Here is a 493,977-nt window from a genome sequence, read left to right on the forward strand (position 1 = left end):
AATATCAAAGGATGATAGGGTCCTGCCTACCACAGACCCAGAAAATGCCATTTATTATACTTACAGTGACATTTTTAAAACATTTTAGTACATACTAAGGCATTTATATTTATTTTTTTAAATGTTACAAAGTTCTTTTACCAATCCTGTTTTTCACCCAATATGTTTCTAAACTAAAATTCTCATACCTTTTAAGGAAAAAATAATAATTGATGAAATGATTTTCTACATGACATATGTGTACATTATATCCTGTATATACTCAGAATATTAATAAGATTAAAGCTTCATATTCATGTATTTGTTTGGAGGAAATTATTCTTTTTTTAGCTTAGGAATTTTAGAGAAAGGCGGAGTTAACCTAGAATTACAAAAAGAACAAGACAGCAAAATCTGACATCAAAATCCAAGCCAAGGGAATTTCTGTTTGAAGTTCTACCCACTGCACCATAAAATAACTGCTATTTGCTTGTCAGAAATCATGTTGTAAGCCCAGTATTAGAATTCAGATTCAGATGTCGTTCATGTTGGTAATTTCTCTCAGGAGACGGTAATTCAAGTTGTCACAAATGTTGCTGTTTTCCTTCCACCCCCACGGGAAGCTTTAATTTCCCACCACTTGGATTAGGTTCTAATATTACATTCTTCCTTTGTATGGGAACCTAAGAAATTGACATAGACCCAGGCCTCAGTGGACACAAACTATTTACAAGACTACTGTCCTGGCCCTTAATCAAGGAGTCTAACAATTGATCACTTGGGACAATCAATGGCATTGCTGGGGATTATGTTGCGGCTACAGTTTGACATCCTGATTGATTCACAGCCCACAGCCTCATGGAAGTTACAGAGAGAGAAAGGGGGGAGGTTAGGAAAGAGAGGGGTAAGGAAGGAAGAAAGGGGGAAGAAGGAAGGGAGAGAGGAAAGGATAGAGGGAGCTGTGTGCTGTTATTTTGTGGTGTATTTATTCTGAGTTGTTTTCCCCCCACAGGTCAGTACAATTTATGCTTCATTGCTTGGTAGTCCTACGATTTCTGCTACAATGGACAGAACCCTGAGGCAGGAGCAGGAGCTGGTGCTGTCATTCTCTGATTCTGTTGAACTAGAGCCAAACAGAATTCAGGATCTCTGTTATAAAAAACACGACTTCTTCTCACTGCTTTGGTATTGCTACTTTTATTGCTTTTTAATAGCTTAGAAACCACTGATATTAACTATAATAGCAATGCAGAAATGAAATTGAGAAGAGATATAATATTAATCCACCATCTGATGACACTTAGTATGTGCCTACTGCCATGTCTAATGTCCTGCACATTTTGTGTAATCCTTGGAGCAACTCTCAGGATCATTACCTTAGTTTCAGAGATGGGAAGCTGGAGGTAGAAGAGATAGAGGGGGTCAGATGCCCTTCCTAAGGTCATAGTACTGAGTTCCTTAGCCAAAAAGCTCAGAGCAGAGCCCATGTCACACACTGTGCTCCTTGGGGTCTTGGTCACCTGTCACCATTCCAATAGTGTTAGATTATAGGGGAATGTAAGTAGGGTCAGGTTCATAGAGGACACATGGTTCTCACACTCTTTGGAGCACATTGATACTAGAAGTGAGCCACCCCTTATGCTTTGAAATTGTGTTCTCCTTAGAATCTCTGCTTCCTTTGTCAGTAGACTCCTGGGGGCTTGAAAAGTCACAGGAGATGCGCGTGGCTCATCATCTGAAAAATCTAGAAAATGCTTTGCATTTCAGCCTTCCAAAGGACTCTTAATAGTTTGGAATTACCGGCAAAATCACATCTGTATTTTCCCCATTCAGGATGAAGAAAATTTAAAATGAACAAATTAAACATAGATAGATGATAGACAGGTTTCTATTTCTTAGATTACAAAAAACAAAGAAAGAACTCATTACAATTGTGACTGCCATCCAGCTTCTCAGGAGAGGGTCAGAGGAGATTGACGCCCAGCTTCTCTGCTCTTCTGGTGATCTGCCTTTACCTTGCCAGAATTCTGAAAGGTGCAGGTAATAGAGTGAAGGAGGCAGAGATTGCAGCTGCTACCCAAGGAGCTCCAAGGAGCCACAGCAAATCACCAGCAACTGAAAGGGGCAAAGCAGATTTTCCCTATAAGTTTCAAGGGAAGCATGACCTGCAGCATCTTAAGTAGAACTTCTAGCCTCCAGAATGGTGGGGAGGTAACACCCGCTTTGTTTGAGCCACTCCATTTCCTCTGACAACGATAGGAATCTAATACAAGGAACTAAGCAGATAGTAGGAAAATGCGGTAGAGAATGGAGAGCCACAAAGAAGCAGGGGAGAAAGGTTTACCAAGTCAGTGGTTAGCTTGTTTCCATACCATGGCTACTGTAAACAATGTTACCATGGACATGAGGATGTAGATCTGTAGATAAATGAACTCTGGTACATGTATAAAATGGGCTGCTATTCAGCCTCAATAAGGAAAGATATCCTGCCGTTTGCTGCAACGTGGATGGAGTCAGAGTCATGCTAAATGGAATAAGCTAGACAGAGAAAGGAAAACACTTGAATTGAAGCTATACACGGAATCTAAAACAGCGTTGATAGGGGTGGGCAGAGCCCCAGAGGAAATAGGAAGGTGTTCGTTTAAAAGATGTGGACAGCAGATGTGTAGAATGAACAGATACAGAGTTGGAAAATACAACTGCAAGGCTGGAGTTCATAAAACTATACTGAACTGAATTTTTGTTAAATAAATAAAATGTAGCTGGTTTCAACACATTCACACAAAAGTAATTGAGACGATAAAAGATGATCTACTTTGCCATGATAACCATTACAGTATTTTACTACCTTACAATAGCATCTCATTGTCAGCCTGAGATACACACAATAAAAAATTATTTTTAAAACACGAAGAAAATAGGAGCCATGAAGATGGCTCAGTCAGTGAAGTGCTTGCTGAGCAAACAGAACTTGAATTTGGATTCCTATCTATCTACATAAAAGCCTGGCAAGGGAGCTAGCTGGTCTAACCAGTGCTGGGGATGAAATGGACAGATCCCAGGAGCCACTGGCCAGCCAGTCTAGCCAAATATGCGACCTCAGTTTAGTGAGAGATCCTGCCTCAAACAAAACATGTTAGAGAATGTTAGAGGCACTTCTACATGAACACAGGAGTGGGCATATGTGTGCACACACACAACACACTATAAATAAATAAATGAATTGAAAATAATCTTAATTCTGAAACCATTTGTGTTCTGTTTTACCATTGGCTCCCCACAGTGTGGGCTTCTGTCTTTGGTTAACAGGAAGCTTGGCATCTGAGCAAGTGCCCCTCCCTCTTGCTTGCCCTAGTTCTTGGAAGCTGCTGGGTGGAAAGAAACCTAGAAGCATGTCTCAGTCTTACCCTAACCCGGACTGGAGGTGTTGCTGCTCCTGCTCCAAGGAATTAAACATGGTTTGCGGCTAGAAGACCTGAGAAGAGACTTCTATTTACTTGGCAAAGGCTCCAAAGGGTACCCCCAATAACTGAACACGACTCCTGTAATTCTCACATCATCCCTGATACTCCCTTCTACTAACTTTCTTGTTGCTTCTCAGATGGCGAAAAACAACATGCTGCTAGGGACAAGACCAGGTGAAGGAACTGTACCTTATCTAGAAAGTAGCTGCTCCCGTAGCAGGAATGGGGGGGGTGTACATACAAGAAAAGGGCACAGGCATGGCACAGATCAGCTGTGGGGAGGAGGATATTCCCCAGTGCCAGTTCGCACACAGTCTTGCTGGAAACAGCTGTTATCCTTGGTCTATGGGAAGAATACTTCAGAGTACTGATATCAGACATTTTCAGAGGCCTGGTTCTCTGTGTCAGTCAGCTTTCCATCGCTGTGACAAAATACTTGACGTAAATACTTCAGACAACAGAAATATTTTGGCTCGTGGTTTCAGAAATTACAATCTACTTGATTGGTTAGACCAGTTGCAACACAGTACATCAAGGTAAAAGCACACAGTGGAGGAAGACTTCACCTTATGGAAGCAAAGAGAGAAGGGAGGGGGGATTGAGGCACCTTGAAGGTGCCACAATTTCTGTATCCATTCTTCTCTAAAGGGATATCTGGGTTGTTTCCAGATTCTGGCTATTACGAATAAAGCTGCTATGAGCAAATGTCCTTGTTTTATGGTTGAGCATCTTTTGGATATACGTCCAGGAGTGGTATAGCTAGGTCTTGAGGTAATGCTATTCCCAGTTTTCTGAGAAAGTGCCAGATTGATTTCCAATGTGGTTGTACAAGTTTACATTCCCACCAGCAATGGAGGAGGGTCTCCATTTCTCCACATCCTCTCCAGCATGTATTGTCACTTGAGTTTTTTATCTTAGCCATTCTGATGGATGGAAGATGGAATCTCAGGGTCATTTTGATTTGTATTTTCCTGATGACTAAGGATGTTGAGCATTCCTTTAAGTGTTTCTCCTCCATGTGATATTCCTATGTTGTGAATTCTCTGTTTAGCTCTGTACCCCATTTTCTAATTGGATTATTTTGTTTGTTGTATTTAATTTCTTGAGATTGTGGTACATTTACACAATGGAAGACTACTCAGCTATTAAAAACAAGGAAATCATGAAATTTTCAGGGAAATGGATAGAACTAAAAAAGACTATCCTGGCAAGATAACCCAGAAGCAGAAAGACACACATGGTATATACTCACTTATAAAAATCTGCACAGCTAAAGAAGCTATACAACAAGGAGGACCCTAGGGAAGGTGCTTAGTTCTCATTAAGACAGGCAAACAGAATAGACACTGGTATCAGTAGAAGAGAGGGAACAGGATGGGAGTCTACCACAGATGTCTGCTAAAAGACTCCACCCAACAAGGGATTGAAGCAGATGCAAAGGGAGTCTTATGTAAGGGGAAGACAGAAAGAACCGGAGGGGACAGGAGCTCCACAAGGAGACCAACAAAGCCAAAAAAAGCTGAGCCCAGGGGATGGCCTGCAGAGACTGATGGATGATCCAAGGACCATGCATGGAGAGGACCTAGACCCCCTGCTCAGATGTAGCTCATAGGTAGCTCAGTCTCTAGGTGAGTTCCTTAGTAAGGGGAAAAGAGACAGTGAAAAGAGACAGTCTCTGACAGTTGCCTGCTCTTTGATGACGTTGTCTTGGAGGGGCAACCTAGCCAGCCAACAGAGGAAGAGGCAGTCCTGATGAGTCCTGATAGGCTAGGATCAGGAGGACTTCCCCTGTCAGTGGGCTAGGGGAGAGGGATAGGATAGAAAGAGAGAGAAAGAGAGAGGATGGGTAGGACCAGGAAGAGAAGAGGGGTACAACCAAGACACAAAGTGAATAAATTGTAAAAAAAAAAAAAAAAAAAAGAAGAAGAAGAAGAAGAAGAAGATTCCCCTCAAGAGCAGCCCTCAAACACCTACAGTTCTTACACTGATGGCATCATGGGTAATCACTCTTCAGTATATGAGCTTTTGGCAGACATTTAAAATCCAAAGCACAATAGTTCCTGGTAGACTCTGCCTGGACCCGTGACTGTTGCTGTAGGAAGTGACTCTGAACAGAGCCTCTTGACACCTGTTCATATGGCTCTCCAGGGCCTCTTCACTGGTCCAGCTGCCTCCAGCAAAGCAGGTGTGGAAGGCACTGTGAGGGCAGCCTCAGACGGCCTCTCAGTCCACTCATCCACGGGCTCCAATCATTCTGTTTCCATGCACAGAATGGGCTTCTACGGTTTCTAGACAATTTGCCCCAGCCCTACAACCTGTATTTCCTCACAGAACAGGAGCTTACCACAGATGGCCTCTGAAAGACTCTGCCCTGCAGGGTATCAAAGAAGATGCTGAGACTTAAAGCCAAACTTTGAGCAGAGTGCAAGGAATCTTATGATAGAAGGGGGAGATAGGAAGATATGGAGGGAACAGGAGCTACACAAGGAGAGCAATAGATCCAAAAAATCTGGGCACAGGGGTCTTTTCTGAGACTGATTCTCAAACCAGGGACCATTCATGGAGATAACTGAGAGCCCCTGCACAGGTGTAGCCCACGGCATTTCAGTGTCTAAGTGGGTTCCATAGTAATGGGAAATGGAACTGTCTCTGACATGAACTGATTGGCCTGCTCTTTGATCACCTTCCCCTGGGGTGGGGTGGGAGGGGGAGAGCAGCCTTACCAGGCCACAGAGGAAGACAATGCAGCTACTCCTGATGAGACCTAATAGGGTAGGATAAGAAGGAAGGGGAGGAGGACCTCCCCTATAAGTGGACTAGGGGAGGATCATGAATGGAGAACAGGGAAGAAGGGAGGGGTGGGGAAGGGAGGAGGGAGGGAGCTACAGGGGGGGATACAAAGTGAATAAACTGTAATTAATAAAAAAATTAAGTTAAAAAATTAAAATTAAAAAAATAAGATGACCGTGCACATTGCCTTTCCTCTCCACAATCCAAAGACAGTGATAACTAGAGCTGCATGAAAGCCACAAAATCCCACCCGCCTTCCTCGGTTCTCAGTTCTTCTCAGCTTGGCCTTCTTCCTAGGCTCTAACCATTTAGCAGCACCCATCCTGCTGTCCTTATTTGGAAACATTATTGAGGGAAAAGAATTCCTCCTTCTATCCAAAGGACCCAGGTTCAATTCCCAGAACCCACATGGCAGCTCACAACTGTCTATATTGCCAATTCCAAGGGATCTGACACCTTCACACTAATGCATGTTAAAATAAAATTAAATAAATTATAAAAAAAAAAAAGAATTCCTCCTTGCCCCTCATCCTCCACAAACCTCCATGGCTGTCACGGCACACCTCAGTCAGCATTTAAATGGACAACAGCAGCAATGTTCATAAACTCAGAGAGCGGGACATGCTTTCTAAACAGCGTGATGTATTCATACTTCTTAGGTTACATCTTAAATATTAATAACTAAATCTAACAATTGCCCTAATAAGAGCCAAAAGGGGAGAAACCAGCCCCAGAGGCACAGGGAGTTTGGCACCTATAAGACATGAGGTGCCTAAAGCCACCAGGAGCTCGCAGAGGCAAAAGCAGTGACTAGCACCCAGAGGGACTAAGAACCTGGTGCTTCCTGTGTGCGGGACAGCTCAACTTCAGAACTGAGAAAACAAGATTATGCTGTTTTAAACCTCAAAGCCTGTGATGTGTTAGGACAGTTCCAGGGAACCTGTTGACTGAAAGAAATGTCACTGCCCCTTGGATATAATCTAATATGGATGTGGTGGGAAAGGAGAGTTATCATAGAAGACAATACAAGAGTGAGCCCTGGAGTCAAATAAAATGCTCTGGATGTGGAGAGAGAAAGAGAATCAAGCAGCTTTCCTCCTGAGTATATACTTAGAGGAGTTTCCCATTGCCCTTTGTATAGTTTGCTGTGCAGATACAAATATACGCACACTTTGCTAGGTCTCTTAACAAACAGAATCTCACTATCCTGTTTCACGATGTGCTGCTTTCTTGTCATGGACACATTACACATCAGCCACATACAGATTTACCCATCTTTTATTTTTGGTTGTGAACTTAGCCTTCAGTGGCTGAGCTATTTCTCCAGCCCACTTTTGCTCATCTTTTGATGCCATAGTTTTACCATAGTATACAGACCACTATTTCTCCAATTCATCCCTAGGGAAGAACATTTAGATTATTTCTGGCGTTGTTATTCTGAAAAATGGAATAATAACCACATATAAATACATCTTTGTGTAGTTGGCAGGCATATCTGTGGAATGTACCTCTTGTAAACAGATCAAAAGGCAGGTGATACCTAATAACTCTTTAAAACACAGCAATGGGAGCTGGAGAGATAGCTCAGTGGTTAAGAGCACTGCTTGTTCTTCCATACGACTTGAGTTCAAGTATCAACACCTATATTGCAGCTCATAGGAGTTTGAGAAGAATGATTTGCCCACATCTGGCTTCACCAGACATCACTGATGATTTTAAAAGGTACTGGCCCACATTTTTCATCTTCATCTAATGGTATTGAGTGGGGATGGGGCAGGAAACTCAGATCCCTGGAATTACAGCTCCTACTCAAAATACAATTTCTGACCAACATTACATTCATCCTCTAAGTGACCGTGCTATCATTTTGTTCCCTTAGCCCTAATATGTATCATGGTATTAATTCCAGCATTCAGGGAATACTTACCAAGACCCGAGAAATATTTTGACTTTTCAAGTTCTGTTTGACACCAAATGAATCCATGCTGCTCCATCAGGTAGCGCTGGATAGAGTTGTCAGTAGCACACTGTACCTTACTGTACCTTCGGTCTCTGTTCCAGTTCACTAAGATTTTATTTAGTGATCATCTGACAGTGATTGACAGTATTCCACGAATTAAGGTACAGACTTGGTGCCTTCAACTAGTAGAGGGCTGTGCCTGAAAAGAATGCTGCATTCCTTTGGGGTAAATCACTGGTATGCAAACACCCCATTGTCTCTGTCTTCCTAGTTACAGGGGACAGGCAGGCCATGGATTATTCTTTTATTCTCTTTATTTTGTTTTGATGTTGAAACCTTTGGCTCAGACCTCATTTTCCGGGAAAAACCACAGATGTCAGGGGGATATCTCAGAGACACCCATCCTGCCTCCCACGTCTCCCAGTTTATTTGCAGTCTGCTTGCAGCTCTCAGTGACGCTCAAGGCAGCAGACTCGCTGTCTTGCAAATGGCGTTCTCATAGCACTCTTGGCAAGCTTGCCAGCAGGGCTCAGCCTGCGCTCCCACCAGGCTCCGCGCTCTGCCGCTGCTTTTCTTTCTGCATGGCTGCTCCAAGCACCACGACCAGCTGGCTGCCTGTCAGCAGTGGGAGATGGAAACGGCCTTGTGTTTCCAGCCTTCCTTCACCACTTCTTGACATGTTCTGAAATCTGAAACGGGAGGCAGAAGACACTCTGTTTCCCACCTGTATTAGCCATGCTAGGGGTAGGGAAAGGGGGAACCCAGTTGCTACTTAGAATGTATTTAAAATTCTTTCTAAGAGTAAGGTAAGAATTTTAGTTGAATGTATCTTACCATACCAAAAAAATGAACAAAAATTAAACCCTGTTGACTACCTCAATCGTTTTCCTTCCACAAAGATGATTTATCTAATTATTTATTTTATGTATGAGTGCTTTGCCTGCATGTATGTGTATGCACCACACTTGTTTCTGGTATCCAAGAAAGCCAGAAAGAAGCATCAGATTCCCTGGGACTGGAATTACAGGAGGTCATCATCCACCATGCAGTGCTGGGAATTGAACCTGGGTCCTCTGGAAGAGCAATAGATGCTCTTAAACACTGAGCCATCTCTCCCGCCCCAAAGTGGCCTTTATTTATGTGCATTTTGATCCTCAAATCCTATCATATTTAACTGCAATTTGTATCTTAGCAGCAAAACACAAAGGCAATTGTGCCATTACAGTAATGGCTTCCAAGTGCGGAAAAGCCATTCAGCCCTGTGTGCTACAATGACAGGACATTAAGCATATTGATCTGTAGGCTTCTTTGGGGCAATACACCACTGAATCATGAATATGGACATTCTAGAACTTTTGTCCTCAGGCTGGTTACTGTGCAGCTCTGGACATTTTCATCTCTGGAGAGGGCATCCCGCATGAAAGTGCATTGCCGGGACCTTCTCTTTTTTATTCTAATCTTTGCTTTACTTTGCTTTGTTTCTCAATGTACCTATGACTCCTTGGGGCTGTGAGAAAGGCTGTGAGCATCTCAATGTGCCCCTTCCCAGAAACTGTGCCCTCACTAGGGCACCGTGTTGCTAGGACTGGGAGCAGCAGTAGTTAGATCTGTCCTTTTCAGGCTCAGCCAGGGTGTAGATGGGACCTGGAGAAAGATGGCAAGTGGAAGAGATGAAGCAGAGTGCCAGAAAGTGGATGTGAGTCACAGTAGGAAGCCAAAAGAATCACAGGGGGGAGTTGCATGCCAGGGATGTCTTTCACCCCGACTCCACCCACTGTATTACAGAGGCATTAGCAGCCGGACTGCCATTCAGCCAAGTCTGCCAGTGTCTGGGAATCATTTTAAATACCATTTAGTAGCATTTAGATTATTTTTATGATAACGCAATACCCATTGAAAGGATTATTAAGCTCATATTTGCAGAGGCCTAGGAAAAAATAAAATGTATCTCTTGGAAAGATGATTCCCAGAATTGCCCCTTCAGCAATTATTCATTTCAGAGTCTCTCTGTGTACATTAGAACCTGAGATAAATTGGCCTATGCTAATGCAGAGCTCTGCTGTGGGCTTCTCCTTTAGGAATGCAGACTCTTATTACCTGTGGGTGCTCAGGCCTCTACATCCCATTTCCTTCAGTTTGGTGTCATCATTATGTTGTTTGCTCTGAGCCAAAGTCATCCCTTTCCCTTTTCATATACCCATTGCTCCTCTGTTAGTGATTTTCCAGGACAATATATTATTGAAAACAATAAACAGGGGTCAGAATTCACTTGCTTTCCTCCAAAAATAATGCTTTGGTAGGCACTGGATCTTGGCGTTTGTGGGATAGAGAGGTTTTATAAACACTTTCATTTCTCATGGCTCACAGAAGCATCCAACTCACTCCATGAAGATGGCGTTTTACTTAAACCCCAAGATTTTCTCAGCAGGTATCTGGACACTGAAAGTTGACAAACTAATCATTTAACTACATAAAAATATTGTGGGTAGGTGTAGATATAGATGATATTGATACTGATAGATAGTCCAGTAGCATGTCCCAAGTTCATTGTAGGCTAGGATTGACTGATCCTGATGTTAATGCTCCAGTGGCTCTATCTCTTCTCATTTCAAGTTCAGTGTCCTGTCAGCTTGGTAGCCTGAATTGAGAAATGTTGCAAATCAGAATTTATTTTCTTCCATCTTTCCTGCCTTCATTTCTTCCTCCCTCCTTTCCTTTCTTCCTTTCTTCTCCCCTCTGTCACCCCAGAAAGCTTAGTATTTGGCATGTATCTTACCATCTTAGTATTTGGCACGTATCATTCCTTACCATCCTCCTCAGACTTTGAAGAGCAAAGAATTTCCCCAGACACAGCTGAGAAACATCTATGGTTGGAGGCTGACCACACACAAGGTCTTGCTGACTTTAGGCCAGTTATTCCCATGCAACTCATTTCCCAGCTCTGAACACTGGAACATCTCTTGATCTTGTGTTCCTAGATCATACCACGAAACTTCTAGAGTGCAAAGACCAGGAGCCTTGTTATATTCAACTGAGAAAGATGAAAAAAAAAATATATATATATATAGCCTTTAAGAAGTTGATGTGTAGTTGAGCAGTGGAGTTGGGGACAGGATTGCTTTTGATTCCCTTAGCCTAGGACTTTCATTATTAATGAGCAAATTATCATTATTTAAATAAATAAGTATTTATAATCAAGCATAAAGGAAGATGGTCTGTTGTTTTCTGTTTGGGTGCTGGGATCAAACTCTACAAACACTGAACACTCACTCTGCTGCTGACGTACACTCAGCAACTATCAAAAGATTTGGGTGTGCAGGGCAAGAAGATAGAGAAGAAAGGTGGTTCATGAGAATGGAGCTCTAGAAACAGAAGTTTTTCTCTCTTCGCTGTTATCTGTGGGCTACGATGATATTGTTTAATTCTTGATTATGTGGTGAATACAAAATGAACCGTAAATTCCCTCCCCACCTAGTCAGTCTCCTATCCCACCTAGTTTCCTAGCTCACTGTTAATCAATGGCAAGGTCATATTTGTATCTTTCTACTTTAAAATAGTCTGAGGCTGGAGAGATAGCTCAGCAGTTAAGAGCAAACACTGCTCTTGAAGAGGACCCAGGTGGGGAATCCCAGCACCATGTTTGTCTGCTTACAACTGCCTGTAACTCCATGGGTTTGGGTGCCCTCTTTGGGACTCCCTGAACATCTACGCTAAGATGTGCACATAGCCACCAACATAGAGACATACACAGATAATTAAATTTTTCCTCGATGAAAAACAATTCTATTGTTACCTGTGGGAAATTCAAACGCTAAAGATAGCAAGGGTGTAATGGCCAACCCAACAGCCTCCTCAAGCAAGATAAACACAGATATCACAGTTGACCACTTAAAATCCTATAATCTCAACGTCTGTTCATGGGTTATGTCCATCCCTTAGCCCAGGAAAGGGACATTTGTCCATCTATGGAGGTCTTTATGTGAGGCGGTACACCAAAAAGTTACAATCCATGAGGGAGAAGGGAGGAAAGGGAGGGAAAAACAAGCCCTCAGACCCCATTCCATTTTGCTCCTTCTGGACATCTTTTTATTTCAGCCCTTTCCATGTGTCTGTGGTCCCTCATAGCCAGAATATTCTGGCACAAAACTCCCTATGATTTTCAAATCTCTGCTGGCCAGTGGGTAGGTCTCGACTGCTATCCTGAGACTGAGGACTTTCTGCATGTGACCACTGGACACAAGTGGGATGTTATAGAGGCCCAACAATGCAGAGAATGAAATGGCCCCGATTTACAGTGAAACTCCAGCTTTTCAATCTTCATCCTCATTTCCTTTCTCTACCCTCCTTGGACCTTGATGACCTTAAAGCTGGCGTGCAGGCTGAAGGGTCACAGAGGGCACCAGAGGGGAAACGTCCACGTTTTGACCAGTTTTACTACTATCATTCCAGGGAGAAACCCCTCATTCACCCATCTTGCCAGAAGCCACATTTAAAAGTTGAGAATTATCTTTCTGACTGTGGAAGTCACTTGTCCCCATAAGACCCTGGTTCTCCATGTCAACTTTCCCCTTTTAAACTGGAACCCACTGCACAGCCTTCTTTCCCACACACTCAAACAGGGTTTGAATGTGCAAGCTCTGTCCTTCTCCCTTCCCCCCCCCACGAGTCACCTGAGTCTTGGCTTTCATTTCTCAGAGCTCAGCAGTGACCCCTCCTTGTCTATTGCCAAGAGGAACATAGTATGGCTTCCCTGTTATAGACACAGTATCCACAAACTCAAAATTGAGACATCTCTTGCAGTTTTCAGTGTGTCCATGATATAAGAGCAAAGTGGGGCAAAGTGGGAATTCTTTTAATCTTAAAAATAGTATGTTTGAGTGCCTAATGATTTTGATTATGAAATATCTATTATAGAATCACACAACAGTTTTCAGAATTTTTCCAAAATATGCTTTACTCAGCTATACTGACATTAAACAATGCTCACTGATATTTTTTAACCTGACTAACTTACTGTATTAATTTTTAAAACTTGTGGGTTTTGCTGCTTTCCCATTGAAAGCACTCTAGCAGTATAACCCAAATACCTACAAGAAGTAAAACCAGAATTGATTTCAATCCTACCAGTGGCTTTTCCTCAGAAAGATGGGTGATGGCAGAGTATCACAGCCTGCTAGCCGCCCAGATGAATCACAGCACACAGGACTATTTGTTTATGTGGTTACTTTGGAGGTAAGGTCTTGTTACATAGTCCAGGCCGGCCTTGAACTCACATTCTTCCTGCCCCTACCCTCAAAGAGCTTCAATTACGGGTTCAGAACACCACACACAGTTCACTGGCCCCTAACATCAAATGTCATTCTTCTGTCTCAGACTAGGCGTCTCTATGTTACAGTCATATTCCTTAGAAATCTCATGAAGTGTTCATAATGGCAGCCCTCTGACAGTGCAAGGACAGTGACCTAGAGCTTCCCAGATGCAGCCTGTACCAGCTTCCCCTTCTCCTTCTCCTTCTCCTGCTTCCCACTGTCAGGCATTTATTGGGCTGTCTGGTCCATCTTGCCAAAATATCTGCTTCTCACTCCTGCGTCCCTGAGCTCTAAAGCTTGACACTAAACAGCTAGACACAAATCATATCCGGCTGTACCGGAGGGGCATTCCGGATATAGTTTCCCATTTTGCATGTCTCCAGCTAATAATGAAAGAGGAAACTGTATGTATGCCTCCTATATTGTCTAAGTACTAGTGGTAGTGGAAGCAATTCTTGGTCCTCTCCAGCTTCCCTAAAGTACATGAGGCAGCAGAATGGGAAGCTTACACAAGAACACATAACAAGGGGACATAAAACAGAGCAAGCTCAAGGTCTCTAAATTACTTGGTTTTCAAGATACACTTGATCTCTAGGTTTCTATGCCAGCCCTATCTGAAATTCCAACATCAATATTAGGTTCACCATTCTGGAAACTATTTATTTACATAAATCAACAAACCTCAAGTCTTAAGGAGAAATGTTTCCTTTCTGAGTTGTTGAAAATTGTCTTGGTCCACACCAAGCAAAGACAATATAAAGTTAATGTGTTATTTAGGTGTCTTAGAGCCTGCCTGTCTTCCTCCAAATTTGATCCAAGAATTATAAAAAAAAAAAAAAAGCTGAATTAGCTGCCCATTTCTATTCTGCCTCACAACTTCTTTTTATATACTAGTTTTATTTTAATACATGATATATTTTGTATACTGTTTGCTTTGGACAATACTGCTTTCTTTTTAACTATAAATATTTATGGAACATTTCAATTTTACTATTCTGTTAATAAATAAATATTTCAGACACATGATAAAGTAATTTTATATCCATATGCATTGTGTGCTGCTTACCACATTAAATTAATTAATGCATCCATCAAGAGTACAGTTATCGTGGAAGATGAAGAGGGAGGAGAACACTTAAAATCTGCTCCTATCGCATTTCATATGAGCAGCACAGTATTATTAAGCTTCGATCACTAAGTTGCACATTAAGTCCCAGACATGAATTCATCTTCTAACTGAAAGTTGAACTCGCAAGATAAAGGTATTTTTCGGGGCAGGTTGGTGGAGAAAATGAAGTATTGTTGGTTTAAATAGTCCCTTTTTCACAAGATGACATCAACAGCCCATGTAAGTCACTGGTTCGGGTTTGCTTAATGACTTCTCAAACAATGTAAATCTGATGGCATTTTAATTTTTATATTTGCAACTTATGCATAGTTTTCTTCTTTCTTGTCAGCTTTAAGGTGTCTGTCTCTTTAAAGTTGTATAAAAATGTATTTGATTTTTTTTTTCATTTCCCATAAAACATTTTTCTTAAGCACAGAACTAAACCTGCCAAGAATAAGAACAACTCCTTGGGCCAAAAACTTTGTCTCTGTGTCTGTAGCTCCATTTAGTTCTACATTCAGTGTTTCAGGGGTAAGCAGAGTTTTTAAGTTATTATATGCCATGTGTTGTCCTCCCGGGTTCTACCAGAGCACTGCACTCCCAGCGGCGTCAACAGACCTCTAGGAGTCCGTGGGAGCAGATTAGGCCGTTTCCTCCTGTGGTGTCGACAGCGGCACTCTAACGCTGAAGTGCCTTAGCGATGATCAAGAGAGTCCAGCTAAATCCCCTGCTCCTTAGTCACTGCCTACCGTGTTTAACAGCACTGGGAGCACGGACTACCGTAGTGCTACAAGATCCTGACAGGTTGATGAAGGAGGCGCTACCGCAGCATACCTAAAGACACAAGCTTGAGACCATTCACCTGGGCAGTTGTTCAAGCGGAAGCTCAACTAACCACATTTTCCTGAAATGATCTTTTTTTTTATCTGAAAGTACAACCAACCAACGAGCTATGGTAAATCGGATGAGTATTCCTTAAATAAGTTAAGTGAGTTTGTCACTTTAAGGAAAACGAAACAAACACCCGAAATGACCCTCTCCTGGCTGAGAAGACCCCTGCCAGGAACCAATCAGAAGACACCTAGAGCCCCCCTCACTAGGGGGCGCACTAGGATGATCAAGTATGTGGTGGAGAGATGGGAGGGAAAGGGAAGAGAGTGGGGTGTGCGCAATGAAGAGAGGCAGAAGGCCCGCACACTAGTTACAGCACCTCACGTAGTCAGCACAGTAGAGCTGGCCCTGGTGGTGTGTCCATGGGAGAACTGCCCGGGGGCATGAAAGAGGGAGAGCTGTCCGTTCCTCTCACCTGGGCAGTGCTGAGGAGCTGGCCCAGGTGACATTGGTGCGGAAGAGTTGCCAGGCTGACCCACTCAGTTACCACCCAGGGCCAGATCCAGGGCTTTGAGTTGGTCCGCACCTGTATCTACCCCATCTATGATCTGCTGGAACATGCGGAAGGGCTGGTCCTATAGAGCCAAAGCTGCAGGATCTCCCCGACATAGGGCAACAATGGGCTATCCAAGCGGGGTCCCAGCCAGGACCCGCTGTGGATTGTGTAGCAGAAGCTAGACGCTTTGAACCGGACCAACAATTTACTGCAATGAACATCCGCAAGGAAAGCTGTTTGCACAAAGAGGTGTGCTCTGTGGTACCCAGTGACGCACTGCGTGCTTCCACGACAAGATCCTCGTTGGTTTGTTTTCTTTCAGGGGTAAGTTGCAAGTGTGGAAGGTCTATGTGGAGTACAGGGAGATCTGTGGGATTGGGGTCCATGCAGTGAAATTAACAAAGAGTCAATTAAAAAACAAAAAAGTTAAAACAACAACAAAGCAAACAAACAAAGGCAACTGCCATCAAGTTTTGGCCAAAGATAAAATACAGCTTTGCAAATGACTGTGAGAGTTTTCGGAAACTTTTAATCCCACCATGAAATTTAAACTTTTCCGATGTGACTGATGGTGATGCTAATTAAGGTGTGTTCTTAAAATGTCATGAGAAGATATGTCGGTATTGTAAGAATTGCAGAACTTGGGAGAATATTTTTTTTTTAATTCCATAGTGTATATAATGAACTGTGGTCATTTTCATCCTCATTCTTCCGTCATCCACCTCCCTCTCCTACTGTTTCATAATCTTGGAAAGTCTCTCCTCTAATGCAGTTTCATGTTATAATTAACCTTGAAAAACCATCAACTTGCAAATTATTGATTTTATTGTTAATAATAATTTTACTGTTACTTATTAATCATTTATTTATAGTATTTTTATAATGTTCCTAGTTAGCTGTGAAGGCCATTAAAATATTTTCTCATCAAGTATGTGTATGATGTGTGACTTTTTAAAAAAATACTTAAGCTACCATAACACTTTAAAACAAATTAGTTAAGAGAGATATGACTTATTCTAGCCTTCTACTGGTCCAGGTCATGAAAAGCTCAAAACTATAAAACAATTCCAATTTTTCTATTTTAAAATATAGTTCTTGTAAAAACTTACTTTTATATTAGTATTCAATGAGCTTCTTTTTTTTTTTCCAAGACAGAGAATCTCTGTGTAGCCCTCACTGTTCTCAAATGCTCTCTCTGTAGAACAGGTGTCTTAGTTTGGGTTTTGGTACTGTAAAAAGACACTATGACCAAGGCAACTCTCCTAATGGAAAACATCTAAGTCTGGCTTGGTTTCAGAGGTCTGCTCCATTATTGTCATGCCTGGAAGCATGGCAGCATGCGGGCAGACACAACGCTGGAGAAGGAGCTGAGAGTTGTACATCTTGATCCACACTGGGCATAGATTGAGGACAGAAGACCTTGAATCCTGCCTCCACAGTGACACATCCCCTGCAAACAGGCCACGCCTCCTAACAGTACCACCCCCCAGGGCCAAGCATTCACACTATTCAAACCACCACACCAGGCTGGCCTCAAACGCAGAGATCTGTCTGTCTCAGCCTCCCGAGTGCTGGGATTACAGTCACGTGGTAATGGGTTATTTTTAACAAACAAATATTTTCCCTAAATTTTTAATTTAAAGGATTATTTCTATTTTTAACTTTTTGTACCTGTGTGCGAGTCTGTGTGGATGGGCGTGCAGGTATCGACGGAGGCTGGAAGAGTGCTCAGGAGGAGCCTGACGTGGGTCCTGGGAACTGAACTCAGGTCCTCTGAAGGAGCAGTGTATACTCCTAAATGCTAGGCATCTCTTCAGTCCTTCAATTTTAATTTCAATATGACAATGATTGTTAGGCCAAAAAATGTTGGCAATTATTACTGTATGCGTATTAAGCATACCTGTATCAAAAGTATTGTCAAGGTGAGCCTCCTTCCATTGACTCTGGAAATCCATCTTCAACAACAGATCATTCTTTTTCTTGGGTATTACCTATACTGTCCTTTAGGAAACACCAATTACCTCGCACCTCATTCTCCCATTTCTGTGCTCCACGTCGGTCATCATGCTTGTCATCAATGTTGTTTCTCTTTACTGTAGTACATGGCTTCAGTTTGCACTTCAGGCATCATGTTTCTCTCTGTTATAGCATTTATCTGCTCATTCCTTTCTACTTCCGTGTCTTAGAGGCAATGAATTTCTCTTCTTTGTTCCTTCCACATGGTTTCTTCTGAATTAAATAAGAAAACACTATTTTTTTAAAATAATCTGGTCTTTCAAATTCTTCAGTTTCCTTGGCTCAGGCTGGATTCTCTTTCCTCTTTAAATGTTTTCTTTCATTAATGTCTTCATTTGGGACAGTCTTCTAAATTTTTCTCTCTCCTGATTTGTTTTTAGAAAATGCTCTTGGTGAAGACTTTGTCCTTCATACCTGTCTCTACAGGGACGATTCTTCCTTTTCCCAAATTCATCTAGAATAATTGTTCTCAGCCTCCTTTGGGGCTTTTAATACATGTTGCAATGATCCCCAGCCATAACTTTTTCATTGCTATTTTATAACTGCAATTTTCCTACTGCTATGAATCATAGTGTAAATATCTGATAATGCAGAATATCTGATAGGCGACCCCTGTGAAAGGGTCATTCAACCTCCAGATTGAGAACCGTGTGTGTGTGTGTGTGTGTGTGTGTGTGTGTGTGTGTGCACCCTCGAGTGTGCATGCTTTATGTCCTAATCCAGCCCCTGCTCTGTGTGGGCTTTCATGTAGCTCAAATATGCTTAACCAAAATAATACTGTCTCTTCCTTCCACAACTTGATTTCAAACACTGAAAACCAATATAATTCAAGGGAAAATATGATCCTTGGAAGCCTAACTACAACACTAACCTAGAAAGTTATCCTATGAGAATTAGGTAAACCTTCAGCACAATTCACCACCTGCCTTCTTGCTCAGTTCTTTCCTTATTATCATTAATATAATCTGATAATTGAGAGTAAGGCTGTCCACGAAAATCATTCACATTGCTCCACAATGCGAAGTACCTTGACATGAATTCTGAGCAATTTGTCTCCACTGTCCTTAGACCTACATTGTATTAATAATCAACAAAGACTCGTCACAGCACTAGTTGTCTAATAGATTTGTTTTTCATTATTGATAATGTTTTCCTCTTTTTCTCTGCTCCTTTGTAAAGATTGCAGTTGGATATGGGTGTGGAATAATGCCATAGAGGCTAGGTAACAAATGCCACTTTGAGATTCTTGGTGATGTGAAATCAATGCCCAAGTTATTATAGCTCTGTAAACCCCATGAGGTAGCTCCACACACAGGACTATGGGTCAAATCTCTCATAGAATGAACAGACTATCAAACTCCTTTTTAAGGAGAGGGGGCTGTATGCAGGCTGTATGCCTAGTCTCAAACCAAGGAAATACAGAACTTTCAGGAATCTAGAATAAGGTGAATGGGGAGGTCGCTGATGTAGGAGAAGCAGGATCCAGGTAAATGCCGAGATGTTTCAGTGGAATTTTGTGCAATCCACCAGTCCATCTCTATTTGCTCACTGAACTATACTAACTGGATCCAGGGCAAACAAAAAAGGAAAGTTACTTTTGTTCTAAGTTAAAAAAAAGAAAAAAAAATCAGTGTATTTATTACACACAGTGAGGCAGGGCTTATCGCCCTGCTGGATCAAGGAGTTTTGCTGATCTCTGTAGGGAAGATTTACAGTCCTGTAAGGAAGCAGTCTTCAAGCCATAAGCAATAGGGTGTGGAGGCAACTATGGTGGCCATGTGCTGCGCACACTATCCTCATTCTGCCATGGACCAGGAAGGAAGTCTTTGTCATATTCCTGAGTCTACCCTGAGGAAGGCTTGGCCATTATCCTATGGGTCTCAGTCAGGAGTCCTTGATGTGGCCTTTCCCAGGTCAAACAATATACATTCACTCAGGACTTCATTTATTCGGGGCTTTCTCTGCTCCCCACAAATTAGGTTCTTTCTAAGATCGCCCTCAGGGGTGCTGACACGCTTGGCATGTCCCTTGAACAAGCATGCCCAGTCATAAGACTGTCTGCCAGTGATTTTTAGATGGTCCACACTCCATGCCTTTCTAGGGAAGGGAAGACCACATCATATCCCAGTGAAAACACTTCAGGGGAAAGCTCTCCTAGCCTGTTACTCACACACCCTGGCTCTGCCTGAAGTTCCCAGAAGCGCTCCTTACTCACTCTCTTTGTTCCTGCGCTGCCAACTCTGGACACTGCTCTTCTTTTTGACCATTGATCTTGGACATGCACAGCTTAAAGAAAAGAAAGCCAAAAGAGGGATAAAGCTTCAAAGAACACCAGCATGAAAATGATAATGCATCTGCTACTGCCACTGCCAAGAAAACAAAATGATTAAGGTCTGTGCAGCAGCAAGCAAATTTAGGTTAAGCGCCAGAAAAGATACCAGACATTACCCATCCTGTGACGACAATGGTGGGGCACAGTCTTCCGGAAGAAGATTGTGTAGTTTCCTCGGGAGGTATTTGGGATAAAGGGTGACAGTGCTATGTCTTGAAACACATGACTAGAGTTTTATCAGAGAATAGGAAAAGGTAATGGGCTAGATCATGTTTCCTGCCTGTCCTTTGCTAGTCAATAAGTCATATGACTGCAATCATTTATCCACCTGGAAAAGGACACTTGTCTTTATTTGTGTGTCCCTTAAGCAACAAGGTCATTACCCTTTCTGAGATAAAAATCTGCTCGCACATTTTTTTTGCACTGATTTTTCTGTTCATTTACCAGGCTGATCAAAGGATGTCTACCCTATAAAGCCTTTTCGATGTAATAAAAATTCCAGAACTCTTCCTTTACACAAATGGGAAAGGGGATGGTTTTCAATATAATGAAATAAAGATAGACTGCGATGTGCTTGAGTTAAAGGCCAGGCCCCTGTGGCTTTCCTGAGATTCTTTTCAGGCTTTCTCCAGGGACTGACCAAATTGCAGACCTACATAAAACAATCAGAAGTTGGAGCTAGATTGTTTTGGCCTCCAGGGTGGACTGATCAGACTCAACTCAGCTTTCTATGTGTCAGTTCTAGGGGTTGATCCATTTTCATTTATAAGATACAATATGGCAACTTGCTAACATCAACTTTCCCCTGCTGTCATCTTCCACCAACACACACACACACACACTTCCCCAAGTATACTGGGGCCTGGATCTAGTTTTCTTCATGCCAGGCAAACACTGCTGCCAAGCTCTGTCTCCTGCCCCGTGTCATCTCTCATGATGAATTTCGCTTCCCTTTCTTCTTCTACTCACCTTTCAGCCCTCATTTTAAACCTCTCTTTCTTGGATAATTTGTAGACTAGGTAGGCCTCTTACACACTGCTGTATTCACCTGCATTTCTTTGGCACAGCTTCATTCATAAGGGAAGTTTATTTAAAATTCCTTCTCCTTTGATCACTTTCTGTTTTCACGGATGACTTCTGTTTTGTTTCCATTTCATTTCTTCCTACCACTTGTACTTCTTAGAAAAGAGACATTTTGTTTACAGATGAGCTCTTCCTGGATCCACTGTCATCTCTCTGGAAGCTAACATTCCAACAGCACAGCACAGTGGTGCTTCCTACAGGTTAGGCAAGGCTAGCTTTCCTGGAAACTGTGGCTTCATTTCTGGAATTTTGGAGAAGTCTTATTTTCCTTCATGACCTCTCAGGATGTTGGGAATTTCATTTGCAGGTGAGATAATGCATTTTTTTTTCAATCAGAAATGCGACTTTAAGTGAAAATCCTTGCCAGAGACAAGTACTTTGATCCAAATCTCATTTACTCTACAGAGATTAAAGGGGAGGAGGTCCTCCCCTATAGGTGGACTTGGAAAGGGGCAGGGAGGAGATGAAAGAGGGAGGGGTTGGGAGGGAAAGAGGGAGCGGGATACAAAGTTAATAAACTATAATTAATATTTAAAAAAATTAAAAAAAGAAAAAAGAAAGAAATCTCATTTACTGTCTCAATGAGTTCTCACCCGATTTTCTGTGCATACATCTGAAGGATGGTGATGGCACCCTGTGGCAGGTGGAGCCACAGGAAATTACTAGAGGAACAGAAGTGTCCCCGATCATTTAGGAAGGTTGGGCTGACATCCAACTGTGATACCCCCACCCCTCCCCCGCCACCCCAGACCTGTTTGGCTTATTTTGACAATACATTAGCATGAGAGAAGCCACCGTAGGTGAGGTGCTTGTGCTGGCTCTGTGGTCTATATTTGTTGGCAGTGTTCACCATGGAGCAGAGATTGCTTATCTGAGGTTAGCTTTTTAGTCAGGAAGTTATGAGTAAGTGGACAAGTGCTGCCTTGGAACAATGGTAGACAGACCTTTCTTGGTTTTCTAAATGCTTTCCTATGCAGCACCTCTTAAGAGACCTCTGGGGTGAGTTTACAAGTAAGACAAGGTGTTTCCTGCAAGGAAAGGAATGAATATCTGACTATCTCCAGTCTGCAGATTTGTACAATGCACTGAACTACTGATGACTGGAAATTACATCAACTTGCCATGCATATAAAGTATGTTGATAACATTCACCACCCACTCTTCCCCCTAATTCCTCTCGGAGCCACTCCCAACTCCATCTTAACTTCATGCCCTTCTTTTTTGTTATTGGTATAACCCACCAAACCCAATTTGTACTGCCTATATACTTGTAAGTGTGAGGCCATCACTGAGACATGCTAACGGACCAGGGGGGCACACTCTTAAAGAAAACTGGCTTCCCCTCCCCCAGCAGCCACCAATGTCCATAGCTCCTTAGCTAGGCATTTACTAACGAAAGGCACCAATAACTACCATAAAAGAACTCACCAAAGGGGCAGGAGAATAGATTATTGCAGTAGAAACCATTGTATCATCATTGAAAGTCTGCATGCACATCTATAAACCTGGAGAGCCTATGCTATAGGCTTCATACACTTCAAGCATAAAGTCAATGTGTTCAATACTTTACATTATGATACCAAGGCAAGAAAATAGTAAAATATATATCTTATAGCAGGAGCTTTCGGTTTTTCATTGATGCGAACATCTTATATTAGGAATTTGAAAACATTTTAAAGCTTCGATATGACCATATTAGAAAAAGAAACAGGTAAAGGAATCCAGTGGCCAGGAGTCTATCTTTGTCTTTGGTATACTGACATGAATTTTGTTAGGTTGACACATGGGAAGAACTAGGTCAAGGAAAATAGGGAAACATGGCTGAACAGTCTCAGTCAAGGTGTAGTTCTATCCATCCTCGACTTAGCTGGATCTGCAAGGTGGTCCTAAGTCCTCCTGGCCTTGTCACTGCTATCACTTGAGGGAATCAGTCTGTTTCCTCTAAGGCGGCCACTTCTATTGTAGGTACAGCAAATTCATGAGAAATTTGCATAATTACTTTCATGTTGGAAGCAGCGTTTGTTCTGTAAATTTTGTTTTGGAATCCAAAGTGACTACAGGGTTAGGACAATGACTTATCTTTGAGCCTTCGGTCTTGGAGATGTTTTCCACTAAAGAGTGATGAATTTGTCAGCTTGCAGAGCTAAGCAGGTGACTTGAAGAAGAGACACCAGGCTTTCGTCACCCTGTGGGCCTAAGAGGAGCCAACAATTTCAGCAAGTACCTGCTATGTGCCTGTTTCAATTTCACACTATGTATTCCTTGGCTTTGGACAATATTTGTTTGTTTGGGGGAGTCTAACTCTGTAGCCCAGGCTGTCTTGGCTGACTTCAAACTCGTGTTTTTTCTTTGTTCAGCCTCCCGAAAGGTAGCATTACAGATGTAAGCCACCACATCCAAGTGGTTTTAGACAAGATTTAATGAAGAAAGAAAAACTACTGTCATAGTTCACCAATTCTAAGACAGTCATATTTTTCATGTGTTAACATCCTCTGAGTCATAGTCCATTAGTAACCAACACCATGTTGTTTAACCAGAAATGTTTTCCCCCTTGGCGGTACTTTACTTAGAAACTGTAAGCTGGGCGAAGTGGTACATGTCTGTAATCCCAGCACTCAGGGAGGCGGAGGCAGGCAGACCTCTGTGAGTTTGAGGCCAGAGAAACTACACAAAGAAACCCTGTCTGTCTTGGAGAAAGAAAGAAAAAGGAAGGAAGGAAGGAAGGAAGGAAGGAAGGAAGGAAGGAAGGAAGGAAGGAAGGAAGATTTTGAATAATTGTAAGATGAACACTGTGGTGGGAATGCTTAAAGAATCTGTGACTTTAAGTAAAACGTCATGGATATCTTCCTGTACCACTTCCTCTTTCCTTGAGGGTCTAGCTTACACAGAAGCCATCGAGAAGGCTTTCTAGCCTTGTTGCTTTTGGCTTGGTTTAGACACTAGCAGGGAAGACAGAGGGTGGGGAGGGGCTGGGACGGGATGTTTGCCCTTGATCATGCTTCTCTCCTGCAGGATCAAGGTTGGCTAGAGTACCCACTGAATAGCAACGTTGCTGTAGATCAACCAGATTATGAACCTTACCCCAGGAGATGTAGGGTTAACGCTGCCTCTGCACCAGCAATGGTTGCTCACCCTAGTGTTGCCCACACCTTTGTAAGCAACTCCATTACTAATTCCTCCTCAAAGTCCCAATTTGAGTCTGCATCCGCGACTGCCAAAAACCTGCTAGACCCAAAGTTCTTTAACCCTTATTTCTCATGGACCAGCAGTTGAGAGCTCAGCTGACTGCTGGATCCCTCCCTGACAAATCCCAATCAGCTTCTTAAGAGGATCTGCAGAGGACTGACATGCTGTACATTAAAGTTTGAAAAGCACTGGCTAAACACGGGAGTGGATACAATCAAATCTAGCCCCAGTAGGTTAATGGCTTATTAAGAGACTATTATCTAGTCCTCACTATCCACTGGGAAATTCTTCTTCATCTTATTATTTGTACTGAAGAGATAATGCAAATATTTTAAATAGAAATATCCTTATTTGGAAAGCTTACAGAATCTTACATAAAAGTTTGTTTGTTCTCAACTTTAAAATTATTTCATTTTAAAATCAGTAGCATCTTTGGAAGAAAACACTGCTTACAGATATAGTCATGAATAACAACAACTAGGTCCTGCTAGGCCAAACATCACTTTTTTAAAAAGGAAAGGAAAGGAAAAAAGTGAAGCTAACTGTCTGAGAGTCTGCCATATTGGATGTAAGTATAATTGGAGCTTCACTTGTCAGCATTAAGCTATTCATATTGATTTTTCTACCTCTGCAAACTGGAAGTTTGGAATTTGGAATGAAGAACTAATTGTAAACAAGATAGCTAAGGATGATATAAAGACCATTTAGTCAATTTTAAAACACAATCCTCTATAATTTTTGGCACTTATCTGGTACAAAAAGCAAGGGAGACTCCAAGGGAGGCTTTGGAGCTCTGTGGATTTGCTGGTACATTTAAAACATTTCACATTCTTCAGAGGGAAAATGAAACATTCAGTACATACAGACAGCCCTAAGAGCCCCCTTCCAGGATAAAGATGTTTATGGGAAGGAAGCTTCGGTTATTCACCTCCTGACTGCACAACGTTAACTTTTTTGCACCAAGTCTTTCTGAAAAACAGTCTAAAAGTTCCCCCATCTTAAAGGAGAAATGCTTGGTTTGTAGTTTAAGGCTGTAATGAAGCATTCCATTTTCAACAATAACTAGGTAGCCCTGGGTTGTATGGGATGCACGGAAGCCCTGACTAGATGGACATCTGCCACCCACCAGTCCTTTTGTCCCCTGCTTGTATTTGCTGTGAGGGTGCAGCCCCTGAGTCTCTGGGAGAGGGCAGGGCAAAAGGTAAGACACCTCATCTTTAGCCAGTCAGTCTTTTCACGGTCGGTCCCCATCCTGAGCCCGGCACCTCACTGCATCCTTCTTCTACATAGTCTGTAGACTACAAAAAAGCAAATAGAAGTCTTCAAGCCCCGGATTTAGAAGAATGAGTCAAGCGGTGTCTGGTTATAGTTAGTACACCCTGGTGAAAGGGGTAGCTCGCACAGTCACGTCTGTATTGTTGATTTTTCCTGTCCTACTTTTTTCCTCTATTCCTCTCCCCATCTTATTTTTCTCCACCCTCTTTCCATTTCATATCTCATGTGCCTTTACCTCCCCTCTTCCTCAGTCTCCCCCACTTTCTGCTATCCTGTCTAGTTTTAATCTTTTTTTTAAAAAAATCTTCATAGTGACTTCCATAATTGTTGTAGTAGTTTATACTCCCATCAGCAATGGAGAGGGTTCCTTTTCCCATCTTCATGCCAGCATCTGCGGTCATTTGCTTTCTTGATCATAGCTAATCCGACCAGGGCGAGATGTAATCTCAAATTATTTTAATTTATTTTTTCATAATAGCTAAGGTTTTTGCAAGCAATATACATTATTTTATTACAATTTTTTTTTAAAAAACAAAGCAAAAAATAATTAACATCCCCCCAAAAATTTACTGGTAATACAAATTCCTATGAAGTTTTGTTTTTGCTACCATAAGAAATTAAAGAAACCATTAAATACCTAGGAACATTCAACTTTGCAGCCCCTGAAAAAGCTACAAACTCCTTCTATTTTTTTTTTTTTTTAAAAAAGTGTTTTTCTACAAAGAATCTCATCAGCTATACAAAAATCTGCAGTTTTTACACTGAAGCTAATGTTGAGCTGCACTTGAATTTCACATTCTTAGCAAAATAGTTGCCTGAGTACATAAACACTCCACACATTTTAGGACAGCCATTTATTCTTCCTCCTCATCTTCATCGTTTTCTCCCTCCTCCCCCTCCTCCCCCTCCTCCTCCTGCTCATCTTCTGGTTCATTCTTCTTCTTTGAGCCTTCTGGCCTCCCAGGCCCCTCCTTTCCTGCTTCACTTTTACCCTTAGCGAGGTATGCAGCAATATCCTCTCCACACTTCTCCTTTAGTTTAGCCGCCTTCTGTTCAGACGGTTGGTTGGTTGTCTTTAGCAGGTTGCTCAGACCACAGCTCACTCAGCTTCTTTGCAGTATCTCCAATAGACAGGCCCGGGTGTTCACTTTTGATCTTTGGGCGATGTTCAAAGCAAAACAGGAAGACTGCAGACAGTGGTCTATGGGGAGCACTGGGATCTTTTTTTTCCTTCCCTTTCTTATTTGGGAGGAAGGTAATCATCTCCGTGTCATAGCGAGCTTTGTCGCTCTTGGCCAAATCTTCAAACTTCTACTTTCCCTCTGCAGACATGGTCTTCCATCTCTCGGAGCACGTCTTTAAGAAGCCGGGATGCTTCTCTTGTGCTCCCAGCGAAGTCTGCATGAAGAGGGCGTAAGAGGACATCTTGCTCCGCAGCTGGCTGGGTTCTCCTTTCCCTACGCTGACAGCGCGCTGTGTCTACCTGGCACAAGCTCTTCCCTCAAGGCCTGAAAGAGAGACTTCCTTCCCCAAGCTCCAGCTAGAATTGGCTTGTCGCTGGCGCAGTCCTCAGCCTCTTGTTTTGCAGATTCCTCTGCGCCATGGCAACTTGACCAGACCAATCAGTACTGAACACTTTTTTAAAAAATACTTATTAGCAAATTGTGGTTCTTCTCTTAAGAATTGCCTGTCTGTTTCTTTATCTTATTTATTGAATGTAGTTTGGGCATTTAATCTCTGCAGTTTTTCAGATATTCTGGATATTAACCACTGTCTAAACTATAGTTGGCAAATATTTTTTTTTCTCATTCTATAGGCTGCCTGTTTGTTCTATTAAAAGTTGATTTTGTCGAACAGAACAGTTATAATTTTAGGTCTTAGGGCCATTTTCTGGGCAACTGGAGTCCCATTCAGAAAATTCCAACCTATACTATATCTTGAAGTGTATTCTCTGAGTTTTTGCTGTTTTGGTTTTAAATTAAAGTCTTTGATTCACCTTGACTTGATTTCCGTTCAGGATGAGAGATGTGAATCTAACTTCATTCTACTGTGTTAGGTAAGAACACACAAAGTAGACTACTGGGTCAGACTGGATGACCCCAGAAATAAACCCAGAGAACTGCATGCATTTTGAGAAAAGTGTCAAAAACACACACTGGAAAAAAGACAGCCTATCCAACAATGGTACTGGCATGGTGATGAGAAGCAATGCACCATGGTGACAAAGGACAGACTCTGGCCACACACTACCCAGAGTTGACCCCAGCTTTCTGATTACTGGTTACACAAACTGTCAGGCTCTTTGCGCCCCGAGACATAATTACTATCATTAATTGAGTTGTTTTAAGCTTTAAATGATTAATATACTAAAGCACTTAGAACATTGTCTGGCAGATAAAAGGAATGCATTTATATTTCTTGCAGTGAACATCCTGCTCAGCTAAGATGTTCGCCCAGCAAATATTTTAACATCAAGAGTTAGCACCTCACATTCTTTACTGAAATTCCCACTTTTTAGAGTTTGTTTAATGCTTTGCTAGATTATTATTATATATTGGTTGCAAAAACTTATGCCATCTACAGCTATTAACGTTTTACTGTATCGTTTCTGTTTCTTTCCCCAAATACACTTGTGAAATGTGACTATATGTGTATCTACTACAGACAATTATTTTCTTTCTCGTGTACAAATATTAAAATGCATAGCCATGTACTTATGTAAACATTTATGTTTAATTTATTAGAAATAAATATTTGTATATCCCGTGTTTGCGGTGGTTTGGATGAGAGATATCCCCCATAGGCTCAGGTATATGGACACTTGGTTCCCAGGGGGCAGCACTGTCTGGGGAGGTTTAGGAGGTCTGGCCCACTGGAGGTGAGTTTTGAGACTTTAAAACCTCATGTTACTGTCAGTTTGTCTTTCTGCTTCATGCTTGCCATTGAGGTGTGTGCTCTCAGCTTCCTTCTCCTGCCCCCATGCTTGACACCTGTTGTCTTGCTCCTTCACCATAATGTGCTCTTATACCTCTGAAACAGTGAGCAAAACAAACTCTTCCATTATTCATTTTTTGATTATAGTGTTTTATTATAGCAAAGGAAAATAACTAAGGAAATATTGTTATATATTAAAATAAGACATGTTATACATATGTAAGATTTATCATATAAATGTACAATGTTTATATGATTATTTTCATATTGAAGTTAATATGTACTCATACATGTAAATTACATCTTTAGTGTGTTTTTATTATAATGTATATTTTTCTCAAAGACGTTTAGTACAGATCAGGGAGCAGCAGTTCCCTGGCCTGTGTCATGCCTGGAGACCCTGATCTGCAGCCCCCACAAGAAGATATATAACAAGGGAGTCGAAGGGAGAGTGCCGGAAAGTCACTCAGAAGGGGAAAAAGAATAGACAGCAGAAGTGGATGAAGAGAGGGAACTGGGCAGGAGATGGAATGGGGAGGGAAACTATGATGGGGATCGGATGTGGGGAGAGCTGAGGTGGGAGGTAAGAAGTCTGGGAACAAGAAGGGAATCTGAGGGGTGGGGCATCTCTCTGTCAAGCTGGAGGCCTGAGACAGGGTAGGCTCCTGGAAGGACATGGGTGTGACTCTAGCTGAGACTCGTATGGGGGTTGGAGGGACATGAAGACTGAAGTGAGCAACTCCTAGCTAGGTAGGACTAGTGGAAGGAAAGGAACAACAACCCACCCACAAAACCTGCGATCCAAAATTTGCCCTGCCTACAAGGAGTGCAGGGATAATGATGGAACAATGATTGAGGAAAGTCCAACCAATAATTGGCCCAACCTGAGACCCAGCCCATGGTAGAGAGCCAGGCCCTGACACTAATAATGATACTTTACTGGCTCCACCCAGCAACAAACCTCATAAGAAGACCAGCAGAGACAACTAACCCAATCCCAGGGGGCCTTTCAGAGACTGAGACATCAAGTAAGGAGCACGCATGGTCTGGACCTAGGCCCCCTGCACACATGTAGCCGCTGGACTGCTTGGTCTTCATATGGGCTGCCTGGTGCATGGAAGGGGGCAGGGCTGTTTCTAACATGGAATCTATTGCCTACTTCTGGATCACTTCCCCCTGGCAGGGCTGCCTTGCCCGGCCGCAGGGGATGAAGATATGTTCAGTCCTGATGTGACTTGCTGGAGAAGGTTGATACAGGGGGGAGAGGGCTCTCCTTTTCTGGGAGAAAAGGAAAGGGGAAGCAGAGACTTAAAAGAGGAGGGTGGGGAGCACCCTTGGGGTGTAAAGTAAATAAAAAAAATCAGTGCCTTGCAAAGGGAACATTGCATGGCAGTAAGGGAATAAGCAATGTGCACATTTTTAAAATTAAAAGAAAAACATCTAATTTATTTTCACTATACCCTTTTAATTAAATATAACCACATCCTCATGCCAGCAATTATCCTTTGAAAACATGAGGTTTTCTATATAAGTTAAGACACTTAAAATGTGACTTTTTGTGTCTTGAGAATCCTGGCATCTACTCTAGCATTGGGTTTGTAGAACTTTCTTGTTCTTAACTAGCTTCCCCCAAACCCCACCATGCTCATGCTTACATCTATATTAAAACCTTGTCTTAATAAACGTCAACATTGCCTCAAGAGAAGAAACAAAACATGGTTCTTAATGTCTGTTAAGCATCAGATTACATGGGTGCCGCCATTTATTACCCCAACTCCTGTTTTCTCTTTCTTTCTTTTTTCGTCTTGCTTTTCTGCCTATTTCCCATTACTCTTCATAAACAATAATGCTTTGATGAATGGTCTTTTACATACATTCCTATGCAGCGACTTCCTTTTTCAGTCAGGATGGAGTAACCATGACCAGATTTATTTTCCACATCAAACGACTAAAGCAATCTGAAAGAATACAAAACAGTAAATTCAGACATTGGACAGCAGACAGCCTGAGACAGTGGTCTCCAAAAGGACAGAAACAAATGAGATGAGGCAATGATTGTTCTATTTGCCTGGAAGAGATCCAGAGCATATCCCAAGAAGAGAGAACACAGGTAGAAGCCAGTGGTTTCTTTGTGTTGGGGATGTCTTCAGTCAGATATAAGTGGCTTGAGCGTTCAGGGAGAGCCAGAGAGGAGGAAGCTGAGCAGAAGGAAACGTGCACAGAGGCCTCACCCTGCCTAGGAACACCAGGTGAGAATGAGGAAACACTGGGAGACAAAGGAAAGAGCCATACCAAGGAGAAAATAAAATCATGCACACTCACCCAGCCAGGAAGAATCTATCCCTCCCACCATAAGGGGAAAGCTCATAACACCTGGGGTATGACAAAAGCGCTCAGAAGGCAATTATTTTAATTGTGGAGTAAAATTAGCTCTAAACTAAAGTCTTTCTTGCCCCAGAGAACAAAGTTTAAAAGCAAGACTGGGAAGGAAAAATCATCACGCGGGATCTTAACTGCTGCCATCTGCCAGAATGTGTGAAACGGCTCATGCAGCAGTGTTTAGGAGAAAAGCTCGCCTGTCAAGAAAGAGAGGATACTTTAGCCCAGTAGTGTCCGCCCATTAATTCATCCAAACCCAGAATGAACATTTACCCAGAGACTTTATGTATTTTTAAATCACCTAGTAAAGTCACTTTCTTCCCTAAAGTTTGCTTACAGAGCTGCTGAAGCCACAATTTGGAAACCAGGTATGGCACAATTCCATAGTGCCCTCTAAACAGCGTTTCTGGAACACACCATGATAAAGATGAAACACAACACGTCTGGGGAGCATGTCTAACCTGGTTACCAGGCACAATCAGCTTGTCCTTCCTGTGTAGGCTTGATTTGATTGGTGCTAAACCATGGCATTCTTTGTCTAAGGTAGGACACTTAGAAGGTTCTGCTTCTTCCTATTTTTGAATCACATACACTGTGAATGGACTGTCTGCAGTGTGTTAAGACCCTCCTACTTTTTCACTCAAACAGTCACTATTAGACGGCTTCAATTTGAGACAAATTTCAAGCAATGATTCTATCGAACTAGAATCTAATTGAGAGAAAGTAATCTCAGCTAAAAATCAAAATCCCAAGCCAGAAGATTTCTCTATCGGAGAAAATTACATCCTGAGGCTGCCAACTCAGAATGGAAACTTATTCAATACAACTCTGCCATTGTTCGTTCCTATGCTCTGTGTTTGGTAAGGAGTCACATGGGATGGGGTAGAAGTTGTTCAGGTTTATTCTGAAGCTGTTTCAAGACAGAAAAAAAGAAAAAGACATTTTGAGGAAAACTGGAGATAATATGTAGTTCATTTTCCCCTTCATGAACCCAGCCAGCATTTACTCCACCTTTGTTGCGACTGCTCCCACCCTGAAATGCCAGTCTCAATCCTCTAAGTCTATTCAAGCCTTCTTCAGACTCACGTATCCAGAAGCTTTTACTGTGTGGTTCAGCCTGCATGAGTTTCCCCCTTCTAACGCTGGCAATCTTAAAACTCTTAAGCATTTAATGAACCATGGTTCCAAAGAGAGTACTCCTTGTGGGCTGAGTGTTGTTGTAGAGAGAGCTCTGAGAGAATGGCCGGGTCTTGCCACATCTATCAAAGCAAGTTCTGTTGATGGGCCGCTTCCTTCTAGGTTCATCCTTCAGATGGGTTCTGTGTGTTTCAAGCTTTCTGGGCACATACCTCAGTCCACTGTGGCCATGACAGTGCTGTCCACTCTCCATCATAAATAAGAGTCCCTTGAACACTGAGATCATTTCTAGCACAGACTACTATTCCCAGAATGCCAAGCCTCGTTAATTAGCAAACACAACATTGGCTTTATTGGCATATCAGCCTCTATAATTTGAACAATTCAACACAGTCCTTTGTTTCTACTCTGATTTCCCTGGAAACGCACTTCTCCATCACTTGAAAAGGATACCTATAGGGAATAGACTGGAAATGTGGTTTGTCCATGACTTGTGGCCCTACCTAAAACTCTACCACTGTGCCCTGCCAAAAGGACATCACTGTCCCTTGCAGCACCTAGATGCTGGACAATTGAGTGCTGGTGGAAAGAAAGACTCCGGAGAAATGTCTTAAAGCTGCGCACTATTTCTTTCTTTTCTTTTCTGTCCCAGGAAACGTGGGAAATACATAGTGTGGAGAGACACAGCATGTATATGTATCTATATACATGTGTGGGAATACAGAGCACGGAGAAAGAGCGTGCAAGGAATCTGCATGCCCGACAAGCTACACACTGGTACTTCCCGTGAAAGAAGGTCTGACCAGGTTACTAGTTAAGGGTTTCTTATACAGCCCAGCTTTTTTTCTTTACTGATGACTATTCTGTAGGTAACAAGAAGTCATCCCTGCCTTCATACTCTATAAGAAAGTACCGAGGAAGGAGAATTCACCTCAGTGAGGTATTGACTAAGCAGCAGGTACTGTGCTAGGCGACGATGCTAGAATGTACCTTTCCATCATCCTTAGAGGTCAGCACACTGAAGTTCAAAGAAGGTAACTAGCTGGTGCCAGGTCTGCTCAACTGCAAAGTCCAAACTCTTTTTCTCTTTGCAACAATAGTGAAAGCAACTGCTAGCATTTATGAAGCTCTTCGGTGTCAAAAAACCATGCTATTGTGCTTAAATCACCTATATTTAATTATCCCGGCACCTCTTTGAAATCAGTAACACCATTGTACTCACTTCAGGAGTGAAGAAAGGGAGTTAGTAACAGGTAATGGCGTAATTTAACACTTTCTGATTGGCTCTAGAGCACCTTGTCCTACTCCTCTCTGCTTAACTGTGAGCGATTTTTAAATTGTTAAGCACTCACAAAAGGAATGTTCAGTTCCCTGTCTGTGCCTGAAGCTGGAATTAAGTCAGTCTTCTGACTCTATGTGTTTGGTGGCTTATAAATGGCCTGTCTACCCCAGTATGTGGCCGGTTAGAGTTAAAAGAAGAATCCTTTTCATAAATAAATAAATAAATAAACAAATAACACACAAGAACTATGTCAGTAAGACCCAATTGCCTGTGTGAGCCAAGACCTTGCAGTATCCAGCTGCCAGCTCACCAATCCAAATCAGTCATTGCACAGAAGTGAAAACTCATTACTAAGGCTGTGAGCTGTTCAGGTTTAACTCTCCTGAAATTCTGTCAACCAACAGGTATATTCTGAAGAACAACCAACAAAAGAGAAAGCTTCCAGAGGCCTTTGAAATGTAGCAATGCTTTTTGGTAGCCACTATAGCTTCATTTCATAAATTAAAAAAAAAAAAAGATTGATTCTGCTCATTGTTTTATTTTAATGTTAAATTATAGTCCTATTAGCAAATGTTCTTACCAATAGTTCAGGATGGTATTGCCTCTGAAAACCAATGTAAAGAAAGAAGATGGAAAGTGCTTTCAAAGACCTGCGTAATTTCAACTATAGAATCTGATGAAGACATTCAGACACAAGCATGACTGGCTAATGCACAGACATGCATCTCTAGAGAGTGTGCTTGGAACATAAGGCCTTAGGCTTACTATTGCTGTCTGTGATGAAACACCATGACCAAAGAAACTCGAGAAGAGAAAGGTTTACTCTGTAGCGCTGCCACTGTTGAGGAAGTTAGGACAGGAACTCAGACACAGCAGGATCCTGTGTTCTGAGTTATTTGTTCTGGCTTATAGGTTCAGAAGGAGAGTCCACAGTGGCAGGGGCAGTGTGGCAGATGTGCAGAGCAAGACACTGAAAGATTTCCATCCATAAGTAGGAAGCAGAGAAAGCTTATATGACTTTCAAAGCCCACCTCCAGTGATAAATTTTCCACAGTGAGGCTTTACCTCCCGAAAGTTTTGTAACATCCCCCAAACAGCACTACCTACGAGGGTCCAAATTCCCATCATCAGAGCCTATGAAAGAACGAACACTGTTCATCAAATCTCCACAAACACCAACATCATTATAACCCTCTGACCACTCTTCATACACATTTTTTTTTTTACAGTCTTTGGCCTATCTTATTTTTTTTCTTTTGAAGGGCAATTTAAAAAATATTAATTTCTCATGGTTTTCTGTCATAGTTAGAATTCTCTTACGTTCTTTTTTTTCTTTTTTCCAACATAATATTTTTGTTGATTCTTTGGGAATTTTGCATCATGTGCCCATCACACTCATGTCCTAGCCCTTCTATGTCCACCTGACACTCTTTTAGCCTCCCCACAAAAAAAAAAAAGAAGCAAAGAATAAGATAACAAATCCAGTTTGTGTTGTCTACATACTCATACTCATTGGAGTATTGTCAAATTCTCAGTACCCTGCCCCTATATGGAAGAATATTGAAGCTACAGGCCAACTTGTAGATAACTGGCACATTGTCATCATGAAGTCTTTAAATATGTAAATACTGGGTGGCTTTAGTGATTTTGACCTTCTCAGAAGGTATAAATATTTCTCAGAAATATAGTTTTTGGGGGCTAGGGAAACAGCTCAGTGGTTAGAATAACTTCCTGCTCTTCTAGAGGATCCAAATTCTGTTTCTAACACCTATGTCCTGTGGCTCATAAGGACCTCTAATCCAACTCCAGAGGTCAAAGAGTCCTCTGGCCTTTGCAGGCATCTTCACATAGACACACCCAAACACCCAAACAAAAATAAGTCAAATCTTTTAAAAATAGCATATCTAATGTGATTTCTTAGAAAATTTATTAGTAAAAGATCTTGTTAGATCTATTTGGTAAACTCTAAATGAGATTTTTAAAATGTGGAAAAGAGTAAGACCTGGAGAGGACAGGAACTCCACAAGGAGAGCAACAGTACCAAAAAATCTGAGCACAGGGGTCTTTCCTGAGACTGATACTCCAACCGAGGGCCATGCATGGAGATAACCTAGAACCCCTGCACAGACATAGCCCATGACATGTCAGTGTCCAAGTGGGTTCCATAGCAATGGGAACAGGGACTGTCTCCGACATGAACTGATTGGTCTGCTCTTTGATCACCTCCCCGCTGAGGGGGGAGCAGGCCACAGAGGAAGACAATGCAGCCAGTCCTGATGAGACCTCATAGACTAGGATCAGAAGGAAGGAGAGGAAGACCTCCCTTATCAGCAGACTTGGGGAGGGGCATGCATAGAGAAGTAGGAGGGAGGGTGAGATTGGGAGGGGAGGAGGAAGGTGTTCACGGGGGGGGGGGGGGAGGGGGAGGGTACAAAGTGATTAAAGTATAATTAATAAAAATTATTTTTAAAAAATCCACTTTACAATTGTCCCATGTTTTGCAAACTTTTTTAAACAAGCTAAGTTTTGGTAGTAGGGGGCCTTCAAGAAAGAAAGTAAAGTTGTACTTGATCTCCTATTTAAAAACAAAACAAAACAACAAAACAAAAAAAAAACACCAGCAAAGCTCTAGCTATCAAAGGAATACAGAGTTGATCACACATACCTGTTGAGGGGATTTTTGAATACACTATGTAACCCTTGCCAGGAGTATCCACTTCCTCCAGCAGCTTTATAATTCAGTGTTTCTCAACCTCATTTGCACATTAGAAAGACCTGGGTGTTTTCAGAAAACACAGAATCCTGGATCCTACCTAAAGTTACACATAAGCAGAAATTTGAAATTCCCCTCTAAGGAAATCACCCCAGAGTATTTGTGTTCGACGTATGGATTTTGGCCATGGTGCTGTTATTTTTTCTACTTAAGAAAAATATCAAGGTTCTTTTTACTACATTACTTTCATTTCTGCGTACTTAGAGATTCATTTGCAGCATATATTATGTATAATTTTGGTGTTAACTGAAATAAAAGGAAAGGAGAAATCTGATAACACAGCATTCCAAGGGCCTCCTGGGATTCTCTTCTTTAGAATGAGAGCCTTTCTGTGAAGCTGGGGTGCAAATGTCCCAAATAAGAGTGGTTAGATAATTTAGTAGATTAAATACAAAACCAAAATGTGAATTCTTTAGTCCAAAAGGATTGACAACTTTGAGGCAACGATAACATGAAGCTTTTTTTAGATCAGGCTCTGTGCACAGGGAAAGACGGCTTGTTGATGAAGCCATGTCCCCTTTGGAGGACCCGTGTTCTTTGTATGTTCAGCTGTTCATGCACTCTGGCTGTAAAGCAGGCAGATGAAAGAAAGTACTTGATTACATCTTTATCCCAGTGGAGATGGTTCATTTTGTTTTGTTTTAAAGTCTGTTTCATCATCTTTCACTTATCCCTCCTTTGACTTCAACACAAATCATTTCCTCTTGCTCTAGTTTAGACGCACATATGTTGCACATTGGGAGTTTTCTTTTCTTTATTGACCATCCTCCCGAGTCTTGTACAATAGGGAGTGCTGATGGCAATGGCTCATCCTGATTATTAGCTGGATTATATTGAAACACACAAAGAGTGCATCCCCTGAGCACACCTGCGAGAGTGCTCTCAAGAAGAGACCCTAAGGGAAGGATCCCACCTCCTGTAACCTGGAGTTCAAGGTCAAATAAACAGGAGCACTCTCTCCCACTCGCTCTCTCTCCCTCTCCCTCTCCCTCTCTTCCACCCTCCTTACCTCTCTCTCTCTCCTTGCCCTTTCCCTCTCTTCCTTCCTTCCCCCATGTTCTTTCTCCAGGCCATGAGTTGCTCTACTCCACTTTGCCCTCCCTGATAAAACTTCTGAAATCATGAAGCAAAATAAACTTTACATTGCTTAAACTGTAGGCCAGGTATTTGGGCACAGTAATTAAAGCTAACTACCAGAAAGACTTCAAGTTCAGATCCCTCACTAAGACCTAGTCAGTGAATGTCCTTTCTGATGCTTTCAGCTTTTGTCTTAAAGATAAGTACTATCAACTGAGTATCTACTCTGTGCTTTGTATTGCTGGTGTCCATGAAAGTTGCTATAACAAAATATCTTAGACTGGGTGACCTATAAATAACATGAGGTTATATGTTAAAGGATTATTAATATTTAATATTGATTGATTTTATTAGTAATGTAACGGGTACTCTTTAACCAACTATTTACCCAAATAACTACATAGAGAGACTAGGATTTATTTAATTAGCCTAGAGCACAATACTGAGCAATAATTTCTCCATCCTAAACCTCCAAGCTAGTCTAGATTCCTCCTCTTCAGATTCCCAACATTATACTTGCTTTTTAATTATATCGTAGGTCCAGTCCATTTCTCTTGATGTTTCCTGGTCCCTTCCTTGTGGCTCCAACTCCTACTTTCTCTCTCTCCTCTCCTCACTGGACCTGGATGTCCCACCCTAGTCTCTGTATTGCTCAGCCTTGGCTGGTTGGCATTTTATTGGCACAACGGAGAACATTTGGTGGGCATGTTTATACAGACTTGAGACAAAAGATACTTAAACATCACATGCATGTGATTGAAACCACATAGTGGGTAGAGCAATCAGCATTTGAATGGACTGCACACACTCCACAAAAATATTATGCCAACAGTTATATCACATAATTTTTGCAGTTGGGAAGTCCAAAATCAAGGCAGATTTGGTAGTTAATGAGGCCACTTTATGGCTAAAATGGTATCTTCTTGTGTGCTCACATCATGAAAGACAGGCTACTTCTCTAAGGGTCTAATTTATAAGTATGCAAATCTAGTTATAAGAGTTTTATCCTCAAGGTCTAATCACTTCCCAGGAATCCATCTCCTACCATCATCACCATTATCATCTTCATCATCATCACCTTGAGAGTTAAGATTTCATCATGTTAATTTTGAGGGTCACAAACATTCTGACCGTTGTATGTTTATTTTCCTCCTTACAACAAAATTATTTGGGAATGAATTATTTTTCATTTTTTCAATTTTGTAATGGTGTTGGTGTTTTGTCTGTATGTATGTCTGTATAAGGGTGTTGGATTCCCTGGAACTGGAGTTACAAACAGTTGTGAGCTGTCAAGTGGGTACTGGAAATTAAACCTGGGTTCTCTGGAAGAGCAGCCAATGCTCTTAACTGCTCCAGCACCTATTTTTCATTTTTTCAAATGACCAAGTTAAGTGTTCTATAGAGGTAAATAATTAGTGTGAAAAAGGACACAGAGATGTCTTCAAGCCAGATTTAAAAAAGAAAGACATATCTTGGTTCTCATCTCTCATAATTAAGATTATCTGCATGGGACATTGGAAAAATATTTTCTCCAACTACATAAGGGGAAAAATTACTAATACTTTTGCTCTGTAAAAGTTACATAGTACATGGGACAAGGTAAATACTCAATAACACTGGTTCCTACTGTTACAATGTTTCTCCTGGTACTAGTCCTGGGTATGAATTATCCTGATTTATCTTGTGTTTGGCAAATGCCATGTATGCAGCACACAGTAAGATAGGGTGATTGGTTGGGAGGAGAGGGAAATGGGACCAAGATCAGAATTTTTTTTTCAAGTTTTCCACAAGCTCAAAAAAGAAAAACTCCTACCCAGAGGCTATTTAAGCTGTGGGCTGGCTTTCCCCGGGGTCCGAGGATTGTTCAATGTTCCTGAATAAACTGCATTGAAAAAAAAAAAAAAAAAGAAAAACTCACCTGTGGCTTGACGTTGCAAACCTGTAGAAAGAAAGAGAGAGTTCATAAGGTATTTTTTTCCATCACAAAAAGAACTAATCACTACAGAAGAAAAGTTTTTAAAGTGATGAGTTTCTACCCTCAAAGCCAACCGTGTTTTGACACCTTTTCCTGGTTACTGCAAAGTTTCTAAGCCTTCTCTACAGCTGCTCCTCCACAGCCAGTAACTTCACTCTGCAAGACCTTAGTACTTCCAGAAGAAAAATTAGAAGGTAAGAATTTGAGGGAGCCCGAGGAAAGAACCATTTATTAAAAGTAAGACCCTCAAATACGTCAAACAAACATGCTAACACCGCTGGAGATGACATCATGGTATGATGAAGGGCACAGACAAGCAGGCCCACCCTCTCACCAGCAGCCAACTGCCTTCAGCCCTGAGCAACACTGAAGCAGTAAATCCAATAATTCCGCAAGTTTGCCACAAGGCTAAACAAATGTAAAAATGAGAGTTCACTTTCCAGAAGAAGTGAAAAGTGTGGTTGGATATTTTTTAAAATGTGTTTTTTTTTTCTTTGTGGAGTTTAACAAGAGAATAAATGAGTCAAAGTTATAGAAATGTAAATGTAACCATAACGCTCAATTTAAAAATTCTGATTGAAAGTTGGGTTCATGTACCTATTGTAGAGGTGAAGAAACTGACATTTGGAGAAGGGAAATGATTTGGCCACAGTCATGCAAGTAAGAAACAGCAGAGCCAGACTGGGACACTTGGCCCTCTGATTCAAAACTGTGTATAAAACTACCTCTGGACATCAGTAACGTTATTTTACTTAGGCAACATCATTGACTTCATTTTGAAATTTTGCCTAAACTTTAGATCGTAGCCTACCACAGGTAAAGGCAAAGATTTAGGCAATTGAAGCTACATGCAAAGTGCCAGGGACCCATTGTGACTTACATACACTCACTCCAAGGACAGGATTACACAGTTTTCTCACACACTCAGAGTTTCGAAGACAAAATCCCATATTGATCATGCCAATGTCTTCATTTTTTTGTTTGTCTGGGTTTTTTGAGACAGGGTTTCTCTGTCTTACAAGCCCTGGCTGTCCTGGACTCACTTTGTAGACCAGGCTGCCCTGAAACCCTCAGAGATCTACCTGCCTCTGCCTCCTGAGTGCTGGGAATAAAGGCGTGCACCACCATGCCTGGCTGCCAATATCCTAACTTTATTGCATTGTACTTTATCAACATTAGAAGTAGTAATTTATTCAATTTAATGTTTTAAACATTCTGCTGGTAAGATGGGTCAGTGGGTAAAGGCACTTGCCACATGAGCTTGACAACTCAAGTTCAATTGCTGGAACCTATGAAAAGGTAGAAAGAACAACTGACTCCACAAAGTTGTCCTTGGACCTCCACAGATAGACTATAAGGTATATGACCCCTCCCTACAACAACAACAACAACATAATAATAATAATAATAATAGTAATAATGCAATTAAAGGATTTTAAACATAAAACAAACTCATTATCTCATTATCTCAGTATTTTATACTGGGAGGCTCAAATAATGAAAAAAGCTATGCCTTCCTGCCAATGGTTCAGTTTTCACCACAGTCTCTGAAAAAAGAGAATCACCCCACTCACAGGTAAAACACTCATCTTTTTCTGTGAGTAACATAGCCTAGGTTCATCTCATGTACCCTATGAGTGCCAAGAATTCCTACTAGAGTAAAGTTGGCACCACGACCAGATTACCAAGCAAGGGCTCATGACCTGAGGCCATAGGTCAATCCCTCAGGTCCTCTACACCCCTATGACCCTAGGAGACTAGAGGCATATGGGTCTCAGACTTCTAAACAGATGTGCCCTCAAATGCCACTCTGAAAACACACTAAACTCCAATCTGACTGACTCACTTTAACCACCACATAGTTCATGTCATATTTATTTATATTTTTCTCTGGTGAAAATATTATGAAATATTTTATGCAAACAGAAGAGAGTATAAAATGTAGCAAAAGATAACTGTCAAAAAAGGCAAACACCTAGCACTCATTTGAACAATAACTCACAATAACACTCCTGAGAAATGTGCCCTCTGTCCTGTGTTTACCCTTACTAACCGTTGAGAGATAGACACCAGCTTGGCACAGCTGTTAATTGGTACCATATTATCCTTTATAATGTCATCTGGCTACAATATTTTCACCTTCCCTCGATCATTTATTTTGAACTTTATCTGTTTATGAACGTGATGTAGAAAGAATCTCATTGGGTATCTTGCGGGATGCTTCGCTCATCGAGTGTAGAGCACATACCCATTCTTTATTGTTGGGCTCTGTGATAGTTTGCATTTAAAATAACTCCCAGAAGTCCATGGGTTGAATATATGGTCCCCAGCCTGGTGATGCTGGGAGGAAGTGGGAACTCTAGAATATAGCACCTAATTTTGGGGTGTGTTTTTTTTTATAGAGGATTGTAGGATGCTAATGTCTCTCTTTTATGCTACTATGGTGTGCTTGCTGCTTTACCACAGGCCCTAAAGAAACCAAACCACTTGACCATGGACTAAACCTTCAAAGCTGTGAGCTAAAATGAACTTTTCTTCTATTAAAAGACTTTTGATTTGACACTATTTTGGGGGCACATGCTACAACATTCATGTTGAGGTCAGAATATAATTTTGTCGAGTAGGCTGTCTCCTTCCACCTTTACATAGGTTCTAAGGATTGAACTCAGGGTTTCAGGCTTGTACAGCAAGCACATTTACCCATCCTGCAGGCCCTGAGCCCTTCCTCTTTTTTAGTTGATTTATCTCAGGTATTTGTTATAATAGCATAAAGTTCACAAACACAGATACAACGATTTTCCTTCTTTTTCATATTACAAATAGGGTCCCTATGATCATATTTCCTGATATATGCAACACAGTGTGGTACTTCTACAGTTCGATATCCCCATCAGCTTTTCGATATTGGATATATTTTTAATTAATGACAAGCTGGTGAGTGTGCACATGCCTTTGAGTGGTTCCAGTTTGTAGTATCTCGATTGTGTTGGGCGTCCCCTCATGTGTTTGTGACAACATTTACATCTCTTCTTCTGTGCAAGCCCCATCACACCAGACTGTTCATGTTTTTATTGTACTACAGAAATAATTTTAGCTTCTGTCAGTCAATTGCCGCAAGCGCTCGCTTCCATTCATTTGCCCATGGAAGTCAACCAACGTGGGGGTTTTTGTTCTGTGAAAACATGCACAAAGCCCACCTAGCTAATCATCTCTAAATATTTTCGGAACTTTAAAAATATGTTAGAGTACATCTGAGCATGCGTTGTCTTTAACTGTCACCCCAATGTGCTGGAAATGGGTGTGCCTTTAAGGATCAAAAGTTTGGGAGCGTTAGCAGGCCTTCTGGTGTTGGTCTCCTTGGTTTGCCTGTGGTATATATGCAAGATTAGAGTCTCACAACAGTGTAATGCAGCCATGATCATTCAGGCCTTTACAGCCATTGAAGCAGGACATTCTCCCCAAGCATGGTTGGCTACCATAAAAAGTTAAAATGTTATGCTCAGGATGCGAGGCTAAGTACTGCACTCAGGGTCAGCCGCTTTGGACCCAGAGAAGAGCATGTCTGATTGCATGCGGGTTGATGCCCCAGGTCCCGCCTCTGAGAAAAAGGTATCGGACGGGTCTGATGCTCTTTGGGTGGATGACACCTAAATGAATATCAGTACAAAGTCCCAATTTATTTCTAAGAGATCAGACCTCTACTCTTGCCTGATGCATCTAAAACAAAGAGGGGGAACTGTAGAGAGCTGCATAATGCCGTGCCTTAAAGATGGAGCTGGTTTCCGCCTTCCACCTTCCCGATGGTGAGTGCTCTCTGTCACAAACAACTCCATATTTGGCTAAGGCTGAGGATCTGGCTTGCTTCCATGTATGTGGACCTACCTGCATTGCCCACGAGGCACGCTGGGGTTGGCTACCCAGAGGCTATTTTAAGCTAGGGGCTGGCTTTCCCCAGGGTCAGAAGATTGTTCAAGGTTCCTGAATAAACTGCATTGAGAAGAACAACAACAAAAAGATCAGAAAGAAGGAGAGGAGGACCTCCCCTATCAGTGGACTTGGGGAGAGGCATGCATGCAGAAAGGGAGGGAGGGTGGGACCGGGAGGGGAGGAGGGAGGGGCTTATGGGGGGATACAAAAGGAATAAAGTGTAATTAATAAAAGTTAAATAAAAAATTTAAAAAAAAAGTTTTCAACCAGATCTTTAAAAAGAAATTTGGGGAGCTGGAGAGATGGCTCAGTGGAGAGATGGCTCAGACCTCTGGTCCTGAGTTCAATTCCCAGCAACCACATGGTGGCTCACAACCATCTCTACCTCCTATTGCTGTCTTCTGGCATGCAGGTGTGCACACAGACAGAACATTCAAAATAAATAAATAAATAAAATTTTTAAAAAGAAGTTTTGTTACTCTACTACTTGTCTTTTTTTTTTTTTGACAGCACAATTAAACGCTTAAACACACATATTTTATGTTCATGAACATCTTTAACCCTTCTAATTATCCCAGTCTGGAACTATAAACTGGAAAAGAGGCATTGTGGGGGAGGAATGGGAGCCACGTGAGCCAGAGGCAGGGACTTGATTGGCTTTGCCTCTGTCTTTATGAAGAGGAGAAAAGTGCACTCTAAACTGGTTTGGGTTACTTACATAATAAAGGGATCTCCATGCCTAGAATGCCTTTCAAGGATTTGACAATAGCTATAAATTAAAGCCAGATGAACCTTGATTACATCTCTTTGGTCTATAGATTTTCCTTGCCAGCTTTTCTCTCTCTCTCCCTCTCTCTCTCCCTCTCTCTCTCTCTCTTTCTCCCTCACCTTAACTCTTCTTATTATCTTAAGGATTTTCTTTTTATGGTTTGTTTGCTCACATTTTCTATTTTCTCAGGAAACATTTTCTCATTTCTTTGGTTTCCTTTCTGCCCTAGGCAGTGTTTCCTTCCCTTCATCCTTTCATTCTAATCCTTTCAGTTACCTAAGTCTCTGCACAGGATCTCCAGTCAACACTCTGAGAGGGAGCGAGTGGTTTTAATTTTTCCTTTTCTTTATACCAGGAAACTTCCATTTAGATTAAATGTTTTATTTTAGGAACACATCTTTTTTGTGTTAAAGCATTATTTACATTTTTGGAGTCATTTTAACAACTAAGAGGATTCCTTAAGGTCATAAAAACTACTAAGTACAAATGCTTTTGCATCTTTAGAAAGACAATGATGGAAAAAATAAAGAACATTCTCCTCAATAAGAATTGGGACTCAAACCCCAGTTTCATCTCTGCCCAGGGCAGAGCCTCCCACGGAGCTTCTGTTTCCTTTTCTCTAACCCCTTTAGCATATGGCAGAGTTCTGGAGGTTTTCTTTTCTTTTTTCTAGATTTAAATTTATTTTTAATTTATATATTTACTTTACATCCCAATCATAGCCCCCTCCCTCCTTTCCTCCTGGTACCTCCTTTTCACCCTCTTTACTCTATTGCTCCCTCCCCTTGTCCTTAGAAAAGGCCACACACACACACACACACACACACACACACACCCCAACCCACCCCAGCACATCAAGCCAAATCAAGACTAAGCTCCTCTGCTTCCACCACGGCCAGGCAAGGCAACCCAGCTAGGGCAATAACAGAGAGAAGGGTCTTTGCTGGAGCTGGTGACTTAGCATAAGGATATTCCTTAATAGCGAAGAGGGCCTGACTAGAAGGGCCAGGGATCCCCATAATAGCTGTTCCTCTCTGGAGGAAGTGGTTAAGAGCTGCTTCAGTGAACACGCCTGGGGAAAAAGAAACCAACCCGGATCAGCTTTGACCCCACTGCAGTTCCTTAAACAAACGAGATGGTTGCCACACAAATGTCTGACTTTCCCCCCTCAAGCTGCTCATTCCTCAACAATACCTGAGATTCTTAAAGTGTAGCCTCATGGCACCAAATTGACTGGTGGCCAACATGCAGAAGCCCAGGACCATTCCATTCTTGAATTTTTTGCCAAAATGTCACCACTAAGATAGTACTCAACACATATCCACTCAGTGTGAGATCTAACAGACACACCCCAAATGACCTGGTTCCTTGTCCATCAAATCTGTTTATATATATATATATATATATTATTCTTTGTGTGTTTTACATCATGCACCCCGGTCCTGCTCATCTCCCTGTCCCCTCATATCTGCCCTTTGCCCTTACAACCTCCTCCCAAAATAAAATAATAATTATAAAAACACACATATAAACAAAGCATAGAAACATCTCATCATGGAAGCCGTAGTGTGTCACAGTGTGCCCGGTAAAGTATAACCCTCTGTTCACACATGTTCGCTTACAAATGTTCATCGCAATGGGTCATTGGGCTTGTTCGAGATCTCCAGCTTCTGTGACCCCATCAATATTGAATCCTCATTGGGACTCCTCCTGGCTCTTCTGTTGTTGCCCTGTGTCATGGAGATCCCACAGCAATGGATCAGCGGGACTGGCCCTTTCACAATGCCCAACCGTTCACAGATAAAGAATTTGGGGTGGGCCAACCAAGAGGTCTTGATCTGGGCCTGGGTAGTAGCTGAGCTGGTTAGCCTGCTGGCTTTCCCTTATCCACACCACCAGGATGAGCTCTCCAGCACTGCTCTGACTAGGCCACTCAATGCTGCCACCAGCAGTAGGTAGGGTCAGCTCTCCACTCATGCCCTCAGGGGCTGGCTCACCCACAGAGCCAGCTCCCCTGCGCTGCCCAGTCAAGGCTCAGGGCCCACTCTCCCCAGTGCCACAGCCTGTGGGGGAGGGGGGCACTCTCCTGCTCTCACACCCTTGGGAATGGCTCACCTGTGCCTTCGCCATCGGGACCAGCTCCACTGTGCTGTCCAGGTGAGGATCTCCCAAGTGCTACAGCCAGTGAAGGGGCAGAGCTACCTTTCCTACTCTCATGACTTCAGGGACAGCTCTCCCAACTTACACAGGCGGCAAGTGGCGGGGAGGACATCACCCCCTCACCCATGCCACCTCACAGCAGAGGGGTGGCAGGGTCATCTTTCCCTTGATCACACCCTCGGGACTGGCTTAACCACATCCTCTCAAACAGGGCCAGCCCTACTCCTACTGCACTGCCCAGGTGAGGTGCCAGCCTAAGAGGGCTCTCTCCCAAGTGCTGTCACTGGTGAAAGGTGGGGCCAGCTCTCCAGAGATCTGCCACAACCAGTGAGGGGCAGGACCAGTTCTTCCCAGCCCTTGGACATCCGTGTTGTCCCTGGCTGCTGCCACAAGCAGCCCTATGTTTGCTGGTGGCAATATGAACTTCTGACATCAACACCGACTCCTGCCACTGTAACTGCATAGTCACAGACCCACACATGGCCCTCGGAGGCAGCTGGGGCTGGGACTAGTCCCAGGTAGCGGGGCTGGTCACTTACAACAGGCTACTCCTCTCCACCCTAGAGTCTCCAGTGCCATCTCTCTTCATAATGCTCAAGCTGCTCTACTTGTCTTTCTCTCCCATCTGTTTACCATATACTCACACATTGTGGTGGCTCCTGCTACAGGCTGGCCCCACTGTAGGCTGGCCCGGTGGCTGGCAGGCCCCTGGGTGACATCCACCTTCTTCACTGTGAGATGTGGCTGCAAGCTGAAAGGCAGGTTCTGTGGGTGAGGTGGTTGTCTGCAGGTCTTTGTCTTTTTCCTCCCCGGGAGTAGGCAGGGCTCTGTGTGTCTACGGTCAGCCCATGCCATAGGGCACAGGGCATGTCTGTAGGCATCTTTCGATGCCCACACAGCATGGCAATCTCTGTCTGTTTTCCTCCTCTAGTGCTGTGCTGCCTGGATTTGATTGAATTCGATTTCATTTTTATGTGTCCTAGGCATAAAACAACTTTGGCCACCAAGCCAGGCATCAAGGTAGGACTGCCATCTGCTCTGCCCCTGACTGATATAAAAACAAAACCACCAATGAGGTGTCTTTTTGCCCATTGCCAGGGGTATCAAATCTTACCATTCTTAATGGTGCAATAAAATCACCTTCTTCTTGGAACTTTTTTATTGTTATGAGCTAAGCGATAGACAACACAAAGTCATACCATGCAACAGTTCTCACGTGGGATGTTTATTGGGGAGAGGGCATGCAGAGTGTCTGCCTCTGGATGAGGGTAGAGGGAAAGAGAGAGTGGACAGCAGGGATTGGCTTTCTATAGGGGATATAGCGCATATGTGACTCCTGGCGACAGTGGGAACGTGCTGCATCTTGGCAGCTAGTGAAGACATATCCTGCCGTCGCTGGGTCCTGGAGTGCAGGCTGGGGGAGATGGCTGGTTGCTGACACTTAAGCTATCCCAGGTTAAAGGAACACACGAGCCCACTCTTATAATGCCAATCACAGACGTGCTATTATAATCTCAGCTCTGCCTGGGGGTTTTAATATGTGATGCATGCAAATCCTTTTGATTTTTATTCTGTTTTAAAAATATGAATTTGATATCAAATCGATGCAAATAGAAACTAGTTGTGAGATATGTTTTAAAGTTCATTCTAGGGGTGGAAAGTGGAATGTAAAGTAGAGAAACCAAATTCTATCTCTCCCTGCTTTACCAGTCAGAGGTATGGCCTTGAGCAACTCTTACCCAGGGAGCAAAAATTGCCAAACAACCCAGCGATCCTGCTCTTCTTCATAAACTAGCAATGAAATGATAGACATAGAGTATGTGACACAGGCTAGGGCCATAGTAACAGGAGCCAGTTTTAACACAAAATACTTAATGAATAAATGTTCCAAGCGAACATGCCGTTTTTACTAGGCGTTACAGACCAAATCACTCTTTTAGTCAACAAACATTTGTTGAGCTCAAAAGTTCTTCTGGGCAATGAGAATGTAACAGTAGAGTGGCAGAGGGGTCATAGGAGTGATGAGGGTGGAAGAGCGACACGCTAGTAGGATTCCTGCCTTAGTCAGCTTCCATTGCTGTGAAAAGACACCAGGACCAAGGTAGCTCTTATAAAGAAAGTAATTTAATTGGGGCTTGCTTACAGTTTCAGAAGTTTAGTCCATTATCTCAGCGGTGCAGGAAGCGTGGTGGCACACAGGTGAACATGGTGCTAGAGAGGTAGCTGACAGTTCTACATCCAGATCTGTAGGCAGCAAGAAGAGAGAGAGAGAACCACTGGGCATGGCTTGAGATTCTAGCACCTCAAAGCCCACTCCCAGTGACACACTTCCTCCAACAAGGTCGTGCCACTCCTTGGTGGCCAAGCACTCAAATCTATGAGCTATGGGTCCATTCTTATTTAAACCAACACATTCTACTCCCTGAATCCCATAGGCCTATAGTTATACCATAATGAGAAAATGCATTTAGTCCATTTTCAAAAGTTCTCATAGTCCATAACAGTCTCACCACTGTTTAAAAGCCCAAAGTTCAAAGTCTTTCTGAGACTTTTTCATGGTAATCTCTTAACTATTACCTCCTGCAAAACCAAAATCAAAAAGCATATTACATACCTCCAACGTACAATGAATGGCACAGGATATATACATTACCATTCCAAAAGAGAAGAAAGGGAGGATAATCAGGAAATACTGGACCAAAGCAAGAACAAAACCCAGCAGGGCAAACTACAAATTTTTCATCTCAGTGGGTGAAATCAAAGTGCTCTTCAGATCCCTAACTCCTTTCAGGTTTGTTGACTGCAACACATTTTTCTCTCTTCGGTTGGTTCCACACTCACTTAGCAGCTCTCTTTGGCAGGTAGCCCTTGACTCTGGCAACTCCCCAACATCTCTAGAGGCATCCAATAAAATTCAGGCTTCACTTTCACAGCTTCCCACAATGGCCTCTCTAGGCCTCCGTGCAGGGACACTGTGGACACACACCTGGCTCTATCACCTTTCCTTGGCCATGGAAGGAGGAGATTCCACCACCTATTTCTTTTATACTTGCCCCTAAGGCCAGAATCACGTGGTTGATGCTGCCAAGCTTTTATGCTAACTGGGGCTAAAATATGGCCCTCTCTTTCAAATACATTTTCTTTAAATACGTTTTTACCAGGTTTTGGTTTTCAGTGGTTTCCTTCACTGCCTAAGCTTGGCCATCCTGAAAATTGTTCTGTAGACCAGAGTGACCTTGAACTCAGAGATCTGCTGCCTCTGCCTCCTAAGGGTTGGGATTAAAGGTGTGCACCACCACACCTGGTCCTAAACTTTAATTTCTTTTAATTCCAGATAAATTGGAAGCATATCTGGGTGTCGCCCTACCCTGAGATGACCACACCATTCCATTTGGGATCAAGCCTTTCTTTAAGTTTTTTAATCTTCTTGAGAACTGGGCTTAGTTCCATTAAACTTCCTTGTGTGCCTTTTCTCCTCAGACTGTATATTTTGTATGTTTCCTTGTTTAGCTTGTTCCTTTTCATTATAGAATTGTATAAGAGTGGGCTGCTCATGGTAGCTCAGTATCCAAGTGGGTTCCCTAAAAAGGGGAACAGGGACTATCTTTGACATGAACTCAATGGCTGGCTCTTTGATCACCTCCCCCTGAGGCAGGGTGGGGTGGGGGTGGACAGCCTTACCAGGCCACAGAGGAAGACAATGCAGCCAGTCCTGATGAGACCTGATAGACTCGGGTCAGATGGAAGGGAGAAGGTCTTCCGATATCAGTGGACTGGGGGAGGGGGAGGGAAGGAAAAGAGGAAGGGAGGGAGGGCAGGATTGGGAGGGGAAAAGAGAAGAGACAAGTTGGGATACAAAGTGAATAAATTAAAAAAAAATTTAATGCTGGGGGGAAAGAGTGGGCTGCTAATAAGCAAGCAACATGGTCAATACTAGGCTGTTTTGAAATCTCATCTGCCAATGCTGTTAATCCAAACTCTTCAATTTAGCCTCAGACAGATTTTTCTGGACATGTGCAGAAAGTGGCTACATTGTTCACCAAAAAGATCACAAGACAGTCTCTAGGACACTTACTATTCTTCTTCTTCTCTGAAACCTCTTGAACTGGGGTTTCACAGTGACACAATGTCACAAATGTCATAATCTACATTTCTCTCAGCAACACTGTCTTATATGCTCCTACTAGTATAACCCATTAAGCCCTGCTTAAAATGTTTATCTGCTTTCCTAATCCAAAGTCTACATTTTGCCATTGAGGAGCATGGCCAGGCTTGCCACAGCAATCCCCTACTCCCTGCTACCAACTTGTCTTAGTTAGCGTTCTCTATTGCTGCAATAAAACAGCATGAACAAAAAGCAAGTTGAGGAGGAAATGGTTTATTTGGCTTACACTTCTATATCACTGTTTATCATCAAAGGAAAATAGGACAGGAACTCAAATAAGGCAAGAACCTGGAAGTAGGAGTTCATGCAGAAGCCATGGAGGGGTGCTGCTTGCTGGTTTGCTCCTCATGGCTTGCTTAGCTTTCCTTCTTATAGAATACAGGACTACCAGCACCATGCACAATGAGCTGGGCTCTTCCATATCGATCATTAATTAAATGCCTTACAGGCCTGCCTACAACTTAATCTTATTGAGGCATTTTCTTAATCAAGGTTCCATCTTCTCAGATGACTTTAGCTTGTATTAAGTTAACATAAAACTATCCATCACAATTACCAATCTTTCCCACACTCTACAGGAATTTTGCATACAATTTTGTTAGGGTCTTTGTTACACAGTGGCAAGCTCTATGCCTAGATGCCTGTATCTCTCATCAGTTCCTGAATATTTCAGGAGTAGAGATTTTTTCCTTAGAGTCTTTAAGTCCAGAATTGTCACAGGGTCTGAAACTCTGAAGAACATCTTCCACAAAGGTAGAAGGATAAACTGCATATTGTGGACTGGTGTGACTTCAGGTTGCCTCCGCTGGGGCCCGTATCCCAAAGTCCAGTTCAGATATTTATCTCTTCATGATAAAATAGAAGGGTAGGAAAAGCCAATGGCTTGTGTGTTCTAAAAATCAAGTACTGTATTTCACAGTTTTTCTTCTCATTTTTGTCTATAATTAAATGATAGAATTGTAGAGAATCTGCTTGTGTTAGTCACTGTTCTATGGCTATGAAAAGACACCATGAGCATGGCAATTATTATAGAAGAAAGGATTTAACTGAAGGTTACAGTTTCAGAAGTTTAGTCCATTATCATCTGTTGGGGTTGATCTTTGAGCTACAATGCATTCAAGCATTGGTTTCTTGCCCTCCCCCTCCCCAATACTTGTTGTGCTGTGGGCAGCTTCTCAAATGTTCAGGATGACCTTGTGTGAACCTCACCTCCTAAATTGTCCCTGATTGGATAATTAAAGTTGCTGACAGCCTGTAGTTGGGCAGAGAGAGAAGTGGAAGGCAGGACTTTGGGAAAAGAACTCTGGGAAGAAGAAAAACAAAAGGTCCTTTTGACAGGAGACATGAGAGGAGATGGCCATGGCTATAGGCCTGGATGGTATAGTAGCCATGTGGCTGGTTGGGGCTAGGTGGTCAAGTTAACATAGATGAGCTAGTTGAGGAATCTACCCAGCTAAGGCCCATGCTTCAAAATATTAAAAGGGCTTGATGTCTTTATTTCTATGGATGAAGGTTCACTAGGATCATATAACAGTCATCATAGTGGGGAGCATAGGGCCATGCAGACAGACATGGTGCTGTAGCAGTAGCTGAGAGTCCTACATCCTGATATGCAGGCAACAGGAAGGGTGTCTGGGCTTGGCATGGATTTTTGAAACCTGAAAGTCCACCCCCAGTGACATACTTCCTCCAAAAAGGCCACACCTCCAGTCCTTTTAATCCTTTCTAATAGTGCTACTCTCTGGGGACTAAGCATCCAAATATATGAGCCAATGGGGACCATTATTATTCAACCAACACACTGGTTCTGAAAGAGGTATGCCATTTCCAATATTACCAGAGAAAGAAACTCAGTCCATGAAACATTAAACTAGTGTTTGCCATTGGATCATGTGTTTTAGAATGCTAATATCCATGTAAGTAGGGAATTGCCTAGATTTCCTGTTATTATTATTATAAAATAATAATGCAAGTATCAGTTCAGCAGAAGACTTGCTCTCTAAAGTAGAGTAGTTATAACTGACCTGGCTCTTGGGCTATGTTAGAGTGATGGGTAGAAGTTGATTAATCACAACCTTAACTTAGAACTGTTTACCAATATCTCAAAATAGTATAAAGCAAAATTTACTATGTAAATGAGCCTTGAAACAAATGAATATGTCTATGGCCAGATGATTTTCAACATGGCTTCTAAGACTGCTCAATGAAGAAAGAATAAGTTCTTCAGTTAATGGACTTGAAAAATTAAGGCATGTACCTGCTGAGAATAGAAGTTTAATGTTTACCTTATAACACCTGGAGATCTGGGACCCACTTATGACCTCCCTGGACTCCAGACATACATGTGGTGGGTAGAGACATATATGCAGGTGAAACACCCAAACATATAAAATTAAAGAAATATTTTTAATAATCAAAAGTTGAAGCTAGATCTTGTGGCATGTGCTGGTAATACAAGTACTTGTGAAACTGAAGCAGGAGCTGCTAGAGTGTGAGGCCAATCACACTCTCTCTTTCTCTCTCTCTCTCTCACACACACATACTCATACATCATACAGTCTTCAATATGCAACACAGCTTACAAAACAAATCATTTTTTTGTCTTTCTAAATGAAAAGCTGCAAATCTAACAATAATTAAACATTATGAACTACAGTTGCAAAGCTAGCATTCAGTTTGTCTAAATTATCCATTTGTCTTAATATTTTAAATGCTTAGAATAACAAGCAGGGTTATGACTTATCTTAATTTCTTCCTCAAAACACAAGAATTCAGTTATGTTTCCTTTAAGCTCTTATTTCTCTGCATATAGTTGAGTGCATTGCCAGTGTTATGTCATTTCCCTACATAAAAGTCAACTTGACTCTGAGTCAGGTGGATTTCTAGCTCACACAAAGGGACCAGATGGCAGAATAACATCTCAACCCACAAACCCCAGCTTAAGAGCTGGCAGCTCACATATGGGTCAGAGGGTCTGTTTAAAAGCCAACCCTTGTGAGGAGTATCTGAATGTACATTTTAGTCTAATGTTCTAAGGTAAACTCTCCTTTGAATATCTCCTGTTTTGAGGGACACTGTCCAGATAAGCTGTAGGTATCTGAGGTGAAATAAAGATAAGTGTCAGTAAATGGAATCAAAAGACTATGGAGACCAAAGTCCATAGAAGCAGAGGGGACAGCACAGTGCCAAGAAAGGAATGGTGCCCAGGAAAGCTGAAAACTCTGAGGACACTGTCAAAATAGCCACAGGGGTCATGAGCTTCTAGCAGAAAGGCTGAAGGTTGTTGAAACCTCAGAAGGACTCTACTCTAAGCTGAGGAGGAAACCTTGGCACTAATGAGTGACTTAGAAATACTGTAACTCAACTTTAAAGCATATTCAGTGATGTTCAGGATTGTCCTGGTTGCTTTAGTAATACGTTTTCAGGAAAATTGCCATTTAAAAGGAAAAAAGACAGAAAAAGATATTTTCTGCCAAGGGTGAGGAAGAGAGGACTAGTGTGATGGAGACCAGAGAACCACAGGGCAGAGTCCCTGCAGCAAAGAGAGCCCCAGGGATTCCAAGATCAGACACCAGAAGAACTCTTGAGTTAAAGAGACCAGTAGAATTTTACAGAAGTTTTGAGAATGTAGACTTAGAGATTAATAGAGATGATAATAAAATAATAGAGATGATAAAACCAGAGGAGACTTATCAAAAGTGTGACTAGACTCCTTTCCATTCCCTTTGAATTTTTCCAGTAAGGCCCAGAACTACACGTTAATTAATTTTGCTTGTTGGACTCAGTCTTGAGTGCACCAGCCTGCAAAGACTGTGGTTATTCAGATGTCAGATTTTCCAAAGAGAGTCAAAAGAAGATTTTCTATTGCTTACACAAGTGCAGACATTAACTGCTTTTCCAACAGTCTGTCTACTTTCCAAGAACTCATCATCTCCTTATATTCCAGGATAAGAAACCATCTGCCTTTTGTAAGTTTGCAAGCATCACACAATGTGGGTTTCAAAGAAAAGCTAAAATGCCAGTGACTGTATCCATTTATCTGATAATCCATTCATCAGGCATCTGTTCAGAAGCCCCCATATGCCCAGCCCTGGAGGCCAAGGTCAGGAAGATAAAACTCAGATGCTTCCAAGAAACTACAGGCAGATAGGAAAAACTACCTACGCAGTATTCATCTTTGCGGAAATTAATTTAGCAAGGGCTATTAATTATGAACTCTAATAAATTCAAATTTATTTATAAATTCTAAGAAATGTGACCCAATGAAATACTTAAAATTTGAATTTCCAATTACTCAGCCAAATGTCAGTTCAAATGTTTCTGCCACTTGATAAACTATCACTTTGCTTATCTTGGACTATGTTATCTGCAATACAAAGACAGCAGTTCTAGCATGAAGATGAAGTCATTTATGTGTTAACTAAAGTAACACACACAGAACTTGCCACTGTGTCTGGTACATGGAAGAAGCTTCATAAACAATTACGTATCCTCTTAAGTGAGAACCACAGAGGGTCTGTAACTGTCCCCAAAGGTGTAAGTTTGTGAAGGAGGCTAAAAATGATGTGCTCCAACTAACTGGGTTTGGTAAGGGGTATGAGCATTGGAAGGCTTTTGTATTCTTAAAACGTTTTAACTTACTAAAATGTTTCTTTGTGTTTCTTTGTGCTTCAAATTCTAAAATGTATTTGTAGAGTTCTGTGCACTGGGAATGTGTTTGTTTTCTTTCCAGAAGCACGGCATGTTTTGAAATATCATAAGGAACGAATACTTCTTGTTCTTGTTCTTGTTCTTTTTTTTTTTGGTGGTGAATATGTATAACATGGATTTATTTATATTTGACACATCTGTATAAAGTATGATTTACTCTGCTGGATTTTTTTTTGTTTTGTTTTCCTTTTCTTTAATAATTAAACTTTCAACATACTGGAAGCTCGAAGATGACTCAGCAGATAAGAACACCTGCTGATTTTCCAGAGGAGCTGGGTTCAACTCCTAACAGCCACATGGTAGCTATGACCATCAGAAACTACAGTCCCAGAAATCCAATGCCCTTGTTCTTGTTCTTGTTCTTCTTGTTCTTGTTCTTGTTGTTGTTGTTGTTGTTGTTGTTCTTCTTCTTCTTCTTCTCTTTATTCTTGTTCTTCTTCTTGATCTTGTTGTTGTTCTTCTTCTTCTTCTTCCTCACCATTGATATTTGGGGTGGGCATTCAGAAACACTATTTCCTACTCAGCAAGACACTGGATTGAGGATTAGGTATACAGAGAGGAGTAGTATATATGATTTTGGTATCCAAGAAGTTTTAGTTTTGTTTTTTTTTATAGACAAATTCATATTGCAAGAAAAAAAATCCAAATTGTTTTATGTTTCATGTTGCTCCAAAAGCCTGAAACAGAGGCATCTAAGTTAGGCCAGTTAAAGAAAGTTTCTGGAGGACACAGTTATCAAATGGTGGCATCCAGGAAGAGAGGGGAGGAGCGGCCAGGCACAAAATAGGTGAGCAACAAGAAAAAAAGTCTGTATAGTGGTTTAAATGAGAAGATCCTTCCAGCGGCTCACACATTTGAACACTGTCCCGAGTTTGATGGGGCTGACTGGGGAGGTTACAGGGTGGTACAGCCCTGCTGGAGAAAGTGTTCCACTAGAGGCATTCTTTATGGTTTCACCCCACTTCCAATTTGCTTTCTCTGCTCCCTGTTTGCAGCTGGTGATGTCATGGCTCCATCTCCCACTCCCACTTCTTGCCTACATACCTTCCTCACCATTGTGGACTCTCCATCTGGAATCATAAGTCAAAATAAACTCCCCTTTTTACTTATAAGTGGCCATGGCATTTTATCCCAGCAACCAGAGAAATGACTAATTCAGTCTACAAAAGCAGGGAAATGGCCAGAATGGCACAGGGAGTCAAACAACTGTTCCACACTTAACATTTTCATTCCTCTCTCTAGAACTGACCTTCAGATTCATTTAGGCCACTTTTCTTATGTATTTGCATTTGTTCATTTGCTTCCCAATGTCCTGGGCTTCTATATTTAAGAACAAAATGATGAGTGAAGGGTTCATGATCAGTGCTATCACTTACCTTCATCTTCCCCCCAACCCCCTCAAGTACTTCCTGTATCCCTCCCTCCTCAGTAGAGGAAGAACTTCAGTCCCTAAAATGTCAGTGTTCCAGGCTCCACATTCTCTTCACCCACTTCCCACTCCCTATCCATACTAGAGTTGCACCTCAGTTTGAATACATATGAGAGAGCCCAGAGCAGACACAGGAAGAGAGGAAAAGGCTTCACCTTCTAGAAAGGGGACTGATGAATAGAGCATGGGAAGTGGGGGTTCTCGTAGCCAGGAACAGCAAAATGCAGTTCTGGAAAAAAAAAAAAAAAAAAAGAATACACACACACACACACACCACCACCACCACCACCACCACCACCACCACCAGCAAAGGAGACACTGAAGTATCATACTCCCTGCCTGGGGAACAATCAATGCTTGATTGTTTGTCCTTCTGAGGTCAGTTACAGAACCATACTAGGACAACACCCCTCTCCAGCTGAAGCTCCTCTGGAACAGTGCTAATGTGTGGAAGGGTGGCCTGTGGCTTATTGGAAGGACGGCTCATGCAGGGACTGCTGAGTCACTCTCCAGACCACTTTTCGTAATTATCAGTTTTCATCCAAGAAAACGGAAAATCTTAACCCTGAAATTACCACAAAACAGCCACCACTTTGCTCTCAGGTCCCAGCCTCTCTCCAAAGGATCCAGAATGATTGCAGTGATTCAGAAATGTAGGGAATCAGGGCCCTGACAAAGGCATGCATTTCCTTGGCCATCGCACTGAAACAAAAAAGGTGGAGCTCCCTGGAGTTTAAGGTATCTAGGTCAATGGCAGGACCTGAACTCAGCTCCTCTAACTCCAGCCCTAGTGCTTTCCCTGCCTATCCTGCATTTTCACCTTCTAACAAACCTTTTCACTGCATTATGGGTAGGCAAGGGAGAGGGACAGATTGGGTATAACTGATAAAGGGGTATGCTTATGCTAAGAGAGATGCTCTGGTTTGAATGGAGAAATGTTCCCCATAGACCCAGATATTCAGATGCTTGGCCTCCCAGTTTGTGGTGATGTTTGGGGAGGATGATGAACCTTTAGGAGGTACAGCTTTTCTGGGGAAAGTACTTCACTGGACATGGGCTTTGGGAGTTTATTGCCTTCTCCCAACTCCTGCTCACTCTCTCCTTGCGTGCTGACAAAATGTGTCCAGGCAGCTGTCAGCTCCTGTTCACATGCCATGCCTTTCCTGTCATGTTGGGCTAGCCTTCTGAAACCATAGCACAAACTTTTTCTTCCTTAAATTGCTTCTGGTCATGGCATTTTACCACAGCAACAAAAAGGTAATTAATATACGGGATGTCTCTCTGAGCAACAATTGTGAGCATTAATGGAGTCACACATCATACAGGGTGGAGGCCTGATTTGAGGGTGGGGAGAACCTCACAACGAGTGTGTCAAAAGTACCCCACAGACCACCCATGGAGATTAACGTACGTGTTTTGTGTTCACAACCCCATTCTGTGTCTATAAACGAATAATGCACAGAGTAGTAAAACCTATAACAAAAGGAACACACATGAAGTAAAGTGCAGGCATAGTCATGACGGTAGATTTCAAAAGCTAACCAAATGGTGCCCCTGGGATACTCCTTTGGGAGATCTTGTGCGATCAAGAGAATGCATTAGAGTTGGAGTTAGAAGACCTGGGTTCAGGTCCTGCCTCTTGATGTTTAAGAAGGCCTAAACGTTTATAAATCTCAAGCGATATCTTTGACATCCAGCACTTCATAGACTCTGTCAAGAATTCCAAAAGAGTCTTGAAATATTTTCCTGTCTGTTTGGGATTTGATGTTCTCTAGCAGAGGTAAGCATCAAAGAGCCTCACGCAGCATCCTTCCACCTTTTTTTTTTTAATATATATTTAACAATAACTATTAGTAAAGGATCTCTGAGTTCAAGGCCAGTCTGGTTTCCAGAGTAAGTTCCAAGACAGCCAGAGCTTCACAGAGAAATCCTGTCTCAAAAGAAAAGAAAAGAAAAGAGAAGAGAAGAGAAGAGAAGAGAAGAGAAGAGAAGAAAAGAAAAGAAAGAAGCTTTTTTTTATTTCCCTTGCGTAGCACCACTTACTATCGTTCAACAAGTCTAATATTTTCAGAGCTGCCTATATTTCAACAGGACCCTTCTCCACAGTCCTACAACCTAAATGACAGACTGCCCTGAGAATCACAGCGTGTACATTGAACTGACCACGGGTTTTTTTTGTTTGTTTGTTTGTTTTTGTTTTTTTTTTAGAAAATATGATTCATTCAGTGTGGTGGTTTGAATGATAATGGCCCCATAGGTTCCTCTGTTTGTTTGTTTGGTTCCTAGTTGGTGAACTGTTTGGGAAGGGTTAGAGGTGTGGTCTTGTTGCAGCAACAGTGTCGCTGGAGATTGCTTTGAGGTTGCAAAAGGCCTTACCAGGCCCAGCCTCACTCTCTTTCTGTCATGTGCTTATGGATAATGCATAAACCCTCAGCGTGCACTTCATGTGCTGAGGTACTGCTTCAGCACTATGCCTGTCTGCAGCCACAGTCCCCACTATGGGGACCAAGGCCAACCCTCTGCAACTATAAGCAAGCCCCTAATTAAATGCTCCCTTTCATAAGTTGCCTTGGTCATGGTGTCTCTTCACAGCCATAGAACAGTGACTAAGACGTTCAGCATTGACAATTCCTGAATTCAAAACTAAGGAACAGTGTACAGAGCTAAGAGTTTTGGCCCTTTTTTCAAAACTCATATTAAAATGAAGCAAGAAGGACAGAGATAAAGGACCAAAGGACTGAGGGTCATCCTCCACGAGGCTGCAAGAGGCTTGTATGTAGTCATTATTTGTCCCCATTCATCTCAGAAGCCCCCTGGATGTAGAAAAATCAGACATCTATTTCTCATCCTAGCTTCAATATATATTAAGAGAACCCATCTTTACACACACACATGTGTGTATATATATAGCTAAATTTGAGTTTCCAAAGATGGTTGGTAAACTCAGTCCCACTTGGGACTTTAAGGCATCTGGGGATTGTTTTTCAAATAACAGGCTCAGTAAAACTGTCAAATGTGCTTTGCCATTTGAATTTTTTCAAATATGAGTAATTCAATCCATATGGTACTCATTCATGGAAATCCGTACACTACAGCTTCAGGTTTTAACAGCCACTTGTCTTCCCAGGAGGCTCTAGTCTTACTTAATACTTTCATAGGAATGATCTTTTTAAACTTTTTTAATATTAATTACAGTTTATTCACTTTGTATCCCAGCTGTAGCCCCCTCCCTCATCTCCTCCCAATCTCACCCTCCCTCCCTTGTCTCCTCCCATGCCCCTCTCCAAGTCCACTCATAGGGGAGGTCCTCTTCCCCTTCCATCTGACCCTAGCTTATCAGGTCTCATTAGGGTTGGCTGCATTGTCCTCCTCTGTGGCCTAGTAAGGCTGCTCCCCCCTCAGGGGGAGGTGATCAAAGAACAGGCCAATCAGTTCATGTCAGAGACAGTCCCTGTTCCCATTACTAGGGAACCCACTTGGAGACTGAGCTGCCATGGGCTAAGTCAAATTCTAAAACTGGCAACTGTCTTTTCTTTGTGAACTATGAATCCTGAAATGTTAGTTGAGTGTGAAAACAGAATCCAAAATGTTTCTCTCTTATTTTACTTGTAGACTCTCTGATGTGGGGATCAGCGTTTGTGGTGCTATATAAGGAACTGAAAGTCACTTTTGGGGGACGGTATTCTACTGGAGAATACAAATAAGAATAGATGGATCCCAGTGCACAGGGTTTTAGGAGCCAGGCATCCTGGTCTATGATGAGGACTCCTTTGCCCTATGGGAGACATATTACCCAGGACACAAATTTCTTCTTCAGGGTTTTCATTAGTCTATTGGTCTGCACACTTTCCTCACTCCTTGAAGATGGTAGGCTGCAGGTCTATGTCCACAATAAGAATTCCTCGAATGGCTGAGACTCGAGGTCCCACCTCAAAGCCGGTTTCAGTTCAGGTTGAAGAAGGCTTTACCCAAGGTGCCTATCTTTTTCTCCTTTCCACTCTCACTTCAAAAACTGTAAGAATCTGTTTCAAGAACAGCGCGGGAACGGGTCCTCACCCCGTGATTTCCTGCCTCACAGCCACCCTCCACTGTCTCTGCTCTGAAACCAACTGTGTGAATGAATTTCCTTCTACAATTTTAATTGCCACGGAAGCGGAGAACTCAGAGGCTGCAAAAACCATCTTTGTGGGTCATGTCTTTTTGCAAGTACAGTTAGTCTTTTAACAGACTTGTGGAGTGGATGGTGAGGGGCACTAAGGCTCAATGAAAGCAGCCTGGGACAATTCCCAACAATAGGGGCCTCAGGAACCGGGCGGCCTGCCCGACAACCATTGTACTACCTGTGTGACCAGAGTCTCTCTGTGCCCTCGTTTGCCTTTTACTTATCTGTAAAATGGGAGTGACGCCGCCTCCCTTTAAAAGATCATTGTGAGCAGTGCATAAAGTAATAAGAGTTAGAGCATGGGTTGACATCTGGAAAGCAGTGGGGAAAGTCGCTTTACCACAGTCTCTCCTCTCTGGCCAGCACCCTCCTGGACTATCAGGGGTTCCTCAGGTGACTCACAAACACTTGCTTCTTCGAGACACATGTGTATCTCTACTCGACTCTTTATTGCATAAATATCTGTGGAGCTCACTGAGTGCCAGGTGCCGGACTAAGAATTATTTTCTTCCCCTAGGACTGGCTTTTGTCAGTTAGCAACAAAGGAAACGGCCGCGCAGGAAGCCGAAAGCCTCTGGCCGTGCACAGCTCCTGTCTGAAGCAGCGAGCTGAGGCTGGAGCCAAATTTTCCCCAAACAGGTCTTGCACACACACCAGAGAACCGTTAAATTAAAAGGCAGTGGTGCTTCTGGGAGAAACAGACCGGAGGCTCTTAGCGCTTGGCACAACAACTCTTCCTGCCAGGTCCAGCTCCTGACCCGTCTAAGAAACCCATTCAGCACAGAAAGCCCATGATGCTGCGTAAAACCACGTGGTGCCTTCCTCGTGGGTGCCCTGGGACCGACTCACAGTGCTCATTAGTGGTAAATGGTTGCTGCGTGTGGAAATCCCAGCACATTGCAACCAGAATGCGACCCTAAGGAACTGTAAATCACCTGCATTGATTCAGAACTACTGAGATGCGGCTAGAGAGTTGTTTGTTCAGAATTTAATTTGATTCACAAGCCATTGAACAGGTCTTTTATTCGGCGTTAAACTGCTACATTTCTTAGCTATGGAAGCTGACTCAGGTGTTCCTGGACACTTTCATCTTTCTCACTCTCTCTCTCTAGATTTGTAGGCAAAGAGAATGAATGCTTTTCACTCAAACCCTGCTTCTTGCGACGAAGGCATTCAAACAAAGAGTGGGACGCGCTGACTCCGTAACGTGGTAGAGGGTGGTGCAGCTGTAATGGACAAAGGCACAGCTGGACATAGCTGGATAAGGGTTAGATTTTATACCGTCTAGTGGCGACCTTTCTATTCCCTTATAAAGACCAAGGCACGATGACAAATACAGGCTAGTGTGCTTACAGTTACCGAGTGCAGCTTCTTCCAATGCGCCTACAGTAATAATAATATTATTATATAATTAATATACAGCTATTTTTAGATAATGTATAGTATATCATTTTGTTATTATTATTAATCTATCAATTTGTCAGCCACCTGAACGTCTGGGCCTCCTGACCTACCCATGACTCCTTTCGTGTTAGCTACTCTCTGAACCAGTGTTAGCTGCGCCTGGGATGTTCCACCTCTCTCTACCCTCAGCCCTGCCCTCAAACACTTCCCAGCTTCCCCTGAGATCATCCTTGCTTTGTTTCTCCATCTTCTGCCTCTGCAGTCCAAGGCAAACTTCTGGAGGCTTTTTGGCCTCCTGGCACAGCTTGAGCTCTGAGGTGAGCCTCATCCAAGCAGCTTCCTTAACTCTCTATGCTCATTCACTCCATTTCCAAGTTCGTTTCTGAGCAACCCTGGGGTTTGGGTAGCTCAATGACCGAGCATTTGTATGTGCAAGGCTAGGTGCCACCCCAGCATTTCAAGCAAGTAAACAAGACTCCTGTTCTCTTCTGAGTCTGTTCCGCAAGGCTTGGAGAGAAGCCCTGGCTTAAATATTGCCAATAATAAGCATGCCCATCTAGTCACCCTCAGGCTTCTCTCCAAAACCACATTCTTAATGTTCTTCCTGGTTATCTCAGCCTGCTATGACTTATTTCACCTATAGACTCCTATAGCTACTTCCTCTTTTTCATGGGCCAAGTAGTATTAGCTACCTGCAAGATAGGTCTCTCAACGCAACGGTCCTGTTTATCTCAGGCTAACTCCGCTGCACTTTTGCCTCCCCATTTGTGATTTTGTTGAATTCATTTGGACTGAGAAATCAAATTTTCATTTGGTAATCCTGCTGAGTTGTAGCCCTCATGCATTAGGCATTCATAAACCAATAATTATATACATTATACTGATAAGAAGTTATTCTAAAATGCTCTCTGATCTTATGGCTAAATCATGCAGCTTGAATAAATGAAGAAGAGATTAAACTTGAGAAATACTCTAACAAGTAAAGGAACAGTCGTCCATCAGCAAAATTGAGGGGAAGTCAAAGAGAATAGAGAAAAGGAAAATCAAAGAAGTGAGAATTCATGTGTCCCCAGGATGCAGTCAGTTTGGGGGCAAATCAATAACAAGTTAGGAAATGTAGGTAAATTGAAAGGACAGAAGAGGAAAAAACCCTTAATTTCTAGGGCTGTACCAGAATCTCCAATCTTCATCAAATGACATATGACTCTAAGGTGATCACCTAGCCAGGCTGTAGCAGCACTGGCCACAAGTTTCTAGGGAGAAGGAGAGAGCTTGAGGTGATAAGCAAGCTTTCCTGTTCTCCATGTAGTTATAGAAGGGACCTATACATTCCCTTATGTTTCAGGAGGTGGCTAAGCAGAGAGTCAGACATGCAGGCCAGGAGCCCCAGTGCAAAGGGTGAAGCGAACTAAAGAAAAGCCTCTGTGTTCGGATCCAGAGACAGGTGAAATGAAATATGAGCAAAGACCTAGAGGGGAGAAGGGACTGAGTGATAGACAGCCAGGCTCCAACCAAGCAAAGAACAGCCACAGTTCCAGTATAGATACATAAGAGGCACCCCAAGCTCTCCATGCTTCTCTCTCGAGGAAATTATCCCTTCTCATTCTTCTGAAGGCACTCGGATGTCACTATTCAAAAAGTTTGTGTGGTTGTCATCATCACCACCTTCCCTCCACAGCCACAGAAGATGTATCCCATCAGTTGATAATTATTTCCCTGGTTTCCCATCTGTTTCATTTCTATCTTTTCTCTCAAAATGTCCTATACTTATATAACATTATACTTATAATACACATGTTTCTCATTTCCTTGCAACAAGACTCTACTATTTCTTTACCCATTGAAGGCTTGGCCATTCCAAAACCAAAAATGCCAAACCTTTCCCTCTACTCTAACCTGTTTCTTCACACCCTGCCCTCCATGACACAGGTCTCCTAGAGGCCATCCACACACCCCCACCCCCTGTTCTCTACTTCCTGAATTGGGAGGTATCGAGAACAAAGCGAGCCAAACACTGTTATAGACATATTATATTGGCTGGCACATCAAAAGCAGCAGTCAAAAATGAACAAGGCCATCCTCGGCTGCCTTCTGATTCTGAGTGTGTTCATGAGCTCAGAACAGTACTGGCTAACTCACTCATAACTAACTGTAGCTCTCCAGGGGACAAGATACAGCTCCAGGCTTAGGTGTGTCAACTTAGCAGGTTTGGAATTCATCCAGAGTGCAGTGTTGAAGGCAAATGTTCACCAACACCTTGCAGGGCTCTCTTGCCCTTGCCCCTGGATTGGTCTCCACTGTTTGATTCTTACTCATGGCCTGTGGTGAGCAGCTATGAGGCATAATTTAGCCAATAAATTATGGAAATTGAGTAACACATTCTTCAAGTCAAGCACTTTAAATTTCTACCTCGTGGGTTCAGATCTGGTCCCCACCCTGGGTCTGCAGCTTCCACTAAAGCTGTCTTCCTGAATCACCTGCCAGAGCCAGGAGTCATGATGCTCCATGTGCTCATATGCCAACCTCAAGTTTAACCCATCAAGTTAGGTCTGCTGCTGCTTCCAAAACTCTTGCTCTATTCAAACACACCAAAAAGGAAATTTTTACTAACAATGCAGTAAATGAAAAAGACATGCCAATGAAGGTGATGAAAGAGAAGGAACTCAAGAAAAGATGACCAGCCAATGGCCTGAATATGAACCCTTTGCCAAAATCATTCTGAGTAGCAGTGACTATTGCTACCAACTGCCATGCTCAAATCTGAGGCCCCAGAGGAAAAAAAAAAAAAGATACCAAAGAGAAGGAAGGCTGAACAAAGGAAGAGTTGGTAATATGCTCAAATTGCCTGGCTGCTACAAAAACATTTCCCTGGGGAAAGAAAAGATCCCTGTTTGTTTCCCTTTTACTTGTCTTGACTTGGTATTGATCACCAATATCTTGAGAGTTAACTGTGTCAACCAACTTGTTTTCCACAGGACCTAAAAAAGGAAGAAACTGGAAGCATGTGTTACAGCTATGGACTGTGTGTCTTACTTTTTCCCCATTTATAGTTCTCACACATCAACAACTACATATGTGAATATTTACTGAATGTCATTAAAAAGAATGAGTTTGTAAGTGTTTAAATGCCTCCATCAGTAACTACTATCTCTTAAACAACAGAAGTAGCATTTGAATAAGTGAAATGATTTCAAAGTCGGTGTTCTGAAAATAGTATATCAACATGGCTCGTGAGTGGCTTATGCAGTGGTCATCAAAATGTCAATATTTCTCCATGTGAAATTTGTATTGCGTATGAATTAACATATGACTCATGTATGCATTATCATTACATCTAGCATTCACTCAGCACCTGTGCATCCCTGACCCTTCTACAGAAATCAGAGTGTATCTGGTCAGTCTATGTTGACTGAGCTCTACAGATGAAAATACCACCGGCAGCCTCTCCATGACACAGGTAGCATCCCTTCTCTGCCACCTAAGAAGAGAAAACAGCAATGGAAGAAAATGGCACTTCACTAAATGTTAAAGCAAGATGACTAGTTTTTTAAAATGAGGTCCTTTATTCTTGCTGCTTTTCACAAATGATTCTCAGAACTTCTATGACAACACAATTCTCCAAGGCCTTTGCTTCAAAGCTTCTGGCAGATAGAAACTTTTCAGATAACCTGTGTCAAAGCTTCTGCCAGAAATGTAAACTGTACAATAATTCTTTTATGTCTTTAGACACCTTCAACAGAAACCTTAAACACCCGAGTGTCAAAATAAGACAGATAACCCAATAAATTTACTAGGGCAGGGACAGGGAAAACAAACACCACCTTCTGTTACACGGATGTCTGTTAACTCACTCTGACCACTAGCCTGAAACCCTAGCCTGCCACACGTCTTTCCTGCCTGCCTGTTTATTTAGACTCCTGTAAAACCTCCTGGCACCCATTTTTAATTTTCAGCTTGCTTCTTGTCAGCTTTCCGAAAAGCATAGCAAGACCCACTTTTTAACAAAACACCCACAAATCAGGGCAGTAGGAGATGGATAGTGGAGGGATCTCCCAGCAAACTGTGCATGGGCCACATTCTTCATCCCATTTGTTTGTAACAGAGTGCAAGGGTTGCCAATGGGGTCACTCCATCTTTCATGCTTGGGCTTAACTATATGTTTGCCCTCGTAGGCAAGACTTGCCTCCTTCAATGTTATTGCCCACAACCACTCATAAAATTTTGTGTAAATACTCTTTGGAAACACAAGGAAGGAAAGGGGGTTGGAGGGAAGAGGGGAGGGAAGAAAGAATCTTTAGCTGAGGCTCATTTTATTCTGGTAGCTTCCTGCTCTTGATTCAGTGATCTGAAAAAAGGCCTCAAGCAATCAGTCTTGTCACTGCAAAGATGAAGGATGACAACGGTCAGATAGTATTACTTTGTTTAAACCAGCCCTCATAATCCATCAGACGAGTTGTTTGTCCATCATCATTACATGCAAAGTGCTGAGCCTAGACCAGTAGCTATAGTGAATGTAATTCTGTGAATCAGTAGCTGGAGTTAGGGGACTTCTGTGAAACCACTGGGAAGCTTTTGACTCATGATGCCACTGGGGCAGAAGCACTTGCCTAACAATTGAAGTTTAATCCTTAGGACCCATTCCTTTATAGCAGAGTACAAACAAGCTCCAAAAGTTGTTTTCTGGCTTCCACAGAGAAAGACAAATAAATTTTAATTAATTAGTTAGTTAATTCATTAATTAATTCAGCCTTTTCTCTGGCATTAACTACTGTTCAATTTTTTAATTATTATTTTTCTTGATAATTTTTGTATTTTATATGAGTATATATATATAATATGTATATATCTGAATCTAAATATATATGTACATGAAATAATCCATTTATGTTTAATATATAACTAAATACATGCATTTTTATAAATGCATATTTGTTGCTCCACAGCTTGTTTTTTTCTTGTGTATATCTTGTCAAATCAATACATATTCTTTCATGCATTTTGTTTCTAATGGCAAGAAATGCTATTAAATAACTATAACACATTTTATTTAGCTAATGGCCCAACTGATCAAAATATAGTTCTTTGCAAATGTATTACCAGCAACACTGCAATGAATATCATTGCATGAGGCTTTTTTTTAAAAAATTTACTGGTGTCATTATTTTGTAGAAAGATTTGTAGGTGTTATTATTTTTCATAAAAACAGTGATGCTGAGAGCTGGGGCTTGCCTGGAGATGTTAATTTATGGAAAGAAAGAAACTGAGGTTGAAGAAAAATGGAGCATTGTGACAAAAGCAGAAATAACCTGGAAAACAAATATCCGGAAGGCCCATCTGAAAAGTGCTGAGAGAAGGATCTGAGCTTTGCCATGGGGTGGCTACATCATAGTCTTGGCAAGGCATGTCTTCTAAGGGTTGGAGGGCCTCCAGAGCTTAGCTGGTAACTCCAATATCACCTGATTTGTATAACTCTCTCATCTACTGTGCTCACTAGACAGTGCTCTAAATTCAATTTAGTTTTCTCGATATCTAAATTGAGATAAAGAAAACTGAATAAAAGAAAAAAAAGGCAGATAGTAAACCAAGCTGTTTGAGTCACCGAAGTCCTTCCCAGGACATGAATTTTCCCAGTATTCTGATAAAGTCCAACCTTGTATCTCTAGAATTGCCGCTGTGTGGGGGCTGTGGAAAGATACCCTGTCTTCATATCAGAACCTGGCCCCTCTGCAGACCTTAAGTTCCCAAAATACAGAGCCACCATTGGTTTTGAGTATGTCTTTCCCATGGCCAGAAGACAAGAGCAGAACAGGTAACTTTTGTGAAGAAAACTTCTCAATGTCCTTCCCACTTTTCTCTTCCACTCCCACTCAGACTCTTAGTTTCACTCTCATCCACAGCATTTGTATTGTGTGCAGTTGATTCTCTGTCTCCAGTCTTGTTCTTCTTCAAAATCAGTGTGTTCTTCATAGAACAAAGTAAGCTCTCCTAGGCATTTAAGACTTAAGCTTTGGATCCATCAGAATGTCAACGTCCACTAAATCTCTTCATGTCCCCACCAGGTATTTGTTAATATTATTCTTACCTTGGGAAGGACCTTTGAATTCTCTGTCTGGATAAATTTAAAATATATTTGTGAGGCAGAAAGCATGCATGTTTCACCAAGGAGCAGAGGCTTCTGCAGTGAAGCAAGGGTTGATGATCTAGGCATCAATGAAGGACAGCTGTGAACTCACCTGCCAAGAAGCCAGTCTGGCCCCTACCCTTCCTTATCCTTAGCTCCTGTCCTGAGTCATGAGGTGTCCACCAAAACACAAACTTAAAGAAAGTATCTCCGCGAATGATCACTGTGTGGACTCATTAATTCTCTCAAGAGTTTGGAGAAGTGGGTAGATTTTAGAAAGACTAGCTGGCATTATCTCTCAGTCTTCCCAAGGTGGCCAAAATGAAAGAAAGAAAGAAAGAAAGAAAGAAAGAAAGAAAGAAAGAAAGAAAGAAAGAAAGAAAGAAAGAAAGAAAGAAAGAAAGAAAGAAGAGACAGGGGCTCTAATACTCAGAAATTCAATCCGCATTCAATGAAGAGACATTTTACTGTCTCTTGGGGCTGAGCAAAAAGAGGAGGACTCACGCATGGGGAGAGCACGCTTCCTAAAACAGACCAATGTGGTACTTCCTGTTCTGAACTTGCTTCATAAACATTATCTTCAAACAACCACTGACTATGTTGTTTTAGAAAAATCTCCAGTCAGTTTTTCCATGTGAACACTAATGACAAAATTTGTATTTTTCTTTGGCTTGGGGGAAAAAAAAGGTATAGAAATGAACAGTTTTGATTCTTAAGTGTTATTCTAGCACGGGGTAACCTTAGATCTGGACATCTTTCCCTAAGAGGTTCTTATTCGACTTTCTTACAGCACGCGGAACATGCAATACTTGCCAGGTCCCAGCGGTCCTGTCTGTCTGAAGCTTTTCTGGATCGGTCTTTGCCGTGCTGCTGAAGAATAAAGAGCCCACACCAGAAATCAGTCACTTCTCACCCAAGGACATTAATAAAAAGGTGCAGAGCCATTTCTCCATTCAATCCAATCCCAAGATTCTGTGATTTCCCTCTCCCCAAAGTTAGAACCCTGAATCTGCTAAATACATCAAAAAGATTAAAATTCCATGGAGGACTGAAAGCCACATGGTAATATGAAGTATTATGTTATGTTATAATGTTTTAAGACAATGTGGCTTTTTAGGTCCTGACATCTAGAAAATTATTTTATCTGACTTTAAGAGGAATAAAATTTGAACCCAAAGTAGAGAAAAGTACTGTTCCCAGTTTGGCTAATGCTCAAAATATATGTTCACACACCCGTTACCAAACAGACTCTAACTTACAAAAGTTAGCCTGTAACTTGAGTTCTACCTTCAGAAGTTTACCACAGAAAAGAAGACCACAATGAGAATTTCTCTTTAAAATGAAAACCTACCTACAAATTCCCAAGGGTGAGACACAGCTGAGTCCTCTTCTGCCCAGTATTAGGGAGATGACACCACAGAAGAACACAATTAGGCAGAGTGTCAAGAACTAGACCTAGGCTCTATACAGGTCTGGTCTCCATGGGCAGATCGCACAGGCTTCAGGAAAATGTGGATAGTATTGCTTGCCTTCTCCAACCGAGAAGGAGAACAGAGGAAGTTAAGTAAAGTAATCTATGTGAAAGTCCGTTACAACTATGAATCATTATATCATGTAAATATATAAAATGCAGCTCATTGAGTCCCTGTAGCATTGCTCACTCTTAGGGCTGGCCACTTGGCATTGGATATCTAATTAGAGGGCTTGTTCCATTGGAGGGCTGATTCTCCTTCTCCTTGGAGTCATTAATTGCCTGTAGTTTTTGATCTAGATGTGGGGGCTGGTGATGTTTCCCCAATCCATGTAAGAATATCAACTTGTGGTGTCCCTGGCCAGATCTTGTTTGGACAACCATTTTGTTGAGATATCATCATTACAACTTCCCTGTTATACATAGAAGACACTGTCTCACAGCAGATGTCCTGCTCCTCTGGCTCTTACAATCCTTCCGGTCCCTCTTCTGTGGTATTCCATGAGCTGAGTGTGTAGGGGGTATGATGTAGAGGAAGCAACTGGAACTGGTCATCCCATGGCCAGCTGTTCTCTGCATTTTGTCTAGCTGTGGCTTCATGTAATGGTCTCTGTCTCCTGAAAAAGAAGCTTCTTTGATGAGGAATCAGTGCTACTCTTATCTGTGGGTGTAGGGTAAATGTTTAGAATACAGTCAGATTCAGTAATATGTTCTCCTCTAGATTCCAAGGTCTTACCAGCCACAGGCAGTTAGCTGGCTTTATGGAACAATTTCAGCAAAATGGTGGGATGCAAAATCAACCAATGACAACCTTTCTATACACCAACACTGAAAAAGAGCTCATGGAAACTTCCCATTCACAACAGCCACAAAGGTAAATATCTAAGAATAACCCTAACTAAGAGACTGAAGGACCTCTGTACCGAAAACTTTTAGTTGCTGAAGAAAGAGATTGAGAAAGATGGTAGGAAATGGAATGATCTCCCATGCTCACAGATTCTTAGAATTAGCATTCTAAGAATGCTAATACATGTTATACATGTATGTGTATATCATCATTCTACCAAAAGCTATTTACAGATTCAATGTAATCTCAATAACACACACACACACACACACACACACACACACACACACACACCATTCTTCACAGAAATAGAGAAACAAAATTCTAAAGTCATATGGAACCACAAAAGACCCCAAATAGCCAGAGCAATCCTGAACAAAAAGACCAACACTGGAGGAATTACCATTTCGGATTTCAAGATATATTACAGAAGTATAGTAATAAAAACCAAACGGTACTGACAGATGCAGACATGTTGAGCAATGAAAGAAAATACAAGAGCCAAACACATATAATTTTAATCCTACACACAAACAATATCTCTATCATAAGAATTTTCTTCTCAATGAATAGAATGCTCAAATATTCAAAAATACTTTATTAAAAATAAAACTAACCAAGTATAAATAGAAAAAAAAAACCTGGAACTGTCTCAGGTAAGGAAAAGAGTCAGGATGTCTGTTTCCAAATAGGGGAAAACCCACAACCCACTTTTTGAAATTACAGGCTTTGGTGCCTCTGGCTATACAAGGTCAGGAAAGGTATCCTCCAATGACAGCTGATGTGACTTAGGACCGGCTAGAAGAGAATGCCTCCTACAGGAAGCTGGATTAGAAGAGCTGCTTTAAGAGTATAAATAAATGGCATCTGTACCCAGGGGTTTTAGAGAATGCCATTTTGGGGTGTTTAAGGAGAGTAGATTTTTACCGTGGTTGGAATATATATGTGATGTATCTCTTTTTCCAGCCCTAGCCTTCCTCACTATGCAGAATTATTTGAACACGCATCGTGTCGCTGGGTCAACATGTTACTTCAGGAGTCCTCATTTTAGCACAACTAATATGTTTACAATGATTGGACCCATGTTTCTTAAGCATCACACAGATGACAGCTGGTAATTCTCCATGAGAAACTTAAAACATTTTTCCAGGTCAGAGTTGAAAGAGAAATACTTCCAGCAGCAATGAGCTCAGAAAACAGATTACAAAGTCTATTTTTCTTTCCCCTGGTTGAAGAATTAATCTTTCCTTCTTCTTTGTTATACATGTATGTGTATATACACGTGTATATGTATGTATGTATGCATGTATGCATTTTATCAGAAGTCACTAAAGGCTTGTGTTTATATCCATGTAAATTCTAAAACATTGAGCAGATTTACAGGACCTATCTTCAAGGAGCGTAAAGGTCTAGAAGACGCTCATCTAGACCAGCATGCAACTAAAGCCTCTATTCCAAGCAACCCACCTCCCCGTAATTCCAGTGCCTTTTTTTTTTTCCCCATCTGCTCCAAGTCCAGGCTAGCTCTTGGGACTCCATTCTCACCATTCTTCTATTCATGTCTCTGTACAGCCATGTAACTATGCCCAGCAACCATAGGCTTAAAAAAAAAAAAAACAACTGAATATGAAACATCTAGGGAAAAATCACTTTCCAGAGAGTGATGGAGAGGGCAGCCATGTCTAAGGTCAGGCTTTAGGCTCACAGGCCACAATGTCTCCGTCACGGATTCTCCACTTTTCCACTGTGGCTTGGAACCAGACATAAGTAATAGATAACACATAGCCAAGTGCATATGGCTGTATTCCAATATGACTATTTATGAAGACACATTTGAATTTCATCATTCTCATGCCTTACCCAGTGATAATTTTCTTTTTATTCAGGTTAGTTTAAAATGTAAAAAATAAAAAATAAATTGTTTTTGCAGACCATGCAAAAACAAGCAGGCAGCCAAAAGACAAAGTTTGCTGACTCTTATCTTAGAAGCCCAGCAGAGAAGAAAGTACCAAGAGATGCTCCCAGCGTCACTGCAGAGAAGTTACTGTGAGTGTAGCCCTTCCCCCAGAGTTAAAGGCAGACAGAGTGTGGCATTATTAGCCCTGTCTATTGGATGTCGCTATCACATTCTCCTTTCTAACTCCCTTATACCCCTCATCCGCAGTGTGGCCACGCATGCCACTTAGTAGGGCCAAAGAGGTGTGCACAAAATTACATGTCTCCCTTCTAGATCTAAAAGAACAACAACAAAAAGAATACTTCTATCTTCCCCTCAAAGGATTATGATGGACAACAAATCTAAAACTGACTGGCAGCCCCTAGAGCCTGAGAACTAGAATTCCATTTTATTAAGCCACTGAGATTTAGGATGGTTTGTTCATGGTTTAGCACAGCCTGTACTAAAAGCAATTGGCCAACCCCATACTGTAATCAGAGGGTGCCAACAGTTACATAAAATGAAATATTTATACCCACTTCAGCAGGAGACAGCCATTTTGCCAACTGAAAATAGTTTGCCAAATATATCACAAATTTATTGCCCTTGAGACTCTGACACACAATAAAAGCTGTATAGATTTTTTTTTAATGCTGCTGTTCGGTTTTGATAAAAAAAACAATTACAAAGCTGACTATTAAGAAAGTTAAGCACTGCAATCTTTGAGAAGGACTGTTTTTACACACACAGTGAGATTTTTTTTATCTTAACTTTTTTTCATACATTTTTATTATCTAGCTTAAAAAAAACTAATTAAGAATCCAGGTAAATAATTATTAAGGATACCTATTCTCATTAAAGCGACAATAGCAGTAAAATACCCAGAAAAGACCTGTAACTAACTTTATAAGGAAAGCTAAAACTTTATTTGTACTCACATGTCGAAAAGGTTAGGGGGACTCATGAGTGGGATTGACATAGATATGTTGTATTCATGTATGAAATCCCCACATGCAAAAAAGTTATGCTATTTCTTAAAATTCAAGTCTATAGAGTAACCAGTTGTAATGATTCCTGGTTGTTACCCCAGCAATTGAGGGGCTGAAGCAAGAAAGCTCAAGAACACTGTGCATTTCAGGTCAGGCTGTTCTGCATGATGAAGTGAGTCCCTATCTTAACAAAATGAAACAAAACAAAACATAACAGAAAATTGTTCCAGAAAACATATTATATCCACATTCATACCTGTTCTGTACTGCGTAGTTAAGATGACTTTATGCAGTAAGTTCATTCTCTTTGTGGACCATTACATACAGAGAGACAAGAATGACTACTTCGAAACCCATCACAGGATTATAAATAATTATTGTTTTATTCCTGGCTTTTTTTTTTTTCAATGCAGTTTATTCAGGAACATTGAACAATCCTCGGACCCCGGGGAAAGCCAGCCCACAGCTTAAATAGCCTCTGGGTAGCCAACCCAGGCGTGCCACAGGGGCAATGCAGATAGGTCCACATACATGGAAGCAAGCCAGATCCTCGGCCTTAGCCAAATGTGGAGTTGTTCGTGACAGAGATTATTCCTGGCTTTTTAATTTTCCATTCTTAACCAAAAGAAACATGTTTTGTCTGTATATATACTCAGGAAAGTAAGTAAGAAGTGTGAAGCCCCCATCCATCCTAACCAGAGTGCTAACCTTCCTGCCTCAAAGTGACAGCCTGAATACTAGAACTATTAAACAATGAGCTGAAATCCAAACACATAGTCTGGAAATGAAATCTCCTTGAGAAAGGACAGCTGCGTCCAGTTTTGACAACAATTCAGGGTTAAGAAAGTATACACATCTAACGTGCTGGCCAGGGCTATCTGTCAGCTTCAGGTTCTAGAATCTTCTCATTTTGCTCACAAAATGGATAGGATTCAAATAGTAGTTCTGTCTTTAGGGATGACCTCTCAAACAGGGGGAAATAAAATAAAAACTCTGTATTTGTCAGGAGTACCTCAACACTGCTAGGGTCTTTGTGATTGCTGGTTCTCACAGTTTGGAGTGATTGTCTGCTGCCCATAACAAGGCAGAAAGATGGCCAACAAAGTCTCTAGACATTTATGCAAAGAAATCTTGTACTTCAGCAGTTTTTGGAGAGGGCCAAAGGGAGAGGTCTTGTCTCCAATGCATTCTTCTTGATAGTCTACACATTTACAAACAAAACGGATTCCAACCCAACACCAAATCCCTGTCTATTACGTTGATTAGCAGTTTGCTGAAAATGTGAGCGAAAGAGAAACACCTGCTTGTGGATCTCGTCAGCTGTGGACTCCAGTCATCAGGACCTTCCCATCTGTGCCACCTCAGGCAAATTGTCTCACTTGTCTGAAGTAGGTGCCCGTGTTCAAAATATCAGTAGTGGTATTGCTTCATAATTACATTATTTTGAGAATCTGAGGACGTCATTGAGAGCACAATAAACAGCGAAAATTGTAGTGGTTGTTCTGTGATTTGTAGAAATTCAAAAGTTTCCTGAGAGCTTTTCTCAGCATGATCCTCCTTTTGTTTCTACTGTGTCCGTTCTGGCTACCAACAGGGCGGACCAACATTCTCACCAAAGCCTCCGCAGCAGAAAAGTACCAAGCAGAACACAGAGCCTTGACAACATTGTTTTGGAATACAAAGTCTTGGGATATTTTCGTTTGATTCTCTCTCTTGTCAATTTCCAAATTTCCTACATGAACATATTAATTTTAAGTGTCTTCAATATTTTTGACCAAGAGAAATAATGACTGTTCCACAAGTAACGTGTGATCAGCTGGGAGTACTTATTAAGCAGCTCTTTGTAGCTCGCTGTGCATAAATCATGCAGCCACATACCCCGGATTCCACCGGAGAGCCGTAATAAGTCCACCTACTTCATTTGTTTAAGTCAGTCTGCTGTATGCAGTTATAGTGTGTTATTATATCAGTTGTTTAACCGAGTCTGATATATACAGTTACTTCATGAGTTTAAGTGTATCCAATTTCTGAAAACACACATGATCTGAGAACTTGGGCCATAAAAATGTCCTGGGTATATTTTCAGAATAATAAAACTAAACCAAGTGGTGTCTGAACAGAGAGAAAGCTCATATTGTAAGGTGGTCAGCAGGGAAGTCATACTGGGCATTGCAGCGCCCTGTTTAGACTGAGAACTCTTCCAGACCCAGTAGAGGACTTCCTATTGAGTGATATGAAAGATGACAGACAGGGAACCTGAAAAAGAGAATAGAGATGGCTATGAGATTTTTCCCTAGAGACGGAAGACATGCAGGGAGTGGGGAGGGACGGAGTCTGAAGAGAAAGAGTTCTGGAATTACAGCTGTCAGAACATCCTGGGAAAGAAACCATGGGACTAAGATACTTGACCAACAAATTATCCATGGTGGGCTGTAACCACACTAGGTTAGCTTGTATTTTTTTTTAACTGGGTACCTGACTTAAACAGCCTGGCTACATAAGAGAAAATATGTAACTGTGTTAGCTTTTTATCACTATGACCAAATTACTGACAAAAACAACTTAAGGGAAGAAAAAAAAATCATTTCCCTGGGTTTCAGGTAAGTCCTGGCTTCTGCTGATCCCATGATGATGTTATTAAACTTTGGAGTGACAGTCTGCATTCCAAGCCACGTTGGCTACTCACCCTAAATAAGCCAATTAAAAAGGGCTAAATTGATAGCAAAAAAACAAATAAAGGAAGGAAAGACATTGGGAAAGGGGGCAAAGTTATTAGGGACTCCAATGTGTTCTGTTCAGGGTCCTGAAAAGAGATGAAAGCTTAAACAGAGGGCCAAAGGTGTGCACATTTAAGCCATCCTGGCCAAGGTGTGATCCCACACAGCATCGTCCAGCATCATCCAGCCTTCAGTCTTATTCTGTAAGGTGTTTCCGACAAGTCGTTATAACTATGTGAAGTCTCTTTCCTTATCCCAGCATGAGATTCCTGGGGATTCTAACTTCTTCAGGGCCATTGTTTTAATAGTCTGAAGTGTCTTTTTAGAATGTCCTCATTTAGTGCTCCCTTCGGGAGCACATACTGTAACTGGAATGATACAGAATATCCTCATGCATGTAGACCTTCAAGGTGGCAGGAGCATGCGACAGGTTACTTCACTCATGGTGAACAGGAAGCAAAGAAAGGAAACAAGGACGAGCCCAAGTCAAGCCAGAGCTCCCACAGACCCGCCCATGGCCTGCTTCCTCCAATTACGAACCTACTGCTCACTTCCAATAATTGCCTCGAGTGGTTAATCGATTAAGGGATGGATTCACTGATATGTCAGAGCCCCCAAGATCCCGTCACTTGTCAATTCTTCAAAGTTATCAATGGGTTGCTCATCGCTGTCAATCAAGCTCTCAGTACCTAAGGCTGTGAAGGACAAGTCATATTTGAACATCTCAGAAACTGAAAGCGATTTGGGCAATAAATCAGGACTCAGGGTGGACTTCCCAGGTGAGTTTCTCCTACCACTCTCTGAGTGCCTTGGCTTCCCGCCCAGGTGTAGGAATATCAGATTCTCATATTGGAATGACGGGACAAGAGAAGCCAGAGCGGTCTGGGTTTCCTCTGTCATCATCTGTGGCGGTTGAGCTCAGCTGTCAGGTTGATAATAACTAGAAATGCCAGGGAAACAAGGGCATGTCTGTAGGGATTATCCTGTGAGGTGAGATTACCTGCCCGCTGTGGGTGATGGGACTTTGGACTGCATGAAATGGAAGAAATGAGCCAAGCTCTAGAAAGCACTCACTGCTCTCCCCGGCAGAGAGGGGAAGTAAACTGGGCAGCTGCTTTAGGCTCCCGCCGCCTTGACTTCTCTGCCGTGGCTGTCCTTGGAACTGTAAGCTGAAATAAAGCCTTCCTCCCTTAAGCTGCTTTGGTCAGAATATCTTATCACCAGAACAGGAAAAGAAACAAAACACTGTCTCTGTGGTGGAAAATAGTTTCCACACAGTCCTCCCAACAAATTCCCCCATACATATCAACAGTCAAAACTGAGCCAAACAGAGCATCCCACCAAGATCAGTGGGGAAGCGAGGATCTGCATTTTCCATTTCTAATTTAAGTGTGGTTTCTACCCACCTAAGAAAAAAGCAGACAGCAGTTCTCTGCTGTGTCGAATCAACAAGTAAAATGCCTTCTTCCTGGAAATTCACCCCCAAGCTTCTTATCCTTGTAGAATAAAGTGAGGTCACAAAGTGGTTCTATTCAGTTGGTTATTTTAGCAAGCATTGCTAAAAACAAAAGAAACTGCACTGTACTTAGCACACCCCACCACACCACGGCCTCGCCCGACGAATACACGGCTCCTAAGGCTTCCTTCTGCTCTCACTCCTTTCTATTTACTCTTTCCACATTTGTTTAAGGTCACATTTACAGAACACTGTGGTCTGGAAACACAAAAGAGAAAATGTTTGCATTTTAACTTTTTTTAATGAGTCATGAGGTTTTTGCCTGAACATTTGTCTAGATACTACACACACGCTTGGTGCCCGAGGAGGCCAGAAGAAGGCATCAGGACACCAGAAACTGGAGTTACAAATAGTTACCAGCCATAAGTGTATACTGGGAATCGAACCCAGGTCCTCTGAAAGAACGGCTAGTGTTTTTAGGCAAAGAAACATCCCTCCAGCCCCCAAACTGTTGCATTTTCAATTTCTGTAAGCTTTCCTTTTAATTTCAGGAAAAACAAAATAAAATAACAAAATAAAATAAAATACAAAATAAATAAAATAAAAGCCACAAACACATGGTTTCTGTAAGGCTTACATTTTTCTGAAAAGTTTCAAAGAAACATTTAATGAACATCTTTAAAGTTATAGCAGAATGAGCATTGTATGTTCAGAGAGGGCTTTGCCTAAAAACAGAAGTAAAACAGAAGCTGCACAAAACACACGGCCTAATCAAAGCGGCTTCTATTAGTTTATCCAGAAGTCACCAACATATTTTAAGACTCAAAGGTGAATATGCATTTATTATTATTTAATTTTTAAACAAATAAAAGCTGCTTATAAATGGTATTTTAAAACTTCTGGCCAACCAAGATGACTAAGGAATAATTAAAATGTTAGACTAAAAGTAGATAAATTCTTATATGTTTTGTTTTGCTTTCCAATAAAAACTAAATATCACACAAAATAAAGAAGGGAATTAAAATTGTCATGCATTATAATAATTGCTTTGTAATTAGACTACTGCATGCTTTATATTAGCTTATTACTTGTGCGCTACATCCATCTGCATGAATTTCCCTGAATCCCCTCAGGTAATTAGTTTGCAAAATATTGCTGGATGGCATATTCTCCCTCCCCAGTTCTCTGGAGATTTCATAAAATACAAGTGCTCTCACCACAATGCTATGTTGAGAAATCTAATTAACAGAAAATATTGTATGATGTTCATGTCAAACTTTACTTGGGCAAATTCATACAAACCCCACGTATTCCTAGGTGACCTAATTAGGCAAAACAAATTTATCTCACAAATCTTAATGCCACGATTTCTTCAGAGCTAGCATCCAAAGCCTTGGGAAACATTTGATTCTCTGCTGGAACCTCACTGCCTCCCAATATCCCATAGCACATAGTGAACCTATAACACATCTCAGGATATTTTCTGTCAGCTCTGCTGGATGGAGGCCTCATCTCCCTGGACCTCTGGGACCAGCTCCACCTCCCCTCTGGCTCATCTTGCAGTATTTTTATCTCTTGCTTTCTTGGAAGTCACAAGACCACCCCAGATCTTTTATTCATCAACTCCTCGTTTCAGGCACATATTTTACTAAACTTTCTCCATAATTCAGAGAGAGAGAAATTTCCTTTCCCTATCCTGACCATTCTGAATCCTGTCCAAGGGAAATTTCTGGTTTGAGGTTTTGTTTTTTCTTTCTTTCTTTTCCTTATTGAATGTTCTATCAATGTCTAGATTATATTTGTATATCCTGTTCTCTTAGCATTAAGTATATTAAAGTTACTTTGCTTTAACAGTAACTATTAGTACAGTATTGAAATATATCAATAAACATTTTGCTAAGTCAAAACCATCTAAATATTTGTAGCTAAGGTAAAGGAAGAAAATGCTACTACTAACTAGGTTCAAAGTTGCAATGTTCTTGGCTGTCTGTAGGGTGGAAGGCTGGGCCAGGTACGGTGGCATATCCCTGTAATCTTAACATGTGGAAGGCTGAAGCCAAAGGATTGCCACGAACTTGAGGCTAACCTGAGCTACATAGACTTTTTATGGAACAAAACAAAATATCTCGATCCCTTTCTTTATGGACTATCTTTCCTCAGTTCTTAGCTAATATTAAGCCTTGATTTTCCATCTTTGTCTTTCTAGGCCACAATAGATGGTATTAATAACAGAAGGGAGCTGGTTTGCAGGGGCCTTGGGCCGTGCAAGAGCAAACCCTATAGCTAAAGTTGAAGCCCACCAGCAAAGCTTGGAGGTCTTAGACACAGAGGAGTCTGCGGTGAGAGCAGAGCATGTGCTGGCTCCAGTCAGTGTGGAGACCAGCCTAGTGTGGTGGACCTAGTGTAAACATGGGAAAGCCTTGGGGAAGGAACATTCCGTCATCAAGAACACTATCAGACAGAGAATGCCTTTTGGACAGTGAGTATCCAGCCTGCTGTACATTTGGCAGGATCCATGAATGCTGGACTGGTGCTTCCATATGGCTCATGTTTAAATGAGACCTTTGCTTGTCAGAAGAAGAAATAAAGACAAATGACTTTCCTACCTCTCTGAGCCTTTTGCGAGAACCACCATGGAATGTTAACGATTATTTGAAATATTAACTTTGTATTCCTATCCTGTCCCTGAGGAATCACATTGCCAAAGAACCTTAGGTGTCCAGGCCAAACTCCCCTAGGTGTTGGAGAGATACTGAAAGTGAAAACTTTCCTAGTAAATTACTCCTCTCTGTTCCCAGAGCCATCAGAACCAACAGTTAGGTGTGCTGGGAGTGGCGGTGAATTCATTTAACAGGATCACTGTATGTTTGAGGTCAGTCTGAGCTACATAGCGACACCCTATCTCAAAAGAGGTTGAAAAAAAAAAGGCTGGAGGCACTGGCTGTATCATACTACTAAATGCATACTATCTTCTTCATTCTCCCTAGTTTCCAGTATATCTTAGTTACTTTTCTATTGCTGTGGCAAAACACTATGACCAAGGCAATGTATGAAAGAAAGCATTTAATTGGGCTTCTGGTTTCAGAGGATTCGAAATCATGACAGCAAAGCAAAGGCACCACAACAAGAACATCTGAGAGTTCACATCTTGATCCCCAAGGAGAATGCACAAAGGACGAAGTGGGAATGGCACGAGTTATTTGAAATGACAGGCCTCTTTCAACAAAACTATACTCCCTAATCCTTCCCAAACAGTTCCACCAACTGGGGATCAAGTATTCAAACGTATGAACCTGTGAGAAACATTCTCATTCAAACCACCACACAGTGGTATAAATGAACAAAATAAAATTTGTGTGCACATTATTTGAAAATCATGTAAGCCACTTTTTTAAAATTTTTTTATACTTTATTCACTTTGTATCCCCCCATAAGCCCCTCCCTCCTCCCCTCCCTATCCCACCCTCCCTCCCCCTTCTTCATGCATCCCCCTCCCCAAGTCCACTGATAGGGGAGATCCTCCTCTCCTTCCATCTGATCTTAGTCTATCAGATCACATCCGGAGTGGCTGCATTGTCATCTTCTGTGGCCTGGTGAGACTGCTCTCCCCTCAGGGGGAGGTGATCAAAGAGCAGGCCAATCAGATTATGTCAGAGGCAGTCCCTCTTCCCATTACTATGGAACCCACTTGGACACTGAACTGCCATGGATTACATCTATTCAGGGGTTCTAGGTTATCCCCATGCCTGGTACGTGGTTGGAGTATGAGTCTCTGGGAAGACCCATGTGTTCAAATATTCTGGTTCTGTTGCTCTCCTTGTGGGGTTCCTGTCCTCTCCATAACCTACTATTTCCCACTTCTTACATAAGATTCCATGCACTCTGCCCAACAGTTGGCCATAAAGTCACAGCGTCTGCTTTGATAGTCTGCTGGGCAAAGCCTTTCAGAGGCCCTCTGTGGCAGGTTCCTAGGTTGTTTCCTGCTTTCTTCTTCTTCTGATGTCCATCCTCTTTGCCTTTCGGGATGGGGATTGAGCGTTTTAGTCAGGGTCCTCTCTCTTGCTTAGTTTCTTTAGATGGACAGATTTTAGGTTTATCCTATAAGTCTATATGAGTGAGTATATACTGTGTGTCTTTCTGCTTCTGGGTCAGCTCACTCAGGATGATCCTTTCCAGGTCCCACCATTTACCTGCAAATTGCATGATTTCCTTATTTTTCATTGCAGAGTAATACTCCATTGTATAGATGTACCACAATTTCTGCATCCACTCTTCAGTTGAGGGGCATCTGGGCTGTTTCCAGCTTCTGGCTATTACAAATAAGGCTGATACAAACATGGTTGAGCAAATGTCCTTATTGTGTACTTGAGCCTCTTTTGGATATATGCCTAGGAGTGGTATGGCTGGATCTTGAGGAAGCGCTATTCCTAGTTGTCTGAAAAAGCACCAAATTGATTTCCAGAGTGCTTGTACAAGTTTACATTCCCACCAGCAGTGGAGGAGGGTTCCCCTTTCTCCACAACCTCTCCAGCATGTGTTGTCACTTGAGTTTTTCATCTTGGCCATTCTCATGGGTGTAAGGTGAAATCTCAGGGTTGATTTGATTTGCATTTCCCTAATGGCTAATGAGGTTGAGCATTTCTTTAAATGCTTCTCTGCCATTCGATATTCTTCTACAGAGAGTTCTCTGTTTAGCTCTGTTCCCCATTTTTTAAGTGGATTACTTGGTTTGCTGCTCTTCAGCTTCTTTAGTTCTTTATATATACTGGATATGAGTCCTCTGTCAGATAAAGGGTTGGTGAAGATTCTTTCCCAATCTGTAGGCAGTCGCTTTGTTTTGATGACAGTATCCTTTGCTTTACAGAAGCTTTTCAGTTTCAGGAGGTCCCATTTATTGATTGTTGCTCTCAGAGCCTGTGCTGTTGGTGTTCTGTTCAGGAAGTTCTCTCCTGTACCAATGAGTTCTAGGGTATTCCCCACTTTTTTTTTCTAGCCGATTTAATGTGTCTGGTTTTATGTTGAGGTCTTTGATCCACTTGGCCTTCAGTTTTGTGCAGGGTGATAAGTATGGATCTATTTTCATTTTTCTACATGTAGACATCCAGTTGGACCAGCACCATTTGTTGAAGATGCTATCTTTTTTCCACTGTATCGTTTTGGCATCTTTGTCAAAAATCAGGTGTCCATAAGTGTGTGGGTTTATTTCTGGATCTTCTGTTCGGTTCCATTGATCCACCATTCTGTTTCTATGCCAGTACCATGCAGTTTTTAAAATTGTTGCTCTATAATACAGCTTAAGATCAGGGATGGAGATACCTCCCAAAGATCTTTTATTGTAGAGGATTGTTTTAGCAATTCTGGGTTTCTTATTATTCCATACAAAATTAAGAATTTTTCTTTCCAGGTATGTAAGCCACTTTTTGAATGTACTATTTTTAACCAACAAATTATTTTTACAGTAATGAAAAGAGAATAGATATTTATAAAAGACAATTAGTTGAGTTAAATCAAATACATATACAAACTATATAATCAATAAAAGGAAAGAAACAATACTTGATATATACATTTAGGGTTACCTGAAAATACCATGAATTTCAAGTTTCCAATGAGAACACCAATTTTCAAATTCCTGAGGAGCTTTCTTGCTCCTGCCTGTCTGGGAATTCAGCAAGTAGAATGAGGTGGCTTACATGGTTCCATGAGAATGAAAAGAGAGCACAACAGAAGCATTCTCCAAAAGATAAAGACAAATCCAGCATGACTTGGCAAAATGCTCAATAAAAACCTGGGACTTTATATTTTATGAGTCCATCTATGGGAAGGAGATTGAAAATGAAATATATTGAAAGCTTAGTTTTTTGTTTTTTTTTTTTTTCTGGAGAAAAATGAGACAAATACAGAAAAGTTGGTGAGCTTTGGATATATGGTATTAAATGAAAGAGATAAATAAAGGAAACAAAATATAATCCTATTTTTAAAGAAGATGCTGCTCTCCCATCCCTGGCACCGTTAGCAAATCTGCACAGCCTAGTGCTATGGAAGGGGCTTTTGGAACAAGGATCCTCATCCACCAAATGCTTAGGAACAAAATCCAACAAAGCAACATGGCTCAACACAATATTCTATGAGAAGAATAACTGAACAAAAATGAATCTTTTGAATGTTTTCTTCCATTTAAAAAAAAGAATGAAAAAAAGAAAAAGGAAGGAAGAAAATCATAACTAACTTCCAAATTGAATTCAATTTCTTTATGTAGCCATTTGGGGAGATTTCCTTTAACACATGATTAGGAACTTAAGAACTAAAACTGAAAATTTTTTTAAAAAATTGCAAGAAACTCAACATTGTTGAAGTTAGGAAATTATTAAAGAAAAAAGAGAAGGCTATCTTAGTAATGAGGAAAAAATTATAAGCTTCCCATGGGGTAGGTTAAGATGAAATTTCATGACATGTTGCTACACTATCACTTCTGTGTATGCACATCTGACATGTAGAAACTTGAGTGTTAGTGGTGGTAATAAAATGGGACGTTTGGAAGACCGAGAGGGCTCTATGCTTAGAATGGGGTCAATGCCTTTATAAGGCAGCATGAGGGCATCCATTTGTCTTATGCCCCTGTGCCGTTCAAAGGTACACAGACTTTTGACTATTAATAACAGGGCCCTCACCAGCCAAAAACAAACCAGCCCATTGACCTATCTTTAAAATACTGCGAGAGATGTGTCTCTAGTTATAAATTACCCAGTTATTATTTTTTTAAGATGTATCTGGGTGTTTTACCTGTAAGTTTGTGTGTCATGTGTGCGCAGTGCCAGTTGAGGCCAGGAGAGAGCATTAGACTCCCTGGACCTGTAGTAACGTTTGCTGAGAACTGATCACTGCTCTCCTTGGACAGCTAGTGTTTTTACCTGCTAAGCCTACTGTTCAGACCCTAACTACTCTCCAGAGCAGTCTGAAGACACTAAAAATACTGAAATACTGAAAATAACTGAGAAAATAAAAATCAGAGAAGAAGAAAGAAGAAGCCAGAGAGAAAAGAGGATCGATCGTCCAAACAATTGGCATCCTTAAAGAAGGCAAATAGCTATAGAGCAGAAGTGAGCATTCAGACTATAACCACGAAAAGCTCCTCCAGAATAGATGGCACATTTAAATCTATACACCAAAAGGCCCTCCATGTACACTGGTATAAGTAAAACCACAGCTCAAGAAGAGACAAAACACACAACAGTGGCAGAGGAATTTTAATGTCCCTTCACACTGACCCCTTAGACAGTGTGGGGAAAAGGAATATAAGGAATGTGATCATATGGTGACTTCTGACCTGTTTCATGATGATTACATCAAAGTCTATGCTCTTAAAATAGAAAATATAACTTCTTAAGGACATATTCAACGACTCACGAAAATTGCTCATTTTAATTCACAAAAAAATGTTTAATAACACCTTACGTTTATAAATACCTTAAACAAATTCTCTCTAGAATTTTGAGGTAATAGATCCTTAATAAAACAAAGAGTCCATTTCTCTGAAAATTACAAAAGTTATGGGTGAAAGAGAAAATCAAACAAAAAGTGAAGTATTTCTAGCTCAGTGTGTTGGCTCATGTGAGCAATCCCAGTGCTCAGAGGATGGGATGGGAATGTTGAAATCTTTTTTCTTTATTTTTCTTATTTTTCTTATTAGTTACATTTTGTTAACTCTGTATCCCAGCTGTATCCGGCTCCCTCATTCCCTCCCAAACCCTCCCTCCCTTCCTCATCTCCTCCCTGCCCCTTTCCAAGTCCACTGATTGGGAAGGACCTCCTCCCCTTTCATCTGACCCTGTTTTATCAGGTATCTTCAGGACTGGCTGCAAAGTCCTCCTTAGCCTAGCAGGACTGCTCCTCCCTTGGGGGGTGGGGAGGTCAACGAGCCAGCCATTGAGTTCCTGTCAGAAATAGTCCCTGTTCCCCTTACTAGGGAAAAAAAACCCATTTGGTTACTGAGCTACCATGGGCTACATCTGAGCAGAGGTTCTAGGTTATATCCATACATGGTCCTTGGTGGAGTATCAGTCTCAGAAAAGACCCCTGTGCCCAGATATATTTGGTCCTTGTGGAGCTCCTATCCTTTCCACGTCATACTAACTCCCCCTTCTTTCATATGATTCCCTGCACTTTGCCAAAGGTTTGGTTATGAGTCTTAGTATCTGCTTTGATACACTGAAAAGTAGAGTCTTTCAGAAATCTTTCAAAAGTCTCCACAAAAATCTTAAAGAGGACATTGGATTCCCTGGGACTGGAGTTACAGAAGGCTGTGAGCTGTTATATGGGTGCTGGGAACAAACGCAGATCCTCTGGAAGAATACTTGGTATTCTTAACCACTAAACCATCTCTCCAGCCTGGGAATCAACTCTTGATACAAAGGAAGTTTTACAAGTCATAAAGGGTTACTTTAATATACTTGTGATAAAAATGAGAGATAATATTTTTAGATCACATATATAAATTACACATATATATATTCTAGACCATATATAATAAATTGCTATCCAAAATATATAAAGAACTCCTGTAATTCAGCAGACTCCCAAAAAATCCAATGCAATAATAAATAAATAAAGGTATGTTACCAAAATACATAGATAGTTAAGTATAAAAAATAATCAGCATCATTATTCACTGGGGATACAAAAATGAGATACTGCTTAACACTTCCTGAGATGACTACGATTTTCAAAAAATAATATGTGCATTCAAGAATGTGGGGAAGTTGGAACCTTCTAGGCGTCATTAGCGGACATGCAAAGCGGCGCAGTCACTACAGAAAACAATTTGGCAGATCTTTAGCAAACTATAGGATCCAGCAGGAGCTGAATTTAAGAAGATTGAAGCTGACATCTCGGACTGATGTTGGGTCATGATGTTAGTGTCTCCCTGCAAATGAATGGACAAATTAAATGGGCTCTAATAGAATGGAATATTATTTAATTATAAGAAAGGGATGCAACAAGGAGGACCTCAGGGAGGATGCTTAAATCTCATTCAGAATGGCAAACAGGATAGACACAGGAAGTGGTAGAAGAGAGGGAACAGGACCGGAGTCTACTATAGATGTCCTCTGAAAGGCTCCACCAAGAGAGGATCAAAGCAGATGCAGAGACTCACAGCCAAACTCTGAGCAGAGTGCAGGGAATGTTATGGAAGAAAGGGGGATAGAAGGGCAAGGAGGAGACAGTAGCTCCAAAAGGAGGCCAACAAAGCTAAAAATTCTGAGCCCAGGGGCACCTGCAGAGACTGATGCACCAACCAAGGACCATTCATGGAGAGGACCTAGACCCCCTGCTCGGATGTAGCCCATTGGAATATCAGTCTTCATGTGGATTCCTAAGTAATGGGAGCAGGGGCTGCCTCAGTCATGAACTTGATTGCCTGCTCACTTCCCCATGGCCACAGAGGAAGAGGATCCAGGTAGTCCTGATGAGACTTGATAAGCTAGGGTCAGATGGCAGGAGAGGAGAACTCCCTGTTTCAGTGGACTGGGGAAAGAGAATAGGGGGAAAGAGGGAGGGTGGAACCAGGAGGAGATGAGAGAGGGGGCTACAATTGTGATATAAAATGAATAAAGTATAAAAAATAAATAAATAAAATAAGAAGGAAGGAAAGAAAGAAACAAAGAAACAAAGGAAGAAAGAAAAGGATGTGTGCCAGGTGAGGTGGCCCATGCCTATATACCAGCACTCAGGAAGGCAGAGGCAGGCAGATCACTGTGAGTTTGAGGCCAGCCTAGTCTACAAAGTGAGTCCAGGACAGCCAAGTATACAAAGAGAAACCCTGTCCCAAAAAAACAAACAAGAAAGAAAGAAAGAGAGAGAGAGAGAGAAAGAAAGAAAGAAAGAAAGAAAGAAAGAAAGAAAGAAAGAAAGAAAGGGATGTGGTCCTGATGAATAATACAATACTCTAAGTGAAATGATCCAGACAGAAGAGCAAAGATTGTAAGATTACAAATTATACAAGGTACCTAGAATGAGCAAATTTATAGAAATAGAAAGTAGGAAAAGATTACCAGGGGCTGAGGGGATGGGTACCAGGAAGTTAATGTTTAATGGAAACAGTGTTTACACTGAGATAATAAAAAACTTTGGGCATAGGACACAGTAATTGTTACCCAATATTACAAATGTATTTAATGCTACTGAAGTATAGCCTTACAAATAATAAGTTATTCTGTGTATATTTTTTCCACAATTTTAAAAGTCAAGAAAGAAAAATATTCCATGACTTAAATGCAATGGAAAATACGTGAGAACCCTCAAAGTGCTCGCTGTAACTTGAATCCAAAGAATCCAGCACAAGCTTTCTTGAAAACAAGTGAACAGGCAGGCTGCCAGTAGGGGAAAAAAAAAAGGACTAACTTCCTTAGCAAGCTGCACATCTTGAGAACCATAATGATTACTCACCCAGCAAGAGGTATACATTGGCACACTGGTAGCACCAATGTCTTGGGGTAACCCATAGCTGCCTCCCTAGTGTTAAAACTCACTCATTCAGCAGACGAGCCTGGCCGAAAACCTATGGTTGTGAAGCGGTCGCAGACCTCAGGAGGGAACGTTCTGCTATCACTTTGTTAAACTGAGAGATTATCTAACTGCCTTCTAACTACGTATCCTTATAGCTATAATAAAGTAGGCCAGCTGTTGCCCTCCGTCAGAACAACTTCTTTGTACAGTGGACAAAGATTGACACGGAGAACCACGGATGATCAAAATGCAAAGAATAAGTTGCCATGGACTGCTCATTCCTAAGTAGGATATCCGTATCACACTCTCTTCCCCCAAGATTCGAGGAATTTTGCAGAAGGTGCAGAGTGTCAGAGCCTGTAGGCAGGGAGGACAGCTGAGAAACGGTCTCTTTTGGAGAAGACAGGCAGGTGAACTCAAGAATTCTCAACAGCTGTGGGTGCATACACAAGACCCACACAACACCAGTCTGGTTAGATAGTGGAGCGAGGATCCTCGGAATGTCCTGCTGTTAGTCGAGAAGCTTCAGGTAGTCAATGGTTGCTTCGGGAGAGAAAGTCAGCTTTCCTCAGGAGTGGAGCCCTTGTCAGACTGTCCACTGTATAGCAGAGAAACTAGCATTAACATGCACATGAACAAAACTTCAGTCTCAGTGGGGTTACACATATGTATAGATAGGAGGTGAAGTTGGGAGGAAGGTGTGTTGAAAGGATATAGGTAGGATTAGAGCCAGGAGACAGAGGGAACGTGATAAAAAATAAAATGTATTCCTGTATGAAAGAATGAAATAAAATTAAAAGTTTAAAATAAAGCATAAAATAAGCAAGCAGTCAAAGAAACCTATTTTAGAAAAGGGATTTTTTTTTTTTTTAATGCAGGTTCTCACTATATAACCTAGGCAGGTCTTGAACTCAAGAGCCTCTTGCCTCTACCTCCTGACGCATTACCATTACTTGTGGTAATCTAATTAAACTGTAATGACTTTTGGTTTGCAAATCATTTTGTTTACCTTTATAATCCAAGAGTGTTACTCTACAAATAACTGAATGGTAGAGGCATGAATGAATCGGACTAGGAATCCCAGCAGCTTTTCATGGTTAAGGAGAAGCAAGAGTGGGGCTGAAGATGCTCAGCAGTGAAGCATGCTTACGGCTCTTCCAGAGGACCCAAGCCTTGGCGCCGGGGCTGAGCAGCGCACCACCACCTGTAACTCCAGCTCCAGGACTGTGACGCCCTCTCCTGGCCTCTGTGGGCAGTGGCTCGCACGTGGAATTCGTACACTGAACTTAAATGAACCTTTTAATGGGTTGGGGGGAGGTTTGGTTAAGTCAGAAAAGGTCAAAGAGGAGTTTAGGAGAGTAGCGTAAGCTGAACTGAGGTCATGGAGGTATAGGGTAGAAGGGTGAACCAAAAACGCCCTTCTGAGAGGAGAGGGAGGTCGAGAAGTCCCATGTTTTTCTAGCTACCAGGAACTTTCCCTTCTGCCCTTAGACGCTCCGCGGTGAAAGCGAATGTTTTCAGGCTTTTTGTTGTATTTCTGTAGTGAAGCTTTATTGAATTTCCCATCTTTCAGGTGATCAGACGGGAGCTTAAAATTGAATATTGTATCTGTTTCGCCATTCTGCTCCAAGTAAACCATTTCTCTGGGCACAAGACTATTTTCTGATTTAGCTGATTTCATTGGAAAGTGTTAACTTGTTTAAATCTATAAAATCATAGCTGGGCTTTTAGTTAAGGGAAATCAGGTAGTTAACCAACAAACTGGAGCTCAATCAGAAGATAATTGAACTAAAATTTCAAGTATTAAATAAGAGGTCAAGACAGGTTTTGGAGAGCGATCAGAAACGTCTGTTAAGACTGCAGTCATTAAAATAACTTTTGTAACCTCGTGTGTGTGTGTGTGTGTGTGTGTGTGTGTGTGTGTGCGCTGCAGGGGGAGGGGTCTGCTGGAAAGGAACTGCTCAGAACATGAGTCCTAGCTTAGAGACGAGAAGAACGCGTATAAATTTTACTTCCAGGAATTCAGTCAGGCAAACAAGTGAAGACGGTAGAGAAGATGTCTGAGACAACAATGCCCCCCCCAAGCCCCTTCCTGCCAACTCACCTGAAAGTCCCTCCTACAGTGGTAAACTGTACCCCATACCCTGTGCTCCATTCCCGGCCTTCTAACTCTGCATGCTTTCCCTGAGGCCTGCCAGACCCAGGGACATCAGAAAGGTGCCTAGCATAGCTGTCATTGGAGAGGCTCCACCCAGTAACGAAGAGACCCACAGCCAAACATTAGGTAGAGCTTGGGTAAGTCTATGGAAGAGGGAGACCAAGGATTGAAGGAGCCACAGAGGTCAAGGATGCAAGAAAACATACAGAAGCAACTAACTTGGGCCCATATGGCGCCACAGAGACATACTTGGGACAGCTGTCAGTCCTCAACACACACCTAACAGTGGAGCAGCTCGGTCTTCATGTGGGACTCCTAAGAGCAGGAACAGGAGCTGCATCTCACTCTGTTGCCTGCCTTGGGATCCCTTTCTCCTAACTGGGCTGTCTTGGCTAGCCACAGTAGGAGAAGATGGACCTAGCCCTACTGCAACTTCATATGCCAAGGTGGGTTGGGATCCATGGGAGGCCTCCCTTTTTCTGAGGAGAAAGTGCAGGGAGCTGAGGTAAGAGGGAGGGACTAGGAGGACGGGGTGGGGGGACTGCGATCGGGATGTAAAATTAATTAATGTTGAAAAGATAGCAAGCCAAAAAAAAAAAAAAATCTGAGGCAATGGACGTCAAACTTTCAACATTTATTTCAAGTGCATAGGAAGGATGGAGAGGCAGATTGGTAACCTTGCTCCCATTCCTTACATGTTTCAGTGGTGGCTTTTTTATTTATTCAGCAATACTGAGGATGAGAGCTGAGGCAGTCGAGAACTGAGTGCCAATGACAGTGGTGTGACACTCACATAAGGTGCTAAACCCTCTTCTGAGTGTGCCCTAGACCAAACGATTCTTCATCTAAACCTTGTGAAGTAAGTAATTGTGGGGTTTTTTTGTTTTTTCATTTTTTAGGTTTTCAAGACAGGGTTACTCTATGAAGCCTTGGCTGTCTGAACTTGCTTTGTAGACCAGGCTAGCCTCAAACTCACAGAAACCCACTTGGCTCCGCCTCCTCGAGTGCTGGGATCACACGTGAACACCACCACGGCGCCTGGCTGAAGTAAGTAATCTTATTGTCCTCATTTTACAAGCAAGAAAACTAAACAGGAAGATGCTAAACACTTTGCCCAACACCTTCAGTAGCTAACTTTTTGAAGCAGGGGTGGTTTCTCCAAGGTGTTAGGTAATGCCCTGGCTGGAAGACTTTTTGAGGACAAAATCAGGGATAACTGGAGGGAGAGAAGCTATCTTATAAAGTGAATGACACTGGAAAAATACTATTTTCAGTATAAAGAAAAAAAATACTATTTTCAGTATAAAGAAAAAAAATGCCTAGGCAGAGGAAGATACTGCCTGGAAAAGCCTGGGGTAGTAGGGTAGTGATTTTTTTTTTTTTTTTTACAAAGAAGCCAAAACTACACAATAGAAAAAATGTAGCATCTTCAATAAATGGATGTCTACATGTAGAAAAATGAAAATAGATCCATACTTATCACCCTGCACAAAGCTAAAATCCAAGTGGATCAAAGACCTCAACATAAAACCAGACACACTAAACCTGTTAGAAGAAAAAGTGGGGAATACCCTAGAACTCATTGGCACAGGAGACAACTTCCTGAACAGAACAGCAACAGCACAGGCTCTAAGATCAATAATCAATAAATGGGACCTCATGAAACTGAAAAGCTTCTGTAAAGCAAAGGACACTGTTGTCAGAACAAAACGGCAGCCTACAGACTGGGAAAGGATCTTCACCAACCCTATATCTGACAGAGGGCTGATATCCAGAATATATAAAGAACTCAAGAAGTTTTCCCCATTGGCAACCTAAAAGAGCTCTCCCTAGCCAAATTCACTAGTGATGTTTTCCTTAAAGACTTACTGTGAGGATAGGAGGCCCACAGAAGCCAAGCATATGATCAGCGCTAACCACTGAAGAGGCTAAATACTGTTCTTCAAGTATACGAAAATTTTATTTTAATTCCATTATTTTACTTTAAAAAAAAAAAGTATGAAGTGTGTTTGCTTACCTGTGTGCACATACACACAAGTACATGCCACAGCCTATGTGGAGAGATAAGAGGACAATCCATGGGACTTCGTTCTTTCTCTTCTGAGGACTGAACTCCCATTGTTAGCCTGATGGCAGGCACCTTCACCCACTCCCTGGCTATCTCACTGGCTCCAAATCTCATTATTTTAGAAGATGGAAGATTAGAGAATGCCTTTGTACTAAACACATGCTGACTTTTAGAGATCACCGTTTCACTTTCCAAGTGGTAATGACACCTTCAACTTCAAAATCCATCCCCGAATTTTGGCTGAGGACATTTTCAGAAGTCCTTTATTTTTCCTGCCTTTTCTCTGAGGTTCTAGACCTCTGAACAATCAGAATCTACAGTCTGGGGCCTAATTAGCACCCCCTGTCTTAGTCACTGCTCTATTGATGTGAAAAGACAACATGGCCAAGATAACTCTTACACAAGAAAGCATTTAATTACAGGCTTGCTTACAGTTTCAGAGGATTAATTATTAATTAATTATTAATTATCCATAATTATCGCTGGTAACAGACTGGCATGGGATTGGAGCAGTGGCTGAGAGTTTTACAACCTGATCTACAGAAAGCAGACACAGAGAGAGAGAGAGAGGGAGATGGAGAGGAGAGGGAGAGAGAAAGAGAGAGGAACTGGCAATGATATTCCTCCTCCAACAAGGCCACACGTCCTAAACGTTTCCAAACAGTTTCACCAACTGAGAAGCAAGCATTTACATATAAGAGCCTGCAGAAACCATTCTCATTTAAACCGTCACATTCCCAGCGCAGTCTTCATTCTGCAAGCAAGATGTCCCTCCAGCTTCTTGGGGAGCACGTGGCCCTCTCAGCCTCTGAGGTACTCTTCCCTAGTGTGCATTTTTTTAATTCAGAAGAAATGACAGGTGAGAAGCTAAGAACTCTGCTATCGCTTGTTGCTTTAGGCTGTGCCACCAAGCCCTAGCTCTTTACTTCCCATATCTCCTTCATGCCCTGTGGTAACTTCAGCCCAGGCTTTCCCAGCACAGATGCTGCTCTTGGGAGTACTGTTATTTCTTGGCAGCTGTGTTTCAGTCATGACCTTCCCTTGCCACCTGTGGGATACATACATGTCAAGCAGACAGAAAGGCTTCTGGCACTCTGGAGAGAGCCTTTGCCACCTAACTGTGGGAAACTGAGATCAGGTAAAAAGACAAAAAACAAAACAACAACAACAACAACAAAAACCCACTGCACTGCCCCTGGTTGGAAAAAGAAAAGTGCAATCAGAAATGCGAAAGATACCATAAGTCCACATTGTTGGGCACATAAAGAAGTCTTGGAGAAAAGAAGAGAATTTACATTAATCCACAAGTTTAAAGTTAGAAAATGATGGTAATAACCCAAACCTAACCAACTTTGGGCCACAGTCTTCATGTGTGACTATTTTAAGATTCTTTAAGAGGGCAGTTAGAATCATTTCTTTTTTTATTTTTATTTTTTAAGTTTCATAGTTCTTTCTATGTAACAATAAGAAATGTTAAATCTTCCTGCTTCCATTAAAGAAGAATAATGTAGAAAAAAAAACACTCCTGGAAAGAAGACAAAATTGAGTTGAGCCTAAAATCTACACACACACACACACACACACACACACACACACAATGGCTCTTCGTTGGATAGTGACAGAGGAACTGTCCTTCAGCAGAGCTTTAGTGAGATGCTGGGATGGGATCAGCCTCAATACGGGGGTAGGGGTGGGGGTGGCACCAGAGTTTGAGTGTTTACTATCTGACTTCAGACCCCAGAAGGACTTCAGCAGCTGGAAAGAGAAAGTTAGACATTGCATTAATAAGTGTCCCATTTTGTGTTATGGAGCATAAATATAAAAAAGAAGCCAGAAAGGTTGGGGTGAGCATGCAGTGAAGAAATACATTCCACATTGTCTTCTTCAGAAACACCAGGACTCCTCCTTTGTCCTCTATTGACGGTTCTGAGAAGGCAGTAGCAAAGGCACTTTTTACACTTTGAATAATTACCATTTCCCAGTGTCTTTGAGAACAAAAGCTCTCATAGAATGGGCCTATACTTTGGAGCTAATGCTAACAGAAACTGATTTATGAATGGAGTGCACTTGCTTGAAGAATGGAAGACTTCAGGAGACTCGAAGGACGGATGGAGGACACTTCAGAAGATGAAGAGACTCCACTGCACTGAAAGCACAGACTTGAGATGTGTATAAGGTCAAAAACTGGTCCTGAGATTCAGAGGCAGGCCTGGGAAGAAGGAGTGTTGAGTGGCTTCAGTGTAAAATCAAAAGTGAGCAGAACAGGGATTTAAAGAATGCGAGCTTGGGCTCACCTACATCTACGTTGGTGGGTGCTTGTTCAGAAGTACTCAAGCCTTGTTTAACTAAAAAGCTTCTGCAAAGCAACAGAAATGGTCAACAGAGTGGTTGAGAGGCATGTAGATATGGAATGGGAGAAAATATTTATAAATCACGCGTTTGGTAAAGAGTTTAAATATCAAAGGTTTAAAATCAGTCAGATCAAAACCAAGAAAACAACTGCATTAGAATACGGACAAGGAGCTGAATTTTTTTTTTTTTTTTTCAAAATAAAGCATACCAACGGATAGCAATACATGAAACACGCATGACATCAGTGATGATCAGAGAGATAAATTGCAACCACAATTAGACATCACTATGCATCTGTTCAAATAGATATCGAAAGTGATGAGAGATGTGTTGAAAAGAATGTGGCCTTAGGGTTTTACTGCTGTGAAAAGACACTATGACCAAGACAACGTTTATAAAGAAAAGCATTTAATAGGGTCTGGCTTACAGTTTCAGAGGTTTAGTCTATTATCATTATAGAGGGAAGTATGGCAGCACGCATATAGACATGGTGCTGGAGAGGGAGCGCAAAGTTCTACATCTTGATCTGCAGGCAGCAGAAGGAGACTGTTTCACGCTGGGTGGAGCTTGGTGAGCATAGGAGATTTCCAAGCCCGCCCCCACAGTGACACACTTCCTCCACCAAAGCCACACCCACTCCACCAAGGCCACACCTCCTATAGTGTCACTCCCCATGGGCCAAACATTCAAACACATGAATGTATGGGGGCCATACCCATTCAAGCCACCACTGAGGTAGAGATGGAAAGATGTGCACTGTTGATGGAGATAGGAAGTTTTACAATCATTATAGAAAACAGTGTGAAGATTCCTCAAAAAAATATGCTAGAACTACCAGATGATCCAGCAGCCTCACTATTGAGGATACATCCCAAGGAAACAAAATGAACGGGTGAAAAAAATTGCTTTCCCTGCCCTCCTGCTACATTATTCACAGGTCATGATATAGAATTAATCTAAATGCCTATTGACTAATGCGCGTGCGCACACACAAACACACACAAACACACACACACACACACACACACACATTCTTCAGCCTTTAAAAATAAGTTATGCCATTTGTGACCACAAGGACTAACCACATTATGTAAAACAAATCAAAGAAAGACAAACGCTGCATGATTTCTCTTACACATTGAAACTTACACAGTTGAACTCACAGAAGCAGAGACAAGAACAGAAGTTCACAAGGTCAGGGGTAGAAATATTGGTCAAAGGATATGAAATTTCAGAATAAATAAGTTCAGAGATCTATTGCAAAACATGCTGACTATAGCTAATGCCAATGTGTTTTGGGTCTTTGTTTGTTTGTTTTTTGAGACACGGTTTCTCTGTGTAGCCTCAGCTGTCCTGGACTCACTTTGTAGGCCAGGCTGGCCTTGCATGAACAGTGATCCACCTGCCTCTGCCTCCTTGAGTGCTGGGATTAAAGGCACTCACACTCTATGACCAGCTGTGTTAAATTCTTAAAACTAGCTAAGAGATACACTTTAATGATCTTAACACAAAAAATAGGAGAAATGAAGCATATGTATATTAATTCTGTTTAACTATTCCATGAGACAAATTTCAACAAACGTCATGCTATGTATGATAAAGATATACAAGTTTTATCAAGTAAAAGTTTGAAACAGAAGTCACTCAGTACCAATCAGAATAAGTGTCTGAAGGTTTTTCCTTTTAAAATAGCTCACCGGGGTGATCCCCCCACGCACGCGCTAATCAGGCTGACTCTTTAGTTTCTCAGTTTGTGTGAGATAGGGTGCAATCAGGACAGGAGAACTATTGCTACTAAAATCATTCTCAAGGGCTCCAGAGTCTGTACAGACTGAAATTCAGAAAGTGAAAGACACTAGAGGTGAGAGGAAAATAAAGTTTAAGAAGGCGAGCCCGTGCCTGATACACAGCTGCACCCGTTTGTCTGATGTCTAGATCTACCTAGGGTCTAAGTTTGCTGGGCCCCAGCGCTGACAACAGGAGGTGATTTATCTTCTTAATTAAGACAGTTGTTAGCTGTCTCTGATCACCTGACCAGTTTTAGCAATATGGCTCCTACTTTATTTTTGAGACATGTATCTCCATCTACTGCCCTGTGGAGGTAAAGTTTCTAATGCAGTCTGATGTCCTTTCTACCTACTACTTGTTTTCTGGTCTCCTATCTGTAATGGTTTTGTATTTTGTCCACTCTAGCCAGCGTGTTCTAGCTGTCCAGTTGGCCTTCCTAATACAGAATGCTCATCACGTACCTTCAGGGAGTCTTTGACAACTACCTAGCCGAACTAGAACCTATTTTTGTTGTTGTTTCAGGAGGTTCTGTAGAATCAGCTTTAGGGTCAAACAGTCGTGAGTTCAAGTCTTAGATGTCACAGTTCCTAGCTACACCACCTTCTGAACCTCAGCTTTCTCATCAGTAAATGTTTAAAAGGGGAAACGAACACCTGCCTTATCAGATAATACAGGCTGAAGTGCTTTCTGGTGCCAAGTCTGGCATTTATCAACTATCCAATCAATGCTGTGCATTTGTATTCATCTTAGACACCTCCCTGTTGTCCCAGGACTGTAATTTTCTTTTGTCCCCTAAACCCGGGTCTGTTTCTACAGCTTCTGTTCTGATATTGGAGCAGTAGAGGAAATGGGAGTGGAGAATGGGCATGCAAAGAGGCAGTTCTCCAACAATTGCTAAGGTCTTGTGCTGAGCAGATACTGTTTAGACTAAGGTAAGAGGCATGAAGGGAGGCAGGCTGAGTGCAGATGCTGAGACACTGATCCCTCCTTCACAGGCATTACAGCAGATCCAGCCCCGCCATCCCCACCCTACCCATAGATCAGTATTTCCCCAGGAGTCAGGACTTTGCTTATGTCCTGTCATCGCTGTGAAAGAGGAGAGTTCAGCTGATTTCATATATGTGTTGCCTTGGCCCTAAACACTACTTTCACGTCTATGCCTAGACATTTTTTTAAAGGCAGAATATTCCTTTGTAGCACAAGCTGTCTGAACTCATGGCAATCCTCCTGTTTCAGCCACCAAATGCCAGCCATCACACGTGGCAAAGCCTTTGTTTTAAAAGCTCATCGCCTGCCATTCCTTTAAGTGCCCTGCCATTTACAAATAAAAACTACATCATTTGCCAGAATGGGTAGCAAAAGAAGTCACTCTTTTCCTCCATTTTCTCCTTCCCTTATTCCACCAACTCCAAATTTCTAAGCTCGGAGTAGAACATCCTATGTGATCTGATGCGTGTTACCTGGCCCAAATGGCCTCCGCTCACACCACCCTCACAACCTTAAGCTCTGCCACCATCATGCTTCTATTCTTGCCCTTTGGGAGATCTTGGAGTCTTTGTAGTCTCCATCCCTTAGGTGATCTGTCTCCCTTCCTCCCCTCTCCCCAGCTCTTTGCCTAGCAAACTGCTGGTCAGGCTTAAAGGCTCTGCTCATTTCCCCTGGGATTCATCCTTTGTCTTTCCAAAGTACATTCTCCTACTCTCTCATTTGTGGCAAAGCACTTAAGCCATATTATAAACAAACTACTTGTGGACGCTCTGCCCCTTCTAGATCCTTGCTACTTGAGGCATTACATTCGCAGAATCCCCAGCCTACCTCACACCTATTGAATTCAAGCTCCCAGGTGATTCATCTGCTCACGGGAGTGTGAAGAACTTGCTTAACTGGGTAGACTGTGAGGGAGCTAGCTGTAAGAGTTGTGGCTGCCTTTCGCCTCTGAACCTCCAGCAATGACATGGCGCCTGGCATAACCCACTGACTAAACTTAAGCACTGTGCCATCACCTGATCACCATGTGGCCTGGTGCATTGGTTTCTCCTCCATGGGAAGGGTCAGAACCTGTTCTCAAGGGAGGCCTTGTAGAAGTCCTGCACACATGGCAAAACATAGCCCCAAGTTAGACAGAAGCACAGGCTCAACTGTCCCAAGCCTAGTACTCCTGGTTCATTGCGCTCTTGGTTCTGTCCTTTTTGAAGAATGAGCTCCCTTCACTTGATCTATTGTGAACAAGTATGGAATGGCACCCCAGGCAACATTTCTGGAGCAGCTACAGGACTGAAAGGGGAGCCAATGGCAGAAAAGTAGCACGGGGGCTACAAACCCTAGCTTTGCTGACTCCTAACCCTAAAATCCGTACGTTAACACCTTATGAACATGGATCTCTCTCCCTACCTAAGTCTCCCTCTCCCACTCCCTCCTTTGCCACGTGTGTGTGTGTGAGTGTGGGTGGTGTGTGTGTGTGTGAGTGTGGGTGGTGTGTGTGTTCTCTTTTGAGATACTGTCATACTATGTAGTCCAGGCTGTCCAGAATGAAGAGGAAAGAGGGAGAGTCAGACTATAAAAAGCAGACGCCATGACTGCAGACACAGATGTCAGAACAGTCTGAGAAGAGGCCGTGAGGCCAGGAATGAGGGCAGCCACTAGAAGCTACAGAAACTGAAGAAACATTTTCCATTGGAGCCTTCTTGAAAGAACCAGGATCCCAGCCCCTGAGAGTGAACACCTGCCCTCCTGAACCGTAAGAGAACAAATTGAAGTTATTTTAAGCGGCCAAACTTGTAGTAATTTGGTACAGCAATTTTGGAAAACTTATGGGTTTTTCACATTAATGCAAAATTCCTTTCCACAAGCCTAAAGATGTGATAACATCTGGCCTGCCTATGTTGAACTCCCACAGCCCCACACAACCTGAAAGGTTCTTATTTCCATCTGATTTTTTTTTCTTTAGAAAGTTCCAGAAGGGAATATATTTCCTTATGGGTAAGGGAGAGCAAGAAGTGGGTTCTATCTTGATTTTCAAAAGATTCAGCTTTTTTTTTTTTTTTTTTTTTAGCAGATTTCCTACTCCACACGAGAGTACTTTCCCAAAGATACCTCAGAGCCTGGCATTCTGAGAGCTTCAGAGAAGCCAGAGTTTCCCAAGAACAACAATGAAGTTGTCATCCCATGTTGATAAATCGATGGCCCAGAGCTCTGGAGTCTTGGTGGGAGAGCCAGGCATGAGCCAGGCATCGAAACAGAGCAGTGAAAGTCCCTGGGGCCATCAATGCAGAAGACCAGTAGCTCCTATTAATAAATCAATATCTTCCCAGAAGAACTTCAAGTTATTTTTATTACTGTTGGTGAGAGAGCGGGAGCGAGAGCGTGTGTGTGTCAGATCTGTCCAGAGCATGAAATCCACCTGACATTATGATTCTGACGGACCATTTGAGCTGACCCCTTTGAAAGATCTCATTAAAAGTGGCGCCCACAGCAGCTTTGAATTTAGCATGTCATGAGCCTCCCTCTGGAGAGCTAACAATGGTCTAGATGCCAGAGGATCCCCAACACCCAACAGTCTCCTTGGTGTGCACAGCTAAAGCTACTTTCTCAGGGCCTCTGCAAATCGCATTACTTTAGCTACGGGTAGCTGCTAGCTGCAGCCCAAACCCCTGGAAGACGTTTCTACTGAGTTTCCAGCCCTGGAAACAAGTGGCAGGGGCTGCACAGTTCTGTCTCAGAAAGGGAATGCCCATCTTACCTGCTCGGTAAGTCTTGCTCAATCTAAGGGTAGCCCCAAAGGGACGGGTACAGGCTGTTCATTCAGAGGCTGATCCAGCCAAAGCAGGGCTGATCTAAGCAGCCAAGAGGGATGACAGCTTAATTCCTGCCCCCCAGCTAAGAAGCCTTGGCAGGGGTTAATTAATTTCCTCTCCAGCAGTTTCCTGGGAGAGTTTACACTGGGTTCTGTGCTCTGCGAACCCACAACACTCCTGGCATGAGGCCTGAGAAATAGGGCGAAGCGAGGTACCTTCTGATTGCTCCAGTCATATCTTACTTCCTCCATCTCCAGAGATCAGTCAGGTCATTCACAGACAGCTTAGAGAGAACAGCAGCTTCAGTGCCTTCTTTGGGGGTACCCAAAATAGATCAGGTTTGCCTTTGGCTTGTCAGAGCAATCCTTTCAGTTCCTTCCCCGTAAGTATATGCTCCCGCCCCATCCCCACCCAGCCTTTTTTTTTTTTTTTCCATACTGGCCTTACTGTTAAATGAAGTGAAACTCCAGGTAGTAACTGGAAACCTTTAATCCCATATTACATCTATTCAATAGATATATGACTAGCTAGCCTGTGCCCGTAGTAGAAATAGGAGCTGGATAAGGAAAGGGGTATTTACTAAGCCTAACACATCACATAGTATGCCCATTTTCACTTTATAAAAAGTAGATTCCTGGCATGGTCAATAATTTACCCATTGAAGGAGACAGTTGGTAAAGATACAGACAAAGCAAGAAGTTTGACTGCGTCCATAGAATCCTAAACCTAGGCTTCTTTCTGTTCTAGTTAGGACCCAAATATCCAGTACCTGAAACATGCCAATTAGCCAATAGACTCAAGTACTAGCTTTGCTGTTCCTTAATGGCATGATGTGAGGTGTAGCTGTTCAAATCCTCTAAGCCTTTCTAGGAAGCTTGGTAAGGTCTGGACGGGGTATGTGCACTGTGGGGCACAGTACTTTCTGTGCCAGAAGAGCTCGGGATAACGACATCGTTATTTCTCCCTGCTGTTTTTGAGGCCCTCACTCTCCAGTGGCAAGTCCTGAGCGGCACCCCCTCTTCTCCAGTGTCTTCTGGACTGACTTTAGAATGGTGTTCTGCAACAGCAAAAGTCTCCAAATCAGGGGCCAGAGAGATAGCTCAGTGGCTTTTTTTGTTTGTTTTTGTTTGTTGTGCTTTCTGCCCTGCCTAGTCTCATCCCTGGAACCCATATGGTGGAAGGAGAGTATGACTCCCACAAGTCATACAAGACCGAAAGGGAGGTCTGACTACGCAGTCAGCCAGGGAACACTCTGACAGGATATGACAAAACAAAAGCAGCTTGTCTCCTTATATATATCAAGAAAGATATTCCATGTTTTGGGTATGTATTTCAGATGGGACATCATATAAATCCATCAGTGGCTATGTAAGAGAATATTCAGTGTGGTCTCCTGTGACAGCTGAGAGTTATAGGCAGATTGGGCATCCATGAAAAGAGAAACTGATAAATAAGATGTGCCCGTAAGTGGCCCCTAAGGAATACTGTGTGACAGACAGAAGCAATGAGGTTGATTTAATTTCATCTGTGTGTGCAGATCATAAACAAAGTGGGTGAAAGAAGAAAGAGCAGGCGGGGTGAAACACAGAAGCCTTTGCAAAAATTAAATGTGTTGACATACAAGACACCGTGACTTATTTTTTATCTTTTTTTTTTTTTTTTTATTTTATGTGTCTGGGTGCTTTGCCTTCATGTATGTCTCTGCACCATGTGCAAGTTTGGTTCCCTAAGAGGCTAGACGATGGTGTTGGATTCCCCTGAAACTGGAGTTATAGCCAGTTCTAAGTTGCCATGTGCATGCTGGGGATAAAAGCCAGGTCTTCTGAAAGATTAACAAGTGCTTGAACAATCCAGCTGTACCTCTCCAGCCCCAAACGCGATTTGCTTTAAGAGAGGGCCTATATTAGTTTCTTTCTTGTTACTGTGACCAAATTCATGATAGAAACAACTTAAAGAAAGGAAAGGTTCACGCTTGCTCAAAATCTCTTAAGCATGTCATCCTATAGGCTGGAGGGAGAACAGAGAGGCTCCCCTAAGGCAGCAGCAGCATGAAGCAGAGGGTTGGGCTGTTCATGCCATGGCTGACCTACAAGCAGAGGTGCAGGCTGAAACCAGAGGCAGATAAAGCCTTCAAAGGCCCACCCTTAGTGACCTGCCAAGCCCCACTTTCTAAAAGCTCCACAACTTTTAAAATAGCATCAGGCCCTCAGAGCATGAGCCAGTGGGGGTGTGTAAAGATTCAAACTGTAACGGTACACATATATTCATCTAAGCATGTTAGAGGATCCTGGTATCAGTCAATGGCAAGACTGTGTGCCATTTATAGAGAAATATGCTCAGTCCAGCTGTCCACACCTCAGAATCAATCAAACCAAACAAAATAAGAGTAAGATGCGAGCGAGTAGAATGAGTCACACAGAGGAAAGTGTGAATGGTACTAATGTGATAGGACCAGGTTGGACGTCCTCTCATTCTAGCTGCCTGAAGGGGTAGGACATGGGTGGGTGAAGGAAGTAAGGGCCTTTGAAGGCAGAGGTAATTACTTAAGCAAACACTCTGAGAGAGAGCACAAGTCAATTCTGGACAGGCTGTGCTGGACACACAGGAAGAGGTTGGAATGGGATATCTGAGAAAGTCAAGAAGATAGCTAACAGCTGGAGCAGAAGGGGTCCTGAAAGCCTCTCTGAAGGGTATTTGCTACACACTGAGCAGCCAGAGAAGGTTACGAACTGAGAAAAGATATGTATTCAAGAAATGTTCTACAAGAACTGAGTCAATAACATATGGTGGGATGGTATGGGGCCATATGTGGTCAGAAAGCCACATCTTTGTGTAGAACAAATGGTGTGGATGTGTGTTAGGAGTGCAGATCCCTGGCCTTAACTCTAGTCCATGCGCCAAGAGGCACAGAGCTAGAGCTCCAGAGTCTACAGTCTTAGATTAGTCTCCTAGATAACATTTAGCTCACTGAGAACTGAGAACGATTTCCTCTTCAACCACAAGTGCATATTAAAACCACATGATAAGAGTTAAGAATTCTCTGATACCTGGAATGATGAGCATGCCGGTCACCCTGAAGTCTATGGGGTGGGGTCCTGGCCATCTGTCCTGGTAAAAGCTGCTTGTGTAATACCAGTGCACAGCCAAGGATGGAAATGCTTGTTCTCCAGCAAGCCCCTTTCAGAAAACTTGAAAGCCAGGAAGACTTCCCTTCATTCCATCTTCATTTTATCTTCAGCTAATTTGATTCCCGACTTAATTGTATCAACGCCTCAGGCTCTAAATCACTTGTATTAAAAAATATATATAAATTACCCAATCTTTTACTTCAAAACCCCCTAGGCACACTCTCCAGGACTTTTCCATCCCTGGCCTTGGGTAATTGACATTTGATTATGATAAAAAGGATAAAGTTAGAATTAAATAAAAGTTGCAGGATCTCTGATGTAGTTTAGTCTGACAAAAAGCACCAGGGGCAGATGGCAGCGCATGCTGCAAGCCTTGTTTATTGAATACACCTTGCACACCTTGCAAAGACAAACATACAGAAACAGACAAGTCAATGCCACATGCAGAGAGGAACTTAAGGCTCCACCAAAAGGCTTGAAGTGAAGAAAGCAACACTGGCTCTGAAACCCTAGCTAACACCAAGACACAAATTATACCTTGAAATTTGATGACATATCAGTCAGTTAAATACATCTGCTATAAATGGGGCCTGGATACACTGTTCTGGGGAACCTCCTTTTTCTACCCACTAAAGCATCTACACAGAGACAAAAGAACAGCAGACTTGAGAACCCACACCAGCCCGAAAAAGCCTCCATCAACTCAGTGACAGAATCTGGACTCTACACAGAAATTTAAAACTACTAAGGCATAAATTTAAAATATTTATACAGGAGGCTAGCAGGAGAGCTCAGTGGGTAAGGCTCCTTGCTGCCAGGGCTGACAATCTGACTGTAATCCCCAGGTCCCACATGGTGGAAAGAGAACCAACCCCTGAGAGCTGTCCTTTGACCTCCCGCCCCCACATCATGACACATGTGTACCATGGCACATGTTCATGCGCACACATAAAATACAAAATGTTATTGTTTGTAAAAGATTTCTGCAGGAAATAGAGAAGAATGAAAAGAAATTCCTGCCATAAACCAGTAACTTAAACATCAGATACAATGGCATGCTTTAGAGGTAAGTGTAAAAGGAGCAACAGGGACTTGCTCATAGTGTCTGATCTTATTAAAAGCATTTCTACCTTTAAAATAATTTATTGAAGGTTTAGAAGGAGATGAAATATGTTAAATCACTCTGTCGTAAAACCTCCTCTGAAAACTCCAACACATTGTCTGTACAGCTCACAATGTTTTGTTATTTGCTTTTGGTTTTGTTTTCTCCAAATTCTTCTCCTGGTCAACTGTCTAGCCTCTTCTCTCACACATTTTCTTTACTTCAGTTCTCTGACTTTATTAAAAAACACCTAGAACGAGACTGAGATAAATGATGCTTTAGGACAGACTTTTCCCATCATAACCACTCTTCTCCCTGCTAAAAAAATAAAATAAAATAAACAACTTTCCAAGATAGTCAGCCTTTGCTTCCTTACAGCTTTATTACCTGTGTGGGCATCCCTAAATCACACAATTTGGTTTCTCTATTAAATTTTATTTGTGGGATAATTGATATGTTCCTTGTATCTGTTTTCTTTCCCAAAACATATTGATAAGCTTTAACCATTTGACAGAATATGTTCATCTGCAGAATATGTTCACCTGTATGATTTCTGATTTCAGTCCTAGAGACTGAGCCTGGTGTGTTATGTAGACAGAGAGTGCTTGGCCACTGATCTCACCCTAAACCCTTTGAGATACGGTTCCACTAAGTTGCCCAAACTAGTCTTGAACTAACTTTAGCCCAGGCAGGCCTTGAATTTGTGATCTTCCTGTTTAGCTTGCCAACTATCTAAGGCTACAGGTATTTACACACACACACACACACACACACACAACCTATAGCTGTGATAAAACAGCATGATCAAAAGTAACTCGGGGAGGAAAGGGTGTGTTTTGTTTTACAATGCCCAGGTCACACTGTTACTCAGGGAAGTCAGGGCGAGAAAGAGGAGGCAGGGACTGAAGCAGAAGCCATGCAGCATTGCCGACTGTCTTTTTCCTCATGGCTTGTCCAGACTCCTTTCTTACACGACTCAGGACCACCCGTCCAGGGGTGACATACAGTGACCCGGGCCCTTCCACATCACTCATTAATCAAGAAGTTATATAGACTTACCCCTATATACTAATCCCTCTTCCCAAGCGACTCTAGCCTGTGTCAAGTTCACATAAAGCTAACCAACGCACACACAGCAAGTACAAATTTTCTAGAAATATGAATCTATGTTATCTATAGACTAATCTCCCTGATGCAAAAGATATGTATGTTTACAATAGCTACTTTTGCAAAAATGCTCTTAGGTTTCACGAACAGTTTATGAGAATTGCTGATATTGCACATCCTCAAAAACAGTTAGCACCAGTCAGGCACTATGGCATGTGCCTATGATCCCAGCACTCGCTGAAGCAGTGGGATCGTGACTTTAAGATCAGCCTAGGCAAACAGTAAGTTCCAGGCTACCCTAATCTCCATGCTAAAACTACAACCTCAAAAAAAAAAAAAAAAAAAGACAACAGTAAGCAAGTGAAAATCTGGCATGCTAAATACCTGTAGGTGGGTTTTATTGATATTTTAATATATGTTTAGTCAATATCTAAGTTTAAGGAAACTTTCACATATTTAACAGTCATTTGGACTTCTTTTTGTCAGCTGTTTGTCAACTCTTGATTCATTTTTTACTGATTGTCCTTTTCTCTCAATGTATAATAGTTCTTTATATACAATCAATAAGAATCCTTCATCAATCATATGTGCTCTAAGAAGATCGTGCACCATTCCCTCATGTTACCATGTTCCTAAATTACGATTGTCCATCATCCACTGAGCGTGGCTCTTACCCTACTTTACTGTTTTCTTACAAACTGCATGAGAACTAGGTGAATCCTCAAGCACATTCCTAAGCGGTTCGATTGATCTGGCTATTATCCATGCCACATGCCTGACAGTGTTAGCTGTCTGTGAAGTCCTTGTTCAGCCATAAAAACATAGGCAGCACTGATTCAAAGAGACTAAATACTATTTCTATGGTCATGTCTATAATTGCACATGAATGTAAAGATGAAAAGTGAAAAGGTACCCAGAGCGCTAACCCTGGCCTCACTGTCCTCTCCCTGCGAGGAACCAAGGCAGCTACTCAGAAACGTTGCAAACACTGCCCCTTGGCTTCATAATGTGACTGAAAGCCTGTCCTGGTCATTACCCAGGTACCAAAGCCAGATGCAATTCTCCGGGATCAAGGAGGGGTGTCTGGAGCACACAGCTGCAGATGATGAGGTCACCTGCACAATTCGGGGGCTGGATGAGTTCACCAGGGTTAGCGGGGAGAAGAGCATGTCACTTTTCTTTTTTCTTGTTTGAACTCTCTAAGCTTGGGGGTTCGGGAGGGAATTGTTGCTCTCGCTCTATTCCCCGGGAGGAGGGTGGCTGCCCGCCAGAGGCAGCTGCAAGCGGGTCATTTGCATTTTGCAGGCAGTCCCTGGTCTGAGAGGGACACTCTTCCTTTCCTTAGATCCGTTGATTCTTTAGAGTCAGGGCCACTGCCTCACACGGATTGTTATTCGCCCTTTAATCTTTTCCCTAGCCCTCCCTCTTCCTGACTTACTCAGGACAGTTTAACAAGCTTCCCAGACAGGTCCAGCAGGCTCATCCCAATGGCTTTGAAAGCCAGCTGGCAGACAAAAGAGGAATTATTTCCTACTCTCTTGGCTGGGCGGGTGTGAGTGGGGAAGGCAATTTGTGGTGTATGTGGGTTCCCCTCTCTTTCTTTCTTCCTGCCATCCATGACCCATGGGTGTTCATACTTAGTAGCCTGCATGGCAATATATCTGATGTCTTGGATCACAGTTAAGATCCCTGAACTATAGCTGGCCTGGCAAACCTGCTGGGGCCCTGAGGGCGCAGCCTCCCAGAAGAGAGGTCTCTTTTGTGTATGGGCACATTCTTGAAGTTTCACCAAGGTGATGCTGGGATGAAAGGCATGAAGACAGGGCTGTCCAATGTGGGGAAATCGCCTTTCAGTTAAATGAGGCACCTTTTATCTTTTAAAGGGTGCGGGGGGGGTGATATGTGTGTTTGAGATGGAGAAAGACAGAGACAGAGACAGACAGACAGAGAGAAGGGAGATAAAGAGGGAGAGAGGAAGAGGGAGATGGAAGGTGGGCTGGGAAGGGGAGAGAGATACATGGCCTCTTTTATAGAGAAAGGCTTGTTTCCAGCAAGTCTATTGCTTATTAACTGACAGAAATGCTCAAGGTGTCATTAAAAAAAAATCTCCCCAGTTATAGATGATTTCAGCCATTACTGCAGAAATGATACCAAATGGAGAATAAGTGGGTCTATTTCAACTTCATCTTTAAACTCAGACTGGATAGAGGCCATGTATGAAGAGCCAATAAAAGGAGCAATGAGAGAAGGGTATTAGTCATTGTTGAGCACCTACGTCCCCAGACAGGCACCATATATTATTAAACTCAAAGCCACTCACCTCCCTATTTTCAGAGAACCATGCAATCAATGAAGCAGAGAGCTGCTTAACAGTATCAGATGGACTTTGACTCTGACAGTGACATTTGGGGGAGACAGCCCTGATTCTTACTATAAATGTCACTGTAAGGCATCTTGAAAATGTTTAAATTAAAAAAAAAAAAACAAAAAAACAAAACCGAGTCTCACTCTATAGTCCAAGTGGCCCAGAACATGTTGCAATCCTCCTGCCTCCACCTCCCAAATGCTGGGATTGCAGGTAAGCCACCGAACCTTGCTAGGTGTTTGAGGCGTTCTGGTCATTTAGAATGGGAGAAATTCTAGCATATGCCATCCAAATACCAGGATCTTCAGCATTTTCCCCTCAACCTTGACAGTAAGGAGGTCATTTTAAAAGAATGTTTCCAGAGTTACCAAGGCTTTTAATATCAGCTTTTCATAGTAATGTCTCAGATTCTTCAGTCAAAAGGAAAAATAACTCTCCTGCCACCTATTTATCCCAAGCACCGGTTAGTACTGGCACATACCTTATTTTATATAATCTTTATAACTAATGGTGTGGTTGTTACGCTCATTCTACAAACAGGCCTCAGGCTCCACACATTTTAAACCTCGGCTGTTCTCCATTTCCCTCCTGTTCCCCATGGACATAAGCACCATGGAGTTGTTTCATAGGCCGATTTCTTGTTACATAGCCAGGTAAGTGAACACGTGGCGCTATGGACCTGGACCTAGAAGCCATTTCTATAGCAAGATAGCCAAGTATAAAGCAACCATACGGAGAAGTGACACTTTGATTCTCATAAATCCATCCCACTAAATCAAAATTAAACCTACCTCTAATTTACTTTAGATCTCTTCAACCCCATACAATAGAAGAAATTTAGCAGAAGGCAAGCTGAACCAGAGACAGCAATGAACTCACTGCATCTTAAATAACCCACTTTTGTACATTTTGCTACAGAAATGCAACCGTGAACACATTGCCGGGATCTCTCTCAAAGGGCCTCAAAAGAGGCCTAACGGCTTTAGCAGCTTCATGGTGAATTGGCCTCTGCCCAGGGGTGCTACTATTGTCAAGGCAATTGGCATTTCTCTAGAGCTTACTTCATGCCTCTCTGAATAGCCTCACTAGCAGCCTGAAGACTTGGCTGGGTTTTGGAAACAACCAAAACCCTTTGGACTCCAGTGTTGTGGTTTAGGTAATTGGTCAAGCTGTGGGGTCCTATTTGGAGGTCAAAAGTGTGGTGGTTTTCTTCTGCAGCTCATTAACTAAACCCAAGAAGGTTCTCCAAATGGGAGCATTTCATTTACATTGCAAGCCACAAAATGCAGCCAGAATTATTTCAAGGGCATTTAACAAAGAAGTGACAGGTTCTCCTTTTCATCTCTGGTACCTAAGATGGAGCCTGTAACGCAGCCAATTGGCTGCCTTCTTCTACTACAGAATGGGTCCAGGGCAGGGATGTTCCTTGCTGTTTCTCCAGACACTGGGTATTTGCTTATGCCTTGCAGCTAATGGCTGCCTCATCTAAGCTCTATCTTTGGAGAAAGTTTTGTTTTGCCCTAAACTTCATCCCATGGCTTTAATCCCAATGCGTTTGTAATCTTCAGCCTCACTGGGTACAGAGAAAGAGAGGCATTGGCCAGCTTTCCAGGGAGGTAAATAGGTTTAAACTTCACCACAGATGGCCTCCTCTCCCAGTGCCAGATTTCCATTGCCAACTGGTGTGGCTCAGAAGACGGCAAAGAACTGTGGCTAAGCCTAAGCCTGTGCTCCTCTGCCGTAATTGAAACCAGGAGGGGACAGAGCTTAGGTAAGGGATAGAAAAGGTCTGAATATTTGGGGCAAAGGGGAAAAAAGGAAAGTGAGAACCTGAGTGAGAAAAGCGCCTACTGTAAAGGGGAAGCAAGAATGGAAACTTAGCTGACTAGACTTCATCTGCTCTGCTTCCTTCTTGTGCCTCACAGGACTCTGCCTCCTTTTATTCTGAATCAGGGCTCTATCAGGCTGGGAACAGCTTCTCCTTTTCTTTTTTGAGTTAAAGAAGAGGAAAAGGTAAAATTTTAGACATGTTTATAATTTTTTAAATGTGTTCTTTCTCCCTCCTCCTCCTCCTCCTCATCATCATCACTCTGTTTCTTTTCCTCAAATACATGGCAATTAGGACACATGCGCATTTAGCACTAGTGACAGTTCAGCAGTGGACTAGAATGGCGAGGGGGGAGACAGAACAAAAGAGAGGAGACAGACAGACAGACAGAAGAAATTCATGACTCATCCTGTAATTTCTGAGAAGTTACCAGAATCCTCTTTTAGTCAACCAATTCCATGGTGTGTGTGTGTGTGTGTGTGTGTGTGTGTGTGTGTGTGTGTGTGTGTATGTGTGTGTGTATGTGTGTGTGTGTGTGTGTGTGTGTGTGTGTGTGTGTGTGTGTATGCTTGCAGGTGCACACACGTGCCATCCACAGCACTTCTCTAAGCTTGGGTGAGCAAAGAACATCAGAGCTTCACAAATTGCTGGGAATGTATGAGGCAGAAGCAGTGTGACAAGCTGCGGTCATGGTCCAAACGATTATCACAGAACTGCTGTCCTGGTCAGGTTTTGTGCTAAACACGAGAAAAAGAAAGCAAAGGCTGACGGCTGCTTGGCTGCTTTTTCAGCATTTCTTTGTAGTCAGAGGCCTTTTCTTCCCCTGAGGTGGTTGTTGTTAACTGAAGTGCTGTGAAGCCCCTTCTGTGCAGAATCTGGAGGTTCTGCTTTGAAGCCAGTGAGTCTTTGTTCTTTACCTAACTTGGTGCCATTTTCACCAGGAACATTTGTATAGAAGCCTGGTCAATGCCCGCCACCCAGAATTCAGTGAGGCTGTTTGCCAGGTGGGAAGGAGCAGGAACGGTGGGGAGAGAGGGGGCAGGAGAAATGAGCAGAAAGCGGGTGGAGGGTGGGAGCTGGTTGCGTATGTATACATTCTAAACATGTATAAAATAAGACACCATAAATGCCAGCTTGATGGTTGGTGTTTGCAGTTCTGCTGTGGGATTTGAATGCTTCAAAGAAGAGTGCTCTGGGACGGGGGGGGGGGGGGGGGAGAAAGACAAGTCATATATCTAGCTCCACTGCACAAAAAGAGAAGAGAAGGGTAGCTGTTTACATAGAGCAGCTATGACTAAGCCCTTTAATTCGCCTCACAGCCAGGATGGGCTTAGGAAGAAAAGGAAGGCAGCAGTATTCTGCCAAAGTGCATCCAACTTCAGGTTTGGAAAAACCGCATTCAAAATTTTATTTACGAAACTCTCAGATGTATTAAATGCTGAAGTTTTGGTAAAGTGGAGTAGATTTCCATTGTAGTCCAAGAATAGGCTTAAGGTTGATGATATTATTTTTTTTAATTCTCTTGAATATGTCCAAATAGCTCATTAACTATATACATCCCCAAATAATACAACCATTTCATTTTTTTCCAACTCTAAGAGCCACATTTGGGACCTCAGATACGCTCTAGAAGTGTTTAACCATTGAACTACACTTCAGCCTTCCCAGAATAACAGTGTCTATCCACACTAAAGATAAGAGAATTGTTGGCCAAAAGGAGAAATATGAAAAAGAAGAAAGGTAGCAGAAAAAAAAAAGGAGGAGGAGGAGGGATGAGGGAAAGAGGAAGAGAAGAGGGACGCATAGAAGGAAGGAAAAAAGGGAAGTGAGAGAGAGGGAAAGGTTAAGGGGTTAGCAAACCATTTTTCCTTTAGATGAAAAGCTGAAGTCTCTAGAGCAGTTTTAGAGTGTTGGTGATAGGGTACAGCCCTCCCATTTAGCTTATCTTTCCTATTACCTGTCTCCGAGTTGTGATCCTTTTGATGCGGTAGAATTAAACTAGGCCCTATAGTTCTTATGGCAGGGAAGTTGTCATCCAGAAAGTAAGCATGCAAATATGCCCCTAACTCCATTCTACTGTATATCAAATCATTATAGGGTGTTGATTCAGCTCTCCTGTTAATTAGTTAGTGAATTCAGGCTTGTAACAGAAGCCCACAGCACCTCCACTGTAGAACACCTAGCCTATAAATCTTTCTTGCCCTAATAGTCCATGCCACTTCAATTAAAACCTCCTCTGCAGGTAGATAACACCATACTGAGCTTTAGCTGTCTCTACCTTAGGCCAGTGATAGGGTCACTCAAGGACGGATTTGCCTTTCTTCTGGAGCTAACAGCTACTGCTTCCGCTCTAGATGAGGGCTGAGTGAGTGCCAGGGGAAAATGTGAATTTTGTCATTATGTGGAAAAAAAGAATTCAGCCCAGTCTGTGGTAATTTTGTATTGCTGTGACCAATCTGACAGACATGAATTAAAGAAGTGATGATTGATTTGGGCTCCTGGTTTTAGACGATCTCATCTAAGTCTCTCATGGTAGGAAGGCATTGTGGTTATAGGTCAATTCATGGTACCGGAGCCTGTGACAGAGGCTGGGGTCACTGGGCTGGCCATGAAACAGAGAGCTAGATGTGGGGAAAGGATTCAAAGGCCGGTTCCCAGAAGCACATTTCTGCTATATTAGTGAGGTCTCACTCCCAATGTTTCCAAGGTCTCTTTTTTTTTCTATTTACTTCTTTTTTTTTCTTTATTAATTACACTTTATTCACTTTGTATCCCCCCCTGTGGTTCCCTACCTCCTCCAGTCCCAATCCCTCCCTTCCTCCACCCTCTGTATGCATGCCCCTCCCCAAGTCCACTGACAGGAGAGGTCTTCTTTTCCTTCCTTCTGATCCTAGTCAATTAGGTCTCATTGTCTTCTTCTGTGGCCTGGTAATGCTGCTTCTCCCTCAGGGGGAGGTAATTAAAGGGCAGGCCAATCAGTTCATGTCAGAGACAGTCCCTGTTCCTATTACAGTGGAACCCACTTGGATACTGAACTGCCATGGGCTACATCTGTGCAGGGGTCTTAGGTTATCTCCATGCATAGTCCTTGGCTGGAGTATCAGTCTCAGGAAAGACCCCTGTGCTCAGATTTTTTGGTTCTGTTGCTCTCCTTGTAGAGTTCCTGTCCTCTCCAGATCTTACTGTTTCCCACTTCTTTCATAAGATTCCTTGCACTCTGACCAAAGGTTGCCCATAAGTCTCAGCATCTGCATTGATAGTCTGCAGGGTAGAGCCTTTCAGAGGTCCTCTGTGTCAGGCTTCTGACTTGGTCCCTCTTTTCTCCTTCTCATGCCTTTCTGGATAGGAATTGAGCATTTTAGCAAGAGTCCTCCCTCTTGATTAGTTTCACCTTACACCCATCAGAATGGCTAAGATAAAAAACTCAAGAGACAACACATGCTGGAGAGGTTGTGGAGAAAAGGGAACCCTCCTCCACTGCTGGTGGGAATGTAAACTCTGGAAATCAATCTGGTGCTTTCTCAGACAACTAGGAATAGTGCTTCCTCAAGATCCAGCTATACCACTCTTAGGCATATATCCAAAAGAGTCTCAAGTACACAATAAGGACATTTGCTCAACACTGTTTGTGGCAGCCTTATTTGTAATAGCCAGAAGCTGGAAACAGCCCAGATGCCCCTCAGTGGAGGAATGGATGCAGAAATTGTGATACATCTACACAATGGAATATTACTCAGCAATGAAAAACAAGGAAATCATGAAATTTGCAGGTAAATGGTGGGATCTGGAAAAGATCATCCCGAATGAGCTATCCCAGAAGCAGAAAGATGCACACGGTATATACTCACTCATATAGACATATAATATAGGATAAACCTACAAGGTCTCTTAAAAGAACACTACCAGCTGAGGACCAGGGGTCCAAAGCATAATAAGTCCATCAGGGAGACATTTCAGATTCAAGCCACAATACAGCCCAAAATGGGGCAACCATACCTTCACTGCCTGTTAAGGTAGTTTATGGCAGTATACACATTGGCGATTTTGTAAGGTCAAACTAATATTTGTTGAATATTTATGCAACATGTATTTAGTGAAAATGGGCAGAACCCCTTGCTGGTAACCAAAACTGTATTCATAAACAAATTGGCGTTACTAATTTACCCTCCTTGGCTGAATTAAATTCATCAAAATATATGGAAACAGATTCTGAATTCAAAGATAAAGGAGTGAAATATTTAAAATATAAGTGTAATAAGCTCCTAAAAGTTAAACATTGCTTATATCTTTCAATGTAATAACCTATAGGATTACTTACATCTTTCAAACTAGAAATGAAGAAACCCCACAAGCAGCTTACAAGGGCAGCTATCAACTTGCGTTAGCTAGACAAACCTGTGGAAGAGCAGAGACAATAAAGCTTTCTGCAGTTGAATTGCTGAATGCCCTGCTCCACGCAAAAAGAATCAGTAGAATTGCTGTTATCCAGCAACTTAGTACCTTGCTGGATTAAAGACTTGGACAGGAACATAAAAGCTGAGTTACCATGTCTCCCTCAAAACCATTTGTATCATACATGGGCGAGCCTACATATATGACCATTTTGCTTATGTTTGCCCAGCTAACCGTTACTGAGGATGGCCTTTCATGTGAATGCTTGGTGCACAAGCTGTGGCAAGACACTCAAAGTGTGGAATCATTGTTTCACTGTCTCAACACTGGTGCTGATGCTGCAGACGGAGCAGTGAGTCAAGCCGGTGGCAAGTCGGCCTGACCTGTGGTAGCAGAACCAACCATGCCAGAAACTATTGTATTCTTCAGAAACATGCAATAAAAGTTAAAAACAGGAAAAGAAGAAATGTGTGTCAGTCACACTTGGTGACATTATGACTCGTATCTTTGGCAAACTTTGACCCTGCAGAACATGTTTTTGAACCGGCTGACAGAATGGGAAGTACACATAGAACACGTGAGCCACATGGAATACCTTAAAGAAAAGCTCAGGTGCAGCTGGCCTGCAAGTTGTATCACTCTTTTTGTTGCTAGAATGCCATTTTTGTACTTAAAAGAAATTACTTACATAAAATCTGTGGCTGTTCAGATATGAGTTTTGACATTTTCTGGAAAATAAGCAAAGCAAGCTGTTACTCTAAAGAAACAATTGCTGGTGTTTGGTGGTGGTAGAAGTTATATTTTTCAAGCAAAATTTCAAATTTTTGAAAACTCACTAGCATCAGCCTGGCTACAGCCTGGCTCTCCAAGGCTCTTCCTGTGAGTCTGGGCATGATATTAATGGCTTTCCTGACGGTTTATGGTTTTTATTTTATATCATTGTGTTTTTGTGAGTTGGTTTTTATGATAAATTTGCTCTGTAAGCTAGTATTTTTCACATGACTAATGGCTGATGTTGAAAAGAGTGACTGGTTAAAATATTCACCCAAATTACAAGAATTTGAATGTCACACACACACACAAAACCTTGATTGGTTTCACACTTCACATTACAGATAACTTTTAAAAAACTACCACTTGGCAATTTGGAAAACAGTGTAACAATAATCTGAAAACCTCATTCTCCCCCTTCCACACCCCATTTCAGCTTCAAAACTGGGAACTGGAATCATTCCATCTATTTCAACCAAAACAGCATATTGCAACTGACTGAACACAGAAGCAGATATCCTGAGAATTCAGTGTCTATGGAGCCAAAGAGTCTCACAGGCACATGAAACATAAAACAATGATGCTCACCTCATTAAACTTTATTGGAAATATTAAATATATAGCATTTTATGTTAACATTAATTAGGTTATGATTTTCTGCTAGTAAATCTTCCTCACTTTCCTTTTATGCTGCATAACATAATAAATACTGATATATATTGGCCTCATGAAAATATTTTGAGATATTCAACAATATTCAGGAAAATAAAGGAGCCCTAAAGCCAATATATTTGAGAATTTCTGACTTAAACTGTGGCACTTGTCCTTATGTTTTTTCCTATGCTCATTTGTTTGCCCCTCACTATACTAATCTCATAGAGAGTAATCACCAGATCCTGGGTGAATTTAATTGCACTCAGTTCCTAGTAATTAGTAGATACTAAATAGACACTCATTGAAGGGAAGAATGAAATGTCCAACTTTAGAACCTGAAATGTTCCTGCCTTCTACAATAGAAGTCTCAGTCTCGCTGGCCAAGAAAAACTCCAGCAGTAGATCAGTATATATATTCTATAAATAAGTAAATGAATAAATACATAAATCCTCCAGTAATAACAATGACCAGAGACCACAGATAAAAATCATAAAACCCACAATCTCAGATGCTCTCTGAGACCAGTTATGATTGTCCTTTCAGCCCCTCACTGTTGATAGTTTCTGCCTCCCACTTTCTAATTCGGCAGCATCCAACTTCAGCTGAGTCACACTCTGTCATTGTCCTCAGTCCCCAGAACTCACTCCGAGGCCCAGCAAATCTTTTAATGTTCTGGTTCTAAAGTTTCCAGATGCAGACATGGCTGGGGATTGAAATTTCTACTGTGCATGCTACATCTCTACTCTTTATGTGCCTTTCCCCCTGAATTCACAACACTGTAATTACTGTTTTGGGTGTCCTTCTTGTGAGAACATCAGCTCACAAAATTTTATATCCTCAGAACTGTCTACAATCAAAGTAAAGATAAACCCATACATTTAAAAGTGATAACAATAGCAGCAGCAACAACAAGCTTGCTTTCAGAGTCTCTGTTGCAACTAGCTTTTAGGCATTAATGGGTGTTTTAAATGTCAACTAGACTGAACTAAAATGTTTTCTTCCATAATGTTAAAGATCAGGTATAAATCACACATGGTCCATTTAAATTTTATTTGCTTTTAAACACACATGATAGGAAGTATTGGGGATTTCAAGTCTTTCTATCTGTGAGGTTATAGCCCAAAGAAAGAGGAACAGAGAGAACATGAGAGAGCAGTGAATGGCAAAATAGACACATGCAAGTTCCTACAAAGTCCAGGGTGGAAACGCTCCTCTAGAAAATGTTGAAAATGCATTCCACAGAACAAGACACTTGTCACATCACTCATGGACACACGCACCCTTAAAGACGTGGAAGTAGACACTGGACAAATAAGTTTCCAGTTACAAACGGTGAGCAGTCAGGAAGGGGAACCAATGATAAGATACTATTATCATGGGTACTTCAGATTGGGGATGGAGAAAAGCTTGGCAAAGGTGTTGCTGAGGCAGCAGTTTCAGCTCCTAGAGTGTGGGGACAGGGCTGTAGCCCACAGGCATGCTGCACTCCTAGCTGCAACAGGGCTGTGGCCAGGCAGAGGTAGAAAGGCCAAGGTGAAAGCAGCATTTTCCAGGCTTGGGAAGTGAGGTGGAGAGCTGGGGGTGGGGAGGGAGAATGGGTAGGAGCAGGGCTCGGACGACACGGCACAGACGCTTGAAGAAACCCAGAGCTAAGCTCAGTCCTCATTTTCTCCCTCTGCTATGCAGACCCACAATTCCGGGTGGTCTGTATTCATCTCACATAAGCCCCAGAAAGATAAATGGAGCCTGTTTCCTCAAGTAACTACTGCTAAGAGAAAAGTTTTCTTCAAATGTATTTCTCCATCAGCACTTTCCCCACAGGGCACCTAAAACTTGATTTATCATAACTTCTCACCCAGTATCCACATAGGGTAATACAAGTGTGGCATATTTAAATGCACTCCTCAGAAAAAAATTGTCGGCAGTGATCACAAACCATAAATAAAGGAAAAAATAGCCCAACTGTTTGCAAAATGAGTAGATAGAGGGTCCCAGTAGGGCTACCACCTAGAAGCTAAAACATAACTCCAGGGAGTCACAGCCATGTCACAGGAACAGCAGGCTGCAGCTGGGAGCAACTCACACTCCCAGGGAATAGCAAGCTCCCCAGGCTTCCTCGGCGGCTTCAGAATGGATGGAGGAAATAGGGGCTGGCCAGCCACAGCATAGGTCCTGTTAGGTAGGTAGTTCTACTGCAGATTCAAGCAGCAGCTCAGCTTTCATTAGCTGTGGGGGTTTGATTAAATCATTTAGCCCATCATTGTACAACAGAGACATAAGTAACATTGCATCATAAGGTGCCAAAAGTGATACATGAGCTGACGCAAGTCACAGTTAGCAAAGTAAACATCAACTGTTACTATTGATTGTCCACAAGGGAATTAAGCAGCCAGGAGTATTTGAAAGTCTTAGGGACTGAGCCCCAGGAGCAGATAACCTGGCCATTTTGCCAGCATCTATAAACACTTGCTTGCCATCTTATCGATAGTTTTAATAACAAAACACCGTGATTTCAGTCTTCATGCAGATAACACTCATTTTTATAAAAGCCTAGCTAAGTAAGCAGGGCCAAAACAAACAAACAAATGAACAAAACAAAACAAAACAAAAAACCAAAACGACAAAGTTTTCCCCTTTTTCTTACTGTACTCAATAGTGTCTATCTCCTAAGACTATATTCTCAGAAGGTCTTCTCTATTATACTCTAACCAGATCCCAAACCTCTCTTCACCATATCTACCAGCTGTTTCCTTCACTCCTGGGAACAGTTTCTGCAATTTTGAGGAGTGCAGTGCTCACATCATTCATTCACACCCTCAGGCGGGAGGCTCCTGAATTCCAGTGTTCATGGCCCTCATTACATCCCACCACACCTCGAAGCCAAATGTCTGCCATGCTCATCCTGGGACTGGACAGAACATGAAGTGATAACAGACTGGTAATTTCCTAATCATAAACCTTTCAAAGCCAAAAGCTACCCTGAGAACAAACCAACTCTTTCCTACCTAACCCACCCTGGAACCAGGATCCAAACAAACACAGTTCTGGACAAAACACATCAGGACTGCCTTTGAGAAGAAACGAGAAAGGCTGTCAGTGTATACATTCCATTAAAGCATGGACTATGGAGTTGCTACAGTGATGCTTCCCCTGACTTTCTCATGGGGCCTCTCCCAGACTATCTCGAGCCTGAGAGAAACTGCTCAGAGCCTTGCAACGCTTTAAAATCTGCAGAGGGCCAAGCTTGTGAACAGTTCCTTGTCAGGGTTCCCAGTGGGCACCATTTCTTCCTGAATTCAAAAACCTCCATTCTCTGAAATTCAAATTCATACAGAATGAATGAACCCACCACAGAATTAAAAGGCAGAGAACCACCTGTGGTTTGCTTTGGGTGGCATTTTGGCTTGTTATTGTCATTGCTGTTGTTTGCTTCGGGTTTTTTTGTTTTGTTTTGTTTTTGTTGTTTTTTTGTTTGTTTTGAAACAGGGTCTCTCTATGTAGCCCTGGCTGTTTTGGAACTTGCTCTGTAGATCAGGCTAGATTCAAATTCACAGAAATATGCCTGCCTCTGCCTCCCTACCTTTGCCTCCCAAATTCTGAGATTACAGGCATGTGCCACCTCACCTTGCTTGGGGGTGCAGTTTTAATACCTGCCTGCATCTGGCAGAGTGGCAGAGAGACCCGTGGCCTACCACAGAGAGAACTGATGTGTCACTTACAGAATATAAAGTAAGAGCTGGCAGCCAGAAAGAAATTTATGGCAGTAACCAAATGGCTCAAACAAACAAACAAACAAACAAAAATGTACCAGGGAAGGAGGAACAGAAGAGAAACATTTGACTAGCATTCAAGGAAGAGAAAAAAAAAAATGGAAAAATTCATCATGCCAGAAGTCTCTGCACATGGAAGACAGGATGGCTTATAGGCAATAGGAAGGGACAGGAAGCCAGTCTACTTTGTAGTTCTGGAGACTTCTGTTCCAATAAGAGAATTAAACACTAGTCCATCAGGTCAAGACTGCCCTGGCCCTCACAGAAATTTAATTTTTATACAAGACGCCTACCTTGACATTAAAAAAAAAAACATGCATTTTTCCATTAAACAGACATCAAATTCTAAGATATCCTTCAAAAATAGCCAACAAGATATGCAAAGTTTTATTATTACAGTGGGCGGGGGGAGTCATGTGTGCCATGGTACATGTGTGGAGGTCAGAGGTGAACTTTTGAGATCCACTTTTTTCCTTCTGCCACATGGATCGTGGGGATCAAACTCATGTAACTAGGCTTGGTGGCAGGGGTCTCCACTCAGTGAGCCACTATGCAGTCCAGATATATGCAGTTTTAACAGGCATTCGCTATTTTCATTGACATTGGCACCGGTGTGGTTGAGGTATGTGAGGTTTTCTGCCTTTCATGTTAAAAAAAAAATGTGTTATTTTTTGATTACTAAAAAATAATAATAATAATAATAACCTCGCTCCATATGTCACACGTAAAATCAGGGAGTATTTGTGTTTGTGACTGACTGGGTTCACCTAGTATAATGCTTTAAATTTTATCTCTATTGTCACAAATAGAAAAATTGTCTTCTTCAAGGCTGAATATGATGACGTAAATGTGTTTCCCACGGATCTGGATGCTAAGACCGAGGTTAAGAGGTTGGCAGTTTTCACGTCTGATGAGGGCCTATTTTATAGTTCATGGATGGATACTTCCTGGTGTGTCTCACATGGTAGATGAAGCCCCAGAGCCCTCTAGGAGCCCTAAGGAATGTACTCTTAGTCATGAGGGCTATGTCCTCTTGACTGCATTGCCTTCTGAAGGCTTCCCCTCCAAATATCATCTCCTTAGAGGTTAGGATTTTAATGTAGACATTCTGTCAGGGGCATAAGCGTTCAGACCACATCGGCAATAACGTGCCCATTATTGATAACTGTGTTAGTTTTGTCAACTAGAATCACCTGGGAAGAGAGTCTGAGCCTGGGATTCTGAGCCTGTGGGCACGCCTGTGCAGGACTGTCTTTATTACGATAATTGGAGTGGGAAGGCCTGGCCTACTGTGGGAAGAACTGATGCCTGGATTTGGGTTCTGAAGTATACACAAGTAGAGAAAGCGAGTCGAGCAGTGGGGTGAGATGGGACCAGCCGGCCCGCCATCTTGACTTCCCTGCTATAACCTCCGGTTATAAGCCAAGTCGCTTCTCGTCAGGGAGCTTCACCACAGCCACATATATAAAAGAAGACATGCTAGAAAAGTAGACAGCCCCAGCAGCAAAAGCTTCTTCCTTTCTTAAGGAAGCCAGGGGGTTTCTGTAGCAAAGTCGAGTAGCCCTAGTGAGCAGATCTACCTCTTGATGTGTTATGTGTGTAAGCTAAGTCTCTCTTATAACTTCTGGAACTGTCACTCAGCCAGGACTTCTTAAACACCCTTCCCAAAGTTACCTTATCAGGCCATGTTTCCTTGGTGTGTGTGTGTGTGTGTGTGTGTGTGTGTGTTTTCTGCTCCATCAGTGATCTGATGGCTTCAGCCGTCACCCTTGTAGCATGAGGCTATTGCTTTTGTCTGCCAGCACCTACTTGCACCGTTTTCTGGTAACAGACCCCCCCCAGGTAGAGAAAGGAAGCACGAGCTAAGTGAGCCCCCCCCATTACATCCTCCTCCTCCCACCCCAGCCTCAGTAATTAGTTGTGAGCGCTAGTCTAAACCCGTGGGTCTGTCCCTTAGACAGAAAGCATGCGGGTTTTTCACACTAGTTCCCGGGCCCTAAATCGTTTTATTTGCCTGTTAATTCAAGTTTGTGATAACCCAATACATCCTTTTGTTGCCGTTTTTCAGTTTAGGCTGAGTTCCTTCCCATTGTGAAGAGTAGGATGACAAAAGCCTTAATTTATGGATCTAATTTTTTATGATAAATCACAAAGCCATTTGAACAAAGCAAGAAAGTTTTGTTGTTTTTTTTTTTCTTCATTTTCCATTGCAATGTTAGTTCACCACATCAATAGTGCCCTGGGCCGTCAGACTAGTGCAAAATGTTTTCTCTAAATAATGCATCATGTTGAATCTGATTTGCCTCAGGAAAACATGTGCTGTAAAGAGAAATGCTGGTACTGGAAGAGCAGGATGACCTGTCAAGAGTTGAACTTGATTTTGGTTTCTCTTTGTGTCTCTTCTCCTAAATAGGAGCTGGAGGGTACACTTGGTCTTCCTTGGAAAATAAATTTTGTCTAAGGCAAAAAAAAAAAAAAAAAATGGTTGAGAGGAATCCAAAAATAGAAATATAATGTTGGTGTGTTACATGCATCCAGGCCTCAAACAGGTAATAAAACTCTGTCATCTCTAGTGGAGAGGGAAGAATGATCAGATGCTTCTGTTAGAAATGTCAAGAAGGAATTTGTCAGTGTTTTGGGGAGTTTGTAAAAGACAACTGTGGCAGCTCTGATCTTCTTTGTTCTCTCTCCTTGGACAGCAATGGCATCCAGGCCACCTCCATGGCATGTGAAGGAGACAGTCCTTCAGTTCTTCAGGACCGCTGAACAGAAAGCTAGCGCACATTTTAAACAAAGGTTTCTCAAAGGATCCTTGGAAGCATTTCGTTTACCTTCTTAATGCTTCTTAGCTGAGGATACTAGTTAATAATTGCAAATGGTTATTTTGAACCTCTCCCCAAGTTTAAATGTGTCTCAAGCTTATGTGCCTTTGGGTATATAAAAAGGGGATTAAGAGAGAATTATCTGAAGTCTGTTTAAAACTATCTAAGGCTAAAGGAAATTATCCTGGCATGGTGGGGCAGACCTTTAAATCCCAACACTCAGGAGGCTGAGGCAGGGAGAATGCTGTAAGTTTTAGGGCAGCCTAGTGTACATAGCACGAATCTGTCTCCAAGAAAGGAGGAAAAAGAGAGTCAGGAGGAGAATATGTACACATCTTGACCAGTAGTAAAGACAGTATTGGTGACATCCCTAAGAGGAAACAACCTAAAGGACATTGCTAACACAATGCGTAAATCAAATGTGGTACAATGTCACACAGGTATACAGCAGTGTGGATAAAAACCCTGTAACCTACATGCCACATACGCTAAACTTACACACTTAAGGTTGAGTCAAATAAACCAGGCAAAGATATTGCCAGGAATTATTCTATTTATATAAAGTTCATGATGAGACCCCTGGTATATGCTGTTAGGATTCAGCAGAGTGGCTACCCTTGAAAGAATGAGTGATGACTTTCTGGAGAGAGATAACAAAGAAAGGGTGCCATTTCTGCAATCCCATGACATTCAGTGCCATAAGTGGGTGAGGATTCCACAACTGTGCCCACTTTGTTGACTTATTGATTTAGAACCTTATTACTTTATTATTCTCTGCATATTGACAACATCATATATGTAATTATTTCAACTAATCAGTATTTAGAGATAAAGCAAAGCTGGTTTTAGAGACTTTTAGGTATAATCTGGTCATAGTGGTTGAGTAGTCTAACTGTTGATACAGCCCTAAACTGGCCTAACGTCTATAACTGTCAGTCTCAAGGCCCATGGGCCCTGAGAGCTGAATCCTCCATTTTTGTCCCCATCTAGGGGGATCTTCAGACACAGCAGAAGGGACTGAAAGTGGCCAGTTTCAGATCTGTGAGCTCACAGACGTACAGTGGACTCAGCCCAGCTATGGCTTCCAAACCCTTCCCAGCCAGTTTTGGCTGCTGCACAAACCTTCAAAAGCCCATTTCTCATAGCAGCACTGCCCAGGTCCTCCACCACATTACTGTTTTCCAGATTGCTCTCACTTGGAGAGTATCTGGTTCCCATTATTGTTCCCCAGATGTTTTGGCTTGGCGTTCTCTAATCTGAAGCACATCTGGCTGTTTCCTGCCTGTGTCCCTGATCTCTGTTTGCTCTTGTATTGCTTTTCTATCTTCACTGGAACTTTCAACACCTTCCACTTCTGTATTCCCCAAGCACTCTGTTAAATCAATTATATCCTTTTTCCAAGGATCTCAAAGAAAACAGCCATCTAAACTTAAGAAACCCCAGATTTATTCCTATGCTGCTTTAGACAACCTATTTGCCTTCTTTTGCCTGGGTATGATCTGTAGAATGCAGGGAAGGCAGATACATAATGTTGAGCCTTGATCTCAGAAGACATGACAAGCCCCCAGCATTAGAACCCAGAACTCCAGGCACAGTGACGTATGCCTGCAATCACAGCTGTTCAGATGGGGGCAAGAGGATCAAGAAGGGCATCTAGGCTCAGCTGGCATAGCAAATGACTGTCTCTGGAGGAAAAAACAAACAAACAAGCAAACAACAAAACACCCAGACATGCAAATCTACCCATTCACCGGCTCCCTGGTTCTATCTAAATAACCTTGGGTTCTGTCTTCCATATTTGTTCACTAGCAAAAGTGTCTTAGCTTTGACCCCTGATCTTCAAAAACAGAACGCTTCTGTGTCACTGGCCTATAATTAGACTTCATTACTCTAATGAACTCTCCCCAAAACCTCTAATGACCCCCACTATTATGGTGGCTATCATTAAATACATCTTAACACTACCACAAACAACCCACCTTCACGTGTACTTACGGTGAAGACACTGAAAACTGCCCCCAAAGTGGGGCCTTTCCTCAAAGTGGGGGTTTCTGTATGTGGGCTTCACAAGTGAGTAGAAATCGTACTTATAACAGGGGTGGTTATCATAGGATTGTCTCCTGGAATTTGCAGGCCTTGGCGCAGAATGTTCTAAAGTAACTTATGCAAGGAGCAGTCCATAAGAATGGTCCTGTCCTGATTTGCTTTTTGTGGCTGTGACAGAACATTCTGAACCAAAAGCTCCTTGGGAAGGAAAGCGTGTATTTGGCTTACACACCCAACATCAAGAGAAGCTAAGGCAGGAGCTCTAGACTTGAACTCAAGCAGAGGCCATGGAGGAACATTGCCTAATGCTGTACTCACATGGGCCTTCCAGCTTATTTTCTTACACAGCCCTGAGCAGGTCCATCCGCTGAGCCCACCACGGCCTGAGTCCTCCCGTACCAACCATTAGTCAGGAAATTTCCCCATAGTCTTGTCCACAAGAGGAAGCGCTGCTTCAGTTGAGGTTCCCTCTTTCCGGGTAAGTCTAGCTGTGTCAAAGTAATAGAAAGCTCACCAGCACAAATCCTGTGTCTCTCCATGCAGCTGTAGTAGCTTTCTATGTCATATAGCCAAACTTAGCATCTCGCTCAACACACATCTTTCTCTCTTACCATTTCTGTAGGTCAAGAGCCTAGGCACAGCTTGGCTGGATTCTCCACCTCATAGATTGGTGGCGATAAGTTTCATAGATTTATGGGGTTGTGAGCCAGAGCTTCAGGCTCAGCAGAGACTCACAATCATTTGGATCTCAAAGAAAACAGCTAGAATGAGGAGCAGGACGTCCCAGTGCTGACATGCTAATGGCTTGATGCACTGTAAGAAAATGAGAAAGTTAGGGAGTCAAGGAAAGACAAATGTAGTGAAAGGTGTTCCTCTGTCACTGTATGGAGGCATGGGGGAGACACAGAGAAGGAAATTCAAACCCTTATTTTTTCAATCACTCCTTAAAGTTGGGCGGTCCTCCGTTGCATTTCTGTAAACAAATGGTTTCAGAGAAACACATTGCTAACACATGTGTCAGAAGGCTCTAAAGGGCTGAATAGACCACGAGTAAATAAAGTAAGGGCAAGGCTCCTATAATGGCAGGTGGATGGCGTGGATTTTCCCTGCGGTATGAAGCACAGTGGAAACCTCAACAAAAAAGATAATATGCCAGGGTTGGAGGTGGGCACTAGCTTTAAAAGGAAACGAAGGGAATCCTTTTGAGTGAACACCTAGGGCTGTGAGAAGCACTGCTTTGCTCTTCCTACTCCTTGGCATAACTTCCTTGAAGCTAGGCCAATCTTGGAGATTTTAATAAAATTTCCTAAGTTAAATGGACTTGGGCATTCCAGCCAGTATGTCAGACGTGCTCTCGTAACTGGCAGGTTGTGCTGACATTAAGCAATTCTTAATGGTTCTTTCATTGGTAGATTACTGAACTTTAGGTAAATCAACAGTAACTCTTCATCAAGATCAATGGCCCTTGGCACAGGATAGTTGCCAAGAACACTTGTATTTCCTGTTCCTGCATCAGTGTGGTCCTTGGACACTGGCACATTTGGCAACATGTATGATGAAATATTGAGTGCACAAGACTTAAAATTAAGAGCTGTGCTCCCGGCTCCAGCTGTGCCAAGGCCAGCTGATATTTGACTGCATAATTTCTCTCCATCTCAACTGCTAATTATGATTCATATAATAAAGAATGATTAGGGAGTGTTTTGTGAATCTGGCACTGTACTACACTCTGGTGGAGGGGGACCAAGGAACGGTTATAAAAAACTGCTCAGGTCCTGTTTGCAGACTCTCTAACCTACTTGTTCCCCAGGGGCTTATACCCTTTGAAAAGATGTATAATATAAAAGCATAATATTATGCTATATAAATGCAAGTTATTCTTCTTTGTCGGAGGCAGCATGCTAGCTCCTATAGTTAAAAATAATTTTTTTTTCTCACAACATGATGCTTGCATGTATTTTCTTACCAAATTCCCATTCCAAGCCGACACATGGCCAATGACAGCATCCAACAACATCATCACTTAGAGGAAACGGAAGCCATTCCTTCCATCCTTGTCTTTTTGCTTCCAAGGCTGCCTTCTCTTGGAGCTTGGTTTCACCACCACCTTTGATGCACCCCCATGCTGACTGCAAACAGATCTCATTCACTATACTGAGGTTCCCTCTCCCTCTCACATATTCAGTCAGCGCTCCATCTGGATAGGCAGATCACAGATGGCCTGACCATTTCCTGGAGCATGGAGCTTCTCAGTATATAAAATAGGAATCTCTTTGATGATCCACGTATTTGTCAGGATTTGTTACACAGCACATGTCCTAGGAGCGTCTCCTGTGATTCCCAGCACCTCCAGTGTAAGCTGGGAAAGACAGTCGGCTGTTTGTTTGTTTAGCTTCCGACTGGGCGGCTGGTTGTTCCTTCCGACTTCCTTTTCTCCTGTGTAGCTCACCTTCTCCTCGTTTAGAATGCAGACACCTGGCCCTGATTTTTAATATCACATATATAGTGAAGATCCAGGAGCTTCTGAGAAAAATTAAAAAAAAATCTTGGCACCTTTTTTTTTTAATGTGTCAGATATCTTTTTCATTGTGTAGTTCTCAATTCTTATCCACTTCAATGGAGACTATCTAATCAGAACAGTTTTCAACTCAAAAGGAGATGCTCTGGACTCCAGTCTACAAGTTCATTCTTCCTTCAAATGTAAGCATTCGTCTGCAGTCTAGGTGCTGAGCACACACAGTTAAGAAAATCAACACAAATCTTGACTCTTCTAAAACTGTCTTATCACACACTGAGAAGAAAAGAATGAACAGAATCACAATCAGAAGAAAAAAGTTTTACGGATGATGTGATGCTAGTTGTGGTGAGTGCCATGGATTAAAATGGGAAAGACAAAGATGGCAGCGAGCTGTGAACTGGAGTACAGTATCAAAACTCAAATGCTAATAACTGACTCCCAGGGAGCTGAGAGGAACAGAAAGAGAATCTTGGTGTGCAACAGAGGAGGGGCAGTGAGGCTGAGAGAAGGCGCCATTTTCTAAGTTTATTTTCATTAGAATGACGGGATTACTGATGCATTGAATTTGACAGGAAAAATTTAAAAGAATGTTACTACAGCAGGGGCTAATGTGGAGTAGAAAATAATAATGAAGTAAAGAGAGAGGAGGTTTTAAACATTTGAGGAAAGATAAAAATACATGAAATAGTAAAGATTGGGAATGAACAGAAGGAAGGAAGGAAAAAGGAAAGATTTGAAACCAACTTAATGCTCTCTCATAGTGAAAAGAAGTATCTAAAAACCTTAGAGTGAGAGCCTGCCCTCAATTCTTGAGAATGACACCAAAGTCTAACGCCACATCCAGGCACATCACAGTAAACCTGCAGAAAATAGAAGGAAAGGATGACAAGGCCTTCAGAAAACAGACCTTTCTCTAGTGCTAACCAAAGGCAAAAAAAAAAAAAAAAAAAAAAAAAAGCACAAAGATATCGTCAGCATTAGCAGAGAAGAGTCATCAGACCACGATTTTATGCCCCATGACTATAAGCTAAGATATCACAGATGAGGTTAAAGTAAAACAAAGACTGCAGTATACGTTTGTACATTGGAACCTAGCTCAGCAAGACACAGCCTGGCTCCAAGGAAGGAAGGGGGGAAGGAAGGAAGGAAGGAAGAAAAGAAGGAAGGAAGAAAAGAAGAAAGAAGGAAGGAAGAAAAGAAGAAAGGAAGAAAAGAAGGAAGAGGCCCTAAGTTCTCATCAAGTCCAGTGGTTGGAACCGTCCAGGTCAAAAGACAACAGCAGTCATTCCATTTATTTCTTGTCTCACAAAGTAGTATTAGATTTCATAAAATTGTTTCCTCTCCTTCCTGCCAGTAAACATCTAAGGCCAGGGATTTCTGTGTTTGCGCTCTCTCTCTCTCTCTCTCTCTCTCTCTCTCTCTCTCTCTCTCTCTCTCCATCTCTCTGACTGACTCTATTTTATCAGCTCTGACCACACAACATACAAAAACAGACCTCATAAGGAACTGTTAAATAATTTACCTTATTCAAAGAAACATGAACCCAAGTTAGAGAAAAGCTTTAATAATCACATCACATAAGCAGAAGGCATAAAGAAATAAAAGAAGATATTAGAAGACTTTGATTTTGATTTTGTTAAAACTCCTGTGTGTCAAAAGACACCACAAAGTAAAAAGTCATACCTGGAAAAAATATTTAATCAAAACAAGCAAACCAAACCTAAATAAACCAAGTCTAAATATACTCTTTAGACTATATAAAGAGCTTCTAGAAATAAAAATAAAGCTTGAAGGTGGATTAATCTGTCCAGTTATGAAAGGCAAGCTTCACTGAGTCCTAAACACAATTATTCAGTGTGAGTAATATTTAGAGGAGTGTTACTTTTAACAGCAAGTATATATCGTTTCCAGTGTTAAGTTTGGCATGGAGTAGGTCTGAAAACACTGACAGGTGTTGAGAGGACGTGGCAGGAGAAGGACATGCACTGTTGTGGGAGGACAGTAAGTTAGGAGGTTGGAGAAGTAGCATCTGCTCATGTGGAAGATACCCACACTCCAGCAATTCCCCTTCTGGGTGCATCCCAGAACAAATACAGGTCTTCAAATTCAGGTTAAGATACAATTAGAGGATAAAATCCACTTAGTGGAGGAGAGGGGGAGAGGCGAGTGCAGGGGGGAAAGATCGTAATGTAATTATGCAGGGTAGGCTGAAGGGGATCGCTACCAGAAATCTCTTCATGAGGCTAGCACAGGACTCCAATCTCTGCAGCAGCTGCTGACCATTCACAGCTATCTGTTCCAAAGACTAGAGGAAGCCATTTCAACCAGAAATGCCTGGAAGTTCCCCCTCCTTCCCCCAGGCCTCACCAACTGTCCTGCTGCCAATAACTTACAAGTAAGGAGTCTGACAGCCAGACCTTCTGGCTTCGGATGAGACGAACTTGCTATGTTTATAGTCCAGCATCCCCCAAGGCATCAGACTGAGGCTAGCCTAGGGAAACCACAGCTTTGCTTCACCCGTCCCCTGCTCCGCCTTGCGCTGCTTCCATCTCTGCTCCACAGATTGTCTCACTAAGAATGTCTGTCTCTCTTACTTTGATGCTAACCTAAGAAAAGAGGTTATGTACCTTTTGTGTCTGTGCATGCACACTGTGCTGTGATGTCAGATGTATTTTTAGGAGTTAAACACTCCTTCTCAGGGAGGATATTTGTCATGCAGAAGACAGTTTTACAATACAAAAATGCCTCCGTCAAGTTACCTGTAGGCAAGTCTGTGGGGCATTTTCTTCATTAACGATTGATGTGGGGATGCACAGCTTACCATGAGTAGTGTCACTCTGGGGCAGGTACTCATGGGTGAAAGAGCAACCAGAGGCAACAAGCTAGTAGCCAGTGAGCAGTGTTCCTGCAAGGTTCCTGCTTCAGTTCCTGCCTCCAAGTTTCTGCCTTCAGTTCCTGCCTCGACTTCCCTCAGTGATAGACTGTGACGCGGAAGTGTGAGAGGAAATAAACCCTTTCTTCTTCAAGTTGCTTTTGTTCATGGTGTTTTATCACAGTAATAGAAACCAAACTAAACTAAGACAGGAGACAGGAAAGCTATGTTTTCACTAATGTCTGCTATACCACCTCTATTATATCTTGAAGAAATATGGAACCATTTTATAAAGTTTTGTAAAGTCAAGAGGAAAATGGATTTACTTAACTACACATTTGAAATATTTCAACATACACACACACATACAATTCTGGGGGCCCACATCCCCAGTCACACTTATTGTCCAGATACACACCAATGGAATCAGGAACGTCCAGGAAGTCATCTATTTTCTTCACTTTTATAATAAAGTAAAACAGGTCTATTTCCTGTCTTTGATCTTTAGGGAGATTTGTTACCTCAAAGCTCAATAATAACAAACTAGACTGATCCCATGGTCAGTTTGTGTTCTCCCCTTTTCCTTTCCTTTACAGTCCAAATCCTTTCTGAATTGAGAAAAATAGGTAAATATGTAGAACCAAGGACAGAGGGAAGAGATAACAAGAGAGTAGGGATGACGAAAAACAGTAGAGTTTGTCAGTGGAAATCCTTCAGTTGTGGAGGTGGCCATTTTTCTTCTGCTCCGAAAAATGAGTCAGAAACAGCCATGTTTGACAGCCTTCCATGCAAGTCACGTACTTTTTGAGTGTGAAAGGAGGCAACGAGAAAGTTTCACTTCCTCTGCAGCTACCCCAGCCTCACAGAGCAGTGCTCCGGGAGAGCGGAGGCTTCACTCTGAAGCCGTCAGTGCTGAGGGCCCTCACCCAGCTCATTTTGGACTAAAGGGGCCCAAATAGAGAGTTTTCAGGTCAAGTGCCTCAGCCTGGCTCCAATCTGGAATGATTTGTGGCCATGTACGCATCAAGAGAACACGGTTGTCCACTAACCACATACACATGGCATCTGGGAGGGGAAACTCACGGCCTTTGTCTTCCAAACCACATGCTGCCCAGAGAGGTAAATCCGTGGTCCACAACATGTGGAGGGTGACCCGGAGTAGTCGGCCAACATTTGGCAAGTGGGTGGTTAGAGATGAATTGTGTGCCTACTGCAATTTCCTTTGTTTGGGTCCCCCTGGGGTTTGTGTGTACACACGTACTGTAGGATTTAATACATACCTGACATGAAGCTGGAGTAATACCTGATGGGGACTCGGAAAAACATATTCAGATTTCTGTATTGTCATCTACAGGCACATTCTTCCATCTGTCTTTATTTAAATACATCACAGATATATGTTACTATATATCTGTGCAACTTTTGTAATCTCTATCCGCTGAGGGTGTCTTACAGCCCCTCTGAGGAAACCCAACCATTTGCAAATAGGTATACCCAGCCAGCAAGGTAAGCTCTGGCTGTCATCAGGAAAATAACTTCCCACTAGAGCATTTGCCATGATTTGAGCTAAGGGGGAGGAGCCTACCGGTAAGGCTCTATTTAAAGCAGCTGTATTTCTCACCCTCAAATAAAAGTAAAATACCCAAACTATTCCTAGGATCTTAATTGCATCGATCATTCTAGAACTCTAAGTTTCAGCTCAGAGTAATTATTAAGCCCCTTTTAGGCTACTTATACATTTCATTGGTTCAGAATGCCCTTGAAACATTGCCTTTTACAAATAGTCCATTTGCTATGCATTGCCTACATATTGCCAACAGTCTTGAAATATAAATATGATTTGTTGACTCTGCCGCTGTGTTCACTTAAGTAGTCTAACCGTGCTTTGCCAACGAAAACCTTTGCTTTGTCTATGATATCCGTGGTATGTAATGGGTGTACAGTCTCACTTTTCTTCAGGGCTGTTATGTTCTACTGTCCTGACAAGTGACCCAGGTTAGTGGTCTGAGCCTATTTGTATCATCTTCCTGAGTTTCGATACCCAATCAGACTCAAGAATGTTTCCTGATTGCTCAGCGCGTGAGTTAAATTCAGAGTGAGAACAGAGAGCATATTCTGATGCCAGGAAGCCATCTCTAAAGGAGAGCTAGGTAGAATGAATGGAAGACAACAGTTGCTGGGAAGCTACTATGTACATGCTGCATCAAACACAGTGCCCTGGTCATGTAGGATAGAGCATGCCTGTAATTCCACATTTGGAGTTTGAGACAGGAAGATAGTGAGTTCAAAGTCAGCTTGGGGATTCTCATTCTCTCTGTGTCTATCTCCCTGTCTCTCTGTTTCTCTCTGTGTGTCTCTGTGTCTGTCTCTCTTCTCTCCTCTCTCTCTCTCTCTCTCTCTCTCTCTCTCTCTCTCTCTCTCACACACACACACACACACAAACACGCACACATTCTGCCTTGCCATTCTCTAATGTCAGCACCTCCCTGGGGCTGACTATGTGAAACTACACTCAATGAACCCCTGAGCTCTGCCCCAACTTACACACACACAACTAACAACTAATGTTAATATTCTCATATGGTGTGGTAGAAAAGCTACATTCCCCCCCGCCCCCAAATAAAAGGTAGTCTTGGAAGTTCAATTCTATCCACAATGAAAACGAGATGTTTTAGTTTAACTTCTTAGAGCCAAATTTGGACCCTTTCCCTTCTAAATTAGGGTCTTTTCTTTTCTTTGTGAAACTAAAGCTCTGTTGAGGATGACTGGCTCTAAAAACAGTCGAATCATCTCCCACACCTTTACCTCTAATGATGCTAAAGAACACTAGGAGTTTTGAATTTACTCACCCCTTTTACTTGAATATTCTCAATTTCCTACTTTTCAATTGTTATTTTTAAACAACTCTTTGAAGGGTTTGAGAGTAAGTGATATTTAGAATTGCTTTAATTACTTTTTATTTACCTACAAGATATTTCAGACTGTGTTTCTGAGGATCTGACCTCGGGGCTCAAAGTCAAGGTTGTTGGTTTTTATTTGTGCCCCAAGACATAGCTCTTCTCCGGTTTTGGCTTCCTGGCACAGTCAGGCATAGAGTGATATAGGGCAAGGGTGTCATAAAACTTTTAGTCAGGCTACAGAAAACCCAGCTGAACTTACCTCTACAATAAAAGAAGGGAAATTGATGATAGAACGTGCAGTCCCAAGTAAGGGAGCTGGCACTCACAATTTAGATAAATAAATAAAAACAAAAGTCAGAGTGGGAGTAGGAGAAGCCAAGAGCTCAGTGTAATTCTAAGCCATGATCTGGTTAGCTGGAAGACAGACATTGCCATAGAAATTTCCTCAGAAGTTCTGTGCTATTATTTCCCCAAGATGAAAGAAAGATGGAGCACTCCCTTGTCCCTAATCCAGGAAGGGATGGAGGCCTAAAAGAAATGCAAAATCGGACAGAAAATCCTGTTTGGCATACAGGTCTCAACCTGATAACCTGTCACGTCCTCCTACTGTGTGTGTGTCTCAATGAATGCCAAAGGATGAAGAGAGAAAGGAAGGGATAGCTAGGCTCCCCAGGAAGGAGAGATGGTGCCAACAGTGCTCACTGGAGAGGAGGAGCACCAACCGCGCTAAATGGAAGGTGGAACCACAGTGCTAATAGCATGTAGATTCTCCCCAAGCCCCAAAGGCTGGGGGCCAGAGCCAGTCACCCTAGCAAGAGGGACTACTGCAGAATCACTGGGGAAGAAAGAGATGTAATGATGCATCAGGTCCCGGGTGCCTGTGACGGGATGAGCCGAGACTCAGTGGCAATATTACTTTCATCCTCTTGTAACCAGTGCCGGTCGCTGGGAGAACAAATGCTATCCATTTTCTGTCTTCACTTGTTTTTGCCACTAGCCACAGCTCAGCACGTTGTTACCGGGATCTCTCTCAGACCTCCCCTCAACTTCCCAGTCTCTTCCTTGTGATCTCTACCAAATAATTTAGACAAGACACAGAGCATAGTGCAAAAGACAGGCAGGGCGTATTACTAATATCATGAGGGCCAGACTGGGGAATAACCAGAGGGACTATCGGGCTGATTTACATTTAGAAAGGAAAACAAGATTTATGCTGTTTCTTCAAGTCTCTGGAATGCATCAAGTTTTGATGAAAAAGACATATTGTTGGCTATGAGCACTGTGAAACCTCTCTGGTCAGATTGCCCTTAGTGAGGGGCATGGGACCAAAGTGCAGGGTCAACAAAGATTGTGAGGTTGCTCAGAGGGTCTCAAAGGTTGAGTGAGGCAAACATACAGAGCTGTGGGGAACCAGAGGAAGAGAGCATGTAAGCTATGGCCAGGGGTATTCAGATTGCAGTCTACTTCTGTCCCTGCCTTCCTCCACCTAGCATTATCCTCATTATCAGAGCCCCAGCTGAGCACCCTCAGCATGGGATCCACTCCTGGCTGACTCCACATAGCCAGTTCCACTTCCAAGATGGCTACTTTTCAAGAGCGGTACTGGCCAGGTGCCTGCCTGGGAAGCACAGCTCAGAAGCTGCAGTCCGCCATCTTCTTTACCTCTTGGCTGTACAACAATGGTGTATCTCTGATCTTAACCAGGAAGCTCCCACTTGATAGTAATCTCTTGGGTACTTAAGAACATCACGGGTCCAACCAGGGCCACAAATACAACTATTAGACCCCTATGATTTTGACAAGTCATCAGTCTTGCCATTTCGGTTCCTGGTTTGAAAGCTGATGGTTATGAGGGAAGAGTGAATCCTCAATGACCTTCAGGCCACTAATGTCTGACTAGAACATCCTTATAGGGCAACAAAGAGCTTGCTGCCTCAAAAAAGCAGCACATCACAGTAGCTAATGAATGCAGCTCTAAAGTCTAACGGCATAGGTTCAAGTCCAGATTCTGCCACACAAAATCTGCGTGACTTTGATCAAAGCATTAATTCCTGTCCTGTTTTCTTTTTCTTTTTCTTTATTTTATTTGTTTGTTTGTTTTCAACTTGACACAAGTTAGTGTTCTGAGAAGAGGGAACTTCAATAAACGAAATACCTCTATTGAGGCATTTCTACAGATTGGCCTGTAGACAAGCCTGTGTGCATTTTCTTAATTAGTGATTAATAATGAAGGTCCTGGGTCACTGTGAGGGGTGCCACTCCTAGGGAGGGAACACGGGGTGTATAAGAAAGCAGACTGAGCAAACCACTACGTTATTCCTTCTTGGCCTCTGCATCAGTTCTTGCTTCCAAGTTCCTTGAGCTCTTGCCCTGACTTCGTGGATAAAGCTATGAGATGAAATAAGTTCCCTTCTCCCCGAGTTGCTTCTGGCCATGGTGTTTCATCATGCCAATGGAAACGCTAAGCAAACTGATCCCTTTGTCCCTTGGTTTTACTTATGTATGTAATGAAGGCAGCACATAGTGCCAGCACCTACCCCTCAGGTTTTTGAGGAGGGGCTAATCCACCTACAGAACACATCCCAGTGTCCATTCCACAGTAGGTGCTCAGTAGATAGGACATGAGAACTTCACCTTGTCAAAGTTAGAGCCTCTTGAATAAAAAGGCTTCACTAAAGAAACTTCACTCACATAACAGAGACAACATGGAGATGCTTTGCGAGAGCCTGGGATCACTAAATCTAACAGCGTCATCGATCCAGCCCCTGCCTTTCAGCCATTCCCCAGCGGTTGTCCATGGTCTTAGGTGTCTTGTCATACGTTCCAGCTTTACTCTTATTGTTAGGGCATGTTGATTTGTATTTCTCGAATCTGACTTGAGATGGTAGATAGAGCCCGCCCTCTCTAGCCTGGTATAGCCTCATCGCCAAACTCAGCATCGCATATGAAATGTTTAGTCAATATTTGCTCAATGAATTCATGATCCAAAAGAAATGCCAAAGCAATTCTTTCTATAAGCTTTCATCAGAATTCATCAAAGAGAATACAAATGGTGAATGCTGTCAAACAAATTCTCATCACCAGAAGGAAAACACAGCACACTGACAGCCTAGTCTCGGGTCTAAAAACTCAAGAGGGACATAGTGTGAGAATCTACCTAAAATAAATGTCTTCCGTTATACATAAATTGCTGCTTATTGGTTTCCAGATATCTTTTTAACAGTGTTGTTTTGGAAGGGAAGGAGGCATCGTGAAAATATGCAAGTCTTGTGTATTTCTAGGAGTTCCAAAACAAACATTTGCAAAGATATTTTTTCCTCTGTATTGAGTCTCTGCCAAAGGGCCATCCATTTCTCCTGTCTATATTCACTGTCACGTCTGAGAGGCGCACTGAGCAGACTGGCACTCAATAAACCGATCAAGCCCGAGTTGTAGGACGAACAAATGCAGAACTTACAAGCATGTACTTAGAACCCCTGAAAAACTGAACTAAAAAGACTCTAACATCCTCAATAATGGAAAGGCTCCTACCAAAGAAAATAAGCCTCCCCTCCCCTGAAATGGAGACTTGTTTCTGCCTGTGGTTAAGTGTAACTGTGTGAGGGAGGAACCCAGCAGCAAGCTTGTTGGGACATTAGTTACCGGACACCCAGGGGATTATGCCAACAGTAAGGTATGTGCCTGTGGTTTCTTCATTATTGCAGCTCGCATGTTTGGTCCTGCAAGGCAATCAGGGATGGTTACAGCTAAATGTGACTCCAATCAATGAAGGATGCTTGTGGAGACAGACAAGCATGGTGAGCAAGCAGAAGCCAGGCATGTCTCACTGTCAGGCCACTGGATACTTCAACTACAACTATCAGAGGGTCAAGGGAGCCCTGCCAATGGGGGCTTGTGAAATAGGGAACCTGCCAGATGACTCCTTAGGATGTCTTCAGGGTTTGAGAAATATAAAACTTACAAGAGGAACCTACCCAAGAATTCCACTTATTGTCACTTTCTCAAGCATGTGACATTTGTGCTTTATTAAATACGAAGCACAATCTTATAGATAGTATCACTCTCAGTGATGAGCAATAAAAATAACTTAGTAAGGACTTTTAGGGGTCAGACACTGTGATAAGTGTCTTTAGCAAGAGAAACTGAGGTCCTCAAATGTTAATTGGTTTACCCTTGATGGCATAGCCAGAAGATGGCATAGCTGGAAGATGGCAGAGGCAGTGCAGGACTTGGGTCTGTTCGGTGCTGTTGACTTACCACATAATCCCTTCCTCCTGTAGTGGTTCCTAGAAATTGCTAGCAGATGACTAGAAGTGGCTTTTCTGTGAGTAAGGAGGGGAGGGACATGGAAGGATGTTGTAGACACAGGCTTGATGTGATGAGAGATGACCTGAACACACAGTGGTACCAACTGGAACGTGGAAATTACCCACAATTCTCTTTCAATACTTAGATATTTGTGCACAAAAGAGAGCGCTTGCCTGAGCCTAAGCAGACTTCTTCAGATTGAAAAAAGGTCTTGGTTAGACTTGCTCTCTGCCTGTTCATAGAGAGCAAGGGGAGCCTCCGCTGATCTCTAGTGGGTGCTTTAGCATCATCTTGTGGTCAGGGTCCTCATGTCCCAGAACAGAAGTAATCCAGTGGCTCTTTTGCTGTAGAATAAGCCTAAATTGGCAGATCTGTAGCCAAATAAGTTTTGTAGATCGGATTCCTAGATTCGTTATGAAAAATGTCCTAGAAAGCTTGTATAGAGATATCCCACTCCATGACTCAGGGGCTTGTAGTTCGGTGCCTCTGTCCTAGGGCCAGATTCCTGTTTTTCCAAAAGACTACAGGACCCTTGGGCTGGACATGCATATGCATTCAGGTGCCCAGATGAGCCTGAATGGGAAAAGGCTGGAGTCTATTTCTGTCCATCCATGCTGAGCTACACTAATGAAGCCCAACACCTTGCAGGCACCTGTTAATCTCACTTCCCCCTCACATCCCCTCCAGGAGGCTGGAGAAGTTTTCAAATATTAAGATTGAAAACAGGAATACTCAGAGAGGTAGTATCCTGAGTATGAAGTAAAGCCGGAAAAACTGATGCTCCCATCCAACAATCTGTTTATTTCATAGACTGAAACTCTGAACTAAGTCACCCGAATCAACGCTTAAGCTTCCCTTAGGGATTCCAAGTAGCCTATTCTCACACCTATAACCTCACCCAGATTAATGTGGAGGTAAGGAGAACAATGGGGCCCATGATCTCGGAACTGAGATAGCCGTAGATATTGCAAATAAATTTTGGTTCCGAAAGCAAGGCAATCTGTGGGTCCCTGTAGAGCTGTCCAGCGGGTACCCTTGTCTCGCCAACCCAGTGTTCCTACTGAATGGTTGCATGCCCCTCAAATTCTTAGGTTGCTTCTAAAGTGGGCCCTAGGAAGGTGTGCTGGCTAGTTTTATATCAACTTGACACAGGTTAGAGCCGTTTTAGAAAATGAAGCCTCAGGCCTGTGCACAAGTCTGTGGTGCCTTCTCTTGACTGATAAGGATATGAGAAGGTTGAGGGTACTTTAAGAAATCAGGCTGAGTAAGCCATAAGGAACAAGCTGGTGAGCAGAGGCACAGAGCTTATCTGGCCTCTGTTTCGGTCCTGCCTCCAGGTTCCTATCTTGAGTTCCTTCCCTGACTTTCCTCGGTGATGGAATATGAAATAAATCTTTCCTTCCCCAAGTTGCTTTGGGCCATGGTATTTAATCACAGATAAAAACCCTAGCTACGATAGCAGGCGTTACCCTTGGTTCAATTAATTGGTCTTCTCTGTTGATTTGCTGCTACCGACTGACAACCCAGACAACTCCAGTCCGTACTTCAGCCTTTGAGATTCTGGGTATCGCAAATCCACAAGTCATCTCCAAAATGAGAAGGTCCGTTCCCTATGCATGAGAGACTTACCTTTCTGCAGTAAGTCAACAGCTTTTGAGCAGTCTAAGGTCAATTTAAATGTCAGCACAAGCAACTTAGGTCAGATTTTTAGTCTATGAAATGAATAAATTGTTGGGTGTGAGGCTTAATTTTTCTGACTTTATTAATACTCAGGACACTACCTCTCTGATAAATAAGTTTCTACTTTCAAATTATTTTTCTTACAGAAGACCTCTTTGGTGTGTTTCTCCTACTTCTCTTGCTAGGCGTGCAGCTACATTCTCTTTGCTTTCTCTCCATCCCATTGTTAAAATAGTGTTAATTACCACCTTCATTCCCTTCTACTTGATATCAACCACATTTTCAAGAGCATTAAAATACCCTTTCCATGAGACTCATAATTAGGAAAGCACATACATACAATGCTAACATACTGACTCCTTCATTTCTAGTCTTGTTATTATAGTCATGAAATAGTTGATCCTTGTGATGAGATATTCTTTATAAAATTTATAGCATAATAGACAATGTGTAATACTGTTTATGGATACACAGAATGGTGACAATATTAAAACATACTTGGAAAAATAAATACCATATTAAAAATACAAGAGATCTAAACTCTAGCCTGCTGTTAACATACTTTTTCTCTCTCTCCCTTTCTCTATCTTTCTCTCTGTCTCTTGTCTTTCTCTCTCTTTGTCTCACACACACACACTTACTTGCATGTTCTTTCTCAATTTCGTCCTTTTTTTTTTTTACAAATGAAGAATCCTAGAATTTTAACATCAGCCTAGAATAATACCTTAGGAAACACATTTTCCCCCCTGCAGACAAAAATGAGAGAGCAGAGCAAATGAGAGTTTGTGGGTATCAAGAGATTGGTGGCCTTGCTTTGGGAGAGCAGAAGGGATAAACTCAGGTTAAAACGTGTGCCTTTGAACAGCTATGGGCAGACACTAACATGAGTGTTTATAAGCTTCAAGAAGACAATCAACGGGAATAAGAAGAGTGAAAGCTTGGATGGCCATTTCAGCTCAGGAAACAGAAGGAAGGGGAGTCTTGAAGCCAGCTGTGAGGGATAAAGGAGTCCAGATGGTACTCACCCCCAGGCCAGGCAGAGGATCCACCCATCCCTGCCCCTGCCCTCATTGAACACACACAGTCACCCTGCCAGACTCAGAAACCCTGCCTGCAACATCCCGAGATGGCCACCTGTTCTGGACACTGGTATTCTTCATGAGCTTCGTGTGACAAATCGTTCTGCCTCCAAAGCTAAACAGAAGTTTGATACAAGCAAACATTGCCCCTTGAGTGCAAAAGAGAAATTAATACCCTACCATCTCTTTGTACGTTGGAATTTTTCTCTTTTCAAGTGAAAGGAGAAATTCTGACGTGGAGGCTTCCTATAGAAACCAAAGATGTTTCAGAATAACAGTATCGAGTCTTTTGGATCCAACCTGATTTTTCTTACAACAGAGCAGTGCTGTGCTTTTAAGTCCACCCACGATGGGGCAAGTTTAATCTCTTATTTGAAAAACTGTGGTTTTGAGAGCCACCATTATTTATTCCTGCTGTGTTCGAGAGAGTTATGTGTGTTAATGTTTACGTCACAAATGTTTGAAATGCTGTATGTAAACTTTGAGGGGAGTTAGCACACCAGATGCCAGGGTCACGTGGAACTTCACATCCTAAATCAAGCATCCCCGTTGGAAGAGCTTTAGTTCTGTGATTTATGGGTTAATTGTAAAATGTCCCTCATAGATTCATGTGCTTGAACACCTGGACCCAGAAGGTGAATTGTTTCGGGAGGTTGTTGAGTTTTCCAGAGGTGGAAACTAGCTGAAGGAAATCAGTCTCTAGGGGCAGGCTTCAGGCTCCTGGCCCGGCCTCTCTGCCTCCTGATCTATGGAGATGTGACCAGGCATCTGCCAGAGCTCTTGCTACCGTGGAGACATCTGCCAACACGAAGGCTAGAAGCCCCCAAAACTGTGAGTCAAAACAAATGCTTTATCCCTTAAGTTGCTTCTCTCAGATTTTTGGTCACAGAAATGAGAAATGAAACTAATAATTGTGAGAACACTTTGATTTTCTAAAATACATACATATGTGTTTGTGTGTGTATAGTGTGTGCTCACGTGCATGTACATATGTGTGTATGTTTGTGTGTGAGAAGGATGGAAGATAACTTTGGGTGAATCCTTGCTCTCCAACTTTTTTTGTTGCTGTGCTTCATGTCCCAGACCTTCCGGCCCCTTGGTCTTCTGATGAATTCTTCTGCCTCTACTTCCCATCTCATCACAGGAGTGCTGGAATTACAGGCACGCACTGCCATCTCCAGCTTTCACATGAGTTCTGGGGATCTGAACTGGGGTCATCAGGCTTGTGCAGCAAGAACTTCGACCTGCCGAGCCACCCCTCTGCCTCCTAATTTAATTTTGTAATAAGAAAAATTAATTTACCAAGCTGTGATTATATACTAGGCCTTAGTAATACGATTTTGAGGTTGTTGCAGGCCTTTAGAGCAGAGATGTCTAACCAACACCTGAGAAAATAATTCTGCTGCTCAAAGATGGACTCAGTCATTCAGCAGATACTAACTCAAGAACTAGTGTACCTGATGCTGTGTCAGAGACGAACCCACGCATGACATCACCAACTATTTACTGAGCTCCTACGATGTGAAATGTGTGTGTGCACGCATGTGTGTGTGTGTGCACATGCATGCATGTATGTGTGTGTAAATGAATGTGTATGTGCGTGTGTGTAATTTTAGTAAGGCAAACAGTTTCTGTTCCATAACTTAACGCGTATGCTTTAACTGTAAGATAACTCTTCCTGAAAACAATTCAATACTTGAGCACCTGTTTTTGCAGTTCAGGAATTATTCATATTGGCTTCTCTAAAAAGGAAGTATACTATGAATGTATAAGCAGTCAGGAAGAAAGTTTGCTTTAATTTTATGAACCACTCAGCACTTATGATGAGCTCAGGAAACAATAAAATGAATACATTTCTGTGAGTTGGATTGATGTAATGTAACAGGAAGCCTACAGTAGTAAAGGGTCACCCACAGAGAAACGCAGGCCAATACTTATCAGTCTGAAATATTTTAAAGTAGATGAACACTGAAATCAGAAAAGGGCAAGCTGCTGGCTCTGTGGTAGCTGAAGTGCAGCTCAGAGGTAGGGTGCAAGTCTGGGCTCAGTCTCCAACATCATTCACCAATAATAACCATACAGCGTGCATTTATGTACCTGACTCGGACCCTGTGTGCTAAGACACCCACCAGCGATTCCCCAACTCAACTGTACCATCCACCTGTGTTTCTAAGCATGGAATTTACAAACACACCTTAGATTCTGTGTCCTAGCTGGTGAGCCTATCTTAGTTAACTATTCTTGTTGCTGTGACAAATTATCTGATAAAAGCAGCTTCAGGAAGTTGGGTTTTATTGTGGCTCATGATATGAGGGTATTGTCTACCTCAGCGGGGAAGACAGAGCAGCAGAAGTGAGAAGCGGGAGACCGCTTTGCAGTTCAAGTGTGAAATGGCTGGTCCCTTTGTATCCCTGTTCAGAGAGTGGAAAGAGAAGAAAGGTAGTCCTCAGTTGGTTCCTCCTTTTCCGCTTTGTGACTCTGTCCTGTGGATAGTACCAACCCATATTCAGGCCGAGTCTTCCCCCTCTCACTCTCACTCAGACACAGTCAGAGGTGTGTCTCCCAGGTCATTCCAAATCCAGGCAAGCTGATGAAGAAGATGAACCATCAAGCTTCCTGTATTTGTGCCAGTCCCAGCCAAGCCTGCCACACACACACTGTACCCCAAACGTAGCTGTTGAGGGAGGCCAGCTACAGCGTGACCCTATAAAGTGAACAGATACACCAGAAGCTCTCCATAATTTCCAGACAGCACAATTGTCCTGTATTGTATCCTGTGCTAGCTGACCATTATAATATGCCTCATTGTTGCAAAATGAGATCCCTTCCACAAAAACAACAACAAACAACAAAAGGCATTTGAGACAATTCATGCCTTAAACTTAAAAGGGACCTAAACTGACATTCAGATATTAAATCACTAAATGTGCATATATTCTGCATTTAAAATAGTGTTCAGCAGTGGTGTAAAAACCAAGGCATTTCTACAAGCGTTCACCCTGGCTAGGAGCATTTATGATGTCTCTATCCACTGGCAGATGCTTTTCTTTTCAACAAACCCCACCTCATCGGGAATTGTGAGCACATACATTCCAGTACTGCTTCTCCTGCTGCTGGAGTCTGGCTGGCTGTCTGCCAAGTAAAGTTCGTCACCAACTCAAAACGCTTCAACTTAAGATGGTTCCATTTGTGATTTTCCCACTTTATGATGCTAAGATTTATATACATTCAATAAAAACCATGGTCTAAATTTCAAATTGGGATATTTTCCCACGCCAGCCTCATACCCTGTGGTACTCTCTCATAAGGCTGGACAGAAGCTGTCAGCCTCAACTCCAGTCAGTCCCATGATTGCAAGGATAAATAGTCCATCCTCAAGCACACTGCATTGCTAAACTGCTCATGAGGTAGATTCAGTGCATTAAATATTTATGGTATTTTCATGACATCAACCCATCATAATTTGAGGAGCAACAATAAACAAACACATGTTAAAATTGCCACATCCCAAATAACAGTGTTGGAAGAGAGGTCCTTTGGAGGTAGGGTAATTGGTCATAGGTGCAAAACCTCCAAGAATAAAATTGGTGTCCCTAGAGAAAAGACTAGGAAGGGACCACTCAGCCGACACCAAATCTGCCACACTTGATCTTGAACTGCCCAGCCTGCGGAACTAGAAGAAAAAAGCAAGTCTGTGTTGATCATAAACCACCACGTCTTAGTGTCTTTTTATAGGAATTCTCTGCATTCGTCAACTGCTGTTTAGTCACTGCCCTTTTGGAAAACCATTGCAGAGAATCAAGGGGCCTTAGCACTGCTAAGAACATGGGTTTGATTTGTCGTGCAAATCTGAGAATGTCTAACTTTGGTGAGCCTCAGTAATTAGATGCTGCAGTATGCCTATAAGCATTCAGCTACTACACATGAAGTGTTATGTTGAGACCTGCTGAATAGTTAGTAAACAGTTCTTGATTCATTCTACCTGTCTGTCCACATGAAACTAACACAAAGAACAAGAAAATAGACAGGATACCGACATTCTGGTTCCAGCTCTCCCACCGATTACCTGTGGAATATTGGTGAGCAGCCTATTTAAAACTGAGTCTGATTCCTGAATTGAGATGCAGTATTACAAGCAGCTCCTGTTGGGCTGAGACTGTAGCTACCACCAATGCCAAGTATCAGAAACCATTGGGAGATCTTCCACCCAACCCATAATGTCATATCCATAGTTATTGATCAAGAATGCTTCTGTTTCACTTCATGGCCTTAGCAGAAATCCCTAACATGAGAGGGCATGTTGTGGTGAGCATGGGCTGCTGTAACAGGTATACAAGGTAGAAACCTTAAAGGGTAGGGATCTATTTCTCATAGGTCTAGGAAGCAAAAAGATCTTGTTCCAACATAACAAGCATGTGGTGAGCATGCTCTTCTTGATTTTAAGATGGCCATATTTTTGCTGTGTCTTCACGTGAGAGCAAAGAAAGAAGAAGCAGGCTCTCATTTCTCTCCTAAGGACACTAGTCCTAGCCATGTGTCTCTAGCCTCCTGGCCTAATTACTTCTCAAAGGCCTCATCCCCAAATGCTGTAACACTCAGGAATTCGAACACACGTATGAATTTGAGGAAGTATATAAAACCCATGCAGAGAAAAGCATTTATCTGGCTCTCTCAAACAGAACTCTGAGAATTCATCTCCTGCCAACTGTATGTAACTAGGTTGCTGGTGTCTGTTTCTCTGAAGCATGCATATGGCAGAGCCACCATAAAGCCTTATAGATAGCAAGCCCCTCTAATCTGTCATTTCCTCCAGAATTACGCTCATGATTTTCTCCGCATCTGGTGTCTTCCTCCTACAAGTCTACAAGGACAGACAGAACTACAGCCTGTCGCAGAACAGAGTGGATAGATGTGATGGCTATTCTTGGTTGCCCACTTGACTACATCTGGAATTAACTAAAACCCAAAGGCAGAGGAGCATAACTGTGAGAGACTTTTTGCCTAATCTGAGTTGAGGAGATCCACTTCTAATCTGGATCTCTGAGGTGGGAAGACACACCTCTTCTCTTGCCTCACTAGCAAATCCACTCCTTCACTGGTGTTAGAGCACACTTCTTTGGGGATCTGACACATGATGAAGAACAACTAAGACATCCATCCTCATGATCTGAAAATTACTTGATGCTTGCCTATGCCTTCCGTATGTAGGCAGCCATTGTTGGATTAGCTGGACCACAGCCTGTAAAGCATTCTAACAAATCACCTTTATATGTGTTTATGTATGCAAATATACATATACACATACACAGGTATATGTATATATGGAAAAATATATATATGGGCATTCTATAAATTCTGTTTCTCTAGATACCCCTGACTAGTACAATGGGGCACAGACTAAGGTCTGGCAATCCTGCACTCAAGGAAAAGACAAGGGAGTGCATTGGACCCTGGGGTCAGTCTGTCTGCCTGTGAGTCACATTAGTTATGTGACCTTAAGTGAACCAATTAACTTCTTTGAGCGTTTTTCATGAAATAGTAAAGTGAATAATTAAGCATATACTTAACACACTTGAACTTAAGATTAAATGAGGCAGTGAAAGCCAATGCTTACAGCAGTGCCAGATACAGATAGCATTCAGTAAGCATTAGCTGTGAACCATGCTCAAGTTACTTAACTCTGAGTCTCCATTTTCACATCTGTAACCTGAGGACACTAACATCTTGTGAAATGAGAGCATCCATGTGAAGTGTGTTATTGAAAGCACTGAAAAATCGACAGCAACTGTTATCTATTACTGTGATGATGGTGGGGATGATTATACCCAATAGGAAATGAGGAAGGGCTGGGGAACCAGCTGAGCTGACTACCAAGACTAAGTTCATGAAACCAGGAAATAAGCCTAGCAGAGTCACCTACAGAGATCCTCTTACTGGTTCCATATTCAAGTAAACAAACATGTGGAAATCTTCCTAAAAACTCAACAACAAAAACAAAACAAAACCAAAAAACCAAAAACAACTTACATCAGTACATTGTCTTGGATATGGGAAATTTCTAAAATTCGTAAATAATGAATATGACACCCCCCCCCAAAAAAATGATTAAATGAAATCAGTACAAGAGGACCAAAGCACCACCTGCTATGCTATCCCTGATCTTGGCAGTTCCAGAAGCAGAAAGGGAGCCTAGACCAAAGGGGGAGGGGCTAGTCTCTAACCCCCATGGCCCACCCAGAGTGAAATACCTCCTCCATTAGGCCCCACAACCTGTCAAATCAACATCACTAGTGAGAAACGCAGTGTACAAATACTTGAACCTGTGGGGGCATTCAATATTTGAACCAAACCAGAATCAGAACTCAGTTGACCTAGCTTTCTGTTTCTCTGATACAATTCCTGAAAGTCCTGAGGTCTCTTGGAAACATTTACTGGTTAACCTCAAAAGGAAAAGAGGCCTATCTGGTGAGCAGATATTGCCAATCAATGATGTGCCTTTCCTAATGAACTTTTTTCCGGAACAATTGCCAGTCTATCTAATTTGTCAAATGAGATGAAATCTCTTCATCATCTCAGTACTAATCCCTAAAAAATAGAACTCTGACCTCTACAGCAAAATCCATAGAAATAATTACAAATGGTAAGAATATTGGTATGTACGCACACACCTCACTGGCATGTGCTCAACAACAAGTGCATGCTCATGGATGGAGGGGTAGACAATTGACCTCACCTAATGACTTCCTGTGCTGAAGTACAAGTTCAACATTGTTGAATCCACATGTCAAATGGAAAGGTAGACAGACAGACAGACAGAGAGACAGACAGACAGACAGACAGAGAGAGAGAGAGACAGACAGACAGACAGACAGACAGACAGACAGACAGACAGACAGACAGATAGATAGATAGATAGATAGATAGATAGATAGATATCTGAATCTGAAAATGTACCCAGGTTTTCAATAATCTTTGACCTAAGCAAATTGATTGTGTGGGTCACATACAGCTCAGAGCTTCTCTGTAGCAATCATGGCCATAAATGAAGCATTATAATCTTTGTCTGAAATATAAGCTCTGTACAAGCTTCATGGCCTAATTCCTGGAAACACAGCTCTCACCTCCATTAATTAGATGCCTTTAATGAGCTGCTCAAAATATGAAGGCGCCAGCTGGCTGCAGTGTATGCTTCCGCCAGACAGAGAGGTCAGGCCTTATCTCTGCTGGGTTTAGCCCATGAGGGAAGACAGAGGGAAAGGAAAGACATACCTTTATTTGCCCAGCACTGAAAGCTAGCAAAAAAAGCTACCACCAGCTGCTGGGAAAACCTTAAGGGCTTCTCATACTCGTATGAGAAGCTCTCCTTCTCCCACACCTCTTGGACACTTTGATTTTCTCCTGGCAAGAGTCGCTGGTTTGTTCCATCCTTTATCCTCCCCACCCCTCCCCTGTACTCCTTCTAGAAGAATTATAATCAATGAGGCAATCAAATCCCACTGACATGTTCTTTCCCCTCTCTGCAAAGACACCAAGTAAAAGCAAACAGGCTAAAAGAACGCATCAAGGAGAGTTGGCTAAGAAAAAAGGGTATGGGAAATTTGCATTTTCTTCATTAAATGTTTTCATATTTGCCAAATCTATAACCCCATCTTCTTAACAGGGAGGATGGGAGGTTTGGTTTTTTTCACAAAGAAAATGTCAAAAAGAAAAAGTAACTGTCAAAAATAACATAACTGATTGGTCAAATTGCAATGAAAGTTAGTTAAAACACCTTTGCAGCAGCAATTTTTGAAACTTCAATTTTTAAGTGAATGAAAAGTGGGATTCAATGATAATTGATTCAATTGCTCAATAACTCGCAAGGACCTTGAGCTCTTTCTGTCTTCCCTCCTGCCAGCCATAGTACATCTTGATGCTGCAGAGCAGTTTTCCTCATGAGTTCAAGATGCTGTGTGAGTGACCAGATGTAGAATAGGATCATTCTGCCTCTGGTCCCTTGACAGGCTTACCATACTCTTCATTGCCCAGGTTTGGGTCAAGCGCCTCTACCAGTCACCAGCAAAGAGAACAAGGTTTTCATGAATAACCTTGACAAGATATTTTAAGTGGGACAGATGTTGGAAAGACAGCTTTCTGGGCTATAAGGCAATGTGATGTAAATACAGACTGTTGCAAGCCTAGTCGGTCTGGTGGCCATCTTACAGGCTCAGATGTTTAGTCAAAAAGGTGACTCCAGCAAATAGTAGTGCTCTATATCCCCCGTGAGTTTTGCCATGGATATTTTCCACCTCCCAGGAGAGTGTTGTGACCATTGCCCCACGTCACAGAAAAGGCAGTGGCAGAGCAATTTGTCTGTGGCTAACAAGAGACAGAAATGAGACAGGATACCAAGCCTTTCATCCTCCGTCCACCAGCCTTTCAAACACACCATGCTGTTCTTTCCACGAAGATGTTATGAGGGCAAACACCTTGACTTACACACACACACACACACACACACACACAAGCCACCCCTCAACTAGAGTCCCCATATGGCATGTCCAGAAAGGAGAGGTACTCTAATTTTTACAGGCAGGGATACTGAGGCTTCAGCAGACTGATGGTAAAAAACTCTGGGCTAGTGAACTGAACTGCCCTTGTCTTACTTTTTTCTACTGGTCAGTAGCTATTTCTTTCGCATACACCCCAGCTGCTTCCCACCACTGGTGCTTACATCTGAAAGCCACGCTCGCGCGACCCCCTCTGTACTCTGTCACACTCGAGGCCCCTTCTGGCTCAGCGCAGCACTGTCAACTGTGCCTGACTGCACAGCAGGTGTTTCCTTACCAGTTCTGGCCTTGGCCCCTTTCAGTGTTGCCTTAGGCTCTTTGACCTCCCAGAGATCATTAGCTAATCTCATCAACTAATTTGCTAAAGAAAGCCTGTAGGCGCTTCCCTTCTAGGGAACAAGAACAATGGTGTGAGAGACCAGCCAGCACTTTCGCTTTCTCTCTCCAGGCAATTACCCCGTTGTGTGAATGTCAGGGCAGGATAGAGAAGTCTTGACTCCCAGACCTTAGCAAGAGCACTGTCCTCAGAAGTACATGGACTCAAGTAGCCTACCACCTAAGCTTTTATTTATAAAAGAAAACTATTCGCTATCACCCAGCTCAGTCCCTAGAGTTTTTCTAAGACTATCAGATCATTCACGACTACATTTTGAGCTAAGCAGATCTGTAGTTGTTTTGATTAAATACTTGCATGTGGGTGAATGCATCTTTCAACTGCTATTGCTTTTTTTTTTTTTTACAACTACTTAGAGTGTATAATTTCTAAGTGTAATGGAGAGGCAAGAGGAAAAAGTATAGGTTTTATCACTATTTATCCAAGAGTAAGAACCTCCAGCGGGTTCTCAATCTTGGCTCCCTTTTAGAACTATCAAGAGAATATTTCAGGCAATGATGTCCAGACCCTACTTCGTTCAATTAGTTCACAATCTAATCTCAGAGGGAGGAGATCAGGCTTCATTACTATTTAGATAGTTCCCCAGTGGTTCTCTGTGCTGCCGGGGCCTAAGCTATGGCACTAGGGTGATCCGGTAGAAGAGAGATTAATTGGATTATTTTTCTTTTAATCATGTGACCACCCTTGGGGGACAAAGTGGCCCGGTCAGTTCACAGAAGGTCAGAGCATCCTCGGTTCTCTTTCTTGCACGGGATCAGATGGCGGTGTGCCATGACCTCCTCTTAGAACTGCTATTACGACTCAGACCCATTGAATGTTTTCTAAGAATAGCTTCAAACTGTGTGGCTTGGGGCTGGAAGAGAGAGACCACTGAGGGAGAATGGTGTGGGAGAGGAAGAAGGTCGTGCTGAAAAAGAAAAGATAAAGACAAAAAGAGAGACAAAGACAGGCATGGGGTGGGGCACGGAGTGCAGAGAAGCACAACAGAAAATAAAACTGCTGATAGTGGCTTTAAGAATTCAGATTTGCTTTCAAGCCATATGGCAGTGATATGAGCGTGCCTGTAATTACTACAACATTCTCAACTGCAGAATGACTTGCATTAAACCCCATGGATGGAGGCATTTAAAAGTTGTGAATAATTCTTGCTTTGAACTCTGGCTCTTTCATGCTTCTGTTTAGAGTTGATATTTTTTTCCATTAAAAATATTTTTGAGAATTTCATACAGGGAGAGGGAAGACTTCACTTGTTCATCAAGCCACTGTTTCGGAAATAATGCCATCAAAACCAATTCAGCATTTGTTTATCAGCCACTGTGTGCCAGGTTCTGTGTTCAGAACTTGACAGTGAGAATAGGTTTAGGATCACTAAACCCTGTTCTGTGATCACATCTAGTCAACAAGTATGTTCAACAACACTATACGCCAGGGAGTGTATGCTCATGCGGGAAAGCCCAAACAGACTGATAGGAATACAGTGCATTGCTGGAAATAGGATCACTCGGACATGACCGTCCATCTATCCATTAGCCCACTTCAGGTGTAAAGGCAGGAGAACGGTAACTCATCTCTGACTTCAGGGAACCTACAAGAAGTCAAGGATGACCACCACTTAAGGAACCACCAAAGAGAAGGAGGTAGCAATTTCTGATTTCACGCTTCAGATGGCAAGCGGGCTTCTCCATGGAGTTTGTCACCCATGCTAATCGGCTGTCTATTTCTATAAGCAATTCTAAAGGAAATCAACTTGCAGAGAGAAAAGTTTATTTTGACCGTCAGTTTTGGCAGTTTTGAACCACGATCCCTTAGTGGCCCCGCATTGGATAAGGTCAAAAACCATCTGCTTCACCATCAGGAAGTGAGGGAGAAAAGAAAGAGAAAAGATTTCATAGACAACGTCAAGAGCATACTCCGCCCAAATGACCTAAAACCCTCCCACTAAGCTCCACCGAAAATTCCACCACCTCCAATAATACCACACTGAGAACTAAGCCTCCACTGGCAGTCACTGGGAGAAACTCAGGTCTTACCTTAGCTCCCTGGAGTGCAGTGCGACCAAAAGAACTCTCAAGTTCAAAGTTCAGAGTGTCTACTCTCTAAACCACCCTCCTCAACGACTCACGCTGAGCCCGGAGATGCAAATGGTTTCATTTTACAAGCCATCTCTTATCTACTAACAATAACCGCCTTGGGGATTTCAAGCTCCCCAAGCTTGAAATAAAGAAAAACAACTCTGGAAACAATTCATGTCCACCGTGGGTAGCACTAAAATGTTCAGTTTCCGTTCCCACCAGCCCAAGCTCTACTCTTCTGGTTTCCTTTATTCCTGCACAGCAGAGTCCTTCCCATGTAGTGACCTACACACACGGTCTCCTGTTTCCCTGGCAAACCTTCCAGCTCGGTGGGGCTCAGGGGGAACCATTCATGTCTGATAGACACGGCATCTTCTGAGGAGACTCCGTGGTGCTGGCGTCCAAGCTGTCTCGTTCACCTTGGCTAGGCGTCAGTTCAGCGTGGCCACCGACCAGACCTCCGTATCTCACCAGACGTGCCTCTTTCGGAGACAGTCTGGGCCTCCTCATAGTGTGATGGCTGGATCCCAAGAGCTGGCAGCGGAAGCCTGCTCCAGTCTGAAGAACTGGCCCTAGAAACGGGCCTTGCTTCACTTCAGCCGAATCCACGAGGCAAGAACAACCAAAGAACTCACTACAGCGCCAAAACGTAGCAAAGGACTTGTGACCGTTTTATGAGGCAGTCGGTGCTCGAGCTTCATTTGCCGCTGAGTTCACAATGAAAAAGCCTTGAGTAGAAATCTCAGGACTTCTGGCTGGGAAAACGTAGTTCGGAAGGTGAGGTTCGGCCGCGCTTGGGCCTGGCATGGCTTTGCAGCCCAGTCCCTGCTCTCCTTGGCATGCTCAGCGGTGCTGAGTGGCGCACACTTGAGGCACAGTCCTGCCTGGCTTCCGTCATTCATCTCAGGTCCAGGGGCGTCTGGACCTGCGCGTCATAATTTTGTGGTATTTCCTTCCGTTCCCAACTGGGCTCTCTTCTACTTTGTACAGCCCGTGTCCTGCCTTTGTCTCCTGGGTGAGTCTCCTTCCCACCCCTGTGGACTGAGTCATGATGCCCAGGATGCTGAGCTTTCCAGCCCTACCTGCGTGTTCATGGGTGCAGAGGAGAGACAGGGCTCTGTACATTCAGTGAGGGCATTCTAATAACCGTGGAGAGGGTGAATCTGCCTTAGCCAAGGAACCTGGGCTAACCTCCCAAGCTTGCTTGTGGCGCTCTATTTTTACTCGCTCCTGTCATGTGCGCTGAGTGTGAGATGGTGCCCAGGGGAAGAAAGAAAGGAAACAGAAACAACAACAAAAAATGCAATAAACCTCAGCACACGTGTGCACACACATGCAAACACACACATTTCTTTGTGGCAAGCAAGCGCACACAGTATCAGCGTTCTCTTTGCACTGCAGACTCTTCTGTTAGCCCTCCACTAGCAAGGTGTGCACACATGAGACCCGGAGGATTCAGCACTTTGGGCTCGTGCAAATTAGCAGCCTGTCAATCTGATTCCAACCTAGCTGTGGGAGCTTTGAGTGTACTGAGCTTCTGCACAGGGACTAGAAATCCCCCCTCCAGCCATTGGTCAGCAGTACACCCACCAAGCCAGATCAGTAGCAAACGCAGTGTAAGTTTTTTTTTTTTTTTAATGTTTTTCAAGGTACAGATATAATTGACTTCAAAAATCACGAAAAAAAAAAACTGTCCACATAGCCTCAGAAACCATAAGCTCCCCAGATAAAGTCTATTTTTAGGTATCAAATTGAAGTGGACTCCAATTTGGTATGCTTCCTTTGTCATGCTGTAGCCTTATTCTGCACCAGTAATCTGACCCCTTCTCATCATGCCATTAGTACAGCACAGAGGAGAAAGCACTGCGGATAAAGTTAAGTTTCTGCTTGAACTTGTGGGGTGGCCTTGAGCCTTTAAGAAACACTATATAAGCAAGTACGAGAAGAAGCTGATGCTAAATCCGATTAAGTGGAATTTGAATCCCAGCTCTTCCCACTTTCTGACTTTCTGAAACCTGGTTAGTTTAGTTAACATCTCCAGCTTCCTTCTTCTCATCTGTAAAATGAGGACAAAGGTACTCAATTCATCAGTTCACTGAGACCCTGCAGGAAAACCATCTACAGGAAGGACACCCCACAGAGTAATTCCCTACTGAGTGCTGGGTCCCTTCCCTCATTGATGATTATCTTCGTGAACAGCCTGTGTTCCCGATGACCCTAGCATGGGCCTAAGCTCTTGGAACTAGTGCATGAAATGTTAAGAGAGAGATCCCAAAATGTCTTTAGACCCTCACTAGAGAGAGCAAGCCAAATGTTAAGAGTAAGCTAAATATCTGTACTTTGAAACCTTCTCATGTTATGATTTCCCTCTCCATGAACTGTTCTCTTAACCCCTACCACTCCCCACACCCAGTGTAACAGAGAGAATCAGGATTCCCCCAAAGTACTCCGGTCCCTAGAATCTGAAATGCCACCATATGCAGAAGAGCGGACACTGTGAATGGTTTTAAAACCCTGTTATGATTTTTATTCCCTGAGATGGGATAAACCGTGGGTTGTCTGGGTGATCCCAACATGATGATGGGGGTCCTTTGAAAGTGGATCAGGGGGACCAAGATAGAAAGTCAGAGGGAGGTGTGGCTGTGGGGGAACAGAGAGAGAGATGCTCTATAGCTTTTACTGAAAGTGAGGGAAACAACACCAACGAAAGAATTCAGGTAGCCTGGGAAATTAAAAAGACAAGAAAGCAGAGTCTTTCTTCAAACTCCAAAAAGAATCATGGCCTTGCTAGGACTTGATTTGGGCTTGAAAGTGCCATATTAGATTTCTAAAGTCCAGAATTATAAAATAATAAGTCTGTTTTAAGCCCCTAAATTTAGTTATTTGTTCTAGCACCAAGGGAAAAAAAACAAAAACAAAAAAACAAAACTAAGACACATGGATACTTGTAACTATTTTGGCAAGATTCTATCACCCCAGCCTCAGAGAAAAATCTTTTGCATACCACCAAATGTGGGATGATTCTGTCTTATTAACCAGGGTCTTAGTTTGCTGTCTGTTGCTGTGATAAACACCATTACCAAAACCAATTTAGGGAGGAAAGGGGCTTATTTGGCTTAAACTTCCAGCCCATCCCTGAGGAACTGCATTGCAGGAACTAGAAGCAAAAACCACTGCTCACTAACTTGCTTCTTCTGCCTTGGGCTCATCCAACTTTTTATTATACCCCAGGACCACCTGCCCTGAGGTAATACTGTTCATACTAGGCTGGGCCCTCCTACATCAATTAGCAATCAGGAAATTACCCCCCTACGCATGCTCAGAGACCATTCTGACTAAGGCAATCCCCCAGTTGAGACTCCCTCAGATAGCTCTGGGATGTGCCAAGTTGACAGATGAAGCTCTCTAGAAGAACCAAATATACTTTGAAAACAATAGGGAGATTTTAACGAGTTCTTAATGCCCCACCCTTTTTCCTAGCCAAGATAAAAAGTGAATGAGTTTTGATGAAAAGCCCTTGGAGACTGCTCAGAAGATGAATGGATCACATTTCTACTGTTTGGAATGTAGTCAGGCACCTTCACCAGAACGTAAGCATCTCCAGTAACTGAATGAATCCCCAAAGCTCCCAGTTCCGAAAAACAACACAAAACAAAATAACCTGCTGAAACAACTTTCTCTTTAAAAAGAAATTAAAGGGAGCCAAGTGTGGCATCCCATGCCTGCAAACTCAGCTCATGAAAAATTAAGCTAAGAAGATCGTGAGTTTGAGGCCAGCCTGAGGTACACTGTGAGTTCAGTGTCAACCTGAAGTATATGAGGAGACACTGTCTTATATCAATGTAGAAGCTGGGGTGCGGCTCTGTAACAGAGCTTATCTTGAATGCACAAAGCCCTGAATTCGATCCCCAACACCCCTTTCTTTGTAGTAAAGGTTAAAAAAAAATAACTTTTGAGGTGGTAGTAGGATGTACCTATTGGTCTCCTAGATGCCTTGGCTTCTGGGTAGCTAAATACAGACACATACTGATTTTCATGGCCATCTTTAGAATCCCTTTAAATACAAATCAGATTCCATTACTGTCATAATCATGTATTTTTGTTTGTTTTGTTTTGTTTTTCCAGTAAAGCCTATTTTACAAATGATGGAAAACAACATCGCATTATTTTCTTTCCTTTTTTTAAGATTCACTTCATTTTCATTTATGTGCACGAGTCTATGTGTGTGCCCATGGAGGTCTGAAGAGAGTGTTAGATCCCTTGGAGCTAGAGGTATAGGTGGCTGGGAACTGCATTATGCGAATGCTAGGCTCAAACTCTGCAAGAGCAGCAAGTCAGCATTCTCTTTAACCCCTACATCATCAGAGGCAGGACTGTTTGTTAGGTCAAAGAAGCCAGAGACAAGCGGCTAACTGAGGTGGCTCTTGAATCAAAGTGGACTCTTGCCTTCAGCCTCTCAGCATCACAAGTGCCTGTTACAGAGTTCTGGCTCCTCTCAGTACTGCTCACTCCTACCCTCTACCCCAAACTGCTCTGGCCTCTGAGCTTTGCCTTTTTTCTCCAGCTTCTCCTTCCTGTAGAACCCAGCCATTTTGGTTATGGGCTCTCTTGGTTCTCTTAGTTCTGCTTTTGGCTCCACTCCTGGACCTGTCTTTGTCCCTTTGTCCTCTCTTCTCTTCCCTCTCTCTTATTTTCCTCTCCTCCTTTCTCTCTCCTCTCATGGCCCCAGTCTATTCTGCCAGCCGTGTTGAGCCTGGACAATTCCAGACCCGTCTGGCTGCACTCTCCTTCATATCTACAATAAAAACCTTCTTCTCAACAGTACCTAGGGACAGTCATGTTCTCATTTTCATACATTCTTCAAATTCCATTTCCTGTGAACAGATAAGAAGGAAGGCCTCAAGGAACAATAGTCCTCTAGGGTCATAGTCACAGACCCAGCTTGCTTCTAGCTTCTTGGAATACGATTTATAAATAAGAACGATCTGCCTACCAAGGGACACGGTTACCACTAGGGCCAAACATGTCTGAATCTTCATTTGGTACTTTCCTATCAGACACCTCTGAAAGCCAGGTTTCCTTGCTTGTAAAAATAAGAATAATGACAGCTAAATAGTTGTAGCTAATAATGACAGCTAATTCAGGCATCCAATCAGGGTCAGCAGCAACTTGTGCAAATGCATGATGTCCAAGAATGGGAAGTTGTCACAGTTGGTTCTAAAGTGATGTTTATAGGCAATACTTACTGGAAGATAAGAGATCCCAGCTAAAAGCTTTACCTCAGAGCTGCCTGGAAACCTGTAGCTGGGAGAAATGGGCCTTTCCCTAAGGTCAGTATAGAACACTTGAAAAATGTTCATGCTTTGCACCAAACCCTATTACCATAGTTTATTTCTTATTTAATATTGGATATCACCCTCTAGCTAGATTCATTCATGTTGGGCCATCTGCATATGACACCCTGACCAGCCTTAATGAGCCTCCCCCTGATGAAGTGTTCCCTTTTCTTGGTCATGCCCTCATTGGTGTCTGCCCTCATTGGAGTTTGCACACTTTCTCACCAACTTGTGGCTTTCTATGCTATTAAGATGGTTTTCATTTTTCCTTCATCTTGAGAACAGGATTTGTTATGCCCAGTTCGTGAGATACCCCCCCCCCGAAAGACCACCAGGAATTGACTCTGCTGCAAATACATGAGGGTTTATTTAATACAAGCTTGAGCCTGGGTCACAGCAACCTCCTTGGTGAAGAGAAGGAGTGCAGCGGGGCTATCTAAGAGAACAAGGTTTTTAAAGTAAAAAACCACAAGCAGCAGATTACATGCCTTGGCATTACATGATTGGGTAAGAAAAATTTACTTTTGAAATGGTTGGTTTATTTTAGCCACATGGCCATCTGGGTCAGCTTCCTAGCAACTGTATCTCTAGTGGGCAGGAAAAGAATGCAGTAAAGCTAGTCCATCTCCCCATGTGGCTAGCTATGTCTCCAGCTGGCTTGCCTTTGTTCAGGCTTGTGCTTTACACTTTAAATCAATACCCCCTCAAAAAAACAAAAACAAAAACAAATAAAAAACAAATAAACAAAAACTTAATTTTTAATTCTTTGGTCTCTCAGATTTTTGTCCTCATCCCCAAAACTTGGCAAGCAGTCCTCGGTTAATGTCAGTAATATTCACTGAGAGAATATGTTATATAAACCAGAGTTGAATAAGTGGGTGGATAACTAAAATGGGAAGATTCATAAATTTCCCTCAGTCCTTTGGGGTCTACACCCGTGCTGTCACTAGGTTTTCTCCCATAGGCTAAGAATCAACCCATTCCCTAACTCATAAGCAATTCCAAAATTCACAGGTACTTCCTCTATTACAGTTTGCTCTGATGTTAGCTAGGAAAGACATTCAGCAATAAGGTTAATCAAGAGCCAGGGCAGGAGTCTAAGAGAGAAGGATATCTCATTATTCCACTCATGCTTTCTACTGAAAAGAACAAGTTTATCAAATTCCTGGGCTAGCCTCCCTTTAACAGAAGTTTTATAATGTTCCCTGGTCCTATTGTGAAAAAGTCTACCCTAAACATTCCATTGTTATATGGAATAAACCTTTATATCTTTTCCTTTGTCCCTCTCGGTGTCCCCCTTCCAGGATATAACACAAAGGAGACTGAGTAAACTTCACATCTGGCTGAGAGATACAGATCTCTTCTCTCTGGCCTCAGGGCGCTAGATGGCCTCCATTCTGATTTTACACATCTGATCTGGTCCAGGTGTCAAGACTGACTAACTCTTGACAGTAGCCCTGAAGCTGCTTCCTCCTGCCTATCTGACTTTTATCACACTCATCCCGAAGGGCCTCATCTCCAGCAACACAAGGCAAACTGTCAGGGCTCAATAAATAATGCAAGAGACCAGAAGCTGGGATTTAGCTCAGGCCTTGAGACCAGAAGCTATCACCTCGCAGACCTAAGATTTGATAGGACCACTCAGCCTTAATTTCTACACTGAAAGAAAGCAAACAAACAAACAAAACATTTTTACATTATAGAGCTATTGAAGGGATTCAGTGAATCCTGGCTTGTAAAGGAGTTTGAACAAAATGAGCCCCTCCACTTCCCCTTTTTTTTAGATAACTCAGTGGAGCAAAAAGCTTGATCAAGAGTATAGAAAGAATATCATTGACATCCAAGCCTGTTTCTATCACCCACTAACTCAGTAAGTGTAGAAGTACTAGCAAGAGGCCATCTTGGCTTTGAGTTTCCCAACCAGTCTTGCCACATTGCAATGTCCTAGTAAAGATTAGATGAGATCATACAAAAGCAGAACTTCTTGTTTTATAGACAACTAGGACCCAAGAGGCTGTAAAAGTAACCTAAATCCTATAAGCCAAAGTGTCTGTAAAATACAGAATGTGGTATTATGGTTTCTAAGGGCCTATCACTTTTGAAGTGTGTCCATCTCTGAGTGCAAGATGACAGTAGAGTCGGTATTATAAGCGCCTACTCTTAATGAATGAGGACCCCCTTTCAGCCACTCCAGCAGTGAGCACAGAAACCCAATGAGGCTCAGCCCATGATCCCAACTGTTGGTCCATTAACTTGGGGCTCTCCAAGGGAGACAACCAGGCCACTCTGCCCACCATGTGGAGACATGTCTCTGCCCTTGCTGTGGGCTCACTTTCAATATTGTGGAGGCCTTCCTTAGACTCTGGAGGGATAGAGAAGGGCAGATATGGCTTCTGAGAAAATTGCTGGCGGTGGGGTAAGCAGGCACTGCCGTCTACTTTGCAGATTCGTGGCTGCAGCCTCGGGAGGTCATCCCGCAGTTTTATGGTGAAGGAGAACTGAGGGGAAAAAAGCTGGCCCAGCCTTGGATAACTGCTGTTCTAGGCTCTATGAAGATGCAGATAGGCTTGCGTTATACATCTGCTAAATTGTCAGTATACGTTTTTTACCTAGGGCACTTTGAAAGGGATACACTGTGAACAATGATATTCTCAGACTTACTAAAATGTGGGAGATTTAACCTACATTCTTCTAAACATCAGAGTCTAGCCAAATACAAAAGCTCTTCCACAAGAGGATCGGCAAACCTTTGCATCCACAAAACTTGAGCACTACTGCAGTTCAAAGGAGGCAAGTTAGGCTTTGTTTAACTGACAAATAAAAATTAACCACGAAAGCTTTTTTTAAACATCTGTAATAATACAAGTGACCATCAGACTTGATTTAAAAAATACTAACCTAGATTTTTCTTTCTTTCTTTTTTTCTTTTTTTATTGATTGATTGGTTGACTTCAGTAGTGGAGATTGAGTCTTATGCATTTTTGGCAACTGCTCTGCTACTGAGTTGTATCTCAACCTTTTAAAGCCTTTTTGAGACAGTGTTTCTTTAAATTGCCCAGATTCCAACTGGCCTTAAACTCACTCTGTAGCCCAGGCCACAGTTGAAATTATGATCCTTCTGCCTCACCCTCCTAAGTAAGTTTGAGTCATGGACTTGAACCATTGTAGCGTTTTACATTGGAGCTTATTTTTCAGTGTTGATTCTCAACAGTGACTAAGGGATAGAAGCATACATGGCAAGCACTCTACCACCTAGGTGCATCCCTAGCCATATGGGGATTTAAACTGAAAGATGCTAAGTCCAACATCTAATTTCACAAGACCTTGTAGCCCTTTGCCCCCTAAGCCTATGGAAGAAGTCTCTTGTTAAAGTTGAGAAAATGGCAAGCACATGCCGGAATCCCACTGGGAACCCCAAAGCATGTCAGTGTGCCCGAGGGGTGCTTCTTCCAACTCACTCCCCCCAGGTCCTCTCCGTGCTCCCCATTTAGCTATACTTCTTTGTGGGGTACAGTGGTGGTAAAGGAAAAAAAACGTCTGACAGATATCTAACTCTCCCCTTGCTGGTGACAGCAGAGGAAGACTGCAAGCAAGGCCCCCATCCTCTGGTGGCTCAATAATACTCTTTGAACCATCGTTCTCCCAGCATGCTGTCTATCTATCATACAAGAAATTAATGAATTGCACCACGTGGCTTGTATTGTAGAATCTGTGCCTCAAGGGAAGTACTCTCCCCACCCCACCCCATGCTGTGCTTCCTCTAGGAGAAGCTTGGTTCCTGGAGTGAGTGACTGAGGAACTCAGGCTAGAGACAGAGAGAGAGAAGGCTCAGGCGCAGGTGAATGCCTCTGAGCTTCCTCATGGAAGCTTCCTCAGGGCATCCAGACTCCTCCAGATTTCCTAGCTCCAGGTGGGTGCTACAGGGTGTCCCTGGCCTCTGGCCTCTCCTGTCAACCAGATTCCCTGCTGCATAGATGCTTTGCCCAGGAGGAGGAAATGGGAAGTGACTAGTCTGAGGTGCAAGCCAACTGCCTCAGCAGCCTCTGCTTGGGGAGATTAGCACCTACTAGGAAGCAGAGTTGGGGATTAGCTCTTCTCACACTCAGGTGAGAATTGCCAGATGCCATCCAGGCAGAGCTGAGAAGAGGGAGCTGCCTTGGAGGGGACACCAGCAGGCTGCCTCCCTCCTCTAGAGGCTCCGGGTCCTCCTCCCACACCAGAGGGGGGCGGTGCCCACCCAAAAGAGATGGGATGTGGAGGGAGGAATGAAAAAAAAGCTTCTCAGGGGAGGAGCATTCTGGGATACCAATGCCAATAATTAGGTGACAAGAGGGGAACCCACCATGGAGGCTTTGTAACTGGAGATTTTTACTATCGTTACTCAGGAAAAAATGGGAAGGGGGGCTTTAGCACATAGATCCACATTTGCTGACTTGACTATTTGCAAGTAACCCTAGAAAACCGCTGAGGAGAGAGAAGTCACGTGATTTGGGAAGGAGACACGAATTTCAGTGTCCATACATCTAGCTAGGCAGGGGTCCTGGAGCTGGTCTGAACCAGGAACAAATCAGACCTTTGTAGCTCTCCCTTAGTAAAGCACCATGAGCTTCTCAACCCCACTGGAGGACAGGTAGATGAGGCAGGGAGGTGCATGCAAGTTCTAGACTGGGCACATGACTCTCTGAGTAATGGCTCCTCTACACCATAGTCCTGTATTCAGATCCCAGGCTCACGGTTCACCTTTTTCCTTCTTTTTAACTACTGACTCCTAATTTGTTCTCAGTGATTCTAGCTCCTTTTAGAAAATAAATGTATAGATGCGTGTACACACACACACACACACACACACACACACACACACGAGTTAACAAATCCCTAAAATAAGTGTCTTCCTCTGAGTAAGGATGTCATCTTCTGGAAAGGCAGCTAAAGGTCGTGCATGTTCATTCACTCACTTATTCATTTACCAAACGTCTCCTGAGTGTAGCTCTGAGTGTAGCTCCTGAGTGTAGCTCTGGGGATGTAAGTTTGAACAACAGGACAGAAATCCTTGCCCACCTGAAGCTCACATTCTGATGGAACTTCATAAACTTCATTTGGAAAATGAAAATATTTCGACACAATGAAAGTTACAAAGCTGAAATCTGGCAAAAATATTTTTCAAATTTCTTTTTATCACATTTCTCTCTCTCGATCTCTCTCCGTGTGTGTGTGTGTGTGTGTGTGTGTGTGTGTGTGTGTGTGTGTGTGCAGGTTGGAGAATCACTTGCAGGATTTGGTTCTACTCTCACTATGTGGGTCCCAGGGATCAAACTCAGGTTTTCAGCCTTGGTGATAAGAACATTTACTATGGAGCCATCTTAACAGCCCATCAGGATGCTTCAAGCAAACATTTAGAGTCCACCATAATAGCTTGTTAAACTCTTGCCTTAAGTAACTGGGAGACAGAAAGTTAGCACACTTCTGTTCTTTGAAATCCAGTTTCCTTTTAAATTTTCTCTTTGTAAAAGGACCATTTCCCCCTCTGTTCCCTAGGCTGGTCTCCCTCCCCTGTCTCCTGCTTAATCCTCCCTAACGTATACAAAGCATCTTTTCCCCTTCACTCCATCCCACCAAGCCATTCAGGTTATTTCCTTTCTAGAGAGCCCCTTTCTTCATCACCCATTTCTCCACTCTCCTCCCACCCAAATTAATTCCCTTGCCCTATTTCCAAGATGTTATCTGAGCTGGCTAGATGCACTGCTTTGCAGATCATTAAACTGCCCCCTGTATAATTTACAGATCCCTCCAACGATGCATGGCTGACTGTAGATGTCACCAACAGATGTCTGGGGAGTTACATCCTAGCCAGAAAATGCTCTCCCGCAGCTCCAGAGAGTTACATTCTGTCTTTATTCTTCCTCTCCTCCTGGGCTCACAGTCTCCACCAGAGAGATACTGCTGCTTCTTTCTTTGATAAGATTCCCTCTTTTACTTCCTCTGCTCATACCCAGCAGATGAAGAGTCACCTCACAGCTGCCGGAGCTTATCAGCAAGCAGACAGCTCTCACAGCGCTACTCCTAGGTGCGGGAGACAAAGGACATCAGAGCAGATGTGTTTCTACAACTGCTTTTATTCTCAAGGTGTCTTAGGAAGGAGGAGCTCAAGAAAAGGGCTTGTCACAGGCAAAGGAAACCCGTGTACAATCACCATGCACTACCCAAATAATCTTGTTTATTTGGACTCCATTCAGTTAAAACAAAATAAATTTAAATCTTGAAACAGGTTGCAAGTTGCATATAATATGTGAAGAGGAACCAAAGATGGACAAAAGAAATAAAAGAATGTAAGAGAGGAGTTCAACTATCTCACAGAGATGGTATGAAATGTGACTGTTGTGAGATCTATTGTAGTTCTTCCTTTGTATTTATTTCCATTTTTATTTTTACCTAGGGCCTTGTTCCTGCTTAACCTATGTTTATAGACTGCATCCCAGTATAAGTTCTTGAAGGCATTTAATCAGCTTTATCCCTGAGCTTCCTAATAGCCAAAGCAAAAGGGGATCCGGTCATCTTCAGGTGCTACCTGAAGTGGAGAGTAGAAAAAGTGAATTATTCCGACTCATCTACACTGGGGATGTTTCTTACATTTTTGTGAGTGGAGATCACGAATGATAAATATCTCCTGGCGAGTAAGACAGTCTGGCACAGAACAATTTGTTGAACGTGTCAATTATACAGCTTTGAGCATGACGGATTTGAATGATTAATAGACTCCAAAAATTTTTAATCTCAAAAACTCAGGAAAAACACCGCCATGAGACTAAACCTAAAGCCCTTTCTGAAACATCCTAAAAGGGCCAAGACCTCTAGCCCATGTAAGAAAGGGGTCCTGGGGGTCCTGGGACTCTTGCTAGAATCATCCCATGACAATGAGATACTTGATGTAGAGGATGCTCGTGATTTGCTCTTTCATTTCATGTTGAAGTCAAGCCTAACCAGTGTGTCTACCACGGGCTTCCAGAACAGATTCCAATCTGATAAGTATTCTTGGACCGCTCGGTAGTAGTCTAAGCCCTGCTCTCCAATTGCCTGAGACTATAAAGCAGAATGAGACTGATTTACCTCTGAAAGAGCTAAGCTAATATGGCCACAGTCCTTGTTGATCTAATAGGGTCACCAAGAATATGATGAATTCAAACCTGATTCTGTAGCAGATTATCTCCTGTAAGTCTGGAAATCAGTGTCTGAAATAAGCTGACTCCCAACAACGAGAAGAAGGAAAAGCATGGCTGCCTCTTCCGTGGAACTCAAAATGCCCCTTTTTCTAGTGCAAGTTCTCAGTGACAAGCTCCAGCAAACTGTCCTGGCTGTGTTCAGCAAAGGGGTGTAGAGAAGTTCACCGAAGTCCCCAGAATGCTGACACTTGTAAGAACAGCAACAGGAGACTCGACATGGGACTTTACCATGATGCTCGGTTGCTGTACATGGGGACTGGGGACCTTAAATTCACTGGACCCCAGTCCCAAGGTGGGATCTGGTGAGCCAGGTCTGGCTGCAGGCTGAGAGGAATATGATTTTTCCTTGCTGACTTTTACAACGGGAGAAGGACTATGATGACCTACTTCTCAGCCAATGTGACAGGATTTGGAATCACCTCCGAGATGCCTGTGGGCATCTGTAAGGACGTTTCTGGGGAAGTTTCGATGAGGAGGGGAGACAGGCTAGAGAAGTCTTTTGGGGAAGGGTCTGCTGCTGGGTTCTGAAGAGGACAGAGAGGGAACAAAGGGCAAAGTGAGCTCTGTAAACACACCTCCTCCACCATGGTTACTGAAAGCCAAACAAACCTTTCCTTCTGGAGCCACCTGGTGCCCCCAAATACAGTGCACTGGAAGCAGAGAAGCCAGCAGGAGTTGAGAGGTCTTCTTTGACCGTGCCTCCATGTTTGTGTGTGAGGAAATCCTCTGCCTTCTTCTTACGTAATTCATGAGATCCTTACGTGAAAGGTGTCCTGTTTCATTTAGAGGAAAGGAGTGAGAAACCTAGGACAAGAAGATTTTTGAGCAGTTATGTTGAGCACCCCAGCTTGTTTGTGGAAGGTTGTCCCCTTGCTTGACCCATTCTTCACTAATACAGTTTTTTTTTCCTTTGCTTGGGTTTTCCTCTCTTAAATTGCCTATGTCAGATAAAGCGTATTACCTATTGCCATGTGTTTTTTTCTTCCTAGTCTGTCTTTTGTTGTCAGCCATGAGCCTTATGTTGAGTGATTAAAAAATTATTTTTTCTTGTCTGTATCTCCCAACACCTACTGACTCATGTTTCTGACATTTGGTCAACAACCATGTGCCAGGCACTGTTGTGGGCACTAAGACTATGTACGCTCACCCAAGACTCCTGTTCTTCCAGGAGATGGACAACAAGGAAGGGTGGATAGCAGTAGCTGTGCCTTCAGCAACTACAACAGAAAAACCAGGAAAGAAAAGAGCTAGAAGTACAGAGGGAAGCCCTTTCCATGGAGCATGGTTTAAAGGGATGAGATGTGGGTCTTTGAGGAGAAGGATCCAGTTACAAAATTTGTTCTACAGTACACACAGGACTTTGGTTTTAATTATAAGTCAGATAGAACAGCCTTTACAGGTTTTGAGTGAAGGAGTGGGTTAACCCTGGCTGCTGATTAGAGAATCAACATTTGAGGTCTAGCAGGGAAGAACAGAGACTACTGCCACACCCCATTTCTCTCTCCTGACTACTACAGATGAGGAGAGAATGAAGGCGAAGGCGTAAGAGTCTGCAGGAAGGATGGAACCAACCGCTATGTCACGGTGTGAATCTTAAATGTCTCCCATTGGCTCAGACGGTTGAACACTTGCTCTCTAGCTGATGGTCTTGTTTGGGGGTATGAAACTTTTAGGAAGCAGAAGTCAGCTGGTAGAGGTGGGTTACTGAGGGAGGTTCGCTGAGGGTTGAAGCCCTGTCCTACAGCCTCACCTGTTGCCATGTCAGGAGCAGTGGCTGAAAGACCCCTCCAGCTGCCATGCTTTCCCTGCCATGATGACCTGTACTTTCTGAAACTGGAAGCCAAAATGAGCCTCCCCTCAAGTTGCCCCACGAAGTTGCTATGTTACAGAAAGAAAAGTAACTAATATTAACTGTGAGCAGGCTTGGAAGTGGCAAGGATCCGGTACATTCTACTTGCAGGATGAGGTGTGAGCCTGGGTGGGGTTTCCCTGAGCTGCGATGAGAATGAAGGAGGCATCATCCCTCTTAGCAACCTAGGATATGAGATCATGACTTCTTCATCCTCCCAGATTTTCAAGAAATGAACAAACTGCCCCTCCCTGACACTGTGGGACCAGCAACTCACCATAGAGAGAAGTTTGCGTGCTGGTAACACACAGGCCGTCACTGTTCCTGCCCCTGTCACATCCCTGTGAGAGAGGCAACCCTTAAGCAGCTGTCTTTTGTAACAAGTCACTTTCTCTTTCAAACTCCCCCCCCATCAGATCGTAAATGATAAGATTGGGGGTAATGGGCTCCTGATCCAAGTCATTGAGTAGAAAAGCTGGCTATAAAAGTACAGCCAGACACACAGAGATAATTAGAGCCAGTAGGATTCCCTTCCTGGGAACAAAGCTAAGAAATAACACCAGCAAGAACTGTTTTAAGGCTTGCGGCAAACTAGGGATAAAGCAGAAGTATGGAAAGGAGAAAAGTCAGAGAGCACTGAACACAATGAGAGATTCCGGAAGGAGTTGTGTCACTGGCAGAGGCTAGAACGAAGGATCACAAGCCCCTCTTACTCAGATGCCCAGCAATGCATCCCTCTTAGGGTTGGAGACATCTGCTCTGAGGAACAGGCCTTCTTGGCAATTAGCCCTGCTCCTTGTGTCTGGACTCAAGTCAGAGATAAGTTCACAGTCAATACAGCACCATACACTCTTCTTGGGATGCCCCCTCACTCCTTCCTTCTGATATGAACCCTCAAAGCCTTTCTTAATATCTCTTTAAGCATGCCAAGTATACAGAAAGTCTTGTGTAGAATGTCTGTGCCAATAAATACCTTTCAATTCTGTCTGCTTAAAAAGGAAGGAAAGAAAGAAAGAAAGAAAGAAAGAAAGAAAGAAAGAAAGAAAGAAAGAAAGAAAGAAAGAAATGAAAAGGGCTGTCTTTAAAGGAGCTGATGTTGATGATTTTGTCCTCCATTAGTAATTCGGTTATTGATTCTCTTCTAACCAAAATGTCTAGTCAACACTCCAAGCAGACTAATGACTCACTTGGCTTATAGAATTAAGTGTGAAGGACTTCTAAATTCCCAGTTCCTTGTATGAAGTGTAATTAGGACGCCAAGATCACATTTTAGGGAAATGAATCACATTTCTTTGGATGAATGAGCTGATCATTTCTTCTCCATCACTAAAACAAGTACTCTTTCCTGTCACATGCCTGGATGACCTTGGGTCCAGGAATCAAAGACTTAGCTTGTTGATGTCAGTTAGTCATGTTGATCTCCCTAGCTGGATATTTAAAAACAAAACAAAACAAAAACCTGTCAGTAAAACAATGAGGGTCAGGACATGAGTATTAAACTTCCTGAATGGTCCTGTCATTGAGATCCTTCCATTTACATAGCTGCAGGCAAATGAAGGGCTCTATACAGCAAGGCCTGGAAGGAAGGACAGGCTGTTGCCAACAGAAGCATCATCTTAGTCTCCCAAAAAGCAGACACTGAGCCGTGGATTCTTGAAGAAGTAATAAGTTGGGAAAGAAGGATCAAGATAAAAGAAACAAGTAATCACAATAGAGGTGTAAAGAAACTTAAGGACGCTGCTTGGGTGGCATTGGCAGGGTCTTAGGTGGAGCTTTGTTTATTCACTGTGCTATAGTGTTGGTCTTAACTTGGTGTCATCTTTCAGTGGTGCCTCTCATCAAATGCTGGCTCTGAGGAGAGGTGAGAGAACATGGGGTTGTGCCACAGGCTTCAGTCTGGCCAGAGGCAGTTGTTTGAAGGAGAGGGTCGTGTGAGCTGTTAAAGCCAATGCAACAGAGGTTGACAGGTGAGACCAGCAGGGTGAAGGGGATGTGGGCATCACAGCATCAACTCTTACGGGAAACAACACACATGGGTAGCACATTCCTGAGTCATTTTCCTTCGTCACTCTTCCCTGGTGTATTCAAGAGTTCTGGGGGCATCTCAAAAGTCTCCCTGGATGATTACATAAGAACCAGTGTTAAGTGCTTGCTGAAAGGAAGAAACTTATATGATTGGAGTGGCATCAGATTTGTGGTTTTCAGTTGTCTTCTTTTCCTGTTCCCTGTTGTGATTGGAATTGTGTCTTCCACAAAAAAAAAAAAAAAAAAAAAAAATATGAATACCATTACTTAAAATGCAACTTTCATTTTATTAGGACTATTGCTATCCTAAATGTCAGAAACTCTGGGAGTAACCTTATTTGGAAAAAGGTCTTTGCAGATATGGCTGAGGATCGAAGATATATTCATCTTACATTCTATTTGAGCCCTGAATCTAACAAGTGTCCTTATAACAGCCTGGAAAGGGAAGAGATAGAGACAAGAGGAGCTGAAGATAGAGCAGAGTGCATAGGGGCTACCAGAAACAGGATAAGGCAAAGAGAAAGCTTTTCTCTAAAATAGTTTGATGAAGTGCGGGCTCACTGACATCTTGATAATGGGCATATGGCCTGTAGAACTGTGAGAGAGAAACTTTCTGTTATTTAAGCTAATCCATTAGCAGCAATTTGTTACATCAACCATGGAAAATTAATGCTCTTCTCTCTCATCTTGACCTGGTCAATGAACTACTCAGGAGTGTCAGTTTTCTAGTATGTAGAAATAACTCTATAGCTTTGCTGTGTGGATTGGTGAGGATGTAGGAAAAAACAAAAACAAAACAGGAAAGTTGGGAACTGACCTGTAATGTTTGTTCATTGCATATCACTTTCCCTCCTCTCCCAACTGCTCTGGCAGTAATGAAAACTTTCTGCAGTAGAGTTTTACTGTACCTTTCCACTGTCAACCTCAGCACTGAACCTACAGCCCCTGTCATCTCCTCCTTAGGCATGAGGTGCTTTGCCATTGAAGGCAGTGAGGCCGTTGTAATTACAGTGACCAACAAATGAGGCTTTGTCTTACTTTCATCTTTTTCTTCTAAGTAAAATAAGTTTTAGATATTTCTACTGAAATATCAGCTATGTTTACAAATAGAGATACGGTGAGGCCTTGATGAGTCACAAAAACGGAACCCAGCCCTATACCCAGCATACAGATCAAGAGCAGCTCAGAACCAGCACCTGAGACTCAGTCCGTTCTCCTTCCCACTCACTAAGTCTCAGCAAGACTGACTGTTGAATACACACTTATTTTGCCTGATTTTGAACTTTAAGCGAATAAAATTATGGTCTATTCATTCCTTTAAATGTGTCTTTGTTTAGTCTTACAATGTTGATGAGCCTTACCCGTCTCATTGCATGCAGTCATGGGTTACTAACAGCCATTGGTGTGTAGCATTTCATATTGGAAAAAAAAAATAGTTCATTTATCTTTGTAAGATGGTAATCTGAGTTGTTGTCAATTTGAGGCTTTAATAAGCAGTGCTAGTGCAGACATTATAGAATACTTGAAAGTTACTCATACATTTACATACAGGTTAATCTAAGAGAAAACAGATGTCTGTACAGTATTAAATATTCTGAAGTATGGACACCATGCATCCCTTAATTTACTTAGATGTTTTTTAATTTTTTTTCTTAATGTTTGGTAGTTTTCTTTGTTATGGTCAGGTATATCTTTTATTAGATTTATTCCTAGGTTTCAAATATTTTTATCTCACAATTAGAAGTGGATTATGTCTCCAGGGTTTTAAGGAGATGAAAAATGTTAATGGCTGAGTTTTTGTTCCCCCTGAAGACAGTACGATAGGATTTCCTTTTATTAAAACTGAAGGCAGAAAAGAATATGAGTCTTGAAACATCCCAAGCTGTTGAAATGGACAAAGCAGAAAGAAATAAGAAAGAGGCTACACTTAGCCAATTAGAACTCCAGCGAAGAGTGTTTGCTTCTAGAAGTGTTTCATATGCCACCGGGAGCTTTTCTAGAAAAGGATCCAACAACAGTTCACAATCTCATGGTACAGGTAATAAATCCCCTTTCATTGATCCTTTGCTACAAAGTTTAGTACACTTTACAATTCCAAATATTTAAGAGGAATAGAGAGACAATATCCAACATTTATAGGCTCTTCCTATACATCAAGTGCGTTTACATAAATCTCTCTTTTAGCTCTCGTGACAACCCATATGCTGCAAACATTTACTCTTTTACAGCTGAGGGATCTGAAATGGGGAGATTAATGCCCTGCATCCCAATCCGTCATTGAGAGAAATGCGTGACAGGTGACAAAGGAAATCCCCTCAGGTACCATTAATCACTGTCCCTAACTATCAAAATTAAAGACACGCTCATTACAAAGATTTTGAAAAATATAGAAAGGTGCTGAAGAAATGGACTGTCCAGATACATATTTATTTTTTGGTTAATATCACTTTACGATAATTTGCTCATGTCTTTACATATCCTTCTACAGCATTTTAATGTTTGTATAACATCTCATTGGCTAAGTCGGCCATCCTTTTTAAGCAAACATCTCTTGCGCTGGACGTTTAAATCATCTCTATTTGTCTTATAATAAGTAACGATATGTTGAACTATGTGTCTGTATCATTACAACTTTTCACACACCTGCTATCTTTCATGAAAAATTCCTTCAAGTGCCTTCTAGAGTTAAAGGGGTTGAAGTATTAAAATTCTTAAGATCCATAGTCAGGTACTCCCCTCCTCCCACTGCTCACCTCCCCTGTAAGGCCTCTTCCCTTCCTGCTCCACTAAGCAGGAAGTGACCACCTGCTGTATCTTCAGCTGTGCAGAAGAGCGGCACTGAGGAAAATATTTGCCAACTGAATAGTTTTTAAATATCTTGGCATTTTCACTTACATTTCTTTAGACTCCAGTCGTTCTGAGCACACATTTACTGGCCACATGCACCCCTCCATTTGGATGTCAGTGTCTCTCTGAGAATAATCTCTTGATCACCTGTGTCAGAATGCCTAGCTGCACCCTAAATATTCAGACCTTTGAGTTCCAAAACAAGACTATTGAGTCATAGCCCAGGTAGAGGCCTGCAAGTAGGGAGGCCTGATTTTGTGCTGGGGAAATGCAAATCACTCTGAAGCTAATCCTAGCCTGCCTCCCAATATGCCTTTGCACGAACAAGCAAAACCTAACTACATTGCTAGTTTTCAATGTTTTATATATAAGGACGACCCAAGTGCACCTGTGGTTTAATGCTATAGTATACAGACCTACTACCAGATGGTCCCAATGACCTAACGAAAGAACAGAACTGGTAGGGTGGGTGAAAGATGGTAATGTGATGTGTAGGAACTCTCCCCCCACCCCTTCACACCCTCTCAGCTTTTCGAGACAGGGTTTCTCTGTTTTAGCTTTGGCTGTCCTGGAACTCACTCTGTAGATCAGGCTGGCCTCGAACTCACAGAGCTTGCCTCTGCCTCCTGAGTGCTGGGATTAATGGTGTGAGCTACTGCCCAGCATGCGAGCTTTCTCTTCAGGAAACAGGTACGAACATTTGTCTTTAAGACTAGACTATGTCATGCTTAAACTCCGATGCGGAAGTCCTAACCTTCCCTGTGACTATTACAGAAACTATTATGGAATAACTCAGGGAAACAGAGCTGAGAACGTGCATGCGTGAATGTGCTTTCAGACACATTGTTTTGGTATATAAGAGATTTATTATAAAGGATTGGCTCACATGGTCATGGAGGCTGCAGAGATACACAAGATAAGTCCGTAAGCTAGGAACAAGGGAAAGCAGACCGTCTTGCTCCAGCAAAAATCTTGAGTGAGTCACTGTTTTAGTCCAAGCCTGCAGATAAGAAAATAGTTGCTCTCTCAACTCAACAGCCACCAGGCAGAAAGAATGGCCTCCTGCTTTAAGAAGGGTCAACTGTTTTGTTCTAGTTCCAGCCTTCAGTTCGTTGGATGAACACAATTCCACATCAGGGAGAAAAAAAAAAAAATGTCTTTTTCATTCTGTGGGCTTAAATATCAAAACAGCCTCACAGAGGTACTTAGAATAATGTTTGATCAAGTGTCTTAGCACCCTGTGACCTAGTCAAGTTGACATAAAATTACTATTATTTATAAGATTTTAAAGGATTAATGCTGATTTAAGAATGAAAATCAGAAAGGTGAGTCCCAAATACAACATGGTTGGGTTTTTTTGCTTTTAAATATATATATATCCAAAAGATGCTCAAGTATACAACAAGGACATTTGCTTAGCCATGTTCATAGCAGCTTTATTCGCAATAGCCAGAATCTGGAAACAACCCAGATGTTCCTTAACTGAGGAATGGATACAGAAATTGTGGAAACAATGGAATACTACTCAGCTATTAAAAAAGAGGAAATCATGAAATTTGCAGGCAAATGGTGGGAACTAGAAAAGATCATCCTGAGTGAGCTATCTCAGAAGCAGAAAGACACATATGGTATATACTCACTTATAAGTGGATACTAGACATATTATAGGATAATCATACTAAAATCTGCACACCTAAAGAAGCTAAACAAGAAGGATGACCTTGGGTAAGATGCTCAATCTTCATTCAGAAAGGCAAATGGGATAGATATTAGAAGAAGGTGAAAATAAGGAACAAGACAGAAGCCTACCATAGAGGGTCTCTGAAAGGGTCTACCCAGCAGAAGACTATGAAAGGTGGTCTTTATGAGAACTGATAGGCTAGAAGCAGATGGAAGGGGAGGAGGTCCTCCACTATCAGTGGACTGGGGAAGGGGCATGGGAGGAGATGAGGGAGGGAGGAAGGGAGGGATTGGGAAGGAATGAGGGTGGGACTACAGCTGGGATACAAAGTGAATAAATTGTAATAAATAAAAATTATATTAAAAAATGAGTCTCTCTGTATGTGAATGTTCATTTGGAAGCCACAGGACCACCTCAGCTACCATCTTTAGGAATACCATCTCCCTTCTTTGAGATAAGAAGTCTCATTGGCCTGAAGCATCAAAGGTTTTTCTGTCTGGCTCCCAGCACTAGGAGTATAAAGGTGTATCACCCACCTGGCTTTCTGCGTATGTCCTGGGGATCAAACGCAAGTCCCCATGCTTGTCAGGCAAACACATTATCAGCTGAGCTGTGTCTCCAGCCCATAACTGATGTCCTCCCACAACAAAAAGATTTGGATACGTACAGAGACACCAAGCACGCACACACAGAGAGCACACACTAAGGAAGACAGGGAGAAGACAGGTAAGGTGTACAAACCAACATGAGGCTTTCAAAAATAACCAAGCTTGCCCACTCTTTGATCTTGAGAATCTAGATTCCAGAGCAATGATAACACAGGCTTGAGTTATTTCAGCCACCCACTCTGTGGAATTTTGTTACAGCACTCAGAGCCACCAAGACAGTCTCCTTCCTAGGAGAGTAGAGGAAACAGCTCAATCTCAACCCTCACATAGGAAGAACTTTACGTTCACACTGTACAATGTCTTTTTCATTCACTCCCTGATTTGTCTTTGTCGCCCTATCTGGAGGTGGGTGTGCATGATTCTCCATCAGTTTGAATAGGTTTGGCTGCACATAGCAGAAAATCTAATTCATCGTGGCTTGTTCAAGGGTGATATTTTTCATGAGCAGTAAATGCAGAGGAGGAAGGCAATCAAGACAGCAAGGCAGTGGGGCCAGACAAGGCAGCAGCCATCCGATCCTGGCCCTGTCAAGCTCCTGTTTAGTTGTCCTCATGTTCTTTGGTTTATGCTAGCAAGAAGAAGATGCCTCCATCTCTAGGATTCAGGTAGCTGGAAGAGAAAGGATGAAGGACAAACATCACAGTAAGGCAGAACTGCCACTGCAGGTTCAGTAGATATTCCATGGTGTACAAGAAAAGGGAAGCTAGGATCTGTCATCTTAGCCGAACTGGGGGAGAAGAGAGCGACTGTGAGTAGGTTAACCAGCACCGCTTACTGTGGCTCCTCTGCGTACACCCACTATTTAAATGGCACTGCTATCGATAATAAAAGCATGAGAGAAGTCACAGGTTAAGGCTGTCCTGAATGAAACATCAGGACACCCTATAGGCGAAGCTCAGGCAGTGAAATTACCTTATCTAGGGTTGCGAGGCAAAGTCAGTCTGACTCCGGCACTCCACCCCTTGACAGCTACACCTGGGTGTGATAATCATCCAGGTATAAGTGGGAAGCTACTGGCTTCAGAAATTCTCAGGGCTCACAGTCTCCTCAATATCACCCCTGAAATGTGGATCTGCTTGATCTGGAGTAGAGGCACAGAAGCCAGTTTCCTGAGTAAATATGCCAGGGCAGGTCCCACATGGACTCCTGAGCTACATTTGAGGAAATGGTGCTCTGGTTTCAAGACAATCAACACAAACAAAACTGCTCCTCTGGGATTCAGCTTCAGCTGCAGGAAGGTCAAAGAACACATAGGCGCTGGTCCCCCTTCAGAGCCAGGCCACCCATGACCTGGGGAAGCTGGGAGCAAAATCTACATTTAGCGAGCAAAGGTGAGCCAACGAACATGGCAGCAGCGGATACCCAGAGCTGGACCTGCCTCCTGACTGCCCAGGTGCTACTGTACCCTGGGCTATATCCCTTGTTCCCCAGGGGAAGCTAGAGTGGAGAGTGGGGAAAAAAATTCTCTAAAACAGGAAAAATTAGTACACCCTGGCAGAAATTAGCCAACAGGAGCAAGCACCTTCAGGAGATGATTTTTTTAAAATCTCCTCTATAGAAATAATGTAATGCCAGTACTTCCCAGCACTAAGCTGAATGAAAAGGAAATTTCCTATTCTTTTTGTTTTTCTCCTGAGTAGAGGTATGGCTATGTTACTCATGCTGACCTCAATCTGTGGGTTCAAATGGTCGCCTTGTCTCAGCCCTCACATAGCTGGGACATAGGCAGTGCACCATGACACCCAGTAGGGAGACAATCCACACAGTCACACGGGGGAACACATGCACCCTGCTCCTGCTGATATGAAGGAAGCTTCCTGGATGCCAAGGCTGCCGTCGCCACCTCTTCTGGTTCATCCCTTCCATGTCAGTTCCTTCTTGGTCAAATTACCTGGTGATGATGGATTCATATCATGAGGCTCAGAACTACCTGTAAATTCGCCTTCTGGGGGATCTGATGCCCTTTTCTGGCCTCCTGAGGGACATGTGCACACTTGCACACACAGACTCATAAACACCACATGGGGCTACATGTACAAGGAGACACATAATCATTAAAAAAAATCTTTAAAATAAAATGTATGCGCATTTTAGAAGTGTTCAAAAGCTTCCTCAGAAAATGCTGAGAAGAGTTTAGGATCATGAAGGTGCAGGGCTTGGCAACGATTTTCATCTGCCCATCCCTGTGAGAGCAGGGAGGCCAAATGCCCAGCTACTATCTGCACTAGGCCTGGGAAGGTGTATAGAGCAGGGGTTTGCATGTCAGTTTGTATTTTCCAGAGCCCTGATTTTTGCTCTTCTCATAAGGTGATTTAAACATCCCTCTTGCTGAGAAGCAGGGACTGGAATCTGGACTGGAGTGGGGAAAACTGCTCCAACCTACGTACGGCCAGTGACGAGGGTCCATCAAAGGCAGGACCACACCTCTGCTGCCGCCCAGCACATCCCCCTCCCAGGGAATCTCGCCCCGTTCGCTTTCTCTCTCCTTCTCTCTTGCTCTAGACTCTTCCCCCTTGGCTAGCTCAGACACCTAGAGAGGCCACACGACAGTCACGGAAAATGTCTCAGCAGACAGCCAGGATCAGCCACAAGACAAGAACGCCTTTGGATAATTTTCAGCCACCAGCCTCTTCATCACCCCAGATGACACCAAGTGGGGGAGACAGTGTATCCCTAAACATCCCTGTCTGGTTTGTAGATTTATGAGTAGCATACATTACCATTGTTTCAAGTCACTGACTTTGGGGGGTAATTTGTTACACAGCCACGGTAACTGAATCGGCCTGTCTCTCCATGATACCACAGAAAGCCAATAACTCTGTTCTGCTCGGCTTCAGTGTTTCCCAGGGGTTTCTTTCATCACTCTCTAATCTCACAAAGAGATAACTGTATCGCTTCCACTTTATAGGCGAGGAAACTACATCACTGACAGAGCAGTCTGTTCATAATTGCTGCTCTCCTCCCTCTTCCTGGAGGGTTTCACAGCAAGTTTGCAATGTGGCTCCTTCTCCCTTTAGGTTCCCCTACCCCCTGGAAAGGCCGATGACCTCTGCTCTCAAATATACGGAGTGCGAATTAAAATCCTACAGCTGGATAGTACAGAGTCATCATAGGACGACACGCCTATGTGTGGCACCCAGCACAGAGCGGCACAGAACGGCACATCTCCAGATGCTAGCTTGTCCGTTACTCCAAAGCACCATGCCTTTGACAGAAATGGCGCTCTGGGACCATCCTGAATGAATGACGCAATGACCAGCTCCCTCCTGTCCGCTCTCTGCCTCACTCCTAAGTGGAGCTAGATGGACTTTGCCTGACAAATACTCAATAGATTATGCTTGACTCAGAATGAAAAAGGTGGGGTGCATCTCCTTGGATCTCTGCTTGATAGAAGCACTTAAAAATGCAGATTTGAAAAGAAGAACCACACACACAGACTCACTGGTGCCATTCTACCGATCCCACACCAGGGCTAAGGTGCCCACGCCGGAAATGTGCCCTTGTGGTCTAGCCTTGGAAGGATTGCTGCCAGTTCCTGCTTTATGCTGCACCAACCCAAGAATGAACCTGTTGCTTCCCCTGTCTGGTAGAGCAGACTAGGTGCTTTCCACAGAAAATGGGTTCAACCATTTCCTTTCTAGCCATGCTGGGTGCACCAGGGGACAGCCGAACCCTGCCAGGCAAACAATGTCTATAACACAAATTAATACAGAGATGGACCCAATTCCCTGACAGGCGTGTTAAATGTGATTAAGGCTACACAGCATTCCCCGCATACCCATCTGCTGCACGGAGGAGCCCACAGCTGTTCTGATTTCCGAAGTACAGTTTCTTGTCAGTTTCAAATGCATCTCGTCTGGTTCATAATCAGGACCCTCCCACCCCCTCCCCTCTTGGGCCAGCTGGCTTCTCTAAGCAGTCAGTGATGGCCACATGCCTCTGGCTACAGGTCAGCAGAGGCATGTGTGAGCTCTATCTGTTCACAGGGAACACTTCACACTTTAGTGGGGGAAAAGGATTTCCTGGACCCTGAGCTCAGGCGATGTGTTACCTGAAACTACTGTAGGCTTTTGCAGTGGGGTGAGCACGAAGAACTGATGTGACTCACACATGTCCCACCGACACTGGTAGGGCTACCCTGGAAATCCAGAAATAGGCCTCCAAAGCTCTGGAAGGCCAGGCCAGGCCAGAGACTGCGGTGATGGGGGCACAGACAGAGACAGGGATCTGTGAACAAGAACGAGACCGCAGAGTTGTTAGGTGTTCTTCTCTATCCATGATCTTTAATCTCTCTCTCTCTAAAGCTTTATTTATTATTTATACAACATTCTGTCTGCATACCAAATCTTACTATAGATGGTTGTGAGCCACCATGTGGATGCTGGGAATTGAACTCAGGACCTCTAGCAAGAACAGTGAGTGTTCTTAACCTCTGAGTCATCTCTCCAGCCTGGTCTTTAATCTCTTGAGAATGAGTCTCTCACCAAACTAGTGACTGGACATATTTTAGGCTAGAGCGGCTGGCTAACCACACCCAGGATTCTCCTCTCCGTATGCTCCATTGCTGGGTCACAGGTGTGCACTTACATATCTGGCTTTTTACAGGGTGCTGGGGATCTAAACTCAGGTGTGTGTGCACAGCACCGTCTCCCCAGAACCCATAATCCCTTCTGAAGATGCACCAAATAACTGTGCAATGTTTACACCCCATACACCCTCTAAAGGCTCCACACCAGTTCAATATCACCGCACTGGGGCCAAGCTTCCAATACATGGAACACACAACCACTACGCAAACCACAGCATCTTCTGTGTTAGTATGCTAAGACAACTGGAGCAAAGAAGCACACATGGGATGACATTTGAGTGACATTAGTTTATTCTATCAGTCGGGGCCACAGGGCCTCTCTCTCTCTCTCTCTCTCTTTCTCTGAAAACCTGAGAATTCTTCACTGTGTCTTCTAAGCTTCTAGTGGTTTGCTGGCAACTGGTGACCTTCACTGGGTAGCAGGTGCCTTAGTCATCCTAAGTCACGGAAAATGGCTTCTGGGTATCTCATAACTCGTATAAGGACACTAATCATGTTGGATTAAGTACCCATTCTAGTCTAGTATGGCCTCTTCCTAACTAACACATCTAGAACAAACTTGTTTCCAAACCAGATCATATTCTGAAGCATTGGATGGGTGGCATTCAGGAATTCATTTTTTTTTAAATTTTAATTATACTTTATTTACTTTGTATCCCCCCTCTAGTTCCCTCCCTCCTCCCCTCCCAACCCCTCCCTTCCTCCTCCTTCTTCACACACTCCCCTTCCCAAGTCCACTGGTAGGGGAGGGTTTCTTTTTCTTCCTTCTGATCTTAGTCTGTTAGTTCTCATCAGGAGTGGCTAGGAATTCATTTTTTATGAGACAAAATTCAGTCCTTATGGCTCCACTGTTCCCTGTCCCACTTCAGGGAAGGCAAACTTGGACAAGAAGGCATATAAGACTCCTTCCCTGCCCTGGTGGCTTCCCTTCTGCCCTAGGAATTTCTCAGGGACACAGAAGGGATATGGTATCAATATAGAGAACCGCCAATGACTCACACCCCAGACCACACTGTAACTACAAGATTTCTTCCCAACTCAGAGTGGGAGGTCAGCTGACCTCCACAGCCTGAGCATTCTTCCTGGATAGTCACTTGCCTTTCCTCACAAGGCAATGTCATAATCACCTCCTCTCTGGTTGGAGGGGATGGAGGAATCTCCTCAGCCCTCGGGCTTACATGTGAATATATTCTTCTCTAGGTGGAATCCCACGCATTGTAGTTATGACCCTTGCTCATCTCCGATGGCCCCTGATACATGCTAAGAACTCACGGAGAGCATAAAGAATGCACCTCCCTACCCTCTCCTGCCCTCCCCCGCCTAACTTACATGAATACGAACCTTCTCAAGCACATGAACACACACACACACTCCTCCTTTTTTTAGCATATTTGTTTTTTGGCAAGTACTCTCCTAAAGATACTTAAAGCTACTTAGATGACCTTCGTACAAACTCCAATCCCTTTTCTCAGTGGGTTAGAGTCCTTGCACCAGCTAGTATGTCCACTGAGCTCTCAGACTCTGTGAAAGAGGAATTATAAGCAGACAGCCATGACCCATGAATTAGGTCCTGGTTTTCTTCCAAATTGCTCTCACCTCAGCATGCCCCCACCGGCCAACCCATCCTTACACTGAGGCTGAATCCCACTTGTATGTTTTGCTCAGCACAATATCCGTTGTTAACTCTTCTCTCAGGTCCTTGTCTTCATGTTTTGTGCCCTGGATTTTGGGGTGTCCATCTCTCTTGGAATGAAATGACAACAGCATGCTATTTTGCAAAGCACATACCTCTTAACTGCTCCCAGGAAACATGACCTGTTTCCTCCCAGTCTCCCTTTCCCAGACTCAAAGAAGTCAGAAAAAAAGAGCCAGTCATAAACTGGTCACATTTCCCCACCTCACTGCTCATCCCTGTTATTGCTGATAAATTGGAATACCACATACCCTCTGCAGGGATGCTTTTTATATATCTCCATGGAAGAAGCATTTTAACTTGCTCAATCCAGCTGGGCACCCCAGGGAGAGCTGCTGCTGCATTCTCAGAAAACCTGGCCATCTACTCATCTCCAAAGCAACTAAAACGCTCCCTCAAAGCACCAGTCCTTTAGCTCAGGTCACTCAATGGTTCTTAAGATGTGTGTCACAAATCTAGAAACAACCTAGATGTCTCTCAGCTGAAGAATGGATACAGAAATTGTGATACATTTATGCAATAGACTACTACTCAGCTATTAAAAACAAGAAAATCATGAAATTTGAAGGCAAATGAGTGACCCTAGAAAAGACTATCCTGAGTGAGGTAACCCAAAACCAGAAAGACACACATGGTATATATTCACTTACAAGTGGATATTATCCATATAATGTAGGATAACCATCCTAAAATCTACAGACCTAAAGAAGCTAAACAACTAGGAGGACCCTAAGCGAGGATGTTTAATTCTCATTCAGAAGGCAAACAGGATAGGTGCCAGGAGTGGCAGAAGAGAGGGAACAGGACAGCACCTACCATAGATGTCTTCTGAAAGACTCCACCCAGCAAGAGATGGAAGCAGATGCAGAGACTCACAACCAAACTTTGGGCAGAGCACGGGAAATCTTATGGAAGAATGGGGGAGGGGCTGTGGATAGAAAGACCTGGAGGAGACAGGAGTTCCATAAGGAGACCAACAAAGCCAAAAGTTCAGGGTCCAGGGCAGCCTGCAGAGACTGATGCATCAACCAAGGACCATTCCTGGAGAGGATGTAGCCCCCTGCTCAGATGTAGCCCATAGGCAGCTCAGTCTCCATGTGGGTTTACCAGAAGGAGGAGCACTGGCTGTCTCTGACATGAACTCTTGGTTGCCTGCTCTTTGATCATTCCCCCTGGCAGGGCAATATTGCCAGCCCACCGAAGAAGAGAGTCCAGGCAATCCTGATGAGATTTAATAGACTAGGGTCAGATAGTAGGGGAGGAGGTCTCCCTCTTTCAGTGGACTAAGGGAGAGGGAGAGGAGTGAAGAGGAAGGAAGAGTGGGACCAGGAGAGGATGAGGGAGGGGGCTACAATCAGGATATAAAGTGAATAAATTGTAATATATATATATATATATATATATATACATATATATATATATATATATATATATATATAAAAGATGTGTGTTGCAAAAAAAATCTGTATACAGAGAAAAGTCTGTGCAGAGCTCCTTGAGTTCTGTTGAAGACACAAGAAATCACGTATTGATTTTCTTTAGGGAAAAACATGTTCTCATTGAACGAGAAGTTGGCCACTTTACAAGAGCTATTGTTTCTTTCTATAAACATCTGCTGGACAAATAAATATTAGGTTTCAGGCACAAAGGTTACAAGGAACTAGGGCTCCACCCTCAGCCTCCTGGGCACACATTGGTGACCAGAGCACAGCAGCCAGGATGCGGGTTGCATTTCTTCTCATAGGCCCTCTTCTTCTCCCTAAACCTCAGATGACATTTACACCACCTCAAAAGATACCTGACAAGTTCCAACTGAAACACACCAATTTTAGACCAGCTATAAATAAATGAAAATGAAATGAATGAAATGTGAGAACTCAATGCACCCCCACACTTTTGCACCTTAATCCTGATCAAAAAAGACAATCGAGACACAGAGAGCAAAGACAATGGAGTTAAGGGGTTGGAATCAGGCTGCAGGCTGGATCTCGGATACCCATTTGGAAGCCCATAGGCTGTCTGCCAACCAAGAGGTGTGGGGCATATGCTGGTCCTACAGAAGCTTGGTGCATGATTGCGAACAAGGAACCAGGGCTCGGCTGTGATCAGTTGTGGACTAATAGGATGAACTCGCTTGTCGAAGGCTAAATACAGCCTGGGACGGATCCAGGAGACTAGATGAATTCTTTTTCTGGCAGTCATGTATTTAGTATGTTCCTGGCACATTTCCCTCTACAGTAGTAGAGCCACCCATCCAGGAAGAAGTGGCAGCAGTGCCCGCTGAGACAGCCGCCCCAAACCCTTGCAGAGAGTCCATACTACGGACTCCAGCCCATGACAGCTCCGAGACACAACCAGGTAGCTTCCTACCTCCTTCCTTGAGAAGGCTGCAAACGGTCCACACGACTGACTTGATCAGAGGTTGATGGCCTCCAACCAAATCTCTTTAGGTTATGAAAGGCATGCTGTCATGTGTTTATAGTCTCCAGAACAGAACATCCTTTGCTCCCAAACCCATGTCTCACCCCTACGCACCATCTCTCCCACTTGGGTGAATGCCTACACTCCTAGCAATGTGGGCAGACATGTGAGTCACTGTCAATTCAGGTAGACAGTATTCCTGCTTTAACCCTCATCTGCTATCCTTATGTGCCTCCTCCCGCAGGAGTTAGTGAAGGTAACGTCCGCAGGGAGCAACAGCTGCCATTGCTCTGGAACAAATAGCAACAGAAGGTCAGACAGCCACAAAACTAGGAAAGTTATATTCAGGATGACATGAACTCTTGGTTGCCTGCTCTTTGATCATTCCCCCTGGCAGGGCAATATTGTCAGCCCACTGAAGAAGAGAGTCCAGGCAATCCTGATGAGATTTAATAGACTAGGGTCAGATAGTAGGGGAGGAGGTCTCCCTCCTGAAACACAGTGACAGAACTTCTGTAACCTCACAGCCCTGGGCACAGTGACGATCAAATCGCTATAAAGATGAAACTTGGAGTTTGCAGACATTAATCTGACTGAACACTAAAGAGAGCAAGAGCTGAGATCCAAAGCTAGAGACAATGTATCTAACCTTCAGTGATTTGTGGCAAAGCAGCACCCAGTTTCCAGTTATCTTCAGTGGTAGTCATGATAATAATGACAGCAGCTTGTTAGACATCACATTAAACACTTAGTGTGCCAAGTCATTTACTTCTTCAAAAGACTGTCTTCAGGATAAAATTATTGTCTGCATTTTATAGGTGAGGATCTAAGCCACAAAGAGGTGAAGAAGTGAGCGATCCTCCGCCTTCCTCATTTCCTTCGCCCCTTCCTTCCTCCGTCTTGGCTGGTTAGGGCAGACACAAGCCTGCCTTCTCTAAAGCTGATCCACAGGTGAATGGTGAAGCATGAGTTCATGCCATGAGCATAGCTCTGAGAGATGCTCTGGACATCATCTGTGAGAAGTGCTCTGCATGCAAAGTGAAGACATGTAGGTTTTGTGCTAAATAGGCCACAGTGATGTGATGAAAAAGAAGAGAGAAAGGAGGAAGGGGCAGCCCACTAAAAAGAAGACAGCCTGTGGGCTATGAGCCCTTCCATGTGGGCAGCCCTTGGTCTCAGGGAACGTAAGATCTTGACAGGCATGAATTAACAGTTCCAGGGGAATTTGAAGGTCCCATATGTGGGGCAGAATAACATGCGGTCAAGGAGCTTGGGAATATAGGAAAAGTAGTGTCCTTGAACTGCTTACAAGAAAGGCTATAAAGGGGGCTGGAGAGATGGCTGAGCAGTTAAGAGCACTGACTGCTTTTCCTAGAGGTCCTGAGTTCAATTCCCAACAACCACATGGTGGCTCATGACCATCTGTAATGGAATTTGCTTCCCTGTTCTGGTGTGTGTGAAAAACAGAGCATTCACATACATAAATATATTTTTTAAAAAAAAAGGCTATAAAAAGTGGAATCTAGGTTGATCTACTCCCTAGTGAATTGAGTGAATTCATGAAGAAGTCACAGAAGCGCCAGTCCTCTCCTGTCACACTCCTTATGCACTGGAGCATGACTACTGTCCTAGGGACTCCAATATCTCACATGGGAATGTGTCTGCTTCACGTGGTTATTTGGTTGTTATTAGATAGGAAGCTGCTGGGGGATTTTATGCAAAACATTACCTGAAAGTTCTCGTGTTGAAGGTATGATTCTCAACACACTTGTCAGATGGATTGCTTTGGGAAAGGGATTGGATCATGAGGATGCTGACCTGATGGATGCATTAACTAACTGGTATATTCAAATTGAACGGACTACTGGGAAGTGGTAGAAGCGATAGAAGATGGGACCTACTGGAATGAAATCCCTGGAGGTATGCCTCTGAAGGGTATATATCTTGTCACTGTCATCACCCTCCCTATTTGCTTCCTGGACATAAGCATAGTTAGTGTAGTGCCCTTCCTCTATGAAGTTTCACCTTTTCCCAGGCCCACAGTAATTGAACCAGCTTACTTTTATACTGTCATGACAAAACACCACAACAGAAAGAAAGCATTTAATTTGGAGGCTCATAGTTCTGGGGGTGGGGGTGGGGTCTGTGACTTCTATGGCAGGCAACATGGCAGCAGGCAGGCATGGTGCTGGAGCAGTAGCTGAAAGCTAACATCTGGTCCACAAGCACCAGGCAAGAAAGAGAGGTGGAGTGATGGAGTGGGGAGTAGGGAGTGGGGGAGGAGGGAGATGGAGAGAGAGGGGAGTGGGAGAGAGGAGGGGGAGAACTAACTGTGAATGGTATGGGCTTTTGAAAACTCAGAGCTCACCCCAGTGACACAACTCCTTGAACAAGACCTTCTAATCCTTCCCAAACAATTCCACCAACTACTGACCAAGCATTCTGATCTACATGCCTGTGGGAGCCACCTCATTCAAACTGCCACAAGCCTAGACAAAAAGCTCTACATGTGTAGCCCCAAAGTAACATTCCTCCTTCAAGCTGTTTTCCTTGGCTATTTTGTCAGAGTGATACAAGATGACTGACACAAAGAAAAATGTCCTTATGACCCCATTGAACCACTGTTTGCAGACCTAACATGGTTCACAGACTGAAGGGCTGTCCTCTCCCTCCTCTCACCCCACCAGAAGGACCCACTTCAGCTTTCATTCAGCTTTCCCTGCTCAGACAATGAAAGGGGCACAATTCTAATGTTGAAGACTAGAAAGCCTCCTGGAGTGAGGGCTTGCTCAGAGAGCTTGGTAACTGGCTGAGAGAAGGGCTTTATTTATTTATTTATTTATGAACCAAACATAGATTTTTTTTTTTCAGGTCTCCTCACCATGTTGCTTTCTAGAGAAGTCAGTGAACTGTGCGCTGCTAGAATAAGGTGTGCCCCAGAACTAATCATTTTGATTTTTTTTTTAAATGTTCAACTGGACCAGAATCTGTTCTTTAAATTTATCTTTGTTTCATGTATTTTCTAAAAAAAAAAAAAAAAAAAAAAAAAAGACATAGACGGGTGATGATGGATGGATGGGTGGATGGATGGGTAGATAGATTTGAATTTAGGTCTTAACTCCTCTGTCAAAATGTGCAACCTTAGTTAATCGCTTCATTTTTTTTCTCCCTGTAAAATGGTCTTGTAAAGTTACTTTCACACAATCATTGTGAAAAACTTACCTTGAGCAGTACATAGCTGATTCATAGACTCTGAATATTCTCTTCTTTGTGTCAAAACCAGCCTTTGGAGTCATCCGAATTCTACAGCAAGGATCTAATTCAAGCATTGCTGAAAACTTTCAGAATGTCTGTTTTTTACATCAAATTAGCCCAGAGCTTTGACAGCCCGGTACCCACAGAGTCCCACCCAAGAATATTGCCTTCCAAACAGGCTCCTATTACACAGCCCTGGTTTTAAATGTACTCCCTTCTCTCATAAAAGTGCCTCAGCCAGCTAAAGCCACTCTGTTTAAAATATTTAATTAATACCTTCAGAGACGTCTGGTCCTTATTAAAGACTCTTGGGGACCATGTCTTAGGGGCAATGCTTTGTTCTAAGCACTTTATGCGTGACAGATAAAGTGATGGAATGTGCTTTCTGTTAAAAGCAGGGAAGCTCGCCGGCTGTTGCAAACCCCTTTGTCATCATGGTAACACTTTAAGGCATAATCCAAGCTCAACACACAAACACAAACAGTGTAAATCCACTCCTTAGTCAAAAGGGCCCCAGTAAAACCACTAGAAAGGTCTGGTAATTAGCTGAGGGGATTAAAAACCCGAACAGCACTTCCTTTACACACACACCCCTGGAGAGGCCACAAAGCCAGCCAGTTTGCTCTTCAAACTAGCAAAAGTAAAAGTGCAAGGGTCCTTGTTCTTCTGTACTCTGAGCATTGCTTGGGCCCCTTGGTCTTGGGCAGGTAAAAGGAACCATTGTTAATGAACTGGAAGCAAGCAAATATACCCTTGGTCCAATTTTGTCTTATGGGCTGAACACAGGCAAATGCTTATCAGCTCTTCTTTGGGTTTTTTTTTTTGTTTGTTTGTTTGTTGTTGTTGTTGTTGTTGTTTGTAACAGATAAATTTGAAAACTTAGGCAAAGATAAAAAGGAAGGAAATTAAGCACAGCCCTCCTCATGAGCGGCACCTTAGATGTATTCCCCCACCTCTCCGTGTGATTTCACAAAACTGTCATTACCACTGATTTCTCTTATTTCCTGGGTCTTGTCTTTGATATGGAGAGCATTTCCTCCTACATTGGTTTTATTTTAATAAGACTCTTGAGAGGTTCAACCCAGCAACTGATGGAAAAAGCTGCAGAGACCCACAGCCAGGCATTAAGTGGAGCTCGAGAAATCCTGTGGAAGAGGGGGAGAAAGTATGGAAGGGCCCAGAGGGGTCAAGGACACCACAAGAAAATCTACAGAAGTCAGCTAATCTGGGCCTGTAGGGGCTCACGGAGACTGAACTGCCAACCAGAAAGCATGCATGGGACAGACTTTCGTCCTCTGCACATACGTAACAGTTCCGCACCTGGGTCTTCATGTTGTCCTCCGAACGTAGGAGCGGGTGCTGCCTCTGACTACACTGCCTGCCTTTGGATTCCTTTCCCCTAACTGGGTTCCCTGACCAGCCTTGATAGGAGAAGATGGCCTAGTCTTCCTGCCCCTGGACCTGCCAAGGCTGGGAGGCCACCCCTTTCCGAGGAGAAGAGGAGGAGAGCTGGATGATGGCGGAGGGACTGAGAGGAGAGGAGGGACAGGAAGCTTCAGTTGGGATGTGAAGTAAATAAATAATTTAACTAATTTAAAAAATTGCAAGGAGAAGAGTGAGTTGGGGCATAGACAGAGAAGCGGGAGAGCCTGAGACTCGTGAGAAGGAGGGTTCTAAGCAGGGGTCACATTTAGTTGGTATGTACTGGTTTTGTCAACATATGTAGTATTAAAATATTGAAGTTCTAATTGTTAGATAAAAAAAGAAAATTAAATTCGCAGCAAAACCAAAAGCACAAAAAATATTTCTAAAGTCTTTGCACTCTTACGGGCACAGTTTCCCTCCTTCGCGCTGTCCCCCTCCCCCACCGGGGTGGAGCACTGGGACTACTGATGAAACGTTAACTCAAGCTCCCATCAGAGGTCAGTCTCGGTGCTGTGCCAATAAGCAAGCGTTTCAACAACGGTGCGGTAGTGCGGGTCTGCCACTGCGGCGCCGTGCAGTCGGTTTATATCGAGTCACGCCACTGCACTGAAAGTTCTCCAACCTAGTCTTCTTCCTTCTCTGCACCACGAACCCCTGGAAACCACTGAGCAGCTTGCTCTTCTAGGGTGTCAGCTGGTTACCTGGAATCATAGAGTTTGGAGCCTTTACAGACTAGCTTCTTCTCCTGGGTAAATGAGCAGCTCCCCCGTGTCTGTCTGTGGCTCGACAGCTCAGTTCGTTTCAGCATGAGATACCCTGGTCATTTCTAAGTTTTGGCATTTACCAGTGAATCCACTGTTAGAATCGGTATGTGGGTTTTTGTGTAGATGGAACAGATACAACTTTTCTGCTGCTTTGGGCGCACGCTGGTGAGCTCAGTTGCTGGATCACGTAATGAGAGTATAATTTAGTAAATGATAGTGACTGTGACCCCATGATGCCTGAAGCCACGTAGCAGCTTCATGACAGATTTCTGAAGAGACTGAGAAACTGCCAAACTATCTTCCAAAGTGGTTACATGGCATTCCCACCAGCACGGAACACAAGAGGCCTGGGTTCTAGTCCGCACTGTCATTTAGTTGTGGTGCTCTGGACTTTGACTAATAGGTTATTGCGGTATCTCTTGTTTTCGTTAGCATTTCCCTCACGACAGGGACTCCGTGCCTCTTTCCCTGTGCTTAGTTATCATCTGTATATCTTATCAGGTGAAGTGTCTGTTAAGCTGTTTGGCCCATTTTTTTTTTTAATGTACGTTGTTTCCCATTAGTGAGACAATGAGAGTCTTCTCCTATTTTAGATAACAATACACGATTGAACAGTCACCAGCATTTTCTTCCATGGTGTTGCTTGTCTTCTTCTCCTGCCCTTGCTGTTCACAGAACAGAATCCCCGTCATTTAGTGCAGTCTGCTTTAGCAATCATCTGTTTCATGGGCTGGGTCTTTGGAGGAGCTGTAATTTAACTTAATTGGAAAGGAGGATATCATAGAGGAGCTGGACCAACATTAATGCAATCAATTATTTTCCACATGGTAAGCGCTGAGGTGAATTTTTTTTCACTATTACAATGTGCCGACAGCATCTTGCCACGGTCTTTGTTCAGTTGCTTAGGATTATTTCCTTTCCATACATTCCCAAAACTGGAGATGATTGAATCAAAGGCAATTCATATTTTTTAAGTATTTGGTATATTTTGCTAAACTTATGTCTCTCAAAAGGCTATACCACTTTGTCTCTTTTCTGTCTGAGAGAATTGTTCTTTCCACATTACTTTTAACATTTTTCACTAACACACACATACACACACACACACATCACTAGAACTCCATGACCATCCCTGTCATTCACATTAAAAAGAATGAGACAGGTCCCCAGAGATTCCTTCACTGAAGGGTGTGCCTCTTCTTCTCCCAAGAGAACGGGTAGGGCACTGAGGGTCTCAGGCGACATCTGACAGGGTAGAGAACAATGATTTCAACGTTGGCCTCTGTACTCCAGCCAAGATTGTGTCAGGGTTTGTTTTTCTCTATTTTTCCTTTTGATGTTCAGTAAACTTAATACATTCATTTAAAATCTCATACTTGTGCTCCTTTTCCCAGCAGCAAGACAAAGTTGTCTTGTTCTGACCACATGGCTTGGGGGCCACAACAGATAGGTTGAAATAACTATAGTTTGGCTAAAAGGGTCAAGTAAAGACATTTATTCCAAAGCCTTGAAGATCTTCCAACACTTACATGCTCAAGTAGTGCTTCCTTCAAGACACTGAGTTTCCTGTCTAGCTCTCTAGAGCCATGTGCTAAAATTAAATTTCACCAAGCTTTGATACCCTAAACTCCCTCCTTGCCTTGTTGGGTTTTGTGCCGGAAAGAACCCAGGAGCAGAAGCTCCTCCTGGTCCCTTACAGCCTACTGAAGTGTGGAGACAGCAGATTGGGCTACAAGCTCAGTGTATACTGGACATCTTCTGTTTTGGGAGTGGTGACTGGGACAACACGGAGAAAGAGCTTTTGTAGGAGCCTTATGCTTCCTAACAGACAGTGACCAACTGCAGTGTCTCAGCGAGGGCTTCTATTGTTGTGATAAACACTTGGGGAGGGAAGGGTTTATTTCACTTACACTTCCAGGTCACAGTCCATTGTAGAAAGAATTCAGGGCAGGAACTGAAGGTAGGAACTGGGAAGCAGGGACTAAAGCAGAGGCCATGAAGGAGTGCTGTTTACCGGCTTGGTCCCCATTGCTTGCTCATTCTAACTTTCTTCCACCACCCAGGATCACCTCTGCCCAGAGGTGCCATCACCCACAGTGGGCTAGGACCTCCCACATCAATCATTAATTAAGAAACGCCATAGGCTTGCCGGCAGGGGCATTATCCCAATCAAGCCTCCCTCCTCTCTTATAACTCTAGCTTCTGTCAAGTCTACAAAAAATGAGCCAGAACATAAGGGGATCCCAAGGTCACTGAGACTCTTCACTACATTAACAACGTGGCTATAAAACAGTTCTAAATAGGAGCGGGTTAGTTTTAGGTTTATGCTGAGCGACTGGCGTGTCTGATGAAAGAGAACAGCTTCAGATTCTGCCCCGCAAGCCTGGCTTGGGTTTATTGCCTCCCCACGTGGGAGTGCCTGGAGCGAGCAGGCTAGACACTAGCTGTATCCCTCCCTGTGTACCCATCCTACCTTGCTTTCCCAACTCCACCCTGAGGCCCTGGAAGTGGATTCCGAGTGGCGCTTTCTGAAGAGACAGCTTATGGGACATCTGCTTGCTTCTGAAGAGAAAGGAAACTGTTTAGATAGATTTGTTTGTAATGAACATATCTTAAAGTTTCTTTAAGGCATTTTAAATACGAAGATACAGAGGAGCAAAATGGAGGGGACAGGAGCTCTTCAGGAAGACCAACAGAGCCAAAAAACCTGGGTCCAGGCAGGCTTTCAGAGACTGAAGCACCAAGCAAGGGCCATGCATGGGCTAGGCCTAGGCCCTCCTAAACCGATGTACCTGGTGGGAAGCTTGATCTTCATAGTCCTCTATTAAGGGGAACAGGGGCTGTTTCTGACATGGGCTCTGTCCTCTGCCTTTTGATTACTTGCCCCTGGCAGGGCTGCCTGGCCAGGCCACAGGGGAAGAGGATATGCTCAGTCTTATGTAATTTGATGTGCTGGGGTGAGTTGAGAGGGCTCCCCTTTTTTGAGGGGGAGGGGAGGGGAGGTAGTAGGTAGAGAGAGGGAGGGTGGGACTGGGAGGAGAGGAGGGAGGGGACTATGATTGGGATGTAAAGTAAATAAATAAATAATTTAAAAAATAAAATTTGTTAAAAAAAGCCACTTTCAAAAGACAAACAACCCTTAGTATTTTAAATGAAATGTTTTGGAAAGTTTAAATTCCAAAAGCTGATATTTAAAGAAGGAAGTTTTTTTTTAATGGAAAGTTTAAATCATTCAGAGAAGTACAAAATTAAAGATGTGAAATTAATCAGAGTCCACTCTACACATTAGAATAAGCACGGAGCTTATAGGTAAATTATTAATGATTTAATTATATTTATTTAACTATATTTATTTTAATTATATTTGTTAATTATATTTAATTATGTTAACTTATATTGTTAATTATACATAAATCATGTTTATTTTATCATGTCATATCTATTATTATTTTATTTATTTAATTATACTTATTTTTAAAGTTGCTAGGATTTTATAACTAAAATCATCATATAAAATGAAACATCTCCGTGTTACTTTCATCTTCCTAGTTTACAGAGAAGAAACTCAAGTCAGAAGGCCAAGCATCTGGACTGAAGTCTCTGAGAGAATGAGGAACAGAGTGTGGGAGTGGCTTCAAGTGTAATCCCAGATGCCCTGGGTCACTGCACTCACTGACCAGCATCTCTACTGCCAGTCCCAGCACCCCCGCACCCCCACCCAAGCCACAGAGTCCCAGGGCTTGTAGCAGCCCTATTCAAATAGTTACTTGACTTTTCACTTCATGCATCCTCACTACAGAGACCTAGTACGGAAAGCAGCATTTCAGCACACAGTTTGAAAGCATACACCTTTGAGAGAAAATGGACTCTATTGAGCAGGGTGATCCATTCTTAGAATCCCAAAAGGCAGCACAGGTGACTGACTACACCTCTTTGCTAAGAACTGTAGGACTTTAACAACTAATAGGACTCATTGTAAGAGGTAGTAATGATAGCTGTCTTGCTTAAGCACCTTTACATGACAGTGACGTAGATAAGTTGAAAAGCTGCCTAAAGTGTTTCTCCTGTACCAGCATTATACACACTATGGAAACAGACCCCATAATCCCAACACACACATGAGAAAACAGAAGCCTAACAAGCCTAACACCCATGACCTCTCCACAGCATGTGCCTAGAGAATTTTGCCCCCACAACAAAGAACCAACTAACTAGATGGGTTAGCATTAGATCCTCACTGGAGGCCAGAAGTCTGAGATCAGGCTTAGCAGGCCCGAGGACAGAATACAATTTAGCCCATGTTAATGGCTGAACCAGGATTCTGACCCAAATCTATGATACTAGAAGCTGGCATAGTTTCTACTCTTCCAAGCTGCTTTAAAATTCAGGAAGTCCGAAAGTCCTTCAGTGGGTTCGAGGGACTCACAGGATAACCACGAAACTATTTTTAGTCACTGTAGCTATTTTAACCACAATGACCAAAGCCACTCAAGGCTCAAAGCCCGGCAGTTGATGTGTTTCTGAGACATGTGAATATAAACTGAAGAGCCTTCATCCAGCAACCCTGTTGATTTTCTCCCAGTTATCCACAGACAGAGAAAAGACCACAAAAGGTCTCTGGGATTGAGGTGCACATTTTTATAGAGGGTTAATGGCCACTCCCATCTCCAACCTGAGGACCCTCTAGTGGAGGACCCGCCAGGAATCCACGTGGACTGACTAGGCAGGGCGTGGCCAGGTGGCTATGTGAGGTGCCATTGTTTCTTCTCGTGAGCAATGTCTAGGTCAGACTCACTCAGTTCTTTAAACTGCTCTTGTAAGATTCCTGGCATAGCCACATTCAACAGATAATTTTATTGGCTATTAAAAAAGCCCCTACCTTATCTCAGAGATTTTATCTTAGAGGGAAGACTTAATTAACTTAAATGGGAAAAGCTTCTCACTCGACATAGGTAGTATGCACAAAAACGAATAGGAAAATAAGTTAGCATGATTGAGTTCTAGTTATACCCAGTTACTTGCTACTTAAACAAACAAACAAACAATTATGAGTGGTAAAGACTGCAAGGTCTAGAAGTGCTCACTCGAGACTTTCTTCCGATCTACTGGAAGGTAAGGAGGAAATTTCTTGATCCCTGTCCTAACACTGGGACTACAGAACACTCATCCTACTCCGGAGGGGAGCTGCTGCTCCTAAGCTTTCAAAGCGGTAATAAACAATGCTGTTCCATCAGCCCAGCTGATTATCCTTGCTTTTCAAACAGAGAAAACCCTCACAAGCTGTAGCCGTTCTTAGAAGCCTTGGAACCCGAACAGGCCTCTCATGTAGTGTTTAGACTTGACAAAACATACTTGGGGTCCAGGAACGGAATCCAGTCCAGGGAGCGGGAGGAGGGCCGGGGAGCACTTAGGATAGCGAGATGGCTTTCTGCAGCTGGCTCAGCCCCATTGTTGGTCTCGAGCCAAATGCTACACAACTGGAAACCACATCTTGGTTTGGAGACGCACGCTAGACCCTCGTTTCCGGACTCGCTCCCTGACCCGGCTGCGGAGAGTGCTGGGGTAACATCCGCTCCTCCCCAGGAAGGAGGACCAGCGCTGGCTTTCTTTGTTCAGCTGTGATAGCTGATGTCACCACAAGACAGGTCTCTCCTGTCCTGCATTGGTTTTGTAATTTCTGACCCAGTTCTCAAATTAGAGGACCCTGTTCAAACTCTGAAAGTTTGGCCCCAGTAGCACTGGAGCCTGTGAGATTCGTAGACCCTTGGCATCCATCCCTCAGGCTCACATCAAGTTAAAGGTCTTGCAAAGACTTGTGGTCACAAGCTCACTCGGGACTTCAAGTCGTGGCTGTGTGTGGTCCTCATGCGCCGAGCTGGACGCTGCCCCTCGGAATGATGCAACTTCTTGGAGCAGCAGATCCAATCCCAGGCTTCCCAGTTATCAGCTGGAGTGTCTTGAGCAACTCCGCATCTCTGGGCCTCCCTTGGAGCATCTATAAAACCACAAGAGCAAAATGTTCCTCCTGATGTTGTCTGGCATTGCTCATGATCGTGTGCCCCCCTCCCCCCTCCCAGGAAAGCACGATGAGTGCTCAGCCCACACATATGCACGGAGCACATACAGTGTCTCGGCTCGCATCCAGGCTGTGGGGGCCATAGCACGGAGCGAGACAGATAAGATCAGAAGGAAAGAGAATGTCTCTGCAACGTTAAGACAACAAAGCCCGTAAGCGAATAGTGAGAGTAGGAGTGGACACTGAGAAATCGACACTCAAGAACCAAATCTGTGACGGAGGCACATGGAGATGTATAGGCAGCATGTCGGACAGGGAGGATCCTTGGAATGGGTGCAAAAAGGCCTTGATCTGGAACAAGCTTAGCGCAGAGGAGGAAAAGGAAAGTTAGGCTGGCCCGGAGTGTGGGCATCACTAGAGAAGGCTGCAGAGTCGTCGGCTTTGGGGCTTCTCAGATGGCAGCCATCCATATCCACCCGCTCCTCCGGGTCAGAAGGACATGCGTATTCTCCCCTAGGACAGATACGGAGCCTGTGGGAGAGCAAGGGCAGCCCTGTCCCCCGTGTCTAGTTCTACAGGGATTTACCTGTCTCAGCTCCTACTTCCGCCGGATGCAGGCACTTCCTGCTGAAGAGAGAAGGGGAACTGTTGTCTGCAGGTAGTCCCTGTGCTTTGGCTGTGGGGAGCTGATGCCTCTCAGCTGGCCTGGGGGATTTCCTGCTGATTTTATAAATAAGCCAACCAGGCCCAAAGTAGCCAGCAGGATCACATTTGGGATTTTTGGCAAAAGGTAGGCAGTGTTAGCTGTGAGTCAGGTCTGGTGGTTCCAAGGTAGCACCCAACAGTATTCAAGGAAACTCTGAGCAAGGGGAAGATGAGCAGCTTGTCTGAGAGGCTTAAGCCTCCTGGGGCATTCCACCAGCCAGTCTAGTGAGCCAAAGCCCACAGTTTACAAAGGAGCTTAGGCCTCACTCTGCTCTTGAATCAGTCACCCTGCAGGCAGGGTAAATTTCATCAGCAACTTTTTCAAGCCTCAAGACCAGAGCTCGTAGCAGGTGCAGCTTGGTGTCACAGAACCAGGACTTTTTCTCCTGAATTTTATACTTTGATAGTACCTTTCATGTAATTAACAAAGTTCACAAAAACAAATTCCAATCACATACTCACACACAGTTCCTTTGATGCTCATGTCAATGGGCTAACACTTGGAAATGGGATTAAACTGCTCTGATTGCATTAGACTTTCTCACAGAAAGCTAGGACTTGGAAGCCGATCTGATACCTGCCCAGTAGGGTTTGCAGTGGGCCAGTGTTTGCCCCTGGCAGCATCTCTGTTGACCTTCCCAATGAGCATATCCTTCCCACCATTCAGGTTTTCTGTCAGTCTGTTCCGTTTCCTGCTGCTGCTGCCAGGACAACCTGGGTCTCCCTTCCTCACTACCTTTCTTATGTCCAAAAGCATAGTCTAAGACCTTCCTAAAGACCAAGTCAGATGGCTTGGGCTTTAGCTCCATCTCCAACCTTGACTGCACCTCACTACGTTAATGCTCCTGGTTCCCAGCAAATGAAATGCCCTACCTTTGGGGAAACATTACTCTGCCTACCACACACAGCTCCTCTCCTGGCAGCCTTTTCTTGGCAACAGCTCTCTAACCATGGGAGATTTACTGCTATGCTTGTTAAATAACAACTATCATCCCCACCTCCGCAAGCGACCAGCTCTGCCAGGTGTTTCTGGTTTGGATGACTTCATTCTTATGAATCTGTATTCACTTTGAGGACACCACTTGCTCAACCAACCTTTCTATAGTGAAAAGAAGATTGCCATTGTCCGATCCCTGTACCCCTGACAAATCTAAGCCAGTGAAAGTTGAGTTTTACATTGAGTGGAGCCCGAATCTGAAAGCTTCGACTCCAGAGAAAAAAGGCCCCGAGAAGCCCTGCTGGAGAGAGGGGAGCCGCTGAGCAGCCCTAATTAGAACGCGCCCCTCTTCCACAACTGACCCAGACAATGTTTCTAGCCACGCAGTCTCTGAACAGTATGTCAGCATCTCACCTCCTCCCAAGCGGAGCTGGGAGCCTGCATAAATGCATGTCAGCTCATTGCTTTACTAATTACATCACACATACCAGAGTCACCAAGGCTGGCTGAATCTAATTACACTAAATGCATCTACACAGAGATTTCCAGTACGCCCTGAGAGACGTTTTGAAGATTTCAAGCTTTGGAAGGCCGTAAATGGAGTTTGCCAGCATTGTTCGCTTGGTCTGAGGTAATGTAAACACAAGCCAGAGCTCTGTGTATCTGATTCTCTTGCTCCGTATTCCTCCAGGGCCTTAGGGCACACAGTGTGCTTCACCCATGAAACAGCTTCCTTCAGAAAAGTTTGTGCTCAGAGTACATGTACCGCAGCTTGTGCCAAATTAAAAAAACCTGGACTCTCATCAGACCCTTTCATTTCACAAATCTCCAGCACAGACTGGAGGCATACACCTTTAATCCCAGCACTCAGGGAGGCAGAGGCAGGCTGATTGAGGTCAGCCTGGTCTACAAAGTGAGTCCAGGATGGCCAAGGCTATCCAGAGAAACCTGGTCTCATTTCACAAATCTCCAGCCAGTGCTATCTGTTGTCGCTTTAAATGGGTAGTCATTAGCTGTTTTCTGTTTATTTAGTGGGGATGGGAAAATGATCTAATAACAATTGTATGCAAAAGTTAATTCATATACCTTACCTCCATTAGCTAAAATAAAATATTCATTTTTTTTTCTTTTCTAGAGTTCTTGTTTTCTTTCCTCCTTCTAATTTGTGGCTTACTTTGAAGTCATTTCGTGCCTTAGGGTTGAGGGATATAGTAAAGAATTTCAAATTTAGGCAATGAAATAATTCACTCATTGCCAAGAAACAGCCCTGTGCGGGTTTACATGCATTCAGAATTGTGGCTGACTGCCACATTGCCACCGCTGTCCCCTGAGTGGTCCCAGGTCTGCTTCAGTTTATTATGCAAAATGTTCGGCCATGTTCATTGGGAGATTCTGAAAGGTTCTGTTCCCTGGAAGAGATTGTTAGAATTTCATTTTCAAGATACTGTCTACTAAAGGAAGAGAGAAAACTCCTTATGCCATTTGCATAAGCAGCCAACATGCACCCGAGTTAATCAACACAATCTGTATTTTTTACTTTATCAATTCACCAAACTATTATTTGTCCAATATGTACCAAGACTGTTGAAGCAACTGAAGCTGAGATTAGATAATGGCCATTCATAAGGGGTTTGCATTTCAGTAGCTCATGAGGGAAAATAATGCACAATGAACAAATCTGCAGGAGTATTTCAGATATGATAGTTGCAATGAGAGTTGTCAAATAGACGTGTGCTTAAGACTAAGAGTTCAGGGCATTCAGAGTTCAAGAACTACCCTGCTTTGCAACCATGGAGATTTTGTAATTCTTTGATCTAATTGGGTTTTTAAAAAAAAGCTGCTTATGCAAAAACTTGAGGGAAACACAGTCCAGGCAGGCTAAGGCAAGAGCCAATGATAAGGCCAACGGGAGAACCCGGCATTGAGGAACAGAGATGAGGAGCTTGCTGCAAAGTAATCCAGGGATGGATGGCAGTAAAATGGAATTGGGGAGGGAGAGACAGATTTTATAGATATGATAAGGAGATTAAGTTTGATTTTAAGTGTGATGGGAAACCATAAAAGGGATTAATAAAGCAAGTGACATGATCTGCTCTACGCTTTTAAAAGATCCCACCAGTTACCGTGTGGAGAATGGATTAGTATGGGAAAAAGAGCAGAAAGTGGACATACACTTGAGATTCGTTACAGGAATCTAGGCAGAACGGAAGACGGGCTTGGCCTGTGACTGCAGTCGGCAGTGGCGGTGGAGGGTGCTGAGTTTGGAGGATGCGTTTTGGAGGGGAGCTTATGGGACTCGCTGGGTGTGGCGTACGGTCAGGGAAGAACAGAGTTCAGGGCAGCCGCAGCACCACTGACTGACGTGGGGCACTAGGGGACACTAGGAAGCAACAGATTTGTAGGTACAAGGAATCAAGGACTGTTTCTGTGTGGGCGCATGGTGGCATGGCCTAGATTTATACACACTTTCTCAGTGTGCAGGTCAGGACAAAGCAGGGCTTGTGAACACTCACTTGTAGACATATTTAAAAGCACAGGGCTAGGAAGGGAGAGGAACATAGCTAAGCCTGCTGGTACACAAGGTACTGCCCGTTAGAACCATTCTCTGGACATAGACAAGATGGCTCAGTGGATAAAAGTGCTGGTTACACGTGCCTAACAACCTGAGTTTGATCCTTGTAAAAGAAGGGAACTGCCTCTCAGAAGTTGTCCTCAGACCTCCACAAGTCTCTCTCGTTCTCTTTCCCTCACATCTAGTAACAATAAATAAAATAAAGAACAAAATTACCCGTGTTTCCACAAGCTGCTTCCCAGTTTACTTTCTATCAAGCTCTGAGGACAGTGTTTTCTCTGGGGGAGGGACAGAGAGGAGATTGCAAGTGCTGTCAATAGCATTCCTGTAGAGGTGACTAACAAGGTTATGCGCTGCTACTTTCCACCCCTGGAATGGGTACACAGCGATGTACAGATACAGAGCAATTAAAGACAAGGAAGTAACAGATAGTTACTATGTGCCAGACATATACCAAAACTGTTCTAGTTACTGAGGACACTCCAAAAGAACAAATTGGAGAGTTCCAAAATTACCAATCTTAGCACATTATGTGATCATATTTTTATGAAGGAAAATCAGAGAAGAATAAGCAAGCTAGGGCAGATGAGAAAGAAATGTCAAAGATGAAACTGTATTTAAAATTAGCACTAAGAGACCCAATAGCTTTAGATCAAATCTTAAATGGAAAAAAAAAATCAATGAGAAAATATAGTAGAAAAATCCATATACAATAGCAATCTAAGTAATAAGATAACTAGAAATAGAAGAAATAGAAGAAATGTGATTCTGGGCTGGCAAGATGGCCCAGGGAGGAAGGACATTTGCAGCCAAGACTGACAACCTGAGTTTGAACCCCAGGACAAATATGGTGGAAAGAGAGAACCAACTGCTTCAAGCTGGCTGTCCACTGACCTGTGCATGCACAAAATGCCAACTGTGTACTCCCAAAGGCAGACGGGGACACACACACACACACACACACTAAATAAAATGCAATAAAAAATTTTAAATGTGATTCCACTGAAAATAATGGAATGTTTTTCACTAACCAGATATTCAATATCATGTGGAAAATACATAGTAATACGTAGATATTGAGAAAATTTCTGATGAGGGAAAAAAAGCAAGAGGGGGAGACAGGTTGGCCCAGCTGGTGTAACAGAAAGCTAGAGTAATTAAAACATCATAGTAGTGGTTTAAAAATGGAGATCCAGAAGCAGCTTCCAAAACCTGACCATATACAATGTGACAAAGGCAGCATTTCACACAGGACCCAAAACAAGGACCTTGGCAAATGGTGTTGAGACAGCGAAGCAATCCCATAGGAAAATTCAAAGCTGGACCACCAAATCTACCCACAGATCAAAGCAAATTCCCCAGGAACATTAGTCACCAGAAAAACATGGAGTAATTGTATTGTAATCATAGAGATGGAAAGACCAACTTGTGGCGGGGAAAAGCCACAGAAGCCATAATGAGTAAAATTACAAAATTGAACTTCACAAAATTATATACAACCTCCCCCAAATCAAATGGCAATGATACCTGAAAAAAACAATTTGTAACATATATAACAAAGATTTAATTATGTATCTATCTATCTATCTGATATACAAATATTCCCAAACACTGAGTGTCAATTTTAAAAGGCCAAAAAAACCATAATAGAAAATTATCTATTTAGAGCAAAGTACCTGAATCAATAGCACACACACTCTCACACACACATATGTATACACACTATCTTACATACACATACACTACGAAAAGATTTATAACACTTAGAAAAATAATTAAGAGAAACCAAAGAAACAGCATTTCTCATATTTCAAATTAGCAAGTATCAAAATCTTTTAACGAGGCCCTGTTTGTGGCTGAGATCATAAACCGCAAGCATGTCCCACTGGGCTCACAAATCGATACAACCTTAGCGCAGGGCAAGTTGAGCATGTAAAAACAGAGAGTGCACACTCTTAGCTATGCTGTTGTACTTTTGAAAATGTATCCTGTGGGTGTATCTTTGACGCTCGTACCTCAGAGATATTTTGACAGCATTGTTTATGTTGGTGAAGGACTGGAAATAATCTAAACAGTCATCAGTGAGAGCTGGTTTAATTATGAAACCTTATACTTTCAAATAAGCCATTCAAAGTCCTCTCTCTCGTACTAACTAAACTCCTCCAATATATAATGTGTATTATTTTTGAATGATAAGAATAATCTAACAATTTCTGAAAAAAAGGAATCTACTTAAGTATGCTTATTTCTATAAGTGACAGTGGCTGCCTTCAGCAGGGAGATAGCATGATTTGAGCATAAGAATGGAAAGGAGATTTTTCATACTCCAATACTCTGGTTTTGAACCGTTTACATGCATTCCTATTAAAAGCCAATTAAGGAGCAGAAAGATAGAGTCAGTGTCCTTTTACCTTGTGGTTTGAGATTAGAATGTGTGGGAGGGGTGGAGGTAACAGATGAAACCAGGCAACAAAATTGATCCTGAGGAATTATGAGCATTAGATTGCTCTTAACACTTAGTAGAGTGCCTGGCCCGTTTTAGGCGTCCAATAAATGCTGGCCATTTATTCCACACAGATTGCATAACAGAATCACACATCATTTAGTGAAGTGGGGGGTTTGATTTTACAGGTTTAGCTAGAGTAGAGTGAATTCTCTGGTTACTCCTTCTGCAGCGCACACCCAGATGGCGGCATCTGGTTGAAGGCCAGCTATAAGCCCCAGGGGTTCTGCTGCTGAGGTGAGAGCTGAGCTTGGCCTGTAGCCATATTTTCTACCCCAGCCCAGTCCCAGAGGCTATCCAAACCAGAGCACACCTTTCTTCTTGGGCAATGGACCTTGTAATAAACACTTGCTCAGCCCTTCAGCATTTGGAAATTCCCCTTCTCCAAAGGGTGATGCCACCTCCACCATGGGCACAGCTGATTGGATAAGGTGTGCACACATGACCCACGAAGAGACATTCCTTTTTCATTTGGGAGAATTTAGAACTTGAACCAATAAACAATTAAGGCAATCTTTATGTGGCTGAATGTGGAATTCACGAAAGTGAGCTCTGTGAGTTAGGGTAGTAGAAAAAAAAATCCAAATTTCCTTTGAAAAATGGAAAGAGTAGGTCATAGAGGGCTTCCAAAGTCTGGCCTCAATCTCTTCCAGTGGCATAGTAATGAGAGTCTTTGGATGCTGTGATCTGTCTCTAGGATCCTAGAACCCACATCCCCTTTGTTTCTTGTTCTTAAGTCAGGTTGGCATAGTTTCTACTTTGTGCATTTATTTGTTTTGATTTTTGTAGGCAAAGCATCCAAAGCAATGAAGACATTTAAACAGGACAAGTCCTCCTTGAACTAGTGAGAGAGGGAACATAGGGTGAGGCCAACTTCTTGACGCAAAGAGAGCCATGTGCAATTGAAAAGAAATCTGTTTGGGTGGGCAAAGAAGTTAGGGCTGATAAGAGGGTTGTACAGAGGAGAGAAGAGAGATCTAGACAGAAGAGGAATTCTCTAAAGTCCTCCATGGCTGCTGTGTGCGTTTTTGCTCACAGTGACAGATTATCATGCTGAACTAAATGGCCCAACATGTCAGAAACATGTTTCTCTCGATTTTGGAAGGGAGTTCTCCTCAGGACCAAACAAACTCTTCCTTATTTACACTTAGCTTCTAGAATAGTCTTTAGTTCCTGTCCTTCATCATCTTGCAGCTGTACGATTCCAGTCTCCACCTCTGTAATGACTTGGTGATCTCCCTATGTCTCCTCAGCAGCAAGTATGAGTGTTTCTTCCCATAAGAATGATAACCCTTGGGACAGTACCTACTTTATTGACCTTATTGTGGTTTGTTTACCCCAGCCAACCCCTAACTTCCATAGTGTGGAACTCACAGTCACAGTGGCTGAAACTCCATCCTATCTTCTCAAGGACACAATTCCATCCATGAACACAATGGGAAAAGGATGTTCTCGGTAGTAGTTTTGGTGCCTGTGGGACAGCAGACTCTGCTCCAGGAGTTTAAAGCAGAATGGATTCCATCCAGGGAGCCGACAGCAGTGATAAAAGGAGGTTGGAAGCCAAGCAGAAGACACTGAACAACCACAACAGGAACAAGAGCAAAAAGCTGCTGATATGCTTACCCCAGAGGGGCGATGTGAGGAGCAGACATGGCGGGCGGGGGGGGGGGGGGCGGGGAGCAAGGCTGGCTCTTCCAGAAGGATGGAGTGAAGGGACACACCACTGGGATTCCTCCTTTCTCTTATCCTGTCTCTTACCACAGCACTAGTGAGCATCCAGCTGACTTGGAACCTGGAAGGCTAGCCTCTTTGCCACACAAAGGCATCAGGGCGGGGTAAGGAACGGAGCCGAGGGCAAGAAGACCCAGGTCTGGCTCACACAGTGAATGCCGTCCTGGAATTCTCTTCACAACAACCTATGCTCAAGAAACACCTATGCTAATTTACCAGCAGGGATCCCGAGCCTTCGGAAACTTTAACAGCTGTGTCCAGGACACCAGTACCAAGCTTCATTCGGTATTGCGTTTGTACCGGGGGCAGTTCGGGCAGCTCATGATACTTCCTCTTAGTCTTCTTTTCAGGCTCCCTGTTGATTCTGTCTCCTATATCTGCACATCACAGGAGGACAGTGTCCTTTACAAACAAACCACCTGCAGGAAAGCCCTTCTCTGAGGGACATGGCAGGCAAGAACAGACTCAACAACAGAGGTCACCATGGACATCAGTTGCACTTTTCTCAGATGGTGAAGCATGCCTGACTGCTCTCCACTCTCCTCTCCCTTCTGTTCTCTTTTCTCTCTCCCACCTTCCTGCCCCCTCCCCAAAAAACATCATAACCTATTTCCTGTAGTGAACATCCTCACAGTAATTACTCATCTTTGGCTTCTTGGATCAACGTACTGTGTGTCCCATCAGCTGTGGATAATCTTTCTTTTATAATTTTCATGTCATTTGGTTTTGTTTTTGTTTTGTTGTTGTTTTTTTTGGTTTTTTTTTTTTTTTTTTTTTGGTTTGGTTTTGGCCTGGGATACCTTACAGAACTGATAACTAATAAGTGTTCTTTTGTTTCTCTAGTTCTCCATTTCCACCAAGGCTGGACTTTGGATTCCTTTGCCAAGGGATTTTTTTTTTTTAAGAGGAAATAGGAGCTAAGTGGACACAGTGTCCTCTGCAGGTAATCCCAAGGAAAAATGTCCTGATTTTGATGAAGGAAGAGAGAGAGGGAGAGAGAGAGGGAAGGAGAAAAAGAGAAAGAAAGAGTGAGCAAGCGAGAGAGAATCTCTTTGAAAAATGGAAGGTGAATAACTATAAGCAGCTGCCAAGCTTAGCGGGGACTAGATGAAAGTGAAACCAAGGGTTAATGAACTAATGTCTCCTAAGCATATTTTCCAAAAAGTCTCCAGCCTTTTACACAATTGTAATATGTTGACATGGCTGTTAAAAAAACAGGGTTCATGTCCTCACACGGGACACTACCCCTTCCCCCAACTATCCAGAGCCGGTCTGTGGTTCAGACCGTGAGGCAGTTTGCAAAGACATGTGAGTAGGCCTCAGAGGGAAGGTGGCAGTATACCTGGGGAGGTCAGACCTTACCTAGGATTTGATGCCAGGTTGCAATGAAATAGAAGGGAGTTTCTGAGCAGCCTTGTCTCCAATCATAAACCATACTACACATCTGAGACCTTAGACATTGTAGGGATATGTGTTGCAGCCATAATGGAGCAGAAGACAGAGGCCCTTTCTGCACTCCCAGAATCCTCATAATGGCCCGGGGGCTTCTAGTGTGAACCTAGAAGTTGGAATTTCCTGCAGCCCAGACAGGATAAGAGATGAGAATCGGCTTTGATTAAAAAAAAAAAAAAATGCAAACAAAACTGCTTACATTTGCACATAAATTGTACACCAAGGTTCGTGTTCATGTGATTTGTTTGATGTCTGACTTTTCCAAGTCCCCGACAGCCAAGAACTGTCTGCCTGAGCTCACAACCCAATGTATAGGAAGTGCTCAGCCAATATTTGCTGAGTGGGTGAATAGGCAGTTTGGGAAGTCAAATCCCGGAAGCGTGTTACTGTGCTTCCCACCCTGTGTATCAGCTCTCGAAGGCACAAGTTCTGACTGTCCCCTCCACCCCGCTGACGGCGAGGAGACGCTAAAATCACACCGTGGTCTCTGTCCAGGCAGGCATTCCCTCTGCTGTGAGGAATACCTCTGAAGTTGCCTAGCATTTCAGGGATCCTTGCCCATCTTTTGAATTTTTCAAGTGCCCCGAGCTATTGTGAATGTGTTCTGTGTTTATATTCCAAGCAGCTTGAATCAGTGCCTTGCAAAAATGCAAGTTGGAAAGTTAATTCATTCCTTTTTGTCAAGGTAATTGCAATTTCACTCTAATCCTCTCTTGTCAAAGACGTTGCTACAATGCAGGGAGTTATCTTTTACAAGAGACACTTCAAGGTGATTTAATAACAACGCTTACTATGAGTCACATCCCCCCCAGTCATCCACTCTTCAGCTCACAGAATAGGGTTTCAAGTGCAGAAGAGAGAAGGCATTCAGCTAGGCTCAGAACCCACTTACACACTTTCAGCCAAATGCACACCTTCAAGGAAAAAAAAAATTCTAGTGAGTACTTACGGTATGGAAAGTGATAAACAGGAACATCCAGACAGTGCTGTTGGTGTTGATTTGCTTTGGGCAAGCTATATTCACTCAACGCTTTGAAACTTTTTAGAACACTTACGAATTCAACAACTTAAATTTAACAATTTAAGGTAGAGATCAATTAGTAATTCAACAGCTTACTGAACGGCTCTATGAGCTAAGCACTGTGCTGAGGGGCTTGGATTCAGTTGCACACAGGCTGCCTGCTAGCTGCCTTCACCAAGCTAGTCAGATAGAAGATATTTAGAAACAGCAAAGTGCTCACTCAGTCCCCATCCATGCCTCTTTTAAGCCCGTCACTGTAAAAACATGTTACATATATATGTTATTAAATCCATTAGCATACTAGAAAGAATGAGGGTAGTTATTTTTCAGCGTAACAGAACCCCCACCTCACTGCACTTTAGGAAACAACTTCTGCCTGTTACTGTTTCTAGTTTGAACTTCATACTAGGGCACACCAAAAGGCCAAGAACACCCGGCAGCCCAGGACCGCATCTCAGGCAATCTGTGTGCGGAAAGCTAGTAGACAGTTCCACCCTGAACACTGCTCACTCTCTCCCTCAGGCCACACCTGAGCAGCCGAAGAAGGCAAGGCTCTGTGGCAACTGTCTTGGAAAGGCTAGCACTGACACAGTGCCTCCCATGTAATGAACATTAACAAACCACATTTCTATATCAAGACTAAGAAAGAGGACATCTTGCCAAGGGCCGCCTCTACCACCCCCAGTTAGAATCCTTCTGGGCATGCTCATACTGGTGTCGTTTGCTATAGGCAAATTCTCTACCCATACTTCTAAAAACAAAAACACCCTGGCTACACTAATAGAGTTCTTAGTGTGTCTTTCATCTGAGTTTTTGAAGCAAGGGGCACTGTAATTGACAGGTTCCCACAGGTTGGTGGGAGTGTCCTCACAGATACTGGTACATTTTTTGCGGAGACTTTCACCAGCCAGGGCACTGTGTGCAGAAGACCCATGCTTTGTAGCAACACTAAGGGATGACAAAAACACTAAAGAGCTGGGAACAGACAGAAGGAGTCATATTTGCCTCTCAGCCGGGGGTTGGGGGGGGGATGCTACTCTTATCCGCGTGTGATATCATGTTTGGAATATGGTGATTTAAGATGTGAATTTCCTTGATGCCTTCAATTCTTTGTGAGATGAAATCGAATAGAAATGAATTCCATGATTTAGAGACTTCTAACTGTCTGCCCTGTGCTTCAGAAAGCACCAGCTGCCTCCGTGTAGCAAATTGTCTTTCTTTGGTTGGAGCCAATCTTTTGCTCTAAAAGAGAATCTAAGCCACCAGAAGGTGGTTACACCTACAAACTCCCATAAGGCCCTCGTTTTAAAAGTTTCCCCATCCCAGGAGTGCCAAGCAATAACCACTTTAACACACAGGACTCTGAAGAACATTCTACAGCCAAACCAGAGCTACAAATTCTTACACTGAAAAGACTCTCCCAGATTGAGCTCTCCCTCCTTTGTTCTTTGTTACATTTTTCTCTGCATCTCTGGGTCAGTTACATTTCTCATTGCTGTGACCAACTAACTGACAAAAGCAACTTAAAAAAGGGGGGGGCTTATTTGGGGTCACAGTTTGAGGGTATTGCCCACTATGGGAGAGAAAGCATGGACATAGGAAGATGATGGAGCTAACCACGCTGTGTCCATAGTCAAAAAGCAAAGGGATAAATGTTGGTGCTCAGATGGCTTTTCATTTTTCCCATTTTCATTTTTATTCTGTCGGCATCTGTGGGATGGTAGGTGTTCCTTCATTTGCCTGTCTGGGAACTCCTTCAGAGTTGTGTCCGGAGATGTAGCTCCTAAGCAAGTCCAAGCCTCGTCAGGTTGACAACGACAACCAATCATCACAGTCCATGAAAATTCATTATCTTACTTTTATTACTTGAGAACGATCCTTCCACCTCCTGCTAGGTCCTTCGTGTTCAAGACTGAGTTCTTCCTCCTATATATACCCAGTCTGACACAGACAAATACTCAACTATGTGGCAGTAAGTGGATGAATAGCTGAAGAGTCAACCTCTCCCCTCCAGCTGCCAGTATCCTTGTGGGAACACAAGAGTGGAAGGTCACAGCCATGCGTAAGCCCTGTGGTGCTCAGTATGGGTCAAGCGAGGGAGTAACTAAGCTAGAAAGGCTGCAGATACTGCTGGGCCTTCTTCTTTTGCTGTCATTGGCTCATTTTGTTTTGTCAGTCAATGTGGATAGTTGCTGAAAAACACTCACTGATGCATTATTTAGTGGGTGTAATCAATCAGTGTCTCCGTGCTCACAGTCCACTTTTTGAAACTTGCTTCTTATCTGTGAACACACTTCCTAAGTGATGGTACGTTTTCATCTTGTCTAGGTGGTCTAGAGCAATACCCTTGAACCTGCCTGTTTTCTTTTTAATCCCCTGACGGATTATGAACTGCCCTATAAAGCTTCCTAAAGCTTTAGAGGCAAATCCCTGCCTTTTGTATGACTATCAGCCTCCCGCCCCACACTGAGACCCCTTCAGGAAGCTGTCCTCCTCCCATAGATGAGACCAACGTTTTCTTAATATCTGAGTGCCTAGTAGTTAAGGCTGTCCGGTAGGGACCAGCGCTTGGATCGGTTCCTGCCTCACACCAAAGAGAGCACTAGATGGCAAGGTAAAGAGGAGGAAGAGGCCCAAGGGAGACCTAGGGATACAGAAATGAAGGAAGAAGGGGAGGCAGGCAGAGAACACAGACACAGAGGGCTGATGGCTCTCTGCTTCAACTTTAGGACACTGTGCTTTGGCTACACCTGGCAGTCAGAGTACCCTGCAGTTAAGTGGCTAGAAAGGCTAGCTGGTACTCAAGGAACTCCAGGCACTCAGATACCCGGGGACCCTTCCTGTCTTACATAAAAGACTGACTCCCTAGATGCCACCAAACCTGTGGAAAACATGGTGCTTCCAGGAACTCACCGTCCATTCCTCCTCTTGGAAGGATCACTTGGGAAGAATGGAACTGCCAGGGCACTTCATTTTATGTTCCAGAAGCTCACCCACATTTGCAAATCAGAATCCTCTCCCTCCAAGGTTCCTCACGGCTGCCTCTGAGGCCAAAGGGCAACAGCCAAGTTTGCCCTTCTCCAAGCTGGATTCTCCCTCTGTGCTCATTTGCAGTTTCCGCTTGCAGCCTGATCCAGTCAGCAGCGCGTATTCTATGCAAAGCTCTTGCCTGTGCTCTGATCTTCTGTCTTCATTCGAATGCATTTTACATGCCAGTGTATTACCAACATCGAATTAGGTACAGCCTCTTCTCCCCCGCCCGCTGGCCTCCTTCTCCATCAATATCGAGTTTCTTCTGCTTCTGTGCCTCAAAACTACCCTGGATTTTCTAAGTGAGAAAAGGGCATGGCAGATGGAATGACATTTTTTAAATATCAGTTTGCACAAAATAATTAGCAAAAATGAAGCCAGGGTCTCCTCTGTTCCCTGTGGACATGCTCTGCGCTGTTGCAAAGGCTTCTTTTCATGCAGCTATCATTTTATCCTGTGAAACACTGAACAGCCAGATCTTCTCAGCCATGTATGTGTGTGTATCCCTGTTCTCCAAAGAGGTAAAATACCCAAAATCACTCAAAAAAAATTATCCATGTTTAGAAAAACAACACATGTTTAGAAAATGTGTTTCTCAAACGCATGGTGCTTGAGACCATCAGCCTCTGTCTTCTGGGGCTTACATTTCTTGTGTTTTCACCATGCTCCAGGCATCGTGTGGTTCTCAAGCATTACTCCACTAAATCCACCCCTTCCCAGCCAGTGCTCCACCTCACACAGAAAAACTCAGTCCTTTCTCTCTGCCATGTTTACTAGATGGCTTTCAGTCTGTATTCTAGCCGGCCTCAGTGTTTCTTCCCTTTGTAAATGAACTGCTCTGCCTCCCTGAGGTCCACATTAACTTCTCTTTTTCTTTCTCTAGTCTTTTTTCAAGTGTTACTGTCCCAGGGCACACCACTCGCTACCTCTACTCTGTCTTCTAAACTCAGCTCACGCTTTCTCCATTCTTCCCCTGCCCTAACCCGCACCGTGTTTGCATACTGCCTACTCCAGCTGCATACACCTGAATTTTTAAGGACCAGAAAACTGCCTTCAAAACAATTCTAATATATAAATTAAATAAGGTACTTGCCACCTACAGTTGGAAATGGGAGTTGGGGGCATTTATGCCACAGAACCAATATATAACAACGTAATAGCCTTCCTTATTACCACCCTCCTCAAACTCAATAAGGTCCTTGTGACAAACATTTGTCCCTTGCTTATGAAGCTGAAATGGGGAAGAGACAAGGAGAATGAGATGGGGAATGGAGGTGTAAGAAGGCAATGGGGGAGCCAGGCCTGGTAGCTATGGTGAATACCTACCTTATCTTATAGGCACCCCTACCTCTCTATTCTTCACATTGACCAACTCCATCCTTCCTTAAATACAAGCATAGCATCAACATGTAGGGCAGGGCAGAGCACATGCATTTGCAGTATTCTGAAGAACAATTTGCTATCAATGCTGCTGTTTGGGCAGTGATTTTCATTTTAAGAATTCCACACATGAGCCCCGTATTTGCAAGAACTGCCCAGTGACCATAACAGTTGCTATGCCATCACAGATAGGGGAAATTTCACGAGGCCCCAGCCCTGGATGAGGAGCTACAGGTGACCAGTGGCTGCTGAGGAAGGAAGCGACGACCCTGAAAGGTCATCCCATTCCAAGGGATCAGCCCTAAACACATGCACATGAAAGCGGAACTAAATGAGCTTAATATGTTGCAAGTGTGTGTGTGAGTGTGCAGCAACAACAACAAAAAAGTCCTGAAACTGAGAGAGAGAGAGAGAGAGAGAGAGAGAAAGAGAGAGAGAGACAGTAGAGACAGGCACAGGAGTTGGAGGTGGAGAATGGGTGGAAATAATAAAGCTACACTTTAAAAGCAAGCAAACAAAAAAAGCACTAGACAGATATTTTGTGTAAATCATATAAAATGAAACAAATCGACTTAAAGACAAAAAACAAACAAATAACAAAATGAAACAAACAACTAGCCTTTTTGCTCCCAGAGAGCAGACATGGTAGTTTATTCTAACTACAACCAAGACACTGCAGGCATTCAATAACATTGAATGAATGAAGGTCTTTGAAAGTTAAACTGAAGTTTTGCCTTAGAGCAGATTTAGATAGTGACAATCTTTTCAGATAAGCAAATTTCACATACCTCTAGGGGAAGTATGGCCAGTCACTTTGAGAGAAAGTCATGATAACCACAGAAAGCTTAAAAACGGAAATACAGAGACAGTAAAATGGAATCTCCTCCAATCCAAAAGATGAATCCAGGGTTGAACGGCATTTCACTCTTGTTGGGCTGTGTCATGAGATTGGCTCCTTCTTAGTCACAATGACACTTACAAAGTAGATGCCCATGCCACAAGAGGTGCCTACTGAAGCCGTAAATAGGCGGTCTAAAAACCTCCAAGCAAGTACCATGCGTATACAGGTGAACTTGACTGGGAATCCGAATGTGTGTCTGCATTTCTGCCTGCCTGTACCTCTGTCTCCTTCTCTGTCTGCCCCATTCTGACTCCCTTCCATCAATATCATCTCTATCTAAATCTTTTCTTCCCTCTTCTGAAGCTTGGAGCTCTGCCATACTTCCTTTCACAGAGGAGGGTGGAAGCCAGCGGAAGACCCCTGCTTCCTCAGTTTGGGCTGAGTGTCTGGGATTTTACACATGCTTCAGGGTGCCCAGAACTTTCTCTTTGAGAAGCAATATTATTCTTTATTCAACCACACTCCTTACTGGAGGAAAGCTAACCTACCGGCATGGAAGCAAAGACAAGGTCTGTTTGAGATTGACCCCGTGGTTTGCTTCTAATGAATAGTATTCAGCCAGAATAAAGGCAGGGGGACAGTTCGGTGGTGGAGTAGGTGCTTTGCATGCATGAGGCTTTGGGTCTGCTCTCCAGTGACCCAAAAGGAAAAGGAGAGTGATAGGACGGAACATCCACACTTAGACCAGCTTTTGTCCTTCCAAGAGTCTATTCCCCCACTTGCTGGCTTTAAAAGAGTAAGCTGGCAGTTGGGAAGGCTAGTTGGGAAGGAAAGAACGCATCCTCCTCTCAGCATCCGCAAGAACTAAGGCTCTACCTCATAGAGCTCATGACGAGTTGAATCTTACCAGTGATCATATTCCAGTTAAACCTTGAGATGATCACAGTACTTGATCAGATTCTTGATGGTAGCCATGTCAGGACCCTGAGCTGGAAAGCTAAGCTTAGATAGGCATGTATTTTAAAAAAAAAAAAAAAAAAGGGAGATGAAAACAAAACAAACAAACAAACATGACTTTTATGCTAAAATGTTTTGGGCTGCTGCCCTTGAGAATAGTTGTTACATAGAAACAGGTAACTAGTGAAAATACACTGAGATGCATGTAGTCAAGATGAGTGCTAAGAGTCTGAAAGGGACACAGAAGCTTAGGGTCAGAGGACACTCACAGTGGACATTTTATGCGAGGCAGAAGCACGGAGTCCAAGTCCCAGCGCAGAGTTACCCATCCAGCTCTCACTCACAAGCTCGCTGTCTGCCTGTCTGCCGTGGCTGCCCATTTATCTGAGTTCCTAGATTGCAACAAAGGTTGCCACTGTCCAGCCTCTGCCTGTTTCTCCAGCTCATTTCCTACTTTCCCTTGACCTCTTGCCCAAGGGTTGAGACATGTCATAAAGCATAGATATTTCAAAGGTGCCCATATTGTACTGTCGGCCCAGAGCTGAGCAGGTTTGAGTTCTTGCCTCCTTGGTGCTACAGAGACAAGGAGCCCTCCCTACTGCCTTTTTTATGACTTGCCACACAAGTCCCCTTGTCCCGTAGCTTTTGGAATGTCTCCCTTCGCATACTATCTAGCTCTGAGTGCCACACTAACCCCCTTGTTCAACTTGGTATCTTTACAACCAAACCAATATCCCACACAGGTGAAGGAATAACATGGCACAGACCTTCCAGGAGGATGGTTACTTATTAGTTTAACTGTAAATTGCATCACTCCATTGTGATAAAATGTAGCTTACAATAAAAACCTATTTTCAGACAAGTTAATGGCACACAAATTAAAGATGTCATAGAAGGGTGAAAAGTAACTCCTCCAAAAAAGCAGGTGTATTCCTCACAATACAGGACTGCGTTTTACCCCGTTTGCCTGAGATAAGCAAGAAAATTACAAGAATTACAGGTTCGCCTGTACCTTGCATGTGGGCTCATGCCGAGAATTTTCCCATTGACATAAGACAATGGTATGCTCAAGGTTTGCCATGATTACTTAGGTTTCTGCCACATCAGTTCTGCTAGGTAATCAAGGCAATTCAAATTTAAAAAGGAGGAATTTTTAAATGAATATCTAATTTTTAAGCCTTTCAAGAAATCTGCTTTCATTTCCATTTGTAACCAGCTAAAATTTCAAGCATGGCCAAAGTCCAATCAACCTCAAGGCAGGAAACCGTTCACCTCCTCCCATGGTAAATATCACTTTATCAGGAAAATAAAATGTCTCCACAGATGTAGTCATTAAGTGGGGGCATCTGGTGGGTGATCTCTTTTAGATATCTTTCAATCATAAGCATCTGATTGGCAAGGCTAGTTTCAATTAAAATATATTTGATTATTCCCATATTTTATTGAAAGTTCATTTCCACAGAGTGAATTTGTTGAGAGGAATGCCAGTGTGAAGCTACTATCAACCCAGAAGAAAATGCCTTAATGCCTGCGAAACTGGGGTGATTTTTTCTTATCCCTAAATTATTGAGATTCATAACCGCTGGTCTGCAGAAGGGAAGCCATCCAAACCTAAGCTGAGCTCTCTTCCTTTGGTTGCCAGTGCTGTGGTGCTTCCTTGTGGGGCAATGACTTCGGGTTTTGTAACTTGGCTGTGTGGGAATATAATGTACTAACAATTCAACTGTGTAAAGGCACTGGGTAAACACCCTCTAAGGAAGCCTCGAACAAAAATCCTTGAACCTGAAGATTCAGACTGTGAATCACGCTGAGACTAGCAAAGCCACTATACGCCACCAAAGGAGAAGGGTATACAATCCCAAGTAAACGGCTTGTTGAATTTAGCTATTGCTTAAAGTACATGAGAAAATGATGCATTTGTTGGAAGGCAAAACTAAACAAGAATAAACAGTTTCTCCTTTCATTTGAGTTGCTTACAGACTTGCTGATATAAGAGAAACCTGAAAATTTATACTTGAGGCTGTTTGTGGAATCAAGACAGACTAAACCTTTCAGGGCCAACATGCTGCCTACCTCACTCACACTGCTTCTGAATTATTCATTCATATTACTTCTGGTTTATTTTTATCTGGATGGATTTGCATTTGATTTGCCTTTTCCATAGGCAGCAGCATGTACTTTCCCTTTTTCTTCTTCTTTTTCTTTCATTCCTATCAGATGGCCTGCTAACAGGGACCACTACTTCACTTTCTAGATACACAAGTCTCAGAAGATGATGGTAAATCTGCCCAGTACCAGGAATAAGAAAGGATTTGTGGTCTTGATGCTTGAGAGAAATAAAGGCACACCTTAATGTTCTTTGTCCAGGAAAGCAAACACAGAAGTGTTTCCTATTATCTCATAAGAATAATCAGGCATGTGATAAATCTGCAGCCTTCTATTCAAGATCCCAGCATCTGGGTGAGGAAGCCAGATGGTGATGGTGGTCAGCAGTCTATATTGGTGACAAAAGAAACAATAATCCCAATAGCCCAGAGAAGTAGAGAACAGTCTCCAATAGAGAGCCTGCAAACATGGCAGTAGCTTCCAACCAGCTGAGGAAACTCATCATGAGAGTTCTGTCCCCTGTCCGAGGCTTCCAATCCAAACTCTGGCATGAAGGAAACAATATTTTGTTTTAATTCTATTACCTGATTATAATAATCTAGGAAATACTTGAAAATAGCAATATCCCATGCCTCCCTCAAAACCCTTGAATCAGAACTTCCAGAAGAGTTGCAGCTGATAAAAGTTCCCTCTGTGATTTTCATGAAGCCAGACCACAGCTCAGCATTTCGCAGTGCAGAGTGAGATGGTACAAGATGGATCTGGGATTATCAGCTTTTCATCTTCTCCCCACAAACTAGAACAGCAAGGAACAACTACCCCGAAAGGCTGGGCTGGACTTCTCTCTGAACATAGCTTTTCAGCTGAATTACAGTTTATTCACTTTGTATCCCAGCTGTAGCCCCTCCCCCACCCCACTCCTTCCCAATCCCAGCCTCCCTCCCTCTTCTTCTCCTATGCCCCTCTCCCAGTCCAATGATAGAGTAGGTCCTCCTCCCCTTTCATCTGACCCTAGTCTATCAGGTCTCATCAGGACTGGCTTCATTGTCTTCCTCTGTGGCCTCCACCCTCAGGTGGAGGTGATCAAAGAGCCAGCCACTGAGTTCATGTCAGAGATGATCCCTGTTCCTATTATTGGGGAACCCTCTTGGACACTGAGCTACCATGGGCTACTTCTATGCAGGGGTTCTAAGTTATCTCCATGCATGGTCCTTGTGTGGAGTATCAGTCTCAGAAAAGAACCCCGTGCCCAAATTGTTTTCTTCTGTTGCTCTCCTTGTGGAGCTCCTGTTCCCTCTAGGTCTTTCTATCTCCCCCTTCTTTCATAAGATTCCCTGTACTCTGCAAAAAGTTTGGCTATGAGTCCCAGCATATGCTTTGATACCCTGCTGGGTAGAGTCTTTCAGAGGCCCTCTTCATTCAGAAAGGCAAGTGAGATTGGACATCAGAAGAGGGTGAAAACAGGGAACAGATCAATTGTTTTAAAAGCCCATGAAACTCAGGTCAGATTAGGAAGTTTCACATCAGTATGGAAATAAGGGGGCTGGGGTCCCAGGGGTCCCAGGAACACTCTTCAGTTTGCCTGCCACTGTAGGATTTCCATGTAGCCTCGGAGAAGTTCTAGCCACAGACTGACATAGCTTCTCCAAAGACAAGAGACTTTCCCCTCTACAGAATGGAAGGGAAATACCCAGACCCAGGATATAGATTGTCACAAGCTCCCAGGAGAGTGGTTAGCACATGGCTGGACCCAGTGAATGTATGTTGAGTAACCAAAGCTAAAACCTTAAATGATCTTTGAAGATATCTTACTGTGGGTTTTCTCTAATTTCTGGCAATATTACTACTATAGTCATAGTCATGAAATAATGTTTTGACCAAATATAATAGCAACTTGCTTTAATTTTTAATGTAGAGCAAATAACTTCTGCCTAAATCGCTTAGTAGACATTACTTTCAAACATCCAAAGGGCTGAGAATTCCAACCTTGACATCTCACCAACTATAGAGCACCAAAAACAACTCCTACAAATGGCCTTGTACTAATCCTCAGATTTGATGGATACCTTACATAGCAAAGGCACAGAAATTAATCCTAATATGGGGACATTTTTCTTCTTTACCTGCATGGTCCTTTGGTAAGTCAAGCTTTAGTGGGAGGAAGAAGGAAGTAGATGAGAGCCAGAGAAATATTGGATGAAGCTACACTGTCAGTTTTGAAGATGGAGGAAAGAAATTGGGAAGGCTGGACAAGGTGAGGTCACAGATTCTACCCTAGAAAATGAAGCCATGACAATACTCTAACACGGAGAAAACAATTTGTCATATGACATTTAAAGGAAAGAGGGACATTGAAGACCTTTAGCAACCAAGCTTAACAAGAAGAAATGTGTCCAGCTCTGTCTGAGGTCACCCAACTCTTGAGGCTAGAAAGACGTTCAAAGCATCTTAGTTATGGATCCCTTTCCTTTCCATGGGCTAAAAGCACTTTCAAAAGGGCAGGAGCCTGTTACACAGTAACTTCTCCATAACAGTGCGTGTGTGTGTGTGTGTGTGTGTGTGTGTGTGTGTGTGTGATTGGGGCTGTTAGTGTAGTGGGCATATTACAACTGGCTGACAATCCTGCTTAAATCTACTTACAGTTAAACAGTGCCAGGGATGTAGTCTATAATTTGGCAAAGTTTAACAACAACAACAAAAATAGAAGGATAGAAACTCCTGTCAAACTCCACTACCTCATAAAAAATAAATACCATTAGTGGAGGACTTTGCTACAGACCAACCACACAGTAAGCTTAACACACACACATGCACACACATGCACACACACACACACACACACACATGCACACACATGCACACACACACACACACACACACACACTCACACTAAACCAAAATCAAAACCAAACCAAACCCAAAAATCCTTAATCTTCATAACCACATCATCTCTGTTTATACAGCTCAGCATGCAAAACCAGGCTTTTCTGACCCCAGTCCCCATGGCTTTGGGCTCCACACTGTCCCACCTTTAGTATAGCGGGGGAATATGAGACATGGTTTGGGGAAATAGAAAGCAGAGAATGCCATCAGGGTAGCAACCTTCTTGTAAGCCAAGGATGAGAGTTATTTAAAACCACTTACTCGTTGGCTCAACATTCTTTGAATGCTTGTTCTAAGCTGGGAGTTATGCTTATGCAACTGAGAAGCATTAAAATGTCAAATAAAATCAGATAGCATAGCTTGGTGACAGAGCAGAGAGCAGCAAAATTCTAGGACATGCTCTCACAGTGAGAGGACATGCCCTCCAAACAACTGCGGTGCTGCTGCAGTGACCAGTGACCAGGATACAGCAGCAGCAGCCAGAGTGACCCAGCAGGTGATAATGACAATAGCATTTCTAGCAAAAGTGTGCATTTGTGAGGAAGACCACGGCAGCCTCAACAAGCAATAGGTCTGGAATCAGGATCCCTAATAAGTCCTCCTTGACTATAAGAATGGTGGTCAGAGCTCACCTAGCCACTTTCTGAAGTAGCAAACACAGGCAGGGCTGCAGAAATAAGAGACAGCCAGAGAACAAGTCAAGAACTTGTTTTGGTACTAAAAACATCCTTTAAACTTCTGACCCTAAGGTACCCATACTGTGAGAGAGACACTCTAAATTACCATATGGAGGACAGCTGAGATTCAGAATCCTGTACCTGCAAATATGACACCTTGCCATTCCAGCTCTTCTAAGAGGCAGAAGCAAAGGACCACTCTTAACTTCACCCTTGCCCCTGTCTCCTGAAGCATGGTCATAAAAGACATTCTCTCACCGCTCTTCTCTAAAAGTGGAACATTAAGACTATCATTCCAAAGGGATCCTGGCCAATAGCTGATAGCCATGAGGCATCTGAATTAGAAGTTCTTGCAGAATTCCCCAGTTCATTGTCATTAGATATAAACCACTGTGTTCAATCTCCCTTCTATACAAACGTCTGCTCTTCAAGTGTAGGCCTAAAAACCCAATTTTCTCTGGGTCTGTGGGTCATTTCTGAGGGTTCGCATGCCATGTAAAACTTTTGTTATGCTCCCCTCTTATTATTTGCTACAGGGATGTCAACCATGAACTTGGCAGCAGGTGAAGAAAGAGATTTTTCTCCCCATAGGGTCTACCTTTTTTCATACATGTGCCAAAAAGACAGAAAGAGATCCAAGGGCATAACTCAGTTTAACACGTCTCAAAGTGCATTCCTTGGCATGGGTCTCCTGGTTTGTCAAAGAGCCTCCGTTGACTTGTGTTGCCTTAGAATGATTATAAATACAGACACACTTTATCCTAAGAATGTCTAAGTTTTTGACAATGATTTAAGTGGCCATTGAACATAGACATCTACTTTTGAAAATACCCACTGCTATGCTGTCTTTTTAACCACTACCATTCCAAAATGAATTGCAAATAAAGTTGTAAAGAATATAGTTAAAAATCATTTTGACCAACGAAGTTGTCCCTTAAAAGCAAAACATCGACCCGTCACCTGTTTGTCTACTATTGCTTTGTGTGTGTTTGGAAATGCTGTACTATGGTCAAACAGGTTCAGTTGGAGCATGTGGCTCTCAGATTTAATGGGCCAGCAAGTCGCAAGTTTCCAAGAAGTTTAAGTATTGGGCAGTTTTCCCAAACTTATTAAATGTCAAATTTCTTCACAAAACACTTCCCCTTTTCCATGTGATGTAGACTGGTACCTAGACCATCTTAAAATTGTTCCAGGCTCTGCAGAGCCAGTAGTGAGCATAGTTCTGGCCCTTAGGGGACTTACAACGAGCAAATATAAAATTTGGAAAAGAATGATTTTCATGAAAGTCAAAATAAATACCAAAATACCTAGGAATTCTGAGGGCCATGCAGGAAGTGACACGATCAGGGTAATTTGTGATGGTCAAAGCTATTGTTGGACCTGTTTCTGATATCCAGGAAGGTCAGTCCCCTTAAGAATCCTTTTGCCTTCGACAAAAGAGGTTTTGTCGGCATCTGTACAAGGGTAACTGCTTTGGGGGCAAGTCCATTTCCTTTTGGCTCTTGAAAATCACATATGTACCTTCAGTGTGATGCTATTGTTGCTTGTATCTAGATCAAGTGTTAATCAAGAATTTCAGGACATGCCTAGCACTCAAGGGATACAATAGATTAGAGAAGTTCCATGCCTCACGTGTCACCCCCAAGGCTGTGACAGGACAGGAAGATGCTTTAGCACATCCATTCTTTCCCTCCCTCTACCCCTCACACACACTCACTCGCTCGCTCACACACTCCTACCCTTTCATAGACTCTGTTCAGAGACTCGCTTTAATGAATACACCACTTGCAAACTTTTTCTCCTGGAACAAAACAGAAGGAAAGCTTCTTTATGTTACAGGGACTGCAGATGCCATGGGCTGTGCCTGCCTCAAAGCCTGCCTGCACTGCTCAGAAACTAAGCCATCTTGCCGTGTGTAGCGCTTCTCCCCAGACCACCCACTCAGACGCAGATACACAGACCACATGTGTGAGGAATGCGGCTCTGCTTGGAAATCAGTATCAGGATTTCATCCTTATTACTCGCACAGACAGCCCTGTTGGTGTGTCTCATTTGTTTTATCTTTTCAATGGCTTTGATTATTTCCCTTTAATGACCTGGATTTATCCTTTCCTACCCTTTGAAATGTGCAGAATTTTGTAGTGGGGGCTGCATGCTGTGTAGAAGCCATGGTTACCAGGGGAAATGAGCAAGTGGCTTTGCCTGTGCTCCCTGGCTCTCAGTAGTCCTGGCCACCTATTCTGTGCAGCCTGCCTAGGGCCCCAATAATCACCCCATTATTATACAAGTGTAATCAAAAAGCCCTTCCATTCAGGGTGCGGTGTAGGACAGCCACAGGGCCCACTTAAAATCATGGGAGTGATTTTGGGTTTTGCTGTGTATTTCTCTGGCTGGCTCTTGAGACCGTATTGGTTACCCTTCTTTAATTAAAGGGAAATTAAGACCAAGAGAACAAAGCTAAGAGTCAAGGGCAATTTTACAACCTTTGGGAAAGACTGGAAATGCCTCCGAAGAAAGGGACTACATAGACAGGAAGGTGTGGATACTGTTCTGTGGCAGAGAAAGCAACAGCACGGAAATGCGCTCATTTTCTCTTTGGGTGGTATCCTGCCAAGAAACCCAATAAACTACCTTTAACTGCTTTGCTCCCAACAAGGAGAACAAAGGGCACTAGTTTTGGTCAGTATGTCTCTGGATTACCAGCTGCAGGGGGCGGGGCATTAAGCCTTGGTCTCCCCTCCACACCCCCTGTGGGTATCTTCGCAAACCCAAATGGTGTTACGGAAACAGGCACACGGAGCCTCTCTGCGGCACAGTGTGTTCTCAGAAAGGCTTTGGGGCAGTTCAGGAGCCATCTTCAGAACTCCCTACTCTTTCTTCACACCGAAGACTATTACTTCAAATAGGCAAATGCCTATTTATGCTGGAAAAATAGAAATTAGGACAGTGCTCCCTAATTAGAGGCTCCCACACCTATGAGAGTTTCCAGTTGCAGAGAGCCAAAGCAATCCATGATAATCCTCTAAATGGCTTGTCCGAATGCAGGGAAGGTCAGCTTCTGAAATGTAGTATGAGACTCTTATCTTCTAAGAATTCTAAGGAGGACATCACATCCAATTCCTTGGTTATTTGTCAAACAATGCATTGTATTCTGTCGTGTTTAACCAGAGCAGAGCAGCCTTCTTCATGCTAAATAAATGCTAGAATTTATGAACTGACTTTGTCTAGCTTTAGTACAGTTTAGTGTACAAAAAGCACCTTTCAAAGGAACAGTGGAAAGGGAATAAAAACTATGCATAAATAATTCAGTTTATTCTAAGACTGTGACTATCATTTCGTAATTAGTCTTTATAGAGTATAAACTACATACTGATTTCATGACAAGATAACAGGCCTAGGAACTAAGTACCCAAAGGTAAGTGAGGATGGCCTCTGCACTCAGGTGGTTTAGGGTACATGGTCCATTCTCTGGAGGGTCTCATCTTTCCACTCTTCTTTAGAAACAGCATCTCTTTCTGAGGAAAGGTTAAGGGCTTATCATCCTTTCAGTGGTGCTAGACTGAGCAAACAAACCTGTAAGAATATACATTATAAAAAAAAAAAAGTCACAACAGATTAGGTACGAATTTAAGTAAAACACCTATTTCTGTCCATCTGCACTTAACATTTCAACATGGGATTTAGAGATGGGAAATACATCTTCTGAGGGCCTTGAAGTTCACATGAAAGCATGGACACACATACACAGTCTATCTTTCAACACAGCTACACATACACACCCCATTAGAAAGATATTGAGATACTGACAGATTTGTAAAACATGTTGGCCTTGCACTGCTAATCTCAGAATACATTTTTACTTAATTTATTTTTGCACTGCAGGGTAGCGCTGGCCACCATCAAAGATCTGTCAGCATTTCCATCATAACTCTTTTTTTTTTTTTCAGAATACTGAAGTACAAGTGCCAAAATACATATTTACAGTTTACAGACAGCAGTGGCTTTGTCTTCCTTTGAAATTGACTGCATCTTTACAAGGAATATTCAAGATGGCAGTGCCTACATAATAAAAAGCATCATATAAAACAGAGGAGGTTGAAAGATGTAGGCTTCCGGCCCAAGACTAACCTACACTGTGGAAATCGATTCCGCCACACTCTTTGCAGCTGTAGACATCTCTACATCAGTCATAGTTTGAAAGCAACAGTCCAAAGCAAGATCATTCTAATAATATATGTATGTATGTATATATATATAAATATAGGAATACATAGCATTAGTACACAAAACGCTAAAGGTGGAAAGTAATAAGCATACAGCAAATTACTCTAGAGCTGACCACTTCCACAGTGAGAAAAATGAACACAAGCCACCAAACACAAACATTGACCATTTCAACACTCAACAATTCATTACATAGGTAGAGTTAAAGCATTTAAGAGCAGAATCTCTCTTAAACAAGTGTATTAACTACATTTGTAGGGCTTGAAATGGTAAACAGGATGTAATGCAGGTCTAATAACTGTTGTCGTCCTTAGGATTAGGTTGGACTGCAAAAGGTATCAGTAAAAATTGGTTTTGGTAAAGAGAAAAAAATTTTTAAAACCCCAAATTTATTGGCTTTTTCCACAAACAGTTAATTAACCGATTAGAGATTTGCTTGGCAATTTTTAAAATGTTTTATTTTTATCTAAAGCTCATCTCCTGATTCATACTTTTCATGTTCTCCCTAATTTTGACACAAATGTATCTATGTTATCCAGGAGAGGGGGCAGGGTATTATGAGGATATACAGCAACTACATTTATTTTTGCTGCCAACATGACTGATGTATTCTAAGATAACAGGAACCCTCACATACTCACTCACTCACATGCCTGTTGTAAATCCAAAATCAAAAGCGTGTGTGTGTGTGTGTGTGTGTGTGTGTATGTATGTGGTGTGTGTGTGTGTGTAGTCTGTACATAGTTTTTTTTTTTTTCCTCCTCAAACAACAGGAGAAAAACTTTAATGATAGTTTATCATACTCTTGCTGGTTCAAACCATACTCACATTCACCCAATTAATTTCATTTGAAATACCTATTTATATATATATATATATATATATATGTATATACACTTAAGGAAATTAAACCCTGCCATTTCCTCTTTGTGCTTAAAAAACAAAACAAAACAAACAAACAAAAAAAAAACAAAGCCACTGTTAGGGCTAGACACGTGTCAAACTATTCTTAACAGGGTTCAAAAGTGAGTGTCCACGGATATGGTTTTTGGAGAGTGTGGCACCTCTTTGAGATGGGCTGAAGGGAACTCATGACTTCTGAATTTCCAAGCCATGTGCTAAAAACAGAAGGACCATTTCAAAGATTGATTCTACAGCAGATTGATTGATTCTACCAGACTTTTTTTTTTTTTTAAATAGGAAACTCATTTTACTGCCTGGGTAATAGATTGGGAAGTTGTTCTGAATTTTCTTAGTCATGTACAAACTTATATTTCATGAGTTCTGAAGACATCTGCCTTATATAATTTTCTAGCTCTAATTGTTATCATTACAATAGCTGCCTTTCTTCTTTCCCCTCTTTTAAATTTTATTTCTTTGGGCATGAGGGGAGGGGGTAATTTCTTATTTTAGTTTCTTGGGTTTTGTAAATTTAGGAATAGGAGAAGCCAAATCATATATTTCACTACATAATTTGGTTATAAAAATAAAATGGCCCAAACTGCATGTGTATGTTTCTAGTTAAACCACGCACTTTTCTAGTTTAATGAGAATATGTGGGATTGCAGTTAAGAAATTTAGAAAAGGTTTTTGAATGTTGAAACATTCTCTTTTCACCTGTGAAGTTAGAAATTAAACACAACTAAAAGCACACAGTTCATCCAACGCCTACTGTCCAAAATGACATGATATGCATCTATGCAACCGTACACCAGGAAGTGGACTACACACCAAACGCTTCAAGTACGCCTCACGCCGGTTACCATGAGGAATCATAACATTCTTGAAGATTTTATACACTTGTCCTCGAGGAGGACACTGCAGGAAAGCAATTTACAAAGACCATGGCTGTATTACCATTTTTTTTTAAAAAAAAAAAAAAAGAAAAAAATAGTTTCTTTGGATAGAAAGAAACAGTGTAAAAAAATCTTTTTAAAATGCAGAAAATCGCTCCGTTATTAATCTGCATTTACATTACCGCCTGAAAGAACGGGTCTGGGAAGACCATTTTCTGAACAGACACTAGTTAATCTCGGAATGAAAGGACGGCATCTGTCATGGGAACAAATGTGGGGACACTAGGCTGTCAGCACACGTAGAGACTTTCTTAAGGCTGATCCAGTGGCGAACCTTTGGATCCAGAAGCATTTCTTCATTTCTTTTCTTTTCAGTTGAGGTCTGGTAACAACTTGGAAGGTCGGCTGTCCTAACTTTGATTTCCTCCACTAGAGAGAGTGCAGAATAATGACACCAAAAGTACTTTGGTTTTTTTTTTTTTTTTCTTTTTCTTTTGAAAATAATTTGCCTTCTTTTGCATGCCACAGCACAGGTTTCTAATTCCAAAACAAAGGTACAACAAAGATGAAAAACCTCCCCCTCCCAACCACCTTTACTCTTCACCTATACAGGAAATCCTTCTGGAAACATCAGCAAGAGACTAAACAGATACCAAGTTACCAAATCTACAATCTACACAGTCTGTCATGGCAGGATAACCCCAAACAAAGGCTTTAAATTTTCAAACATAAAAGAATCTAAGAAAATCATACAAGAACCAAAAAAAAAAAAAAAAGGAAGTTTCTGATTCCTGTTTTTGTTTTGTTTTTAAGAAGTGAGTGAGTACCACACTGGCAGCTGGAGACAGGCGAAATGCTCAGTAATAAATAGATCCAAATCAAGAGTGTTTACACTGCTGTTTCAGAAAGCAGGACCAGAACTCCTTTTGAGACGCCAACTCTGTGGAACGCCTTTACTTCCCTATTCACCTAATATTGCGACAGTGAAACAGACACAAGTGTGTTGGTGACAGCTCAACAATGCTGGACTGCGGACATTACAGGTACACTTTTGTTAAAAGTCCTATAGGTTTATTGACTAAGGCTAGACAGCAATTCAAATGATCCTATTTGGTACATCTACCATGTCCAAGATCATCACATAGAAACAGTCAAGGACGAGGCCTCAACTCGTAGGAAAGAAGACCACAGGGAAGAAACTCAAGGTGGCTGTTTGGTCCCCCCAGTTGATAACTGTGTCCTGGAACTGGAAAAACAGAGGTGGAAAACATAGACTGGGACAAGTTAAAGGACTTGGAAAAACTTGGTGGAAGGTGGCGCGGTATACGAGTAAGGTCACTGGGCTTGGGACGGCAAGGGCGCTGCATTGGAAGAGCATCCACGGGACCAAGTACGTATATTATCTGGTGGTGTCATTCCCTCACAATTTTCACTGTATGTGGTAATAAATAGATCAGTTATGTAATAAGGCAGTGTGTTGAATATGCATTCGTCCTGTGGAATGAACCACCACAGAAAGAGCCACGGTACCATACACATTCTTTAAGTTTTCTTGTGTTGTGTCTGCTTGTTTTCAAGGCTATCCAGGCTAACTCTTCCTGGGGATTTCCTTGCAGAGGAGTGTCCGCTGAGGCTGGTTTGCGTAACCTCTCCTTTATCAAGAGATGATGACTGGCTTTAAAGAAAAATAAAGCTGAAGGTTGTTTGATTTTTATTTTTTTTCCCTTTTGGTTGTATCATTCTGAGTGTTTCCATATAAACAACAACAACAAAAAATCACAACCAAAAAAAAAATAGTTTTTGACGCGTCCAGTTGTTGTATCCTCAGGAGGTTCCAGATGTTTCCAGGTAACTCTGTAATTTACGAACTGTAGTTTTGTCCAGCGAGCAAAGATCAAAATCAAATGTTGTATTTGTAATATGAAAGTGTCCAGTTTCTTCTATAAGGTTCACGATCTGAAGAAGTAAAGAAGAAAAAGTTTGGGCAGTAAGCAACAGACATCAAATGGCGAAGAGAAGGAAATGGAGGGAGTCAAGCTTGGAGCCAAGCAATGACCATTCTTATTAATCACAACAAGGCCCTATCGTAATGCTGCTACCAAAGTGTTAGTTAATTTTGTAATTCAAAAATATATTAAGCCTTTAACAAATGATCGAAAGATTGCCTGTTTTTACTTCTCATGCTTAGTAAACCAATTCAAATCACCAATAGAACTTTTTACAAGGATGGTTAAAGAAAAGTAACAGTTCAAGACCTTCTTTAGCAATTAGTCCCTGACTTAAAGAGGCTACGACTATATTTACATGTAAGAAGACCCTCAGCCAGCAACAAAATTCCTCCTACACCTACACACACACACACACACACACACACACACACACACACACACACACACACACAAAGCACATGAATTAAAAAATAATGTATGGCTTAGTGGTTAAGAGCACTAGCTCCCAGCACCCACATGGGGCCTTACAGACATCTGTAACTCCAGTCCCAGGAGTTCCAATACCCTCTTCTGACATGGTGCAGGTAAAACACTTGTTCACAAAACAAATCAAACCTTAAAATTGTACATAAAATGTACATAGAAACAAACCTTAAAATTTACTGTTCTGATTATATAAGTATGAAACATTTAGAAAATATAGGAATAAATAGAGCAAAACCAGAAACCACCTACCCAGTATGAATCCTAAGAGGGACTCCAATGAGCCTTTGGGATGCTTAAACCATTTTTGTAGTTTAATTTGGGAGCAGCTTTACAGGCCGGATTTACACTGCACTGCATGTTTTACGTAAGAACATACATGTGTTGCTTCCTGTTGTGTTGTGTTCAGCGAATGCACTTGAATAACTGGGGGTGATAAGCTTTACCTAGAAGAGGGAACAATGCCTTTGCCCTACATGAAGTATCCACACTTCATTTCTTATTGTATCGGCTCCACGTTGTGAGCGGATACATGATGGTGTATGAACGGTAACATGTTCACTGCTGTGGAGCCAGAGGTACTGCTGTCGAGAGGACACTTCCATAGTTGAGCACTGATAATCATGTCTTGGGTTTGAGGGACTCCATTACCATGTAAAATATGCTCAAGTTGGAAATAATGTTATTAGAAATGGATGCTGAGCTTGGGGGCATGCTTGTTAAGTTAGCATGCTATAGAAAAGGGATGAGGGCTCATTTTGGAAAGTTTTTTAAGAGAAGAGGATAGTGCAGGAGTACAGATTTTTTCACACAAGTTCTCTTGGCAACTTCCATTCTTAATTGATCCCCTCTGGTTCAATTTTCTTTAAAAATGAGTGTAGTTATTTAGCCCATGACTTATTCAGTGAAGTTCTAAATATGTAATGCTAACTTGGATAACTGTGGAACTACAACTTTCAACCTTCTTTTCTTACAGGTAATTTCCTGAAAGCATTTATGAATGAATCCCTGTGGGTCATGAAAATATGCTCCTGGGTACATACTACACATACACACACACACACACACACACACACACACACCACACAAACCTCAATCCAATTAACTGTCCAATTCCAGATTGAGCTCTGATTGTGTCATCTGACCCCTAGAACTATTTCTGGGAGATAAAGCCTTGGCTTTAGTGACAAAACAAGTCATTGGTTGTGGAAGCATGACGGACCCTGTAAACTGAGGAGCTAACATGCATTTACCGCTTTCTGAAAGTTACCAATTTCCTGACAGTGGAAAACACACCCAGCTAGAATACCTGTCTCCCTTGACCCACTTGTAGACACTACTATCCACTCTTCAGAAGTTGCCAGTCTTTTAGAAAAACTCTTGAGAAGGTCATGGACCATGTGCACATGCCTTCTGTCTGTCTTATTTATCATGACGATACGTGTTTGGGAGCACAGTGGCTATCTTTCTCATCTCTCAGAAGATGAACACATGAAGAAGGCAGAATAGAGACAGAGCCTACATTCGTGGTGGCATCTTCTAAGCCCTCACCGGAGCCTGGATTCCTTGGCTCCAGGCCTTCTGCTATATGCTGAGGAGGAAGCAGGGAGAGTGTCTTACTTGCTTGTTTTACCCAGTCTTCTATTACATGTATTGGAAGATCACTAGGAGGGATGTGCCCACTTATTGTTAAAGCACATCACTTGTCTAAGAGTAAACAAGAACTCATTATCAGCTAGACACTCAAGGAGGCTGAGGCATGAATATTATGTGTTCAAAGCCAACTTGGGCTATGGGACTGAGAGTCTGACAGAAGCAAAAAACCAAAACCCCAATTATTTCTATAAATGTACAAACAAACAAGAAAGCTACCTATTAACACAAAACACCTTAAATGGATATATTGGTTAACAATTTAGAACTTCAAGAATGTTACCACACATACACACACATGCAGAGACACAAACACAGCTATTTCCATACATACAAACCTCTCAAGGAAATAAGATCCTTAGTATATGCAAAGATAAAATTAATTGAAGAAAGAATTTTTTAAAAAAAGAATTCTTTCATGATTAAGTTATCTTTTTTCTTATGTTATATAGAAAAAATATGAACCCAATGAAAACTTGTATATTTTATTAGAGGAAGTTGGGTATTATGGCACATGCCTGCCATTCTAACTCACAAGAGACAAAAATAGGAGACTTGCAAGTTCAAGGCCTTGCGGGGTTACATGGTAAGAGTCTGTCTCAAAACAATTAATAATCAGATCGGAACAGGAACAAATAGACTCCTCAGGGCTACTATAATTAGAAATATATACAGTGAAGGCAAATGCCAAGTAGTCCGAGTGCCCACAACCAATCGGACAGTAGGTAAATGACAAAGCACTGAGAAGGGGGTCCTGAACCTGGCTTCTAGAGAGCTGACTGCTCACTGCTTTAACACCATGGGCACAGTACCATGTCCTCATCTGGAAGACGGGCTAAAGCACGCAGGCTGTTACATGTGACAGGCTGTCCAGGATCACGTGAGATGCAACTACCACTTGCTACAGGCACCATGGCTACAGTTACCATATAAACAGAAATGCGTCCTTAGTTACCTGTTGGAGGAAGTGAACACCACAGGACTGTCAGGCTTACTGCATCCCCCTACTGCCCTCATTTCACTGCCAGACAGACATTCCACTCCACTAACGCAAACTAAGCACTACAAATGGAGGGAGGAAAACTCAACAAGGCTAAGCGAATTTGTTTTTAATAATTGAAGGTTTCAGGAAGAAAGGATTAAGGTGAGGGAAGAGATGAATTTAAGTTGTTGAAGTGCCTAAACCACAACGTGGAACTGCGTGAGCAGAGCCCAGCATTTGATTTTATTTGTATTATTATTGTTTTGAATGACAGGGAACCCACCCTTTCAGGAAAATGGCTTTCTATGACTTAGTATAGTTACTTACAAGTTACTTAGAAATAAATTGAAATCGGGACAATGAGAATTGTCTGTAGGAGAAAATCACTTAAATTTTAAATCAGTCAAAAACTCCGGCTGCTGGGGAACCAATTGCAGCATAGTAATGGTTTCCAATACTCACAACCTGCCCTCCCATCCCTGCTGTGCCACCAGGCCTCACCCTTCCTCTGCATACTCACAAAGATGTAACAGGAGCTGATGGATCTAACAAAAGACCCCTGCATTTCTGTGCGGTTGATGAAAACACATCAAGGTAGATACAAGCATAGACCTAAAGCAGTGGCCACGGGAAAAGCATCGGGGAGAGTTTGGTCCTATTCATTGACAAGAGCAGCATTAATGGCTTGTGTAATTAGAGCTTGCACTAATGTCCTAAATTAAGGGAAGGCTCTGGAAAGATACACAATCCTTTTCAGGACTCCTGAGGCCAGAGCATCAGAGACATGGCATTAGCATGCTTTATTTCAACCGAACAGGCCACATTCCCGAAAGCATGCCACTAATCCCCGAAGGACTACACTCTGTTTTTCTAAAGGGATGTCCTGTCTGCTGAGGCGGTGTGGCTAAACTGTGGTGTCACTATGAAGCTGCACATTGTAGTTCCCATAAGAAAAGCACAGGAGGACAGGTTACATGTCGGAGTGAGAAAGGAAGGTTGCAAACTGCTTCGCTCATTCTTCAGAGGGTGGCTGCTCTCAAAATATTTGTGATGGGTTGTTTCCTACCATATCAGCATTTTTTTTAAGTGGGAACGGAGGGTACCGCACAGATGATGCCAGTTGTTTTGTGTTACAGCTAAGAGCCATTTGCTAGTTCTGTGACTCCCCCTTCTGTGCCATTTTTAATTATAAACAAGTAGGCATATTAATTTTAGTCTGATTATATATTTCAAATACCAAGGCAGGTTCTTCCCCAAAGTGTTTGCTCACAGAGTGGAAAGTCATGGACAACCTGTGCTTGACTTTCTCTCTCTAGAATGGAGTTGGTCTCTTATAACTCGGGTCTCTCATCTGCACACAGGAAACCTTATTGCCACATGAAAGCCTATGGCCCTACCTGGGGTAGCAGGAAGGACAGCAGGCTTGAGTCTATAAGGGGTTTTAGGATGTGACAGGTAATTCCCCAAATAGAAGTAGTTATTTTTAGCAAAGAGAAGGTTCTCTGTATTGCTAAGAATACTCCAATATGCCATTCATCCCTCCAACATTGATGATAGTTCTATAAGAAACTAGAAGGTATCAAAATTGATTAAATTCTCCTTTGAGGAAACCATGGTCTTCTTAAGCTTCTTTTTGCTTACTCCCCAATCCCTTCCCCTCTCATCTTCCCCCTTCTTCATATATATAATATGAATATGTGAATATATATAATTTTTATTCTATATATATATAATTTTTTCTTTAGGATACAATGCAAACCCAGGCTGAATTACTAAGAAGGACAGAAATGTACAACCTTATTTTGAAAATAAATATGAAATGCATAGTTTAACAAAGAATTAAATTATTAATCAAGGCTAGATACTCACTCTCTTGCTTTGACTGTGTCTACAGCATTTTTACCCAATGGAAAGAAGGCTTAATAATATAGTCTCTATTGATCTACTACTTTATTTTCATGAAATTAGATACTGAGAGCCAGAACAACGTGCCCCCAGAGTAAAGTAATGCTACTAACTAGTTTTTGTGGGAAAAACAAAATTGTCAGAATAGACTTTTGGAACAGGGATACATTAGGAAGAAACCAAGGATGCTAGTCTGGCCTCTGCAGAAGTTTTGGTCCAGATGTTCAGTTCTGTACAGTAGAGGTTACATAGACTTTGTGGAATGCTCACCAGATGAGCAACCTTCAAGGTAGAGAATAGCACCAGCCCTCCACTGGGCTATGCTTTACAATATGAATTAATTAAGCAGTTAACCATGACAGGCCATACATCATGGTATCAGAATCATAAGCCTCAGTTGCATTACAAGGCAAATGGCCAAAGACAGGAGCTTTCAACTGCCCTGGGAATGCAATTAGGGTGAAATGCTGTGTGTCCTGGGGTGCCTTTATGCCAGGTTAAAAATTCATAGATATTACTCTTTCCCTCTAGAATACTAAAGTAATCCACTTGAATGCAATTCTCACCTTCACTCACAGTTCTTTCAAAGGTCAAAATAAAGAACATTAAATGGGGATGGTATTCCTAGTGAGACCTTGCCAACAACCTTCTCTTCCAAGCGACCTGTCTCAATTTCCTGTGGAACCTACAACCGGGGCCCGGTTTAGGCATTAGTAGCTTTTTCTGACAACTGTTCTTTAGTGATTTACCATTATTTGGGAACAGACAGAAAGATCAGCTACAGATATATCACCAGCGTTTACTCAGTGAGCAATTTTCTGTTCTATGAAAGAAAGCTGAAAAAAGTATAGCTCATGTTCTGTATTCCCAGGTTCTTTGTCCTCAGATACAACACACTGTGTACTGAAAATCCTTGGGGGGAAATTGTCTGTACTGAACTTGTCATTATTCCTCAAATTACACAGGATAACAATGACTTGTATGGCATGTGCATTGAATTATGTAGAAGAAGTAACCCGGAAATGACTGGGAATAATGGCAAGACATACATAGATGATATGCAAACAGGCTACCATCTGATGGAGTTGAGTGGAATCTGGTGTTCAAATGGTGTCTAGAACCAAGATAGTCTGGTCATGGGAGGAATGAATAGGATGACTACAGGTAAAGGGCTAGGCATGCCTTAGTCAAAGTTACTCAAATCCAGCTCCTCTATCTACGCTCATTCAAAAGGAAATGCAAGACGTAGAACTTATCTACAATTAAAAACCAGAGCTCTGCCAGAAAAACAAACCTAAACAAATAAAAAAGAATAACCAGAGGTCTATAGACAAAGTATATTAAAAACTTATTAGACCAACAAGAGCAGAGATGTACACAGAATATAAATGTAACTATCAACATTTAAAAAAATAGTTCATATGCCACTGAGGTATATGTACTAATTTAAAGTCATTTTACAGTAGCAAAAAAAAATAAAAATAAAAAACTTAAAGTGAAGGAATGGACAAATCTACCATGGAATCTGGAACACATGGCCTCCCATGTGTAAAGAAATATTATCGTATCAATAGCCACTGTTAATGGAATCAAGGCATGGACTGTACTTGTACAAAAACGAAAACCACCCTCTTATCTTCTCAAAACATCACATTGTACTAATAGAAGTTTCCTCATGCTATGAGCATTCCACAGCTGAGTTCATGATAATACAATGTACGTTGTACAAGATAAGGGAAATAAAAAAAAATATTTATTTTCCGTAGAGTAGTGTTGGCACAAGGTTACCAAATTGAATCACAAATGTTTACAACCCTTTACTCAAATTCTTATCACTGTTTTCCCATGAAACCAGAAGTCCGGCCTCCACAGTTTCAGCCTTCCCCTGACCTGAGCCTTCTTTCAGCATGGCACATATATACCAGACTGACAGGAAGGTGCACCATGTCTGGTATTAGTTCCATGAGTGCTCCTCAGAGAGCATCCGAGTAGCCTCAGACATTTAAGTCCTCCCCAAATATCCCTGTAGCAGAGTTCCCGTTCTAACGGTGTGAGGCTGCTGTGGCCTCCAAGTGCTACCACACTACCCCAGGACAACTAGGCCTTGGGGTTTGGGGATAGGGTTGTGCTAGGAAGCATTTCTCACCTGCTGCAGAATGTGTCTTTCCCTCAGTGTCATTAACCTTCTGTGGAGCTCTACCAGCTCATCTAGGTATGCCTGAAAGAGAAGGGCATGCCCCAAAGAACAAGACTTTAAAAAGCAGTTGCTGAGTGAGAATATACACGCGGGGTGGCTTGGCAGTAAAGATCACGTGCTGCTCTTGCGGAGGACCCAAGTCCAGTTCTCAGCACCCATGTCAGGTGGCTTGCAATGGCCTGTAACTAGCTCCAGGAGAACCAATACCCTCTTCTGACCTCCACACGCACATGTTTTCATGTGCACATACCCACCGCAGACAGACAGACAGACAGACAGATACACAAATGTTGAGATAAAATTAATATTAAAAAAAGATTAACTCGACCATCTTGTCCTAGGCTACATGGACTCGGTGCTCAAAGGCTCCTGCCAGTGAAGTTTCTTTTTTAACCTTTGTCAAACCGGCCTTAAAATGGGGCAGGGAAATTCTTGAGCCTATTTGCTCTCACGTCAGTAGGCTCAGTTTCCTACAAGAAAGTGTGGGAGTCTAAGGCTACCCCGTTAGTTTAAACTAAGGATAGCAGAGGCTGTTTTCATTTTTAATTCTTAATCTCGGAAAATTTTAGACTAAGAAAAACACCTAGCTTTGAACATGGAAGTATCAAAGCATATTGTGTTGGGAAATTCTCTTAATAAGAGGGATAAAAGAGTTCTCGGGTATTCCAAAGGTTACATAAATAGTGCCAGTAAATAACTAAAGAACAGAATATCCTACGAAATGTAAAAAAAAATTACTACACAAATTAGCTCTATGTTCAAACAGCTCTTCTGCAAGGGCAGCTGAACTTCTCCCTCATATGCTCAGATGAATGAGTCCTTGTTAGCTGAGGGCATGGGTGCCCTGGGGCCAACTACACTAAAGGCAAAGGGGAGGTTACTGATATGAAAACCCCACCCAGAACAGGTGACAGGCTTTTCACCGAAGTCCTGAAGTCAGAGTTAATACATCATGCACACTGAGAAAGCGAACTGCATAGGGGTCAGGTGTCTTATTTATGTATGGATGTGATCTGATCTATCACCTCTGCCACCACAAACTTCATATATCCCAATGTGATATGCCTGAAATTCCTTAGTAATGTGGGGATCATGAAAAAAAAATGCTAACATAAGGCCATGCTTAATGCTGAAGATTAAAAAAAAAAAAAAAAAGCAAGACAGAGAGAAACAAACTACAAAGCATAGGGATGAAGTATTGACTTGGGAGTCTCGGTTACTTCTGGTGAAGATGGGAGGAGATCCAGCAAGAATGAATGAGGGGAACACAAAGAAACAAAGACATGTAAGGCTACAGCACTCCCAGGAATGGCCTGGAAACCTACCTTGTCACATTCACCATTCTTTATTTGCTTATCTGATTTGCTCTGTTTTATTGGACTTTTCACTTCAAGAATCTAGGGATCAAAGAAAACACTAGTAAATTTCATTTCAGGCACCTTCTGGCTACCCACATAAACAGGCACTCAAAATGCACAATAACACTGTTTCCCAAATAGTACTTCTCTGTACTCTGTACATTTTCCCTCTGTCTAATCTTGTGCACCCCCTGCTGAAAATATGAAAATAATTAGTGGTATATTAAATGCTGACTCAGAGCAGGAGAACTTAGGAAAAACGTTGATGATAAGGAAACTGATCTGGGCTTCCCAGGGTGCTCTTCTTTCCTGACAGCACTCATGCTCAGCATAGCAGCTGAGTTATTTTGAGACTGCAGTCCCGGCTGGCAGGGCTTCTTTCCTGCCTATTCTGCAGCTTCAGCAGAAGTCTTAGCACTTGGTGGGCTAGGGATGACAAAACAGCCCTTGCCCTCTAGAGCACCTGCTCTTCAGATGCAACTAGCTTACTCCACTAAGCTGACGCAGCTCTGGGAATGAAGGTGGCCATCAGTTAGTTATGGTCTGGGATCCTTTGATGGCAGAAACAGTTATGCTTGAAGAAATGATGTGATTAGGTATGATACAATGCCAAGTGCCTTTCCTTTCATCTGGACCAACTGTAATTCAACTCACGAGCAGCAGCTTCACATACTGTTCGGAAGACTGAGCAGAGAACTCTGCTCAAAATTAACAAAGAGAATACTTCGATTCAATAAATGCAACTGAATCATTACACAGGACCTTCGAAATTGGAAGATTCTGGGAGGAGTGTTTTTAAATGGCCCTGGCGTGAAAACGCTGAGGATAACTGTATTTAAAAGCAATTTATTTTTCTCTCATCATAACCTCAATCCTATAATCAGAAACTAATATGAAAGAGGAAAATGCTGAGGCTGTTCTCTAAAAGTCCCAAATTCCTCCTACCCTTCCCTATGCTGTTTTATGTTCTAATGCAATTCACAGCTTTGTGTCCTGTCTATCATACGGCATAGAAGAGATCTTAAGAATGTGCTCACTTTTAATTTGTTTTGACAAGAGCATGGGACTGGATGACTTCCCTTATCGTTTAACATCTTAGAGCTTCCAAAGAGGAATGAGAGAGACAAACAAGATAATGTCTGGATTTCCATTCAGTCATAAAATTTTATGCTACTAATTAATGTGTGTTCTATTTGGCGATGATAGAACCATGGTATTCTGGCAGGAATGAATAATCCTGAATAAAAGTATTTTTCTTTGAGTTCAAAATAATGCATCCTAACAGTCTTCCCCGAGATTCTCGCTTATACCTTCATTTTTAACATTTAAAATAAGCAAATGACTGATTTGGCCAGGCTGACTTAAAATACTACCCTTCTGGCAAAAGAAGGAAATTACTGAATAGCACAGGCAAGGCAATCCTTTTTAATATGCTCAAAATTCTCCACTGCATTCGCAATTTCCTTCTCTTTATTGTTGCTAGAAATGAGACCTCAAGGGGAGAATCAGCATGGAGACCTGGAGGAAGTAGGTCAGTAGATGGCAGTCCTGGCCAACGGAGCGCCAGGGTGGGCCACACAGAGACAACTGGCCGAGATTTGAGGCAGGAAGACGAAAACAGCCCCCGCCGGTTCGCCTTGTGTTTCAGAGAACTGAATCTGTTCCCATCACATCTGCCCCTCCCTGCCACGGCCCCATCCCCCACTCCTTTCTCCCCAAGTGTCTGAAGATGCTATGTTTGCAAAGGAACTTCACAGGCTAGGTCTGGGCAGTCTTGCAACCCCTCTTCAAAGCGGAAAATAGGTAGACCATTTGGGCGCTTAAGTCCAGCCCCACACATTCCGAAAGTGCACAGAAGGCCAAAATACATTGAAATCCTAGTTTCTTTCTTCTGAGGCTGTGGTAGCAGGAACAAAGGCCCCGGGTGTCAGTGACCCGCCTCAAGTTACTGAGAGCCTGCCCAGAGAAGGCTCAGTTAATCTTCCTTCTTTGATCTCTCCTTGCTCCAAAATAAACAGCTTTGTCAAAACCTCATTCTGAGAGAGCCGAGCCATGCTGAAGACAATTGTTTTATTTATGATCATTTCTTATCTTCAGGGACTAAATCCAGAATATAAAAGCACAACACCTTGTCTTCCACAGGCTTATTTCAAACCAGTTTAACTGGATAGGCTCTTTTGAATTTCACCCATGGTTGGCAGGCAGATGATTTACGATATTGTGAATATTAGCTGGGTCCAGCAGGGCACTTCCTCCCTGGAATCCTTACATCTCCCCTTTCCGTCTTTCACTCCGTTAAAAAGGTAGGGGTTTGTTGCTTGCTTGTAATTTATACATGGTGTGTGTAGGGTGGGGAAAAAAATCTTTGATTAAATGATCATAAAATGTTTTATTATTTACCAATAAACTGAGTAGAGGGAAACAGCCACCCAAACCACTAAGTTAAACCACCAACAGATGTGGCCGGTGTTCTCTGAAGACAGAGCAAGCGCTGTTCGTGGTGCTTCCTTCTTAGTCTGAGGATGTGGCTTGGGAATCAAATTTCTAAGAGTGTATTTTTCTGAATCCCTTTGTGAGAAATGACAGGTCAATCATGCAGCAGATGGATTATCTACTGGCAGGTTTTCTACGCTATCCACTATTAATAATGTCTAATGACACTTCTGTTAACTTTCTTTGCTTTGCTGGCATGTGGCTGTGTTCTTTCTTCAGCAGTTAGAAAATCCTTGACTCAATTAACACCCCCTCCCTTCCGTAGACCCTGGGAGATCTGGGGTGGGGCAAAAGACAGTTCTGTTGTGTCTAATACTTTAATCAGAGCTGCAAGATCATTATCAAGTAGGAGAAGAGGGCAGTTTCACAGGTTGGCAGGCATAATGTCCCACTTGTGGTGGAAGCCTAGTTCCTGCTACAGAATGTTTTAGGGGTGTGGGAACGTGACTGTATCATAAGGGCTCTGTCTTAATCAATACATGAGTGTCCACTGATCGGTTTTGTAAGGTGACAGAAATGGAGAAGATGAATCTGGTTGGTTGAAGACAGTGGGTCCCTGGAGGGTGTATCTTATTTCCATGCCCATCTGAAACATTTCCACACTGTTCCCTGTTTACACGAAACTTGCTCAGCACAGGAATCCTACCAGGATGCTCGACTTCCTCATAGGCCCAGAACAATGGAGCCAGGTGACCGCGGACTGAAACCTTTGAAACAGTGAGCAAACACACACGTTTTACCCTAAAATTGTTTGTGAAGGAAGTCGTTATTTTTGTCACAGCAATATAAAGCTAACTAATACAACAGTCAATGGGTATGGAGGGGAAAAAAAAAAACGGTCAGGGGTTTTAAAATCAGGCCTTTCCTGTTTTCTTCATCCTTTTTATCTTATATGAAATTTTAGTTACTGCTATACCTCCCCATGCTTGCACATATGAGCTCTCTAGTCTACCTCCCTTCCACACTCATCTATAATACTAGAAATATTCCAGGATAAAATGTAAGTGACCTTGGGGGTTTTAAGAAATTTTTGGTGTCATGCTCCGTAACACAGAAATACTACTGATATATATGTATATTTTAATGTCTCTGAACACTTACTTAGAAGGATCTCATCACACCTGACCCCACAGCAGGTGATTTGAGGATAAGCAATCACTACTGAACAAAGTTTCAAAACCCCTTTCTTTCTCTAAGCTCTAAGACATAGGTATGACGTAGTAAGCACTTCTGTTGTATGTAATGTCCTCCTCCAGACTAGCTAGCATTAAAAACATCTATACTTTCTTCTTACATCACAGGTGCACTCAGAGAGTGACCCACAACTGAACAATATTGGCAGGATGATGATAAGCCTGTGAGATGCTACCTGTATTAAATAAACATTTAAAAAAAAAAAAAAAACAAGTGTTATTACTATTTAATCAGATACAGTGTATTTTACCCTTCTAGATAGATGACACTATTTGTTTGGTCTGGTTTGCTAGACAGGTAAAAATTTTAACAAAGAATCTATACTTTTCCCAAATTCAGTTCAATACTGTCCACTGGCGAAGGGCAAAATAAGAGCTTGCTGGAGCCATATCTACATGGCAAGCTGTCTGATCCCAGTGCCTGGAAGACATAATGATGACTAGAGCGCACACAGGCATGCCCAATGTGCCTAAATCTTAACATTCTTTATGCAAGAATCCTAATTCTGATACACTGTTCCCAAAAAGCACAAATAATGCCTATATGATGTTAGATTAGATATAAAATGTATCAGAGTCCTAATTCAATTCTTTTGCTAATGTTTACTAAAGTTTAAGTTTGTAAAATTGATTTTTTAAAAAAGTATCTACTCAGCTAGCTCTCCTCAGCTGAGTGGCCATGACACTTTCCTCTGGAACTCCTGGCTTGTGGCAGAAGGCAGCCATGCTACAAAGCAAGAACAGATAAAGAACATGGCTGGTAGCTGAGACAGGGAAGGCTAAGACAGCAAAATCAGGCCGAGAATGAGGAAGCTGGATTCCCTCCCTGTGTAGGACAGTAACTACAAACAGCTAAGCTGTAACAATGCGGGCTCTGCTCCTATCCAGCCATGGAGGATTCAGGGTGCAGATGAACTTTATAAATGATGAATTCTAAATTTTAAGTAAGCATTGCTTCTTTACACAAAACACAAGAAAGATAATATCCTCGCATCTGTAATGAAGCATTTCCAACTAAAACAAAGGTCACTAACTCAGTGGCAAGATATTTTAAATAGTGTAACACTTATGAAATGGAATAATTTTAGAAAATGCAGTTCTTTAATTTTCACGTTAATATTCGTATGGCAACTTTAATTAAGCAATTATTGCAGAGGTCACAGGAAATCTGCCTACACAAAAAGATAAGAATAACTTACTGTAATGAGTATCAACTCAATGAACAGTCATGATGCTTGTTTAAAATAATCAATATACTTGAAAAAAGTTTATTTTAGTAAATAATGAAAATTTGCCAATCTTACTCATTTATTTGCAACAAGCTCTTCAGCACAGTTTTTCAGAATTCTGTTTAGACCTTATCCAAATATCTATATTCTGAGCTGATTATCAAATTAATAAGCTTCCTTTTAGAGCAAGTTATAGCACGGTGATGCTCACTGTTTTCTGTGTTTTGTTAATTATTGTAACGGAGGCCGAGCAGGTGTGATGACGATCACAAACTGAGCACCAGACAGATGCTGTACTCTGCCTTTACACACGCGGTCAGCCTCCCAGTAACCTGCAGTGTGCTACCGTCATTCAATGAAGAAGCGGGGGTGCATAAAGTGTATCCCCCACAAGTCAAACCAGGCTAGCCCTAAAAGCCGTGTTCTTGCCAACGAAGTCACCTATTTACACTTAGGGATAGAATACACAGAACTTAGGAATGACGCGCAACGTTTTGTGCCGCCATTCCTTCCTACGAACACGCAATGGAGGACCCCCATCCTGCAAACACAGAAGTGCTTTTACTCCGCGTGCTTAATGCTAAGGTTGTGGATTCCCATTCGCTTAACATAAAGAGGGACTTAGTTTAAAATTCAGAGGTAAAACATTTAAGCACCAGGTAAAAAGGATTCCATATAGTTCTAGAGATTCTTGCTGAGTCCAAAGCCCACAGTTTACCTGGTTGTTGTTAGTTTTCAGCAATGGTGGTGGGGGTTCATGGTGGAGGGGTGAAGAGGCGGAGCTGCTTTCACTGTCACTGCCGTCACTCAAGCTGACCCTGAGAAGAAACACTGAAAAGTCACAGCCCCACCACTGACATACGACCGTCAAGTGTCATGAAGAGCAAGGAATGTGAACGTTACCACTGAAGGGCTGCTTTTAACACACAGCTGCTGGTACCTGCTTAGATCTGGGCCCACATCAGGTGGCACCACTGACACGATCCCCGTCTTTGCAACCGAATAAAGCAGGATGTGGACATATGCGTCTCCCCGTTCCGGTTACAGACGTAAAATGGCAGCTCAAGGATTCAAAGCCAGGAAGTGCAACCAAAGCTTAGTGCTCAGCCACCACCTAAACTACCGTGGGAAGCTTAACATTCTAAAACTACCATTCATTCAGTGCTGTCACCACCACTAAACACGGATACAGTCAAGTCCTAGAAAGACAGCCTGGACACACACTGGGTATTATACATCACTGTTCCAGAAAAGTTAAGTATCTCTCAACATCTATAGACAATTGTAAATACCACACTCTCCAATTTATCTTTTCTACTCCTAATAAAATGATTTTTTTTCCCTAGTTAGAAAGGAGAAGGTTCTGTTCTTTCTTCCTCTCATCTGAATGTATGCCCTCATTCCAAAGCACTTCAGTTTCTGCTCCCTCTCTGGTTATACAGTAACCTGATGTAATATTCTCCTCAGAGATAGCAAATGCTATAGAAATCAGGGCAGTTTTTCTTTCGCTCTGAATAGGCAATCACATCCTTGCTGTATTATATATTCAGGCAGACGTGATACAAGATAGGAAACAAAAAGGATACGCTGGGACATCCTTTTAGCAAAAACTGATGGAACTTGTTTTCTTAACTAAATTACATTAATGAAGTGTTCTGCTGAAGCGATGCTTGCAGACGCTTCTTGACTGAAGTGGAAGGCTGAGTATTTAAACTGATTAAACGGTTGAGACTGCACAAGTGCTCCGAAGATCAAATGTTACAGGGAGCCGTGGTGCTAATAGTGTGTGTCAGATGGGGAAACAAAGACACGTCCCTAATGTACATTCACATCAGGCAACCGGCGAACGAGTGAAATATGTGATCCAACCCATACTGGTTCTGGATGAGACAGAGAGCAGGTAGGTAACAAGCAGCTAACCAGATCTGCTAAACAGCAGCTCGGGAAAACCACATAAACAGGGCACAAGTCTCTCTCTCACTGTGTGTGTGTGTGTGTGTGTGTGTGTGTGTGTGTGTGTGTGTTTCCAATAAGCTAAATTGGAGAACAGCCAGAGGTTGCGTTTTGCTTAGTCAAAGTTAGTTCTTAAACATTAAGGTTCAGCTCCTTTTTAAGTCCTTTTGACCTACCAGTTTCCCTCTTGTCAGATCAAAGAAGACAACATTACAAGGCCAAGTCTCTAAGGGACCTTAAAAGGGATGTAGGTAGCTGCACTGGGGAGCAAACCGCAGAGAGATGTCGTGAGTCTAGCTGTGTAAGGCAGAGTCACTGCAGGGTTTCAATTCTTGTCTCAAAAGACACCAGTGAATTGCCAATGAGGAAACGTATGGTTTGTTCTCTTTGGGTTCCCTTTGTCTTAGGACTCTCAGGGCCTTCTACTCAGTAATAGCTAAGGGGTGAGATTTATTGCAATATATTATAAGTGTAACTGGATCTGAAGTTCAAGTGGATTCATATTTTCTCCTCATAACACATTAAAGTGTGCACGCATATTTGTTTTCCTCGTGGTAAACAAAATCCTCAAGGCAATTTCCAGCTGACTATTAATTATAAGAGACACGAATTACCATCTTCTAATGCAGAATTATGCCTCATAGCATTAAAGCTACTTAAGGAACCTAATTGTCAGCACACTTAACGGGAATTTATTTGCTGGAAAACACACACAGGTGAATTTAGTTTTAATTAGGTCACAACATAATTCACTGGAGCCAATTTTGTAGTTCTAAAGACAAGCGGCAACTGCTGGTTCTCTACACATGGAGCCTCTGACCCCGAAGGAACAGGTCTAGAGCAGATCTCTTCCTACAAAGTGCTACATGGCACATATTTTCAGATAGCAAGGACTTCTGATATGGCTTCTTCCTATAAAGGTTTTGGAAGGAAAAAAAAAAAAAAACCTCTCTTCTTTTAAGGAAAAAGAAAAACTGTTTTCTGGTAAAAATGAACACAAACACACCAGTTTCAGAGGAATCTGACCATTTGCTTCACCCTCCCTCTGAGTTCAGATCTCTTCTTACCCAGGCTGGCCTCAAGCTTGATATATGGCTGAAGATGACTTTTAAACTTCTGATCCTCCTACTTTCCCCCTCCTAAATACTGGGATATAGGCAATGTGCTGAGGATCAAAGCCAGGGCTTCGGGACTACTATGCAAGCATTCTACCGACTTAGCCACAACGCAACCACAATTGCTGCCATTGCCTATGTGTTTCACAGCCTTGTGGTTTTACCGAGTGAACCAGTATGGCTCCACTCCAGGGTGTCTCTTACCTGCGACTTCGGCTTCCTCCTCTATTTACAGGTCTTTCCATCTCAGAGTCATTGTCATTATCCTCTGCCTCATCAGACTCCTCCTCATTGTCATCAGAGTGCAGATCTTTCATGATAGACCTTAAAGGACCTGAGTAATGACATGAACCACAGGCAGTTAAGCAAATGCTCAAACACACCTGGTCATATTAGACACTTGGGGAATGCCTCCCGTACTGACCTATGGCTCAGAACAATCATTCCCTGTACAGATAAGCCTCTGCATCCAAATTCAGGACGGTTTCTGAATTGCAATTTCTACGGAAACATTACCATTGTCACCATAGATTCCCCCAAATATTTATTATTAAAGAGTCTCTAATTTGGGGCTGGAAAGGTGGCTCAGTGGTTAAAAGCATTTGTCGCTCTTCCAGAGGACCTGTGTTTGATTCCCAGCACCCACAGGATAGCTTATGACTCTATAACTCTAGGTCCAGGAAATCTGACATCCTCCGCAGACCTCAGCCACCAGGCATACACAAGGTGCACAGATTTATGGGTAAGCAAAGCACCCATACACATAAAATACAATAAATCTAAAAAAATTTTTAAAGAATCTCCATTTAATAGGATTTTTTTTCCTGCGTAATTTTATTTCCTAACCTCCCACCCCAAATCACAACCAAAAGTGAAACAGATCTATTAGTAAACAGAATGTTTTGTTAAGTTAATCTATGTATTGAAAAGTTGAGACTAATAAATCACTGTGGTTGTAGCTGGTTCTTGGCAATGCAGCCTTTGTGTAGTAGTTTCTGATCTATTAAGGTTTAGCTGCTCCTTTTATTTCAAGGTCATTTGCAGGTCAAGCCAGCATTTCAGTCAAGCTCAGGTTATAAACCGCTTCCACTCCATGGTGTAATTTCCTATCTCTGATTTTCCTATTGATCCCGGACAGCAGATCTCGTTGCAGCAACTTTATGTAGCCTTTTTCATCTTACTTTTTAGGAATTCCTGCCAAAAATATCAGCATGTATTAACATAAATAAGACTATGTAATAAATCATGTGCCCAGAAAACTCCAGAAGGTTATCCACTATTTGAGGAGAGGAGGGGGGTTAAAAAGAAAAAAAAAAAAAAAGCTGTAACTAATTTAATTTAGGACCAGACAAAACTGAAAACACACACACAATGATTAGTGAAACTTCTCCTCTGTTTTACTACTCAAAACGTAATGAAAAAAAAAAAATTAGTTTTTCATTTTAAGAGAAGATTGTAAAGGCAATCAAGAAGGGGTCATTTTGATTCTGGATTAGGCAATTCACAAAGTCTACTCTCTGATCGGGCTATTTGAGCTGTCACTAAGTTCTAACACAGGCACTGACTCCCTGCAATCTCACATTCTTCAAACTCAGATTTCTCCGCTTTTGTAGTGGGCTTATTTCTTTGAAAGTTAATGAAACAAGACTTCTGAATAGCCAAAACTATCACCACCTTTTATTATATATTTTCTTGGAAGCTTAGCCTTAGTCCAAATATACACAACAATTTAATCCTCTTTCAAAGCATACAAGGCCATTTAAAATTCAGTGTGGTCAATGAGAATGGTGATGTTCACTATGTTACTAGAAAACAAATGACTCTCTGATACTCTTCTGTTGTGTAAAAACAAAACAGCCCACTTTTGGAGAGTTTACACACACAATAAAAATATGCTTCATTATACTTTCTGGTTTAATTTATACAGAGTTTTGGTTAGCATGTGACTGTGAGAGAAATACATATTTAAAGATAGTAAATACATTTTTGCTTAAAAAGTCTGCTATACATATATTATTATAGAGAGAGAGTTGTCCAAGGCCGAAGAAGCTGAGCCTCTGGAGTTGGTTTGCTGGAGTATTTCCCTTTGGGAATGGGCTGTGTCTATAATCTGTTTGTGAAATGTTGGCACGGACTAGAAAAGGGGACTTTCTAGAGCCAGGCCTCCAGAATGAATATGGTTCACAAGTACATTCCTGGGGGAAACAAAAACAACTGCATATAAGTCAAGTTACCATTTAAATAATAACACAGTGGAAGATAGGTCATAAGTCAACTCATTAGGATGTTTTATGGGGAAAGGGTTTCCTTAGCTGAGGAGTCGTTGCTACCTTGTTGCCTGGTCTGGGATGGCGTGAAGCTGGAGCTGGAGCTGGAACTGGAGCTGGCAGGACTGGGCTGCTCTGACTTCAGAGAAGAAGAAAAAAACATCAATACATTTATGGGACGCAACACACCTAAGACGAAAATAATCTCAATGCTCTAAGCAGCCTCTACAAAAAGTCTGATGCTGTGCAAGAAAAATGAGCAGATACATATTACTTTTTAAAAATAATAATTAAAAAAAAACCTAACACAGGAGAATCACAATGTCATTTGTTTTTGTTTTGGTTTTTTTTTTTTTTTTTTTTGGACAGCCTTCTTTTTATTAGATGAAAGTAACGCATATAACATGTCAAGGACGCAAAGGGAAACCCCTGCGCGCTACATGAAGGAAGAACTGAGCTCTGACTTCATCCTGCCCACTGCTGTGCAGATCTGCTCCTGAGAGATACCTTCACCGGCCTTTCCTTCACTGTCTTCTCCAGGGGTTCCATTGGCTCGACCAGTTCAAACATAGTACTAATGAGGCCAAGGTCATTAGTTCAATCACATTATGAGCCAGTTAATTTCACTCTGGACCAAGGCCATGACCAACTAACAACCCCACTCATCATCAGCTCACAAATGGAGGCCAATATTCATAATATCCAGCCAAGTCCCACAAACAAGTCAGAAGGAAATGTTGTCACTATTTTGAGAAGAAAAATGTCCTTTAATTTCACTGCCTGTGTATTTCGCAGGGCAACAGTCTCACATACATGCCACCTCTGGCTATCTGTGATCTCATCTCACCCTTTAGTATCCAGAACAAGTTCTACATCCAACACACACACACACACACACACACACACACACACACACACACACGCACACACACACACGCACACACTCAGGTTTCTTCCTTCTCAAACCACTAACACCTTTACAAAACAGGTCCCCATATGCAGTGTAAAAGTCATGTGATTCTTGTTATTTCTTTCATACTCAGCATAACGCACTGCCTACTACAGGCCATCCTTGGCTGGGACTGAAGGCAGCATCTGCTCCACTGCCTTGACAGTTTCTACAGGACAGTTTACGACACTTAAAGGTGGTGGACACCAGATATGTGGCAAGAAACGTGCAAGACCCTGACCACACCAGCCACATACTTCAGTTTTGTGTCGTGAGTAACTTATTAAAGCTGATGCGGTTGGTTGTTGGAATAGACTGTTTCTACCCCATTTCTAATGTCCCCGTGTTTTCCAACACAGAGTTATGTTTTTATTTCAAAAACTGTACAGACACATGTTCTTTTTCCTTTGCTAAACGCATAACCCGGTGGGAGTGCAACTACAAGCACACCCAGAAGCCACTAGATGAAGACAATGATGAGGTTCAGTGTGTACAACAGTTTCTCACCCCTGAGTTCTTTCCATCTCCCCTGCCAGCACAGGAGTCCCGCCCCGCCCCCTTTCTGCAGGGGCACCGAGCTCCATGCATTGGGACATGAGGAAGTGCTTTTGGGCATTCCTGATGCACCCTTTACATCCTGGGGGTGGATGGGAAAACAGGTGTCAGCAATCTAACTCATTCTGCAGGAAAAGAGCCAGACAGGGCCCCTAATGAGAAGCAGGCGGCTCGCCCACTCTTCGCCACCACATTCTTTACTTGAGAATTGAACAAAGGCCTCCGAATCACTCCTTGAGGGCTATGAGGCAGAGTTGGTTCACAGGTGCAAACGCCTGTGTGGCGCTCGCTCTCCTCACTGCTGCTAGGTGGCTCTTCCGTGACTGAGTCCTAATGGCAAGTTACACAACCGAAAGGACATGTGGTGCATTGGTCATCAGAAAAACCTCTCCCAGGGCCCAAGGAGCATTCCACCCCCTCTCCAAATCCAGCCATGAAAGGTGCCTGCAAATGGAATTATTTACTAGCCCTGGGAAAAAAGAAAAGAAAAGAAGAGAAGAAGTCACACTGCCTGAGCAGTACACATTACACATCTGGACCTAAAGGACCATGCTGCCAGAACTATTTGCTAAGAATGACATTAACTAGAGTAGCAATGTCAGGGCACACACCTTCAATTCCGGCACCTACAAGGAAAAAGCAGGTAGATTTCTGTGAGTTTGGGGCCAGACTGGTCTGCACAGTGAGTTCCAGGCCAACCACCGTGACATACTCAGATCATGTCTCAAAACCCAACCAGTCAAACAACCAGGGTCACAAGTGAAGACAGTGGCCATCATCTGGGCTACCACCACCGATCTTACCCTTCCATTTCAAGCTTTACGTAGATGTCAAAACCAAACCTTTTAGCATCTTACCCACAGACATACTTAACATTTCCACAACTGCTAATTACCTGAAAAGTATATGTGTTTGTATATGTATGAGTGTGAGCGTGTGTGTGTGTGTATGTGTGCATGTGTGTATAACTCCAGCTCCATGGGATCCAATGCTTCTGGTATATGTATTCATGCACACATACTCTGATACAGCCAGCCAGATACAAAAAAAAAATAAAAAACAACTTGAAAAAAAATCTTCAAAGAAGTCAGCCAGCCATGATGGCAGGGCTTATAATCACAGGATTGGAGAAGGAAAGACAAGAGATCCCTGGGACTCACCGGCCAGTGAGTCTAGCCTATTTGACAAGCCTCATGCACAAAAACCAAGGTGGGTGCTAGCTGAGGGAAAACAAAGCTGTCCTCTTGTCTCCACATACTTGTACCAAACACATACATACATAACAAAACATAAATGCATCCTGAGAAAACCAAAAGTGTTATCTATCCACCAGCATCCTTCCGCTTTTCTCCTCAATGGGGAATTTCAAGAATGTACTATGACAGAACCTGGATGGTTGGTGAAAACATTATGAAGATCATTCATGTGGTGGCAGATAGATCTTGTTCTAGTTTTTTATTTATTTACTTTTTTGGACTGGTGTGATAAAATACTGGCCAAAAGCAACTTTGGAAGGAAAGAATTTGTTGTATCTTGCCACTGCACACTTGCACGAGACAGTCCGTCCCTGAGGGAGGCCGAGGCTTGGATTTGGAGGCTGGCACTGAAGCAGGGAGCGTGCAGGAACGCTGTTGGGCTCCGCCGCTTCCGGTTTGTGTCCTCATCCAGAGAGCTTTCTTAGTCAACCCAGAACTGCCTGCCCACGTGTGGCACGGTCCTCGGTGGACGGCCTCCCCACAACAATTCACCAAGCGTCCCACAGACGTGCCCACAGGTTATCTGACGGAGACAACCCCTCAACTGCGGTTCACTCTTTTCGAATATCGCTAGCTCGTGTCAACTTGGCAAAAATTAGCGGGCGCAGACCTCCAACACAAACTGACTAGTTCAGAGTGCGGGTTAGTGTTAGTGTTAACTAACCACTCCACAGTCCTTTGCCACCAGAAGAGGCAGATACACTTTCCTATCCCATCAAGCTTACTTTAGGTTTTCTGTTGTTGTTGTTGGTTTTTTTTTTTTCTTTTAATTTTGAGAAAATCACATTTGCCAGCTCCTCAAAAGCAGCACAAGTCAAAGGTAATTATATAAGCTATTATTTGCTTTATTTAAAAAAAAGAAAAAACAAACCAAACCTTAAACTGGGCAAGTTAAAAACTTTATAGGATTTCAAGATACAACAGCCTCCTCTCCATCGCCTAAAAAATATTTAAATCTGTATTTTCATCTGTGTACACACGCTTAGACCTGTGAGTTACATACCAAAAACTAAAAATAAGGGAGCTAATGATGCCCTCATCCTTTCCCTTGTGGGTTAATCTGATGTTTGTTTTTCAAATTCAAAATTCTCCTCCCTGGGGGTGGGGAACTGTTGATGTCACCTGGACAGAGGTGACTAATCAGCATTTGGTTGCCATTACAGAAGAATTTACTTGCAAGAGGCCACAAACTTCACTATCGCCTAAAATAGGACATATCTCTATAGTCAGTGAAACAATAGGCCTATCATGATGGGCAATGCGCTCTTTAGCACTGAATGACTATGCAAAATCATCCTGAAATGGATTCTTTTCAGAGGATTACTTTTGCGCAGGGCCAGTAAGAAAACCCTCTTGTTTCTCCTAGAAACTCCAGCACAGGAGGGATTTGCACAAGGAGACTTCCTCCTAGAAAGCACACATTACTAGTTTTGTCCTAATGGACAGCTACATTTATGAACAGAATTACAACTTTGACGTTTATAACAATCAGGATTTGGAGAAGGTTATTGGCGGATGTGTATCTACCTTCAGAGAAAAGGGAGAAAATATGGCAAAACTAATTAAACATTTTTAAATAAGAAAAAAGAAATTCTACCTAACAGAAATTACTTGAGATATATTCCAGTGTTTTATACAAAGCTTTTCCTATAGGTAGAAAAAGAAAATTCATATCCTGCAATAAAAATAATTTCTTTATTGCACAAATATCCAGAAAGATCATGTTAAACAAAGAAAAGAGTTTTATTTCACTGTGTTCTCTTCCCTTCATGACAACTGACTGAATACTCGGCTCTTACTAGTTTCATCCTTTCATTAAAAATGAATCACCCAACACATTATGTACCTTTAGGCTTAACAAAAAAATTAACTCATGTAGTTTCTCCTCTATAAATTGAAAATTATCCACTCTTTTTTCAAACATACATTTAATTTTAAAGAGTGGCATTATCACATCCACTCCTAAGCAGAGACGGTATGAGTGAAATGCATCTTACTGGTTACACTCCTAGATGCTGCTTTCAGACAGCTATGTCAGTAAATGGCAGGGCCAAAATTAAGTGACAAATAACTTACGTTAAGAAGATTAATATAAGGGAGATTTATACAAAGATATAAATGAGAAATTTTTAAAAATGATTCAAAATGATAAAAACCTTATTACAGGGAGCTATATGAAAATAAGATTGGACCAACACTGGTTACCCTTTAAGATATCTGTGTAGTTCCGGCATATTCTTTGTTTCATTAGTTTTATAGGAGGAAGGGCAGGTATTGCGCATTAAACTGTGTCCTTTACCATGGTCTACTGAAGCCCTCACTCTAAATGAGGTCAGAAATGAGCCTTCATAATGAGTTTAGGACACTTGAAAGAAGAAACATCAGAGAATGACCCCCACTACAGTCTTTTTGCAAGCAAGATGGTACACATTTGTAAGCCACAGGGAACGCTCCTTTTAGGCTCCATGATTTCGTACTTTTAAAACTCTCAGAATTTAATGTTTGAGCCACAGAGTTTCCGGTACAGGTTCAAGTAAACAAAGATAGCAAGACATATTTAATAGTTATCTTCTAACCAAGGATGCTGAAGCATCCTTGTGACCACAGGGTATATTTACATAGATTACATCTAACTGCTCTGGTTTCTCTTACACTATGCTTTTTGTTACACCTGTAACTTAGATAAAAGATAATTAAAGCAGCACTTAGAGCACATATTACATTAGTGTCAAAGAAAGTTTTCTGGGTCACTGTGAAAGAATCTCTCCCTATCTACAAAAGACATCTCCGGATCCACACCCCAGACAAAGGAGTGCTAAAAGCAAACACTTCATTCCAGGACTTAGAGTGTGACAATCAGTTACTTCTCACATTTCCCAATAAATAGTCCTAAGAGTCCTGGCTGGAGGCCTCATTAGCAGGGATGTTTCTTCTCTGAACTGTCCCCATGTTCTTGACACTGGCCCTGATTAAGAGGATGCACCAGGCAATATAGTATTATCAATTTATTTGCCTTCACAGTAATTTGCTTTATTTCCCTAACTCTATAGCACAAATGTTTTAAACAACACATTAACAACATCTTCTCTGAAAACACAGTGAGCTTGAGAAAAGGCCACTGGAAGCTATAACCTTTGATACCAGTTACTCAAGTCTATGGCCACAACAGACTCTACATTTGTATTTACAACTTTAAAAGAATTTGATGTTAAGCCAGAATCACATTCACATGCTGGGCTGTTTCATGATCGAATGCTATTGTTGTGTCCATCATTTTTTGATAACACAGCAAGAAACTAAGACTAACCCTTCTCAGGTGAAAACAAGAAGTCCTTATTTCTAGTAGATTTTCAACTTGCAGACATAAAAATTGTCCGGGATGCTAAGATAATTGGCTTTATTTTGAAACACCTCTGTTCTAACAACTGCAGTTGCTGTTTCCCCTCATTATCATCTTCACTATTATTATTAAATGTTGTTACCCTTTGGCTCCCCACACCCCTTCCCAGAAGACAAAATCTCATTAGGACACGAAATCGCCTTGGGGAACAAGGGTCTATAAATCTCTCTCTAAGACCCTTTTCCACACTTAGGGACGGCTATAATTTTCTTTCAGCTTCCTCTGTTTAAGCAGAAGAGTCTCAAGTCTTTTATCTCTCATCACCAGTCTTACTTTGAAGGCTGCTGCTGACTATTGTAGTCAGAACATGTGCTGTTTCAAAAACTCCAGTCGCTGCAAGACAAGTGTATGTGCCAGATGTGCTCTGAGAGATTACAGGCTAAGAAGCCTCACTTGCTGAGGGGTTTAGGCGAGTGAAAACTCTCCTGGAAACAGACCATGTGCAGCCACGCCCCCAAAAAACATTTGCCCAGAGTCTGTGGAGTCTTACACCTGGGCATTAAACATAGCAATCGGCTATCATGCTGGCCATTTGTGGGTGTTGTGGCCCGCCTCGCCCCCACCCTGATTTTGAGGATGATGTGTTATGAAAGAAAAAGTTGCAAGTAACGAAAGGCCTTTCAAATGCCTCATAAAAGAGTGACAGGAGGGGGAAAAAACAATCCTAATAAAGATTGTTTCAAACCAGGTTACTGAGCGAAAAATGGACACCGAGGTCTAAGGTGCTGCTGTTGGCACTTCCTCCTTTCCAGTATGAAATAACCCACCTACTCAGAGTGCCAAAATCTTGTAAGTTCTGAATATTTTCCCTTTTATATACTTGCTAGGGTAGGACTGAATTTTTTTAAAAAAAGTTTTAAATAGTAGAGTATATGTAGTTGAATGAATTTGGGGAAAATGGATGATAGTTAAATGAAATGAACTGAAATAAATATATACCTGAAGAGAATATCTCAAGCCATTGAATGACATTCTTATCATTTTAGGCCTTTTTTTTTTTTAAGGGATTACTGTAAAAACGTTTATAGTGCACTTGGCTGACACTAGCAGAACTGCAGTGAATGGTTACTTAAACCAAGAGCTAGTAATCTTCACATCTGGACTACCTTACAGAATACTCCCCAGTAAATGAGAGGCTTGTAATTAATATCAAGTTCATTTTATTTGCTAAGAGCATAGTTATCTGATTTCCATCATACTTTGAGTCCTATATAACTAAAATACACTGAGAAAATTATTGATTTTAAACAGTCTGATCATAACCAAGTAAAAAAAACACAACATTTTCTCAGCATAAATCTATACAACCAAAACTCTTACTAGTTACAAGGCTTAATTTTTTCTATGTCCTTTGTCTTCCTAGAATATCAATGTATTTATCAACATGCTGGCCCCTTTTCTTTATCTAAATGGGGGAAATCTTTCAAAACTCCTTGGGTGTTGCGTATACACATATGTGCTTTTGGAAATGTTTGAGAGATAATCCAGAAGGATAAAAGAAAGTGACAAAAACCCCATTTTTTTTCCTGTACATTACCTGTTAGTACAATGGCTATAGTCATAACTAGGAAATGTGTAGCTCTTAAAAGGAGATGTTTACTGAGAGAAATGAGCTTGATACTAACCATACTGATAATCACCAGCTATTCTGTAATTTACACACTCAAACTGCAACTGCATCACCCAGGTTTCAAATGCCAGAGTGAGGTTAGCACAATTTACTAAACTCTCCAGACTTTCTCATTGTACAGTACTTCATGCTCAAGTTCAACCTGGAGGTAAAAAGTTAGGATTTTCAATGAAATATAGATATCCTAACAGTGTTTCCTATCACTATGCAACACATGTTTGTTTAAAAAGATTTTTAAATGCCTACAGAATTCCTTAAAACAAAAACTTTAACACCAAGGGTTTTGCACAAGCTTCTAGAAGCATGCAATTATCCTCAGCATGGTCGCACGTGATGCTCTGCTTTTACAGGGTTTGCTAGAAAATTTAATAGCATAAAGCAAAACTTTTATAACTACCTAATACTTACATGTGCTTTACTAACACCTCAAGTGAAAGTGCAAGTCTTTACAAAAACAAAGTATTTTAAAGAAGTCTGATCTGTCCTAATGAAAATGATGGCGGGGGTGGGGGGGAGCAGCACAAACACGGTACACTGAAGAGCCTGTTCTCATGTGGAGTTCTTCGGTTTGCTCCCATGAAGCCCTTCTACAAAGTAGTGTTCAGAATCACATAGTCTGCGTTGGTGATAGTCCATTCCTGTCAAGAATAGCAGGACTGCCGTCGCTGACGGGCTGCAGAGGAAGCGGCACCTCCACGCACATACGAGCCTAGCAGTTGCCTTCCTTCATAAATCAATCTATTGTTGCACTTCATAATGAGAAGGCAGATTTACTGCCTTTTACCGCCTTTTCTCACCATCAGAAAGATCCCTGTTTGGGTAGAACATTTCTCTTCTTCAAGTGTGTTTGGGATTAGGAAGGCAGGGGCAAGAACCTTTAACATCTGCTCCCTTCAAATGAATAACATGTCTAGTTCTCACAGTCAGGATGTTGAAAAGCAAATACCCTAAGTTAATAAAAAAAAAAAAAATCCTCACACTTGAAGAAGCACAATACTTTATATCCATTGAAATCATCTCTTGAGCACACATTTAAATTTGAGGTTTATACAGTAAAACACAGATTTCAGATGGCTAACATTGCCACTCAGTGCCACCTAATCATCACTGGGGTCAGACAACAGGAGTTCAAAATAAAGGCCTGGAATTCATCATCATCTTTTTCTCCAATCCTAAAAGTAAATTTAAATTCTGGCTAGTAAAATTTTCATCATCTAAATCTCCACATTGTACAGTAAGAATAAAAACAGTTTATAGGATAGTCTTGCTCACTTCTGTTTTGATTTATTTAATGTTTTCCCCTTAGGGAGAAATATTTAAGAATTAGGAACTGTAGACTTTAATAATCCAGAGAAAAGCACTTGTCAGCTTCTAACCATCTGCCTTTTAAAAATACACGCCTCACCCACTCACTCCAGTCAGGTTTGACATTCTCAGCGAGTAAGTAGATCTTGATGGATCTAAACATGAGTCTCAGGAATCATGGCTCTAATTTTGGAAACAAGCTATCTTTAAACAAGCATTGTAATCCCACTGGCGAACTCAGCCACAGATTTCAAAGAGACAGATTCCATGCATGAAAAATAAACAATGATGAGCAGGTACTGAATTCAAGAAGAATCTCTGTTTTGAAGAAAACTAAACATCTTCTGTCCATGAATACGGAGCACTGCTTTGTTACTTTGGACTATCTTTTGTCACTTACCCAGTGCTTTTTGACAGTTTTATAGGCTGTTATCCCAAAGACTGCAGTATTTATGGTTTTTATTTATCGGCTTTCTGCTCTTATCCATTGTTTACTAATCACCAAATAGATAAAAACAAACAAACAAAACAAAACAAAACAAAACAGGACTAAAATCAGCTCAAAAGATGTCCTTCAACAATAAAGGCCCAGGACAGCACCAGCTAGAGGTCTCCTCAGTTCCTCTTGCTTGCCTTACAGACAAGTTTGTGAGGGTCTAAGGTCCACACTGCACAGGTACAGGAATAACCAAAATGATCTGTTGCTTTCCTGAAGGATGATTTGGAACCATACCTAAACTGATCCTCAAACACACATTTAATTTCAATATCTCAAGAATGATTTAAAAGTCAAACTCTGTTTTCAGTCTTCACAAAACATGACCATTTCCTCTATGTTCTTGCAGAATCATCATTCAGGAAACTCTATGAACTTTACTATATATTTAAACATATGTGTTTAAAAACTGTACATGGTTATTTAAAAACTTCAGCATTTAGCTTATAACATGTTTATAACTTTTTCCAACACTCTCAAAGCTTCTAGTCACATTTCACTCACTATACATACAGAACCCACAGCCAAAGAGCAAAAAAGCAAAACAAAAAGAAACAGATTTTCTTTTTACGTAACTGCACTTGACTTAAACATCTAAGACCCTGGCTGGTTTTCATCTTAAGAGCAATGTACAGTATGCAGTCATGCCCTCTTGCAAGCTTCATGCTGGAAACCCGGAAGCCAAATTATTCTAAAAACCTAAATCCATGGAAGAAAACTAGCAACACTGACACTATTATTCTCACGAATTTCCCGATAAGCCAAGCAGATTGCACAGTTCCCTAAGTGTGTGTAGCTGCAGGGGAAGGGCGAAAGGGCAAGGGGAGGGCACAGCACCTTGGCAGGGGCCCTGAGGCTCAGCTCACTGCTCTAAAATACACTTCGCTAAATTGGAGTCTTCTTGGGGAGGTTCATTGTGATCAGCTTCTGTTCTCTATGAAATCACAACAGAATGAAGATTTCAGAGGGAAACAGACATTCAAAACCAAACATATGAACAAGTGGACAAAACACTCCGGGATGTTTTTAGATAGCCCCACATGTGAGCACACCCAACACATTCCACCTCATCAGAAATACATAGTTCAAGATTAGCATTTATATTTACTTACTTGGCCCATTTATGTACAAGACTGACTACTCGGATACCATGTGACTCTATTAATGTATACAGATGCACATGGAAGGAAAAAATCTCCTTGACGACATTTCCAGTTTATATGTATTTCTGTTGATTAATGTTCACGCTTTCAGACAGTCCAAATACATAACCCAATAACTCATATTTCTTTAGGGGAAAATGGCAAATGTTATTATTGTCCATGTGTAAAGGTCTAATGAGACTTGATGAGTGATACTATTTAAATTTTATGATTATTTAGATTATATTTGTCATACACATTAATCTGAAAATCAACTCAAATTCCATTAAAACAGGTTTAGAACCTATGAAACGAAAGTATATACATTTAGATTAGAATTTACAGCCATTTATTTTAAAATACTAAAAATACTTCACATACATTTAATTGATAACTAACTTTTACCAAGTACCCTAATGATCAGATGACAAGAGTCATCTGTCATTATTAGTTCTTTGGGGGAACTGAAGTTTTACATTATTTGTTCTTAAACACAAAAACATGTGAACAGTGAAAACCGTCTTAGAAGTAACTTTTCAGAGTGATATGCTATATAATTATGATACAGGAAGAACAGCACGCATTATACTTTGCTGAGTGGAAGGACTGATTTCTGATTGCTAGGGTGTTGGCAGTTCTAAACATTAGCGTCTCTTAGAAAGTAAGAGAACTGTTCAGCAATACAGTTGCAAACAGAGAAGAAAAGGCTTTTATCTCTTTAATATTCATTTTAGGAATTCAAAGACATTAAAATATGTATAAATGTCCCAAAGTCACAAGAGAAAGAGATTTTTCATGTACTTTAAAATCACTTGGGGGGGGGGAGAAGGGGGAGGCAGTATGTATCAAGATTCCATTATATGGAGAGGTATTATAAAACACTGCCTATGCATAAAACTTTCTCAGATTTTTTTTTCCAATTAGATTAGGCATGCTACATGCCTAAAACTGGAAAGATTTTTCTGACTTCTTTTCTAATCTGTGCCTTTGTCCCGTTACTTTCACCACTTTTATAGCACCGTGTATAACATCTTAGAACTCTCTCATCTATAATTGCTGGTCATGGTAAGTAAACTATACATACACTGGCCTTCAAAAACACAAGCAATAGAGCAAGCAAAGAAATCATCCTCACCTCTTTCAGAATCAAACAGAGTAGCCCTCACGAGTTCACAAGAGTCAGGAAGGAGGTGAGCGCCGCTACAAAGATTCTCTTGAAAAGACAGAATTCTGCTCCGGCACCCACTGTATATTTAGATTGGATTGGCAGTTTAAATGACAGCAAACACATGGCCATGACTTCGCAATTGCTCATTCATCCAACACACACGCACAGGCTAATCGGGAGCAAACATCCACCCTGAACTGTTTTAGAAATAGCTTCTTCTATCTGATACTACTGTATGTGCAGTGAGCAGACATTCCACGGGAGATCAGATGTCAAACACTTAACTCTCTCCTACTACTCTCAGACCCTCAGTCACACTGCTCTGTAAGTCCAGAAAACTTTCTGAAATAAACCTACCACCAAGATTTTCAGGAAATCCACTCTCTTTGACTCTGTAGTTTTATGAAGCTCAGAGTTTAAAAAAAAAAAAAAATTAAAAAGTGACCATGTAAGGGTTCCAGGATGGGATCTGTGTCATTTAACTGCTTTAACTGTGGGACCCACCCCTGTTATCTATAACAGCACACACCCCTGTTCTGTAAACAGGGAAAAAGTCACCAGAGATGGTTACCTTTTTTTTTCATTTGCGTGTGCAAATAAAGCTTAGTGATGTGAAAGGTGAAGACACTGAATGTGAACTTTAAGTTCCTATTCACAAATGGAACTCTTTTATTTTCTAGTAAATAAGAAGAGAAAACATAGATGCCACTGTTTACACAGGCTGTTAACTATGGCAGCAAGGCTGCTGAGGTATAAGTGTGCGTAAGTAGTGAAATCCATGGTGGTACGCAAGAAGCTGAAAGCAAATGTGGCTATTCACTCTATAAGCTATTAAAAAGGCAAAAAAAATATTAAAGTAATTATGCTTTACTTGACATGGGCTTACATTTTAATTGAATGTCAAGTGCTCTGAAAACTCCAGCTCACCACACAGGCGTCATGGATGGAATGGTACTCAGGGCTCAGGCTGCACAAGCACCAGGACTGTCTGCACCACACTGTGAATATGGGAGCTTAGCCATGTCATGCAGTCTGTCCATGTCCCAGCCCTTCATTTCTAAGGCGGGAAAGGGAATTTCGTGGTGTCAGTCTATATGAAGACTAAGTATATATTCAGTACAAAGTGGATGGAGCAGAATATGGAACAAATGATAAATATTATCTGCTCATCATCTGCAAGAGTAACTGTGAAATTATGGCTTAAGAAAATTTATCCCTCAGTTCATTGGGCTTGTCCAACTTAGTGCTCCAAAGAAATAGGGTAGTTCTTTTATACTGGTCCAACTTCTCAAGCAGAGGTCTTATACAGCATCTAGCTCAATGTCTCATATATGGGACATTCTAGAGGGACTTTATACAAATGTAATAAGCAAACATAAAAGTTTTAAAGAGATAAGTGCTGGCATTGGAAAAATAACTCAGCATTTAAAATAACACTTAACTGATCTTGCAGAAGAACCAAATTTGGTTTCAGCACCCAAGATCGTGGCTCACAACCATTTGTAACTGCAGTTCTAGGTGATCCAGCACCCCTTTCTGACCTCAGTGGATATTAGGCACACATGTGGTAGACCAACAGACTAGCAGGTAAAACATACATACATACATATATACATACATACATACATACACACATACACACACACACATATATATATATATATATTAAAATTCAAAAAATAAAGAAAAGGATGAGCAGAAGATATTTATAGACAAGAAATGCCTGGTCATATAATCACACAGAATTCACAGAAAGAAGTAAAACTCATGGCATGGGGTTGGGAGCCCCCCCGCCCCCCGCCCCTGTACAGAATGTGACTCTAACAATATCAAGAATAAGATCCTAAAGAAAACACTAACAGTATAATATTGTCATCAATAGTTTATTTCAATACACAGGGTTGGACATTTCTGTCATATGCAACGGGTCTTGTGCATGGAAAGACAAAACAGATGGATACTCATTGCGTGGGCAGAAATATTTGCCCAGTAGTTTTGGCTACTTATAAAAGTGTTACAGTGGAATTCTCAGGTAGAGTGAATCCTCACGGTTAATTAAAACTCCTCTATGCTGCCCCCCCCCAAAAAAAAATGGAGATTACATAGAGAGTTTATGATATGGCATCGTTACTGTCAAGGTATCTCTGCTTTTCCTTTAACCACAATTACTAGTGTCATCCAGTGTTTGTTCCTTTAGTAGAAGACGCTATGATAAGCAGAAGCAAATGTGATGTAGCTAAGAAATTAGAGTATTTTCAGGGTTAATGCAATCCCAAAACTCATTGTTAAATGCTGTCTGAACATACCATTAAAATTTAGTAGAACCTAACACAATTTCCATCAATGGGATGCAGGTGTTAGATAGTTACATTAGTCTCAACACTACAGGCAAATTAAGATTTCTTTCCCATATGACAGAGTACTGGTAAATATCAATTCATTGGTTTACTGAGTCCTCAAGATCAAAAGGCCCTGCATATGGCACTAATAAATCAAATAGAGTAATCAAATCTGCAGCCTGTTTTCCTTGGCTAAAACTGCAAAGTTCTACTTACAGAACCTTATCTACCCCTAAAAATTCTCTGCCAAACCAAATTTACCTTACAGGGAGTACAGAATATATAGCAATCCCCAGCTGCGCAGAACCCTCCCATGGCTTTTGAAGTTGAGGGGTCCTACTGTGTGATGGTCTCATTCTACATTATCTGTTTCCCTCCTCCCCACCCCCCTTGTTGATTTTTGGAAGCTCTTAGTTAAGTAAAATTTCACCCAGAGGTAAAAGTTTACCTCTGGGTTTAGACTGGGAAGTTATAAAATATTTTTACTTACTGAAGAAACCTACAATAAAGAACTTAATAAAAATCTCCAATGTAGTAACACATGCTAGAAATGATGAAGAATTCTACAAAAGCTTTTCAATACTATACAAAAATAACAGAAAGAATTCCCTGGTGCTGGATATCCTTCTCTGGCCGGCAGATTTCAGTGAACTCACTTTCTGATGAAATGGCTCTCGATTGTGTGTGTCAACAGTATTGGCCGAAAGAGAAGGGATAAGGAAAAGATACCGGAAGGAGGAAGGCAACCCCAGACAAGCCCGACCAACTTTTTCAGGTGATTGCCTAAGGATACTGTCCTGGCAGATGAACCAGCCTATGTACTAGCAACCTTCAAGAATATGACAAAGTATATATTGGACATGGCTGCTTTAAACTAGAGCTAAACAGGGACTAGCCCAACAACCTAACTAAAACAGAAGGAGGCAGTCTCATGAGGACCCTAACACAGATAAAAACTGCAGGCAACTAAGGAACTTTGAGAATAGAAGAAAGGATATGCGAGTGGTTGGAGGGAGGAAAGGGAAGGGGAAATGATGTAATTACATTTTAATTTCAAAAAAATTCAAGACTTATGTTGTGACCATACTGTTTTATATTCTTTATAAAACCAGTCTGCACTTTTCAAATATTTTTATGATATTTATGTTCTAAATATGTAAACAAAATATTTGTCTTGGATCAAATGAGAATATACCCTAAAATGCCAAAATCACAGCGAAGAATCCTTACTCAGACATATTCTGACACATACATACTCAGGTTGTAATGATTACAAATGTCAAGGGTACCAGTGCATTTAAAAATGATTCCACTTGGATACAGGAGACAAAGTGAATAAACTGTAATTAATACGAAAATAAAATTTAATTAAAAACTGATTCCGAGTGAGAACCATCACTGAGAACAACTGAAGTCATCCACAGAAGTCTGTCATAACCATGCATCGTCAACTTGCTGGCACTCCATTTTATCAAAGTTATAAATTCAAGACCAGGGTGAAAACAATAGCTTTGGTCTGACAAGACACAGTTCAGTGGTCTCTCTCTAACCTACTCTGTGGATTTAAAATGACTTAACGCCTGTGTTTTCTTCGAGGAAGAGTTTCAGTTCTTTTGGTTACTGGGAGAGAAGTAATTTGGAAAATAATCAGTTTCATCAGCTTGATTGTTCCTGCTTTTGAGTATTCTGGATTTGCGTAGATAATTCATTATCAGCCTAAAACAGAACTAAATGAATTTCAGTATGTTCTTAAACATCCATTAAAATAGTGTATAATTTTATGTGGTGGGGAGAGGTGTGAACCCACAGCTTTCTGCATATGAGACACACATTCTGCCAGTTTGGAGCAGATCAGAATCTTTGGCTCCTGGGACATTTAGTTTCTACCCTCCTCTTTAGTGATCTGGTCTTCACTCCAGGTCTGGTGCAGCCTATAGTCTCCTAGATGAAACCAGGTTCCCATTTCCAGCTGATATTCCCATGTCTGTATTTCATACACAGAAAAAGTAAAAACACAATTCACTTGGTCAGCAGGGCACAAAATTCTTCCTTTAATGTCACCTAAATTAGAGGAATTGTAGTGAGAATCAGAAAGCACCAAAGCTACATCACCAGCGTTTTGTGTAGGGAAAGCCTCTTCTGTGCTGTAACAAAACAGGGTAGAGAAGAACTGCAGAGACACAGAATGCCAGAGTAAAAGGACTGACCATCCATATGTGCTGGTCAGAAGTCCTGTGTGTATCCTCTTAGAAGCCAATAAAACCAAAATCAGACAGGTTAAACTCTGAAGAGTATGAGTGTGTCTATGAATGACTTTTTGCTTTTGCTATAGCTTAGCTAAGGAAAAAAAAAAAAAAACAACAAGGAGAATTTTCTGAGTCCTGTCATCAATATGTGTTTGGAGGCTGAATCTCCAGAGTAATGGAGCTTGTAGGAATGGACAAAGCCTATTTATAGACTTTCAGCTGCCACAGATATCACTGCAGATGACAGACGCCATTCCATGGATGCCCTGATCATCTATTCTAAAGATGTTCTGGAATGATACAGCTACGTGAGTATCTAAGTACACTGAGTATTCCTATCCAAATAGAATTCTCAGTTGCTGTTTTTTTTAAAAAAAAATACTGCTTGCCTATTACTGTTGGTCATTCTAATGCTATAACGAAGAATAGGCTAGTGTACACACACACACACACACACACACAATACCTGCATGTCTCTGCTTGCTGCCATCTTAAAGTACTAAGATGGCCTCTCATGTCCTCCTTTTCATGCCTACTGGTGTAGGCTTGGCTTTGTGCATGTTATCTTAAAATATATATTAGACACTTTTCTAATCCCACTCAGTAAGACTGAGGATTAAAAGAGAATCTTTACTTTGCATATTCTACATGGTGGGGGTTGGTAATCTTTTCCCATAAAAAGCCTAATAGCAAAGATTTGCATTTCAAAGGCATTATAATCACTGTCAGAACTACTCAATTCTGATCTTGTAAGAGAAGGACAAAATGAAAACAAGTGATTATGAATATGTTTAATAAACTTTTATTAATAAAAACAAGTAGTGGATGAGGTCTTGGATCTGAGTTGCTGCTCCCTGATCGTACATAGCATCAAGCAGCAAACTCACAGTGGGGAGAAATTTGATAAAATTTGCTAATATTTTCTCTGGTTTGGTTTAACATATGACTTCACTTACAAAATGGTGAAGACAGGTATTTAGTGACCCCACACATAAGCTGTGCATTTTCTGCTCCTTTAGGGTTACTAACTCCTTATGTCCTAACAGCAACTCAACATTTTATCCTGAAAGAGCAATGATTTGACCTTGCTGTCTATGCTTCCTGGAATTACTGTGGAGAACCTAACTGTGATGCATTATCCTGAAGAGGGAATTCTCATATCATTTGTATTGTTGAATGTGTACAAATATCAATAAAAGTCTCACCAATAATATAAATTACTCCTCACCAGATAAGCAATTAGTGCTAAAATAGCAAGATCTTGGAAAAAAGGCATTTAAGGAGAAAGTTATAAACATCCTAAGTTGCTGCAAATTCGAACAGGAGAGCTCTCCAAAGGTCATTATTTTAGCAAGTGTAATCCATTAACTGTTAGGTAAGTTGGGTATTTAAAATGGGTAGTAAGTTTTAGATACTGTGAAGCCCAAGGTCTGTAAACAGAAATCTAGGATAGGCTCTTTTTCCTGATAGGCGAGGAAAGGGCTGTCACATCAACAGCAATAAAAATAACAGCCAATCTACACTAGACCAATTCAGTGTTAAACTTCAAGTAAAAGAGTAGGATTAAGTCCTGGATGAACAGGAAATCTGTACTTTATTTTACCTTTTGTGAACACTTTCATAACCCAAACATCTGGCAAATAAATACATAAATAATAAACAAACAAACAAAAATACAAGAGTTGCAGAAGAATCTATTTTAAATCTATTTTCCCTTCAAAAGAATTTTCCATTAAAGAACAACAATAATTATGTTATTGCCAAACATAAAAAAGTAGCCAGGAATTCAGGGAGAAATTATTCCGACACATGGGCTCCTGGAGGACAATTTCCCATAAAAATTGTATGCCAACACACTGAGGAAGGGGCTCTCCCTATCAGATATAAAGATGTGACTGAGACCATAGGTTTACCTTCCTTTTTGTGGTAAGAAAATTGGTAATAACTGGCTTGACAGGATGATCTAGCAAAAAGAGAAATAACCCACCTCCCTCGCCATCTACCAAAATCTCCGGGTTTCCTCAAGGCACCAAGTCATAGAGAAACAGGAGAATCAAACCAACAATGTCAAGAATCCAGAATGCTGCTGTAGATCAGAGGGGAATGCATCATCAATAATATAGTGTATAAAGCTACATGGAATACACACACACACACACACACACACACACACACACACATACACAAATTGGCTAAACATACTGAAATCTATACACCTAAAGAAAATAAACAAGAGGACCTGAGTTAAGATGATCAATCCTCACTTAGAAAGACAAATGGGATGGACATTGAATGTAGGAGAAAACAAGTAACAGGACAGGAGCCTACCACACAGAATGATTCTACATAGCAGTGTATCAAAGTAGATATTAAGACTCATAACCAAACCTTAAGCAGAGTGCAGAGAATCATATGATATAAGAGGAAGTTAGTAAAACCTGGAGAGGACAGGAGCGTCACAAGGACAAAATATATCAGGGCACAGGGGTCTTTTATGAGACTGTTTCTCCAAACAAGGACCATGTATGGAAATAACCTAGAACCCTGCTCGGATATAGCCCATGGTAGCTCAGTATCCAAGTGGGTTCTCTAGTAAGGGGAACAGGAACTATTTCTGACATGAATTCAGTGGCTGGCTCTTCAACCCCCTCTCCCCCGAGGGAGGAGCAGCCTTGCTAGGCCACAGAAGAGGACATTGCAGCCAGTCCTGAAGAGACCTGATAAGCTAGGGTCAGATGGAAGGGGAGGAGGTCTTCCTTATCAGTGGACTTGAAAGGGGGCAGGGAGGAGCTGAGGGAGAGATAGTGAGATTGGGAGGGAATGAGAGAGGGGGCTACGGCTGGGATACAAAGTAAATAACCTGTGATTAATATAACAAAATAAAAATTATTATTAAAAAAATTGGCACCTAACTTGTCATCACTCAGGATACACAAATGGTGAGAATAAAGCAAATGTCCATGGGCAGGCAGTCCAATGGTTAAGAGCACTCAGTAGTCATATGCACTGAAGTTCAGATCCAAACATCTGGTGACACACTGGGCTTTGTAACCCGCAACCCCAAATCCAAAGTGAACAGAGACAGGAAGACTGCTAGAGAGAGTAAGCAGAGACTGACAGAAGATGATGTGCAATGCTGTTGACTCCCCTCTACATGAACAGTTAAATGCACCAATGCACGAACATGCACACACACTCACACAGACAATAATCAAATAGTAAGTGTTAATCATCTTTTTTAAAGTATGGTAAACTTACATAATAGGGCATTATTCACTCATAAAAAGGGGATGGAGTTTTGTTGATGTTATGTGTTAGCCTTCAAAACACCATGTCTAAGTATTATAGAGGGCACAAAACACTGCATCTTATTTAAATTGTTCTGGGGATACAAATTATCCAGAATAGAAAAACTCTCTCAATAGAGTGGTGGTTGCTGATGGCTCTAGAAAATGGGGAAATTAGAGCTAAGAGCCAATGGGTATGTTTTGGTGGTTGTAATGGCTGTACTACTCTGAATGTAAACACCCCCATTACACTGGTGACATTCCACTGGAGAACTGTATTGCAAGAAAAGCTGACATTTATTACCTATCTATCCATCTATCTACCTATCTACCTATCTATCTATCTATCTATCTATCTATCTATCTATCTGTCTATCTTCCTTCATCTTTGGGAAAAGTTTAATGAGCATAAGAAGACAGTCCAAAGAGCTATCACGTGTGTTTGTGCAGCTCCACAGCACTCTTTAAACAGCAGCGTAACTATTTCACACCTGTAGCACCGGACATATCACAGCTGCTCGCTTAAATGGGTTCCATTCATTGCCTTCTGCAGTTTGATTCACTCCTTGTGACTTCTGGGGTTCCGTTTTCATTTTGTCCTTCCAGACAAGGTCTTGCTATGTCGACCACACTGTCTTCACACTTACAGAAATCTGCCTGCCTCTGCCTTACAAGGGCTGACAGGAAAGGATACACTGCCATGCCCAGCTGACTCAGTTCTTGTATGTCTAGATGCAAAAATAGAATTCAGTTACATATATTTGGCAGCATCGGGTAATACTGTGCCCTATCCTATGACTGTGTAGGCGGAAATGTCGTGAGGATCAACCAAGAGGATTTAATGGTGAATTTGGCTGCAACCTAATGAACTATAGATAAAATGTGAAGCATTAGACAAAAATGAAATAGATATGATAGTTGTACATTAAGGAGGATATACATTAGAAAATACATGTTGAGATATTTGGAGTAGAAGGTGGTAAATCTAAATATTATGCCCCAAATTGAATATTAGTTTTCTCCATGTTTGTAAATATAAACTGGGCTTTGAAAGCAAAAAATAAAAATAAAAAAATCATAACACTTTAATTTAGACACTAAATCTAACTGAGAAAAATGTAAAATGAAAATGAATTAACTACACAAAGATCATTATTGATGCCCATAATAAATTAATTTCTTTATATAAAAATATCAGTAAGTCACATACACATCACACATATATACATACATATGAACTGTATGGCCCTTTTGTTGATATATTTTCATGTGTCTGAAGCATGTCAGCACACAGAACAGATAGTGTTGGACAGTCTAGACATGATTTCTAAACCACTTTTATGCTCTAGCATATGGTTTAAAGTTGACCGGCCTTTTGTTATAATACTGAAATTCTTCAAACATAAAAACAGCAATTTCTCTGACATACTTAAGAGGAAACTGTTTGTTTTAAAAAAGAAAGACAAATTAATCAGTTGGAAAAAGTAATGTCCATAATAAGACAAGGTATTCTATAGGTTAGTTGAGATGTAGCGTAGTAAAAACACACAAAGCAAGCTGAGTAGTTCAGTTAATGTTTTCACAGCCACACACTGAGGTAACTACCACCAGATCCAGACACAGCACAGCTCACCTCAAGCCCACTCTGCACAGTGACACAGCAGTCACAAGGCTGGATTTCCTGTTTGGCCTTACCCACTCTCCTAGGAATTTTGAAAACGCCATTCCATTGACACTGGTCAATCATTCTGGAGGAATAAGATCATATTTAGATGACTAAGTCATCTGTGTGTAGACGAAAAAGAAAAAAAAAAGAAGCAGAACAGGTCTAGCAGATGGTGGCAAATAAGGAACCAACCTGGCAAGGGTCATGTTGACTGTTCGCGTAGTTGTTTTGCAGGAGGGTAGAGAGCATGAAGGAATTATAGTGTCAGGAACCAGAAGACTTCAAACTGGCTCTAACGAGCAGTGCAAGGGGAGCATGGTGGTGGGAAGGAGGACAACCCAGCTGAAAACACGGGGAGTCATTGTCCCAGTTCACCCACACCCATGTATATACTTGGAATTTTCATGATAAAACATGCCAGCCTGAGAACAGGAACTAACGTTTACTTTCCCTGACCCAGTTTTCCACCTCTGCCTCTTTATATATAACTTTGCCAGGCTGTTGTACGTTAGCATTGCTTCTATAAACTTGTTTTTCCTAAAACAAAGAAGGATTAAAAAATGTGATTTCATTACTGTCAAATATAGTTCTCTGAAGTAAAATTAACAGAAAAAAAAATCAGCATTGGTACATAGCTAGTGAACAAAGAATTCAAGGTTGTTTTTTTTTTTTTTAAATAAAGATTTTAGTATTTTGTTTGTTTGCTTGCTTGCTTGTTTTTGAGACAGGGTTTCTCTGTTAGCCCTGGCTGACCTGTAGTTCACTCTGCAGACCAGGCTGACCTCAAACTCAGAGACCCACCTGCCTCTGCCTCTTAAGCAGTATCATCCATTTTTACAATCAGTCATTGATTTTACTGTTCAGATACATTGAAGCCCAGATACTACATAATGTTAAAGGCAGAAAACTAACTAGTAAGGAAAGAGAAAACTAGAGGCAAGTAAGAGGTTTAAAAAAAAAAAAAAAAAAGGAACACATCAGCTCAGTCTTGCAACAAGAATCAGTGTACTTCATGAGGCAGGGCAAGCTCCCCCTTCCCTGAGATCAACACCCCACCCCCACCCCGCCTGCTCACCGTGGCCTCTCAAGTGGCTTTATTCATCTGAGCTCCTTAACCACCAAATCCACTGAGGATCAGGGACACCGAGATGCTCAAAGAACACAGTTCTAACCAGCTGGTCTCTTCCTAAGCAACTTCCCTTAAACCATACTTGGGACTCTCAGTGCCCCAGGGTCGGGTGATTACTCAAGTGATGTTTCTGTTCTGTTTCATCTTTAAAACACACCACAAAACTCAGGACCCAGAAGCGGCCTGACAGGAGAGCTGTACTTTTCCACACCAATTTTTCTATTGTACCACCTTACTCTATCTCACACTCAGCTGACAACTGAAAACCTGTAATACCACAGGTCTCCAGGTAGACTACCTCTAAGGCTGATTTCTCTCGTCCTTCTCTAATTGTAACAATGCCTTGTTTTTCAATGAAGGTGATTATATTATCTTTCACCTTTAATTTCATGTTCTTGAGCTGAGCCTGGTATTTATGTTTGACCATAATTTTTAGCATAATTCTGGGGTTAAATAGAATACAAGGCCTTTCAGCGATGAGTGACTGGTAAGCATGCCTTCCCTATCTTTATGAAGCTCGCTATAAATACAATATGACAAAATACAAAGTACTGATCCACCACAGATCTCTTCAAAGCCTCTTGTGGACTCTAAAGAATCAGTGCAATCCTCCATCAGGAATTCCCCAGCCTGAACATGCCACTACTTGACCCTAAGAATCACTAATGTACCACAAATCACTATAGTGTATACTCAACCTTATAAACAAAGAAGATAGATTAGACAGGTAGGTATAGTAACCAGTTAGAACCCAATTAGCAGAAACTGTTCCTTACTACAGATCTCAAAGTCAGCTCTAAAGTTTTCTGGGAAACACTAAATGTATTAGGCAGTTTCTGGAATCTTAGGATTCATGGGTTCTTGCTGTCTTGGGGTGTTGACTATTATATGCCCAAGCCTAAGTACTCTTCTGACTCACTTGCAATACTGTCTAGGGAGCATTATATAGCAGCTGTGTCCTTTGACTACTTTTAAAATTAGTCAGTGATATTGTTAAATGAAGGTCTAAATGTTTTAGGCTCTACAGCATCAAAGGACCTGTAAACATGTATAATGTCTTTTTCCCTCTTTGTTCCAACAGTTATAACTGATGTAACATCTTTGAACCTTGGGTAACATAGTTGACAGGAAAAAAGTAATCTATAAAGTAATTATTCATGCCTTTTAAAAAGGCACAAACCTCTTCACTAGAACAATTAAATATACTTTTAATGTCACAGAATATCGTATCAGTAAGAAAAAGTGATGACCCTAACTGAGCCATAGTTGCCATCATTTAAATGTTTTGATATTTGACACTGATTAATAATAGTTTAATGTCACTTTGGTTATATTGTATAGCAACTCTATAAAATCACTCAGCGTACCATCCCTGCTTCTCTCCAGGTGAGGAAAATGGCACACAGACAAGTCCTAGAGCTCTGACCTAGACAACATAGATGAGCTGGCTGAAATTCCTACCAGGCTTCTGGCTGTAGGCTGAGCCATCAAACGCTGAACCCACTGGGGGAAGAAAAAAAAAAAAAAAAAAAAGAACATAGATTCAATAGCTGGGACAGAGGCATTGCTCCTACAATGAGAATCAAAGTTTCCGAGATTTGCTGCTTGTTGGGTTAAGAACACAGATGAGCCCTTCCTTCCAAAAACACTATGGAAGGATGGGGAGCTAGGATTCTTCCTTCCTAGGTACTGAGCCATTGAGTTGCATGGCCTTGAATAGACAGTTTAAGGATGTAACAGTGCCCTCATACTGGCCGGATGGGGATTAACAGGTCAAGACAATTCAGCTCAGTTGCCTTAGAAAGCAAATTCAAGGTATAAAAAGAAACACTATATCTATTACACAGCTCCACTGCCTGGAGAAAGACAGAGGATGGAATATTGTAATACACTGTGGCTGGGGCTGCCTGTACTCACAGAGTACCAGGTTAGCTTAAGAAAGGCTTGTAACCAACATGGAAATGTTTTTAAACTCTGTCTTTATAGAGATACGGTAAAGAAAAAAAAAAAAACTTGTGGCCAACTTTACTGTTAATTTTTAATGGGTTTAATTTTTAATTTTTAATGGGATAATTAAAGGAATTATCCCAATTACCGTTTCAGTGGTAGAGGAGGAGATTTGCAGGGGGGAGGTTTCAGCCCAAGGTGAGCCATCTGAGAGAAGGGCAGGTGAGAAAAAGGCCCACCAAGAATAAAGTAAGGTCATATTCTCTACAGACACTAACGGTCGGAGGAACTAGTTCGCAGTGCCTCCCAAGGCAACAGATGGATCAGATGAATTAGTCACTGCCTCCCCAGGATGCTGGGCATCAGCCTCTTCAGAGGGAAGATGGTTAGGCATCCTGCTAAAACAAACCTGACATCTGCTTCATCTTCTCCCTCGGCCTCCAGCTCCATACGGACATTTCAATGGAGAGCGACTTGAAAGCTCCGCGTGGACATCTCTTTCATTATTATTATTTCAAATGCTAAACGTTATCTACTTAAGGATCTTACCTTGGCTCCATGCCCTGACAGAAGGCAGGATTTTTCAGCTAATAAGGGCCTGGAGGCTTTACAAGACCACAGGAGTTTTCAAAAATATTCCTACATATTCATAGTAGTCAAATTAATAGATCCGATGCCAGATGTAAAGTGGCATTTTATGGGTAGCTTTAAAAAGCTAATTTAAAATATGGAGTTATGAATCTAATTCAAAACTGTGTTACCTTTTCATCTTGGCTATGTGCTCTCTATCCTGTAAATGAACTAATCAGGAAAAAGAGTCTTTCTCTCTCTTCTCTCTCTCTCTCTCATGGGTATTTGGCACTCAGGAAAAAAAATCTAGGTTAAACACATTTAACTGTTCTTTCTATAACAACTAAAAGCTTTTCCTTTGACTGACTGCAGCAGTTTAACCACACACAAGGCAGGCAGAATAATAATAATAATGTGCTTCCCACGGGTAAAACATGTTAGCCACATGTGCGGTTTTATGGACTTTGAGCTCTTCTTGAAGGGCGTCAGGGTGACAAGAAGCCACAGGTAACTATGCTACATGATCTTCTGAACACAGGGCCTGTGGCTTGGCCCTCATTGAGACTTGCGTTAGAGGGAAAAAAAAAATCCTCACCTACAGAAAATATCAGACAAAGAGAAGCATGCTGTCAAATGTTAGCTGTACATGTGAGCAAAGCATTAATCATTGTATTATACCAAAGCAGAACAAAATGGTCAACTAAAACAAGAGAATGCTCACACCACTGCATTTTCATATTGTATTTTACAGACAGGGGTATCTCTTTAACATCTTTTATCAGCACTCAAAAACTGGGGAAACTCTATAAATACAGCACACCATATAATCATGAGGCTGTGTATTACCTGGACGTCCATTCTATGACAAGAAAAAACTTGTGTTGAAACATGCGATTCCACTCGTGTTAACAAAGCACTAACTCATTACGATACATCATTTGTTTCCTGTTGATTCACTGAACAATTTTATTACATAGTATTCACACTTTAGAGATTGTAAAATTAATCCTCAAAGATATTAATGAGGATTTTGCTTCAGATCACAAAGCTAGTGCAAGTCTGAGACACAGGCCTCAGGACTCCTTTTGGAACCCTAGCTTTTCATTTTATTTAAAAACACACAAGCTGTCCATTGATAAATGAACGGGGCAGAGAAAATATGGTACGTAAACACAATGGAATTACTATCCTGCCATCATGAAAAAATTAAATCCTGCCATTTGTAATAACAGGGATGGAACTGAAAGGCACTGCATTGAGAGGGATAAAACAGATACAATAAGTAAAATACAGCATGTCCTTACATAGCAGAAGCTAAGAACACTTACTTCATAATTGAAAAGGATAGAATAGTGATTGCCAGACATGAGAACAGAAGGGAGGGAAGAGAAATGAAGGAAAACCAATAGCTCTTCTAATATTTTTATAGCGCAGTAGGGTAAAGGTATATATTTAAAATAGCTGGTAGAAAAGAGTTTTGAACTCATTCAACACAAAGAAAATACGAGCGTTTGCGTAAGGCACTTGAGGTGCACAGCAGTGGGTGCATTGCTGCCTAAGCTGAAGAGCCATGAAGTCAGCCCGAAAGCTCTGTGCGTAGACACGAGCCATCTACAAAACGATCATGGACAAAACGGAGCAAAGAAAGAAGGGAGAGAGCTTCCGTTCCCATGTCTGGCGATCACTATTCTATCCTTTACAGTTCTGAGGTTAGTGTTATCCCACTTAATGTATTGTTGCTTTAGTAAGCCTTGTCCCAACTCAAGAAACGTGGGAAGTATGTCAAGTCATGAATAAGGAGCAGTCACCAGGATTGGCTGCTAGAGATCAGTCAGACGGAAAACACTAGATACACCCAAATATCTTATTTAGTAGCATTTACTAATACATATTAATCCGTTAAACTTCTTTGATTTGTGACCGAGGGGTTTTAAATAGGTTCTGAAACATCTCAGACATAAATCAGACTCATGTCTTGACATGATCTGTGACTGTCACCTATGTATACATTACTAGTTTATGCAATATTTAGTTGATATAATTACAAACTGACAGTCCCCTGGGAATAGCTATGCTGGTGTTTGGTAAGAGGACTATTCATTCAACCTCTGGGGTAGATTGAGAGAACAGTTCTTAATGCAATACTTTCACTTAACTGTTAGTTGCAGAACGTGTAGGTACTTGCCTGGCAAGAAAGACAGTTGCGCAGAACCCAGCAGCACACAAATTCCAACTTAGAGGCCCCCATAAATAAAGACAGGAAAAATTCCCATCAGCTGTCTTTACATGCCAGATAGGATACCATGAGAACAATAAGATTTCCATGTTTGTGTTCTGAGATTGTACCTTTCTTTAAGAAAACATGGTGGCGGGCAATAGTGGTGTGCTTATTATAGGAGTAACCACGTTTGTTTGTTTGTTTCTGCTGCTGCTGCTGCTGTTGTTGTTTTGGGTGAACTGCTCCACTGGAAGAAATTCATGCCCGGTATCAAAAGCACATGACTGATGAGGCCACAGGCTTAAGGCAGGTAAACCCATTGCTGTTGTTTTTGCTAAACAGGCACATAGTTAAACAGCCTTGCAAATGTTTATTTTTATACCTACATATTAGTGCTACTGTCAACCTTGGTCAGAGAAGCTTCTTTTTGCAGTGGGTAAAAGTCAATATAGAGAGTCATAACTGGTCAACATGGAGAGAAAAAGTGACTGCTGAATGTTCAGTCCTAAGTGAGACAACTGTATCAACTCCCCCAAGGCTCAGGGAACAGCAGAGGAGCGGCAGCAGAAAGGATCTAAGAGCCAATGGGTAAGCCAAGCTGGGAAATGCTGGTTTTCTGGACACAGCTTGATCTATAAATTCATTGCAGCTGTTGTTAACCGAACAAGATCAAGTGAGGCAAAATTTCCAGCAAGGATTGTTGACGAGCTCATGAGACTGCATTACAAAATGCTAGGGGTTATTGGTAACTGATGGATTCTGGGAAGCAGGGGGTCGTTTTTCTCCATGGTTGTAGTTGTAGTCCCTTGTAGGCTGTCATGCTCATGCAAACAGAACATAAAGGTGGGAGGGGCCCACAGGAGGGGGAGAGGAGAGTTGGATTTGACCAAGTTTAGAAAGTTAAAAATGAAAAGATGGCTGCAGCAACATTTTGTCTTTCAAAACGGTAATTTTTTTCTCTTAGTCGACTCAAATTCCCATGGTAAAAAATTAACTTGGGTTTCAGTTTGTTCTTTAGAAGTGATGATGACTCTGGTGAAAGCACTCTGACATACGTTACAGCCTTCCAGTGAGTACAATTAAATGCATGTTTGAGAACAGCAGTAGCAACACAAATACCACCAAGGTGTTAACTCACTGCAGTCTCCTCATCTTTGTTTTCTCGCTGTCCAGTTTAACTTGCTGTGAGTGTGCTTGCCTCTTGCAGTGAGGAGCTTAAGTAGTTTGTGTCTGGTTACTGATTCATCCACGTATATAAGAAACATTTAATGGTGTGGTTGCAAATATGCAAGCACGATCACTGAATAAACACTGCCCATCAAATTAAAGTTATTAAACTAATTTGTCTTGACAATTACGCAACCCAAGGAAGTGGGAGGGGGGGAGGAAAGCCCTGTCATTCTGTACTGCACACAAGTGGCATTTTAACAGTTGTGATAATTTCAAAAGCACATGTAAGCATTAGAAACATTAGAGGCGATGGACTCGTATTTCACTACGCAAAGACAGCAAAAACAAGGTGGTCCAGAAACTCTCATGTTATCAGGCCTCCACACAGTCCTCTATAGGAAACAGAGAGGCAGAAATTTCTTTCACTTCAACATCCTGTTATTGAAATTTCTCTGAATCTATTTGCTTTTTTAAAACCCAGAAGCAAATGTTTGGGGATTTTTAGGCTCACATCTTTCTGTTGTCACAATAAAAGATTAATTTGTAGTCTTTGCTCCCCCGGTGTTATTTTATTCTTGTTTGATATTCTTCTGATGGAAGCAGTTTAATAAAGGATTTTCCAGGAAGTTCTGAAGGGTTCTCACACTCGGCAAGTCCACGTGCTCTAACACAAAGGCGGCCACCACACAATCCCATCCATATAACTTTTTTATTTCCATGAACTCACATGTACAAGAGTGGCTCATACTCTGTTCTGTGTATTTGTGTGAGAGTCCAGACATCTCTTATTCATACAGTTCTTTTGCTCTTTATGGCCCACCTACTCCACCCACAGAGGGGACAGACAGACCAAAACTGCTCAGATGTATTCAGAGTTAAGACCTTCCAATTTTAAGAACATGAGTTAGGCAAGAAGGTATGTGCACATCTTTATACTACTTGACTTTTGCTCAAGAGCAATTATGGTCAGACACAGTGCAAAGATCTAAGAAAACTGGGTACTTAACAGAGTCTGTCTTCAAACACACTGAAGTCATTAGGAAAAAAAATATAAGAAAGTAACAATTCTATTCAATATATAAATTGTTTGTGGAAGACTCACAAACGGTGAAGGATAACGGGTGGCAGCGATTACTCAGAAAAGCCTCAGTTGAGCAGGCCATAAAGGCCCCAAACTTATTTCCCTGTAGACTCCAAGATTTTCAACATTTTAGAAGGACGAAAGCAAGGGGAGGAGCACAGAAAAATGAAGAAGCCAAGATTAAAGACGCCAGATTGAAAAGGTAAAGACCAAGGCTTACAGTACAATGGAAGGCACTGAAGGTGTGGATCACACACCTGCCTCTGTGTGCAAAGACATTCAGCTCCCACAACTTCAGCAAGAAGGGAGGCAAGTAAAATCTAAAGCATTTGCAACTGCTGCTGAGTGCCAAGGAACCAACCTTTTTCTGCTCAACACTGATGGAGGGGAAATATTAAACACGATGTTTCTCTCTCTTTCACAAACTGTACTTTCTGCCTGCACAAAAGGACAAGACAGGCTGTCTCTGTGTGGCTGAACTAGAGCCATTTACAACTTAAAGGAAAAATTGCTTATAAACATATGCGTCTGTGTGAGAACGTGAATGTGGACTGCAGGTGTCTTCAGAGGCCAGAAAACAGCGTAAGAACCCCTAGAGTGGCAGGGGGTTGGTTGGGAGCTGCCTAAACCAAACTTCTCAAGGGCAGCCTGTGCCCTCAACCAGCAGCTCATCTCTCCAGCTGCTAAAACTCAATGAACTAGTCTGGAGGCACTGAACAGCTAAGGCTGTTAACACAGAGACCTTTCCTTGTAGCAGCCGAGGAACACGATCCCAGGACCCCACGAAACAGTCCTGTGAAACCCTCAAATAAAAGCCAGAAGTGTAACCCAGATCTGGCCATGCCCTATCTCTGACCGCTCATCTGCAGAAACTGTGCCATGAAGACACTCAAATATGAACTGATAATTTAGGATTATAAATTATTAATTATAATTTAATAATTATATTATTTATATATTAAATTATATATTATATAATTAATTAATTCTCCCCTTTGCATTTTATGTTTAAAAGAGAAGAGGAAATTTATACATTAACAGATATTGTCAGAGTATATAATTCAGACTTTATTGATTCCAATTTAAACAAATAATGCAAAAAAACAGAATTTGTGAGATTTTTATTTTATTAAAAATTTCCTCAGTAGTTAGATACCTCATGACTGTGAACATCATGAAATAGTTTAGCTATGATCATGCTGTTTTTTCTCTGTTCTTTGAAAGTTCTTATCTTTCTAGAGATTTATAATTGAAATGAGTGGAATAAGGTATCTTGAATCTTATTAGAAATCAGAATTTGACTGTATTACAAAAGAAAATAGATCAACCTTCAGTTAATAGTATGTAAAAGGTTCATTACACCATTCCATATTTCATATATATGAAAGATTTCCAAATAAGAGGTGATTAAAAAGAAAAATGGGACATCTCAATATAATTTGGCTCTTATCCTCAAATGGAGCTCATGTTGTGAAACAATAAAATGCTTTATGAAAAATGGCAGGTTTTAAAGCTAGTATTTTGCCAGCAGAGCAGTATATGTTGAAATCCCAGGCCTGGGATGCTAAAGCCAGCCTGGGATACACAGCAACTCCGAGGCCAGCCTGAGCTACCTAGCGCAACTTTGTCTCTCAAAAAAACACAACCAAAATACTCCATAAATAAAGACACAATGGTGTTTTGAAAAGGACCCACAGTGCCATCATTTTAATTAATTAATACCTATCCTTTGTCTATTTCCTTCCAGAACTGATCTGTGTTTTCAAAAATTTAGAAGTGAGGGGTGGACACAGCTTGAGGGTTGGTATAAAATGGATTGTCAGGTAAAGGCATTCCCTGTCAAGCTTAGAAATGTGAGTTCAGCCCTGTGCAGTGAAAGTAGAGAACTCAATCCATAAGCTTTTCTTTGACTCCCATGCAGGCCATGACCTACACATGCCATGTCCCAAATATATGTAAAATAAATGTCAAAAGTGAAAGTGGATTAATTGTTTAAGGACATAAAGTTGGGATGGGAATAAGTTGGGAAAATCTAGAGGGAGGTAAATGGGGACCTGATGGACATATATGATCAGATTCCATTGTAGACCTATATGAAAACACTCAATGAACAAAATATTAAACCTGGACATAAGTAATGATGTGAAATTTGGTAACTCGGTCTTACCTCAGAGAGCTAGGTCGGGGCAGGGGAACCACATCAACAGAGGCTCGCTAACATGAAGCTGAGAAAAGGATGTGAGAGATCCACAGACATTTGGGGAACAAATCTGGAAAGCTACCCGAAAGATTGAAAGGAAACTCTTTCAATCTTTCACCCTCTTCATTGCAGCAGTGACTGCTGCCCAAACTCTTCTCCTTCCGGCTTGGAAGGTAAGCTCTACAAGCATCCTCTTTCTCTGTAATCCCTACTGACTAGGAGACTACATATGACCCCACCTATGCACAGCTGGGTTTGGGGATACGGGTGGAGTGAACTCATGAAAGGCACAGCTTCAGGTAAAAGACTTGAAAACTGAACTGTGCAGTTTGGTTTTCATTCACTGAATGAGAATTCCAGCATTGACTGGCAGGATAAGCACAGCAGTTCCATGAGGTGAGGAGGGAGGAGCTCAGGTCCTCGTGATTGTGCACCTGCAGGCTTAGCATACACCCCCACAGTACAGTAGCTGGAGCACCAGCCATTACATACAAGTTCCAGCTTCAAGTATGAAGACTCCATTTATACTAGAGGACTCAGAAAAGCAAGTGTGAGGTTTTCTGTGTGTTTTCACATTGAACAGGATAAAGGCTTTTGTCTTGCCAGGTATTTAAATATATCATTATCTATTTTGCCTTGAGAGTTTTCTCCCTTAAAATATATGGTCATGTATTATTCTGGTTGGTAATTTCCCAGCATAGACTCTGCCAGAATATTCACCAGTCAGCTTTGTCATTTCCACCCGGGTGTACACCTTTTCCTCATGACATGAGACATCAAGAGGAGTTCTGTTGAAGATAGAAAACAACAGGTTCCTGCACTCAGGACAGGTGTGCAGGTTCCGGTGACACCAGCTGAGCGGCTTGGAGTTTAAGGCAGTGTGCGGGGAACTAGTCTCTGACATTAGGGACCACTTTCTAATGCTGAATGGTAGGCAGGCTGGTGAGATGGCGCGATGTGGAAAGTGCCAAGCGCGTGCTGACACAGGGCCAGATCCTAGGGCTACTTTTCTGTGATCTCAAGTAAAACAAATTACTGAACTTGGCCTCCAGCTCTCTCCTGAAAAAAAAACTCAAGTGTCAGAGGCAATTTCCGAACTCTCTTCTCGCCTGGAAACCCTGTGGCTAAATCACAAGCTCTGCAGAGACACCATGCACAGTTTCTAAATGTGACCATGAACCTTCACACCAAAGAATACCTTTTAATTTTTACCGTTCCTGAGAAAGTAAATAAAGAAACCACGGAGCTCTGAGTGCATCCACAGGTCTGGTGAGAGCAGACACAGGTGGCTGTAACATGCCACATCTCTGGCAAACCTCTGCAAAGGGAGCTAAACTATGAGATCCTTTGATTTTATCACAGAAAACAAGAACTGTGGGTGGATTCCGGGAGGGGCAGGTGGTGAATGACAGGTCTCTGAGAGTCACCGGACAGAGGAGGCAACAACAGTTAACATCCTAGTCTGGATGGATCCTGACTTAAGAATATCAGAAACTGGCAATTAGGAAACTTATCACGGGGCTGGCAAGATGGCTCGGCAGGTCACAGTGCTCACCATGCAGATGTGACCAGCTGAGTTCAATCATTAGATCCCATGAGGTACCATGGGAGGGTCCTAACTTCCTAGAGTTATCCCCCGGCCTCCACAATATATCAGGGAATGCAGACACCTGCAATCACACATGCATATACATGTACAAAATAAATTAACAGTTTTCTAAAGTTAGGCTGGCAAATGGCTCAGCATGTTAAAGCACTTGCTACCAGTGCGACTGACAGCTTAAGTTTAATCCTCAGGATCCACGTGGTATGGGGATAGAATCAACTTTCACAGGTTACCCCGGAACCAACACAAGCACTCCACAGCGTGGCATGATGGAGCATGTGCACCCACATGTGTAGATAAACACACACACACACACACTGTGACTAAAAAGCCCTATTGCAAGCTCTGGAACAAGTGTGAGGTTTACTTTTAATTAAAACAGTGCTGAGAAACCAATGGAGGAAAGGAAGAAAGCCGGAAATGCAGTGAGCTCTTCGCACACTGGAAGTGTGTCAGGTCACTCGGAGTGCGGTTTGCCAGACTAAATAAAATGAGAGCAGTTTCATAAAGATTCTTTGATTTGTGATAAAATCTTGGGCTAGGCGAATGGAAAACAGCTATTTCATAAACACATGCAGGGCTGTGAAGATGGCTATCAGGCAGGCTCTGGCTATGCATGTGTGAGGACCTGACTTCGTTTCCCAGCACCCCACAACAAAGGCCAGGCACAGCAGTGGATCTCCATAAACCCAGCACTGGCGAGACGCCAGCCGAAGGGGCTCCCTGGCCAGCCAGTCTAGCCAAACCTGCAAGCTCCAAATTCAGTGAGAGAGCCTGGATCAAAAAGTAAGGTGGTGAGTGCCTGGGGAACATACTCAGTGTCAACTTCTGGTGTCCCTGCATGCTCCAGCCCCAACACGCACATGTGTGCTCACATACACACATAAATACATATGGACATCCCGAAACATGTAGTCATGGATTACAGAAGCACCAGGTTTCCACGGCCTCTCTTTGCTTTTGTCCTACCCCTGCTGGTTCTTCACAGAATACAATCTATAAAATGACTAAATAGTATGCTCTGCAAATAATAAAATAGTTATGTTTGAGCCTGAATGACAGCCTACATCTGTAAGCTACAAGCCCACAAGGTAAGTATTATCACTAACGTCTACATTGTGTAAGTTCTGTCTGTCGTTTGATCCCAGGAGTCTTCCTCTCAGACGGCACACATACCCTGGTCCACTCCTCCTGATGACTAGCTAAGTCAGGCGTGGCATGGCTATGCTTCAGAATGAGGGGACCTGATCGTCTCCCTTCTTCAGGCTTTCAGGTGTGCGACCTTCAGGTAACACAGTACCACAGATGGGAGCCTCCCACTGATAGAGCACGAAGAGCCGAACCAGACAGTATATTGATGAACCAGTTCCCTAGGACCTAGAGTCCTCTTTTTGCTGCTTAGAGTGACACAGGTGCATACTAAGAATCAGTGTCCTAGAAATCATGTCAATTCTGCCTGCATTCCTTCTCAGACCCAAGCATCACACACGGCAGCAACATCCGCTTTCCTTTACTGTCACCAGGGTGCAGCACCAGTTACTGGCTGACCAGGAAGCCAGAAAGAGGAGAGTTAAACCGCATTTTTTCCCCTTAAGAATGTTTAGTAAGGCCAGCGAGATGGCTCACTGGGTAAAAGCTCTTGCCTCAGAAGCCTCACAACTTGAGTTCAACCTACAGAACCCGTGGTGGAAGAACCAAGTCCCGAGACTGCCCTTTGAACTAGGCACATATACTAATGATAAATTAAGATATAAAAGCATTTAGTAAGTGTCACAGTGTCTTTATTTCAGTGAAGACAACATACACGGCCAACACTAGTCATCACGTTTTTTTCATATTATTTCCTCTTTTCAAGGAATGCCCTCTCTTACAGGTTGTACCCATCCTTCACCTCACTGATTAATACCTACTTCAAAGAGCAGCTGAAATTCCAATTGCGTATCATTTGTACAGTCTAATATGGCCCTACATACACAAGTAAAAATTGTTTGTGTTTTAACTGTGACCAAACATCCATAAACAAAATATTATGTTCAGAAAAAACATGCTCAGAAGAAAATATTTTCTGTAATACAAAATGATGGGGACAGATGGGGATAGGAAGTGAACAGGGGTTGGGGATGAAGCAGAGAAAGAAAGCTAGAAATGGAAGTACAGGAGAAATGGGACCAGTGGGAGGAAAAGCAAGGCTTGGTTTTAGAGGGGGATATAAATACAATGTAAAAAGAGACATACATGATAATGTCATAATGAGGCTCATTTTTTTTGTATTCAATATATTTTAAATAAAGATGATGAGAGATAACTTCATTTAAAATGTTAAAAAAATAACACAAAAACCCCTGAATGGCTGGGGAGACAGTTCAGAGCTTGCTGGCTGTGCAAGCTTCAGGATCTGAGCTTGAAGCCCAGCCCTCATGTAAAAGACAGGTTGTGGAAGACATCTGCAGCCCAGTGCTGGGTAGGCAGACACACAGGGTTCCCAGCGCTCACCAGCCAGCCAGTCAGCTGACTCAGTGAGCTCACGACCAGTGAAGGGATTCTGTCTAAAAAAAAAAAAATAATAATAATAAGATGGGGAACAAACAGAGGAAAACAACAGTCTCTGGGCCTGAACACATATGCACACGCACACACACACACACACACACACACACACACTTCACATACATCACTCAAGTCCTGGGACGGCTTATTACACTCTGAAACAAATAAAAGACCTCTTGAGCTCATCTGGTGAAGTGCTTGCATACCAAATGTGAAGTCCTGGCTCCTAATCCCAGCACGGTGTACACTGACGTGGCAGCACCAGAATCTCAGTGCTTGGAAGGTATAGGCAAGAGCATGAAAGGTTCAAAGTTGTCCTTGGCACTACAGACCTCAATGCTAGTCCAGGATGATGGTGGTGGTGGTGGTGGTGGTGGTGGTTAAATTATCACATAATAAAACAAGCATCTATATTTAATTTCCAAGAACTAGTTCTGTGATTTTACTAGGGCCTGTTTACTTATCTTTTTGATTAGTCAGGTAAGCACCAACTATACACAAGGCCCCATACACAAACTCACTTCCTGTGACAAATAAAGATGAAAGAACTTCACTCTTACGTGTCACACAGAATACTTCTTCCTGTCCCAGGCCTCCCGACAAATCCTCACCTTGTGTGTTTTTAGAGCTCACAAAAATATTGCCTCTAAACACGTTGGTGAATGTTTTTCTGTTTTCTCATGCCTAACAGAAGAATCTTGGACCTTTTCTGGAGCAGTTCATTGTATGTTGCCTGTAGTGACCTAAGATTCCCCACAGGGGACAGTTTTTCTTTGTGGACCATGGCACAGCCTTCAAAGTTTACAGTCATAAATTGTTGCCTGCTGAGAACAATTTCTCAAACTTGTTCAGAAAATTACACAGACGCCAAAGGTAGCCAGTCTCTTCCTATCATCGAATATGAAGAATGCACAGCCTTCATTTTTAATAATTTATACTGAGATGAACGTACAAAACAGAACCAGGAGACTTCAAAAGAAGAAGCCTCTCAACTGTAGGACACCATTTGTTATCTGGTGGCACCTTCTGGGAAGGCTTGTTATTGCAGCCCAGCTCTGTGCAACATAAACTCCCATGCAGATGCAAGTGGGAACCATGTGGGAGCAAGGGAATGAGCCCTGTGGCACTTTTTAGCAGTAACGCACAGTCCACAGCCTCCAGAGGGTTGTGAGCATCTGTAAGAAGATTTGGTAGTTCCTGCTTCCGCCACCTCATTAAAGGGATAAAGGGCTCTTTCCACGACTTTTACACATGCCAGTCTTGAATAGTGAGCGTCTGTCTTCTCATCTACAAAATGATAGCAGTCATGACACTAATTCACAGAACAGGGTCTATGCTGAGAGCTTAGTAAGGCAATTAGCACGGAAATCACTCAGGAAAACTCCAAATGTACCTGTGTGGCACTCCCAAGGTATGGGACAACTAGCTATGCAGGGCCTGTGTTGTATCTAAAGATGAGAGAGAGAACCGTTACACAGATAATAAAATGGGAAATGAAAGTTTTCCATATAGGTGATGCAACTGTTTTAAAGAAGGTCTAGAATTTACTGGAAAAGATGCCAGGCCAATGCATGTGAGGAAAAATGCTCTGCTTTGGCAATTACTGGTGATAGCCAATTATATGACAGAAGCTGCCCCCTCCCCCCATTTGTTCACCAACCCTGTAACTTTGACTTTTAGGAGTTACTTAATTTTAAAGCTAAGATAGCACATTGAGTCAATATACACTGAACCAAAGGAAGTAGGCCTCTAGCTGCTTTTTGAAAAGTCATCTTTTTAGGGGTTGGAGAGATGGCTCAGTGTTGAGAGTACTTGCTTCTCTTGCAGAGGGCCTTGGTAAGATCCCAGCAAGCACAAAGCAATTTCCTCATGTTTGGAACACTAAATCCAGGGCATCCATACTTGGTGCACACACATAAATGCAAATATTCATATATATGAAATAAAAATAAACTTAAAAACCATCTTCTTAGCTACCTTTTATCCTTACCTATGTCCCTCTTTTTAAAATCCAGAATATGGATGAACCAATGACAATGTGGTTGGCTAGAGAACAACATCCATCTAATCCCTTCTGACCAGAAAACAAAATCAAACGACAACAAAAGCCCTGTAACGAAGAGAAGATGAGATCTCCATACAGCCACAGAGTTCACTTTCATCCAATTGTTTCAATGAATGTTCTATGCTGCCCTAAATCTACCAAGAGTAAAAAAGAACTGCAGCCTCTCCAGGTAATTTCACCTTCAGCTATAAAACAGAGAAAATAGGAGTGCAGAAGGCGAGGCTCCCCTGGAGTGAGGCAGACCCTAATGAATGGCCTCTCCAGCTGGAGTCCCCCAGACATGGCCTTCACGGCTCCTGCATGTGCAGGAATTACAAGTCATTAAAAAGCCACTTTGAAAACGCAATAAAGACCTTCTTCTCTGCCGCAGCACCCTTCTACCACATAAAAACCTAAGGCCGGGCCTTCAGCAGCAGGACGTTTACTGCCAGCCCCAGACAGTTTAAGGAGGGCAACGAACAGGGTGGGGCTGGCGGAAATGAGGTACAAAAGAGGGGATGCTCATTTTCCTTTTCAAAGAAAACTCCTGCTTCCGTGGTTTGAAGTACTGACTCCGCTGTCTTAGGTGGAAGGGATGACAGGGGGAGGTGGCGGGCAAGCTACCTATGATGAGATTTTATTTTTCTCCCTCAACATTTCTATCCAAGAAAACACTCTGGTCAGTCCATCCATCAGAAGATGTGACTTAGGTCTTATTCTCGCACTGCAATTGGAGAGGGTAACATTTTTATCAGAGGTAATGCATCCACCTTCAAGAGGAGAGAATGGAACTTTGAACATGACCTGCACATTATGATTAAATCTCTACTGTGCAAAGTAGAAGGCATCAAGGCAAAGATGAGGAAAATATCACTGTATCTGTATCCAACCATAAACAGCTGTCTCAAAATCTTATTTACTATTTTTTCCTACCTTTCTGCTGAGTAAAAAACTTTGCCCCAACCCCAGTCAATCAATTCCATAGGCTTCCTTTAAAAACAGATATGAAAAGGAAGATACTACAGAAGGTGTATCACAGAAGGTGAATTACAGAAGGTGTGAATTATTTTTGTTATCCATTTATGCAGCTTAATAAAAACCACAATTATAAACGCTTTGTGGATAATGATACACTCAGACTCTTACCCTTCCAGGCTGCTGTTCATGCTGATCACCAGCAAGAACAGACCCTTGTTAGTGAGGCCCAAGCACATCAGAAGTGAACTCTAAACCTGGAACTGTTTTCCTCTAAACAGTGGTTCTCAACCACTGAGACCTTTAATACAGTTCATGTTGTGGTGACCCCAACCATAAAATTATTTTCATTGCTATTTCATAACTGTACTTTTGTTGTTGCTATGAATCATAATATAAATAATTTTGGAGACAGCGGTTTGCCCAGGGGGCCGCGACCCACAGGTTGCAAACCGCAGTCTAATGCAAGTGACAGAGGTTCCTCAATGTAAAGTATTCTCAACAAAAGTATTCTCCAACAAGCTTTCTGTATTTGTTCACGCTCTATGAATTAGGCCTCTCGACTCGCCACTCCTCCTATCCAAATTCCTTTGCAGAAAAAGTTATTGATAAATTTTCATGTGATAAGATTAGATTTCTTTGGAAATAGAAATTATCTAAAGAACCACAAACATTTACAAAGAACTCCTTTGGTTATGCTAATAGAATTCAATGATAAATCATTTCTGGAGAAGGAAGGAAGGAAGGAAGGAAGGAAGGAAGGAAGGAAGGAAGGAAGGAAGGAAGGAAGGAAGGAAGGAAGGAAGGAGAAGTAGAGGGTGGAAGAAAAGAAGACTCCAGTGTCCTACCAACTGAAGCAATTAATTGGTGGGATAATTTCTTTGGTCACATTTAACACAAAGCTAAAAGATCTTGTGAAACTGTGTCTTCACTTGTACATAAAATCAGTCTCTGACCTCTGTGTTTTTCTCATGACCATGTAACATGTGCAAATCAGTAACAATGCCATATTCCCCAAGACAAAAAGCAGAGCAAAATGACATGTGCAAATTATCTCCCCCATCCCTCAAACCATACAGAGCCATACACTTGTAAAAGGATGGAAGCTCGGTAGGCTTCTTGGAGACCATCTCATCTCTTTCAAGGCCAAACATTGCAAAGTTTCTCAGCAGTCAGGTTATACACAGTTACACACACACACACACACACACACAATGTAACTAACATTTTTTTCTTGACTAATGTGTTAATGGTTTCTCTTAGGCTGACTTCATTTCCACAACACTCCTAGAGCATGGGTCAGACTATAACCTCTGAACATTAGTTTGTCCAGAATCCCTATGGCACTAGGACAGAACACAGACTATCAGACAAAAGGCTGCAGAGTTCTCACCACCTATCTTTCTATCTGTCACCTTGTGATAGGTTTGTTGTGAACTTGAGGCCTGGACTAAAAAGAGTTCCAGACAAGCCTGGGCTATATAATGAGGAACTGTCTCAAGCAAATACACAAAGAACTTGAGTCTAACTTGGTGATAGAAGAGCTCTTTGTTTTTGGCGGGTTTTTTTGTTTGTTTGTTTTGTTTTGTTTTGTTTTGTTTTTAAAGACTATAATGAAGCCAAGCCTGGTGGTACACACCTTTAATCTCAGCACTCGGGGATTTGGGGGGAGTGTAGATGGAGTCAGATCTCTTAGTTTGAGGCCAGGCTGGTGTGCAGAACAAGTTCCAGGACAGCCAGAGACACACAGAGAAACCCTCAAACAAGAACAGTAACAACAAAAGGTCTCTACTGGGGCAAGATGTCCTAACAGACATTATCAGGTATATAATTATCCTCCCCAGCCTTCCTTTGGCTGTTCTGTGTGCATTATATAAATGTACACATGTTCCAGTATATTTGTGGGGATATATGGTGGCTAGAGGTCAACATTGGGGGTCTTCTTCCATTGCTCTCCACCTAATTACAACATTTTCTCTTGCCCTTTTGTCTTCTAGCCCACCACTTACTTCCTCTGCTCTCTCTTGACATCATGGCTTCCTTTTCTTTAATTGTTGTTGTTACACACACATGTACCTAAATATATAACCTACTCAGTTCATGTATGTTTTCAGGGCTAGGCACTTGGTATTGACTGGACAACCAACTAGGCTCTTCCCTGAAGAAGATGATTTCTCCTTCTCTCAGCATTCCTTGGTTGCCTATAGTTCATTATCTGTGGGTAGGACCCCATGAAATTCCTCCCTTCCATATTTTCATGTCTACTGGTGGTACACTTTTTCAGGTCTTGTTCACCTTGTTTTTTTTTTTTTCAAGACAGGGTCTCTTATTGAACCTGGAGCTCACCTCTTTAGCTACACTGGCTAGCCAGCAAACTCTGGGGACCCACTTGTCTTACACCTTACCATAGGCAGATTATAGATGTGTTCTACAACATCTAGATTTTCACACGGTACTACAGATAAACCGCAGGTCCTCCTGCTGATGTACTGAGCGCTTTCAAGACTAATCCACTCCTCAGACTATTCTGTAGCCTTTGTAGTTTTAAAGTCTTCTTACATGTACATTTTTTTCTCATTTCCAGAGTCCATGATCTCTATCTGTTCTGTATGAAATTATTTATTACCCCATCTCCACAAATGAATACAATCAAATAATAAAACCTGAAGGGACTCTGGAAAAACCAGGACATCAAATCAGCCTTACACAGTAGCCAACATGATCACACCCAAGACAATGGGAACTACCACCCTGATATTGGGCATTTTCTGCTACCAGCTCAGTGACTGGCTAAGGAAGACTCCAGGCTGCAACATTCCATTTCCTGCAGTGCTGCCTATTTTGAACACAGGTGAGATGGCAGGTAGGAGACAATCTATATGGCTATCTTTACTGCTGGGTAAGTGGAGCTCCAGTTCTCTCAGCACCCTTTGCTAAGGGCAAAGTCTCTTGAATTCATGGCTTAAAAGAATTAAACCGACAGCAACAAAATAAAAGCATTTAATACCCAAAGAGTTATAAGGAAAACACAACTGTTGAGTTGTTTGTCTTTGTTTTTCAAGACAGGGTTTCTCTGTGTATCCCTGGCTGTCCTGGAATTCTCTCTGTAGACCAGGGTGGCCTTGAACTCACAGATATCTTCCTGCCTCTGCTGCCCAGTGCTGGGACTAAAGGTGTATACCACCACAGCCCAACTGTTGCGTTCTATACCTAAGCAATACTCAAAAGTTTTTGGATGCTTTTTCTAACATGCTACACACAGCACATGACAGAAATTCTTTTGGTGATCTCTGGCTTTATGGGCCCAGTAATTCTAAAAATGTACTTACTATCCACTGTAAGCAACTAACAATTGTGAATCTCGGTTTTCAAAAGACTTTCAAGGTATCCATTTGGATAAATACATCAAGCTGAATATGACTTTTATCAAAAGAAAACCATATTTTGTGAGCCATGTATAAAGAGAAAAGAACAAGAGACAAAGAAAGGAAAATAAACAGAAATGTCAAGGAGGCGGCTTGTGTGTGACATATTCATGGGAAAAAATTGGCAGGACCTTCCAAATGCTGTGTGCTATCTTCATCATTCAGCAAACATTCTTTTTTTTTTTTTTTTCTAAAGTCCTTTGAAAGTTTTAATCAGTGAAGAAACACATTCTTTCTGAAACAAAAGTTCCATAAACCATTTACTCATACTAATTACAATGTACTGTAATTTTTCAAACATTGGTGATGGCATGCTAAGTTGATCTCATAGCTTACCAGTGACTCACAACCCAATGCTGGGAGCCTTCTTTCTAGAAGAATCATAATATTTCAGAACAAAGAAAAAGTTGCCAAACTCTAATTCTGACAGATTTTTCACACACTGAGAGCATTTCAGGGTTATCAGAAACAAAAATCAAATACACAAGATAGTAGTATCTACATCAAGAACCAGTTTCAAACTAACAGGAGCGGCTCAGAGAAACAAGACAGAAGAAATACTTGGGCGAGTAAGTGGAATAACTCATTCTTCACATCTTCACTTCAGAAGCTGTTAAGTATTTAGTCTTTCCCTAATCACCCAACCAGCGGTGGCTAGGGTACAGCTGAGGAGGATAGTGCTCGCCTGGCAGGCAAGGCCCTAGATTCAGTCCACAGCACCACACAGGAAAACAACAAACTGTAACCAATTTCCCGCTGACTTTTCTTTTTTTTTAATTTTTTAAAATGTACTTCAGTATAATGACCACAAGTTGTACAGTGTTTCTTAGGTTTCTCTTTCAACTTGTTTTTCCACTGTATTGAAACGAGCACATTGCTCTCATTTCTCTCGGTCAGCAGTCACCACAGAGCCCAACACAAAGCTTTCAAGGGCACTTAATCTTTATGTTGCTATTCAACTAACTTTTATTGCACTGTGGAATATATCTTTCCCTTAACAACTTCAATTACAGCCTAAAGACGGTGCAAATTCCTTAATGAAATCATTTCCTTCTTCCTGCTAGTTAAGGACACTCACTCCTAGGCTACACCCCTTCCTCTATAGAGACAGCATCCATGTCCTTGGCTCATTTCTTTCTTACCGTGACACTATGTGAAACAACGCCCAAGAACTGCTAAGGGGGTGGGGACACACGACACAAGGCTACTCACGTCGGATTTCGAGGACATGTTCTCCTCCGCGTCTGAGTCGTTGGGATCAACGATATCATCAAACGGTGGCAATGTTGACTTCTTCTTCTCTGATGTCTCGCTTTCAACTTTGACCTTTCCCATCTTGACATGAGATTTATCTTTTATCTGTTTTTTGTCAGCAGAACAAGTGAGTATCAGTGGTGGTGCACTAGAAAAACTTTTAAATAAAGCCTCTGAGCTACTCTTTTTCCTTTTTTTGGCTGAGAGTTCTTCAGAATCTGAAATGGGGGGCCTTTTACTAGGAGCCTTCTTATCCTGCTGTCCACTGGTGATGGTGAGTAAATTACTGTCTGCTTTTGGCTCTTTTGACATAGGTTTAGGTTCCTTGAAGGCCATCTTAGGAACTATTTTTTCTTCTTTCAGTGGTTTGTTTTCTTTGGGTTTCTTGGAGGAGTCTTTGGAAGATTTGTTGTGATCCCTGGAAGGTTCTTTGAAGGCACTTTTATGTTCTCTGGAGTCTTTAGAAGGTTTTTCCTTGTGCTCCTTCATTAATTTGTGAGGCTTTGAAAAACTGGTACTACTGCTGCTGCTACTGCTACTGCTACTGCTGCTGCTGCTGCTACTGCTGCTACTGCTGCTGCTGCTGCTACTGCTGCTGCTGCTGCTGCTGCTGCTGCTACAGCTGCTGCTGCTGCTGCTGCTACTGCTGGTATGAATGCTCCTGTTAGGGTCCTGCAAAAAGGAGAAGAAAATTAAACTCTCAAAGCAAGATAGTAACGAAGAGTCTAAGGCAGCAGTTCTCGACCTTCCCAATACTGTGACCCTTTAACACAGTTCCTCATGTTGTGGAGAACCCCCCAACCATACAAGCATTTCGTTACTACCTCGTAACTGTGATTTTGCAAATAGCTAATGTGCAGGATGTCTGATATGTGACCCCAAAGGGCCTTGACCCATAGATGGAGAATTGCTGGTCTAAAGTCAACTTCTTTTGAGTTCCAGTTATATAAAATGGTCTTCTCTCTCTCTCTCTCTCTCTCTCTCTCTCTCTCTCTCAATATATCCCTAAAATACACCAAATATTTTAACTGTAGTTCAACAGGTGGGAAAAATGCATGTGAGAAACAAGAAAAAAAGCTATTACAATCAAAGAATTTAATGAGATAAGCTGTCTTCTCAATCATTGGAAAGATAAATTTAAAACATTTATATTCATCAAATGCTAATAATGTTTGTCCTAAAAGGCACAAAAAAGATAGCACATGGCCCCACTGTAAATAGCTATAGTATACCTATCTATGATTGATGGCTATTGAAATTGTCACCTATAAAGTATGTAACAATTAAAAGAAGGGGGCTATTTAGTTCTGCTGAGAGCATAGAGAAAAGAATAAATCCTATCTCTAACGAAACGAATGTGTGTATGTATGTGAACTGGGTCTTAGAGCATAAGAGTCTACTGCTATTAGATACAGAAGAATAGCACTGAGTGACCAGAACAAACTTAACAAAGACGGAACAAAACACAGACTGCACTCAAATAACAGCATTTAGCCACAGCACAAGATGGAGACAGAAGTAGAAAATTAGTCAAATTAACACAATGAAGCCAGGTTACATGAAATCCTAAATATCTCTGCCGTACAAAGAATCATAAAGCCACCAAGAAAAATCAGTCTCCATGTGAGCTAAAACTCTTTTTTAAGTCATTTTTCTCCATCAATTGAAGAATATCTTTCTCTCACTAAGAACAAAAAGAAAAAGAGCAAGAAGTAATGGATCACATCAAAGACCTCATGTATCAAATGGACAAGATTTTCAGCAATTACTATTCTACTTTATTTTAAATGTGACCAATTTTCCCACTTATCACAATACCTCAAAACATATAACCTGAGCTGGAGAGATGGCTCAGAGGTTAGGAGCACTGGTTATTCTTCCAGAGGATCTGGGTTCAATTCCCAGCATCCACATGGTAGCTCACAATCACCTGTAACTCCAGACCCAGAAGATCTGATGTCCTCTTCTGACCTCCATAGATTCTGCATGCACATGGTACAAACCCATAAATTCAAGTAAAAACATCCACACATATAAATAACATATATTATATTAATAATACATATACCCCCAAACACACACACACACACATATATAAAACCTCTCCATAATCTATAGGAACAAAATCTATTAATAGTAAAAATAAGAAACAACAGGAGACCCTGGGCATGCCAAATCTACATCAATATTAAAAGAACAGTTCTTTCATGCTCATTTCAAGCTCCTACTAGACCCAAAGCCAAGTTCCAATCAGAATATCTATCTTCAGGTTCATTCTCCTTCACTTCTAACTAACTCCAGCCCAGTGTTGTATGGTCAGTTTGATATTCTTTAACATCTAGCATGACACAAGAAGGAGAATGTATGTAGGACCTTCCAACACAATAAGCAACCTCCCATTTATTGTATCTACAGGAGGAGAAAGTGGGTATATATGCTCACTGATACACCTTAGAAAGCAATACCCTATATGCACATTACTCTTCTATGTCAGCGGGAATATATGTCTTTGTTTCCTACAGAATCATCTGCCCTCTATGGATCACAAAATAGTTCAAACTGCGTTTTCCTAAAATGAGCATTTGGCTTCAAAACTACAAAATGGATAAAGTTATCAAACAAAGACTTGTTTTCATACTTCAGACCAGCTAGATAATTCTTTACAAAGCATTTTAATCTGAGACTTTAAAACATGCTACTAAATATAGAATTTATATTACCATAACTTAATTATTTAATAAATTCTATTACAGGACATTTCCTGGCATGTTAAGCAATACTATGAATAATTAAAACAACATATAATGGACAAACTAAATTAAGGAAGAACATTTTCAAATCTAATATCCTTGAGATTTTTTAAATTGGTTTGTTGACTTACTGAATGTTGGCAATTTGCAATCAGTTCTCTAACTATGTCTACAGAACACCCAAGCATTATTACTAAACATTCAATCTATATGGAGTATTACACATAATTTAAAAATATAACTGCTTAAACTTTCAATATACTTCTAATGTTGCACATTAAAAACCAATAAACATCAGGAGGTAGACGCAACTTCTACAGGGGAACTTAAATGATTTATTAATAAAATATTTCTGTAGAATAAACAGGAATTCTTAATAAAGTACACAGTGGTGGGTCAGAGAGATGGCTCAGCAAGTAAAAGTGCTTGTGTCAAGTCTAGCTACCTGCATTTGACCCCCAGGACCAACATGGTGGGAGGACAAAAACATACACCAGTGGTCCTCCGACCTCCACAGGAGGTACACACACACAGACACACACAAAGTGTAACACAAATTTAAAACCAGAGCACACAGTGACGCTAGATACAATTTTTTATGTTACAGAATGTTTACCTTCTTGTCTTAATAATTTACACATAATACTAGGTAAGAAACCCAGAAGTGTATTTTTTATAACTTGAGCTATTCTTGGTATTTCGTGCACTCTTTATCCACTCAAACAAGCAAATGGCTCTCATTATTCTTGCTGATTCTCTCTTTATCATTATCACCTCAAACGCTTTCTTGGCTATGGCAGCAAAGGTCAGTAATCCCAGCCCTTGAGTTATGGTTTGGAGGTAACCATAGCTTTGTGAGTTCAAAGTTGCCCTAGTCTTCATCTACACTGCACATCCATTCAACCAAGGCCAGCCAAGGCCAACAGTAAGACCCTGCCTTGCAGTGGCTGCTCCTACAGAAGACTGGCGCTGATTCCGAGGACCCACAAAATCATTCGTAGGTCCAGTCCTGGCTCCCACAGGAACTGCATGTGCATATTTCTGGGTGTGCGTGCGTGCGTGCGTGCGTGCGTGTGTGTGTGTGTGTGTGTGTGTGTGTGTGTACATGCAGGCAAAATAAATCTAAAAATAAAATTAAATAATTATTTCTAAAAGCTTTCTGTGAGCAAAATGTCAAAGCTAAGACAAATATTTTCCCTAACAATGTCCACAACAAAATTCAGAAAACAGCCAAAGTAGAGAGGGTGCTCTCCCTCACACAGAGAGAAGCATTTTCTTTAGCTGGGGCTGGTAGCAAATGATAGCTTAAACACATGTCACCAGACTCTACACTCCTACATAATAAATGTAAAGCAGCAGCTTAGACCCACAAGCATCCAATTGCCTCTGACACAGAATAGAAGCTGATCTACCTCATATATATGGAATTTAGTCAGTAGGTTTTTAAAATTGTTTCTGAATCATTAACCTCAACATCAAATGCTACTGAGCAGCACAGACTAATTACCATTCTATGTGAAGCTTACATGTGTTGTATAATTCAAATCTTGTTGCCTAAAGATGATTAAGAGCGACTGAGTATCGAGCAATCCAAAAAGAGAGCATGTGCATAATTCAAATCTCAAATATGGAAAGCAAGTGACTATTTAAACACAAATACACATGCATTTTCACTAACTTTGCAACCTGTGATGCTAAGGTACAGCACTTTCCTCCACGCGATTCTATTGAATGCCTCTTTGTTTTAATTTTCTGGAACAGAATGGTCTCTTTAGTGTGCAATCCCGTCTAATTGGACTTGTCCGAAACTCTAGCAGATAGCCTAAGAAAAAGAGAGGTTCTGAGAACTGGACATAGAAGGGCTTTCTGATTATGTGTGGCTTTCAATTTCTGCCTTCTTCCTACTGACAACTCAAAGTTGATTCCTCACTTCCTGTTTCTTCCCTCTATCTTTCTTCTATCCTGTTCTAACTGCTCCTCTACATTGTGGAAGATTTTTACATTATTAGAGCATGAGTTAGACAAATAAATGATCACCAAATTTTTGTTAATCAAAACCAAAAAAAAAACTTTCCTGAATGAGTTTATTTGTCCAAACATTTAAGCAAGATACTTCCTACAGCTTGCAGTGTTCTTCAAGTTGTGCAAATGAAGATGTAAAGCAAACCATGATATTCAAAAATAAACTTCCAGACAGATCACAGATAATGAAGAGGACACCAACTGAGAATATGCATACAACATATGAATACGGGATCCTGTAGGGGAGGGGACCTGGCCTTGAATTTGATCTACCTTTCTTATTTCAATTTCAAATGCAACCAACCCAATTCACTCCTCTTGAGCAGGTCAGTTCTGGAGGTAGATGGCAGGTAAGCTTCATGAATGGGTCACAGGTTCGTGGAAATCTTCCTAGAAAGGACTAGTGCAGGACCTCATCTCCAAGGTAGACCCAGAGGCGCTGAGCATGCAGGTAACTGCACAGTGTGGCCAGCCCCTGGCAACCACAATATGCAACAGGATAGAGAGTCTACTCTACTCCTGGTATCAAGGAATGCAGAGACAAAAAGAAAAGCAAACAGACACATAAGAAACTGTAAATGTTTACTGGTGCCATGTGGGCTGATGTGCCTGCCCCTCACATACATAACTTACTTGAACCCCAACGCACATACAAGAAGTGGGGACTATCCAGGAAGGAAAGACCTATTTTAGACTTTCTGGAGAGGACAGATAAAGTACTCATGTTAAAAACATGATTAAATTAAGGAGAGCCGAGTACGATAAATTTAAAAAAAAATCATAATTTCTAAAACTTGAAAAATTAGTTTAAAGTTAAAGGTTAAAATTCCCAAGCTAAATAATTCACGAGGGCAAGGGCCAGGGCAAGGAGAGAAACACAACAACCAGTGACAGAAGAAACCTCACAGCAAGGTGAAAATGCTGGAAGTACACGATGGGAACTGAGGAGACTTGAAAAGCAGAGGGAGACAACCAGCATGGCACAGGACAAGTCCTAGAAGGGTCCAAAGAAGGATGAAAGCGATGTGGAAGAAAATGTCTAAGGACTAAAGAGCTGTAAGCTAACAGGGTTTTGTAACACCCGGGGAAAACTAGCGATAAGAGCCGTGCCCACACACGTTAGCAAAGACTTCTAAACTTCAAGGCTTTGCAGCTGGAGAGACTGCTCAGTGGTGAAAAGCCTGTCCTTCGTAAGATCTGAGTTCGGTTTTCAATATCCAACATCCAGGAGGCCAGATGCATCTTCCAGCCTTCGTAACTGATTGCACTCATATCCATGTTGGCGCACCGAATATTCAAAAATACATTAGAAAAAAATATTAAAACTTCGAGAATTAAAGAACTGGCGAGTTACCAAATATACGCTAAAATAAATTTAAAATTTTATTCATTTCTGGAAATTTCCATTTAGAATAGTTTTGTACCTTGGTTCATCGCAGGTGACTGAAACCACAGAAAGTAGAATGGTGGATAGTTGGGGAAGGCTACATGACCCAAACCATGCACACAGGCAGTGTGAAAGGTGACTCTGCCAGTTTTAAAGAACACAGTGGCCACTGCCTCTTCATGACAAGAAATTCTGGCAAAAAAGTCACCACATCAGAAAGCAAATCCTCTCTGTGTGGAATGATGGCGAGGGGCACACTCAGGAGTCCAATGTCCCTTGCAATGTACACAGAGCTAAACCTACACAGACAATAAACTGCCCAAACACAGAGATCCTTGACATGGAAGAGGTACAGCAAGGACCAAGACCTACAAGTATCACATCAGGTAGCAGAAAGCGGGAACAGGCTATCAGCTTGAAATAAAAGCAGAATTAAGAAAAGTAAGACAATCAGCAAGTATAAACAATTATAAAGAATGTACAAGAAGTCACTCAGAATCAAACCCTAGGTGATGAATTACCTGTCACTGACATCGTGCTGGACAGGGTCTAAGGTCACACATAGGCTGTGAGAAACACTTAACATCATTTGATTGAGATAGATAGATAGATAGATAGATAGATAGATAGATAGATAGATAGATAGACAGACAGACAGACAGACAGATAGATAGACAGATAAAAGAGAAAAGGTTAAGATAATCGAGAGCCAGCACACCAAACAGAAAGCATCAGGTCGCGTTAATACCAAGCAATGTGGAGTTTGGTACACTGACGTAGAAAATACATGTTAACAGAGAGTGGGACTTTAATTAACATAATGGAACTAATTTAAATATTAAGACTAACAAGAGCCAACAAGGTTCAAATTTTAGCATTTCCCAGTGGCTGGGAAGGGGCCTAAAAGACCATTGCAGAGCTGGAAAAGAATGGCATTTAAGGACAGCAACTGAGTCTTTCCTTCAGCCACAATCTGAGTGGCATTAATTAATTAATAGATAAATTAACAGATAAATAAATAGATTAATTAATTAACATAAACAAACAGGCAAATAAATAAATAGATAGATAAATAAATAGTAAGTAAGTGAGTGAATAGATATATGTGTTTTAAAAGGAAAGGTAGGTCTGCTATAAAGGGTTTTGCTTGCTTTAATAGTATTTTAGTATTTTAATAGTATTCTACTTTTCACATTTAAACTCAACCAGAAATTAGTGTATTTAAATATTAAATAGTGTGGAAAACAAATCCAATAAAACAGCAAGTCAGTCCTTTCTAAATTAACCAGGAAAGATGGGAGGAAGTTTTGTAGAATTGCCTTAACCCCCTCAATTTTCCTGCATCTGTAAGATACCCATAAGCACTTCTATAGAAATGCAGATGTCAAAACTTACCACAAATGAGATAAGACGCTGCAATCATCCTATTGGTTATCCACGAACCTGCATGTAACATGAGACTGGACCAAACGATGCTGACTTAAAAATTAGTAGAAAGCTATTTACCACCTCTATTACAGCTATAAATTAGTATAAAATATTCAGTGTTTCATTATGAAACACAATGTTGTAACCCTTGACAATATAAAAGGATTTGAATAATAAACACAGAAGATAGAAATGAAAGGAGGAAATGTTAAGATACCATGAACTTACTACATTGAGAAGAAGAAATGTTGTCCATAGCTGATGAAATTAAAAAAAAAAAAGTTTTACATTCAACATCTAGAAACGTACAAATGTTCTAAGAGAAGAATTTAAGATTGCATCTGGGGGAAGGAAAAGGAGATGGGCAAATGGGCTAAAGCCTCGCTAAGAAGTAGCAGTGTGACTGTGGATGCTCAATGGCAGATGGAGCACCTTCATTAAAGTCCTCCCTCTGGGCCTACAACATCACAGCAGGGGAGGCAGAAGGAATGGGAGAGGTGTGTGATAGCGAGGAAGGCTAAAGAACAATGTCCGCTGGACATGGCAACAGTTGCCCACATGTACTTACAGCAGTTATGATCACTGCACAACACTTGCAGAAGATCGAGCCTGTAAAAATTCCAGCATGAAGGTGGTGGGTCCCGAGGCCTAACTCCTAGCTAAGGAGCCATTGGCAACTAATGGCTGCTAGAGGGGAGGGTCATTTTTCTTCAGGGGTTGCTCAGACTCAAGTGCATAAACCTATGTGCGTACGGACCAGACAAAGAAAACTCAGTAGGTTACAGAAGAAAGATGGCAATGAGATGACATGAAGCTGGTAGGGGGTGTCTAGAGGGGAGAGGGTATACCAGTAGTTGGAAGGAGACAGAAGCTGAGTATGACTGAGATGCATTCACCCTTCTACAAAAATTTCAAAACAAATAAAGGGAGAGAGGGTAAGAGGAAGAGCAGCACAGAAATAGTTTAGAATCCCAAAAGAGGTTGGATGAAGAAGTCAAGTGTTGTCAACATTTTCTTCTGAGCATGACAGGCCTACTATCAGCCGTCCAGTCATGTTTATCAGCAAAAATTCTGCACAGGATTGAGCCTGTCAACATCCTGCCCTGAAAAGTAGCTGCACGAGACGCTTGCCCGCCAAGAGGATTTCAAAGAAGTCAGTGGTTGCTGGGGGAAGGAAAGACATATTTTCACAGTGGTCAAAGCTCTTATAAATAATCCTCACCCATGCTCTCAGAATTAACCCTAGTTAAACTCAGTGGGTCACTAAAAGAAAGCTGGGGTGGGAGGGGACTAGGGGGAAGGAGAGAGAGAGGAAGTTGGTTGAGGTTGAATTAACAATGAAAGAGGGATTATTTGGAGGAAAAGGGGGGATATTTGAATAGGGGGAGGACAAGAAAACATTATGGGAGTAAAGCACGAAAATGTCACCATAAACTCCTTATTATGTATAATGTTAATAAAAACTAAAAACAAAACAAACAAACAAACAAAACAAAACAAAAAACCTGTCCAGAAACTTTTGGCAACAACCCTAGAACTAAAAAAGGCTTGAAGACATTCCTTCCAGGAGTGGAACATTAGGGAAGATGAGGACTTTATCTGTTGCTAAACATTTCCTTTACAATTAATTATTTTAAGCAACACATACTTTACATAATTTCTCCTTCCTTAAAAATTCATGCATGTATGCTCTCTCCTTTCATGTGTCCATTTGTAAAATAAATTTTGAATTAGAAAAATAAACATATTCAAATATGTAATTAGTATTGTCTTTAAAACGGTCTAATTTTTTTCCTGGTAAGACATAAGATTATCTTACCTCTTTTGAACAAACTACAATCAAACTAAGCTACAGAAAACGACTTGCTACTTAAATGGCACTTTGAGTTTTATACATTATACTTTCATCATTAACAGAGAACGAACATAAAACTTATAACTTACAGCTATAACTAAGAAATAAAAAATTGTCACTCAGAGATAAAGAAAATAAGTAGTTACATTTTCATTTTCCTAGTCTTCCTTTCAAAAGCATAGACACAAGCTTATACTTTCTTCAATATTAAAAACATTAGGTACTGTATCTACAGTGTTATGAAGTAGTATTTTTAAAATAATATGCAAAATAGACAATTTTTAAAAAATACTTTCAGGGGCTGGAGAGATGGCTTGGCAGTTGAGAGCACTTCCAAAGGACCTAGGTTCGGTTCCCTGCACCCACATGGCAGCTCACAACTGTCTGTAACACAAATCCCAAGGGATCTGACACCTTCACATAAATGCACATAAAATAAAAAAATAAAATAAAATAAAAACTTTCCTCGAATGATTCAGCATAACAAATTTATTATAAAAATATCTCTGTTTCAGAATTGAATCTTATTTAAGGCTCTGTAAAGCTATACTATTCCTTATTGCTTTGACTTAAATACTAAATTAAAATTACATACAACTAACAGTATATAGTATACATAAGGCTCCATTTTTAAGCAAATTTCTGTTACCACTGTGTTCTGAAACAAGAAAATCACAGTAATAATTAGACAGCTCCTCTTTCTTGTTCAGTATGATTTCCATTTTCACATCAAGCTTTCAAGTATACACACTAATCAACAATGGGGTATTGGAAGTTTAAAGTGAAAATGCATAAAAATTCAGTAAATGCACGCAAAGAGGCAGAGGCAGAGGCAGGCAAATCTCTGTAAAGTTAAGGCCAACCTGGTCTACAAAACGAGTCCAGGATAGCCAAGGCTACACAGAGAAACCCTGTCTCAAAAGCAACAATAATAATAATAATAAAAAAAATTCAGCGAATGCCAGATGCATAGAAATTCAATAAAACCACTGTAAAAACGAAAGGCCCATGGAATAGAGCGAAGCACTTAAGGATGTATCTCATGGCAGAGCCCTTTCTTAGCATGTACGGGGACAGTGAGTTTGGGGGGGGGGGGAAGTCCCTAAAGAAACAAAGACAGGTAGATGGAAAACAACTTTCACTGATAACTTAGATAACACATGAATTTCTAAGGCGCGTGAAGGACAATGGGAGCACAGGGAAAGCAGCCCTTCAAATAGAGGCAGGACGGGAGACTCCTGAGGAGCCTCCATTGTGGCGCAACTGAACACTGACTAATTACAACAAAACTGCCCACTCCTGTACCTGTAAGAAGCAGGGGAGAAGGGCAGAAACCAAGAGTCTATGCAAGAGACAGAGAAGGGACTTAAAATGTCAAGAGTGAATCACAACTGACCCTGAAAGATGGGGTCCGCAAGAGCATGCTTATACTTGTGCCTGCTTCGCTCATGACCCAACCTGGGACCTACAGAAATCCACAGCAAGCCTTTACAAAACTTACAGCAGGAGCGCTCTGAGTTGAGGCCTTATAATCCCAAACGATCGTTTAATTAGAATATGAACACACAGTTTTAAAACACCCTAAATACAAACAGTCGCCACGATCTGGGGCAAAAAGGTCACAAGAATTTTAGATACACAATTATCAAATGCATAACTTTATATGATAAAAATTGTGGAATCTTTAACATTCCCAACAATAAGATTTAAGAATGACAAAGCAACAGAAATTAAAAATAAAAATAAAATACTGTTGAAAACTGTAATTCATGGCAAACCAAGCAAAACTTCACAGGATGAGTAAACTAAAAGGCAAATATGAATACCCACTAGAAAATGCACACAGATACACAAAACCTGAAAATATCAAAGCTCTTAAAATATTTGTAGGATGAAATAAAAGAAACAAAAATCTGAGCAAGAATTAAAAAGAGAAAGAGAGAGAAGTCAATGACTGAAGACTTTCCAAAGCAAAAAATGGCACAAATCCACAGAAATAACTTCAAAATAATGAATGACATATACATAAGGGATTTATTTACTCAGACCTATTCCATTGGAAAAGAAGAAGACGAGGAGGAGGAGTGAAAAACAATGGCTTGCAAGGACAGTAAGAAATGAGATCACCCATCAATTAAACAGCAAGAGCAACAGCTATAGCAAAAGCTAGTTGGTGTTGTGCTACAGGTTCCCCAGAGCCAACTGCTAAACTTCTGAGGAATTCTGTCAGCCAGTGTTTAAACAATATAAACACCACATAAAGAAACACCCACATCAAGCGCAAAAACTTTTATAGCCACTATGGAATCAGCACGAATGATCCACAAAAAAACTGAGAACAGATCTATCATAAGATCCAGATATACTGCTGGGCATATACCCAAAGGACTCTGTATCCTACTGCAGAGACACTTGCTCAGTCATGTTCATTGCTGCTCTAGTCATAAAAGCTAGAAATTGAAAACAAGTTAAATGTTCATTAACTGATGACTAAATAATAAAACTGCGGTATGTTTACATAATGGAATATTACTCAGTCTATATAAAATGAAATTATGAAATCTGCAGGTAAATGGATAAGCTGGGGGTGGGGGAGGGGAGAATCAACCTGTGTGAGGTGACCCAGACCCAAAAAGATAAATATAGTGTATTTTCTAGTACATATAAATATTAAAAATGGGAGAGAAGGGTAAAGGAGGGGATATAAAAAGGAACAACCAACAGAAAAGCCCTTTAAAAACCTATGGAAACCTACTTCTGCAGACGCTTCCTAAAATAAGTACATGTATGAAAGCAATCTAAATGGGGCCATCAAAAATAGGGGAGATGATGTCCCAACTAAACATCTTATGCTGCCAAGTAAAACCTCCGGGGCTAGAAATGGATTGCATCTTGCTGAAGTGTTGGCCAAAGGAGTCCTGTGAAATTCCCTAGCATCATAGACTATTGGTTGCCCTCAACAACCTGTTGGTGATGGTAAGGCCTTATTAGTGAAGGAAATGCTTATGTCATTGAACATGGAGAAGTCAAGCTGGTTTGTTTCCTAGTAGAATCCTACTGACTAACATTCATGATGCTGGAAGATATCCTGAATGCTGGCAGAGAAGAAAAGGTAATCATCAATATCATCCAGCTATAAACCTGAAACCTACAATCGCTATCCCTAGGGGAAGACTAATACCATTACTCTTCTAAGGTAGTATAGCAATAAATGACTTCTAATGACAATCAGATATACTCATAGATCAGTGCCTCACCTACTCTTATCAGAGAATCATCTCATTGCAGTAGAGGGAAACATGCACAGAGACCCACAACTGGATAATGAGCAGAAAATGACAGACTTTGGAGCACTCAATCCCAAATTAGATGTTTTCATAAACAACCCCCACCTCTGCCAGCACCACTCAAGCCTCAGGAGTCTATGCAGACAAGGAGGCAGAAAGACTAGGAGGACTAGAGGAATAGAGGTAAAGGATGACTCCAAGGAAAACTGTACTGATGCATATATGAAGTCACAGAGACCATGGCAGCACCCACAAGACCTGCACTGCTTCAAGCCAAACAGTCCCAACGCTAAGAAGGGAAAATGGACACTAGCCTGCACCTAACCAGGAGGCTATTTGCGATTAATACCTGCAGGGAAAGGTGAAATCAGTTTTTCTCCAAGGAAGCATCACTGGATATATCAACTATACTCCAAGGCAGGCCCCATGCCCAGAAGTAGCTGGCAAAACAAAACAAACTCAAGGCTACTTTGTGTGGACTTTTTGTTTTGCTGCTTTGTCATTATTTTGTCTCATTAGTTTTTGGCCTGTTTCTATTGATCTTCGTTGGTTAAAACCTCTTGGGAGGTTTTTTTTTTTTTTTTTTTTTTTTTTAAGAGAAAGAACATAAAGTTGGGAGAATAGGGAGGTGTGAAGGATCAAGGAGAAGTTTCAAGAAGTGAAAACATAAATATTTTAAACAAAAAAGACAAAGAGAAAATGCATATTAGCAATAGGAACTTTAAAAGGATAAATACACCTGGATGAATAACACAGATAAATCATGAAAGAATAATTTTACTTTAACAAATTTAAAAGCCACATTTTTAAGAAAATATGGCTCACCAGAACTGATACCCGGCTCACCCTAAAGTTGTAATCAGGAAGGGAACTTTTTTAATATCAGTGAAGTAGTTGAAAACCTTCCTACAGAGACACTGGGACACAGATGTGTGGAAAAAAGTTCCTGGGAAAGATAATTTGAATCTTATAGAAAGTCTCCCACAAGCAGACGAGAGGAAACGTTGTTTGATATAGTTAACATCACCAAAGCAGCAACGAAAGATGAGAATGTAGAATAAAGAGACAGATCTAACTCAATAATAATATCGATGAAAAACGTGACTACAATAGTACAAGTAAGCCAACTGCAGTGGAAAGAAACTCCTAAAGGAGCAAGAACAAACTGTGCTTAATTCAAGAACTCAAGAGCAGTTTACCAGCACAAAACACCTGTGCGAAACCTCAGGAACAAACTGAGGGAGAGCAAAACCACCAAGTTATCTTAAGTAGTGCTGAAAAGTTGTCTGATAAAATAAAAATCCACCCATGAATGAAAAGAAAAGAGTTTCCTGACTTGATATGAACTGACATTCTCTAAAGACGCAGCACCCATATTAAAATCCTCCAGCTGCTTGATCTTGGCTGACTGGGCCATCGTGACTAAGCAGAAATGGAACGTGGCAGAGCCAGAGCCAAAATCAACCCCAGCTGTCTTTGACCCTTTAAGAGCCAGACACCACATCTTTTGTACCTGACCTAACAGTCTCATCACTAACAGACACACATCTCAGAATGTACCATTAAGATGAGCAGATCTCTTACCTCCACCAACACTAAAGCTCAGAACATTAAAAGCTAATGCCGGGAACCTAGGAAAGAAACTGCCTTGGTTTGCCACGTCTACCGTCTAACTCGTGTTCCCACCGGTGTAATTACAGATTTGTTTATTTGGGGATTTCTTTTGTTCTGTGCCCATAAAAGTTCACGTAACTGCTTACATGGTGGAACATGTCAAAATAACCTGAATCCAGATTCTAGGACTACAGAGACACATATCTGGTTAAGAAGAAAGGGTCTCATTGCCATTAAAACAGAGTCATTATTTTACACCCATTCGGACTGCAGATGCTACCCAAATCCCATGCAAACAACACCCCCAATGGCAAATCATTACATTAGTCCCATTACAACCAGGAACATAAGTTTGTTCCTGGTATTTTTATTGCCACACAATCACACAACATAGGGAAGAGCTGACAGGAAAAACAAATGTTCACATGACTACACAGAAATAGCAGTCGCCTACATAGAAAAAAAAAAGTTAGTAAAAAAAAAAGTTGAATTAGTAAGTTTTTAAAAGGACTAGAATATCAGATGCAAAGATGAACTGCACGTTTGTGCATCAGTAGCGGTTAACATGAAATACAGGAACGGGATTAACATAAGGAGTGCTGTGAACCACTGGGTGGTAGCAGAGCAAATGTACTTGTAAACAAGTAGCACAAAACCAAGACCTTAAAAGGAGCTGAGGGTAGGGGATCATTTTCTTCAGTGCTGTACCTACTGGTAAGTTGTCCATAGTCTAACACTTCACCCCTCACTCATCCTCATTCAAGCAATCTTAACTAAACTCAGAGGGGCAGAGAGAGAGAGAGAGAGAGAGAGAGAGAGGAGAGACGGCTAAAGAAAGAGAAAGGTAAACAGAAATGAGAGAGAACAGGAGGGAGAGAGGGAACTTTAATCCGAGCACTCAGAAGGCAGATCTCTAGGCCAGCCTGGTCTACTTAGTGAGTTCCAGCACAGACCTTGTCAAAAGAGAAAGAGGGAGAGAGAGGGAAGGAGGGAAGGCAGGGATGGAGGGATGGAGGGAAGGAAAAGAGGAAGGCAGGCAGGCATGAAATTCAGAGGGTGATCTCCTTGGAAGCAGGGTCCAGAGGAAGCGCAAGGGAATGAGAGCAGGTCGCCTGTGTGACCACAAGCACAGCACATTACACTTAAGACACTGATTACATACAAGCAAGAAATTGTCTGGGAGAATTTTAGACAAATCAGCTCCCTCCTCCCACAAAATAGTACCTAGAAATAAAAACAAAACTTACAACAGAAAGACTTTCTTCTTAAACTTCCTTAACACTTTAGAAGTACTAAAGAAAGCCTAGATGAAATAATGATAGATTAGGCTCATGGATGAGAATATCCCATCATCCGTGGATTCAGTACAGTTTCAATATAAATCCTACCAGTTTCACCAAGAACTTAAATTGATCCTAAAACTTATGTACAGAAAACTAATTATATGGTAAAAATTGTCAGTAAACAGCCTTGTCAAATGTCCCTCATCACAACACTGCCACTACGTGCTGAAAACACAGGCTGACTAATGGGGTGAAACTGTACCCATTCCTCAACAGACTTAAAAATGTGTGAAAAGCAATGTCTGATGGGGGAGATTCCTGGGGAAAATGTAGACAACTCAGGAAAATATGCTGGACAGGATTTTCAACACAGGAAAAAAAACTGTCAATTAAATTCTTACCTCACACCACCCAAGAGGTGAATTTTCAATGTTTAAAAGCATTTCAGTATTAGAAAACAAGATACTTGGAAAAGGACAAGCAGCCCACTCTGTGTTGATCAAATACGTATTTGCATCACATTCTAATGGAAAATGAGCTCAATGTTACAGGGTGTGCTGTAACTCTGACAGGGATCAAATGAAAGGTAGATGCCTGGTTGTAATGAGCTGCTGATGATTCATACCCTACTACGCATTGTCTGAGTACTACAGAGGGGACTGGAGAGGGGCCTCAATAGTGAAGAGCATTTGCTGCCTCTGCAAAAGACTGAAGTTGGACTCCCAACACCTACGGAAGGCAGCTCACAAAAAAAACCTGTAACTCCAGCTCCAGCGGTCTGACACCTTCTTCTGGCCTTTGCAGACACACAAAGTCACACACAAACCCACGCTCACACGTGCACATGAAATGTTTTTAAGTGTCTTTTAAATTAAAATACATATATTTTACGGACTGGGAGAGATGGATCTGTGGCCAAGAGCAATTGGTGCTCTTCTAGAAGACCCAAGTTTGATTCCCAGCAACCACACAGTGACTCACAATCATTTTTGACTCTAGTGCCAGAGGAGCCAATGTTCTCTTCTGCCTCCACAATCAATGCACATACTCATGCAAAGACATACATGCAGGCAAAACAGCCACGTACATAAAATACATATAAATAATACATTTTAAAAATTTACAGCAGACCCATGCATGGTGGCTTAATTAGCAGTTGGGAGGCTAAGTCAGAAAAACTGCTTTGAGGTGTGTGTGTGTGTGTGCCTGTGTGCAATGTATGAATGCATGCATTCACATATAATATGAAATAACACCCAACACTGAATTCTGTTTTCCATGACATGTACATAAATATGAGCATGTATGTTCCTAGAAATAAACACATACACACACACCTATAATTTCAAAGTACAAAGTACTGCCTTACACAGGCCCTGTTCAGTTAACAGCACAAGAAAGAAGACACAAAGCCAAATCTTTCATCCTTGAGCACATATTAATAAGAATTAACTTAAATTGCTGCTTTGGAGAAGTATTTTCATCATTCACAAGGAACTATTAACATCCACAGAACTCCAGTTAAATACATGTTTGTTTGTTTTTTTTTTATTTTTTTCTAAATTTGATTCATGTCATGCCCACTATTACTTTTTGTTTTCTTTTTTATTTGATTGACTGCTATGTTCTAGTGTCTGGAATAATGACTGGTCCCTAATAGGTGCAATACAAGTATTGGTCTTTGAATGAACCTATAACTTATTGACCATTTATATATATAATAGACTCTAGGGGATGTCACATCAGATAAGCCATAGTTCCCATCCACATAGAGCTAACGCAAGTCATTAAATCAAAATAAACAGTGCCCTCCTTATTTCTCAATGATTCAGTTCCCAAAAGCCATTAGGAAGAGACTAAAAAAGTACAGGAGAGAAGAAAGAGCGATGAGAGAGAGGGTTCCTGAGTAGTGGATGGTGGCCAATTGTTCACTAGGAAAAGGGCTTCTAGAGGAGGGAAGGTCAGATTTCTTTAAGGGTATGGGCATTGGATGCCCCTAAACACATGAATGGTATACAGGCAGCACAACTGTGTTGTTTTAATGAAACAAAGTTGCTACAGAGGCATTAGAGGTGAATATGATTATCAAAGTATATTATATACACATATGAAATTCTTAAAGAATAAAAACTGTGTATTAAAAAAACGTTGGGTAAAGTTATCATTTTCTCTACCTCAACTGTGTTTTCAGAAGCAAGAGAAATATACAGACCCTGAGCCTACACAGAGATGAGAGTCTGTAAGAAGTAAACAGAACAAAGGCTTCTGCTGATGGGCGAGCCGCTCGGATCTGGCAGTTTATCCCCAGGGACTCACAGAAGCCTGCTCTGTTGGCCAATAACCCTGGGAGTTCTCTTTAACTCTTCGTGTTCATTTATGCATTTCTAAAAGGAATTGAGTGTTAAACTGTGCTGTTGTAGAAGCGGTCAAGGTCAGCGATGAAAAACCCTAACTAGCATTCCTTGGGGGACTGATCATTTTAGACCCCATGCCTCACTTCACTCATCTGCATGACGGATGGCTTACCCATTGTATAAAAGTGTCTATTCTGCTAAGAGTCTAGTCTGCATAACTCACTCATTCTGAACTATGAAAATAAGAACTGACTCACCTGTTTAGGATCTAAATGTATTAACAATATAAGTGATAAAGGTGCTAACCACATCTCATACACAATGACCATATCCCAGTAGATTTTGTAATGTCTTCTTTGTCAGTCTTGACAAAAAGACTGACAAAAACTAGTAACGTGTCTAAATACCAACACCAGCCTTTGACTAAAAGCTCTGTTTTGAATCTGTCCTTTTCTGCACTGACTGAAACGGAAGGAATGGGGATCGGTAGAACTGTGCATGCCAGCAAGTCATGCAGGCTTTATTACCTGTCAAGGCTGTGTGGTGAAGTGGAGCACTCAGCCCGGGATGTCTGAGACAGTTACTTCCTGAGCTGTTTTTCAGTACAGAGGCACATACTACCTTTGACCCGAATGCATTTGCACTTAAGGAAACATAAATCAGAACAAAGATAGAATTATTGCTCCTTTTTAATTAAATAAAAAAGAACCAAAGGTAATCACAGAATATGTATATAAGTCACAACAATCTTCTCAAAGATTTGTTTCAGAAATCTTTTCAGAAAGCAACAGAAGAATTCAGCTAAGATGTTCCCAGAAAAGTGTGGAATGAGGAGAACTCAGGAAACTTGGCCCTGGCTCAAGGATGAACAGCAAAAACCAAACTTTCCTTATCAAGCATTTTAAAAAAAAAAAAAATCTAGGAAGAGAAAAGCCCAGAAAGCCTGAGGAATAAGAGTCAACAAAACAGGACCCAGGACCCCTGATACACCTGTATCAGAGCCTGGGAACACCAACTGTGACTAAAAAAGGATCAGTGATGTTCACCTGGCTGTTGTATTCACAGAGTCAAATATCGAAAAGGAAAATTCCACTTTGTTCTTACTTTATATGAATAACAGGGCATGGTAGAATATACCTTTAATCTTCACACTCAGGAGGCAGAGGCAGGCAGATCTCTATGAATTTAAGAACAGCCTGCTCTGTGGCCTAACAGGACTGCTCCTCCCTTCGGGGGTGGGGAGACCAAAGAGCCAGTCATTGAGTTCCTGTTAGAAATAGTCCTTGTTCCCCTCACTTTGGGAAACCAATTGGTTACTGAGCTACCACAGGCTACATCTGAGTGGAGGTTCTAGGTTATATCCATACATGGTCCTTGGTTGAATTTCAGTCTCAGAAAAGACCCTGTGCCCAGATATATTTGGTCCTTGTGGAGCTCCTATCCTTTCCCCATCAGACTAACTGAAGATACCTGATAAAACAGTATCAGATGAATGGGGAGGAGGTCCCCCCTATCAGTGGACTTGGAAAGGGGCACGGTGGAGATGAGGGAGGGAGGGAGGGACTGGGAGGGAATGAGGGATCGGGACACGGCTGGGATGCAGAGTTAATAAAATGTAACTGATAAAAAAAATTTAAAAAAAATAAAGTAATTAAAAAAAAAAAAAGAACAGCCTGAACTACATAGTAAGTTTCAGGACAACTAAGGCTACACAGAGAGACTGTCTGAACAAACAAAAAAACGATAATAACTCACAATCTTTTGTGTGGCATTCCTTATAGCAAACAATGCTTCATTTAATAATGTCTTCCAGTTTCGGAACCATAATCTTTCAAAGAGTAAGTCTGGTTTCACAACCTCTCCCATCTGAAAGCCCTAGTTGCCAAAATAATCTTACCTAAAGATTAAGATTCTTGCACTTAAGCCAGACCTTTATGGGTACCTATGAATGTAGGAAAGTTGTTTACTCTAAGCTAAATATCGCAAAGCAGAGTGGTAGAAAAAGGTCAGACTAAGACTCTGAAGGACACAACTTTTTAAATTTAAGAATGAAGTTCCTATTTGAAGAAAACTGTTACTATTTTGTTGTAGTTGTTCAATTATTAATTGTATGCACTTACACTCAAATGTGTGGGGGTCAGAGGACAACTTTCAGGAATCAGTTCTCCTTCCACTATGTGGGATCTAGAGATAGATGGTACTCCTCAGGTTCATAATATTGTCAGCAAGTACCCACAGACCCACTTGCTCAGCCCCAGATAAGAACACTTCTGGTATAGGTTGCAATGGTGGTGTGGAGACAGGGGTCAACATCAGTTGTCTTCCTCAGTCACTCTCCTTGATTCTTAACACACAGTCTCTAACTGAACCTGGAGCTCACCAATTTAGCCAGAAGGATGATGGGCCGCAAGGCCCTAGGATCCTCTCCTTTCCACCTCCCTGGGACTACGGTTACAAACATAGGCTGCTGCTGAGCCCAGCATTTAATGTAACTGCATAGCAAGCACGCTGCATTTTCCCAGCCATAAAGAAAACCTTACTTAACATTTTTACAGGTAATTTTCTGAGACAGGATAGTTTTGTTTAATATCAAACCCACCTTTTCCCATGGAACGTTAATTGTACTGTTGTAAATATTCCTATGCAAGGTAGATAGAGGACTAGTTGAGATTCAGCTGTGATCACCCAGCTATGCCATGGTTCTTGGGCTGGGTTTGTGGAATAGAGATAGTGGGAACAGTTGTTTATTATTTGCCAAAGATACCAAGGATGCCACAGAGAAGGGGGTTATTCTTCTGTTTTCATTACCAGCTCAAAAATCCCTACCTTGAGTTACCAAGAGTTGAAGTTCCTAAGGTCAGCTACGTTTTTATTAGACCTTCATTTAACTCACATTCTATGGGAACAACTGGTTCCATGAACTGGACCTCTTCACATTATGCAATCTTCCCATTAAGAGATATTTGATCATTTATCATTCCATAATATCAAAGGCCCTGAAATATCCTATAACAACAGAAATGACACTGACACAGATGAATTCCTTTTTTAAATCTATACCTACAAGTACATATACTAAAATATAAATCTTTCCAAATAGCTGGTGTCTTAGCTTATTAAACCATCGTCCAACATCCATAGGTACTCATAAAGTACCTATGACTGGTTTAAGATGCAGAAGCCAGGAGTTTAGATAAGAATGCCGCTGCAAGCCAGAGATTTCAAACTCTGCTCACACACAAGAACTTCATTATGATTCAAAATTAGCCATCATAATTCTTATTGTCAGATCCATTAAGATAAAAATCTCAAATTCATGAGAAGCAGTTCTTTTACTCTTAATATTACTCTCACCATACTCTTAAGTCAATAATTTTAATTTTAGGAAATAGAGAGCCAAGGGGGAGAGTAAATACAAAGGTACATGATATACTCCTAATGAGCTCTGAAACAAGGTTAAACCAACCTCTAAAATGGTTAAGATGTGCAAACATGCAGGTGTTTGTGTGTGTGTTGTGAACCATAGCGCCAGAGTTTAAAGGCTGTACAATTCGGAACATCTTGTGATCTCTCTCTCTCTCTCTCTCTCTCTCTCTCTCTCTCTCGCACACACACACCAGTGCAAAATGTTGACAGAATCTATAGTCATAGAGAAGGCATGGGAGTTTATTTTCTTCTCTTTTGCCTCTCTAGAAAACCCACACTCTCTAAAATTAGCAGATATTTATTTTAAAAGTGGAGGAAAGTTAAATTCATTCTTTTCTGGTTTTTCTTTTAATTATTTTAGGGCAGGATTTTACTGTGTTCCTCTAGCTAGCCTCAAACATTGACACTCTCCTACCTCAGCTACTGCAGAGTTGGAATTACAGACACGTGCCGCCAAACACTCCTGGAAGCTAAAGTACATTCTTTCCAGTAGAACACCTTCATTGTGGTAAATATTTTCAGTGAGGAACTTTCTATTTCCCCCTTTCTCAGCTAACAAATACCATGGCTTAACCCCCAAAATTCAAGGAGGTCGTTTCAATAAACAAAACAGTTATTTGCTGGCTACTTAACTATGTGACACATTGCATTTAATAATCTTGAGTGGGGAGTAGGGGATATTATGCTTATTTTAATATTTATGCCAACCTAAGGCCCAAGGTAAATTAGCAGCAGATTCAAGACCGAATTTTTGCCTTCAGATATCAGTTCAAAACATTTTTTTTGCTATCAACCCCTGGCCAGTGTCTCTCATGGTAATAAAGATTATTATATTACACCACGTATCATCTATCCTAACTCCCCGGAAATAAACCACAAATGTCTATTTCAAGAATCTCAGACATTTATTTATTTAAACTGTGACCTTCAGATCTTGACCGCTGCTGGGTTCCCTTCTAACTCATGGGATGATATAAAATCAGAAAGTAAGGCGTCTCTCCTGTGTTAACCCTCACTCCCAGATTGCTTTCACCTAATATTACTGTTTATCAGCAATAACAAAACATCGGCTGCCAACAATTTAGCTACTCTCAAAACCAACTCCCTTATCCCCACATGACCCAGCCACATGAGAAACTCTGGATGCAGCTCAGAGAAGGTGCAAACTGAGTCATCCCAACAATAGGGAAACTGAGTTAATCATTTCATTTTTAGTACTTTGTCTTTTAAATTTTCTTTATATTTTAATTTTAAAAAATCCTATGAACTTCATATTAGTTAACTGTTTCTCTTCTGGGTGCATTTTTAAATTTTCTTAGCTTCTTGTGTCCTGGGAGTGTAAAGAGAGCAGGGGCGGGTGGCCAGTTTCTCCACACATATCATAATCCTTTGAGGATTTTCTGAGCCCACATTGAGGCTACAGCAACATTAGGAGCTTGCTGTATCCAGCCCGCTCAACTTCTACTCCTGGGAAGTCTGACAAAAGAACTGAGAGATGGCATTCAAAACCACGGACTGCATCTTCCAAACCGCTCATCACCCACCTCGGGAACACCCCTGCTTCCGTTTCTTGGCTCTGAGCACTTAGTTGTGCTTAGTTGAACACCTGAAGTCTGAACAGCATGAGCAGTCTGCCCCTACTTAAACTCCCTCCTCATTTCAAAGGTAAACAGGTAGTTGACAAGGAAGGAACAAAGGCAAAAAAATGGTTCTCGAGGACTTTCGTTCTCTTGACTATTGTTTGTTTGTGTTTGTGTGTGTGTGTGTGTGTGTGTGTGTGTGTGTGTATGCTTCCTAAAATCTGGAACTAACCTTCAATCAATTTGTGTGACACTCAGAAGACACTAAACCATAAAAACCACTAAATATATTGAATGATATAAATAACATTCAACTGTGATGAGCACGCTTTGTTTGAAAAACTCAAGACATCTGTATTACAGCAGAAATTATGGCTCACACATTCTACTAATGATTTATATGTATGTGTGTGTATATATATATACAGACACCAAACTTTATATATGTATGCATACAAACATACACACACACACACACACACACGCACATGAACGCATAACACTTTCATGATTTAATTCAGAGTTGGGACAGAGGCAGCCAAATACATAGATGGAAAGAAAAAAAAACTGATATGATAAAATTAACTTCTGCAAAACTACCAAATGAATGAGGCCACCTGTTTAATCTTAAATTTATTTAAATAAGTCAACCTTTATCAGTGTTAATGAAAAACTGTAGCATTATTTTATACTTTGAGGTAGACAATTACAGTATGCATATATATTAGAAAATTACAAACACAGCCACACTTGTTCCAAAACAAATATACAAAGTCCAATGAGGCTGTCCAGTGACAGCCACTAAAGTAATCTGTGTTGTTTTCTTTGAGTCATTTTTGTAAGTAGCAGCCAGACATTCATCTCTGGGCATGGTGGAGATGACTTTGCCACAAAAGCCACTTATATTTTCAGAAGCCAAAGTCTTGACAAATCAATTCCTAAGAACATAATTTGTTACAAATTGAAGAAAGCCTGAAAACACAGATCTTGGTTAAAAAGGCTTCCGTATCTTCTTGTAGCTTTTCCAAATTTAAGTATGTGGGAAGAATACCCATAAATTTAAGTCAAAACTGAAACATTTAGAATATTCCAATTTAAAATACATTAAAATGTGGCCTCTGAAAGGAAATGAAAATGACTTTTTAAGCATATGAAAAGTTGTTCATCATCACTCACAAGAGCAATGTGAGTTAAAAATGAGATACTATTTCCACCCACCACACGGGGAAGGGGGTGATAAATCACTGTGTAGAGAAATGAGTGCTCTCACAGGCTGCTGGTGCAAGCCCTGCATAGCAGGGCCTCTTTAAAAAGAGATCTGTAAAAGCCCATCAAAATTTAAATTCCCCTTAGTGCCGTGGATCTACAATAGTATTCCTAGGAATTTATCCCACTGGCATAGAAATTTCGTTTCTTCTGTCACCAAGAACTGGCGGATCTGCTTCAGTGTTATTGGTGGCTGCAACCTGGCTCATTGTGCATTTATGCATGGGGTATTTATTTACTTATTCAAAAAATGATAGCCAGGATGGGAGGAGAAGTGCCGTCTTTGGGAAGAGGGGTACAGTCTTTATAATTGAGAAGTCAGCAGAGTACAATGAAAATCTTGCATGGCCTTACCTAGGTTAAGGCCAGACCCTATGTTACATTACGGCGTTCCGATGGCTTGACACCATTGTGTGAGTGAAAGTTTCTTATCACAGATCCCTCTGGCCCTTTAACAAACAAAACCCTTTGTTGGGAGTCCACCAGCATTTCAGAAGAGTTCTAATTTATTTTCTCATAAAACCAGATACATCATAGAGATATATAACTGCCACTCTGCACCCCAGGACCGCATTGTGCTGCAGACTTAACGCAGACTGGAAGCATGGCCCCCATGTCTTCTGAAGCAGCTCTTGCCAATTGGGTGCCTGAGATGTCCTACTGAAACAGGTGGTGTCTGAGCAGAGTTGGATTTCTGCCTACAGAAGCCCTGGCTTTAACAACTGCTGTGGTTAGTTACAATTTTTCAGTCCTCAAAATTAACCGCTTGCCAGTGATTCAGAAATAGACTGAACAGCATGTTTAGAGTTTGCCCTGTTTACTTGAGAGAGGAAAAGAGAGTGGGAGGCAAGAGGCTCACACCCCACCCCTGGCCCCTAAAGAATGATTTTAACACTTGATTTCCAAGCAAAAGCATGGACGGAACAGCCATGAAATAAACTTAATTCTAAGATGCGTGACCCCTTTTAGGGTTTGTGTCACAGCGACACAAGCATGCAACCTCCTTGCTGGATATAATGCATGTGATTACCCCTACGCGGACACAGCTTTCAGACGCCATTAATCTGGGAAAATTTGAGAATTAAGAAAAATAGCAAAGAATCACTAATTTTTCTAATGAAGACTCAAATATGTTAAAGGTGATATTCTAAATAAACCTGAAATTAGATTTTAGGAAAACAGAATACAAATAGGCAGAGTGTAAATTCCTTGAGAAAATGAATAACACAGGCCAACCATTACACACAACCAATGTAGGCCCATCGCTGTTCTATGGCTATGCTAACCACACTCTCGTGTCAGTACTAAGCCGCTCACAAAAACAACACAGCTTTCCTACTGTATACATAATTTCCCTCCAGGAAAGGACCTCCAAAGGAAAAGAACAGCAGCGAGGTCTCCATTGCTGCTCAGCGTGGGTTGCACATCCCCTATGAAGAAGACACCACCATATCCATTCCACAATTCCATAATTCCACAAGAAGACACCACACACATTCCACAACAGAAAAGTTGAGATTCCAAGACATGCGGGCTAAGTGATAACAGAAATGAGGCTCTTAAATGAATTCACATTTTGCCTGCATACAAACCTGTACCACCTTCTCCTCAGAAAGAGCGGCTTCATTTGTAGGACACACAGTTAGCACATGCCTGTGCTTTGTAAGTGCAGAGGGAAAGCTAACCTGCTTTACAACCCAGTGTCTGACACCAATGGACCACAGAACTTTGCATATCACTTTTTAGTATTACAGAGAAGAAAAGCGAATAGAAGATCATCTCTCACCATCACAAATCCTTTAATCCCAGCATTCTGAGCAACACAATTCCAAGATTGATTCAGGAGTGATCATCCACTCATTTTTACAGGAAGTATCCAGAAATACTTCACTGGAACCAGGAGCCACTGCTCCAGGGGGTAAGGGGTGCCCTGGCCTTTTTGCATAAACTTCAAAGGTTTATTGCACAGGCCCCTTCCTTGCCAATCAAAGGCTAAGACCTCAATATGAAGGAATTTCTTGCTTAATACAATCAGGAATATAAGTTAAAATAAAACATACAGAAGTGAGTATAATTGACCCTTGAAAGATGCTCTTCCATCGTTCCTTTCCATCTAAGCTCTATCCTCCGACACTTTAACTCTAGGCTTGGCAGTGACTAGGACTAAAGAAATCCACTGTCCACCAGAAAGTTCTACTGTGGCATCTCATTTAAAGGAAATCACCTTCTGGGTCCCAGATTTAAAAGAACATCTACATTTCGATACACTCAGAAGGTGATACCTAAATCCAAATGTACCAGGATACCAGGACCAAAACTTTTATTCTTTTAAAACAAAGTTTTGTTTTAATATTAAGAGGCGATTCAGTAGAAGACGACAAGATATTTTTCTTTCCAGGGAAATGTACACGTTTATTTTTTGTTTTTGAGACAGTTTAAAAAATAGTTATGATGTGAAAGAAAGAAAGAAAAAAGGAGGGGAGGGGAGGGGAGGGGAGGGGAGGGGAGGAAAAGAAAAGAAAAGAAAAGAAAAGAAAAGAAAAGAAAAGAAAAGAAAAGAAAAGAAAAGAAAAGAAAAGAAAAGAAAAGAAAAGAAAAATCTACTAGAGAGTGGGAAAACTGATATAGAGCTGGAGGTATGAAGATTATAGTGTAGCAAATAATCTGCAAGTTTTCAAGATTCTTCTGGCAAAAAGTTCTTTGGAATCATTTTCTTCTGGGAGCTGAAAAGCATTTTCTAAGAGGCTTCCAGCTCTAACATCAACCTTTCGGGTCTCCAGAAAAGCCAAGTTCAACTTTTAAGAGCACTGTGTACTTTCGGGGTTAAAGGGAAAAAAAATGAAAGAGAAACACAGCCAAACAGTGATTGCTCCTCACCTTCTTAAGCTGTGGGTGGCAAGCCCATACAGGGTCATGTAATTTAAAGTCCAGACCATGCAAACTTGGCAACAGTAAAAAAGGTTTTAGTGCTGGGGAGATGGTACAGTTGGTATTACCAAGCTGGTACAAAGATCTGGTCAGATCCCCAGTACCCACATAAAAAGCCAGCCTAGTAACCTCAGTACCAGGGAACCAAGGCAAGAGGATCCGTGACGCTTGCTGCCAGGTAGTCCAACAAAATCAGTGAACCCGGATTATTAAAAGACCCTGTCTCAAAAGAGGGGCTGGAGAGAGCCCCGTGATTAACAGCACTTGTTCTTAGAGAGGACTTGGGTTCGATTCCTAGCAACCATATGGCAGTTCACAACCAAACAGGAACTCCCATTCTAGGAGATCCAATGTCCTCTCCTGACCTCTGGAGACCAGGCACATACGTATACAAAGGCATACATGTGAGCAAAGCACTCATACAACATAAAAGAAGTAATCTCAATTTTAAAGGAGTAAGACAAAGAATTGAGGAAGCTGCCTGACAATAACCTATAGCCTACACACACACACACACACACACACACACACACACAGTTTCTGATAGGCAATGGACAAAAATTGCTGCAAACTCAAATGCACGGTGAATCTGAGGTCATGTTGACAGCACTTGCCTGTGCTGCATGGCAAAGCTTCCCTGCAGTCCTGGACACAAAGCACGTGTGCTTTGCATCACACATGCCGTCACTGCTCAGAGTGCCAATGTTCAAAGCCCGAAACAACCTGGTTCCAGTATGAAATGTTGTGATCTGCAATGGTTTCTCTGGGCACACAATTTTCCTGTTGCTACCGAAACATAATGGTTTTATTATGAAAAATAAAACAGTATTTTTCTGATCATATCAAATTAATATAACTGATATATTCGAGTTGTATTGTGTCGTGGTAAAATGGTGCCATTTGCGTTGCTGGCTTGAGTTTCCTTTTTAAAAATGTAATAGATTTGGGTTTGAGATTGAGGCAGAATTGAAAGAATTTCTGAGATAGCCTAAATGTATTTCTGCAATGTTTTAATATTTATATAAAGCAGCACTCTTGATATTCATTACTGTAAAATCAAAGCACTGGTGAACTGTGAAAACTGAAGATGCTCTAAGTCCTTTAGTGCAAACCATTTGGCAAAGATTCAATTCTTCATGTAAACATAAAGAAACACTTTGTCAGGGCTGGAGAGATGGCTCAGTGGTTAAGAGCACTGTCTGCTCTTCCAAAGGACCTGGGTTCAATTCCCAGCACCCACATGGCAGCTCACAACTGTTTGTAACTCCGATTCTAACGGATTTGAAATCCTCACACCAATGCACATTAAAATAAAATAAAAAAAGAGAGAAACACTTTGTCTCAATATGCAAATTTTACTTAGTCTTAATAAGTGGCAAAATTATATGCAGTCTGAATCACTATTTTAAAATATACTTCTTTATAATTTAACATCAGTAAATGTTCATGTGTTCACTTACTTTATGCATCTACAATCTAAGCATCCCATAAAAGTTTCTCAGGTGATAAGGAGTCCCAAGTAGATGAACTTTAAGAAAGCCATGAACTGAAGAGAGGGAACAAGGTAGGAGAGGGAGCACAGAGAGAAATGAGTTGGAGATCAGAACCGGGGAGAGGGTGGGAGGAGGACAGCAGGCCAACAGAGAAAAGAGAAGCCATGGGCAGGGCATCTTTGGGACAAGCTGGAAACCTAAGACGTGGTAAGCTTCTGGGAGGATGTGGGGGTGACTCCAGCCGAGACTCCAAGTAGCAGGAGACTGAGGAGGACACCTTCTAGCTAGACAGGACTCTTAGTGGAGAGAGGGGAACACCCAACTACCCACTATCGATGATGCGCTGCTATGTTTGCAGACAGGAGCCTACCATAGCTGTCCTCTGAGAGGCTACACCAAACAGAGGATCCAAGCAGATGCTAAGACTCACAGCCGAACACTGGGCAAAGCATGTAGAAAAGTGGGAGTAAGCATGGAAAGACCAGGAGGTGCCAGGAGCAGCACTAGATCAACAAAGCCAACTAATCAGGGGCCAGAGGGGCTTGCAAAGACTGAGGCACCAACCAAAGAGCATGCATCGACTGGATCTAGGCCCTCTACACAGATGAAGCCAAGGGGCAGCTCAGGCTTCATGTGGCTCCTTAGTAAGGGAGCAGGGGCTGTCTCTGACATGGACTCTGTTGCCTGCTTTTTGATCACTGCCCCCTGGGAGGGCTGCCTCACCAGGCCACAGGGGAAGAGGATGTACTCAGTCCTGATGTGACTTAATGATCTGGGGCGGAGGAGGCTCCCCTTAGCTGAGGAATAGGGGAGGGAAGATAGGGGAAGAGGGAAGATGGGGCCAGGCAGAAAAAGGGAGGAGCCTACAATTGGGATGTAAAAATGAATAAATAAATTAAAATGCTAGTCACACATGAAGAAGACCTCCTTTTTGTTCCTTTACACACACATCTGCAACATGTATTAATGTAGTATTTAAGAATAAAGAACAAAGTACCTTTACATTTGCCAAATCACAGCCATTAAAAAAAAAAAAGAAAACAGCTTATCTGAAGAGAGAGATTTCAATAGAAGCAAAATGGCTTAAAAGTCTGTAGATTTTACATTGCACTAACACTAAGACAACAGTAAATATTGCAATGTTAGTTGAAATAATTTAAGCCAAAAATGTTTATCAGTCTATAAATGCTTTGAACATTTTCATAGAGTTCAATTTAATCTCTGCATATAAAATGGAATCTATGGATTAACATAGTCTCAGATGAATTTTTTTAAGTTTTTACTTTGTAACAGAATTCACTACAATCAGTCCCCTGACTAAATTACTAGATATGCCAAATAATCAGAGTGGTCAGTGTAAGGTATATTCAACATTGCAAACATCTTGAACTTGTCAAGACATATTTGAAGTCTAATAGGAAAGTGCCCATGGGCTCCAAAGGTTACTTGTAGAAACACAAAGAGGGAAGCCGAAAGTCAGGGAGGTCACTGGGAAATAAACATGAGTAGAACAAACAACCAAAATCAACACGAGACTTTCCCAGGATGTGGCACTGGCTTATCTTGAACCTGTAACCTTTCCACACTCTGGGATTACATGCCTGTTTAAAAACTTTTTAGGTCAGATGTACATTTCCCTATAACCTTGATGTCTTCAAGTCCCATACTCCACAAACTTCAATTACCTATGCAACAGCAGATCCAAGAGGGCTAATGTGCCACCTTCACAATAACGACAGTGTGGGGATTTAGAACAAACCTGTTAAGGACATAACCACAACTAGCTTCTATAGTACACTCATAGTAACTACTAAGACAAGTAAAAGGGTTATTTTTTTTTTAAACAACTTCCTTCGTGTCCCAGTTCTCCATGTTCACACCTGATCTTACCCAAAATGCCAAGAAGCAGTAAAATCCCAAATTTTAAGATGGTATGAAAACACGTTCTGTCAGGGACAAATGTTTCCTCATTTCTGAAGCTGGCTCTCCCGATACCTACACTTAACTCACCGTCTACAACATTCTAGTATGGTGAAGAGCTAAAAATGGAAAAATACTTTACAGCATCAAGACACGTTTAGTAGAAAAGGCACAAGGAAAAAAAAAAGGTGAAACAGGGCTCAAAAAGAAATGAGTCCACAGAATTCAAATTGGTCACATAATTATATAAATGGATAATTTTTCATTGCAGGATCCAAAGCTTTCCTACAGTTCTCAGAATAATTGTCTATGGCATAAAGGAAAAACAAAAACAAAATAACAAAACATGGTACCAAAATAATCTTCTGTGTCCTACACAGCTCCTATAGCAAAGTTTACCAGTGATATAATTCATATTCAGAGGCAATGAGTGTGTAAATCCTTTGAGAAACATGTTAAGTTCATGGATACAAAGCTACTCAAATACAGATAAACTAAATGTGGAGGATCCTACTAAGTCAAGAACCAAGTTCAAGCCTACATTCGAACTGGGTCTTATGTGAATCTGAGTTGGGCACACAAGATGACTAAAAAATTCATCTGAAGGAGTTCATCTTAAGGTTGGTGGCCTGGGTGACACTGATTTTAAAGAAGATTTTGTTCAATTCATAATCTTTATCTGTGCCACTGAACTGGTTGATAACAAACATCTTAAATGCTTGTGTCAACAAGAAAGATAAAATTGTTCTCCAGCTTAGCAAATGTTAAGGGCAAAAATATCCTACCTTCATCCAAAAGGATAATTTTTTTCTACTTGAAATTCCAAAACAAAATAAACATATGTATTTAAATGGCTCAAACATGTTATTTGAACAAATTATATCTACATTCACTGTGATCAAGAAAATATGGACAGTAACTCCATTTAATCTACTTTTTCACATAATCTTCAACGTTTCCCCAAACATCCCATGAACTGATAGAGCTATGTGTGGATCCTAGGGTTTAACCACGTGCAGTTTGTCACTTGTTTCAGGCTTTGTTATTTATGTATTTCTCCCAGACGGAGCCCTGTTCTCCCAGTGGGAGGAAGGAGACTCCTAAGACTTGGGAAGCCCATAAAACAATGTTCACAAGCCCCTCCGTCAGGCAGTTTCACATAAATGCTCAGGGGAGGAGACGTTTTTGAAGAGCAGAACTTGGTTAACCAGGGAGCTCCCAAGGGACACATCCATGACTCGCTGTGTGTGCTTAGCTAGATTTCTGATGTTTAACCACGCTCGTGAAAGTAACTCAGGAACTCGTCATTACTCTGAGTTAAACTTGAACAGGATCAATTCTTTGTCCTGTTCTCAGCACCTTCAAGGAAGAAGATGTTCATATGTCCCCAGAAGTCGCACCTGAAGCTCTGTCAAAATATCACGGACCCACTTAGACATCAAGGCTGTCCTAGCCAACTATGTCATTTTAGATTTGCACCTAAGAGTTTGCCTTTCTCTACATTCAAAATCGTGAGTCCACAGCTAAATCATTAAAGTAATTTTTACCCTTTGGGCTCTTCCAGACCATCAGTTCGCATAATAGCACCCAGTATTTCTGAATAGGAAAGATTTTTTTTTGACAGACTGACACTCACCCCTCCTGCCTTCAGCAACTTTCTTCTAAAGTCCTCTGTGGGGTTATTGAAAGTTAGCTTCTCACAGCGGAGGTGATTCACTGGTGGGTGGCCTTCAAGATGCAGGAATAAGTCATAATCAAAGCGGACTTTCTTAGGTTCTTCCTGGAGGTTAAGAAAATGAGAGGCAAAAATGGAAAATTTAGAAGCAATATTTAACCATCACAAGGAACAGAAAAGACCTAGACAACTTAACAGTTGTGTCAAAGTAGCTCTGGCAAAGATTATGCTGGGATTATATATAAAGCAATCTACAAATGTGTGAAAATTTCATTTGTGTTAGGAGAAAAACCAAAAAGAGTGAACTTAACATCTCCCCTTGGTTTCTCCAGTGGATGACACCACGAATACAGCTTCCTACCCAATGGAAACCTGAAATAGTCCTTCTGCTTCCTGCCTTTAGCACACAACATGGAGACTTTCCTCCTGTTGCCATGATTACTACTGTCCAAACGATCACAAACCCTAGCTCTACTAGGTATATGATGCATTTTTTTCAATTCTTCCATCATTTAGCTTTCAAAATGACCTACATAACTCAAATGTCTACTCATTTTCATTCCTTGATTAAAATACCAATAGCTTCCAATGCATGTCAGCTTAAAAACCTAGTGAGATGCCTGTGCGACGTGAGGCCCACATAATCCGGCTCTGGAATTCCTGTCTCAGTATACTACCTTTGTCCAAATGATGGCCAGTGCTCCCTCGGCTGCCATATGCCAACGCTATCTTCACAAATGTAGTGTTGATTGCTCGTCAACATTCAAGCTCATTCTTCGACCTCCCCATTCTTTGGCCTCCATCATTCATCATAGTTATATATTCTTATCAACCCCCCCCCATTTACTAGTCACCATAAACTCTGCCTTAGCTTAGACCATCACTACCCCTCAGAGAGTCCTCTGCTTTCAAACTTGACTCAGTCAACATTCCATAATGACAAGTGACTGATTCTTTTCTAATGCAAAAATATTACCATTTCGTTACTATTTTAAAAAGTCTTCAAGGCCAAACTTTGGGCAGAGTGCAGGGAATCTTATGAAAGAAGGGGGAGATAGAAAGACCTGGAGGGAACAGGAGCTCCAAAGGCTTAGAAGGGACAGCAGCTCCAAAAGGAGACCAACAGAGCCATAAAAACTGAGCCCTGGGGGCCCTGTAAAGCCATTTGTAATGGGTTTAGTAACAATCCAGCAATACTAAATGCTCATGATATCTGGCTCTATTACTAGGAATCTCTTGGATAGAAATATTGAAATATGAGTGCAAATAGTCATGGTGGCATTAACCGGAATAGATACACAATAATTCAAATACCTTCTAGTTTTATTTACTTATTTCATGTGTATGTGTATGCATCTGAGTGGATATGTGTGTACCACATGTGTGCAGGTGCCCGCCAAGGCCAGAAGAGGGCATCAGATCCCTTCAAATTATAGCAACAGGCAGTTATGAGCCTCCAATGCGGGTGCTGGGAAGGAAACTGAGAGCCATTACAAAAGCAGTAGGTGCTCTTAGTCACTGGGCCATCTCTCCAGTCCCTTCATTTAGATACTTGAAATTATTACTTGGAGAGGTACATAGGTAAGCAAATTAATGGTAATTCATAGAAAAATATTAAAGTCTGACATGCCATGACCCAGCCGGTCTCCATAGTGACATGCTTTACCGTGCAGACACACGGAGGGACACTTGAAAATAGCTGTCAAATAGTTGGCAGCCATTAGACGGGATTAAGGGACTAAAATTAATAAATTTTATTCCACATTCTTTCAATACAAAAACATTCACTCCTGTGTACTTTAAAAAAAATATATATGTATGTATATATATATATATATATATATATATATATATATATATTTACATATATATATTTACCACCAAACAACAAAAGAATGAAGTAATAACAGTATCCTTATAGGGCCTCAGTTTTTTTAATATTTTTTATTTTAATTTTTATTAATTACACTTTATTCACTTTGTATCCCCCCATAAACGCCACCCTCCTCCCCTCCCAATCCCACCTTCCCTCCCCCTTCTTCACACATGCCCCTCCCCAAGTCCACTGATAGGGGAGGTCTTCCTCTCCTTCCTTCTGATCCTAATCTATCAGGTCTCATCAGAAGTGGCTGCATTGTCTTCCTCTGTGGCAGGCCCTCAGGTTTAAGCAAAAGGAAAAGCCATTAGAAGCCTTCCTGTCAATCCTGAGTGCAGATTTCTCTTTAATTTGTTTGTTTGTTTGTCTTGGTTTTGTTCTTTTGTTTTAATTTAGTGAGGAAAAAAAAAATGTCCATAAAGTTGTGTTCTGGTCAACTAGAAATCTCTACTTAGAAGGTAGACACAGTGTGATTGATGGTAAGCTTTGCCCCTCAGAAAAAATTACTCCTCAAAGCTCAAATAAGAGAAGCTGAGATACGGTTCAGCTGCCTAAGAGGACTGTGTGTTCTTACAGGGGACCCAATTCGATTACAGCACCCGATGCTGGCTCACCATCATATGCAGCTACAGATCTGGGAAGAGTCAAGCCTAACTCCAGGTCCAGAGTATCTAATGGCCTCTTCTGACCTCCCAGGGCACCAGGAACCCATGGGATACACAGACAAACATGCAAGCAAAAGACACAGACACGTGAAAATTTAAATTTAAATCTAAACTTAAGAAGTGTGCATTCACTCTGAATATAAAATAAATATTTTTCCTGGAGTGGCAATCTGGTTTGGTGACATCAGAGTCCGCCTCACTGTACATAAGCTCCAATCATTTACTCACATTCTGTCTCTGAGAACAGACTAAGAGAGGGAAGCACAACATCTTTTCAAACTACAGCATTAGGACTGAGTGTGTTTCAATGTGAATGCTGTTTCTGGCTCCTGGAACGCAAATTTTCCGGATAGGGTGGTTTTATTGTGCACAAATACAAAGTAAGACAAAATAAACACAGACATACACACTATTGCCTCTGACATCTCAGATCAACAAGCAGAGCTAAAGACATGGTCATCCAAGGAAGAGCAAACCTGGGACTGGGAGAGAAGTGCATTCCTCACGAGCTGAACTGAGACCCTCCTAGCATCAGTGGACTCATCTCCCAAGAGAACTCGCAACACTTTTGTCCTAACTCATTGCTATGATAGACACTCACTCTTCAAAATAAAAACTGTGACTACTTACAATAAATAAAATAATAGACACTCAAAATGAAAATTCTGCTACAGTTACTAAATCCTTGACACATGAATCAGTTCAGTCAGAAGAAAAACATTGTGTCCATCTAGGCTGCAAGGGCACTATACTAAATGAAATAGCCGGTCTCAGCAGACAAGCATTGTTACAACTTGTTTACATGAGGTACTTAAAATAGTTAAATTAATCAGATTCGTAGACTAAGAGACTAGAGTGACAGTCGCCAGACTCTGATAAGGGGGACAAATAAATGTTTGTTTATTAACACTATCACTGCTGGGTCAGAATGTAAAGTAAGGAAGTTCCTGGGATACTCCACACCATCGCATCTAGCAGAAACTGCATTTCAGTTATGTAGATGATTCTTGGGTGTGGTGGCACATGCCTTAAATCCCAACCCGTAGTGACTGGCCTGGTATGATGTAGAGCAGGTTGGACAAAAACTGATAAAGATCTGCCTGCCTTTGCCTCTCACGTGCAGGGGTTATGTCCACACGGAAGCCACATGGATGGCAGAGGAGAGGTCTGCCCGTGATCATGGTCTTCTCATAAGAAGTCAGAGTTCTTGAAGAGAAAATCTTTGGGGGCAAAGGACTAGATTCTTCCAATAGTATAATCCAACCACTGGATGAAACCAGAACACTGCTTATGAGGACGTGACAGGAGGAAAGACACCCTACATGATCTTCACTAATTAAATACCCACGATACTAAAAGGCAGTGGTTATAAAGGGAAGAAAGGCTCCAAATTTCTTTTTATAAACATGATCATTTGAAAACACATAGTGAAGTGAGGGAAAAAAGCATTTCTCCAAAGGATATAAATAAACAGACAAATAAGCATATGACGAGATGTTCAACACTCTAAGTCAAAGAAATGCAAATCAAAACCACAATGAAGGGTGGATGGTTTGCCAGCCAACAGTTTATCTATAGATAAAAAGAAAACGAGGACATAAAAAGCATTAAAAAAAAATCAAACTTTCATACACTGCTAAAGGTAATATAAAATGCATAAAATGGTATGATGGATCTAAATACAATTAGTAGTTCCCCTACAAGTTAAACATAATTATATACAATACAACCATCTAATTCTGTGTAGGCATTTACACAGGGGGATTTCAAAACATAAAAACCGGTAAGTGACAACTCAGTGGCATTACTCCTAATAGTGACAAAGAGGAGACAGGTCAAATGGCCATCAACTTACAAGTGAAAAACAGAATGTGAAGTTTTTAAATAATGAAATATTATTCAGGCATAAGAAAGAATAGGTATTGAAACATCTCATAACAGGATGAATTTCACTTCCCAAAAGTTCTTATAAAGTTACTAAATAAAATAACATGTAAAGCACTTAGCATTGGTCAAGGACAAAGGAAAGACCAAACAACTACAAAAAAATAAGTTACTGTCAAGTATGTCTCTGTTTCGCTATGTGTATATGTGCCTGTCTGTCTGACTGAATGACTGACTGATAGTCTATCTGTCTGTCTGTCTGTCTCTGTGATTGAAGGCTTTTATGACATGGCAAGGTGTGTTAAAATACACAAATAAACAGTGAGGAAAAACTATAAAACATACCCAATTATCAATGCATTCTTATTCTGTAGGATAGGCTTGTCGTTATTTTATATCTCTTAGTCACAAGGAAACCTTTGATAAGTTGAAAGGCTGAGCGTTCTAAAACAGAAAAGCCACTGTTGCTGTGAAAAGTACTGAGTGTTAAAGAGTGGCTCTCCATGGCTCTAATCCTGTCCTGAGCACCATGAGTCACTCCACATGATCTGAAGGGAGCATGCAGATTCCTAGGTTGTACCCAGAGACGCTGCATGTGTGGCTCTAGTGAACTGTGAAAACGTTCTCCTAATCAGCTCTTGTGAGCTGTTACTCTCCCCAGGACTGAATCTGAATGGAGTGCTAGCTTAGAGAATAGAATTGTTTTATCAGTTGCTTTTTTGTTTGTTTTGAAAGTGAACTGTGTCATCTTAAGGCACGTTTAGAAGCTATAATACCTTTGAATTAAAAGTGAGGAGTAGCATTATATGAAGACCACAAGCGCTATTACAGGCCTGACACTGGGATGAATGCTTTCCTGGGGGTAACCAAAATCATTGATCCAATGATTGCAGAGCAGAAAGCAGCAAGCAGTAGCTTTGGCAGGTGAGGGCACAGGATCTTAGTGGTGGGTGTAGTAGCTTCACTACTCACGCACAGACCACTCCATTTCACAGTGCCAATTTTGTATCTTCTTGCCTTTAGAATGTGTAACACTACTATACAAACACTAATCTATCATGTCTATTGACAAAATCCAGAAAAAAAAATGCTGAAAAGAAGTTACAAAGGAGACACTGTTCCAAGTATTCCACACATCATCATCATCATCATCATCATCATCATCATCATATAGATTTCTAACTACATCTTGAGGTGAAGACTCCTACCTCCCCACGTCACAAATAAGCAGTCACCCATGTCATGTAGTCTGTGTATTTATTCTGCGCCAAATGTGGCGGTGACATCTTTTAAATACAGTACAACCCATAATACCAAGACTGAAATAACTTTATATGCTGGCCACATATGTTCATCAGCTAAAGATAAAACAGGATTGTTTTTATAATTTCAAAAAACTCTAGAGACATGAAAGCAAGAATAGGAACACTTCCTGGAAAAACTCTTTCCTATACAAACATCTCCGCCTTTAGTACATTTTATATAGCCTGACTTGATATGATTGAAATTCTCTTTTCTATAGCCACTTTCTCTATGGTTAAGAGTTGTGATAACCAAAATTTCAAGATGCCAAGCTTAGCTTTAACATTACTATTAATGTTAATTATCTTAAACATTAACTGGTTAATAGAGGATTTTTCGGAAAGATTGATGGGTAAAGATTACATACCTTGTTTTTAAAATAAACCTCAATTGGCAATATGAAACCAGCATACCCAGACTCTTCTACTTTGTAAGGTGGGTCTTTGCACACTGCAACATGAAAAAAGAAAATAGAAAAGATGAGAATAACAGACAAAAAGACATCAAAAACATAAACATTCTACCATCTACATCATACCCAATTTTTACAGCTTTTGCCCATTTCATATTTGAGTCTCAGATTTCTTCTTTATTTCTTCTTCTCTGGGACCCATAATAATATTTTTCCTACGTATGGGTGAAGTATAGCTCATGGCAGCCAATCACAGTCACAGTGAGGGAACTAAATATCACTCTGAGGAACAGGACAGGGCCTGTGATCAAACGTTAAAATAACTAAAATAGTGGCTGCCTGCGACACTTTTGGGGGTTGAATGTCCCCCTCACAGGGGAGGGGGTTGCCTAAGACCATCCTGTAATCAGATATTTACATTACAATACATAACAGTAGAAAACTACACTTAGGAAGTAGCAACAAAAATAATTTTATGGTTAGCGGTCACTAGCACATGAGCACCTGTCTTAAAGGGTCACAACATTAGGAAGGTTGAGAATCACTGAACTAAAGAACTACAGAGTCTCCTAACAAAAAAAAAAAACTAGGAGTTGAGGAAACTCACTTCCTGTCTAGGCCCCTGATGTCTGAACTGTCCTGTACTGTTTCCTTCCTAAGCAGACCTGAAGCCTAGGCACCTCTGACACAACTCATGCACACAAAGATTCACTGCCTCTACCTTTCTGAAGCCACAAAAATAAGGTTTAATGAGATCTCACCACAACAACATATAAAAAAAAAATCAAACAATAAGAATATAAGACCTTCCCATTTCTTAGAATAAATAAAAATTAAAGCAGGGTCTTGGAGAATTAGAGACCTTGGGAAGCAAAATTTCATTCCTCTAAATCTACTACACCAGAAATCAATCACAAGCCAATAGAATTTAGTCCTATTCCTGTTAAGCGTTGTGTGCTAGAGGTGACTGGAAAGTAGGAGAACTTGCTCCGCCGTAGACCTAAGTTTGGTACCAGCACCCACATGGCAGCTCACAATTGGTCCTAACCTTAGAGCTAAAGATCTGTTGCCCTCTTCTAAGCCCTGTGAGCTCCTGCGTGCATGTGGCACACACAGAGAAGAGTAAGCATCTTTAAACAGCGGCTTCATAGTGTTAAGAAGGTGAAACTGGGTATCTTGAATGTCTAGATGCATAGCCCAGTACATGGAGCCCTCAGCCCAGGTCACTTGCCCGGATCCCCGCTGTGTTTCACACCACAGCCCCCGTGCCGTACTCAAACTCTGGTTCCCCTCAAACACGCCCAGCACGTCCTACCTACATTCAATGCTTCCATTCTCCATTACTCTTCCAAATCTAGACTTCTTCACGAAGTCTTTCTGGACCACAAAAGTACCTCCTTCTCCCCACCCAAAGCATTCACTGTCTAAATCAGTGCTCTGAAACGAAAGAGTTCCTTCTGAACGTATAAGAAAAACCCCACAAATTTATTCCCCTTCCCTAAAGGACAAACACTCTTTACCCATGGGAAGTTAAAGCATATGTCGGATGATCAGGGTGCAAAGGCGGGCAAACCTGAGTGGCAAGCTACATTCCAGTTCAAACCCCATACTACCTCTGCAAAGTTGCCTCACTTGTTAGAACCTTGAAAACCCTCTTCTGAACAGTCTGAAGCGTGAACATGGTGACTGCTACAGGCTGAATGTTTGTGTTCCCCAAAATTTGCATGTTGACGTTCTAATCTTTGATGTTAAAAGCATCACATGAGTTCGCTGAGGGGTGATTGAGGAGGTGAAACCTTCATGAATTCTTCAATTTGCAGTAGATGGCATTTAACACAGAGACCCTCAACTGGCCAAGGTGCCTAAGAGTGGAATGCTCAGCCCTCAATGAAATATCTAGACTGGACCCCCTCTTCCCAGGGCCTGGGAAGATTACAGAAGGCACGGCAAAAAGACTACAAAAGCCAGAGACAGTGAATGACCACAGAGAAACAGCATCCGCTGGACACAAGATGCAGCTGCGTATACGAACCCACAAGAGAGGTGGCAGTCCCTGTGCACATTCAAGCCAGGCCAAACCCCAGGATGGAGAGAGGAGGGCATGGAACCTCACCCCTAGCAGAGGAGCTACTGGCAATTGACAACCGTTGGGAGTTCCACCACTAGTGGGTCATCCATGTTCCAGGGTGAGATCCATGGGTATCTGGGTAGCACAAGTTGGTCTTGATGGGTGGGGTGAAATGGGGAAACACAAAGTTGGAGGTAAGGGATGATGGAAGGAGATGAAACCCTCCCATACATGATGGCACTTACAATCACGTGATTGACATTACAATCACGTCCACAGATTGCAAGAAATAAATGTCTCCTGTTTCTAAGCCACCCTGTCCACTGTACTCCATTACTACAGCTTGAATGGACCAAGATGAGACATATACACAAATGCAACAAGGGGCCACACGTATAAATCCGTTCTCGTGAAAGCCAGGAACACAGGCCCTAAGATATCTGACCACCACATAACCTCTCACATGAAAAAAAAAAAAAAAAGAAAAAAAAGGCAAAACAGTAAGAAGAGAGATCACATGACTGCTATCCCTGGCCTTGGAAAAAAAAAAAGTCATCTACATGCTTGCAAGCATAGCTTCAATGCGCAAGGTAAGTCCAAGTAGGAAACATTATAAACATGATTTGTTCTATTTTTTAAAAAGTGGATGACATACAAGAATATTGGCCACACATGGCGCCTTAGAGATATGGTCACAGAAGTGTACTGACAACAAGGGTTTGTTTTTGTTTTTAATCGACAGTGTTTCATCCGATAGCTCAGTGTTTCGTCCTATAGCTCAGGCTGGCCCGGAAATCTTAATCCTCCCGCCTTAGTCTCCAGAGTACAAGAAGACTGAGTGCAGGCATGTGCCACCAAAACCAGCTGAAGGCAAGACTTTGTCCAATGATCTCATTTAGCCCGAAACTGACATCAGAAAAAGTCAAGAACGAAGCGCCTCACTTTGTCTTGTATGTCTTTCTAATTTAAAAAAGAGAGAGCAAAAACAACCCAGAGTAGGGGCAGTCAACTTATCCACTGACCACCTGCCAACCTTCATGAATATTCAAATGACCTGAACACTGGGGTGAACATACAGCCCCACCCAACTGGTGAGCTGGTGGCTGGCATCACTACACACTCCTGGCACTTTTAAGCTGTGGCATCCTTGCAAAATGACAGTTTCATTGTACGAAATCCTCAAAGACTGAATGAAAATATTTTCGACAGCAGTTTCGGTGTCCAGGTTGCTTAGGATTAATCATGCCAGTGTCATTTGAAGGAAGTTTGTTTTGTGGGCTGCTGTACCCGCCAGGGAGTTAGAGCTGTTCCTCTCTGCACCCTTTTGTATAATTCATTTTCTCTATTCTGCATGCAAATTGCTCCAATTATAGGAAACAGCTGTTAGTGGGCACATCTTCGAGTTGGAAATCTTAGGATATTTTTTCAGCCTCCGAAAGGAAGTGACCTGCTGTGTATTAATATTCTGTACAAGTCTGTGTTCATAAGAAAATATTTATTAACTTATATCTCAATTATTTTTAAATATAAAATTTTCATTTACAACAAACAATGTCTATAGAGCATCCCTGAGTTTCTTAATTAGAAGGAAACAATAGGTCCAGCATGGTGGCTCAGCCAGTAAAGGCATTTGCCACCAAACCTGAAGACCTGCCTTCAATTCCCAGAAAGAAAACACACACAAGAAAAGAGGAGAACCAACTTCCCCAAGCTATCCTCTGATGTCTACACATGTATGAATGTACACACACACACACACACACACACACACACACACACGTGCTTTTAAATGTAATAAAATGTTCAGAAGACATAAATTAAAACTGTATGTACATTATGTATATGCTCATGCAGGTAAATGGGGAAGACAGAGGTCAATTTTTGCTGTTACTTCCTCCTAAAGCATCACATGATTTGTTTTAGTTGATTTTGGTTTTGTTTTTCAAGACAGGGTCCCACTACATAAATCTGGCTGTCCTGGAACTCACTATATAGACCAGGCTAGCCTTGAACTCAGTGAGATCCACCTGTCTCTGTCTCACAAGTGCTGGAATTAAAAGTGTGTGCCACTATGGTCAGCCATGTGCCTTATTTTTGAGACAGGATTTGTCACTGGCCTGGTGGTCACAGATTAAAGCTAAAACAACTTAGACAGCTAACCTCTCTCTCCCTCTCCTCACAGCTGGGATTACAAGAGCACACCAATGTACCCAGCTTTTAATTTTGGTTCTAGAGATCAAACACAGGGTCATGCTTGCATAGTAAACACTTGTCTGTCAGGGCTATCTGCCTAGCCCAAAACATTTTAAATATAACCAACCAGCAATATAAATATATAGTTCTTGTCTGAAAAACTAGGGACTTTCCTCTCTTTAACATGTTAGAATCTTAAATATAAGTTTCTGAGCTAGGTCTATAAAAGAAGCAGAGTTCAAGACATGCAGCCAGTGGAAATGGTACTTTCCCAAAACAGCTCTTCACAACAGCAGACACACGTCTGGTTGATATCCCTGAGAGGCCTGGCCTTTTCTGAAAGGAAGTGGAGGAGTGGATGTGGGGAAGAGGAAAATGGGTAGGGGGACTAGGGAGACAGGAATGGAAACTATAGTCAGAATGTAATGGACGAGAGGATAATGATAAAGTAGGTTCAACACAGATACAAATGCGTAATGTATGGCATAATACTATGCACACTGACCGTTAGCTCATTCAATTTGACCCTGAAAAAATCATACAAGGGGAATAAAAACACATAGGAAGACAAAAGGCCATCACTTCGTTAACTAAGAATAAGTTAAGTCCATATGTATTAAGTAAACCCTTAGACAATTCTTACTGTTCTCATTTGGGGGGAAAAAAAAAGGAGATGCACTTAGTACAGAAAAATAAAGTTTCACAGATGAATAAACAAACTGATGGTCATACAACAAATTACATATACAAAAATAAATTTAATTCATTCAATAATTGAACCCTCTTTTTTTTTTTAATCAAAAGAGCCCCATAAAAATCCTTTAGCAAATTAAAAGACCTTCATTTAAGCTTTAAAGACACTATTGGGCAACAGTTTTCTCACTCTGTCTTAAGGAAACAGATGGTAGATTCCCCTCCAGAGTAGCTCTCTAGACCATTTGCTTAGACACTATGACTTATGCTGGTCTGAATACCTCTATAACAAACATGGCCCAGTTGCCCATTGATAATTATTGGTTTTACTTTATTTACTGCGCAGAGCCCTTCAGGAAGGAAACCCAGCAGTCTCCTAAAATACAGACTGGTTGTTATCACCGCTTTGTGCCAACTGCTGCTTCCAGCCTGAGCGTTTTTGGACTCCTTCCCTTCCCGCTTTAGTTCCACCACATCAGAACCCCCAGAACACGGGATCCTGCACAGCCCATCTCATTGTCCCAAATGGTCCCCTACCAGCGCCTGAAAGTCTAGAGCCAACGTCTCAGAGTCTGAGCGTCAGGGGATAGCTTACCGCACGCACTGCCCCTAAGCATGGCCTGTACAGTATGACATTCTAAAATAAACAAAAATCAACAGTCGGGTTTTGGTTTTGTTTTTATAAGCACACATGGACAAATACTCATGAGCATGCATGTGTCACACACACAGACACACAGAAACACATATTCATTACTGCTTCTATTTCGCCGGTTTCTAAACAACAGAGAAACAAAACTTTCTTCCTTTGTTTTTATTATGTGTTCTTCTTTTCCTTGAAAAGGGATTAGAGGATAGCATCCAGCAATTTTTTTTTTTTTACTTGTGGAGTTTTTCACCTTGTTCACTTTAAAAGTTCAAACGCAATTCTAAAATATAATCATTTCCAAATGTAACAAATAACTGTGAACACAAGCACATTTGTCATGAAATGTGCTTTTAGAAACGCAATTGGTGTTTCTAACAGTGAACTGACCGGCATAGAGGTGGAACGCTGTGAGTCTACTTCCTTCAGATGTATCACAGGGCCCACCTCTAACAGCACCTGCTCCAGAGAACCTTCTGCCAATACTGTGAAGCCAAATGGTAACTTTCCTTTTCTGGATTCTCCTATACTTCTCGTTGTACCACGTTAGCTCCATCAACCCAAATCCAAAGGGTAGACTTTCATTTATGAAACTGGGTTGACATAATAAAATGTAACTTTAATGTAAGCTTCAAAAGAAAAGTATAGAAATTGTATGAACCTGGGAGGTCGAAAGAAGAGAAACAAGGCCAAGACAGCAGGCCGAATACTACAAAAAGGCATTACATAGGTAAGATCATACAAGTAGACATTTTGAAAATGGTGGAGCAACGTAATACGAAGAAAGCTTGGGCCAGGGGCAATATAAGTTACACAGGTAAAAGAAAGGTCATTCCTGTCACAGTGTTTCAGGATAGCCCTGGATCTAAACTAAGCGCTCACCACTCTAAGCTGGCCAAACCGTAAAACTCTCAATGAGTCATATACGACACTTGCTGGTAACATGACATACAATGCCTTCAGTTGCTCTGTGCATTCTGATTTATGGGGAATGCCCCCTCCCATAAGACCATGTACCCTCACACTTGGTTCAGGTCATCTGGGGATACCTTTAGGAGGTATGACCTTGCTGCTGGAAAAGTTTCACTGGTGGCTGTGAGAGGTTACAGCCTCTCCATACTTTCTGCTCTCTCTGCTTCCTGTATGGGGGGTGAGAGGTCATCTCTCAGCTTCCTGCTCCAGCCACCCACAGTCAAGGAATCCACTGTCACTTTCCCTCCGGAATCATGAGGCCCAAATAACCCCTTTAGTCTGTAAGTTGCTATGATCATGGTATTTTTATCACAGCAACAGAAAAGTGGCTGATACAATCTCAAAAGTGGGAATTTTTTCTTATATAAAAGTATACATAAACTTTTTGTTTCTTATGTTTTGTTATCTTGTGGCTTACATGGTTCTGGAGATCTACCAGGGGCCTTGTGTGTGTCAGGCAAGTACTCTATCAGCTGAAAGATAACATCAACCTTTCATAAATTCTGTCAGACTTAGCCAAACCCCAGGTAGCTAAAGCTAGGTCAAGATATTTCATTTGAAGAAAATACAGTCACAATCTTAAAACAGGATTCCCTTCAAAACCAGTTCTTCAATGAACTTACTGTAACAAATGAACCAGCAAAACAGAAACTGTTCCAAACTAGAAAACAATATGAATTGTTAGGGAATATTCAACAATCCTTCAAGCTAATGTTGATCCTTCTAGCAACTTGGTCTACATTTCCTCTGTAAGCACATGAAATTGCTTTTACAATTTTAAACAATTAGCCCAATGGAAATACATTTCCAGGCTAATTGAATGGGAAAGGCAAAACTACATCTTTATAGAGTTCATACAGTAAACAAACCTCATTTTTGCGGACAGTTATTCAGAGAGAAAAATATTGAGATTTTTTAACCCGTGGGTGGCTGTGGTGGGAGAACAGTGAGCTAGTGGGCACAGTAGGCCACATATGGATAGCTTTTCATCTCTCAAAAAAGATAAGGTGAAGGGAGAAGGAAAAAAAAACATCAAAATCTAAGATACAATAGTTATATTTCAGGTATGCATTTGCTACATGGAGAATAATCTTCCAAGGAAGCAACTGAGAAATGTTCCCAGTGTTACAACACCTGAAAAGCTGTCTGTCTGAAATATAAGTCTTCTGTAGTTTTTAATACTTTATTCTAAGTTTAATCATATATATTTTATGTATACAAGGGGCTTTTATGTATGTATATATGTGTGCGCTCCATGCATGTACCGGAGGCCAACCAAGTACAAAGAGGGTGTTGGATCCCTGAAATTGGAGTCACATTATGATTGTGAGCTCTCCTGTGGGTGCTGGGACTCAAACCCAGGTCTTCTACAGGAACAAGTACTCTTAACTACTGAGCCATCTCTCTAGCCCTCCTTTTTCATTTTTTTATCAATAGAAGACTCCAATGAACAGTCCTAATTTTTAAATAATACCTTCTGATTTCATTAAGTGGAAAACTCCTCTGACATCAGTGTTTTACCCAGACCTGTAGATATTGCTACAAATGAGGCTGCATTTTATTCTGAGAGGGAAAATGGCTTTGAGACTAGAGGAAGACTAGAGAAGGGAAGAAAAAAAAAAAAAACCTTGCACACAGAAAATAGTAAGGAATGGAGCTACAAAGAAGAGAACAAAGCAACAATAAAACAGGCTGAAGCAACAATGGAGTTCACAGACTCACAGTCCTTCTCTAAGGAGGTCATGTGTAATATTTAAAAGAAAAACGGGACAGAGGCATTGGTTGGTCTGGCAAGAAAAGGCATAACATTTACATTGATATACAAGAAGACCACAAACCACCACAGAGAAAGCCTGTCCTCACATGACCGAGATCAGGGCTCCTTCACTCTTACCGGTTTGCCTCTCTCAGGTGAGGGCCACTTGTTCTTTCCTATATCTTCTCTAACTGTACTTCTGGTCCACCCCGATTCAACCTTATGACCCTGGCACAGGTTTGTACAGTTTTGCCTGTCATTTCAGTCTTATTCCTCACACCTGAAAGTTCCCAACACTGAAAACTCCCAAGAAGGTAATGATTCCTCTTAAGATGTGATAACCAGACACAAACCTTAGGAATATGTATAATGTACTTTTGAATGACAAACTTCAAGTAAAAATCTGTTCCTTGAAATCTCAGAGTTCCTGAAAGGTATAACAAAAAGCACCCAGCCTGAAGAATTTTAGCCATAAAAAGGAAGTGAGTTTTAAGTGCAATTTAGGAAAATGAAAGATCACAAGTGACAAGCTATCTTCTCGGGGGGGGGGGGGGGGAAATCAGATGGAAAATTTGAATGTTTCAGAAGGAGATTATAAGAGTGACGACCGTTCAGAATCCTGGGAGGGGAAGGTTTAGATTTTCTCAAGCATATGTTCATATTAAGAAGATACCATCCAACTGAAAGGAGATAGTTCCCCTTTAACTCAGTACACAGTGTCTTCAAAGCTGCTTTTAAAGGCAGTACAGTGATATTCTCTCCTATAGCATACAATTCAATTTCTTATTCTGATGCTTTATTCTTTTCCAAAGGCAGAGAACAATAAAACAGTGTCATACACAAGAGAGCTACCAGCTGTGCTCGGGTGATAGACGTGGCTGTGCATTATGAAGTAATCAGATATAATAAATCAAATACAAAACCCATTTCCAACAAAAATAAACAGCTGAGACCACCACAACCCAACTTCACAGAAACACCAAAAGAGGACAATCCAACATGAGCAATAACTTAACTTTTCACTTCAATTAATTTCTGCTTTACTCTTTTCCAATAGGGGAAAAAAAAATGCTTCCAGGAAAGAATCAGAACCTGCCCTGAGTTTCCAGAAATGGTGAAGAGGAGCAAGACTTCTTTTTAGCATCTTATGGACTCCTACTTTTTTAGTCTCTGCACAGCATTAGCATAGAGCAGCTTATCCAAGTGGAAGGACTGCTTTAGCTCCAAGAACAACCAGAATCAGAGGGCAGGAGAGAAACGCAAAAACCTAAAAGCAAAAAAGGAACAATGGGATCCAAAAAATGCACAGGGAACAACGTTGTCCTCAATAAACAAGGGGATGGGGAGGACAGAAAACTGAGACTGAACAGGAAGCCGGCGAAGATGCTGCTGGAGATCCCTGCTGTGCCCATTGTGGAGGCAGGCAAGCTGGAACACACTGAGGATGCTCTGTGATTGAGTGCTTTGCTCAACTAAATCAAGGGGGTCACTGGGAAACTGATTTCAGCAACAGGCTTATGGCAAGAGGTGAGAGGGAGGGAAAGAGGGCAGAACCAACTGACAGGTAGGCCTGACAAGAACTTAGTGGTCAGGACCCAGAGCTGCTGAAAGGAACCGCCTGGTCATGAATCCACTTTGGACATGCACATGATACACTCTGTTCCTTTTATATAGGATGAAAGCTACACTATTTTTCCTTCTCTATGTAGCTCCTGCACCCTTAAAAACAGCATCCATTCTAAAAGCACAGAGATAATCGCTACTAACTCTGAGAACATTCTGGAAACTGAAGTATACCCAGTTATCTAAAAACAGTCAAATACAAACTGGAAAGCGTGGAAGCATATTTTGGACTTTCCTAAAACTCTTCTCCAAGACACCCCAAAATATACTTATGGTAATGTTTGACCCTTCTCAGCTAACACTGCAAGTATACTGTAAAACAGGAGTGCTGAAATACCACAACAGAACAGACTAGAAAATGAAAACACAATCTAAGTTTAAGAAACACAGTCTCACTTTAAAGTCCCACACTGTGGTAAAAGAAAAATTAGCAGGAAATCAAGAGACATGGCTCTGGCTCCAAGTCTCTTTTAAACACTTCCCTTGGACTCTGTCATTACCAAGAAACCAGCTTAGATTTCTGAAGATGCCTCAGCATCTAAAGCTTTATTATTCTTTAAAAAATAAAATAAAAACCTGAATGGGCTACTACTAACTTGAAGGGACTATATAGTATGTTTTAGTAGCTTCAATAGAACATAAAACATCTATCAGATAACAATCACGTGTTATTACAATAATCAGTAAAAAGATAAACAAAACAAGGATTCAGCATTACATTTGAATTGGGTCTTTGTTATCTTGTTGAGGCGCACGTGCGTATGTGTGTGTGTGTGTGTGTGTGTGTGTGTGTGTGTGTGTGTGTGTGTGTCTGTCTGTCTGTCTGTCTGTCCGTCCGTCTGCCTGTTTGTCTCTCTGCATTTGTTTGCTGGTGGAGGATGGAGAAGAAGGTCTCAAGTAGCCTAGGCTGGCCTTGAACTATGTGACTGAGAAGGATTTTATGCTCTTGTTTTTTGGACTTCCACATCCCACATGCTGGGGTTCCGGGCATGTACTGCCATACCAAGTTCTGTGTTCTGTTTCACAGTTCCAGGGGCAGTTCTACAGCTTCAGACAAGTACGCCAGACAAGTACTGTAGGACTGACTGAGCTACACACTCAGCCCTGGCACTTGAACTGTTTCAAGTGAATTCTGGTAAAGGCTTTTTCATAATCAGAGACAAATTTTATTTTTATTAGACCATTAAAATAATACTGATTTTAAAAACAGGGGCTGCGCCATGAAAAAAAGTCTATAAATTAGATTTTCATTTCCTCATTCCCAGTCTTACTGCAGAGTTAGATTAAATCTGCTGAACAAGACACCATTTCACATATATAAATCAACACTGAAATTCATTCCTTAGGACTTGATATAACTGAGTTGCAGTAGCGTATCAACTCAAGTACTACCCAATGAAACAACAAGACACACGGGCAGCGTTTATGAGAAACACCATGCTTTTAGAGAGGCAGAAAAGAAAATTAATTCAACTTTTTGCACATTAGGTATACTGAATTACATGAAAAGCTCTTCGGTGGTTTGATTGTACTATATACTGCATCTGTAATAACCCCTGTTCTTAATTACATTGAAGCCTACTATATTACATTTAAACACAAAGCACCCTGCCACAATGTTGTCAATCTTAATAGTATTCCTGCACATATAAAAGATAAGTTGATGAATAGGTTTATGCCCTATTGAAGGAGATGGGACAGCTCAACAGAGATCAAATAAAGCTCCTGCCAGTGGCTGAATCTTAAACCCAAGAGAAGAACACACCTCAAACCAAATTTTATAGGCAAAAGTCAAACAAGATAATAATTAAGACCACAACTTGGAGAGCTCCTGGCACTTACTCACTTGGTGCAATTCTAAAGGGAAAGTCCTCTGCTATGAATGAGGCACAGTCAATTCCACTAAGCATGTCCCAGATAAACTATAATCCTCATTAGAGGTGAGCACAGTTCCATGCACCTTAAGAACCCACTCCTGTTACAAAGCTATTGGACCTTGTATGCAAACCTGCACATGCAATCTCTCCTGCTACATCATACCTTAAAAATAAATCCTATACTTGAAAAAGTAATGTATTCATAGAAGTGTGAACCTTGACAACAGCTTTATGTTTTTATAGTTAAAAGGGGGAAAGGAGCTTATAAAGAATAAAACTGCAAGTTACACTTCCTGAACCTCTGGTTTGCTGAATGTCCTGCCACCAGTTCTGACCCATCCCTTCAGAGGAGACATGTGGATGGCTGACAGCATCTCTCCAAATCAGAACCTACAGAACTGAAATAAACTTGGCTAGAAGAAAATGTGGGAAATATAGAGCGAGATCAATAAGAAAAAGATTTTTATTATGTGAACGATTTTCTTTCTGAGATACTGTTACCACACAAAGAGAGAGCCCAGGTCTGTTTGGTTTATGCTTTATAAAAGTGGTTCTTTGGGAAAGGGGTAAAAAGAGGGTAAGGGAGCTAAATATAATGAAGGGCATTATATACACATATTCAAGTAGCATACTTAATTATGACTACTTCTTATATAACTAATATACAGTAACATAAAATTTTTTATATCCAAGGGAGGAAAAAAAAATCATTCTTTTTATATGCTGTTATTTCATATGCTGAAAAACCTACTATCAAATTTTAGTTTCACTCTCAAACAGGCACACACTGTAACAGGGTGCTGATATCATCTAATGAACTAAGCCACATGAGCTAATATACATATGTCCATATCATGCTTACTGCTGTTTTAGTTTTATTGATTTTCTTATTTTATGTGCATGAGTATTGAGCCTGCATGTGTGTATGTGAAAAATGTACATGCCTGCAGAAGACAAAAGAGGGTATCCCCTGGGACTAGAGTTACAGATAGGTATGACCTGCCGTGTGGGCTCGGAAAATCAAACCTGAGTCCTCAGCAAGAGCAGCCAGTGCTCTTACCCACTGACCTAACTCTCCAGCCTCGTTACTTTGTTTTTATGAAGAAATGCTAGTTGGTAGATAAACTATAACTCCACTGACTGTAATCTGGGGTTGGAGAAGGTAGAAACCAAGCAACAGAATTTGATTTAACAGAAAGACGTTTTAAATGTTTTATAATTTTAATTTATTTATAAATGAATGTATTTCCTCTCCCACACACCCATCTCTCAATGAGCGCAAAGGAAGCTTTGTCAATATGCCTTATTCTCTCCTACTATGGCAAACAGCAGTAAGATGTCTAAAGGCAGCAAATTTAATGTAATTTCTTCTTAGATATAGCATTGAAAGTTTGATTTATTTAACACTGTCACCAAGTATGAAAGATCACTGATGTCACATAAATCCGTAACAAGGAAATAAGCAGCGGAAGAACCCTGCCAACCACCCGTTCTCACACACAGAATATGACAACTTAAGCAATTTACTCTGAGGTCAGGAAGCTAATTCCTGGCATTCAATCAATAGATATTTATTAATGATCTCTGTGCCCAGAACTCCCTGCTGGATGCTTAGATTTAAAGTATTTTCTTCTTTCTGCTAATCTCTCTTATTTTTTTACCAAAGGAAAAAAAAAATTATATAATAAAAAAAAAATCTTTCTGACACTCAGAATCTCAAGAAAAATTCATCGGCAAATAGTATGTCTGGAATTCTTCATAAAGTCAAGAAGAACTGAAACCTAGGGATACATCCTGTATGTACAACCCGCACCTTAAGAGACACTAAGAGCCCAATTTTATGAAGAAACCAGGTATAATACGACCAGCTGACGAATCTGTGTTTCTTCTCTGTCATTCCCTACTGCACAGTAACTAACTTTAGGCAAGTTACGCAGGTTCCCTCATTTGATTCTTCCAACCCCTTTCATCTGACCCTGTTTTATCAGGTATATTCAGGGCTGGCTGCAAAGTCCTCCTCTGTGGCCTAGCAAGGCTGCTCCTCCCTTGGGGGGTGGGGAGGTCAAAGAGCCTGCCATTGAGTTCCTGTCAGAGATAGTCCCTGTTCCCCTTACTATGGGAATATTAGTCTTAATACAGAAATATTTCATCAACATGCCAATACACTTCTATACACGAACAGAAACATGGTGCCATTTAGTCAAAATTTCTAACCCAGTGTTAAAGGTTAGACCATAATACATTGCTCAGCATTCTGTGGACACAGAACTGTAGTAGGACACAGATGCATCGACACAGCAAGGAATATGAAGACTTAGGGGAAAAAAAAATCTATGATTAAAATGGCATGATGCTACCAAACTATAGCATTAAATAAACAATGCTGAATTCAGATGTTTCTACTTTTTTTTTTAAATTCTTATCTTAATTCAATGTCTTACTGTCTTCAGACTTCTCAACCCTGAGTGTCCCAGTAGTCTGAGGTCCTAAAGGTTCAGTGATCCTGACATGCTCAACTTTGAAAGCCAAGAGACTATTTCCCATGGTCCCCATGGTGAGAGAAACAATCCACTCTCTGCCTCTGTCTCTCCCTCATTCTCCTTTCCCTCTGTCCCTCCCTCCCTTTTTCTTTATTACCTAACTTGCATCACTATTTCCCCTGGTCCTCTAGCATCCCTAACAGCCCCTTCTAAGACATTAATTTTTAATGGCCACTGTGTTCTTTATAATCACCCCCTAAAAAGTCCTTTTTCTAATAATACTACTTCAATATCAAAATTATTATAATATCACAACGTGATTTTTTTTTTTTAAAGAACAAAATGAAACACTTTAGGGTAAACAAATCCCCCCCTAACCCCTGCCTCATGAATTCCGTTTTAAGACTCTCTCAAATATGTAGTAGCTATGTAGGCCAGGCGGGCCTTGAACTTACAAGCTTCCTGTATCGGCCACTTAAGTGTTAAGATGACCAGCATGGGCCATCATGCCCAGCAAGCTTATGGTTCTTAATATAACACCACAACGGAGGTACATGCTTACTGCTTGAGCTATCCCACCAGGAATAAACGGAAAGGTCATGTAAGGGACCTTCTAGACCTGAGATGCTAAAGTGTTGCTCTCATTATAGAACAGGGCCTGAAATTCAAGCTGAGTTCACCAGACAGGACTCAACTTTTCCCAAAAGTTTCAATGAGCAATCCATCATGTCACTGCTCTAAAATCCAAAAATCTTATTTAAATTAAAAAAAAAGATGAAACACACACACACAAAATAAATAAACAAAACAAAAATCAAGGGGAAAAGGATCATGTGAACAAGTTAATCAACTGAGAGCAAAGTGGCTGCCAGCGGCTTCCCAACTCTAGCTCAAGCCTGGCCAGCACGCAACACTGAAATACAATACATGAATAAGTGTTTTGCAATCTGCAAATGACTACTACACTTTCTAGTCACTGCACAAATAGAATGTGTTGTGCCATACTCTCCATTGCTGTCTGTTCCTAGAAGGCCAGAGATGATGCCCAACAGAAGTGTCAAATGCCTAATGACAAGACTGAAGTTGATTCACCCAAATGGTTACACTGTGGCCAGGCCATCTACACACAGGAGGCTAACCTTGTTGCAGCTGCCTCTGGTTTGAAATGCCATCTAGGTATATTTTTTTCTCTGTTTCTTGGACCCCGTGTGACGCACACACATGCACACATGTACATGTACACATATATAATTATATAATTTCTGGAGATCCCACGCCCATGCCCCCAGGGGCACCTGTCCCAAGCTGCCCACAAAAGGTGCAGAACTGCTCTCCCAAGCCACCCCAAGGGCAGGAGAGCTGGCTCAGGCTCCAGGTGTAGGAGAGCTGGTCCAATGGCAATGCTTATGCCTGCTTGAGTGTGGGAGACTAGGTCCCTCCGCTTGCCAGCTGGCGCCAACCCTCTCCTGGGCAAAGAGGGAGAGCTGCCCCTGGCGGCTAAAGTACAGTAGAGCTGGTGCACCGAACCACGCAGCCACCACCCTGGCCCAGATCCAAGGCTTTGAGTTGGTCCACCCCAACATCTACCCCATCTGTGAGTTGCTGGAGTGTGTGAGGGGCCAGTCCTACAGTTCCATAGCTGCCGGATCTCCCTGACGCAGGGTAACTACAGGATAGCCCAGAGCAGTCTCAGCGAGGATCCAGTATTGATGGTGGAGCAGAATCCAGAGGCCTCGAACCAGACCGATGGCTCACGACAATAACCATTTGCAAGTAAAGCTGTTTGGGCAAAGGGTACACAGTGTGACATACTATGAAACATCGCAGCTTCCACAGGGAGACGTTTACTTTTTATTTGTTGTTGCTGCCGCTGCAAGAGCAGAGAGTGGATGTGGAGGGACAGGAAGATGAGTAAGATTAAGATGGATGTGAAATTCACCAATAATCAATAAAAAGTTTTAAAGCATAAGTTCTGGAGATTTCAGCATCATGCTTATGCCTTGTTACTAGTCTAAGTTGAAACAAAGAATTACTCAGCAATTTCACCGTAAGACCACAAAGAAATGTTAATGATAATCTGCTTGAATAAATGACTTGAATACATTGGAAGGGTGCTTGATGAGGTGGTGGAGAGTTAAAAGACTACAATATCTTGGAAGTTAGGTTTAGATATATGTTAATTTCAAAATACAGCTGCATGTACATTTCATTTTCAATGTCCACTTGACCCACAATTGATATTTATTATTCTAACTCAATTACTTTCAAGTTATTACTAAACCTTCCCTATCTTGTCAGCTTGCCTCTGAACACGAATTTCATTGCCCATAAACTACAAACCTCCCTTTGTTCCCGAAGTCTTAGTTTAGCAGATGCCTATGATACTATGTGTTAACTGCTTTTTTATTAAACATTTTCATACAATATTTGATCATGTTTTCCCCTCCCCCAACTCCTCCCAGATCCTCCCGATTTCCCTACCTACCCAACTGTGTTCCTCCTTCTCCCTACCCTCCCTCCCTCCCTCTTTCCCTTCCTCTCCCTCCTTCCCTATCCCCCCTCCTTTCTCTTTCTCTTTCTCTTTCTCTTTCTCTTTCTCTTTCTCTCTCTCTCTCTCTCTCACTTACACACACAGCAAGAAACAAAACCTGCCTAGACAATGGCGGCACACACCTTTAATCTCAGCACTCAGGAGGAAGAGGCAGAGGCAGGCATATCTCTGTGAGTTCGAGGCCAGCCTGGTCTACAAGACAGCCATCGTTATACAGAGAAACTCTGTCTCTGTATAAACAAAAAAATCAAACAAAAGAAAAACAAAACAACAGCAACAAAGAAAGAAAAGAAGGAAGGAAGGAAGGAAGGAAGGAAGGAAGGAAGGAAGGAAGGAAGGAAGGAAGAAAAAGAAAGAGAGAGAGAAAGAAAGAAAGAAAGAAAGAAAGAAAGAAAGAAAGAAAGAAAGAAAGAAAGAAAGAAAGAAAGAAAGAAAGAAAGAAAGAAAAGAAAAGAAAAAACCCACAAAGTAACTTCTGTTCTATCCTGGCTTGAGTTAATCTTACAAACAGTACCCTTTCAAGTCTAGATATTGACTCGAAAATAAAGCCCCCAAACTGTAGTTGAACGAAAGAAAAAAGAAAAAGAAACAGACCAAACAGTCTTCTAAGATACTATGCTAATGATAATTTTCTCTGTTACTAGTAAAATGATTATGAAGACTAGTTAACACGTAATGAAGCCTAGTAAACTGCGAAGACAGCATCTATAAGAACAGTGGAGAAAAAAAACAACCCTTATTTAAAAAACAGAGATGTGTATTCCAAATCCTACCAGAACTTCTTGGTTATTTTTAAGTATTTGTACAAGGGCGTACAATGAGTAAATGACTTTATGCAAGTAGGTATAAGACTCAAAACAGATCAAAAGCAACTTGGTGCTATGAATTTACCAAAAGACCATGTGCTGAGCATGGCCTCCAATAAGTCAATACTCCGAGGCTACTTGACACTGGGAAATAGCTGCAAGAGATAAGATGAGTGAAAAAGCCACTGTTTAAGAGCTTATTTATATGAATGCCAATATGATGTATACAAGCTTGGAGACTCAAGATAAAGTCATTTGTATGGATGAGACGGTCCACAAAAACAACAAAGCAGAAATGCTGAACACTTTATTGTGCACAGTGATGCTCTGTAGCAGTTAACCTAGCATAATGTGAAAGACGGCCAAACACACGTCTCTTAATACAGACCTAAAAGGTCTGTCACATATCCCTAAGTCTTAACAACATTTCACAATGATACCACATCAGTTCTTCTCTCCTGGAACTCACAATTAATTTTAGTACTTTTAATAGCATAATTCCAAATTCTGCTCAATTACATCAAAAATAAGGCAACCAATCACTCTCAATTAAGTAATAAGTAAGGCTATGTAACCTATATCAAAGTTTCGTAAACTGGCCATTTATTTATTGCTATAGTGAAATAAATCATGTACGTGTTAAAGATAATCTATCAGGCTCAGAGCTAAATCATTAACAACTTAATAAATATGATGCTTGAATCATTAAATAGCAAAACAAAAAAAATAGTCTAAGATCTTGGGGTAAACCTCACTTTCCTGTTGGTTTTAAGAAGAAAACCTCAATTAACTTTCATTACAGTGATCTTAATTTTTCCAGGACTTGGTGTACATTAAACATAGGAATTGCTTACCCATCAATATTGTCTTTCTCCAAAATGCATATATTTTATTTTGACAGCTTGAAGAAAGCATATCGGTAAAGCAGTGTATCAGAGGTTATTTTTATTAGTAACAAAATTATCCTACTGGAGCAACTATGTATCTCGTTAATACTGAACATATTTTCCTAAGGAGAAAATCTGAGAGGGCTTCCTAAAATTCCCCCACCCATTTCACATTTTATTTTGTCAGTCCAAAAATAAGAAATTACTATTTCAACATTCCTGCTTCTGTTTAGTGAAGATATTTCTGTATTGTCATACGATTAACAAAGCTTTGTAAAAAATAATAGTGGGGAAGGTGCTTGCGTGTGTCCATTATTGATATGGTACCATCTCTCAACAACTGTTTATTTGGTTGGTTGGCTGGTTTGTCTGAGACAGGTCACACTATGTAGCCTTGACAGGCCTACAAATCTGTCTTCCAAGTCCTAGATTTAAAAGTGTGTGCTCCCACAAGCAGACCTTCCCTGTATGAGGAAGCTTAGAGACATTCAAAACAGAGAATGCTGTTGAACAGAACCTCTGACAAAAGCGTTTCACTCCAGGTAACAGTGATTATAATTCAATGTAGTCTAGCTCCTCACGGACATGCCTACTTCACAGATTGCTGTTTTGTGATATAAATCTAAGTCACATCATTTATATCCTCAAAAGATAGTGATATCTTAGATCAAAAGTTATAAAGGTTTAGGGGACTGGAGAGTTTAGAACATGTATAACCTTAGGTTCAACGACTTCACTGAAAAGGGGAGGGAAGGAAACAAAAGAAGGACTTCAAGAATGCCGGTAACTGTAAGCTAGAAATTCAAAGTTTATCAGTCACTATGACTGAAGCCTCCACTAACTGTGTTATACATGGTTCAGGGTCACCAGAAATACCCATGAATGAAAACCTAACATTCTGAGGAACTATATTATCTTGAAGTCCAGAAAGGTCCAACTAAATCAGTACTTTTGTCCAAAAGACTAATATTTCATTGATTTCTCAATATTAAACATAAATTGCTAGGAATGATTATGATAAAAATTAATTGACTAAATGTCAAGATTTAAATTCATGCCAAAATGGCAGAGCATTTTAATGATTCAATCTTTTGGTTTTATTCTATTATTTAAAAACAAATAGTCTGTCTCATCTGTGAATAAAGGCCAAGCTTCAATATCCAATGAATGTCCTTTGCTGTTCTCATCATTTTATAAACATGCTATAAATAGCCTTGCAGACAATTTCAACTTTAATTGAACAAACAGTGAGCAGAGCTGGGATAGATTTCTGTCTCCTCCCTACTCTGGGGCCCAGTAGGATGAACTGGCGGAGGGATTCCATGCAAGCTTGGGATGTCTTCATCTTAGATCTTATTATATTCTTCTACTTTCCAGAAGAATGCAGAACAAAAATAAAAAGCCTAATATGTTGACTGCAAGATTGTGTTGTGAAAGGAAAATCCAGTTTGTTTGTCTGTCAACAAACATTACAAATTACTTGTGCTTGGGGTCTTAAAGTAGTAGCCCAGAAAAATCAATGAAATAAACTTGAGGTTCTGCTTTGCCATGACTTTTGGCTTTCAAACTTTACAAATCCTGTCTCTTATCCCCAATCAAAAAGACCTTTGATGACAGACCCCAATTCAAGGAAGCAACTTGCTACCGAGAAACTGAAGCCAATCCTAATGAGCATATTCTCCTAATGGCTGAAAAGCTGAAACCTAACAGTGGGAATACCTCCCTTCCCTCTCTTCTCTAGAGCCAAGCCTGGGTCTCTTGACCCCAAAACAGCCCTGTAATTTCTTCCTTAGATGAAATGTCTAAGATTTCATTCATCCTATGATAGAGGATGGATCTAGTGTCCTTTCTGCTTCTGGTGAAAGGTCCCCCAGTGGTCCTGGATTTACATCTAATCCTAATGATTAGAGGACGACCAATCAAACACTGTGAAAGAATGAAGGAGAGTTTTTCTAGAAGTTTAGCTATTTGGGATTATTTTTACTTGAGTTGCATAGGAAGTATACGACTTTTACCAACACCATTCTGTCTTCTTTACAACTGCAGAAGAAGTAAATACCGCCACTGTTGTAGGGTGGATCAAAGAAAACAGCCTCATTCAAACATGACAGCCTCCATAGAGCTAACCTCAGCTATGGCTCCAGCCTGAGACACAGGGGACCCTTCTGCAGATATGCAATCCCAGATTCTTATGTACTGGCAATAGTTTTAAAGGGGGGGAGGGGCACTGGAGAGGTGGCTCAGCAGTTAAGAGCACTGGCTGATCTTCCAGAGGTCCCGAGTTCAATTCCCAGCACCTACATGGTGGCTCGTGACCATCTACAAAGGGATCTGATGTCCTCTTCTGTCATACATGCAGAAAGAACACCCATATGTATAAATAAATAAATAAATCTTTTAAAAAAAAATAAAAGTGTAGGAAAAAAGAACCATAGTCCATACAGTGACCCCTTCATACCCTGAGGCTTTGCACACACTGTAGGCTCTCACTACAGAGGTGCAGAGAAGGATGTAAACTTTATAGGCAATGGACCCAGTGCCTACACAACATAAATACAAAACAGTCGAACATGGGTTGACTGACAGATGAGTCTAAACTATAGAGTGGGATCCTGTGTGCTCACAAGGGACAGCTCAATCAATTGATTGGAGTCATATAAAATCCTAAAAGTCAGATGGGCTGACATCTGGAATCTCCACATTCTGGATACGGAGGCAAGAGCTGCACCAAGGCCAGCCTGGGCTACAAAGTACAACCCGGTGGGGGGGGAAGAGAGTGGAAAGGAGTCTCTGCTCAAACATAGATCTTTCTCTCCCAAAGATCATGAAACTAAGACGGAGGACAGAGAGACAGCACGAAGGTAGCAGGAGGGCTAAAATGGGACACACCTACACTACCACTCAAGCAAGTCATTTGTACCTCTCAGTTTTGCTCACGTGTTTCACTCACTCACAGTCTAGTTGTGTTTAGAAAGGAGGCTATATATGTGAAAGCACCTGTAGGGAGTGCTTGCAGCATGCAGCCATGGAAACGGGTGAGACAACTATTTATTGTCTTTGATTTTTTGTTTGTTTGCTTTTGCCCCAGTTTTTTGTTTTGGGTTTTTTTGTTGTTGTTGTTGTCTTTTATTTGTTTGTTTGTTTTTTGTTGGATTGGGGGGGTTGTTTTAAACAAGACAAAATAAAACAGGGTCCTTGTGAAGTCTAGGCTTCGGCAGAAGTGAAGTTCCATCTCTAGGAATTTCAAAACGGAATTTTCCACAGAGGGCCTGGCGCAGAACAGCAGCTCTGGGAAAGCAGCTGAGCGGCTAGAGAGATTGACAAACTGAACTGTGGTGACAGTTCAGATTTGACGGCTCTCAATTAAAGAGATCCCGCTCTGCCCTCATCTGGCAGGGCCTGAATTCCTTCTCTTACATTCTTCCTAACATGATGAATCTCTTTAATTAGAGAGGGCTCGGTAATTTGGAAGGAACTACTTAAATTGGTTTCCTTTACAAGTTTAATGGTTCTAAAACGACTTAATGCTGCTGGCTGAGTGTTGGGGGAAGGGGTGCATTGCCTCTTTTTATGTTTTCAGGCTTCTTATGAAAGTTTTAAACTTTGTACTTGTGTTCCAAGGCAATTACTGTGGAGAGTGCCTTTTAAGTACTAGAATTATTTTGCTAATTAATTTACTTTTGTTGTTACTACTGTTGGTCTCTCTTCACTTTTAGATCAAACTGTCTTTTTTTCCTTTTCCCTAACCCCAGGTTTAGTTTGTTTGTTTGTTTTGTTTTGCTTTGCTTTGCTTTTAAGACAAGGTCTCATGTAGCCCAGGCTGGCCTCAAAGTTAACTCATAGCTAAGGCAGTCCTTGTACTTTCTTGTCTACAACCATGAGCCACCACATCTGGTTTCCTCGTTTTTTATATGGATGGTTGGGGTCTTTTTCTTTTTTTCTTTTTTAAAACTAGAGGAGAGAAAACAAGAGATAATACCTGTATCCATCTCAAATAAATTCTTTAAAAGAGATTAGCAATTTTTCAAATGCCAAGCTCTTACTTGAAACGTTCCTCTGAGAAAAGCTAAATTATTTGACTTAAATAAGTCAACTTCGAGAGAAGAAAAGAAAAGATAAAGTGAGTTAAGAGTTCTGGTTTGCCAATAACCGTATGGTTACAAGATGTCCAGTGAGTGACTCCAGTTCCTGATGCTTTCTGCCTCTGCTTCTTTAAACAGACATTTATATCTGGCCTTGGTTTCCTTTTCATATTTTACCAAAAAAAGTAAAAGTATCTGGAAATAGAAAGTATTTAGAAGCATTTGATATAGATCATATACCTGCTTATGTGTCTAACCAACTGGATAAAGGCTTTGAGATCCTCTGCAGCTGAGAGTGACATGTGTTGTTCTCTGAATTCTAGCTAAATGCCATAGCACACAGCTTTCCTAACACACACACACACACACACACACACACACACACACACACACGCACACTAAACAAACAACAGTTTGAAGTAGAAGAGACTGAGTTAAGTGTCCAGCAGAACTATATATCACCCATGTTCTGAGTGGGCACAGGGCTGCCATGGGCCTGAGTTAAGCTTCTGGTGTTATTACAGTGGGAAAAAATCAGAAGATGATGCCACAGCAGGTGACGGGGCACAATCCTTCCTACAAAGGGCAGTACTTTATCTATACTTTTCACAAAGAGATGATTCTGCTGTCTTGAAGCGAAGTTCTGTCTATCTAGGGCACAAGCCTGTTGGGGCATTGATTCCTGAGCCTTTTCATAGAGAAGGCTGCCTAGAAATAAAGAAGGGAATCCCTCCTCCAGGGAATAAATGCCACTGCTTTATTTCTGGCTCCTCATCATTCCTCTGAGTGATACTTGTTCCTGAAGTTTCCCTTTACATAAACAGATAAACGAGTTATTCCCAGGCTGAACAAAGACAAATTTCTAGAACGAAATTCAACAACTTAAATAAATTGGCCGCCACAGCGTGCCAGGTCTGCTGCTCTGCTTCAAAAAAACTCATCAGCCTTCTATCCCCGCCCCACCCCCCTCCTTTCATAAGACTCCCCGAGCTCTGCCCAGAGTTCGGCTGCCCAGAGTCCCCACATGTACTTAGCTCCCCTGTTAGGTGGAGCCTTTCAGAGGACCCTCTGTAGTGGGCTCCCATCCTGTCTCCACGCTTCCCCTGATTCTGGTGTCTACCCTGTTTGCCATTCTGAATGAGATTTAACCTTCCTTGCTAGGGTCCTCCTTAGTTTCAGCTGTAGATTTTAGTATGGCTCTCCTATATTATACAGCTAATAGCTGCTTATAAATGAGTTATACCATGCATGTCTTTCTGTTTCTGGGTTACCTTACTGAGAAGGATCTTTTCTAGTTCCCACCATGTGCTGCAAATTTCATGATTTCCTTGTTTTTAATAGCAGAATTATATTCCATTGGGTAAATACACCACAATTTCTGCATTCATTCCCTCCACTGAGGGACATCTAGGTTGCTTCCAGATTCTGGCTATTACAAATAAAGCTGCTATACAAATAAAGTTGAGCAAATGTCCTATTGAATGGTGGGGCATCTTTTGGGAATATGCCCAGGACTGATATAGATGAAGGACATGGAGGGGACAGGAGCCCCACAAGGAAAAAACAAACAAACAAACAAACCTGAGCCCAGGGGTTCCTGCAGAGGCTGACGGACAAGCCAAGGACCATGCATGGAGAGGACCTAGACCCCCTGCTCAAATGTACCCAATTGGCAGCTCAGTTTCCGGGTGGATCCCTGAGTTAGGGGAGCAGGGGCTGCCTCTGTCATGATCTATGCCATGCCTGTTCTTTGATCACTTGCTCCTGGTAATGAGTCCATACCAGGCCACAGAGGAAGAGGATCCAGGCACTTCTGATGGGACTTGACAAGCTATGGGCAAAAGAGGAGAAATTCCCCTTTCAGTATTCTAGGGGAAGGGGATTGGGGAGAAGAGGGAGGGAGAGTGGGACTAGGAGGAGTTGAGGGAGGGGACTCATTTGGGATATATAATGAATAAATTGTGAAAAAAATTAAAAATTGAAAAAAAAAAAAAAAAGAATCAACATGAACTGTGTGTGGTGGCTCACGCCATTAATCCCAGGCAGGTGGATCTCCATGAGTTTGGGGACAGCCTGGTCTAAAGAGAGAGTTCCAAGACAGCCAGACTGCACAGAGACATTTCTGTCTCAAAAAAAGGGGGGAAAAAAAAAGCATCTGCAAATAGGTCAAGATTCTTACACATGACGTATGGGTACTTCCAGGAAGGTCATAGAACTCTTGTTCTTCAGGAAAGCAGGTGTTCTGTGTAGCCCAGTGTGTCAGAATGAAAAGCACCTAACCTGGGAGTATACTGACGTGCTTGCTGTCTCACGGCACCGGGCCCTACACTCTTCCCAAAGATGGCAAGTGTCCTGAACTAAAGACCGCCCATCACCTGATCTCAGAGTGTGTCGTAACAGGAATGTTGCATGCTCAGCTAGCTGTCGACCAGCCACACAGGCGATGCCCAGATATCAAAAACAGGGGAGACAGAAAGAAGGCACTCCAAGGAAAACCTGTGCTTTGAATGTGAAATGTTCCCTGTGGTCTCATGTGATTGAACACAGGTCTCCCCTATAGTCATTTTGAAGCAGGCGTTGGTGGTTAATAGCCAGCCAGAACTTATTTCACATCTCAGAGAGAGTAGTAGCCACAAGCTCCTGTCTGTGTGGACCGGAGCCATTCCACCTTGATGTCCTGACATAATGAGTGTATCTTCTGAAATCATGAGCCAAAATAAACACCTCCTCCCTTACGTCTTTTCAACCAGGAATTCTGTAAAGCAATGAGAAAGTACAGAGTGAACGGTACTGGAAAAGTGAGTGGGGTTTGTTGGGAGGTACATCAGCAATATTCCTGAAAGGAAGACTTGTGGCATAAAACTTGTATTTCAGGAAGCAGAAGTAAGAGGAATGAGGACTGATGATGAAGACCAGAGCTCTGAGCAGTTCTGGTGACATCGGGAAACTTGCACATTTCAGTCTCATGACAGAGCAGGTTCTTTTTGTTTGTTTTTGAGACAGGGTCTCTCTACTTTGCCTTGGCTGTCCTGGAACTCACTATATTGAGCATGAGTACCTTGAATTCACAGAGATCCTCCCTCTGGCCTTTGCCTCCTGAGTGCTGGGATTAAAGGCATGTGCCACCATACCCAGAAACAAAGATGATGTTCCTTTTTTTTTTTTTTTTTAAGACAGAGTTTCTGCATAGCCTTGGCTGTCCTGGGCTTGATACATAGATCAGGCTGGCCTCCAACACTCAGAGATCCACCTTCCTCTGCCTCCCCATGTGCTGGGATTAGAGGCCTGTGCCACTATGCCAGGCTTAAGATTAAAAGGCTCTTAGTAGTCAAGATTTTCAGTCTAATCCTAATTTCAGTGAATGTCACAAAACCTGTGACTTTGCTATTTTTCCTTGGGAACCTGAAGGCCCTTCAAGGAAGAAGAAGTTCACTTAAGAGATATGGAAGGGGATGCCGTCAAGGTCAATAATTTCCTGGTATCCATGTGAGGTAGTAGGAGTTGGTAATCAAATTGTTCCCAGTACCTTCCACATTGTTCTCCTTTCCTACCAATCGGATCCTTATCTCAGTAACTCATGGCTTATGCCTGACACACATTCTTAGTTGTCCATGATAAACTTAGTCCCAAAATACTAGATGGAAAACTCCAGAAATAAACATGTACACGCTTCAAACTGTGCATCACAATGAGTGGCATTATGAGATCTTGCACCTTACAGCCTCACTCCCATCCGTTTATCCACGGACTGGTCACTTCTCCGTCACCAGACCAACTGCCATGTTACAATGCTTGCACACAGTGACATTTTTAACTTAGTAATGCCCCTAAGGTAGAAGGGTACTGACCTAACACTCAAAACACCAAGGAGAAACTACAAAGTGCTACACCTTTAAATAACATATAGGTAGAGTAAGACTTTCCAGATCCAGGTAATTTTGCTTACCACATATTGTTTGAATTCTATTTCTGCCTTAGTTATGACAGAAATTAAACTTCATCATAGATGCTTATGTATAGAGAAGAAGATAATTTACGCAGGGTCTGTGACTGTCTGAGGGTTCAGACATCCACTTGAGTTCTTGGGAAATGACCCACTGTAGTGAAAAGGGACCTACCGTTATCACTAGATTAAAACTCCTTCTATTAAGGTTTCTTGGCATGGGGCATTGAAGATAATTCGGTTACTCCACATCTACTTAAAAGAGGTTATAGGACATTTATCAAAGTCAAGATCGTATCTAAAATGCTAAAATGGCATTCTTAAAAGGCTAGAAAGGAGTTTCCTTCCTTAGTACTGAAAACGAAGCATTCCCAGAGTCTGGCTCAGACTACACTAGTGACCCACGTAACGTCAACTACAGAGAGAACCAGGTATTACACTGGGACTGCAGAGGGTGGTGAACGGTTTCCTATCTAATCAGGACCCATAAATACAAAGAACATGACCTCAAGCGTCTATTGCCACATGACAACATAATTCAGAGCATGCAATATAAACTACAGATAAATGGAATGGGAAAAGAATGAGCTGTCCATTAAGATAACTGGGGTGGGGCTAACCCTCACTGTCTATCTTTTTAAAATTTCAGCCTCAGCTCCATCTGGTTAACTCCCTACCTCAACAAGCTTAACTGGAAAATGTCGTTTTGACAAATATTTTAGTATTAAAGTTATAATGTTAAATCTTCAGGCATAAGGGGCAGGTGGATCATAGAAAGCGTCTCTCTTAATTCTAGGTGAACATACCTTAAAATCACCCCAAACAAATAAGAACTTGGTGGCTTCCCAAGACTGCAAAGAAAGTCATGTAGAGCTTAGTGCCTGGGGGAAATGTCCACTTCTGTCTCTCCTGCTGTAGCTTATTCTCACCCTACTGTTTATTGTTTTTGCGTCAATCATAAATTCTACTCGTCTGCTGGGGGCTCCATGCTCCTTAAGGTCTTTTCATCTCCAAGCCAGGCCTATTTTCAATTAGAAATCATGCTGTAGGGCTACATATTCTCAATAGTGTTATGTGTACTTAGTATGACCATAACCTCGGGTTTTGTCCTAAGACTACATGTAGGGTAAAGAAAAATCTCTATAGTTTTTGGAAATATGCAGCTTGTTGTTATTACTTCAGTTTTTATTTAGTAATTTAAATACTAACACTGAGCTACACATGTTCCAAATGTCAGTGCTCTTGGTTTTGTTAGACAAGTAAGAAACCAATTTTCTCACTTGGTACAATGGTACCTGTCTGTAATCCAAGCCCTCTGGAGACTGAGGCAGAATTGTGAATTTGAAATTACGTGGTTAAGACATTTGTCTCTTTAAAAAATAAAAAGCAATTGACTCCTTGGTTTCTTTCCTCAGAGAACAGAAATAATACTATTGAATGAGGAAAAAAGAATCATGAATACCACTAAAGTTTCCTCTCCCAATTCAGACAGCGCTTTCAGGCCAAGCCACCACCTCTTACAGCCACACCTCCTTAAGCTCTGCAGGAGGCAGCACACGCTGACATCGATGAGAGCAACAGTACTTAGTGCAGCTCTATTTAAATTTGTTTTTTTACCAGCGATTTCAACTGAATGTATCTTCTCCGTCTCTCTCATATTAAGCCTTTTCTATTGGAGACAACACATGTCAGTCCTTGTCATTTACTGTGTCTACTATTTTTATATAAATCATGAATTTAACACATTAACCCTATAAGCCATTAGTTCACTGTTCCTATTTATAAGGACAGATCTTCTTCCTCTCCCCAGCCACCCGAAATTGGCTTTTGTAGACTGAGACTGTCTACCAACCAGACAAGACAAGTGACAAGTGATTGGCACTCTCTAGGTTGAGTGAAAAAAAAGGGGGGGGGGAGGGGAGAGTAATTAGAGTACAACAACTGTGACTATTTCAGATTCCTGATTGCTAAATGGCAATCCTAGGACCCCGTAACACAGACTGAGGCAGTGATCAGAAATGTTCAGTGAGTGATAGCCACAACGGATGTCCCTCACACCACTAAAAAGAAGAAACTTCGCACATACAAGATACATACACATGCAACTTTTTAAATCAAAGGGCTACTGTGAAGTCAACGGCATACTCAGGTGTACAGCGCCCTAATTCTAAGATTCACAGTTACTTCATAGTACAGTGAGAGGGTACTAACAGATGGATTGCTGTAGCTTGAGTCTCCATTGTCTCCCTAAGGCACATGAGAAGGAGACAAGGCCCTTAGCTTGGTGCTTCTGGAAACCTTTGAGAGGTAAAGGCCTATGGGAGAGGTTTCAAGCTTCTGACCTCTGACAGCACCAAGCACACACATGAAGCGCAGATGTACACATGGGAAAAACACTCGAACAAATAAATAAATGAATATTTTTTTGGTAAACATTGAGAGACAAGCTGGTAAGAAAAATGGAAATGACAATGGAAAGAAATCAGACTGAATGTCTCCCCCCTCTTCCCAAACTCTATCTTCAATTTAAGCTTACTCAAAATCTCCTGATGAAGGTATATTCATCTAGGTTACTTCATAAACCCTGCCCACTTCCTTTTGCAACATAAAACATGTGTTCTATCATCGCTGCCTGCACTGCTACATTGTAGGGGGTTCTCCACTAAACTATCCTAAACTGCCATTGTCAACCAACCAGTTTCTAGACCCAGAACTGTTTTTGGTTTAATCTCCATCTCTCAGCTGTGAGAATCCTCTGCCACCTCCTCATCTAAAGCCCTAATCATCACTGAAGACTCACCTTCCTAGCTTCCTTGCTCACTGAGATCTTTTTAACGCCTGGCAGTCCCACTATCCCCTCTACAATCCTAACTGAATTTTGAACACTGTACCGTACTTCAATGCGTTCCTCTGCCCGCCACTCCTACCTCTCACAACAGTCTATAACTGTTACATCTACTGAAGCAACTTTTTCTTGCTTGCTTGTTTTGGAACATTTGTATTTTTGTTATTTTTATTGGAGAGGTTTAGTTTTTATTGTTCATTATGTTTTCCTTCTTGGGTATTACCAATGCTTGGTATGGTGTAAACACAAAATATTCATATGTTTGCTGAAACGCTGAAGACAAATTATGAACATAAGGCAATATATCTTATAGACTAATGATTAATAATCATACCTACAGCTGGGCACAGTGCTGCATGCCTATAATCCCAGCACTCAGGGAAGCAGAGGCAGGCAGATCACTGTGAGTTCAAGGATAGCCTGGTCTACAAAGCAAGTCCAGGACAACCAAGGCTACACAGAGAAACCCTGTCTCAAAAAAAACAAGCAAACAAAAAAATAATACCTACATCTTGAGCACAGTGAAATATTTTTGAAGAATATGAATATGGCAAATATATTTGAAGGTACAGATCAAATTTATTAAGTCCCTTGTAGAAATCCATAATTATATCTTAATCATACTTTACAGCAAAATCATATTCAAGACTCAGTATTTTTGTTTTACATATGAAATACCTGTTGCACTTTAATCTATTTTAATTGGTGAAATTCTCTGAGGGAACTAGAAATCCCACACATGATTTTATGAAATTTTTAGCTAACTGGCTCCTAGAATAATTAATTTACATTCATGCATATCCAAATAAAACATTTTAGTTTTAAATAAGTTATTCAGTATAATATTGGCATTTATTTACTTCTCATATGCTCCAAACATTTTAAAAAGCTATGAACTGTCAGTATCATAATAGTATACCATGGAACACTAGCCCAAGGCATTAAAAAAAAAAAATCAATAACAGAGGAAAAGATGTGTAAAATATTTTTTAAAACATTACACTATCTTCTGCTTGAAGTTATTGGTTTTTTTTAAATACACACACACACACACACACACACTACATGTATTCCCATATATTTCGTGCATGTGTATACAAAATGACTAAACACATACAGAAAATTCCAGGAAGCTACAAAACAAGATTTCCTATGGGAGGGAGGTATGGAGAATAAGAACTTTTTTCATTTTTAACATGATAAATGAGAGCCAGTGGGCTGACTCAGGTTGCCATCATTTACCTCCAAGCCTCACACTTAAGAGTTCAATCCCTAAGACCCACATTGTGGAAGCAAAGAGCAAACTCCCAAAAAACTGTCCTCTGACCTCTACACATGCACCATGACACTCATAGTGTCACAGAACTCAAGATCAAACCATACATTTCCTGAACCGAATTTATGTCATTAGTTATATCAAATACAAAGCTCTGCATTTTTGTTTTTACCCAAATGTCCTTACTGAACTCCTGAATGCTTTTAGTAAGAAGTACTAATATACCAATCATGGTGGTGCATTCTTGAATTTCCCACATTCAAGAGGCAGAGGCATGAGTTCGAGGCTAGCCCGAACTATATAGTAAACCCCTATCTCCAAAAGGAGGAGGAGGGAGGGACAATGATTCCTAATGCCACCATAATTAAAAGCTCTTTGAAATTATAGTGGTTACTATTTTTAAAAAATTCATAATAAACACTTGCTTGCAGAATTTAAACACACAGAAAAAAAAAATGGCTCCAGTAAAAACTGTTAGATAAGATAATATACAAGCACATGCAACCATGATGTTACTACCCCTTTTTGGAAGTTCAAAGCATTGTTCCTTGTTTTAACGGCATAGCTGTGAACACAAAGGCAAGTTATATCAGTGTTCACATTCTGCCGGCGGAAAATAATCAATGTACGCTCAGCAGCTGAAAGACCGAGATTTAAGTCTGGTAAATGCAAATCTACTACTTCTCTGCCTTTCGGTCTCAATGGAGACCGGGGCCTTGGAGGACAAACGTGTTAAGGTAAGGATCCCAAAAGCAAATCAAGATGGAACGGTGGCAGAGGGTCAAGGTGAGAAGGAGCGAGAGAGGAGAAATGGTGACGGCCACACAACGGTCTCAATGTTCTTAGTCTGCTGAAACGCACGATTACAAACTGGGAAGGGCACACTTTATTATACACAATTTACCTTAAAAAAGAGACACGGAACTCTATACCAGAAGAGAAAAGCATGAAAAAATGGATCGGTAATCTAAGCAAGCTCACGTTTCCCTAATTAGCGATTAAGCAGATCAGTAAGAACGATGACTCCATTAACAAACTGAACGAGTTCAGTACTTTTACTTTGATGATATAACTAGCTCTTCAAAAGTGGTGAAAAGCCAAAGCCAGGACGGGTAATGTATACTTATCAACCTAGCGCTGAAGAGGTAGAGGCAGGGCTGCAAGCTCAGGATCTCCCTCAGCTCTACAGCAAGGAACATAACAAGATCCTGCCTCAAAAAGGTAATAAAAAGCAGCACAAAAAGAGTCTGAGACTCAAAGAGTTGCTAAATTATTTGTTCTCCTGAAACTATTCTAAATGTAGTTTTCCATGACAGAAATTGTCCTTGTCAGATTAGTCTGCAGAATCACAGGTGTGGGTGGTGGACACAGAACGGCGTTTTTGAGAGGACCATGACAGGACTTCCCAGAAGGCCCCGCTGCTGTGGTTCAAAAGCAGTAAGTGGAGACACAAAAGAGTGCGTTCATTTTATGCTATCTTCTGAGTGAGAAAAACAGATGCATATTTGGGGACACGATTTATGTTGAAAAAGAACAAGAAAGATTCCAAGAGGTTACTTGTGAAAGGAAGTGACAAAATGAACACTATTCTACAAAGAATATTTAACACGCTTGTTTTTTCCACCTTAACATGGAATGAAGTTGGGGAGCAGAGCCCAGAGGTGGCCCTGAGCAAACCAGTGTAAAGGGGAAAAGAAATTCTAGAAAAGGACATTCCAATCTTGGCTTTTGGTTTGAAATTTTGGTTTAGAAGTTTGGGCTTACATGCTGTGGGGGGGGGGGTGGGGAGGGAGAGGTTCTTTTTGTTTAGTAATAAGGTCTTCTGTATCCCAGGCTGGCCTTGCTATGTAGCTGGGGATTAACTTGAACTTCTGATCCTCAAGTGCTAGCATCATAGCCAGAGACAGCACTACACCTGTGCTTCCATCAAACCCCAGGCTGCACCTCTGATAGGCAAGCCCTCTCTCCCCATCATCTTGGGGTTTTTTTTGTTTTGTTTATTTTGGGTGTTTTTTTTTTTTTTTCATCCACTGGTTTTGTGTGTTTTGTGCTGTAGCCCAGACTGGCCTCAAGTCTGACGTTACCCCATCCTCCCCTCCCCTGATCCTCCTTATCTCCCCCCTGAGATTATAGTTGTTTGGCCCCAGGCCCAGCAGGTCTTGGCATCTTAGAGATGAAGATAAAACTCACTTTCTTAGCAGGTCTCTAACAAGTCAAACAAAATCATTAAAGATTGTGTGGACGAAGGAAATATTCCCAGAAGATAAGAACAACACGAGGTTATTATCACCTTCCACATTCTGCGGCCAAGTGATGCAGGATTAAGGTCCTTACCTGTAATAGGAGCATCCTTCTCCTGGGCGACGGCCAGGTCTACACCCAGCTAGAACAATACACACCACTCACAGAGAAAATGGCTAAAAACACGGTTTGGTTTGGTTTGGTTTTAAAGAAAAATAAATAAATACACAATAAAACCTGAAAAGCAACAAGACTGAGCAACTCAGGGGCCATGGCAGCTTCTGTACAGTCAGTAAAGCAAGCACCTTCTTTATGATTAACTCAAAATCAAACAGAGGAAATGAGGGAAAACTAAATGTTGTATATGTCACTAATCTTTTCAGGCAGGTGACATCGATTTATTTTTTTAAAGGGGGAAGGATCCTATAATACTGTCAAAATTACTCAGAGGGAACAAATGAATGTATTATATTTTCAAGCCATCAGTTATTGGAAAATACTTAATTAGACAAGAAATTTTAAAGGTCCCAAAGATTTAAAAAAAAAAAAAAAAGGAATGGGGGTTGGGGTGCCTGCTGTCAAAGAATTTACAACCTCCAAGTACAAATGTAATTTCCTTCATCAGTGCCAGTCACCTCCATAATGTCCATCTGTCACCAGAATTAACTGAGCACCAGGACAGGGAAATTCGAAGGCTCTTGATGCCTGTCCTGTGGTTTGAACGTGAAATGCTCCCTACAACCTCCTGGGTTTAAGCACTCCCTCCACAGCTGATGGCATTGGTCTGGGACGATATGGAATCTCTGGGGTGTACACTCGGCTGTAAGATGTAAGCCCATAAGGGCATGCCTCAGGGAGTTAGTATAACTGTCTCCACTACCAGCCCCTTCTCTGCGTTCTGACCTGGCAGTGGGATGTGACCACACTGTACTGGCTTGAGAAGAAACAAGCTGGGGCTAGGGAGATTGCTCAGTCAGTAAAGTGCTTGCCATGTAAACACGAGGGCCTGAGACTGAATCTCCAGTGCCAGTGTAAGACCCGAGTGCAGTGATACACACACACACACACACACACACACACACACACACACACACACACACCGTGTGGAGAAGCAGACAGGCAGGTTACTCCAAGCTCACTGGCCAGTCAGTCCAGCCAAGCTGATCAGTGTCAGGGTTCAAAAAGAGACCCTGGCTCAAAAAATATAGAGTAAGTTTATAAAAGGCACCTCAGGTCAACATCTGACCTCCATCCACATGCACAGGCACACACACACACACACACACACACACACACACATGAAGATGCACACACAGAGACACTATATACACAAAGAGGAAAACAGGGTTAAGTGATCAGAAGAGCCATATCAAAGTTTTAAAGAGAAACAAAGGAAAAACAAAGCATCGATTACATCCCACTAGTTGGCTTCACACATGCCTATCAAGACAGCAGAATTCCAGATGCAGGCAATGAAAGGACAAGAGACACAAGAGGCGCATACACGCCAAACTGAGGTCTATTTTGTACAACAGCAAAATACCTGTAATTACTACATACAGATTTTCTCAAAAGGTTCCAAAAATAAAAAAACCCAAAAAAAACAAAAAACAAAACAAACAAATAAAAAAAAAACTTTAAGAATTAAGTATTAAGGATTAACTCAAGTTTCTGGTTTGTAAGAACGATCCATTTGAAAATATGAACTCGGTGACTAGAATGCATGAGGCTTGGAGTTCAGTCCCCAGCACTGCAGGCTAAAAAGGGAATTGGGTCAGACGCCATCAGCTGTCATATTACAAAACAGTCAAAGTACAAAATGGGGGGGGAAAATTCACTAGGAGAAAAAATCTCAACTCTCCATATGTATGCATGAACTTTTTAAACAAATAGCATTTTTCTTCAGAGCTAATGTTTTCTTGTCTAACATTTAACAATAAAGTCATGACTCTAAGAATAAGGTGCAGACACCAGGAGGGCTGATGTCATGCTACATGTAACTTCTCAAATGCACAGTCTTAACAGGCCACCACATAATTCAGCTGGAGTTATTAAGTGAGCATGTATGTGATTTTACGTGTGAATGGTTTATATTCATGTTTTTCTTTTCAGGAATAAAAGATCATAATGCTATATATAGAAAAATATACTATTTCTAGCTCAAAAAATAAGCCACACAGTTTAAATCTACCCAGAAATACTGTTTGTTTGTTTGTTCAGTGAGAGAAAGAGAAGGGGGGGTATGTGTGTGTAAAAGTGTGTGTTCATGTGCCACAGTTCACATGCAGAGGTCAAAAGACCTGATCTCTCCTTCTGCCCTATGGGTTCTGGGACCTGAACTCAGGTCATCAGGCTTGGTGGCAAACACATTTACTGTCACCCAGCTTCAGAATTACTAGCTAGTTCCCAATACTGGCACTCTGTTGTAAAACTTAATACTAACTTTGTCTTTAGGAATTATGCAAATACACCAGCGTCAATCATGAATCGGCAGGTGCCCAAATGTTAACGGCCTGTGCCCATTTTGATTTTCTTACGATGCTAGGAGCACAATGATTAACAATTTAGAACATGTAGACGCTGGAACTTTTTTGAACTTGCAAACCTCACAAGACCACATAGGGTTGAGAGAAGTCTACAGAGAATTTTTGGTTATGTTCCAGTTAACTGGAAGGCGCTTTTCACAGATGCTTCTTATGCTACTTTACATTCATACATTCTTCTAATATAAACTTTGCACTTCACAATTTAAGAAAAGTGACGAAGGTGGCAAGTGACTATAAAATTTCTATAAAATATACTTAGAAAAAGAACTCAAGAAGTTAAACAGCAACAAATCAAGTAATCCAATTAAAAAATGGGGTATGGAGCGAAACAGAGGATTCTCAACAAAGGAATATTGAATGGCAGAGAAACAATTAAAGAAATGTTCAACGTCCTTAGTCATCAGGGAAATGCAAATCAAAACTACCCTAAGATTTCACCTTAGACCCATCAGAATGGCTAAGATCAAAAACTCAAGTGACAACACATGCTGGAGAGGTTGTGAAGAAAGGGGAACCCTCCTCCACTGCTGGTGGGAATGTAACTTGTACAACCACTCTGGAAATCACTCTGGCACTTCCTCAGACAACTAGGAATAGCGCTTCCTCAAGATCTAGCTATACCACTCCTAGGCATATACCCAAAAGAGGCTCAAGTACACAAAAAGGACATTTGCTCAACCATGTTTGTAGCAGCTTTATTTGTAATAGCCAGAACCTGGAAACAACCCAGATGTCCCTCAACAGAGGAATGGATACAGAAATTGTGGTATATCTACACAATGGAATATTACTCAGCAATAAAAAAGCCAAGGATATCATGAAATTTGCAAGTAACTGGTGGGAACTGGAAAAGATCATCCTGAGTGAGCTATCCCAGAAGCAGAAAGGCACACATGGTATATACTCACTCATACAGACATGTAATATAGGATAAACCTACTAAAATCTGTACACCTAAAGAAACTAATCAAGAGGGAGGACTTGCTAAAATGCTCAATCCCTATCCAGAAAGGCAGAGAGGATGGACATTAGAAGAAGGAGAAAAGAGGGAACAAGTCAGGAGCCTGACACAAAGGACCTCTGAAAGCCTCTGCCCTGCAGACTATCAAAGCAGATGCTGAGACTTATGGGCAACCTTTGGGAAGAGTGCAAGGAATCTTATGAAAGAAGTGGGAAACAGGAAGATCTGGAGAGGACAGGAACTCCACAAGGAGAGCAACAGAACCAAAAATTCTGAGCACAGAGGTCTTCCCTGAGACTGATACTCCAACCAAGGACCATGCATGAAGATAACCTAGGACCTCTGCACTGATGTATGTAGCCCATGGCAGTTCAGTATCCAAGTGGGTTCCATAGTAATAGGAACAGGGACTGTCTCTGACATAATCTGATTGGCCTGCTCTTTAATCACCTCCCCACTGAGGGGGAAACAGCTTTACCAGGCCACAGAAGAAGACTGTGCAGCCACTCCTGATGAGACCTAGGATCAGAAGGAAGGAAAAGAAGACCTCCCCTATCAGTGGACTTGGGGAGGGGTAACATGTAGAGAGGGGAGGAAGGGAGGGATTGGGACAGGAGGAGGGAGGGAACCACGGGGGGGGATACAAAGTGAATAAAGTGATGATAAGGCTGTTTTTCTCTGTTCAAATTTCAAATAGGCAGCTCTACAAAATCCTGAGGGCTATGCAAAATTTACGGTTCTTAATTGTACGGAGCATCTAAAATAGACTTTTTTTTTTTTTCCCAAAATTTATGGTGGATATACCCATGGAATAGGAGACTGTGGAGTCCAGAAGAGGATATTGGGTCCACTGGAACTATAGATACAGTTGCTGGTCATTTTGAGCCACACTAGTGAGGGCTGGGAATGGAATTTGGGTCCTCCAGAAAAGCAGCAGCAGCTCTTAACTGCCGAGTCCTCTCTCCAGCCCTCGAGTGGAGCTTCTGTGAATGCATCCAACTAGATGTGTCACCTCTAAACACTGGCCAGAAATGAGCATTACAAATCAGTTTGTGATCTGAATTCTCTACGACAGATCATCGATCGTACTTCCAATACTTCTGGGCTTGTGTGTGAGTAGAGCGGGTATAGCATGCAGACAACATATCAAGCACGTGCACCCACGCACAGGCCAGAGGAGGGCGGCGGGTTTGCTGCTCTGGCGCCTCTGCCCTCCTGCTTTGACAGGGCCCCATACTGAACATGCTGGGCTGGCAGGGAAAGCACTGGTGACCCTCGTTTCCAGACACAGTACAACGTACAGGCGTGCATGGCCAAACCAAGCCTCCCCGCCCCCCTTAAAGTGAGAAGTGCTAGGTACTAGAATTCAGGTCCCCAAGCTTGAGCTGTAAGCCTCCGCCATCTCCAACATCTCATGTGTTGTTATTTAGTAAATAATAATCACTCTGACACTTTTTTAATAAAGTCCAGAAGGTTACAGGTTAAACTAAGTTTGATCTAATGATCAGAAACTATCTTCACGTGCCCTTCAATTCTTGATATATATATATATATACACTTTTATGTATATATGAGTGTGAGTGTGTGTGTTTTATTTGTCTGTTTTTGAAAAAGCATCTCACTCTGTAGCCCTGGCTGGCCTGGAACTCTCTATGTAGACCAGGACAGCCTCCAGTTCACAGAGATCTATGTGCTTCTGCATTCTGAGCACTAAGATTAGAGGTATGCATCATCCCACCTGGCAGTACTAAGAAAAATTTACGATATTTGTTTATAGGGCACCACTTCACATTAGAATGCTTGTCACTAAAACAAGAGAAGGTAACAAGTGCCAGCATCAACAAAGGTAAGCCTGGACACTGGAGGAAGGACTGCAAATCAGAAAACAATATGGAAGTTCCTAGAAAGAGTAAAAAATGTGACTTCTGAATGGCCCACCATTCCCACCTCTGGGCGCGATCCAAAGGGCATGGCATCAGTATGGCGGACAGATCTGTGCACAGCCCTGTGTTGCAGGGTTGCTAGGATACGCTACCATTCATGGCCATTCACAGTCCATCTCTGGGTACAAAGAAGATGAGGTTTCTGTACACAGTAGAATATAATCAGCCATAAAAAAGAATTAAACCAGGTCATTGTGACAACATAAATAGAACTAGAGATCACGGCACAATATAAGCCAGACCGAGCAAGGAAAGCACTCCATTACCTCAGTCACAGGTAAAATATAAACGTCTACCTTGCACACGCAGAGAGTAGAACAGTGGTCAACAGAAGTAGGGGAGAGGTGGGGGTGAGGAGGGCTGGCTGCTGAATACTCAAACACAGTGAAACAAAAGGAAAAGCTTATGGTGTGTTGATTACACAGATGGATAATGATAACACCTTGTGGATTCTTTTAAGGCAAAAGCACTTGCCAAAAAAAAAAAAAAAAAGTAAGTGCTTGAGTAGATAAGCAGATCTAATCTGATTTAAGCATCATCATAATATAAATTAAAGCATCACATAATATCTGTTAACATGTTCAAGTTTATACTTTGATGTATCAGCTCAAAGTAAAAAAGCACTTGCTACATAAACATTTCATATTTTCCAGAGAACCCAGGCTTGTTTTGTAAGGGCTGTTAGAAGTAGTTAATAAAGGTAACAGCCAGTTGGCCTGGTCCATCTGATTCGACCTTAGCTTTTAACACCTTCCTATAACGTCCTACTTTTCAACATTCAAGGTTAGTTAATAGCTGTATATACAGTCCCTCAACCTCATAGGTTAGCTTTTAAACAAAGATATCCTAATATAATACAAATTTCAGTTCTGGCAATCTGGCGTAAGAGGACAGTTTCAAGCAAAGGCAGAAAGACGGGACGCACTTATTCACCCGATACAAAAGAAAGGATGCTCAAATGCTCATTCTTTTTTTTTTTTAATTTTTTATTTAACTTTTTTTAATTTTTCATCAATTACACTTTATTCATTCTGCATCCCCCCATAAGCCCCTCCCTCCTCCCCTCCCAATCCCCCCTCCCTCCTCCCTCTGCATGCATGCCACGCTCGTTCTTTTTTAAATGAGAAATTATATGCACACTGAAAATAATATTCACCAGTTAGGCATGGAGGCTCACAACTCTAACAGTACTACAGAGGGAGGCTTGAGGCAAAAGCTTCACAAGTTCAAGGCCAGCCTGTGCTACACAGTCTAAAAGAACAACAAAATTCTTTATAAAAGGAAGCCATATAATTAGATAGGAAACTTATTACAGAATGTATGAAGAAATGAAATAACATAATAAATCTCTTAAGTCTGTAAAAAAAACATTGCAAATCCCACTAGTTGTTGTGTGTGTGTGTTTTAATATAGTACAGTCATTTCCTACCAGCATACAAAGCATATGTTATGTTCCTTTACCTAACATCCCATTACTATCTTACTGCTCCTACTTTAAATGACTCTGCCATGTTTCTTCCTATGGAATATGTGCCTCTTAAAATGTGTATTTCCAGCATGCCCAATCACCTGAAACAAGTGAAAAATTCTTCCACAGAAACTAACAGCTTTGGTCTTTGGAAGACACATTTATCTGCTGAGTAATCATTTATTACCCAGATGACAAAGTCAAGTTCAGCACTATTAAAAAGCTGTGGCTGAAAAATGCATTTCGCCGTGGATGAGTGTTACAGCAGATAAAACAAAACTGGGATTCCAGGTCTGCTAGGAATTTTTTTTTTCCCACCTGTGTCATGATCCTAAGCAACCCAGCAGATTTCTGGGGTCCATCACATCCTCCAGAGGTAGTCACTCGGCCACATCTTTAGCCATTTTTCCAGGGGAGTCCAACTTATGCCCCAACCCAGAAAGCTGTAACAGTTTCCTTTGCTACCTTTTCACTTTCAGAAAGAATTGTGTGCATACGCATGAGAGAAACACAGACAGAAACAGAGGACACAGCACAGCATGACCTGGGGTCAGAGGACAACCTGGAAGACTCAGTCATATCCTTCCTTCTCAGCAGTCCCAGTGATCAAACTCAGGTCTTCAGGCTTGGCAAGAGCCGCTGTCGGCCCCTAAGCCATCTTGCCAGCCCCTCTCCTTTGTTTTTAATCTTCATTTACATTATCCATATTCAACTTACAATTAACAGTTACTAGGTTATTTTAAGAAATAAGAAAATAGTTATCCAGAGTATTTCTATTTTTGCCCGCCCTGAACACTTCTAATTTCAAATCCATCCAGTAGCTTCATGTTTTCCTTGAAGAATTTCTAAAACAATCGGTTTTTAGTAGGACTTTGTTAGAGCTGTAATCAACACTTCCACACACAATGATGATGATGATGATGATGATGAAAGTTTTAAAAGGTAGATGACTTCTGAAAAATCGGTCACAAGTTTGATTTCTCTCTCACACACATAAAGAAAACACACATCTACACATACATGCTCACATACAAACCGTATAGTATTTTAAAATTCTCTGTCTTATCCCTAGAAAAGACCAGCTTCCCCAACACAAACATTTTCTCCATATTGGAATACTGTGTAAGATCACAATTTGGCCCTATGTGGTTTAATAACCACAAAGAAGTCATTTGATTTCCCACATGAACACAAAATTTGCTTCCAGCTCTGAGAAAGAGACCCAGAGCCTCCCAACATGCTAAGAAAGTGCTCTGCTCTTGGCACTTATTGCATTAACTTTACAGACATTGAATGGGTCTTTCCAGGAGAAAGACAAAAGCCCATAATTATATGCCACAGATATGTGAAATATGTCTGTTTATTTCCAGGGGAATCTACCTAGATAAGAGGGCGGTCTTTAAACGGAACCAGCTTCATAAATTTAAATTTTTTTAATGAATTAGCAGTTCATTTGTGCTAGTTAAGCCAGAAATGTCTGGGCTTCACTCCCGCCATGCTGCTTTAAAAAAACAAAAACAAAACAAAAACATCTCTCTCTTTTTTTTCAAAGGTGTCCCTATTTTAGGTATGCGAGCGTTTTGCTGGCATATCTGTGCACCCTTGTTGTGTGTGTGGTGCCCGTATTGGTGAGAAGAGGGCACTGATCCCTGTGGAACTGGAGTTCCAGACAGTTTTGAGTCCACGGATGCTGAGAATTGTTCTTTCCGACAATACCAAGTGCTCTTAACCACAAAACCATCTCTCCAGCCTCACTACCACACTAGTTAAGGAGCTGTGAGTCTACCAACAAAAAGCAGACATAAATGAAAATACCTTTTTTTCTCTGTGTCTATCATACTGAGTAGTATAAAACATTAAATATTTAGGAAACATATACAAAAATCTATGCTCAGTTGGGCATAGTGGTGCACACCCTTGATCCCAGCACTCAAAGACGGAGAGGCTGGCAGATGGCTGTGAATTTGAAGCCAGCCTGGTCTACAAAGTTAAGTCCAAACAGAGCCAAGGCTACATAAAGAAACATTGTCTCAAAAAAACCAAAACAACAAAAACAAAATCTACACTCGGGAAAACCCACTCCTTTGCATCCTTGTGACCAATGACAGCATTACTTGGAAGCTAGTCAGAAACTCTCTGACCCTGCCCTTGACCTCCTGACTCCAGAAGTCAGTCTTAAAGTAGGTGCCCTGAAACAGGTGTCCAAGGTCATCTGTTTGCATATTCCAGCTTGAGGAGCATGGCTAGAAAAGGAAACACGTGGGGGATAACATGACATACTTTCCTGCTTGAGTGTGCCAGCTGCCGAAAGCTGCAGAAAATTTACAGTCAGCAACGAATTCATCATTCCTGAAGACTGCGAGTAATTTTCAAAATTAAATTAGACCTTTCCTCAAATATAAAAAATAATAACTAAAAAAAAAAAAGCATGTGGCTGATGCCCATTACCTACAAACATTTATTACTGTTTCCCCAGAACTAGGTATTTTAATTGCACGCTGAAACTATGTACATCTCTCTTCCATTCTTTGTTAAGAAAGCATTCTTCTCAAGGGCTCCCCTACCCCCACCCCACATCCCTTCTTTTCAACTTACAATGAGTTTACAGACAAAATTTATCTCTAACTATTACTGCTTAAATGTTTTGAAGACTCTTTAATAGAACCCTAACTTACCAATTCCAAGAATCATTTCTTTCCCTTAGCAAAAAAAATAAAATAAAATAAATAAAGTGTGCTTGTTTAACACAAAGAGCTATCTCCATCATGGTTCCTGAGCTCACGGCAGTCTGCTCTATCTTTAGCAAAGGCTCTTCAGGAGGATATTCATAATTGCAGGCCCGTGGGGACGTGTAATACAATCAGACTCATACATCTTTCTGGAGTGGTGTTCAATCTGGAGCATGGCCCACCTGTACTGACTGACCTGTTGTCTGTCAGTCCACTGATGTGTAAAGAAGATGCCATCTATAAGGGCTGCACCACAGCCTACCACAAAAGTGCTCCGGGGGCAACTTTAACCTTCTACAATCACAGCCTTGTTCTAGCCGGAGCCCTTAAGTAAATTAAATCTGTAGGAAAACACACTTCTTATCTGTAAAGTAAGACACATTTCCTGAATACTAGAGATGTTTCCTTGAAAAACTGTTTATGTCACTGTGTTGAAAAGGCGTTTGTGTCATTATACACACCTTTCGTGTGCAAGGAGATGAAGTCTGCCCATTGTTCATGTTGTAATCGGCACCAACAGTGAAAAGGCCTGCTCCTATTTCCTATGCCTGGACTCGCACTCCATTCTACATACAGCCTCCATTTGTTAATTATAATCCACCTCTCAAAAGAGAAGCATGAATCTTAGGTTTATTAACGTGCCATAACCAAGCCATAACCTACAACTTGTGCTTTTTGCTGTCAATCAAGCTGGAGCGTCTTTTCTCAGAATTCCCTTTGCTGTGTGGGTACAGGTTATAGTTGCCTAAGGAGTAGATTTGAAAGCAGAATGACACCGGATTTAGTAGAGTGAGCAGTATGGCTATCCTGGTGGACTTAAACTAACCCCTAGTGTTTTCCAATTCCTGTTTACCTTTCACGCTGGCGCTCTGGTGGCAGAGATGCAGCCCAACAGCACCAGAAAAGGTCCTCCACGGCACAGCTTTCCCGGAACCTATCCTCAGAGCCGTCTCCTATGTTGGTGTCTCACGTTCACGAAATCAAGGCTCCGCTGAGCCTCTGGCCTCTCTCCGGACCTTTACTACTTCCCTCTAGAGCTCAAGACTTAATTTCTGTTAAAGTTCTTTACTTTTTAATGCACCATAGCTTCATCCTTCATGATTAAAATCTAATTCTCAACATGTAATTGATTCGCTCTGCACTTAAATGGTTTCTTGCCATTAAAGACAGGCATCTAAAAGTACATACACATACAAAAACGGACTTTCCTTTCTGCTGTTATGCTGACAGTAGGACCTGGGCTTTAAGCACCCTCCAACACAACATGGAACAGACACACACTTAAAACTACATTTTTTTTCTTATCTTCAATTGTCTTTTAGTCCTAGCTTTACGGAGAAGGAACTGACGTTTGTTTGTTTGTTTTGTTTTGTTTTTTAAATCATATAGCTAACGTAGAATGTCATATATGTTCTGATATAAATATATTCCACAAAATGCCATCAACATGACCAAGAGATAATGAAAGTACTCTACCATGACCTCAAAATTCCTGGTGTCTGTCGGCAACCCCTTTTTCCTCTCTTCTTTACATCTCATCTCTAGAACACTGTGAGGCATTCTAGCCATGTAAGTCCTCAGCACTTCCTAGAGCTTTTTCTTTCTTTCTTTTTTTTTTAAGATTTTTTTTTCTAATTTCTACATCTATGGGTTTTATGCATGCATGTATGTCTGTTTTATGCATGCATGTATGTCTGTACCCCACATACATGATTCCAGAGGCCAGAAAAGGGTATCATATTCACTGATACTGGAGTTACAGAAGGGAGCGAAGCACATATGGGTGCTGGGACTCCAGACTAGCTCTAAAGATAGAGCAGCGATACCTGCAGAGCCTTCTCTCTGGACCATCCTAGAATTTTTTTCTAATATGGAATATATACAATAGGCATGCTTTGGGTTGAGCTCTCAGCTTCTTTCTTCGGTGTAATTTAAATACTTGGATATTCACCCACACCAGTGTGTATGTATGTATCATCAGCATGTCCCTTCTTAGGCAGACTATTTTACTCACCCATTTGTTGGTAGACATTTGAGTTCTTCTAGTTTGGGCCAATTAGATAAAGCTCTAATAAACAAACACAGATTACACACAGGAGTCCTTAGATGAACATATGCTTTCAATTCTCTCCGATAAGAGAATATCACTGTGACTACGCAAGCACATGCTCAGTGTTACAGTTCACGGGTGAAATCCATCTCCAGCCCCTGGATCGGCCCCAGCAAGCCATGCTGTTTGTGAAAGTTATGACTCCCCTAAGAGGCCAGGTCTGCCTGGCAGAAGCAGCTTGCTGAGGACAGGTTTATGAGTTACTGCGCAGCTCGGGTTCGAGGTCCAGTCTCTCCCTCCCTGTCTGCTTTGTGATGAGTAAAGGTGCAAGGAGGCAGCCTCACCCTCCTACCAGCACAGCTACAAGCCTCTCCTACCACCATGCCTCTCTTGCCTTCCTCCTTCAAGCTGCTCCTTGTCAGGGATTCAGTCACAGCAATTAAAAAAGGAAAGAAAGGAGGGAAGGAGGGAGGGAGGAAGGGAGGGAAAAGACCTCAAGAAGCTGAGAAGCTTTTACACAGACAGAGTAGCATCTTACATCTCTATCAGCAACCTAGGAAAGTTCCAGTTGTTGCTCCGTCTCACCTATACTGGTATCATACACACACACACACACACACACACACACACACACAAACAGACTTTAGCCATTTTCCTCCCACCCCCCATGGGCATGTAATGCTATCTCATTGTTTTAACTTTCGTTTTGCTAGTGCTGGGACTGATAGCAAGGGCCACCATACACAGCTTTAGGCCTGCTGTTAACATGAACCGCCATATCGCTTTGTTTACGTTTTCTAAATTCATGATCTTCGGCAATACACCCTAGTCTCTACCTCCATGTTTTCGTGGCTCTCTCCCCTGTCTCTACAGCAGACACCAGGCATAGGACACTATGGTCCATGGCAGCTTCATCAGGACTTGATTACACTTGCAAGAGGCTCCATTTCCAGTTAAAGTCATATACACTCAACTGTGTCAGGGGTTAGAAATTCAAAATATACTTTAAAGGGCCCAACTAACAATAGGCAGTCAGGTTCCAGCATTTTCTTTAAGAGCACATTGTTGTTAAGCAAAAAATTTAGCCAAGCGCAGCATAATGGGAGACGAGAGATGTTTCTCAACCTTCCTCTCAATTTTTCAGTGAACATAAAAATTTGCTCCTGGAGGTCTTTTTAAAACCTACATTTACAGATGTAGCCAACAGGCAGCTCATTCTCCATGTGCGTCCTCTAGTATGGGGGCCAGGGCATTCTCTGACATGGGCTCTGTTGCCTGCTCTTTGATCATCTCCCCATGTTGGGGCTGGGGTGGGGTAGGGAGCCTTGCCAGGACAGAGGAACAAGATGCAGGCAGTCCTAATGAGATGTGATTGGCTGGGGTCAGATGATAGGGGAGGAGGGCTCTCCCTTTCTGAGAACTGGGGGAGGGGGGAGAGAGGATGGGACTGGGAGAGACGAGGGAGGGGGCTAAAATGGGATGTAAAGTGAATAAATTACAGGAAAAAAAACATTTTAAAGGCCTACATTTTAGAGCTGGGCGCAGTAGCGCATGCCTGTAATTTCAGCGGGGGGGGGGGGGGGGGGAGAGAGCGGGAGCGCACAGAGGCAGGCAAATCTACAAAGTCCTAGACAGCCAGGGCTACATAGAGAAACCCTGTCTTGAAAAAAACAAAACCAAACCAAACAAAAAACTTACATTTAATATTATCTTAGTGTGTGGGAGGATTGTGCGGAAGGGCTGTGCATGCGCACACACATGTAACTCTATGGCGATGGTCTCCCCCTCGCACCTTTACGTGACTTCTGTGTCATGAGGCTGCGTGTTCACCGCGGAGCCATTTCACAGCTCCACACACTCAGCTTAAAACAGCAGGAGCCCTTTTACTGTACGTGTTGGTTTCTGAGTCAGGAACTGACTCAGGCACGAGTGGGTCACTCTGGATCAGTGGTTTGCATACGGCTCTAGTTGGGTAGCTCCAGTGGAGGGGATGAAGAAGAGGTTGGGGCTCGTGGGCATCTCTCTGATGCTGGTCACCCCAGGCTCTTTTCTGAGTGGTCTCTCCCACAACAGGGGGACCTCTGGAGAGCCACAGGTTGTGTAACGGAGCGCTGCATTCCAACAAGGAACAAGCTTCACTGCTCGCTATGATTAAGCTTCAGAAACCTCAGAGTATCACTCTTCGACTCAGTCACACAGCTTAAAAAGAGGAAGCACCACCATCCCAATCCCCCAGTGACACACTGTCACAATCGGGAGGGTGAGACAGAATGGCGCAGGAATATTTGGAAAGTGCATTTTACCTCAGAACCCATGACAGGGTCCCCTGAAGCTATCCAACTCCTTCAGTTACTTGCTTGGTTAAATTAAGGGCTAAGGAGAAGCTACCGGCTGAGGTGTTTTACCTCCTGTTGTGTCTGCCAGTACCGTTTTTCTACCTGTCTCCTACAGTCTAACATAAAATACAAACTTAGCTCAGGCGGTGTTCTGTGCTACAGAAGTGCATTCAGAAAGATCACTTAACTGACAGTCCAGAAAAGGTAATAACGCTTTCCCGACTGGTGTGCATCGTCTGCTATTCCACCCTGACATTCTCCCAGCGATTAAGGCCCCAAACTTGGGTTTCACTTTAGTCCTCCCCATACATCTCTTCCTTTTTGAGTTTGTTTGGCTTTTTTGTTTTGTTTTGCTTTGTTTCATCTTGATTTGCTTGTGTGTGCAAATAGTATGTGTGTGGTATAGGCATGTGTGTGTATGAATGCTAATATGTGCTTTGTGTGGGGCTACAATAAAGATGCCCTCCTTTACTGCTCTCCAACATTTTCCCTTGAGTCAGGGTCTCTTGCTGAACATAAGGTTTGTCATCTTGGACAGCTGCCTGAAGCTGGAATTACAGGCATACACAACCGCATCACTTTCTATGTGGCGTTGGGAACCAGACCCAGTTCTCTGTGCTTGCTCAGCAGACACTCTTACCCACTGAGCCATCTCCCCTAGTGCCCATCCCAGTAATTTTTAGCAACAGTTTAAAATAAGGAGCTTCCAATGACTCTTTAGTTCGAAATAATTTCTCACCATACATTACACACATACTGCTACTCCTCTCTTCCTAACCAAATGTGAATTTTTCTTTTGACTACTCAAAAACTGTGTTCCATGGAATCTGTTCACAAGTTTAAATACCAAGAAATTATGATATATACCTCTCCATAATCACCAATCACGATACATCACAAATCTTTACTCTAAAACATGTTTTATTAACTTCATTAACTGCAAGTTGCAATGAGAAAAAAAAAAAAAAACAAGTTCCACATGAAAAATGGATGGCATATTGAACACACACCAACTGTCTGCTCTCCACTGATTCACGAAGCTAGGCAAGACACAGTCACTTTCTCCTCAAACCACTAAGCATCAAGCCATGAGAGCAAATGTGTCAACAGCTATAACCTGGACTGTTACAGACCAACAAGCCCTCATTAAGACCTAGGAGACTCAGTTAAACTACATTAAAAAAAAAAATCATAGTTATGAAAGTTAGCATTTATTAAAAAAATGAAATAAAAATTTAAAAAGTTAATATTTGAAAGCAAAGCAAAATGCTAATTACCCTAATCTGGTCATTACATGCGGTATACATATACCAAAGTATCATACTATAAATACCCCATATATTATATAGAAATGTATTAAAAATCTATATTATCATATTATCAATTAAATTTTTCAAAAATATAAGGATGTGACTCTGTTGATAGTGATTGCCCAGCTTGCATAAGGCCCTGGATTTGATCTTAGCACCATATAAAACCATGTATGGTAATGCAGTGGCCCAGCATTCAAGAGATGGAGGCAGAAGTTCAAGGTAATTCTTGGTGATACAGCAAATTCAAGGCCAACCTGGGCTAAATGAGATTCTGTCTCCAAATCTCTTTTCCGAGTAAGGTTTAAAATCTCTGGAGTACACAGAATGCATGGCCTGACCTATTAGAAATCACAGGGGACTCTGACATGAAGGATGATTCCAGGAGGAAGCAAAGGGGAAGGGCCCCTGACATTAGCCTGAGCAATGATTCACTGGAGGTGAGCTCAAAAGCTCAGGCCCCAACAGTAGAAACAGGCAAATGGGATTATGTTCAATAGAGGGAAGAGGCAGCTGATGGTACAGGAGATGACACTGACAAGCCACATATCTCATAACGGGCTAGTCTCCAAAATCTGCATGGAACCCCAACAACTGAACAGAATAAAAACTAAAGGAAAAAAAAGCCCTTCATTTAAAATGTGCCAAGGATCTAAATAAATATCTCTTAAAAAAAAAAAAAAAAAGCATGAGTACTCATGAAGGAGAGACAAAGTAATACCACGATGAGAGCTCACTGCGCTCCATTCAGAATGGCTATTAGCGAAAGATGGGATAAGCATTGTTAGGGCAAACGTTAAAGACCTGTATATAAATTATTGCAGCCTTATGGAAAACAGTATGCAGGTTCCTAAAAAATAAAATCACTGATCCAGAAAAACCCACTGCGGATATATATCCAAAAGATTCTTTTTATTAAAAAAGAAAAAAGTGTGCATTCCCATTACAGAATACAGAGTGATCTAAGTGTCCATGGGTAGCTAAATGGATTAAAAAACAAAACAAAAACTGTGTTACACATACTTGAAAGGATATCGCCCAACCTTTAAGAGAAGAAATTTCTATCACTTGTGACAACTTAGATGAACTGATAGGACATTAAGTGGAATATGTCAACACAAAAAAGACACACCACATGATCTCAGAAAAAAGAATACAATGGTGGTTACTAGATACTGGAAAAAGGAAGGAGGCAGTGGGGAAAACCCTAGCCAGAGCATATTGAATTTCAGTTAAAGAAGAATTAGACCAAGAGAAATGGTGTACAGAATGGTGGTTATACTTAAAGGCAATATACTGTATTTTGAAAAAAAAAAAAAAAAAGAAACACTGATAATAAATTTAATGGGTGCTTGTCACAAAAGAAATTATATGTGAAGTGATACATATGTTTAATCATTTCACAACATGTGACACATATTTTAAAATATGTTGTATACCATAAATACACAATTTTTATATCAAATAAAAGCATTCAAAGCCATGCATGGCACATGTGCCTGTAATCTCACTGGAGAGACACAGACAATAGGATCAGAAATTCAAGATAATTCTCAGAATACAGCAAGTCTGAGGCCAGCCCAGGTTATAAAAAACCCTGCCTAAAAATAAATGAATAAATAGATGATAGATAGATAGATAGATAGATAGATAGATAGATAGATAGATAGACAGACAGACAGACAGAATGTTAAGGGAGTAGAAAGCTCTACTGGGCACCCATTGTCAGAATAACAACTGGCTGTGCTGTGGATAATTATTTGAGAGAAGGGCATGTGGAAGTAGGAAAAATTACAAATTCAAGTCCAGAAGAGAAAAGTTCCAAACAGTGCGGTGGAGAAGTGAAAATCAAATGTCAGGGCATCCAGTTTAGTGACTCCAAGCTTGAACTCAGCTGGGGAAGGGGGAGGATAATCAAAGCATCCTGCCAGAATGAGACTCTACAGAAGTTAGTGAGAAGCATGTGTCAAAGTCAAAAAGATCAAAGGCGAAGAGAGGAAATAAGCCAAGACGACAGTGATTATAAACTTACTTTGTGCAGGATCTTGGCTAATTATAAACACTATCAGCAAACGGGACACTATGTAGAAGAACAGGCTGCACTCCATCGTGACCCCCTTCTTCACCCTACTTTGGGGCTCTATTGTCCTCTTCTCCAGTCTGACAGAACTGGAATGTAGACACCAGAGAGCCCACAATGTCATAGAAAAACAACCTTTAAAAACAAGGCAACTGGGGAGACGACTCATTAAAAGCACTGCCTTCTTGTCTAGAGGATCCCAATTCCACTCCCAGCACCCACACAGCAGCTCACAACCATCTGTTCCAACATCAAATACCCTCTTCTGGCCTCTTTGGGCACCGTGCAAGCGCACAGTGCACAAACACATATGCAGACAAAACACCTATATGCACGAATTAAAACATTAAAAGGGATAATCACTAAAAGTGGAATCTGTACAAAATATGCGTATGTAACAGTGTAAATTTCTGAGGTTATGTAAGCATTAAAATGCAAGTGTTCCTGTGATGGATAACTTCTCACCATTCAGTTTTACCTTGCCTGCTGCAGGCCTCACGTGCAGATTTTTGAAAGGACAGTGGCAGCATGCTTCTCTGTTGCCACAGAAGAAATGGGGGTATTTGAACACACTGGCAGTGGGTTTCTCCCCTGCCATCGCCTTTGCAGCCTTACCTTGAAAGGCTTACTTATGCGGCAGCTTACCAGCAGACCACTAGTCCTAGACCAGCGCCCGGTCTCAGCCCACAGGGCCATCTTTATGCTGTTCTTACAGGAGCGGAAATGCCCTTCATGGTAAACTTTCTGCTCTCAAAGTCAATAGTGAATACACATTTCAGTTTTGTCCCCCCCAAACAGAGGGCCATTCGCCACTGCGAAGAAGTCACCAGCATCATTATTCAGAGAGATTGTCTGGTGAGCCTCTGAGATGGCAAGCAGCCCCTTCCCTTCCCAGCCTCTCCATCCTGAGGCGTTTCCACAGTCATTACCATCGACTAAATACTATTTTTTTAACCTTTTAAATATTAAACAACCACACAAAGCCAGTCTTCAGTGAAACATGTTGTTGGTATAAGGATACAGATTTCTGGCTTTGACTCATTTCCAGTTATTATGCATTCCAAATCACATGCCAAAATTTTAATGAACTTTCAAATTTACATTTATGAAAACAGACCTTGGCACTCATAAATGGGTTCTTTTTCCATATCACTTTTCAAAAGGTGCCTCACGGCTGAAATGATTCTGAGCTGTCTTCTGTCACTCAAGATGAGCTCCACAAAAGAACTGAGTGTTCTGACTTTTGCACTAACTTATTCTACATTGGTTTTACTCAGCATATGGTAAGCATATGGGAAAGAGAAGTGTGTCTGGAAGCTGTTAGAACTGCATGTAATCAAAATCTACCAGTAGAAACCTAATTTGATTAATTGAAAATTAAAGCAGTGGTTAATCACTTGCTTTGTAGGGAAGGAGAAGAATACTACATGAAAGTGAATCTCTCTCAAACATCTAAAATTAATTCTCTTTGTCCCAAACCCATACTTCCCGTGCACTTGGGTTGGCATTAGCAAGAGTGCAAAGTACCCCTGGATCTTCACTGAAGAGCTGGGGCTCAGTTTAGTGCTTAAGTGAGGATCAATTTTTAGTATATTTAGTTTATGATTATTATTTTTTTACAGATTTTTTTACCCTTAAAACATAACTTCAGCACCGAATCGATCTTTGAGAAGGAGAAAGGGGACAGACGGAGTCCATATCTACAAGTTCATATGTATATTCTATTAGTTGGCATCTTCAGCCATCTATTTTTTCTCCCCCCTTTAGTTCTAAGTTCTCTGTGACAAGGTCCTACTGTGCAGCCAGGCTGTCCTCAAAATCGTGACCCGTCTGCTGCCTCAGCTTTGGAGTGCTAGGACTCCAGTAAGAACTTTTTTTTTTTTTTTTTTTTTTTGCCTTAAAGGCACTGAAAGAGTATCAATGGCCACTGAAGAGCTAAGCAAATATTTCTTAAAGCTAAAAGTGCCTGCTATGTAGTCTGTGCCTACACTTGAAACATCTAACACTTAAAAAAAAAAAAAGTATATCCCTTCAAAATATTTATAGGGTCAGGAAGGCAGCTCAGCAGGTAAAGGCACTACCATCAAGCCTGGTGATGAATCCAATCCCAAGAACCCATGTTAATCGAAGTAGAAAACCAGCTTCCACAATTGTCCCCTGATCTCCACATGCACACTACAGCACACACATATGCAAGGACACACACAAACATACAAATGTACTTTAAAATTGTTCATTAGCATTATATTAGTACATAGTACAATATTTTAGACGCTAAAGATCAGATTTTATACACTTCTCTTCAGCATCCCACTTCCCATGTGCTGTATCCTAAACATGATAACACAATCATCATGAACAAAATTAACCAAAGCTATCAGACAAATTCTCAAGACTGCATAATTTCCTCCTTCCTGGGCACACAGGCTATCTTCTACTGATGAAATCAACATCACAGCCTTCCTTAAGACAGAGGGGCAAGGTTAACAAAGTAAACTAATCCTATAATACCATGCAGCTCTTAAAAAAGTTAAAAATAAAACAACAAAACCAAAAGAATCACAACTCTCAAGGCAAAAGAAAAATAGATAAGTCAATTGGTCTAACGTTTGGAATGTTAAAATTATTTTAATTTAAAGGAAAGGTATGGTCTACAGTAAAAAAAAAAGTTATCTTTATATCAAAGACTGAGACTAGGCCTTAAAATATAATACATAAAATAAAAAAGAATGAAAAACCACGCATGATGGTTAACACCTATATTTCTAACATTTGGAAGACTGAGTCAGGCAAGTTTGTGCCAAGCTGGACTATAGTGTGAGTATGAGTAGGGAAGAGAGATATAAAAAAGAGAACAGCTTAAATAAGAAGAGGCAAGCTACACTAGGAAATTAGGTTACACTGAGATAGTCAGATTTAGGTACAGGTGACAATTATACCATATGTCAAAAATAAAAAGAAAAAAGATAATCCCATTTACATTCTCTGTCTCTGACCACAAATGATAAGCTGTATGTCAATGTATCACAATAATACAGTTCAGTCTTAATCGCCAGCCATAACCACAGTACCATTCTCTTGAGACTGCCCTAAAATCAAAATATTTGCAACTTCCCTGTCATAAAATTCATTTATTGGCCTCACAAAACTGTACGTAAATGAAAACTCCACAGAACACTGGGAGCGCTAGCAGTGAGGACAAGAAATCTCTCCCCTTGTGTCTCCCCACAGTCTACCCTTCCTCTCCATGAAGGAAAATGACTTCAGTCTTATCAGCTGCCTTTCATGAACACTCTGCATCACATATCCTCAGGAGGCCAATCCACTAAAGGCAGAGTGAGCGTGTTTACAGATGGCAGCGAGAGATAGGTAAGGACACTACCCTAGTGCCAACACTATCGTTCCAGGATCTACAGACCCAAAGAGAAGAAATTCTAGTCAACAAAACCCCAGTCATGGCTTTTAGGGGGAGCGGAAAGTGAATCTTGGAGGTGCAGAATAAAGAAGACAAAGGATTGGTAAAAGATTTCAGGCTATGAGATAGGACTAGACACAGAGGCACTCAGGCTGCTTCCAAAAGTCAGACTTGATACAACTGAAGCTTACACAGAGCAGCCTCTTCTAAAACCAGAGAAGAAAAACGATATGAAAACTAAAGGCAATATATGTGTGTATGTACATATACATAGAGAGGTAGTGAAAGCTCAAGGATTTAGAAGTTAGAACTAATGGGAATTACGGAGGGGATGGTCTTTTCTCTTCGTGCAAGAGGGAGACTGGGCGTACCACGCTCCACGTATATACATTTACGTATGATTGACACAACACCTGTGTCCCTTGAAGACCCCAGTGAGCATTATCTCAGACTTGACTATTCAAACCCATACTCAGAGTACAAAGGGACCCATAACACCTCATTACACACTATGAGTGTCCACCTTCCTGCCTGCCTGTCTACCTGTCAATCTTACTGTCTTCTTTTTTGTTTTTGACTTGTTTGGGGTTTTTAGCATTTCCCCTATGGACAGTACACACATTAAAAGACGTGCTCAAATGAAAGGTCTATTTATCCTCTTTGAATACGAGGTGAAATGTAATCAGAGAAAGCGCTTTATTTATATGTCTCCTTTATCGCAGGTAGATGTACTGACGAATTCTAGCCGTGCCTGTAGCTCTGGATCACTGAAATGACCTTTGAACTTATTGGACTTATGCCTTATTCCTTTGTCTCACTTTCCCCTGAGACAGGTCTGCACTAACCTCTGCATTTGAGAGTTGTGTTTTTTAGCTATAAATAATTAAAACATTGTGTGATCCTACGCTTACAACAGCCTGGCACTGTGCTATATACAATTCTTCTTCTCTTAACAAAATGCACACTGTGCACCATATAGATCCTTCAAAACATGTTTCATTAGTAACACATATTTTTGTTTTTAATTCCAATAAATGACTTGTATATTAATTTTTTATTGTATAGATCTATGAGCAATTTCCAATTACCAATTTCCTTTTAATTTGGTTTAAAATTGCTCCCTACTGCTTGGCTTCTTTTAATTTCTGGATTTGCGTCAAAGGTTAAGACTATTAGCACTGTTTCTTATTTATGTCAAATAGATATGAGAGAAAATGACCTTCAGATCCTATGCAAAACTGGAAAGGGAGACTTTAACACATAGGACAAAGGATTATTATCTTTTAAAACCTCCAATAATTTGATAAGAAAATTGACTCAAGAAATGTGTACAAAAACATGAACAGAGATTCAATCTGACCAAATCATAACTGAATCTCTAGAGAATATTATTCAGACTTGGGGGGAGGGGGTCAATTATAGGGCCGGAGAGAGAGCTCACCAGTAGAGAGCATTGGCTGGTCTTCCAGCAGACCTCATTTCATTCCCAGGACCCACATCCAGTGGTTTATAACTATTTGTAACTCCAGCTCCAGCAGGACCAGTGCCCTCTTCTGGCCTCTTCGGGCACACACACTACACACAGCATACATACACAAAGACACAGATGCACTTAATACTCTTGAGTTTAAGCTCCAGACCAACACGGCTACATTAAAACATTGTCTTTAAAAAAAAACATTAAAAATGAACAATATCTTTACATCTTTGCCTCTGTTAACTTCAAACTAGACTAGGTCTAAGCTATGTTGAAGTACAAAATTAAACTTGGAGGATATGAACAGCATACCCAATTTTTAAAGTCCATTTAAATATATTAAAATGGATCATAAAAAAGATACAACATAAAGAGGTTGACAATGTTCACTGCAACTAGGTTCTTATTAGAGATGGGGTGGTGTTTATTTCCTTCTGAGGTGAGTCACATATCAAATTAAATGTACTACTTTTATAATCTTAAAGAACTTAAGGTAAAATAAGTAATTATGACAAAATCAAATTGATAAAACCCATTACTGGAAAGAATATTCATAAATATACAATAAAAATATTGAGTCAATTACAGCTATCCTTTTTCCAAATGAGTGAGGGGCTCAAAAAATTAGAAATTTTGTTTTAATACAATACAATACAGGACCTAATGCAATACAGCCCAAGAGGATGGGTCACACTTCACCATCTCCCGATTCCATATCCTAAGCTATGACCAATTACGGAAGCAGGACTGTATTACCCTATAAAGGCTAAACCGTCATCATTAAATATACCCCATACAGATATTCAGACATCACCGATACCCACATCCACCTCACCGCCACTGCAAGGCAGAGGACAGCAGCGACCTCCACAGCGAAGAGTAGCTACCAATCACTGTACTCTCTTTCTTGAGCAGCCTCAGAACAACACTACCTCAGAGTGGTAAAGCCAAGGAACCCCCACCCCACCCTGCCATCCCTGACTTAGACAGGCAGAAAGTGTAGCTGAGCATGCCATAGGAAAAAACCTCAAGTCTAAGCTGAAGAGGAGACACATGGCCCTTGCCTATTCTTTCCTATCTATTCTTCCAACAACTGCTACCCCAAGTCTCTCTTATTCTCTCGCCTCCCCTCTTTTTTCCTCCCTCCATCTCCCAATTTATTCCATTTCTCTCAAGAGAAAACACTCATACTTGGCCTGCTTCCAAAGAAGGCTGCAAGGATGTTATTTTAAGGGGCTGTGGAGCAATAGATGTCTCTCCCTCTGGCTCCCAGTCTGAAATTCCATTAGCCAACATGTTTTCATTCCATAGTGGGCTTTTCTTAGAAGTTTAAATAGCAACGACATAGCACTGTGGACTAGTCATATCAGACACTTGCCTATTTGTATGTACACTTACCTTAAACCTGTGGCACTCAAACCATGGCACCAGGACCATCAACATCAGCAACAGCTGGAACTTAAACCTCACCTTCTCACGCCCACCTCAAAATGAGCAAACCAAGACCTTAGGGGGGTGGGGGTGGGGGTTCCAGTAAAAACAATCTTTCCAGCTTGCTCTTGTTCTGATACCAACTGAAGTTCCGGAACCACTGCTTCCAGCTATCCATCTATAAACACTATTTATGTGTGAGGCTGTTTTTATCCCGCACACATGTGAAGTTTAACAGCAACAATGCTGTTTCCATAACATAGCGTGTAATAATATCATTAAGCAAGGTTCATGTGTGGGTTTGTTTTTTCAATGCAGCTGATTGTGTTTTCAACAAACTGTTCCCAGAGGCCAGTGACTAGGTTTACCAAAATAGATATAACCATCACCGTAACTGCTTCCAATTCCACCACTACCAACACAGTTCAACACATACCCAAACCCCTCTCCACGCTAACTATGCAGTTTGCAGAGCCCGTTTTCTGGCTAGAATTCCTGCTGTTTGTAGACTTTGTATAAACTGCTTTGTCTACATAAGTACCCGAATAGCTGCTCTACTGTGTAGAATAACTTAGCAGAGGAAAGTCAACAAGCATCACAAAGTGTGTGGGCCTCTCTTCCAGGAGGAAAGGTCAGACTTCTGCCCTACACTTGCTTCTGGCATAAAAGCAAGCTGGACTCCTGTATTTCTCTATCGTTTGGACTTCAGGTCTTTCTCTGAACACATCCTACCCCTATCCTTTCGGGCTCTGGAAGGTGCAGGAAAAGATATTTCTATAGGGCTTTTTTCATGGGATACCTTTTTATCCCAGCAGACATTAGGCTGACCAGGATAAGTGTCTGACCTTCGTTTGGGTGTCCCTATTGTAAAAAAGAGAACAACAATAATAAAAGGAAAAACAAAAAAGGTTTACTGGCAGACACCCCATGGCTCTTGTCTGTCCCAGAGCCAACGTAGTCATGCCATGACAGAAACTCTCTGAGGAGGATTTAACTGGGAGAAAAGTCAGGCAGGAGCACATTGATCAAATGAAACATTAAAGGGACAACACGACAGAAACACATGAAATCGGAGTAGGTTACTCCTCACGGATCCAAAAGAGGACAAGGGTAGTCATGGCTGCTGATGAAAAAGTCAGAGGCCAATAAGCTCAACCAGCAGGTGGGATGCAGGGAAAGACAAGGGTTGAGGACTTTCCTGAAGTCTAGGGCATCACCTAAGCAAGTTTGCTGTGGTGTGCAAGTTCCCTGAACCCAAACTGCAACTAGCTGAGACTGGCCGTTGTAGTGTATACGCACACAGTGTATGCAGTGCGTAGGAGTCAGTTAAGCCAGCTCCGTCTGTATGTCCCAGACGCGGGTGGTCACCAGAAGGTGGCTGTATAAAGCAGGTATCTGGAGAGACTGCACTGATGAACCAGGAAGACATGGTAACGAGAAACTATGCTAAGGTTGGCTTGACAAAGCCCTTAGTCTGGTGTGAGAAAAGTTAACTCCAGATTCAGAGCAGATTCCAAAGCAACATAAAACCAGAAGCTCACTAGAAGGGCTGAAGAGATGGCTCAGCAGTTAACAGCACACACTGCTCTTTCAGGGAACCTGAGTTCAACGCCCAGGGCCCACTTAGCAATCTCAGGTAACTTCCACCTCCAGGGGCTCTGATGTCTTTGGCCTCTGTGACATGCACACACACACACACACACACACACACACACACACACACAATTTAAAACAATAAGAATAACATCTTTTAAAAGTACCTATTAGTGCTCACTCAAGAGTTCCTGGGTATCACTTTCTAAACATAAGACAAAGGTGAAGTCTGACACTAGAGACACTGGTTGCAAGGATGCTTTCAATAATTATGTTCCTACATACAGGGCAAAGGACTGTGGTAGCAAGCTAGAAAAAAACAGTGGGGAAAGACGTTAAGGAGTGGCTCATCCTCAGAATGGCAGGACTGTGACTGATAAGTGGCAGGCCTTTTGGAGAAAGCAATGTTTTCATTATTTTAGAATCTAATCTTGATTTTCCTCTAGGTGTAGAGATATAGGGTGCACAGGGGAACAACCAGCAAAGCAGCATCCCCAGATAGTAAGATGGGTAGGCGGGGGTCCCCAAGAAGAGTAGAAAAGGGGCCTGTGTTAAACACACCTTGAGAGACATAATCCATGGGTGCTGGGTAAAACCTTTAGTGCCAGAAGCGACAGTCCCTGGGGAAGATAGCATGTCCTCTGAGATAGAGGACTGCCCTTGGGTATCCTTTCCAAGCAGATACCTATTTAAATGTGTCTTCTGGATCATGATCCAAAAAAAACATTCAAGTCACTGGAAAGCCAAGAGCTCACAGAAAAGTGAGTGCAGCCATGTGAAGAAAGTTCCTATTCTTGTTTTCGTGGTGAAGTTAATCTTCAAACAGCTCTCATATCCAATGAGCAGCTGCTTGAGCCATAGCACAATCTACCAGGAACGGGTCCCGGAAGAATGGGAGGTCTGGATCTGGCTGCTAGCCACTAAGCAATGGAAGCAAGGGAGACAATGGGGGCAAGAGACCCGGCAAGACAGAGATCTTCAGGGTTTGCTGGGCTGGAACATGAAAGCAGTTGTTTGAGATCATTATATATGCCACGCTATTATCCAGGCCTGTCAGCAACATCAAAGTGGTTAGAGGCTCTTTCAGGAACCCTAGCATGAACATCCGAAAAGGAGAGGATATGTCCTGGTTATTGAGCGAAGAATCTGTCAGGGAAGAGACTCACAAATTTCTTGCCTTGAGACAATTTTTAAGCATTTGGTCAATTGTTCATAATAAATATGAAGATTTGGCTAATTGTTTGCTATAGGCTCCAGCACTAAAACTAGAGTCTGTGTTTTTAAATTATATTCTCTGTGTATGGGAGGGTACACAGAACTACAGTTCTCCTGGTCCTTCCTTGGGCTGCAGCCATGTAAAGCCACAGTTTTTCGGTTCCTAAATCTGGTTGTTAAGAAGAAAAGGGGGAGCAAGAAGGGACCTGGTCTCCCTAGGCAGCAGGCTTTCCTTAGGAAAGCAAACAACCATAAGATAATGTCTCTTTACCTATTCCACTCACATTCCTATTCCAGCTTGGAGGGAGGAGGAGGTTACAAACAGAATGGTAGACTGGCTAGAGGAGGGTCTTGTCTGTCTGCTTGCTTGCTTGTTTGTTTAATATTTTGCTTTTTCTTTGGATGATTTATCTGGCAGTCTGTTCTAAGTGGCTCCTGCTGTGTCAGGCCACCTCTACCTCTGACTCCTGTCAGCTGGGCCCACAGGCAATCACCTCTCTATTGAAAATGAACTCACTCTCGTCATCTCAATGCCTGTGAACTCTCTGCAGGCTCACACAGGTTCTCTGATGTAAAGATTCTATGGTTTAGGCATATGTCCGAAAAGGAACAGGCTGATGAATATTCTGCATCAGAACAGAGTGCATTTGCTTCACACAAGAAACCACGTACAAGCAATACCACTAGATACACTATGCTATACACCTTTGGAGCTCAGTCTACACTGACAGAGAAGGAGAAACAGAGCACCAGAAACAAACCAATAAGAAGCCTTCAGAGAGGCCAGCCAAGAACCCCAGGTCCTGTTCGAGGACACCGCAGCTCCAAGCACCAGCCCTGACACAGACATCATCTTAGAACTCCCACAAGTCTACACCAGTCCCACCTGTGACCCGTCATCTTCCTTACCCCCATCCCACAGACTATCACACCAGCCTGGAAGCAGTGTTTGAGCTGCCCAGCTCTTCTGTCACAAGCAGCTCACGGTTTAACAACCTTAAAACATAACTTCACACAAACCCAGTCTATACAAGTAAAAAAAAAAAAAAAAAAAAAAGGTAAAAACTACACTGCATACAGTGCACTTTAGTTACTTTAGGTTACAGTAAACCAGAAGGTTGCAGTGCCTCTCACTCTCTTTCTCATTCCTCAGCTTCCTTCCAAAGCTTCCACTACTGGGAAATCCCCCTGCTAGTCCTCATTTTCTGTGCCATAACAAAAAGGCACATTCTACCCCTAAAGTTTACTTCTAGGCTGAGCAGAAACATGTACTTCTTTTCTCGTCAAAGCCTATAACAATGTGCTTTTGCCTACAGATACCCAGCACAATCATTTCCAGACACACTTGAATGAAAACACAATGCTTCCTCTAATGGTGAACCAAGCAGCTACAATATGGAAGATGGGGTAAGAATCCTGAGTCTTTTGAAGGGGTAACAGATTGTACCTGAATGTCTTTACAACATGTTTAGTAGATAAACTAAAAGGCAGCATCCATTCCAAGAAGAGTGTCTTAGGTTTAAAATAGCATTTGAAGATATGTAATAATAAATTCAATTCATATACTCTAAGTATGAATTTTCAACTAAGATGATGGAAACTTTTCAATCACATTTCCAACTTTTCATTTGATAGTATGGAAACTACAATCCAGTTCAAAAATAAATGTTCCATTTTTATTAACTAAGGAAAGCAATTATGCTTAGGTAGTTTTCATATCTATTTAAGTTAGTCTAATTTCATTTTGTTCAATAAACGCTTATTTACTATTCACTTGCCAGCATGGATGCATAATTCCAGACTTTAAGGAGCTATAAGATCAATGTTACATAATATTTAATGAGTATTATGTCATTACACTGTGTACAAATTTTCTAAGAAACATAAAAAGAAAATGAGAATCCAATCCATATTGCAGTCTTAAGAAATGGTAAAGCCGGAGCTGGAGATATGGCTCAGTATTAAGAGCACTTATTCCTCTGCCAAAGGTCCTGAATTCAATTCCTAGCACCCACATGGTAGCTCACAACTGTCTGATGCCGTCTTCTGGTGTACAGATGTACATGCAGACAAAAGTACCATATGTATACATACATACACATACATACATGCGCACATACATAAATACCAATGCATTCTGTATATTGTTCTGCTGGGGCACCAGCATCATGAAAGCATACAGATTTGAAGTTCTACGTACTGAGAAGGGCAAGAAGCGAACACCACAGGAACCTCTGGTCTTCGTTATTTAACTGTGGCTCCTCAATAGGACAGACCAGGTTCTTGGGGAAATTGGTTAAACTATTTGGGAAACTGGTTGAACCTAGGGCAGGGACAGAGACAACACCAAGATGTATCTGGCAGGGAGGAAAATAAAGATGGTGGAGAAGACGAAGACTTGTTGAAAAGGTACGGGAAAATCTGAAAGAACTCCCACTGGCTGGAATTAGAACAATGCAAACAGCAAAACAGAGCACGGTGTCACCCAAAGGATAGAAACACATGAGGCAGGTGGCATGCAAAATACTACATGAGTAAGCAAAACAAACAGTAACTCCTTCTCACAGAACAGTCCTGACACAGAAAAAAAACAACATATAACACCCCAGAGGTGGCTATGGACAGAGGACTTCAGGGACAGACGCAAAAGTTCATAGGTAAAATTTAAGTGCAAACAAGACCCCACATAGTCAAGTACCACTTTATAGCACAGAAGCCATAAAAAGAAAAGTGGCAGCTTGATGAATCTTCTAGCAAGCACTACCCGAGTGAAATGAATGGCATTACCACGAGTGCCCCATACTGATATGGTGAGCCAACACTGGCTGCATAGAGCCCTTCCTAATGATGAACCATAACTGAATGGGAGGGAGGGGGGTAACTTCAGTTAAACCAATCAAGGGATGTTGTACAGATGACCGCAGGTACTTTTCAAAAACCTCAATGCCATAAAAATAAAAAAAAATAAAAAATAAATAAAAATCAGGAAAGATGGAGGAATTGCCACCCAGCGGGAGAAAGTAAGGAAACACTACCACTAAATGAAGTATAGGGTCCTGACTTGGATCCTGGGGTAGAAAACGACAGTACTAAAGAACTTGGCAGGGGCTGGAGAGATGGCTCAGAGGTTAAGAGCACTGGCTGCTCTTGCAGAGGTCATGAGTTCAATTCCCAGCAACCACATGGTGGTTCACAACCATCTAAAATGAAATCTAGTGCCCTCTTCTGGCGTACAGATGTATATGCAAACACAACATTCTATACATAATAAATAAATCTTTAAAAAAAAAAAAAGAACTGGGCAAAGCTGAATAAATGCAGAGTGCGGTGAGGCCAACACGGCTTAATGGGTGTCCTGTGGGTTCTTAAAGCCGTAGCTCAGCAGAGACGGTGTAGTAGTCCCTTTGCCGTTTGAAAATCTTTACTACAGCAATCATCTCAAAGTCTAAAGGCATAATGGAAAATTAGGATGCTAATTCCACCCACAAAGTATTACTAGGCATACAACTGGATAAAACTGCAGCATAGTAAGTAACAGAGAAAATGGTTTAAAAAATTAAATAAACAGATCTTAAAAGACATTGCTCACAACAACAAAACAATGTTCAAAATTAATCTGATAACCAGGCTAGAGAAATGGCTCAGAAGTTAAGAATACTGACTGCTCTTCCAGAGGAACCAGGTTCAACTGCCAGCACCCCCATAGTGACTAACTCCTGTAACTCCAGTTCCAGGGTATCCAGTGTCCTCCTCTAGCCTCCTCACAGACGGGCAGCTCACAGACATACATGCAGACAAATTAAATGAAATCAAATCTTAAAAGACCACCAACCATTTGGAATGTTCTACTTTCTTTGTGTGAATGACGCTGGGGCACTTGGTTGGTTTACTTCCTGTGTATGAGTGTTTGGCCTGCAGGCAAGTCTATGTATCATGTGTGTACCTGCTGCTGGTCCGGGGCAGAAGCAGGTGGGTATAGGACCTCCTAAAACTGGAGTTATTATGGGTGGTTGAGAGTCACCATGTAGGTGCTGAGAACCAAATCTGGGTGGGTCTTCTCCAAAAGCAACAAATGCTCTCAACTGCTGAGCCATCTCTCCCATTAGTTTCTATTTCAAAGGTGGGGATACTATTTTGGTCTTTCTGATTGTTAGGAATTGGGTCTAAAATGTTCCCTGCAACAGTATGGACCTTCTAACAGTCTGCTAGGACATGACTGGATCATGAATGCTCCACCTTCATGAATGAATTAGCTCGTGGGTAATTTCAAGGCTCAATAGGTTTATGCTTGAAGGAAGGAAGGAAGTCACTGGTTAGGTTTATTCTGTGCCCAGCCAGGTTGCCTCCTTCTGTGCCTTCAGCCTTCCTCTACCACACCATCTGAACATCGTGAAATGCTGGCTCACCTGGGCCGATATCAAGCATGGAAGCCAGCCAAGCATGGAAGAACCTCTGGAACTGTGAGGACTTTGTGATAGCAATGGAAAGCTGACTGATACACTAAACCAGCTATTGCCATAATTAATGAGTTAAATCTTTCCTGATATTAAAAAAATGGAAAAGAGGAAAAAATATCAAGTTTTTAATTAAACTGAAAAATTATTTAGGAATACTATTGCCCAGAAGAACTTTAGATTCGTATTTACAGATTTGGTGGCTCTGATTTTTGGAGACAGGCTTTCACTTACTCTAGGCCGTTCTAAACTCACTTTGTAGCCTAGCATAATCCTGAACTTCTTTCTTATCCTTATACCTCCATCTCCCAAGTGCTTGGACTACAACTGTGTGCCACCATGACCGGTCTATACAAACTGACGGAATCTTTGATTGGACCATATCCTATCCAAAAAAGGGAGATGGAGAGGGAAGAAGAAAGGAAGAACTTTGGAAGAGAGAAAAAAGTGTGTGTACAAGATCCTCAAGACAACGGAGGAAGGAATTATTTAACTGTAACCCAGACCCAAATCTCTCGTGAACCTCCATTTAGGCTCACATTTCAGAAGCTCTGCCAAAAACAATAAGTTTTAGGGCAATGCTAGAGGCTCAGACCTTTGAATCCATCACCCCACAGGCTTCGGGCAAGAAGACTGCTTTTTAGCTAGAGGACTACCTGGGCCACAAGTGAGGCCTTGCCTTATAAACCACCACCACCTAAAACAAGCTTTAAACTGTAGGAATTTTAAATACAGGTGTTCTGGGCAGCAAAGTGTGTGTGTGTGAGAGGGAAAATGTGTTCTCTAGGAAGAGATGAAAAAGAATTTCATTAATTATTCTTCCAATAATTATTGGCTCTTGGATTACTAAAAACAAAGTCTTTATTTTTTGTGATGCCATGAGCAATTATGACCAGCTAGAAAATACTAATTATTTTGGTGGGAGCCCAAAAATACTCCCCCCCCGCAAAAGCAAAAAACAAACAAACAAACAAAAAAAAACACTGCTTTAAATTACAAATGTTCCCCCACCTAAAACTCTTGTGTGAAGATATAAAAATACGGTCCTCATTACATAACACTTTGTGAAAACTTCTTTAAGGTATTCCACAGTAAAATGAAATACTGGAATCTCTCTGCCAGCAAATAAATAAATTAAAAAGTGTCTTCCATTCTTTAAAGCAAGGGCAATGGATGGATTTGGCTGGTGAGAAGTAACCTTTTTTAAAATTAAAATATTTTCATTAAAATTAAGATATTAATGAAATTTACTGTGTCACTGAGGAGCTGACACAAATAACAAATCAGAAGTTTTTCCAATAATGGTCAGCGTTGGTTTCTTCTCATAATTGCTTGAACTCCACTCATGTTGACACAGCTAAGCTCCAGACGAGGCTCCAACTAGACCCATCATCGACTAAGTTACCACAACTCTACAATCAACTTTACCCCTGCTTATTTTCTTAAACGTGTTCCCCAAAAGAGACAGGAAGACTTATTTTCCAAAAAGGGAACTAGAAGCAAATAATACTCCCTCAAATGCTTCTTCAGGAGGAAGGAACCAGAAGCCCTTCAGACTGCAGGAGAGAAGATAAGGCATTCTCAACATTCAAGGCCACCGACCGGTTTGGACAGAGAGTGGGAGAAGGAAGAGCGAGCTGTGAGAAGTGTAAGAACAGAGGATGTGAACAAGACAACAGCAACTGAAGAGTGGCTAAGGGGAAAGGGCTACAGAGAAACGCTCTCAGCTCCTGAACATTCCCAAGTTCTACTCACAGAAAGATAAATTCCTAGGTCTTTTGTTGTTGTTGAGTTTGGTTGTTTGTGTTTGTGTGTGTGTGTGTGTGTGTTAGTTTGGTCTCGTTTGGTTTTTTGGTTTTTAAATGAATTTTTAAGCTGTTTCCATTCTTCTATCAAATGTAACAGTATCCCCACGACACATGCTTCTTATTCCATTCATCTGTAAACCATTCCTGTCAACTCTCAAAGGCAAGCTTGTCAGTCCAAGGTCACTGGGCACACATGCGCCTCCATTTAATAGGTTTGGGGAACAACCTCATTGTGGTAAGAATTTTTTTTAAGTCCTTTTAATGTGTCAGTTCGGGCTTTCAATGCCTTTCATCAAACTGTTACTTGTAACTGGTCTCACAAGACCCACAGGATTTTGTGTGAAGCCCGGACCCTCAAAATTTACATGTTGTGACATTCTTTAAAGGCATTTGCAGGGGAAAAAAAAAAAATCACAGCATACACATTTGTACCAAGACCAAAATGGCAGTATCTTTTGTAATTTTGGCTATGGTCTGGAGATTGACAGGTGGAGGAGGTGGTGGGGATACTGTGTGTGCAAAATCAGAAAACACTGTAATATTTCATGGGGGAAAAATCTATTAAACATTACCAGGAAAAAAGGTAAATTCATATACTTCTTAGGTATCCACAATCCACCACAAACCCTGCTAGCTGACCGTGAATGTTTCTGGAGGAAGGTTAAGTGAAGATTAGCACACTCACATGAAGTAGAGTGCAACCAAGCAAGATCTCCTCTACCCAGGGAAAAAGGAAACATTTCCCGAAGGCTCACCCTCAGTGCCCCAGTTTTGTGTTTCACAAACTCAACCTGCCAAAAGGGAATAATGCCATCCTGGTTCTTTGGAACTCTGCATTAACAGAGACACAGAAGACAGATTCTTTGGGATCTGACTTCCTAAGCTAACGGTATGTTTGTGGGATAGAAGAATAAAAGTTGAATACAGAAGCAGAGTTAGCTCGTTCCCACTGGCACTTTAGTCATTCCATTCTAGGTAAATTTTACAGCAATTATGACTAGTATAGCTATAAATATTCTTGTACATTCTTTATACAAAGCATCTACACAAACACATTCTGAGGTGTATGTAGAATAGCTGGACAACCGGCTGTATCTATATTTAACTTACTAGCTTTCCAGCATGCTTGAACCAAACTGCATTCATTCCTACCTGCAGAATGTGAGAGCCTCAACTGGTCTGTATTCCTGCCAACACTTTTTTCTTTCTTAAGCTTAGCCATTCTGGTAAGTACGAAGTGAAACTGTATTTTAGTTTAATTCTCACTTGCCTCGTGGATAATGAGGTTATGGTACCTTTCCTATGCATATGGGACATATTGGACATGGTAAGAAGGGTCTGCTGGAGTCTTTCATTCACTTCTCTGATGAACCTGATTGTCTTTTCTGCACTTATTTGGCAAAGTTCTGCACATGGTCTACAGAAGCTTTGAATCTGTTTGGGACAAGAATTAAAGGTATACACATAGAACAGTTCAAGAACAGTATAAAATTAATTTATAGTCCAGAACAAAAAATGATTGATTTAAGGTTGCTGTTGACACAGAAGGATATTACATATAAGGGAAACTGAGGTAGGCCATCAAGAAAGGGCTAGATTTAAAGAATAAACAGAGGGATTGTAGCAGGAGCATAAGGAACCATCAGCAGCAGAGTCCACGTTTCACTGAGCTTTCTTCCTGGGCAGATATTTCCTTACTGCAGGTCAAGTCTTTACCAGGCATCAAGTAACTAAGCTGGATAAAGACAAGGCAAATGACAATAGGCTCCGGAGTTCTAGACAGCCTTTACACTTTAGTGCTTCATTTTATTCAATCACATGAGCCTGAAGTACAGACATTCTCTCCCACTTAACAAGGAAGCTAATTAAATGACTCACCTGATGTTATAGCTATCAGTAGGGGACAAACCAAAGAACTGAAATCTGCCTATGCTGAAAAGCCACGATTTTTTGAAAACAAAACAAAAACCTTTGAATCTCAACCAGCAAAATTAGTTTCTGCTATGGTAGTTCCTCAGAACGGAAGCAAAACAAACAAACAAATAAAAGCCCTAAATGAGGACACCAGAACCTTCAGAATCCCCATACAGGTGCTTGTCTTCGACAATGCTTCCCAGAAGTGTGCGAATGGAGCACCTAGAAATCCAACACATGTCAAGCTACAGAAGTACAACTCTGAACCACCTTGATGTCAAATGGACACCCTTAATTCTGTGACACCTTGAGGTGGAGGAAAATATGTCAGCACGGTGACTAGGATACCCTGATTTCCGAAGTGAGGAAAGTAGTACACCTTAGAATCGAGGAAGACAGGAAACGTTGTAGGGGATGAGCTATTCCCAATATACCAGACATTTATTAAAATTCCTAATTATCTCTCACGTTTTTAGAAACAATTTTCAACAAAATAGTTCTAGCCTGTGGTACATGCTCATTAATTGTGTCCTTTTGCTTGATCGTTAAACACAGCCTAAATATAATAAGCATCCAATTTAGGTTAAAAAGCCATCCTGATGATTTCCAGCTTTATTTCAATCATGTTAGGCCTATAGCTGTACCACTCACGCTGTGCGGGAGGTGGGCACACTGCACACGCACACACGTGTTCACACACTTCTTGTGAAGACGTTCTCCGACTTTAACCTCTCTCATAAAATGCAGCAATGCCAAAGGGAAGTTTGTGCTATTGCAGACATTTATTGCTATGCAGGCAAGGATAAGCTACTACCAAACCCCACTGCTATCTGAAAGGCAACTATATTTATTTCCTGGGGCTGCTGAAACAAACTACCAAAATTGATATGCTATTCTTCTCAGTATTCTGAAGAACACCAGTCCAAAATCAGCTTTGCCACAGCCAAGGTCACTGCGGTTGTTCTTCTCCACAGACTTTAGGAAAATCAGTTCCTTGCCTCTTAACAGCTTTGAGGAACCACAGACTTGTCCTGATGTGTGTCCTGAACAGTTCAACCTGGGCCCCCATCTTCCCTTTGTCTGACCCACTGTCTACCTTGTCTGGATCTCCTTTCTCTTAGTAGGACATGTTGGATATACATATGTAATCTCCGATGACCTCCGGATCTTGAGAACATTTTTTCAAATAAGGTAACATTTACACATTCCAGGGATCGGAGAGTGGGCCTACCTTCAGGCCAACGTTCAGTTCACGACAACAGCCTGAGTGTTCAATTTACTCATCAGTTCATGCCTAAAGCTCTAAGCATGAGATGGGAAATTAATGGAATTATTAATTGTTACTTCAGGAAAGCACAGGGTGCACTGAAGTCCAAGGTCCAGAAAATTCAGAGACTACCGGTGTCTACAAGTTTACTGCTGCAAGAGCCTAGCATGGCATTTCCAACTCCAGCTGAAAATTAAGTTCACCTTGGAACATTTCATCAGACAGATGCTAGGACCCATCTGAAATCACTAAATTAACATGCAGTCCAAGTTGAGGTGGTGGGGAATATAACCCATATAAGCTAAATGTGCAACCATCAAATCAAGCAGAAAACACACAGTGAAACAGAGAGCTTAGTTACACAGGAGAAGGATCTGTAGCAAAGAGAACACACCCTAACTTGGGACCATATGGATGTAATGCAACTACCTTTTCACTAATGAGAAAAGAATCTCTTTAAAACTCACATACTTTATCTAATTTGAAAGTATGTTAACCCAAGTGCTAATAACCGACAAGGGCCTGCTGAGATGGTTCAGCGGATAACAGTGCTTACAGGCAAGCCTACTGACCTAAATTCAGGCTCTGGAACCTACACGCTGGAAAGAGAAAGCTGACTCCAGCAGGATGTCTTCTGGCCTCCGTACTCACGCGTCCTCATGACAACACACACACACACACACACACACACACACACACACACACGTTTTAAAAAAAATAAATCCAGGCTCTTGAACCTTTTTAGCCAGATCAAAATACATTAATAGGGCTGGCTAAGGCATAACACAAAATAAATGTCTCATTTCATCACATAGAATCTTTTTTATTTCCTTTAATTGACATTTCCTAAACATTATCAAGCTTTGCTTGCTTAAATCCTGTATCTTGAGAAAGCATTCACAGAACAGTAAAACCATTTCAGAATTATCCTTGCTTCTTATATATTTCTTTTATATGAAGACCTTTACTATGGCATGTGAAATACCCATCAATTCAAAGACATGGAAAGACGATTAACTCAATGCTTTATAATAACCCAGGCCAATTACCCAAATTCAGGATGTTATTTTTATTTAGTCTCTAATTTTATTCTTTCTTTGGAGCTGTATTGTTGTCTATTTATTTTGTCAATTCATTTCTACACATGTATTTTTTTAATATTTCTTAAAGTGAACTTACATGCTAATGGTTAGGCATAGATATTAATGTTCATTAGCTGCACAGTAAAATATTGATTTTTTTTGATAATTAGTATGATGAATAACTGCAAAGGTAGCAAAATGTGTTTTAAGAGACTGATTTCACAAATGAAGAAAGATCATACCAAAAAGTCATAAAAGTTGATCTTCATCATTATACCTATTTATCACTTACATGGACAAGATAATTACCAAAACCAAAACATGCATATTTCATTATAACAGTTGCTGGGCCAGGGGGTGGGGCCTGGAGAGCATGTGTGTGGCTAATCATGAGGATGGAAACTAGTATCCTAGCACGCATGCCACTGCTAGGCAGCCTGCCTCCGCCTGCAACACAGCTCATGGGGGCGAAGCAGAACCACCTGTGGCTTCTAGCCTAGGGGGCAGAAGATGGTGGGAGCCTCAAGCTCCGGTTCAGGAAGGGTTACAGAGGATAATAGAGGCTCATACCCTCTTCTGGCCTCCACGTATACACACGAGTGTACACCTAATCATGCGTGTGCGTGTACACACACGCGCATACACACACACAAACATGCATATGTGCGCAAACACGCATGCAGGCATACACGCACACTCACACATACATATGCACACAAGCACACACACACAAACAAATAAATAAATAATCTTTAAGTTGTTTGGTCAGAATTATAAATGTTTGGTTTGACATGTACTATGGTCGGATACGCTGAAATGACAAATACAGAACCAGTGTAGAAAAGGAACTTCGGAGATCCTTTAAAAAGGAACCATAGCCTGAGCAACTGGGCAGGAGAGTATGATATAAAAACAACAAACTGAAAAGGAGGAAGTCTGGTCATTCACATGTGCTGACACCATGCTCTCGCATAGGGGGAAACCCAAAGACTCCCCACCCCAAAATAGGGCTTTTAGAATACACAGAGAATGTAAGACATTGTAGGGTGGCCAAAGGTACATACAAGAACACAAAAACCAGTAGGGTTTCTAAACAAACTAGTTGCAGGAAGTCAAGAAAGCGCCATTTACAGTGATTACCAAAAATTAACACATGGGAAAAACCAATGACGTTCTCCACAGACAGAGAGAAGGCAATCCTAACATTCATAGGGTGCTGCACACACTGTAGTAGCTGAAGAAGAGCATGGCGCTGGCACCAAAAGTCAGAGAAGAACAGAATTAATCAGGAAAAGCAGGACCCACACATTTACAGATAACTCGACTCTCAACAAGGATGCTAAGAACATTTATAAGAAGGAAAAAAAAATAGGCAATCTGCTGAGAAAATGGTGCTGGGGACACTGGATGGTAATATGCTAGAGAGAGAAACTAAGTCCTCCTCTCTCATCAAAATAAAAAAAAAAAGATGGCTGGGGAGATGGCTCAGTGGTTAAGAACACTGTTTGTCTTCCAAGGGACCCAAGTTCAACTCCCAGTACCCACATGGCAGCTCACAACTGTCCATAAGCAGTTCCAGGTGGTCTGACACCCTCACACCAATGAACCTAAAATAAAATTAAACAAATTATTTTTAAAAAATCAAGTCAAAACTGATGAGAGACTTAAATGTAAAACTGCACATTAAGAAACTACTAGAAGAAACCATAAGGGACATACTTCAAAGCATTGATGTGAGCACAGACAATAAAAATCAAAATTGATGATGGGCATAGTGGCAATGCCTTTAATCCCAACACTCAGGAGGCAGAGGTAGGCAGGTCTCTGTGAGTTCAAGGACAGCCTGGTCTGTAAAGCAAGTCCAGGAAAGCCAGGGCTACACAGAGACCTCTCTGGAAACAAACAAAAAGAAAGAAAGCTGGCTATTGTGATCACACAAACTAAACTTTCTACACATAAAAACAAAACCAAGAGTTAGAAGACAACTTATAGAGGAGAAAATATTTGCAAACTATTCATCTGATAAGGAACTAGAAAACCAGAGGCATAAGTTCAAGGCCAGCCTGGGCCACAGAGTGAGACCCAGTTTCAAAATCCCAGAAGGACAAGAAAAATCCGATTTTAAAAGAGAAAAACAGGAATAACTTAGACAAGTCACCTATTATTTTTCAGAACTTAAATATACACAGATATAAACATTATGTCGGTTTCTAGGTAACAAACTTAGCCATGATTACTGAACACAAAAATCCCAATCCAAAAAGACTTTTACAACCTCTTTCCATACTTTGAATTATGAATTATCTTTTACTTATATCATGCTCTTTTACCCAAATTTACTGTACAAATGTATAATCTTAAGATATCTTGCTCACAAACACACAAAACCCACAAGAACAACCTAAGGGATTTTGTTAGTGGTGCTCAGCTGGGGTTTGTTTGTTTGTTTCTAAGACAAGGTCTCACTGTGTAAGACCAGGCTAGCCTCAAACTCTCAGAGACTTGTCTGTACTTGTATCTGCTTCCCAGGTAAGGGTTAAGAGATGTACCACTTTGTTTCTCTCCCTCTTTTTCTTTTAAACACAATTTCCTTAAAATTTTAATTTGTTTCTTTGCTTACTTTAGACAGGACCTCATATGTAGCTGAGAGTAATTTTGAATTCCTGGTCCTCCTGCCTCCTACTTCCAAGTGCTATGCTTAGAGGCATGTACCACTGAGCTCAGTACACGCAGAGCTGGGGATTACATCCAGTGTTTCAAGTATGCTAGGCAAGCACTCCACCCACAGAGCGACATCCCCAGTCCTATTTCTATTTCAGCTCTTTGCCAAGCACCAAATTCAAATTTCATCCTCCTGGAGACCACACTAATTACATGGCTACCCTGAAAATCAACTTTCACGTCTTCCTTATCTTGCCCTAACCTTTTTCCTCATGTTCGATAGAATTAAATTCAAACGAGGCAGAATGTTTGCCACTAAATATATGAATGCACTCCAGATTCACCAACTGTTGCTTCCCTATTATCATTTTCAAAGGATCAAACATGTAGAGCACTAACTTAAGATGAATTTCTGGCTAGGTGTAGGGTGCAGACCCTAAATCCCAGTACTTGGGAGGCAAAGGCAAGCAGATCTCTGTGAGTTACAGGCCAGCTAGCACTACATGGTAAGTAAGCACTGTCTTTAAACTTAATCATTTTAGAAATCTTTTTTGCGAGATGGTCTTAAGATTTCTTTCTAATTCCCAATAAGGGTTCTTGATACTGTCTTTGTAAACTACTGATTCTCCGGAAAGCAGAAAAACGTAATTGTTTACACACTGTAACTAAACACATACTTGGAGAATAGTGATGGCAGCACTATTTAAATTCCCATAAACTGACCAAATTAAATTAATCTCACAGTTGTGTTCACAGCTGTATTCAATTACAGATTTGGTACTGGAACCAATATGTCATGACTTCAAGCAATATACTAAACCTGTCCAGTCATCATACTATTATAAAAATAAAATACTCAACTACATGTAAAGTCTTTGCAAAAATATAGCCATGACTGCTCAAACCAGCTCTTCCAAAGATTCTCAGGAATTCTTCAAAGGGTGGTTTTGTCCCACTGATAGAAATACAATATGGTAACCTAGATCACACTCATGAAATGCTCACAAGGCTAGCAGTAAACAGTATTAACTCTTTTTATTTTATTTTTATATTTATTTTATTTGGTCTGTATGATTATTTTGCTTGCATGTATGTCTGTGCACCATGTGTGCGCCTGGTGCTCAAGGGGGTCAAAAGAGGGTATTGGATCCCTGGAACTGGCATTGTGGATGGTTGTGAGCCACCAAGTGGGTGCTGGGAATAAAACCTGGGTCCTCTATAAGTGCTCTTAACGTCTAAGGCACCCCACTTATAACTCTTATGAAATAAGAGAAGGAAATATATTGTAAGTTTAGAAAAGCAGCACAGTTGCAGCATTGTGGTGTTTAATTTGGACCTACTTCATAAACTAGTATTATGACTTTTCTCCTGTCATTAGAACATTTCAGACAAATATCATCTTAATGGATGTTTAAATATCTGCCACCAAAACATACATGAATAAGCCATTATGGAAAACCGTGATCTCTTTTTTTAAAGGTAAAAATATTCTGAGATGTGGCAGCACTCGCCTTTAATCACAGCACTAGAGGCCAAGATCAAGGCTAGCTTGGTCTACATGAGAGAGAGCCAGGCCAGCAAGTAATACATACTGAGAACCTGCCTCAAAAGAAAAAAAAAAAAATCAATCAATAAACAATTTAAGAATAGTAATAGGACCAGGCATCCTGGTACATGCCTTTAATCCTGTACTTTGGAGGCAAAAGCAGGTGGGTGTCTTGTGACTCTGAGGCCAGCCTGGTGTCCATAGGAAGTTCCAGGGCTGCCAGGGCTATATAGTAAGAAAGCCTGCTTCAAAAAGCAAAAAGAAAACATTAAAAAAAAACACAAAACAAAAAAGCAGAGTTGCCCTAAGAGTTACCCTCAGACCTAGAAATCTCACTTCTTGGTACTTGTCTGGACCTGAAAAAGACATCTCTACTCCTGTATTCATTGCAGCATTATTCTTAGCAGCCAGAAGTGGAAGCAACCTAAGTGACTGTCCACAGATGAAGAGACAAACTGTGGTACTTACATATGAGGGAGTATTGCTCAGCCACAAAAAGAACATCTCTGCATCATGCAAAACAGGATTAACCTGGAAGGCACTACACTGAGTAAAATAAACCCAACACAAAATAAACCCCCCCTCCAAAAATTTTTTTCCACAAAATCTCCATCACTTTGAAACAGGAAAGGCTGTGTTGGCATTGGCAGGCTACAAGAGTGGCTGCCTAGACAGGCTAACTTCACTTAGCAACCGCTGCAGGATGTCCACACACGGCACGCCATTATACTACACATGCTATACATGTACTGAATACTAATTTAATAACAACATCAAATAATTTCAATTAAAAAATCATCTGTGTCATTCATACACACATACACACACACACACATATATATCACAAAATATTCAAGTGGCTGCACAAAATGCAGAATCGCAAAGAAAGCACTGAGCATATCTAAGTTCATTCTGTAAGCTATGTCTTTAGAAAACTGCAGTTACAAGGGAACAGACCCGACCTTCAAAAACAAACACAACGGCAATAATAGAAAAGTAGGGGCTGGAGAGGACCTGGGTTCAATCCCAGGTACCTACATGGTGGGTTGCAATCGGCTGTAATTCCAGTTTGAGGGACCCAATGCCCTCTTCTGACTTCTGTGGACAAGAGGCACGTACATGGCACACAGGCATGCAAAAAAGGCAAAATAATCATATCTACAAAGTAGTGAATTAAAATAAATCTAAAAAAAAAAAAAGTTTCACTGTAAACTTTAGTTTTCTACACCTAAAAGGCATTGGGAAGATAACCGTTTAAACAGAAACCTGTCTCTGCTTCTGCTAAGTACTAAATGAAATTAGTACTTAGAAGATTTTAGCAGCCTAATGTTTACATGAATTGACCAGCTGACAGAATTATACAAGCTGTGGGCTTTGGTAGCATTTCCTTCACTGTTGCCTGATCTTTCCTCCCTAGATGAGCAGAGGTGCATTTGATTTTAACATCTAGTTTTCTAACAATCCTTCTCAGTAACACCAGGAACATGTAAACAATAGAACTGGAAGGAAAGCAAAGGCTGGTGACCAAAGAAACCAATCAAGCCCTGTATAAATGAGAATGAGCACCAAGAACCCCACAGCCACAGGCAACAAGAACAGTGCCACGGCACAGGGTAACGGGGCTACCTCAGAGCCCTGATGCCAGAGGCCAGACCCTGAAAGGCTTCTGCAGACACAATGTACTTTTAATAGAAACAAAGAGGAAGGAAATGCACATCCAAAAGCAATCAATCATAGAATATCTGAGTAATGAAAGACAAAATAGTCACTAGAAGAAAGCCATGCTCTGGTCCGCAGGAACGGCCTGCCAAGGACCACGGCTGGCACTACAGCACCACAGGTGCCGACCCTCGGTGGGGCAGATGTGCTCAGCACAACGGTCCATCAGGAGACCTGCCAGCTGATCACCCAGTTCCTGGATGCTCCCCATCCTCAGTGACACCGCCACAGAACCGTTTGATCCTGGAAGCATTTTCGTGAAGGAGAAAGGGCAAAGATATTTACCTAGTCTTACTAGAAAAACTCAAGCAAGCCATAAATTAGAACCAGGGAGGTTGCTTCGCCTCTAATCCATGAAGAGGCGGACGAGGCCATTTGATTCTATTAGGAAACAAAGGGCCGGGGCAGCGAAGAGAGAGTACTTCAAACTTAGGAGAACCTCCTATGCTTATTAAATATAAAAGAGCTTTTAAAAGTCCATCACAGGTATAATTTTGGACTGTAATTTTTAAAGGGAATTTTTTTTTTCATTGTGCAGTCTAGCAGGCAGAGAGCCAATCAATCCATTAGAAAAATCAAAGAGCCAGAAATCTGCACTTTGTCATTAATTCAGCCATGCGAGGAGGACTGTCACAAGCATCTTTTTTTTTTAAGCTGGACAGCGAAGAATAACGAGTAGCAGACAAGACATCCACCCTATAACCAGAGCAGCGCTCTCAATCCGGCCCTCTCCAGCTCTCGCAGTGTCCTTGGAGACGAGCTGGTGTCCCGCGTGTGGGCGATGGACACAGGGATAAAAGATGGCATTTTTGGCTTTCCTCTACCTCCTTTAGGAGTAAGCATGGCCTAAAATGCTTAGATGTGCAACAGTGGGAGGTGGTAGCCTCAGAGGCTATAGTCGTGGGGCTATTTTTTTTCACTCCATCTAATGCACAGATTTGAGCCACAACTAGTTGAGGAGAAAAGAACGCAGGGAACAGCAGGACCCAGACAACAGACATGCTGTCCTTCCTGTTTGCACAGCGCTTCAATCGGGTCTCTTCAGTTTAAATTCGCTCAGCAATAACGATGACTCTCCCGTGAGGGGTCACTGTCTGTAGAAGGACTGTTTTTCTTTCAATAAAATCCACTGTGTGGGTTTTGGTTTTTGTTCTGTTTGTTTGTTTTGTAAATTTACTGCAAACTATTCAGCTGAGACTGTGCCTTCCCTGCGGCAGTATTCGACTGCTACTAGATGTGAGCACTCCCTCCTTGGTGCGGCTGCTCCTGCAGGTAGTGGCTGTTTAACCGGAGAAGGAGAAGCAGTGCCAACAGGGACGTGGTACAAGATGGGAGTGCTGCATGTGCAGGCAGGCACAGCTTTGGAGAACACGGAAGATCGGCCGCCCGAGCGGAGAACCACCACCTGGCTCTTCCCTCAGAATGAGGATTTGAGCCACAGAAAACACCCAGGCCCGTGAAACTTCAGCCTGGGAGCCTCAAATAAGACAGTTACTTAAGGCCCCGACATGAGCGGCTAATACATGCTCATTCACACATGCTTACCTACACTCTGAAACAGGATGAAAGAGCAAACAAGACCTCACGTGCTATATCAGGCAAGAAAATCCTAGAATAAATTATCCTAGAAAAAATTTAACATATACCACCACAAGGGGATGGGGCAATGCCAAACACAGGCATGGCGAACACTTCTTTCTTAGAGATGCACTGCACGAAAGTTAGCATACTCTAGCACTATCGAGAACTGGGCTGTGATTGCATTAGTTGGTAACAGGAAAGTAGCCCGAAGGAAACACATGCATTAGATTCCTTTTGTACAAGATGAGATGGTTTATTTTCTATTCTTGTTTGGGTTTTTTTTTTGTTTTCTTTTTTTTGAGACAGGGTTTCTCTGTGTGGACCTCGCTGTCCTAGAATTTGCTCTGTAGAAGAGGCTGGCCTGAAACTCACAGATATCCTCCTGCCTCTGCCTCCCTAGTGCTGGGATTAAAGGCAAGCACCACCACCATCCAGCTATTTTTACTAGTAAAAGTGTGTTATTTAATTATGAATGCATGTGTGCGCTTCTGTGTGGTTACGTGCACATGAGTACAGGTGATAAGGAAGCCAGAGAAGGGCATTAGATGCCCTGGAACTGGGGTTACAGGTGATTGTGAGGCACCAGACATGGGTGCTGGGCACTGAACTTGTGTCCTCTGGAACATTATGTGCTCGTAACCACTGATGTCATGTCTCCAGCCTAAGGAGAGTAGTTTAGATACTCTGTTACTAAAGAATGTTTTTTCCTCCCTGGGCATATTAGTGTTCACCAGTCACCTACACTGGGAATTAAAATTTTCAGTGTATAATTTTCCTAATAAAAATAACTGGGAGTTTTCATTCATTTACACATGAAAAGAGAGAAAAGATGCTGGCACTTGATAGCACATATAATGTGTATACCTTAGACGAATCCTTGTCTTCAATGTGAATTTTTGTATGTTTATACCTAAAATAATTTAAATATAAAGCAATATAAACTATAAAAGTTAAATGTAATTAAAACACCAAGAAAATAGATTTTTAAAAGCACTACCATTAAATTTATAACCTTCAGCGTGATTTATTACACTGTGAAAATAAAGTCTGAGTTGCAAAATTTATTTGACAGGCATGGCATATTATAAGCATGGTAATATCAAAACCTCATCATAGTTTATGCTGTTCAAATACATTAATCTTCATCTCACCTCGTTTTTATACATATATTAACAAAACTAATTACAAACCTGAAGACAAGTGATAAACTACATGGCAGTGTTTACAATATTCCTTAATATAAATGCAATGCTCATTTAATCACTGAGAGATTTGGAGACCTCCACTGACTAAAGACTTTATAACCTCCTATCACTCTATCCAGGTCTTAGAATTTTTACAGACAGAAATTTTTCATGACCCATGTTCTTACTGTTATTTACGACAAAACTAAAAGGCTGTCTATCGCAGAGCCTAAAAATTTAGCCAGAGTTCTCATTTTGATTTGTACTGCTCAAAGTAATAAAACAATACTACCCTTGGGGCTGGGTGTGAGGTTTAGTGGTCAAGTACTCTCCTAGCAAGCATGAGGGCTAGGTTCATGCGTGGGAAGCAAAAAAAAAAAAAAAAACTAAAACAACAACAAAACACTACCCTTATATAGAATTTAATCCATGTCAAGGACTGTTTTTGATCCATTAACTTCCAGGATATTGTAAGTTAAATTTTAACATTAAGTTCATTTTACTAAGAAAAAAGCTTAAAACAGAGAAATCAAATTACTTGTACAGCTAAATGTGTGCTACCTGATTCAAACCCAGGCGCTCTTTAACCTCCATCTATCACGGCGGAGTAGCTCATGCCTAGGATCACTTCTTCCATCCCTGACTCCCCAGCTCTGTGTGAAGACGAGGAATACCTGAGGAAAGGCGGGCTGTAACTCAGTGACTGAGTACTTGCCTGTCGTAAGGAGGCCCCGAGTAGAGGTCCACTCACACTTCAGACAAGTCAAGCACGGTGGCAGGCGCTTGAGAGTCTAGCACTGGGGAGGTGAGAGGCAGGAATAGGAGAAGTTCAAGGTCATCCTGCCTATGCAGTGAGTTCCACACCAGCTTGGGTGACATGAGATACTGTCTGAGGTGGGATGTGGGAATGCCTGAGAAGGCAAAGTGTCACCACCATCCCCTTTTTACAAAGGTCGAGAATTTCACATCCTGAAATCATTCCAAACACGCAAAGAGAGAAGAAATGCTTTGCCACTTCCAGGATAGAGATAATGGACACAGAATGCCAAAAGCTATAGTCGCATAAGTAAAGCAACACCTCAGGTTTTCTAAACATTCTTAGTGTGGTCAATGCCTACAACCATGGATAAAATGGATGTTTTCTAAATGTGATACAGTGCATTGGAATGGAATGAAGAGCTAGGACTCATGGGCAGAATGCTTACCTAGCATGCAGGAGGCTGCAGGCCAGATTTACACACACAGAGACACATATACACACACTCAGGGAGACAGACAGACAGACAGAGGGAGAGAGAAGAGAGGAAAGGAAAAAAGGAGGGAGAGAATCAGGGAGAGGGATACTGTTATAAAAAACACATACAGATTAAAAGAAAAGAACACTTTGCTCATGGATAAGCCCTTTTCCAAGTCATTTAATGGTATTTCACAAGCACACCGAAACCATGCAACAAGGAAAGGGTGGCCCCATGCAGCAACTGGTGTTTCTTTGAAAACTGGATATCCACAGAAAAATATGAAAAAAAAAAGGAAGGTTAGAGCCTTTATCTCACATCATATAAAAACTTGACTCTAAATGAATGCAATCTGAACTTAAATCCTGAAATTATAAGATTCTATAAGAAAACAGAGAACCGGCTTCCTTCCATTGTTTGATAGGAATTTCTTGGCCATGATAACAAAAGCACAAATAAGCAAGTGGGACTATATCACACTTACACACACACAGGGGAGGAAGGGAGCTTATAGTGTGTGTTACAGTGCGGTGTGTGTCTGGGTACAAATGCATTGTCCCCAGGTAGAAGTCAGAGCACACCTCAGATGTAACCTCAGATGCCTGGTCCTCACCTTCTACCTTGTTTGATCCAGGCTCTCACTTCTTGTTCTCTGCTGTTTATATACCTGATTCACTGGCCCAAAAGCCTCCAGGGCTTCTCTTGGCTCCACCCCCAACTCCCAGAGAAGCATCAGGGACAACAGACTACATCTGAACCTAGGGTTAGAGTTGAAGGCATCTGAACGCAGGGCTTATCCGCAACACTTTACTCCCTCAGCTATCTTCCCCAGCCCCAGCAAACGTCTATGTAACAAAAGAAATAATCAATGGAGTAAAAAGGCAACAGAATAAGTACTTGAAGAAAAGACACACCTTCTTAGAGGGAATATCCAGAATACATAATAAAAAGCACCGACAACCGGGCAACCTCAACAGCAACAGTAATGTAATGTAACTAAAATTTAGGCAAAGGTCCTGAACAGACATTTCCCCAAACACACATATTCCTGCCCTCCGATGTTATCTTCCATGTTACGAAACAGTGTGAGGCCCTTTGCCAGGAGTTATCGCCTGAACTTCAAGTTTTCAGCCTCCAGAACAGTGGCTCTCAACCTTCTTAACGCTGTGAACCTTTAAAACTCTTACTCATGTTGTGGTGAGCCCCAATCATGAAATTATTTCCATTGCTACTTTATAACTGTAATTTTGCTGCTGTTATGAAAAGTAATGTAAATATCTGATATGCAAGATATCTGATATGTGACTCCCAAAGAGGTAGTGACCCACAGATTGAGAACCATTGCTCTAGACTCATGAGCCAAAATAAACCTCTTTCCTTAAAAGTTAACATCCATGATTACCAGAGAAGACCACAACCCCTGATATTATTTTTAAGCTTCTCAAGAAATAATCCCCCTGCCTACTCTCTAAGGCACTCCATATCTGGTAACTCTCTCCGCTTCTTATTGTATCCCATTAAACTTTTGATTCTATATGTATGGGTGTTTTGTCTACACGTATATCTCTGCACCACATATGTTCCTAGTACCTCAGAGGCCAGAAGAGGGCATTGGATCCTTTAGAACCGTAGTTGTGGATGGTTGTGTGCTGCCATACTGGTGCCAGGAATGGAGCCTGGGTCCTGTGGAAGAGCAGCTAGCGCTCCTGAGCACAGAGCCATCTCTCCAGAACCTTGGAGAACCCTTCACTTTCCACAGCAAAGCCCACTCTAAAGCGTCATGTGTACCCACCCCAAAACGGTCATTTTCTCAACTCCTTGAAAAGTTGCAGCATGGAACTGTCCTCCTCAGGGAAAAACACAGAATAAATGCCTGATAATGAAAGAAATTTACCCAACATTCTGATTTATTCCGAGTAAATCTTGAATAAACCAGCTTTCCTAATGCTTTTTTCGCGTCAAAAACAAACCCAAAGCAATCTTCAAAGTTGCAAGAGCTGAAATTCAAGAATCAGACAAAAAAAAAGGCTTGTTGTAGGACCAAGATAACAGAGTTTGTGATTTCAGTATTCAACATAAAGCTAATTCAAACTCCCCGTGATAATACAAACTACCTGGAGGCCCTGGAACCCAGAGCAAACTGCATGTGTGCTCACTCCAGTCTGCACACCCCACAGACACAAATGTGTGCTTATTACAGCCTCCACGGCCAGACAGAGGAAAGGACTCCTGCAGCAGGCAACGTTTATAACCTCTCGAAATCCATGTTAATCGTTAAGTCTATAGTCAACCCCCGCCCCATACATCCATACTCGACCTGCTCCGATAAAATCAACAATTTATGCCTCTCGTTTGCCAAGTCATCGGATCCACCCACCCGGATACCTGGTAACTATAAAGTTTATGGATTACTTATTCCTCAAGTCCACCCCGCTCCCGCCCACACCCACACCCCCACCCCCAACTGTAACCTCTTTCCTTTCATAGAGCTCTAGTCAATTCTCAGAGGCATACTGGGAGATGACGGTGAGCACCAGCAGCAAAAGATGTTTCTAATCTTTTGATTACGTGGAGGCTTATGTGCAAAGACTTTCCGTCACCTCAGAGCCTTCCTATGAGGTGCTAGCAGAGGACACATCGACAATAAGGGTGAGCCAGTTACAGACGGCTACCCCACAGCTATCAGAAGAGCTCAGCTAGGCAACAGCCGGTGCTGTATCTACCCCTGTGCTTCTGAAGCCCGGAGCTGCCAGACTCAACCTTCCTGTTCCCCTGAAGGCTGCCGCGGCTCTGGTGAAGCCAAGCAGCCTTGACTTCACCCCACTTCACCAGTGTCAGCAGCACTGCTGAAGGCCAGACTGTAGGTGACGGAACACGATCTCCCCCAGGCTGAATGATGGCTGGAAAGGGAGGGTAGACGCGGAAAAGTAAAAAGGATGAAAAGACCCACAAACCCCATGGCTTGTGCAGAGCTGAACCCAAAGCTCTGTGTGTCTGAGCTTTGTCTAGGGGGTTCCTCAAATAACCCACCAGACTGTTATCAGTCACATGTTCCTGATTTCCTCGGTAGCAGCGCGGTTCTCATCCAATGAACCTTAGATTTTAATAAAAACTTCGCAAAACCAAATGGAAGACTATCACCAGCTAACAGAAATCCTACTCAGACTCTATTTTCACACCTACTACTTCCCAAAAACGAGTTTGTAAGATGAGTCTTGTAAATGGACCTCCCAAGTGTCATTTTCGGTTCACCAAAGACTATAAGGTAAATAATATTTTTTTTTCAATTAAAGTACAAAATATTTTTATAATAGACAATATCTTTACTAGACCTCCCGAAAGTATCATAAAACATTTAAAAATCTGACTTGACTATAAGCAACAACTGGATTCTTTCATCATTGGCAGATGCCAGAATCACAAAGTTAATTCCTTGTTTTATGGTTGAAGTTCAATAAAGTAGTCCAGAGCGGGGTGCAGTGGGACACCTGTGATCCCAGCATTCAAGGAGGCAGAGGCAGACAGATCTCTGTTAGTCCAGGGCCAACCTGGTCTACAAAGTGGGTCCAATATAGCCAAGGCAACACAAGAAAAAAGGAGGAGAAGAGAAGAGAAGAGAAGAGAAGAGAAGAGAAGAGAAGAGAAGAGAAGAGAAGAGAAGAGAAGAGAAGAGAAGAGAAGAGAAGAGAAGAGAAGAGAAAAAGAAAAGTAATCCCTTAGCCTACGTGGTGGCACATGCCTTCCTTTAATTCCAGCACTAAAGAGGCAGAAGAACTCCCGAGTTCAAAACCATCATGGTCGACATATTAAGTTCCAGGGCAGCCATAGTTATGTAATAAGACCCTGTCTCAAAAAAAAAAAAAAAAAAAAAAAAACAAACAACAGTCTCCCAAATCCCTCAATTCTCAACATTAAGTGACTCAGAAAAGGATTTCACAGGGGGGTGGAGAACATTCATCACGCCGGCTATTTCTTCCTTCAAAATGCAAGCATTATGTAAACATTCATATACGAAGTAGGTAAGGCTGGACCTTGCCCCCAAATGTGTATGCACCTCAGCCTTGACAAAAGATGGCAAAGTGCCACGAGCGAAGCCGGGCATGACTCTGGGTGCTCAGGACTGCAGAGAAATACAAGGATGCAGACCCTCACATCCACGCTTCGCTCCACCTGACCTCAACACATCCATCACTCTCATTAGCATTAGCTGCGACTCCTAAGCAAGGTCCTGTTCATTTTCCTACCTCCCTACATCAGAGGTTCATCCCACACCCTTGGCAATTCATCACTACATACTAATGCCGATGCCCACCACACATTGTCAATGAAGCTAGTCAAATTACCAGACCTTTTAAACATTCACATCTCACAGATATCGTAGAAAACAAACAGGACCTTGAATATGTAAAACTTTTCAATCATAAATAAAAAAGGCTTTTTTTTTTTTTTTTTAACTTATAACACACAAAAACTGACACTAGCAACATTTCCAGCATAACAAAATACTCCCAGGACACAAATTATTAAGTGAAGGGAAATTGCACGAACTAAAATCACACATTTGTGAGTCAGGCTATGCTCTTTAGAGAGAAGCAAGCCCAGTATCATGGACCAGTGGCTTTCCACACCCTTGAAAATGGCAACTAATTCCTTCCATGTGAGACATTCCCTGTCCCTCTTCAGTTCTAAGTCCTGCGTGTTCAAACTGAATCAAATTCACATTGATCCTTTTTAACTGGCATCGTACCTTATGCCTAATATTTTTCATATAACTCTTCATTAAGTAAATATTAATGGTTTAAGTCAGACCGATGCTGCTTCCTCATCCCAAAACTTACTTTCCTGTACAGAGCTGCTTTCATTCCACATTTGGGGGGGGAGGGACGGAGAGAATCTCAGTTCACAAATTTTAAAGACCGGTGTTCCTTATTACTTAAGATATTCCTAACCTGGCAGAATAACCTGAAGGACACATACAAGTTCTGTGACTCTTCAACGAAGAAGTGTGTCTGTCACGACCACAAAAAGCAGGTCCCTCACCCAGGCTCAACATCCCTTTTGAAAAACTCATTTTAAAAATACCTCCAGACTAGCCAGGACTACAGTGCTGAGTCCCTACTGCAGAGGTGGGGAATCTGCAATTGTGTGAAACTGTGCGAAAAAAACAAATGCCGTTCACACGGTGTTTCCACAGTCAGCGGTATGCAACAGGAAAGAAAAGCAGCAACTAGAGGATTCTTCTTCAGTAGACAAAACTCTCAGCAAAACAAAGTCAACTGCGTGTGTTCTGAACTCTTGCCTCACTTCCCTCTTGAAGACAATGTGGGGACCCCCTCAGCGTACACTGTACAGCTAAGGATACTCTTTTGTGGTGGCTTTTAATGCCCGTCACCTTGACTACATCTGGAATTAACTAAAACCCAACTGGCTGGACACATGGTGAGGCTTTTTTTTTCTTAAGTCATTTGAAGTGGGAAGACCCACTTCTAATACGAATATCTGAAGTGAAAGATCCACCTTGAATCTGGGCCACACCTTCTGCTGGCAGCCTATACATAAGGAACATGGAAAAGGAAAGCTTTTTCTCTTTTTGCCTGCTTTTTCTCACTCTCGCCATCAAGTCCATTTCTTCACTGGCATTCAGACCTACCTCTTGGAGACTCCAGTGTATACTGAAGACCAGCTAAGCCGTCCAACCACATGAGCTCAACAGCTATGAGATTCTTGGACCTTCTGTTGGTAGATAGCTATTGTTGGACTAGCTGGACCACAGCCTGTAAGCCATTCTAATACATCCCTTCATAGAGAAGAAAGAAAGAAAAGGAAAAAGGGGGGGGAGAGAAAGAAAGAAAGAGAGACAGAGACAGACAGACACATAGACAAACAGAAGATAGATTGATAGACAGATTCATGCTGTAAATTCTGTTCCTCTAGAGAACCTTGACTAATAAACTCTTCCAGTAACAAGGAAGGCATTGTTTGTTTGTGACCAACACCTAAATTTTGTTTTTGCTCTGGGCCACTGGTTCTTGTAAATCATGTGATTTATTATTTCATAAACCATTGAAATAAGGATGAATAATGACTGTTTTCTAAAACTTGAATCAAGTGCTTTGCAAATAGCAGAAATAAGCAGGTGTATTAACATCTGCTCAGTGAACTGTGGAGATAATCTGAGACTAGAAGAAACAGTCATTTTCATTGTTTATTTGAATTCTTCTACTTTAACTAGTTTAAACGAACCAGAACTAGGGCCAGCCGTGGGGTCATAGAGAATTAAGAAGGGTACTGTGAGGCTGAAGAAGCCGGCTGGTCTTGGTAGTCATTCCATTCTCCATCAGCCTCCTTTCCCAGTGCTCCCAGCCCAGTCTTTGGCGGCCATCTAACTGACCCCACAAGTCACCTCCAGAGCCTAAACTGAGGCTGACCCTCTGGCTTAGAGTGATGCCAGAAATAGCAGATTGGTTTAAACCCCAGCTTCTTCTGTAAGTACAGACATGTATGTGCCCCTATCTTAAAGCTTTAGAAGACCCCAGCATGTTATTCACATTAATCCTCACAACAGTAGAAAAGCTGAGGCCCATGGCCTTTCAGGTAGTTGGCTCATTGTCAGAGAATATGTGGCAGTTCTTGGACCTGTGGCATTTCTGGGTGATTCTTTTTAGTGGTGCTGTTTTATTGTTCGATTTCATTGTGACATTTTTACATACACACGCACACACATCAGAATATCTTGTTCTTCTTCAACAACCTTTGAATTACTGAACACACAAATTGTTCCACATATTTGGGGGTAAATTAAAAATTTGAAATTGAATCCTGTGTCTTTGAGAAAGTCACCTCTTTTCTAAATTGAGTACCCATTAGCCACCGCAAATGCCCATTAGCCACTCCCTACTCCAGAATCAGCTGCCCATGAACACAAAACTTTGCTGTATTCCCAGATGCCTGAAGAAGTCCAAGGCCCTCCTTGGCTATCTTGTGAGTTCAAGGCTACTGTGGGTTACATGATATCCCTGTCTCAAAACAACCCCGCCTAGGAAAGCAACCAAAAGAGCCAATGGAAAGAAGATGGTTTGGGCACCAAGAAATGAGTAAGAAATAACACAGAAAAGCAGAGAAACAAATATTGTTTGTAAGCTCGATTGTTTCAAGCAAAATCAGAGAAAGATCCAATCTCTACACTGCTGGCCAATAGATCATTGAAAGTAATTTTCGATGACAGGTCACTGTGTGGGTTTTTCCATGGAACTTCAGAAAGAACCCAAAGAACTGACCTGTGAGGACGCTCCCTCCCTTTCCATTGTTGACAACATGTTTGTTTCAGTGTCTTTATCTACAAAGAGGATAAACATAGAGACGACATCATATCTTTTTATCATCTAGTAAAATACAAAATGGTAATAGGGTCCAGCGGTGGTGGTACACACCTTTAATCCCAGCACTTGGGAGGCAGAGGCAGACAGGTCTCTATGAGTTCGAGACCAGCTTGGTCTACAAAGCAAGTCCAAGACAGGGCCACATAGAGAAACAACAACAATAATAATAATAATAATATAGAATAAAAGTGGTAATAGGAAGCACACAGAGATGTAAGAAATAAACAGACATACTTCTACATTTCATTTTTATTAAGCATCTATCAGAATTTAGAAAATCATTTTATTATTTTGATCAACTCTATTCTACTACAATGGAAAGATCCACCAAACAGTAACTTCGGCTCTGAGTTATCCTTGTAGGCCCAGAGCATTTTAAATTGTGTTTGTTTTAATTACATTTATTCAGTATGTAGGCACATCTGTACAGTGGAGGTCAGGGAACAACCTGAAAGAGTCTCTCCCTCCACCGTGAAGGGCCAGGAAACTAAACTCACGTCACCGGGTTTCCCAGCCAAGTACCCTTGCCTGATGAGCCATTTTACCAGCATGAGGTTTTTACACAATGTATCATACAAATAATGACATGATAATCCACAAAAGAATTTGAAACATAAGTACGTATTATATAAGATAAAAATCTGGTGAGAAGTAGGGGAAAGTTCAAGCAAGCACGGAAACTTTCTAATTAAACGTTTCATTTGCCCTTTTTAACTGGTGGGTGATGTGAAAATACTGAATTTTTATCAGTTATACTAACCTCATCGTGTCAAGCACTTATCTTTAAGTGGCAATTTTTACATTATGCTCAAAATTGCATCTTTCGAAACAGCCTAATATAAAAGAAAAATAACTACCAGTATGCTATTTGTAGAGCACACAGCTGCAGGCAGCAATCCACCTGCCTCCAGTGACCCTATCTCTGAGGACCACTTTCTCCCACCTTTCCAGCTCTTGGGGTTGCACCTACAGTTAGAAGTCTCGGGGTATTATCCTGGCACTTTGCTTTTCCAACCACTAGGCCTGTTTATACTGCTGAGACATGCTCCCACCCACTCCTTCCAATTTTACTATTCTGCCCAAGTGAACCAGCTCCCCACCCCAGCACACCCCCATCATCCCATGCTGCAGATTCGGAAGGATAACAAAGTCACGAGGTTGGGTGCAGTGTATACAAGACGTGGACAAGCTCTGAGTCTAAAATGTGATTTGCAATTGCCTGGTTAACGCCAGCTAGGTCATCTTCTGTGGTCCTGTTTCCTCTCATCTACAAAGTGAGGGCGATAATCTATAAAATGGAATGTGTTAATGTTCTTAAACCCTTAAAAAAAAAAAAAGTTGCTTAGCCTATGGTGTTTCTACAGCTACCACTGCAGCGACCAAAACCCGGAACCATCCCTTGGTCCACATTGTCATTCCGAACGCTCCCACGCACACCTTCACATGAGCTCCATCCCCTCACCTATGTCAGGCTACGTTTTATTTAAAGGAACAAACAGGACTATCTGGGTATCACAAGTGTCCCAGCCTGGAGAAAAACAGCTACGGAAAACAAAGCAGAGTCTATAAAACTTCTTTGGAAAATAACTATTGTTTAGAGAGAAAAACGGGGGCCAGGGTATTTTACCCCAGAAGTAACAATCCCCTCGGCTTTTGTAATAGCTTCGGCTTTTGTGTTTCAAAGAAAGGGGGGGAAGGGGGGAGAGATAACCAAAAGTTAAGTTCAGCAGTAAGCAAGACAAGAAGGGAGTGAGTCCTGAGGAGGAAAAGCTCCAAGGTTACATACACTATGTAGCTCTGGAGCTTCTTCCCATTCCCTATGGGAATTGGGAGGCAACCCATAGAAATTGGGGAAATTTGTTGGTGGCCAAGGAAAACACCAGAAACTGGAGAGGCCACACGTTCTTAAACAGATAGATATGGACACTGCTGCTTGGCCAGCTCCAGACATTCAGGCCACAGCCTGCAGAAGGCTGTCAAAGCAGAGAGTTGGCGGTTGACGGGAGGGGAGAATATGATCACAGATCTTCAGTGATCACTGCAATGTTCTGGGGCCATCTCAAAACAGAGTGGTTTTTGTAACTAACAAATTGCTGTAATAAGAGGGACCACATAATTGGTCCTGAGGAAGTACCTTTTCAAATCTAACAGTGATTTGTCACATTTTAATTGCAGTAAGTCTAAACCTCAGTTGTGTGTGTGTGTGTGTGTGTGTGTGTGTGTGTGTGTGTGTAAGAGAGAGAGAGAGAGAGAGAGAGAGAGAGAGAGAGAGAGAAAGCACTACCACCTTGAAGCAGGCAACTGCCCATGTGACAGCACCCAGGCATATTAGGATGACGTGCTTATAAAAGGCACAGTGTCCTGGATCCCAGAGTCTGACTGGAGGGGTAGAGATCAAGAATCTGCCTTTTAAAACAAATTCCCAGAAAATTTCTAAGGACAAGGTAGTTTATTACCTCTGCCTGAAAGACAGCCCTGGAACATCACTTGGTAAATCCAATTTACATTCGCTTTACCCACTCTGAGAAATCTGTTGGCCTCATTTTCCTTGGCAGGCTGCACCTCCACAAGACTGGAACCATGGCTGTAAACGTCTCTGGATTTCAAGCTTACAGCCACTGCAAACAGGGTGAAAGAACATCTTTCCAGAAAATCCATACACTCTCCTATCCTGGAGAAGTTAAACACCAATTCTCCTTGTTGCTGTCAATAGGCTGAAGGGTGATAGTGGTTTATCCCGTTCTCATCTATTCTGTGGTCAGGGACAGTAGACAGCAGGGATATGATCCCTGGGGCTTTCTTCCTTGGCCAGTTTCCCTAATGAATTGATTATACGTAACTTTATATAAAAATGCAGTTCTTACACATTAGGATTCTTTATTATTATTATTTTGTTTTGTTTTGTTTTTCCAGACAGGGTTTCTCTGTGTAACCTTGGCTGTCCTGGACTCAGTTTGTAAACCAGGCTAGCCTCAAACTCACAGAGATCCGCCTACTTCTGCCTCCCTGAGTGCTGGAATTACAGGCATGTGCCATCATGCCTGGCTTTTATTTTTAAATACTGATATTAATGTTTAGCTTGCGGAACATTCGTGTTCCTTAAAAAAGAGAGTGTGTAAAAGATACTCCTTTAGAAAATATATGTTTAACCTCTTTTAAAAAGTGAGATGAGGAAAAGAAGAGATGGCTCAGAAGTTAAGTAGAGGCTGCTCTTCCAGAAAACAAAGGTTGTACTGCCAGCACCCACACGGAGGCTCATAACTGTCTATAATTCTAGTTCTAGGGAATCCAATGCCTGATGCACAGACATGTTATAGAAGCAAACTGCTCAGACACATAAAATACTATAATAATAATAAAATAACAATTTTTAAAGATGGAACATGTTTACAATCTATTACTAAAATGCAACATAAAACCAACAAAGCTCCATTTAATTATTTGAAGGTGTGGCATTCAAGTAACATTCTTGTTCCCAAGCTTCTTACCTGGAAGTGTCAAAAAAAAGAAAAAAAAAAAGGTTTCCACTTGTACAGGGGTAAGAATTGTTTTTTAGAAATGGAGTACAGCATTCCCGTTTAACTTACCTGAATCCCCTGCCCACAAACGCACTACGGAGTTTACTGAATGAGAATTTGTTCCAAAGTTCAAGCCCTTCCACAGGGCAGACAGACAGCCATGGTGACAGACTGTTCTACAGCAGAGCCTGAGGCCAGCTCACCATGTCCTGAAAGGCATCACACCACATCCTTCAATCTGGGTACCCCATCCACTAAGTTACCTAAGGTAGAATATTCATGCTATCACTGTTAAGTATCTGTTACTGCTGTTGCCCGGGGGAGCATAAGATTCAGTTGTGTGCAACAGTCATTCATCAATATTTGATATGCACAACAACAATTTTGGTAAACAAAGCAAGTAAATTCCTGCTAAACACAAAAGTTTTACAGCAGAAAGAACGAACTGAGGGACAGATGATTGGGTCTACTAACCCAACTTTCAATTTCCCCTCAGGCAAAGACAAGAAAGTCCCTGTGCCCCAAGTTTCATGAGATATCAAATGAGCGAAGCTGAATGATGTGATAACTAAAGCTCACCGTTAGATTCTGTTCTCTTCATGAACTCTCAAGCACTGTTCCAAACCCGCAAAGATGAAACATACTGAAAGGCTTACCTACAGATTCATTACTCTCTGCCTACCTGCACTGTGGATTATGGAATCATAAGCCTGGGAAAATAGGAAATAGATGTCCTGCACAAGCTGAAGTGGAAAAAAAAAGAGAGAGAAGAGAAAAAAGAGAGAGAAAAGTAAAAACTGGGAATAACATCTGGACACTAAGGTTCCCGATCTGAATACAAGGAAGCAGGAGGTATGTAATCATTTAAAAAAAAAAAAAAAGGAAATAAAAAAGAGCATACAACTGTTCTTTTGGAAGACTCTCTATAGGAAAATTATCAAAAGGAAAGAAGTTATATTTTTACATACTAAGTAAGCATGATTTACATTGCATTATCTATACTGTCATGTATTTAAGAAATACTTACTGACGTGTGCCTAGAACTGGGAAAAGAACAAAAATGAGACAATCAGTTCCTACATGCTAAAGCCAGGCAAACAGAAGAAAAGAAATTCAAACTAAATGACGAATTACCACAAGTGTGGTGGCTGTTGCACAAAAGAAATATATACAAGGCTTTTCCAGGAAAAGAAAATACAAATGAGGGTCCCGGAGGTTTCCCTAACTCTACCTCAGCCTGAAGAACTGCAGCCTGGACGCAGTCTGTGCTCTCTGATGGTTAGGTCCACAGGAATTGAGAAGCACCTGGGAGATAAACTGCAGGGCGTACCGATGAGGGCGTTTCCAGAAAGGCTTAACTAAGGTGAGCACAGGGATGGTGCCATCCCACGCACCGGCATCCCAGATGAATAGAGAAAATGGAACATGAGCCTATCAACACAAGAAGGCCCAATCTTGCTGCTGTGCCCTCCTGGTCTTGATGACTATATTTCCTTCCTGGTACTGATGACTGTGTTTCCTTCCTGTTATTAATAATTGCATTTCCTTCCTGGTCCTGATGACTGTATTTCCTTCCTCGTATTGATACCTATATTTCCTTCCTGGTCTTGATGACTGTATGTCCTTCCTGGTCTTGATAACTGTATTTCCTTCCTAGTACTGATGACTATATTTCCCTCCTGGTCTTGACCACTTATTTCCTCCCTACTGTTGAAAAAAATGTATTTCTTTCCGGGTCTTGATGGACTGTATTTCCTGCCTTAATTTGCTTTTGTCAGACGTTCTATCACAACAGCAGAAAAAAACTGTTTAAAAAAAAAAAAAAAAGCTACCTGCTAATTTTTATAACTGAAAGCCAGGCTGGGTGGCAAACATCTGTAAGCCATCACTCTGTACAGCCAGGAGGCTCAGAAGGTCAAGGTCAGCCTTCAGTACAAAGCAAGTTTGAGGTCAGGCTGTGCCTCCTGAGACAGCATCTCAGATACAGGAGAGAAAATTATTACTGAAAACCAGAGGCCCAAGAGCCATGTATGTACCTTACATAAGAGGAGCGTTTGGCCCATGATATGAACACTGTGACCAGCAGCACAGAACACTTATTTGAAGGTGAAGAAATGAGTGAAATTGCTGACACACTTACTATTCTTTTCCCCCTCTTAAAAATAGTAATCAAAAAGCCTCACTCTTAATTAACACTATACCCCAAATAATTAATCCCCCAAAATAAATTAGTATAATTAAAACTTCTCTAAGGGAAAATGCTGGTCCTTTCCAGAGACCACCTGGGCAGACTCAGAACCATTCTTCTGTGCTAACGATGGCTGGTTTTAATCATCATCTTTATTAAAAAAGAAAATCACTGCATTCTAGCTGACAATTTGTGTTCCAATTTTCCTTTCCAAAGCTGTCTTTAAAGTCCAAGGAAAATGAAAACCACTATCCATAGTTGCTTACAGAACCAGCAAGGGTTCCTTGACTCCAAAAGACCTGGTTGGAGACTTTATGAAAGTCTCCATACAATTTGACTTTTTAAGCACATAACTGAAGTTTACATCCACAAATCTGTTTGATCTCTGCTGTTGTAAAACCATATGGTACACAGAGAAAAACAAATTATCTTTGCTTATGAAATAAGAGCCTTCTGTAGGCTTCAGGACAGGCCAACAGCTACGATTGTCCCACTTGCTGCATATCACTATAATTAACTTTCTCTGATCCTTTTGAAGCATGTAGAATTTTGGTTTGAGTTTGTTTGCTTTCTTGTGCTGGGGAGAGTTGTAGGTTGGGGGTGGGGGGGGAAGAAAGTGCAGAGATTCCGGGTTGAGAGATGAGAAAACCCTAAGCACAGTTCAGAATCCAGGATTTCAATACTCTTGAAAAGGCACATGAGTATTTTACAGGTAGCACTTTTTCCATGCATTATTTAATAACATTTATTGTTGAGAAGACATAGGAAGCCATGCATGTCAATATTTACAATGTACTATACTATAGAGTAACACTTATAAAAAGGGATAAGTCTGTAGACTAAATGGCTCTGCACCATCCAAAAAGCTTAATAATCTGTGAAATTTTCCCCGTCATTGGCTACATAGAAGCAAAATACGGCTTAAAAACAGGAATAAGTGTTAAAAAAATATGGTTGAATTCTACCATCCCTACTTCTCGAGCCTGCCACTACTCCCACTGATGCCATCCTCCTACGGCCCTCACACATGTGAAAGTTCATAGGAAATTTGTACTTTTCAGAACTGTATAGGGTTAAAGCTCTGTATCTCCAAAACAGCACACAAAGGGATAATTAAGTTTTACTTATAAAAATAAATAAGTAGCAAAGATGATTCCAGGAAAATATGGTCAAATATAGGTGCTAAAAGAGGCTGCAGCAAAGGGAATGGGCAGGAGCCCCAGGATCCATTGAGACTTGCCTTCCACTGTAGGTTCCTCCAGGATGGACCTTAGGCATCAGGCAAGGGCTTTTGCCTCCTGAGCCATTTCACCAGCCCAGTAACAAGCACTTCTAACGGTCAAAGAATCCCTTCTCCCCTATACATGTAAGGCTATGCACCAAGGGTATGCAGATGGGGTAGAGAGAATTTTTCATTTAGATTTTCTAAGACGATAATATTCTTAAGCATAAAAGCTTCAGCAGGCCTATCTTTCCATTGTATAAACTGAAAAAAATAACGGTTTTCCTAAAACTTCACTGGGCAAACAGTAGATTATTTACGGGGGGGGGGGGGACCTTTTAAGTTACAAGTGACACAAGGCCCCAGAGTGCAGCAACACTGGACCACGGGAGAGCTCGGTGTCCGCTGTACTTAGACTGCGCTTGGAACACCACCTTTCAGCAAACCCCACTCCACACCTACCCAGTGAGGCTGGGAGCCTCGAAGTGAATGCTGAGAGGAACAATGGCCTCACAGAGCCCTCAGTCAGTCTGGGGAAAGTTTTCAAGAGCTCCAGAGAGGAAACTTACCCTCCAGCCACGGTCGACTGTACATTTAAACATCTTTAAGCATACAGATTACACATGCAGTCCTGGGGAAATCAGTAACGTGTCACTGTGAAGCAACTTTGTAGATTTCCAGGTATCCTTATACTTTCTTTTTTGTACTTTTCCCTGGGATTACTTGTAAACTTCAATAGAGAGCACTTTCTGCTCATTGCCTAACCCTGCTGTCAGTAAGCAAGGCCCCTAACCAAGGAAGACATAGCAATAACATGTTCGGCAAATGACAGCTGTAGACAGCCTTTTCCTGACTTTCGGCTGACAGTCTATTCAGATAAGCCAACCTCAAATACAGTTAGTTCTGAGTTCTTTGGGCTTTCTGAGAGAGAGATAGCTCAACAAAGGGACATTAGGAATAGTCGGTATCTTTAGGTACTAAAAATAACTTGCAGCTATCACAAAGGGTTGTGAATTTTTTTTGTTTGTTTTGGTTTTTTGTTTCGTTGTTGTTTGGGGTGTTTGTTTGTTTGTTTGTTTGTTTGTTTGTTGGAGTCAGGGACTCACTATGTAATTCCGGCTGTCCTAGAACTCCCGCCATGTAGAGCAGGCTGGCCTCAAACTCACCCACCATCCACTGCTGGAATTAAGGGCGTGAGCCACCATGCCCAACCAGGTGCTTCTGTTATTCCTCTTATAATCAAAACGACCAGCAGAGTTTATTTTTGTTTTTCCCACTTTTCCCTTCCAGTGAAGGCCTGATCTACCTCTCTAGGCTACAGACAGGTCAGATCTATAGACTCTGGTATTTGACCTTCTTTCTATCCATGGTGACAATGTTCATAAGCAATACCATGAAAAAAAAGGCATGCCAGTTGCAGGGATAACAAAACAATCACCCCAAAGTTCTCATTACCCAAGTTAGGATATAAATTAGGAAAGGCATTTATAAATGAATCGAGCCAGGGCAGAAACTTAGAAAGCAAAGATCTGTCTTCAGCCCAGCATTTTTATAGCAACATGTTGGAATTTTCCTGTTTTGAAAAATGAGACACTGACTGATATATTTAGCCAAATATTCTGATCTGTCATCATTCTAAATATATGGGCCCATCTTTCGGCAAACAAATTAGCAGGTAATATATCACCCCTGAGCGTACACCCTTCCCTGGAAGCTCTATAACACAGAGTAATCAAGTCCGGCAGTTACTGAGAGTAAAATGTTCAACACTGCTCACTTCGCTTGAGCAAAAGTCTCTTGCATCAATCAAAAGTAGAGTGTCATAAAAAGCGTTACACTCTCAAATTCTTTCCGGGGAGGGAAGACAAGGAGGCAGAAAATAAATCACCTTCACACTCCCTCTGTTTGATCACAGAAGAAAAGAGTGCATGAATCTCAGACAGTGAATGGCTCCAGTGTTTTTCAAGTATGTCTAGGAAACACTGAACAAGTTCTGAGTGTGAGGCCACCAGCTGAGGAGGGGCGCTGCCCCTTTGCTAGCGTCATCTACAGAAAGGCTCGGTGCACACCCTTCTCCCAGTCAAGTAAGGACGGCAAAGGCGAGCGGGTCCTCAGAACAACCCCACTCATCTCTCAGACTCTGATTCCAACAACAGCTGACGATTTTCTGAGAGCAAAGTGGGAGTAAAGTTCTCAAATCATTTGATTCTGCCAATTAGTTCCACAACTACAGCAATAAAGAAAGACGGACATTTATCCACTGGAAGTGGATCAAAAAGCAGGCTCTCCTAATGCCCACTAAATAGTACTGAATTTCAAGCCTCACTGACCAAGGTCAAATCTGAACCAATGTGAAAACCTCTGCTTCCTATCACTAATCCCTTGAGCCATCTATTCTCCCGACAGGCAAAGGACTACACAGGACTGGTGGCGCTCAGTATGGCTGCTTTCCACACAAACTTCCACTTACATGTCCATAATTTGTCTTTGAAAAGTTAGATAACAAAAACAAAAAAAAAAAAAAATCACCTGGCAACTTTCAGAAATGCTATCACCACAGTACTGAGAAATGAACTCAGTACTGTATTTCTCATAAATTAGGTAAAGGATCTGTTTATTGCCAAATCGTGCTCCTCCCGCTGCCCCCAACCCCAAACCCCCGCTGGCACTGAGTTCTGCTCCCATCAACTTCGGGAATGCACAGATAGCTCACTAAGTATTCATTGTCATTTGACAAGCTGCCGATTGCTACTCCATCTGTACAGCGATCCTCTCAGGACTCAGCACACTGCGAAACAACTGGGCTCTAAACCTGGGAGGAATATGAAGATGCAGTAACATGTCATGCCCCTGAGCTCTCATTCGGGGATTTAAAAACCTGAAAAGGAGGATTTCTGCTACCCCCTAGACCGAGTACTCTGATCATTCACTTTATAGGATCACTGCTCCAGACACCCCTAGGCTCTCACGCAGGCTAATGGGAGCAGCTAGGTGGTCTCCCACATAACAAGGACTTGACCACAGTCCAGGTCAGCTACATACCCATGCCAGGAACACTGAAAATCAAGCCATCAATTATAGTAATTTTATAAAAATGTCACATACGTTACACCTATTACATCAAATGTATCACAAGTGCCAAAAGAATATATGCCCGCATGTGACCTCTTTACTCCCCAAGATAAAAGCTGTGGTAGAGCCAGCAAGATGACTCGGCCTGTAGAGGAGCTTGCTGCAAAGCCTAACAACTGCCTGAGTTCAATCCCCAGTACCTGCATGGTGGAAGGACAGAACCAACTCCCACCAAGGGCTTGAGTCCAGTTTCCATCACTGGGGGGGAGAGGGAGTGTTTCTCACCTCTTTCTCCCCACAGAAGTAACCACTTTCACACACTTTTTGAAACTACCACAGACATCTTCTCTTTGTTTTAATAGCATGAGTAACCCATGACCACAAACTCAAATAATACCTAGCAGGTACAGTAAAAACAATCCTCTCACCTCCCTCTAGGCCCCGTGAAATAGGTGATCCCTGTATGTAACACAGATGCGCTCTTTCTGGTTTACAGATTATCACATCTAACAGACTTCACACTTCAGGAGAGCAAGAGCTTCCTTATTCGCATTTACACACAGCTCCTCAACAGAAGCACAGTCAATCAGTGATCAAAGGGTTACAGCCAGAAAGGACCAAGTGTCTACAGGAGCACTCATAGTGTCTCTGCGCACAAATCAATGGCTGTGTCTTTAAAACTGTCAGTCTACGCCCATCAGAGATCTGAAGCAGTGAAGGACCAAACGTCATCTGATAATGGGACACCAGGTGGGACAAAAATAACCAAATAGCCAATGAGTGGTCCACACATGGACACTAAGCACGGCAGCACACCCATCTTATGCATTAGAAGATGATGAAGAGGAAGGAGGAGGGGAGAGAGGAGGACGACCCAAAACAATAGACTAGATATAGACCAGATCCACTCAGGATTTTGGTAGGCTTCTGTGTACCTAGTCTCAAAGGCAGTCAGTCCTGTTGATTGTCTTCAAAATACACTCCAGCAACTGCCTCTAGGACTTGAAAGGCATCAACACCTTCTTGAAATAGGTCACTCAAAGGTTCACACTATCTTAGAAGTACATTTGAAGATGTGTGAATTTATTTTAGAAGAACAAAAGATGTAATTTTAGGGTAAAACCAAAAAAAGAAAATATTATCATTCAAAATTTCAAAAGCTTTTAAGAAAATAGAAAGTAAGTCTTAGGGCCAGAAAGATTCAAATTAGGGTCTTTTCTCTAGAAACATATAGTTTGTATGCCTAAAGTCTAAAGAGCTGAAAGTGGTACTTTTTTTTAGTAAGACATTTTGGCATAAGTTAATCAATTAACAATAACTCAATTTTGAACTACAAATTCTTCACCATTTCTAACTTTTTTAAAAGGTCATTCATTAATCGAGTTGCAATCTCAAAGTTACCTACAATTTCAAAGTTACCAACTGATGGTCACTCCAGGAAAAACAGGACTGAATGCAGAGTATTCTATGTCAAGACGCTGCGTTAGTAAACCTGAGTCTCCAGCAGGCAACTTAGAATTGAGTCAGTTATCTTTACTAGTTTGCCTGCTCTTTGCCAGGAACCCAAGAAAGTGTAACTTCAAGACTTCTTGGATCAAGAAGCATTCTACAACATGGTCAATAAAACATCCCTGACTACATTAGCATCATTATCCATATTTACAAAAACAGGAATACCAAGACAAGGGGAGAGTGTCCAATAGTAACACATAATTTTAAATGGACAAAGCCACTGATGTAATCAAGTAGGTCTTCAGCCAAGAATCAGGAAGGCTACATAGACCGATACAAGGCATCCAGCCTGGAGGACCAACAGTTCTCTCTTCTGTTGTGGTGGAGGGCAGGTTTTACTCCTACTACTCACCCCTCAATTCCCAAACCACCCGCTAAAATTCTTACTTCCATTCCCCTAGAGTTGCCTTCGCAGTTAACCAATATGGTGACTTGCAGTCCTGATTCTACGATATTCCCAAAGCAAGGAACCTTAGCTAAGAATTAAATAGAGTCACCGGAAATAAAAACTTAATATGCCCTAAAGTAACAGGGGACATGAGTGATAAAAACTGTGATAAGTAGCATTTCAAAAGCATATGCCACTGAGGTTTAAGTGGTAAGAGTCTAGGAATGATTTCAAAATTAATTCAGTTGGAAAGAGAGAAATGAGGTTTGAGCGAGGGGTATTAATGACAAGGCAGTGAGTTAGCAATTGCTGAAGCTGAAAACTGATGTGAAAGCTGATGCGAAGGCTTCATTATAATATTCTACCTTCCTGAATATTTTCATTTCCATGATAATGAAAGTGAGGGAAAGTATAGGTAATGAAGTATAAATATTAGTGGCTTCTTGGTGGCAGAAATCTAGGATATTTTCATTTTCTTCTTTTAGCTTCTTTCTTCTTTTAGCTTTGGCTCACATTATTTTTATGTTTAAAAAGTAAATATATAAATAAATATACCTCAAATGATAGTGTACTTGCCTGACATGCACAATTCCCTAGTTAGAGCCACAGCTCCAAATAAAACTAGGTGTGATGGTGTGGGCCTGTGATGCCAGAAAGTAGGAGTTAGAGGCAGGAGGATCAAGAGTTCAAGGTCAACCACAGTTAAAAACCAATTTGAGGCCACCCTGGGTGGCCTACATGAGATCCTGTCTCTAAAACAAAAAGAAAACAAATATATATTATTGCCGTGGGTTACCGCTTCAAAACATCTCTGGAGAAGCCCCTGCTCTCTTGACAGCCATGACAATCCCACCAAACCAAGCAGCAAGATCCATACTTCAAACTAGTATGCTCCAGGGCACACACACACCAGTACCTACATCCTTTCAAAGGACACAACAAGTATAGAATGAAAAGAATGTGGCAAAGACATCCGACAGAAATTAAAACAAATAATAAATTCCTTTACCTGAGGGGAAAAAGCCTCTGTTTAAAAAGGGTCATTTTTCTCTTTTAGTTAAAGCTGATTGAGCCCTTGCTATGTACAAATAACTTGTCTGTATTTCTATCTAATCCTCTTGATAGTCCTGACAGGAAGTACAGTATTAACCACAGAACTGAGGAAACTAAGGGTCAGAGAGTTTAATCACAGAGAGGCCAGCTGGAGTATGGATTCCAACCAAGGATCTGAGAATCACATCTTTGGCTGAAGATGCAAAAGAGAAAAATAAAAAAACTAGTGCTTACCTGAAATGGGGAAAAAATAATCTTTTTGTTTTTAATCCCCCAAAGAAAGCTATCTGTGACCTTGAGCTCATTTCAACCTGGTGTGACAACAGCATTAAAATTTCTCCTGCCTATCTCAAGAATCAATGAGGAAGTTATGGAGGGAGCTAAAAACTCCACAAACCCTACTAAACTAATATCAATAACAACAACAAACATTTTACTATTCACAAATTCTGTTATATATATATATATAATTTCCATTTTATAAACACTTGGGCCTCAGAGACTCTAGGGAACGTACTTAGCATACCTACTGATGAGCAGAAACAGACTTTTAGCCTACTAAGTGCAGCTATTCCTTGAAAACATGGCTCACTGTTTTATGAACATGGTTATGACCACTCTGAAAAGCTATCATGTCCACATCCAAGCTTATAAAAGCCCAATCACGACACTGACCAAGATGTCTCCAGACTTCCCAAGGATCTGAGCTGTCGGGACAATTACACAAGGGATTCTTTGCCACATATTTGGAACTATGCTTGACATTACAAAAAGAATGCAAGATGATGATATCAAGCTACAACAAAACCCCACAAAGAGGGACTAAGAAAAATGTGGTGGAGCCCTCAGGACTTTAAACAGCAACTGTAGAAAGAAACAGGGAGTAAGGAGACCATCTCTAGTCAGCTCTACTCTCGGTGGCTCTGGGAATACCTCCACTAGCTACTTCATCTAACTCCTGGATCCTTCCAAGGGAGCTAAGCATATCTTCTTAGCCAAAAAGCATGTGGCATGCCTAGGTCCCTGCTCAGCCCTCAACAAGGATCAAAAGCTCAATCAAGCTTCTTCCCATGATGCAATGGGTCTCTACTAGCAAGTTTACTCTTCCTCCTTCACAGAAACATAAACCCTGGCAGCTCATCTGGGGATCAGAGTAATGCCCCAGCTAGCCCAAACTCCCTTCCCTCCCCTCTTCCCACACAATAACATCTTTATAGCAAAGATCCTCAAATTTGGGGGATTTAGTTCATAACTCTCTCAATGCTGTAATTTCACTTTATTGAACTTTCAGATGAGCTTTGTTTGGCATTTTATTATTCCAGTGCCAACTTCCCACTTAAAATTCTAGACCTTGGCTTTCATAATAGAATATGAAAAATGCCAGGACACTATATCTGTCCCAGAGACAAAAACCCTATGAGCAGCCAGCAGTTGCTTTATTTATTTAAACAGTGACAACAGTCAGAATTCCAAAGAATTAAGTCAGAGAGTCTCAATTTTCTCCCATCAGCCTTACTAGTCTGGTAGTAATAAAATGTAACTGAAGACTAAAAGGAATTTCGGTTTTCAGTGTAGGTTACTAATTTCAGTGCAAGTGAAATTAAAATCAGCAAGGCCAAATGCTAAATTTTCAAACATGAAAAATGTTTCACCTTCACCCATCACAATTTTTTTTTTACAATTTTCAACCTAATTACTTTCCAAGAATTACTGCTTTAATAAGATTCTTAGCATGTCTTTAACAAAACAGATTTACGTGTCTGTACATTTATGACATGAATGAAAAAAAGGCCTCTCTAAATAAACATGTAAGAACTCTCAGTTTGTTATTGTTGGTATGATAAAGAAATCAAATGTTTAAACAAAATTAAAACTTCAAAAGCCAAACTTCCACAAACAGCATTGTCAAATACAGAAAGTTTCAAATTAGCAATTCTGGGAAATCATAGCATTACTGACTGTTCTCTGAAAAGCAACCCTTTAAAGGAAAAACCTACTGGCCCAGTTCCAACCCCCTCCCAAATTCCTTTCTTCTTTTTTTCCCCCATTTCAAACTCCTTTTGATTCTCACTTCCCACTTAGAACTCTTGGGGTTAAGGACTAAGGACTCTGACCTTTAATTCTACTTGCAAAAAGCCACTGCCTGAAGATGAGTCACGGGCATACCGAGTAACCCAACTCCACAATCGCCCGACTGTATTTCCTACAAAGTTAAGAAACTCTGAGTAAAACTCGGTTCTTACTCACCACAAACAGAAGGCCTGTCACTGCAGCAGAGAAAGGCAGCCACTCAGTCCCAGGAGCAAAACAAAGCCCCCACAGGTACTCACTCACACATACACACATCCTACTTTTGGACATAAATTTATTTTCATATGGTTCTATTTGGCTTGGAGAGTGCGGTTTTTCTTTTTTAGTAAATTTTAACAAACACAGGTGAGTTTCCTAACTGCCAACAAAAGCTTTTCCCTTTCCAATGATAATTTGTAATTGCCACAAAAGTGAAAATAGGCGGATAGGATTACATCAAACTGAAAAAAAGCCTGCACAGTAAAGGATATAACACAGTGAAGAAACAACCTATGGAATGCAAGAAAATATGGGCAAAAATCTTTAAGGATACTGAAATTACAAAATAAATCAGAAACTAAATTCAATAGTAAAAACAAAAGTTTATAATTTTGTAGTATAAACTATAATTTCTTACTATTAAAGTTTATACTTTAATAGTAAAAACAAAAGTTTATTAAAAGGGGGGAAAAACCTACCCCCTCAATAGGTATTTCTAAGACCTGTACTAGCTAAGAGGCCTGTAAGAAACACTCAACTCCAGAGATATGAGAATCAGAAACAGCACCTCACAAGTTAAGGTTGCTTTTTTTCTAAAACTCAAGAAGCCAGCAAATGAGGATATAGAGGAAAGGAAAACCTTGTACATTGTCCCAAAGATACCAGCACTGTTGTGTTCATAGAGGCTTATTCACAACAGCCAAGACACAGAACAGCCATGTATCGTAAGTTGGTGAACAAATAACGAAGATGTATATATTCACAAAAGGCAACCAGCCTTTAAAGGAAAGTTTCCTCACTTGCAAAAACAAAACTGACCTTCAAGGCTTTGTACAAAGTGGAATAAGCCAAACATGAAAATTCAATTATTGCATAATTTCACTTAAATGTGGAACATAGTAAAAAAAAAAAAAAAAAAAAAAAAAGTTGAAACTCAGTAGAAGACAGAACTGTGATGGTTTAGTGTAGAACGGAAGGATGAAGTACGTTATGGAGGTCTTGGTGACCACAACTAACAATGATGTATCTATATTCTAAAATTGCTTTACTTTTTTTTTAATGTATATATGTAGTATGTTCTTACTACAAGAAGCATATGAGGTTGGGGCTAGAGAGATGGCTCAGGAGTTAGGAGCACTTGCAGTGTCCAGCACGGTGGCATACGCCTGTAATCCCAGCACCTGGGGAGGCAGAGGCCAGCCTGGTCTACAAAGCGAGTCCAGGACAGCCAAGACAACACAGAGAAAGAAACCCTGTCTCGGAAATCAAGAAACAAACAAACAGAGAGTACTTGCAGCTCCTGCAGAGGACCCACGTTCAGTTTCCAACACCCTCATGATGGCTCATGGTCGTCTTTTTAAAAATCTTATTCTATTTAAATTCTTTCTCATCACAATGTACATTTTTCCATACAGCCATCAGAATACATCAGCTCATTAGTAACAGTAAATATGCCAACAAAATAACACAAACCAAGAAAACAACGCATAGTTTTACAGATAAAAACCACTCTGAGCTATTACTCCAAACTGTTGCTACTTTCCAGCAGAGCAAACAGCGGTGATGGAGGGACGCCAGGCCTCCGGAAAGTTTCCTCATTTTGATAATGAACATTATCTTGTAGGCAAAGCAAAGGTCTAAACAAAGTTGTGCCCGCAAGTGCCCAACCAACTTTCGTGCTGGGGAATACAACCTCCTCGTTTGGCCCCTATTGACACCTACAGTGCATATATACCCATGCAGGCAAAGCACTAATTTATATAGCGTAAAAATAAATATACCTTTTTTTAAAAAGCGTAAGGGGTGATACACATGCTAATTAACTCAACATCAGCATTCTGCACCATACATGTACATATGGAAACACCACATTCTACTCCAAGAAGTGTAAGAATGTAATTATTTATGATAATTTCAAGATTTCTCATTCCACTTGTTTAGTTTTAAGAACAACAAAAACTCAAGAGCTATTTTTTTTATTATTACTTTAAGAGAAATTAACAATAAAAAGCTTCCAGCTAGGGATGTAGCTCAATGGCAAACACTTGCCTACATACTTGAGGCCCTGGGTTCCATTCCTAAAAGCACAAAGAAACAAAAAGCCACAAAGCTACTCAAACAACTGTATTTTCCACACACGAATACAGTTTTTCCTTCAAAAAAAAGCAAACAAGCACACACAAAATGAAGTGTCTCAGAGGAGGGCGTGAGAGGGTGTTGATGGAGGGTAAATAGGCTAAAACTACATTATATACATGTGAGAACATCATAATGAAACCATTACTATTGTGAAACAAGACTGTTTAAAAGAAGGAAGTATCTGCGGGGTGCCTCGTGAGATGACGTCAAGATGACCTGGGTTTGTTGTCAATCTTTTCACAGCTTCCTCCAGGTCTGAGACCTTGCTCAGAATAAAACTACCACCCTGTAACCTAACTGCTCTGGAGCCTGAGGCAGAATTGCTTATGCAGAAATTCAAGGCTAACCTGAGCACCGCAGTGAAACGGCAAGTATGTATGTGTGTGTGTGTGTTAATAATTGACAACTAGATGAATAAATAAACAGCCAGGTGGTACCCAATGCCTATAATCCCAGTGCTCTGGAGGCAGAGGCAAGAAAATCTCACTCAGTTCAAGGCTTGCCTAGCCTGTACAGTGAGACACAGCTACACACTGTGGCCCTGTCTTAAACAACCAAAAATCAAAACAAAACAAACCCTAAAGGAAATTCAAATAAAGGTTTTTTTTTACAAGATTAAAACAAAGCTACAACAAGCTGAAGTCTAACTAACCCCGGTGACATGGAATTAACTTCCAAAATTATCACTGTAAATATAATTAATACATAATGATAATGATAACTGCCAGGCGATGGTGGTGCATTCCTTTAATCCCAACACTCAGGAGGCAGAGGCAGGTGGATCTCTATGAGTTCAAGGCCAGCCTGGTCTACAAAGCAAGTCCAAGGTAGCCAGGGGCTACAGAGAAACCGTGTCTCAAAAAACAAACAAGTAATAATAATAATAATAATAATAATAATAATAATAATAATAAAACGGTAACTAATTACTGAACTCATCTCATAGGCAACATTTATTTTGACAGAAACTATCTCATTTAGTCCTCAATAAAGCCAAAGCTGTGTATTTTCCCATTTTTAGATAAGAAACTGAATTTAAGAGATTTGCCCAATGATTTAAAACACGATGAATTTTTGTTCATTTGTTTGTTGGTTTGGAGTGATACAGAAGGGACTGGGATATTGGTCGTGTCGTATTCTCCTTAAAAGAGCACTCTGAGTCCTTACATCAATTATTAAGGTCAGAGGACTTATTAAAGAACACACTGCCGGGTATGGGACACTGTGCCCAGGGTCCCTGAATCAACAGACTGGAGGTATGGTCTGATCACTGAAATTCCTAAAAAGCCAATAGGTAAAAGGACATTGATGCTCACCCACACTAAAGAGACTCACTGCCTTCCCTATGCTTATCAACAGGAGACACGCTGAGGCTCCCCCACAAGCACAGAAGCGTGAATAGTGCTTAACCGAACTTTGGTTCTGGAGCCTGAGTTTTCAGTCAGCAGGGATCAGATCTATGCCTGTGGATTCAAGCAACTCCAAGTCAAATGAAAATTTTAAGAATCTGCAATAATCATCTACAGGCTTCTTTCATTCTTCATTATTTCTGGGTAATGCAGAATTTAAAGCTTTAAATAGCATTTACATTCTGTTAGGTATTAAAAGTAATCTAATTATGACTCAGGTATATATGAGGGTGTATATGAGTTACACAGAAATGTTATTCCAATTAAATAAATCTTCAGATGTTCCTATCTGTGGGCCATCTTGGAACCAGTCCCCTGAAGACACTGAGAGATGACTGTATTTAATTTATGCCACACACTCTGCAGAGGACCATTCTTCCAAGAGTCGCTAAGCTGTAGATAGTAAACCTGTGACCCGGTATGGGTTCTGCAATGTTCTCCCAAAGCAGCCCAAAGAAATATGGCCTTCTACCTATCCCCTCCTTACAGCACATCACTCTCTGTAATGACTTATCTAGGTAATAACCCAGGTAAAACAGGAGAAACAATTAAACTTCCCTTCCTCTCATGAAGGCCTTAAATGCAGTAGCATGAAAGCATCAGCCAAGAGGCAAAAACACTAACTTGACTAGAGAAATGGCACTGACACGTCAAACTTGTGGAGTTAAACTCTCGGGTCTTTCGAACCATGAAAGTTAGATTCAAGAATGTTAAAATTTGCTCCTATCTTTCCAGAGACACAGTTTTGGGAGGGAAGAAGAAAAAGAATAACTCTAAAAGAAAAATAAAGCTTGCATTTCAAAGCATCTCCATAATTTACAGAACTTCCAATATAGTCCTTGGGCCAGGGCCAGGCATGGAGGTAGAGGCAGGCAGATTTCCATGAGGACAGCTTGGTCTATAAAATGAGTCCAGGACAGCCAAAGCTGTTACTCAGAGAAACAAACAAACAAACAAACAAACAAAGATTTAACATTCTGGAGACATCAGAGATTTTCTTGACCATTCCTGGCTTTCTCTCCAATATACTAACCACCTGGGCAATGGCTGCAGGGTTGTTCACAAAACACATTCTTGCCCCTTTGGTACACTCTGAAGTACAGTTGCAAGCCAAAGGCAACTAGGAGGATTCGAAACCTGGAGGCAAGTTCTGTGGTTGTGCTGAGCTCTCAACACTGTAGTACTGGCAGTCAGTGTTCAGCTTCAAAAGGTGAAGTTGACAAGCACAACGAGTAGACAGCAAATGGACAACAAACCCTGAAACAAGATTGTGGTGTTGAGCTAGCCTTCTGCAGCGGACACTGCCGTTCGCAGAGCCTGGCTGGCCAGCTCTACAATTTTATTCTAGGCGTCATTCCTAGAAAGTCAGCCCGTCACCGCCTGCCATTTCTGCCCCTTCAAGATATATTAAGCACTACCTAATCCCTTTTATCAAATCCTTCCTTGCTAAAATATATTAGAGCAGCCAACGCTATCGAACAGATAATCTAGACCTAAAGGAAAAAAAAAAAAGAAAGCTTTTATTCTTATCATCTACACAGGGTATTCCTTAGAAAGGGAGTCATAAGAATACAGCACAACAGAAAGAGACAGTTGGGAAAACAGGGATGCTACTCTCAAGAGCCCAGCCTGAGCCACAGAAGATCCTGTGTCCCAATAAACATAAGTATGCATACCTTGGTATGGAAGCGCACGTCTGTAATCCCACCACTTTGAGAACATGAGGTAGAAAGAGCTCCAGCCTGAGGTCCATCTTGGGCTACAGAATGCAACAGACTCAAAAGAATAGATCAGTGGGACTGAAGAGACAGCTCAGCAGTTAAGAGCACTTGCTGATCTTCCAGAAGACCCAAGTTCAGTTCCCAGCGCCCACCTCCTGAGGCTCACAACCCCTGTAACTCTAGCTTCAGGGTATCAGGCACTCCTGGCCTCCTCTAGTACCCACACATAGGAACAAATGCACACACACAGACACCTCCACATAAATCGTTACATCAATAGCTGTTTCTTTTTAGGTCTTTATACACAGCTACTAGACAACTTAAAAGTTACACGCACTATACACTTCTGTTTGCAGTGTGTACCTAAACGGGCATCTCACTTCTCATAATAATCCTGTAAATACAAAGTCCTTAAAAAAAAAAAAAAAAAAAAAAAACCTGCGAAGCTGATGAGAGTCATTATAAGGATTGTTTTAATTTTCTATGGCACTGCAAAGCAGGAAAATCATGAGACAGAGTCATGTGGTTAGACCAGAACATTCCTTCTTCAGATACACACACACCCAGAGACATCCTTGTATTCACGATGAGTAGGAGCAATGAAAAAAGGAGGTATGAGAACAGATACTAGAAAGGCTTCCATACTGATAAACCTCTCCTCCCCCAACACTCCAAGGTCAGAAAGGTGAAGGAACTCTCTTTTATTAGGTTATTGGGTTTTTGTGTGTGTGTGTGTGTGTGTTACTTGTTTGTTTGTTAACTGGTGGGGTTTGATTGTTTTGTTGCTGTTGTTGTTTGTTTTTTTCTCACTACATAGCTGCGGCTGCGCTGGAATTTACTATCACTATCAAGAACAGGCTAGCCTTGAACTCAGAGCTCTACCTGCCTCTTCCTCCGAAACGCTGGGGCTAAAGGCGTGGGCCCTATCTTTTGTTCTTTCATAAGTTTGGCAGAGAAAGGTGGCTACAAGCTAGATTTTGACATCAGTCTGGATAGCCTCATGTAAACAGAACTAATTAAATCTCACTAGACTCACACGAGCGCCAGGTCCTCTTCCAGTTAAGCTAATGAAGCCCATTAAACAGAGATCCTGACTTGTCGCCTGAGAGACCCCAGGGCCCTGGCATAGCTCAGCCTATCATTAGACACAGCCTACCTGTCCCATTCATTCACAGGCATGCATGTGCTCCAAAGTCACAACGACATTCATTTCTGTCTCTCTACTCCTCACTAGGAGCATGCAATAAGCGTTAACTACTCAAAACAACAAAGTTAAGACCAAACTCCCTTCTCTGGATCCACTACTATAACCAGACAGCCATAAGTAACATTTAACACTTGCCTGTTAATTAGCGTAACTTTTTATCAAGCTCAATGTGGACCTCAGAACAAATCTTTTTAATCTTCCACAGAATCCCTCCTGTTCTTCAATTCCAATTGGGAGTTACCACTGAAGAGCTGAGACTCTTGATGAAACAAGGTCTCAAGATACTTTTGGACAGCTTTTAATTCTCCAGCAATTCTATGCATGTATATGAGGTATCTGTCATTTCCACCCCATACTGCCTTCTATTATTAACTCCCTCCTGCTTCTTGCCAACCAGGTCCCCTCTCTTCCCATTGCTGCTCATCTTTTTTGTGAGTTGGTTTAACTGGGGCTCCCAGTTCAAGCACAGGCACACCATGAAAGAAAATGATTCACTCTCACTGCCCCCCACCCTCACCCCCGCTCCTCAGGAATGAGTGGAGCTTCATAAGCCCCTCTCCTGTCCAGGATGAACTGTCTTGAACAATCCTCTAACAGATCTGCTTTCAACAATTTCATCTGGACTCTGCCCACTACATATGTAATGAGTCCTGGACTACCAATCAATACTAAGCTTTCAAAGTGACACCTTTGCACATGAGTGCCTGTGCATACACATGTCCATGTACATATGTGCACACACAATACATAAAATGCAGTAAAACTTTAGCTGGTGAAATGGCTCGGTGGGTAGAGCTGCTCATGCACAGGCCTAATAACTTGCTTGATTCTCCACATTTTACAAGATAGCAGGAGAGAACTGACTCCCAAGAGCTGTTCTCTGACTTGTACATGCAATCAAACATGACTAGCATGTGCAAACAAGCAATCATACATGCAAACATACATAATAATTTGCAAATACTTGCTTTAAAATGATAAAGAAAATTTTAATGAAATATTGTCCTGAATATATGCAGACTTCTGTCATTATTCCTATATAGCATTTATACTGTGTGTGTTGGTTTGAATGAGAATGGCCCCCCATAGGCTCATATATTTGAAGATTTGGGTCCCAATTGGTGGACCTGTTTGGGAAAGATTAAGAGTTATGGCTCTGCTGGAGGAAGTGTGTCACCAGGGATAGACGTCAAGATTTCAAAAGCCCGTGCCATTCCACATTAGCTCTCTGCCTCTTGCTTACGTAAGCTCTCAGCTACTGCAACAGCCCCCAAACAAAATGGTCATGAACCGGTATGGAATCATGAGCCCCAAATAGCCTGCTTTCTTTTGTAAGTTGCCTTGGGCATGGTGTTTTATCAAGGCAGTAGAGAAATAACTAAAAGACATCGTATTAGGTAGGGGCAAGTAATCTAGAGATGATTTTTTTAATGGGAGAGGATATGTGCAAGTTATCAGAAAAACTCAACACCACTTTAGCATCCTCGGAATTTGGTATGGGGCTGGAGGCTCCTGGAACCAATCCTTCACAAACACCAGTATCTGTGACTCTACTAAGCCACGCTGCACTTGTTAATTTGCACAGAAGGACATTGCCAAATCCTAGGGCAAGGTTATAATGGATACACCCAATTCTTCTGAGGCTTCTTTAAAATTTACCAAGGGGTTCATTTTTCATTTACGTTTTAGAGTTGGTGAGCCAACCTTTCATGATCATGCTTTCTTTTTGTTGTTGTTGGTAAAGTATGGGTGAACTCTGTCTGACTTAAATTCGGTAAACCTCCAAAGTTAATGCTGCTGTTTGCCAACTTCCCCGATACAAGACAGAGTGGTAAGTTAAAGTTTACCTTAGAATTGTCAATGCAAAGAGCAGGAGGGGAGAGATGTGTAAGCCAAGGAATTACATAAACAAAATTAAAGAGGTATTAAACCAATTCTTTTCAATCCCTTTAGAAGTTTCATTTACATACTGACAATGTAAACACCAGCTCCAGGAGTGCTTTGATCTGCTAATTACAAAACATTTTTATCTTTTCATTAAATCAGGAGTTCTAAGAGGCCACTTTAATGATTAAAAAGGCAGGCTAAGTAAGTCTCCTTAATTCACACTAGAAATTCACTTGAAACTTTTTTTTTTATTATTACTAAAGGAGACCGCGCACTTCTTTTGACTCTTGGAGTGGCTGGCTTTCATTCTGAACTCGTCTAAAAGGCAGGTCTCAAGACGCAGAACAACGAATGACTAAACTGTTGAGGCTGTTGGGGCAGGCAGCCTGCAGACTGGACCGCACAGAACCCCAGGGTGGCTGCAGAAAAACCACTGATCTTCCACAATCCGTGGGAAACAACACACAATTCCAACAGGTCCCAGGGAAAGGATATAGTCAACCATCCATCAAATGTGGTATCTGCCACTTCAATTCAAAAAAGCACCATGATCTTTCATTCTTTTGCTACATGATAATCAACAATAAAAAGACATTTCAGCATTCTTCCTGCTACATCCGTCCTATACCTTGCTCCCCTGCTGCTCTCTGACCTGGTCTCGCCACGCAGCCTCAGCAGAGTTTAAACTCTAGAACTCACCAGGTCCTCTCATCTCTGCTTCCTGGGTGCAGGGATTATGCGCACGCTCCAAGCCCACATCATATTTGTGTAAAACAAAAACACAAAAAAACCTACAACTGATTCCCAACCCAACTGCAATGAAAAACATCAGTTTCCGTAATTCCAATTCTTTGAAAAACAGATTGAAATCAATAATATGTATATTTTAGAACATTTGAAATTTCAAAAAAATTAAGGATGTTTTTATTTTTATTTATTTTATTTTTATTTTACATATATGGGTGTTTTGCTTGCATATATGTCTATGCAACAAAAGGGTAACTGGTACCCAAAGAGGCCATCAGATCCCCAGGAACTGTAGTTACAGACAGTTGTGAGCTGCATTACTGGGACCTGAGCCTGGGGTCTCTGGGAGAACAGACAGACAGTACTCTCGTAACAACTGAGCCATCATCTCTCCATCCATTTCAGAAAATTTGACCAAAAGCACTTGATTCCCATATGTTCTGTCTTTCCCTCCATCGCAACTCTGAGTTGTCCCTGTTAATATTCTGCATTGAGGGGATGCATTTGCTACAAGCAGCAATGGCACACTGCAACCTCATGAGCACCATCCTTACGCTGCGGTTACTCCAGGAGCACAATCGTCACACTAAACAGTTTGACCACCTGAAATCTCTGCTTTGTTCCCTCGCCCTCCTAAGCTCAGCCGAGCCCCAACAATCACAGACATTTTCAATGCCTTCAGTCTTTTCATCTCTAAATGTTAGGTTTCTTTCACTCAGCAACACACAGTTAAGGTTCTTTCCATGATATGGCAGCCCATTTATTTTTATTGCCGAAAATGATATTCCATTGTCTGGATGTGCCATACTTGATCTGTTTCATTTATCCGTTTCCAACTTTGGGGAGATAATGACTATAAGTGTCATAAGCATTTACATTTTTCAATGGGGAGACAGAGGTTTCCAACTCAACTGGGTAAGAATTTGGGATGAGTTGGGTGGTGATGGAGCACAGCTTTAATCCGAGCACTTAGGAGGCAGAGGCAGGCAGATCTCTATTAGTTAGAGGCCAGCCTGGTCTAGAGTTTCAGGATAAGCAGGGCTACACAGTTCTCTGTGTCTCAGAACAACCAAAAAAAAAAAAAAAGGAAGAAGAGTAGGAGGAGAAAAGAAAAGAGAATTTGGAATCATGGTTTCTGAGCCAGTTTATATATTAGCCTTCCATGACAAATGCCCTAGACTGGGTTTTACTGTATTTAAGATGGGGTCTATTATGTAACTCTGGCTTCCTGGAACTCATTATATAAACCAGGCTGACCCTGAGCGCACAGGGACCCACTGCCTCTGGGTTTAAAGGTGTACAACGCCATGCCTGGCCTACACTGGGTACTTTTAACTACACCGTTTTATTTTTCACAGATCTGGAGGCTAAGAAGTGCTGCCTGATCTGACACTGGGTGAAGGCCAGCTTCCTAGCCTGTAGATAGAAGACCGCTATGTCCTCGAATATCAGTGACAGATGGCCTCTTTACCATTCCCATCCTTTCCTCCTTCTTCCTTTTTCCTTCTTCTATCAATCTTTCCTTCCTTCCTTTCATCCATGTGTGTTTCTGAATTTGTTTGTAGCTGGCAAACAAAACATTGGCTATATGTGTGGTTTACTGCAGCCTGACTTTTCACATCAGGACCCTGCCCTTGTAACCTCATTTAATTACCACCATGAGTTGCATGTACAAACATCATCATACTGTGGGTTAAAGCTTCAACACAGGAATTTGGAAAGAATGGAAACATTTATCCCATAACATGCGCTAAAAATCTGTTTATCTTCTTATGAAACTGCCAAAGTGGCCGAATCATTTTGCATTCCCATCAGCGGTGAATGGATGAGGGCTCCTGTCAACCCTCATCATTCCCAGAATTCTCATGGGAATGTAGCAGTCCCTCATTGCTATTCATTTGGGTTTTCTAATATATGATTTTTTTTTAATTTTATGTATACAGGTGTTTTGCTTGCAAGTGTGTCTGTATCCCATTTGTATGCCTGGCACTTGAGTAGGCTATCAGATCCCCTGGAACCGGAGTTACAGATGATTACAGAGCTGACATGTGGGTCCTTGAACCTGGGTCCTCTGCCTGTGGTCTGCTGTCTTGATCTGCTGCTGACAAGTATACTGAGCGTTCCGCAGGTCACACACCACATGTACCTTCGTTGATGACTTATCAGCGGATGTCCCTTCCACAGTGTTCACGTGTGCTTCCCCAAAGTATAGCATCACGTCCACCTGGGAGTGAACTCACCTGTGCAGCTTATCGGAAATGCAGAAGACGAGATCCTGTCCACTTATGAGGAGCGTAAGTGAACAGAAGAGAAAACGACTGGCGTCATCGGTAAGTGGCTGCACTCTCGGGGCATTACTTGGAAAAACTTGAAACCAGTATCTTTTCATCACTTGTTATCAGTTTTCTTAATTAAGTTTTGTTTAAAACGGGGCGCACATACATGCATGCAGGCAAACATTCATGCACATAAAATAAAGAAATAAATCTTTCTAAAATATAATACAGATAAATACTACTAAAATCATGAGGTCAAGGCCACTTGGTAAGGCAAAAGGGTGGAGGGAGGTATGGAAACTGACCCCAATCCAAACTTGCTATCACCAACATTCTCTGCCACTTCCGGAATATTAACGGGGAAAGGGAGTAAAAGGACTAGTGAAACCCCTACTATAAGCTACACTAACCTATTGAGCAGAGGCAGAAGTTGGGTGTGTGGCTGGAAGCTGGGCCAAGAAAAGTAACAGGGAAAAAGTTGCTCAGAGTATGACAGAGGACACAAATCAAACTCAAATTGAAAGCCCTTAATCTCAAAGAGGGGTTGTTGGTGTTTTGTCCTAAAAAGGAGAGGGAGACCAGGAGCAAAGTTAGAGAACTACTACTAGGTTTGGCTCCTGGAAGGGGGGTTTCAATCATGTGCATAAAGTAAGGCAGGGAGGGCAGGAAGAATAAGAACAATTATTAAAAATAATCAAAAAAGGGTCAGACCAGGCGGTCCATGCCTTAATCCCAGCAGCTACCCTGAGCTTGAGACCCGGTCTGTACAGTAAGTCCCAGGAGAGCCAGTGACACGTGGAGAGTGGAGAGACCCTGTTTTTACGGTGGGGTTGTGGGGGTTAAAAGTAGTTCTGAAAAATATCCTCTTTGGTTACTTATCTTCTACATCCTTTATTTTAGAAAATGGCTTAAAATGCGACATAAAATCTGTCTCTAAATGTTATTCTTCTCTAAATAAAAGATCTGATAAATTAATTTCCTTCAAACTTTCCAGGTAGTAATCAGATAATTTTTTTAGCAATATCAAGTACAAAATAATTGAAATGAATGGTTCCACGGTTTGAAATAAAATAATGGTAACACATTAACTTCCCATACATTTTACAACACAATTGTTTTAATTATTGCACAGTGTCAACATACAGGCAGCTGAGAGCATGATTTCCCAATAACTTTAAAACTATAAAGATAATTTTTGAGAATAGCAATAAGACACACAGCAAAAAAAAAAAAAAAAAAAGTTTTAAAAAAAACCTTAACATTTCTTTCATTCATGGCTAAAATATTCAGCACTAAACCAGAGTATCTGGTCAAAACTCAAATCTTCTGGAGATAATATACTGTAAAAGTAAACTTCTAAGCCACTGATTGACTAGCGTTTTATCATTCATGATGAATCATACAGTCTCTTTTTAATTCCCTTCTGTTACCATTCTTCAAGGTACCTTGTCACAGCTAGCTAATCTCTCCTGCAGTCTGAAAGCATCATCTCTGCTATGCCAGGGAAATCTTAGCATGTGGTTATTAGCAGACTAGAGAACTGAATTCAAACCCAGAATTTCCATCTACAAAACAAGGAAGGCACCTACTCTTTCCAACAAACAGGAATGCCTAAATTACATGGGGGAGTGACTACTTTCCTTCCAATCCTTAAGGGAAAAACATTCATGAAGTAGTTTTAGAGCACATTAAAAAAGGTTCAAGGATTGGGTCTCTCTCTCAGAAGCTTTCATTTCCTGAGCTCCTTCTATGATAGCAATCCTGTTCCAGACTATGGTGTTAACTTGACTTCCAGGGAGCCCAACACTGTGCAATGACACCTGCCAGGGCCTGCCACTTTGTAGATAACAAATAGCCCGTTTACAAAATCACCTATGACAGCTGTTGGAAAATCCTTTTTCAACTATCCCTCTCACCAGCCTCTCCAGCTTATGAAGAGACCTCCACATTTATATCCATCTCAATGGACACCAACTTTACAGCCCTGTGAGTATCCGAGATACCAAGGTAAATGAACACTTCAGTCCTGCCTCCCCAGGAGCCACAGACCTTTTCAGACTAAGGTTAAGCACAAAGGGCCTTTGCATTTAACTGTTATCCTGACCTTTCCTTAGCGAACAAAGGACATCTAAACACACTAGCCTCCTGAACAAAAGAAAGAAAAAAAAGACTTTATTTCAGAGTAATATAACATAATTCTAACATTTTAGGTTGGTTACAGGTCCTTAAATTATGGTCTTCAAACACAAATCCCTTTCAAATAATGTTGATGTTTTAGTGACAAAAGCAGTCTTTTCCTTTTTAAATTCTGGTTCACTGGTGGGGCACAGTGGTGCATGACTGTAATCCCAGTACTCAGGGAGGCAGAGGCAGGTGGATCTCTGTGAGTTCCAGGCCAGCTTGGCCTACAAAGCGAGGTCAGGACCGCCAGAGCGACATAGAGAAACCCTGTCTTGGGATGGGGTGGGTGGGGGATCTAGTTCACTGTTTTTCCTGACCTAGCCAGTGTGCTTTTTTCTGACTATTGGCCTCAGGCAGAAAAGACAACTACTGCTCACCCACTCTAGCATGCCGCATGCAGGCACTGCTACAGACACTGATGGCTATCAGGGTCCTCCCCACCTTCACTCTGAAGATTCTACATTAGTAAGTCATTCTCTTTGGCCTGCAACAGGCAGTGTTTTTAATAAAAGATGACCGGTTGCATACTAGATGGTAATATGAGAGGTGTAGATGCGAATACTTCCACAGAAGAACTCAGCCAAGCCCACAAGACAAACACATAGACAGACACTGACAAAGTCTTCTGTGAAGACTCAGTTGGTATAACATACACTCAGAATGCCCAAGGCCCTGGGTTCAATCCCAACACTATAAAAACTAAGAACTAGAAAAGATCATCTTGAGTGAGGTATCCCAGAAGCAGAAAGATACACATGGCATATACTCACTCATAAGTGGTTATTACACATACAATATAGGATAAACATACTAAATTATATATTCCTAAAGAAGCTAAATAACAAGGAAAACCCTAGGGAAGATGCTCAGTCCTCATTCAAAAGAGTAAATACGATAAACATCAGAAGCAGAAGTCAGGGAACAGGACAGGAGCCAACCACAGAGGGCCTCTGAAAGATTACTGATGGAGGTATCAAAGCAGAGGCTGAGACTTAGAGCCAAACTTTGGGCAGAGTGCAGGGATTTTATGAAAGAAGGGGGAGATAGAAAGACCGGGAGGGGACAGGAGCTCCACAGGAGAGCAACAGATCCAACATATCTCAGCACAGGGGTCTTTTCTGAGACTAATACTCCAACCAAGGACCATGCATGGAGATAACTTGGAACCCCTGCTCAGATGTAGCCCATGGCAGCTCAGTATCCAAGTGGGTTCTATAGTAATGGGAACAAGGGCTGTCTCTGACATGAATTCAGTGGCTGGCTCGTTGACCAACTCCTGAGAGGGGGACAGCTTTACCAGGCCACAGAGGAAGATAATGCAGCCAGTCCTGATGAGACCTGATAGGCTAGGGTCAGATGGAAGGGGAGGAGGAAGCCCCCATCAGTGGACTGGGGGAGAGGCATGGAAGGAGAAGAGGAAGGAAGGGTAGGGTTGGAAGGGGAAGAGGGAGGGGGCTACAGCTGGGATACAAAGTGAATAAATTATAATTAATACAAATGAATAAATAAATAAATAAATAAATAGATAAATAAATAGATAAATAAATAAATGGCAAGGTGACAGATGAATGGCTGAATTGCTGAATGGCGGGTTTCAGGGGGGAGGGGAAGAGTGTATCTAGACCAAATGCACCAAATGGGGAAACTTATGTAAAAGCTGTTGGTCTTACCCTCTTCTTGCTAGATAAATGATGCTCTTAACCTTTGTCAGAGAAGCTGCTTTCTGCATGGGCAGAGGTTGACGCAGAGACTCATAACTACTCATAGAGCTCAGCTCTAAATTAGCACTATCTCCATCTCTGCCCTCATGTCTCAGGGCACATCACAAAAAATGGGACAGAAAGACTGAACGAGCCAGACTATGTGCTGAAAGGTTGTGAAGTGTTGTCTTCTGGACATAGGATTGCACTCATGAACACATCCATAGTTAGTCAGCACAAGATCAAGCCGATAGACGGTCCAGCACGGGTTGGGGGAGAGGTTCATAAGGCCCTGCCTTACTTTGCTAAAGAGCTATTGAAAGTTGATGGCTGCAGGGGAAGGCAGAGTCAACATTCTTCAGGGCCATGGCTGCTGGTAAGTGAACCAGGCCTCAGTGAGAGGTCTTACACCCACACATATATGGACAGTAGTAATCGGACTTAGCAAATTAAAAAAAAAAAAAAGGCATGGATGTGGGGAGGGGATGGGCTATGGGGGTTCCTAGGAGACTGAGCAGGGAAGGAAGGATAGATATGCTCAAGATATATTGTATGCATGTATGAAATTGTCAGACAGTAAATTAAATCCTGAGAACTTTAAGTCACTTCTCAATGGCAACAAAATCTCAGACAAGTTGCCTTCATAGCCACCCCTTGCGATAAAAACAAAAGAAGCAATGAAGACTAAGGCCACAAGGAGGGAAGGTTTTATAGCTACATTCCAACACTTGCTTCCAAAGCTGTTAAGACTATGATAGCATTCCTGACATCCATGCCCAGAACTTAATAAAAAAAAGCTCACAAACATTCCTGGACTCCAGCTACATTTACAGGAGCAGAAATGCCTTCAGAGGCAGCAAGACTCCTCAGAAGCCACAAACAAAATGAGAAAACAAAGGTGTAAATATTATAAATTTAAGTGGCCATAAACATTTGATTAAAACCAATTTCCTAGCTGGGCATGGTGGGGCATGCCTTTGATCCCAGCACTTGAAAGGCAGAGGCAGGAGGTCTCAGTGAGTTCGAGGCCAGCCTGGTCTACAAAGCAAGTCCAGGACTGCCAGGGCTTGATATACAGAGAAACCTTGTCTCAGGGTGGGGAAAACTTTCCAATCCTGACGTTATCTTGCATTGCACCTAGCTCCAGATCTCGACATTTACAGGTTCGTAGAGCGCTAGAGACATGGGTACTGCAGTCAAGAGCACTTGCTGCTCTTCCAGAGATCCGGGGTCTTGTTCCTAGTACCGGACAGCGAAGGGCTCACATCTACCTGTAACTCCAGCTCCAAGGGATCTGATCCCCTGATCTGGCTTCCGTGGGCATCTACACACACCCAGCATCTGCTCACAGATAGGCACACATACACATAAATAAAAATGAATATTTTAGAAATCATTAGAGAAATTAAGTTAAAGACAGACCTTATCAACAGAATTTTATACTACCTAAATTGACCATAACATCCCAAACAGGAAAATCTGCCATTATATAAGCTGTCAATAACCCTACATTAATGAGGAAAAATGAAAGAGGAAACGAAATAAATGTTGTATTTGTTCTTTTAAAGATGCGTGCTTTTGAACCTGGAAAATTGCCAGTATCCAATCCCAGAGAAAACACAAATTCAATTAACACAACGTGGATAGATGCTTTTAACAAAGCAAGTGAAATGCTTGTAGAACTTGACATCCAAAAGATAAAAAATATCACCCCTGTCACTTTGTAACTACAACAAGAAAACTATCTTTAAAATGGCTTTGGCCACTTTTAGCCAACTGATAAACCTAATATTGGAGTAATCACCACTAGGTGATCCATGACAGGAAGTGACACAGAGAACACCCACAGAACTTTCCTGCTAAAAATACATGGCCTCAACTGAACAAAGCTTGTGGCTCTGACTCCAGTTCAAGAAAGAAGCGACACAGAAAATGCAATTAGACAAATCTATAAGGGAATGGCTTCCTAACTCCAGATATAAAGAAGAGCTGTGAAACAAGGAGCCCAGCTGTGTAAGAGATGTCAAAATCAAGACCAAAACAATGAGAGAAGGCAAGGAAATGCCCTAGATAAAAGGGTATTAAAGAGGCATACACTTAAGGGCTAAGATTAAACCCTGGGCGTGATTACTGTTTAGATGGCTTTTTGGGAGAACATTATTGTTCTTAGGAGAAGTGTTGTAAACATTTAGGGGTGAGAGGTCGTGGTATGTTCAACTTTACTTTCTAAAGGAGCGGAGAACAGGAATATAAACTGAGATAAGCTCATCCAGCAAAAGGCTAACAGTGATTCTAGAATCCCCTGTAACATTTCTCCTCACTTCACGTCTCAAATTCTTCAAAATAAAGGTGATAGTATTGCTATGTCATGGAGGGAAATCAAAAGATTAAAGGCTTATGTGCAATTTTATGTAATTCTCATTTGGGGTGAGGGGGGTAGGAGGTATAGTTAAATCAGCTATCTGAAGGGTGAGAGGATATTTAAATAGGTCAGGCATTACTATACAATATTAGAGAGCAATGATTCTTCCCTTCTTGCATAAGGATGGTAGTATTACTTTATGAAACAAATTCAATTCTTGGAGGATTTGTCCCTAAGCATTAAGGCTTTCAGGATAGTGAGTGGTGTCACTTTTATATGAGACACACATGCATCAAACATGATTACAAGTTCATAAACGGGAGCCTAAGACATTTAACAATTCCCTAAACATATATACACACACATTTGTACATGTAAGATTCTCATATATATTAGTGCGTATAATTAGATGTTCATTTTAATCAAAAAGTCTATTCACGTTTTTACCTATTTTTTCTCTCCTGCAAAATCGCACAAACCATTTAATTCCACCATAAAAAGAAGCCCCACAAATATAGTCATTTCTCTACCCAGCTCCAGCTACTGTGGCAATCACTGACTACAAGTAATCCTTGAGATTTAGCTAAGACTGAGAAATTGAGTTTTAATTTTTAACTAATTTGCACTTAAATTTAAATAGTCATGTATGCCTTGTGTCTATTATTATGGACACTGCAAAAATATGGTACGTGAAGAACTAGATATAAAAAACGTTATAATTCACAAGCAAAATTAAAGAAAAAAACTCCAAAATTGCCAAAAGTCTGCAATAAAAGCTTGCAGAATGAAATTCGGTTTTAAACCTACTCTAAATCAATATAACTATCAGAAAAGCCAATGCACTCTATCAATTGCACTGAACTAACATGAAGTCACAGTTGTCAAGAGTGATCAAAAAAAAAAAAAAAAAAAGAGCCAATCCTGTAGTGTGTATTTAAAGTAAATTCTTACTATCAAAAAGCATGGCTGCTTTCACAACATTGCTTTTATTTTTAATTTTGTGTAGTGTGTGTGTGTGTGTGTGTGTGTGTGTGTATGAGAGAGAAAAAGAGATAGAGTGCAGCCTGTAGAGCTTGAGGACAACTTGTGGAAGTTGGTTCTCTCCTTACCCCTTGTAGGACTCGTAAACCACACTCAGGTCAGCAAGCTTAGCAGCAAGCACTCCCACCACTGAGACACAGCTAGCGCTCAAAGCCTGCCAATGACACCCTTGGTATAAGATAGGCTATGCCTAGCCAATACTACCACTAAGCATTGTTCCTAGTGCCAGTCAGCCTGTAACCGACTGACTTAGACTACTGTCTACTTTAAATGTAGTTTCCATACTTTATACAATTATTTTAAGCTTTATTGAATGAGCTGAAAAATCACTTAGTGCCTACACATGCTTATCATGCTTATCTGATGAACTGTCTTTATTGCTATTTCCTATCAACCTGGAACTTTTTTCCAATTGCTCTTTGTTTTTGGCTTTTTGTTGTGCTTTTTTTGTTTGTTTGTTTTTGTTTTTGTTTTTCAGTACTGGGGACTGACCCTTACTGATGCTAACAAAGCACTCAGCACATTTTTTTTTCAACGGGTAGAAATAAAACACATATAATTTTTGTGTTTCTTACCTGAATGTATGAACCTCTTTGAAGTTAGAATCTGGTATTATTACAGAATGACGCAGCGCTGGACCAGTATGACAGGAAGGTTTGAATGTGCTGTAATTACAAGCCTCTGTTTTCCTTTCTCTGAAAGCTTTCTCATGCTTTTGACTTCCCAAAGAAAACTAAGCAAGGGTGCTGGAGAGATGGCTCAGCCATTAAGAGCACTCACTGACTGTTCTTCTAGAGTTCCTGAGTTCAATTCCCAGCACCCACACGGTGGCCCACAACCATCTGTAATAAAATCTGACTCCTTCTTCTGGTGTGTATGAAAACAGTGTTTATATACATGAAATAAACAAATCTAAAAAAAAAAAAAAAAAAAAAAAAAACTAAGCAAAACGAGGAGTGAGGAGAGAATGCAAACAGTAAAGAACCAACGATCCTGCAGCCCGTCTTCTATTTGATAGCACTTCCCACGTGTTTTTAGCTAAAAACTTTTTCACTCCAAACGTTCCCTTCACCTTAGACATCTGGTTAGCATTCTAAAGCAACCTTTAGAATCAACCAGGTCTTTTTTTTTTTTTTTCCTTATCCAAGCAACATTTGCTTTACTCATGAATAATTTTTAAATTACAGTTATTTGTTGGAAAAATAACAGCCCTAACCTACAAGCCACGATTTGTCCCACCAAGTCCAACTGAAGCCCAGATCTATTTCTGGCTCCATAACAACTTGAGCTAAAGACATTCACTGAGTTGTTCACTGTAAACGGTTCCTGAAAAGGAGAAGCAGAATAACGAGTGCTGCATAAAGCAAAAAAAAAATGATACAGACTATGAGAAGGTTTTGGGTCCAGACATTTGCTACAGAAGGGGCAGCATCACTCTGCTCCCCGCCGAACCCCACACCTTCCCTACTGTAACTCAGCCCAGCTGTATGAAAATAATCCCCATCTCCCGCTCCTTGTCTCAGCTTTATCCAAAGGAGAAGCCATATTGCTGACAAGATGTGCAAATCAAGGGAGAGAATTAATGCAGAGGACGTGGGTCCAATCCCCAGCACCCACGTCGCAGCTCACAACTGTCTGCAACATCCTTCTGGCCTCAGTGTACTACACACATATGGTGTGCTACATTCAAACAAGCAACACTCACACACATAAAATTAAAATAAGTCAAACCTCATTATACCAAAAAAAAAATATTTTTTTTTTTTTTAATTTTAAACTAGGTACTCACCTTTAATCCCAATACTAAGAGGCAAGTGCATCTCTATGAGTTTGAGGCCAGCTTGGGCTACATAGAGTTACAGGAAAGTCAGAGCTACATTGAGACACTATGTTTCAAAAAGCTAAAAATTATATATATATACATATATATGTACATATATAAATAGTGGCTATCATGGTATCTCGTGGCTTTAGTCCTAGGTCTCTCTGATGGTAGATGCAGGCAGATCTCTATGAGTTCAAAGTTACCTGATAGAGAAACAGATTTCAAGGCCTGTATAGTGAAACCCTGTCTCAAAATCTAAATAAATAAAAATTGATTAGTTAATTAGTTAATTACTTAAGAGGCCAACCTGAGCTACACGGGAACCTGCCATGTAGGTCCCACACACACACAATAAAAAAAAATAAAGTTCAAAAAAAAAAAAGCAATAGTTTTGATGGCGATACCAACAACGGGTACACTCTGGGACTGTTCCCATCAACATAGGCATTTGGTGGCTGTACAGACAAGGTTCATGGGCACCTTACTTGAACTTAGCTCTTGGGCTAGCACTCCTGTGGTAGGTGAGATTCACACGTTCTGAGTAAGCAGAAACTGCTGTCTGCTCTTTCAGCTAGGTACAAGGACATCTGACCGTGCAGATCCCATGGGTTCACAGGCACGAAAGGTCCATAAGCATCACGAAAGGGAAGCACCAGCGATGATAAACCTCTCTCAGCAGATTCAAGGCAACTCTAATCTAAGCTAACTGTCCTTTATCAGCCAGCTCAGTTGTGAGTTTCTGAAATGCTTTGTTCAACATGCTTGATGCCAGTCAAGCTCTATAGGAGACAGAGCTACTGCCCCTCCTGCTCTTGCCTTCCCTGTGTAGTACAGTGCCGGCAGCTGGCACCGCATCGGTGCACAAAGGTGGCTGAGTAAGGAACCGATGCCTCAGGAAGGCAGTCTTCACTAGCCAGCCCTCACTCTGTGGAGCTTCGATGCCAGCACTCAGGAGGCTGAGGGAGGATGAGCCAGAGTTCACAAGTAGGCTAACCTGAGCTACACAATAAGTTCCAGGACTGACAAACTCTGTCTCAAGTACACATCTGTAACTGCACATCTTCATTATCGTTTATTGATCCATGTGTGGGTGCCACAGTGAACCTGTGGCGGTCAGAAGACAGCTCGTAGGCATCTGTCTCGCTGTTCATTGTGTGGGACCCCAGAGGACTGAACTCAGGTCATCAGGCTTTGTAGCATCAAGTGCCTTTACCCACCAAGCCATCTCCGGGGCCCATGACATATGTCTGTTCCCCTCTGAGCATTCACAATCCACGGAATGAAAGGGTACGACACCTTGCTTCTCTCACAGTGCCTGCAACTCTTCCCCTACTTGGGACCTATCTTGAAATAGCTAGATTTTCAGCTCTGGGGAAATTAATACTTTAAGTCTTTGCTGCAAAGCTTGTGCTCCTTCACTTTAGAAAGTCTCTAGCTTTTATCCTTGATTCAAAGAGAGAAGACAGCACCCGCTCCTCAACCATTTTCCACTCCATCCAAGTCGTAGTATATACCTGGAGCTAAGGACATCTAAACACTAATTCTGCTTCTTATGGGAGAATCCAGTGAGAAAAAAAAGATGAAAGCAAATTAACAGTCCAGATTCAACAGCACGGAAATATCTTCATGGTGTACCAAAGTAAGAAATTTTTAAAAATGTTTTAATTTGTGGCAATGAGCTAAGGGTCCCTTAAACATCCCTAAAGTTTCTTTTCTTTTCTTTCTTTCTCTCTCTCTTTCTTTCGTACAGTCAATCATGGGCATGTTTGCTTTTTCTCTGATCTGCTGCCCCCAGACTCATACTGCTCTAGGGGTGGAGATTTCAACAATGAGGCATTTTACAGCAGACTCCTTAAGTCTGAAAGGCATCCTGGAAACAGCCAAACTTCACTGTGGGCTCCTCGGAAGTACAGACACACCTGATATTCTGCCCACCTTGAATTCAAAATACACGTTAGACAAAAGGAACAAATGATTCAGGCACTTTGTATTCCAGAAGACTTCTACAGCTGCCAGGTCAAAAAAAAGTCATAAATATTTTTCTCCTGCTTCCCAAGAGCCTTGAAAACTTACCTGGTAACCCCCACCCCACCCTGGGCACAGCGCAGCAACAATTTGAAATTCTGTGTTCAAAGTACAGTTTTCATTAGCTGGGAAAAACTCCATGCAACGATTTGTTCTTCCCCAGCTAACTAACCAAAGTAAGATGGATGGTAAATGTCTACTCAGTAGAGCTGGAAAGTCTCGAACTACCCTGCCCTCCCCCTCCCCGACAGTTTCTTTTGGGGCAATGAAAATAATCTGTCAGACAGCAATAGCAAAAGAAAAAAAGAAAACTGCCAACAAAAGGAGGTATAGCTTTAGTGACGGCAGCACTAAACATCCCAGACCAGACAGATCCCCAGCGACACACCTTCAATAAAAACTTCCAACCCCTTTTCCTTTTTTGTTCCTTTGAGAAAATGGTGAAGCAATTTGCATTTACAGCTTACTTCCTGTTTCCAAAATACCCCTTTAACTTTTTTTTCTTTTTCTTTTTTCTTCTTTTTTTTTTTTTATGGCCAGCATAAATAGAACCAAATTGTCAAATCACAGCTATTTTGTGTGAAGCCGATACAAATAGGTCTGATTTCTAGCCAGCCATAAAACAATTACTGCTAAATTCCTACTGCTCTTTGATACCAGGTTATCCTGAGCTTCAAAGCCAGTCTCTAGCACTGTTCTGAGGGCACTGCTGAGAAACAACAGAAGCAGGGAAGGCAGGATGGTCTCAGCCCCTACCAGCACACAAAGACTTGACTACACAAATAAACCAGTTCCTCAGGGTCGAACTGCTAGGTAACCGGGGTTGGGGGACTGACTTTATGGGTACAGATCCACTAGGATTTCTTCCTGGAAATCATAAAGGCTATGTGCCCAGGCTCAAATTTAAAAAAGAAAGAGGAGGAGGAGAAAGAGGAGGAGAAGGAAGAGGAGGAAGAAAGAATTATTTTGCCTTTAGAGAAGGTTTCTGATTTACTAAAATAATATATCCCAGGGGAACTTACCAGGTCTTAAGCACATAAATAACTCCACAGCATAATATTTATGTGACGTGGCAAAATTCATTAAAGCTACACATTTTGAATAAGGTTAAGTTTGGCCAGAATATCAAAAGGCAGTTTTTGAGCAACTGTATGTTTTCCCTATAAAGGAATAGGACTGCATTCTCTCAGGGCTTATAAAGACAGCACCACAGTGTGAAATAACATAAACACCTAATGCAGAGAGCACACACATGTGCTGTGAGCAGCAATGAGGAAGCTGCCAGGTAAGCAATTATTATTAGCAATAATAGTTCACGATAAAGAAGATGTAACATGGGGCTAGAGAGATGGCTCAGTAGTTAGGAGCACCGTCTCTTCTTCAAAAGGACCCGGGTTCAATTCCCATCACCCACATGGCAGCTCACAACTATATCGCCAATTCCAAGGAATCTAACCTTCACACATAAAACAAAATTTAAAAAATTATTTTTTAATTTACAGAAATTCATTATTTGCCATCCTGGATGGGTAGCAAATATAACATGACTATGTGATCTCCCACTGCCTGAACTCCTAGAATAAAAGTTTTGTTGGGCTGGCAAGATGGCTCAGGGGTTGGAGGCATGTGCAGCCAAATCTGATGAAGTGAATTTGATCCCTGGAATCCACATGACAGATGAGAGAACAGACTACTGAACTGTCCTCTGACAAGACATTCATGCCATGGTATACACATGCCCACATACATGCATAAAATAAATGTAAGAAAAAAATATTAAAGCTGACACACATGCAAACAAATACACCTTTAATCTATACAACTTTAATCCTATCTATCGGCATTAAAGAGGTTATTAATACGTGTCTTAAAAAAAAAAAAATTCTTCCCACCATGACACCAAGCCAACAGGTTTTAGGATAACCCAAAACTTTTGGCGGCTCCATTGTGACATGCCAGGATTTCAAATTAAGTAGCTGCCAGATGCAGCTGTGAATGGAAAGTACATTTGGTGTGGCCTTCCCCTACAGAAAAGCAGGGCTCTTTAGACCCACGCGTAGAAAGTAAGGAGGATTTACAACTCAAGTTCTGCCTCTAACTTCGCCCTGTCTGTTCTCAAGAACGCATTGAAAACTTTAGTCCAGTGCAGACTTGGCAATCTTCAGTAACCAAACCAAGGAGCCACCTATGCACACATAGAAAAAGACATGTAGCTGCATTATTTTCTAAAATCTGTGCAAGTCAGCTCTTAGAATTCCTCATAGCTCTTCGCATTGAAACCCCAGATCCTCCCATTCACAACAGCCACCTGTTTGCAGCACTGATCTCCAGAGCAGCTTTCACCTCTTAGCATGGCATCTAGAACTAGTACTATATCTCTTCATAACAACATGATTGTGTAATCTCTCAAATTTAATTATAATTTGCCCCTCAGGAGCTTTTTAACCAAGCCTAATGCATTAACATAGAACAAAATTCTCAACATGAGTGACAAAAATGCATTAAAAGTAACCTTTAATCCATGCTATTTAACTGATTTTATTCTATTTTGGCACGTTTGAAGTAACTCATCTAAGGATTAGTTAGGCTTTTCCACACTTCTTTTTATCAGGACTCTACCATTCTTGATTTAGTTTTGAGAGAAAGGGGTTTGCAAAAACTGTAATAATCTCACAGCTGGAGATGGCTGGAAAGTCCGTCCGTCCTCATTGTGCCCTTAATTTGCAGGAAGGCTTTACACTCTTCTGCCCTCATTTTACATGCTGAGCAGTTTGCACTGATAAAGTACTTAAAGACCAGTTATTTTAGATTAATGAAAAGCCCAGTAAAATTTTATGTTAAATGGCTGAGAACTTTCTCTTTAAAATACCGAACTGCATCTTCAGTCTTGATTGCATTAAAACCCTAACTCTCATAGTCTCTCTTGATAGTTTCCCTACTGGTGGGCAAAGGCAGTCCTAAAATGTTTAAAACTTATTATTTTCAGATAGAGAAGAAATCCCAAATTTCAGGCTATGAATTCGATGGGATGGCTGGAGACTCGGGGCAAACACACACGGTTTAATCACTCAGCAGCGGTTTCCAACTCTTGCCCTCCTCAGCCTTAGCAGCGGAGGACTCCCCTGCCCCTCAGCCCGGCGGCAACGACGGAAGCAGGGCAGCGCTGCTAGGGTTTTCAACATGACGGGCACTGATGTCAGTGGCACACGGCAGTGTTCTGACGACACACGTCACCCAAAATGAGTGTAAAGTCAAGGGCTAGGGACTTCCTCTCCCTCTAAACTTCACAGCTAAAAGTAAGTACACCAACATGCCTGATTACCAAGAATTACAACTCAACTTCCGCACTTCCTCTTCAGTATCCACATGCAGAAGCAAAAGTCAAACCCTGGAAAGTATGAGTCGAAGTTCTTAGATCTGCCCAAATGGAAGCAGAGAAGGCGAGAGATGTGTCATACTCTTAAGTGCTAAAATGACTCATTTTCTGCCATACTACATACCAGTGAGGCGAAAGTTCACATCATAAGCCCAGGGGTTATATCCCACACAGCAAATTTATCTGCAGGGTAAAAAGGACAGCATCGGAAACTAACGGGGGTTAAACGGCTACTTTGGTGAGTGAGGCCACTGCAAAACCTACAGCAGCTGCCTAACTATGCTTTTACGAACACAGCCAAGGCCCAAGGAAGCCTTCCAAGGCAGCACTGGCCTGGTAACTGGATTGTGGCAACTCCATCTTCAGCCAAAGAAAGGGACGGTAAAAACAAAATTATTCCTCTATCAGTAAGGTTTCCCAACAAGCTAATTTTTACTAACCTTTAATGTCCACATCCTGTGTATCCACGAGAGCTGTGTCTCTCTGTGTGCGCAGACAACTTTAATAACTTCTAAATGCTGGCAACATGAGATAAACTTCAGATAGCTATCACTTCTTTAAAACCACTTATAAAAACTACCAGGAAGAGCTTTAGCTATTCAAGGGCAGAACTGAGCTAAAAGGGAAAAGGCAAGCATTTGGCTGCTACCTGCTGTAAAATGTTTAGCCACAAGATCTCTGATTCTATCAGTAAAGAAAACTGCAGAATTTGTACCATTTCTATATGACCTAATACACTATGCAATGATTCTTATGAAGAAACAAACTTGGTTCCTTGAGGCCTAGAATTTCCCATCTAAAAGTATATACACCATTTAAAATAAACACAAAACTCATCAGAATACAGCCCATCGCCCAGCCTCACCAATGCTTCTTCTCTACCTAGTCTGTGAAAAACAAGTATTGCACCTAAGAACAGAAGAACAGACACTTACTTAAATAGAAACCCAACACTCTTCATAAATCAAGTCTTCAAAAGGTATGTGAATAAGGAAAGAAATCAGGGACCTCACGGTCATTTTCCAATATGGCTAGCAATCAGAGACTCACATAGGAAAGAAGAGTCAAAACAACTGAAAGCTACATGGAGTCGGGCATGGCTTAGCACCCCCACTTCAATACTAATAAAGTCCAGGTTAAATACAAAACTGCACCCCTGTTTGTGTGCCTAAGGAGGGCCTTCTTTTCTAAAAGCCAGTTTCAATTCAGTTATTAGTTCAGAATAATTCTAATAACGTCTACTTGATCAAAGGTTTGTGCCAGGACACTAGCTACATTTTAGGCTAGTGTTCGTTCCTGGGACAGGAACGACAAAGATACAACGCAACAAAGATACAACGTGCTTGCCAAGAATCTATGAGATACACTTCCCACTGTGAGGGTCACATCACTGCACAATGCTACCTTGTGTGGGACAGATGTGGCTCCAACAGGTCTTCTACAGAATTAAGAATTGTTTTAAAACTATGAATTAAAATACACATATTAATGGACGGTCCTCAAGCCACACACCAGCTTGTTTAAAAAAGTAAATCCCAAATACTAGGTTAATACTAGGTTCCACTTTTGTAGACTTAAGCCATAAATTCTTCCAACACAATTAAACAAATGTTGTTTTTTTTTTTTTTCTTTTCTTTTCTTTTTCCTAATTACCGGCGGGAATTCAGCAGTGTAAAGCTATCTCTGAACTCTCTATAGCTTGGGAATTTAACTGGCCATGTTCAATATAATACACTCAGTGGATCTCGGAGTCCACAGCCTGTAAAATCTCCCATGGAGACTCAAGACCACCCATTGAAAACAGCACATTACTGCCCCAAGCAAGAAGCGAGGACACAGGACTGGTCACTCAAGTCTTTCAAATACTATTTTATTGAGGGATTGTGAGAGGTGGCAGAGGGGGAAGGGGGGATTCATGAGTGGATGGGGGAAGGAAAACTCAGACAGAGAAAAAAAAAAGCATAAACTGCTAAAGCTCAGGTCCCTAGGGCGCCCCCATTCCTCACTCCACCCCCACCTTTTAAAAGGCTACATAAACAAAGTAATAAGTGCTCAGTTTCAGAGAGAATTATATTATACTCCATTTGAACAGTCTACAAAGTACTTTTATTTGAAAAGCTGCTTCTCTCCTGTTATAAACCATTTTACTCCACACTAATTTCCAGACAAGAGAAGGCTAGGGAGTGTGGGAGGTGGATTTAGGAAAAATTCACTCAGTGTCTTTCAATGCCGTAAATAGTTGATCCAATAAAGATCCTTTAGAGAAAACTTTAAGTCTATTTTTTTTTTTCCTCCAAGTAAGCAAATCATACATGAGGGCTTTTCTTTTCTGGAGGATTGCACCCTGTCCCTTTAAATGCCAGGCCTGCCCCATTTCCCACGCATTCAATGAAAGCCTCACGTTTGCTGGCCTCCAGCCCACAATGTCAAGTAGTTTTCTTGCTATTGAATTTCAAGATTATTCTTTTGGATCATTTGCCCTTTAGTTTTAAGCACGCCACAGCAAAAATAATGTCTTTCTACAATAACATAAAGAAATCTCTGAGCCCTTTACAAGCCCACAAGTAGAGAACACCTTGTCCTTTGGCTCCTCTTTACTGCAAAATATGCTCCACTCCATACGCTGAAATAAAGGCCATTATCCACTATCTGGAACCACCATGGCCTTCCCGTCCAGTAACAAGACGCACAAGTATACTCATTGAAGAGAGCCTGCAATCTCCAACAATCCACGGTATTCAAAAGCCAGGCTTCTGGACTGCTCCAACTCTCCAGTCCTTAACTCAGCCCACTGGGTATGCAGTCAGACTGAACCTTAAAACAGTGACTTTATTTAAAAACAATTATTTTATTGCCTGCTGTTTCCGGCTATGACAGCTATGTAAGTTAATGATTAGAAACAGCAGTACATAAATGCTCTGAGCTGCAGGCTCAGAATCAGTGTAACTTTCCTTGTTCACACGCATACCTTAGTCCTGAGGAATGAATCCACGCCACTACAAAGCCCATTCAGAATTCTCTCAAAAGAAGCAGAAATAGTAAGGTAAAAAATTAATCCACAGAGCTAAATGAAGTCCAGGGAAAATCATGTCATTTCCTAAAAGATCATAAAATTAAATACAAAATTTACAATAAAAACATCTTTGAAGAAAACTGAACTTAACCCTCTCATTTTGGAAATTTTTCTTTTTTTTTTAATACAGCCATATCAATCATCTATACTACAAATAAAGCATGCAGCTTTGTTTACATTTTTCAAAACATGTAGTTATTTTTATAGCTTATATACAAAATCCAATTAAAACTTCATTAGTGGGGCTGGGCAGTGGTGGCACATGCCTTTGATCCAAGCACTTGGCAGACAGAGGCAGGTGGATCTCTGAGATCGAGGCCACCCCGGTCTACAAAGCAAGTCCAGACAGCCAAGGATACAGAGAGAAACCCTGTCTTGGAAGAACCAAAAAACAATAAGAACAAAAACCTACATTAGTGGGATTGGAAAGATGCTTCAGGAGTTGAGTTCCTTCAAAGGACCCAGGTTTACCTTCCAGCACCCACAGCTCACAATGTCTGTAACTCTAGTTCCAGGGCACATGACACCCTCTTCTGACCTCCTCATGCACCAGGCACACACATGGTGCACAAAACACTCATACACGTAAAATATAAATAAAAATAAATGTATTACATCAGTGAATTTTTAAAGACTCATTTTTCAGTGTGTGTGTGTGTGTGTGTGTGTGTGTGTGTGTGTGTATCAGATCCCCAGAAGCTGGAATTACACGCGGTTGTAAAGCACCCAATAGAGGACTGGGAACTAAAAACTCAAGTCCTCTGCTGCAGCAGTATAGGCTCTAAGTGCGAAGCTAACTCTCCTACCCTCCTGAAGTTGTTTTTTTTTATGATATATATACTAATTCTCCACCCAAAAAGAACTCTTTTCCCTGAGCCAGGTGTATTATTTCTGCCTGACTTGTTTTGATTTCATGATCAACTTTAAACTACATACAAAGATCGACAACCTTGAAGTGGGCCTCTCTTTCTAGGCAGAGACTAGTTACCCTCATTATATAGTTACCCCTCATTATCTTCAGGTTCCACATCTGAAAACCCAACCAACCATGCATGGAAAAGAAGACCTTTGTAGTTAAGATGACTAGGGGATGACTTGGCTCCCAGAAGAGAACACAAGGCTCTGGGTACCTTCCTCAGCTCCCACACCAAGAACAGCAAAAGTGCAGACATAGCACATAGTCTAAACGTTTGCACAGCATTTTGTAGGTAATCAAGAAATGGCTCAAGGTAAATACTTGGAAATCTGCAGACCACAGCCAATGCTAAGCCAGGTCATATAAAGAACGTCAGCCTCCACAGATGATGACATTTAAAGCCATCTTGACGTCCACCCCCTCTAGACAGCAGACAATGGTACAAAACTGAAATGTGAAACACGACTGAATCTGCTACAAAAAGTGTCTCAAATGATCTAAGTTAAGCTCATTTCATATCTTTTACAACTTCAACACAATATGAATTAAGAAAAATTTAAAGCGTGCTCTACTTGTGTCTCTTTAAAGCTTAAATTCAACTTAGGTAACATTTACATTTGTATTTAGAGTGATATTAAAGAAAAGGATTTAATAAGACATGATGGAAGAAAATTTATATAAGAAGATATGAAAATGTTCCTAGTGTGGGGAGAAGGGAAACAGTCCTGCTTATATTCCAAATGATATCACTGCTTTAATAAAATAAATAAATAAATAAATAAATAAATAAATAAGCAGCTTACTATAAATATGTCCATGCACTCATTTACATTTCTAGGTAATATGCACAATCAAGAAAGCATAACAGAAAGGCCCTGATTTAAATGAATTAACATTTTACAGCTTAAAGCTGGCTATGGTGTTCCACACTTGTAATCTCAGCATTTGGAAGACAGAGGCAGGAGCATCTTTACAAGCACAAGGCCAGCCTGGGTAAAATGGTAAGTTCTAATCCAACCAGAGCTATACATGAGACCCAGTCTCAGACAACAGGTACCATGGGTAAAGTATCTGCTTTAGAAGACCAAGAACCCAAGTTTAATCCCCAGAGACCACACTAAAAAGAAAAAAAAAAACTATTTTAAGCCAGGAGTGATGGATATGCTCCAGAAGTAGGCACAGGTGGATCCTTGGAGCTCCTTGGCTGGGTGGCCAGCCAGCCTACCCTAGACTACTTAGAAAGCTCTAAGACAGTGAGAGATGCTGTCTCAAAAACAAACAAATAGTGGTGGCTCACACCTTTAATCCCAAAACTCTAAAGACAGTGGCAGGCAGATCTTTGTGAGTTCAAGGCCTGCCTGGTCTACTCCCTATAAGTTCTTAAGATAGCCAGAGCTAAAAGCTATATAGGGAGACCCTGTATAAAAATTGTAAAAAACTGTGCTCCCTAGGCCTCATGCAAGTCCATGCACAACATAACATATAAAGAAAGAAAGAAAACACAAAAAAAATTATTAAAAAAAAAAACAACAAACTTCACTAGCTACAGAAAGTGGAAGCAGTGCAAGCAGTGCCTGGTCTCCTGGTCTGCCAGGCAAATTCCCGTTAGCTTGTTTGCTGGGTTAGACCATGCATGGAGTCCTGCTTCAGATCCCAGACTACAACAGACAGACACACAAGTGCGCACACGCTCCCACACTCGTGCACACATGCCCACACACACACACACACACACGTTGCTGTAGCATTTAATTCCATTCTTTTCACAATATAATTATACCTGTCATAAGATTCTCAAAATGTGTGTAAAGATTAACAATTATGGCCATCTTAATACAAATTAAAAAAAAAAAAAAAAACTAAATCAGGTACTAAACTCAGTGATGATAGTAAACTTCAAGAAAGAGCCTCTGCTGAAGAATGCAGGGTCAGGTTGCATTAAGCACAGGCCAGCATGTGGCCTTTCCAACAGGAGAAATCTCTCAGCCATGTGCTGCTCCACTGACAGTACCTGAATCTGTACATCTGTACATACATTAAATCGTGGGCTCCGTCTGTTCAGTCATTTACAGTTTCCCTTCACAAGCTGGAATGGTAACCAGATTCATTTTTCCCTCTGGCCTAAAAGGTACCTACTACCATGTCACAGCCAAGAAATGAGGAGCACCTGCCTTTCAGAACAACTTCAACTGAGAGTCAATTAATCGGATTTTATAATGCCACCCAATTTGCTAAGTGTACAAGTTTCTAAGAATGTTGGCTGACCAAATGCTGGGCATGCTTTCTTCTATCCTGCTCACACACAAGTCCAGTCTGTCAATTACCCTAGCAGTGAAAGCCAGCAGATAGGTTAAATGACACCTCAGGAAAGCAAGTCAAGCGTTGAAATCTCAAATCATCAAAATGAAGACATGAGAAACCCCAAGAATCTACGGGCACAATCAAGACTTGCATTTTAAGAAGTTCCAAATAAACACAGGATTTCTTTAGACTCTGAAATGCTTCAACCTGTACGTAAGTAGTTGCTGGTGGTTGATGTTAATGGTATTAACCCAGTCAGAAACATAACTAAACCCAATCATTAGATTCTAAATCACTGACACTTATATCAATGTAGAAAAAAAAAAAAAAAAAAAAAACGAAAAACACTCTCTTGACTCGGGATGTATCTCAGTGGAAGGTCAATTAGTGGCCTGACACATAGGAGACACTGGGTCACATCTCCAGCCTTCAAAACAATTAAAAAGGGATGTGCTTTTTTCCAAATAATTTTCCTTAGGAAAAAGCAAAAATTAAATATGACAGCACAGGTACACTCCCTGGCAAGATAAGCCAAGAGCGTTTGACAAACGGAGACTACTGTGTTGCTGTTATAAAAGAATTAGACCCATTACAAACCTGGGTTTGTCCTTTCTAAAAGTTAAAAAACAGTACTTCCAAGCTGGAGAAGAAGAAAAAGGAAAAAAAAAAAAAAAACGTTTATTGCTCAGACCTCCCAGGCCACACAGGGCTTTCCTGCAGCCCCGCAGACAACGCTGCTGGGTCACTGAGATCCTCTTGGCTCAATTCTAAACCTCAAAGTCCGTTGCATTTCAGAAAACTAAGCAAAAAAAAATTTGAGGGTCAATTCTTTCAAATTTGTCTAGCTTTTTTTATAAACACACCAAAAATAGATGGAGAGAGAGTTGGAAAGATGGCTCAGGAGTTAAGAGCACCTGGTACTCTTATAGGGGACCCAAGTTTGGTTCCCAGCTTCCGGCACCTCCCAACCTCCTTTAAATGTAGTTTTAGGAATCTGACAACCTCCTCTGGGCTTTGTGTGTACTGCACTGAAGTGCACACAGGCTCACACACTGACACACACACATATAATACTTAACTTTTTTTAAGATGGATGGGGAGATCAAGGTTAAAAAGAGAGAGAGAGAACAAAATGGCTTTCCATTTAAGCCCACATGACGGAAGGAGAAAATGGACTTTCAAAAGTTGTCCTATGACTTATACATATGTCATGGCACATGCATGCCTACTCTTACACATACACATACCAACAGATACGTAATAATTATTATTATTAAATAAAAATTATTTTTAAAAGGGGTCTGGATGTGGCGGTAAATGCCTTTAATGCCAGCAAACGAAGACAGGTGTCTGTGAGTTTGAGGTCAGCCTGATCTACATAGCAATTTCTCCGCCAGCCATGGAGAAACGGTAAGAACCTATGTCAAGGAGGGAAATTCATTTTTGCCTATTAACAAACATAACCCTATTCTTAAAAAGTGATTCCACATAGAAAGTTCCCCACTGAAATCAAGTGATATTTTTGCACTTACACAATCGGTTCTTAAACTACAGAAAAAATGAATTTTAGAAATGAGAAGCAATTTACAGTTTTAGTGGGGTGGAAGCCAAGGTTGGGATTCTAAAACCCTTTTCTTATTTGCATTATCTACCTTTGTTACAATAATGCCCAAACTGGATGTAGGAAGCATATAATAAAGGCATGTCAGCAAGTTCTAGTGATACAAAAACCCTTAGAGGGAGAAGGAAGCAGATACAAAACTTAGCTATAAAAATTAAAAAGTATCTGGCAACTAGGTCTATGCTTAGAAACAAGACAAGTATTCTGTTCTCTAATACATTGCTACTATTTTTTTAATAATAGAAACTTTTATTTCTGTTTTTCTTTTTTGTTTTGAGACAGGATTTCTCTGTACAGCTCTGGCTGTCCAGGAACTCGCTCTGTAGACCAGGCTAGTCTCAAACTCAGAGATCTGTCTGCCTCTGCCTCCCAAGTGCTGTGATTAAAGGCATACACCACCACCGCCTAGCCAGAAACTTTTTTCTATTTGAGGTCCGTGAACGTGAGTGCAGGTGTCTGCAGAGGTGTCACAGCCCTGGAGCTGGACTTAGAGGCAGTTATGAACCACCCAACATGGGCGCTGTGGGATCAGTCAGGCCCTCTGCAAGAGTTACATGCTTTTAACTGTGGTGCCACATTTCCAGGCCACACTGAAAGATTGTTATCATTTAAGAAAACTGTTAAAAATATTTGCCTTTTTATTTAAGACAGGGTTTCTTTGTGTAGCCTTATTTATCCTGGACTTTATAGAGCAGGATGGCCTCAAATTCAGAGATCTACCTGCCTCTGTTTCCCCAAGTGCTGGAACTACATGAGTATGCCACCATGCCCAGCTATATTTTGCTTTTTAAGATTAATGTACATGCACTAAACATTTGGCCTGGGTAGAGGTAGTAACATAATTGATTGATTCTGTCAAAAGGAAGAAAGAAACAAATAAAACAGCTTTGATAAAATTAAATATTTTCAAATGAAAAAGAAACTATTTGGCTCTAAGAATATCAACCTGCAGACATAACCATCTTTATAACCAATAAGAATTAATAATCATCTTTATAGTCAACAGTGATTATTACTCAAAGTAAACTGACCTCAGGATCAAAAGTAAAGACAAGCTTCATTTTCTCTAGTAAAGCTCACTTTGAAGGCCAGAAAATTGGTTCAATGGATAAAGGTGCTTGCTGTGTTGAATGCATGCTTGAGACAAGGTGGAAGGAGCAAACCAATTTTTGTAGGTACTCTGCAAACACATCATGTGTCCACACATACACACATATTAAGAAATAAATAAATGCCTTTAATTCTAGCACTTAGGAGGCAGAGGCAAGAAGATCTGGGTGAGTCTGAGGCTACTCTATGAAAACTTCGAGGCCAGGGCTACACAGAGACAACAGGGTTAGTGAGACGCTGCCTCAAACACCAGAGATGAGAAAGGAGGAGGGCTAGAAAGAGGACTCATCTGTTAAAAGCACTGGCTGTTCTCGAGGTTCAATTCCCAGCACCACATGGCAGTTCACAACTTCTATAACTTCATTTCCAGGAGATACAATGCCTCTCCTATCCTCCTCAATCACCAGGCACATACATGCAGACAAAACACTTGAACACATAAAAAAAATAAAATAAAGTAAAAATCTGAGAAAATGTTTTAAGCTAACTTTTTAAATTAAAAAAAATAACAATGGTCACTGGTTTTACTTCTACATACTAAGTAAATCAAGCCCAAATATTAGCCTTATCTCTTTAAAATTTCCATAATAACCTTCTCAGGCCTCAGAGCACAACAAACTTGTTACACTTTAAATAATGCAGTAACACACTTTTTTTTTCTTGGTTTGGGTTTCCTCTGTCTAACAAGAGCCCTGCCTGGCTGTCCTGGACTCACTTTCACCAGGCTGGCATTGAACCCACAGAGATTTGCCTGTCTCTGCCTCCTGAGCACTGGGATTAAAGACATGTGCCACTATGCCACGATGCCCAGTCTTACAGCATCCTATTTCTTACAGCAGAGCTCTCTATCCCTCCTTCCACTGTACAACTGTCAAAGAGAGCAGTGGGAAAGCTGTCAGGAGAAAGCTGCTAGCCACCAAGCACCAACAGCTCTCCTAATGACATCACAAAGGAAATTTTTTTCCAATATTTTTCTTACGTGTGTGAATGTCTTGACTACATGTATATCTGCATACCATGTGTATGCCTAGTGCCCACAGGAGCAAGAAGGTATCCATATCCAATCCCCTGGAACTGGAGTGACAGGCAGTTGTGAGCTGCCAATGGGTGCTGGGAACTGAACCTGGCTCCTCTGCAAAAGCAGCAAGTTCTCTTAAACACAGGACTCTCCCTCCAGCCCCCACCCCAGGAGAAAATCTTAAATCAATCCCTAAAAAAAAAAAAATTATTTTATAAAACTAGCCACAGTACTTTTTCCTCTAAAATATTATCCACCGAGGTAACTACCGCTTGATTAAATCCTAGGTCATGCCTATAAAAGCAGTTATTACTGAATTTCTCTGCTGATAAAAATGAATAGTACTCAATGCTGTAAAAGTAAACACCGACCACCATTTATTACCAGTTCTCTTTGCACAGGTACACTCATGACTCATTGTGTCTACACCCGAGATCACTTCACATTTCTAGGCGTATGGTTAAAAGTGAAAAGAGGGCCAGGGCGGTAGCTCCATTTGGTAAGTGCTTGCCCTGCAGACAAGAATCCCTACATTTGATCCCCAGTGCCACAGAAACTGGGTGTGGTAGCACATACTTGTAATCCTAGCACTTAGCTCTTGGGAGATAGAAAGAGGATCAGAAGTTCAAGGCCATTCTCAACTGCATAAGAAGTTCAAAGCTAGCCTGGGCTACCTGAGGCCCTCCATAGATGATAGATGATAAGAAAGAAGAAAGAAAGAAGAAAGAGCGAAGGAAGGAAGGAAGGAAGGAAGGAAGGAAGGAAGGAAGGAAGGAAGGAAGGAAGGAAGGAAGGAGGAAAGAACGAAATAAAGACAAAGTATACAAAACTGAAGACACCCTTAAGTGTGGTTTCCTTCTCCACATAAGCTCATTGAAGACAGGGACATTTCTTTTCTACACCTCCCCCATCTTCTGTTTACTTTGCAGATATAAAAATAAACAGATATAAAAATAGTTGTTGGTTAAGCAAATCTCCACATTTACAAACTATAATCTTAAACAAGAGCCTAAAAACCAAAGAAGACCAAGGTGAAACAGACCAATCTGATGAAGTTAATTCAGCAAAACACGATGACAAAAACTAGGCTATGAAAAAAGAGGCTTTCAACACAATTGACAGATTCGCATTGTATAAACAGCATCAAAAACAAAATATGAACATCCCAATAGTTTTCTGAAAAATAAAAAGGCATTAAGTATAACTATAAAAAAGAACTCTAGAAGCCTGGCATGGCGGTAAAATGGATACTCGTCTGAGATGATTTCTAGGCTAGCCTACTACCCACAGCAAGGTCTTGTCAAAAAAACAAACAGAAGAAATCTGAATGATCAATAAACAATATCATGTAAAAAATGCCTAAAACTTGAATGAATATGAATGAAAACTAATTGCAAACAAAAATATCCTATTTCCATTATATGTCAAAATAGAACAGATTTAAATAACTGATACTGGCAAAAAAAAAAAAAAAGTAGAGGTATAATGAAACTCATTTCTGATCACATCTGACCATATCTAGTACAAACAAAGATGCATGTCAGCAATCAATGACTCAAACTCTAGGCTGGTTTCTACACTCTGGTCCATATGCACATGGCAACCCAGGCAAACATGCACACTGTTCAGGGCAGACAATCACCTCCACAGTCATCTTTATATAGGAAGATGAGGCTTATACACGATAGATGAGGCCTTTGTAGGAGGCCAACTACACGATATAGGATATTAGGACATGAACTGACTTGTATAGCTGAAAGCTGACTAGGCTAAAAACCCCGTCCTGAGAGGAAGGACAGTATGAAAAAGTGTTCATTCACCAAAGTTTTCTGGTATACACTGGCAGTGAGTGTACAAACTGGAAAATATTCTAAATATATTCTGTACTGTATATACTGTGTACATTAAAGGGGTAACTCTTATGGTTATGAATTATATCTCAATTAAAAATAAACAAATTCAGTCAACGGGGGATATCCTTTATTTTGATTTTATAGTAGTACTTACAACAATATAAGTGTACAAACATAGATAAACAGAGAAGAAGAAAGGCTAAAGACATTTAAGAAAACTTTGGGAAGTATTTAAAAACCTTTGACTACACTTATAACACTTAATTCTTTAGAATTGAAACAAAGAACTAAATAAGATAAAATATGCCGGGTATGGTGGAGCACGCCGAGTTCAAGGCTAGCCTGTTCTAGGAAGTCCAGGACAGCCAAGGCTACACAGAGAAACCCTGCCTTGAAAGAACAAAAGAAAAAAAAGATAAAATACAAGTTCTTTTTTTTTTTTTGGTAGTAGGAATTTGAGTGTTTGTTATATAATTCTTTGTATTTTCATATGAAATTAAACAAAAAAGCAACCATGAGAAGGCATGGTGGTGAAAGACTTTAATCCCAGCATTGGAAGATGGATCTCTGAGTCTGCCAAGAGGCTACATAGTTGAGACCTTGTCTAATAAAAAAAAGAAAAAGAAAAAAAAAAAAAAAAGAAAAGAAAGGAAAAGAAAAAAGTAACTATGAACTAACTACAAGAGCACAAGCGTATCAGGAAAGGCAAACAGTAAATAAATACATGTGAATGAAAATTTATTTGACACTACTAATCAAATAAATGCAAATTAAATGAGTATTTATTTCTTGCCAAAAATGACACGCTTTTCTTTTATTACAACTGTTAATTTCAAGTATTAGTAAGCATGTAGGGAAATCTTATCCTCTAAACCCTTGGTGAGGCTATGTTAGAAAGTTTATATTGTTTAGAAGGAAGCTTACACCTGCAAAACTTTAAAATCTATTTTAATTGTTTTTGTTTTTGAGATAGGGTCTCCGTGTGCCCCAGACTGACCCAGACTGGCCTTGAACTCTCAAGAACTGCCTGCTTCTTCTGCCTCCTGAGTGTTAGGATTAAAGGTGTGTGCCACCACACCCAGCTAAAAAATATGAATGCTTTTTAACATAACTATCTCCTTTATGGAATATCAGAAAAAATCATGAAAAATGAATGTCAAAGATATCCACTGTAGCATTATTCAAAATAAAATCAAAATAGAGAACAATCCAAAGTTTCAAACCAGGCATGAGAATCTATATTTAATGTACTGCTATGAAACTAAGCTATGTAAAAAGATGATTTTCTAAGAAAGTAAAAATGTTCATCTGTCTATCCAAGGTACCAAGAAGTTTTCTAGGCACTCCAAAAAAATACTTGGTGAGTAAGTTATTATTAATTAATAGGGCTAAGTGTAGTGGCATATATCTTGAACCCTGAGGCAGATGTATCTCTGAGTTCAAGGACAGCCTTGAGTACATAAAGAGTTCGAGGCCTTTGGGGGCAGTTTCAAGCCTGTAATTCCAGTTTTCAAGAGGCAGAGGCAGGTGAATCTCTGTAGTCGAGGAAAAATTCCAGACCAACAAGAGCTACCCTGTCTTAAAATAAACAAATAGATATACAAAGGTAGGTAGGTAGACAGATGATATGAATTTTAAAGTATCTATTCTCTTATTGTGAGAGCATACATTATGTGCAGGTTCCATAGTCATTGTTTACTTTATGTATATTATATATAATATATTGCATAAACTACATAATTATGTTAATCATAAAATATAATAATTAAAATATATTAATAATTAAAACATGTGCATATGAGTAGACAGATATATGTCCACCAAAATTTTAACTGGTAATCTATGAAAATTTCAAATAACTTCTTTCTCTGATTTATTAGGTTTTTTTCTATAAGGGCATGTATATCTATACCTTAAAAAATTATTTTCATTTACATTAAAAATGATATGAACACTTTCTGAAGGCTACACAGTCCAACTGCAGCATCCAATGCCCTATTTTTTTAAGATTTATTTACATGTACATGTATAGGTTTGTGTGAGTATGTGCCTTGTCTGCAGGTTTGCCTGCAGAGGCCATCAAAGGCACCAAATCCTCAGAGCTAGACTTATGGGCAGTTGGAAACCACCGACACAGGGCTAGGAACTGAACCAGGGTCTGCTGGAAAGGCATCCAGCACTCTTAGAGCCGTGATTCCAGCCCAATGATTTCCCATTTTCTAAACACACCTTTTTGGATGACTCAACTCACAAAGAGATGAGAAAGGAAGGGAAAAGGAAAGAAGGGAAAAAGAGAAGTGGGGAAAAAAAAGGGAGGATGAGGAAAGAAAGACGGGACAGGGAGACAGAAAGAGGCAGCCATGAGATCTTTAAGGTAAAATTATAAAATCAATTGGTGCCTCACCATTCCTAAAATAACTACTGCACAAACAAACTTCTGCATAATACAAGTTCATCACATCATCTTCTACAAGTTCAACTATAAAATACATCCAGTCACGCTCTAGTTTGGATTATCCTCTTGTAAAAAGAAATCGATATAAGTATGGTTCCCTTGGCATCGGAGGAGGGAAGATCCTTGAAACTCCCGCCTTTTCCTTTACTTTAACAATGAGTAGCAGCATTACTGGCAACAACAGTAATGGCTACAAAGGGAACCCATGGTGCACATGATAGGTACTTTACCTATGTATATCCGACTGTGTGCTGAATGCTTAGTTTATAGCCTGCACTTCCAGACTGCTGTCTGCAGAGTTCAGTTTCTGTTTCTCAGCATGGCGACACCACAGCTCTTTTTTCACAATGGCTCTAAGTTTCTCTGTCTCATTCTCAGTAGTGCACAGTACGACTGACAGCACAAGTGACTGAGTTTAACAGTGGATACAGTAGCCACTGGTCATATTGATGAAACCAGACATTCAAGACATTTTAACATAAAACATGTGCTACTTCTCATTAGTTTTTGCTGTTTTAAAAATATATTTCATTAAAACAATATATACTGACATGTCATTTAAGTTAGTTATTTTCACATAGAAAGGTTTTTTTTGAAGTCTGGTTTGTGAGAAAACAGCCTGAGGTTTCAGGAGTTTGAGAATAATGGCGTATTCAACCTATGATTTGCAAGCTGCAGTTCTACAACTATTCTCACAACTCAAATGAAAAAAAAGACGTGATGACCACAGGTGTCTCCTAAACCAGCTTCAGTGACCAATCTCTACTTCCTGACCCTAATTCCTCTTCACAATGAAGCAGCAGACCTCTCCGTAATTAAAGACTACCCATGATATGCTCACCTGTTTAAAAAATGTTCTCTATTAGATTTGCATTCCTTACTTCAGTCCTACAGAGAAATATGTGGTCATCATGATCTTCTAAATATATGGGATTTTTTTTTTTTTCAAATAAAATACAATCACCAGTAACACAAAAAGCACACATTCTGAGTTGGAGAAGGTTAAAGGTTAAGAACACTGGCTGTTCTTCCTAAAGTTTCTGAGTCCAATTCCCAGCAACCACATGGTGGCTCACAACCATCTATAGTGAGATCTGCTGCACAGGTACACATGCAGGCAGAATGCTGTATAAACAATAAATAAATAAAACTAGATAGATAGATAAAGTAACTAGGGCCCACTCAAGGCAGCCATTGGCAAGACTGATGCCCAGGACCAATTCACTCACATATATGTGTGCAATCTGAAAAAGGCACATTCTTTAACAGGACCACAGGGACTTAACGGTTATAGCTCTTTAAGATGTCCATACATTTACATATATATATATATATATATATATATATATATGTACCTTTTACAGGTTACCATCACTTTTGGGTACCCATTTAAAATATCCTAAATGGCCACCTTCTTATTTTGCCATTAAATAAATAGTCACAAGAAATATTTGTTATGTTTGTATACTCGCAAAGTCATAGCTACTAGAAAATTCCTAATAAATCTGCTAGGTTCAATGATATAAACATTTGGAATATTAATCGATTTTAGCCAAATGCCCTCCAAACTTTCCATGCCGAGTTGACATTTCACCAGCACAGATGAGATTCCTCCAGCAGCTAATGTGTCAGGTGGCTCAAGAAGTTGGCCTTCCACTGCTTCACCCTGACAGGGCCTAAAGCTGTTCGCTGGTCACAATCACATGCAATTGAGATTCATCCATCTTTATTTTTCTTGTATGTTCATTTTAAAACTCCTCCAGAGACAAAATACATACGATATATACAAAGTTCTCAAATAATGAGCCTTCACAGATTAGATACCTTGATTAAAAGAAGTTATCTAAATTACTTCAAAAGATACAAATCAGAGCTACACAAAATGAGCTAATCACAAATGCATAAACCAAAGGAGAGTTGAAAGGGTGTGCTGATTATGTCTTATCTGCCCAAAGGACTAGAGGCGACAAATAAAAAGCTATCATTCATACCAGTGGCCAAATTAGCTTTCATAAAATAATAAGCAACAGCTTTCATATCATAAATGTCAATAGAACAGATTGCAACAATGAGGATGGCTATAATTGGAAGGAAAGTTCACCGAAATTTAGATCCAATGGAAAATGAAAACATTAATATTTTAAATGGAATGTTTTGAATATGACTATTCATTTCAGTCATATCAGACCAGCATAAATCTTTGGTAATAATATGTAAGATATGGTCGTCTCCTGCAAATAGATAGTCTGAAAATGCATCAACTCTGACCTGCCTATTCTTCATTAGCTAATGGATATTCTAGGCTTCACTATTTCATCAAAATCTCTTTTTCTAGGACTGTGTGCCAGTAGTTTTAAATTAAAGGTCTCCCACACGTCTTTGTGACAGAGTAAAAACCTCATTAATTCAAATCCAATTAGCTCAATTCTGAAATGGTATATATAATTCTCATTTGGCAACAAGTTGAAAATACTATAATTTCTTCCTCTACAAGTTCTCATAATATTATTGTGAAGTAAAGGAAATCAACCTGAAAATCAATTTGCTTTTCTAAACCAAGGATTACAAAGGTAAGGACTCATCCATCTTCATGGCTGAACAGTTCATGCTCAAATCTGGGGTTCCTCAGCTTATTAGCTACTGTGTGTAATGCATGGGAGTTAACTTGTCAGGACGAATAGTATAGAGTGTAAGCACCCCTTTAAACATGCTATCCTCAAATTCTTTTTTGCAGGTCCCTCCATTTCCAATTACTTAAAGTTTTCCCTATCAATTATATCTGCCATATAGCAAGCACCTTAAAAGGTACTAGAAGAAGCCTTAGAAATTCCTGGAAAATTTATTCTCCAATTATTCTTATCATTTTCAGACAGTTGATAAATCAGAGAATAGATCCTAGGATTAAACAGCACACTTGGCATTGCTTGGGTTTACAGCTGACTGTTCCCAATGAAAGTGAAAAGTCTCGCAATCTGAATCATGTGTAATTACAGTATGACAAGGTCTCTCCTGGGCGATATAAGTTGGCATTTTTCCCAGGACTTGTCACATCATGGGAACCACACAACACAAATAAAAATCCAAAAATAAACATTTTAGAACAATGGCTTATAGACTACATAAAAAAGAAACTCCACAATTGAGAACTGAAATCGAACAATCCAATCAACAGACATCCCTCAGTGAGAGATGTGAGAAGAATGAAGGGCTCAACCCACAGTGCAGGTGTGTGCTACGGGGACAGCAACCTCCTCCCCTGTCCGGCCATCCCTCAAGCTGGACAGAAAAATCATTAAATATGGCATGTTCGGGGCAATATCACCACACACACAGAGAAGCAGGGAAATGGTGGTAAAGAGAAAAGAGGGATTTTTGATGTTTGTAATGCCAACTGGCTGATTATTAAGGTGCCTGAACAAAGTTACTTTAAAGAGCAACATTTTCTAACAGCTGAGTTGATTTCCCTAACACAATAAAGATTGCTTTTTAAAGTGTATTTTGCCTTGAAGTGAGTGACAGCCAAGTGGCAGTAACGGAGTACCAAGGAGCTCAGCCGGTGCTGCCTTTTGTTTAATCTCCTCTGCAGTGGCTCTACAGACACATGGGAAGAGAGAGGGATTCCATCAAACACCATCGCCAATGCCTGCAGACAGCCTGGCAGTATGCATCCTTAGCATGGCTTTGAGGACATACAAAACATAGTATCTGTTTATATGTTCATCTAAAGTGCTAACGCATGCTAAGTATTACCTCCTACAGGCTGTGCATATCCCTACCATCTACTAGAAGCTGGATGTATCTATTAAGCAGTCAACAAAGCCCATCAAATTTCCAAACTGCTCAAGTTTTGAAAAGGAGCTCTAACCCTAACAACTAAAGGCACAATCCTACTTCCCATCACACAAGCACTGAAAATGAAAAGGAACACAACACAAACTCTGCCACCTGGAAGGCACGCTACCTTTCTCCTTTCTTTATTCAGCCCCTGAACGTTCAACAATTTCCACATCACTGTAAGCAGAATAGATTTATGATGATGTTACTCCAAGAAACTGCAGGAGCTCTAGATGCCAATAAAGATTACGGATCAAATGGGAGATAACTACTAACCATTGTGTCGACTTAGATAAATAAAGCTGCTCACAAACAAAGCACCTCATTGTATTTGTACTGTTACCTCCAGTAATCCAACTAAAACAACCAGGCAGCAGCTTTCCAGAGGCAGGAGGGAATAAAACCAGGATTTTTCTAGAACCTCTTCAAACATCTTTTTAAATGACAGCAATTTTCTTTCCCCAAAAACTGTCCTGAGTCTGTCTCTCTCCCTCCCTTCCTCCTTCTCCCTCTCCCTCTCCCTCTCCCTCTCCCTCTCCCTCTCCCTCTCCCTCTCCCTCTCCCTCTCCCTCTCTCTCTCTCTCTCTCTCTCTCAGATGTTTGGGACCACAGAACCTCAAGCTGTAGAAAGAACTGAAGAAATAGGCACAACACCGTCTTTGCCTGAAACTTAGCTTTCAACCTTTAAAGGAAACCCCCTCCCCTTGTGGGTTCCAACCAGAAGACACTTCAGAATGTGGCTTAAAATCTACTGGAGCAGTAAAACGCCCAGGGGGGCGGGGGCGGGGGGGTGGTGGAGATAGGTCACCAAACTGGTAAAATCCAGGCAGAGGTGAGGTGGAGGCTAACTCTCAGAGGGAGAGCCTGCAGCAACCTGGCGCTTACTGTCTCAGACACACACAGCGAAGGCCAGAAGGGCCTAGACAACTGACTTATCTAAACGGAACAATAACTACCTCCAGTGCACTCTTGGCTGGTAACACAGGTAGATCTCGATTCCTCCAGGAAGGGGGAAAAGGCGCAAACTGTTTACTCCCTCCAGCCCCGCTCTCCAAACCTCCAAACCCAGGAACTAATTGCACCTTCCCCAAAGGACCCGCAGCAACCCAAGAGGGCTGGGATGAATAAACACGCGACACCTGACGGTCCTTTCTCTGCCCCTGACTTTCCCGGAGCCCAAGCCCAGCGCTCTCTCGTGCGCGCACTCGCGCGGGCGGCAGCAGGGTCCTGGCAAGCCTGGCGCCCGCCGCGCCCCCCGGGTCCCAGGCTAGCCCGGCGCTGGGGCGGGGGTGGGGAGGTAGGGAACGGGGAACGGCCCGGGGAGCAACGGGGCCCCACGATTGTTTCCTCTCTCGGGCAAAGACATTTTCTTTCTTTTTTTTTTTTTTTCTCAAGTCTCTTTTGTATGCGAGCCCTACCTCTTTTTGGCCTAGGGAAGCTTTCGTGCAAGTGGAAGACGACTTTCTCCACAAAGTGCTGAATGTTACTGTGCTCCGGGCCGCGCACGAACACCATCCAGTCGTGGGTGAAGCCCTCCACCGTGGGTTTCTTCCTCACCTGGGCGCGGTGCCCCAGCTCCAGTTTCACCTGCACGGCACACTGCGGGCAGGGGGAGGAGAGACAGCCGTGAAACAACAGGAAGGCGACCGTCCGCCGCTCAGCGCTGCGCCTGACATTTTTTTTTCCTTTCCCTCCTCCTCGAAACGCACATAAAAGGAAACGCCAGTGCCCTCTGCATCCACGTTTCACGCGCGTGGGCGCGCACACGCCCCCCCCCCCGCACACACACACCCCCAAATACACCGGGCCGGGCCGCAGGGGCGCCGGGCACCGCGGCCCGGCGGCCCGGATTGTAACGGAATGTTACCCCCGGGGTCGCGTAGGGGCTCGGGGCGCGGGGAGGACGCGACCACCGCGGCCAGCGCGAAGACGAACGCATCGGTAACAGATCGGGAGACAATCGCAAAGGGGACGCCGGGGGGTGGGGGGGCACTTTCCCCGCGTGGGAGGTGAAGGGACCGCGATGGGGTCCGGGGGTCCTCGCGAGCCCCCTCCCCGAAAGTACCGCGGCGACAGGCACACGCCGAACAAGTCTTTGTGTACGTGTGTGTGTGCGTGCGTGTGGAGCGCGATGCCAGGCGGCTTGGAAACTACGGGCAGCCTCCGCTGATGGACACAAACTCCCGTGTTCTCTCCTCGCCACGGCGTCCGTGCACCGGGACCAGACGCCGCCCCCGACACACACACACACACAGACGCACATGCACGAGAGAACAACCCCAAGGCATTCCGAACTCCAGGCACCCCGCACCCCACGGCGAACAGCCCCCCACGAGCGGCGAGGCCAGCCCGACGGAGCCCCTTGCTGCACGCTCCCGGGAGCCAAAGTGATCGCAAACTCCCTCCCGCCTTCCCCCACCCCCCCACACGCCTCCACCCCGGCGCGGAAGGCACGGAGGGCAGGAAGGCAGGGCTGCCGGCGGGGCGCCGCCGAGCCCCGGCCGCGCACCCCGGCCGCCGGGGCAAAGTTGCGAGCGGCGGCCCCGCCGCTGTCAGCCCGCACACGCTCGGGCCGCGGCGCGCGCCGCGGAGAACGCACCATCGTGGCGGCCGCGGCGGCTACTCGCCGCGTCCCCGGCCCGTGCCCGCAGCTCCCGGCGGCGGCGGCGGCGGCGGCTGAAATATGGCTGAGTTATTATTCGCCTCCTTCCACCGGGTGTGAGCGAGCGAGCGTGTGTGTGTGTGTGTGCGCGTGTGTGTGTGTGTGTGTGTGTGTGTGTGCGCGGTGTGTGTGTGTGCGCGCGCGCGCGCGCCTGTGAGCCAGAGGGAGTGTGAGTGCGCTTCTTGGCGATTGCAAAGAGGCGAGGCGGGCGGGAGGCGCGCGGGGAGGGGGGGCGGCGGCGAGTGTGCGAGTGAGAGTGTGTGTGTATGTGTGTGTGTGCGCGTGTGTGCGCGCGCGCGCGCCGGGGGGGGGAGGAGGAGGAGGAGGAGGGCTGGGGAGGAGGGAGAGGCGGCAGCTCCCCGCGAGCAAAACCAACCTTTCTCTAATTGGAACCGCGGAGCGCTGGCGCTGTCTGGGCTGCGGCGGCGCGGGGCGGAGGGGGACGGGGAGAGGAGGAGGGGGGGGCTTTTATTATTATTATTTTTCGCGTGTACTTACCGAGCTAGCCATGCCTGGGGGCCCGGAGGTTTGCCGGGGTGTTGTGTGCTGCCCCCCCTCCCCCGCCCCCTTCAGCTGTAATTCATGAAGACGCTGCTATGAATGAGAGCGCGCCCGGGACCGGAGGGTAGATGGCGGACATGCTCTGCCTTGGCCCCCCACCCCACCCCGCGCTCGCTCAGCTCAGCTCGCCAGCTCGCTCGCTCGCTCGCTTATTAAACTCAGCCCCCCCCCCTCCCGCAAAATAAAGCAAAAGCAGCAGCAGCAACAGCAGCAGCAGCAGCAGCAGCAGCAGCAGCTCCGGGGCCGGAGGATGAGTCCGGAGCATGCGCCGTGGCGCCTGACACCCGGGCTTCCAGCCTCTCGGGGCGGAGGGAGGGCGCGCGGGCGGGGCGGGGCGCGCGGGGAGGCCGAGCGACCGAGGCAGGGGGAGCTCGAAAGAGCCAATCAGCGGCCGCCGCCCGCAGCCCCGGCGGCCCGCAGCGCCACACTGGAACGCCTCGCTTAAAGTAACAGGTTCCTGCTGGGGGGTGGGGAGGGGGAGGGCACGGAGGGAGGGGGCCCGGCGCTGGGAGAGCGGCCGGCTGCCGAGCCGTCCCGGCCCCTGTGCAAACTCCGCTCGCCCTACAATAAAAAACGGATTAAAACTGCTGGAATGTGGCCACCGCCTGGAGCCCCCAGCCGCCCGGGAAGGGCTTTCTGAAACCGGGTCTCGGGCGGTGGTGAGCTCGTTTGGGAAGGGGGAGCGGGAGGCTTGGCTTTGACTTTCCAGCGTGGGTTTTTGTGGGTTTGTGCTGAAATCGCCAAGAACGCACACCCAAACAAACTTACTTAAACAGAGCGAGAGAAATACACGCGACCAAAAAAAAAAAAAAAAAGCCTTCAAATTGCGATCTCTGAGACGGAGCAGCCCACAGCAACCTTCAATCCCTTTCCCTGCCTGCTCCCGCTCCGCCCTCCTGCCACCGCCACTGAAAACTTAGAAATGAAATGAACCCGAAACAGGAGTGTCATTTCCTTCCGAGGAATCGCCTCCCGCCTTGGTGAAACCCCGGCTAGGCAGCTTCACAAAACCGTTCCCAGGTGAGGGCGGGACGCCCGGGAGCGCCCGGGACCGACCCTTGGGGACACGGCTTCCCGGTTGTTTTCTTCGGGAGGCTTCCCCCGCTGACGACCTGCTGGGTTGCATCAGGGTCTGGCCTCTCTCTGAGGACGCACCAGGCTACTGGGAGCCTTGAAATAGATAAAGTTAATACCGACTGTAACGTGCATAAATTGGATCATAATCTTTGGGCATATTGGTGACAGCCAACATAATCCGTCTCTGGGTATTAATCCATTTAGGCTCCCGGGTGACAGCCCGTCGCAGGAGTGTTCCAGAGTCGCTCTTCTATAAAATGCTCCTCCGGCTCCAGTTGTATTTTGTCTCGGTAGCCATGGATGAAATATCAAGCCATACGTGGGGCGAAGGAAAAAAAAATAGTTACTAGCTCCCTTTAGAAACACAGACAACCTTTAAAAAGGAAACGGATAAGATCTAGAGGAGGGAGATACGAAAATGAAAGATGGGTGTGACTTTGTTTCGTTAAATAAAGCTCTTGTACCTTTCTGCCTCTTTACTCCTTTCTTGAGCTGGTTTGGGGTGGTGGCTGCTTTCCAGACTTTATCTTTTGTTCACCACCCTTTTTCTCTCGGATTGCCAACTCCTCTCCTTCTTTTCTCGCTGTGCTTTTGTCTCTCTTCCTCTTTCCGACTCAACTTTATTGCATTTCTATTTCCCTCACGCCCATCAAAACACAAGTTGGCCCTTGCACTGAAGATTTCAGAATAACGGGACCCAGGTTCTCCACGAGCATGTTCAGTTCTTCCCACGGCTCACGGGGTAGATGGTGGGAATCAGGATCACTTCCAGCCAAGTCCAAAGCAGCAAGCTTCCCACTCAAGTACTGCGATTCTCCCAAAACCGATAATCCCATTCTCCAGGATTCAGCACAGAGGTGGGGAAAATGTCTGAGGGGATAGGAAGCTTCATCCCAAGTCCAAGGACACATTTCTCAACCAAGTCCATAAGTGCAGTCATTTTGTACGCACAAGTGTGATTTTGTGTGGGAACGCTGTTTGCATGTACACAGACCTACTATGTGTTGGTATGTGAGTGAGGGATGGCTGTCTACTGGGCTTTATTACACCATTTGTCAAAAAAAAATAGATTGCAGAGGACAACTTTGGGATGCTGAGATTGGGAACTGAAGGTTATATGAATGTCTTTAGTAAAGCCATTTCTACTGAGTGGTGACCATTCAGCGTTTGCACTGATTCTGGAGTTGGTCTCTTCAGAAAGGAGAAGTTGGGTTTGTAAGAGGGTTTCCCTGACCAACCCCTGCACACACTACTTGCTTGTGTGTTGGGCTGTGTGCGCGTGCACGTGTGTGCACATAATTTTTCTGATTTCGCGTTTATTCCAGCAACCACAAATAAATCATAGAATCTGACAGAGTCTTTCCCCAACACCCTTCCTTTCTCAAAGAATGCTTTAAAGCCCCCTTTTGAACATTCCTCTACTGCAGACGCTGGAGATTTAAAACCTGCCGGTAGATGGCGCACAGACCCCTTCCACCAGCGTCCTTACGTGACCCTCCTTACAACAAAAAGACTTCGACCAGGAAAAAGAAAAAGAAAACACAACCCAGAATACTCTAGGCTCAACTTTGAACAAAGGAATTTACACCAGCCTTTCCGCTGGTAGCTGCATTAATAAGTTGGCTGTTAACAGCAATAAAGCTGTGATAACAAATGTGTTTCTTTTTCATTTATCCTGAAAATCTTCACAGTTTGAGGTGCAGATGTGGGAAAGCAGTCCTTGACAAGGTAAATGTAGAAAATGCACGCAAATGGAGTAGTGGATCACACTTTGAAGGCTGAAGCAGGAGCCTCTAGATTTCAAAGCCAATCACAACTATGTAGCAAGCCTGGGCCGTGTGAGACATTGTCTCAACAACAAAAAAATGTAGTGAAGATATATAGATATAGATATATTTTTTAAGACAAACATCAATGTTGGGTAGCAAATAATAGGAATAATTAAAATAAAGGGATAAATGATAAAAGCATTGTCCAAATAGAAATTACCTCGTGGAAATTCATACTGTAATGTATGCTTATGCTCCTGAGCCTAACTTCATGCACCAACACCAACACCACATCACCACTGGTTTGGCTCAAGCCTTTTTACCTCATTATTCTGCTGGTTTGGAACTTCAGACCAGTTTGGATGTTTCTGTCAGAACAAAAGGAAGAGATAACCTTTCAGTGTTATAAAGTACCCTAAAATGGATTTTACCTCTTCATTGTGACTGGTTATTGGTACACAAATTCAACCAACCAAATGAACAAAAAGTAGCCATTGTCCATTCTTCCCTGTATGGGTTTGTCAGGAGGTCCACGGAAAACTGTTAGATAACAGAACAGACAGTAGACTTTTGCTAGCTGTACATTCAGAATAACTAAGGGTATTCCCCCACGATGGCCTGTTGTTTTCCTTTGTTTGCCTGCTTACTGAAATACATTCATACATCTATTTAACAAAAGCTTGGGCTTCCAGCATGGGAAGCCAGCATCCTGCACTCCCAGACCCCTGTCATTCTTACAGCATTAGATTCTAGCTCTGTTCTGGAATGATGGAAAGCTGCCTGTTAGTCTTCAAAGAGTAAAAAGAATCAAGATATTATAAAACATCCTAGCTTTGAGGCCAGGCTGGTTTACAAAGTGAGTTCCAGGAAAGCCAGGGCTACACAGAGAAACCCTGTCTCAAAAGATAAAAACAACAACAAAATAATAAAAATAAGATAAGAATGAATGCTCATTCCTACAAAGTCTATGGCTCCATGACACAGAGGAGGGATTTCACCAAAACCATTTCTTCTTATTTTTTAATTTCATAATACCTAAGTTTGAGATAGTTGTGTGTGTCACACATGCGCAAGCAGCATAGAAATCTGACTCAAACAGCCAAAGGCCAAGAAACAGCAGCAGCAGAAGTTAGAAGCCGTGACTGTTGCCCTCAGTTCTACCTTTTAATACCTGAAAAAGGAGAAGGATACTGCAGCAAATTCCTGATGTCCTTTTCCTTGAACTTAAGTGTTTCTATGCTTGCTTTCTTGGAGTTCTTTTAGGAGAAAACAAATCCCACAATGAAAAAAAGCGCTAAGTCTTTTCAAGATCAGAAGCTGAGAAACACTGTTTCTCATGGAAGGATTTCTTTAGGACAGCACATGCTTAATATTATATCTAACTCATGGTTCTAGGGTAGTGTGTAGGGGACACAGTGAATACACCTTAATATCCACTCAGCCACCTACTGTAAAGGCTAGTTCCAGACATAATCAATGTTATCGGGCTTGTTTAACCCACAGAGCATCTTCGTGTGTAAATTATTCCCCAAGAGTCATTTAAGCAACACATTTATACATTCAGAACATGAATGCCTCTGAAGTAATAATTTATTAATATGGTAGGCTGTATCCCTAATTTAATAAATAGCACCTCAAGGCCTGAAAATTAATCGAGGATGTTATGTAGGATGAGCAATATAAAGCACTGTAAATATTGAGATCCACTGATGGTGAGTGAATGAAAACGTCTCTCTAGCCCCACTGGAACCTCAGTGAAATAGCTGTAGGTAAAACACACATTAAATTGAAACAACTTGCAGGAAAATTTATGTCAAAGCTAGGATTTTTTATATTATCTTTATTCGTTATTTCTTCACAGACTAATAAGCAGCTTTCCATTATTCTGCTTTTTTTTTATATTATTATTGCTGCTGTGTTTCTATTTCTGGGACAAGGTCTCATGTAGCCCAAACTCACTCAACACTACAATTCTTGATCTTCTGCTTCTGTCTCCCAAATTCAGGGTGAAAGGCATATGCCACTTTATCACTCCTTTCATGTGTGTATATTCAGACATTTTTATGAATATATACTGTGCGTATATCACAGATCAACATTATGTGTCTCTCTCTGGCACTCTCCTCCTTTTTCCATCAGAAAGGACCTGTCCATAATCCCAGAGATTATCAATTCTGGTAGGCTGGCCAGCCAATAAGCTCCAGGGATCCACTCTCCACTGGTCTCTGCCCTTAACCCCCACCAGCAAGGGATGGGTTTTACAGACAAGCATAGCATATCTACCCTTTATGTAGGCAGCCTCCCTCATGTTTATTTTTATTTTATTTTTATGTGTGTAGGTGTCTTGTCTTCAGATATGTCTGTGTACCAAGGGTGTGTCTGGTGTCTACAGAGGCCATAAGAAGCCGTCAGATCTCCTGAAACTGAAGTTACAGGTAGTTGTGAGCTGCCATGTCTGGGTGCTGGGGATCTAACTTGGGTCCTCTGAGAGAGCAGCCAGGGCTCTAAACTGCTGAGCCATCTCTCCAGCCCTTTCAATCACTTATGATTTGATCACTTTGATTTTTAGTGGAAATTTTGTTTATTTTCAGCCCACCTCTTCCATTCATATATAGTGAATTGGGAGGCAAAATAATCATTTTATCTTAAACATAAACTATATTTTGCCTAATTGGGAAAATAAGAAAAAAAAGTCAGGTGTAAAATTTAATATAGATGCAAAATAATCAATTAAAGAACAGGAAGGGAAGGGAAGAAAGAAAAAAGGAAGGGAGGGAGGGAGGTAGAAGGTAAGGAGGGAGGACATAAAGGAAAGAAGGGGAGGAAAGGAAGGCAGGCCCTCTATATACTAAATGTGTGACAGTGTCTTAGAAATAAAATAAAACCTCTAAGAAGTGAGAGGTTTACTACCTTCTACTAGGATCAAGTATTTCGGTTGGTTTAAGCAATTTACCATCAGTCCTGAATAATCCAAGAGTATATTACCCACTTTGTATATAATCCACAATGGAAAAATCTATGTGGATGGATTATTTTTAATGTAAATCTGTGTTAGAAGTAGGTTTTTTGTTTTGTTTTTTGTTTGTTTGTTTGTTTTTTTGTTTACTCTACAACAAAATATATCCGACTGCATTTATTGGTTATTTTCCATTTATAGTTTTCCTCACAAAAAAGTTTATTTATTAATCTCTTCTTTCTCGTTTGGAACTTTTTCTATTTTTTCTTAGACAGTGTCTATTATTTACTTCCAGCTGACCCGGACACTACACTCTCTACATAGATCAGGCTGGCCTCACACTCACAGAGGCATCCGCGTGCCTCTGCCTCCCTAGGGCTGGGATTAAGGGTGTGTGTTATCAGACCTGGTGGTAAATTTTCTAACAGTCTTTAGGGTTTGGGATGTAGCACAAATGAGACAGTGATACAACCCCAGCCCAAATTCAAGGTCACCTTCAGTTAAATACCAAATTCAAGACCAGCCTCCGCTACAAGAAAGCCTTTACAAAACATACAAAACAAACAGGAAAATGATCTTTTTTTTTAGTTAGCATACAAAGTAATTGGTTTCATGATGGCATTTTTTTAAACATCTTTATCATGTTTTGAATTCACCTCATCTGCTGTCCTCTGTTACCATCTTTCTGCTTCCTACATCCTTCCCTCCTCCTCCTTCCTAAACAGTCCCAGTTTGTTTGTTTTGGGTTGGGGTTTGAGACAGGGTTTCTTTTCATAGTCTCTGGCCTCACAGAGATCCATCTGCCTGCCTCAGGCTCCTGTGTGCTGGGATGAAAGGCATGAGCCACCACTGCCCAGCCAGTCCCAGTTTTTATTATCATATCACAATATGTGAAGAAAAACTTTTGGGAGGGCTGGGAAGACAGGTCAGTGGTTAAGAGTATGTTCTGGCCTTGGAGATCAAGTTCTGTTCCCAGTACCCATGCCAGGTGGCTGGCTCATACTCACCTGTAACCTCAGACAGGAAGGTCTGATGCCTCTGGCTTTTGAGGGCACCCTCACTCACAGGCATATATGCACACACAGGCACTCGGCACACACACACACACACACATATATATATATATTCATTCTTAAAAATGTTAAATCTAAAAAGAAAATTCTTTCTAACAAAAAATTCCAAATTATATTAAGCAATTTGTCATTCCATATATAGACTTCTTTCACAAAGAACTATTGATTTAGGAAACAATAGATACTACTTGATGGGAAACAATGAATGTTCATCACCAGTCTGCTAAATCAGAAGAACCATTGGAAACTATGACCCATTATAGCAGCATTAGACAACCTCTGTGAAATCAGATAAGGGAAAGCTAATGAAGGACTCTCCTCTAAACTGCATACGATAGCAATTTGGGGTAGATTTCAAGTTCTAACCAGGAGATTAAAATGACTAATGAATAGCAAAAGAACTGTGTTTCTAAAATATTGGACCTCTAATATTTATGGTTTCAATCTTCTGTCTTATGTTTCATGGCTTTGACATTTTGAGCAGTTTGCTTCAAGATGTAATACAAGGAAAGGCAAACAGTATCACCTGTATAGTATTCCTGCCCAAAATGTTCATCTTGAACCTAACCCTGAGGAAGAAATTACCATGTACTAGCATAAGTGACTTATTCTCTCTTTAGAATATCAATATTGTAAAGGAGAAATATGGAACAACAGAAATTCTTCATATTAAATTTGACTAAAGAAACATGACGGCCATATAAAATGAATGCTTAATTGTTGCCTAGATTCCAAACCTGAATCAAACACAAACAAACACACACACACACACATACACAACAACAACAACAACAACCTAAAGAAGCTGGAGAAAGTTAAGTTAAATAGCTGCTGCATAGAAGATGATACAATTTTACTAAGAATTACTTTCTTGATGTTCTAATGATGTTATGGTTACAGAGAGGCATTCTCCTGTGGCCTAGAAATCATAAATACAAGTGTTTAGGGCAACGTTGTCATGATAACTACCACTTACTCTTGGGTAGCTAGTTGAAACAAGCAAATAGTAATGACAAAGAAGCAAAGATATACCTGTAAACCAAGATTAAAAAGAGAGAGGCATATACAGAAGAATTGAGTTGGTCATTGTGTTGCCTGTTATATGATTTGTCTTTTATCCAAATATAAATGTGTCAGAAGATTTTTTTTGTTTGTTCCTTTGTTTTTGTCTTTTGAATCAGGGTTTCTCTGTGTAGCCTTGGTTGTCTTGGAGTCAATTTGTAGACCAAACTCGCCTCGAACGCACAGAAATGCTCCTGCTTCTGCCTCCCTGTGTGTTGGGATTACAGGCGTGTGCTGCCACGCCGCCTGGCCTCAGGCAGTATTTTAATACTCAGAATTCAATACTTTTTTTTTTCTTTTGAGACAGGGTCTCTCTCTCTCTGCAGCCTTGGCTGGCCTAGACCTCACTATGTAACCAGGCTGGCCTTGAACTCTCTGGTATCTGCTGGATTTAAAATGTGCACCAACTGTTCTGGCTGACCTTGAGTTTAGGATCCTCCTGCCTCAAGCTTATACTGTCGCACCTGTTTTATGAAGTCCCGGGGATGAACCCAGGCCTAGTGCATTTACAAGTGCTTTGCTTTACATTCCTAACTTTTTTTTTTCTTTCTTTCTCAGATTGAGTCTTTACCTTACATTTTCTCCTTTTTCTCTACAGTTAAATTTCCATTAGAAGCGAATGTGATGGCTTTTGATTGACATGGGTGAGGTCAGCTCTTGGGTGATCTCAGTTTTTCTTTGGGAACAAGGACAGCAGACAAGAGAGCAGGACATAGGACATGGGCTTACCCTGTGCTGCTGAATTAGTGACAACATTTTCACAGAATGTTCTTTCAAAAGTAGATGCTGTGTATGAAAGGTTTCCCTCATGAGATTACAGCAATTTAAAGGTCATTCAATTCTACAGACCACTTAATTGTGCCCCATTAAGCGTTTCTCAAAAAAGAAGTGTGTGTGTGTGTGTGTGTGTGTGTGTGTATTTAATGGCATTCAAGGACTGCCAATATCAGCATTGTCTAACTTAGATTTTTTTTTTCCTGGCTTCCCTCTCTGACCTGATGTATAATGCTCCGACTTTTCTTTTTTACTGCTCAAGGGCAGCTGGGTAAGTGGCCTTGGCCCACTTAGAAGCCATCTAATGCTTTTGTTCTCCATTAATATTTTTCTCTAAAGGTCACCTACCTCTGTCACCTGTCAGGTTGCAGTTCTCATAATGAGGAATAGGACCTTCACATGATAAAGTGAGCGCACTGTCCAAAGACTGGCCAACACAGCAGATTGACCATGGCTGATTAAAAGATTGCTCTGTGAGATCTTGTTTTAGTCCCAAGTTCCTTGTGGGCTCTCCTTGCTAACCAGGTGCCAGAGGTAGAAATGTGGAGAGAGAAAAAAGAACAGAGTGGACAGATCCAAGTTAGAAAGCAGGAAGGCAGCGGGTATTCCAGCGCCTGCCAAAGGGTAGTAAAGGCCACTGAGGTGAAACAGGGAGAGGGGAGCCAAATGAAGAGGAAACAAAATAAATCCAAACCACTAAGATAAACAAAGAGCCAAACCACAATACAAAATGTATGGCAAATCTGAATATAATTAGAATATTAAGGGGAAATTATTTGACTCCAAGGAAAAGAGTTTAGAGAATGCTTTTGAGTTGTATTCAGTGGCCTGTGTATAGAAGCCGTGATTGTATACAGCTAGTCTAAACCATCTTAAAATTAATTAGTTCTGATATTATGGTTCTTGATTCAGCTATGGCTAACCAATTAAAAAAAAAAAAAAACCAGAAAGTTTCTTCAAGATTTTCAGAATTCTTAAGCTTTCCTTCAACTAGAGCCTTAATCCCCTAATAAGTTTAGGGAGGTTGCTCTGTGGTCTGACTTGGAACTACACCAAAGCAGAGCCTTAAGGCAGCCGTCATGTGCACATAGCAAAGGAAAGATGTAAAGACAGTTTTCAGGTCATGATGCAAGATATTCTAGATAGTTTTGTCTTGTCTTCCTTTTTTGTTTTTGTTTTGTTTTGTTTTTTTGTTCTTTTGTTTGTTTTTTGTTTTGTTTTGTTTTCTTGTTTTTTTGAGACAGGGTTTCTCAGTGTAACAACCCTAGCTGGCCTCGATTTGCTTTGTAGATCAGGGAGCTCTGCCTACCTTTGCCTCCCTGAGTGCTGGGATCAAAGGCTTGTGCCACCACAAGCCACACCACACTTATTTTTGTCTCCTTGGTTCAACACCTTGGTACAATTTTTTTTTTTTAATCTGGACACCCAAAGTGTTGTTTGTTGTCTTGTTTGGAAAGAAAGTATGGGAAAATTGGGGTTCCTCTAATCCTAATTATAGTAAAAGAACAATTACCAGCTGGGCGAAGTGACCCACTCCTGTAACCCCAGCACTGTGGGGTGCAGAGGCAGGCAGTTTGAGTCCAGCCTGGTCTAGGACAGCCAAGGCTATACAGAGAAACTCTGTCTCAAAAATAAAATAAAAGAAAGAAAGAAAGAAAGAAAGAAAGAAAGAAAGAAAGAAAGAAAGAAAGAAAGAGAGAGAGAAAGAAAGAGAAAGAGAAAAGAAATGAAAATTGCCACAATCATAAGATTGTTTTTCCTCTACTCACCTATTTGAAAAACTGTTGACTGACTGAGCAGAAAGTCTCCCTAACACTATAGATTCAGTTAATAAATATTTGTAATGCACCTGTGATGGGTGTGTAAAGCACACAGAAATGAAGTTTGTAACTTCAAAAAGAATTCTTTTCTTTTTAAGATTTTATGTATGTATGTATGTATTTATTTATTTATTTAATGCATATTAGGGCTCTAAGAAGGCAGTAGAGGGTAGATGATTGTGAGCCACCATGTGGTTGCTGGGAATTGAACTCAGAACCTCTGGAAGAGCAGACAGTGCTCTTAACCACTAAGCTATTTCTTCAGCACCCTTCAAAAAGAATTCTGTGGAAATGTAATTGGCGAGGGAGCAGGGTGTAGCTGTGAGCAAAAGACACACTCCTTTAATCCTAGCACTTGGAGGTCAAGGATCTTTATGAGTTCAAGGTCAGCCAGGGATACATAGTGAGACCCTAGCAAGAAAGGGAAAAATCTTGCCTGTATTGGGCAAGTTCTCTACCACTTAGCTTCACTCCCAGCCCAGAAAGTCAACTTGGTTAAAGCAGTGTTGCCTGAAAGAAAGGGAGATAAACATTGTCCTTTCCAACATGGCAGCCTTGCAGCGGCATGCGAATGTTAGGACAGTGCTGGGTGATGCTGAGGGAAAGCAAGCTTTTGAACACCTACAATTACAGAATGCATGCCGTCAGGAGGATAAAAGACGCCTTCTTAGAAAATAAACACAGGAAAGCTCTGGTAGAAATTTAATCTCTGCTGCATAATGCCAAAAAGACCTTGAAATAATCCCTCAACAAGTCCAAACTGGCTATGTATTGGACTGGCAAACTGATCCTTGATGACCAAGTAAGGCCCAGGATCTAAGAGTCAAGGACTAGGAAACAGCTAGCAACAGCGCTGACCACCTTCAGGGTCCATTCTATGAGTGGAGCCTCCTAACACTGGCTGAGCATAACCTCTTGCTCTCCCAGCAACCATAGCAACTGATAAACTGAGACCATGTTTGCATTCTGTCCCAGCCATACTGTGTGACAGGATGGTTATCAGTCCCTATTTTGGGTGTCAGAATGAAGAGCAGGAGATCAGTCAGAATAATAGTATGTATTATCTTGTCTCCTCTCCACTCCGCTCCGCCCCATCTTGTAACTCACCCACTTTTGTGTAGAGCCTTTGCAGACCTCGTGTTCTGGTCCTTAATGATAAACACAATTGTCTCTCCATTCTTTTGTTAAAAACAACTCATTACAATGATAAAGGAAAGGTAGCAAGGTGTGCTGGTGTGTGCCTGTAATTCCAGCATTTAGGGAGGCAGAAGTAGGCAGATCTCTGTGAGGCCAGCCTGGTCTGCAAAGCGAGTCCAGGACAGCCGGGGCTACACAGAAAAACCCTGTCTCAAAAAAGCAAACAAAGAAACAAGCAAACGAAAAGAAAGAAAAGGAAAGAAAAAAGAAAGGGGAGGTAAATACAAGAAAAAAGAGAAGGCAAAAAGGATAGGCCCTAGAACTTACATAAAGAACTAAGAAAATCTGTCATAAAATGATGTGTTACGGGCTGGAGAGATGGCTCACAGGGTAAGAGCTCTGGCTGTTCTTCCAAAGGTCCTGAGTTCAATTCCCAGCAATTACATGGTGGCTCACAACCATCTATAATGAGGTCTGGCGCCTTCTTCTGGCATGCAGGCAGGATATTGTATAAATGATAAATAAATAAATCTTTAAAAAAAAAAAACCAAAACAATGTGTTACAAACAAAATTCAAGGCTGGAGTGATGGCTCCGTGCTTATGAGGACTTGTTACTCTTGCAAAACATCAAAATTCCATTCCCAGTACTGACAGGATGGTCACACCATCAGTACCAATCCCAGGGCAGCCAATAGGCATGCATGCAGGCCAACCCCTCATGTAAAATAAGGGGGACCCTAGTGGCATGTGCCTTTAATCCCTGCACTTAGGAGGCAGAGGCAGGTCTCTGAGTTCATGGCCAGCCTGGTCTACAGAGTGAGTTCCAGGACAGCCAGAGCTCTGGGGGAAAAAAAAAGAAAAGAAAGAAGGAAAGAAAAAAATCTAATACTTTTTTGAAAACATGCAAATACTTTTCATTGTATATTCCTTGAACTGCGGATAGTGACTGTGGTGGTTAATACTGTCAGCTTCTGGGCAGAGTGTGAAGGAGTGTATAAATTAGGCTAATTGAGGTTTAAAGACTCACCTGAGCTTCCAGAAGCGCCCTTCTATGGGCTGGTACACTGGACGGTGAAGAGAGACCCGGCTGAGCACCAGCATTCATCTCTGCTGCCTGACTGCAGATACAAGGTAACCACCTGTTTTAACCTTCCTCAGCAAGCCCCGGGTGGTGGTGCCCGCCTTTAATCCCAGCACTCCTGAGGCAGAGGCAGGCAGAGCTCTAAGAGTTCCAGGCCAGCCTGGTCTACAAAGCAAGCCTAGGACAGCCAAGGCTACACAGAAAAACCCTTTCTCCACCAAAACCAACCAAACAAACAAACAAAAACAAAATCAAGTTCCTGCCGCTGTGATGTCTCAGCCATGTTCTTTGATCTCAAACTGTAACCCCAAATAAACCCTTCTTTCCTTGAAACACTTTTACTGGAGCATCATATTACAGCAACAGAAAAGTAATTAAGAGACCGATTAACACAGCAGTAGTCATCTAGAGTCTAAGGCAGGAGGATCAGTGCCGGCTTAGCCTATGTTAAGAGTCATGTCAGAAAGGAGAATGGGGGTCCTCCAGATGTCATATTTCCTGGGACAATCTTTTTGTTAAATAGCAAGAACTTTCATTAAGCAGGCTTCCATCTTACTAACCAACACTGTCTAGAGTAAGCAGTGGTCCTCCGTTTTTCAATTGGGATGAGCTAGACCACTCTACTTTTTAGATTTACTTATGCTCAGGAGTGTTTTGCCTATATATACATGCACCGTGTGAGTGCTTGATGCCCACGGATCTACTGGAACTGGGGTTCCCAATGGTTGTAATCTACCATGTGGACACTGGAAACTGATCCCAGGTCTCTAGAAGAGCAGCCAGGGCTCTTAACCTCTGTGTCATGGCTGCAGCCCCTGAGTCAGAACACTCTTAACCCTGGTGTTGCGGTGGCAGTAGTCCTTAACCCCATTTCTCCACTGTACCATAGTTTTGTTTTGTTTTGTTTTTCTTTAACCATATTGTTCATTTCCAAAGCTGCTTTGCATTTTATGAGCAGAAACCTTGGCAGATAAGATCGCTAAGGTAACTGTCAAGATGTCTTCACTGGATTGGACTTGTTTGGAGCCAAGAGTTCATTGAACTCATGTATAAATAAGTGAAAATGCAACAAAATAATAGTAAATCAATCTTAGCAAGATTTTTTTTTCCCCAATAAAAGCATTGATTCAAATATAACTTGGCTAACCTACTCCTCAATGTCAAAGATAAAATGATTTAACTTTTTGGTAAGAGAAACATTTGGCAAATCTGGGGAGCAGCAGCAATTTCTGAGCCAACCATGTTTCAAAAAGGAAGCTCTTTGACATGAGAGGTTGTCTCCAACTGGCAGGGCTTAGAAGCAGACATTCCTAAAATAACAAATTTTAGATATTTTATTATAAAAATAGAAAAATGTTTCCAGGGCTTCTTTTTGCTCGCTCTCTCTCTCTCTCTCTCTCTCTCTCTGTGTGTGTGTGTGTGTGTGTGTGTGTGTGTGTGTGCGTGTCTTCACCCCTGAGTGTCTTCCTTTATTGGTTCTTCACTTGAGTTTCAGCTGACTTACAGCACACTCCCAGGAGCCACCTGTCTTTGCTAGCCCCACCCACGTGCCACTCCCGACTCCAGTGTTACAGACATGTGCACCATTTTAATGTGAGTTCTGGGGTCATATTAAAACACAGATCCTGTCTTAGTTTGTTCTGTGTTGGTGTGATAACACACCAGTAGAGAGACCAAAAGCAACTTGGTGGAGGAAAACACTTGGGATTACATTTCCTCGTAAGAGTCCATCATTGAGTGAAGTCAGGCCAGGAACTCCAGCAGAGAACACGGAGGAATACGGCTTGCTCAACCTGCACAGGGTGTGTGTGGGGGGGGGAGGCACCACCACAGTGGGCTGGACCTCACCACATCAATCATCAATGAAGAAAATGCTCCCATAGCCTTGTGTACTGGCCAATGTGACAGGGCCCTTTCTCAGGTGCCCTGGTCTGTGTCAGGTTGACAAACACTCACCAGCACAGATTCTCGCTATTGCACAGGAAGTGTTCTTACCCACAAGAGCCATCTGGCCAGCCCCAAAGTAGTATTTTTAAAAACCACATGTCAGTTTCTATGTTTGTTTGCTTTCCTTCTGTGGATACAACTAATCCTCTAGGTGATAATTCTCTCTTAAGAAATAAAGCTAGGGCTGGAGAGATGGCTGCTCCTCCGGAGAGCCAGAGCTTAGTTCCCAGCTCCAGATCAGGCGCCTAACCACTCTTCACTCCTGCTCCAGGCCATGTGACATCCGATGTTTTCTCCCGTCATCTGCAGGTACCCACACACGTGTCTCTCTCTTTCACACACACACACACACACACAGGTTTTTGTTTTGTTTTGTTTTGTTTTAAAGAAAGGACACTAAGATAACAGTCTGGCCTTTCTGAGTCTTGACAGCATTCATCTACTAGTTACTGAAAAGCCATTTTCAGGAGGGGAAAAAAAAAAATAAAAACTTTTCACAATAGTCTTCAAACCAGGAAGGCTGGGAAGGCGGATTGTGATTTTGAAGATAATCAAGGTAACACAGTAAAGACCTCGCCTCAAAAGGAAGGTCTGAAGGTAAGAAGAAATGGGCAAGAATATCTTGAGTGTATTAATTACTTTTCCTTTTTTTAAATTACAATAAAAAGTTGATTTTGTGTTATTATTTTACGTGTATGAGTGTTTGGCTGTATGTATGTACCACACGCATTCCTGATGCTCAGAGAGGCCATGAGAGGGCCTTCAAATCAATGGAACAGGAGTTACAGATGGTTGTGAGCCACCACATGGGTGCTGGGAATCAAATCTGGGTCCTCTGGACGAGCAGCCAGTGCTCTTAAATATTGAGCTGCCTCTCCAGACATCTAATTACTTTTCTAATTGTTATGACAAAATACCTGATAAAGGCTACGTAAGGAAAAAGGGGGTTCTTTTGGCTCAGCTTCTGACAATAGGGACATCGTGGTAGGGGAGTCAGGGAGGAGAAACCTGAGACAGCTGATTGTGTGGCAGGCACGATATGCATTAAATTCCACACCTAAGGCAAAGGACGTGAGGTGGTAGCCAGGAGCCAGGGTCTGTTCAGTGCTAGAATGCGAGCTTGTACAAGGCTCTGGTTTTAATCTCCACTATCTCTCCACTAAAAATGTGTGTGTGTGTGTGTGTGTGTGTGTGTGTGTGTGTGTGGGAGGGGGTGACTAAATTGAACCTATCAGCACACTTATCCTATTTGACCTGAACAAATGTTGGAGGTTATTGATTTAAAATAACAAAATGGACAAGGGCAGTCTCCTGTGTTTGTCTGCTCCAGATGCACTCAGCCGTTTCACCTTGTCTATTGGCTGAAGCTGTGAGCCCTTTAGGGATGATAAGAATGTGGCGCAGATATCTGAATGCTTAATCACCAGAGAGTGGAAAGGTTTGAGAAGGATTAGGAGGCATGGCCTTGTTAGATAGAGTAGGTGTGGCCTTTTGGAAGAAGTGTGTCATTAATACTTCAAAAGCCTGCACCAGGCCCAGTGTCTGTCTCTGCCTGCAAATCAGGATATAAAGCTCTCAGCTACTGCTCTAGCACCATGCCTGTCTGATTTCCTCCATTATGATGCTGGAATAACTGTCTGAAACTGTAAGCAAGCTCCCAAAAATGTTTTTGTTTGTTTGTTTAATAAGAGTTGACATTGTCATGGTGTCTCTTCATAGCAATAGAACAGTAACTAAGACAAAGAACAACTTGTTTCTAGAATCATGTCACCGATATGAGACAGATATGGGGAATCTCTGCTCAGCCAAACACTCTTAAAACCAATTTGTGTTTAAGGAAATATTTTATATATTATGTTATATTGATGCACTGTTTTACTACGTAAACCTGACTGGCCTGGAACTTGCTATTAGAAGAGGCTGGCCTTAGCTGGGCACGGTGGCACACCTGTAATCCTAGTACTCAGGGAGGCAAAGGTAGGCGGATATCTGTGAGTTCGAGGCCTGCCTGGTCTACGAAGAGAGTCCAGGACAGCCAAGGCCACACAGAGAAACCCTATCTCAAAAAACAAACAAAACAAAACAAAAAAAGAGGCGGCCTTGAATTCAGGGAGAGCCTCTGCCCCCCAAGTGTAGGAAATAAAGGCACAAGCCACTATGCATGGCCTTCAATGATTTTTTTATTTTTTTATTTTTAATTATTATTATTGTTGTTATTGGTTTTGGAGACAGGGTTTCTCTATGTATAGCTTTGGCTGTCACGGAACTCACTCTATAGACCAGGCTGGTCTCAAACACACAGAAATCCACCTGTTTCTGCCTCCTGAGGGATGGGATTAAAAGTGTGTGCCACCACCACCTGGCTTAATGATTATTTTTTTTAAATTCTGTTTGGAAGATTACTCAGAATCATCACAAAAAGATTCAGGGACTATTACAATGGAGTCTTGCTAAGGGAGCTAAGAGGATTGCTTGAGCTGGTGTGGAGCTCAGTTCAAACATAGCATGGCAAGTGAGAGACCAAAAAGATGAAAAATTAGCAGCTATTATTAATTAAGGCCTGAATAATGGGTGGAGAAGTCTAGTAATGCCCTTAGGGGAAGGACCGCCTTACTGCATTCTTTCCCCACCCACTAGAGATAACAGTTGCTAGGAAACTGGCCCATCCCCCTAAGGAGGGACACCAGGTCATTATGGTCTGGGAACCTTTCACCAATCAATTCAAAATGTAGCATTTTAACCAATAGATGCTTGTCAGGCAGGAATCGCCCCTGCCTTGGGCATGCTGGGATGGACCAGAATCTTTAAATCACCCAACTAACCTGGGCACGGGGTGCTCGGCTGAAGTGGTGGAAGTGTGTGGGCCCAAGCTGCAGCTTGTAATTTACAATAAAAAGAACCTCATGTATTTACAGTGGAGTCTAGTTATTCCTGGTCTTTTGGGGTTCGTGAACTGGGCAGAACACAAGAACAAATGTGTAATCTAGAAGTAGGGTGGGGGTCAGCGAATGGACAAATCCTGAGCAGCCACATCAGAAAAAATTACACTCTGGCTGACTAACCCACCACAATTCAAATTGTTAGGGATTCATTCCATGTTCTCTTTCCACACCATCTTGAAAGTTTTGTGTGTGTGTAGCTGTGATGTATCTCAGACAGAACAGTGCCGTTTAGATGCCCAGGATTTCAAGTGCTTTAGTGTATATTTCAAGTCAAAGAGAAGAGCTCAGATTTGGAATTTAATAACATTAAGAGAGGTGGGGTGAGGTGGCACAGGCCTTTAGTCCCACTACTTGGGAGGGGGCTAGCAGATGTCTGAGTTCCAGGCCACCATGGCTTGCATAGCAAATTTCAGTACAGCCACGGCTACAAAGCTAGACCCACTCTCAAACAAACAAAACCAGAAAGAAAGAAGACTATTTAAGAGCTACTTCCGATCATAGCTCTAAAAAGTGGAGAGGTTAGCCTAGGAGAGGATGGTGTGGGCCCTATTTTCAATCCCAGCATCAAAAGAGTATTTGCACAAAGCAGCAATTTAGCTAAGACATTAAGTCTCTTTACATAACAAAGAGGCCAAGGAAGTAAGGAAAGCGAAGTAGGAACTAATGCCATTAGGCTTAAAGGTATACTGGGTTGAGGGGTAGGATCTAGCAGAACTTCGCTGAATTAAGCAGTCAATGGGAAAAGAAAGGGGTTTTCAAAGTGATAATGGGGTCTGTGTTCTCTTCTAGGGTTTCAAGGAAAACCTAGAGATTTTGTTATTTGAAGAATGTTTATATTCCCAGGGACTTGTTCTACTGAAGAGTATTGCTGTAGAGTTTGGGTTCAGTCTTAACCAACTAGATGTAATGGTGAACACCTTTACTGCCAGCACTCGGGAGGCAGGGACAGGCATATCTGTGTGAGTTTGAGACCAGCCTGGTCTACTTTGTGAGTTCTAGAATGCCCAAAAGCTACATTGTCAAAGAAAAAAAAAGCCAAAAACAGCCTCAAGCTATTAAGGACTCTTTGATTTGAAACTAGGGAGCTTTTAGCCTAAAGGGTATTGGTAGAGAATAAACTAATCCAGCCCCCCCCCCCTTTTTCCTCATAGACTGTAAGCATGAACACCGATGCCAAGAGCACTTCTATTCGTGCCCGTGTTGAAGGAGCGGGGCCAGCACTCAGGGTTTCTTCCCTTCTGGAGGTCAGCTCCGGCGCAGACCTTGGACCCTGCAGTTTTTAAAGTACCAGAATTTAAACAACGAAACAAAACAAAACCAAAAAACACAAACAAGACACCTTTCAAATGCATTCGGTAGAAACTTCGGAGATAAATTCCAGAAAAGCGGGGAAATCTCAGGCCTCTGATGATGTCTAACCGCATTCTTAGCTGTTGGGTGGTGAGAGCTTGGGCTCCGAGCATTCCAAAGGACTTCCCGAATAGTCTCACTTAGAAGGCGATACTTAGGCAGTAAATGACTAGCAAGGGGCAGTGGGGCGTGGCTGAAGATATTCCAAGATAAATTGTAATTGGGTTCAGAGCCTGCCACATTCCAACCTCTCTTCGGTCATTCCCATTCTAAACATTTATTCAGCATTACAGAAAGCTCAACCTAGGGTGTGTCCCCCACCTCGGCAGGAACTTTTGTTTTCATTTTGTCAACCCTTAAAATAATGACAGAAAAATGGAAGCCTTCCATGAACAATGAGATTATTATGCACAGAGAAAAACTACGATTTGTTTGTTTGGTTTGGTTTTTTGAGACAGGGTTTTTCTGTGCAGCTTGCAGTCTTGGCTGTCCTGGACTCTTGAAGAGCAAGCTGACCTTGAACTCACAAGAGATCCACCTGCCTCTGCCTCCTGGAGTGCTGGGATTACAGGTGTGTACCACCATGCCCGGCACAACTACGTATTTAATTGTTTTATTTAAGAAATACTTATATATGCCAAGCATTGTTACAAGTATTTTACTTGTTTTAAAAACCCAATAGTACAGCCAGGTGTGTTGGCCCATGCTTTTAATCTCAGCAGAGACAGGCAGATCTCTCCAGCACTGCACAGAGAAACCCTGTCCCGAAACCTCCCCCCCCCAAATAAAACAAAACCCCAATAATACTTCTGTGAGGCTGGGAAAGTTGTCTCCATTCCATGCCTGGGCAATCTAAGTCACTGAGACATTAAATGCTGAATAGAAGGTCTTACAGAGCTAATAAATAGCAACGTTCTTGGGTGGCCATTGTCTTCAATGGTCTTAGGTGACCAAGTCCTTCATCACCCCAATAACCTAGTGTGGTGTCTTAATTGGGAATG

The 493,977-nt window shown here is 41.7% G+C and overlaps 1 protein-coding gene and 2 pseudogenes across 2 annotated transcripts; all 3 read right to left on the reverse strand.

Moving 5' to 3' along the window:
* Window positions 1-26,743: 26,743 nt before the first annotated feature.
* LOC110550456 (high mobility group protein B2-like) lies at window positions 26,744-46,272 on the reverse strand (annotated as a pseudogene).
* A 1,000-nt stretch (window positions 46,273-47,272) lies between these two features.
* Window positions 47,273-47,405, reverse strand: LOC132646889 (small nucleolar RNA SNORA48; annotated as a pseudogene).
* A 172,568-nt stretch (window positions 47,406-219,973) lies between these two features.
* On the reverse strand, window positions 219,974-474,201 carry Mllt3 (MLLT3 super elongation complex subunit). Of its 2 annotated transcripts, none has more exons than XM_021640351.2 (11): window positions 473,925-474,201; window positions 472,183-472,363; window positions 324,078-324,160; window positions 317,945-318,088; window positions 285,674-286,387; window positions 242,174-242,249; window positions 240,048-240,177; window positions 237,494-237,593; window positions 231,828-231,899; window positions 230,452-230,523; window positions 219,974-223,289 (listed from the first exon to the last, which is right to left on the reverse strand). In XM_021640351.2, exons 1-11 carry the CDS (start codon window positions 473,934-473,936, stop codon window positions 223,158-223,160), a joined length of 1,716 nt encoding a protein of 571 aa, XP_021496026.1. In that variant the 5' UTR covers window positions 473,937-474,201; the 3' UTR covers window positions 219,974-223,157. The 2 variants fall into 2 exon arrangements, with proteins under 2 accessions (XP_021496026.1, XP_060221804.1); XM_060365821.1 differs by lacking the exon at window positions 473,925-474,201 and adding an exon at window positions 473,364-473,531.
* Window positions 474,202-493,977: the final 19,776 nt, after the last annotated feature.

This window comes from Meriones unguiculatus, chromosome 12, assembly GCF_030254825.1.
Source record: "Meriones unguiculatus strain TT.TT164.6M chromosome 12, Bangor_MerUng_6.1, whole genome shotgun sequence".
Taxonomy (NCBI): Eukaryota; Metazoa; Chordata; class Mammalia; order Rodentia; family Muridae; genus Meriones; species Meriones unguiculatus.

Coding starts and splice junctions, on each gene's coding strand:
- Mllt3 (XM_021640351.2), bottom strand. Junction 237,594..240,047: donor GGAGGAAGCCGAAGTCGCAG/GTAAGAGACACC, acceptor GTTTCTTCTCAG/GGTCAGCTTGAGTGACGGCA. Junction 231,900..237,493: donor TGAAAACTAACAACAACCAG/GTAAACTGTGGG, acceptor TTTGATCCCTAG/ATTCTTGAAGTGAAAAGTCC.